General features: G+C 41.2%; 3 protein-coding genes and 1 long non-coding RNA gene across 8 annotated transcripts; 1 reads left to right on the plus strand and 3 right to left on the minus strand.

Moving 5' to 3' along the window:
• Positions 1–7,675: 7,675 nt before the first annotated feature.
• LOC133369988 (uncharacterized) lies at positions 7,676–42,644 on the minus strand. The gene is made up of 3 exons (XR_009759052.1): positions 42,463–42,644; positions 24,417–24,546; positions 7,676–8,725 (listed from the first exon to the last, which is right to left on the minus strand). It is a non-coding gene; the product is annotated as an uncharacterized LOC133369988 (long non-coding RNA).
• LRRC30 (leucine rich repeat containing 30) lies at positions 40,192–41,554 on the minus strand. Its single transcript, XM_061595836.1, has one exon. It carries the CDS (start codon positions 41,230–41,232, stop codon positions 40,336–40,338), a length of 897 nt encoding a protein of 298 aa, XP_061451820.1. The 5' UTR covers positions 41,233–41,554; the 3' UTR covers positions 40,192–40,335.
• An 18,840-nt stretch (positions 42,645–61,484) lies between the features above and the next one.
• LAMA1 (laminin subunit alpha 1) lies at positions 61,485–202,953 on the plus strand. The gene is made up of 63 exons (XM_061595855.1): positions 61,485–61,670; positions 79,210–79,380; positions 80,528–80,640; positions 85,897–86,139; positions 88,221–88,400; positions 89,608–89,697; positions 90,826–90,943; positions 92,298–92,476; positions 93,551–93,656; positions 99,252–99,412; positions 101,783–101,923; positions 105,569–105,742; positions 108,033–108,134; positions 109,790–110,001; positions 113,489–113,600; positions 120,259–120,369; positions 121,034–121,161; positions 121,834–121,920; positions 124,934–125,145; positions 126,314–126,420; positions 127,746–127,926; positions 129,901–130,037; positions 131,864–132,100; positions 132,698–132,841; positions 135,379–135,558; positions 136,218–136,403; positions 138,059–138,186; positions 142,480–142,600; positions 142,696–142,833; positions 143,692–143,813; positions 144,628–144,714; positions 147,753–147,946; positions 149,203–149,345; positions 151,468–151,566; positions 156,422–156,533; positions 156,688–156,850; positions 157,579–157,789; positions 158,010–158,126; positions 158,207–158,370; positions 158,692–158,830; positions 159,848–159,941; positions 163,349–163,465; positions 166,140–166,322; positions 166,691–166,845; positions 168,255–168,398; positions 170,948–171,081; positions 171,377–171,527; positions 175,951–176,075; positions 180,381–180,531; positions 182,624–182,768; positions 183,753–183,894; positions 184,799–184,913; positions 185,106–185,276; positions 185,476–185,627; positions 186,157–186,342; positions 188,228–188,390; positions 190,112–190,224; positions 191,211–191,400; positions 191,816–191,974; positions 193,264–193,417; positions 194,141–194,274; positions 201,738–201,960; positions 202,518–202,953. The coding sequence occupies exons 1-63, from the start codon at positions 61,583–61,585 to the stop codon at positions 202,676–202,678; spliced, it is 9,300 nt and encodes a 3,099-aa protein (XP_061451839.1). The 5' UTR covers positions 61,485–61,582; the 3' UTR covers positions 202,679–202,953.
• Positions 202,954–213,488: 10,535 nt separating this feature from the next.
• On the minus strand, positions 213,489–320,528 carry ARHGAP28 (Rho GTPase activating protein 28). 5 transcript variants are annotated; one of them, XM_061595866.1, is made up of 15 exons: positions 320,257–320,527; positions 262,584–262,786; positions 253,512–253,729; positions 251,708–251,777; positions 250,414–250,562; positions 248,910–249,075; positions 246,273–246,364; positions 245,336–245,413; positions 238,956–239,118; positions 233,420–233,502; positions 230,363–230,560; positions 221,648–221,791; positions 220,193–220,317; positions 218,987–219,051; positions 213,489–217,932 (listed from the first exon to the last, which is right to left on the minus strand). In XM_061595866.1, exons 1-15 carry the CDS (start codon positions 320,367–320,369, stop codon positions 217,841–217,843), a joined length of 1,959 nt encoding a protein of 652 aa, XP_061451850.1. In that variant the 5' UTR covers positions 320,370–320,527; the 3' UTR covers positions 213,489–217,840. The 5 variants fall into 5 exon arrangements, with proteins under 5 accessions (XP_061451850.1, XP_061451854.1, XP_061451859.1 ...); XM_061595870.1 differs by lacking the exon at positions 320,257–320,527 and adding an exon at positions 319,849–319,916; XM_061595875.1 differs by lacking the exon at positions 320,257–320,527 and adding an exon at positions 305,539–305,559.
• Between the last annotated feature and the right edge of the window lie 256,188 nt (positions 320,529–576,716).

The raw sequence follows: 576,716 nt of genomic DNA on the forward strand, positions 1-576,716 counted from the left end.
TTTATTCGACTGGGACAGCCTGACAACTGTTGCCCATGTGTTGGCAACCTCTAGGCTGGATTACTGTAATGCACTGTATGTGGGGCTACCCTTGAGATTGGTCCGGAAACTGCAGCTGGTGTGCAGTGCAACTGCTCACTGGGGCAGGGTATCACCAACATGTTACCCCACTGCTGAAAGAATTGCACTAGCTGCCCATTAGCTACCAGGCCAAGTTCAAGGTTCTGGTTTTGTTGTGTGTACCTTGGGACCAGAATACTTGAAAGATCATCTTACCCCTTATATACCAAGTCGATCACTGCACTCTGCAGGTGAGGGCCTCCTGCAGATACTATCTTATCAGGAGGCCCATTCTGCACAATATAGGAAGCGGACCTTTAGTGTAGTGGTACCTACCCTTTGGAATTCCCTCCCCTTAAATATTAGACAGGCGCCATCTCTGTTATCTTTTCAGCACCTACTAAAGACCTTCCTCTTTCAACAAGCCTTTAAGTAGAGACCTTATCCCAGTCTGCATCTGTGCTGGAATTACTTTTCTAGATGTTTTTAAAGCTTTTTTAAAAAATGTGTTTTTAAAGATGCTTTGTTTTATTATGTTTTTAAAGATGCTTTGTTTAATATGGTTTAGAGAGCTTTTAGTGTTTTTGTTTGCCACTCTTGTTGTTTGTTGTTGTTAACAACAACAACAACAATAATAACAATAACAACAACAACAACAACAATAAAATTGTTTTGTTTAGAGTCAACATTTCTATTTGGAAGCTAACAACAAGGCAGCTAACAACATGTGGGACCTGCAAGAAAATGTTGCAATGCAAAGGGCGCCTGTTCTGGATTCCAGCTGGCCAATGAAGGCCTGTTTAAGCTGACTTGACATGAACAAAGCCTGTCTGAAACCCTGGAGAGCTGCTCTTAGTCAATGTAGATAATACTAAAGTAGATGGAGCAATGGTCAGAGTCAGTATAAGACAGCTTTTTGTGTTCCTAATGTGCCTAGATAGAAAAGCTGACACATGGAGTTTGAACTAGATTAACAAAGACCATACAGAGTTGGGAAATCTGGAAGGAGCAAAAAGAGAAGTGTGGGAGAGGTCAAGAGAACAACTGAGGCATCTTCAAGCTGGATGAGAGGAGTATTAGGAAAAATAGGACAGAGACTATGGTTTTAGTCCATTGTTTGGGGAGGCTTCCTCTTTCACCCAGATGTTTACAAAGACATTTCATACAAGTATCCTGCCATATTAGGCAGCAGCTAAATAAATAGTGCAAGGGTACCATAAGGTCACCAGACAATTTTTCCAAGCACAAAGGATAGGAGATTCTAGAATAAGGGGAGAAAAGGGAGTTCTAAAAAGGGTAGAGAAAAAGGAGAAAAAGAGCGAGTGAGAGCGTTAGTTCTGATTGTGTCAATTGAAGATGACACTTTGAAGAACTCCATCAGACTGCAGGATGATCTGTCTCCTTCCATTGGTGGAGCCTTGTGCTGGGCTGACCAGGAAAGGTTCAGGACTTGCTTCTGTCTGAAGATCAGAAGATTGGTCATTCCCCTGTGCTGAAGGGCATACTTTTGGTTGCAGTGAAACATTGTTGAATGGTAATTATATTTCATGCTGTGGCTGAAGTCTTGTGGCAAATGTTTCAAATTGTTGCATGGAAGCTTCACAGGCATTTGTGTGTACTTAATAAAACTGAATTGTACCTTTTCCCTTCTATAGTTTGAATTTCCTCTTCCTGAATAGCAGAACCCTGGTAAGTCCTCATGCTGATTTGTGTCAGTGCTTACAGTGTTCGGTCATTGTTGGACTGTTTGGATCCCTCTCTTGTTTTTTTCCCGTATGGTTTTCTGCCTCCTCCTACTTCTTCAAACCTTCAGGTTCCCTCAACCCTGCTGTTTCTGCCCACCTGTGTATGAATTGTGCCATTTTTGGCTACATAAGAAATGGCACTGAGATAATGAGTTCATTGTTCATATATAGGATTTGTCTATATTGATAAATATTTTACACTGAACTAAAAATCTCTGTTAATAAGACAACATAGACTAAATATGCATTTGTAACTCTTTCTCTCCCCCCATAAAAAGTACGCATTGCATGTGACAGAGAACTAAATTTAGCAATCCTTTGTATACAGATACATAAAAGAAAGGCATAATTACTGTAATGCACAATTAGCCTAGCTTGTGTAGGTTAAACCATATGCCTTGTATTGTAGAATATGTGCTTCCAGATTCTAATTAGAACTAAAAATTAGCACTGTGGTTTCACCTTAACTCAGATGGATTATCTTATATATTATAATGTTAATGTAGCGGTTTATAATTAAAGACATCTAGAAAGGTTTCTTTTTTGTTAACAAAACAAACACTTGGAGAAGAAACCTTCACTGATATCTGTTGGGTTTTTTATACAATGAGCCTATGTGCCTACCCATACCTCACTGCAAATCCACATTTTCCATATTTGGTTGGTGGCCTCGAGATCCATCCATGTCCTGTTTGTGGTCGGATTATTGTGAAACCCAATTATCAAGCATCCACACGTGCATATTTTTTTGTCTAAATCGCTTTAGCATTGGCCACTCTCCTAAGTCCACCCCTTTTCAGTGGTTGGTCCTTAACGGTCATTTGATTTTTGTGTGCTTTTTCAGAAGAGTGCAGAAACATATATCTTTTTAAAATTCCCATGCATGTGTAGGTTTGTGCTGTTGGGCAGGGAGGAGACAAGGGGCTTGGCATATGACGGAGGAATGCTCATGGACTGCCTATTGCAGGAAAATCTGCGACATTGCATCCAAGCCCTTAAGCAAATTAGCAAGCAGAAATTATAAATTGTGTAAGATTTTAGTATATCATTATTGCTTCGTATAATCCATTCTCACTCTGTCTAGGCCACAGTCACTATATTCACAAAGTGTGGACTTTGATAAAGCAAAATATTCTTGATAAAGCATCAAATAAGAGTGGATTGCAGTAAACATGTAACAATGACATGCTATGGATTTGTGCGATTATTAAGTATGTGCTATGTGGGAAGTAGTAGCATGGAAATATTTAACATACAAGGGCCCTGCTCTGAGGAAGCTTTGTTGTTTCTTGCTGTGTACTTCAATGGGTGTTTACTTCAAAGCAAGTCCTGCTATGTTCAGTGAGATTTACTCCCTTTGAAGTTCTCTCCTCATAGGGTTTTGTTTCCATTCGCCTGATTATCTTTGTTGCCCTCCTCTGAACTTGTCAAAGTCTGTCTCCTTTACAATTTGTGCCGGCGATTATACATATATTTAAACACAAAATTATCCCTCAATTATTATACGGAGCTCCAATCTGGATACATTCCTTGAAACATTCAGTTAACCTAGTTGAATCTATTCTCTCCTCCTTTTTACGACGTCTGATAGGGGTCCCTAGATGTGCCCCTTCGGCGGCACTAAGACTAGAATGTGGATTTTTATCTCTGGAAACCCAGGCTTGGCTTGCTTCTGTAAATTATTGGATAAAAATCTCTACTGTCACTACTTCGGGTTTCATTTCTTTACTATGGACTGATAACTGGCCATCTCAATGGAATCAAAAATTGGAATTGGAATTATTACAAATTGGCCTTGCAAAAGAATACTTAATATCGCTCTCCCCAAAGGATGCCTTGGCGAAAATACGAACACGAATTATAGATATAGATTTTCAAACGGCAATGTCTCAAGCGTCCAAAAGATGTTCACCACTCCATTTGAAATTAAACTTTGTCCCCGGAAAAATTAGTGAGTACTTAGACCTGCTCTTAATTCCTATGTTTCGAGTAATGTTCTCCAAAGCAAGATTTAATACATTACACTCTGCGGTTCTAGAAGGAAGATATAAGGGGATTCCATATGAGCAACGTGTTTGCCCGTGTGGTAAGGATATCGAAACCCCTTCGCACACACTTCTTTCTTGTTCCCTATACTCTCAGATTCGTTCTAAGTATCTTAAGGAGATTCTTTCAAAAATCTCACATTTGTCTCCTGTAGCCTCTACCGTTCACTTACTCTCCGGGTCAGACAAACAAATTACCATCCAGGTAGCCAAGTTTATATATGTAGCGCAGCAAAAACAAATGTCGCTTGGATCCGAATAATTTACCCTAACCTCTTGTATATTAATCATGTATTTTTATCATCTCTGAGTCTAACATAGTTATAAACTCTATATATTAATATGTACGCAGCCCAATCTATATGAATCAACCTTGTAAACTGATTGGCTATTGGAAGACTGTGTTTGATTTTTTTTTTTTTTTAGTAAACCCAGAAGAGTTTTAGTTTTTCTTAATCTGTTGTTATTTTAATAATGTATTTGTTACTTCCTCTTTTGTAATTAATCTTGTTATATGGGTCTTTGACCGCAAATAAATATGATGATACAATGTTCCTTATGATTTCTGAAATCAATAGAGCTATCCTATCAGTGTAATCTGGATTAGGATTGGGGTTAGCTGCATGGTACTGATCCGCATGCATTTCGATTGCCCGTTGTTTCTTTACCAGTCCATCCTTTTTTGTTTCTTTCTCTGGCGCTTGCTGATTCGATCTGCTGCATGCATTTTTGGGTGATTTGGTACGCAGGGTTTTTTTTTCAGGTTGCAAAAATTACATAATTGTTTTTGTAGAGCTTATGTAAATGACAGCATTCCACATAGTTTTTTGGCAGTGGAGAAAAACATTGCGTAATTTTTACATTGCTGACGTGAATGAATGATCACAGCATTCCATGCTGGTTTTTGGCTGTGGGAAAAACATTGTGTAATTTTTGAGTAGCTGCTTTGAATGAATAATCAGATCACAGTGTTCCACGTGGTTTTTTTGGCGGCAGGAAAAACATTGCATAATTTTTAGGTAAGTGCGATGAATGATCACAGCATTCCACATTTTTTTTGGCAGCGGGAAAAACATTGCATAATTTTTAGGTAGCTACCGTGACTGATCACAGCGTTCCACATCGTTTTTTGGCAGCGGGAAAAACATTATGTAATTTTTAGGTAGCTGCCATGAATGAATGATCATTGAATGATTCGGCTTGGGAAGGAAGGAACTCATGTTGGCCCATTGGCAATGCACAAACATTTCGAGATCCATCATCCACTGCTTGTCCCTGGCACTGAAAGCAACACCGGTCAAAAGAAAGGGAGTCTCCAAAGTCAGACGGAGCATTATAAAAAAGGGAATGTTGGCCATGTGGAGAAACAGAGCAAGGTATCCTCCACAAGCAACCTCAGCCAAGGTGAGAAAACCACTCCACAACATACACAGAATCACACACAAATTTCACTGGATACATGATTTTCAAATTTCACAAAGCTGTCTGGAAAATCAACAATGGTTGCAAGATATAACAGAGCTCTCTCAGAGTTCATTGCTAGAACCATGCTGCCTTTTTCCACTGTTGAAAATGAGGCATTTATTGATTTCATAAAAGTTGTGTGTCCAAGGTGGAATGTGCCATGTAGACAGTACTTTTTAAATGTTTCCAGCTCTGAAACGTGACATTGCACACAAAATACATGCATCATTGAAAACTGCCAAGACTGGTGTTCTGCATTTCACCAGTGACTCATGGACTAGTAACCAAACTCTGTCCTACCTTTCTGTTACTGTGTAGTGGATATCCCTTGATCCTGTAACAAACCACCTGAAGTGTCAAAAAGCCACCTTAACGCTGGACCATTTCTCAGGGAAACACACCAATGAAAATATTGGGAAACATATACATCAGGTATGTGCTCAGTGGCTAGCACCAAACAATCTTGAACTCGGTTGTGTGGCAACTGACAATGCCTCCAATTTTGTCAAATATATCCGTAAGTCTGACACACAACATGTCCATTGTATTGCTCGCTGCCTGAATTTGGTGGTTCGTGCTGCAATGAAGAATTGTGGAAAGAAGGTTGAGAAGGTGCTTATGTTGGCCTGTGTGATTGGAAACCATTTCAGCCATTCTTGTGTGGCAACAGAAGCCATGCGGGAAAACATGAGTGCAAGAGCCTGCCAGTCCACAGATTCTGTTCAGATGTTGCAACTCAGTGGAACAGTAGCTTGCATATGGCGCAGTGGCTCCTTGAACAAAAAAGTGCAATTAATGAGTATGTTCAAGAGCACAGATCTGCGTCAAGCAATGACACCAGAGCAATGGCTACTGATGGAGAACTTAGTGGACTGTTTGAAAATGTTTGATGTGTACACCTTGGTGGTCAGTTCTGACAAAGCTACACTTGGACAAATAGTGCCCATCTTAAACATAATAGAGGGTGGGCTAATGGACTCCATTAGAAAATTTGGGAAGAGGATTCCTTGTACATCAAACAACATTGCTGTTAATTTTGGGCAAAGTTTGCTTGAACAGATTAGAAAAAATAGTCAACTGCCAGCAATACGTGCAGACATGAAATACCTGGCAGCATCACTTCTTGAACCATGGTACAGAGAGGGAATGTGGGAACACCTGCAGCACTGTGATGATTCTGGGTCGCTGTTGTCTGCTGTAAAGAGTTATATTCTCCAGGCTCCAGCAGAAGTGTACCGAAAGAAAGTAAAGGTAATTTCTTTTGAAAAAGGCAATAGAACGGTGGCTGAAGAGCAAAACAGTCCAAATGCAGCCAGCGATCCAGATTGTCAAATTATAGAGGAACAGCAGGCCGATGACAAAGATGATCAGCATCATGACTTGTTCACAGCACTGTCCAAAAGATATGGATACAGCAGTGCCAGTAGAGCAGTTCAACAGATGCAACACAATGATAGTGATGATGCCATAGGTGTTGTAAAAAAGGAATTAGAGGCCTACCTGGCAGAAGAAATCCATCCTGTCCACACCCAGAGCGATAGTGACCCAATTCTTTATTGGGGGGGGGGGAATTACGAATTGCCACATCTATGTGATGTTGCTGTCTGGCATTTTGCAACACCGCCCTCCAGCATGGAGTCTGAAAGGCTCTTTTCTACTACCGGCAATATTGTGACAAAACTGAGGACAAGACTGAAACCAAAGAATGTGTCTGCACTCAGCTTCATTCATTCTAACCGCCAATGGATCCCACAAAACCATATGCCTCCATTTGAAGAAAAACCCTCTGATTGCCCAGAACATGTCTCTGACAACTCCACAGACGAATATGGGAGTGGGGAATAATAAGAGGTGCTGACAAAGATTGAAGCAGCGAGTGATGCAGAAGAGTCAGAGTGTGAGTTGTTGTGTTAACAGGAACTAATGGTGACTATTTCATTCCTTTTTCATATTTGAATTTAATTGACACTGCTACACTTGGACAATGTAATGGACTTAGTAACTTAGTCAACAGAATCATGGCTGCTTGTCCAATGACATCCCCCCCAAAAAGATTTAGTGTAAGTTTCATTATTTACTGTAAAATTCTAGAGATCCAAATTTGTGATGTAATATGGTAAGAAATTTACAAGATGTGTGTAGAAACAGAATAATATTTTTATTTATAATGCATACAAAGGTTCAGAAATTAAAAAGGGAAATTTAACAGTTATGAAAAAAAATTGACACTTGTGTCTGTGTCTGTAACACTGTTAATTACATGTGTAAAAATAAAATTGCAATAGTCAACTAACGTTTTTTTTCTTTTCCCTGAAGAATTTTAGTGCGACAAAGAAATATAAATTAAAAAGTAACCTTTTAAACAACAATTATAAAAAATGGAGCTTGTATAAAAATATAAAGTTGTATAAAAAGGAATGTAAACAGACTTTGATACAAAAATTAAAAGCGGAGTTGCAGATTATCTATGCCTTCCCTCATCTTGTCCAGCTTATCTTGGACCGCACTGATTTCAATAACAAGGTGTTGCTCTATTAAAAGAAGAGGGTTGTCAAGGTAAAGTACATTAATCTGAAAGTCATTGGTGCATCATATGGTAGAATATATGACTCGTAGCTGTAGTTTCATAAACACAAATTTTATAGCACTGCAATCATAATTCAACCTAAATTTGGATAAGGTACTTTTAGTCCCTAACGTTTTGAAACAAATATAGTAGTAATTAGGCCCTTGATGTATAGAGCAAGACCATCACTTTGGGGGGGTCAAATAATTTTTTATAACATTTATTGTACAACATTGCTTCTATGTAGTTTGGTCAAGTGAGGACAATGGTGTGAAACATTGGAGGCAACATGGATTAAAAAGATAGTAGGATAATATAACATGTTTTGTTGACGTGCCCTTTACTATGATGCCCATAAAAGCCAAAAATGAAAGCAAGCAACACAGAAAAATACATGGAATCAGAAAACAGAAACATACATTATTGTCTTGAATTTGTAGAATATAGAGAGAGACTTTCAAAGGGCAGCTGATGATATATAGTATTGAGTTTAGTTATATCAGGGACAGGGGAGCAGAAAGGAAAAAACCCTACTCATTTCTCCTTTATCTCTGGGAGGACACTGGTACTGTGCTTCAGCATGTCCAGAAAGGTAGGATTCAGTGGTCCTCCCTCCCCTTGGTGGGTGCCATGAAGTGGTGGTGATGCTGCTTTAGGCTCCTCCATCCTCACTTGCTGTGGGCTCTCTTGGGGGGTGGCTGTTGCTGCTGGTGTGGATGGCTTGTTATCTTCTTCTAAAGCTTCCTGGTCCATTTCCTCCTCCAGCTCTGCAGAAACATCAGAGTGATCTTACCCCTTCTCTTCCTGACGTAGCCTTTGCTCCCTCTGAAGCTGTCTCTGTGTAGCTGCGTGGGGTAATGGGAAGAAATTGAAGGCTAGCAATGACAGTTATCCATATAATGACTTTGTGTATCATAATTCCACAGAGTCTATAAATCTCAAAAAATAAAATTGCTTTGAAATAAAAACGTTACATTTCACAATTCATACCTTACTGTAAAGGTACATTTTATATACCCTTTTAATGTTTTTACAGCAAATGAGTACAGTTGCATCCCAGGCACACAGGGAGGGGGAAAAGGTCTTGTGTCCAATATATATATAGTTGTTTATGTTTAACAGTTGAATGATGGTGGGACACCTTGGCAAGGATGAACATTGACTACTGTACTGATCTCCAATACTCTGTATCACATGCATTTTAAATTTCTTATCCACCCTCCTCCCCAATTATTCCATCCACACAACTTCCCAGTAAGGTAGGCAGCTTAGCATCCAAGCAGCAAACAGCCAGTCCTAAAGTTGGGGAAGGTGTGCTGATGAGATCACTGAGGTACAAGTCATGCAACAGAAGCACAACAAGTCCAACAATTACTGCCTTAATGGCTGCTCTTTCAAAGGTTACTTACACAGACAAGATATAACAGACACTGGAATTATGGAGCAAAATAAAAGTTAAAAGTCAATCACAAATACAGCGCTATGCTATTAAAGGTGAAAAACCAACCTAGCATGGTCGTCAGCCAAAACTGGGGTCTCCCCACTGCCTCCCACACAAGTTTCACCCTTGTATAGTAGGCGGGTTTGTCCATCAGTGCAACCCTTACCCTACCAGGGGCAGCACTGCGCCCTGCGTGAAAGAAAGATAATTTCAGTCTCTTCAAGAGGGATCTCATTTGCCCAAGGGTTCTTCTGTAACCGAGGTTCAACACTGAAATTCTGACTTCCTCCCAAAACCTTTCATTAGCAGCAGTACAGCTGCCCATGAAAACAGCAGCAGCAGGGCTGTCCTTTAAAATGGTTAGTAACGCCTTCATATCATCATCCTGCCAGTGCTTCACTTTGATTGGCTGCGGTGGGGTGGCGCAGGAGGTAAAGCAGCACACGGGGCCGGTTCTAAAGGGTGGCCAGGTTGGGCACTGGCCTGAGGGCCCCGGAGCTACAGGAGTCCCTGATGGGCCCCTGAGGGACCCTCCTCTCCCCTTCTACAATCCGTGCCCCCCACGCCCCCCACTTACCTGTCAGCCGGCTTTTTAGCATTGCCCTTAATGAAGATGGTGGCCGCAGCTTCCCTAAGGTACTGAAGCCGCTGCCACCATCTTAGTTGATGGCAGAGATGTGTGCGCGTAGCACGCATGTGTGCCATCAACAAAGATGGCGGCGGAGGCTTCATTCCCCTTAGGGAAACTGCGGCCACCATGTTCATTAAGGGCAATGGTAAAGACTAAACAGGTAGGGGGGCCATGGGGGGCATGCGGGTGGGCACGCACACATGCGCATACAAGCACGCACACCCACCCAGCCACCCACTGGGGGGCCAGGGCAAGCTGATCCCCAAGGGCCCCCGCATGCCTGGAGCCGGTCCTGGCACCACAACACATTTTTATATTTTGCACAGACAGCAAGAAAGCACCCACCACTACAGACACTGTAAGGGACAACCTTATATAATAAGTACACAGCAAATGACATGGGTTTCCTCAATCCTCCAGAACAGATTTGGAGATTGTGCAGAAGGGCACACAGGGAGAGGAAAGGGAAGTTCCACTGCAGTCACAGAAGTCATTCTGCACTTGCAATGATTTAGTTTAATACAACCTATAGACATGTACATTTATCATCAGTTTGGAAGATCTTTACAACAGCTATGATAATCACAAATTTCTAATGCCATTTAAGTTATGGGCAAAATATATACCTGTCTTCAAAACAACTAAAATTTTGCTATCAGTGACTTTGTGAATATGGAGAGCGCAACTTATTTTTATTGTGTCTAAAAAATTCCTCACTGAAAGTAGTGATAGCATCTCTGCCTATATAGCTTGTCAGACTGTGGAAACAACTTTTTAAAAATGCATGGCAGATTACACAGGGCACTTGTATAAGTTGCACGAAAGCGAAAAGGTTCTGATATTTTAAAACAATAGCATACTTTAATCACACATCTTTTCTATGTGGATGAATAGATAATGGAGGTGAAATTTAGCTTTTCTCAAAACAAAAAATGAAAATTATTTGGATTGCATCCAACCCCCGTTATTGCCTTCCACTGTGGATTGTCAGAAGCATTTGAGTTCTAATCATTCAGGATCTCAAAATATAAATAAATAAATAGACACATAGAAATAGAGGTATCAGGCATCAAAGGAAATGCCAGATGTTTGGTGAGTCTGCTACTGTTTAGGCTAAGAGCTACTTCATACTTGATCTGGCAAGTTTTTAATATGCTTCTACCACATGTTTATATGGTGATCACAGAATCAGAGAATTGGAAGGGCCTTGAACCTGCCAATGAAATAAATCCACTACTAAGTATCCCTGATAGGTGGTCATCTAGCCTCTGTTTAAAAACTGCTAAAGAAAGAGAGTCCATCACCTTCATAGGAAGTCTGTTCCACTGTTGGACAACTTGTTTAGAATAGACCCTTTTCCTTGCAATTTGAACATATTAGTTTGGGTCTTACCATCTGGAGCATCTAATGTACAAGCCCTTCAAATATTTGAAGATGGCTATCCAATTGCCTTCAAATACTTGAATATGGCTATCATACCCAATCCCTTCAGTTGGTCTCCAGTATCCACCATTTTTGTCACCCTCCTCTGGACACATTCCAGTTTGTCAATGTCCTTCTTAAATTGTATTGCCTAGAACTTCAGGTTACTGGATAGATCTAGGGAGTAATTCATGTTTCACTAGAGGATGGGGAGGTACCATCCACCTTGAAGGAAGCAGTGGTGTACCCTCTCCATAAGATGACCTCCTTGGACCCAGAAGTGCAACAATTATCACCTAATGGCAAATATCTCTTTTGGGGCACCGTGCTTTCAGGGGTGGTGGTGGTGGTGGTCCATCTTCAGGCATGTTTGGCATATATGGACCAGAGCTTGGAAAAGTTACTTTTTTGAACTACAACTCCCATCAGCCCCAGCCAGTGGCCATGCTGGCTGGGGCTGATGGGAGTTGTAGTTCAAAAAAGTAACTTTTCCAAGCTCTGATATGGACCCATTTCAGCCCAGTTTCTGACCCAGCCATGGCACTTAAACTGTCTTGGTCTTCCTGGTTAATTATATTTGTTGGGAGAGAGATGAGGAGTGTGACCTTGCTTGTTCTCCTTGATCTCTCAATGGCTTTTAATACCATTGACCATGGTATTCTTCTGGGGCAGTTCCAGGAGGTGGGGGTTGGAGGCACTGTACTTCCGTGGTTCTGCTCCTACCTCCAGGGCTGTTTCCAGAATGTATTTGGGGGGGCATTGCTCGGTGCCATGGGAGTTGCCCTCCACGCTATAGAACATCTATCTGAAACTGCTGGAAGCTGCAGCACCATCACCAAGAGATGTGGAGTGAGGTGTCACCAATATGCAGGTGACATCCAGGTCTATCTCTCCCATTTTAATAAGGACAGGTGTTTGAGGCGCTAGATTGGTGCTGGACGGCAGCAATGGGCTGGATGTGGATAAGTGAAGCTGAACTGAATCCTGAAAAGACAGAAGTGTTATGTGTTCCAGTTTGGAGTCCAGGAGGTGGGAGAGGTGTCCATTTCTGGATGGGGTTGCACTCTCCTGGAAAAAGTGGGTCTGTAGCTGGGGATACTCCTGCATCCATCAATGTCAGTGGAGGCTCTGGTAGCCTTGGTGGCTAGGAGTGCCTGTTTCCAGCTCTGAATGGTTAGCCAGCTGTCTCTCCTTTTAAACAGAGATGTCTGGGCCACTGTACTTCATTACATTACTGTATTCTGGTAATGTCCATATTCGCTGCCCTCCAAGGCTACTCTGGAACTTAACTGATCCTAAATGAAGCAGCCAGATTTTGATTGTAAATTGTCTTAATTGATTTTCTAAAAAATTATAAGATACCAGGATGTCTATAACCTGTCCTGGGATCTTATAGTGGAGGGTGGGTAAGAAATATTTAATTAATTAATTAATTAATTAATTAATTAATTAATTAATTAATTAATTAATTAATATCTTGTTTTCAGGTCAAGCACAGTTTGCCTTGCAGGAGTAGATGAAAACAAAGGAGAAGCTGAGTAGTTCTGTCTTCTTTCTGTGACCCCTGAACATTTCTCCAGTTTTTCCTTGCAACAGACCTCTCATGGCCTTCTTCTTGCTCTGAACAAATTTTAAAAAGGCCCTTTTTATTATTTTTTTCATAAATCGACCCTTATTCTGAGCATTAGTTTTCTTGACTAGCCCTACTAGCTTTCGCTGTTCATTTGTCCTTGTCCTTGATGGTTTGTCTCTCCTCTCATTTCCTATACATGTCCCTTTTAAATCGGAGCACATCAGAAAGTTCCATATGCAGCCTTCCTTAGATGCCCTCCATTTTTCCTGCACACTGCGATGGTTTACAATTGTGCTTTCTGTATTTCACTTTCAGAAACTCCCATCCGTCATAAACTGTCTTCTACTTTTGTATTTCTACCCATGAGATCACACCTAATAGTTCTTTAAACTTGTTGAAATGAGCATGTCTGACTATGTTCAACTTTACCTTTGCTCAATATCATGAATCCCTAGATGGCATGGTTGCTTCCACCCAAAGTTATCACTATATTGATCTCATTAACCAGGTCTTCCTTGTTGGTAAGGATCAGGACAAGGATATCTGTTAGATCGCCTGGAAGGATTGGGAATAGGAGGCACTGTTTTACAGTGGTTCCGTTCCTTTCTCTCTGACAGGCATCAACAGATAGCATTGGGGGATGAGGTTTCAGACCCTTGGCCCCTCACTTGTGGAGTGCCACAGGGTTCTATCCTCTCTCCCATGCTATTTAACATCTATATAAAACCGCTGGGAGCTATCATCAGGAGTTTTGGGCTGCGGTGTCACCAATATGCTGATGACACGCAGCTCTACCTCTCTTTTAAATCCTCACCGGAGTTGGCTGTGGAGACCTTGTCCAAGTGCCTGGAATCCGTGAGTGGGTGGATGGGAAGGAACAGGCTGAAGCTTAATCCTGATAAGACCGAGGTGCTGCTTGTGGGTGACAGGGGAAGGTTGGGTGTTGTTGACCTGAGGCTTAATGGGGTGAGTTTACCCCTGAAGGATCAGGTCCGCAGCCTCGGGGTTGTTCTTGATTCCAAGCTGTCCATGGAGGCACAGATTTTGGCAGTGAGCCGGGCAGCTTGGTATCAACTACACCTCATACGGAGGCTGCAACCCTACCTCCCTATTCATCAGCTCCCACTGGTAGTACATGCCCTGGTCACCTCTCGATTAGACTACTGCAATGCACTCTACGTGGGGTTACCCTTGAAAACGGTCCGGAAACTACAACTGGTGCAGAATGCGGCGGCTCAGTTGCTTACAAACAGCCGCCGCCGCAATCACATCACACCAGTGTTATTTCATCTACATTGGCTTCCAGTTGTTTTCTGGGCCCAATTCAAGGTGTTGGTGTTAACCTTTAAATCCCTATATGGTCTCGGCCCAGTTTATCTGAAGGAGCACCTCCAGTACCACAAATTAAGCCGCCCGACTAGATCAGCCACGCAGGGCCTTCTCTCAGTCCCACCAACGAAAACAGCTAGGTTGGTGGGGACTAGAGAGAGGGCATTTTCAGTGTCGGCCCCCACTCTCTGGAACTCCCTCCCATTTGATCTTTGCCATGCCCCTTCCCTCGATACATTTCGCCGAGCCTTAAAAACTTGGCTCTTTGGACAGGCCTTTGGGATCTCCGGGATGGGCTAATTTTTCTGGATTGTTTATTGTTTCTGATTGCCCTACATAGTTTTATGCCTGCATTAGTGTTGACTGCATTGTATTTTATTCTGTAATTATATTGTATTTTATTGAATTTTAATATGTACGTCGCCTAGAGTGGCTTCGGCCAGATAGGCGACACAAAAATTAAATTTATTATTATTATTAATGTATTATCTGATCCCCTTGTCAACAAGGCAAGTCAAAAATTTATTAGATTTTTCATTCTTAGCCGAACTTGAACTCCAACAGATATCAGGGTTCTCTCCTTTTGTGTTATATGAGTTGAAAAGAAAATGAAAAGAGATTACCGATGGTGTATAGTTTTCTAATAAATGATTGACTTTTAAGTTTGTTGAAGGGGAAAAAGATAATCAACGCTGCAATTCTGTGCACACTTACCTGGGGGTAAGCACTGTAACAACACAAGAAGAGCCTTGCTGGATCAGACTAAAGGCCCATTTAGTCCAGCATCTGGTTCTCACATTGGTCAACCAGATGCCTATGGAACTGCTTTTGAAAAATAATCTGCAATACATCCCTAAAATCAAAAACTGCCAATCTCTTTTTAAGAGTTTAGAAATAACTCAGCTGTTGGCTTTTATCCAATGGACATTCTTGAAAAAATATGACTGGGAGATGAACTGGTCAGACCATATTGTGTTACAACTAATTGCTTAATATAAGCTGATGGCCATTTTATTAATGTGTATCCACAGTTTCCTTTTTTAAAAACCAAAATCTATTTTTATTCATTTTTATTGGCACAGAGAGAAGCTTTGTTCCTAAAGCTAATTGGAATCCAGTGCTTAAAAAAAAAAAGATGAACAAATTGTCACTCAGCTGCCCTGAGCATCCATCAATCATACACTTTAATAGAAATAGTGTCATTGTAATGAAATGTTGTCAACGAATATGTGGCTCTTGCTTTGAAAAAACATGCCTTTGACTTGATAGTTTTTGATAAATGCCTGTGATTTGTCATTTTTTTAATCTTGCAAATGGAGCTCATTGTCTTATGATGAAGCTCCATCCAAATGACATTATCTCTTAATTATTTTTGCAATATATTTTTGCAGGATTTTTTTGAAGTAAGACTTTATTGTCTAATTTTCATGATTGATGTGCTAATTTTGTGAGTATTAGATTAGCAGACAATATATATTTTCCATTAGCATATGTTTTCCAGCTGCCTTGATGCAGGGAACATGGTAAAAGAATGCTTGCTTTTAATGTTTGGATTTATTGTTCAGTCTAACAGCAGCACCATGCTCCTATGGTGTGTTTTATGCTGTAGCACTACTACTGCAGCCTATTCCTACAGCGTATCTCCTGACTGGAAAGGGACAGGCAGGAGAGGGTGCCAACATAGCCCTACTGTGCCCCTTCAGAGCTGGGGGAAATATTGTGGGGCAGCATAGGGGTAAAGATGGTCAAGCAAAGCAAAGGGTGTAGGCAGGGCAGAGATTGCTGGGAAGGGGAACAGTGAATGGTGGGCAAGTGAGTGAGTGGGATCTTGTTTGGAGGACTGCCCTATCCGTTCTATTATTTTCAGCGATGGCTAGTGTAGCATTACCATTTTGGCCCTTAGATGCACAAGGGGATAGGAAGGGAAGCTTGTACCTTTCCTAACACTGCAGAACACTGTGGCAGCCTTTGTACAATGCAGTCTTGAGCAGGGGGAGATGTTGCTATATTGCTGAAGGTTGGTGCTAAGCCCAGAGAAAACACAAACGGGTAAGTTGTCCCTTTTCACTGCTGCTAGAACCCTTACACACAGGATCCAGTGAGCCAGCCAGCCTCTGTTAAGTTACTCAAAGCGTTCACAAACTGAATGACAACTCTGGGTGAATATGATACACATTTCCTCAGCCCGTTCATTCTGCATCCCCCTGTGGAGGTGGGGGAGTATTATTCACATTTTATGAGTGAGAAATATTGTGGCTTCTGCAAGACCATCCACCAAGGCTGGGCTGAGCAACTTGTAAGGTTTTTATTTAAATGAATCACTTCAGTGGAATAATTGTATCTCATTTATGCACATGTAGAACCCAGTACAAATGTCAGCTTAATTTAACTGATAATTAACAGTCCACTATTCTTCTTCTAGTAATTTCCACAAACATATGCATATTTCTCAGTCCATTGCTATCATTCTGTTGGAAACAAGAAAAGAAAGAGATACATATTTAGCCTCCACACTAACCAAACATTAGTTTCCTTGACTAAGATCAATGAGTGCCCAGAATCCAGTTTTTTTTAAAAAAAATACCCTCCTCTGCCATAGCTCAGATGTTTAGTGGCTTATGCTAGGGATGGGATCCATTGAATTGTGCCACTTTGAAAGGATTCTGTTGACCTAACACATGGTGTTGATTTGAGTTTGTTCTTTGTCCACTATCTACTACTTCTAATGGTCCAATTTTTTCCTCCAATGAAATATTGATATTAATATTGATATTTTGAGAGGAAATATTGATAAAGAAAAGCGGCTTTGCCTCATGCGCCTTCTTTGCTGTGACTGAGACTGGTCAGTTTTCACATTAGCAAGCAAAGACTAGCTGTTTTTCTTTGGAAAGGAAAGAAAGAAAGCAGCGCCCCCATCCCCTACCTCTTCCTTGGTAAACCTAGAGTACTTAACATGGGTGAGACTCTCTACTCTCTAAGTTTGCCTTTTAATTATTTAATGGGTCAACACTGCAGAGATTAGAAGGCACAGCTAGAGAGTCCCACACACATTAAGGACTCTCTGACTCTATTATAGGCTTGTTTACTTCCTCCTGCTTTGAGCTTGGATTATTTGATGAAGGGGGTGGCAGAGAGAGAGAGGTGTACTGCTTTGCTGTTAATAAAATCAAGAAAAGAGCAATATATTCAATGGAATATTTGAGGGGAGAAACATCTGGTGTTGGGTGAAAGCCACTGAAGTTTGTAGCAAACAGAATTGTTGCACAAAGATGGAGAATATGTGGACCATTGGAAAATCCAGCACTAAATCTGAATTGGGTGGAATTCTCACCCATCTCTAGAGCTGAGTCAAAATTTCTCAGAAGACATTTTTCTCATTTTTTTCTTTTCCTCATCCCTCTAGAAAAAAGACCACTTTGAGAAGATTTTTCCAAATGGTTCTCCATCATTTTTTTGTGGTGGCTACCATTCCCAATGCCCTGGAACAATGCAAAGAACAGGGCATTATGGAAGATTCAGAACAGTGACCAGTTTGTTCTGATGGGTCATGGGGCTTGCAGGGGAAATGGTAGCAATTACCAGAGCTGCTTCTGGGCAGGGTGAGGTGAAGACCAGGCAGATCAGACCCTTGGGTAGCTCTGAGTGGGCCCTGTTGACTGAGATGTGGAAGGTGTCTCAGCAAAGGACTAGAGTTATCTGAAGGCGTCAGAAGGCTGGAAAGGCCTTCCAATATCTCCAGTCCTGCGGGAGCTGTCTCCAGTCTTTAAAAGGCATAGCTGATTCTGCAGTCACATGTTCCTGCATGGCTGTGGAGCAGGAGAAGCCTACAGGGAGTCAGCCCTGATAGCTTGAGGATTTGGAGAGAACTATGAATTCAGGCCAGGGCAATGTAAAAGGGGGTTCTTGGGATTCCTCTGCTGAGTGAGGTGACCTGTGAGTCCTCCAAATCTGAGTCCACCTTGGCGCAACACTGGGACCTGGATGCAGGGTGTTCCAGTAGACACTGTGCTTAGACTTTCAAATACCTTTCAGTAAAGTCCCTCACCAAAAGCTCTTGAGTAAACTTAGCAGTCCTGGGATATGAAGACAGGTCTTCTTATAGATCAGTAAGTGGTTAAAGAACAGGAAGCAGAGAGTAGGAATGCTTACAATCAAGGGATGTGAGAAGTAACTAGTTATGCGACCCCCGAGCTTGTGTTTATACGTTTTATTTTGTATGTCGCCTAGAGTGGCTAGACAACCAGCCAGATGGGCGACTAATAAATTTAATAATAAATAAATAATAAATAAGTGGGGTCCCCCAAAGATCAGTTTTGGGACCTGTGCTTTTTAATTTCTCTGTAATTGACCCGAAGGTAAGGGTGAGCAGTGAAATGTTTGCTGATGACATTAAATTCAGGTTGATAAGAACAAAAAGATAGTAAAGAGCTCCAAACTGCATGAATGGACATTAAAACAGCAAATGCAATCCAGTGTAAGCGAGTGAGGTGACGGACATTGGGGCAAAAGTTTTCATTTCACATGGAGTCTGAACTGACAGTGACCAACCAAGAACAAAACCTTGGGGCCACGGTGGATAGCTCAGTGAAAATGTTGACCCAGTGTGCGGCAGCTATGAAAATTCCATATTAAGGTTCATTAGGAAAGGGATTGAAAATAAAACTGCTGATATAATAAAACCAATATGCAAATATATGGTGCTACTGCACTTTAAATAGTGTGTATAGTTCTTACTGCTGCACCGAAAAAGGATATTTCTGAAGGCTTCAGAAAAGTGTAACCAAAATTATCAAGGGGATGGAGCAATTCCCCTATGAGGAAAGGTTACAACGTTTGGGGCTTTTTAGTTACATAAGTAAGGAGGGGGGCATGATAAAGATGTATGAAAATATGCATGGTGTGAAGTGGTTAGAGAGAACTGAGGGCCATCTGATGAAGCTGCACATTGGAAGATTCAGGGCTGACAAAGGGAAGTACCTCTTTACACAGTGCATATAGTTAAACTATGGAAATCACTTCCAGACAGTGTAGCAATAGACACCAACTTGGATGGCTTGAAAAGGGGTTTAGATAAATTAATGGAAGATATGGCTACAAGCCAAAATGGCTATATATTACCTCCAGTGTTGGAGGCAGTATGCCAGTTGCTGGGGAGCATAAGTGGGGAGAGTACTGTTGCACTCAGATCCTGCTTGTGCCTTCTCTGACTGGCCACTGTGAGAAGGGATGTTGGACCAAATGGACTCTTCTCGTGTTTTTATGCACACACCCCCATGCACACACGCACACACTCCAGTTTCTGAGCCTGTCATTCTATATCCACTTACCTAAAAATAAGACCCACTAAAATCAGTGGAATTTACTTCTGAGTAGACGTGGATTGTGCTATGAACATCTCACTTGGATAAAAAGACAAGTCCATCTCTTCCAGGATTTGGGCATGGGGTCCTATGGGATCTTATTGCGGTTTGCTCCTTGCCAAGAAAAGATGTATGTGGTTCAGTAGAATGGTTCCTTTGCTCAGCTGTCTGGGTAGGGAGTTGGCCTGTGTGCAAAAGTTTCTTTCCCATTAATTAGACATGAGCTCATCCTCACACCTGTGTTATCTGGTACGAACTATACTTCAAGGCCACAATGGTGGACCTGCTAGTTGGGAATAGATTCCTCCCTGGTGAGATATCACATACCTTCCAGTTCTAGAAAGTTTCAGCCAACTAGCTCTCTGGCTGGCCAGGAGAACTGGTTCACTGTTACTTGGCCTTTACCTATAAAAGTTGTCTTGCTCCTTTGTTCTGTGCCTCATATCTTGGTTCCTAACACCTGTGCTATTTGTTGGTTTTTGTGGGGTCAGTTGCTCTATTGGTTTGTATTAGAGTTAGGCAAGTTAGTTGTTATTTCATTCTTGCCTTACATTTTCCTAAATGTACTCTTAAGTCTTTTATGATAATATTTCTCACTAGTATATGGGTTCTTCTTTTATGCTGCTATTTTAAAATAAATATTAATCAATAAATATTAATCAATATCTCATATTTTGGCACAGTTTATTGGAGCTGAGCTGTGGTACTAAACCAGTTATTTGGCTTCTTGGTCAAACTGCTACTGAATAACCTTTTGGGGGCTGGGGGCTCAACGGACAGGGGGCCTGACCTTTAGCTCTTGTTTGATTGAATCTCAAGTGACGTCTGGGCAACTCCTGGCCCAAATTGGTTGGACTTAAGGAGTGGTGCGAGGTTCTACCTTGCAGAGTTGATCTTTTGGCACCTACTACACCAACAAAGCTCTGATCTCCGGGTTTGGAGGCCAGCAGCTCTTGACTCTCCTCCCTGTCACTACTGCCACCGCTTCCTTACATCATTACCTTCTCCCAACCTTATCTGTTGATTAGGTTTCCTAGAATGCTGCAACAGTGTCCCAAGCATAAGGATCTCTGTACCAGAGCAGGAGCCAGGAAGGGATGCAAAGAAATAATGCTGAGAGAGGTGCAGAAGGAGGATTTGGTTGACACTTTGGACTTCTCTTACCCAAGCATCATTTTCACACTGAAAATGTCCACTTGTGAACATTTTGTGCTTTCCTGTCATGAAGCATCTTGAAAGAATAACAGGTGCCCTCCCAATATGGTTGGATTCCAGCTCCCACCAGCCCCAGCCAGCATGGCCAAAGGTCAGGGATGATGGGAAATGGATGGAGTCTAACAGCATCTGGAGGGCACCACGTTGGCTACCCCTGCATTGGAATGTTGTTCCATAATGTATATGATATGATAGCTGATAGACCAAACATATATATCTCAGAAGAGCAGTTCCGTATTTTCCTATGCAAAACCAAGTAGATAAATATCAAGGCACCATGTGCAAAGATACAGATAGAAATATATTGATGGAATATGTTTTAAAAAACAAATAAATGTCAAACAGAATTCAGTGAAGGTGCTAAACATTCCCAACTTCCCCCAACTGTTAGGAAAATTCAAAGAAAATGTTCCTCAAGTGTTACAAGCTCATTAAACTGGACATGCAAGTGAACCAATGGGACTGGGGATACATTATTCTGCAAATACAGTGGTTTCCCCCACACTTGACATAAAGCAACTTCTTTGAGTTGATACTCAAATACCAGTTCGGAAGTGTTCCTTATACAGATGTGCAGACAGAACAGCAAAAAGCAAATAAACCTGACTGGAGAATTCTGCCATGGGTGAAAAAAATCACAGCAGATTCACAGAAGCTTCTCAGAAGTGGAGGGGGAGACAGAGGCATGGTGCATGTCTCCTAAACAACAGCACCATCTGCTGGCCATTTAAATGGATGATGATTTGCCAGGTCATGGGAAAACTTTCAAAATGTGAGCATAAGATGTGCAGAACCACAGTTTTAAGTCATTTTTGGAGCACTCATCTCTACAAACAAAATTATAACCTATATTAGCTTCACCATCACATTGGACTGGTTGTGATACCCTTTATGTAGTGCTTGGACGAACAGGAGGTCCAAACCAACTCTTGCAAATCTGTGTCTGAGAAGGCTAATAGCAGGATTGCATATTTGTTATTGTCTTTTTATTTTTAAGGTATTTTAGTTAGCCACATAGGCTGAAAGCCTAACAATGTCTACTCAGAAGAAAGGTCTGTCGAATTGAATTGATGGGGCTTACTCCCAGGTATGTGGGGTTAGGTAGTAGTAAAAAAAAAGGTACAGATATTATAGACAAATAAATATTTTGCTGGCACAAATCCAAGAAGTATGCTTTATTTATTACATTTTTATCCCACCCTTCAGTGAATAGTTCTTCCACACATTTTCCCATCACAACAACCGTGTGAGGTAGGTAAGAGCTGAGAGATAGTCACTACTCCAAGATCATTCAAGACGCTTCATGCTTTATGGTTTTATTCTTTTGTAACTGCTTTAGGAATATGATTGAAGGATGGCATTAAGATACTTATTAATAAATAAATGAGTGCAGAGTTAAACCCAGTTTTCCCTAGTCCTAGTCTGACATCTTAATCACTATATTGTGGTGATTCTCAAAGCAGGGTCAATATTGTGGTTTCTTACTGTTGGGGATGCTCTAACTTGAGATTTTGTCACACATCAAGCAGGGGGTTGGACTGGTTGCCCTCCAAATGCCCACCAACTCTATGATTCCATGAAAACAGCAAATTAAAATTGTCATTAAAAGGATAAAGAGATGACGTTCTTAACACTTTCTTAGTTTGATTTTATGATGTGGCTGCGTAGACACCATACATTTAAAACACATTTAAAGTACATTTCCCCTCTCAAAGAATCCTGCGGGAACTGTAGTTTACCCCTCATAGAGCTACAGTTGCCAGTGCCCTTAACAAACTACAGTTCCCAAGATTATTTGGGTGGGGTGAATGTGCTTTAAATGTATGGTGGGTACACAGAGGATAAACAAGATTGTGTTTGTGTTATATGATATACTTTGTACCCTGCAGAAAGTTAATCCCTCTTTATTTACTTTCTCCGCTCCTTACTACAGAAAGCCACTAGTGAAGGTAAGTTAGAATGGACATTAGTTACTTGAATTTTCCTTAGTGTTAAAATTGCCTTAAAAGGCCCACCTCCCACCTGCTGATTCAGTAATTTATCTCAAAGCAAAAGGATTTTGAGATCAGCCACTGACATATATTACTTTTGTCTGCATTTTCCCCAGATGACACTAAAGGCAGGAACATATAGCATGTATGGCTGCAGCATATCTTTAGCCTTGGTCATTTCTGATGTTAGAAATCAAAGAAAGGACTGGCAAAAACAGCTTATCCCCAGCTTCAGCAGTACTCAAGGACAATACCTTGGCCAATCCATATACCACACAGGGAGATACCTATTTTGTTTGCTTGTTTAATCCATTTATACACTGCTCTCCCAGGATTGTTTGCATATCCAGACTTCTCCCAGCAGGAAAAAAAATATTTGGATTGATTCACAAGGGTATAAATATAGGCACCGTATCCTTTTCTGAGTGCAGCTTGGCTCTCAGAAGAACCTGAACTCATTTTGCAACTCTTACTGATCTGTTTCATTTTGATGTATACTGCTTTGAGGTCATTTCTAACAAAAGCGATATACAAGAAGGCAACATAAATACATAACAGACGCTAATTGGACTTGGTTTTTATATTTCAGTATCCAGAAATGACAGTGGCTATATATTAGCTGGCTCCTCATTAATGGAGCTGGCAAGGTTGAATGGTTGCCTTAACACAAGCTACTTGCTAAGTTTGCATAACTCTCTTCATATTTATTACAGGGTCACTGCTAGGCACCTAAGAGACTCGGGGTATACATATCCATGACACAAATTTGCCTATGGGCAAATTAAAATGTTGGGTGACTATGGTTTCCCCAGGACTGTGTTTGAAAGTGTGTTCAGCCACCCTGTAAGCAAAGTTAAAGAAAAATGAAAGTTTTAAAAAGGGATGGGCCAGTAGATCTAGGGTCCCAAGCAACAGATTGGGAGGAGTCATCCCTCCTGGGCTACACCTTCATAACACCCGATTTACTACATTACGGAACTTTTGCTCCATGATGTGCTATGACCACGCAGTACGCTTTCAGTCTGTCTCAAGTGCATTTGAATTTAGGTCACCAAAGTGTCAAGAGGGATGATCCATAAAATATTTCTATCAACATGTTTTGGGGTATGTGTATGGCGGCAGGAGGGTGGGGAAGAGCAGGTAGCAAATGTCTGACATCAGAGTGGTTGGACATTATAAATGAGACAATGGGATTGAGATAGGGGTGAAAAAGGCCTTTCAAAGTGTGATTTTGGCATAATTCCTAAAGCATGGCATGCTACACTTTGAAAGATCTTTTGAACCACACACACCCCAGTCCCCATACAGTGAACATACAGTGCCTTTGAAACTCTAATATGTGTATCTAACAGACAACAAATACGCAATTCCTTTGACTTCTGTTCTCTTACTCCAGTTGCAATTCCCCCTCTGGTTTGTTTTTTGCAGGGTTTTTTTGGCTCACTGGTACTTTGCAAGATTGCTTTAGACTGAAGAAGATGTAAGATGTGGATGCATCATTAAGCATTTAACGTGCATGGGAGATTATGATGTTTCAAGCCTTCCAAATCAGCAACAGGAAGCATTGTACATACCTTATAAATTGGGACCTTTGTGATCTTTGTGGAGGGAAAAAAATCAAACAAACTTCTGCTGTCTTTTCAGAAGGCTGCATGCCAGTGCTATGTAAGCTTTCTTCTGAACAAATTCTTTTAAGGTTATTGGCTAGGAAGAAGAAGAGGAAAGATATTTGCAACGTTACAAGGAAAAGCCTTTCAATGTGTTCCCATTTGCCTTGTAATGAGTAAATTAGGTGGGGTAACTTATCTCACCCTATATTCCATCCCTATTCAAGATCATTCTGAGAAAATTCAAATGCTGGAAATGGAATCTCAGTACCACTATCAGAGCAAACACAGAATCACAAAATACTAGAGTTGGAAGAGGCCTATAAGGCCATCTAGTCCAACCCCCTGCTCAATGCAGAAATCCCAATCAAAGCATTCCCAACAGATGGCTGTCCAGCTGCCTCTTGAATGCCTCCAGTGTCGGAGAGCCCGCTACCTCTCTAGGTAATTGGTTCCATTGTTGTATGGCTCTAACAGTTAGGAAGTTTTTCCTGATGTTCAGTCGAAATCTGGCTTCCTGCAACTTGAGCCCATTATTCTGTGTCCTTCACTCTGGGACAATCGAGAAGAGATCCCGGCCCTCCTCTATGTGACAACCTTTCATGTACTTGAAGAGTGCTATCATATCTCCCTTCAGTCTTCTCTTGACGGGCCAAGTCTTTGTGAGAGGGGGGGGGTCAATTCCAGCCCTTGAATTCACTGACATTTTTTGACAGTGGTGGTTAACAGTGGTGGTGTGTATCCGACAAAACACAAAAGTGTTTATTAGAAATAGTTATAGCAATTGCAACAGCAGTACAATAATGTAAACTTAACCTGGTGCAAGGGAAGGCTCACTGCAGGATATCCATTAGCTCTTCAGTACTTTGACTTCTCATGGATCCTTGCACCTGGGACATCATCAGCATGAAAAGCAGCATTCCAGGCAAAAGGATCGAAGGGGGATATAGTTTCCATAGATACCGATGACCCTGCTATGAGGTCAGGGTCTGCCTCCCATTGATTTTTGCTCTCAGGACACTGCTGTGGCAGTACAAAAGCTTTAACAGAGATCAGACAATGCTGTCTGCTGCTTTTTGTTGAAGCTGCCAGGTAAGTTTGAAAGGGGATGACTGCATCTGAAAGGTCTGGAGCATGGCAGAAATCTTTATAAGCTGGGCTTCAACTTTGGAAAGCCTTAGCTGTAACAGGCTTGAGGATTTCAGATTGTGCATGCTTCTTTCTGAAACTTTGAAGCCATCCTTGTCTGTGGTGTTTGATTTTTCTAGTAGCAATATAACAGGACTGATACAAATGAAAAACAGTCACATCATCACACACGTCACTGAAAATCAATAGGAAAAATTCGTTGCAACTGTCTGAAGTCTCATCAAGTGGAACACTCACATATGGCTGCCACATGGATTGTCATGAACAAAGCTACTCTTATGAGTCTCACATGTAATTAAAACATACCAAGACAGTTCATGAATGCAAGTACTGAAATCCATTTCTGGGCCCTAGTTAAGCTACAGTATGATTGAAGCCAGTTCAGGTGCACCAGCTGCAAACATCTGTCATCAGCAATGTATTAATATCTCCTAATGCAGGCAAGATTCATTAGTGAAAATATAGTTGGTTTTCACTACTGCAAACACCTTTGACTAGCCAAAGTATGGAAGCTTGATCAATCAATCAATCATCATTTATTACGGTCAATGACCAGCACTATAGTATGTAAAAACAGTAAAACAATAAACATATCAGTATTATACAGAGGAGGAAACAAGGGCAGCAGCCTGAGATAATATGGTACTGATGGTGTTGAATTAAGGCAGGGGGAGCGCCTTTCTCAGCAGCTCTTCACTTTGCTTTGCCTACTGAAAACCATCCTGAGCAGTGACATGGTGGTGCACATGTGACTTGAAGATTATGGTATCAATGCAATAAAATGTAAATGTACTGTCTTCAAGTCTATTCCGACTTATGGCGACCCTATGAACAGGGTTTTCATGAAGCTGAGAAGCAGTGACTGGTCCAAAGTCACCCAGTGAGTTTCATGGCTACGTGTGGATTCGAATCCTGGTCTCCCAGGTCATACAGGTATGCAAAAAAAGCCAGGGGGGCTCTAGATATTGTAGGATGTGTTTAAATTTGAGAGCACAGCTTCCTTCTATCAAAGTGTGGGAATGCGAATCAAGTAATTTTCTTTTCGACCCATCACACAGAAATGATGACAAAATGGCCCACTGTGATTCTGTGGTTATGAAAGTCCATTCAAGCTGCAAGGGTGGTGGAATGGTTTCACTGCATGTAGCTTTTCATTCCTGTGAAAATATGAAACTGTGCTCTAGAAATATGAAATGGACATCCAGGATATACTGTATTTAATCAGTGGGAGACTTCTACAAAAGCACTGTGTGTGCCCATAATGCCTGGAGTTCAATGCTGAGCTAATGCCACAGGAGAAGAGAGATTATACACTTTCCAGGAATCCATAAATATATTATTTGTTAAATTGGATGGCACTAGCAGTGAAATAACAGATACCACTGGGAAAGTAAAAAAAAGTAATGTAGGAACAACAAAGGGACTCTTTCCTACATTTTTGATGGATAGTCCTAGCATTCCCCCCAATAAGAGTATTTTGGAATGATACCTGTGGTGGGGGAAAAAAGTGTGGAAAAGAATAATATTGTTGTGACTTCAGAGTTCAGCAGTGACCAGGACACTGCACTGGAAAATGGCTAAGGAACTGGACCAGTTTCCTATCTCTGAGCTTGATACTGATGCTCAAGGGTCCACTGAAGATGAGACTGGCAGGGAGAGTACTCCCCCACCATACAGGTTGACTCTTTATTCCAGAATTTGTCTCCTTCCCAACCAGGAGCACTCCTGTCTTGCTTGGATCAGGTTTCTGCTGATTCTTGCTGAAGGTTCTCTCCACTATAATATTACCTGCATGCACATCTTCATCTTCCTGTAGGAAATGCATTAATTTGCATCTTCAATTTAGTCGGATTTTAAGGTCCTTACAACTGCTTATATTTCCCCCAGTGCATGTATAACAGGGGTGGGGAACCTCATGTCCAGGGGCCAAATGTGGCTCTCCAGGTCTCTTTGTTTGGCCCTTGGGGCACTCCCAATGCCACACCTCTTCCACCAGCTGCACCCTCCTTGAGTGCTTTTGATTGTTGGAATGTGTCCTTGAACTGTGGTAACCTCGCTTGCTTAGAAGGCAGATGGGGAGAGGGAGGAGGTGCGGTGTTTGTAGAAAGCTCCGATTTTTGAATGGGTAGAATGTAACCTACTGTACCAAGGTAACAGGCAGCAGCGTCCAGTGATGCAATGCAGGTGGGGCTCTGCTGCTGCACACAAGCTCTCTGCATTTAAGCCCTCTCCCTCTTGGTCAGCAGCAGGAATCCGCTGTGTTTGGAAGCTGCAAGAGCAACAAAGTCCCACCCAGAACTTGGAAGATTACTTTTAAAAAGGAATAAATTACAATTACTGTTGCATGGCCCCAAAAAGAAATAAATTACCATTGCAATTACAATTGTTCTGAAAGGAATTGATTACTTTACCATTACTCAGAAGTAATAATTACAAATACAGTTAAGTTTCTTATAAAAAACTAGATTGCCTACAAGGTGCTGGCCTTGGTTGCTGCACACTTAAGTCGCCTAAAACAACATTACAATGAAACACACACAGAGAGAGGGTAATAGAATTTTTTTTTAATCCATAAGATAGCAGTGGTGGTCTCTCTGCTGGTAAGGGAGGCAGGGGCTACTGCTCAGAGCTTTGCATGCCAAATCATATGCTACCCCCCACACACTCTCAGCCAGCAAGGGCCATCTTTCTCACTCAGCCTTCTCCCGGACCCCTCCCTGCCACCAACTAAGACACTCCAGCCCAAGCAAACACTTTCCCGTGGGGTGCAAAAAAGTTAAAACCCTGCAAATGCAGCCAAGTAGCCATGGAGGGCAGCAGGGGCCGCTTCAGACACAGAGTGCAACCACAATATTAATACACACACACCATTGTCTGTCACCTCCACAGGTCTTCAGCTCCATTCCGCTGCTGCCTCCTTCACCCACATCCTTGCCATCCAGCTGCTTTCTCCCTCCACTCCATTCTTCTCCACCACTGTCCATTTTAACCATTTCTTCTCTCCACTCCACCCTCGTCTCGTTCTCCACCTCCTCCCACATTGCCTCCTAAACACCCACAGGACACAAGGAAAGAGCGATGCTGCACAAAAGCCCAGTTTGAGGCACATGATTTTCAGCCATGAATCAGAGGAGCAGAAAACTTCCCCCGCTTCCTCCCCTCCAGTAATGTCCCAAGTAATGCTAGAAACATTACAATTATACCTCAAAAGTAATAAAATTACTCCTATTATAATCAAAATGTAAAGAAATTACCCACTTGCCCCTCAGAAAATTACAAATTTTCCTAACAAATTACTTCCAACCTCTGGTCCCACCCCCGCCACCTCACCATCCACTACTGATAACAGGCACACACTTGCTCTTCCCAGTTTTGCCTCTGCCCCCACCAACTACTGGCATGTGACCCTAGAAGTTTGCATATGAGTAACAGTGGCCCATGGGCTGAAAAAGTACCCCACCCCCTAGGTATATCATTGAATGCAGAATAAAAAATCCACGGGCAAAGTTGACACATGTAATACTCTACACACGTGTTTCTTATTAATTCTCTACATTGGCCTTTGCCCATTGAATGCCCTCCAGATGTTTTGGACTACAACTCCCATCAGCCCCACTCAGCATATTTCCATTTTGGTTTTTTTGTAACATATGGAATGGCCTACATATATCATAACCGAAAAATAAAAAAGGTAATCCTTTGTCATGTGCTGATGGGAGTTGCTCCATCCCCTTGATCATTCTGGTTGCCCTTTCTGAACCTTTTAAGTAAGTAAGTAGACACTGCAGATCAGAAGGCGTGTCAGTTTTCTGCCAAAGTGATGAGTAAATCATAAGACCCAGAAAATCCTCTCTTTTCACTTCAGATTTAGACAAGGTGATTTCACATTCCAAATTCCAATTTTTGAGACAACTGAATTGACCTTCAATCTCAAAACTAGAGAGGCAATATCATAATTAAAGTGTAAAATCTGGAATGATCCCTGTAAAAGTGTGGTGGGTTCACTAAACAACCTCAGTGGTTCCAAAAGACATTTGGATAGAAGTATCAAGGATATGATTTTTAATATCAAATTTAGAGATGTGTGTCCTGTGATCAGGATCAGTTTGTCTCCTATACCCTTCTGTGTCTCCTCCACTAGAAAAAAACATACTTATTTTCCTGAATATTTTACAGACAAAAATCCTGTTTTTGAAATTTCACGGTTTGATATTTTTGTTGTTAATGTCTGAGCAAGAGTTTCAGTGCAAAACGGGTCAGGACTTTTTAATCCTTTTGTGGAGTTCATATGAAAGCATTTGAGGATAACAGAAGGTGAATGTTTAGCTCAGAATGTTTTGTCAGTGCACAATTGATCTGGTATTATTTTGACTTGGCTGTTTTAGGATTCCCTTTCCCAATTCACCATCTTCCTCTTACTCCAAGGCATCAGTGACAGTCTCAGTTAGACACTGATGGTGGTGGTGGTGGGGCTTGTTCTAGATCATCCAGATGTTGCTGGACTACAGCTCTCATCATCCCTAGCTGGGACTGATGGGAATTGGAGTCAAACAACTTCTGCAAGGCTACAGGTTAGCCACCCTTCTTCTACGGGGTCACGAAAATAATTTCCTAGGGAGGTTTGATAGATGGATTTTGCTTTACATTCAGGGGTTGAATATTATAAGATTGGAAAGAAATGTTTCCCTACACTGGATTAGCTATCAATTTTATTTACTGTTTTAAATTCTTGTGTGGCTTGGCTCAATTGCTTTGGCCGTTGGATTATGTTGCTAAACTATTCATTGAACATGGCACTTTTAGTATGGGACATCTATTGAAGGCAGATCTGTAAGATGTGGCTTGATTGCGGAAGAGTTTGTGTGTTATACAGGATCTGTCCTTAGAGAAAGCAAACTTGGACCATATGATCCTTCTCTGTCTAGGATTGAATTATTTTTCATATTTAAAAATGTACACAACTACAATCATACAGCATGATTCAGCCGCCAATCTTGGCATACTAGCCTGACTGCATGTTCACTATAACCTCCTTTGTGGATTGACAGATGTGAACGCAAAAACTGCTTAGCTGGCCTGAGTGCCAAGAGACATTTTGTGAACAAGCCATACACAAGGGAAAAAACGCTGTAGATAACTGCAGAGTTTTGTGTTTCACTGTACCTGTGGTATGTGTGAAAGCACTCACATCCATTCTGTTTTTTAAAATGAGACAGGCTTCCAGAAATTTCTTTTTTGAACTCTGCTGTCTCTTCTCAGGCTTTATCAATGCAGCATTCTTTATCCTTGACCTAATGACTCTTTGCCATTACATTCAGTGAATGTGGAAGTTGGGTCTAGAAGAGACAACAGGCTGCTGCTGAAATGGCACACGGAAGAAATCTCTATGATAAACTGAACGTTAAATTTAGATGGAGTTTGATTTATTTTCTTTTTAAAAAGATATCAAAGCATTTCTCCCTTTTTTTCTAACCAGTGCCTGATGTACATTTTAAGGCTTAAAATGTACATCAGGCACAGGCTAGAAAATCATGATCATCATAATTTTTTTTTAAAAAAAGGAACTCAAAGTGATTGTTCTGTTAAGGTGGACAGATGTTCTGTTAAACAGATTCAGGTGGGCAATGAAATTTAATGCCAGCTATGCCAGTTAACACAGTTTATTCATGAGATAACAGAGCAACCCAGCACTACAGTTACTTAGCACTAGCATAGCAGATAAACTATACATCCTGATTCAGCTACTGATAGATTCCTATCTCTAGATCTTAACATTAGCAGTCAGACTTCTCTGGGTCATCAGTCATCTCTCCCTCCTTCTGTCCTGTATCTTAACAAATATGTTTGGAGTCTCATTAGAATAGAGGGCCATGTCACACAGCTAAGTCCTTCCCCTTAGCTGTAAGCTCATAGGATGTTTTCACTTCCCAGGGGCTGGCCTCCTCCTCTTTTGGTTGCTTCAAAGGGGTTTGTCCAGTCAATCAAGACAAGACCTGTGGCGGCCTCATATGCAGTCAGCTACCTAGTCATCTGACTTATGCATGAGTCAGCCTGGCAGCTGATTGGTGCACCAATCATGCCTCACTTACACTTCATTGGTCCTACCAATGCCCGTTTAAATCGGAATGAGTCATTATATCCAGTTAGCTCCAGAAGAGAGGAAAGCCACTGCATCAGTATATGGCCTCATTGCCTATATGGATACTTTCATCTGCCAGATGTCTGGCTCTGCCCAGTAGCCCCATGACAAGCTCTGTGACCCTACCTATTCCTCAAAGACTTAACTTCTTACAAGCTGCTATCCTGACAGTACATAGGTTTAAAGCTTAGGTTTGTGACAATGATATTTTTATATCATAAAAGCATATTATTAAGCAGTTTTAGACCCTTTTACATCTCCAGATAGGGCATTAAAGGGATTAATTGCTGGATTCCACCTATCTTTTTGAGGCAAGAAGGCTTCCTTCATAAAATGGAAACCTTGTCTGAATGAGAATAAAAAAAAGAAATGGCAAAAGAAATGTAAGAAGACAATAAGGGACAATAAAAAAGAGGTGATCCAGTGGACATAGTGTACTTGGACCTTTAAAAAGGTTTTGACAAGGTATCACACCAATGACCCCTGAGTAAGCTTAGCAGTCATGGAATAAGAGGAGAGGTCCTCTTGTGGACCAGGAACTGGCTAGGAAACAGAAAGCAGAGAGTGGGAATAAATAGACAGTTCTCCCGATGGAGGCATGTAGAAAGTGGAGTCTCCCAAGGATAAGTATTGGGACCTGCACTTTTTAACTTATTCATAAATTATCTAGAGTTGGGCTGAGTAGTGAGGAAGGCAGATTTGCTGATGATACTAAATTATTCAGGGCTGTTAAAACAAAAAGAGATGAGCTCCAAAAGGACCTCTCCAAACTGAGTGAATGGGCAGTAAAATGGGCATTCAGGAGGCAGCTGGACAGCCATCTGTCAGGAATGCTTTGATTTGGATTTGATGGCATTATAGGCCCCTTTCAACTCTACTATTCTATGATTCTAAAATGGCAAATGCAATTCAATATAAACAAGTGTAAAATTATGCAAACTGGAGCAAAAAATCTTAATTTCACATATAAGCTCATAGGGTCTGAACTGGTGGTGTCTGACCAGGTATGAAACCTTGGGATTGTAGTGGATAGCTCAATTAAGATATTCACCCAGTGTGCAGCGGCTGTGAAAAAGGCGAATTCCATACTAGGGATCGTTAGGAAAGGTATTGAAAATAAAACAGCCAATATCATAATGCTGTTATATAAATCTATAGTGTGACCGCATTTGAAATACTGTGTACAGTTCTGGTCACCTCACCTCAAAAAGGATGTTATAGGGCTGGAAAAGGTTCAGAAAAGGGCAACCAAAATGATCAAGGGGATGGAGTGACTCCCCGACGGGGAAAGGTTGCAGCATTGGGGCCTTTTTATTTTAGAGAAAAGGCAAGTAAGAGATGACATGACAGAAGTGTATAAAATTATGCATGGCATGGAGAAAGTAGAGAAAGTTTTTCTCCATCTCTCATAATATTAGAACTCATGGACATCCAATGAAGCTGAATGTTGGAAAATTCAAGATAAGTAAAAGAAAGTATTTGTTCACACAGCACATAGTTAAACTGTGGAATTTGCTCCCACAAGAGGCAGTAGTGGCCACCAATTTGGTTGGCTTTAAAAGAGGAATAGACAAATTCATGGAGGATAAGGCTATCAATGGCTACTAACCATGATGGCTGTGCTGTGCCTCCATAGTTAGAGGTGGTATGCTTCCGAATATCAGTTGCTGGAAATGGCAGGAAGAGAAAGTCCTCTTGCACTCCGGCCCTGCTTGCGGGCTTCCCATGGGCAACTAGTTGGCCACTGTGAGAACAAGATGCTGGACTAGATGGGCCACTGGTCTGATCCACGGGGCTCTTCTTCTGATGTTTTGTTCTTATGACAATTTTGTCTTTCACAGCAACTTACAACATTAAGAATAGATATAAAAACAACAATAAAAAATCCTAAAATACTCACAAAATACATAATAAGTACATCAGATAAGATCCAAGTAGCCTGCCAGATAGTCTAGACAGACCAAAATTGGTCTAAATTAGTTGTGTGTCAACTCGGGATAACTGATTAGATTCAATTTTGTGTTTCTGAAAAAGCAAGATATAAGCTCCTTCAGAAAAACTATCAATATATGCAAGGCAATCATTAGTATTTGAATCCAGCATTGCAAATGGTTGTGTATGAGCCCAGATGTAGGATTTACCAATCCTTTAATGGCAGTAAAAGATTATATTAGTATATTCAATTACATTTATGAGAAAAAGCATTACAAACAACAGTACAGTCTTTTCAACAAACTCAAAGATTAAAACACACACACAAGTCAGAGGGAGATGCTTTAATGAATTGACTCCAAGATTTTAAAAGCATTTTGGAGAGTCATTTGTTTTTTGGACAGAATTAATGCTACATTAAAATGTATTCTTAACATTTTTATGTTCCAGACAGGAAAGGATTATGTGTGTGTTGCAAGATGGACATATATGGTATGCACTGAGTAGTGTGCACAGGAAGTTTAATCAAAGCTGAATTAATTTGCAGTTGTGAGGAGATTATTTTTCTATATTTCCTTTCAGTTTGATCAGGGATGGTCTAACACTATTTATAGGGCTGTATATCAGCCTGCTCTCAGAATGGGAATTTATTTACTTGCAAACAGTTTAAGGACTTTCTAAAACTGTGTGTGGGGTTTCTTGGGACTGTTTGAGTACACAAAAATAGGATACTGAGAAGACTATCAGTAATGTGAGTGTCATCATCAGATAGCCTGTGGGGCTTGGGGACACATCAAAACACATAAGCAAAGGGAATGGGTAAGGACAGATCCACGGTGACTCCCAACGACATTGAGGTTGGTTGACCTTGAAAACCTACTGCCCAGGCTTTGGAAAACATTCCAACTCAGAGGCTTGAGGGAAGGTCTTACTTCCTAGGTTTTGTCATAATCACACCAGGGAACAGGTTTGAGAACTGGGCAACAGACCTTTGTTACTCTTCCCTGGCTCTCAGGCCATTAAGAATTAGTCGCCACATTAAACTGGGTGGCAAATCTGCTGGACTTCATAGGCTCTGAGATACAACAGTTCTTTCACTGAGCCTCTCTTACGTTTTGAATTTTCATTATGCATCCTAAAAAAAGTTGTGACAATAGTTTAAAGCTATTGCCTGGGCCTTGTCTTCTCTCCAGAGTTTGGGGTAAAAAACCAGCAACAGAGTCAAAACAGGAAAATCCTCCATGTGGTTTTACTTACATGTATCCTGCATATTCAGCCCATGCAATGTATTAAGAAATATTTTTCTATCCAAACATTTCTTGCTAATCAGCCTGCTGTCGTGATTTCAAATGTTTCTGCTATATAGATCTCTTCCTTACAACCAAGTAATAAACGTAAACACATATTCACATCCACAAAACAGATTGCAGGTAAATGTATCTTACTTTCATGCATTCTATTCCAATCAGCACTGAGAACATTTAATCTTATGCCTGTGATAGGCTTAACATCTCATACCCTATCACAGCTATAAATGGAAATTTAACACTATTTTAGAAGGAGGGGACTCTTAGATTTCCATTGTGGCACCAAGGGTCATGCTATTACTAGAAGCACTTCATATATATGTGTGAACCTTTCCCCTGTATTATTTAAGTGCCAATAATGTAGATTTTCATTAAAAGAGGCTGAGTGTATAGCCTTAAGGAGATCAAATAATTTTCACAGTTATTATAGCAAAATTAATCAAGCTATGGGAATATAGAATTATGATGCAGTATAAAATTCTGCTTCATTCTTTTATCAAATGTGGCTACCTAAATATCATGTACCTGCAAATGCATGTCAATCACGCCTTCTTCCTTTTAATTCTTCTGCTTTTCTTATTAGAAGAGTAAATATTGATAATACATTGGGATTATTGTTCCTGTGTAAAGAAATGGGATTTCACCATCCTAGGCATTAGGTAAAGTAAAAATTTGGAAATATGAGGTGGGCTATTTGCATGCCAAAAAGCTTCTGATATAAAAGTTGCAATCCTGATTGCAGTTATGCTGCTTAAATCCTAATGAAATAAGAGACTTTAAGGTTAATTGAGCAGAACTGCAGCTCATATCCATAAAGCAAAATGTATCTCATCCTACACTTTTGCATGTTCCAGGGTAGATGCAGAATTTATAATTTTGGAAATGGAGGATGAGAAACATTTTTATAAAACAACACAAAACTACATTTTTATTTAAATTACAAATACTAGACCGAGATTTTGATATGAGTAGTAGGAGATTCTTGTGCTTTTTTAAAAAAACAAAACAAATCCTACTATGCATATTGAAATCTTACTAGTTTTCTGGGAGAAAGGTGCTTAGTATTTCTAGTTTAAAAAACATTTTGATGGTCTCAAACATAAAATGAGAAGGTCGACCACCATTACATTGATAGAAACATTTTTTTCATAGGGGAAAACCCCCAAATGATTAAAGTTAGTCATTAGACCAGGAATGTGGAGGCTTTGGCCCTCCAGATGTTGTTGAACTCCAACTCCTAGCACTAACCAGCATGGCCAAGCATCAGGAATGATGCGAGTTGCAGTCCAGCAATATCTACAGGGCCACTGGTTTCCCAACCCTGCATTAGACCGTCTGTTAAACCAGAAAAGAGAAATCTGTTCCCCTCCAGTTGTGTTGTACGACTACATCTCATCATCCCTGATCATTGGCCATGCTGGCTAGGGCTGGGAATGGAATCCAACAACATCTGGAGGGCCAAAGGTTCCCCATCATTGCCTTGCAGTGAAGCACAACCCCATGTATGCCCAGCTCTGTCCTGCTTCCTTTGGAATGCTATCAGCTGCAGTGGTGTAGTCGTCCAGGGTGTCAGGGGGTCTTAGACCCTGTACTTTTTTTGGAGCAGGATCTCCGCAGTGTCCCTTTTTCTCCAGCATCCTATGAGACAATCAGCATGAAAAGAGAGTGTGTTAGCCACTGAGAAGAGTTTGCATGCTTCCTTGTCCTTTCTTGCTGATTGGAGCCAGTCAGAGTTGAAGGAGATGAATCAGCCACTGAGAAGATTCTTTTCAGTAGCTAACACTCTTCTCTTTCATGCTTATTTGCTCCTTGGGACATCTGTAGTTGTGGGAGAAGACATTAACAAGGATATCATTCTCAACCAACAGGAAAAAAATAATAATAATAATAGGGAGGGGCGTGGCTGTGACTATCATGAAGAGACCCTGCAGTTCTGAAATTGCCACTACACTACTGGTGAGCTGGTACAGAGCAATACAATCATGAATTCAGTTCTACCATGCAGGCTGGATAGTGGACAGAATGAAGTATGAGGGGATAATTTGCCTCTTTATGAATGTGCAGGAAGGTGTGGGTATGCAATTCCATTATTCAGTTTACCATTAATAGTGCAATTCTATGCATATTTACACAGATGCAAGTCCCATTCTGTGCAACAGGTCACACTCCCAGGTAACTGTGCATACCATTGCAGCCTTAATTATGATTCCCCTCCCCTGTTAGAGAAGGTAGTTTACATTTTAATGCTTCACCTAGTTAAAGTTTTTTCAGGACAAAGGAAATACTATTGTTATTCAGCACCATCATCACTTTCAAAATACTGGTGTCACACTTTATATTCTATTCCCTGCTCTATCCACACATCTCACTGTTTTGATTTTTTAAAAAAAAGAATCGTCTACTGTCTGGGGATCTTTTCCTTGTACCATCTGCTGTTTTTCATCTTGTGAAACAGAACCCTAAACATTCCCGTGGTGCCAATTTCTCTTTAAACTGCCATACAAATTACCATGTGGAGCTATCACAGCCAAATCATATCATAACTAACTTCTATTGTCTAATCCTTATTTGCTGATAAACAGAGGCTCCCCCCCTCATCAGATGATTAATGTGACAGCATTTAATGTACAAATGTAAGGTATATTATTTACCTGGGGAAAAGCCCTCTTGACCTCAATGGCATTTACTTCTGAGTAGACATGAATCGGATTATGCTGTAAAAAAACTTTAACACATGACCATCAACAATGGCATACAAGAGCCAACATTCAGACATTTCAGTTGGGTATTTCAAATACAATTATCATACTTAAAAGAACCTGTAAGTATGTATGTCTGAATTCTGTGTGTTTTAATGTACTTGCTACCCCATTTTCAGCAAAGCTCTGGATCTAAAAAAACACACTCAAGAATCATATTTACATAATAAAACTATTATGTAAATAAGCAGCAGCAGGGCAGATATTAGTATACAGATGAATTAAACTGGTAGATTTAAAAGGCCTGGCTAGATAGACAGACAGATAAATAAGCCCATCACCCCGCTAGGTAATGTGGAGCTGCTCTTTATTGTCAAGAGGTTTCCCTTAACATTCAGCTGAAATCTACCCTCCTGCAATTTAAACTCATTACGCCTACTATATCCCTCTCGGGCAGCAGAGAACAAGTCTTTGCCTTCTTCTGTTTAACAGGACTTTGGGTATTTGCTGTCATGCTTACTCTGCTCTTCTCCAGGGCCCAGGCTAAACATACCCAGTTCCTTCAGTCTTTTCCTACCAAATATATTTTCCATAGAGTTTAATTGTCCTTTGTTGCGTCAAGAGGAGCACCAGCCATGCTAACAGGAAGCTCTGCGAAAACTGACAGGGATCCATCTCAAACCATCAGCTTGCAAAGGCAGACAGTTCTAGCTTGTGTTTATATAAATACAACACACACACACATTATTATTTCCCTTTACTATATATGAAATGCACTGTCATTGCATGTTTATTTCAAAATACATATATATCAAAAGCTGAATACATCGTATTATATATATTTTGTAACAGGTGATGTAAAAGAGATATTAAAGGCATCCAGCCACAGATAAGCTGTTTTAAGCCCCATTGATTTCAAGGGATGAAATGCATGACTTCAAAATCAACTGGATTTAAAATGTGCTTAATTTGGTGGGATTGTGCCCCAGATATTTAGCAAAGTACTCAGCATGTTACATCAATCAGGCATTGGCAATACCATCCTATGCATGATGTAAGTCTCACTGAGTAGTAAGTGTGCATAGGTTTGCAACCTAAGTTGATTAATTACAGGACACTTTTTTATTTGCAGAAACTCTTCCTCAACTTCACATGCCTCCTTTTTCTCCTTAATTGCATCTAGGGAACCTGAAACTGCTGAAGAAATGTATTTAGGACTCCTGAATTTCCCTTCACAAATAACTGCAAGTAAGATGCAAATCAAGTTTACATCCTCTGCAGTTTGAGCAGCCCACTCACTTGTGAGGTATCCCATAAGCACAAAATTCTCAGGCAATATTCCCCGTTCTGCATCATTACATCTCGTGCACTGAAACGGTGGAAGCTGCTGACGACACAGTTTTAAAGGTGCATTCCACAGATAGAAATTCTGGTTGCTGAAGTGAAGCTTTTTTAAAATAGCTGTCATGAAGTTAAAAGTTACACAGAGTTTTTATTCACATTCTCAGCTGTCCCAGATCGATTAGTTTTGGTGTAATAAATAATAGCTCCATCGCTGGACTTTTATTTTTCTATTCTTTCTAGTGGCTAGGTGTGGGGATATCCACTAATTTTAGAATTATGAGAAAGGTAGGTAGACTTTTTCACTGATTGGCTCTTTGTATTGGAACAGAAAATGTTCACGAAAGACACTTACGCAAGAACACTATGTGGAACCACAGCAGGGAGGCGTTATATGATACATGCCTGTGCCAAAATACATAAAAAGGAAGCAAGTAATGACTTCAAGCCCTAGAATAAGGTGGGTTGTCCCCATCAACATAGCTCTCTGGCTCATCATTTACAGTATATAACATCTGGGCAAAGAACTTGGAAATCCTCATGCACGAGCCCCACTGAAAATAAATGTGATCTTGCTATTTTCACACTTCTCACATCACAAGCAACCAACCAGGATAAATTCCACCTAGTATGTGATGTGATGTGATGTACCTTACTTTATTCCACCCTCCAGGACTTTAAGGTACTAGTTGTTTTGATTCTAGACATTTTTCTCATTAGCTGCAAACTTTATTCACTACTTCCTTCAGTGATAATTTTTAGATAGCAGGCTTGCATTTCTAGGATCAAACACACTGGAGAATTAATTAGACTGAACTACCACAGCAATGTAGATGTAGTAACAGGTAGCTAGTACAAGTCATGGCATAAGAGCAAATCACTTTGTGAATAGATCAAGCTTTCTTCCTAAGAACCAAGTCAGGTTCTTTTTGTTAGCATTTCAGTAACATTTTTTTCCTTGGTAGAAGTTTAAAGGGCCATTGAACTTTAGAGCAATACATCACACTAAGTCATTATTCCTTATATTATTATTGAAGTCTGACAGATGGACTTAATCTGTTTACAATTAAATAAAGATAAATATTTCAAGCACATGGGTTTTTTTCATCCTAAAAGATACCCAAACATTCCAAGGATACATATTATTTGGAAAATAATTCATTGCACAGTCAATATGAAGTCAATGTACTTCCTCAGGAAAACTTTATTGCAACTGTACTCCAATTTTTTATTTGTGCAGTGAAAGCCACTAATCAGAAAAAATAAAGACCTCAAAACTGAGACAAGTCCACAGGGTCTATCTCAAGCAAACTGCAAATTTAGGGAAGCTGGTTTTTATCTTTGAGATAGCTGAAGAGCGCATCCAGTCCTCCATCTATAATCTGTGGCAGTGGCTTAGACAAAGGATTGCGTGAAATATGGAGTCCCTTATCCATTGGATTCCAAGCAATTTTTTGCAATCGGTGCAGTAAATAAAGTTCATCTGGGAGGGTTTGAATTGAATTGTAATCAACATTTAACAGTTCAAGAGCAGTGACTGAGCAGATAGACCTTGGTAAGTTGCGAATGTTGTTATAATCAGCAATCAAGATCTGCAGGTTGACTAGAAATTGGATACTGTCTCCAATGTTTTCAAGTTTGTTGCAGCCTACATGTAAAAAATCTAAATTCCTCAATGCAAAAACACTTAGGGGAATATAAATGAACCGATTGTTGCTAAGATTCAGCTTTCTTAAGTTTATCAAGTCTGTGACGCTTGAAGGGAGATGAGAGATATAGTTGTGAGAGAGGCTCAACACTTCTAGCTTTTTGCAGAGCCCGAGTTCGGGTGGTACTTCAGTCAAGCAATTCATATTGACAAATAAAACCTTGAGGTTCCTGAGTAGCCCAATCTCTTTGGGCAGAGACTTCATGCGATTCCCACACAGGTTCAGCACCACCAGTCTGTCAAGTTTCCCCAAAGCAGGTGGAAGGATCACCAGTTGGTTGTGTGAGAGGTTCAGTTTCTGGACCTGTGGCAATCCCCATAAAAATTCAGGAGCCCTTGTCATCCCCTTCATTATGAGGCTCAAGCTGACATATTGTAGTCCACGCTTCAAGAGTGCTCTTGGGTCTTTTCCAGAGAGAAGTGCTTCTTCCCACAGAGGTAACTTCTGACTTCTCTTCAAATGCATCATGCTTTTCTTCCCTTGGTCCCTGGAGTTCCTTCCACCCATAAAACCTCCAGCTTTGCTGCTTCTGCTGATAGAGGTTTTGTTTTATTGCCTTGGCAAAAGGTTTCAACTTTCAGAAGGTTCATAAAAGATCAACCCAAGACACCGTGCAAAGGCTTTGAAGAGCACCTTTCCTGCTAAACAGCCTCGACAGCTGCTGAAAGAAGTTTCAGTTTTCCAGGATGGGGTTTAAAGATGTTTTCCCCGGTGCTATATGCTGTAATGGCATGCTGGAGACCGACACTTCTGAGCAAACCTGTTCCATTCAAGCTGAATGCCACAAGGCAGCTGTCACTGTCATTTTGTATGGGGCTTTATTGGATAGATACGCATCCTCATTGCAAAGAGGTCATCGCACTGCTGTATATAACTTTACCATGTCAGCTTTCTTGGATATCTGGTGCATGAGGTAGCAGCAGGACAGCTAGGAAGAGTAACTATAAAAAACATGGAGATGACCCCTCCCCTCCTCTCTGTACTGTTTATTCAGCTGAGGAGCAACTTTCATAATAACTGGAATGTTTATAACTCCAGTTTTTGAAGAACTGGAGTTCTTGACAAATTTTATTTTGGGGTTCCATTATAAAGAAAAAAAAGGAGAGGAAAACCTTTACACAATTATTATTGCAATGCAAGTCTTACAGGAAACTCTCCAGCTCATATTGGTTTAATGTAGGAATGATCTAAGTTATTTAACAATAAAGATATTTTAAAAATCTAGAACAGTCCTTGCACCGTTATGCAGTCAACCTGAAGCTCAGAAATCAATCTCACTTTCTCCCCGCCAGCTCCACTCACCACCAAAACACTCCTGTTGACACTCTCCCAACAAAGCCACATTCTCCCCTTACTTTGACTTACTGGTCTGACAATGGCCAAAACAGCAGTGGCCTGCAACCATCATGGGCTATGCCCAAATTCTGGAGGATTTGGGCTGAACTTGCTCATTGTTCTCAAAACTGGGGAAAATAATTTTCACTCCTCAAATTGTGAATTATGAACAGTACCATACCTGTTAAATATCCACCATTAAGTGAACTTGTTATGGATTATTTTAGTATTGCCCTGAAATCCTTGGGATATAAACTGAGCAGCATGCCCCAGAACAGTCTGTCTTTGGGGTGAAAGACAAGGGTGGAAGACAACTGGAACTATGCAGAAACTATTTTATATTGAAAGGGCTGTTTACTGGGGTTCAATGGCATAGGGAGAGTAAACAAGCATTTAGCTTACCTAGGCAGGAAAACCTACAGACTTCTGAGTTTCCGTAGAGAACTTCCAAAGCATGTCACCCTGACAGTGATGCAACAGCTACTGTCTCCCTTGTCCAACTGGATGAAGGGGAGAAAGATATGCAAGAACAGATTGAGAACTCATTAAGAGAACTGGCCTTGTCTGTTGAATGAACATTCAGCAGAGGCCTGTTCCAACAAAATACCTTCTGACCCAACATGAACTCAACTTATATTCCCTACCCATGATCTGCTCTTAACAGCTGCAAAACAAAAGGTGTGTCCAAGCAGATTATCTGTGCTATTATTACTAGTTTTCAAACATGGCTACAAACACACAGCTCAGCTGCTGGATCCCACTTTGTGCCATCAGAAATCACGTGCGCAGGTCTGTTTGTATGCTGCTTACACATTCACATAGACATAGACACACAGGCTTTGATTGATGGCTATTTGTTTTATTTTTGCTGCTGTTTTTATATGGTCTTAATGAGCTGTTTTTACATTTTAATGTGCACTGCCTTTCAAGGGCTTACCCTGAAAGACATAAATAATGTATGCATGCTAGTGAATGAGTGGATATTGTTCCATCTGTATCCACCCCCGATGTACCAGTTCATGACTAGGGGCTTCTGGATTTCACAGTCCTGCCCTTGTAGTCATTCACTGATCGCCATGGGACTTTTGTTATGGAAGACGCCCGTGCGTGAATTTGTTTTATGTGGGGAGATCAGCACACCACAATCAACACACAATCTTGACAGAAAAAGGCTTTGATCCAATGGCATGGGTACCACAACGATTGGAAGTCCTTTATCTGCTGCAGCCTTCATCCGCCTTCACAGCCGTTGTAACATACACATTATTATCCTCCACCTGTTCTGCCGTTGAGGACATTCTTGGATCGTTCTTTGTCTGGTTCCTCTCCCTTGACCTTACCGCCATGGGTGACCCTGCTGGGAGTACATGACTCCCGATGGCATCGCTCATAGATCGCCAAGAAGAAGTGTTCCATCATAACAATCTGCAAATACCTTCCACAGATGATCTTCTATGGAAGGGCTTTCACATCTACGAATGTTAACTGTGACCCCTAGTAGTTGCATAACGTAAGAGTCCTTTGATCAAGGATGGTCTGATTTCATGATCTCTGTAGAGCATGGGTAGCCAAATGTTGTTGGACACTGTCTCCCATTAGTCCCAGACAACATGGGCAATTGTCAGAGATGACAGAATTTTCTGACATCCCAACTAATCACTATCCAATAATGGCTTAGATCAATGTACCACTCTGATTCTTCCTCTCTTCAGCAGAGAGATTAAAGTGAAGTACAACTGTGTTTTTCTGGGCAAGTCTCTTATAAATGAATGTTAGTAAGGACCAGACTATAGATTCTGGTCCCAAACTATTCTAGATAAGATCAGGAACCGTCTCAAGATAAGAAGGATCATCAAGAATAAATGTCTATCTCTGGAAGTTTACAAGATAAGCAAAAGGGCCCAGAAGCAAGCAGACAAGTACAGTTCTATTTGATAGCATCAGCTTCTTTCTAGCTGGCTAAGTCTCTTTATAATTCGAAGAGGGTAGCCAATCAACCAGGAATGGGGGTGCAGCAGCTTCAGCTCTGCAACTCATTACAGGTGTGACCCATTCAAGGAACTTATTTGGTATAAACTAGGGTATCTGCTATGATCAGGATCCTCTGATCTCTCCCAATATAACATCTTCACCCACAGAATCCAAACTATGAGTTTTAGACATTGTACACATTATATACCAGGGGAATGATCAATTTAAATTAAGTACATTTAGACTACAATACTATACTCACTTACCTGGGAATAAGTTCCCTGCACTCAGTGGACCTCATATAGACATGTATAGGATTGCACTATTAACAAATTATATAACAAGAGCATGATAAATCTAAAAGTCAGCACATTTAAGGCCCAATGAGTTAAACATGCTTAAATACTTCCCATTGATATTAAAGGTGCTTAACTTTGAAGGGATCATACAGGTCTCAATAAGTACAATAAAATTGAAATATTTGAAGAAAATACATTGGAATGCATTTGCTCATTTAGGATAGTGTTTTATCACAGGCAAGTACTGTTAAGAAATAAGGTTTTGCCATGTAAGTGGGAGTAATGTTCTAAAAAGAAAGCGAAATGCTCTGAGAAAAGAATATGGTGTAACTCATGTTACCAACAGATTTTCATTTAAAACAAAACAGCAGCAATAAAACAATCCTTTGACAAGCACATAAAGTATACAAATTGTGATTTTTTTTATATCGTAGAAGACAACACCATTCAAAACTCCCCACCTGGAGACACACTACAGTTCAGCCTCAACTTCTAGTTTCCAGTTCACTTTCCATTCTATTGTTTTAGACTACTATGTCTTGAAAACACAGAAAGTGAAAGAGAAGCTGAAAATTAATTGAGCACATAAAATCTAATGCTAGCTATTATTAAGTTTAAAACCATTGCATGCTCCTAAAACTGAAAGCACCAGGGCTTGATGTTTGTTCCTCGTTAAAACCTGAAAAGGCACAGATCAGTTTGACTGCAAGGGAAGGAGGTTCACCAAGTTGCATTTCATATCTATTACAGTAGTGAATGCAAAAAACAGGCAAGAAGCTAATTCAGTCAAAGTTGCTTCAGAGGCTTAATCCTAGTTTCATTACTCTACAGATTTCACTGACAGAAGTTAAAGAAACTCTGAAATATCAATAACTGACTAAAGCAAACTCCAGGTAGAATTTATTAAACCATGTACTTCTGATGAGGAATTTTTTATTTTCAAACAAATATATATTATTTGGGAATTATAAGGTTATAACATTTTAATAGTGTTATAACTAGCCAACTAAAAACCCTCTCCTTGAGGCTGTCTCCTTGGCCTGGTATCCATGGTGACTGGTATGCCTGGAATGCTTGGTACAGCTTGACTCCAAAGACCAGTGGAATAGGACTTGTACTGAACATCCCGGTGCTCTCCAAGGCCTGGGTCAAAATAACACTGTAGCTAGCTCATAGTTGAAATGTGCTGGTATTAGAATTTCTGCGAAATCACCTGATTGGCTAGAAGAGTAATGTCCACAGTGTAACCACTATGTAACCACTATGTAACATCTATGTAATGCTTATGTATAACCCCTTGATTGGATATGCTAGTGTCTTTGTTCTATAATGTATAAAAACCCTATGCAAGCAGTGCAACGTTGCAGAGCTCCACCAACATCAAGGAAGACTTATTGTGCATGCGCTTGTTGACAATAAAGGCCTATCTTTGCTTCAAGCCTTTGCCTTTAATTTTCTCAGGTCCCCTGGCCCAACGAACCACAATATTCTCCATCACAATTTAATTATAGGTTTGTCTTTTTCTTGAATAGGGAGTACTGGTAGTTAATAATTTAATATTTAAATTATTGGGTAGCTCTAACTAAAAACAATATATTGATAAGGGCAAATATTCTAACAGAATTCCATGACCCGTTGCAGCAGTATATATATTGCTCAGAAATGGTCACTGATTTTCTAAATATGCAGTTTCAGATAGCATAAGTGATTCATCACAGCCTTCTCTCCGCCCCCTGCCTTTTTTCCTTATTGTAGCAAAATATAACCAGTTTTCAGCAAGTCTCATTTTTCAAGACATTCATTCTCCACTTGAGAAATGGCAAAAATGTCCCAAGGGGTAATTGTGCCAGACAACAGAAGGGCCATACCTCAGTGGCAGAACGCATACTTTGCATGGAAACGGTCCTAGGTTCAAATGCTGGCATCTTCTGGTAGGCTTAGGAAATTGTTGCCTGAAACCCTAGAGAGTCACTGCCAGGGGTCAGCAACCTTTTAAATGCTGAGGACCGCATTCTCTGGGGGGCAATCTGTTGGGGACTGCATGCCGATGCAGAGCCAGAGACAAAAGTGTTATATATTCTTTAATCCAGAATAAAGATCACTGTGCTTTACATTAGCTCTCAAATTAGTATTCCCCAATCCTAGGCAGGCCTATTCAGAAGTAAAGCTCACTCTCAAACAAGAGAGCATGCAGAGGAAAAAAACGTTTAGTACAACAGACCACTTCAGCTACTTGTTGTGGAAAGCAAGCGAAAGTAATTCCTTTCGCACGTTAGTATGCTACACACATACGGCTCAGGCTTAGCAATTTGTTCTGATAACTGGGGGGACAACACACCTTACTTTTCCTGCGCAACCAAGAACTAAGTATTTTTTTAAAAAAAAATAATCTCACTTCCAGAAAGAGAGAGAGAAAGACTTAAAAGCCAGGAAAAATAAAGAGGTAATGAACAGGGGCAATGGACGGGGTAGAAGAATGGGGCAGCTTCAGGAAGCAATGGAGCTTGGGGCAGATTGATTGCCTGTGCTGCAGGTCAATGATCCTCAACTTTTTCAGCCCATGGACCCATCTTTAGCCCAGCCATGCATTTGGGGACCCATATATACCACATATTTCTATGGTGGCAGTATCGCTACTATAACCCACCTTAGGTCAGGCCATGACCCATCCTTAGATCTTGAGCCGGCAGCTGAAGACCAACGCTGTAGGTAATACTGAGTTAAATGAACAAATGGTCTGTGCTAGTATATGACAGCTCCCTAAGTTCTACTTGCCGAAAATGAGGTTTGCATCCCTGGATCACTGTCTGCTAGTGACGGTGGGGCGGGGCAGAGGCAGTGTTGTCCTCTTGATGGCAGCAGCATACTAGTTGCAACAGGATGGGCAAGCTGAGGGAGTTCCCGTATGGCAGCTGTTTGCCTCTTGTTCCCCAACCCCCCATGAGCCGCTGCTGCTCTCTGAATCCTGGTTCTGGAGAAAGAAAAAAACATGGTACAGTAGTTGACTTACCAAAGGCACCACTTCAGGATGTGTATATCATGCCATATAATAAAATTATATAGGGGGCACTTGTCCATACTTTTGCACAGGATATAGTGTGCATCCCACTCTCCTTGGTTATCTCCCTTCCTCTTCAATTGGTGCCCAGTTCTGTCTGGCAGGCAGGAAAATGTACGATACCATGTCCTGCAGAGGGAAGCTTTACAGCAAATAAAATAAATTCTGATAAGAACTTGCCAATGCAAGAACTAGGTGATAAGCAATACAGAGAGAGGCACCTAATAATTATAAAAAGAAGTTAAAAAGAACAACATTTTGAGAAGGTTTTCTGTACTGTTTTTTCATTGAAAATGATCCAATTTGTAGTTTAAAAGGAATGAGAAACTTTAGCAAAATGAAGCCCAGCAAGTGGGAAGAACTTTCAGCTTGAACAGGTTATCTGAAACCATATTTTTAATGAGCAGTTCAGATGGTTTTTTGCATTAATTATGTCTACCCACACTCATTTTCTGAATTACTCCTACTGTCTTATACAAAAAAAACACAACAACCCCTGTCCAACAGCACAACATATGGGTAAGATTGAAATACTGTGGGAAGCTGGTACTCCATCTTCTGAATCTTCACTTTCAGCTGAGTATTTAAACACCTCCAGTCCTGCAGTCACGCTTCCCAGCATTGGTCAACAATACTGAACTGCAGTGGCTTATGGTTCATTTTTGTTTTTCGACAGGGATAAAGCACCTCAAGCCTGGGAACAAATGTGGTACTACGGGCCTCTCTCTCTGGGGCCACAAACTTTCCCCAGACCACATCGCTCACTGGCCCTGCTCCACCCTTTCCTCAATTGCTTAATGGTTGCTTGCCTGGACGGAGGGGTGTGTGCATGTATATATCTCTGACTTTTGTGTGGTTGGAATGTAGCCTACTGTACAAAGGAAAGAATCACATCTATTACTCGACCAAGTGCAGGAAGTTCAACAGGAGGAAAGTTCACCAACTGCTCCTAAAGGAGGAGGCCTGCCTGATCTTAGCCAGGAGGGAGTTCTATGTTTTCCTATTACACATGAAAATGGCCAATCTCTCTATATTATATATACACATATTTTGCAGGGAAAATATTTCATAGTAAGCTGGATATTGCTCACATTTTGTGAACAACATCTTATGAATTCTAGCATAATGGACAGTTATGTCATTATGATGTTCCTGATGATTTCTACTACTTTGGAAATGGTTCAGTTCAGTTTTATCTCCATATTCGCCATAGGCCATATTATGTTCCCGATGATTTAATGTTGAGTGCATGGTAGATTTGCTGCTGTAATTTTTCCTGCGCCACGTATTGTGCTACAAATTGTAATTGCTTATGTAATTGCTCTGAGAGACATGTTGCTTTAATGGTTGTAATCAAACAGTGCCATCTAGTGGGTATCTGCAGTTCTTTCACGAGTGAAAATCAAAAGCATTCCAAGGCGAAGATTGTCAAATAACAGAGATGATCATGTAGCAGAAAGGGAAAGCATATTTTATTTTTAACTATCATTAGAATACAACAAACCATGCAAACTCTGCAGAAGATCACACGTTTCAGTGAAAAGATATGAACAGCACTAAACTGTGGTTAAACAGTTAATAAAAAAAAATTTTTTTTACAATAATTTTTTATTCAAATTTTCATAAAACATACAAAACAAAATCATAAAACATTCAAAGACAAAAAAACAAAACAAAACAAAAATGATTAAACAAAAAAAATAAAAATAAAATATTGACTTCCCATTTGTCACAGATCAAATCAGTTATAGGTCTGCAATATATAACAATCCTGTCTCTTAAATTATATTATAAAATCACTTTCCTCCAGTAGTTATCTTAATTAATCATCAAATCTCATAAACATTACTTTATTCTTTCCACAAAAAGTCAAAGAGAGGTTTCAATTCTTTAAGAAATATATCTATCAATTTTTCTCCAAATAAACATTTCGATTAATCCATCTCATCAAAATCTGTTAGGTCCAATAATTTCAATAGCCATTATTCCATTATCCCTATTAATTTCATCTTCCATCTTCAATAGTCCTGTTAAGTCCAGTAATTTCAGTGTCCAATCTTCCATTATCAGTATTCCATAATAATCTTGCTGTCATAGCCATAGTCATATAATAAGAGTCTGATGTGAATTTACTCTATCCCAAATATTTTCTTGCCATCCATTCTGAATAAGTTGCTGAAGTACTGTTGTAAAGTCATATCTCTGTTCTTCTTTTTTACAAAATGCACTGGCTCATCTCTTGAGAGTTTTTCCATTGTCACATGGCTGCAGTTAATTCCATAGATTTTCACTATATCAAACTCCATCACGTCATTCCAGTCCAGAAGATTATCCAAGCCATTGATAACTTTATCTCTAATATCTTCATTAATTTCTTCAGAGATAACGTCTCTGATCTCATTCTCCTCTCTCACAGGATCCCCTATTTCTTTAAGCTCCTGCGTCATTTTGCTCAGTTCAATTTTCAGCTCCTTACTGCCCTGTCGCAGGGTTTGTTTCGTTATCTCAATCTCATCCATTATTTTCTGAAACATAATTACTTCCAGATTCTCAGCCACTTTCTTGATTGCCATTTTTAAAACCACGAAAACAAAGCAAAACAGAAGTAAAGAAGAACCACTTCTTATTTCAGCAGCAATTGGGTTAATATTCCAGGCTTGATGACATCACAATATAAACAGAGCAGCCTGCCTTATCTCTCTATGTTCAAGAATACAAAACAAATTTGGTTCCCAGCATCAAAACAGTTAGTGGCGTCGTGAAGAAGCAGATTCGTCGAAATAAAATAGACCAAAAAGAGAATAGTCCCAGACAATATAACATTCCTCGGAATAGAAATCCCTCTTCTGTTTATATCTTTAGAATGCACTTCCAGGACAGCTTTTTGCAACAGAAACAGAGATAAGCTGTTAATTTCGTGAATAACAGAGAAGAGTTATAGCTCACCCAGAAGTACTTCAAAGCCGATCAATCTGACAAATCTCCTTTTGCTGCAACAATTTAAACCAAGTAAGAAAAATAATAGAAAGAAGGGTGCTTGCCTGTTAGTCGGTTTTCTCTTTGAAGAAAAGATAAACGTATCGCATTAAACAGATAGAGCAAAAGTTGGAAGTCCGTCCGGCATTGTTGGCTGGACCTTTTCTCATAAATTAATGAAATCCAGTCCTCCCAACAAAAACAGGCTTTTGAGGTTGATCTCTACGTTTCTCCCTGCCCGGGAAAAATTTCATCAGTCAAAAAAAAAATGTTCTGACTGATTTATATCTGAATAAGCTTCTTTTGAGGCGGGAGCCCGTCTCAAAAGCAGGCACAAGCGAAGTCACCCTTCCCGGAAGTCCAACAGTTAATAAAATTTTAACACATGTTACCAATGTGTTTGTTACAAGCCACTGCCAAATACTGTTAAGTTTGTCTTTTTCTTGAATGATTTGTTGCCTTAAGGACTAATAGACTTTTGGTGGCTGTAGTAATAATTAAACTAAGGCATAGGAATGCTGTATTTCCCTCGAGTTTGTTAAGGATAGCTTGCAATACTTTTAAGATGAAGGTGTAGACGTACATAAAAGCCTAGATCAACATCAAATGAACATAATATATATTTGTATAAAGCTTTCAGTTGATCAATTAAAATAATTTTGTATAACCATCATTATGCAATATTGATTTATATAGCATCATTTCATGAAAATGGCATATCAAGTCTGCAATTCTAAACACAGTTACCTGGGAGGAAGTCCCGTTGAACTCAATAGGTGTTACTTCTGAGCAGACATGCATAGGACTGAACTTTACAAGGTAATCTATATAGGTCTACTGAAAAGGAAGTCCCATTGAATAGAAGGGGGCATACTAAAAAGAGAGCATAGGACTGCAGCCTTAATCCATCAGGAAGAGATGATCTCCGTGATCAAGTGGATATGTAAGGGTTCACGTGGTCCTTAAGGTATCCTGTTCAGGGCTTTGTATATTAATATGAGAACGTTGAACTTGGGCCGGTAGCATAAGAAGAGTCTGATGGATCAGCCCAATGGTCCATTTAGTCCAGCATCTTGTCCTCACAGTGGCAAACTCAGCAGGACCTGATCACTCTACCCACTTGTGATTTCCAGCAACTGGTATTCAGAGTGGAGGTAGACAGAGCCATCATCACAAGTAGTCATTGACAGCATATGGGAAGCCAGTGTAGATGTTTTAGCAGAAGTGTCACATGCTGTTAAGTGTATGCCACCATCAGCAGTCTAGCTGCTGTATTATGCACCAGCTGGAAATTCTGGAGCAGGCCCAAGGGCAGTTCCACATAGAGTGCATTGCAGGACTCCAGTTTCAAGGTTATCAGTGCATGGACTACAGCGTCGGGGCTATACTGATCCAGATATTGCTATAGCTGTTGCACCAGATGAAGCTGGTCAAAGGTACTCCTAGCCACACAGGTAGGGTTGCCATATTGCCTGGTTAGCCAAGTTTTACCCAGATTCTAGCCATTCTACCTGGTGCCTGCTTAGCCCATTAGGTGGTCTGGATTCCCAGCTTTCATTTTTTTTTTTTTTAAAAAAGCAAGTCTCTAGCCCTTGTGGGTCCGGAGATACAAGGCAGGGCTGCCATCAACCAAAATGGTGGTGGAGGCTTCAGCCCCTTAGGAAAACCTCAGCCGCCATCTTGGCTAAGGGCAGTTCAGCGTGCACAGACGCAAAACACAGGACAGAAAGTTGGCAGAGATGCGGAACAGATGGGCAGTGCGATCTGTGGCAGCATGTGCTGGGGCCTGGGGCAGGCTGGAGGCCAAGGGCCCCAGCATGCCTGGAGCTGGCCCTGCCAAGCTACAGCTCTTCTACACAACAATTAAAGGTACAGATCCTTTGTTCTCTTGTTCATCTGGTCACCCTGATGACTGCTCTCTCCTCCCAAGTTTGAATAATCATGGAATGAAAGAGGGGTCAAAATTTGAGAAGAAAAGGCATTTTAATGGGAAGTTTGATTATGGTTACTTCACATTTACAGCTGAAGCATTTTTTAATTAAGACTTAAATAGAGGCTTATTCAAAGTAACTATACAGAACATCAAGGATACAAGAATATCACCCTGGTAAATGAACAGCTGAAGTGTTGAGTCAGTGATAGCAATTCGAACACACCTGAAAAGTTTTTCAGTTGTCTAAACACAGATACTGATGATAAAAGCAAGCAGAAGAGTTTATCTCTTGAGACACCTAATTAGGTTCTGATTCCACATGTTTCTCATTCTTAGTTTCATGCCTCTAATCAACAGCTCTTGTTTACATAGAAACACAATCTTCATAAATTAGTGAATCCCTCTTACCCAGCCATCAGTTTATACTGAAAGCATTTGCAAGTTGTCTTTTCTTGTTAATAAAGACAGCAACATACCAGGTTGTTAAAAACTAAGATAAACTTAAAAAAAAAAATCTGTTGCCCTATACCGTGAGATTAAGGAAGGGGGGATTCAATTCAGTCTGCATTTTAATGGAAATTTGCCTTTGAAACTTGCGCTTCTCTGAATTGTGTGATTCAGTTGTACAACCAAATAATGTGTACAAAAAAGCATATATTGTAATAGTGTGTATAAAAATGCATATACAAGTAAAATTAGCATATAGAAGTGCATACTTTTATCCAATGTCAACAAAAAAAATCACACTACTGTTTTTTAGGGTGTTTTCTACCACAATGGGATTTCCAATGCATCATGGGCTAATAATTTGACCCAGTGGCGTCACTAGGGTTGGTGTCACCCAGTGCGGGGCCTAACGGCCCCACCGACTGCCTGCCGGGACGCCCCGATCGGCGGCTCCGAGCTGGCGGCAGGCTGGCAAGGACGTTCCACCGAGCCCCGCCCAGCCCCAGCCTACCGCAGGGAGGGGCTTGCCCACCTACTCGCCCGGAGCCTGCCTTTGGCCTGCCACGTTGGGGCACCGAGGGAGCCAGCGGGCAGCCGTCTGCCGGAGGTGGAGCCTCCTCCCGACAGATCTCCTCCTCCTCCTGGGACCGCTTCCCCTTCACACGTCCCTCGCTTCCTCTCCGGTCTGGGCTCCGGGTGCCTTTGCGCAGGTTTTGCACACTCCTGGGTTCTGCGCCAGCCAGATGGGAGCCCCCATGGCGGCTCTGGGTGTCACCCCTCTCATGGTGTCACCCGGGTGCGGTCCGCACCTCCTGCACCCGCCTAGTGATGCCTCTGATTTGACCCCAGATAAAATTTGTGTCTGTGGTGTTAGTTAAAGTGTGCTTGACAGTAGCCAAACACCCAGAGCAAGAAAATACTTATTCAGAGGAGGTAGAATTTCTCTGTGCAGTAAACATTTGTGTCTCCCCCTGCATATTGAGTAAACAACACAATTTGTTCCTTTCATAAGCTATAGTTTTTATTTTCAATTACAAACAAAAACCATATTTTAAAGTAAAAATGTTATGAAAATATTGTACAGTAAATGGTCTAAAAAAAACTTTATTACAACTTACAACAGTTTTTGTGAGGTATGTTTTTAGCTCAATTAAGAACTGCAAGAAAACAGTTCTTGGTTAGAGAAATGTCCCCAAACAACATTATATGACACTCCCCACATTTAATTTCCACTGTGTTCCCACAACAGAGCTTCCCATAGCTGTTGCCCCATCTGCTGGTTTTCTTATCCTGTACCCTATTGCAAAGGTGGGAGCATCCAGTTGTACCAGAAGAGTAAGATATTCCTGAAGCAAATGTTTAGCCATCACAATGCTGGTGAAGAAGTTGGCCCCAACAACATTTCTACCACTGTTGTACCATAGTTCTACCAACTTGGTAACAACACCAAGCTGGGTTTGCCATGTCCCTCCAGGCTGCTTTCCTAGGTAGATACGGCCCTTCAAAGGGAACGCCCTGGAGTATATGCACCCAACCCATGAGAGATGTTTGAAAAAATCATAGGGGGTTTTACTACCCCAATCTGCGAACACTGGCTGGGGTATAAATACACACCAGTGCCAAAATTCAGTTAATTTCTGGGACATTTTATACACTGGGTAGTTTTTTGTTTCCAGAAGGAAAATGGTAACTGGCTGAAATTTGGGGACACTGTATGGGTGACAATTTGTGACAGTGTCCTAGAAAGACTACCCTGTAGGTCTACTTAGCTGACCCTCAATATTATGTCTAATGTGGATTGAACTTCAAGTGATGACACTAACTGTTTTTGTCATAACTGTTTTTGTGTAACTGAGATGAAATGTATCTGAAATGCTTTGAACTCTTGGGATGCTATTTTATAGCACCTTCAATCTTTATTTTTGTCTACTAGTTTCTAAACCCTGATGCTTCTCAGAGATCTCAGCTTCGTGGGTTTTTGTCCATAACCCTAATTTCATTAAGCTGAATGATAAAATCTCCACTGGAGTAGAGCCTGGCCAGGCAGCAAGGGCCCTCTCTTGGGGGGAGAGCAGGGAGGGGCATACAGATTTCACCCAGTAAGCAAGGTAGTTTGCAAGCTTTTCTTTTACCTTTCATTTGCTATCTCCCCTTTCTATTTGCTCCAGGGACATACAGGCTAGCACCAGTCTCTCCTCCCTTTTTAGGCTACTGGTCTCTCCTTTATCTTACTTTGACCTTTCTGGGATCAGTCTGACTTCTTTCCCTCATGTGGAACTCATTAACACACTTATGAGGAGGTGCCTTCTTCTGCTCTAGCCTTAAATAATGGAAAAGAAGGGAGCATCCTCAGTGACCCCTACAGCTCCTTACAAGCCCTTAACTCAGAAGTCACCTTGTATCCTTTATATTATCACAACCATAAAATAAAGTAACTCAAGTGCCTTCTTCACTGTACCATCAGCAAGGCTGCCCAACTCCAAAAGGCAATACAGGCAGCTGCTTGGGGTCTCAGGATTTCTGGGGCTCCAAGCCAATCTGGAAATGCTTTAACCAATTTCTCTCCTGTCTACTGCTCCAGATCTTTATTATACAGCCACAACAGTGGCTGCATACTGTAGCCAGAATGGATTTTTTGCATTCTACAATGTTAAATTGAAAACACCCTCCATGCCATTCTGCTGCTTCCCATAAGCACATTTCAAAACAAAACCTTACAAAACTTATAGTCCTCAACTCAGAAAGGCTTGCTTTTGTATTCTAAAAGCCAGACTCACAGCTGCTTGGCTTGGCTAATCAGGTGGCCACACCCATGCCGGACCTTTATTTCACTTTAGACAGCCATGGCTTCCCCCAAAGAATCCTGGGAAGTGTCGCTTGTGAAGGGTGCTGAGAGTTGCTAGGAGAGTCCTATTTCTCTGACAGAGCTCCAGTGGCTAGAGTGGTTTAACAGTCAACCCCTCTTCTGGGGATTATAGCTCTGTGAGGGGAACAGGGCATCTCCTAGCAACTCTCAGCACCCTTCACAAACTACACTTCCAAGGATTCTTTGGGGGAAGCCATGACTGTTTAAAGTGAAATAAAGGTCTGGTGTGAATGTGGCCAGGGACAACTTTGGTTTAAATTTGGGTGGGAGACTACATATGCCTGCTGTAGAATAAAAGGGTGGGGGAAATCCTGAAAAACAACGATACTGTTCACAATGTTTTCCTTTTGGAAAGGAAAGGAGTTTTCCCTCTTCCCAGTGCCCGCCCACCCAATTTCCTCCCCTCCTCCTTCCCCCTGTTCCTCCCCCAAGTCAGTTTCACCTGTCCTAAGCATGATTGTACAGGAATAAATCCCATTGAACTCAAAAAGCATGCAAATGATCAAGCCTGCCCTCCCCTCCTCCCTCCTTTCCCCTCCTTTCTGCCCCTTCCCTACCCCTTCCTTCAACCCTCCGTCCCCCTCTGCATCCCCTTCCAAACCCCTCCCCCCTCCTCCCCCATGGTTAGTTTTACCCATCCTAAGCACAACTGCATGGGAGTAAATCCCATTGAACTCAATAAGCATTCAAATGATCAGACCAGCCTTTCCCACCCCCTCTCCTCTCCTTCCCCTCTCCTCTCCCTTTCTCCTCCCCTCCCCTCTTCCTTCCTCCTCCTCTCCTGCCCACTCCAGCCCTCCCTGCCTCCTCTTCCCCCCCCAACAGTGATTGCACAGGAGTAAATCCCACTGAACTCAATAAGCATGCACTGACTATTCTGCAGAATAGAAAGACATGTGCTGTGCTGATCTTGTTTTAGCAGCAAGGAAACAACGTTATTAAGACAGTTGACATAGTTCAGATGGTCACTTTAAGTATGTCTGATTTACTTTACAATTTTAGTGAAGTTTACTATAGGAAATCATTTTCTTTTGTTTCTGTTTCTGTGAATATGTGAAGCACAGCAACACTTTGTAAAATTTACACTAAAAAAACTCCAAAAATAATTGTGGAATAATGGCACTGACTATTCTGCAGAATAGTCTCCAGCGGACATCAGGAGTGTCTCAGTTTTCACAAGATAAAACAGTGGGAGGTGAAATATATTCTAGCAAATTTCTAGGTGTGCTCTATGTTTTTCATTGACCATGCCCACCTTTCCTTAAGTGCAGTGGTTTAGGCATAGCAGGCTGAGATCATGCATCTTGGGCAGGCCAAGTTTGTTTTTTACAACAGCTAGATTCATTGCTAAAGTAGCAACATATTGTAATCAGTCTGATTTTTTATCAAACTGCAGCTTCAGATTCAACTGTTAATGCACCCAAAATAGAAATAGAACATAACCTCCAATTTGAAACACAAAAAGCTCATATGACATTAACCAATGAAAAGGCTTTGAAATTAATAAAAATAAATTTGTCACAGATTTCTAGGATGAATAATGAAAGAAATATAATTTTCTAGGTTAGATTGTCTGTAGAAACAGTAGTAACACAGGAAAGAAGCAAAGTAAGAACAGTACCAACAAATGTACAAAAATGTAATTCTCCGTCTTTGGAGATGGCAGGTATTGCCACCACTCACCATATGCTCAGAGGAACATTACCAAATTCTTCTAAGCTACACAGGAAGTAGATTGGACTGTGAAAGACCAACCGAAATTGTTTGCATTTTGACAAATTTGTAGGGCAGTACAACATATTTATTATTTGATTTGTATCCCTCCCTTCCTTGAGAGCCAGTGTGGCATAACCGTTAGAGTGTTGGACTACAACCTGGGAGACCAGGGTTCGAATCCCCACACAGCCATGAAGCTCACTGGGTGACCTTGGGCCACTCACTACCTCTCAGTTTCAGAGGAAGGCAATGGTAAACCCCCTCTGAATACCGCTTACCATTAAAACCCTATTCGTAGGGTCACCATAAGTTGAAATCGACTTGATTAATCTGTTGAAATTCATTAAAACTCACCCATGTTCACAGAGTACCTGTAATCCTATTACTGACCTTGCCCCATACTCTGACTTTCATCTTCTGCAGTTTAAAAGCTAAAAAAATGCCTGGCTGATTTTAAATTAATTTAAGAAATGTTTAATTAATTTAAGAATGATAGTGTCAGGCATGCTCAGTAAGAACCTACTGTCAGTATTCTAAAAGCCAGACTCACACCTGCTGGGCTTGGCTAATCAAGGGGCCACACCCACACCAGATTTGATTTCACCTGAGACAGTCATGGCTTTCCCCAGAGAATCCTGGGAAGTATAGTTTGTGAAGGGGACTGAGAGGAGACTCCTATTCCACTGACAGAGCTCCAGTGGCCAGCCTGATTTAAGGTCTGTGAGGGGAACAGGGCATCTCCTAGCAACTCTCAGCACCCTTCAGTAACCATACTTCCCAGGATTCTTTCAGAGAAGCCATGACTGTCCAAAGTGAAATAAAGGCTTGGTGTGGATGTGGCCAGGGACAGCTTTGGTTTAAATTTGGGTGGGCTACATGTGCCTGCTGTAGGATAAAACGGTGGGGGAAATGCTGAAAAGCAATGATACTGCTCACAATGTTTTCCTTTTGGAAAGGAAAGGGGCTTCCTCTCTGCCTAGTGCCCACCCACCCAATCTCTTCCCCTCCCCCTCCTCTCCCTGCCCCTCCCCCAGGTCAGTGTTGGACTACAACCTGGGAGACCAGGGTTCGAGTCCTCATACAGCCATGAAGCTCACTGGGTGACCTTGGGCCAGTCACTGCCTCTCAGCCTCAGAGGAGGGCAATGGTAAAACCACCTCTGAATACTGTTTACCATGAAAACCCTATCCATAGGGTCACCATAAATAGGGATCAACTTGAAGGCAGTCCATTTCCATTTTCAAACATGATTGCACAGAAATAAATCCCATTGAACCCAAAAAGTGTGCAAATGATCAAACCCACCCTCTGTTTTCCTCCCTCGTATTTCCTCCCTCTTGCCCTTTCCCTCCCCCTTTCTTTGCCCCTCCCTCCCCATCCCCATCTCCTTCCAATCCCCTCCTTCCCTTTCCCCCTCCACCCCATTGTCAGTTTTACCTATCTTAAGCATGACTGCACAGGAGTAAATACCACTGAACTCTATAAGCATGCAAATGATCAAACCTGCTCTCCCCTCCCCCTTCCTTTGCTCTCCTCCAATCCACTTCTTCCCCTTCCTCCCCTCCCCCATGGTCAATTTTACCTATCCTAACCATGACTGCATAGGAGTAAATGCCATTGAACTCAGTAAGCATGTAAATGATCAGACCTGCCTTTCCCCTTGTCCCCTCTCCCCTACCCACTCTAGCCCTCCCTCCCCCCAGTCAGTTTTACCTATCCTAAGCATGATTGCACAGGAGTAAATCCCACTGAACTCAATAAACATGCAAATGATCAAACCTGTCTTTCTCCTGCCTGCTCCCATCCCCCTCCTCCCTTCTGCCCTTCTTCCCCTTTCTCCTCCTCCCCTCCTCATCCCCTGTGGTCAGTTTCACCTATTCTAAGCATGATTGCAAGGGAGTAAATCTCACTGAACTCAGTAAGCATGCAAATGATCAATCCATTCTCAGCAAACTTACACAGGATTCCATTTCTTACCTCCCGGATTAAAGAGCAGAGAAATTCACTAATATGGAAAAAACCTTGCGGTTTAAAAACGTACCTATAGCCCATAGATATTTCTATCAAACTTTAAAAATCAGGGAAATTGGGCAGCTATAGTGAATGCACCAGGGGAGCAGGAGACCTGACCTCTTCTCTGAGATATTGGACTGTCCTACAAATTTGTCAAAATGCACACACAATTTGGGTTGGTCTTTCACAGTCCAATCCATTTCCTGTGTAGCTTGGAAGAATTTGGTAACATGTGCCTCTGACCATATGGTGAGTGGTGGCAACACCTGCAATCAGCCCAAATAATAGAAAGACATGTGCTGTGCTGATCTTGTTTTAGCAGCGAGGAAGCAACATTATTAAGACAGTTGACATAGTTCAGATGGTCACTTTAAGTATGTCTGATTTACTTTGCAATTTTAGTGAAGTTTACTATAGGAAATCATTTTCTTTTGTTTCTGTTTCTGTGAATATGTGAAGCACAGCAACACTTTGTAAAATTTACACTAAAAAAAACTCCAAAAATAATTGTGGAATAATGGCACTGACTATTCTGCAGAATAGTCTCCAGCGGACATCAGGAGTGTCTCAGTTTGCACAAGATAAAACAGTGGGGGTGAGATATATTCTAGAAAAATTTCTACGTGTGCTCTATGTTTTTAATTGACCATGCCCACCTTGCCTTAAATGAAGTGGTTTAAACATAGCAGGCTGAAAACATGCATCCTCTTTTTTCCAACAGCTAGAGTCATTCCTGAAGTAGCAACGTATTGTAATCAGTCTGATTTTACATCAGACTGCAGTTTCAGATTCAACTGTTTATGCACCCAAAATAGAAATAGAACATAACCTCCAATTTGAAACAGAAAAGGCTGTCTTCACCATCATATGACACTGACCAATAAAAAGGCTTTGCAATTAATAAAAATAAATTTGACACAGATTTCTAGGATGAATGAGGGAAATAAAATTTTCTAGATGATATTCTCTGTAGAAACATTAGTAACACAGGAAAGAAGCAATGTAAGAACACCAACAAACATACAAAAATATAATTCTCCATCTTTGGAGATGGCAGGTGTTGCCACCACTCACCATATGCTCAGAGGCACGTTACCAAATTCTTCCAAGCTACACAGGAAATGGATTGGACTGTGAAAAACCAACCCAAATTGTGTTTGCATTTTGATAAATTTGTAGGACAGTCCAATATCTCAGAGAGGAGGTCAGGTCTACTGCTCCCCTGGTACATTCACTATAGCTGCCCAATTTCCCTGCTTTTTAAAGTTTGATAGAAATATCTGTTGGCCACAGTTACGTTCTTAAACCGCAAGGTTTTTTGCCTATTAGTGAATATGAACATACATTTCTCACAAGGCATCTTTTTACCATCTCTCCCCTTCTCCCCATGTATTTTTTCCGAGTGCAAAGATGGATTTAGGATTTTTTTCCTGACTATGGAAAGCATCTTCCTAATAGTTGAGCACTGAGGAGAAGGTAGGAGCCAAAATAACTTCTCTTCTGTGACACAGGATGTCCCAGGATAGACCATTTCACTTGGGAAAACAGTTTGCATAGTCTTCATGATTAACGTACCCTGTCTTACAATCCTTTAAAACGAACGCAAACCTCGCAAAGCAGCTGAATGCAAGTGAGTCTATAGTGATTGTTCCTGTTTTCTTGGGAGGCGACGGGGGGGGGGGCACGGCAGCTGATAATAGTTCTGAGCGGCTCGAGAATGTTTATCTCCTCCAACCATAACCCCCATACCCAATTCAAGCGTCTCTTGCTACCACAGCTACTGCTGGAACGAACCAAAATAGGGGGAGAGATGTGAGGATGGAGGAAGGACGTCGTGGCTGGTATTGGTCTCAGATAGTTAAAATACTGCACTGGGTGTCTTTGGATAGAGCTACACAGGGCAGTCTCCCTCTTTAGAGTTCCTGAAGGAGAGGTCTGCTCCTCCTCCAAGTCCCCATGCCCTATAGGAGAACCCCATCAGTGTGGGAATGGTTTCTACCGGACCCCTCTCCGCTTTCTAGGGACGGAAGATTCGCTTGCTGCAAAGGGCGGTAGAGCTAAGGGCGGGTGGCAAGAAAGAGGTTGCGTGGAGGGAGAGAGAGAGAGAAAGGTTGATTGGTGTGTCGTACGAAGCGGCAGCAGCAACAAGGCTTCGGAAGACTTTTCGCTCAGGCTGAGGTTTCCCGCCTTTCCACCTGTGGAGCTGCCGCCGTCCGCGCCGTAGCTGCAGAACCCCAGGGGAGATGGGCTGCTGCTGCTGCTGGAGCGGCTCCTGGCAACTGGTGCTCCCGGCTTTGCTGCTCTTCGCTGTGGCGGAATGCCAGCTTCGAGGTGAGAAAGCAGCTCTTGCTGCAGGCGGAGCAAACGTGACCCGAACAGGAAATCCCTAGCTTAGGGCTTAGCCCAGGACCTAACTGCAATGCCGGGGTGGCTGAGCACGTGAATGAATCCATTCCGAAGAGTCGCTCAGAGCACGTGCAAATGGACCCTGGCTTCCCCCGCCGGGGTTTGCGCTGCAGTTTGTGGGTCGGAGGATATGATGCTCCCTTTCGTGTTCCCTCCTCCGCCCCCCTCCCCTCCGGCCGTCGCTGCCTTCGACATCCTTGTTGGTAGGGCGCGTTCCTAAGCCGAATCCGGCAAGGTGCGGCTAGCCTGAGCTGCTGGGATGGAGGTTACTGCTGGTGGCAATGACTGCTGGCTAAGCAGCAGTGTCCAAGAGGTTACTGTACGCTGCTCAACTGCAAAATGTCAGTGGATTGAGGTGGGGCGGGCACTCGAGCGGCGCCCGGACCTGGATGCTCTCATTCAGGAGAGAAATCCCTTACAATGTCGCCAAGCTCAACCAGGGTAAAAATGATCACGATCCAGTATTCTCAGGTTACCACATGTTTGGGAAGTAGCTTCTACTCTCACTTCAAGAAAACAGATTATGCCACCACTGGAGACTAGACTGGATGTCTTTCTGCTTTAATTTACTCTTTCTTTTCGGGGTTCAAAGGTCAGCAATTTTCTTTCTTTCTTTCTTTCTTTCTTTCTTTCTCCCAACTATCTCATGGATCCCTCTTTTCCTTGGCCCTTCCCAACGGCCCTTCTTTCCCACCCCAGATGGCTTCCTCCTTTTTCGCTCTTCCTTTTCTTCCAGGACTTTCTGTTTGCAATTTGCAACCCCCCTCCCCTTTTCTCTTATCCTCCCTCCTGCCTGTTCTTTCATCTCCACTGCTGGCGGTGGAGGGGATTCTAATGCTCGCCTTTGCTGTAGAGGATGAAGGGGCCGCCCACTTGCTTTGTGGCAGATGAAACTGAATTGGGGGGAATGCTTTGAAGTGAAAATCAATCGGTTTGGGACTCCCCCTACAGATTTGGGTAAAACTCTTCTTTCCTTTGTACAGTATACTGTGTAAATAACTTTCTTGATATTAAAATAAAAAGGTTTTAAATCGTTTGATGCTGTTGGCCTCCTTCCAGATTGACACGTGATTCCCCCCCCTTTGGGGGGAACGTTCTTCACAAATGCTCCCACATTGTCTGCTAAAAAGAACAAACAGCCAGAATGACAGAGTTAACCCTCCTCAAACTGTTCTTTTCTTTCTGGATGGACTGAGCCATTGTATCTCTAGGGGATGCTGAGTTTTCCCCTGTCCCCAAGCTCTGTGTTTCTGGAGTTTTGCCTCCAGCCACTTTGAGGATTATATAGATAGGATCTGGCATTTACACACAGGCCGTAAAAGGGATACTGCAACCCGGAATAATGATGCACGTGAACTATGGAGTCCCAGGAGGAGGACGCATTTCATCAAACTGCTTTTGTGTGGTACTGAAGCAAGTATGCAGTCAGCCATTCAGAGTAGATGATGATGGCATGGTTCATTATTGGGGCTGGTGGGTGAGAGAAAAAGAACCTGGGAAAATTCATTAATAAGTATATTTTGCTTCTATGTTGACTAGAATCCTGTTTTTTAAAAACGTTATATTACATTCCTGTAGAACATGTCAAATCTGAAAGAATTTATTCTGAGCGGATTGTAAATTGCATAGATTACATTAATGCATACTGAAGTACTAAGTCAAATTTCTGGCTGGATTTCTACACCAAAGGCATAAGAGGCAATTCTGTAGCCAGACTGGAAGCATATGTTGTTTTATATATGTGTATTATGATGGTGGCAAAATGTGCTCCTTTATGAACTGACACAATATTAGTAATGCAACAGTAGCCAATGTGTCACCCTCCAGACATTGGTCAACTCCACCTCCCATTAGTCTTAGCCAGCATGACCAATGGCCAGGAATGATGAGAGTTGTGGTCAAACAACCTCTGGAGGCAATCATGTTGTCTATTCCAGTATAGGGAAAAAGCACATTGGGTAGTACTGATGTCTTAATTCCATTGCTAGTTACCTCATTAATACTATAACTGACAGCATAATTCTATTTCCTAATCCATTTGTTGACACACTTATTATTAAGACCCTAGTGCTATGTTTTCTGTAAATATTTAAAACTGGCTCATACATTATATCTGAATGAGGTATCTGCTTCAATGTGCAACATAATGTTGGGCTAGCATTGAACATTAAAGATCAGCTTCCATGAATGGGAATGCACATTGTCAGAGTTCCATTCCAGAGTTCCACTTCCAAAGTTACACTGCTCATTTGAGTAAATCATTTGTGTGAGCAGTTAAATATGCAAGAGAGTTAGCTAAATAACCTGGGAACCAGCTTCTCTCAATCTTGCCAGTGACAGATTAGCTCATACAAATCCAGGAGAGTTGACCCTGGGGCCTCAGGTCACTGTAACAATTAGCTAGGTAGAGCTACAAATGTGATGAAGGAATAATGCACAGCAGAAAGAACAGATAAAGACAGATTTGTAGTACATGGTCAAGAGTAAGACAGTGTGAAAAGCATAATCTCAAGCAATATTAAGCAGCTGGGGGCTCTGGACTAATGGAGAGGGATGAGTGTGTGCACATGCTTGGGTAGAATGTATATGGTGTGCACCAATAGAATCTGGGGGCCCCTTTATTTACGTAATAATCTGATCTTGCATTGTTTTGCCACTCTTGATTGGTCACTTAGAAAGGGTATAGACCTACTGTCTATTGTGTGTATTATGGGTGCAGTGCAACTCACCTTTCCACTGAGCTGGGGGGAGTTGGAAGCTGTGGACCCCTAGCTGTGCTGGCAGGCTCCACTGGCAGCAACCGTCAGCTGTGGTACCACCAGTAGCCTGCTGGCACTGCTGGGGGTCTGCTGGGGACAGCCAGCCGGGCAGATGGAGGGCTGGTGGAAGCCCCAAAATGGGGCATTCTGAGGGTGTGGTGGGACAGAGCTGTGTGTGTGGGATTTACTTAAGATTGTCCCCTGGGTCCTGATCTGCTTGGAAGGCAGGTGCAGTAAAAGCATTTCGATGGTTGCGTATGGGGAGTGCTTATTCCCTGGGAAGCCTGTTCGTGGGAGCTGGCACTTCCCGGCCAGCTCATGCATGTGGCTCCTGACAGAGCTGGTGTTCAGCCGGGCTGGTGGCTCCTGAGTGGGAACAGGAACCCGTGGGACTTTCCACTGGCTCCCCCTCACTTGGATTCCTCTGTAAGCTGTTAATAATGAATCTTGGAGAATCTCCACTTGAAAGGCATGATTCATATAAAATTTACATTAAACCAGAAATGTTTCCATGCATTAAAATGAAAATGCAGTTATTTCTGTACTGTATAGATGGGGAACTTGTGGCTCTCCAGGTATTGTTGGACTACAACTCCCATCATCTCTGAACATTGACAATGTTGGCTGTGGCTGATGGGAGTTGGCATCCGACAACTTCTGGAGAAGTCCTACACAGGTTCTGTGTAGTGTCGGTGAAACATCACATGGAAATTGGTATTGGAGGTGTAGTGAAAGAAAAGTGCTGGTTATTGCTTCAGATCACATTAACAGAGCAATCCAACTCAGGGGAAGCTGGCTAAATTGTGCTGGAGCAAGAAAAATGGTGTAAAGTGCCGACGCATCCAGTTGCTATTCAGGAGCCTCTGGGTTGGCTGAACACCACCTCAACCAGGAGCTGCACACAAGGACCAGAAAGTAAAAGCCTGCTCTTCCATATACTCCTACTTCGGAGTAAACCCTCTCCGTTGACATCCATTGCAATTATTTTCTTAGACCGACCTTTTTTCCTTGTGTAACTTTTGCCTGGATTGGGACCTGAAAGAGCACTCTGAATATTACCTGTATATGTCTTAAGTCCTCTCACTTTGGCCCCTCCCCTGGCACACCCCTGACATGCCCTTCTTTTTGGCCTCATGCTGGCTTATCCAGCTCCACTTGCGCCAGTTTTGGCTGAGCCAGCTGGGTCCCGGCTCAGCCAGGCTGAGGGACATGCCAGCATAGCCCGCTTCAGCTGGAGGTCCACCGCATCCAACTCCCCTCAGGGCACAAATCCAACTTGCGTTTATGCCAGGCTAAGGATGAGTTTTTTAAAGTGTATATGGATGATAATTAAATCTAACAAGTTGGAGGTGTTAATGCTGGAAACCTAATTGTTACGATCCATAGAAATGTTGCTTACTTATCTGCTAAATGTTCATTTTTAGAGATTCCCAGATGCGGGTATTGATGATTTTTGTCATTGATACAAATGGAAATTTCTTGATCAAAAGTTTAATTTGAAATATATTTGAGCCAGCTGAAATAAAAGTTGGCACATGAGAGGCAATCTTGAATCTGCTGGAATCTTGGTTTAACTTCTGTTGATATCATTAGAGACAAAGCTGGGTTTCTGTGCTTTACAAGAAATGAGTTAAGCAATATCCTAAAAAGAAGGTATGCATCAAGTAGTTTGTGTCATCTGGGATTTGCACCTCTTCCCCCATACTGTGCTATCTTCGTAATGAAGCAAGACGTGAGCAGACAACTTACTGACATACTCAACAAACTAGAAAGCAAACACTTTATGGAGCTGTAAACAAGCAAGAAGAATGTTAAGCACTTACAGCCTGGCATCTGGTGCCTCTGCAATCATCTTCAGACATCATATGAGGCTTTGAGGAGGGAGATAAGGCTATTCTTCATCCATTCTTTGTAATGCCCGATGAAACTAATTCTTCTCCCCTCTACTCTTTTGGTGAGCTGTATAAACTGTCTCCCCTGCATTAGAAATATGCACTTCTCATTGGGAGAGGTGGGGAAGGAGATGTACAAATTTGTATATATTTATTTATTAAGTTTATATCCCACCCTTCCTCCTGCTTCCATTTTTCCCCCTGCATCACACCTGAACTGACACTGTATAGGCCTTCAGGAAGGCAACTGTTTAGAAAGTATTTAATAACAAACACAAAAGGTTTTCTAACAGGTTCTTCTGAAAAAGTCGGTTCAATGACAACCATATTCAAAGTTAGACAAAGAGCACAACCTGAGCACATGAACTGTCTTAATTGTGAAGCCTGTGTAAAGTTACAAACCCCACAATTATATTGGCTCTTTGGAACATTATAATGGAGTTAAATGCAGCGACAGAGACACAGATCCTAAGTATCAAGATAAAGCAGATGATCACTTCACCCATATAAGGCACCCAGATGAGGTACATATTCAACCTTAACTTGGCCCCAAAGATATGTCCTGAAGTGTATTCACGCTCTGCATCTCTCCTAAAATGAATGGGAACGTGTGTGTGTATGTCTATGTATGTACAATGTATGTCCATGAGCATGAGAATGTGCACAGTGCCTCTGAATGCACATTGGAGCCTCCATGTCTGTAAAATGTAGCAAGATCAGGATGATTCCCTTTAAATACCCACTATAACCTATCAGTTTTCTTCTGGGGAAAAAAAAAGGCTTCCCTCTTTTTTCTAAAGATTTGGGTTGAAGACCATGCTTTTCATTAATTCAGATTACAGATAAGTATGTCTGCCCAATTACCAAAATTGGTGGCTATCAAATCCTTGTAACGATAACTAGTTTGTAGAATGCAGCATTCCGTTTTTATCTCAAGATGCTAATCCAGAAGCAATTCCAAGAATGTGGGGAAAATTTAAATGCCTGCATTACTTATGCTGAAGATAAACACAGCTGAAACTCAAAATAATGTTACTTCTAAATATACTAAAGTTAACGAAACCTGGTTTCTTGCATTACTAAAAAGGCTACTCAAGTAATTTCCACAGTATAATGTTGCTGGTGACAACCAAAATACATATATTTGAATACCACTGAAAATAACATTGGATAAAATAGTCTCTTCAGTATTTCCTGTTTTTCATTAGTGGGTGCATATTTCCTAACAGCAAACAACGAAGCTTTAAAATGCAGGAATGCCATTGCCTTGCTCAAAATGCTGATTATGCAGTAACTGCACAACATTAGCTGTGACTATATTCTGAAGCATAGTTTCCTTTGATTCCAGCTGGCAAGTATGTTTTTAATGTGCCCACAAATGTTTGCAGTGTAGTAGGAGAGGTTTGACAGTCTGTAGTCAATGTACTTGCTCCAGCACTAGGTTGCATACCTTCCCCAGCCTTTGACCCAGAAATCCCTTTTTGTTATGAGTACTGGCATAATCTTAATATTTAACATACAAGCTGGGAAGTATCTGGTAGTAATCTCAGCTCAGCCCTGAACCAAAATCTGAAATCCTCCCCCATCTGGGATATAGGAATATAGCCACACATCATTTGTTATTTACTGAATTTATATCCTGCCATATGTCCATCATGGAGCTTGATTTGGCGTATATAAGGATCCCAGGCAGTCTCGCATCTAGCCCCTTGCCAGACTCAGACTCTGTTTAGCTTCAAGAAGGTGGCTATGTCCTATCCCCTCAGACCATGCCTTGGCTCCATATTATTTGTACATGCTTTAAAAATGGATATGTGGAAGTATTTGACTTTAGCATATTGACCAGTAGACTAATAATTTGGTGTTTTATTTGGCTCTTTTATCTCCCAAACCACTTCATTGCCTTAGATTAAGAGGCCCTTGGGAATATAATTATTTGCATTTGGAAAAACTACTGAAAGCAGCTGTGAAAACATGGGATAGAGTGTGATATAAATCAAATTAATAAAAATACTGGTTGGGATAAAGTGTGAGAGTAGGGAATTGGGCTTGGCTGATGGGCCAGATCCTTACCTCCTCAGCCCCCTGCAGTCGTAATTGTAATGGCTCCATTATGTAACATCGTAACATCATAATGGCTCCAGGAGGTTGACATCTGTCAAAGTTCAAAGGAGGTAGCTATAACTGCTGATCAGATAAGCAATTACAGGGGGGCCTTTGAAGTCTCTGCAGAGGGGGAAATGTTCCTTAAAAATGAACCCCTTTCTGCATTGCAGAGAAAGTGGATTGGATTCAGAGCTCTTCCTCCAGTACTTTGAATTCCTTCAGCACTTCCTCTAGCCTTCTTGGGTAACTCTATTGTGCAGTTGATACCCAGCTGATTGTCAGCTGTGCAGAGCTCTCTTAAACCATCATCAATCAGATGATCATCAGTGCTTGCAGAGAGCCCTGCACTGTGTTTATGAGAAACCATGGTTTCCTACTACCTACATGAGCCATGGTAAATTTTGGGCATGCACACTTCCCCTTCCCTTAGCGAACAAAGCATCATCATAAACCATTGTTCTTTCCTTGCTTGTTTGAAATCACTAGAGTTTAAATTAACCAGAGTTCCATAAATTAAGCTAAAGCCTTCTTGTGTGTGAAAGAGGAGAGGAGGGGAATATGCAAGGGTAAGGTTTGTTGCAGCTAGTGCGTAGAGCAGGAAACCATGGTTTCTCATCATGTCAAAACTTATCCTTTGTGCTTATAGCACCTCCCCTAAGTGTTCGCATCTCAGTAACCTTGCAAGGTGATAATCAGGATTACTGTGATGATGTATGTGAATCATGTTGAGCAATTAGGAAAAGCAAATTTGTAGAATTATTGGTTTACAGACCCATTATGTGGCCCAAGTTAAAGTTAAATAATCTAACACAAACTTTTTAAGCATTTGCACACAAATATGCTGCCCAGATAAGAGATGAAGGAAACTCGAGGCAAAGGGATAATGCTAATACTGACCAAGAGGTGTCGTGGGTGTACATATAGAATGGAAGGGGGGGGGAGAACATGTGGTTAATAAACCAGGCATTTTAGCATGTGTTTTTAAATTGCTTTTTAAAAATGTGTTTTTTAAATTTGTATATTTGTTTTTAATGCTTTTAATTGTTGTAAACTGCCCAGAGAGCTTCAGCTATGGGGTGGTATATAAATGCAATAAATAACAACAACAATAAGAATAACAACAACAACAGGGAAAAGGGTTGAATGTGAAATATTATATCCTAATGGCACAACCAATCACTAGGCAACTCATGGCATGGTTGGAGAAACTGCAAATCTTTCTCAACACAAAGCAGGGCACAAAGAGAAATTTATGCACAGCATCTGGGCTATTCAGAGCCTATCATAGTCATTTGAATCAGAGCTTTACATGCATGCAGAATGACCCTTTGCCACATGAATAAGGATGTGTGTCCAATCTCTAACAGTGTTTTTGATATTTTGGGTAGCTATTCTAGTTCTGTATAATCTCATAGCATTTGGTCTGGTGTGTACCACTGGTTCTGAGTCTGCAAACTAGCCCAGGATTCTGTTAACTGTTTTCCATGGGATTATTATGTCCTTAGTGATTCTAGGTGGTGGGCTGGATGAGGGCCAATAAACTGACTCTGAATCCTAGCAAAATGGAGGTTCTCTGAATAGGTGGTTCCTGAGTCTGGATAATTGGTCAATTCTGCTTTGGGTGGGGTTGTACTCCCTCGGAAAAAGCAGGATTGTACTCTGAGATGGTCCTGGTTTTTGGTGTATAAAGCCCTATACAGCTTGGAACCAGTATACCTGAAATATAATCTTGCCCCTTATGTACCCAGTTGTTACTGTGCTCTGCAGGCTAGAGCCTTCTGCAGATACCATCTTACCAAAAAGTCCATTCTGCACAACATTGGAAGCAGACCTTTTGCAGGACCTATCCTTTGGAATTCCCTGCCCTTAAAATATTAGACAGGCACCGTTGTCATTTTGGCACCTACTGAAGACCTTCCTCTTTCAACCAACCTTTAAAGCAGAGAACATATTCCAGTCTGCATCTGTATTTTAAGTTTTTTAAAGATTTTTAAAATATGTTTTAAAGAGGTCTTAACAATGTTTTGCTTTTAAGATGTTTTATAAATGTTTTTAATGTTTTATAGCCTGTTTGCTGCTCTGGGCTCACTTTGGGAGGAAGGGCGCAATATTAATTAATATTCCTCCTGCTGGGAGGAAGGGCGCGATATGAATGAATGAATGAATAAATAAATAAATAAATAAATAAAGGTGTTTACTAACAGTGTCCAGAGCTGATGAAAGAGTGGGATGCATACTGAAATTTATGACAATGCTCTAATGATACTACATGCAGTGTATACCGTTTGTAAGGCACCGTGCTCTGGGTAGGATGTGAGAAGGATGTTTGGGTTGAACTTGTATGTAGTAGATAAATATCTTTGGCAAATTTCTCACCAGCTACAAATATATTCAGAATATTTTCGCCAATTGCAATAAATAATAGAGGCAGCATTATGGGACCTTTGGAGTTATCTTTGGAGTTTCCCACAGTAAGCATATTATTATTTGTTATTATTTATTAAATTTGTATCCCACACCTTCCTCTAAAGGACCCCAGGGCAGCAAATATTTAAATACTAAAACAATACCGTTAAAACTTTAAAAACAGTTAAAAACAGCCTTCTAAAAACTCCTAAAAGCAATCACATACTCTCAAACTAATAATTTGCCAGGCACTCCATATAAAATGTGGACGACTTATTGCAGGGGTAGGAAGCCATTTTTCAGCTTGAGGGCCACTTTCCCTTGTGCACAATGTTCCAGGGGTCTGTACCATTGAGATATGGAACCAGAGGCAAAATTGTGCATGGCCAGTGGCAAAAGTGGTGGAGCAACAGACGTGACTGTTAGATTTGTAGAGTAGGCTAGATTCCAACCATGCAAAAGCCAGAAGTTTCTACCTCCCCCATCTCTCTGTAATCCATCTAGGTAAGCAAGAGGCATGGCCACAGCCCACAGACACAGTCCAGCCAGGCAAAGTCGTTTGAGAAGGACATGGAGCAGGGCCAGTGAGGAATGCGGCCTGGTGATAGGTGGTGTGGCATGGGGAGAGTTCCAAGGGTTGAATAGAAAGGGTTGTCAACCTAGAGGCAGGAGGTTTTCTGCCCCTGACTTTCTGATTGGTTGGGGCTCTATAGCATGTGGGCAGGGATATATGAGCCATGAAAAGGGGTGAACTTCCTTTAGGTTGAAAACAGCCTACCCTAACATTTGTAATGCATTAGGGCTCGTTTAGAAGAGCCCTCATGGTATTAAGTATAAAGTTATAATTTTTCATCTCCGAGTTCAATTTCTGAAAAATCTGTTCCTGAAAGTCTGCAGTTAATTCTGCTTGTAGACTCCATGGTATCACCAGGACTACTTCTCCCAATCTCCACAACAATTTTGCAACTGTTTTAAAATGTTTATAGTGTTAAATAAGGTGAAACTGTTTTTAGAGGCAGGCCAACCCAGCTAAAGTCTGGAGGAGGGCACAAGTCATTATAGAGCTTACATCTATTGTGCAAATTGCAATTCGGTATTGGCTCATTCTACAGGTGGAGAATATTATTTAAATATTATTTCTATTGTCATCTTTAGAGGCTTGCTAATAGTTAACTTTTTCTTAACTATTTTGTCCTGTCTTCTAGACAGTGAACCAGAGCTATTTCTAACCCAAGTTAGAAAATAGTATTTGTTTTGCTCATACAGTGCAAAGGTATGTGTGATACAGAAAAATCTTGTGAATACTTTCTAAGCGGGCTAGAGATTAATAAAATCCTCTTGTCAGTGACAAATACATTTGTCCAGGTCCTCCAGATTAAATAATGTTTTCTGAGTTGTAAAAAAATCATCAGGATTTTGATATTTTACAGGATTTAAGGAGAATGTAGTGGTGGGAGCATTTCCTAAAAAAGAAGAGAAAAAGATTCTCCCCCGCCCCAGTTTTTGTTTTAAACAAAGGCTCCACAGCTGCTGTCTTTGAGGCACTCCATACTGATATATTCATTTTAGTATTCATTTTATTTTTATTTTTAGAAATGTGAAAATCAAATTGTGAAAACTGCTATTGAATTACCTTATAACCAAGATTATATCTTCACAGTGTCATATAATATCCATGTTGTATAAGTATACCAAATAGTAATTCAGGCTTGGGCTTTTTAATTTTCTCTTTCCAATTTGATTCTTTTTTCCTTAAAAAAAGAGAGGGGTTTGAATGGCATATGTTAAGTCATAACCTTCATTTTTGTGTAGGGTTGCCCTGAAAGATAACAAAAATAAAACCAACTTTCTGGACCTAGCTTTTCCCTGTCTAACACTTTTTTTACATTTTAGAATATCCTGATAATCTCATGAGATTTCCCCCCTCCATATTAAAAAAGGGGGGGTGACCTTATCACATATTATGTGGCTCTGCAACATTGCACTAATATAGAGAGGAGATAGATTTTTCAGTTTTCCTTAGTGATTTTTTAATTTAAAAAGTATTTTTCAGTAATCCAGCCTTAAAGAGTTAGTAGCTTGGTCGATGAGGATTCTTGAAGAAATATTACTAAATACAACTGTTGTCACTTTGAAGACGGGGTTGTATCCTGCTAATTTCTACTCAGAGTAGACCTATTGAAATTATGGCCCTAAACTAGTCATGCCTATTGATTTCAATAGATCTATTCTGAGTATGACTGACAGTGGATACAGCCTAGAGTTACTTATTTATTGTTTTGCAAGTTTCAAAATCACTTCCTGAAATAAATATTTCTGTGCTGTGTTTTTTCTTTTCCTTTCTCCTGTAAATGGTAAAACCTTTTCTGGGATTTATCTTGAGAGATAAGTCTCTATTCATCGCTCTCTATCTTCATGCATATGCTAGAGATTTTCTTTTCTTGTTGTCAGCAATCTGCAGTGATTGCCAAACTGACAGGAAAAATTCTCTATGGGGTTTCTGTAGTCAGTAACTTGAAAGGATCTAGTCTCTAGACTGCAAGCTTTAATGGTATCTCCTTAAACTCAGAAATATTTGAGCAGCCGGCAGATTGTTTTATTGCTTCCTCTTGGGGATTAACTGTTTCAGAATGTTGACCAAAGTGTTGCATAATACTCTGCAAAATAGATGATGCATGCTTTATGTCCATGTTGCACACACAGGAAGATTAATTTCATTGTCTCTTTTTGATCTTAATATATCCACACTCATCTCTTATTCATACCATATTTATTTATTTCTTACCATGCTGAAGATTCCACAGTTATTTCTTATAATCACGTTGGGAGGGAGGATTTATAACATTTTATTGGAACCACATGTAAAAACTGCGTTATAGCAGTTTAATCCAATAAAATGAAGCATTATATAGCACATTTTAAGGATTCCAAGCACTTCACATACATTATCTTAATAGTTGCATTTTACATGGGGATTTTATGAACAAGCATTTTGTCAACCAGAACTTCAATAATAATTTTTACTTAGATGAAAATATGATATTGTTGTTGTCCTCTACTGGACCTCTTTCCAAAATTAAGAACAAATAATAGTTCAGTTAAAGTTTTAAAATATATACAGTATATATATAAATTATTCAATGTGTGACTGTTCTAAATTAACTGGGAATGTTATACCTGTATACTTGGAAGTAAGCCCCATTTAGTTTAATGGAACTTACTCCCTAGTAAGTGTGCATAGGATTGCAGCCAGGCAGAGAAACCCTAATTATGGGCTGGGAGAAGTGGGGCAATGGAGCTAGCCAGGGTGGAAGGAGTCGGGGACATTTCTCCCCTTTTTTTGCTGTAGCACATGGGCTGATTCAGCAAAAGGACTTGATTGGTCCTCTCGTTGTGAAATATATTGTTGTACAATTCAGCGGATAAATGGCCACTCCTGCTCTTCCCCCATTCCTGTAAAAACCCAATTTTGGGTCCCTCTGCTGGCATACTACTAGTGGAAGCACTGCTGGTAGTAGCTTCTTGGTCGTCAGTGGTTTCAGTGGGTGCAGTGGGAGCATTCACAGCAGTCCCTCACCTCAGTGGAGTCTGGTGGAAGAACATACTTGCTTAATTCTAATGCCTTGTTGCAGTTTTGATTGTGCTATAATTCAGAAAAAGTGATCCTGAAATTCCTGATGGTTCCCTATGCTTGAATTTTTCTCCATTGTTTTTCTTGGAAACAGTTTCCTGGTGACTGTTGTGTATGTGAACTGCCAAACAAACAATTTGTACTTAGATGTGGATAGCTTAAAAAATGGCTTTATGTATTGTTGGATTTCATGAGTAATGTTGGAGAAGATGAACAGAGAAAACCAGTAATGGCTTTTGTGGTGGGGTAGAGCTGTCCTCCTGATATTGGCATCACTTAGCTGGATGGGGCTAGGGCAAGGGAGGGTGGCAGCAAAGTTGAGGCTGAGCTTATGTACCGGAAGAACATTTACTGGAGAAAAACCTGATGCATAAATTAACCTTATGGACAACGATTGAACTAGAAACTCTCTATTGGCAATCCTGTGCAAGTATAACATATCTATAGGGCCTGTTCATATGACTACATTGATGTGAGTTTACAGCAAATGTGTTTTGAATTCTGCTTTTGATGAAGGGGTTTTGTGATTGTTCCATGTCACAAATACTTCTTGCAACTCAAATTACATTTAGTGCTTGGGTTACTACTTAACTTCCTTCAGTAATTTTATTATTTATTTATTTATAAAAGTATTTATATACCTCCCTCTTCTAGAACATCAGGACGGTGTATGTACAACAGCATAAAAAACATTCAAAACAATACTGTGGAATAATCATGTATTCACAGATAGTCCTTGAGATTTTCAAATTCAACTTCAGTCCTGAAATATCCCTGGCTTTCTTTTCATCTTTTCCCCGGGAGAAGATGAACACACAAGCCAGAGGCTTCCTCCTGACCACATCCCAGGTAGAATACTACGGGTAAGTAGAGTGTGAACCAGCTCATATTATTATAGTCCTAAAACATAAGGAGCACAAATTCTATTTTGAAGGCAGAAATTAAGCTACAGATAGTAGGAATATTCTTGTATCTCTTTGATATAGCAAAATAAGGCAAGTAGGAGAGAGGAATAAAAGGACTTCATCATTATTTCAGGGTAGCCCCACAATGGTGAGATAAACAATGCTTGCTTGAAACTGAGGAAAAAGGATTTATATGTTGTTCATAGGGTCTGCCAGTCATAAAGTTCAAGTATTCCAAGTGAAATTGTCAAGTAAAATTTGACTCTGGAACATGGTAGTTGCCCTGATACAGATAATATGTGCCAATAGCACACTCATTTTCTGAGTTCTGATCCTTGTGTAGCCAAAACAATGCCATCCAATGCCAGGAGAGAAATATTATCAGGCTCACTGGAACCCTATACTTTGCAGAAGTAACAAAAAAAAATCTAAGAAAAAAACCTAAATGATAACTCTCCCCAAAACAGCTTAGTGAGTACCAAGGATGCTCAGAGGGCACAGAATGCTGGTTATTGGGAGAGAAAATGGAAAACTGAGGGGAGGGAGAATAGAATGGAGTGTCCTGGAAGAGGACATAGCTGACCTGCTGGAATTCCTGAACAGAAGCACTCCATACTACATTGTTTTGTTGCAGGTTCTACTTGTTAATAAAAGTTTACATATTTTAATTTTTGTTTTAGTATTTTCATTTTCTTGACAAGTTGGCTTTGGCCCATATAATGTCGCAATATTATACAGCCACAAGAATTAATATTCCCCAAATTTAATTCACTTATTGTATTCCAGTTTGGTATTTACTTAAGCTCCCTGACCCTAAACAAATTATGTTCAAGTTGACTAAACTGAAAGCAAATCAGCAAGATTTACTTTCACGTACTGTATTTTGGATTGGTTGTAATTGTTCTAGGTATAACTTTTATACAAGGTCAAATGGTCTTGAACTTCTGCCTATTTCCTAGTATCGGGTAGGATTTTTTTTCCCTGTGGGAACCTCTTTTTGTGTTGGACAAAAATCCAGCTGAATAATCAAAGGAATACAAATCAAAGACAACTTCACATCATTGTGTAAAAGGATAGGGAAAGGTTTTAAAAAACAACAAAAATCTACAGTTTCCTTGTTTAGATTAGCACTTGGTAGTCTCTTGTTTTCTTTGAGTCCTGATTGGATTTTAAAAAAAAATCTTGTTAGGCTTCTTTCAGAAAACAAGATTTGAAGCAAAGATGAAGGCACAGGAAATTGCCAGGGATTGAATTATAAAGCAAACTAATTTGTTGGCAATTTCTCTTCTTCAACAGACAATTTGCTTACATTCAGATCACAGAAAGTCTATAGCAGTATAGTATCTTATTCAGAACTTGAAAAGAAAAGCAAGTAAGCTCTCTTCAGATGTCCCAGTGGCACTTGTGCCTTTATGGCTGGGGACATGGCAGGTAAGATCTCTTCAGGTGTCCCAGTGGCATTCTTGCCTTTAGGACTGGGGACATGGCACCATGGTGGCAGGTTCGATCCTTGTTGTACACAGTTTATGTGTGTACCTGCCTCTCAGTGTGATGGGGGGGTGAAGGAAGCAGTATACGTGCAGACACTTTGGGACCTGCTGCCCTCCCCAGGCCTGCATGTGTTCACTGAATGTGCTGAACACCACTGGAATATCTGAAGAGGGCTTATATTTAGGGATGTGAAAACCTCTATGAGAAATTTTGTTATTTTTATACAAATCCTTTTTGGTTTTTCTCATTTTCTCAAAAAGAAATTGCCGAAGGATGAAGGCAATTGCCTAGGGACTCAATCTTTGGGTCCCTCAACTATGCTATGCAGCCTATTTCTTTTTTAGAAGGTGTCCCTCATTCTGCTCTTGGTGGCACAAGCTGGCAGGACTTCAGATGTGATGGTAGATCTGCTACTCCTTCCCCCTGGCCCCAGTTTGGATGGCATTTCTAATTAAGTTTCTTTTACAGTGCATAATAATTTGTGTTCCAGAAATATCGTCCAAATGGTCCTTGACATAAATATTGAGTTGCCTCCTACCTGAGAAAGAATATCCATCCTTTTTAGTGTACTTTCCAGATAATGATTTATTTTTTCATGGCATACTCAATACCAAAGGTGTTATTTGGTATTGTTATCATATCGGACACTCTTGGATGAGACTGATTATCTGGATCCATTTCAGTTGTGTTTCAGGCCTGGTTTTGGCACAGAAACAGCCTTGGTCACCCTGTATAATGACCTTTGTCGGGAGAGAGACAGGGAGAGTGTGACTCTGTTGATTCTCCTTGATCTCTCAGTGGCTTTCGATACCATCGACCATGGTATCCTTCTGGGGAGACTAGCTGAGTTGGGAGTGGGAGGGACTGCATGGCAGTGGTTCCGCTCCTACTTGGCGGGTCAGCTCCAGAAGGTGGTGCTTGGGGAACATTGCTCAGCACCCTGGACTCTCCAGTATGGGGTTCCGCAGGGGTCAGTTCTGTCCCACATGCTGTTCAACATCTACATGAAACCGTTGGGTGCGGTCATCTGGCGCTTTGGAGTGCGTTGCCATCAGTATGCTGATGACACGCAGCTCTATTTTTCCTTTTTGTCTCCTTCAGGTGAGGCTGTCAATGTGCTGAACTGGTGCCTGGCTGCGACAATGGACTGGATGAGGGCTAATAAACTGAGGCTCAATCCAGACAAGACTGAGATGCCGCTAGTGGGTGGTTCTTCTGACCAGATGGTGGATGTTCAACCTGTCCTGGATGGGGTTGCACTCCCCCTGAAGGAGCAGGTTCGTAGCTTGGGGGTTCTCCTAGAACCATCTCTGTCACTTGAGGCTCAGGTAGCCTCAGTGGCATGGAGTGCCTTCTACCAGCTTCGGTTGGTGGCCCAACTACGTCCCTATCTGGACAGGGATAACCTGGCTTCAGTTGTCCATGCTCTGGTAACCTCCAGATTAGATTACTGCAGTGCACTCTATGTGGGGCTGCCTTTGAAGATGGTTTGGAAACTGCAGCTTGTACAAAATGCAGCGGCCAGATTGGTAACAGGGACCAGACAGTCCGAACATATAAAACCGATTCTGGCCCACTTGCATTGACTGCCTGTATGTTTCTGAGCTCAATTCAAGGTGCTGGTTTTGACCTATAAAGCCTTACACGGCTTGGGACCACAATACCTGATGGAACGCCTCTCCCAATATGAACCCACCCGTACACTACGTTCAAGATCAAAGGCCCTCCTCCGGGTGCCTACTCCAAGGGAAGCTCGGAGGGTGACAACAAGGGAGAGGGCCTTCTCAGTGGTGGCCCCCAAATTATGGAATGATGTATCAGACAAGGTGCGCCTGGCGCCAACACTGTTATCTTTTTGGCGCCAGGTCAAGACTTTCCTCTTCTCCCAGGCATTTTAGCATGTGTTTTAAATTGTTTTTATATTGTTTTAAATTTAAAAATTGTGTTTTAAATTGTTTTTAAAATATGTGTTTTAAATTGTATATTTGTTTTAATGTTTTTGATTGCCGTAAACCGCCCAGAGAGCTTCGGCAATAAATAAATAAATAATTTGGTGACTGATGCTACTTAAGTAAATGTAGGATGTGTTGCTGTAGATACATCATGCAAAAAATCATTTCAGAAGTAACAGAAACCTGACAAAGAGTCACAGAAATGTGAGGAATCTTCTCTGGTGCATCAGAGGTCTGCTAAAGGCACCAATAAAAATAAAAATGTGAAGTATGAGAAAAGTCCGTTATAGTTACTAAATGATTTTCATTTTTATCTCTTTAGGTTTATTTCCTGCTATTCTAAATCTTGCTAGCAATGCTTATATCAGCACCAATGCTACTTGTGGTGAAAAGGGCCCCGAAATGTTTTGTAAACTCGTGGAGCATGTTCCAGGTCGACCTCTACGCAATGCACAGTGTCGGATCTGTGACCACAATAGTGCAAATCCCAAAGGCAAGTTTAGTACATTATACTTTTTCTGGCTGTTTCATGAGAGTGGTTTGAGAAAGCAAGTGGTATAATATCCTGCTGATTTGGCCGTGTGAAAGTTCCGGAGTCATTTAGGCACACTAAAGTCCCAGTAAAATTAGTGAGGACTAAAACAAAACTATTTTTAAATCTCATTGTATGGTTTTATCTAGATTGTACTCACGATCTGTGTGCAAGTTTTGTTCTCTCTGAATTTATGCCCTAGTTGTCCATAGATTCCCCACCCAACAGAGAGCCCTGATCCGGAATAAAGGCATGTCTAGTCCAGCATCCTATTCTTACAGTAGCCAACCAGATAGGGAAGCCTGCAAGCAGATAATGAGTGCACCAGCACTTTCCCTGCTTATACTCTTTAGCAACTGGTATTCAGAGACATATCACCTACAATACTAGAGGTAGTATTTATTTATTTGTAGAAAAAATATACAAATATACAACTTTTTTCATAAAAATACCCATTTAGCACAGTGGGGAGGAGAGCCTGGCTGGGAGTCCAGAGTCTGTGAGTTCAAATCCCTGCTTGTGTCTCCTGGGCGTCAAGGGCCAGCTAAAGATCACCCCCACAGTGAGGGGCTCAGGGGTTACGTGTCCTGCCACCTGTGCAGCCATGGGCAAGCTGCATAGTCCCAAGGAGCCCAGTTGCCCCCCAGCTGGCATTGCGGACAAGGAAGGGGCTGGCTTTGTGCAGTTGTGGCAAGCTGAGCAGGCCCTAGCCAGGTGGGGAGGACTAGCCTCAGAGGGAGGCAATGGTATACCCCCTCTGAATACCGCTTACCATGAAAACCCTATTCGTAGGGTAGCCATAAGTCGGGATCGACTTGAAGGCAGTCCATTTCCATTTTTCATACCACTTCATCATAAAATACCAAAGTGGTGAGCAGCACAAATATATAAAATACATAAAATATGAACATTAGAATCACATTTTCAACGAGCAATGAGGGAAAACCAGCTTAAAAAAATGGTTTTCAACAAGCATACCAAAATGGGTTAGTAGTATGACCTGTGCAGTTTACTAGCAAGAGAACAAGCTATTCAGTATGATGACTGAAGACAGCAAAAGGGGAAAAAATGGGACAATTTGAGCTTTATTTGTGTTTGTTTACTTTAGAACAACATCCTATCTCAAATGCTATAGATGGTACTAATAACTGGTGGCAGAGTCCTAGCATTCAGAATGGAAGAGAATACCATTGGGTAACCATAACTCTGGATCTAAGACAGGTAAGTAACAGCTGTATGAAAGTATGTATCTTTAGAGTGTGGCATTATCAAAGTTGGTAGAAAGTATGGCAGGGAGAAGTAAAGAAAGGGCTTCTTTGGGGGACTGTGAAGGCTGGTTGTTTTGACTTCAAAACGGCTGTTAGTCTTTCTTACACTAGCACTACTTAATGAAGGGTAAAGTTAACCAAACTTCACTACTTGAAATGACATTTATAGGGGCATGCATAAGATTTGGACAAATCCCAAAATGGGAGAGGTTTTTGGTTTGTCAGAGGTGTGGAAGACTCTGAGATTGCATGAGGTGAAGCAGGAGGGCGCTAAAGCACTTCAGAGTGCCATGGTGATTGAGACAAGCATCTATTGAAAATGAAAGTTATGTCTCTAAGCTTACCATAATGCCATAACACTAGGTTGGGCTAAAGAGTTTGAAAAGGATGGAAGAATAGCTCCATTGTGACTGACAGGTCAAGCTTATAATCAGAAAAAATTATTGTAACCAGAATGAATCTCTATTTATTCTTCCCATTAAAAAATCAGCTTTAAAGGTCCATAGTTCAAAGGCTCCTGGACCTTTTTGTATGTATTTTGGCACTTTTCTTACCTGGGGCACTTCTGTCACGTCTGCAGTTTTCAGTAAACACTTACCCATAAATGCAAGGGGACATTAAGGGCGAAATTCTCCTGGTAGTTATGTTGGGCCAAGGGTATTCAGGATGCAGCATAGCTGTGGAGGAGTGCGGCTACACTGTGTTGGCAGGAATCTGTCATCTGGGTGCAGCCTGGGAACTTTGGCCCCACTTGAGCACAGCCGAGATTTGGCCATCACAGCTAAGGCTGGTGTAGCTGAGGCTGGTGCAAGTCCAAAAATAGGGTGTTCTGGGGAGAGTTGTCAGAGGTGGAACCAAGGGGTGGAGGACTTATGGTGCATCCTAGCCCCATTTGCCTCTGTCCTGCAGCCCCAAGTCCAAGCAGCCCCAAGTCCAAGCAGATGCTACACTGTGAGAAAGGGTGGTGGGAGGAAACATTCATTTCTTTTCCTCCTGTGTGCTGTGTGCAGCTTGCATGCTTATCTCCCAAGGACTCCTGAATGGAGGTAGAATGTGGTGGCCCTCTCCCGTTTGTTAATTTATTTATTGCATTTGTATACTGCCCCATAGCTGAAGCTCTCCTGTTGATCTTCTCCATGTTGGATTGCTCTTTTAAGTGATTCATTTTTTACCCAGTTAAAAACAGCAATAGCTGTCCTTGTGGGAAAACCACTGCTGCTATCCTTGTGAATCTTGGTGGAATTCATGCCTTTGAAAGGATTACTTTGCCTACAAATTTCTTCTGCTTCTGCCCCAATATAAAGAAATTATATAAGTTCCTTTTTTAAAAAAACAACCCAAACTTTAAAGGTATCCAGCACAAAAAACCCTCAACCTATTTGTACTTATAGTTCGGTAGGCTTTACTAACTCTGGAAGGGCAAGTATGTCTGCAGATTTTATCTTTTCTGTCAAAAGGAAAAAATGTATGGTCATTTTTTGATTTAAAAATAATGAATGAGGTGAGAAATGAAGCAGACTCAGCTGGGTCCTGAGCTGAACTGGCCATCTACAAAGTACCTTGGACCTAGGCAGGCTGTTTTCTGAAGTGCTGAATTGGGGTCCAAACTAAATCTTGTGGTTGATGCATACAGATAGTAATTTATATGAGCTAGATCAGGGGGTCCGAAACATGGACCACTAGTGGTCTGTGAGCTTCAGGTGATCCAAGACATGTCTGTATTAAATATTCATATTTATTTTTAATAGTATTTTCAGTGCTGCTTTTATTTTTTATATTGTATTTTATTGTATTACAATTTGAATTCTGTTACAGTTTGAATTATTGTAATACAATATAAGAAATAAAAGAAGCAGTAAAATACTATTAAAATAATGCAGCATCTAGCACAGTGCATTACAATTGCTACAACAGGCAGAAAAATCATTGTGGCCCACCAAGACCATCAGCAATTTTCAGGTGGTGAGGAAAAAATGTTTGGAAACCGCTATGCTTAGATAGTCTTTTTTAAATGGGTGAAATAGTATTGAAAAATCATGTTTGCTTATTTTGATGTTTTTTGCATATCAGTATTTTGTATTAAAGTGACAGCAAATGATAGAAAAAAATCTATGTGAACGGGACTAAAAATAGAAATATGCACAGGAAAGCAACTTAAACCTCAGACTTCTGTGTCTGTCCTTTGTAAAATTCAGTCACTCAATCTTCTTTAGTAATTTTTGCTGAAAACTGTAGTTGGATAATGCAGTTTGTGGTACATTTTAAAAAGGAAAGTTGTTGAAGTAGTTGGATATATAGATTTTGAAGTAGCTCTGGGCTTAAAAATCGGATTCACAATTAATACATTTTTTCATCTAGAAACATTTGGGTTGATCTCCTGTTGCATTCTTTACACCAGTGGTCACCAATCTTTTTGGACCAGAAGGCACATTTCAAATTTTGAAAGAGGGCTGGAGGCACCAGTCACAAAATGGATCTCATGGGGACATGGTGTAACACAAAACGGCTGCCAAAATGGTGTGGCATAACACAAAAGTAGATTGTATTCATAGTGAAGCTTTTCCCATGAGAGACAGACTTACTTCTGGGTAGACATGTATAACATTGTACTGTATGTTAACAATACAGTAAATTCTTCATGAGTCCCTGGTCTTTAGCTCCTGCAAAGCAGAATACATGCCTAAGCCTCATTGCAAAGTTTTCATATTTGCCTTTTGGGGGGGTGGGGGATTCTTTTACATTTATCCTCACTTATTGTGATTGTGTAGTAGTATTTTAAATAAATAAATAACATTTCTCCAGCTACTGCTGCACCAGAGCAAGGGGTGGATCTAGGTCACTGTGGCAGTGCACACGTATTTGACTGTCATCTTCTGTTTGTCATTTGTCTATGGCACCTTCATTTCACATCAGAGTATATGATGAGCAGTTGTGTACTCTAAGGGTGAGATCCAGTGTCATCCCAGTGTATGCAGTGGGTTTCCCCTTGTTCCCCTTCCTTGTAGCCCCCACACCCTCTGAAGCAGATTTTGGGTGTACTTGAAGGGGGACTGCAGTGGGGAGGGCAGGAAAGGTAAGTACCGTTTGTACAAGTGGAAGCCTGTGGCATAAGGAGGATGCCACAATTGGGATATCACCCTACGTTAGTACATTGATAATCCCATATTCATTATTTATTTATTTATTAAATTTATTAGTCGCCCATCTGGCTGGTTGTCCAGCCACTCTGGGCGACGCACAACATAAAAACATATAGTTCACATTAGAGCCTTAAAATTTCAACAATAACACTAAAATCTAACCCACCCCAAAGGCCTGCCTGAAGAGCCAGGTTTTCAGGGTCCGGCGGAAGCTCATCATGGGGGGGGCATGGTGGATGTCATTTGGGAGGGAATTCCATAGAGTGGGTGCCACGTTTGAAAAAGCCCTCTCCCTAGTTCTCACCAGTCTAGCTGTTTTAACTGGTGGGATGGAGAGAAGGCCTTTTGAGGCTGATCTTGTTGGGTGGCATCGCTGATGAAGCTGGAGGCGCTCTTTCAGATAGACTGGGCCAAAACCATAAAGGGTTTTAAAGGTCAAAACCAACACCTTGAATTGGGCCCAGAAAGCAGCAGTGCAACTCCTTCAGCACTGGAGTAATGTGGTCTCGCCGGCGGCTACCCTTAATCAGGCGAGCCGCCGCATTCTGTACCAGTTGCAGCTTCCGGACTGTTTTCAAGGGTAACCCCACGTAGAGCTCATTACAGTAGTCTAGGTGAGAGGAGACCAGGGCATGTACTACCAATGGGAGTAGATGGTTTGGAAAGTAGGGGTGCAGCCTTCGTATCAGATGGAGTTGATACAACGCCGCCCGGCTCACAGCCGAGACCTGAGCCTCCATGGACAGCTGGGAGTCAAGAATGACCCCCAGGCTGTGGACCTGGTCTTTCAGGGGCAGTTGTATCCCATTAAGCACCAAGTTAACATCCCCCAACCTTCTCTTATCTCCCACAAACAGTACCTTGGTTTTGTCAGGGTTCTGCTTCAGCTTATTCCTTCCCATCCAGCCACTCACCGACTCCAGGCACTTGGACAGGGTTTCTACAGCCAACCCCGGTGAAGACTTGAACGAGAGATAGAGCTGCGTGTCTGATGACATTGCAGCCCACATCTCCTGATGATAGCTCCCAGCGGCTTTATATAGATGTTAAACAGCATCGGGGAGAGGATGGAACCCTGTGGTACCCCACAAATGAGAGGCCATGGGTCCGAAACCTCATCCACCAGTGCCACCTTCTGGTACCTATCAGAGAGGAAGGAACGGAACCACTGCATTACAGTGCCCCCTATGCCCAGCCTCTCCAGATGGTCCAGGAGGATACCGTGGTGACTTCTGCTGCAAAAAACTATAATTATAATAATATGGGTTTCAGATATTCTAACAGGACCCATAGCTGTCTTAAATTCACATGAATAACTTCTTTGATAAGGACGGGTTGCAGCCTGGAAATGACTTCCAGCACTTAAAGAATATTTGTATGAATCTCATTTGTTTTTGTGGTTAAAACCTGGCTGTAAGAACTAGTTTTTCTAGTAATTATATTGAGTTCTCCTACAGTACTTAGAAGGGGATTTTTTGGTGATTTAAATGATGAAACTGAATGTTTCTTGCCCTAAGTGCATTTTTAAAAATCTAAATCTTCATAATTTTTTGGAACATCAAGATTCTTGTTTCTGTACATTCAACCTGAAGGAGACATTTTAGCATGCTTTCCTCAGGCTAGTAGAAAATCACAAGGAGTTCTTGAGGGCTCTTTTATTGTGCAACATTCCATATCACGCTATGCATGTCAAGACGTTTTGCATGTATATTATGTCCTGTTTTAATGAAATTCTGACTTTCTGTTGTGTCCCTTATCCTTAAAGATGTACCATTTTAATGAAAAGTATGAACTTTGAGTTTGAAATTGGTATTGGTTTGAACTTTGTTAACTCTTGTGTCAAGAACTACTATAGACTCTTGTGTAAAGTAGCATTTGAAGTTGGGGTGGTTTTCATTTTAACAATAGGTTATGAAATGTGATCTAAAGCTTTTCTCTTGTAAACGAGATCATTAAAAATTAATCTTTGATGTTGTTAAACATATGAAACCTGGTTTTTGAATTATTCAGAAAAAACATATTTCATAGGTTAGGGTTAAGTCTTGCATTTCCCCTTACATTTCTTATAGGTCTTTCAAGTTGCGTATGTCATCATCAAAGCTGCTAATGCTCCCCGACCTGGAAACTGGATTTTGGAACGTTCTGTGGACGGTACTGACTTCAGGCCCTGGCAGTACTATGCAATTAGTGACACAGAGTGCCTAACGAGATACAACGTCACACCAAGACTTGGGCCTCCTACATATAAGAGAGATGATGAAGTGATCTGCACTTCCTATTATTCTAGGCTAGTCCCGCTTGAACATGGAGAGGTAAGTGTGTGTGTGTGTGTGTGTGTGTGTGTGTGTGTGTGCACATGCAGATGCCTGGGGCATGGAGGTAGCAAAAACACTGTGCTCTTTTGTTAAGTTTGATGTTAGCTGACCTTTTCAGATGGTGGTCTCTTCTCCACTCCACCTAGATTTATCTGGAATTATACGCAGTTGTAGGAGGGTTTGTTTCTGAGGATCAGAATCTTCCCAATTAATTCTTTACTTGTTACTTGTTGGGGGAGAGGCTGTTTACATTTGAGAAGGCTCACAGTTGATCTCACCCTAGGAAGAATCCCAGAGGGGAAGTAGCATCTAAATAGGCTCATTTAGGAACTAACTCTTACCTTTGATACTGCAGTTTATAAAACTGTACCTCTTAACACAACCACAGTGGCAAATTGCTAAGAATTTCTGATAGCCTAGTTAAGTCTGGGCTCTTGAGTTTTTTCCTCTTTTTTTATAATGTTTTTCTTAAGGACCACCTGATACAGGATCATAAAATTAAAACTGCTGTCTGAGTTGCTTTGTTCAGTGTGAGCTCTAAAACAGGCCTTGGCTTTGTTTCAAGGAGAGGGCATAATTAAAAGATTGTGCAGGTCAACAGTTGATTGTTCATTCTTTTACGCAGCTGTATTCATAGTGGTTCTGTAGTATAGATCAGAGAGCTAGCCCAGCATCATAAGAAAATGGGGGTCTAAGATCTGTGGCTTGTTTACTATGAATGTCTGTCTTTATATGGCACATAGAGCTCTGATCTTATAAAAATAGCTACTAAGAGAAGAATGCCAAATTCTTTTTAGACTGAAAGCTGTCAGAGTACTGAAAGTGCTTGGGACTTAAATGCTATCAATGTTACATTTTTTAATATTACATTAACACTTTAGGCTAAATTTGATTATAGAAGCTTATAGAAGCAACTCAATCATGTGATTTTTAATGGAATGTTTAAAACAACATTCATGTCACAAGCACAGTTTGAAATCAATTTGGGTACTTTCGTTCAGATTGCAGGATGTTTAACCTAGCCAATGCATGACCCTTATCTCCTGACCTGAAGAGGGTGAAATCTACTGATTAAAGCCTAAGATTGCAGAATATTGTATATTGCTTGAATCCAATTCTAAATAAACTTACTTCAATATTTCAGTAGACCATAACTATTTCAATAGACCATAACTAACTTCAAAGTAAACATTTTCACAGGATATACTAGCTTGGATCTCTCTGCTGCTTTTGTGTCACATGTGAATGTTGTTAATGTGGGAGAGAAAAATAGTAATGATATGTGTGATAGAGTGGAGCCACGGAGCTGCTCTCTCGATACAGAGATTGTTGTAGCTTACCTGGATGGTGATGGGGCAAGGAGGGCAGTGGCAAGCTTCGGGCGCACTGACAGAGCCAATCTGGTGCTCCCGCTCACTACATCCAGGCAAGCTGCAGTGATGCCAGTGTTGAGAGAGCAGCCCTGCCCGCCTCCCCACATGGGACACTCCTGGGAAAACAGAAGTTGAATGGACATTCTTGCTGATACAGGTTTCTACAATTTCATTTTAAAAACAGACTTAAGGGAAAATGTTTTCCTAGGAAATAAAAAGTGTTCCTATAACACTTTTATTTGGTTATATGATATAGTCCATGAGAATCAAAACTAGTATTAAAGGGTTGTATGAAAGTTCATACAATTTGGAGGGGAAGTAACCCCACCCTTCTTTCATTTTGCATCCCTGCCACAGAGTTCTAGCTGCAGGGTTACTTTCCTCCCCTCTTGTCCTCACGCTTGGGCTGCAGAAACCCATTCAAAAATGCACTGTCAGCATTTCACCTCAGGGCTGGAAAGAGATTTCTGCAACATGCGAGTCATAAAGAAGCTAATTCTGCTTAAGGATGCAGCAATGAGCAGGGACAGCACAACAGTGTTTTGAGTCTGTTAACTATTTTGCAAAGTGGCCCAGTTTGTATTGTTTTGCTCTGGTGATGTCTATGTTTGGGCCAATTTTAAACTTTCCCCCTGAAGATATTTAAATTTTTTAACATGACTATAAATAACAGGTTCATAATGAAGTTACTCTCTCTCTCATAAGATCCATACATCATTGATCAATGGTAGACCTAGTGCTGATGATCCTTCACCAACATTACTGGAGTTTACTTCTGCGCGGTACATCCGTCTTCAATTGCAACGCATAAGAACACTTAATGCTGACCTTATGACCCTTAGCCACCATGATCCTAAAGATGTTGATCCTATTGTTACCAGAAGGGTAAGATGATAATGCTGTTTTGATTCTTTTAACCTATTACATAAATGGGGTATGGGATATTTTTGAGTGGTATCTAATGTTAGTCATACTCAAAGCAGACCCACTGAAATCAGTAGGTGGCATTCAACTAAAGAATTGTACTAGTACAGTGGAACTCCACTCTCTCCTCCCACACATGCCTCATGCTGTTCCCAAACCTGCTCTGGAGGGTTGGTGAAAACACCAGAACAGATTTAGGGGTTACGCAAGGGGAGGAGAGGGGGATATCATTCCGCTGTACAAGGAAAGTCCTTGCGCTAATGGAACAATCTGCTTAGTGCTACATTGAATACAACCCAATGAACGTAATTAATTCAAGTGGGTCTACTCTGGATATGAATTAGTTGGATATCACCCTCTGTCTTGATGAAGGATTGAAGCCCATTTCAGGATAAATGAGACTCCAGCTGCATGTTAATGTTTTATACGTGCTTTCCTGTTTCCTTTATGCTAGAGATTGCATGATACATATTAAATTAGTTGTAGGTATTGGTATTATTTGTACATGAAAACTGTTATTATTTGAAGACTGTAACCAATGTAACACATACAACTTCAACACAGCTTGACAGATGAGATAAATCTACATTTAAACACATCGTTTGCCTCATCCCTGAGAGAATCAAGTTATGTCAGTACTACATTTGCTAAGCAATTCTACCTAATTATTAGTTTAACTTTAGCTCTGACAATAGCTAAAATTAATATTATCTACTCTTAGAAAAAGCCTCTAGACCAAATTGATCTTTTTAGTATTCTCACAGATGAGTCAGTTTTTCAAAAATTTATTTGTATACCTTCTTTGTATATCTGAGGTCAAAATTAGTTTTGAGTTGAATGTATAATTTATGCTTCACACTTTGAATGATCCGTATCCATGCAGATTTTACTTGTAGTAGATTATGGAATATAACATAAGAATTGTAATGTTGGCAAGTAGAGGAAATCTGATCTATGACTCAGAGGGTGATAAATGTAATTGTGCTGGTGTGTGTGTGTGTGTGAGAGAGAGAGAGAGAAACCTGTTTATATAGGTTTCCATGAATAAGTCATCATTAGTATAAATTTTATCTAAATTGCAAGATTCATTTTTAAAAATGGAATATTGGCCTTACGTGTTTCAAATATAAGAAAACTAACTTTATAAATACAACTCTGCTTTATTTAGTATTACTATTCAGTAAAGGACATCTCTGTTGGAGGAATGTGCATTTGTTATGGCCATGCTCGAAGTTGTCCTTTGGATAAAGTCACAAAGGTATGTCTGTTTATGTTGTCCCCCCTCAAAAAAAAGTAAGTTTCGAGAGCACACATTTCTGAATACTGCTCAAATGTTGCTGAAACAGCTCTTAGTTCTGGTTAATTGGTTGCTTGATATTTAGTGAAATAATAAATGCCTGGGTCATCCGCCTTCACCTCCAGCTCTTTGAGCTGTTTTGGAAACATGTTTATTAGTATTTGCATAATGGTACAGGCAGTGCATCCTCATTTTAAGGCAGTGCATCCTCACTGGCACAAGTGTTTCTTTGAGCGCCCAAGTAAGGGTTACAGGATTATTAGGGCTATACATCCCGCGAGTCCTTTTAAGACTGAGTAGGAATTAAGAAAATTTGTTTCAGGATATGTACACCCTATCAAAACTCTTGCTATTTTGCAAATCTTTCTTGCTCATTCTTACACACAGACACAGACACACAGACACACACACACACACACAGACACATACAGAGAAGCTTTCTTACACAACCACAGAGATGTGTGTTAAACAAGCAGAAGGAATGTGTAAATATTACACACATACAGTCTTGTATAAACATTAATAAAATTTGACCTCCAGTCTTCTCCCATCTAGAAAGAACAGTGGGTCATTAAGCCCTGCTGCTGCTGGCCAGGGGTTTGGATTGCCCCTTAAATAAACTAGTAGTAAGGGAAAGGGAGAATCAGAAGTACCCTCCTGAAATCGTTTACAATGCAGAGCTGCACTGATACTGGAATTCATACTTGTATGTTATAGAACTGGGACTTACAACTGTCCATCAGTCATCTACCAGCAACTCTCACTTCTCTCTGTTTTGAAATATTCTTTTTATTTTAAAATAAGTTCCCCCCCTTCTCTCACCTTCTCTCTCTCCCTCTACCACTTTTCACTCGTTGATCTGTTTGTGAGCAGTCTCCCTGAACTATGTGTTGCTGCCTATGCATTGATTAAATTCCTGTTGCTCTTCCCACATAGATTTTTATATTATAGCAAGGTCCTATGCAAACGTATAATCTGTCCTAAATGTTTAAAAAATAGTTCTGGTATTTTAAAATCTCAGGTGACCAGATAGTTTGATTCCAAGGCATTAGGTAATAGAGCTGTGTTATATAATTTGCTTTCATTTAGAAACTACAGTGCCAGTGTGAACACAACACTTGCGGTGAGAGCTGTAATGAGTGTTGCCCTGGCTACCATCAGGCCCCGTGGAGACCAGGAACCATTTCTGCTGGCAACAAATGTGAGAGTATGTAGCACTAAAATGACAGTCCTATATGTATTTGCCTTTATTTTGATTAGATATGTAATCCAGCCACCACTGGAGCCTATGGAATGGCCAAGTGGGTAAAACTGTCTGATTTTTTCCCCCTACTATGTATTGGTATTTCTAATATTAGCATGACTAGGATGTTAGGTCTTGACTAGGCTTGCAAACTAGGAAATGAAGTTTGCAGACCCGCCATTATTATTCTGAGTCATAAACTACCAGGCTGTCGGTCCCCCTACTACTTTTAACCTTGTGTGATTGTGAGCAGCACTAGCTTTTAAACAGTACATTTTTATAAAATTGTAATTGTTCTCAGTGTCTTTGATTTAGTGATTCCTAATAAGCACATGATGCTCACCCCATTGTGCACACACAACTAGATGTGTGAGGGATTACCTTGTTTTCTGACTGTGCTTGCATATACTGTTTCTCTTCACAGAAGTGTTTGGGGAAACTCGATGGTTTTGAACTGTGCATGTTGTTAATAATTTTATTCAGTGCTTGTTTTGATGCTTACCTGTACAGCAGGGTTGGGAAAACTTAGGTCTGGGGATGGAATCTGGCCCTTCAAGTCTCTCTGTATGTAGCCCTCTGGACTTTATCTAGGCTATGTCACCATCCCAGGCCACACCCCTCACTGGCCCTGCTTTCCCCCCTCCACTAGTGATTTAACCCTGGCTGGCATGTGACCTTGAACTGTGATAATATCTCTTGCTTCCTGGATGGAGGATGAAGAGTGGTGTCTGCTTGGCCACATCTATTTTGGCCATGCCCACCACTGGAATGTGGCCCATTGAAGGTTACACATGAGGGAATGTGGCCCTCGGGCTTAAAAAGGGTTCCCATCCTTGCAGTACAGCATTAACTTTAGCAAGAATAATCTGACTATTTAATATCTTCAGCCCGTGTTTCAGAAATATGCTCCAGGCTACATTTATTATATATGTTACCTTGCAGGAAATTGGAAACTCTGCAGGACGTGTTGTGTTTTAAAATGCAGAATATCAGAAGAAAATTAGCAGCATCTTTTTCTTTATGCCTTATCTATTCATAACTGAGAGGTGTTTGGAAAGAAGAAGAAAAGAGAGCCAGAATATTATTAGTAATGTATTCTAATAAATGGTGATACTGTTGGATCAGTGTGAACTACACAACACAGTTAAAAATGCCTGCTCTGTATATGTTAACAGCTACATGCACAGTGAGAAGCCAGATAGTATTGCTATATTAGTACAGGATGTGTTCAGAATGGTTTGTTTTACTATTCTGTTTATTTGTTTAACTATGTTTTATAACACAAAACTGGGAAGTGAATTTCTTTATTGATTTTTAGGATGCAACTGTCATAACAAAGCAGAAGATTGTTATTATGATCAGAGAGTGGCAGATCAAAAAAGAAGTCTAAACATACATGGCCAATTGAAAGGAGGTGGAGTGTGTATAAACTGTACTCAGCACACCACTGGAATAAACTGTGACATATGTATTGATGGATACTATAGGCCACATAAAGTAAGAAGGTTTTATGGAATTATGTTCTGTTGCTTTAAACTATGCTTAAATTTGACACACATTTCTTTCAGCCCATTGTTGATTGATTTTTGCAAATAACATGTGATTTTAAAAGCAAAAAGGCTAACAGCAGAAACATGGCAGAGTATAGTGACAATTTCTCTCTGCAAATAGGCTACCACTTCAGCTTCAAGCCCTGTAAAATATTTTGTAGCAACTCATAAGTTGCTGCAGCTGTTGGCCATATTATATAAACTTAACATTTGTCAAGGAGTCATCTACAGTGGTGAGTGTCTGGCAGTAGCAATCGGGGGGACAGGGGCCTGACCTCCCATCACCAGTGTCCCAGCAGGGAGAGGTGATGCGGTAGAGAGGTGGGCTCAGTGCAAGCGCACTGGCAGAGCCAGTCTGCTGCTCCCGTCAGTGCATTTGCACCATGATAACCTACCTCATTGCCTCTTTCCCTCCTGGTAAGCTGCAGAAATACCGGTGACAGGGCTCAGGTAAATGCCCCTGCCCCACTGACCACTACTGGTGGCTGGCTTCCCTTGGATCAGAGGAAGAGATTTCTGGCTTAGGATGTTCATCCTCCACTAGTTCCTTCTATGGCTGGATAAGCAGTCATTTCTGCAGCTAGCTGTCATGTATAACCCTCCTCCTGGATCACATTCAGCCCATATGAGCAAGGCTGTACAAGCTGTACAGACCGTTACAGTAACTTTCTCCAACCTTGTGCCCTCCAGATGGAGGTTTTAGGGCATTAGATTGGGGAAGGCTGCCTTAGGGTTTACGTTACTCCTAAAACTTCTGGACCACCTTTCAACAAATATTCCAAAACATCCCACAGCTATCAGTGCTACGACAACCAGTTACAATGCTCCATTCAGGCTTTAGCTCCCCTTTCTGTCCCTTCCACAAATATTAAGTTAATCCCGCTTTCCTGTTGAGTTGTTGTATGCCTTACTACCATGTGAGTTGCCATGCCATGCTGTCATTATCCTTGGGCAGGAATAATAATGCATTTTCACCAGCACCCAATTATTCATGAGAACTAAAATATTCACTTCTTTTTAGGTGTCTCCCTTTGACAATAATCCTTGTCTTCCATGTGAATGTGATTTATCTGGGTCTGTTGGGGTTGACTGTGTTAAGGATGATGATCATGCTGACCCACAACAGGGTAAGTGACTAGAAATGACATTTTCTCTAAAAACTAGTCCAGCTAATATTTCTATAATGGAGAACTGTATGTGAAGAAACACTGAGAGTAAGGACCAATTTAGATGTGTCTAGACCTCCATTTGGAATAAAATAAATAAATAAAATAAATAAAATTTTATTTTTAGGCCGCCTATCTGGCTGAATAAACAGCCACTCTAGGCGGCGTACATAATTAAAATTTAAAATACACATATAAATACAATCATAACATATTCAATTTACCCACATCTGTACACTATAGAATTAAAATTAACTAGTGATTCTGTATGCCCGCTGAAACAGCCATGTTTTTAGTCCTTGGCAGAAGCCTACCAAAGAGGGGACATGGCGTAGGTCATATGGCAGAGAGTTCCAGAGGGTGGGGGCCACAACCGAGAATGCCCTCTCTCTGGTCCGCACCAGTCTAGCTGTTCTAACTGGTGGGACCGAGAGAAGGTCTTGAGAGGCTGATCTCGTCAAGCGGCATACTTGGTGATGCTGGAGGCGCTCCTTTGGATACACTGAATCGAAACCGTGTAGGGCTTTAAAGGTTAACACCAACACCTTGAATTGGGCTCGGTAAACAACTGATAGCCAGTGCAGATCTTCAAGCACTGGGGTGATGTGATCCCTCCAGCAGCTATTCTTAATCAATCGTGCCGCCACATTCTGTACCAGCTGTAATTTCCGGACCGTCTTCAAGGGTAGCCCAACGTAGAGCGCATTACAGTAGTCTAAGCGAGAGGAGACCAGGGCATGCACTACCCGTGGGAGCAGATGAACCGGAAGATAGGGTCGCAGCCTCTGTATCAGATGTAATTGATACCAAGATGCCCGGCTCACTGCTGATACCTGAGCCTCCATGGACAGCTGGGAGTCAAGAATGACCCCGAGGCTGCGAACCTGGTCCTTCAGGGGCAAACTAACCCCATTCAGCACCAGATCAATATCTCCTAATCTTCTCTTATCTCCCACCAGCAGTACCTCGGTCTTGTCAGGGTTCAGTTTCAGCCTGTTACCTCCCATCCATTCACTTACGGACTCCAGGCACTTGGAAATAGTCTCCACAGCCAACTCCGGTGAGGACTTAAATGAGAGATAGAGCTGAGTGTCATCCGCATATTGGTGGCACTGCAGCCCAAATCTCCTGATGATAGCCCCCAGCGGCTTTACATAGATGTTAAATAGCATGGGAGAGAGGATAGAGCCCTGTGGCACACCACAATTAAGAGGCCAAGGGTCTGAAACCTCCCCCCCAATGCTACTTGTTGGTGCCTATCAGAGAGATAGGATCGGAACCACTTTAGCACAGTGCCCCCAATTCCCATTCTCTCCAGGCGATCCAAAAGGATACCGTGGTCGACAGTATCAAAAGCCCCAAAGAGATCCAGGAGGACGAGGAATGAGTATTCACCCCTATCCAACGCCCTCCTCAAATCATCCACTAGAGCGACCAAGGCTGTTTCAGTTCCATATCCAGTCCTGAAGCCCGATTGGAATGGATCTAAATAATCTGCTTCCTCCAAGTGTGTCTGTAGCTGTTTGGCCACCACGCGTTCGATCACCTTGCCCAAAAATGGTAAATTGGAGACTGGGCGGAAGTTATTCAAATCTTGGGGATCCAAGGAGGGCTTTTTTAAGATGGGCTTTATTACCGCCTCCTTGAGGGCAGATGGCAGTGCCCCCTCTTCCAAGGAGGCATTTACCACCGCCTTGATCCCTTTGCTCAGTCTCTCTTTACAACTCACAATGAGTCATGTGGGGCAAGGATCAAACAAACAGGTGGTCGGTCTCACAGTAGAGAGCACCTTGTCCACTTCCTCAGAGGGAAGAGGCTGAAACCGATCCCACCGGACCGGATCGCAACTGACCGTCTCTGGCCTGCTTCCTGTATCCACGGCGTACGGAATCGAACTCTTCAGATGATCGATTTTATCGGCAAAATGTTTCACAAATGCGTCACAGGAGGCTTTAGAGTGCTCCAAGGGTTCCTGCGCAACTGGACCAACCAGGCTTCGGACCACCTGGAACCACCTCCTGGGACAACATTCTGCAGATGCAATAGAGGCAGCAAAGAAACCCCTCTTTGCTGCCTTTGTTGCCACTTGGTAGGCCGCTATTGCTGCTCTAACCCGTGTCCGATCGTCTTCTGAGCGAGATTTCTGCCACCGGCGTTCTAGTCGTCTCACCTCCTGCCTCAAACCCCGCAACCGTGGTGTATACCATGGCGCGGTTTGAGCTCTATTCAGGGGGAGAGGACATTTCGGGGCCACCCGGTCTATTGCCCCGGAGATCTCCCTATTCCACTCTGTCACCAGGGTTTCGACCGGGCGGTCTTCAGTCAGCTCCAAATCTCCCAGCGCACTCAGGAATCCTATTGGTTCCATCAAGGCGTCTGGGGCGGACCATCCTAATAGGTCCCTGTCCCCTGCGGAGGGTGTGCGGCAATAGGAGGTCCATTTTCACCAAATAGTGATCTGACCATGACACGGGGTCTGAAGAAATAATCCCCATTTTCAGAGCACTACCTTCCCCTCCCGAGACAAATACAAGGTCGAGAGCATGACCGGCTACATGGGTGGGCCCAAAATTACTAAGGTGCAATTCCCAGGAAGTCATGGTTTCCATGAAATCCCGAGGGGCTCCAATGAGAGCCGCCTCAGCATGCAGGTTGAAATCCCCCAAAACCAGAAGGTTGGGGGAAAGAACCCGCACAGCCGAGACGACCTCCAGCACGTCGGTCAGGGAGTCAGCTGTGCAGCGGGGTGGGCGGTACACAAGGAGAATCCCTAAACTGCCCTTAGCGCCCAACCTCCAGTACATGCAGTCAACAAACTTGGTCTCGTGGAGAGGGGGTCTGGCAAAAATCAAGGACTTCCGATAAATAACTGCCACTCCCCCTCCCCGCCTACCAATCCTCGGCTGCTGCGCGTACTGGAAACCGGCTGGACACATGGCCTCAAGCACAGGAGCTGAGGCCTCATCCAGCCAGGTTTCCGTAATGCACATCAGGTCTGCGTTCTCATCCATGATCATGTCATGGATGAGAGATGTTTTCTGTACCACAGACCTGGCATTACACAGCAGCAGTTGAAGATTGGTTGGGGCTGCACCAAACCCAGTTATCTTCTGGTGGTGAGCAGGCCCGGAACATGGAATGGATATTAAACATCTATTCCTCGTTCCCCAAAACTGGCCTGGCCTGCCCCTCACACCTATCCGGCATCTGCCGCCTAGCCTCTTAATGTCGTGGCCTCCCACCCTCCCCACCGAAACCTTTTCCGCCAAGCACATGTCCCTCTCTTACCTGGGCCCAACAGAATCTCCCACCCCCCACGGGGTTAACAAGCCGTTATTATCCTCCTCTCTGCAAAATTCTAATTCCCAAGCGGTCTTCTCCTTTCTCTTATGTACACCGCAAGGGACCGGTGGGCAACGCATAACACAGGGTTGCCCCACAACTCTGCCACTCCCCACAACGCCCCCCCACCGCATGTAAGAATGAGGTTTATTCACAATTTCAGCTGGGGAGTAGGCAAATCCCATAGGTGTTGAAGTTCAAAAAGATAGTGTGTTATGAGGCGAGGGTACTGTGAAGTCAGATGAAGGGTAGGACTAAGGAAATTTGGCCAAGAAATTCTGACTGACTGAGGACTATATTCAGTGGTGGGTTTGCACTAGTGGAAGTGCTTTTGCTAGTGCAAGGGAAGACACCCCATTTTTACCAACCTACCAGTTGCAGTTCTCTATGCCATATACTACACTGTACTAGTGGGTCCCCCAACATTCAAGAGAAGCTTTTGTGGGGCATGGGGCTTCACTGTGTAGGAGAGAATCAGGAAATCTAAGGTGCCCTGCCTTGTGGAAGCACTTCCAGTAGCACGAAGCTACAACTGAATGCAACACTTCATACTTAAACCAAGATTAGCCAGTGGCCTAGAAAGGCTCATATGTGGCTCTCCGTCAGTCAGTAACATGGCACGGAAAAATAGAGGAGGTCAAACTTTACCAATCTTCTTACACTGGCTGGCATTGTAGCATATGGTGAAAGGCTTCTATCACCAGACCGTAAGGATCATCATAATAATAATAAATAAAATTTTATTTTTAGGCCGCCTATCTGGCTGAGTGAACAGCCACTCTAGGCGGCGTACATAATTAATTTTAAAATACAGTTATAAAATACACAATTAAATACAATTATCACATATTCAGTTTACCCCCATCTGTGCACTATAAAACTAAAATTAACTAGGGGTTCTATATGCCTGCTGAAATAGCCATGTTTTTAGTCCTTTACGGAAACCTACCAAGGAAGGGACATGGCGTAGATCGTATGGCAGTGAGTTCCAGAGGGTGGGGGCCACAACCGAGAATGCCCTCTCTCTGGTCCGCACCAGTCTAGCTGTTTTAACTGGTGGGACCGAGAGAAGGTCTTGAGAGGCTGATCTCGTCAGGCGGCATACTTGGTGATGCTGGAGGCGCTCCTTTAGATACACTGGACCGAAACCGTGTAGGGCTTTAAAGGTTAATACCAACACCTTGAATTGAGTTCGGTAAACAACTGGTAACCAGTGTAGATCTTCAAGTACCAGGGTGATGTGATCCCACCGGCGGCTATTCGTAATCAACCGTGCCGCCGCGTTCTGTACCAGCTGTAATTTCCGGACTGTCTTCAAGGGTAGCCCCACGTAGAGCGCATTACAGTAGTCTAAGCGAGAGGAGACCAGTGAATGCACTACCCGTGGGAGCAGATGAACCGGAAGATAGGGTCGCAATGGATCTAACACTATGGGAGCCAGAACCTAGTGTATTTATACAGTAATAACTTCGTTAACAAATCCTCCAGAAAAGAAGCTTCTTTTAAAAAAATGTTTTTTGGGTGTGTGTGCGTGGCAGGGTGCACACTCTGACATGGTCAACATGTGGCTCCTTGTCTACTGGTTTGCAGTGGCTGCAGGCAGCTCTCCCATGTGTGGATGGAATGGTGCTCCTTGCCAGGTGGCGGAGGCACCTCCACAGTAAACAGTGCTTTGGGTGCCCTAGAAGCACTATTTACTGCAGACACATCTGCTGGAGTCTAGGGGTGGATGGCAGAAAGAGGGCAAGCACAGGGTGGTGGCTGCCCCTTGTCTGCTTGCTCAAGTGTACGGAGAGGAGAACTGTGCTCAGAGCTTTATATTGCTATAGCAAGATGCTACATGATAAAAGAAAAAAAGGCAAGACAGGCCCCCCTGGATGCATTTTGGAGGAAGCCTTCAGGTGGTCTGTATGCAAGGCTTACCTTGCCTGGTTGTTTCATTTCAGACATGAGTATTGTTAGTTTTGAATAAAAAGTTTGCTGAAATATTGAACTAGTCTTCTTTTTTTGGTATAGGAACCTATCCCGATACTTTCCATGTTATTTCTACCTCTGGTACCAAAGTTTCTGTTAAAGAAGTAATGTCCAGGAATGCATGGACTTTGTTAATTTAGTCTTTCCAGTTAAATTAGGTATTACTGTATAACTGCATATTACTGTATATGTTTGTGATAAGTGTTCCTTTCTCCTATTTTTTTGGTTTCCTTTTTCAAGGTGTTCAGCCTGGTCAGTGTCATTGCAAGGAAGGCTATACAGGAGAAAAGTGTGATCATTGTGCCTTTGGCTACAGAGGTTATCCAAGCTGCATTCATTGTAACTGCAGCCTTATTGGTAGTATTAATGATGACCCATGCACAGAACCTTGCCTTTGTAAAGTAAGTGTACAGCTGAGTCTCGGTTTGATTTATTGTGAAATTTGAAATGGTATTTATAAATGAATTTAATAAGGAAAATGTTTTTTGTTCATGGTAAAGAACACAACCTTTGTGTAGCAGTTCACTGGAGCTTAGGTAAAAATCTCTCTGTGATGGGGATTTAAATTAAGCTTCATGGTATATCTGTCACAAGTTTCAAAAGGCACTGCATAACAAAGAATGTGTGAGAGCAACCGGGGCTGTAAAAGGGTGGTTAAAAAGAATGTCAAACAGGTAATCGAGGACAGCAACATATTTGGCACTGAGGATGGCATTGGAAATGTTTGCCATTCTCTTTTACACAACTGTCCACATATGAGGGCTAGAAGCTTGCTTCTCGAGAGCTGACATTCTTTGATTTCAACTAAAAACCTGCAAGCTATATAAGAGCTTCATTTTCCCAGTCCTAAATTAAAACACTTAGTTTTACTAGTATGTGTCAAATTAAGAAATTGGAGACTGAAAGAAATACTACATGCGAAAAGGATCTTGGTAGTGTTGTTGATCACAAGCTGAATATGAGCCAACAGTGTGATGTGCTTGCAAAAAAGGCAAATGCTATATTAGGCTGCATTAACAGAAGTGTAGTTTCCAAATCGCGTGAAGTAATAGTTCCCCTCTATTCGGCACTGGTTAGGCCTCATCTTGAATACTGCGTCCAGTTCTGGTCTCCGCAGTTCAAGAAGGATGCAGACAAACTGGAACAGGTTCAGAGGAGGGCAACAAGGATGATCAGGGGACTGGAAACAAAGCCCTATGAGGAGAGACTGAAAGAACTGGGCATGTTTAGCCTGGAGAAGAGAAGACTGAGGGAAGATATGATAGCACTCTTCAAGTACATGAAAGGTTGTCACATAGAGGAGGGCTGGGATTTCTTCTTGATTGTCCCAGAGTGCAGGACACAGAATAATGGGCTCAAGTTGCGGGAAGCCAGATTTCGACTGAACATCAGGAAAAACGTTCTGTTAGAGCCATATGGCAATGGAACCAATTACCTAGGCAGGTGGTGTGCTCTCCAACACTGGGGGCATTCAAGAAGCAGCTGGACAGCCACCTATCAGGTATGCTTTAATTTGGATTCCTGCATTGAGCAGGGGGTTGGACTCGATGGCCTTATAGACCCCTGCCAACTCTATGATTCTCTGAACCTGATTAAAAATGATTCTATGACCATCAAACAAATACTAAATGTATCAACAGAGAACTGACATGGGTTGATAATGTGCGGTTTGGGAAAATGTGTGATAAAGTCCCCTTATAATAATACATTAACAATATGTTCACAGCATGGCGCTTTTGGTTTTTGATATTAATGATACTGCAGTAAAATTGTACTGTTGATGGTAATACGGAACACTTCTAATCTTGCTAACTGAAGATACTTTAATAAACTTTAATTCCGTGTGTCTCTTGCTCTACAGTTAGAGTGGAGTGGATGTTTAGTGTTTTGCCATTTTAAAGCATAAAAATTCTATTCGTTATGAAATTGAGGCAATTTGTTCTCTAACAAATGCAGGGATGCTGTAGAGCATCCGTTTATGAGGTGTGCCGGCTGACCAAATTTCAGAGGTATCATGTGAAAAATGGAATTGGCTACAGCAGTTTTAAATTGTGGCTGGATGAATGAGGCTGTGCCATGGCCCCATTCAGTGAGCTAGGCATGGACTCCAAGACATTGAAACCTTAGTTCAGATTCTAGTGCTGACCAGGATTAGGCGCCTGAGGTGGAATCTTTTCCTCCCTGACTGAACCAGCAGCCCAAAGAGAGAGAAAAAAGGCTAGGATATAAATGATACTGCAAAAGCTGGTTGTTCAGCTCATCCAAGCTAGCAAGCAGAGCCCTGAAGGCCTATCTCACCAAATGCCACTGAAACTATAGACACTTATGTGGCATTGTCCCCTAACGAATGCATATAAGGAAACCAGGAGGTTGATGTGCTGCTAACTGACCACTGCCTCATGTTGTCCTCTGTTTTAATATTACTGCCCAAAATTTGTAGAGGAAGAGAGCAGAAAAACTAAAGGGATCAAGCCTAATTTGGTGCATCAAACCTAATATGTGAAAACATAGAACATATTTAATAAATATATGTAGTGGAAATTAAGGTGCGAGTCTTAAGTTAACATTTTCATGCTTATTAATAAATTTCTAAGAGCCTCAACATTTCTTTTAACCTGAAATATTTTTTTAATCCTAGGTTGGGCTTGTTGTTGTTGTTGTTGTTCTTTTATAACCTCCTGAAAAATGTTATGCCACAATTACTTCCAACCTATGGCATATGCTGGTTTTTATGTATTGACCGTAAAAGAAATATTAAATGCTTTTTGCAGGAAAATGTAGAAGGAGAAAATTGTGACCACTGCAAACCAGGATTCTATAATCTCCAAGACAGAAATCCCCAGGGCTGTACTGAATGTTTCTGCTTTGGGGTTTCTGATGTCTGTGAAAGCCTTCCATGGCCCATCAGTCAGGTATAATTTTACTAATGTTCCATGACCAAACACCTCATCAGTTTTCCTCATGTTGTCCTATAAAGGGCCATAGCTCAGTGGCAGAGCACATGCTTTACATGCAGAAGGTCCCGGGTTCAGTTCTCCAAGGAGGGCTGGGAAAGACCCTGGCTGAAACCTTGGTTTGTTGCTGCCAATTGTAGTAGACAATACTGAGCTTGTTGTTGTTATGTGCCTGCAAGTCGATTACGACTTATGGTGACCTATGAATCAGCAACCTCCAAGAGCATCTGTCATGAACCACCCTGCTCAGATCTTGTAAGTTCAGGTCTGTGGCTTCCTTTATGGAATCAATCCATCTCTTGTTTGGCCTTCCTCTTTTTCTACTCCCTTCTGTTTTTCCCAGCATTATTGTCTTTTCTAATGAATCATGTCTTCTATAATAATAATAATAATAATATTTAATTTGTTTGTCGCCTATCTGGCAATTAGCCACTCTAGGCGACGTACATTAAAATGAGATAAAATACAAAAATTTCAAATGCAATCACATAATAACAATAAATAAAATATTGGACAGTCATCGATACATATAAAAACAGTTATATTAGCAGCATACGATAGATGACAAAATCATGGAGATTTACCCGTCCCAAGGACCTCATAGGCCTGTTGGAATAGCCACCTCTTCAGGGCCTTGCGGAATACGTCTAGGGAAGGGGCATGTCGAAGATCACATGGGAGGGAGTTCCAGAGAGTGGGGGCCACCACAGAAAAGGCTCTCTCCCTAGTACACACCAACCTAACTGTTTTGGAAGGCGGGATTGAGAGAAGGCCTTGTGTGGCTGATCTAGTTGGGCGGCATAGTTGGTGGCGGTGGAGGCGCTTTTTCAGGTAAGCAGGGCCGAAACCGTTTAGGGTTTTAAAGGTTAATACCAACACCTTGAATCGGGCCCGGAAGACAACTGGCAGCCAGTGTAGATCAAGTAATACTGGCGTGATGTGGTCCCGGCGGCGGCTGTTGGTAAGTAAGCGCGCCGCTGCATTCTGTATAAGTTGTAATTTCCAGGTCGTTTTCAAGGGTAACCCCACGTAAAGCGCATTACAGTAGTCTAATCGAGAGGTGACCAGGGCATGTACCATGAGCGGGAGCTGTTGAACAGGGAGGTAGGGTTGCAGCTTACGTATAAGATGTAATTGATACCAAGCTGCCCGGCTCACAGCCGAAATCTGAGCCTCCATGGACAGCCTGGAATCAAGAACAACTCCGAGGCTGCGGACCTGGTCCTGTAGGGGCAACTTCACCCCATCAAACACCAGGTCAACATCTCCTAACCCTCCCTTGTCTCCCACAAGTAGTACCTCGGTCTTATCAGGGTTCAACTTCAACCTGTTCCTGCCCATCCATCCACTCACGGATTCCAGGCACTTGGACATGGTCTCTATAGCCCTCTCTGGTGAAGATTTAAATGAGAGATAGAGCTGAGTGTCATCCGCATATTGGTGACACTGCAGCCCAAATCTCCTGATGATCTCTCCCAACAGCTTTACATAGATGTTAAATAGCATGGGAGAGAGGATAGAGCCCTGTGGCACACCACAATTGAGAGGCCAAGGGTCTGAAACCTCCTCACCCAATGCTACCTGTTGGCGCCTATCAGAGAGAAAGGAGTGGAACCACTGTAAGACCGTGCCTCCCAATTCCAAACTCTCCAGGCGATCTAAAAGGATACCGTGGTCTACGGTATCAAAAGCCGCTGAGAGATCCAGGAGGACAAGGAAGGTGAATTCTCCCCTATCCAATGCCCTCCTCATATCATCAACCAGAGCGACCAAGGCTGTTTCAGTTCCATGACCAGTCCTGAAACCCGATTGGTATGGATCAAGATAATCCATGATGTGTCCAAAGTATGATAACCTCAGTTTCATCATTTTAGCTTCTAGTGACAGTTCTGGTTTAATTTGTTCGCAGTCCATGGTATGCGCAAAGCTCTCCTCCAGCACCACATTTCAAATGAGTTGATTTTTCTCTTATCTGCCTTTTTCACTGTCCAACTTTCACATCCATACAAAGAGATCGGGAATACCATGGTCTGAATGATCCTGACTTTGGTGTTCAGTGATACATCTTTGCATATGAGGACCTTTTCTAGTTCTGTCACAGCTGCCCTCCCCAGTCCTAGCCTTCTTCTGATTTCTTGACTGTTGTCTCCATTTTGGTTAATGACTGTGCCGAGGTATTGATAATCCTTGACAAGTTCAATGTCCTCATTGTCAACTGTAAAGTTACATAAATCTTCTGTTGTCATTACTTTAGTCTTCTTGATGTTCAGCTGTAGTCCTGCTTTTTTGCTTTCCTCTTTAACTTTCATCAGCATTCGTTTCAAATCATTACTGTTTTCTGCTAAGAGTATGGTATCGTCTGCATATCTTAAATCATAAATGGTCCATGCCAAGTAATAATTCTGAGTGTGTAATGCAGTAACTTTTGTCTAGGCTGATTTCAGAAGTTCACAGGATTAGGATAAGTCCCAGGAAGTCTTGTGTCTGTCTTGAGTAGGAAAAAAAAAGTCACAACAGCTGACAGGATTTTTTTTTTAAAAATCCTTTTTATTTTATTAGTGGCAACAAGCTAGTAGTGAAATATTAGAAATAAAGCAGTAGTTTCTACCACAGATAATAATATGGGATATAATTACTTAGCTTTGGATCCAAAGAAGTGTGAACTGAATTAGTTCATTTACTTCTACTGTTCCATGAACTGTTGCTCAAGCACTAGCTGAATACTTCACACAACAAGAGCATCTGGAAATGTGGCACACTGTGCAAAGGAACTACACAATTACATGCCTATAAATGGGCTGCATGTCTTCCCTGTTGGAAATAAAGCCCTAATTGCTTGGAGAACAGATAGATCCCCATTTGAAAGCAAGCCTTGCATTTGTGCCTGAGTATTTAAAGTAGCCATGCTTTCAAGTGACTGTTGAAAGTGCTTTCAAACCGGGAGCTGTGTGTGCTTTAGCATTATGGCTTGGCTGAGTTGTGTTCCAGAACATGTGGAGGGCTCCAGGTTGGGGAAGGCTTCATTAGAACTTGCATTGCATAGTTGCATGCATTGGTTTTGTTGCCACTTTAATATGTTAAGAATAAAAAAGGGGAAAACCCCAAGATGCTGGAAAATGTGGTGTTTATTTTGAAAAAAAGCCCAATGCATTTCAGCCACTATATCGTCTGGCCTTCGTCAGGGGATGGACTGGTCTGCAATATTCTTTTCTAGCAAGATTGCTTGAAATGATCATTTGGCTTAACATTATGTGCAAACCCAGGCTCATGGTTTGGAGAGAAACTAGTTTATTTTCACAATGTGAAGTGCGAACCAGTCCATGGAATCCTGACCATATGGAGGCAGGTGTTCTGAGGAAACAGGTTATGTTGGTTACTTATGAACTGGACTGTAGTAAACATGATATAGCTCTTCCAGTCAAGAGTACATAGACCATTTTCTGCATTATGCACTTTCTGTGATGTATTTGGGAGATAAAAGTGCCGTATGCTTCAACATGGGGCAAATTATGAAGACTAAAATGGATACTTTAGGTTTTAAAAAAATATGCACTTTCTTGCTGAGATAAATGTTTTATAGTTTCCCTTTTGATTTTCCTTAAGGTGTCTTCTATGATTGGGTGGCTGGTGACTGCTCCCCTTACCACAAAAACCATACAGCCTCAACAAGACCACTTTGACAGACCTCATCAAATAAGTATTAATAATATAGAAGCTGAAAAAATACTAAAGTCTCCTTATTACTGGTCTGCTCCTAAGCCGTATCTTGGAAATAAAGTAAGTAACCTAGAGAAAATAGGTTGATTTTTAGTGTAACCCTTTTATGTCTTATTTCAGGGGCCTACAACCTTTGGGCCCTACAACCTGTTTGAAATGTTAAAAAATACATTTTATTAACATTTCCAAACACGAACAATAAAACTACATGAAGTGTCTCATACAAAGAAATGAACATTTTGAAGCACAGTAAAACAGTGATAAGCAGTTGAAGAGATTTGACTAAACAAGAGTATAATGCCAAAAGGAAAATTGAGAGGTTGGAGAATGGATGACATATCTAATAAATGGAAACCAGGTGTCTTGAAATCTATCTCTTTGGATTTCACCCCGGGCCTTCTTACATTGTTCAGTCAGTTTTTCATCAAGTGCTCGTTGAGAGACTTGGGAGTACTACCTGTGGATAGAAAGTTTGCTCAGATCCTTCCAACTGAGCACTACGGAACACTATTTCCATGTGTGCTGCAAGCAATAATTTGAGTATAAGATCCTTGTGTATTATTACTTCCAGCTTGTCCTCCAAAAGTCCTGCATCTTCTCACAAGACCACCAAAGGTGATAGAATGTTCCCCTATCTGTGCACCCTCTCCAAATTAATGGTGACAGACTTTTAACCTGACAGGGAGCACATTTGGAATTTTGAGAGAGTGGTGTGGTCATCACACCTTCTAGGTGCATCTCTCTTCTCTTCTCTGGATCAACCTCCCTTCTTGACAAACAGAAAACACACACACTTATACACACTCACGCTTGCTTTTTTATGGGGTCTGGATAAAAGTTGGATCCAATAGAAGCAAAATGAATCCTCTTGAATTTTTATAATTTGTTTTATATAAGGTACCCCCCCAATCAAAATAAATTTTACATTGGTAGACTGCATCAGAAAAATCACCACAAAAATTGATACTCATGGATTTTCACAGCTTCTACCCAGAACAACAAAACACCAGTCAATCACACAATACATCTGTGACCTATGATGTAATTGTGGTTTTTAGGGGATTCCTTTTTAAAATGATGAGGATTCATTAGGATCTATGCCTCAGATCCATTTTTTTTATCATGACAGCAGCAGAAAGTACTGGATCCATGATTTTTACAGCTTAATCAGTGGAGAAAGACGTGATTTGTGATCTGATGTTGGGTGGGTGCGGGTGAGAGGAAACCTGTAAAAAAATAGTGTTGTTTCAAGAGGATCCATATTACTGGATCAGTGTGTGTGTGTGTGTGTGCTTGGACATTTGCCTCCCTCTCCCTCTCTGGCGCTCCATTCTCTTTGGCAGTCTATTCAGGTCACCTCTCTCCCATCCAGACGCCTGCATCACCCCACTTTCTCACCCCGGTCACTTTGTTTTGCTCCTTCTTGTCTCACAGGCTACTTTCTGTTCAGCTGCTCATGTGCCAATCTGAGCCGTGAAAAAAACACAAAGCTGAACTAAGAAGTGGGCAAGATTAATGCTCTTCTAGCTTCTTCTTCAAGCTCTATGCACTTTTCAAGGGGGAAAAGTAATCACCCTTTCTGTGTCATGATGAAAGGGGCAGTGAGTTTTGGGACCGGCTCAAAGGCTTTGTAGGTGCCAGGAGAAGTCCTCAGCTTTGCTATCATGCCCACCAGCACCACACTAAGATGTTTGGTCTCCTCATTATTTTATTCCTTTACTGTCCTTGTATTGCATATTTATTGTACTTGGCATGTGGTGTAAATTAGGAGTCACCAACCTTTTGGGCCTTTGGTATATTTGCAAACCAAAAAAACTGTTATGGGCACCATGTACACACTGCAGTTATGCACACATGGCATGCCTTCCCTCCACTAGCATGCACCACAATCATACTTGTGCACTCTCCCCGCCTCCAATCAATAATTAGGCTTGAAAATAATTTGGCACATGCTTAGTCTGGAGAGAGTTTAACCATGAGTCTGGGATTAAATGACACCCTAAGCCAAAGCGTGGCAGCAAAAAGAACTGGGAAGGAGGAAAGTGGTTGTGAGCTCCTCTCTGGGAGCCTACATGCTCACACAAAGCCAAGATTTGGCGTAGTGTGATATGTGAACTGGGCTACTGTCAGAAGTATGGATTTAATCATTTGTACTTAATATAGTGATTTGTGTTATCAGTCCTTTGGATGTATGTTATGGATAAGTTCTTAATAGATTATGAGATCTCACTAGTTTTAAAAAGTTAGAATGTGAAAATGGTCTTTTTAGCACTGCATGTGAGTTTCACTCTTCACTATTGTACTGAGGAAAAAATCTTTTTTTAAAAAATGTTTACTCTTATTCTTCCAGCTCACAGCCTTTGGTGGTTATTTGAAATATACTGTGTCCTATGACATTCCCATGGACAGTGTTGATGGTGATTTGGTGTCTAATGTGGATGTTATTGTCCAGGTAATTTAAGTCTATGTGAATTAAGATGATGGTTTTTACACTGTCTGACTGGGATCCAAAGAGTATGAATGCACAAAGTACTGCTAAGCATGCATGAATGGTGGTGGTAATGGTTGCTTGTTTATTTTCCCCTTCTAGTGGAAACTCCTTGTGCACCATGGAATAGTGGTTTGGTGGGTCTTGTGACCTTTTAGAGATAGCTTTATAGAGGATGGATTGCTGATAGAATGAGGAGTTTGAAAAGCTCTTGTGTGTTTATGCGGCCCTTTGGATCCTTGCCTTTAAGCTTTATTTTTAAAAAAATAAATGCAATCAATGATGTATTTGCATTGCTTAGCATTTTGGCTCCTGTCAATTAGTGAAGTTTTAATTCAAAGCCTAAAGCTATGGATTTGAAAGTTGCTTAAGGCTATGAATTTGAAAGTCACCTCTGCCATAAACATGAAAATGAAATGGACTGCCTTCAAGTCGATCCCGACTTATGGCGACCCTATGAATAGGGTTTTCATGGTAAGCGGTATTCAGAGGTGGTTTACCATTGCCTTCCTCTGAGGCTGAGAGGCAGTGACTGGCCCAAGGTCACCCAGTGGGCTTCGTGGCTGTGTGGGGATTCAAACTCTGGTCTTCCAGGTCGTAGTCCAGCACCTTAACCACTACACCACACTGGCTCTCATACTAGGTGGCCATAAGTAAGCCACATTCTCTCAGCCTCAACCTGAATCTGTAATATGGGGATAATAATACTAGCCTCATGGGGGTGTTGCAAAGATTTCAAGAATACAATATATGTGAAGCAATTTGAACACCCAAAAGGGCTATATAAATGTTAGGTTCTCCCCTCTCTCAGTAATTGACTGATTACTGATTGTAAACACACCATTCATCCAATTCCCAACTTCTTTTTTTTAAGCATGGTTGTTCATTTTTGTATTTACAATTACCTTTTGATATACAGTACAATAATATTATTATTTTTATTATTAACAATATCATTATTCATTCATTTATACCAAAAGAGATTTCAAGGCAACTTACATTAAGAAGTACAATACAAATACAAAATGCAATTAAGAATTAAGACAGATAACAAGTAAATGATCTTGAATTTAGCTTTGTTTGCATGCTTGCAAAACTTGGGTAAGATTACAGAAGACTGCTTTAAATCCTGTGTGTATGATCTTCACATTGTGTGAATATGCAAATACACACTGGGAGGAAATGGGTATTTTTTGGCTGCAATCCTATACCCCATTTACCATCTGGGAGTAAGCTCCATTGAACTCAGTGGGTCTTACTTCTGAGTAGTCATGCATGGGATTGCACTGTTGGTTTCCTCTTGTCCTAGTTCAAAGGATACTTGGTTTGATGTAACTGTACAGTCCCCCCTTATGTGCAACCATTGCTGTTCCTTCTGAACACACCACAGAGAAGCAGATTCTATTGATTTCCATTGAATTAAAAGGATTCCATTAAATTGACACAATCAATTTAAACAAAACTTTCCTTGTGGATTGAATTGTGAAAAGGTTGGAAAGTTGATTCTGGAATAAGAGGGCATTTTTTTGTGAATGTTCCATAAATTTTATGGTTAAACAAATATCCATTTACCTCTTGAAAAAAAATCTCTTGGTACAGTCATATATCTTTCATTTCAGGGCAATGGCCAAATTTTATGTACAAGATCTGAAGGGTTGTCTTTGCAGCCATATGAGGAGTATTCCAGCACTGTGCGGCTTATGTCTGAAAACTTTGTTGATTTTAATACAAAGAAGTTAATAGATCGAGATATGCTGATGACAGTTTTAGCAAATGTCACCCATCTTCTGATCAGGGCCAGTTACAACATTGCAAAAAAGGCTGTGTACAGGTAATGGGCATGAGAAAAAGTTTAAAAATAGTGTTTCTATTGAGTCAGCTGAGTATTCTTTAATGAAAACAAAAGTGTAAGAAGTTTTATAATGCTTTGTTTTATTATGTTAATAATTTTCTGTCAAAAACATTCTATTGTAACTTGACCAATGTCAGCCCCAAATATGTTGGAGTGTAGGTATTCAGCTGTTTCACTATATTGCTTAAATCTTAACCTGAAGACATGGAATATTGGGTTGCAAGATATTCCTTACTTATGGGTGGAGTGGGCTGATGTAAAAAGGGACAGAGATCCGGCACTTGTAACCGTTTTGTAGAAGAGGGAATTTCAGCAGGTGTAGCTTATTAAGTAACTCATTAATTGAGAATACCAGAGCTCTACACAAAGCAGATGCCAAGTCTTCACAGACATATTGAAATTTTATTCTGGCCAAGCAAAAACCCTTTCCATATTATATTAGTAGATTTTATACATAGTTCTTTCAAGGCATTGAATTTGGTCTGTTTTTTTAAAATAGAGATTGAGAGAGAACACCCTTGTCTGTGATTATACAGGTTATTAAGGAAATTGGTTTGGTCTTGCACATGCATTGTTAACAAAGCAGCTCATTTATAAAAGACCACTTGCAGAGCAAGAAGGATGGGCCTTTCTTTCTTGCAACCTATTAGAGCCTTTAAGTTGGAAAGTATGTGCTTCTGAATTCTAATAAGCTGACATTTTGTTAATCATTGTTCTGCTCTAGACTGTGTGAAACAAAGACTTTATATTATCAAATCTCACATTTATTCTTTATTCTTCTCCTGCTGGGAGGAAGGGTGGGATATAAATCAAATAAATAAATAAAATAAATAAATTTTACCCATACAAGATGAGCCTATTGTGTCCATCTCTTTGTGGCTATCAAGGAGCTGTCATGTCTAAATTTTTTGCTGAAATGTCACGTTCTTAAGATAATATGTAAGAAAGATGCAGTGTCAGGAATGATGTGTTGAGTTCCCTCTGTGATTTGCAGGGTATAAAATCTGAATTTTGTACCCAGAGTTATTGGAGTTTAATGTTCAATTTCAACTGAAGTTTCTGTCTGCCATTAACATCTTGGAAATGTGAAGTCTTTGTCTGGTGAAGATTCAGAAACACTTGTGCGGTACATGTTCAGAATTGTCTCTGCTATTGAAGTGAAGCAAAAGGGAAGAAAATGTGTATTCTGCAAATCAGTGAGCACAGAGGTCTTGCATATAGAATCATAGAATCATAGAGTTGGAAGGGGCCTTGTAGGCCATCGAGTCCAACCCCCTGCTCACAGCAGGAAATCCACAGCTAGAGCACCTCCCGCAGATAGCTGTCCAGCCTCCGCTTGAAGACATCCAGCGAAGGGGATCCCACCACCTCCCTAGGCAGTCGGTTCCATTGCCGAACCGCCCTTACTGTCAAGAAGTTGCTTCTAATGTCCAATCTGAATCTACGCTCCTGCAACTTAAAACCATTAGACCTAGTCCTACCCTCTGGGGCAGCAGAGAACAAATCTGTACCCTCCTCTATGTGACAGCCCTTCAGGTACTTAAAGAGTGCAATCGTGTCACCCCTCAGCCTTCTCTTCACCAGACTGAACATGCCAAGTTCCTTCAACCTTTCCTTATAAGACTTGTTCTCCATACCGGCTATCATCCTCATCGCCCTCTTCTGAACCTGCTGTAACTTCTCTATATCTTTCTTAAAATGAGGCGCCCAGAACTGAACGCAGTATTCCAGATGAGGCCTGACTAATGCAGAATATAGTGGGACTATTACTTCCCTCGACCTGGAAACTATAGCTCTGTTTATGCAGCCCAAAACCGCGTTTGCCTTTTTTGCCGCAGCATCACACTGCTGGGTCATGTTCAACTTGCGATCCACTACAATTCCAAGGTCCTTCTCACACGCACTACTGCTAAATAAAATAAAATATTTCCCATCCTGTACCCGTGCATTTTGTTTTTGTGGCCTAAATGCAGAATCCTGCATTTGTCTTTATTGAATGTCATTTTATTAATTTCAGCCCAATTTCCTAGTCTATCCAGGTCCCTTTGGATTTTATTCCTGTCTTCCATTCTGTTAGCTATCCCTCCCAGTTTTGTATCATCCGCAAACTTCATAAGGCTTCCCTCCACCCCATCATCTAAGTCATTGATAAAAATGTTGAAGAGTACCGGCCCCAGGACAGAACCCTGTGGCACTCCACTCGAAACCTCCTTCCAGTCCGAAGCAGAGCCACCGATGACCACTCTTTGAGTACGGTTGCTGTTGTCCAACCAGTTGTGAATCCACCTGACAGTATTTCCATGTAGTCCGCATTTGACAAGTTTGCTAATCAAAAGGTTGTGGGGGACTTTGTCAAACGCCTTGCTGAAATCTAGATAGATGGCATATGCATAGCCCCAGTCAGTTACAGTCCATTTCTTTACTTGTGGCTGCCCCAATGACCAACATCTCTGCTGATATGAAGTGATGACCTGGACACAGCTGATGAATTTGGAAAATGAAAACATGAGGATTTTGGAAAATGAAATACCAGGATTATTAAAACCATATCAGTGCTTGGGAAAGGGAACCTAGCTCAGTTGTAGAGCACATGTTCTGCATGCAGAATGACTTGGGTCCCTCTCTAACATACCCAGTTAGACAGAACAGATAGCAGGAGATGGAAGGGATGTCCGAGACCCTGGAGACCCACGAAGATTGGAATATGGAGTACAGGATTAGATGGACACAGTAGTCTGACCTATACAAGGCAGCTTCCTGTGGTCCTAGATTTTAGTACATTAGCGAGTTGCCATAGTTCTAGTGGTAGAACACATGCTTCATACACAGGATGCCCCAGGTTACCTGACATCTCCAATTAAAAGGATCAGGTAGGAGGTGATGTGAAAGATCTCTCTCTCTCTCAGGATGTGGAGAGTAGCTGCCTGGGTATTATTAATTAATTAATTAATTAATTAATTAATTAATTAAATTTCTACCCCACCCTTCTTCCCAGAAGGAGTCCAGGGCAGCAAAAAAATGACAAAACACTAAAAACTTCTATATGACATCTTAAAAAAAAAACTTTTAAAACCCCCAAACATCTTTAAAAACATGTTAAGCACAAAATATCATTTAAAAATTCTTTAAAAACAACTTTAAAACGTTTCCGGTACAGATATGACAATCCTGGCTAGATGGGCATATATTTTGATCTAGAATAAGGCAGCTTCCTATGCTGTTCTTGGCCCATATTTCTGGATAAAGGACAGAAAGTGCTGGAGGATCACAAATGATTCAGAGCTCATATTGATTGTGGTGGGACTACATTTGGTACCACAGAATATTCTCAGAAGTAAGCCCTTTTGAGTTCATGCTCGTAGAGCTATTCAGGAAGGTTAGCTTCTCAGCAATATATTGTTTGTATGCTTCCCTTTCCTTTTTCTTTTGAAGTGTTTTTTAAATAATGAATGGTGTCTTGTTACAGGTTGGATTCTGTCGCTCTGGATACAGCAAGTGCTAATCTTATCGATCTGTCTTCAGCCGCCGATGTGGAATACTGTGAATGCCTCCAAGGTTACTCTGGGATTTCTTGTGAGGTAATCTGTCATGGTTTTATATATAGGAAGTGAGCGGTTTTCAATATAGTTTTTCTCCATACAAACGATCATTGTTCGCTTTCAGTTTTTAAAACTGGAGCAGAACAAGGTTTTCCACTCTGAGTTGTTTATAGCAATTTTGAATATTTTCCACTTACTGAAAAATAACCTCTTTCCCACATTTTTACTTTGTTTAGCTAAAGAAATTGGAGATTGGGCAGGCCATAGATTTTCCCCTGATTAGATTTAAAAGTGATTTTTGTTTTTTTTAAGCTGGAGCTGAGAGACAGCTCTGTGACTTGCTGTGTGTACCGAGTCCAAAGCTGTGGCTTTGGCAAGAAACCTAATAGGGGAGCAAGGTCTGTTGGAGCATTAATGCTGTAAGCCCTCTATCTTATGCTATGCCTGTGTAAATGTGTAAATAAAATCATGTATCAAAAAGTCACCACAGTGCCTGGTGACCTTCATTCCAAGGAAACCAAGCCTAGGGTATGTGCTGGCATCCCTGAAATCTCTCACTGCTCAGAGATTGGAGCGTGCAAAATGATATCCTCGGGATACTTCTGTATGACAGAGATAAGGAAGCGAGTGTCAGTGATCCTGGATTCTTACATAAGGACCTTCTTAAGAAGCTGTATACAGTGGCAAATATGTGTATAGCACATTACTGGAAATCTCTAAAGTAACTATCAGCAGTAGATTAACAAGATTTAGAAGACAATTGTATTTCAGGTCCACTTTTCTGGTTTTTTTCTCAGTGAGTAGACCCAATCCTGATCTGGCATCCATATATCATCTTTCCTCAGTTCTTTCCTTGCCTTCTTTCATTCCTTCCAGCTGTTAATTAATTGCACTACTGTGTCAGAGCATAAAGAACTCATATGTTATTAATGTTTTATGTTTCTTTATGTACAGACTTCTATTACACTCCATAAAAATACCACTACTGTTTGTAAGTTGCTATGATTTGTTGAGACAGACTGCAGCCCATAGGAGTGCATAACTAATTCTTCATGCCCAGTGAGGCTTTAGATATTCTCTGCCTTGAACTTGAGCTTCCCATGCCACACAAATGTCCTGTTCATGCAATCCTGTGGATTGATTTCAGAGTTGTTGTTGTTATTGTTATTGGAGAGTTAATACAGCACTCACTATAACACGTTTCAAAATATTCTAATAACCAGATTAAGAACAGTTTTGCAATATTAACATATGCATTATGGTGTAATTTCTTTTTTATTTTTATTACATTTAACACAGGAGAAAAAACACAAAGAAAAAAGTGAAGACCCCCCCAAAAAACTATCAGCTCACATTAAGAATATAATAGTCATCATGACATCCATCTTAAATTAAACATATAAGTTGATATAAGCCATCCAAATGTCCCAATAGTTATCTGCATGAGATTGATGTTTATAGGAAATATGTTCAAATGTAGGCAGGGCAGTGAGATCCTCAGACTACTGCGTAATGGACAGTGGGTGTTTATTCTTCTATGGTCAACGTAAAGGTTTAGTGACCATAAGTTTTCCTACTGTTAACCTTCATATTACCACAATATAGTACATGAGCATGAAGGATTTCTACAGTACAAAATTGATGTGGACAACAACAAAAAAGAATATATTACTGGACATGCCCACATCAAAACCTCAATGAAGCAATTTCAGCAATACAACTCCAGCATTTATCTGTATTATTTATTGATTTATTTATTATTTGATTTATATCCCTCCCATCCTCCCAGCAGAAGCCCAGGGCGGCAAACAGAAGCACTAAAAACACTTTAAAACATCATAAAAACAGACCTTAAAATACATTAAAACAAAACAACTTTAAAAACTTTTTTAAAAAAGCTTTGAAGACTTTTTTAAATAAAAAGGTTAAAAAACATTGTTTTTTTAAAAAAAGTTTAAAACCATATTAAACAGCAATTCCAACACAGAAGCAGAATGGGATAAGGTCTCAACTTAAAAGGCTTGTTAAAAGAGGAAGGTCTTCAATAGGTACCGAAAAGAAAGCAGAGATGGCACCTGTCTAATATTTAAGGTTAAAAGAGTTCCACAGGGTAGGTGCCACCACACTAAAGGTCCATTTCTTATGTTGTCCTGATAAGGTGGTATCTGCAGGAGCCCCTCACCTGCAGAGCACAGTGATCAACTGGGTATATAAGGGGTGAGACGGTCTTTCAGGTATCCTGATCCCAAGTTGTATAGGGCTTTGTACACCAAAACGAAAACATTGAACTTGGGCCAGTAGCAAGTGGACAGCCAGTGCAGTTCTTTCAGCACCAGGGTGACATGTTGGTGATACCCTGCCCCAGTGACCAGTCTTGCTGCCACATTTTGCACCAGCTGCTGCTTCCAGACCAACCTCCAGGGCAGCCCCACATACAGCGCATTACAGTAATCCAGCCTGGAGGTTACCAGTGCATGGACAACAGTGGTCAGGCTATCCTGGTCCAGAAAGGGCCACAGCTGTCTTACCAGCTGAAGCTGGTAAAAGCCACTCCTAGCCACTGAGGTCACCTGGGCCTCTAGTGACAAAGATGGATATAGGAGCAACCCGAGACTACAGACCTGCTCTTTCAGAGGGAGTATGACCCCATCCAAAGCAGACAACTGAACAATTATCCGAACTCGGGAACCACCAGTCCACAGTGTCTCTGTCTTGCTAGGATTCAGACTCAGTTTATTGGCCCTCATCCAAGCCACCACCGAGTCCAGGCAGCGGTCCAGGGCTTGCACGGCCTCTCCCGATTCAGATATTACAGAGAAATAGAGCTGGGTATATCAGCGTCCTGCTGACAGCTTGCCCCAAATCTCCTGATGACCGCTCCCAAGGGCTTTATATAGATGTTAAACAGCATGGGGAAGAAGATGGTACCCTGGGGCACCCCACAGCACAACTGCCAGGGGGCCAAAAGGCAATCACCCAATGCTATTCCCTGAAAATGACCCTGGAGATAGAATCGGAACCACTGTAAAACAGTGCCTCCAATACCCATCTCACCAAGTTGGCCCAGAAGGATACCATGATCAATGGTATCAAAAGCCACTGAGAGATCAAGTAAGAATAATAGGGTCACACTCCCCCTGTACTTCTCCTATAAAGGTCATCCGTCAGGACGACCAAGGCCGATTCAGTCCCATAACCAGGCCTGAACCCAGACTGGGATGGGTCAAGATAATCTGTTTCATCCAAAAGTACTTGCAGTTGCTGCGCCACAACGCTCTCAATCACCATCCCTAAAAAGGGGGTATTTGCGACCGGTCGGTAATTGTCGCAGAGCAATGGGTCCAGGGAGGGCATTTTTCAGGAGCAGTCGGATCACCACCTCTTTCAGGGCATCTGGAACCACTCCCTCCCTCAGTGATGCATTGACCCACCCTGGATCCACTCGGTCAACCCCCGTTGGCAAGCTTTAACAAGCCAAGAAGGACAAGGGTCGAGAGGACATGTTGATGACTGCATCATCGCAAGCACCTTGTCTATGTCATCAGGCCGCATCAACTGAAACCATTCCCAAGAAGTTGCAGCAAACGTTGCACTGGACACCTCATTGGGGACTACAGTAGATGTGGATGGAGCATCAAGAATGCTATGGAGGCGAGCCACTTTACCCTCAAATTGTCTTGCAAACAAATCACAGTGGGCCTCCGAAGGGTCTAAGACTCCATTTCCTGGAGTTGATGTCAACAGACCCCTAACAATACAGAAAAGCTCCACCCAATGGCTACTTGAGGATGCGATGGTGGCAGAGGAGTGGGTCTTCTTCGGCACCCCCACCTCCACACAGTAGGCATGGTTATGCCTCACAGCATGTCTTTCGCCACTTGCACTCTAGCCATCGTCCAGCCTGTTTCATTGCCTGTAGCTCACTGGTGTACCAGAGTGCAAACCGGGCTCCACAATTCCAGAGAGGGTGCTCGGGGGCAATCATGCCAAGAGCCCAATGTGCCTCGCTGTTCCACAGCGCGACAAGGGCTTCAACAGGGTCACCTACTCTATCTACTGGGAACTCCCCCAGGGCATTCAGGAATCCAGTGGATCCCATTAGTCTCTCGGGGCAGACCATCTTAATCTGTCCACCACCCCTGCAGTGAAGGATCGGAGCTACAAGTCTAAACTTCACCAGGAAGTGGTCTGATCATGACAAATGGGGTGACATCCACCCCCCTATCTCCAGATCACCCCTTAATCCATTTGGAGCAAAAACCAAGTTGAGGGTGTGCCCTGCCCTATGCGTCGGGTTGGTGACAACTTGAGACAACCCCATGGTCTTTATAGAGGCCATGAAGTCCCAAGGTGGAATACTAGAGGCAGCCTCAGCATGGACTTTGAAATCACCCAGGACTATTGTTCTGGGCTCCTCCAATACCACAGCTGAGATGGCCTCCGCCAGCTCTGTCAGAGAAGCTGCCGGGCAGCAGGGTGGATGATACCACCAGCAGCAACCCTAGTTTCCTGTCTCCTTGGCCCGACACCAGGTGCAGGCCCTCACAGCCAGCTCCAAGACAGAGTGGTTTCCTGGTGACAGAGATGGAAGTTCTGTAGACCACAGCAACTCCCCCCCCATCCCTGCAGCCCGTGCTGTTTCACTGAGTATCCAGGTGGGCAAAGCTGGGTCAGATCAACTCCTCCCAGCTCACCCACCCAGGTCTCGGTAATGCACACCAAATCGGTACCTTCATCCACAATCAAATAATGAATGAGTATGGTCTTAACTGTGTACCGATCTGGTGTTAAATAACAACACACACAGGCCAGCGGGCACAGCAGATGCGCAACAAGGAACCCATCCATGAGAGGAGTGGGAAGGAGGAACAAGGCGTAGATAGCATTTCCCTCATCTTCTATGGTAATTCACCATCCCCCCATGGCTATATTTCCCTCTACTCGTGATCACTGAAATTGGGGTGGCATCACCCATGTCCCTCCGTATTAAGACTCCTCCTAAGCACCTGATATGGACCCGACAAGAGCCCACCAACAAAACCTCTCTGAGCCAATTATCCCAGTAGGCCTCTGCGAGAACTGGGAACAGTCAGACCTACTGAATATTTATTAGACTGTGTATTAGTATTAGACTATGCCTTCCTTTAAAGACCTTTATATAAATGACACAACACAGGAAATTCTTGACCCGTCCTTCTTCCCTCCTGCCGTTGGGAAACAGAAGATCCCAGTTCTGCTTTATGCAGATGACATGGCCCTCATTTCTCTAACTTGTGTGGGCCTGAGGAGATTGCTTACCAGATTTGAAATGTACTGTAAGCATGAAGGATTATCTGTTAATTATAATAAGACGAAAGTAGTTGTTTTTGCTAAGAGGCATGAGCAGCATATATGGTCTCTGGATGGGCACAGAATAGAACAATGCCGCTCATTTAAATACCTGGGGCTTCATTTTTCTGAAAACACCCTGTGGCGTACCCATCTTGAGGCAATTATGTCTTCAGCTGCTCGTTTACTGGGGCCTGTAAAGAAACTTTATTGTACTGTAGGTTACCATTTAGTAGAACCAATGTTGAAAATTTTTGTGGCTAAGATTGTCACCCATCTTTTATATGGAGCTGCAATTTGGGGGGACCACTGCAGAGACCAATTGGATGTAATTCAAAAAAATTTCTGCGCCTGCTCCTATCTGTACCACATGGTACACCCGATGCACTGTTAAGGAGTGAGGTAGGTCTCCCTTTCCTAAAAACACACATACACAAATCCATTACATCATATTGGAAAAAGTTATCAGTGATGCCAGAACATCATTTAGCAAAAATTTCCTTCTTGGAACTACAAAACCGAGAAGGTTGGGCACAGTTTTGTAGAGGCCTGATGCTCAGTTACTTGATCCCTTCAGCTGTGATAATGCAGGATTTACCCGGACATGAGATTCGGGATCTAGTTTTTGGTAAAGATGCTCAAAAAGATCTTGAATATATAAAGAACTGTAAGTCTGCCATTTGGTACGCTAAAATCAAACTAGACCATGAAAGAGCTACTTATTTGCAGGAGTTACCTTTCTTCCCTATAAGGCGCGTTTTTACTCAGCTCAGGTTTCAGTCAATGCCTACTGAATATCTGGCTGGTAGATACGCAAAAAAACCATCAAAAGATCGCTTGTGTATATGTGGATCAAGACAAATTGAAGGCATGGAACATTATATTTTATATTGCCCTTTATATAATTCTCCAAGGGTCAAGTTCATCCTTCCTCTTCTGACTTCCCTAGAAAGCCAGCCAGACGAGTTTAAGATCAGATGCCTGCTAGCAGATACAGACAACTTTATCACCTACAGAGTAGCTCTGTTTGCATTAGTCGCAACAAAGATCAGAATGGCTTTTCTTAAACACACTAGTTTTAAAGCAACGGGGAGCTCATTTGATTGTGCTTCTAATGTAAATGAATGTAGAAAATTTTAGTTTCTTTCAAGTTGCAGGCTTTTATTCATGTAAACTGGACTGAAATCCAATGTTTTATAATTGTTTACAAATATGTTACTTGTATGTTTTATATTGTCATGGCCATTGGCTAAAACAATAAAGGATACTTGATAGTATTAGACTGTGCCTTCCTTTAAAGACATTGGGGAGTCCATCATTAATTTTTGCTGAATCAATTTCAATAATCTGTAATTTTTTTCTTTTTTAGTCTTGTCTTCCTGGCTACTACCGAGTAGGTGGCATACTTTTCGGAGGGATTTGCCTGCCGTGTGATTGCAATGGTCATGCAACAGAATGTGATATACATGGTGTTTGTTTTGTAAGTTACCTTGCAGCCTTCTCGCATTTTCATTTCGGAAACGATTACGATATTTTAAAAACAATTCATATAAAATTTTCAGTGTGGGGCAGTTTTGTAATGTACCCAAAAGAAGCAGAAGCCTGTTTCTGTTCTGTAACTTTTAAAGTCTGCTTTTTGTGCTTGTTAAAGGAATTAGATGTCTGGCTTAAGCAAGAACATACAACAGCTTTATATGAAACTCATGAAAGCTGTACCTTTTCCCTCTAAGGTCAGTGGGAAAATTTCCATGGATCTAAGTAGGAAAAATATTGGAGCATAATTTTCCTCACCTATTATCAGGTTTCATTAACACCTGCACCAGAAAATCAATCTTTCTGTATAGATTTTTTTTAAATTGACAGTTTAAATCTTCTGTATTAACATGTTAACAGTGTAATATTAACACAACAGATGCAGTCCAGAATCAAAGTGATGCAACTAATTCATGAAACCAAATGTATACATCAATACTAGTAAGGGAATTGTGGCTGCTGGCTTGAAAAGTCATATTGTCAACGGCCTACTTGCTTCTTTGTGTCTGTTCTTTGACTCCTAACGCTGCATGTCATTTCATGCTGAGATCCCTTTGGGAATAAAATTCCATTCAGAATAAGCATGAAAAGGTATCTTGCATGTCTCACAGGCTTGCAAACACAACACTACGGGGAGTTCTTGTGATCAGTGTTTGCCTGGGTTCTATGGGACGCCTTCCAGGGGAACTCCAGAAGACTGTGAGCCATGTGCCTGTCCACTGAAAACTGCTACAAACAAGTAAGTTGCCAATTGGAAATACCACATCACATCTCCAGCAATATCAGACAAGCAGTGCCAGTAAGAAACAGAGGGGAAGGGGGAGAGAAATCATTTTGAAGGGAAGGTGTTAAAACATGACAAGAATTTCACCGTATCCTTCAGAAATGATAGCTCTTGTTTTGCTAAGATGAACTGGAAATTTTCCAATATTTTTCTGAACACAAATGTAGCCCTTGGGGCTTTTCTTGAAAAGGTAGTGTCGTGTGTTGCTAATATTAGAAAATATTTTAGTGTTGTGCTGTTTATGTGAATAAAATATATTCAGGCTGATTATTGCCCAGCTGCTAGATACTGGTAGCAATCCAGCAAGCTAATGTGGGCACACTGAAGGGTTTCTATATGCCCATTTGCATTCCCCTAAAAGCATCTCTCTCCCCAGTACTTCCATCTTTCTGACATTTAAAGCTTATGTTGCCGCACACAGAAGTACTTGTAAATATAATTATCTTCATCTTTCTCTCAATGAATAACACTAATTGTGTTATTCTTTGTGGCCATTAATGACAATATCATAATTATTGTCAATAGTGACAATAATTAATGCAGTAAATATGCATGGCATATGCATGTAATGCTTATTGTTTTTAAATTGCTTATGTTGATGATAATCCCTAAAATAACTGTTTTCAGTTTCAGCCCTACCTGTCACTTGGATAACGGAGGTGATGTTATCTGTGATACATGTCCTCCAGGTTATATAGGAGCCAAGTGTGAAAGGTATGAATTAGAACACTGGAAATAACCACAAAGACTGATAGCTAAGTATATTTGGAAATATAGTTTTGCCTCTTTCCTGTTTCATGATTCATGCTCAACATGCACATTACATATGTCTGTAACGTGTTCATAAGAACAGAGCTAAACCAAAAGGTACTTTGGCAGAAGAGGAAACCTCCCTCTTTGACTTGGTGGATATGTTTGTGTGTGTGTGAGATGGTGCTTCAAAAAAGGCTAGCCCATTCAGAGTGAGAATAATCCTGATTGTTACCAGATCTCCTTGTGTGTCTTTACACCATTGTTGCTGCAGCTTACCGAGGCAGGACTGTGGCAAAGTTAGGGTTGTGTGGACAGACCAGTGGAAGTATCAGAGTGGCTGTGCTGGTGCATCTGTGAAGCCCTGACCTCACTGCCACCTTGACCTACCCCAACCCTGTCAGGTAAGCAGCAGCAACTCTGCTGTGGGGAGGATGGCTTTGCCCCACCACACAAGCCACTACTGCTTGTGTGGAGCAGCCTTTTTGTGTGGTTCCAAAAGCTGAGCAAACTGGATGTAATGCATACCCAGTTATAGGAAAAACTTATCAGTGAATCTCATTCTGGACCTAAATAAGGCCTTCCATAAAACATCAGGCTAGGTATGTGCCAATTCATAACAAAAGATGATGCGTTTTCCTCTGTCAGTCTGAGTCATACCAACTAAGTGTACAAGGCTAAAGCAAAGGAGCTGAAACTCGGTACATGTCCTGAGGAGTCTCTGCCTGTTGAATCTTATTCTAGTAAGGTGATGTCAACCCTTCTGAAAGGGACTGAGTGTGGGCTTCTCAGGAAATGCAAAATAGGACACTTTTTTTCAGGGCAGAATATGCTGGTTGGGTGGTATCCATTCACTTTGCCAGGAATTATTAGTGGGTGAATTACATATGTTGCTTGCAATAGATATGCTAATGGGTTCTGGGTATCAATTAGGTTGTTCCAGCATCCTGTCTGTGGCTGGGATGTGCTGGAATTAGCATTGGCTTGCACTATCAAAACTTTCTCTGTTTACAAGCCAAATCATGCACACAGTTTCAGGGCATGTACTGAGTTTGAGTTGAACCAATCTTCTTGGTAATATGATCCAGGTAACTTTGCCCTCACTTTCAATTGGCTTAATGAAGTCACGTAGCTAAATCTGATTGGCTAGGTAACATAGTGATGTTATGTTCATTACATGATCCTTGATTGGATCAATGTTTCCAATCACATAATATCAGTATGACGTCAGGTGAAGCATTTTCCTTTGCCTGCAGGGTTTATTTGTTTGTTCATTTAGTAATGTGTTTGTATGCCGCTTTTCACCATGCGTAATCTCAAAGCAGTTTACATAAACATAAATCTTGTTAAAAATTACAGAACTCAATTAAAATAACAGTAATATAAAATACGAATAATAAGACCACAAAAAGTAAGTATAATGCTAAACAGGTTCAAGGCTTAAAAACCAACTAACCAAAGTCTCAAAAAGCTTGAGAAAAAGTTAAACATTTTGTGCCAAAAGTGGCTCACAGCATATCAAATTAATAATATAATTCAAAAAGCATATACATGAAAATAATATCAATAGAGACAGAAAATAATCCATACAACTTGTATAAAACAATATAGATAACTTAGCAATTTAAAAGCATGAAACTGAACACAAGTGAGAATGCACATTAAAATAAAATAGTACTATACAATAGTACTGGATGGAAAATCACTGTTCCCAAAGAACATTCCACATAAGCTCACCATAATTAACTGGCATATACTGAATGGTAGCCATACCTCTCACTTGTGGCGACCTTCCCTCCAATCTCTCACTTTGAATCGCTTCTCTATGTCTCAACTAGGAAGGTAAAGATAGCCAGTACTTCAAGGCCCACATACCCTCGCGGTTTTGATATTGCTCTCTCTAAACATCCCTTCCAACACTGCGCTCAAGGCACTTAGAAACCACAATCCAAGATTGCCTCCTAAAGTGCTGCCAGTTGGCCTCCATCTCTTGCGCCATCAGCATTTCCTACTCCAGCTGCTGACTCTTGGCTGAGCACCAGGCTTGCCAGACACAAGCCTTAGTTGTAGCACCTGGGAAGGTGGGAAATGCTGCACCTTAAGGCAACCAGCTGGACAATTACCCACACTTTGCTGAGCCCCATAACACTCGTTCACCTCCATTAACTGCAAGAAGTTCAGTCTACATTTAGTTAAGAGCCATTAGCAGGTGAACAGATAAGGGACAGGTAAGGGGGACCATTCCAGGAAGTATAGCAAAACCTTTATACAAAACGTTGGAGCAGCATCCAGCTTCAAGTGCCACCTTTGATTTTAAACTGTGCAGGAAAAGGAAGTGGGGATTGAAATAAAATTGCATAAGCAAAGGAAGTGTTTCCCGCAGAGACTGTAGTAATTGCTGATCAGATGTTCGGCACTTACAGCAAGGCTTGCTTGCCAAGGGACAATTGGGAGTGCACTTGAAGGCTCCCAGTTGTTCCTTTTGCAGCCATGTCTTTACTTACCCCACTCCTTATGTCATATATGATGTCAGGTGTGTGGCAGATGGGCCTACGTTTCTCACCACTGTTTTAAACTTTTTGCTTTGCTATAGATATTGTGTACAGGTGTAATTATATAACTTTTCAATAAAATTTCATGTGTTTTTAAAAAGAGAAATCAAACAAAGTATGTACGGGTGCATCTTTAATTCTAGCGAATAGTTTGGGCTCTCCCCTGAAATCAATACAGATGAACCTTTGGCACAGCCCAATATGCATCTAAAGGGAAAGAATGCACCTGTCTTTTCAAATAGTGTAGTTAAGCTGGACACTAAATTTTATCATGCTGTTATGCAGTGTTTTAAACCACTTAACCACAACCTTGTTTTTGTATCTGTATGCAAATACACTATGCCCTTCAGGTTTATAATGTGTGTATATATAATGTGGCACTACAGTTTTCTGTAATCTGACACAATTTTCAAACCCTTGTGCAGATGTGCAAATGGGTACTATGGTGATCCTTTGGTGCCTGGGCAGTCATGTATTCCTTGTGACTGCAGTGGCAATGTAGATCCTATGGAAGATGGCCACTGTAGCTCCCTTACAGGAGAGTGTCTGAAGTGCATTGGGAATACTGTGGGACAACACTGTGAGAGTTGTGCTGATGGGTATTATGGAGATGCAGTGACCAACAAAGACTGTCGTGGTGAGTTATTCCTGTTAACTTATCAAATATGTTTGTATATGTAGGACACTTGCTTAATGCAACATCCTAACAAATGCACATGAGGATTGAGAAAATGAATAAATTAATAAATACAGTTGCTTGAATCCTAACTAGCATCTGTGAACACGAAAGCTTTTTTTGTTCATGGATGAAAGCAAGATCCAGCAAAGCATCTTGCTGACAGAAGGGGGATTATCTCTTCTCCTTGTGCTTCCTTTCATGCTGCTGCATTTCCCCAACCCTCTAGAGTGGATTTTTTGGGGCACAAAGGTCTATTGGAGGAATTGGTGAAAGTCACCTCTCTCCATTCTATCTGCAGAATGGTCCTGTGTGCAGAACTCCACTCAGGAGACACTCCTGCCAGTGGAACCCTAATTAGGGTCCAAGTCATTTTATTGGCATCCCCAATGCTAAATATTTGTATTTGCTGCAATGTGGGCCTTGTATTTTGTGGTGATTTTCTGCCTAATCTCTTGGTATGCATTTTCTGAAGTCATTTTGTATTTGTGCAAGGACATCTTAGGATGAGAGTGAGGTAGATTTATTTCGATTTGAATGGGATAAAAATGATTTTTACTGCAGATTACATTGTTTACTATAATGAGGCAAGAGTATTTGATGATTTTTCAAATGCTACAGCAGTGCTAGCAATGGATGTTTCTCTGTTGTTCAAGCAGGGGCAAGCCCAGCTCACAGAGTATTTTAAATTCTGGTACTTAGCTTTCTTTTTTCTTTTTAAAAAAGAGAATTAGTCTGGGTTCCAAAGTGATGTGCATGGAAACCTGTATATTCCACAAGGCAATTCTGGTCCCTTCATTTCACTGCAACTCCTTGTAAACCCACGAAGCTACTACTGAATGCTGGGAGACCCTCAAGAGTAGAATTTGATAAAGTGCAAGGAGCTGCAGTTGGAAAGAAAAATTAGTGCCTCCTCCTTCCCTGAGCAGAAGTACTTTCCTCTCACGCTTGTGGCTGTTTAGTTTTTTTGCCTCCAAAGGCTGAAAGTATGAATTTAAAATATAGATGGAAAGAGTACAGAAAAAATGGAGTATAGGATCCTAAACCTCATGCAGAGAAAAGTTCTGCACAAGGATTTTGTCACTGTTGGTAATGTATAGTTTTTCTGTTTGTGCTTTTTATGCAACAGCTTGTGAGTGCCATGTGAATGGCTCTGTGTCCAGCATGTGCCATCCTGAGACTGGCCTGTGCAATTGCAAAGGAAATGTGGTGGGCTTAAGATGTGAGAAGTGCTTGGTAAGAAATAATAAACCTGATATTAACACACATGGTTTTACTGTTGTGCTCTGCTGATGTATTGGCAATTTTCTCATATTTTTACTGGTGTCCTCAACACAGTGTCCATGGGTGAAATAGCGCCCATTGAAAACCTCCAGTGCCAGTGAAGGCTGTGCACTCCTCCTCCATTCTCACTGTCTCCTTTTCTAGGGTTTTTTTCTCTTCCTTGGAAATGAGAATGGAGCAAACAAAATTATTGAGAAGAAAAAGCTTCTAATGATTAAATTATGTCCTTAGTACTATTGTCCTGCCCCTTTGCAGAGTTATTGAAAATCCAGTCTTCTCTTTTCAATCAGTTAAGTAGGGAGTTAAAAAACAAGCCAGAAGAAGATATCATGCTCTACTTATACTCCAGTATTTGTGCTGGTGCAGCTGCCTATAGTGGTGACCTGCTTGCTGTCTTGACAGATGGATCCATCACAGTAGTCATAATGTCTCACCAAGTGTTGATCTGTGTTACTGCAGCAATTTTTAGAATTGGGCTAGTAACTCCAAATACATATATAAAACTGGGCCAGGATCTCTTCTTGATTATCCCAGAGCGCAGGACACGAAGTAATGGGCTCAAGTTACAGGAAGCCAGATTTTGGCTGAACATCAGGAAAACATTCCTAACTGTTAGAGCGGCGTGACAGTGGAACCAATTACCTAGGGAGGTGGGCTCTCTAACACTGGAGGTATTCAAGTGGCAGCTGGACAGGTACCTGTCAGGTATGCTTTAATATGGATTCCTGCATGGAGCCCTGTGGCCTTATAGGCCATTTCCAACTCTACGATTCTATGTGTAATGTGATGTGGACTACATTGACATTGATGAAAAGTGAAAATGTTGAAAAAAACCTTTGTTTTTCTTTACTTTTGCTTTATGGTTATCAAATGGTCAATATATTTGGGATCTGTTCATTTGCTAGTCAAATCTTGCAAAACAAAACTGCCCTCTGCACCAATTTTAGTTTTGTGAACCTGTGTTTCATCTAATAAACGGGATATGTATTTCAAAAGCCGTTGGATTTTTGACTTCTAAAATAAAAATATTTTCCTTTCCTGTATATTCTCTGAAGGCTTCTGATGGACAGAGTAGCATTTAACAATTCTGTTTGCTGGGATAAATTGTGGGGTGGATGCTTTTTCCCAGTGCACTGCCAAACAGAACTGTACCATGTTTATGCAGGCCAAACAATAGGAATGGATCATATTCAGTAATGAAAAAGAAAGCAAGAGAAGACTTATTTTTGTTTCAGTGAACTATGAAATATTGCTGAAATCCTTTTCTTTTCTAATAGTTTGGATATTATGGCCTAAGTAGTGGACTTGGCTGTCTTCCCTGCAACTGCAGTAAAGCTGGCTCAATTACTGACGACTGTAACGATGAAGGACAGTGCCGCTGCATGCCAGGAGTGGCTGGGGAGAAGTGTGATCATTGTGGTCATGGTTTTTATTCATTCCAGAATGGAGGCTGCATACGTAAGCTATAGCCTATAATTTGGTCATGGTAGTTTCTTAAACTGTTTGAATTTTCTTTTAACAAAATTCTTTATGCTGCACCACAGGGAAGATCAGTTGTGGATCTCTTATCGCATATTTGCAAAGCCTGGTCAGCTGAGTAGCATCAAAGTATTTCTGACCAAGTTTTGTCTGCATTGTAATCCTATTAATTCAGCTATTGGAGTACAGGTTTGTTCTGATTAAAACGGTTCCTGTGCTAACATTCTTCCATTTTGGATGGGGATTAGAGGGAATGGATTGGTAGCAGCACTGCTTTAATTTAATATTGGCTCAATCTGTTAAGAATTATGTGCTGTTTCTGTGAGTGTTTTTTAAAAAGTAGTGCTCAGTACTCATGATAAAATTGATACCATCGACCATGGTATTCTTCTGGGGAGACTTGCGGATTTGGGAGTTGGAGGTACTGCTTGGCAGTGGCTCTGCTCCTACCTGGTGGGTCGTCTCCAGAAGGTAGTGCTTGGGGAGCATCGCTCGGCACCCTGGGCTCTCCAATATGGAGTTCCGCAGGGGTCAGTTCTGTCCCCCATGCTCTTTAACATCTATATGAAGCCGCTGGGTGCCGTCATCAGGAGTTTTGGAGTGCGTTGCCACCAGTATGCTGATGACACGCAGCTCTACTTCTCCTTTTCATCTTGTTCAGGCGAGGCTGTCAAGGTGCTGAACCGATGCCTGGCTGCGATAATGGACTGGATGAGAGCGAATGAATTGAAGCTCAATCCAGACAAGACTGAGACGCTGTTAATAGGTGGTTCTTCTGACCAGATGGTGGATGTTCAACCTGTCCTGGATGGGGTTGCACTCCCCCTGAAGGAGCAGGTTCGTAGCTTGGGAGTTCTTTTAGAACCATCCCTGTCACTGGAGGCCCAGGTAGTCTCAGTGGCATGCAGTGCTTTCTACCAGCTTCGGCTGGTGGCCCAGCTACGCCCCTATCTGGACAGGGAAAACCTTGCTTCAGTTGTCCATGCTCTGGTAACCTCTAAATTAGACTACTGCAATGCACTCTACATGGGGCTGCCCTTGAAGACGGTTCGGAAACTACAGCTCGTGCAGAATGCAGTGGCCAGACTGATAACTGGGACCAGGCGGTCCGAACATATAACACTGATTCTGGCCCGCTTGCACTGGTTGCCTGTATGTTTCCGGGCTCGATTCAAGGTGCTGGTTTTAACCTATAAAGCCTTGCACGGCACGGGGCCACAATATCTGATGGAACGTCTCTCCCAATACGAACCTACCCGTACACTCCGCTCCACATCGAAGGCCCTCCTCCGGGTGCCTACTCAGAGAGAAGCCCGGAAGGTGATAACAAGAAAAAGGGCCTTCTCAGAACTATGGAATATTCTTCCTGATGAGGTACACCTGGCGCCAACATTACTATCTTTTCGGCGCCAGGTAAAAACCTTCCTCTTCTCCCAGGCAGTTTAGTTTCAGTTTTTAGCTTTTTAGCATCTTAGTATTTTTAGTATTTTAGCTTTTTAATATGCATTTGTATGTGTATACATATGTTTTAATTTTTTTGATATTATTAATGTATGTTTAAATTGCTTGATACGTGGTTTTAATTGTATATCAGATGTTTTAGTTCTTGTGAACCGCCCAGAGAGCTTCGGCTATGGGGCGGTATATAAATTGAATTAATAAATAAATAATAAATAAATAAAATCAGCCTCTGAATGTCCCAACATGAAAAAAGCAGCAGATGAAAAAGGAGGGGGACAATAGACAAGCAAGGAAAGAACAATCAAATGACATGTTGAATTGGTGCACCTTCTGCAAGATCAGTGTACCTTGGAGTGAGTGTGTGGGATTTCTCATTATGTTTGTTACGACACTGGAAAGGGAATGTTTATGAGGTACTGACATGAATAAACCCAGAGATGGCCCTGATGATACAGACAAGAGGATCACTTGCTTCCTTTTTTCCCATTGTAGCTTGTAACTGTGCTCACACTCATGATGTTTGTGATGGAGATTCCGGAAAGTGCATCTGCCCCCCTCATACTGAAGGAGAAAGATGTGAACTCTGTGAGGAAAACTTCTGGGGTCTTGATTCAGAGAATGGATGCAAGGTTGTGCTTGTTAGCAAAGATTTTGAAAACATTTTATAAGAGAATACATGGAATTTGTGGTATTTTCTCTATAAAACACTGTATATTAGTTCAGTTTCTACCATATGTTGATTTTGTTGAGTCTGTTAAGGAGCATTTATTTCCTCCTTCCCTTTGTTTTCATGTATCTGGAAAAATGATTATTCCTTTTATTGACATATTCATCATAATAAAAAAGGCTTATTTTATTTAACCACTGATCAAGCTAAAACTCTAGCAGAATTGCATAGTATATAACGCAATTTTGTGCACTTTATCAATCAAATTTTACCAATGAGAGCCATATGGGGAGGATGATTTAAATTATTACTAGCCAGATACATTATCTTTGAGAGGACAAAGAATTCCCCTTCATTGGATTATTTCCCTGATTGCAGAGCAGCTGGTGATTCAGAAGGAAATACCATAATTCAGCTCTGATCACAGTAAAAATGGTCACTGAATTGCTGTGCAAGTAATAGCTGTGTTAGGTATATTGGTCTAATGTTCATTTATACCAATGTGAAAAATGGCTATATGCCAAAGAAATAGATGGAAAGAAAAGTCTAAAGGGGACATAGGATAGAGATTCATACTCATGTAATCCTAAAAGTATTCAAGTCACCATAAACCACCCGTGATGGCAAAAATGTGCATGACAGATGTGTGGTAGAAGTCTACTAGAACATCATTGAAAGTTGGCTTGATGGACTCATCCTGTTTATCGACTGCTGCTTAGTACTGTAGTCAACACTGTGAGTGCCTTAGGTCATGGATAGTACGATTATTCTCCAAAATGTCCTACCAGGTGATCACTGGATCTCCTTTTTTCTCATGTGAAAGAAGAGACCAGTGGGATATAAAATGCTACTCTGAGGTTTACTCTAAAGAATTGCTTGCAATGAAGAATACAGAACCGAGGTAACATAGAAGGAAGATATTTGTTCTACTAGATACAACTTGTTTATTATAGTTACATGTCTCATTCTATAGGATTTATTATTTATTCATATATGATTTTTTTTAAAAAAATCTTATCGACATTTTTTCAATGGATTGAAATTATCTTATTTTTCCTAGTTCCTCTGATGAAGACTCTGCTTAAAATTGTATTGGGCCTAAAACACCTTTGTAGGGTTACTCCTTTGGAGTGTTTGTTTGTTTCTTTATATATATTTATACAAAAATTTCTATCCTGCTTTTCGCTTCCAAAAGCAGACTCTAACAAAGTATAAAACAAAAAGCAAAATTAAAAGTAACAATAATCCAATCATTTAAAACAACAAGGTAAATACCAGCACAATTTGAGATCAAAATCAGATTAAAAAATAGGGCTTAGAGAGTCATGGTTATTAATACATTTAAACAGCAGTAGAATCAAATGAATCAAAGAATCAAAATGAAAAGTCATCAGAAGAGAACACATATGACTTCACCTCCTGGGGCAGGGAGTTCCACATATGGAGTGCTATGAGGCTGCCCTACCTCCTTCCTCCTCTCTCCAAATGAAATAGTTCCATGACCAAGTAATCAGCATTTAGATGATTTTTTAAAAAAAATATTTGAAAGGTAATATAATGATAAAGTGACATCTCCTGTTGGACCAAGTTTGACTGTTTAATGGCCATCTGCAAACCAATTTTAGCTATTTAGGGGAAGGATAGTTTAGGGCTCAGGTAATAAATCTTTTTTGAGAATATCATGGATAAAACAATCACTTTTTAAGTTGGGCTATTCTCGACCGAAAATTGCTAGTGAATTTTAATGTCTGTCAAAATTAGTTTCTAAACTCCACTTTTTCTTTTAAGGCCTGCAATTGCAGTGATGTTGGTTCAATCAGTCTCCAGTGTGACCAGCTGACTTCTCAGTGTCAGTGTAAGAATGGATATGGAGGAGACAACTGTGCTGTCTGTGCTTTGGGGTATAGAGATTATCCAGATTGTGTTCCTTGTGATTGTGACTTGCGTGGGAGTAAAGTAGACATGTGTGATCAACATCAAGGAATCTGCAACTGTGAAGAGGAAACTGGTGCATGTGTCTGCAAGGTATGGCATCCAGAAACAACAGGAAATCATTAACTCTTTGATTTTTCTTAGTACATTTTTCTTTTCATCTTATATGGTAATATTCACATACACATGATCAGACATTAAGCAAGCTGTTATAAAACGAAAGAAGATTCAACATGTGCAAATTCACCTTAGACTTATTGAAAAGGTCAATGCATTGAGATAGGAAAAAACAAACATAAAAATTATTGTGTGAATAAGTCACCACTGGAAGGCCATTGATGCAGCTTCACCCTCATGTGCTGCTGCTGCATATTAGTTAAGTACTGACCAGGATACTATAGGGAGGCTGTAGTCAAGAGCAGGGTTAGAACTAGGATGAGACCAAGTATGCTCATGGTTGGTGCACTGATGATGCAATTAAGAGTAGCAAGCAGTATTGGAGTGATTCCTTGCCCAGAGGCACTATGTTAGCTAGAACTTGTACTCCACTCAGACTACTCAGGACTAAATATGAACATCTCTAGATAACCTGCTAAGCTTTTTAAATAATAGTGTCTGGAGGACACTATCTGGAAATATTCAGACCAGTATTCAAGCCTTACTGATACTAAAAATCTATTTCTTTATTAGGAAAATGTATTTGGATTGCACTGCAGTGAATGCAAAACTGGGATGTTTGCTCTTCATGCCATTAATCCCTTGGGATGCATTTCATGCTTCTGTTCTGGGATGTCAGAATTTTGTTCAGAAGCAGAAGACCATGTGAGAGTTCCGGTTAGTAAAGCAGTTTCATCCTTTGTGTCTCATTTTCTTTTCCATTTGCACCTCGTTTTGTCACAACTTCATATGGAAGCAGCTTAATCTCATATTTGATAGCAGCAGTAGTTGCAAGAATAGCAGAGAGCTTGGAAGAAGCTTTAATACCATGTATCGTTTTCAGCTTTCTTGGCCATCCCACTAGTAAAAGATGAGTTAGTTGATTTGGATCTTATTGCTATGATCTGTTGTAAACTGCCTTGGGGATCATTTGGTTGGTAGGTGCAGTACAAACGTTTATAATAAATAAATAAAAAATATTACTGCCTTTATATACATCTCCCTTTCAATGAATCTTGGATTACATTGAGCTATAGTAATCCTAGCACCTTAGTACAGTCCTGAAGCAATACCAAACCCTTTTATCTGTTGAGATTCATGCTCCTTTTATTCCTCTGCTGCTGCATCTCCCCCACTGCCTTCGTTTGATATGGCCTGTGAATTATATAGCCACAAGAGTGGCTGTATACTATAGCCAGCATGGATTTTTCACATTCTGCAACGTTAAGATTATAAAATTATTTAGCCTATGGTGCTTTTGAGAAAAGCTGTAGTTACTTTGTTTTTACACAAAGAAATTTCTTTAGATTTACAAACATCCCCTGATGAAAGCCCTGGTTGGGCTTAAATGCGTTGGGCAAATTCCAATACAGATTTATACAATAAAAACCATTTTGAAAAATTTTTTTTATTTCCCTGATCTTGTGTGGCATTTTGGGTTCCCCCCCCCCTTTTTTTGCGAGCTTTTGAATGCCCTTCACTTTGTTTTGTTTGTGAATTATATAGCCGCAAGAGTGGCTGTATACTATAGCCAGCATGGATTTTTCACATTCTGCAACGTTAAATTGAAAATATCCTCCATGCTATTCTGCTGCTTCCCATAAGCTCATTTTAAAACAAAACCTTACAAAACTTATGGTCCTGAACTCAGAAACACTTGCTTAACAACCCTCTAAGTTTTCATGATGATACACAAAACACTCAGAAAGAATCTAGAGTTCAAAGTGTAAAATGAGTGGGGAAATCCAGACCCCTGTTGGACTTTTTCTGTCAGTGGTCTCATAATTTGTTGAAATTAATTACAAATCAGCCATGTTTACAGAGTACCTGTAATCATATTACTGACCTTGCCCCATACTCTGACCTTCATATTCTGCAGTTTAAAAGTTAAAAAAAATGCATGGTTGATTTTTAATTCATTTAAGAAAATTAACATTGGCGTCTATGATAAGCGCAGGCATGCTCAGTAAGAACCAACTGTCAGTGTTCTAAAAGCCAGACTAACAGCTGTTTAGCTTAGCTAATCAGGGGGCCATACCCACACCAGTCATTTATTCCACTTTAAACAGTCATGGCTTCCCCCAAAGAATCCTGGGAAGTCTAGTTTGTGAAGAGTGCTGTTAAGGGACTCCTGTTCACCCTGGCAGAGCTCCAGTGGCCAGAATGGTTTAACAGACAGCCAGATAATTCTGGTGATTGTAGGATTCTTTAGCAGAAGCCATGACTGTTTAAAGTGGACCAAATATCTAGGGTGGATGAGGCTAGGGACAGCTTTGGTTTAATTTTGGATCAAAGACTACATGTGTCTGTTGTAGAATAAAAAATTGGGAGTGACCTTGAAAAATAATGATACTTTTAACAATATTATCCTTTTGGAAATGAAATGAAATGAAAGGGGCTTCCCCTCTGCCCAGTGCCCACCCACCCAATCTCCTCCCCACCCCTACCCTTCCTCCCTTCCTCTCCCTCCCCCAGGTCAGCTTCACCTATCCTAAGCATGATTCCACAGGAATAAATCTCATTGAACTCAATAACTGGGCAGATAATAAAATCTGCCCTCCTTCCCTCCATCCCTCTCTCCTTTCTCCTCCCTCCTCCTCCCCTCCCCTCTCCTCCCCTTCCTATTCCAGCCCTCCTCCTCCCCCTTCTCTTCCTCCCCTGGTAAGTTTCACCTATCCTAAGTATGATTGCATGGGAGTAAATCCTATTGAATTCTCCATATGCTACGAGGCACGTTACCAATTCTTCCAAGCTACATAGGAAGCAGATTGGGCTGTGAAAGACCAACCCAAATTGTGTTTGCATTTTTACAAATGTGTAGGGTGGTACATATCTCAGAGAGGAGATCAAGTCTCCTGCTCCCCTGGTGCATTCACTATAGCTGCCCAATTTCCCTACTTTTTAAAGTTTGATCGAAATATCTGTTGGCTGTAGGTAAGTTCTCAAACCACAAGATATTTTTGCCTATTAGTGAATTGTATATGGGAAAGGTGAAGGTAAACATCAAAGATGAAAGAAAATGATGCATAAATAAGCTGCTACTCAACTTTATGAAACTAACACAGGATCATAACACATTTTATAAAATTGCTCACCAAAGTGGCAATGTGTATGACTTTGTAATTTGAAAATAGATTATTTGAAAACTTGCTAAACTAGAAGAAGTATATAGGAAATTTTATAAAGTGGTATGACCCATTATTTTGGCATTTCAGGTAATCCTGTCTCTGCAGCCGGTTTCTTTGTATGTGGTTTCTCACAGTAACCTCACTGGAACCAGTGAAGGCATATTTTCTCAGGTCTCTGATATCTTAATGAATGCCACAACAGTCCGACAACACTTGAATACAGAGCCATTTTACTGGAAATTACCAGATCAGTTTCAGGGAGACCAGGTAAGCAGATTAGTTATTGCTGAATCTAGACTTAAACATACTTAGAGGAAACCCTTTGGAACAGTCGTGACTGAATTGAGTTCCATTAACAGAAGGCCTGTTGACTTCAATGAGTCTGCTCCAATTATGGCTAAATCAGGATCCAACATGGAAATTCCATGTTCTGAGGCAATATGCCATAGAATGCCAGTTGCTGGGGAGCAATAGCAGAAGATAACTATTGACGTCATCCCCTGATTGTGGGCTTCCTGAAGGTTTGTGGTTGGCTCCTGTAGAAAATAAGATGCTTTGATGGATCTTTGGTCTGATTCCACTGTACTGTTTTTAAGTTGAAAGAGTTGTGGTCTTGCAAGGAATTGTGTGTTGCCAATACCAGGATTCAGAAGCATCAGTTAAATTAGGTTTTAGAAGACCTGTGTTGTGAAGTATTTTGCATTCATCTACCAATCTCAGCTCTTGCAAAGCTTTCCTTAAATTCTAATATGTGAAAATCATCAGAATAAAGGTGAAGTCTGGAGACCAGCCATGAGTGGTAAGGAGGGCGAGATACTGTATGGCCTGTTGCTGAATTTCAACATTAGATATTACCTCCTCCTGACCTAGATTTCAGTAAAAAGTCTCCAAGAAAAAATGAGAGTAATGATTTATCATCCAAACAGCTCATGGCATATGGTGGAAAACTGAAGTATTCAGTAGCTTTTTATGCTTTGGATGGCATTGGAACTTCTAACCTTGAACCACAAATCCTGATGAAAGGGGGTCACACCAGTAAACAGGTCATCTATGTGGATATTCCTGCTCCAGAAAACGGAGTAAGGCAGGATGAAGAAATTGAAATGATAGAGGTGAGTCTGAAATATTTCAGTTAGATGAGTCAGAGGCTTCAGAAAGGTCTTTTTCTTGTTTCTGTCATACTTCAGAAGTTTTGGGATCATTAGCTCATGCAAGATGTAGTTTATCCAGCATGGCACCACCATCTCATTGGGAAGTGAGCTTAGGTGCCTATTAAAAGTTCATGCATGTTGTGGAAACATGCTAATCCTTGATCAAGGCTTTGCTTGGAAATATTATAGAAGCTGTGGATGAAAACTAATAATTGCAACAAGCACAGGAGTTTTACTTGGTTCACACTGCATAATTTGGACTGTTTTAATACCTAACTGGACTGTTGGGTTACAGAGCTAAACAGTTTCTTCGAGGGAAAGGATGAGATTACTCTTCAACAGTATCCTGCACCATTTGAAAATATAGTGTGGGTTCATATGTAACGCTAAGTCATGGCTAACATAAGCCAAGGTTTATAAATCAACAACAGACCATGATTTATGATAAACCATGGTTAAGCCAATGGGTTGGGTTTGGCTGATCAAATTATAAACCATGTCTTAGCCTTACATTAGAACCAGACCATAATATTGCATCTAAAGAACCATAAGCAGAAGGGGAAAATGTGTTAGTGCTGTTCTGTGAATTCTTGCAAGCACTGGTAAAATACTTCTTGCAGTGTAGTGCCACAGTGTTTCAGAATTGTGTTACAGTACATGGTGAATAAGGAAGATACAGGCAGTAGCATATAACATCATAAAAAGAATTTGAAAATGGTGTGTGCAGTATTTTGGGCAAAAGCTTGTGTAACCAAAACTTGCCCAGATTTGAAGTTACTTTTATCATACTGTGCTCTTCCATTGGGTTGAAACAGTCTTGCTGTGAATGGAAAATGCTTTCAGTTAATAAGTCTGTACTTTTGGACCCAAACTATGGTGTGAACTGCTCTGAAAATAACTCCTTTTCAGCCTGTTTTTAACTTATTATCATTATTTAGTCCATCTACAGGCCACTCACTACTCATGATTTCAAAGTGGTTTATGATATATAAATCCAAATGCATAATCAAATAAATAAACAAACACAGTTTCAAATCATTTATATTAAGAAAAATCCAAGTCCAAAATACAATATCCATATCAATAATAACTAATCTATATAACTAAGATCATAAAAAAACTAAACATCATGATACAAACTCCCAACCAACTCTATTCGTGCAGCCACTCTCACAATGTCAGTGTCAGCATCCATTCATACAACCACTATAACAGTTCACCACCTTATACAATATCTCTGCCAACCAACCACTCACACCCAAACCATTCAAATTAACAATGTTACAACCCACAATTTCTTTCAAATTCAGGCAGAGCAGAGTAGTTCAAGACAGGATGGCCAACAACATGATTTCACATGCCTCCTGCAGTCTGTAACTATTGCCCTGCCATGCTCTGAGTGCAAGTAAAAACAACTTGAGAGTTAAAATGTTTTTTGGCTTCCTCTTAGAACCAGTTTGTGGAGGCACCTTGTCATTCTCCTCTTTCAATCGTAATTTTGTACTCCAAGGGCATGTAAAATGTTTTTATTCCATGATGGACGGTAAACCAAAATAATACCATCAAACAAGCATGTAACATTCACAACTGATTTTAATTTATTTATTTTTCTTTAGAGTGTCTGGAAATATTTTAATTCAGTATCTGATGAATCTGTCTCACATTCTGACTTCATGTCAGTGCTGAGCAATGTTGAATACATTCTTATAAAGGCATCATATGGTCAAGGATTACAGCAAAGCAGGTAAAACTCTGCTACCTATTCTCCTTAGGTGCCTGCTCTGAACTTTTATAAAATATGGGTTTGACAGCAAGGATACTCAAAAGCCCACATCTCTCAAAAGCCCCTGAAAATTATGGAACCTTACAGAACCAGCTTTCAGTGCAACATAAGGAACTGCAGTTGGAAGTGGAAATTGGGAATGCCCCAGTGCATGTGAAGGAGTGTTTGTGCTGGTGGAACAGGTTTTGGTCGTAGCCTTTCATTATTTTCTAGGATACTAAGAGCTAAATTAGTAGGACTCTAAAACACTGGGAAGGAAGAGGCAATTGGTAGTGTGCATGCACATCATCAGTGCATATTTGAGAGACTAGCAGCATAAACCTGGGTGAGCGAACAGGGAGGAGTTAGTCTCTCCCAGATCTGCCCACCGGGGTATTCGGTTCAGCATCATGGTAGATCTGAGGGTCGGGGAGGTGGGGTTGCTGTGGTCTATAAGAGTTCCATCTCACTCACCAAGCACCATGTCCATACAACTACTGGTCTGGAGTGTTTGCACCTCGTGTTGGGCCAGAGGGACAGACTGGGAATCCTTCTGGTGTACCGCCCACCTTGCTGCCCAATGGCTTCCCTAACTGAGTTGACGGAAGTGGTCTCGGAGGTATTGTTGAGATCCCCCAGACTATTAGTACTGGGAGATGTCAACATTCATACCGAGGCTACTTTGTCTGGGGCGGCTCAGGACTTCATGGACTCCATGACAACCATGGGGCTGTCCCAATATGTTAGTGGCCCAACACATATATCGGGGCATACTCTCGACCTTATTTTTGTTACTGGACATGGGGATAGTGATCTGGACGTGGGGAGTTTTACATCTCTCCCTTTGTCATGGACAGATCACTGCTTGCTGAAGTTTAGACTTTCAGTAGCCTTTTCCCTCCGCAAGGGTGGGGGACCTATTAAATTGGTCCGCCCCCGGAGACTAATGAATCCTGAAGGTTTTCAAAGGGCTCTGGGGGGTTTTCCGGCTGACAGGACCGGTGCTCCTGGCTAATCTGTGGAATGCGGAGATGGCCCGGGCTGTCGACACGATCGCTCCTGCGTGCCCTCTCCTTTGCAGAGCTCATTCAGCTCCTTGGTATACTCCAGAGTTGAGAGCTATGAAGCAAGATAGGAGGCGGCTTGAGCGGAGATGGAGACGAACTCCCGACGAATGCAATTATATGCTGGTCTGTGCTTCCACCAAGCGGTATGTAGGAGCGGTGAGGGCGGCGAAAAAACAACACTTCGCTGCCACTATTAAGGCATCTCTCTCCCGCCCAGTGGAGCTTTTTAGAGTTGTCCGAGGGCTACTCCATCTAGGCCTTCAGGACACTGTAGATACATCGGTGGCCCGCTGCAATGAGTTTGCTGAGCACTTCCAGCATAAGAGCTTGCGCATCCGTCGGGACCTAGACTCTCATTTTATAGCAGTTAACCCTAGTGAGGTGTCTGGAGCACAGTCTTATCATGTTTTGTTGGATGAGTTTCAGTCGGTTCAGTTCGAGGACGTGGACAAGGTGCTTGGACAGGTACGTGCAACCACTTTGGTACTAGATCCTTGCCCCTCTTGGCTAATAAAAACTAGCAAGGAGGGAACAGTTGGCTGGGCCAAGGAAGTGATAAATGCCTCCTTGCGAGAGGGAGTGGTCCCCAGTTGTCTGAAAGAGGCAGCAGTGAGACCACTCCTGAAAAAGCCTTCCCTGGACCCAGAGGATTTCAGCAGCTGCAGACCAGTGGCGAACGTTCCATTCCTGGGCAAGATCTTGGAACGAGTGGTTGCTGACCAGCTCCAGGCGCTATTGGATGAAACCGATTATCTAGATCCATTTCAATCGGGTTTCAGGCCTGGTTTTGGCACTGAGACAGCCTTGGTCGCCCTGTTTGATGACGTATGCCGGAAAAGAGACAGAGGGAGTGTGACTCTGTTGATTCTCCTTGATCTCTCAGCGGCTTTTGATACCATCGACCATAGTATCCTTCTGGAGAGGCTTGCGGAGTTGGGAGTTGGAGGCACTGCGTGGCAGTGGTTCCGTTCCTACTTGGCGGGCCGTCTCCAGAAGATAGTGCTTGAGGAACATTGCTCGACACCATGGGCACTCCAATGTGGGGTCCCGCAGGGTTCGGTTTTGTCTCCCATGCTTTTTAACATCTATATGAAGCCGTTGGGTGCGGTCATCAGGAGTTTTGGAGTGCGTTGTCACCAGTATGCTGATGACACGCAGCTCTACTTCTCCTTTCCATCCTCTTCAGGTGAGGCGGTTAATGTGCTGAACCGTTGCCTGGACGCGACAATGGACTGGATGAGAACTAACAAACTGAGACTCAATCCTGATAAGACTGAGATGCTGTTGGTGGATGGTTTCTCCAATCAGATGGTGGATACATATCCTGTCCTGGACGGGGTTACACTCCCCCTAAAAGAACAGGTTCGTAGTCTGGGAGTCGTTCTAGACTCTTCCCTGTCACTTGAGGCTCATGTAGCCTCGGTGGCACGGAATGCGTTCTACCAACTTCGGTTGGTAGCCCAGCTACGTCCCTACCTGACTAAGGAGGATCTTACATCAGTAGTACATGCTCTGGTAACCTCACGTTTGGATTACTGTAATGCGCTCTATGTAGGGCTACCTCTGAAGACGGTTCGGAAGCTACAGCTGGTGCAAAATGCGGCGGCCAGACTGCTAACAAGAACGAAGCGATCGGACCATATAACACCTGTTCTGGCCCGCTTGCACTGGCTTCCAGTACGCTTCCGGGCCAGATTCAAAGTGTTGGTATTAACCTACAAAGCCTTATACGGCGCGGGACCATGATATCTGTCGGAACGCCTCTCCCGTTATGAACCGGCTCGTACACTACGGTCTGCTACGAAGGCCCTCCTCCGGGTCCCGACCCATAGGGAGGCCCGGAGGGTGGTGACAAGATCAAGAGCCTTCTCAGTGGTGGCCCCCGAACTATGGAATAGTCTCCCCGAGGAGGTGCGCTTGGCGCCGACCCTATCATCCTTTCGGCGCCAAGTTAAAACCTTTCTCTTCTCCGAGGCGTTTGAATTTTTTGTTTAATGATGGTAATGTTTGTAATTTGATCTTAGTTATGCAGTTTTTAGATTGTGAAATTTGATTTTTAGATTGTGATGCTTTTGTATTTTCCTGTATTTTATTGTATTTATGTTCACCGCCCAGAGAGCTATTGCTAGTCGGGCGGTATATAAGTTTTAAAAATAAATAAAATAAATAAATAAAATAAAAATAAACTATATAAGAAAGTGTGACATATGCAGAGCTCATATATAGGAGAAGGCGAAGCAACCATTGCCACATGATTGAGGCTGCCACTGCCACTACACTCTTGGCTGTTTAGATCTTCATGAAATGTCATTGTCTGTCACTGCTCTAGACACCTGAATTTTGACATTTAGATCTGCACTTTAGTTTTATAGATCTATTGCTCTAGCCAAAATAATTGCATAAGATAACCCAGCTATTAGAAAATTGTAAACAATGGGAATGTGCATTGGATTCAGACAAAACTTGAATCCTGAGTCAAAGCAGGGTGGCCTTGGAAGGATTTTGGGCTTGTCGGAGGTGAGGCAGCACAGGTCAATGCAGGGCCCCCTGAAGTACTTTGTGGTGCATCAGTGATCCAAAAGTAAAAAAAAAAAAAAAAAGACTGCAGACAAGTGTCTGCTAAAAGTAAAAAAGCTTGCCATATAAGGAAAAATCCATGGTGGGCTGCTGGGGGAATGGAAAATAAAGTTCATTGTGGGAAGAGGGTAGAGGGGAAGTTCTATTAACTGATAGGTCAAGTTTGTATCTGAATGATTTTACCCAGAAAGCAAATCCCTTTTAGTTCTAGCCCAGCCCCCAGATCAAGCATAAAGGTGCCTAGCATAAAAGCCATTGGACCTATTTGCAGTTTGGCAGGTTTCTTACACAGGGGTACCTCTCATACCTACAGTTTTCAGGCCAATTGCCTACAAAACACAATTGCCTGCAAAACAATTTGGAGAAGCTATTGTGTCAGCAAATTTACTCTACTTCTGTTAAAAGGGGGAGAAAGTTAAATTTGTTTGACTTTCCAACAGTAAATGTGGGGGCAGGAGAATGAAGCAGATTCAGATGGATCCTGAGTCAAATTGGCCAGCCTGGACCAAATCTGGCTGCAAATCGATCTTGTGGTTGATGCACACCCATAGTAAACAGCCGATCTGCAGTTTCTATTTCTTAAATGAACATCACTACATCATTATTTTGGTTTTATGTAATTATCTCTTAGAATCTCAAATGTCTCCATGGAAATTGCCATGAAAGCTGATGACATACCCTCGATGAGAGAAATGGCTCATCTTATTGAGAAATGCTTGTGCCCTACCGGTTATGCAGGCCTCTCGTGTCAGGTATGTTATTTATTGTGGTTACTTAAAACATCTTCTTAATAAGCAAGTTCAGTTGTCATTTTTTTAAAGCCCTGTTTCACTCTTCCTATATGTAGAGCTGTGCACCAGGGTACTACAGGGAGAAACATGGAGATGTAAACCTAAAAGCCTCTCCGTCACTAGTCCCACCTTGTGTGCCATGCAAATGCAACAACCACAGTGATATTTGTGACCCCGAAACAGGAAAGTGTTTGGTATGTAGACTCACTATTGCTAGCCTGGTTTTTGTCACAGTATCAAATCTTAACAATTTAGGGGGGGGGAACCAAAGAATGAAAGATTATGAAAATCCTATTTGATCCCAAAATGAAAATGTGAAGTAATTTTAAAACTTGGTGGACAACTGCAAGCATGTTTTTATTTTGTTATAAACATTTTACCTAAACTCTTCAGTGAAAAACCTCCCAGGGTGACTTACTGAACATCAATAAAGATCAAAAGCAGAAAGCACAGTTTTACACACATGCACCCCATTGTTATGGCCATGTATGTGGGGGGGCATAATTTCACTTTGTTGCCTCTCTGCCAGCCTCCCTCAATGGAGAGGAGCACTATTAGTTGGGCAGGGGCTCCACTGCAGCAGTGGCCCCAGCTTCACCCAAGTGGGTAGAAAGTTGCTATGGGCAATTTTCCTATCAGTGGTAGTAAATGGAAAGCCTCTCAACATGGTGTTTGGAGCAGGGTGCTAGCAGCTTTGGAAGCCCACAGATCCCACAAAGGGGGTGATCCTTGAGCCCCTTGGTTATTCTAGCCTGGAGCTGACATAGTGTAAAATGAAACCATCTTTGGGGGAGGGGTACATACTTGCTCCTGTCTTCCATTCCATGGGTATTGGGGTCTGAGTTTCATGTTCCTTATACCTCATTGGTTTTCTAGTTTTCAGGCTCTTTTATTTTGCCATCCTACTTAAAGGTGCTCCATTGACTTGTCTGTTGCACATACATCTTGGCATGATAAATGAGAGCATTACATATTTATTGGCTGGAGAGGCTTTTAATTTAAAAAGAGGAGGCCTGCTTTCATTTTAAACTTCCTGAATTTTGTCTGCTTAGGATTGCAGAGATAATACAGTCGGTGACCACTGCCATGTTTGTGCCCCAGGCTATTACGGCAAGGTGACTGGATCTGTCAATGATTGTTCTCTATGTGCATGTCCAAGAATGAGCCCAGGGAGGTAACTAAAAATTAACTTTTGTTGTTTATAATGTGTTTGTATGTTTTTATTCTGTAAGTCGCCCAGAGTGGCTGGACAACTAATAAATCTAATAAATAAATAAATAATGCTATTGTTGTATTTGCTGTTTCCCAGTAATTCTGCAGCAGTGGTAGAAGCTGTTGCCAGCTATATTTCTAGGGATTTTCAATTTATCTGTTTTTAAATCCCTAGGCTAAAAGGAATGATTGGCTCAGTGTGGGTAGCTTAAATAGTACAAATGGTAGATGGTGAAATAACTAACCCAGGGGCTAGAGCAAGAACTTTACAGTGAATGTTCATGGGTGTCCATGGGTGCTTTTGGAGGGGAGTTTAATACTACAAAAGATATCCCAAATGGTTCATTGTCTACAGAGTTTTTTTAACTTACTAGATTTTGTCCTGAAAGGGTAATTTGAATTTAATGGGGGGGAAATACAAACGGGTGGTTTTGATGCTAATGGCATCTTGTGGACCCTGCAAAAAAACTTGCATGCATGAGGAGGGTTGATCCTACAAGAAACACCCATCTGGAAGCATCATATATCCAACTGAGAGCCAGTTCATACAGTCAGTAGAATCAAGTCGTCAATCTTTTCCTGGACTCTTCAGCCAACAGCATTGCATGTTTGAATAGTCCTTCATGCATCAACATCTCTGCATACAGAAAAGTAACATGTCAGCGAAAAAGCGGTCTGCCTAGCTTTCTCCCTATGTCGCTTTTTTGTGTGAATTTTTTTAAATTGGTTTATGTGAATTCTTTGTAAAACGTGGTCATTTTCTTTCTTTCTCCAAGCTTTAGTTCCACGTGTATTATGAAAGGCGTTAATGATTTCCACTGCAATGCTTGTATCACTGGATATGAAGGCCAATACTGTGAAAGGTGAGGACTGCATAGACCCATCATGAGGTTTGCAGCATGAGTGTTCTGAACCCAAGTTCTAAATAGTATACGTGCACTCAAATCTAAAACCATTACATGGATATTTTAAAAAGTGGAAAGGAACATGATTGTCATGTTGATGGATGTCATTTGTTTTATTAACTTGTTTCATAATAACAATGACTAAGATACTGAACCTGATTTTTAAAGTGCCATTCACTGGGCTCCTCCATTGCCACTCAGACAAGCCAACATCAGGGCCAACAGGCCCAGTGGGGAAATCATGGTATTGTGCTTTTGATTTTTCAAATTTCTTTTCCAGCTTCCACTAAATAGGCTTCATTCACATATATTTTTGTTAGTGTCAGTCACCTGTAATGGATGTGGCATGTTGGGGTAAAAACTGAAGACTGTAGGAAAGGAGAGCACAGTGATGGTGTCCAGGGCAAGGGCCACTCGTCGCAAATCCAAACATTCCAAGACTAGATATTCAGGAAATGCTAGTTTTTCCAGAAAGTAGTATTGGGAGACTTCTGCCAGGCCCTATGGCAATTGTGCTGTGAAGTCCTGCAAAGTCTTCATTTTGTCTCCCATGCTGTTTGCCTATATGAAGCTGCTGGGAGAGGCCATCAGTATGCAGATAACCCTCTATTTCTCCCTATCATATGAATCGGGAGAAGCTGTGCAGGTATTGGTCAAATGTCTGGAGGCAGTAATAGGCTAGATGATGGCCAATAAACTGAATGTCAACAAGACAGAAGCACTGTGGGATGGCAATTTTCAGTTCTAGGAACTGAGGTAGATGACCTGTTCTGGATGGGATTACACTCTCCTTGAAGGGGTAGTTTTGTAACTTGGGGGTTCTTCTTGAACCAGGTCTGTTGGTGGAGTGTCAGTGCCATGAAGTGCTTATTTCCAGCTGTCTGGTTTACCAGTTGTAGTTAAGTAACGCCAAATGCTTAGCCCCTCCCCAAGCATTAGACTATTGAGTTCGGAATTTCAAAGAGATCATGAACACAGCTGGCTGCAGGGAAATGAAGGGTTTATTAAAGCAAGAGTTACAAACAGCTATCCTTTGCAAGTAGTAAAGCACTAAACTGAAGCTAATGGCAAAAGGGTCTCTGCCTCCCACCCTTGTCTTTAAATGCTCTTATGTTTGCCCTGCAGTTGGAAGCCTTTAAACAGCTGCAATATGGATTCTTGCTGGAAACTTTGCTTGAAGCTGAAGCTTGGTCTTCTTGCTGATGGTATCTTGGGGCTGTGTTAGCTCCCTGAAGGCTTAATCCCCCTGATCTAGGGGTCCTGTATTCACCCTTCAAAGACCCCCTGGGAGGTGGAACCTTACACCTATTAGATCACTATCTTGCCATCATTCAGGTAGCTGGTTCCCCCCTCAGATGATGTCTCCTGATCCTGTCCTTGTGACATCTTGGGCTTGAGAATGCAATTGCATTCTCAAAGTTGCTTGCTTGTTTTGATTATCAGGCTACTTGTTTACATTAGCCAAGTGAGAACATTTGTAAGCCAATTGGCTCATCACCTCTTCAAGCTTGAGAAAGCCATAAACAAACCCACCTGACAGAGCAGAAGCGTGGGACAAACTGCATTGTTTTGGTTACTGAACAAAAACTTCCAAGACCCTGTGTTATTTTGAGCACAGAGGCATAGGGAAACTTCCCAAATGCTGTGATTGTGTCAGGGAGCCTGCATTTTGAGTTTCCCAGACTCCAGTTCTAAGCAGTGACAGAGTACAAAAGCAATCAGCACCCCCATAAATCAGAGGTTTAGGGGCAATAATTAGGAGACAGAGGCCATTCACATGCCATTTCTAATCTCATACATCAAGATTCTTGCAGTGACTGGCAATACAAGCTATACCTGGACAGAGATAGCTTTTCCTTGGTAATCCATGGTCTGGTAACCTCCTTACTGGATTATTGTAGCATATTTTTTGTGGGGTTGCCCTTGAAGACAGTCTGAAAATTGCAACCAGAATGCAGCTGCCAGAGTGTTGAGTGGTGAAGCCAGCCAGCATATAGATTCTATAGGGTCTGCACTGGTTGTCTATTTGTTTCTGAGACAAATTCAAGGTTTGAATGGTGACTTATAAAGCCTTGAACAACTTGGGACCCAAATACTTGAAGGGATGCCTCTCTTTGTACCGTCCTGCCCATTTGTTAAGATTTTCAGGGTCCTGTTCCTGGGCAAGATACATTATGCAGTGATGCAAGTCACAGCCTAATCTGTGGTGGCACCCTAACTATTGAACTCCCTTTCTTCTGAGATACAGCTGGTGCCAACCTTGCTAACTTTCTGGTGCCAGTCCAGGCTTTTTCTGGAATCTAATATGTCCTGTGGTTGAGTGAAGACCCACATGCAGTGATAGTAGTTGTGGCTGCTGCAGGCAGCTTTCTCATGTGTAATTGGTATGATACTCCTTGCCAGGTGGTGGAGGCTCCTCCACAGTAAACAGCACTGTGGGTGCCCTGGAAGCACTGTTTACTGCACATGTGTCTGCTTGAGCGTAGGGGAGGATGGCAGAGAGAGTGAGAGAGACCAAGCACAGGGTGGTGGCAGCAGTAGCTGCCCCTTGCCTGTCTGGTTGAGTATATGGAGAGGAGAACTGTGCTCAGAGCTTTACATTGTTATAGCAAGAGACTATATGGTACAAGAAAAAAGGCAAGGCAGGCATCCCTGGATGACTTTTGGAAGAAGCTTTCAAGTGGTCTGTATGCAAGGCTTACCTGGCCTAGTTGTTTCATTGACATGTGTATTGCTAGTTTTGAATAAAAAGTTTGTTGAAATAAGTTGAACAGCTCTTCTTTTTTGTGGTGTAGGAACCTATCCTTGTTCTTTCTATGTTATTCCTACCTCTGGTATCAAAGGTTCTGTTAAAGAAGTAATGTCCAGGAACACATGTACTTCATTAACTGAGGTACCTGTATGTTGTAACTGATCCTGTGATCTTTCATCGATGAAGGATGGGTGAAATATTGAAGACAGAAAAGAAATGTATGATTTTTTCTTTCCTCTTCTAGGTGTTCTCCAAGTTATTATGGAAATCCTAAAGCACCTGGGGGCAACTGTCAGCAGTGTCAATGCAACCCAAATGGTTCTGTTCACAATAACTGTGATCATATTTCCGGGCAATGTATCTGTAAGCAAGGTGTAACAGGACACCTGTGTGATGAGTGTGAATTAAGGCACATTCTTGTAGGAAATGAATGTGTTGGTAAGTGCTCTCCTTTCTTTTTACTCTGATGTGTTTTCTGAAAGGATTGTATGGAATAGACATGTGGAAGTGTTTATTGATGTTCCATAAGACCGCAGTACTAAACATGCTTGCTTGGAAGTATGTTCTGGAATCAATGTGATTTACGTTTTGAGCCACAGTGGTGGTGTGGAGCCACAGAACTGCTTCCCTGTACCACCTTTGCTGCTGCTTACATGGACAAAGCTGGGGTGGGACAGTGTTGAGGCCAGGGCTGCATAGATGCACTAGCAATGGTACTTGGTTGATCCCAACAGTGTACATGTGTGGTCCCACTCCAGGTAAGCAGCAGCAACACCACCCTACCACGCACACCACTACTACTTTTGGGATAGTTGGTTTGCAGTGCCTTCCCTATTATAAGGACTTTTTTGAGTGTGAGTAGGGTTTTTTTTTTTTTTTTTTGCAGGGGTATGTGTCGATTTTATGTGGATATTACATGCTTGTTTCTGGGGTTTTATGAGTTTTGGGGGTTTGCTGTGTTCCTATAGACAGAAGTAAATTGGTTGGAGAGGGGAATATACAGCAACCAGTATAAAAGGTGTCAAAGATCTATTATAGAGAATCAAAGTGGTGTAGTGGTTAGAGTCTTGGATTAGTACTGGGAAGGTTCATATTCAAATCTGTGCTCATCCGTGAAACACACTAGGTGACCATGGGATAGCTGTCATGGTATCTCATAGGGTTGTTGTGAGGATAAAATGGAGGGTGGGAACTATCTTGGAGAAAAAGTGGGGTGTAAATGAAATGAAATAAAATAAATTTTAAATAAATAAATAGTCTCTGTGGGCAAGACTGTAGTGGTAGAATGAGAGAGGATAAACTTTGTCAAGATTTTTCTCTCTCCATAGAATAGTATCTCAAAATGTATATTGCAGCAGGAGTCCCTTAATTGCCTACCAAGTGCTTCATGTCTAGAATCCTCTGGAGGGAATTGGCTTATTTCCCTGGAGAAAAATACTGAATAAGAGCATAAAAACTAAAGCCCCTAAAGAAGATCCCCCCCAAAAATTTTAAATTCATTAGGCATTTTACATTTTGTAGCTAATGTTTTTGAGGGGGGTACCAGCTTGAAGCTTCCTTCTCTTCTTGTATTATTTTATGTTCTGGTGCTTTGCTCTTTCCTTACTTTGTTTGACTATTTTTTGTAGGCTTTAATAAACTTATCTATGCAATTATGTGTCTTAAAATTATTTATTTTGAAATGATTTCTTCAGCTTGTGATGATGACTGCACAGGATTGTTGTTAAATGATTTGGATAACCTTGATGAAGCCGTGTTTTTGGTAAACCTTACTGGTCCTGTTGTGGCACCATATGGAATGCTTTTAGACTTGGAAAATGCAACAAAGCATTTAAAGGTATGTATGCTGCTGTTTAGTTTTTATGTTGTGTTGCTGTATGAATAGTTTTATTTTATTGCTGTGCTATGATTTTAGTGTTTCTATTATATCTGTAAGTTAAATAGTTAACTATTATTTAACCTGTTGTGTTTATTAATTTATATTTTAATTGTTGTAAACCACTTTAATATTTTTGAATTACATGTGATATATGGCTTATTTTTTATCTAAGCACCCTAGTTGAGTGAAAAAAACATAATAAAAATAATTTAAAATAGTAAAAAGAAGTGGAAATATTTTATGTTACTTGTGACAAAACTCTGGTTCAAATCATTCTGCTGAACTACCACACTCAAGTTCCCTAGCCAGCAAGGTCCTTTTAAATTAATCGGTTTGTATAGCTGATAAAGCCTGACCCAAGCCTTATTTGATCCAGTGGGTTACATCAGTTTCTGTGACTGAAACTCCTGTTCAAAGATTCTCTGGTTTAGCAAATTAAACAGACAAGGTATCTATGTAAGTGCAACCACTTCCACATAGAGGGTATGCACATCTCACCCCTTTGAATGAGAACTGGGAAATGTTAGTCACTTAGCCTTCCTCTCTTGCTGCTTTTATAGCCTTGCTATCCAACACAGTTGCCACTTGCCACATATATATAGAAATGGCTATTAACCTGAAGTGAATTGGTGCTTTACTTCTGCCACCTATTTTTTAAAAATAAATGTTTAAATAAAATTATTTAATACATGTACCAGTTCAAACAAGTATCCATCCCCTGCCCTTAACATTTACAGATTCGTCCTTGGGTCCTATACACTATTCTGATTTTGAAAAGTACAGAATTGTTTTTTAATTCATGAAAGATTCATTTCACTTTGACATCTACAATTCTCAACTATCTCAAGAGCTTGTGAGGCTTCTTTCTTTGGACAGGCACCTTTTTGAGACATGTGATTGTCTTCAAAACTCTAAATATTCTGACAGATGATTCAATTGTTACAATGTGGACTCATATTTTAAATCAAAATGAGTTCGCGGTTCTAAATACAGTTATTCCAAAACTGTCTTCAATTTTTGGCTCAATGTGGCTCTGTGAATAAACTGTTTCTATGATAAAAATGGTGAAATCAAAATTAAGACTGCAGATATTGGAAGAAAATTTGGAGGTAGAGTTGTGATATGTTCTAACTTTTACCCCTTATTTCCCTGCATTACTTAATGAAAAGATATGCCAGATTTCTCAGTAATTCTATCAATAAATATTTCAAAACATTATTGTGTGTTTTTGTACCCTCAAAACACAGGTTTTGTTTTTATGTGGTGAAAATGTTAACACATTTGCCACAATTTTTGGCAAATAAGACAAAACTGTTGGACACTGCTATTCTGCAAAATGTGAAAAATAACCCTTATACGTACAATCTGTTGACAGCCTTAGCTGAGGAAACATTCTAATGCTCCATCTTGCTAGCATTACTATCAGATGTTACTTTCTATATATCATATTCTTAGTAAGATTATTTCCTGAAAATGAGGGTGCTACACACAGAGCTAGATGCTAAAAAACGCAGCAAAATGTTATCACAAACATAATGTCTTCTTTTGTAAATAGCATCCAGATTTGTGTCTAGAAACTGAGGCTGTAACTATTTGTGTATATTTATGATGTCATTTAAGTATTATTGATTGAATTAAAATCTTGCCCTTTGCATATAGATACATTGATTTTTCATTATAATCATAGTTCCATTGCCTTACAACCCAATTATTTATGAATATATTATTTGATTTGATCAATAAAACAATAAATATTTTAAAGACAGATAGACAGACAGATAGATAATTATGGAGCCCTGACCTCACTTTCTCCTTGACCCTTCCACTCCCAGTAAATGGCAGCGACCCTGCTGCTGGGAGGCTGTTGCTGTGACTCTGCCCCACTGTGTGAGTTACTCCTATTGACAGTTGTATCTGTGTTTATCAACATGGTTTTATGACCACATAAGTATTCTGGAGTGCACTGAAAGTATTATTAGAGCAAAAACACTATTAAGATAGTTTTTGAAAATCCATGTATATCATTCCTAGTCATTGACACTGAGCTTGAAGATACTTAAATACATACTTTTACTTCTAGGGTTCCTTTTGGGCTAAGGAAGAACCAACCTCCGCAATGGAAATAATGAACCACCATCTTGTAACCATAGCAGGTGACACAGACCAGCTGCACAGAGAGGTAGAAATCTTGCTTTTTTTATTTCCAACCTAAGCCTACAAAAATTTCAGTTATTAGGAAAATGATCTATACAAGTTTACTTAAGGGTTTACCAAGGTTAGATTATACAGCCAGCGTGGATTTTTCACATTCCGCAATGTTAAACTGAAAATACCCCCATGCTGTTTTGATGCTTCCCATAAGCTCATTTCAAAACAAAAACCTTACAAAACTTAGTCCTGACCTCTGAAACGCTTGCTTAACAACCCTCTAAACTTTCATGGCGATACTCAGAACAGTCAGAGAGAATCGAGAGTTCAAAGTCTAAAAAGCTTTTTTCTGTCAGAGTTCTCATAACGTGTTGAAATTCATTAAAAATCAGCTATGTTCACAGAGTACCTGTAATCCTATTACTGACCTTGGCCCATACTTTGACCTTCATCTGCAGTTTCAAAGTTTAAAAAATGCCTGGTTAATTTTTAATTAAAGAAATTTTGAATTGAACTGAATGATAGTGTTGAGCATGCTCAGTAACAACCAACTATCAGTGTTCTAAAAGCAAGACTCACAGCTGCTGGGGTTGCCTAATCGGGGCCACACCCACACCAGACTTTGATTTCACGTGAGACAGTCATGGCTTCCCCCAAAGAATCATGGGAAGTGTACTTTGTGAAGGGTGCTGAGAAGAGACTCCTATTCCACTGACAGAGCTCCATTGGCCAGACTGGTTTAACAGTCAGCTACTCTGATTGAAGGTCTGTGAGGGGAACAGGGCATCTCCTAGCAACTCTCAGCACCCTTCACTAATTACACTTCCCAGGATTCTTTGGGAGAAGCCATGACTGTCTAAAGTGAAATAAAGTCCTGGTGTGGATGTGTCCAGGGACAGCTTTGGTTTAAATTTGGGTGGGAGGCTACATGTGCCTGCTGTAGAATAAAAAGGTGGGGAAAACGCTGAAAAGCAATGATATTGTTCACAGTGTTTTCCTTTTGGAAAGGAAAGGGGCTTCCCCTCTGCCCAGTGCACACTCACTCAATCTCCTCCCCTCCCCATTCTCCTACCCTCCCCCAAGTCAATGTTGGACTACGACCTGGGAGACCAGGGTTCGAATCCCCACACAGCCATGAAGGTCACTGGGTGACCTTGGGACAGTCACTGTCTCTCAGCCTCAGAGGAAGGCAATGGTAAAACCACCTCTGAATACTGTTTACCATGAAAACCTATTCATAGGGTCACCATAAGTCAGTGTCGTGTCCAGGTTGGGACTCAGGAACCAGACCAGTTGGTGAAAGCAAATCAGTTTTTATTAAAGTAATATCCAGACAAAGACTACGCCGTCTCATGAAGTTTCACTACAAAACATAACCTGCGACTAGGAAGAGAGTTGACAGAACAAGGAACCCCCTGTCCCTTAAGAAGGGGGCAATCGAGCGCGAATTCTCTCACTCCGCCTCAAAGTGCTCTCATCCACACCCCTCCTCTCCCCCTTCTTTTGCTGCCTCTTTTGCTGTGTCCTTGTACATGGTGAAGGGGGTGCCACTGCCCCCTCCCCTTCTGAGGACTCTGCTTCAGGTATGGGGGAAAGCGGGGGGACAAGGCCTAAACCATCTGGCTCCTTGCTTTTCCCTCGATCAGGAGGAGGTTGGATTCCCCCTTGTCCTCCCTCCTTCTCCAACTGCTCTAAGCTCGAAGGGGGAGGAGGCGTGGGAAGCTCACGGGAAGGATATGTGTCTGTTGGACATTCAAGGTCTTAGCTGCCAGACAGTTCTATCTCTGAGCTTCCCTCCCCCTCCTCTGCGTCTTCTTCACATGGCTCTGGCCAAAGGACCCCCTCCCTCTCCTCATCTTCTGAAACATCAGGGCCCCAATCCTGCATCCTGACAGTCAGATTGACTTGAAGGCAGTCATTTCCATTTTCAAACATGATTACACAGAAATAAATCCCATTGAACTCAAAAAGTATGCAAATGATCAAACCCACCCTCCCTTCTCCTCTCTCCTTTCCCCTCCCTCCTGCCTCTTCCCCCTTCCTTTGCCCTTCCCTCACCATCCCCTTCCAATCCCGTCCTTACCCTTCCCCCTCCCCTTCCTCCTCCCCATGGTCAGTTTTACCTATCTTAAGCATGATTGCATGGGAGTAAATACCATTGAACTCTATAAGCATGCAAATGATCAAACCTGTCTTTCCCCTTCTTCCCCCTTTCTTTGCCCTACACCACTCCATCCCCTTCCTCCTCCTCCTCCCCTGTGGTCAGTTTTACCTATCCTAACCATGATTGAATAGGAGTAAATCCCATTGAACTCAATAAGCATGCAAATGATCAGACCTGTCTTTCCCCTTCTTCCCCTCTCCTCCCTTCCTCCTCCCATCCCCTCTTCCTTCTTCCTCTTCCCCTGCCCACTCCAGCCCTCCCTCCCTCCCCCCTGATCAGTTTTACCTATCCTAAGCATGATTGCATGGGAGTAAATCCCACTAAACTCAATAAAAATGTAAATGATCAAACCTGTCCTTCTCCCCTCCCCCTCCTGCTTGCTCCCATTCTCCTTCTCCCCTCTACCATTCCTCCCCTCCCTCCTCCTCCCCTCTCCATCCCCTGTGGTCAGTTTCACCTATCCTAAACAGGATTGCAGGGGAGGAAATCACACTGAACTCAATAAGCATGCAAATGGCCAATCCATTCTCAGCAAACTTGCACAGGATCCCATTTCTTATCTCCCACATTAAAAAGCAGAGAAATTCACTAATAGGCAAAAAAACCCCTTGCGGTTTAAGAACGTACCTATAGCCAACAGATATTTCTATCAAACTTTAAAAAGCAGGGAAATTGGGCAGCTATAGTGAATGCACCAGGGAAGCAGGAAACCTGACCTCCTCTCTGAGATACTGGACTGCCCTACAAATTTGTCAAAACGCACACACAATTTGGGTTGTCAGTCCAATCCACTTCCTGTGTAGGTTGGAAGAATTTGGTAACATGTGCCTCTGGGCATATGGTGAGTGGTGGCAACACCTGCAATCAGCCCAAATGATAGAAAGAAGACATGTGCTGTACGGATCTTGTTTTAGCAGGGAGGAAGCAACATTATTAAGACAGTTAATATAGTTCAGATGATGACTTTAAATATGTCTGATTTACTTTGCAATTTTAGTGAAGTTTACTATAGGAAATCATTTTCTTTTGTTTCTTTTGCTGTGAATATGTGAAGTACAGCAACACTTTTGCAAAATTTACACTAAAAAAAGTCCAAACATAATTGTGGAATAATGGTACTGACTATTCTGCAGAATAGTCACCAGTGGACATCAGGAGTGTCTCAGTTTGCACAAGATAAAACAGTGGGGGTGAAATATATTCTAGAAAAATGCTAGGTGTGCTCTATGATTGACCGTGCCCACCTTACCTTAAATGAAGTGGTTTAAACATAGCATGCTGAAAAGATACATCCTCTTTTTCCCAGCAGGTAGAGTCATTCCTGAAATAGCAACATATTGTAATCGTCTGATTTTACATCAAACTACCGTTTCAGATTCAACTGTTAATGCACCCAAAACAAAAATAGAACATAACCTCCAATTTGAAACACAAAAGGCTGTCTTCACCATCATATGACATTGACCAATAAAAAGGCTTTGAAATTAATAAATATAAATTTGACACAGATTTCTAAGATGAATAATGAAGGAAATAAAATTTTCTAGAATAGATTCTCTGTAGAAACATTAGTAACACAGAATAGAAGCAAAGTAAGAAGAACCACCAACAAACATACAAATATATAATTCTCCATCTTTGGAGATGGCAGGTGTTGCCAGACTCACCATATGGTTAGAGGCAAATGTTACCAAATTCTTGCAAGCTACACAGGAAGTGGATTGGACTGTGAAAGACCAACCCAAATTGTGTTTGCATTTTGACAAATGTGTAGGGCAGTCCACTATCTTAGAGACGAGGTCAGGTCTCCTGCTCCCCTGATGCATTCACTGTAGCTGCCCAATTTCCCTGCTTTTTAAAGTTTGATAGAAATATCTCTCAGCTATAAGTACGGTCTTAAACCACAAGGTTTTTTGCCTATTAGTGAATTATACATCAAAGCCAATACATTGCACTGGGACTGCTAGACTCTGGGTAGAGGTGGGAGCCAGGCAGAACAATCCTAAGTCCTAGCCAGGAGCAAGGGGTAAAAAAGAGTGGCAGATAGACCATGCATCTGGAGCCCTTCTGGCTCATAACAACTAGGCCAGAAGGTGCGGGTGTTGACATTTTTTCCTGCTCTAGATCCAGGCTAGCACTGCTGAGGGGTCCAAGTTGAGTGCCTGTCTGAGGAATGGTCAGGCCTAGGATTCAATGAATTCATGACTGGCCCTGCTCTGCCACTGTCCCACCCCTGCACTAGCTGCCACTGGTGGAAACATGGCCAACAGTAGTGCCCATCCAGCAGCAAGAATTAGGGAATTAGGATTGTAACCTTAATTTAGTAAAAAGAAAATCTACCACATAAAGCTGTTTTGCCATTCCTGCAGGTTTTCTTCCATATTTTTAAGATTTTTTCGTTACCAGCCATGCTCTATTTAAGTTATATTGCACTGAAATAGTTATAATTTGGTTCTGTTGGGACTTACAAAGCCCAATAGTAATAACATGCTGATAATTCTCATGAATATGTGAGATTGGCATTTGCAGTTCATTTCATTCTTTCTGCAGGATCTGGTTGATAGGAGCCAGGAATATGAAAAGAAATTGAATGAATTTGTTTCACATAAATTCAGTGTATGATCCAAGTTTGAGTTCTAGATATGATCTTCATTCTTTGGCACAGCCATTAAAGCCATTGTTTAAATGTCTTAGATAAAACCACCATTTGCTTTTACATTAGTTAAATAGAATATTACAAAGAGGGCGGCATCTCCACAACGCTACGGAAAAGACCTTGAAGAAGAGTCGAGAACTGGCTGTATTTATTGATACATTACAGGCAACTGTTAAAGGTAACATGCTTTACAGTATGCTATAATAATTATATATTTAAAATAATATTCTTTATTCATTTGTAAAAGTTGTTTATAAAGAGACAATGTATTTGTTTTGGTTTTATAGAGTGCTAAAAACAATTTTCTAACTGAGTTTTTCTCCTCTATCTAGTACTTGTGGAAGTGGCAACATCCCTTAATGAAACATTAGGTATGGATTTCCCTTTGTCAAATAGAACATTTCAGGAACTGGAAGAAGAGATCCCCATCATGTTGGATACAATGCGTGGAAGATATTTCAAGCAGCTGCACCAAGACAGTAATCTTGAGTTAAAGTAAGCAGATTGGTATTCCTGAACATACTCATATTAACATAAGCAAAGGAGGCTGTTGATGCAGCCACACCCCAGTGGGTGAGTCCCTCTTGATAACAAAACATTTTATGGTATTTATAAACTAATTTCTTCAAAGAGGAGGCAGAGGGTTTATCTCCAATCTTAGTGCTGTGGTAATTAGCATTAAGATGGAGAGAGAAAATCCCTCTGTCTGCTCTTTAGAGATCCTCTCTTACAAGCTTGCAGAGGGATCTTTCCAGCCAGCCCCACCCCAGTGCTGGAATGGAGAGGACTGGAATGCTGACTGTGTGTGCCTGCCTGTCTTCCTGGTATGTGAAAGTGTATGTATGAGAATGTGACTGCATGTATGTGTGTGTGATTGGAGGGAGGAGGAGACAGACAGACAGACTGGTGTGTGCTTGGTGCATGAGATAATAGAGGGAATGGAAGTACATGATTTGGGGGGGGTATCCTGCCCACTTTTGCCCTGCCTGCTGTTGGAATGGAGCCCCTAGAAGGATGGGTAAGTTCCAATCTGGCCCTCTGGCTGCAATAGGTTCCCCACCCCCTGATTTTTAGCGTTCTATGAGTAAAAACAAACCTATAACCAAAGTATCAGATAGCAAAAATACGGTAGTAGGCCTGCCCTTTTGCAGCTTTTGAACTCTTCTACTTTTAAGAAGGCTTATGTAAGTTCGCTTACTGAATGTGTTTTCTCTGTTCATTAGAGCTGTGGAAAGGATGATGATGCGAATTCAGAAAGAATATTGGAGACCTCAGCAAGAATTAAAAAACTTAAAAGAAACTGCAAAACGTACCCTATTAAACCACAACACCAAACTTCAAGAAGCCAAAGATCTTGTGAATGAGGCTAGCACCAATACCAATGAGACACTGCGCCTGCTTTTTCTTATTAATAGCAACCTCAAGGAGTTCAATGTAAGGACACTGGCAGTGTATATAATTTCATTTTACAACAGAGAGTGTGAAGTAGTTTTTAAGGGAAATTTGCTTTAAAATTGGATTGATACTAGCATTAGTGAAATGTATAATGTTTTGTCTGCATGATCCATTAAGTACAAAATTCCAGATATATGTATTCTATAATAGCTGTTGTTATGAAGTATCAAATATTCCCACCATTGTATTTTTGCCATAGCAGACAAAGCTGAGTATTCAAGAAAAAAAGGAGCTCTCTGTTATGCTGACCAATGGAGGGAAAGTACAGTTGGATGTGGCAGCTGCCCTTGCTAAAGATGTAATTAACACTATATCTGTAAGTTACTGTACACTTAGGTACTCATTTGTTATAGTTAATTATCCATAATTCAGCAATAAATGATTTTGAATATTTAGAATCTAGAAAGCTATCGAGATGGACTGATCCTATGGAATGGCAAACTAAGGCAGCATGTGGATGACCTGGTCATGCAGTTGTCTGCTCGAGGTGCCCTTGATCTTGTTTACAGAGCGGAAGATCGTGCAGCTGAATTACAAAGAGTTGCTCATGCATTAGACAGGTGAGTGCATCATGAACTAAGGCATGGAGTTGATTGAACAAGAGCCTTTACCAATAAGGTCAACAAAACAGGCCTGCTGATCTTGAAACTCTTCTGAGTTTCACCATCATTTTAAGCTGTTAAATGTCTAACTGCTGTGGGATTGGGGGGGCGAGAAAGGCAAAGACGCAGGAACTGGGATTTAAATTACTACACTCTTTACTGAGGAATGTGAACAAAATAAGCCAAATGAAAGCCAAAATCCAAAGGGAAGCACAGTTGAGTTGTTTTGGGTATGAATGGGAATGTACAGCTCATTTATATATTTCTCCCCTACTGCAGTGGTCTCTTGAATGCTAGAAATGTGTCCTTGAATGCAACAAATGCAGTTTCTGCATTCTCCACCGTTAAAGGTCTGATTGAAAGTGCAGACAGTCTGGCAAGTGATGCTTATAGGATTGTAGTGGACTCAACACGTGTGGTAAGTGCCTGAGAACTGAAGCACCCTACATTCTTTTTAAAATCCTTCTTTATTTTGCATGTTTCACCCTCTAGAACAGGAATGGGGAACTTTTTGGCTACTCTCCAGATGTTGGTGGACTATAATTCTCATCATCCCAGAGAAGCAACAGCCCCCCCCATCCCTGCTCTAAAACCTGTTACTCACTCCCTAACCACAACATTTATCTTGCTCCTAGCTGTCGGATAGAAAATGTGCTCTTCCTGCCTTGTTCAAGGTAAATCAATGGCAAACTTGAGCTAGCGTGGAATAGTTTGATTTGTTAGTTCATTGTCCCAACCCATTCTCATAAAAGAGAATGTGAAGGACTTTGGACTGGTACCAGTAACTGATATTCATACTGGATCAATTATTTTTTCTAAAGATGAATAACTTAAAAGATAAAAAATAATAATTTGAGTTAGAGTGCAATCCTATGCAAACGTACCTGGGAATAAGCCCCACTGAACATAGTGGGAGTTGCTTACGAATAAAGATTAATAGGATTGCACTGTTACAGTGCAATCCTAGATGTATACCAAGAAACAAGTTCCACTAAGTTGAATTGGACTTATTTCCAGGTAAGTGGGTGATTCCTGTAATGCTTAGAATACAGTGTAGATGTAGATTGGATACATCTGTACAAAGTCATAACATCATAAAATGCTATACAAGTACTACATTTACCTTTTGGATGTCTCACAATGCTTCATTTCTACATGTTTGTTCCCGTATATCCTTCTGAGTTGCCAGGATAATATTCTTTGAAGATAATGATGGTGATGTTTTGTCCCTTTCTTAGAAATAAATTGTTTGCACAACTAATCTTAGGGCTGAGAAACTTAAACCAGAATCATATGTAACCATAAGTATGTTTTCCCTTAAATTCCGGCCATAGCAAATAATAGCTTTTTTCAAAAATTATCAGTCATGCCAAAACCACGGTATTGTTAATTTGTTTTTGTATATAATGTTTCCTTATTATCTGATTGTTTTAAGCGAAAACAAACCTTTAATTCTACTGGGAAAAGCTTTCTCCAGCTTGGCTCCAAGTTTTTAACTGAAGCAAAAAGTTTGCACAAGAAGTATGAAGGCAAGTATAAAATAATGTTTGCTTGTGAAATGTTGCATACTATACTGATGGCCATTATTAAAATAAACGATGAAGCCCTTTCTCTTGAGAGAGAGAGAGCGAGAGAGAGCGAGAGAGAGAGCGAGAGAGAGAGATTTGTTTTAGACATTGTAGCAGCAATTCACATATGTTGACAAATTTGTTTTCAACCCTGTGCTTTACTCCAGCTGCTCTGTTTGTCTGTCTATTAATCCAGTCTAATCTATCTATCCTCCTCTGACACCCTAACGATTATGCCACCTCTCTTCTTAAGCCAGTTTGGGTTTTTTCTATATTTGCTCTCTTGCTGACATATGTACCTGACTCCAAATCTGCCATGAGTTTTTGTTCCTTCCTTAAATTTGTTCCTTAAATTTCAGGCAAGCCTCCAGTATTTAAAAAACTCTTTGCTCTGGGCAGTGGGATGGATGTGGCTTCATGATTGCCACAAGGGCCAACCAATTGCACTCTGTGCACCTGGCTGGGTATGGAGAAGGGGATGGCTTCAAGACTGTCAGAATTGTCACTTGGCGTAGCTGGCATCTGGGGGAAACTGGGAGAAATTGTTGCTTCTTCTGCTGTGCTCATTTTGCATGTCTGTCTGCAAAGGGATGAGTGTGGATCTATAGCAAGTTAATCACTCAAGCATTGTATGCTTGTACACAGTTTTAAGATTAATCAGAAAACTATTCATTTAAAGTTGGGGTGGGAAAGTGCTGTCACCAGAGATGAACAAGTCTTGCTGGTAGTTGCTTCCAGAGAGCGATGTTGAATGTAAATCTCTCCTTGTAAATACCTATGTGGAAAAATTCAGGTTTCATAGAATCATAGAGTTGGAAGGGGCCTTGTAGGCCATCGAGTCCAACCCCCTGCTCACAGCAGGAAATTCACAGCTAGAGCATCTCCCGCAGATAGCTGTCCAGCCTCTGCTTGAAGACATCCAGCGAAGGGGATCCCACCACCTCCCTAGGCAGTCGGTTCCATTGCCGAACTGCCCTTACTGTCAAGAAGTTCCTTCTAATGTCCAATCTGAGTCTATGCTCCTGCAACTTAAAACCATTAGACCTAGTCCTACCCTCTGGGGCAGCAGAGAACAAATCTGTACCCTCCTCTATGTGACAGCCCTTCAGGTACTTAAAGAGTGTAATCATGTCGCCCCTCAGCCTTCTCTTCACCAGACTGAACATGCCAAGTTCCTTCAACCTTTCCTCATAAGACTTGTTCTCCATACCGGCTATCATCCTCGTCGCCCTCTTCTGAACCCGCTCTAACTTGTCTATATCTTTCTTAAAATGAGGCGCCCAGAACTGGACGCAGTATTCCAGATGAGGCCTGACTAATGCAGAATATAGCGGGAGTATTACTTCCCTTGACTTGGAAACTATAGCTCTGTTTATGCAGCCCAAAACCGCGTTTGCCTTTTTTGCCGCAGCATCACACTGCTGGGTCATGTTCAACTTGCGATCCACTACAATTCCAAGGTCCTTCTCACACGCACTACTGCTAAGCCGGGTATTTCCCATCCTGTACCCGTGCATTTTGTTTTTGTGGCCTAAATGCAGAATCTTGCATTTGTCTTTATTGAATGTCATTTTATTAATTTCAGCCCAATTTCCTAGTCTATCCAGGTCCTTTTGAATTTTATTCCTGTCTTCCATTGTGTTAGCTATCCCTCCCAGTTTTGTATCATCCTCAAACTTCATAAGGCTTCCCTCCACCCCATCATCTAAGTGATTGATAAAAATGTTGAAGAGTATCGGCCCCAGGACAGAACCCTGTGCCACTCCACTCGAAACCTTCTTCCAGTCCGAAGCAGAGCCACCGACAACCACTCTTTGAGTACAGTTTTCCAACCAGTTGTGAATCCACCTGACAGTATTTCCATCTAGTCTGCATTTGACCAGTTTGCCAATCAAAAGGTCGTGGGGGACTTTGTCAAACGCTTTGCTGAAATCTAGATAGATGACATCTACAGCATTTCCACCATCTACTAAGCTAGTGACCCAATCAAAAAAAGAGATGAGATTAGTTTGACAGGATTTTTTCTTGACAAACCCATGCTGGCTCCTACTAATCACAGCATTGTCATCTAGATAGTTGCCAATGGACTCTTTTATTATCTGTTCTAATATCTTTCCCGGTATTGAAGTCAGACTGACCGGCCTGTAATTCCCCGGGTCTTCTTTTTTACTCTTTTTAAAGAGCGGGACGACGTTTGCCCATCTGCAATCCTCCGGCACCTCTCCCGTTCTCCAGGATTTCTCAGAGATGATGGCAAGAGGTTCCGAAAGTACATCCGCAAGTTCCTTCAATACCCTGGCCCTGGAAATTTGAACTCATTTAGGTTAACTGGGTATTTCCTGACTATCTCCTTATCAATCTTGAACTGCAGTCCCGACCCCTTACTGAGATTGCTACCGATGCAAGGTTGCACACTGTTCCCTTTTTGGGAGAAAACGGAGGCAAAATAGACGTTGAGCAGTTCTGCCTTTTCCTTGTTATCTGTCAACATTTTGCCATCCTCATTGAGCAGCAGTCCCACTGTTTCCTTGGTCTTTCTCTTGCTTCGAACATATCTGAAAAAACCCTTTTTGTTGTTCCTCGCTTCCCTCGCCAGCCTCAGCTCATTCTGGGTTTTAGCTTTCCTTACGCTATTCCTGCAAGCCCGAGCTGCTCGTCGGTACTCTTCCTTGGTGATGATTTGTGTCTTAATTGAGAGCATAACAACTATTACTTTAATCAGAATTAAATCAGCATAACTGTGTGTTGAAGTTTGATATAAGGGAGATGGAGGTTTAAATTTGTACTCAGCAGTGAACATTACTAAGCGACCTTGGACCAGCCGCCATTACAGCCTATTCTACCTTTCCAGGTTTATTGTGAAGATCAAATGGGGGGTGGAGGAGGAGGAATATTAATGCACCTGAACTCCTTTCAAGAAGGATGAAATACATCACAGATAGCCACAAGGCTGATAATTGCTGTATATTAGCATAGTATGTAAACATTTTAAGAAGTGGGTTAGAACCTTAATCACTTCCAGATTGCCCCTCTGGAAGCAATAGGTCCACAACATACTTGGCGTTAGGGAAGAATTTTCTGTCACTATATTTTGTTTTGGGGCATTTGTTGTGTATGTGCTCTTGCAGCATGTGTGGCTCCCTTACCTGTGCTCGATATGTCAAATTTTCTTCTCCATGTATTTGAACAGTACATCTGCTCTCATTAGCATATGGAGTCTGATCTATATGTTTGGGGGTGGAAACAGGAAGATTATTAGACAAACGGTCCTGTTTTGAATCTATGCATTGAGTTTGGTTACCTTTGGAAAAAGTTGTTTCAAGAAGTAGGCTATTGTGTCAGGATTACAAGTATTTTTTTCTCCACAGGATTTATGTCTGGATTAAATGAGATGAACATAAAAGTGGAAAAACTTAAAGAGAAAACCAGTGGCTTTGCTAAACAGTTTAATGACTCACTGTTGCAATTGACTGCATTGTCAAATGGTAAGTGAAATTCCTTGTGATATATGCCTTTTCATTACACAAGGTAAATATATTTAACCACTTGGTTGTCACTAACTGCAGAATCCAGTAATTCCTTTTATATCTTGAGAATGCTGAAAACAGTTTTGAGATGAAACTGCATATGTGTGTAAGGAGAAAAGATCTTCATCCTGTATCGCTTTCTTAGATACATGCCATATAAGACTGCCACATGGGTGTTTTTTTCCTGGAAGGGCTCCTATGTCTTTACCACATGCACAGAAGGAAAAATGCTCAATTCCTGCATTGCTCTATATCTGCGTCAGGCAGTGGTTCAGCTACTGACATTCTGCCTGTCATGCATCTGTTAAAGACACAGGAGCTTTGAAATTAAAGAAAAAAGCAACCTTTAAGCTGATTTTAAGATGATTTTAACTGAATTCATTGAAATCATGCCGGTGAAATAGTAATGGAAAATAAGAGCCTTAAAAGAAAAAGCCCTAAACATTTTAGATCTTTGTATAAGTAAAAAAAAGGAAAGGGTAGGCTTAGTAGAATCAGCTCTGTTGTATTCTTCTAAAGGATTAATGTTTTTTAATAATGCAAACAGCCTAATTAAACTTTAGAATTGCTGTTCCTTGGTATTTCTTTTTTAAAAAGAAGGAACAAAAATAGCCTGGAATGTAAAAGCAATTTTTTTAATGGAAAAAGGTGGTATTGTTCTTACCACCACCACCCATTATTCACTAGCAGGTCCCAGGGCAGGTTACAACAGTTTAAAATTCAATGTTAAAAACAAAAAGACAAACCTTAACATATACCGCTTGTCAAGTTCTTTCAGCTGCACACTTGGTCTGAATTTTTTTCCACCGGAAGATGCTGAGTCTGCTCTTGATGGCCCAGTTAACTTACTGCTGTTCAATGAACCAGTTTCTGTTTTAAGATTGAAACCAACCCATTTTGTCAGTCAGGACATTAAGGTGCATTGAAATGTGACATCAGTGGACTAAATGTTCATGCAGTGGGTGTAATTGACTTGATGAGTACTTAAACCATATTCATGCCTTGCTGTCGATGAATTAAAATATTTCTTTTCTGCTGCAGATACCTGTGTGTTTGCACCCATAAGGGAAAAGCAGATTTGTGGGGATGTGGGGAAATGACATAAGGGAAAGTATTAACTTCTCTTTTTTATTATTATTAATTTTTATTCAAATTTTCAAAAACATAACAAAACAAAACAAAAATAATTAAACAATAAAATAAAATGTTGACTTCCGATTTGTCGCAGATCAGTTATAGGTCTACAATATATAACAATCCTGTCTCTTAAATTATATTAAAAAATCACTTTCCTCCAGTAGTTATCTTAATTAATCATCAAATCTCATAGACATTACTTTATTCTTTCCACAGAAAAGAGAGGTTTCACTTCCTTGAGAAATATATCTATCAATTTTTCTCCAAATAAACATATCGATTAATCCATCTCATCAAATCTGTTAAGTCCAATAATTTCAATAGCCATTCTTCCATTATCAATGTTAATTCCATCTTCCATCTTCAATAATCCTGTTAAGTCCAATAATTTCAGTAGCCATTCTTCCATTATCAGTATCCCATAATAATCTTGCTATCATAGCCATAGTCATATAATAAGAGTCTAATGGGAATTTCCTTTCTCACAAATATTTAATCCACCTCATCAAATCTGTTAGGTCCAATAATTTCAATAGCCATTCTTCCATTATCAATGTTAATTCCATCTTCCATCTTCAATAATCCTGTTAAGTCCAGTAATTTCAGTAGCCATTCTTCCATTGTCAGTATCCCATAATAATCTTGCTATCATAGCCATAGTCATATAATAAAAGTCTAATGGGAATTTCCTTTCTCAGAAATAGTTCCTTGCCATCAATTCTGAATATGTTGCTGAAATATTGTTGCAAAGTCATATCTCTATTCTTTTTTTTTACAAAATGCACTGGCACATCTCTTGAGAGTTTGTCCATTGTCACATATCTGTAGTTAATTCCATAGATTTTTTCTATGTCAAGCTCCATCACATCATTCCAGTCCAGAAATTTATCCAAGACATTAATATATCTAATATCTTCATTAATTTCTTCAGAGACAACGTTGAATTCCAAACAGTAAACTTTATCTCTAATATCCATAAAGTCCAGGTCTTTTTCCAATTCCACATTTGTTCCAATCTCCAGGGCTTGCATCTTCTCTTTAATTTTTCTTTTCTCATCTCTGATCTCATCAATCTCCTCTCTCACAAGATCCCCTATTTCTTTAAGCTCCTGGTTCATTTTGCCAAATTCAATTTTCATCTCCATTCTACCCTGTCTCAGGGTTTGTTTCGTTATCTCAATCTCATCCATTATTTTCTGAAACATAATTACTTCCAGATTCTCAGCCACTTTCTTGATTGCCATTCTTAAAACAACGAAGAAAAAAAAACCCACTTCTTATTTCAGCAACAATTGGGTTAATAATTCAAGCTTAACTTCTCCACTCTACATGGCAGCTTTAATGTAAAAACCCAACAAGTCTGTGGGGGATCTTATTCACAGAACTCTCATATTGTGTCTAGTTTGGCCCTGAGACTGGTAGCCAAGACTTAAAGTCTGAGTTTTCTACCCCAATTCTAAATTGGTAATCCAGTTATGTTGATCATCTGTTTCAGGTATCAGTGAAAATATTCTTGCTGTACGAGAGCTTGCTGTGTCTGCTAATGTGACTGCTCTTAATGGTTTAAGACGCACTGGGGTTTTTAGTGAGAAGTTGCTGAACACTTCATTTGCATTGTCTAAAGTTAATGAGACATTGCAGAAAACCAATGAACTTATAATCGACTCATCAAAAGCTGGTAGGTTTGCTGCTTCGTTGCTCTCTAGAAATGTCACTGCATGTGAGAGTGGGGTTAATTTTTAAACCTAAGTGGTTTTTAATATTTATTTACATTAAAGCCAGTTTATTCTACTTTGCTTATATGGAGGGACCTTAAAAGTGTGCAGATGAGAATTGCTAAATACCTTTCTTATTACAAGTATGCATGTTCAGAATTACAAGCCTAAATTAATAGGCAGCAATCATAAGAAGTGATTTATACTGTAAGTTGCCTATGCTTTTTGTATTGGTGTATACTTTTTACTTGAATGCAACAAAATCTTCAGTTGTATCCTAAATAGTAATTCAAGCAGTAGAACTCTGTTTCAAAACCTTCTCTTTTGGCAGCTGCGTCAGCTGAAAGAAAAGTGAATGAAGTTGAAATCCTGGCCAGTATCTTATTTGGTAGGCTGAAACCTCTGAAGGTGCTGGAAGAGAACCTCAGCAGAAACATCTCTGAAATTAAAGAGCTCATCAGTCAGGCCCGCAAACAGGCAGCTTCTGTAAGCTACTTATTGTCTTACACATTCCCTCAGAGGGGGAAAAAGCTAGTAAGCTTCACTACCACACATTTCCTAATCAATAGTGTATGTATGTGTTGCAATATGAAGACACAGGCCACAATTCAAAGAGTTTCTTTTGCTTGTCAAGAGACTCGTGAATATCCAGTAGGAGTCTGTGATTTATTTCTTTCAACAACAACTCTCTAACTCTCCAAGCCTTCCTATAAACGCCAAGCCTTCCTATAAATAAAAGGTGATTTATTATGCAGTGCACCAAGTTGCTGATTAGGAAAAAGAAGTCAGAACGCTTCACCAGGACGTGACAGATTTTGTACCCATAGTAGTTCTTATTACTAATGTTGCACTCTTTGTTTTCTTAATCCATTAGATCTGCAAGATATATATCCTTTATGTACAGTTATATTAACATTTGTCAGCTTAGTGCTCCTTGTGCTGCATTTCAGAGATAGCTAATTGACAGACTAGCTGGCAGAACTGTCCACTATAGCAATTTTATTTATTATTATTTATTTGTTTGTTTATTACATTTATATCCTGCCTTTCTTTTTTCATGAAACCCAAGGCGGTTTACATATGGTTACCAGGCGGTCTCCCATCCAGGCACTGACCAGACCTGAGCTGGCCTTATGTGGCTTCAGACCAAAGACTGGGACCTGGTTCCTGATCAATCAAGTTTGCCCATATATTTTGACAAAACAGAACTTGAGCAACTGTCTTGGATCGGAGTGAATATGGGTCCATCACTTTGCCCATGCAGCCCTGATGTTGCCATCTAGCTACACTGGTGATGGGAAGCTTGCCCTGTGGCTCTACCCCACCCCCACGGCATGAGCCACTTCTGCCTATATGTCTCTGTCCATGACTCATGTTCCTTCAGTTCCTTTAGCCACCAGGAGATCATCTATTCCCTCAAAAGACTCTGCCCTTTCACCCTACCTGCCCTGTATACTTGGAATTGCCCCCCAGAACACCTGCGTGATGCCACCTCTCTTACTTCCTCTTTAAGAGCTACCATTTCCATGAGGCCTTTGATTCAGCCCTATAGAACTAGAGAGACTATCAGATATTCTTCCCCTGTTTGTCTCTGCCTCCACTTCTTTCCCCTTCCTTGTTTCCCTTGTGTCAAATTTTAGGTTGTAAACTGTACAGGGCAAGGACATGTACTCTGTAGAAGTGCCATAATAATATATTTAATATTATTGTGTATTATGAAATAATCACAATCATCATCATCATATATTTAAATACAACAGAATCCTAACGTACAACTGCCTCACATTAGTATCAAGAATTTCATTTAACGGCAAACAGCACAATATCTGTTCTTAAGACATATACAACCTATATATACAAACCTTACCTTTGCATTTTTCTTTTTCTTTTTTCAGATTAAAGTTGCAGTGTCTGCAGAAAGAGACTGTATTCGTGCCTATCAGCCCCAGATATTATCTACTAACTACAATACATTAACATTAAATGTTAAAACAACTGAACCTGATAACCTCCTATTTTATCTGGGTAGCAGTGGCAAAGTAAGCAGAAGGATTTAGAACATTTTATATGGCAACTAAAGTCTTCATTTTATAGGCAGGAAATTCTTTCCCAAAGATTACATGTTCTGGTCAGTCACTGAAAATACACTAGCTGTCTTGTAACACCTTTTTAACCACTCTGCTGCATTTAGATAGTTAATGAGCATAGTAGGTTGTCCAACCCTATTCATATACTTTTATAGGTGAAATGGGAATTCTAATTCACGTTAGTGATTGGGAAAACAGAGCTAGTTATTCTATATTAGGCTGTAGCCCTCTGCAGTAAGTAAACCCCACTGAATACAGTAGGACTTATTATATACAGATTGTGTTGTTAGTGCAGCATACAAAAGTATGATCTTGTATCTATGGGTTCTAGTCAACTAAGTCCTACTCAGAGTAGACCCATTGGAATTAATGAACCCAAGTTAGACATGTCTATTAATTTCAGTAGGTTTACTCTGAATAAGACTGGCATTAAATAGTACCCCATGTAAATTACTGACTGGTCTGAATAGCAGTGATAAGTTCTTAAAATTTGGATCATAAGATATATGAAACACATGGAAAGAGCTGGCTGTTCTGTCCCATGGCTGAAGTGATCATTGTGGATGTGTAGCTGCCCCTTTTCTCTTTGTTTCTATTAGTAAAATGAGAGGAACAAAGACTCCTATCCAGCTCCAAGCAATCTTGTATGCCACACTTGTGCGGATGCTGTCGGGCTTTGTTGCATATAGGTTAAGCAATATTTTGCAAGAGGGATGAAAAATATTCCTTTAGGATGCAACAGTTGCCTGTTCTATGCATTTTTCTGTGCTCATAGCCAGGCACAGACGTGTTATGCTTGAGGGATACCCCGTTTGTTTCAATGGTGGGAGCAAATAATATGTGCAAAAGGAACATTCATGCTGATCTGTTTCTGCCAATGAAATGAGTTGGTAACCCATTGTGGGCAGGGGACGTCTCTGCATACACTGAAAAGAAGCGGACAGGGAAGCACAGAGGTTAGTGGCAACTACCCAGCTGGGAAAAGGGGTTGGACACGGCCTGCTGCTTAGAATCCAACAAATTCTAGAGCTGAGCCTTCATTTTGTTCGAATGTTTAAGTACTACAGGTAACAAAGATGATGTTCCTATTGCCACTAGTATTACTTATTTTTGGTTTCAGCTAATTTGAATTATTTCTTATAATAGTTTGCATTTATACAAGAATAATTGGTTCTTTAACTACAAAGTATTTATATCCTGGTAGAGCCAGCTGTAATTTTCAATTAAATGATCCTTCGGATAATTAAGCTTGGATAATTTTGTATTGTTGGCACATCTTACAACTGCTCTGTTAGTTTTATTTTTCTTGATGGCCTCACTTACAAATAGTAAGTTTAATGGTCCCACAAATTCTATAAAGTTTTTTTTGTGTGTGTATGTGTTTTAGTTGTACAGGCATACCCCGCTTAACGTCACTTCACTTAACGTCACCTCGCTATAACGTACATGCTCCATATGCCTGTATTTCTCCAGAAACGCAGCGCAGCAGCAGAGGCTTTAGTGCGTGGGGGTGGAAATAGACGCGATCGCGCCACCGCAAGTCAGCTGGGAGGCGCGATCGTGATCAGCTGAGAGGCGCAGCAGCAGAGGCTTTAGCGCGGGGCTTTGAGGCTCCTCATGAAAGAGAGGTAAAAAAAGTTTTACAAGGTAGTGCTTCACTTTAAGGACATTTTCGGTTTACGTACTCTCTCTGGTCCCATTGAGTACGTTAATGCGAGGTATTACTGTACTTAACATTGCATGTGCGTGTGGAAATTCTTTAACCACTGGCTTTTCAAATGCCAACGTGATCTGTTTGTGTTCATATTCCGTATTTTCTTTCCTGTATTCTTCAGACATGATTTCATATACAAGTGAAGTGGTAAGCACTTAAAAACAGAAGAGTTAAGGTGCTGTCCCATGTGCCAACTTGGGTGAAGCTACTTCTCGTGGCATTTGACCAATTTTAACCATTCCATCAATAGTGGCTGATGGTGTGGTGTGGGTGGTGCTCTGTTGCTCTCTGGCTTTCCAATACTGCAGGTCCCAGCCACAGACTGAGAGGGAGAGAGCTTGTTGTGGTGCAGTACAGGGTGGTGGAGCCAATCAGCCGCTCCTGACACCCCGCATTAAGCTCCCTGCACCTCACACCTCCCCCTCCTGGTCTGCAGCAGCAACCCGTGGTATTGGAAAGCTGGGAGAGCAGTAGAGCCCCACCCGCACCCCTCCACCAGCCACTACTGTATTCCATGTCATTAAAATCCCTTTTTTCAGGAGGGCCATGTTGCTATGTTTGAGATTGCCCAATCCACAATGAGAGGTCAAATGACGCACAGTTTCCTTCATGGAATCATTCCCATATGCGTCTATGTTTAACGTGCAACCATGCTGCTTATTTAATATGTGAACCAGGTCTCATTTGGATTTGATCAATGCTTTTAAATGCTGACTTTTAGTAGCTTCACTTACACCACCCTTAGCCAGTTGGCATTCTACCAGTGATCTAACAACTTTCTTTTTAGACTGATTTCATGGCAGTGGAGATGCGACGTGGTAAGGTGGCTTTCTTGTGGGATATGGGCTCTGGATCAACAAGACTGGAATATTCTGACTTTCCCATAAACAACAACAAGTGGCACAGAATACATGCTACAAGGTAAGATGTAACTGGTGTGCAACACATGTAATTAATGACATTTAGGGGAACATCAGGTTTGCATGGCCATCCGTCTGAAAGAATTACTGTCTAAAGGAGACAACTATGTATTGGAAAATGCAGTTCAACTAAATAATTGTGAGTGGTTAGATCAGCTGCTGTCAACCATATATAATGCAACCACCTCTAATCTCAGAATATTTTCCAGCTCTTTCTTTAACTATCAGTATATAACACAGTTTGGCAGTTAAGCATGCATAACTGTTTTCAGTCTCATATTATTTGTGATAATTAGGTTTGGAAAAACTGGCACTCTGAGCGTAGAGGAGACCAACTCTTCTCAGAAATCCTTGATGAGAACTGCTACCTCTCCTGGGACAGCTACAGTACTGGATGTAAACCAATCAACTCTCATGTTTATTGGTGGACTTGGAGGGCAAATAAAGGTGAAAAAAGTACTAGCCATGCTAAAATATTTCATTATAGCTCATTTTATTGATTTCCATGTCACTTTCCACTCAGAGTTTTGTGATGAATGAACAAGAATTACCATACATTCAGGGATGAAAGGAAATATTTAAATTGTATGTAAGATTGTTTTACACACTATTTTCAGGTATGCACCAAAGATACTTAAGAGTTCACTTGCCAATATGAAAAATATGAATACAATGAATCATTTATAAATGTTCTGTGTTGAACATTATTTTACCTATGGATAAGGAAAGATTTGGATTGCTTTATGCAGATCCTCAAGGGCTGTGTTGTTATTGAGCATGTTTTAAAGGATAAGATGTATATTTCCTTATATGAGAGGGTGTGTTTTTATGGTATTTTAATTGGTGTGAAGAGACTTCAGGAGTGTTACTGTAAAACAGGATATAAACATAAATAGAAGATTCATCAGGGAATGTGATTGGCTACAGTTCCCTGCTTGGTGTATAGTTAGTGACAAACAGGTGTTTGACTGTGGATATTGCACAACATGATCCTAGAACCATAATGGTATTCAAAAAGATATTATAAATAGATGGTCATGTGTTTCTTCATGTGGGAATTTCATAAAAAACAGCATGTGGTAAAGTTGAAGCCTTTATTGAACAGTGTATAGGATGAAGGAGTTCCTGAAGTATAAAGCATGTGTGGGTTTTTAACCCAAACACCCCAACAGAGCTCCTGTACCTTGGACAATTGCTTGACAAGCAACAGGGTAGCAGTTACAGTGCTTAATATGGCACCAGCTTCCTACCAGCACACCATCACTTGTTGTATAAAGGACCAGTTTGCATGTAACTTGAAGAGAAACCATGGCTTAGCATGGTCTTTCCTGGTTGATTTGCAGCTGTGCTAAGCCATGGTTTAGCTTAGTGTGTTGTTGAAACTGAGGCTTGTGGTTGAGCTCTCTTTAGACAAAACATGAGCTGTAACCAAGGTTTGTTGTATGGTTTACAGATTGTGATTTGTCTGTAAGAGCTAAACCATGAGCCTGAGTTAAGATGACACAATGAGCCAAACTATGGCTTAACTCAGTGCGGCACAACAGGATGATAGGGAAGAAGCAAAGGGGCTGCAATTTCCTCTCTTGGAGTCTATAGGTTTGATCATTTTGTGATCAGCCATAGTTTAGTGTTATGTGCAAACAAGGACACTGTTTTACAGTGGTTCCAACCCTATCTCCAAGGTTGTTTCCAGAGAATAGCATTGGGTGATTGTCTTTCGGCCCCCTGGCAGTTGTGCTGTGGGGTCCTGCAGGGTACCATCTTGTCCCCCATGCCGTTTAACCTATATCAGTGGTTCCCAACCTGGGGACTGTGACCCACAGGGGGGCCACAAAGTAATCAAGAGGGGGCTGCGAACAGTAAAGAAATGAATTATGTATTACTTTTTTAAAAAAAGTCTTCACTCCCTGGACACTGTCTGCTTCCCACTGCCACTGCAGACAACACCTTTCCCTTGCTCCAAATGAGAGGGGAGGACTTTTGCTGAAGTGCCAGAGCATCTTTCAGGTGCACCAATGGCAGGCATCTGCCTATAAAACACGTGGCAGATGCCAAAGGAGGCTGAGGATGGAACTACCAGGAAGAAGAGGGGATTACTATCACCAACTCCAGTCTCCTCATACTGCCACTGCTGATGACACCCTAACTCAGAACAAGTACTGTAGCTGAAGTGTATTTATTTAACTATTATTGCATTTATATCTCACCTTTCCTCCAAGTTGCTCAAGTTGGTGCACATAGTTTTCCCCCTTTCCATTTTACCCTTACACCAACCCTGTGAGATAGGGCAGGCTGAGAGACAGTGTCTAGTCCAAGGTCACCCAGTGGGCATCATGGTTGGGTGGGGATTTGAACTTAGTCCAACACTGTAACCCACGAGTGTTGGGAGATAGGACTGTACATCTTCAGACTGTGTGTGTGGGACAGGGGGATACCAATTTGATGAACCTTTGCATTAAAAAAAGAAAGCAACATCTCCCTGTCTGCAGGGAGCTTTTTATGGAAAGGGATATTTGAAGATAGGATTTTGCCACACACCATTTTTTTCAAATTAACAGAGGCTAAAATTACAATTACTGGGGTGGGGGGGAGGTGTCATGAAAGTTTTTGAGCTTATAAAGGGGATCTCATACTCAAAGGTTGGGAACCACTGATCTATATGAAGCCCTTGGGAGTGGTCATCAGGAGATTTGGGGCGAGGTGTCAGCAGCACGCTGACGATACCAAGCTCTATTTCTCTGTAATATCTGAATCTGGAGAGGCTGTGCAAGCCCTGGACCACTGCCTGGACTCGGTGGTGGCCTGGATGAGGGCCAATAAACTGAGTCTGAATCCTAGCAAGACAGAGACACTGTGGGTTGGTGGTTCCTGAGTTCAGATAATTGCTCAGTTGCCTGCTTTGGATGGGGTCGTACTCCCTCTGAAAGAGCAGGTCCATAGTCTGAGGGTGCTCCTGGACCCATCTTTGTCTCTAGAGGCCCAGGTGACCTCCGTGGCTAGGAGTGGCTTTTACCAGCTTCAGCTGGTAAGACAGCTGCGGCCGTTTCTGGACTGGGATAGCCCAGCCACTGTGGTCCATGCACTGGTAACCTCCTTGCTAGATTACTGTAATGCGCTCTATGTGGGACTGCCCTTGAGGTTGGTCCAGAAGCTGCAGCTGGTTCAAAATGAGGCAGTGAGACTACTTACGGGGGCAGGGTATCACCAACATGTCACCCCGCTGCTGAAAGAATTCCACAGGCTGCCCATTAGCTACTGGGCCATGTTCAAGGTTCTAGTTTTGGTGCACAAAGCCCTATACCGCCCTAGGCTCCTGCTGGGAGGAAGGGTGGGATATAAATCAAATAATAAATAAATAAATAAAATATACAGCTTGGGACCAGGATACCTGAAAGACCATCTTGTCTTATCTCTTACATACCCAATTGATCACTGCGCTGTGCAGGTGAGGGCCTCCTGCAGATACCATCTTATCAGGAGGTCCATTCCGCACATCATAGGAAATGGACCTTTAGTGTGGTGGCCCTTTGGAATTCCCGCCCCTTAAATATTAGATAGGCGCCATCTCTGTTATCTTTTTGACGCCTGCTGAAGGGCTTCCTCTTTCATCAAGCCTTTTAAATGGAGACCTTATCCCAGTCTGTGTCTGTGTTGGAATTGCTTTTTAAAGTTTTTAAACCTTTTTAAAAAAAATGTTTTAAACCTTTTTTTTAAAGATGTTTTTATAGCAGTTTTGTTTTAATGTATTTTAGGGTTTGTTTTTATGATGTTGTAAAGTGTTTTTTAGTGCTTTTGTTTGCCACCCTGGGCTCCTACTGAGAGGAAGGGTGGGATATAAATCAAATAAATAGTGTCATGGAGCTTGTAAGGGTCCAGGACCCTGTCTGGAACAAGTAGATTAACAACCCCACAGAGGAATAGCCAGGAGCATCCTGATCACAAGGTGGCATTCTGTTGTGGTCTGTAGGGAGTATGGATGGATCCTGTACCTGTGGGGCAGCAGTCTGTTGAGAATAAGGGGAGATACAGGCAGAGAACAGTGAGCAATAGCAGCTGGAGTGCATAGTCACTGAACATGGATGCCCAGTAGGTGTTTATGAGAGGAAAAGAGAGACCAGTGAATGGTTCCACTTGAGTACACCGCAGGTGCTCATGCCATAGTCTCTCCCCCACAGGGGGAAGAGGGAGGCTACAGTGATGTGAGTAGTCTTCTCCCTTTCCCCCTTGGAGGCTGCAGTGGAAGTCTGTGTGCAGTGACAGCTTGTTCTGATCCGTGCATCTGAGCTGTGATCCTGACAGGCAAAAGTTCTTATGAGTGTTTGGCCTGTGATGGCAATGGCCGGAACAGAGTGCCTGGTCTTTGCTAACAGAGAGCTTACCTATGTATGATGATGAGTGTCTGTGTGCATAAGAAATATTGCTCTCAGCTGCTGGTGGATGGGAGTGTAAGAGCTTTACAGTTCAGACAAGGCCCAGTATTCACATATGGTATGAAGAGGGAGGCAGGGAGACAGTTGCAGCAGTAAAGCCATAGCATGATTGCCTCCTTCTCTTTCTTATCTGTGTGATGCATTCGGTCTTTGCATTCTGCACTGGAATTTGGTGCTGTGTATTTGTGGCTGGAGCCCCTAGATGAGGTACCTGTCTCAGCAGGGAAGTGCTAGCACTGTACTCAAGTTTCCATATCTGTTCTGAAGATAGGCTGTTTTGTGCAAAGGGTTCTAAGTATCAGTAATATCCTTTATTTACATGGTACAATTTATTGTGATTATTAAATTACGATGTGTTGGTCATGGATACTGTTTATCAGGATAAAAGTCACATTACCTGATATTTATTTTGTTCTCTAAATGTGTTTCTTCTGTAATAGAAATCACCTGCCATTAAGGTAACACATTTTAAGGGATGCATGGGAGAGGCATCCTTGAATGGCAAATCTGTTGGACTCTGGAACTACATAGAAAAGGAAGGCCAGTGCAATGGATGCTTTGGAAGGTGAGCACTGGAAACCATTGTTGAAATCCAGAACCAAAATTAGGAGTTTTCATACATGTTTGCATAAATACAGCTTTACCACAGGAATGAAGATTGGTGGATCTGGACATCCCTGACATTGTGTGGATCGTGATCTCATCATTGATATAAAGGTGTCTGATCTTGTGGGTGTCCAGGTTCCAGATCATGTAGACTACAAAAAGTGGTCAACATTCAAAAAACCAGAAAAAAGGCAAAAAAAATCCCAAAATGCTGTAAGGAAAATTTATTTCTTAAGCAAGCCCAATGCTTTTCGGCCTTTACTGTATTGGGCCTTTGTCAGGGGCTGCAAGAAGAACAATACACTACATTTAATTACATGAAAATAAATAATCCTAAATGTCAACAAAGAATACAGGATTAAATACAATTGTTTCGTGATATTTTTTTTTTTTTTACAATAATTTTTATTCAAATTTTCATAAAACATACAAAACAAAATCATAAAACATTCAAAGACAAAAAACAAAACAAAACAAAAATAGTTAAACAAAAAAAATAAAATATTGACTTCCCATTTGTCACAGATCAAATCAGTTATAGGTCTACAATATATAACAATCCTGTCTCTTAAATCATATTATAAAATCACTTTCCTCCAGTAGTTATCTTAATTAATCATCAAATCTCATAAACATTACTTTATTCTTTCCACAAAAAGTCAAAGAGAGGTTTCAATTCTTTAAGAAATATATCTATCAATTTTTCTCCAAATAAACATGTCGATTAATCCATCTCGTTAATAATTATAATAATCTTATTGTCATAACCATAGTCCAAATAAACATTTCGATTAATCCATCTCATCAAAATCTGTTAGGTTCAATAATTTCAATAGCCATTATTCCATTATCCCTATTAGTTCCATCTTCCATCTTCAATAGTCCTGTTAGGTCCAGTAATTTCAGTGTCCAATCTTCCATTATCAGTATTCCATAATAATCTTGCTGTCGTAGCCATAGTCATATAATAAGAGTCTGATGGGAATTTCCTCTATCCCAAATATTTTCTTGCCATCCATTCTGAATAAGTTGCTGAAATACTGTTGTAAAGTCATATCTCTGTTCTTCTTTTTTACAAAATGCACTGGCTCATCTCTTGAGAGTTTTTCCATTGTCACATGGCTGCAGTTAATTCCATAGATTTTCTCTATATCAAACTCCATCACGTCATTCCAGTCCAAAAGATTATCCAAGCCATTGATAACTTTATCTCTAATATCTTCATTAATTTCTTCAGAGATAACGTTAAATTCCAAACAGTAGATTTTATTTCTAAAATCCATAAACTCCAGATCTTTTTCCAATTCCACATTTGTTCCAATCTCCAGGGCTTGTATCTTCCCTTTATTTTTTCTTTTCTCATCTCTGATCTCATTCTCCTCTCTCACAGGATCCCCTATTTCTTTAAGCTCCTGCGTCATTTTGCTCAATTCAATTTTCAGCTCCTTACTACCCTGTCGCAGGGTTTGTTTCGTTATCTCAATCTCATCCATTATTTTCTGAAACATAGTTACTTCCAGATTCTCAGCCACTTTCTTGATTGCCATTTTTAAAACCACGAAAACAAAGCAAAACAAAAATAAAGAAGAACCACTTCTTATTTCAGCAACAATTGGGTTAATATTCCAGGCTTGATGACATCACAGTATAAACAGAGCAGCCTGCCTTATCTCTCTATGTTCAAGAATGCAAAACAAATTTAGTTCCCAGCATCAAAACAGTTAGTGGCGTCGTGAAGAAGCAGATTCGTCAAAATAAAATAGACCAAAAAGAGAATAGTCCCAGACAATATAATATTCCTCGGAATAGAAATCAGGAATAGAAATCCCTCTTCTGTTTATATCTTTAGAATGCACTTCCAGGACAGCTTTTTGCGACAGAAACAGAGATAAGCTGTTAATTTCGTAAATAACAGAGAAGAGTTATAGCTCACCCAGAAGTTGTCCAAAGCCGATCAATCTGACAAATCTCCTTTTGCTGCAACAATTTAAACCAAGTAAAAAAAATAATAGAAAGAAGGGTGCTTGCCTGTTAGTCCGTTCTCTCTTTAAAGAAAAGATAAACGTATCGCTTAAACAGATAGAGCTTGTTCGGAAGTCCGTCCGGCATTGTTGGCTGGACCTTATCTCATAAATTAATGAAATCCAGTCCTCCCAACAAAAACAGGCTTTTGAGGTTGATCTCTATGTTTCTCCCTGCCCGGGAGAAATTTCATCAGTCAAAAAAAAAAATGTTCTGACTGATTTATATCTGAATAAGCTTCTTTTGAGGCGGGAGCCCGTCCCAAAAGCAGGCACAAGCGAAGTCACCCTTCCCGGAAGTGTGATAATTTTTTTGTTAATACTTGCACAAAATCTCCAGTAGCAAAAATGCTCAAGTCTTTAGTAACGATTAAAAGATGAAAACTGAAGACATCCTCCACTTCCTGGCTTGTGGTAACTCCAATGCCATGATATCCAAACTGAGCAATCTTTGGTTACTGCTAAAAATTACTGTATCCCAAACTAAACTGTGTGTTCTGATTCTTGCTTGGCTGCACACTGTAGTTATCACTAATCATTGTTTGCCTGAGTTTGAAGTCACAGCAAACTACGGTTACAATGATAACCAGCGTTAGTGTTGGGCTAGGACAAGGGGAAACAGGGTTCAAAACCCCAATCAAATCACGAAGCTTACTGTGTGACCTTGGGCCAGTGTACATGGTCCTCTCTACCTAGGTCACTGATTCATAGAGTCACCATAGGTCGTGATCAACTTGAAGGCACGTAACAGGGTTGTGAATGTTGCAAAGGCAGGTGGAGGATCATGTATACTGCTGTGCTGTTCTTGAAAGAAGGGCAGAATAAAAATGAAATGCAATATCAGTCATCATCATCGCCATCACCAGGGATAAGGGAACATGTGAGTCCAGAGCACATTCCCAATGATCAAACTGTGATTTGTCTGTGACATTACTCATACATTTTCTGTAGATATGGATACCTGGTTTGTTTTATTCATACATATATATTTCTTCCCTGTGGAAATGGAGTTTAAAATAGCATCAGATATTCTTATACGTTCATTTAGTTCTCAAATATACATGTTTTAACAACTGTATATGATAACATATACCAAACATCTTTTATGAGAAGAAATAGTTTTAGCAGATTCCTGTTAAGTACCATTTGTAACCAGCAGAGGGAGATACAGGATTATTTTAGGAATGTTTTTAGGAACGTTAGAACTATCCATATAATTATGGCTTCTAGACCATTATCCTTTAAATCAGTGCAGCACTTTGAAAGATTTAAGCATATAGATTCTGTTTTGCGCTTGATTGTTTCTTTACTATAATCGTTATTTCAGAATATGTCCACAGCCCATCAGACTGTTCAAAATGCAAGAAAACTAGGTCATGCAACTGAAATTAAACGAGCAAATTTGCTGTAGCTCTTCAGCTCAAACCGATGAGATGATCCTGAAAACAAGTTGTTCTTTGCTTGTTTGTAACTGTACTGCATTTGTACCTTACTAATTTTAGCATCAGCTGATTTCAATCTTGTATGTTTCATACGGCAGCCGCCATTCATATTCTTGCAGAATTGTACTTGCAGAAGCCTAGTTTCTGTACATGCACATCTCTTACCTTAAAGAATGCTTTCAGGTGCAGACCTGAAAGATTTAGATCAGGGAGAGCCAACATGGTAGCCCTCTAGATGTTGTTGGAAACCCTCCAGCTTCCATAAGGTTCAACCAGCATGGCCAATGGAGAAGGATGATGGGAGTTGTAGTCCAACAACATCTGGAGGGCATGACTTTAGCTACCCTGATTTTGATCATCTGGAAATTCTACTGATGGGGGTGGTGATCTGAAAATTGGCATTTTCTGCTATTGTCTTTGTACTATGGAACACCCTTCTCTCTACCATACATGAAGCAGCAACCATCATTTGCCTCTAATGTCTTGTATAGACTTATTTTTGCCCAGGGTTTCCTTGACCCATAAGATCAGGCCCTATTTTATGTGTTTGAACTCCCATAATTCCTGTGGTATGTTTTTGTATGCTTTTTCACTACTTGGTTATATGTTATATTTTTAATGACATTATTTGATTTATATGAGAGATTTTTAAAATATTAAGCAGTTCATAAATGCTTTTAAATACAAAATAAATGAAATTTCTGTGACTAGCACAAATCTTTTGTGAGTAGAATTTACCTTGTTGGTAAGAAAGCAACTCTCAATACGGGACTGTTTAAATATTTTGTTTGTTTTCCCAAGCCCCCAGGATGAAGACACTTCATTTCATTTTGACGGCAGTGGATATTCGGTGGTTGAAAAGGCACTTCGCTCCACTGTGACCCAAATAATTGTATTTTTCAGCACCTTCTCCCCAAATGGGCTCTTAGTATACCTGACATCTAATGGCACAGTAAGGAAATTGGTTTAATGCTATAGACTAGTCATTTCCATAGAGTCTGTGGAAATAACTAGTGATTGTATATACTTTTCAACAACAATTTAAAAAATTCAGCAGAAAGCACTATAGATAATCTATACCACAGACTATATAGAAGACTAAGTAGTTATGGTGAATTTTAAAAATTAAAGTTTAAAGGCATATAAAATCTTTATCTGTTTCCCCTGACATGCACATAACATTATGTCTATTGTTTTTAATTTTGCATGTTGCCTCAAGCCTATTAAAAGGAGCTAAGAATTATGGGTTGTAGTCAACATTAATTCTACTCATGGTAGATCCATTGAAATAAATGGAACTAACTTAGGTCCATTAATTTCAGTGTGTCTACTCTGAGGTCCCAACTGTATTACATCTTGCTGAGAGTTGTTAGGAGATCCCTATTCTCCACACAGAGCTTCAATTCCCAGAGTGGTTTGATCATCAATCCCTCTTCCTTGGAGGGGAATAGGGGTCCCCTAACAATTCTCAGCACCCTTAACAAACTGCAGTTCCCAGGATTCTTTGGGGAAAGCCATGACTGTTTAAAGTGGTATGACACTGCTTTAAATGCATAGAGCAGATGGGGCCTGAATAAATCTTATAGTATGTTGTGTAGCCTTTTTAAGAAACTGAGGTATAAACTGTGAGCTTCCTAGTTAGAGCCAGAGCTTGGAAGTAATTTGTTACTTGTAATTCATTACTTTTTTGAGGAATGATCAGGTAATTACATTTCGATTGTAATAGAACTAGGAGTAATTTTATTACTTTTGTGAAGTAATTGTAAAGTTTCCAGCATTACTTTTGGGCATTACTTGGTGTGGGGAGCAGGGGAAGTCTGCTCCTCTGAATTGTGGATAAAATCATGTGCCTCAAACTGGGCTTCTGTGCACCGTTGCTCTTCCCTCATGCTCTGTGGGTGAGTAGGACGTGACAAGGGAGGAGGTGCAGAGTGAGACAGGGTGGAGTGGAGAAAACAATTGTTTAAAAAAATTGGAGGGTGATGGTGAGAGTGGAGGAAAATAGGAGCTGAAGGGCAAGAAAATGGACAGAGGAGGAGGAGGCAGCAGCAGAACGGAGATAAAGAACTGTGGAGGTGAAAGATGACGTGTGTGTGTGTGTGTGTGTGTGTGTGAGAATACTGTGTTTGCACTCAGCACACAAAGTTGCCTCCACCACCCTCTCTGGCTGCTCTGCATTTGCAGTATTTTAACTTTTTTTGCATCTCGGGAAAATGTTTGCTTGGGTGAATGTCCCTTAGTTGGTGGCAGGGCAGGGTCCAGGAGGTGGTTAAGTGATAGAAATTATGCTGGCTGGCTGAGTTGGGGGGTGTTGCACTTGGTCTGACATGCAAAGATCTGAGTAGTGGCCTCTGCCTCCCTTACCAGCGGAGAGACCACCATTGCTATCTTATGGATAAAAAGAATGATTCTACTGCCTCTGTATATGTGTGTTTATTTTTAATGTTGTTTTAGACTACTTAGATGTGCAGCAGCCAAGGCCAGCACCTTGTAGGTGTTTTTTTAAAAAAGTAACTGAAATATAATTGTAGTGATTACTTTGGAGGAAAAGTAATCAGCTACTTTCAGAGCAAGTATAATTGTAATGTTAATTACTACTTTTTGGGGCCATGTAATTGTAACTATAATTTATTACTTTTTAGAAGTAATCTTCCAAGCTCTGGTTAGAGATTTACCTCTGCCATGAATTCACTGGGTAGCCTTAGAGAAGCTGCTCGTGTTTAGCCTCAATTGCCCACCTGCAATATGAGAATAATAGCAGGATTTTTATAAGGCAACATAGATAATGTATGTGGAGCACTCTGTTTGAATGCAAAGTAATACCATACTTGTGGCTGAGGACAGGAGGGTTTTTTTAAATCTGTCTTGCTGAAAAGGCAAACATCAAAACAATACCCAGTGCCTAAATCAGGGGATTTTTTTTCATTGACCAATTCAAGCAAATTCACTTTTGAATAAAAGATATATTAGCCCTTAAAAGTACTTTGTTACCATGCAGTTTTTCTTTTATTTTCTAACTTTTGTTTTGTTATTTTTCCCTGCAGAAGGATTTCTTGTCTCTGGAGCTTGTTGATGGCAAAGTTAAACTAACTGTTGATCTTGGTTCAGGTCCTCTTACCCTTAAAACAGAAAGCCGCTACAATAATGGAACATGGTATAAAATTTCATTCAGTCGAAATAAAAAAGAAGGTAAAATGTTATATATGGGTTGTAAGAACAAATTATTACTCTTTCTAGTTTATAAGCATTATAGCCAGATTATAGGCACAATCCAGCCAAAGTGAAGATTTAAGGTACCCTTACTTATATTCAGAGCTTGGAAGTAATTTGATACAAGTAACGAATTACTTGTAATTCATTACTTTTTTGATGAACGAGTGGGTAATTCCTTAGCTGGTCATCTGCATAACAAATGAGGCAAGAAAAGGATAAAGAATGAGATTAACCTTTTGTCATTCACAACTGTTGTCCAGTATTGAAACTAGGTAAGTGGCAGGAGGAAACCATAACTCTCCATGAGATTGACTTGGATAGCATGAACATAAGGAAGGCCAGATATCCAACGTTGTGTGAGCGGAATTCTACTTGTATGTATGACAGGACTTCCCCTTCCTGTCATCCCCCCCTTCCGCTCCCATGCTCCCCCCAGATCTGCTCCAGAAAGTCCCTCAATCTTCTGGAGTAGATTTGGGGAGAGTGCAGGGGAAGGGGAATCTGTTCTGTCAGCTGTGTTCATTCTGGTGGCTGACAGACACTGTTGGATATCACCCAAGGACTTTATGGTTCATGACCCTATAGGAAATGTGCTGCATATGTGTTTGTAAGACTTGTGTTTGTTGAATCAGAAAGGTTAGAGACTTTTTTTGTATTTAAAAAAAACAAACCTGAAAACTTATACTTGCAATTATCTATTGCGGCAATAGTGTCCAAAATAGCATATAGGCCATGTGTTCCATATTTTTCTGTAATGAAGAAGGGTCTTTGTAGGAGAATTAGATTAGCTTAATAAAATATCTAGACCTTTACTAGTAAAGCAGTTTGTTTTTAATACACAGCAGAATGATATCTTGTTACTGTTATATTTTGCTGTAATGTTTGAGTAATAACAAATGTAGCATAGCAAAATCTCGGATCTTTCTATTTGCTGATCTCTGATTTCATTACTGTTTTTAGGGATTTTGGCAGTCATGGGTGCTTATAACCTCAGTTCTAAAGAAATCAAGCAAGGAGAATCCCCTGGTACAGCCTCTGACTTGAATCGTTCTGATAAGGATCCTATTTATGTTGGTGGGTTACCACGGTCAAGAGCAGTAAGGTAGATTGTAACCCTTAGATCTTCTTCAAAGTGTGAACTTCCAAACATAGTTTTTATCTGCAGGTTCAAAATTAATGAATGCCAAGTATTTTCCTTTCTCTAATTGGTTTTGAACTTCAGACTTCATAACAGTCCATGCTTATTTTTCATATGGTGCTTACATTTCACCTTTTCTTTTTGTTTTTCTTAGCATCACATTACAGCAAACATGAGTACATCATAATCTACATAAATATGCATAATTTCTGCTTGGCACCATTCGTTGGTCCATTGGACCCTCAAGGAGGCAAGATCTTTTCAGAACAAAGAAAGACTTGGCTGAGAGGACTGAGCTAGAGGCACCTCTCTCTAGTCGATCTTCCTCTATCTCCTTAACAGACATATGCGGAGAGACTTAAACTTTGTCTTTAGGCACTTCCTGGAATTCTGAGATGGATCCCCTCCTGGACTCAGGATTCTAATTCCTTTTTCTTCTTCTTGAGGTTTTCCTTTGCCCCACTCAAACCATGCCTTCTCCATGGGTAGAACAGATAGCACATCACTATCTGGTGAACAAGTACAAAGATAATTCTCAGGGAAGGAAAAGTCTCAATTTTTTTACTACCCTACAACGCAAAACACAGAACCAATACAAGTTACCAAAAATTGTTCTGATTTTTCTGAAGAATTTTCTGAGAAACTGGGAACGAATGTAGGGGTAGAAAGGAAGAAAATATTTTTCTGTATTTGCAGACAGAATTAAAAATGGCTTGTGAATGCTCCCAGTAACTATTTCTGTCTGCTAGTTGGCATAGCCTGTTTGCTGCTTTCTGTAATCTAGATTTACACAACCACTCCTTCTTGAGTTAAATATTGTGGCCCAATGTTTCTCCCAGTTACCTCAGCTTAATATTTTCTCTTCAAGGAAAGGGCTTAGTAGCAGAACGTATGTGGGATGTATTAAGAACTTGGAAATATCCCGTTCCACCTTTGACTTGCTTAAAAATTCGTATGGTGTGAGGAAAGGCTGCATCCTGGAGGTAAGACATACTGACAGTTCTGTTGAGAAAACTGAAACTGATTGCTGCTTGTTGCTGAAAAAATGAATCAACAATGTATGACAATGCTTTAATGGACATTATAATGTTGCTAAAGTGTCAAATCATCAACTCCTGCCTTGTTATGTCTCTGACAGATGAAGCTCTAATGATTTATCTTCTTTTGCTAAATAGCCCGTACGCAGTGCTAGTATCTTAAGTAATGGTTACATTGAGCTGCTGCCAAAACCCCTATCACCAGAGTCAGAACTTATGGCAACGTTTGCTACTAAGAACACCAGCGGTGTTATCCTTGTGGGGCTTAGCAAAGGTGCAGAAAAGCGAAGACGCAGGCAAGCCCATCTAGTAAGTATCCAGCCATCTTTTTAGCTCTTATGATTTTAACTGTCATAGTCTATTTCAGGTAAAACTAGGAGTAATAGGAAATCAAGTCAGGATTATCACATAGGGAAGCACCCCTTGGTTTGGAATGGGTGAGCACATCGTATGAGGAGTGAGCAAGAGAGTAATATCTTAACCTGATCTTCTCCTCCATCTTTTTCAGCCCTTTTTCTTCATCATGTTAGTCGATGGCCATCTGGCAGTGCATGTTAATGCTGGGGACAGAGGAAGTACAAGAAAGGTCATAGTTGAGCCTGTTAATGGAACTTACAGTGATGGCCAAGAACATTCTGTTATTCTGACTCGGAATAAGAGGTACAAGCTGAAGCACCTGTTTAATTAAAGCCTGTTGTTAGTTTATCATATTCCCTAAAGAACTGACTTAGTTTAGTTTATTTCAGTAGAACAATCACAGTTGTTTTTTTCTGTTGTTAACAAAGAAGATTTGATTTATATGGTAATTGCAGACAGTACACAGCCACTGATTAAGTTGTGCATCGATGCTCTCTTGAAATCAGTAGACATTTTGGCCACCTGGGAGAATAATACTAAATATTGATATAAAAAATACGCACATAATTAGCTGTTTTATTAAGCTGAGAAATATACACAAAGCCAATGTATTATGCGTCAACTGCAATAGGACTAATACTAGAGATTAATTGGAAAGCTATTAAACAAATCTGGTCTGCCACAAGAGCAGGACCCCCAACAGCCTTTGGAGGACCATATTTATCTCTGTAATTTAAAGTGGAATATGAAAAATCACTGAATCACAATTATTGTCCTTAAAACAAAAATAGTGAATAATTCTTCACTTTGCTTTTTTCCCTTTTCTTTCCAGAATGATAACTGTTCAAGTGGATGAAAATAGCCCTGCGGAAATTAGGCTTGGCCCATTGGCAGAAACAAGACCAATGAATATCTCCAGTTTCTTCATTGGTGGGATTCCTGCAGGGGAAGGTGTTTTAGGACTAAAGATGGCTGGCTCTCTCTATGGCTGTATAACCAACCTGATATTTAATATGGAGTAAGTTTGTTTATTGTTTATTTAATTAAACTATTTCTATGTGCAGCCTTTATATTTTGAGTCAAAGCTCTGTCAAAGTGCCATAAAAGCAGTAACATATGAAACACAATAATAAATCAAAGTTAAGAAATCAGCAATAATGAAATAACAGGCAGCCCCAGCATGGATAAATACAGGACCCAAAGAAATAATAAATAAATAAATACATACATACATACATACATACATACATACATACATACATACCTCTACAAGGAAAAGCTAGTGACAACAGATGGATTTTCAGATCTCATAAGGCCTACTGTGGACTGATATAGTCTTGTTTGTAATGAGCTCCAGAGCCATAGGGCTACTACAGAGAATGCCCTTTCCCTCATATCCACCAACCACTACTGTTGGTGGTGGGCAGGGCAAGAATGGCCTCCACTGTTGAGCTCAAGAGTACAGGCAGGTTGACATGGGTGCAGTCAAGTTAAAAGTCAGTTTCATTAATACAAAAAGTCCTACAACTAGTAATACATAAAATGTACACCCTCTTATTATACATGTTTTGTAGTAGGGAGCCCATCTCATTTAGTCTTTCTGTGATATTTTAAAACACACATTCATAATGTGCATAAAAATTAGAAATGTATTATTTATTTATTTATTTATTTATTGCACTTGTATACTGCCCCATAGCCAAAGCTCTCTGGGTGGTTTACAGCAATCAAAAACATTAAAACAAATATACAATTTAAAACACCTATTTTAAAAACAATTTAAAACACAATTTTAAAATTTAAAACAATATAAAAACAATTTTAGACACATGTTAAAATGCCTGGGAGAAGGGGAAGAGGATTGTGAGACAGGATGCATTTATATGGGATGTAGCTTTCAGTTTACTCTAATACATACCCTGCAGTAGCTGCATAGCCATTCGCCCTGATATGTTTCTTTTTTTCTTCTTCTAGTAAATATTGCTCGCATTAAAATTGTTTCTGATTAGTATATGCACTCATCGTAATTTATTATCTGCATTGCCTACATGCTCAGAGCAGAAAGCTGTATTATACAAAAGTTTCACCCACAATTTTTATTGCACTACCTCCACACTGAAGAATTAATTCATTTACAGAAGGAGCACCATTTGCCATGACCTTTGTCTTTTTAACCCAGAGGGAGTACAGTCCTGCTATAGTCCTTGACAATGATATTAAATTGAGTAGATTTCCACCCTTGTTTCCATTGCTTCACTCTAAACCTCAGTTCTTCCTAAAGCCTTGATTTGCCCAGATGTTCTTATAGCAAAGTATGTTGCCCCTCTGTAGCTGCTTGCAGGATCTCTCAGTGCAGTGTTTCCCAAACTTTTATTATTTTTTTTTGTTGGTGGACTACAGTTCCCATAATTCCTGACCATTGGCTATGCTGGCTGGGGCTGATGGGAGTTGTAGTCCAGCAACAAAAAAATAAATAAATAAAGTTTGGGAAACACTGCCTCGGTGTATAAGAATTGCTTATTGGTGGAGATGTGTGTCACTTGGTGTTCAGGTCACAGGAAAAGCGTGCAGGTATCAATTTTTGCCTCACTGTGTTGAAAGTTATGACAGAGTCCAGAATCATAGTTGAGGATGTGTCCTGAACAGAACAGAGCAACAGGCAGGACCTGTAGATGTTGTACACAAAGTACAGAATTGGCAAGATACCAGATTGGTGTAAACAGATGTGAGAGACTGAGGTAAACAAATGTGTTCAAATTTGACGTATTGAGATTTTTTGGGTAAAAGTGCTACTTGTAAAATGTCTCCAGCTTTCATAGTATGCACAGTGCACCTGTTAACAGTGGTCCTGTTTCTTGTGATTCATTGAAATAAAGTTAAATTATTCTTTCTTTAAAACCCAGACTTTTGGATTTCACTACTGCAGTGAGATATGAAGGTGTTGATATGGACAGTTGCTTCCTCTGGGAGAAGCCTAGGCCAGTCACCCAGCCAGAAGACCCTGAGATTCTACCTGAGACGCAAATGCTACCAATCTCTTACAGAACTCTTACAGAAATAAAGAAAGTATGTAGTGAAAATCTTGACCTTCCTTTCCACATGGCAAAATGAGCCCTGGAGAGATGGGAGGTGTTAAGTGGGCGGGGGGTGGGGTGGAGCAGAGTGCCAACCTCATCTTTATCAAATAGGCAGGGCAATCCATTCTGTTCAGCAGCCAGAAAAGAGCTTGTTTTGCTCTATGTTCCTCATAGCCAGTATTTAGGAAGGCACACACGTGGCCTTTCTATGTGTTCATTGTTCAGCCATGTTTGCTTTGAATCCCAGCAAATCCTTTACATACCATCACATGTGGGAGAAGATAGGAGTTAGGGTGGTTAGGGCTCTCTTTCAGTTGTCACTCCTACCAACACTCACCTTTTCTTAAAATACTTAATTACAATGACCATTTTGTGTGAGAATTCCTGGTATCACTGACTTACAGATTTGGCTAAAAAGCAACTGGAAATCTTCACATAGATAATTTTGACTCATGTTTTATTTGGTCAATAGTGTGTTAAAATCTACTGGTTCTGTTTCCTATTTTTCTGAGTTTAATCTGCAAAATTTTCATGCACGTTGGGGTGAGAGTGGTTTTTTTCCCATAGTTGTAGCTCCAATCAATAAATACTCCAGAAGTGTTGTATAATCTCTGATATTTCCATAACAGAGGGACAGAATGGATGTGAATAATGGACCGTTATGTGCATTGAAGTAAGAAGAAGGAATGAGCTCCTTAGCCTATGCTGTGCTACACCAACTATTCTTTCATTTGGTCCTGCAATATAAAAAAGTGTTTCTTGGGTTATAGAATTCTTTACTTGAGCAAATAAGATGAACTTTTGTAGCTGAAAGTAGCTAGAAATGCATTTCCTCTAAAGCAGTGGTGGGGAACTGCCACCCATGGGCCCAATTACACCTGCCAAGCCTTGGCGGTTGGACTACCAAGCCATTTTTTGATGAGCAATGCCCCCTTTATGCCTCATGCTCTATATGACAACAGGCAGGACAAATCAAACTGTGGCTGCTGCAAAGGAAGAATCAAGACTGTACTCTAAGTTGTTTCCAATTATTCCTTTGCAGACAATATGTGACACTTCTTGAATTTGGCATCTTTTTTGTGACGGAAAAAGGCACCTAATTTAGAAAGTCCTGAAATTTGCCTGCAAAGGAAAAGCAAGAGCTCACTTAGTATATGCTCCTGATTCTTCCTTTGCAACCTTGGTTTGAAGTTACAATCAGCTGATGTCATATAACATCAGGTGATTGACAAGTGGCCCCTCCACCTGTCAAAATGGCTGGCAGAGGGCTGGCCACTTCCAGTTCTCCACCCCTGATGTAAAGCTACAACTCTTGTCCGGCAAGATGGACATTCTGTCATGCAGTGTCTGGAATCTGATAAGAACATAAGAAGAGCCCACTAGATCAGGCCAGTGGCCCATCTAGTCCAGTATCCTGTTCTCACAGTGCTTAACTGTAAGACTTGGAGTAATGATTGGAGTATTTTATTTATTTATTACATTTATACCTCACCTTTCTTTTCATCATAGAAACCCAAGGTGGCTTACATATGGTTCCCAGGCGGTCTCCCACCCAGGCACTGACCAGACCTGACCCTGCTTAGCTTCAGCATGGTGCTGGCCTCATGTGCCTTCAGACCATAGCCTGGGACCAACTAAACAACACAACCCTTTGATACACCTGGTGGAATTTTAACTGTTGGCACTTAATGAAAGTTGTTTCATTAACAGAAACCTTGTGCAGAGGAGGAAATACTGAAGTATGTTTCTGGTGCTCATCAGTTTGGCCTTGCCAGAAGTAGTCACTTGATGCTACTTTTCAATCAGTCTACAGTAAGAAAGAAGTAGGTATATTGTGGTATAAATTAGTTTAAATTTTTAAATCACACTTTTAAATGTGCAAAATGCTTTACAATATTATTTATTTATTTAATTTAATTATGCTTTCACAACATATGTAATAGGCCACTATGTCAGTTTCACAAGGCAGTATTGAATTGAAGTTTAACACAGTGAAATTTCTCTGATTGGTGGGAGAGTTAAGCACATACGTATCTCTCTCTTGGGATAAGCTGAAGTAGGTAGTTTTAAAGGCGGTGTGTGTTCAGATTTTAAATATATATTTTTCATCTATTTCTGGTATCCTTCCTGAACTTTTTCATTGATTTTTTCATCCATCCAAACTGGGAAAAGTAGTTCTTGAGCAGGCCCTAAAAGTATATCTCCAAGGAAACTGACCCTCCTTTGGAAGACAGGGCTGTGCAATCCTTGAATGTAGTCAGAGTCATAGCCAGAGAAGCTTGCCAACACTCACAGCTAAGCCAGCTTCCTTTTGTAACCCTGTGAGACTGTGTGCAGGACAGATGCAAGCTGGGTGAGGCTAGCTCCAAGGCTTGAAAACTTTCTCACAACTCGCTGATCCCCCCCCTCCCCCCAGCATGCTTTAAGAAAATTTCTGTCCTGGCATTGAGAGAGGCAAACTTTTAAGCACCAATGGAAATCTATGAAATTTCCTGACCGCTCTCTATCTTTTCCCCTTCTGCCCTTGCTTATTCCATCCTCCTTTATTCAGTTTTCTCTTCTACTCACAAGCATTTTTTCTCCTTCCATCACCAACTCTTTCTGCACCTCTCTCTCACACACTTTTACATCCAGTCACTCTTGCTTCTGCTTCCCTCACAGATTCTCTTATTCAGAGTAAAGGCAATATTTGAAATGTTTCATTTCCATATATATATATATATATATATTCCTTTGGAGAGCTTAGAGCAATTTCTGTTTGGCTTCCTGTGGTTTCCAAGGTCTGATCAATTTCACATTTTATTTCTAGGCTTTCTGTGCAGTTGAACCTCAGAACCTTTGCTTCTAGTGGCCTGATATACTACATGGCTCACCAAAAGCAGGTTGCGTATGCAGCCCTTCAGCTACAAGGGGGGAAGCTTTATTTTTCGTTTGACCTTGGAAAAGGCCGGGCAGTAGCCTTTCATGGAGCAATCATCAGTGATGGAAAATGGCACATGGTAGGTGTGCCAAATGCCTGCATTCAGCCTTATTGTAGGTCTCGGCAAGGAATAAGCATCTTCTTGCTTTTCTCACATACTCACATATACTTGCATGTGGGAAGAATTCTTTATTAAGTACTCTCTCATGCTAACTATTTCAGATTGTTTTACTATCTGCATGTGTGCTTTTTAAAAAAGAACTCAATTATACAGTAGCTTTTGCATTAAGATATCCAAAAACAATAATTTGCTGCAAAAAATAAAATTTGCTGCAAAATCAATTAAGACTGTACTTATGTCCAACATGGGAATAAGTGGAAAAATTCTGATAGTCATGCACATCCCACATAATATAGGAATCATGTTCTTAATTAGATGTTGCCAAGTCTTAGCTATAAATGTCATCTTACAAATACTGTACCTTATCTTGCAGGTGAAGACAGAGTGCACTAAAAGGAAAGGTGTTGTCATAGTTGATGGGCAGGAATCTGTGGCTGTAAATGTTCCAGGAGATGGAAACACATTGGATGTGGATGGGAAGCTATACCTGGGGGGTCTACCCTTAGCTTATGCAGCCAAGAATATTGGAAATGTAAGAAGCCTCTTTGTCTTAATAATCCCTTTCTGTCTCTTGTCTGCCAGGCAGATCAGACTGCCAACTACCACTCTGAAAGAAAATAACCATTTGCAGTGCACTGAAACTCAAAACCCACATGCACACCAGTGGCTTGTTGTGTGGCAAAAGACACCACATGGAGTGATTTTAATATGGTCCTCCCTGTGAACTGGCCCTTTAACAATGCTGTCAGTATCAGTAGCCTGAGAATATTATGCTTTTTTACTTTAGTTCATCACTGTCACTTCATTTGTCTGACTGAATGTGTTTATAGCATGCCAGCCCTTTGAATGTATATTTTATTTGGAACGATAATGGCAAGAGCAGTGATTTCTGCCTAAACCTTGTAAAGTGTATCTGTATTTGAAAGAAGCAGCTTCATCTTTCACTATGTCCATAATAACTCAGCTCTTGTTCATAGCCATAACAAAAGCAGTATGACATTTCTGTACAGTGGAATGTATCTTTAGGCTGAAAACAGATGGGGGTCTCAAATATTTTCTTAAATTAAAGCAACTCTTGGAGGTCTGATTTTGATCCCAGCAGTGGTGCTGGCAGAAGGGAGAATTAACTCTTTCCTTCATGCTGTTTTCTGAATCCCCTCTCTCCCCTGACCCATATCTGTTATGGAAAAAATGTATGTATTAGTATTGTTCTCTTGCTTTACCTGCTGTGGCACTAATAGCAGCTTTGGGAGGCAATTTAGATTAGGAGAGAGGAGAAATCTGTCCAAAATCAGAACTGTCATAGCCTCTTTAACATTAAAAAGTACAAAGATCCAGTCATAGATTTCCTACATCACATCTGTGTCAGCCCTAGGAAAATGATTATTTACCTATTTGATGTTACAGTTCTATTCTGCCCTTTTCCAAAGAAGCTAATGTCACTGTCTTTTCTCTTAGTCTCCCCATTATATTCTTGCAATAATCTTAGGAAGTAGGCTAGGCTTAGAATGTGTTACCGGCCCAAGGGTACCCAGCAAGCTGAACTGGCCGAGTGGAAACTTGAACCCTGGTGTCCCCAGTCCAAGTCTCACTGTCTTACCACTTTGGAACTCATTTATTTATTTATAGCATGGACGCATTTTATGTGCATTTATGGTGGCGTTTTTTTCCATGCTGACAACTATGAGGGTTCCTCAGTTACTAATCTTTATCTTTAGTGAATTATAGTTTTGAAGCAGTCAGGGTTTGTGGTACATGTGTGACAGAGAGAGGGAGGGATGTATGCACTGCACTAACCATGATAACGAATTGTGTTTGCAGATTACTCACAGTATCCCCGCATGCATTGGTGGAGTAACCATTAATAGCAAACAACTGGACAAAGAGAGCCCAGTCTCAGGTTTTGGTGTGAATAAATGCTTTGTTGCAGCCCAGGATGGAACTTTTTTTGACGGAAATGGTTTTGCTGCCCTTGGTGAGGAATGGATTATCTTTCGAACCACTTTTTTTTAGCATAAAATGACATAATAAAGCAATATCCCATTATTATATACTGTACTGATTTCCCGTTTCATTTTCATTCCAGCTTTTGCTGATTCCCTGCTGGTAGTATATAAACTGTCCTTCACCGAGAAATGTAACAACTGCATCTATTGTGTTTTAAATAACTGCTTGTAGACTTATTGGTCAGAAAGAAAAAACGATGAAATGAGAAGTAAAACCTTTATAGTGTCAAGAAATTTGGAGGCCACTTAGTCAGTGGAAGAGTGCAGTGGGTAACCATTCCTTTGTTGACAGCTGTTTCCAAAATATGTTTTAGAGTTATTTTCATTGTAAAACACATCATCCTCCATGCCCTCCAGGCATTTTGAACTACAACTCGCATCAGCCCCAGCCAACACAAGGCAAATACATTTTTTAAACCAGCCTTTGGCCTCATAAGCTGACTGCTGTGGCTACTGTACTGCTACTGTAAATGTTGCTGTTTGTTCATTTAGCTATTTTTATCAGTTTATTGGTGTTAGACCAAGTTTGGTTCCTGTGATAAGCTGTGTGTAGACCATATATGATTGAACCATGTGTGAACCCACTGCAACGGGTCTTCTAAACCCTAGTCTCAGGATCTTTCATCTTATCGATAACTGGATTCAATGTGGATTATAGCCTCCTCACTTTATTGTTCCTTTTTTTTTAATAGTTAAGGAGGGCTACAAAGTCCGATCCGATGTTAATGTTACATTTGAGTTCCACACCACTGTTCTGAATGGAGTTCTTCTTGGAATTAGTAGTGCTAAAGTAGACGCTATTGGATTGGAGATTGTAAATGGCAAGGTGGGTTATGAAGTTGTTATTATTTTTTGAATTTATATCCTTCCCTTCCTCCCGAAAGAGTTCAAGACGGCAAACATTATGAAAACAATTTAACAAGGAAAAGAAAACCTAGTAAAAACAGTTAAAAACATTCCGAAACATACATACAATTAAAAACATTCTAAAGCACAGTTAGAAATATGCTTGTGGATCAGTCTTGACAAATCTGGCGAGTGTCTGTTAATAAGCTTCAAGAACAATGCATATGTAATGTGTAATACTTAAAGAAAAACTGTGACAGATATTAATGTGTGACAGTGTAAAATATTAAATGCAAACTCCATTATGAATGTGGGGTTTGTCCGCTAGTTAGGTAATGTTTCAACTATCTCATTGAATCATACCTCTTTGTTTTTCCTATGCCAGTGTTTCCTCTGAGCTCCCGATTCTGGTTTATAATGCTGATTTTACCACCATCTGTTTTATTGCACTTTGGAAAATTACAAGTGGTCAAGAAAGATTTTTTTTGGGGGGGGGGCTTTGAATTAAACAAAGGAGAAGTTAATGTCTCTAATATAAGATTATGAAAAAGATGGGTTAAAAAAATACCAGTTAAAGACAAATAGTATGGCTATCATTTTATAAATATATCCATAATTAACTTGAGAAATCTAAAACTTGCTTATTTAAAACTTTTCAGCTGTTTTGACAGGTAATATATTGCCAATGAAGGAAAGCATAAACCGTCTAGAGAACAGTCATAATACATCTAAACACTGTTTCAACGAAGCCATCTTCTAAGTACTATTTTAAGTTCCTAAGAATATTTTCCATTAAACGAAGCTTTTGTGGAATGACTTGAACCCTCTATTACCTTGACTCATGTCTCTATTATCTCCAGGGTGAAGGGGAAAGATTTTTGTCTGTTGTTTCTTATATATGCTTCTCAGTTTGTATTAAGTGGGGCAGGAGTAAGGGAAGGCTTTGAGTGTGAGCAAATTCATTTACGAATATGTTGTCACACAGAGGGCAGAAAAGGGAACAATTATTTTATGATTTCATCTCCAGATTGTTGAGCTAAAACAGCAGAACATTACATTTATCATCATGGTAAACACCAGGGACTAGGTAGAGGCTTTGGTGACACCCTCAACTTTAAGAACATAAGAAGAGCCTGCTGGATCAGGCCAGTGGCCCATCTAGTCCAGCATCCTGTTCTCACAGTGGCCAACCAGGTGCCTGGGGGAAGCCCGCAAGCAGGACCCGAGTGCAAGAACACTCTCCCCTCCTGAGGCTTCCGGCAACTGGTTTTCAGAAGCATGCTGCCTCTGACTAGGGTGGCAGAGCACAGCCATCATGGCTAGTAGCCATTGATAGCCCTGTTCTCCATGAATTTGTCTAATCTTCTTTTAAAGCCATCCAAGCTGGTGGCCATTACTGCATCTTGTGGGAGCAAATTCCATAGTTTAACTATGCGCTGAGTAAAGAAGTACTTCCTTTTGTCTGTCCTGAATCTTCCAACATTCAGCTTCTTTGAATGTCCACGAGTTCTAGTATTATGAGAGAGGGAGAAGAACTTTTCTCTATCCACTTTCTCAATGCCATGCATAATTTTATACACTTCTATCATGTCTCCTCTGACCCGCCTTTTCTCTAAACTAAAAAGCCCCAAATGCTGCAACCTTTCCTCGTAAGGGAGTCGCTCCATCCCCTTGATCATTCTGGTTGCCCTCTTCTGAACCTTTTCCAACTCTATAATATCCTTTTTGAGATGAGGCGACCAGAACTGTACACAGTATTCCAAATGCGGCCGCACCATAGATTTATACAACGGCATTATGATATCGGCTGTTTTATTTTCAATACCTTTCCTAATTATTGCTAGCATGGAATTTGCCTTTTTCACAGCTGCCGCACACTGGGTCGACATTTTCATCGTGCTGTCCACTACAACCCTGAGGTCTCTCTCCTGGTCGGTCACCGCCAGTTCAGACTCCATGAGCGTATATGTGAAATGAAGATTTTTTGCTCCAATATGCATAATTTTACACTTGTTTATATTGAATTGCATTTGCCATTTTTCCGCCCATTCACTCAGTTTGGAGAGGTCTTTTTGGAGCTCTTCGCAATCCCTTTTTGTTTTAACAACCCTGAACAATTTAGTGTCATCAGCAAACTTGGCCACTTCACTGCTCACTCCTAATTCGAGGTCATTAATGAACAAGTTGAAAAGTACAGGTCCCAATACCGATCCTTGAGGGACTCTACTTTCTACAGCCCTCCATTGGGAGAACTGTCCGTTGATTCCTACTCTCTGCTTTCTGCTTCTTAACCAATTCCTTATCCACAAGAGGACCTCTCCTCTTATTCCATGACTGCTAAGCTTCCTCAGAAGCCTTTGGTGAGGTACCTTGTCAAACGCTTTTTGAAAGTCTAAGTACACTATGTCCACTGGATCACCTCTATCTATATGCTTGTTGACACTCTCAAAGAATTCTAATAGGTTACTGAGACAGGACTTTCCCTTGCAGAAGCCATGCTGGCTCTGCTTCAGCAAGGCTTGTTCTTCTATGTGCTTAGTTAATCTAGCTTTAATAATACTTTCTACCAGTTTTCCAGGGACAGAAGTTAAGCTAACTGGCCTGTAATTTCCGGGATCCCCTCTGGATCCCTTTTTGAAGATTGGCGTTACATTTGCCACTTTCCAGTCCTCAGGCACGGAGGAGGACCCGAGGGACAAGTTACATATTTTAGTTAGCAGATCAGCAATTTCACCTTTGAGTTCTTTGAGAACTCTTGGGTGGATGCCATCCGGGCCCGGTGATTTCTCAGTTTTTATATTGTCCATTAAGCTTAGAGCTTCCTCTCTCGTTAACACTATTTGTCTTAGTTCCTCAGAATCCCTTCCTGCAAATGTTAGTTCAGGTTCAGGGATCTGCCCTATATCTTCCACTGTGAAGACAGATGCAAAGAATTCATTTAGCTTCTCTGCAATCTCCTTATCGTTCTTTAGTACACCTTTGACTCCCTTATCATCCAAGGGTCCAATTGTCTCCCTAGATGGTCTCCTGCTTTGAATGTATTTATAGAATTTGTTGTTGTTGGTTTTTATGTTCTTAGCAATGTGCTCCTCAAATTCTTTTTTAGCATCCCTTATTGTCTTCTTGCATTTTTTTTGCCAGAGTTTGTGTTCTTTTTTATTTTCTTCATTCGGACAAGACTTCCATTTTCTGAAGGAAGACTTTTTGCCTCTAAGAGCTTCCTTGACTTTTCTCGTTAACCATGCTGGCATCTTTTTGGCCCTGGCGGTACCTTTTCTGATCTGCGGTATGCACTCCAGTTGAGCTTCTAATAGAGTGTTTTTAAACAACTTCCAAGCATTTTCGAGTGATGTGACCCTCTGGACTTTGTTTTTCAGCTTTCTTTTTACCAATCCCCTCATTTTTGTGAAGTTTCCTCTTTTGAAGTCAAATGTGACCGTGTTGGATTTTCTTGGCAATTGGCCAGTTACATGTATGTTTAATTTAATAGCACTGTGGTCACTGCTCCCAATCGGTTCAACAACACTTACATCTCGCACCAGGTCCCGGTCCCCACTGAGGATTAAGTCCAGGGTTGCCGTCCCTCTGGTCGGTTCCATGACCAACTGGTCTAGGGAATAGTCATTTAGAATATCTAGAAACTTTGCTTCTTTGTCATGACTGGAACACATATGCGGCCAGTCTATGTCCGGGTAGTTGAAGTCACCCATTACTACCACATTTCCTAGTTTGGATGCTTCCTCAATTTCATATCTCATCTCAAGGTCTCCCTGAGCATTTTGATCAGGGGGACGATAGATCGTTCCCAGTATTAAGTCCCTCCTGGGGCACGGTATCACCACCCACAATGATTCTGTGGAGGAGTCTGCCTCTTTTGGGGTTTCGAGCTTGCTGGATTCAATGCCTTCTTTCACGTATAGAGCGACTCCGCCACCAATACGTCCTTCCCTGTCCTTCCGATATAGTTTATATCCAGGGATAACCGTATCCCACTGGTTTTCTCCATTCCACCAGGTCTCCGTTATGCTCACTATATCAATGCTCTTCTCTAAGACCAAGCACTCCAGTTCTCCCATCTTGGTTCGGAGGCTCCTAGCATTAGCGTACAGGCACTTGTAAGCAGTGTCTCTCTTCAAGTGTCTTTGGCACTTGTGGTTAGGCCTGTGGTAATTTTGCTCTTCTGAATTTATATCCTGTGCCACTGCTCTCACAATGCCTACTTCTAGGCCTACCCCTTTTAAAATTTCATCATTTCTTTGGTTTTTATCCCAGGGGGGAGGTTTATTCCGAACCGGACCTTTCTCAGCTCCTGTCGGGTTTCCCCCCTCAGTCAGTTTAAAAGCTGCTCTGCTACCTTTTTAATTTTAAGTGCCAGCAGTCTGGTTCCATTCTGGTTCAAGTGGAGCCCATCCCTTTTGTACAGGCCCGGCTTGTCCCAAAATGTTCCCCAGTGCCTAACAAATCCGAACCCTTCCACCCGACACCATCGTCTCATCCACGCATTGAGACTGCGAAGCTGGGCCTGTCTGGCTGGTCCTGCGTGTGGAACTGGTAGCATTTCAGAGAAAGCCACCTTGGAGGTCCTGGCTTTCAGCATCCTACCTAGCAACCTAAATTTTGCTTCCAGGACCTCACGGCTGCATTTCCCCATGTTGTTGGTGCCAACGTGCACCATGACCACTGACTCCTTCCCAGCACTGTCTACCAAACTATCTAAACGACGGGCAATATCCGCAACCTTCGCACCAGGCAGGCAAAACACCTTGTGGTCTACACGCCCATCACACACCCCACTGTCTATGTTCCTAATGATCGAATCACCCACTACAAGGATCCCTCCACCTCCTGGAGATATATCCTCGGCACGAGAGGATAGCTGCTCATCCCCCAAGGAATGGGTCCCTTCTAAGGGATCGTTTCCCTCTTCCTCAGCTGGATGCTCTCCTTCCCCGAGACCATCGTTCTCCATGATAGCAGGAGAGCTATCATCGTTGGAGTGGGACACAGCTATAACGTCCCTGAAGGCCTCCTCCACACACCTCTCTGCCTCTCTCAGCTTTTCCAGGTCCGCCACCTTGGCCTCAAGGAAATGAAGTCGTTCCCGGAGAGCCAGGAGCTCATTGCACCGAGAGCACACCCACGACTTCTGTCCAACAGGCAGATAGTCGTACATGCTGCAGGCGGTGCAAAACACTTTGGGGCGCACTAGCATACCACCTGGTGTGCATGAGCATGATAAGTGCCGGATCATGCTCATACCGAACTGCATTTTTCTTAGGCACTTCTGAGTTTATGCTACTTTTTCAAGTTCAAAAATAACCCCGTTAATCCACTCCGCTTATCAGAGGAGGGTGGCTTTGCTCCACTCCTTGTGGACGAAGGCACAATTCCGGCAGGAGCTCTGTGATGAGTGGCATGCTTAGCTGTCTGTTGGGATGGGAGGAGCAAAGAGCTGTCAAGTGGGTGGTCTTTTGTCCCTAAGCCTCAATACTATGTAGACTTAAGTTGCAAATTTTAAAAAACCCTGTGTTATAGATGATACTGGTAATTGAACTAACAATATAAAATTCTTTCTAATGGGTCAATATTTACATCTGTGGAGGTGGAGGATGCACTCAAAACATGAATTCTCCTTTAGGAGCCTGGACTATTAGGATGTTACTCCCTCTGGGATGATGGGAGGTAGCCTAGGGCTGATGACTTTCTCCCAAGGCAGGGACTTGCTTACAGGCCATATATATATATATATTAAAGACATATATATCAGGCCTTATGCTCATACTCCTACTAGAGATTCACCCCCTTTCCTGGCAGATTCTGTCTTTCACACAACCCAACCTCCTCCCTAAAAAAGTGAAGCAGGACTGGTGAAGGGGTGAGCCTGACAGGTATTCTTTGAGGAGCAAGTGGCTCAGGGGAAGGGCTATAGCTCAGTGGTAGAGCACAGGCTTTGTGTGCAAGAGGTCCCAGGTTCATATGCAAAATGTCCCCTAGATAGGGTTGGGAAAAACTCCTGCCAAAACCCTAAAGAGCTATTACCGGTCACTAAACAGACTAGTGGTCTCACTTGGTATATGGCAGGTTCCTATGTTCCAGACAGGGACATTGTTAAAGGTTACTTCTCTCCCCACACATAAACACCCACATGAAGGATGTTGGCATAGCAGTAGTAGCACCAGGTTTGCCAAAGAAACTCATGCCATTGAGATATTTTCCTGTACCATGAGCCTTCAGCTGGCACCTATCTAGACTCCAAGGAAGACTGTGTGTGGGAATACCCCAGTGCCTCAGAAAGGCTTCTTGACCTGAACAGATTGTTGTTGTTATTTATCTCATTTATGAATTGCTTCCTCTGAAGCATCTCAAAGCAATGTCACAATACAGTAAAAACGTACATGAAACAACTGCATATATAAAGACAATTTCAAATCAAATACAGGGATAAAGATTTTCACTTAGAAGGCTTGTTGAAAGAGAAAAGCCTTTAACAGAGGCCAACAAGACAATAGAGACAGCATCTGTCTGATATGTAATAAGACGGATTTCCCAACTTCATGTGGAATGGACCTCCTAATAAAATGATCACAGGATACTCTCTTCTGCAGAGAACAATGATTGGTTGGGTAAATAAGAGATAAAAGGTGAGACAAGTCTTAGGTTCTTATGCAATAATTCCCATTAGGCATCCAAAACACCACATAGGCTCTCCTCAAGGCAGAGTGTGGATCCATCATGAAGCCTTAGTCTGGGTTAGAAAAGGCAGCTGGGTAGTACTCCAAAATAGGAACGGGTCCTGGAAGAATAGCTTGGCCTTAGCCACCACACACTGCTTCACCATCAAAGCTACCAGCAGCCTCACTGGAGTAAGAGTTATTGGATGGAAGCTCTCTGGAGCTTCTCCAATTCCTGTTTTTCAGAACCTTGTACCTCCCTCTCATCACTGAGACAAGATGCCCAAAAGTACAGAGCCTTTTAACCAGCTCAGTACTGATTGACAAGATGGCCTACAGTTCAGGTTGCCAATCCACCTGTTTCAAACTTGGTGCACCTTTTTTTGTTTTGTACATGTGCTGCCGAAGAGAGTACAGCTTGGTGCACCTGGTGCTCTTGAACCTCTTGGGGTGGCTGGCCTGTGGCTGCTGTTGAAATAGTTATGTATCTTACTGCTAGATTATTTTAAAGTCATACAATGCCATAGCAAAATAGCCACTGTTGTATATAGCAAATTTTTGAAAATGCAAAGACAACATCGCATTGGCCATTTCTTGGTGACACATAAGTATTTAATGTGAAACTATGTTCTTTTTAAATGAAATTTGAATGAATTACCAACTCTTTAGTTAAAATGAAAACTTTCCCAAGTCATTACTGAGCAATTGGTTCTGTTTAAAAGAACCATCTGTCTTACTTGGCTTAGTTCATTATTGTTGTCTGGTGTTGTAGGTTTTATTCAGTGTCAACAATGGAGCTGGTAGAATAACAGCTACCTATGAACCAAAAGGCATGGCTAGTCTGTGTGATGGACAGTGGCACAAACTTCAAGCAAACAAAAGCAAGCACCGCATTGCTCTGATAGTGGATGGGAACGTGGTTCAGACTGAGAATCCACATAAGCAGTCAACCTCTGCAGATACAAACAACCCCATTTATGTTGGAGGATATCCTGGTAGGTTGTTTTCCTCACTTTCAAAATGCAGAATAAAATATAACTAATTATAATTCCATCTAATTATAATTTGTAGTTATTTGTTCTGGCTGACTGGTGGTGTGAATGCCAAGGCCTATGAAAAGTGCCAAGGCCAAGTGACCTGCTAAACTTTGTGTGTGTGTTCTGGTTGGTCTCTTTCTTTTTCCCTCTCCTCAGAATCAGGTTCCACCCAGGTTGGGACTTGGGGTGAGGTGATAGCTATAGGTCCACTGAGAACATCATCAAGGACTTAGGTGCCCTTACAGCCCCCAAACCGCTGTCTGGTCACTAGTGCTGTGGCAGAAGGTTTATTTGCCTTCTGTTTTTTAGTATGGGTTTCCTTTACACATGAGCATCCCTTACAGGCCTTGCAGTGCAAATCCTATTGGTGCTGAAGGATGAGGGGAGCTACTGCAGGCTCTGTATTTTTACTATGCATTGAAGAAATTATTGCAATGTGTCAAACAACTTCCAAGGTGTAATTTTAATCTCCTCCAAACAGTAAACAGATTGTGTTTTTTCATTTGTTTTTCTAGTTGATGTAAAACAAAATTGCTTGACCAGTAAGAGCTCATTCCGAGGCTGTTTGAGAAACCTTATGCTGATTAAGAGCCAACAGGCAGAATCCTTTGACTTCAGTGAAGCCTTTGACCTGCATGGAGTTTTTCCACATTCCTGCCCTGGGGCTAAACAGTAAACGGCAGGAGAAATGGTCCATCTTTGGAGATTTTGTCTATTTTTAATGAAAAAGAAATGTTTTAATGATAATCCTGGTCTCAGTGATCTCTGTATTTTCCAGCTCAGGACAAATAATTTTAGCCAGAACTTCTACGATACCATCTTTAATTTTTAAGTCTCTTTGTACAACAGATACCTCTACTAAAATGTTAATGATATTGACTAAGTACTGATTTTTATTGTTTGTGAAAGTTGTCCCCCCACCCAGTGTTTACAGTGTAACTTCTGCTGATTTCTTGACAGTATTTTATTTGGTGTACATTGTTTTTCTATAATAAAGATATAAAATGGGGCCCTATGTAATAAAAGCATTATTTCATGTTGTGTATGTTTTGTAGCTGTAAAATATTTAGTTCACGACACAAACTTGAGGTATTTAGAACAGATTCTGCCTGTAGCATTTCAATCCAATCCAATCCAATCTTTATTGATACAGTCATAGACCAAAAGACATTTATAAATAAAACTACATACATTTATAACAAAAGGTTACAAAGTTGCAGTCATGTTAAAACAGTAAAACAATCAAACAACAAGAAAAACAGTTACAGTAGGGTGGCGGAAGCTTCTGAAGGGATAGATGCCTTCCGAATTGATTGAGCCGCGAAAATGTATTTAGCAACTGGCAAGATAGTATCCTTATTAGCCGCTGACAAAAGGTGGAAAAGTAAACAGTTAAGCGGTTTGTAGGGGTATTTATTTATGATGGGGGTTATGAATTTGGAGCGAATATCGTCATATAGGGCGCACTCAAAGATGACATGAGAGAGAGTTTCTATGGCGCTGACACCACAAAGGCATAATCGGTTTGCATACGGGATACGTTTAAATCTCCCTTCAAGTAAGGCAGAGATAAGACAGTTAAATCTAGCCTTTGTAAAGGCTAGACGATATTTGGGGATCGTAAGAGTTTCCAGATAAGGGGCACTGAGCATAGGCGCAAAGCTCAGACCAAAGTGAATAGGAGAACAGGTCGAGGTGGCTGCAGTTATGGAGCGTTGGAAGTTCATATCGTTAATATGAGTCCGGATAGAATGTTTAACTGTCTCTGGAGCGAGGGACATCAGATGTTCAATTAAGAGGCCAATACTTGCAAGGTAATTTGTAAACGTACGGGCCCATTTCAAGGTAAAAGAGTCTTCCCAGAGTAAAGGGAGATAGCCAGTAGATTTTTCATAAGACATTTTAAACCAGAAATTTAGGGCAGCCAACCACGCTTGAGACTCAAGTGAGACTAGGCCAGATTCTAACCTAAGGACCGCCGCAGGAACGCACCTGGGAACGCCAAAAATTTGTCTGAGAAACAAGGAGAGAACTGCCTCCGCAGAAGAGTTGAAGGCGCCAATCCATAAAGGTACCCCGTAGAGAAGTTGAGAAATAGTTTTGGATCTAAAAACCTTTAGGGCTGCCGGAATGTATTGTCCTCCTTTAATGAAGAAAAACCTTCGAATACCACTGGCTGAGTTGCGAGCAGTAGAAATAGCCCCACGGATATGGGGAGTCCAGGACAGAGAGGAATGAAAAAGTATACCAAGGTATTTGAAATGAGAAACCTGTTCTATTTTATGGGTATTAATTGTCCATGCATGAGCAGGAGAGTGCTTGGCAAAAGCTAAGATCTTAGTTTTGGAAAAGTTTATAGATAGTTTGTTATCATGACAGAAACTCATAAAAGCTTTAGTTAGGCGTTTGAGTCCTACTTTAGAAACAGAAAGGAGAACAGCGTCATCTGCATACAATAACAAGGGACAATGCAGGTTCGCTAACTTAGGGGGGTGGAAGTCCGGGGATTGACAATAAAGGGACAGATCATTCATGAAAAAATTAAAGTGGGGCTAGTATGCAGCCTTGTCTAACTCCTTTTGTTGTAGTAATGGGGTTTGTGAGATGTCCTTCACGACTACATCTAACACGAAAGGATGTGTGGTGGTGCAGACGGCTAATTAAGAAGAGAAGTCTCTTGTCAATCGTAGATTTTGCGAATTTCGCCCATAGTATCTCCCTAGGGATGGAATCAAAAGCCGATTTCAAGTCGACAAAGGCAACAAACAGGCCGTTGCCCCAGCGGTTCTTGTATTTTTCAGCTAAGTGATTTAAAATCACACAGTGTTCTATCCCAGACCTACCTTTCCGGAAAGCTGCCTGCTCCCTCCCAAGGATATTTCCTCCAACCAAGATGAGAGTCTCTCTTTTAAGTAGCAGGCATATAGTTTGCCAATAATGGAAAGGAGGCTAATTGGGCGGTAATTTGCTGGGTCCTCTTTGTTCCCTTTTTTAAATATAGGGATAACTATGGATTCGAGCCAAGACTCAGGGAAGCATCCAGAGTTATTGATCAGAGTAAAGAAATTTGCTAGAAGAGGGGCCCACCAAGCTTGGTGCGCCTTCAACATTTCAGAAAGTATATTATCAGGTCCAGGAGCTTTGCCGGATTTCAAGCTAGCAATCAAATCAATAATTTCTTTTTGGGTTACAGGTGGCCAAGTGGGAAGATTTGTTAAATTATCAATAAAGGAAACGGCATTTACAGTCTCGTTGTTTGCAGAAAAATATTTATCCCAGAGGTATGGGGAAATGTGGCAAGGGGCTGGATTTAGTGGGCTCATAGAACCAGAGACCAGCTCCCAGAAACACTTCGAATTATTTGATCTGGAAGCTTGAATTAAGGCTTCCCAATCTTCATGCATCACCTGCCTTTTTTTGATGACTATCATATGCTTGTAGTATTTTTTGATAATAAAATACTCAGCATTTCAGTAAAACATGGTTAAATGCTACTGCAGAAAGCTTCATGCTGGTAATGCTTCCTGTCACTTAAAAACAGAGGCCAGGTTGCAGAGCAGGTTCTTCCTGATTCATCCTGAAGCGAGTCCATATGCTTTGTGGCCATTTGTTATGCAGTGATGCTCCTCATTTATATTTAATGAAAGCACAGGAGCCATAGTGCTAGGATGACCAATAGCACTTCTGACTCTATTGTCACAGACTGATGAGTTGGTAATCAGCAGAATCACGTGGTACAACTCTTCCCTGCATGTTACCATTTAATATTGTACATGTGGGGGACAGCCCTGTAGCCAGCCTTCCTTGTAAGGTGGGGCAGCTGCACTTCTAGGTAGGGCATTTGCAAGGGGGGGGTGAGGCACATGGCACCAGCCAGTGCATCTGCCCATGTGTGGAGAGGATGTGAGGGCCAGACCAGAGAAAGGCAGTGACTATCCCTTCACTCCTCCATCCAGTGTTAACGTACATGAAAAACGGAAATTCTTACTGTGAATTTCTATTCCTGGGTGTTCCCGAAGGACTGTCATTGGCCTTGGGATTGGCGCCTCCCTCTGGGTCAGCAGGCAGGGTCCAATTCTGATGACTTCACCCAGGGGGAGGGGCCATCCCACTCTTTCCAGGCCAGCTGGACAAGCAAGATCACCCCTTGGGCCCCCCACATCACCTGACTCAAGTGTCGGAGTCCATCCTTCTGACGTTTCCTGACTTGAACAGAAACTGAAGAGAGGAGTAGAAATTGCCAGGAAATCCCCAGGTGGCCCCAACTACCACCCCACATGTAGGGCACTGTCAGAAGCCATTAACCCCCAACCTGCATAGACTGAAAAGCCCAGAATGAAGTGACAGGGACTGTCCTCCAGGAACCCCCGGGAATAGAAATTCATGTAAGAATTTCAGTTTCCCCCCCGGAGGTTCCTGGAGGCCAGTCATTGGCCTTGGGACATACCAGAGTCCTTAAACAGGGTGGGATTTCGGTAATGCAGATCACATCTTAACCACCCTCTGCAAGATTCTCCGCCCGAAGGCTGCATCGACAGAGGCGCACGAATTGACTTTATAGTGTCTAGTGAAGGTGTGAACAGAAGCCCATGTTGCTGCCCTACAAATGCCTAGTATGGGAAAGCTGCCCTTGTACGCTGCTGATGTAGAAGCCCCCCTCAAAGAATGTGCTGTTAAATCCCTCGGGGGAGATTTTCCCAAAGACTGATAGGCTTGAACTATCGCCTCTTTAAGCCACTGGGAAATTGAGGGAGCAGCCTTACCTCCTTGGGAGGTCCCTCCAAAAGATACAAACAGTGCTTCCGATTTTCTAAACCCTGACATCCTGGCCAGGTAGAAACGCAGAGCCCTACGCACGTCCAGAGTGTGCCATGCATTCTCCTTAGGGGAAGAAGGATTTGGGCAAAATGATGGCAAAACCACCTCCTGAGCCCTGTGAAAGAGCAAACTGATTTTAGCAATGAAGGAGGGGTCTGTCCTCAAGACCACCCTATCCATGTGAACTATCCATGTGAAAGATGCACAACTGAGCATCAGAAGAGAGAGCCCCGAGCTCTGACACCCGCTGAACAGAGGTAATTGCCACCAGGAGCACCGTCTTCAGGGTTAGTAACTTTAAACTGCATGTGGCTAGTGGTTCAAAAGGAGGACCCACGAGCGCTCTAAGGACCCAGCTGAGGTTCCATGAGGGGAAATGATGGACCACCGGGGGATTCCTCAGGCCCACCCCCCCTGATAAACCATTTAAAGAGTGGATGTGAAGAAACTGAAAAATTTCCCCTGCATCCTACAACACTGCTAATGGCTGCTGCCTGTCGTTTAATTGTGTTGGTGCTAAGACCCTTGTCCAAACCTGACTGCAGAAACCCCAGGAAATCTGCAGTGTTCCTGGAAGACTGGTCCCTCCCCCTCGCCTGACACCAGATAAGGAAGGCCCGCCATGTTAAACAGTATGCCTGGTTAGTTGAAGCTTTTCTGGAGGCTAGAAAGTATCCAACACAGTCCCTGAAAAACCCAGCTCCTTCAACCAGAGCCGCTCAACTACCATGCCATCAGTTGAAAGAGTTCTGGCCTGGGATGAACCACTGGGCCCTGCCTCAACAGGTCCTCCCTGTGAGGCAGCGTGCATGGTCTTCTTGAGGCCCGGTGCATTACCATGGTCTTCTTGGTCAAAAGGGTGCTATCAGAATCACCTCTGCCCTCAACATTCTGATTCTCCTGATAGTTTGTAGTAAGACATTGAAGGGGGGAAAGGCATACAGTAGGCCCTCCAGCCAATCCAGCACTAAGGCATCCACTCCCTGTGTCCCTTGGGTCTGACACCGAGAGAAGAACCGGACTACCTGGACATTGTGAGTGTCTGCAAAGAGGTCGATGATGGGGCAACCAAAATGCTCAGTCACCTGGTGAAAAACCTCCAGATGCAACTGCCACTCCAAGTCTAAGATGATGGTCTGACTGAGCCAGTCCGCCTTCACATTCTGAAGTCCTGCCACATGTTCCACCTGCAGGGACAGCAGGTATAGCTCTGGCCAGTTGAAGATGTGTTGTGCCTCTTCCATCAGGGTCCTCAACCTGGTCCCTCCCTGATGATTGAGATATGCTGTCGAAGAAACGTTGTCAGTCCGAACAAGAACATGGCGGCCCCGGATGTGCGGAGCAAAAGTCAGCAAAGCTAGCTTCACTGCCCGAAGCTCTAGCCAGTTGATGCTTCATTTGGTTTCGCTGGTTGACCACGTACCTTGAGCCACATGTGTCTCCAAGTGTGTTCCCCAGCCCAAAGTGCTGGCATCCGTCATCACCACTTTGCGAACTGGGGAGTGTAGACTCACCCCCTGTCAGTCTGTGGGAGTCCAGCCGCCACCTCAATTGTTGGCATAGGGTTGGCGAAACTGATATCAACATGTGTTTTGACTGGGAGATCTGGAGCTGAAATGGAATTAACCCTTGGAGTAACAGGTGGGAGTGAAACCAGGACCAGCTTACTAAGTCCTGACAGGATACCAGCATGCCTTGTAGCTTGGCCAAGGTCATCAAGTCTGCTGGCTCCAATGTGACCACCTTCTGCTTCAGAGTCTGAATCTTGGAGACCCTCTCTTCGTTGAGCCAGATCCAGAAGTTCCTTGAGTCTATCACCACCCCCAGATGGAAAATCACCTGTGATGGTACCAACATGCTCTTGTCCAAGTTTACCACAAACCCATGCCTCTGAAGGCACTCCAGAGTGGTTTCCACGTCCTTCTGGCACTGAACTCTTGATGGTGCCCTGACCAGTAGGTTGTCTAGATAAAGGTGCACCCTCACCCCCCGAGTTCTCAGATGTGCCACCAGAGCCACCAGAACCTTTGTGAAAACCCTGGGGGAGGAGGTGAGCCCAAAGGGAAGTGCTCTGTACTGAAAATAGCTCTGACTGTAGCAGAAGCGCAGGAATCTTCTGTGCTCCCTGTGGATAAGGATATTAAGATAGGTCTCTGACAGGTCTATGGACGCCATCCAGTCATTCTGAGTGATGGCCTCCGAGATGGACTTCAGCATTTCTATCCGGAAGCATTTGTAGGCCACCTGCTTGTTGAGCCACTTGAGATCGAGCATCGCTTTGGTACTCCCCCCCCTTTTTAAAAAAAAACTAGAAAGAAAATGGAATACACCCCCTTCCCCTGTTCCTGACTCAGGACAGGTTCTATTGCTTGCATCGCCAATAGGTGACTGATGGCCGCTGTAAAATTCTGATGTTTGTGTGGACCTCGGTGTGGCTATGAATCTTTCCCTTGGTTGTTTGGAGAACTCCAAGGAGTATCCGTAAGAAACAGTTTTGAGAACCCATCTGTCTGTTGTTGTTTCTGCCCACACTGCCTGTACTTGCGGTCATCCTTCTTGGCATTCAGGAGGGCTTTCTGTTTGGCTCTTGTTTCCACCAGCAACTTATTCAGAGGGTCCCCAAATAACCTGGACCCGCTAAAGGGGTAACTTGCCAAACGACTTTGGGAGCCCGGATCCACCTCCCAGTTTCAAAGCCAGATGTTGCGACATGCTACTGTGCTGGCTGCCATTGCTCTAGCATTGAACTGCAGGGCATCCCTGGAAGTGTCTGCTTGAAAGGCTGATGCTATATTTTCTTCAGCCTGTCGTTGATGTCTTTGGGAACATTCTCTCTGGACACAAGCTCATTTGCCCAGAGCATGCAGGCCCTTGCCATCACCGATGTAGCTGCAGAAGCCCGGAATGCAGCTGCCTCTGCTTCAAAGTCCCTTCTCAGTGCCACTTCCACACGCTTGTTGCAAGAGTCTCTGGGGCCCCCTTCCCCCTCCGATGGGAGGGTTTTATTATCATTGGTTGAGATTTTTTTATGCTCTAATGTAAATTGTATGTTTTTATGTTGTACGTTGCCCAGAGTGGGTGGATAACCAGCCAGATGGGCGACTAATAAATTTAATAAATAAATAAATGACTGATGATGAAGATAAGGCAGCCATGGGTGGGTCCACAGCTGGAGTTCTCAACTGTTCCATCACTTTGACTGAGAAGGAGTAGTGCTTGCCGACAAGCTGGTGTGTCAGTTTATGTTTTGTGGGATTCGCCCATTCCCGCTTCCACAAAACATGAAATGCATCCAGAAAAGGAAGGCTGGCCATTTATGGTTGACCCTCCGGAAAAGCAGATCGGGAACCTTTGGAAGGCGGGGCTTCCAGCTCTTCCTCTGAAAGCTCCTCCTCCTCCCTGTCCTCTGAAGAATACTGCCCCTCTGAATCTGAAAGTAGCCCTAAAGCAGTCACCACTGCTTACTATATCTCCTTTTCCTAACCCTTTCCCCCTTGGTTTTGTGTTTAGACTTAGAAGAGCATTTGTGGCCCTTGCCATGGCTCTTCGTCGGTTCTGGGGATGCCGGGGGAATGGCGGGAGGAGGGGGAGGGGGAGGAAGAGGAGGAGGAAACTGGAGAAGGGAACCTCGCTCACCTCTTTGCCTGAGCCCTCTTCTGGGAAGGCTTCCTCTTTTTCTTTTCATGAGGGAGGCATTGGGCCATAAGGAACCTATTCTCTGTATTTCCTTGGCCACTATGCCCTTCACCCAATGCAGGAATTTCGGAAACTCCTGTTCCCCTGGGAAAAGCAAAAAATCAGCACTCACCCCCTCCACTTGCTGGTTGTGCGTTTGGCGCCAAAACTTGGCCACGTCCCTCCTTGATAAGGCTGTGGCTGGAGGCCTCAGGCTCCTCCGATAGGCAGCCTAAATCCACCTCCTCCATGGCACCTCCGTGTGCTGCAACCCCACCTGATCCTATGGTGAGGGTTGGGGGGGCGATAAAGCCACTCTTCCTTCCGCAGCTGAGAAATCAAGCTTCTCTGCTCAATGTGAGATGGGGGGAGAAGTCTTGTTGGTTCAGCAGCAGCCGCCGCCGCTTGTCCAGGTAGCGGTTGTGCCTCTGAGGGACAGACACGTCCCACTGCAAAAAGCCTCACGCTGACGCGCCTAAATGAATCCCTGCCCCTGCACTAAGCTTAGGATGGCTGGCGAGGGGGGAAAGGGAGGGCAGAAGAAAGAGAAAGAAAAAAATGATAAAAGGGTGAAGTTCTAAAACTGAAACTGCTGAGCTCTTATGGAGCTCAGCAGGACCCAACCAAATGCTGTAGCAGGCAGGTCCGGTCTGGAGAGAGTGGGATGGCTTCTCCCCCAGGGTGAAGTCATTGGAGGTGGACCCTGCCTGCTGACCCAGAGGGAGGTGCCATTCCCAAGGCCAATGACTGGCCTCCAGGAACCTCAGGGGAATGAAGTTTAATCTGTGGAATTGCCTCACCCTTTTTTGAGAAGTCCTCAGGAATACCAGACTCCAAAGCCTGACTTTGCCTACAGCTACAGTCCTCTTTCACCTGTGGCCTGTGCCTGCATTATGATACTTCATGAACTGAACTATTATGGTTATGAAAGTGACCTTCTGAGTTTGGCTTTGATATCTGTTTTAGATGCCACCCAAAAAACAGTCTTGTCCATGCTACAAGTTTATGGAAGGACAGACAGAAAATACTTTTAAGATGCATTTATGAACTCCTTCTTGAGAGTTGCTGCTTCTAGTCTTGTTCCTGACCTGTTCTTCCTGTTGGACAATGAGGAATCTATTTAACTGGCTGCTATGTAAAGGACTCTAAGCAACTAGAAACTAATTATGGAAAGCTACTGGATTTTTTTTAACTGGTTGCTGGGTTGATTTTTCTGTCCAGAAACCTTGAAAAGGCCTCACGCTGAGCTGCAAATATTGGGAAAATCAGAAATTAGACTTGAGTTACAGCCTAGGTGGCCAGCCATCCAGCTAGCTAACTGTAGTGTATACAGCAATATTTCTATTCCTCTAGGATTAGTTCATCCTTTGCTGCCTTCAAGTACTCAAGAAAAAAAAGCAACTGATTGTTAGTATAGTGAGTGCTTGAAGAGCCATTTTTTCAGATCAAGTTATCTCTTTATTTCACCCTTTAGCAATAAGCAGCCAATCCTGCTCTTCTCTTTATAACCACAGAGTAAACAAACTCTATTTCTTACTGCAGCCAGGCAAACATGCTTCTTTATTGCTGGCCAGGTAGAGAACACAACTGAAATTGAAAAGCAGAACAAAGGAAAGTACAAGGGCTGGAGTCTAACTCTAGGCCATAATACAAAGTTCTAATATTTAAGGGTTATATTACTATATAGGCTGTTTTTTCAGGAACACTTAATTATAGGGTGATTTTGATCATGAAAAATCCACCTTCAGTCAAGGACAGTATTGAGCAAGCAGACTTTCAGGGGCTCTTCCAAATGAGGCTTTTGTTGTGCAGTCACCCTGCCTTAGTCACTGAATTTTTCAGAGGGTCTTTTATCGTTCTTTAAATGAAGGTTGTTATTGGCTGTCATGTCACATATTAAAAAGACAATTTTTTAAAAAACCCACCGGGGGAGGGGGCTCCAGGGTTGGTTGGGGAGGTTTGCATATGTGAATGCCCTCCCCCCAAAAGAATGTCAGGCAAACAGAAAATGATCCTATAAAGGAGAATATATTTGCTGTGTTCAGAGAATGAGTTGCAGTCAATGCTGTGTTCTGTTTCAAATACTTTTGGGAAAGATGTAGTATCGTGTAACAAGTGAGACCATCAAACCTGATGTGCTGCATTTTGGAAGCCTCTGATTTGCAGGTTACTTATGGCCTAGTGCAGCCTTTCCCAACTAGTGGGCCACCAGGTGTTGTTGGACCACAACTCCCATCAGTCTCAGCCAGCATTGCCAATGGTCAGGAAAGATGGGAATTGTGGTCCAACAACATCTGGTGGCCCACTAGTTGGGAAATGGTGGCCTAGTGTCATTAATTCACTTTGAAGTGGACCAGAAGATATAGAAGGTAAGATACCTATGTGAATTTCTTCATGATTATATAGTCTTATAAACACAATCTCTAGATAATGCATCCATGACATTTCTTTCAGGAAAATTAACAGTGCTTTTCTCACGATTTCTGTTTTGGTTGAAGCATTTATTATAGCTGATATGAAATCAAAGGTTTCCTAAAGTGAGGCTACAATCCTAAACCCACTTACCTGGGTAAGCCCCACTGAATTCAATGAAACTTACTTCTGAGTAGACATGGTTAGGATTTCAACCTAAGTCTATAATAAAGCCCAGAATCTAAATTTATAATACAAAATCAAAACTAGTGAGTAGATGGGCATGTTTGTTTGATTTTGGAGTATAGGTTTTGCTTATAGTAGGTCACATCAGAAACCATCAAGTAAATTCACTGGGATGAACTGATCAAGCATAATACATTTTCTTACTTCCAAATATCCTGACCATCCAATACCTAAACCAGTTATACTGGAATATTTTTTATTTATTTGGTTTAGGAATGGGAGTGGGCCTATGTTGGCTTATACCAAATTCCATTTTAGCAGATGTATTTCAATTTTTAGTCAATTTCATTTTAATACAAGAAGCAAGAAAGACTGGAAAGGTTTAACTGACAGCATTTTAATATTTTGTCTTGAATTAAGTACATACAAGTTCTACTTTCTAAATCCTCTGCATTTAGTCAGAATGCCTATAATCAAACCATTCATGACAGATGGTCAATGAAAACAAATGCTAACAGACTTCATTTTAAGTAAGTGTTGTTGCTACTAGAGTATTATTTAAAAAAACTGTTTTAAAAAGTAAAAAAGTAATATGCCTCTGATATTAACTTCCAGCTGCATTCAATATGAACAGAAATAAAAGTGCAGAGGGTTCTGGTCATTTAATTATCTAATATAATATTCAAAAAGTTTACTTAATATGTTAAGCTTTGGCTAAATTATTGCCCATGGATGACACATAAAAACTACAGCACGATAGTTTTCACTCCTGATAATATTTGTATTATTAATATTTGTGTGATGTCTGCACCTGCACAAACAAGCCCTGGGAGAGAGTACAAGGAGATTCCTGGATACTGGAATCTTGTTTTCGGGAGGGGATCCCTGCCTTCTGTCAAAATAGTTGGAGGATGAGGGCTGCACATGCACACTGCCTTCATGCTGCCAGTAATGTTATAGCAGGGCAGCAGTATGTCATTAGCAAGTCATTACCCATGTATGCTTTCAGCTAGGCTGAAGAGAAAGAAAACGGCTTTTTGTTTGCTTGCTTCTCTTTAGCCTGTGTGTATATGGAAGGAAAAAAAATGGGTTGTCGGCATAGGGACTATCCTACAGCCCAATTTCACTCTCTGTTTTGGATCATTTAAGCCACAAATGATACTGTCCATTTCCAGTGTAAGTTGTGCGTGTGTGTGTATCCACTATATATTTTGGAAACTTGTCAGTTTGCTACACACGTGGACACCTCTTAAGATGCTATAACCAAATTTTGCATGTGTTCGGATACAATTGGATACCATTTTGAATCAAGATGGCAGACAGAACCTTTCAAAACTGCACAGATTTTAATCACTGATTTCAAAACGGCACATATTTTTTGGTTTCTTAGAACTGGGTATGAGGCTGCTAGTGTATATATAAAAAACAAAGTTGGCTAGATTACAGGAATAATCCCTCCTCCTGGGATCCTTTCTGTGACAAAGGGATAATTTTCTTTTTAACTTAAGAGGAGAGGCAATAGACAAATGCGTCTCTCCAGTATCTGTTTACTTGCATTCCAGGGTCCATGATCCAGTCAGAAAAAAGAAAAGCTCTGTACCCACTGATGCAGTGAGTGGTGGGTAGAAAAATTATTTGCTTGCTAGGTTAGAAGAGCATTGAGGTAAGGGGTTGCTGGCACAACACCCCACCAGATATGCTACCTCTTGTCCCTGATCTAGTATGGAAGAGCAGGGGTTCAGTGAGGAATTATCCCAGCTACTTCCCCGTAGGATGAAATAAAAGGGAAATAAATTATGGTAAGTCAGATCTTTGCATAACCCCTTCAGTATGAGCACTTGGACACTGAAAGCATTAGAAAGAAACAGTGATGCAAAATATTTGGTCTTGTGTAGGAAGGAAAATGGTGTCACAGAAACATTGAGATAGTGATAGCAGTTTGAAAATTGGGTAGCGAGACAAAAAAATTATTGTGTGAACCAGATAGCACTTGATGAGACTGATAGGAAGAGCTTCAACTGTTAAAAATAAATAAGGTAAATTTACAACAAATGAACATCAAGAAAGGCACAATGTGTGGGTGGAGAGGGAGAGTTAAAGGAAAAACAAATTCCTTCACTTTGCTCTACCCTTCACTCTTGTGATATTTTGCCACAGGTTCATACTTGTATATCAATAATAATAGAGTAGGATTCTGGTGAAGGGGGGGAACTATTATCTCAGAAGTAGAATCCACAATCTGAAAATATCTTAAAGGCACTGCTTCTGTTAAACTGGAAACCTGTGTTAGGTGTGAGGTTCCCATAGCTGGATTCCTCCCCCAGCCCCAATCAACTTGTCCCAGAGCTCAATGCACAAGGGAATCATTGTTAGCAGTAATCACATGATGGAGGGATGTGGCTTACAAAATCCCATCCTTCAGTGAACAGCTGTTGAGGGCTAACTGAGCTGACCAATCAGCTGGTACTGAGGTCCCTTTGGATTAAGCCCAAAAGCTTTGAGCATGTATTAATCTAAATAAATGCAATGAGGTAGTTTGCACTGTTAACACATTAGCAAGTGAGGCACAGAGAATGTTCCAGTACTTACTACATAGTTGACAATACTTCTTTGTACATGAATCCTTAAAGACATTTATTCTGTTTTGTAAAATCATGGGGCCGCATCCAGCAATGCAGCTCCAGTGTCACAATGGACTTTGTGTGTAGAACAGGGCTTCCTGTCCCCTCCACCCCTCCCATGCACCCTCAAAATCAGCTCTGGAGGGTTGCACAGGCACAGCATTAAATACAACCCACTGAGTATAAAATTTGTGCTGTTTCTTCCTTATATCCTTTTAAATATTTTGAATTGTTCCCCTATATCCTAAACTTATTACATGGACATAAGTTACATTCATTTCAGTAAAAACATGATATTCTCATCATGCAGTGCCATGCAGAAAAAAGAAACTATGTCTAAGTCCTTTGCGTTAGTGCACTTGCTAGTTATAGCGCAAAATACATATCCATGGGAAAAGGTATGTTTCTCCCTACCTTTCCATGGCTTACAAGCCAATTTTTTTAAAAGCAAAACAAACCACATTGAATTGACCATGCAATAAGTATTTGAATTAAAGTAAGATTCTGCTTTGTAGATTATAAGATTTTTTTTAAAAAAAAACCACCTATTTCTACAGATATGAATTAGTCTACTGCAGTAGTCAGTCAGTTAATACCTTTCATTAGACATTCAACATTCTACCTTATGTTTTCATTAATCCAAGGCTACATTTAATTCACCATAATGGAAGGCATGATTCAGCCAATATTAAGCACTCTAAATTCTCTTGATTTTGATGCAAGAGATTTAAATACATGCTTAATTCTTCTGTTTTAGCCACTGGGATTAAAAGTGTTCAACATTGTCTGGATTTTCCTAAAGTCTGTATCAGTAGTCTTCAATGCTTTCAGACGTGAGACCTACCTTTAACCCAAACATACATTTGGGGACTATTTGTTTTACCATATATTTGTGTAGGGGGAATGCTGCTGTGGCAACCATAGATCAGGCTGTGACGCACTACCACAGGGGTGTCCTCAACTCCTATTGCTCCTAACCACTGATCATGTTGGCTGCAGCTAGTGGGAATTGTAGTCCCAACCATCTGGGGGGCACCATGTTGGCTGCCTCTAAAATGGTGGATCCTAACCCCCCCCCCATGGTCTATAATGCCTCTTAGAACACACTTCATTATTTCTCTGATGCCAACAATCTAAGATCATTTCCCCCATACGTATATAAACTTAAAGGAGAGGCCACTGCTTTTAACTACTGTTGGTTTAAAATTAAATTAAAAGGCAAAACAACACTTTGAAATAAAAGGATGCATATCTTGTACCTGTCAAACATTCATCCTATCTCACATGCTGAAAATGCTTTACAATAAGGCTATTAGGTTTTTTTAAAAAGTAGACTTACAAATTTTATTTAGATCTACACATCCATCTATCTTCTAGCTCTTTCCAAGTAGTTGATGTGTAGAATGATCAATAGCATATGGTATGAAATCCATGTGTTACAAATCAACTTGTATTATTTGTTACACATTGATTTGAATATTGGCAAAGTCAGAGAAATGCCATTAAAATACTGAATACCTATGTACAGTATTTATATACATGCATAGTACATTAACAGTAAAAATGCTTTACACAGTAGTTTCCCCATCTCATTGGCAGCAGTAATAAGAACTGAGACACAGGTACTGTAGTTACTAACATTTGACAATAAAAGCTTTCCCTTCAACAGGAATGAGTGGTCACAGAGCTTTGGCACTGCCTTTTTTGTATTAAATGATTAATTTTTTTGTATTAAATGATACTTCCCATTTTCCTTTGAGTATCTTGTTATTAGTGGTCGCCCTTTGTCTCCTGAGAGTGGCAAGATAGGGGAAAATCCAGTTTTTATTCTGTTAACGAAAGGTCTGTCTATATTCCTTCAATGAAAGAGGCACCCGTAAAACTGATGTTAAAGTGTACTCGTTGCAAAATAAATTAGAATTGTAAGAAACCCATAGCTGGACAAACAGTTCTCGGGTCATATGATTCATTTGAAGGAAAGATAATGTAAATTGTGTTTGGAAGATACATGTAGAGTAGCAACTGCTTTGGTTTCATCCTTAGCAACATGGCTCTTCATAGGTGAAGCTTTTCAATAATTCTTTGGGCATTTTCCAAAATGATGTGCCAAGATGCCCTTACACGTTTCAACTTATTTTTGGTTTGATCACCCATTCTGCTTGAGGATTTGCATGGTAAACATCCAGCATGTAAGCATCTGGATCCAAACAGTGCTGTCCTGAAAGAAACATGGATGATTTTTAAAAAACATGAATTTAGTTTTTATTATAATGTGCAGTAGATTTTGACGGAAGCAAATTATCCATGTACAAGGACAGGGAATCTGTAGCCTTCTACACATTGTTTGGACTACATCTGCTTTCAGCCCCAGTCGGCATGGCCAATGGTCAGGAATAAGAACATAAGGAGAGCCTGCTGGATCAGGCCAATGGCCCACCTAGTCCAGCATCCTGTTCTCACAGTAGTCAGCCAGATGCCCATGGGAAGGTTGCAAGCAGGACCCGAGCACCTTCCCTCCTGAGATTTCCAGCAACTGATGGGAGCTGTAGTCTAAGAACATTTGGAAGGTCCCATTCCTGTTCTAATATGAATCCTTCATAGTAGTAATGTACAAATCCCAAATTTTGAAAAATATCTTCTGTTGCTCTTGAACAATGCTAAAGCTCTGTAGGACCATCAGGGAAAAGGGAAGTTCATAACTGCAGTAAGCTTCCAAGAATATTTCTCTGCCTGCTTTCTTGTTTCTGTTTGAACTGGGGCCTTTCTGACCAGTCCAAATGTGTTCCAATCACATTCTCGGTTTTAGGGAAGATGTGAGGACTATATATAGCAAAGAAGAACAATTACGTTTATTGCATAATGAACTGGAAATGCATATAGAAAATGCAAGGGAGGACTCTTCCTGACTATCTGTCCTCAACTAAGCCGTTGAGCAAGCAGTTTTAAGGGTTTTCATCTTCCACCTTGAAAACACATCTAATGATTCAAAATTGAAAAGAAACATTATAGTGCTTCTATTACTCCACACTAGATATAGTACCAGCAAAAGCACCTGCATGGTAGTTGTTACAGGAGGCAGCTATGAATGGTAGAGAACAAGACTCTTAATGCTCCCCCATGCTCCCATTTTTTCAGTAGTATGTAGCTCATGTGCCAGTTGGAGCTGGATGGCCCTGCCCCACTTTCTATGCATTGCAATTGGCTTTAGGCACACATCTAAAACCAATCTAGAGGACAAGGCAGTTACTGTTGAAATTTAAGTAAACGTTTACCTATATTTCCTCCAATTTCATGTAAACTTTGGATAGGCATTTTCATCTTCTCTGATGATCCATGGCTACAAGAGGGGGAAAAAAATAACCATTCAGTCCTAAGGCTGCTGCTGATAGTGGAGTTTAATACAAAGGTGGAATAACCACCTATTCAATGCCCTGCTGGGCTTGCATCAACTTTCCCCCTCACATTGGGAATCTGGTCCAGCTTCCTCTTCTTATAGGATGACCCAGTTTTGGGGGGTGTCAAACAGCCGAGATGGCTTTGAATCCTTAAGATTAAAGCCATTTCCTAGTCCTTCTCTAGCACCCTCTTGAACCACCCTCAGACATCAGAGCTCAGTAAGCCAGGACATCAGAAGTTTTTATGGGAAGGAGGGATCCAAAACTAGATCTCCCTCTCTTCTCCAGTGTTGGCACTCTCTCTGGTATTGGAGGGCAAGATGATGTTGGAGGCCCTGCTGGTGGCGGCGCTGGTGGGTGCTGTCCAGTTGGTACTGATCCACAACAGGGCTTTCTTGGTAGCAGTTCCTTGTGTATGGAATGCCCTCCCAGGTGAAGTGCAACTGTCTCCCTTGTTGTTAATATTCAGGCAGAATTTAATAACATTTCCGTTCACACAGGCATTTGAAGGCTGAAATATGCTATTCCTGGCAACCTTGAAATTAAATGTGTTATTGTTTGCTGTTTTATTGCTTGCCACCCTGGGCTCCTGTGGGAGGAAGGGCAGGATAGAAATTATATATTTCACCATCCTATGGCCTCTGGAATGCCAAGGAACCAAACAATTTGTAGCCTAATGCATTATTCCAGGAGAACAACCATATTAACTGAAATAAACATAATGCTACCATATTTCTTTTACACTAACTGATTCTAGAAGTACATGAAAGTGTGCCTGTTTCAATTGTAATTTAAATGGGATTGCTGCTGTAGAATATGTTCTGTGACTAGTCAAAATGAATTGAGCTATAAACTGTGTGTCTGCAAAGCAAGCACCTGGCTGCGTCCACTTTAGCTTGGATCTTGTCAACACTTGCATATACAACAACCTAACCAGTCAGAAGAGTGAAAGAATGAATGGAAACTTTCTTTGCTCCTCACACAGTTTGATAAAATGGAAACTGACTAATGGAAAAAATAGTATATTTGTTCTCATCTAAAATCTTCCTGTGAGCTATAGCTCATCTTCATGCTTTTACTCACCTGTTTTCACAGTAAAATCGTGCCAGAATATCTTTGGCTTTTGTTTGATTGTTCAACTGAATTGCCATAGAAACTTTTGAATGCAATGGAGCATGAACTCTTATCACCCCCTCAGGTATATCAGACTGCAGAAATGGAGGAGAAACAACAATGTGCTGAAGTCAACAAAAGTATCACAATACTGACCACTATGGGCTATATCCAGAGTCCACTTATTCAAAGTCAATCATGAAGGCCTCTCTGCAGTAGCGGAAAGGGCTGCTGCTTCTCTGCTGTCAGTGCTCCAAGGGTGGAGAGGGCAAAAAGGTGGGTGCTTGGGGTACGTTGGGGAGCAGATTGGGTAAGGATTTAGATCTGTTGAATCCAAAGTCCTCCTGTTCCTCTGACATGCCCCCAAAACATGGGGGAGGGTATGCCAGCTGTGGGTCCAATGAGAGGAAAAAAGCAGAGCTTTGGATGTGGCGGTGTGGCGGCCACTAGGCCTCCCTCCCCTGCCCATTAAAGCTGCACTGCCTGTAAATACACAAGGCAACACGGAAGCCGTTTGAGTAGAATGTTTGTGGTTCTTAATTACTTACTTCATTCATATTTTTACTATTTATACTCTGCTCTTCAGGGAACCCCCAAAGCAGATAATAACAGAACCAAAACAATTTAACTAGCATAAGTTAAAAACAAAATACAAAAAAATCTTAAAAGCAGCTACAAATTTTGAAAGGCAGAAGCAGGATAAAACTATAGTAACAGACAGCAGAATAAAATCACTCAAAACAAAGATGTTGGTACAAGCTGGAATTAGGATTTCTAAAGATGGAAATGTTATGTGCAAAGATATGGGACTGAATTGTCCCATATCAGAATAGATTGTTTTGAAAGAGTTACAGCCCCTGTGTGTGTCAGGAGGGGGCAGAAGTGTGGGGAAAGGGGCAGGAGTTGTGCAAGGAAAGGGAATTGCCCAAGGAAGGTCTTAAGAAGGACACTGTCGAAAGTCTGAGGCTCCAGCTGATGCAAAACCTAATTGTGTCCCTTGTGCGGAGGAAGGGATTCACGTCTGAAGTATAATACGCCAATCCTCTAGTGTTTGGAGCCTTGCGATGGACACAAGTCAAAGTGTTGGTTTCATCCTAGAAAGGCCTAGAACAGCCGACTCCAGTGGTTCCCAAACTTGAAAATGGCTGAGGATCTTGGCAGACCATTTGATTATCTTTCTACATGTTGTAGCAATTGTAATGCCCTGTGCTAGATACTGAATGATTTTTTACTTGTATTCTTACAAACATGCTGTGGGCCACCTGAAAGAACCTACAGACCACCAGTGGTCCACAGACCACAGATTGGAAACCCCCGGCCTACACTATACATAGTATTATTTCATTTAATTTTATTGCTGTGAACTGCCTTCAGCATACATTTTTTTTAAAAAAGAAATGCAACCAACCACCACAAACATACAACCTCTGTTTTTTCTGGCCTCTCCCGCTCCATAGTTTTTCTTCTCAATAGCCTTCGCACACCCTTGTCAAACATCTGCTGTCTCTTTGTATTGTTCATTGCAGCTTCGTTCATCTTTCTCACCTGAGAAATCAGAAATGTTGGGACCTAAATGGAAAGAAAGTAAAAGTATACATTACAAATGATTTCCTAAAGCCTCCTCCCACCTCACACTCTCCATCAGCTCAGCGAGGAGGTGCACACATGAACAGAAAAGAAAAAGCTGGCTCTTATGAATATCGTACCAGTGAGGAAGCACTCCTCATCGACTTCTAGTAGAATTTTCTCAGACTGACCTTTTGGTGTAACTTTGGCCTGGATCAGGACCTGCAGGAGCACTCCAAAAGGGAGCTGAATGTTGCGTACATCCCCCCTTGGTCCCTCCTCTGACACGCCCCTGGAATGCCCTTTTCAGGCCTTCCACCAGCACCTTTCTGTCAGGCTGGGCTTCCCTGGTGAACCCCCAGCTGAGCCAGCAGGGTCCAGGCTCTGCCATGGCTGAGTTGAGTTGAGGTGCTTCTGCCAGCAGAGCCCAGCAGCAGGGCCGGCACCAGGCATGTCAGGGCCCTTTGGCACCAGCCTGCCTCAGGCCCCAGCGTGCACGCACATGCATGCACACCCCACCTACCTATCTCTCCTGTCTTTTGCAGCTATGAGTGCTGCATGCACAGGGCTGCCATTAACCAAGACAGCGGCTGAGGTTCCCCTAAGGGGCTGATGCCTCCGCCACCATCTTGGTTGATGGTATGCATGCGTGCTACACATGTGCATCCTTGCCATCAACCAAGATGGCAGCAGGGGCATCAGCACTTTAGGGAAACCTCAGCCGCCATCTTGGTTAATGGTAGCCCTGCACTCATAGGCACAAAAGACAGGAGACGGGTAGGTGGAGCCAGTGAATGGGCGGGCAGCTTGGAAGCTCCCTCCCTGCACGGATCGCTGAAGGGGAGCACTACTCCTTTCCAATCCTATCCAGGGGCCCTTGGCCAGGGCCCGACCTGGCTGCCCTTTGGTGCCGGCCCTGCTCAGCAGAGCCAGGACCCTGCTGGCTCAGCCAGGACCTACCATATCCAACTACCCTCGGTCCGTCTGAGCTGGATTGTGCTCTTAGAAAGTTACCCTAAGCCTTGCTAAATAGGAAGAGAAAGATTTTTGTAAAGCTTCTTTCTTGTATTCTTCTATCATTTATTTTTATTATTTTTAAAATAAATTTTAATTTTTTGTATATAAATGCTCTACATGCTTTATATTTTGCAGCTAGTTCACTATTTTTGTTAAATTTCTTAACATATCAGCATTCATTCTCAGTCTGGGCTTGTTCGGCATTTAATGACGAATTAGCCATCTTGGTAAGAGAGTTCTGTAAAACGGAAAATAGCATTTGGAAAACTAGAAGATGCATTTGAAGGGGTCTCTAAGGCTACAACATAGAAGTTATGTCTGCATCATATCCATCATGCATCCATCCATCATGGAAAATGGCACTCATATGCTCAGAGGCATTTTTTCTTGCCAGCCAGCCTGAACATTCAGAAACAGATGCAAGAGCTGGCACTGAAGAAATTCAATTCTGGTATTGGCTCTTCTTGCTCAATATAAATCAAGCACAGAGAAATAATGTTCTTCTGGTACAGTGGAGACCAACTTATAGAAAGCTAGTATATTGTTGTAGAACAACAAGAGGGATAATCTGGAAAAATGGAAAAACTATTGAGAGATACTCTTATGCAAATTAATTCATATCTCAATTCACAGTTACTATGAATTAGCCCATGTATTTCTCCAGTGGGCACCAGGACACCACCAAATGGGTATTGTGTTCCTTGCTAGTGCTTGAGGCAGGAAAGAGTTAACACTCCAAAACGACCGATAATGTGGCCCCTCCCACGGAGTGCCAGTTCATTTTCCTGCCTCGCTTGAGCAGTACTGATTTTCGCCTTGCTCTTCAGTCTGGCCGAGTTATTTATTTATCTTTTCTCTGTTTATGTATTTATTGGCGGTCAATGTTTACTTCACTTTTATCTCCGGACTGTATATAGCTGTTCATCCTAAGATTAATTAGTACAATGTTTTCTCCTCAGAAATGAATTTCTTTGTAGTTTTCCAATTCATGCATTCCCTTAGTGTTTTTCCCGGGTAGATTTTCCTCACTAATGAATTTCTCTGTGATTTTCCCTTTATGCATTCCGTTAATTTTGTCCCCTTTAATGAATTTCAGGAGAGGTTTTTTCCTCAGTCATAACTGCTATTGATATTTCCCTACGTTAGTGAATTCCGGGGTGGTTTTCCCTCTTTTTTTTTTTTTGCACAGTAGCTTTCTTCTCCTTATAAATTGGTCTTTCCTGCTGACAGCGAAATGCCTAAGGAGTAAAAAACTGTCTCTTCAAGGCTTTCCAAACGACCGGTTGCAGCACTTGGTGTGGTAGCACCTACAGCTCGCTCGCATGACCCACCCATTAAAAAGACGAGTTGCTGCAGCGCTCGCGAAGGCGGTCGCCATTTTACTCAAACAGCCTCTCAGGCACCGCGCGGCCCAATCACTCTTGCGGTAGCACAGAGAACGGCCGTTAATTACCATGCACCTCTTTCCCCTGCAAGCGCTGAGGTATCAGAGCAATCAGGGTGGAATAATTTAACAGCATTTAACGATACTGCCTTCCCTGTAGCTGGTGCGGTAGCACTGCAATCAGGACGTAAAAGTATAGAAGCAGTAAAAGGTGCAGAAAACCTGGTCAGCACTGCAGTAGCAGAGCACTCAGGACGTAAGCGTTTGACTAAAACAAAACATACAGTTCCCCATACAGCAGAGCAATCAGGAAGGGTTGCTCCTGAGAGAGGCACAAAGCATAAGGAAAATGCTTCCTTACACGGCACAAGGGCGCTGTCTCTAGGACAACACTCGCAGCAGTTGAGTACAATGAATACTGAATTTCCCTCACAGCAGGAGGAGATTCCAGTCCCTTCAGTCCTTTTTGGCTCAGATTCTGAGGAAAATGATGAGGAATTTACAGGTTTCAATAGTCATAACCCTGAGATTCCTCAGAGCACTGGGGCTTTAGAGCCTGTAACTGCTATTGCGACTAATGGGCACAGTCATAAACAGCAGCACGGAGTTTTGCGTGACAGCACTAATAGTATCCAGCCTCAATGCAACTCCACGCAGATGGCCTCTCATGCCCCCTCCTGTTCAGATCAGGAACTTCAACCGGTGAAGTCTTTTCATTTAGGAGCTGCAGAATTGAATTATATTAGAGAGGCTCTCATGGGTGATATATCAGCAGAACTAGCTGCTTTTCGCCAATCTTTTCAAGTGGTTCCTGTACAGGCGCAACAGCGCAGTCATCCGCCAGCACAAAGTAACTGGCAATATGATATACGACAGTGCAGTGATCAGATGCATCAGGCAGGTTTCCCTGCAGTTCACCATCATGAGCTCCATGCTGAACTTGCACATGCATCCCCAGATCCACATGCTGTGGCCAGGGGTAGAGCACAGGGCTTATTAGCTGACAGACCAGACAGATCAAAGTTTGCTGGGCATCAGTTTATGCACGATGATTCAATGCTTGATTTCGAAGACAGATTGGATGAATGGAGTGATACTTCACAACCAGAACAGCCCCACTCCAATAGGTTGTTTCACAGCACTTACTATATGCCTCTGCTATGCAAGGCTATGGCAGCTTTAGATTTGAATGTTGTTACAGAACAGGCACCTTCTACCTCCAGAGGAGCATCTGTTCTTCCGGAAACAAAGTCTACCGATAAAGTCATTAAGGTACCATCGCTGCTCAGACAAATAGTGAAATCTGAATGGGACTGGCCAGTTCAGTCTACCAAGTCACTGACGTATGCTAAGAAACTATACTTATTGGACCCAGAGTTTATGGAGCAGCTGAAAACTCCAGACATTGATTCTCCAATTTCTGCATTAGTTTCTCGAAACTTCCTTTTAAGAGAAGGGGATGCTCATCTGACTGATCTTACAGAACGCAAGTTGGATATGGCACTTAAGAAGGTCCATGAAGCGTCAGCCTTGTCGGTACGTGCATCTATAGCGGCATCTGTGTTTTCAAGGGCTGCATTATTGTGGTTAGATGAAGTTTTGGAAAATCCAGATCAAGACCAAGACAGACTTAGGAAAACAATTTTGAAGGTATCAAGGTCACAGGCTTTCATTGCAGATGCAACAATGGATGCTACTCAATTCGCAGCTAGAGCCATGGCTGCTGAAGTCGTAGCTAGACGTATTCTGTGGCTTCGCCATTGGGAGACGGACGTTTCTTCTCGCATGGTGATGGCGACAGAACCATATGCAGGCAAGAAGTTATTTGGTGACAATGTGCTAAGTGAAGTACTAGTTGAAACAAGAGACAAGAAGAAGGCAATGCCAGTAACAAGTAAAAGACGAGATGACAGGCGTCCTTTTTGCTGTTTTCAGCCATACCAGTCCTTTCGTCTCTCTAGGTTTGGAGGAAGGGGGCGCGATTTCTGTGTTAACAGACAAGTTTGGGGTCGTCCAAGAGTCCAGTTGCGCAACCAACCACAATCAGCAGCGTGAAATACATTCTCAGCTACCCACAGAGGTAGACGGCAACAAAGACAATTCTGACTTACTGCAGATCCCGGTCGGGGGCCGCCTGCTGAAATTTGCTCACATTTGGCAGATGACAACATCAGACCGCTGGGTACAGAATGCTCTTCAGTATGGGCATCTGATAGAGTTTCAGGCTACGCCTCCAAACAGATTTCTCCCGTCCCCAGTTTCAGCACATCCTGAGAAGCGCAGGCTGCTACAACAGGCAATACAACATCTGTTGCAGATAGCAGCCATAGAACCGGTTCCGCAGCACCAGAAATTTCAAGGGGTTTATTCTATTCTCTTTCTTGTGCCCAAAAAAGGAAACAATTGGAGAGCCGTACTCGATCTAAAATTTTTGAACGGATTTGTCAGATACCGGAAATTTCTCATGGAAACATTGGTGTCCATAAAAGAAGCTATTCAGCCTCGAGACTTCCTCGCTTCCATAGATCTAACCGACGCATATTTACATGTGCCAATCCATCCGCAGCACCGCAAGTTCCTCCGCTTCGTTTACAACAATCACCACTATCAGTACCGGGCAATGCCCTTTGGCTTGGCGTCAGCACTGAGGGTCTTCACGAAAATTATGGTGACCCTTGTCGCCCATCTCCGTCAACATGGGTTGAATCTTTACCCATATTTAGACGACATTCTGATTCGTTCACACACAGCACAGTCAGCTTATCAGGACATTCACACCATACTAGCTGTTCTCCACAATCACGGATTCTTAGTCAACATACCCAAGAGTCATTTGTTCCCTCAACAACGTTTACAGCATTTGGGGGCAATGATAGATATGGAACTGGAGACGATTTCTCTTTCGGAAGACAGGGTTCAAAAGATAAAGTTGGCTGTTCAACCACTGTTAGCGAAGTCTGCAGAGGACTTAATGGTCTTAGCACAGGTTTTAGGCATGCTTGTTGCCTCTATCCAAGTTACCCCATGGGCCAGATTTCATCTTCGTCCTCTGCAATGGACACTGTTACCATACCAGTGGCAGATCACGCATTCCCTGCATCTCCAGGTTCCTCTGACGTTACGCTTGAAAACCGCTCTTCGTTGGTGGACACAGGATTGCAACCTACACAGAGGATTTTCCTTAAAGGACCCACCACGGGAGACTGTCACATCAGATGCGAGTCTCCAGGGGTGGGGAGCTCACTGCAGAGGTCAAATTCTGCAGGGATCTTGGTCCCCTCACGAATCAACCCAAAGCATCAACTTTCTAGAACTTCGGGCAGCACGGTTGGCGCTGCAACATTTTGTGCCTTTATTCCATCTCAAACATGTGCTGCTGCGAACAGACAACAACTGTGTGAAAGCGTCCATAAATCGTCAGGGAGGGACGAAGTCGCTGGTTCTTCATCAGGCGGCATCTCTACTAATTTCCTGGGCACAGCACACACTCCATTCATTGACAGTGGAATATATCAAGGGAGTAGAGAATGTACAAGCGGACTGGTTAAGCAGACAGCAGATATTGCCGGGCAAGTGGCAGTTACACAAAGATGAGTTCAACCAGATACGCAGCAGGTTCGGAAGGATGGATGTGGACCTTTTCACTTCAGATGTAAATCATCAACTGACGAGGTATTACACTCGCTATCCATCTCTCAGAGCAGAGGGTGTAGATGCCCTACATTCTCCTTGGCCAAAGGCAACACTGTATCTTTTCCCTCCTTTTCCATTGCTATCTCGGGTAGTGAAAAAGGTAAGGATGGAGAGGGCCAATGTTGTTCTACTAGCACCAGATTGGCCAAGGAGGCCATGGTTCTCAGAGCTAGTCAGCCTATCTGTCGAGCCCCCATGGCGTCTGCCTCTTCGACCAGATTTGCTGCTACAAGGACCGCTTCGCCACCCCGATCTTCAATGGTTGAGCTTAACCGCATGGAAATTGAGCGGGGCAATCCTGCTGAGGGCTGGATTACCAACGGAAGTGGTCACCACAATATTGGCAGCTAGAAGACAGTCCACAATAAGAAGCTACCAGTATACCTGGGCGGCCTTTTTGAAATGGTGTAAGAGGAATCATGTTACACCTAGGACCTTGGGGATTACAGAGGTGTTATCTTTTTTAAATGCCGGTTTGCAGAAGGGGTTGAGACCCAATACTTTGAGACGACAAGCCTCTGCGTTGTCAACAGTCCTGTCTAAGTCTTCTTATGCATCACTGGGAGCTCATCCCTATATGAAACAATTTCTAAGAGGGGCTTCACTATTGTCAGCACCTGTTCATCATCGTTTTCCAACGTGGAATCTTCACAAGGTCTTGGCAGCTCTTCAAAAACCGCCATTTGAACTGTTGAAAACGTCTACGTTACGAATCCTTTCCTTCAAAGTATTATTCCTCATAGCAATAACATCAGCTAGACGAGTATCTGAACTTGGAGCTCTCTCGGTGGCAAAACATCTATGTATCTTCCATACTGACAGAGTTATTTTGCGAACAGATTCTACTTTTGTTCCAAAAGTTAATTCTGCCTTTCACTGTCAGCAGGAAATAGTATTGCCAACATTTTGTCCTTCGCCAAAGCATCCTCTAGAGCACGCCTGGCATTCATTGGATGTGAGGAGAGCACTTAAAGTATATATAAATAGGACTAGGCCAATAAGGCAAACTGATTCTGTTTGTTTCTTACCATCCAACTACTCTCGGTAAAAAGGTGTCCTCCTCTACTTTGGCGAGATGGATTAAGGGCTGCATTGCCTTAGCATACAGTTCTCTAAACATACCATTACCTTCAGGCATCGTTGCTCATTCCACTAGAGCAGCAGCTGCCACTGCAGCTTATTCAACAAATGCATCTCTCCAAGAAATATGTAGGGCGGCTACTTGGGCTAACCCTAACACTTTTACTAAACATTATAAAATAGATCTTTATGCTTCAGCTGAAGCAGCTTTTGGGAGGCGAGTTATTCAGCAGGTCCTGAGTGATCATTTAATATTTCTGTACCCACCCAATCAATACGTTAGCTCTGGAACATCCCACTTGGGGGTGTCCTGGTGCCCACTGGAGAAGGAACCGTTTTACTCACCAGAAAGGTGTTTCTCAGTGGGCGCCAGGACACCGCCAAGGCCCACCCTGGGATACAAATGACAGGAAAACTGATAATAAAATGGGTGGACTCTGAAGAGTCAATGATCACTCCTCTCCCATGTATCATTCAGTGGAGTTGGCAGTCACTCGGAGTAGAGACTGTATAGTTATTTTTACCACTGAAGTGTAGAATGTATGTTTTCATAATTACAGTTCATGTTGCCACAGTTTTTTCGATATGCATAAGTTTATATTTTAAGCCTGGCCAGACGGCGAACTAGCACTCCGTGGGAGGGGCCGCATTATCGGTCGTTTTGGAGTGTTAACTCTTTCCTGCCTCAAGCACTAACAAGGAACACAATACCCACTTGGCGGTGTCCTGGCGCCCACTGAGAAACACCTTTCTGGTGAGTAAAACGGTTCCTTCTTTGGAAATAACTATTTAAATTAAGCCCTAGCATACTTTGATCCAATTAAAATAAATCAAAATATAAAATCAATAAATCAATATAAAATTTGTAACTGCTTGGAATGTTCAAGATGGCATACTCTATTGCATCAATTTTATCACTGCATGCAGCATCTCTTAACTGTCTGGGAACCACTTTTTAAAGAGCTTCTTTAGAGTTGAAAAACAGGAAGAAAATCATCAAAACAATACATTATCCACCAATGCATTTCCATGTTAGGAAAAGATGTGCCCGTTGAATTTCTGCCTGGAACCCAACTGTTGAAGCCACAAGAGCCCTACTCGGAAAGTGTGACAATCTTTTTGTTGTTGTTATATGCCTTCAAGTTGATTATGACTTATGTCGACCCTGTGAATCATTTGGATATATTCACAGGGTTTTCACAGGAAGAGGTATTCAGAAGTAGTTTACCATTGCCTTCCTCTAAGCCTACGGCACCTGGTATTTCCAGGCAGTCTCCCATCCAAGTACTAACCAGGCCTGATGGTGCTTAGCTTCCGAGATCAGACATGTTCAGGGTAGTATGGCCATAGGCAAACTTATTTAACCATAATATGAAGACAGCACAAAAACCTTTGCTTACCATCCACAGGATTTCCTGATATTTAATCAAAAGTCTCACGACATGTGCAGTGGTGGCTGCTGCTAGCATTTCTTCTTGGTTTGCATGTTTGCCTTTGTAAATGAAGAGGTTTGGGGCAACAATCATGGACACATTCCACAAAGTCATTTTGTTTTTCTTTTCATGAGCAACCACCTTCTTCAAGAACTTTAAAAAGGCCTAGAAGAGAGAAGCCTACTCAGACTCAATTTACTGGAGCACAGAAGCCCTTCAGTGTGTTTTCTGACCCACACTGCTATGAATTTTATTTAGTTTAGCTGAAGTAAATCTTGGAGGATGTCCTATGCATAGCTGGAGGTGTACTTTCCATGGACTTATGCATGCCTAGTTCAGTATCACATTGTGGCCCTTGCAAAATATGTCTACTTTAGATGATGCCTGAAATTAATTAGCATGCAAAATAATTCATGAATAGCAAATCAAGATGCCACTCACGTTATTCTACAGATTATTCAGTTGGGTCTGCATGTACATCTGCTCATCATATTATGTAAAGCAGTGATTCTCAAACAGTGGGCCAGGACCCACCAGCGGACTTGGGTCCACTTTCAGGTGGGCCTCACTGTCACAGCCTCTCCCGTGCCTCCCCACTTGCCTGCCGTGCCCCCTAGCTGTGCCACAGCCTTTTGCTGGGCCAATGCCGAAAGCAGCTATTACTTGCATGCTGAGTAAAAGCGGCCAGAAGCAGATAAGTTCACAAAGGAAGGTCTTTCAGGAGAAGGGTGACAGGAGGTGTTGAAGGAAATTAGAAAGTGAAATAAAAGGTGGTGGTTGTTATTGCTGCTGTTTTTGCCACAGGAGCACTACTAGGAAAATATTAACAGCAGCAGCAGCAGCAACAATAAACAAATAGGAAATAGAAAGGAAGGGGATGAAAGAGAAAGCCTGTTATAGGAGGAAGAGTTGAATGTAGAAGGACTAGGAAGGAGACATGAAAGAAACAGGCAGGGGAGTTTTTTGATAGGGAAGAATAAGATGCAAAAGTTGAGTGTGAAAGGAGAATGGGAGAAGAAATTATGGGAGATGGGAAAATACTTTGAGAGGCATGCTTACTATACTAAGAGAGCAGCAGAAGAAGGCAAGAGGGAAAGAAGCAGCTAGCTGAGACAGGAAGAGAGATAAAGAGTTTACCCCCCTGCCTCTTTATAGAAGCAGCTGTCTCTAAGCTGTTGTTGCTGGGAGACATTTAACATCTGGACTAGGATCTGCTGAGGCTGCAGCTGCCCAGGCTACGCCCCAAACCACCACAACTTGCACTGGTGCTGGGTAAGAGGAGAATATAAGCCAAGTGGATTGCGCTTCTGGTGGGGGCAACCCTGAAGGGGTGACTTCAAAAGGATTTGTGGCTTTGGCCAATGAGGCAAGAGCTCACCTTGTTTTATAGGACAGGGCTTTGTGTATGGTATTGTTTATTTTTTTCCTGCAGGGGGGATTGCTGTGGTTTTTTTCCTATAGGGTATTTTGAGTGTGAGAGCCTGGAGGTGATCTGGAGTCGTATGTATTAGAGAAAAGTAATTTCATGCCTCTGGTATGAGAATCTAATCCAGCATGGAACTGGGCCATCCTGAGTGGGAGATGGGGGGAGTGGTGAGATATTTGTCATGGGGCAATAGTTTAACACTTCTGGGTCCAGTGAGGTCCTCTAAGGACAGAATGCACTCCCCCCTTCAAGGCATGTGTAATGGGTAGGGGAAATTAAAAAAGAAAAAGCCTTCTCCACTTCGAGCCTCTAGGCTGCCTGAAATGGGGAGGGGAGGCAGAGTCACAGTATCTCCAGAGTAAATGCCTATACTTAGCTTGAGGAAAGCTCCTTGACACAAGGAAAATGCTGTGGCACAGAATTTAGCATTTCTAAAGATGGATTAGATATCAGTACAGGAATACCCCGCATTAACGTACGCAATGGGTCCAGAGCGAGTACGTAAACCGAAAATGTACTTAAAGTGAAGCACTACCTTTTTTCACTTATCGATGCATACACTGCACTGCAATCGTCATATACGGGCATAAGTGATGTAAATAAAGCATTTATAACTAAAATAAACACAGTAGGCCTTATTTTAAGAAAAAGTTTGTAGCTGGAAACTGATTGGGCAGTGGCGTCATGCCATTAAGTGTCTGTTCTTGCAAAGCGAGCATACGTAAACAGGGGAATGGTGCTACTGTAAATATGTCCATACTCGCGAGTGTCCGTAAAGTGAAAGTCCGTATAGCGGGGTATTCCTGTAGAAAGTCATGACAGTAATTGTTAGCTAATTATGCCAAATTCTGTCTCCATCTGACTGGTTTTGCCCCTGCACCACCCTTTTGTGACTGGTGGGTCTCAATAGTTTTCAGCCGTATCAAGTAGGCTGTGTTGGAAGAACATTTGAGAACTCTTGTTTTAAAGCATTTTGGTAGAAAAAAACTGCTTGCAAAATAAAAATGAAATAAATGAAAATGGACTGCCTTCAAGTCGATCCTGACTTATGGCGACCCTATGAATAGGGATATCATGGTAAGCGGTATTCAGAGGGGGTTTACCATTGCCTCCCTCTGAGGCTAGTCCTCCCCACCTGGCTAGGGCCTGCTCAGCTTGCCACAGCTGCACAAGCCAGCCCCTTCCTTGTCCGCAACTGCCAGCTGGGGGGCACCTGGGCTCCTTGGGACTATACAGCTTGCCCACGGCTGCACAGGTGGCAGGGCACGTAACCCCTGAGCCACTCACTGGGGGGGGGATCTTTAGCTGGCCCTTGACACTCATGAGACAGGAGCGGGGATTTGAACTCACAGGCTCTGGACTCCCAGCCAGGCTCTCCTCCCCACTGTGCTATACCAATGTATAAAATAAGGGGTTCTGTTAATTACAGAAATAATTCAACCAGCCCTCTCTGACCACTTTCCCCAGAGGAAAACTTTTAGCCTGAGGAAACTAAAATGAAAGTTCAGGGGTTTTTGCTTCTAGTTTCTGTACCTGAAATTAGCTCATTTAAAAATAAACAAACACAAATGGCAAATGTCACTGAACAGCATGCCTACCTTGGCTGTGTCCCTGCTGGCATCAGGAAGCAACATGATCAGCAAATGCAAAGCTTGCAGCTGTAATTTGATGTTGGAGATTTCTAAGAATAAAATGATGAGGGAGAGGCCATGAAAGAACCAATGTGGAAAAGCCAATACTTCATATTTAAATATTTTTTAAATTGTTATATCCAAGACGTTGAATATTTTCTAGTAGAGAAGCCCAGTGAAAAACAGTAAGATAAGAGACTTGCACCATCAAAACAAATGCCCATCTAGTTCAGCAACCTATTTCCATTTGTCGCCAGCAAGCAGTGGTGGCTCCATGTCAATGGGATGGTAGAATCTGCTCCAGCTTCAGCACCTTGGACAGCCCCTTGACAGTTCAGACTAAAACCTGGAGCAGATTCCACTGCCCCACTGACATGGAGCCACCACTGCCAGCAAAGAGGATGAAGGCAACAGTGGCCCCCTGTTGTTTTCTCCACAGCAACTGGTATTCAGAGGTATGTGTTTTTTTAATATGGCTGGTCTGTTTAGCTATCATAATTGTAACTAATAGCTGTTAATAAACCACTCTGTCACAAATTTATCTAACCCTCTTTTTAAAGCCATCTAACCTAGTGGCTATCTTGTCTTGTTGCAGTGAATTCCATAAACAAACTGTGTGTATACAGGTATATGAAGAAGCATTTGGATCTTAAAATAACACTTGGCATATTCAAATCCTATCAAAATCCACCACACCTACCCCAATACTTTCCCTTTATACTTTACACTATTACATTGGCTTGTATCAAAATCTGCATGAATGCAAGTTTACTGATAAAATGGTGTTTCTTGTCCAGTCCTCCCTGCTGCAGTACCCTGATAAGTTACTGTAAAGGAAGACTTAGGATATGCTGCAATGGGGCTTTCCTGTTTCCTTCACCACACTGCATCCCACTACTCACACAAACTTCCGCCTCCTGATTTTTGCCAATCCCCTCCTCCCAGTGCAGTGCTGCAACCATTCTTGAGAGTCCTCTTGGGGCACAGGTGGCTGCAGAGGGGAGGAAGGGTGGGAAAGCTCCATTGCACAAGTGGACTGCTTGCATAGGTTTTAATCTGATTTGCTAATCTCACCCAACTTCAGATCATTTATAAAAAATTTAAATCGTATCGAGATGATCCCACTGTGTACTTCCCTCCACTGTGAACGTTTTTATCCCCATATTCTGAGTCAGGATGTATCCCTTTCTTTAACCAGTTATCAGTGCATAAGCTGTCTTATCTGATGACTCCTAAATTTCCTCAAGAGCTTTTGCTGAGGAACTTTGTCAAAAGCTTTCTGCAAATCATTGTATATAATGTCTATCGGATCACAGCTGTCTGTTTATTAATTAAAGTATTTATAAGCTGCCCTTTTCATAGAAATACATCAAGGCAGCTTACAACATACAAGATACAATAAAATTTAAAAACCAAAAAAATCATTAAAGAATGTGTTTGCCTATATTCTCAAAAATTGGAGGGGCTAGACTTCCCTTTGCATAAGCTATTCCTCTTCTCAGCAAGACTTGTTCTTCTGTATGGTCAAAAATTCTGTTCTAAATCATGCTTTCCACCAATTTATCTGGGCCAGATATTAAGGCTAATGGATCTGTAATTTCCTGAAGCTACCCTAGAGCACCTTTGCACAACTGGCTACTTTCCAATACCTGTCTAAGGAGGTTGATTTTGTTACACAACAAATCTACACTGGAGTGCTCTTGTGTATCCTGCCTAGAACCATGGAATTAACAGATTTTAAAAAATGTCTTCTATAATAAAAAATGACACACAAAAAATATCTTTTCTGCAGTCTCTCTATACTTTGTAATACTTTGACTAACAGAATACTGATGACATTTAGAAGCATTACTTAGAACATCAGAATTGCAGCTGAACTAGCTGTTAAATTATTTGAAATTCCCTGTGTAACCAAAAGAGTTACCTTTGTCCAAGTCATCATATTATAACATCTAGCATTATATTCAAGGATTTAATACGTCCCATTGAACTTAGTGGGACTTAAGAGTATACATGCATAGGACTGGGCCATTTTTACTTTTACTCATCTTTACTTACACACACATACTCAGTCATGGGTATCAGGCTGATAATCCTACATAATATGGAAAACTTCTGTTCTGGTTTTCAAAGAAGCAAGTCCCTTAGAAAGAAGCCTTGTATTCAGGGACACATTCCCTGCATAGTTTATCCTCTGGGTCACAAGCAGGACATCTTTCACTGTGGGCTGCCCATCAATTCTTCTTTGATGTCTTGGAAAGCTTGCCTTGTAGTTCAAAACAGTCCTCTATATAACATAGTGCATATTAGTCTCAAGGTGACACAATATAATTCATTTTCAAAGGAATTTTGTGTCACATTGTTTAATGGTGCACAGACCCTAGTTATCATTAGACCATCGATTTATTGTTCTATTAGTCTCAGTTCACCAAATAAACCTCCTCTTTAAATATATATTGGGTTTGCCATGTACTGGCAGATTTAAGTCTATCAATGACCTGCACTTAGGGGCTTATGGTGACTCCGTGGAGTATGCACAGACAGTGTTTGAAGTATAGAGGGCCTTGAAGGTGTTTTCCCCATAGTATTATTACCACTTTTTATTTTTCCTACTCCTCTCTGCTTTCTTTGTTTAAACAGCTCTAAGGAATAGGCCGTGAAAATTGGTCAGACACTACAGTTTTACTTTTACTGTTGTTGGGAACTATTTCAATATTTTAGTTTGAGTCCTTCCTTGATATAACAAAGGAGAGATAGGAGAACTCCACTGTAGGCATAGGAATGTAAATTGCAACTGCATTTGTTCCTCTTGGGATTTTCATTATACAACTGATTGGTTTAGAATTGATGTTTAGAAGTCTGCTCTGTGTTTTTCTAATAGTTGTAGCATACTACAATCAGCTGCGACTCCAACTCCAGTTTTAGTCAGGATTCAGTCTCTTCCTCTGTAAGCTAGACCTACTTGGAAAAAATGGAAATGGACTGCCTTCAAATTGATTCCTATGGCGACCCTATGAATAGTTTTCATGGTAAGCAGTATTCAGAGGGGGTTTACCATTGCCTTCCTCTGAGGCTGAGAGGCAGTGACTGGCCCAAGGTCACCCAGTGAGCTTCATGGCTGTGTGGGGATTCGAACCCTGGTCTCCCAGGTCATAGTCCAACACCTTAACCACTACACCACACTTAGACAGACATTAAAGATTCTCTGTACATCAGTTCGTACTAAAATCATTTTAATAAAATCATGCTTTGCCTTAAACACTTTCTCTGGCTTTTCCTGGCCCCCTGAAGAATCTTACAGCCTGGAGTGCTGTTTTCTTACACTCTCTTATGAACAAAGACTATGAAAAGAACTAATGAGTATGCAGGAGATAAATTATGCAACAGAAAAGGAGGGAGCCACAGAAAAGAGGAAGAGCATGCCTCTTGAGGGAGGAGAAAAATGCAGTATAGGCCAGAAGGTTGGCGCAAGAGACTGATGGAGTGATGAGGATAATTGGTGGTGTTGATCAGCTCAAATGTATCTACAATGAATAAAAGAACCCGTTTGAAGTAAGAGAGAATGTCCCAGAGAAAATAGTGGGGAAAGTGGCAGGCAACTTCGAGGGCCTATTGGCCAAGAAAGTCCAGGCATTAAAGGGACTGGCTGATGCAGCAGAAAAGTTTCAGAAAACCCATTGTTGGCAAGGAAGCAATGTCTTTTATGAAGCAACCAATCACTCTAGGCAGCTTAACATTTCTAAAGAAAAGTTCTCGAAGACTTAAGACCTGGTATCAGGGATTGGCATTGTTGGGCACATGCTAACATCCACATCCCAGCTGAGGACCCAACTCCAACTCTTGATGTCTCCTGATGTTGTTGTTCCTCCTTGCTGTCTCTGCATCTTCACCAAACACCCCACCACCACCACCAGAATGGACCCCTCCACGCAAATGGTTTACAGCCATGTTAAAAATACAATGCAAGACAACAGGATATCCTGACCTGCATTATTAGATGTGGGAATGCTTTTTTTGTAATATTCATGTGAATTTTTAGATAAATTTTATAATTGTTATTTCTTTGTTGTGTATATGATTCACTTTGTTTTCATATTATTTAGATTGTTTAGAGATTTATTGCTCAACTATGTTACTTAAAATGTGGATTGTTATTATCAACTGTATTGAATGTAGAATTTATATTGATTTTTGTTGAAATGTAAACCACGAGATTTTTTCAAATATAAAGTAGTATAAAAGTTAAATAAATAAACCCTTCAATTAAACAAGGTCACAGCTTAACTGAAATCATTTTGGAGAATGAAGCAGATCCACAATAGCTGGGGGAGAGCGCAATCCTGTCCTTTTGTTGAGAGCAGTAACAATAACCCAGTCTGAACATAAAATGAGTGGCTTTCGCAGTTGCTGAAAAGTCCAAGATACTGTTTTCTCGGGGCTTGCTATAGTTATACTCGCACTCCCCACCCCCACCCCCACAAATCCTGTTGCACTCTCGCTTGCCATTCTCTCTTAATCAGTTCTATTAGGCAGGTGCAATGATCTGCTTTCCCCCTAGATGTGGGTCCGTGCATTCTTCATCCATTCACTTATTGGGAAATAGCAAGCTGTGGTAGAATGTAGCAATCAGCAAAACATTAGCAGATGAGGCAGGAACAATAGCTTTACCAACCATGAGTGACGATTTCAATCTTCCTGTGCTTGACTGTGGAGGCTCCCTCTGCAAATAGGTACAGCAAAAAAAGAAGAAAGAACTGCCCCCCCACCTCTCTCACTGTAAATGGGCCACAATCCAGACAGGCACAAGTGGCAGGCTTTGGATGCCATGGTAGATCTGCGACTCCATTCCATGCTGTTGCCCTACAGCTAGGGCCTTGGATGGATTACTGTTTTATCTCCTTTTATCTGCACGGACAATATTCATGCTGAACACTGCAGAATATAAATTCAAAATAAAATAGAAAAGCAGATCTGGGGGATGATTTTCAATAGGGAAATGACATGGGCAGGAGAGGGATAAGCCTCTCCCTTCCAGACCATGGTCTCAATCTAGATTGGGGTCCGTGTAACTTTTGTTACTTTCAAGAAAGAAGATTAGAATCCCAAGTGCAAGTTTCAAAGACATGGTCATGTCTTGTTCAAGCCTGTGATATAATGTATGATGTGGACAGTTTCACCTTTTGAGGAGGAAGAACCATGAAGATTTGACATACGCCTACATCACATTGTATGCAAAGTGGTAGGCACACATGTGCCTGCTGTCAATAAAAGATAACTAGTCCATAGTGGGCTTAGTTAAATAAAATATGTTAAATGTCCAACAAATCCATGCATCCTTAGGTGGGCCAAAAGGAATTGTCTGGATTGTGGTCCATTTACAGTGAGAGAGGTGAAGTTGTTGGAGTATATATTAAAGCAAACAAGCAATCTCTCTTTTAAATTTCTAGATTGTGACTACATCATTGGATTAAGAATAATGGAAGGTTGATTCCTCTCTACCTACTTTCCACTAATGTGATGAAAGCAGGCAGATATTCCACAGTGAAGAGTGGACTTGGAAGTTCTCGTATAAACATCTTCAGCAGTCCTGCTGCATCATTGTTGCGCACTTGATTCCAGTCAAATGTATCTTCATCAAATTTTGCTTCAATTTCTTGGTGAAGACTCTACAGGACAAAACAAAACTGTAATGTTAATAAAGATAATTTACCTTTTAATTATTATTTTCATATCCTGGTTGGGCAGGATAGAACATCTTGAAACAAAACAATTACAAGACTGAAAGTAAATAAAGTTTTTCCTCCTCAAATTTAAACCTTTGAAAATCTTCTTATATGGCTTAAATACTACTATCAAGTGTCTATGTCAAAAAAACAGGATAGCTTGTTGCTGTTTGAAGATAGATCTTGGGGTCATCTTTGGGGGAATTCAGGGGTCAGCACTGCAGGGGGAAAATTAGAAAGAACCCCTCAGAATGGTCCCCTATGTGCCAAAACAATAAATATAAATATAAAACATTAGGGGCTCAAGCCAGGGACACAGGCAATCAAGCCCAGATACCCTGCTCCCTGCACAAATGAGAGAAAATCAGTGCAGTAACAGGGACATTCTCTGACAAGGTCCTTCCAGTATAAACCAGACGACATTGTTAAAACAAAATGAAGACAAGGGTTTCAATTGTGCCTTTTAAGGAGAAAAAATGCAGGGAGGAAACTGATTACAAACAAACCAAAACATAAAATTTTGTGTCTTTGGCATGGGTTGGAATGTATCTGGAAAGTAATGTGGCTTAAAGTGGAATTGTGAGGCCTCTCATGTAACCACTTCAAAAACATGTATGTATAAATTTTCAGAAATAGTCATATTACCCTTCTAGTAATTATAGTTTTTTAAAAAAAAATTAAAAGTATAACTTAAAACTGTATTTTCTTAATCCTGTTCAAAAGACACAACACATAGCAGCATTCTGACATTTCTTTTAATTGGGGGGGGTCAGGTGAGGTTGGAGAGTCTTTAGCAAATAAAAAGTTTGGGTCAAATTTCATGAGCAGGAATGGATTCCACATTTTACATGCTGGTTTTAAATAAAAAATAAATAGTAAAATGTGCCTTATTGTTTAATATGAAAATAGAGAAGAATGTAAAAGAAAATAGTTACTACACATGTCATAACAAAGTAGAGAAATTAAAGATCAAACATGATTCTAAAAAAATCTGTGAAATATTTCAGGACTTATGCTTCAAGCAGTTAAGAGTTATGTGCAGAGGAAGTGAATGAGGAATCATGTACAGTAATATATCAGATAACAAATCCTCCAGAAATGAACTTCCTTTCAACTAAAGCTTTTTGGGGGGTGGGGGTGGAGGGCACATACTCTGACATAGTCAGAATGTAGCTCCTTGCCTGTTGGACTGCAGTTGCTGCAGGTGGCTCTCTCACACGCAACTGGAATCGTACTTCTTGCCAGGTGGTGCAGACACCTCTACGTTAAACAGTGCTTCTACTGCCCCAGCTCTGTTTACTACAGATGTGCCTGTGCGACCTATAAAGGAGTGCAATTCCAGCTACAAGTGAGAGAGCTGCCTGCAGCAAATGCGTGTGTGAAAGCTTTCAACATTTGTTTCAGGTGAGCATTTGAGCAAACCCTGTGCTCCCTGCAGGCAGCTCACACATGGGGTGGTAGAAGTGGTGGCTACCCCTTGCTTGCCTGCTCGAGTGTAGGGGAGGAGGGCAGAGAGAAAGAGAGACCAAGCACAGGGTAATGGTGGTGGCGGCTGGCCCTTGCGTGCCTTCTCAAGTAGAGGGGAGGATGGCAGACCCTGGTTCAAAATGCATGATGCTCCTTAAAGCACTTACCAATGCCTTCCTCAATCTGCTCTCTCTCTTTCCCCTCAGCACCCATTGAAGCCACCCCCACCATGTACGAGTAGGAATACGACTCAGCAAGGAGTGTGTGTGAGAGCCACCTCCAGAATGCAAGGAAGAGCAAAACAGAGAGAAAGAGGGACAGCAGGTAAGCCTACTGCAGATGCCACCTCCAGCATGTCAAAAAAGCGTACCTCTATAAGTTTGGCCACCAATATGGAAATCAAAGGAAGATAGAGGCTGATGAAAGAAAAAGTTGAGTAGCACAATCATTAGGGCTGGCACGATCAACTTTAAAGATCATTTTAAACCATTCAGACAAAATCAAGTCCTCTGCGCAAAACTGTAATGCTATCACTGTGGGTACATTAACATGCACATGACCCAGTGACATGGAGAAGATGGAGAGAATGTTGTGTTTGGGTGGATGACAGGGGCCAGCGCCACATGCCAGTAAGCCAGTTGGCAATACAACATAAAGCATTATGTCTATTTGACCATTTAAAGGGACGGGAAGATGAAAGCACCACAGAAACATTTGTGGCTTCCCTTGGATGCTTGGAGAAATTTAAAAAACATGCCAGAATGCATAGCGTTCACACCATGGGTGAAGCCACAAGTGCTGACATCCAAGCAGCAGCAGAATTCCCCACACAGTTCAAAGCTGTAGTGGAGCAAGGGGGATACCCTTCAAACATGGTGTTCAACATAGATGAAACAGGCTTGTTTGGAAGTGTTTGCCTTTGAAAACCTTTATCTCCCAAGATGAGAAAAAAGCTCCAAATTCAAGGCAGCCAAAGACTGTTTAACCCTGCTGCTGAATGGAAATATATTGGGAGATCTGAAACGTAAGCAAATGCTTGTTTACTATTCTGAGATACCTCAAGCCATGAAGGGTTTCATATTACATATTGCCTGTAATATGGAAATCCAACAATAGGGTCTGGGTAATAATGGATGTGATCAATGACTGTTTTGTTAATCATTTTTGTCCTGCTGTTCAGCTTTATTGTGTGCAAAATAATTTTGAACTCAAGGCTCTGTCACTAATGGACAATACTTCATCAAAGCTTGGCTCACCTCAAGCCTGTATACCTGTACAGGTGATGTTTTTACCACCAAACACAACATTGCTTCTATAGCCAATGGACCAAGGCATTATAGGGGCATTTAAAGCTTACTACATAAGGCACACTTTTAGCCAATTGATCAAGACAAATGGTGACCAGCAACAGTCAATCAAGCAATTCTGGAAAAATTACAATATAATGAAAACTATCAGTAATATCAGAGATGACTGGGAAGAAGTGATAGATCAGTGTTTTAATGGCGTTTGGCAGACGCTGGGGCCCAATATGGAAAAAAGACATGTTAGACTGGAACTCGAGATTCCCGCAGTTAGCACTAAAGTCATAGCAATGGCAAAGGCAGTGGGCTTTGATGAAGTTGACATGGATGATGTCCAGGATTTGTTGAATAGCTATGGTGAGCCTCTAATGAATGAAAAACAGGAAGAATTGATGGAGAAACAAGTGGCAGAAGAGAACACGGAGAATGCAGACAATGATGAAGACGTTGCCCTGGAGAGAGTGTTAACAACAAAGATTTTGACTGATAAACAATATATGTCATGTCACAGAGGTTCTTTGAGTGAAGCTGTATGGTAAGGAAAACTGTTCAAAGATTTAGAATGTTACAATGAGATGCTACACGATAAAAGAAAAAAGGGAAAGCAGGCTGCCCTTAATACATTCTGCAAGAAGCCTTCAACTGGTCTGCAGAAGGTTCAGAATGTTTTTGTTTACTTGTGCAAGGCTCACCTGACCTGGTTGTTTCATTTCAGACATGCATATTGCTAGTTTTGAATAAAAGGTTTGCTGAAATATGTTGAACTCTTCTTTTTTGTAGTGCAGAAACCTATCCCTATTTTTTTCATGTTATTCCTACTTCTGGTACCAAAGTTTCTGTTAAAGAAGTAATGTCCAGGAATGCATGTACTTCGTTAACTGTATTACTGTATGTAAATAGGTCTTATGTAGAGAGTTCCCCTCCCCAGTGTAATAGCTAGGGCTATATGAACTGGGTCCTTTTAAAAAAGCTAAGATCCCAGCCGCTTAGGATCAGAGTGTTAGCAAGGGGCACTGGATTTAGTCCCATCTCATTCTCTCTTCCTTGCCAAGCAGCTAATTGGCAGGTTTTGAGGTTTCTTGCAGCTATTGGAAAAAGCAATTGGTGGCAAGATTTCCCCACATCTTCCTAACAATGGGCAGCCAAGGCTCTGCTGCTACATCTTTGAGTTCAAAGTGCACAAAGAGACACTGTGCTCTCCCCAGTGGATCCTGCAATAAACTTTGTTTCCCTCCATTCCATTTGCCACAATTACGGGCCTTTGCTAATATACATTAAGAGCAGAATATTTTAAGCCTCCTCCTTCCTCCTCCTCCTCCTCCCTGCACGGGTTATTCTACAACCAACAACAAATTTTGGTATCAGGTGGTTGGGTACAATATGAACATGTTTATTTGTTCCAAACTGTCATGAAAACCTGCATCCAAGATGGTTGTGTAGCAGGGAATTGTGGGATCTTCACAGGTTAATATTTAGTTTTTGCAATGCCGTGAGTGGCAGTTGCCTGCCCAGCTTCAGGGAGGATGTGTAATCAGAGGCCCAACCTGATACCTTCTTATCAGTAGAGCCCTGGCTCCAACAAGATCTAAAGTCTGGGAAGCTTTAAGGAAGATGTGTAATGAGAGGCCCGACTTAACACCTTCTTGTCAGCAGAGGACTGGTTCAATGGAAGACATGACGTCTGGCAGGCCTTGACCATTGACCATGACTACTGTGTAAATTGGGATGTTTGTTTAGGGCCCCAGAGCAAGGAGTGCCTGTTTGACTCTTGTCTCTAGGGATCTCAAGCGAGTTACGGGCTCTGAGCTTCCCCTTGGCTCAGGGTGATTAACCAGATAAGGCATGGTGGCAGCTATCTACCCTGCAGGGCTGTTGTGAGCATGCACAGCCTTGGCAGAGAAGGACATCTTGCCAGGATCAATTGCCCTGGGTAGGGAATTGGCTCCTGGGACGGGGAAGGGTGCCCCTTCATCACACAAACAACTGAGGGCTTTGTTATATGTTAAAACTTTTCCTGGTTCTTCTTATATTCCCCCAAATTCCAAAAGGACCGGTACAGAAAACTGCAAGCTGGATAAGGCCATCCCATCTACACATCAGAAGGATCAGTGTGGAGAAGCAAAACATCTTCCCATACTGTACCAAGATGACAAACTACAAACGTGGGAAGCTTTATGCAGATATGACCTTGCACATTCATATTGTGGTCTTAAATGCAAATAAAGGAAGGGACTCAAGCAAGTGATAATGTGTAAATAAAAATACTTGAACTAATAGAATCAGTATCAATTTAAAACCAATCTCAACGTATCATCTACCCTCACAACTGTGTAGCCCCACCCTGTATCTACATAGCTATGCACATTGGTCACACTGGACTGTGACTAAGTGATACTGCCCTTATATAGCTATAATTAGAAGAAACAAGGGACTATTTTCTATCCTTTGTTACAGTCAGTGAATAGACTTTAATTAGATCCATCTGTATCTGTCTTTAAAAATGTTTTTGGAATGCTTTAATATCCTAATGTCAACATAATAAATTTTAGCTTTGAGTAGTGAAATCTGGATCAACTTAGAAAAAAATCTTTCCTATTGCCCCTTACTGAGTGAAATTTTAGTCATACTTAAAAATAATCCAGTAAACGAAAATTAAAAATATTATACATCTTTCATGTGGATTTTTGGCTTTCGTTCAAATACAGAAAGTCAAAACATAGTATTGCTTGGGATGCAGAAACATGAATAATTCAAGAACATATAGGGTAGCACACAAATAGTGTGCAATAGCTAATACAGTGTGTGACAGCTAATACAGAACATATTGTTTTGTGCTAAGTACTATTCTAAACTGATAAAGTCTTGAGTGACCATGGAATCACAGAGCTGAAAGATCATCTAATCCCCATTATGAAGAAAAGAGCTTCCATACAAAAAGTTTGACATTCAGTATGAACAGGTGCTTATATTGATGGTCTTAGAAGAAACTCCTTTATCACGGCAACTGGTGAGCTATGGCCATTTTAATGCTGCAGTTATTAAGTACATTCACTATTGGGGATTGTGGAAAGTACTTGTGGGAGAAAACACAATACCAGAGGTTGCCAGCTTGCATTTCAGAGTTAATAACCCCTCCTCAAGCAATGAAACCTTGTCTCTTTATATTGTGCATTCATTCTCTCCCTTGTATTAGTCAACCACAATCCAATTTAGTTAAATCATGACCTACAAGTTTCAGTAAGCCTGAGTTCAAGCAAACATTAGTAATACAAAATATATTTATGTAATCTTACATAAAGCAAATGTTTTTATACAGCTGCCCCATATTTTACTTTCTGTCTTCAAAAGCATCACTGGTTTTTTAAAGTATGCAAGAAAGACCTACATACTTTAACTCTTGAGGCAGATCCAGGCACTCGAAGAATTCCTTCTGTTTCCAGGCCCGTCTCCTCAAGCTTGAGCAACAACTAAACCACAACAAACAAAATAATACTTTTATGCAGATTGTCAGTGCAGAAATGAAACATACACAGCTTGTTTTAACATTCAGCCTCTGCAAACCTAAAATGTTAAGGCTGAAATTCAGCATAGAGTGAGTAATTTTTAATTCTATCTAGAAAGTGTCCAGTGTTTTTATGCCAGTGCCTATATACTCCAGTCACTGTACACCTTTTTGTACAACAGGAGCCTGACACAACAGGAGAATCACAGAGCTGGAAGGGATATAAGAGGCTATCAGATTCTCATGTCTGATCAACAAAAAGATGCCTTATACCATCAAAACTACTAAATTTTGCCTAAAGTGGAATGTGGTGAATTAAGAATTATAAGAGAGTATTTAGACACTTAAAGCAACATTACACTTCTATATATGCTCATCATTCCAATTAGCCTGCAAAGGCCATGCTAAAAAATAAGAACCATTTAATATTGATGAGGCTTGCCTGTTTTTATGTGGAGTCATATTCTATAACTGGGGACCACTGCTGAAAAGGCCCTGTTCCATGTACCCACCAACCTAATCGTTTTCAAAGATAAGCATATCAACAGAGCCTCAGAAGTAGATCTTGAGGTATGAGCAGACTCATACAAGGGAAGGTGGTCCTTAGAGAACCTGGTCTCAAACTGTTTAGGGCTTTAAAGGGCATTACCAATCCATTGAATTGAATGAATTCTATGAGAACTCATTATAATTCTTAATCTTTGTCTAGCCTCAAATACACGTAGAAATAACCTTCAACTCTCACATATCTAAAGTGAAAGATACATTTGCACAAACAGTGATGAACTGGAGTTCAATAACTAAGCTCAGTTTGTTCTACTCACTTTCTGAAAGATGAGAGGAACTTTTATTCCAGGAATCTTCTTCTGATCGTTTTCTATCAGGACTGCAAGTGGAACTCCAAAAAGGCCATTTTCTTCAGAAAAATAATTAAAAATAAGAGACTCTTGATTCAGAACATCATGCTGACAAGAGGATAACAAACAATTACTTGCGTATCAGTTAATGGATCAACAAAAGAAGCAAATCTCAATAAATAGGGGAAATTATACAGCAAAGTCATCTGAAGAGATATCAGTAGAATTTCTTAGGTATCATTCTAAATTATGTATGTCAACAATTTGATCTTTAAAAATAGGGGATTTGCAAATCTGGAACAAAAATACAAAAGATCAAAGAGACCAATGAATATTGGATGAACCCATTTCAGACAGAGTGATACTGGAAGCTGTTAAGAAGCTAAAGGAAAATAAACTCCAGACCACACTGGCATTCTTTGCAGGAGAAAGATGAGAAATAATAGAAGAAAAATATTTCAAATAATAGATTATGCATTTAATACAGATGAAACACTGTTAGTCAATGCCAAAAAGGCTTTAAATAATATAGAAGGCCCTTCTTATTTGAAACTTTAAAAGTATTTCATTTTGGAGCAGCTTACAGAAAATGTGTCTTGGTCAAACACTCAAAACCAAAAGCAATATCTGTACTAATGGGATTAAATTACAAAAAATATAATCTAACATAAGGTACGAAACAAGATTGTCCTTTTTATGTGCTGATTTGTCTTAGTATTAGAAATGGTAGCCATTAAAAATAAGAGAAAATGAAAAGATAAAGGGTGTTAAAATTAATAAAAATAAAGAGAACACCTCATTTGGGGGCTTTCACCAGGGTTCCACTGTTGAGGATACCACAAGTGGGCCTTCCATCCACCCATTCAGGAGGCTGGCTGAGCCAGTAGAAGTGAATAGATGGACACCTCTGCTCATTCCAAACATCCCACAGTGCAGCATAAGGGGATGGACTGCAGCCTAAGTCACTGCAACCCTTAATTAGGTAAAAATATGGGATCAATATAAAAGATTACTAAGCCCAAACATTTCACCACTAAAATCAGTACTACATGATCTAGAAACAGAAAGATGATTTAAGATCTGAAAGGAACACAAATTTGTTTAGATATAAGGATCTAATAAATCAGGGCAACATGGTTAAATAATAATTAATGATAATTTAAGGGTGCTATCCTACACTTACTTTCCTGGGAGTAAGCCCCATTGTACTCAGTGGGACTTACTTCTGTACAGAATTTCATCGTAAATCAAGAGTCCTTCAAGTTATTAATATTTTCAAATAAGATATCTAATAAATTATTAATTCAAGAAATGTATGACAAACAATGAATGGGAAATGAAATGGACTGCCTTCAAGTTGATCCCGACTTATGGCAACCCTAACAAATAGGGTTTTCATGGTAAGCAGTGTACCATTGCCTTCCTCTGAGGCTAAGAGGCAGTGACTGGCCCAAGGTCACCCAGTGAGCTTCATGGCTATGTGGGAATTCGAACCCTGGTCTCCCAGGTCGTAGTCCAACACTCTAACCACTACACCATTTATTATCAATGATATATAACTTGCTCCTGTAATATGATACTGAACACGAACAGATGAAAAGATTTATTATTAATTGGGACAAAATATAAGGTGAAGTGTATGGGGAAATCAGTGGGAAAAATCACACAGAAAAACCCTAAGCATAAGAGAAAACTGTTATAAGACAATGGTTAAATGGTACATAACACAAAGGATAATAAAGAGAATATACAGAAATGATCCATGTAATTGCTGGAAATGCCAAAAAAAGAATGGGGATTACTATCATATATGGTAGGAATGCTGCTTTGCAAAAAATGTGGGGGTGAAGGGAGAATCAAAGTTCAGGAATGAGACTCTTGGGGTACAAAATCACCCTCGTATTTTTAATTTTAAATTACGTATTTATTCACTAATAGGCAAAAAACGTTGCAGTTTAAGAATGTACCTATAGCCCATAGATATTTCTATCAAACTTTAAAAAGCAGGGGAATTGGGCAGCTATAGTGAATGCACCTGTGGAGCAGGAGATCTGACCTCATCTCTGAGATATTGTACTGCCCTACACATTTGTAAAAATGCAAACACAATTTGGGTTGGTCTTTCACAGTCCAATCCACTTCCTGTGTCGCTTGGAAGAATTTAGTAACATGTGCCTCTGAGCATATGGTGAGTGGCGGCAACACCTGCAATCAGCCCAAATAGCAGTTGGATTGTGCACTAAGTCAAACATATTTAAGTAACAGATGTATCTGATATTTAAGCAAAAAGAACAAGAAATATGCAATATAGATATAGATATTATATATTATGGGCACAAAGAAGGAAAAATGGATCTATGAGATGTACCTTGGGTCACCAATGTTTTTTTATATCTCTTTAAGCAGGTAAACTTGGCTCTATGATTGTGTTTTGATTGATATACGTGTGTGTAATAACTTGCAATCTCTTTATTTCTTACTTTGTCCTTATAATTATCAATTAATAACATTTTTTTAAATTGCAAAATAAAAAAACTTTTAAAAACACCTTGCTCAGTGCCAAAAATTATCAGTAGCCATTGTTAGTTGACTATATGCAGTTACCCCGTCCTTTGACTCTTTCTGTTCGGTTCCTCTTCAGCTCTATTCCTAAAGCATCATAGAAGGCTGTTAGCTCTATCAGAGAGAGATAGCGAATTTTCTTCATGTCACCAAGAGACAAATCTCCAACTTCAGTCAGTCCAAATCGGCTTTTCCTAATCGTAAAGTTCTATAATATATGTTAAAGAATTGCTTTAATTAAAAGATTTGGGGGAAAATCCCTTTTGAGTGTGAGCAAAATTTTATTTTAAAATATGTTTTGTGAAGAATATAGGTAAGCAAGAACTTAAATCCTATTAACACTTATTGACACTACTATTGGAATCCAAATATGACTTAAGCATGCAATTGTGTTATTAAGGCTGCAATCCTATGAAACTTCCTTTGGAATAAGGTCCATGAAATCCAGTGAGACTTACTTCTATGTAAATATGCAAAGGTTTGGGCTTAATATTCCCCACATTAAACAAAATATACATTAACATGCATATAACACATTTTTACCATAGACCAAGGCAACTGGAGGGCACCAGGTTGCTGATAGAATGGATGCTACATAAACTTCATAAGCAAGGGAAGATATATGTTCCATAGTATTGCATAATGTTCAAGCAAAGAACATTCCTGCCTTCCCCCATTTATTGAAATAATAACCTCTGAAATAACTCAATATGAATATGACTACAATTTTATGTGTTCCCAGTGAATGCCAAGGGATGAAAATCTAATACCTGTAGTATAGGACGAAGATAGAAATGTTTCTGTACACATGCTATCTTGTCTGCATTATTTAATTACAATAAATTACTTTAAAGTTAAAAGGGCAAAGAAACACCCTGAGAACTGAATTCATGCATTATTTACATAATGAAAGTCTGTTTTGAAACTATTAGAAGACAGCTACAGTAGTGTAGCAACGTAGCTTGGCAGGGTGATGAATTAAGGTATCCCCCTTTTAACGTTTTGTTTAACTGTAAGAAAGAAAGCTATGTTTTTATGATATTATGGGATTTCCCTCACATTTTGCCATTTGTTATTTTGTCATGAATTCTTGAGGCAGCATCCATCCTTCAGGGCATACTTTGGTTCTGACCTAACTTTACTGACATGAAAACAGACTTGCATACAATGCTTTGGGGAAGTGGACTCAAGGAAGAAGACAATGAATGGATTTTCTCTTGTCTTTTGTAATTTGCCACTAACGTATGCTTCTGTCATGGGCAATATTTCATTTTCTTCCAACATAAAAATACTGCAGGCAGTACAATGCAAGACAGGTTACAGAATGGGTAATACTGGTTGCTTCAGCTCTGCAACTTTCCACTTGTCTACTCACCTGGTACCCCATCCCCAGACTACTAACAACTGCCCTGAAAACAAACTGTATTGCTTCCCCACCATCACCATCACCAAAAAAAAGAAAAAGAAACGGTATTGTAATAAATTTTAAGAAAGCCAGGGTGCTGGAAAGAGGGATTAAATAGAGTAGAGTAGAGCTTAAACTTACGGGCAAAGAAGACTCATCCTTTCTCAATCTTTGATTTGTGTGCCATTCTCTGTGCTTTGGAATCACCATGATTGATTCTGAGAAAGAAACCTCAAAGGATAGCTCTTCTTTCACCAATTGGTTGTCTTTACATTCTAGACAGCTACGAGCTAAAATCAAGAGATATTTTATGTGAATTTTGTATTCTCTACAGAGAAATAATAAAGAGGAATTACTCTTGGCCACTGAGACAGCAACAACCATTCCAATCAGAAGACCTTTAAATTAAGACAGGGAAACCTGTGATCTTCTAGATGGTGTTGGATGCCAACTCCCATCAGCCCCAACCAGCATGGCAAATAGTTAAGGATGATGGGAGGTGTAATCCAGCAACATCTGGAGGTCAGCAGGCTCCCCACCCACTTTAAACAATCATTGTTTGCCTATAGTGAAGATTACCTGTAGATGGAGGACAGCTGCAGGTTCACATAAGAATTGCAGATATTTACTAATTAATTTATCTCCTTTCAGTTCTTTACAGAGCTCCTGATTTAGACAATGGACATTTGACAGTGAAGAAATGGTGAAAATCTAATGGCTTTAGTACAGGACAAAGATACAAGCATTTCTGCACACATACTATCTTGCCTACATTATTCAGTTACAATAAATGTTGGGGCACTTGAGGTAGCTTTGTATGTGGAATGCAAACATCATTTTGTCTCATTAAGCTCAGAGGCCAGTATTGCTAAGGCAGAGTGGGTGGTGATGAAGGGAATGCCTAGGTAAGGGAAAGTCTGAGCAATTCAACTCTGTGCGTTGCTTAAGGCATCCTGTGCACCAGCACCATTAGGGATGCCCTTGTCAATTATTTTTGCACCACATTGGCTACCCTTGACCTAGAGATTATGAAAGGTAGTGCAGAACAGGCAGACGCTGTACTGTATAATAAATTGTATGTACTTTTGTCTCCCTGACTTAAATAGTAGAACTTAAAAGTACTTAACTTTAGCAGGATTGTATCCTTTGTGCTTAACAAACACAACCTGTATAAACTGGGATTAGTGCATAAGAACCTGGTCAATACCACTACCTAATAAAAGCACAATGACTTTACTCATTTAGTACACTTACGGTGCAATCCTAAGCATATCCCATTGAGTTCAGTAGGACTTACTCTGAGATAATTATGTATAGATTGTAACCTTAAAATACAACATTAGACAATGCTACCATGGACTAAAGAGTCTCCCGCATGTTTGTTTATAGGATCAAGCTACATATTAGATGTAATCACAGCTAATCATTTTCCAACCTGGTTTCAGCATAGGAAGCTGGATACCATTAGTTGTAGCAGGTGAAACTGGTATGGCCTCAAATGTGGGCTGTGGACAAGAAAGCATAAGAATAATTTATCTCTAATGCAAATACGTAATATTAAGTTTGTGTTGAGTTTATTTTTGTTTTTGTGATTGACTGTGATGGAACATCATTGAAAGCAGCACCAAATTCAAAAAAGAGGGGAAAATATCAACAGCAGATAACAGCAAATGCACTTTAAAACACAAAGATGATCTCTTTTAAATCATGGAAGCAAAAATCACTAACCCAAAGAAAGGCTAAAAAAATTCTATTAGTATTAATTTTTTAAAAAGTTGTAAAACCAGAAGAAACATATTTCTCTTACAGGTTTGACCTACTTTGCTTTAGATTTTTTGATAAAGGAATTTTTTCCAGTTATCATTTTATAGAAAAGCTTCAGATAACTGAAATATGGGTATAAAGAAATATGAGAAGCAAAAGAATTTTTCTCCAAATTTTGACATATATTTTAACTATTACAAATGTAATGCATCAGTTCCTCAGATGAATCCATCTTGCAGGTGGATACTGGTTGTTTTGTATGCCTCTGCTACAAAATATACATATACTATATCTAAAAACATTTCAGGATCATGAGAATATTTTTGTTTTTACTACTAATAACCATCTTTAAACAGTCCTCCATCGTTAAATACTTAGCTAATGTATGTGCCTTTAAACAGAAGTAGACTATGTTGGAAGTGGGGCAAGAGCAACTCCTGTTTTGTTCTTTTGTTTGTGCTCCTGAGGGAAGATAGAACTAGGATCCTCCAGATGGATAGGCTTGTTTACCTTTACCTGTGATGCTCTGACTGACTTCCTTCTGTCGCTAGACTGTGACATCTTTAGGGAAGCTTATCTGCCCCTCCTCCTTCTGCCCTTTCCACTTCTTTGTCCTCCGACTGTCCGGGAGAGAGGAGACATCCCTTTGTCTCTGCTCTCTCCAACCATGAGGCTAACCCCTACACCTGGGCGTTATGCCTCCAACTTAGCTAGTTAGTTAGAACTAGGTATGCCTTTTCTATCTACAATGTATTTCTATAAATAAAGTAGCTTTTCTTATTTTACTAAGTCTCAAGACTTAGTGATGCTGATGCAGGGTAAAAGCCTGCTTTCTTAGGCAAACGCGCACACATGCTGGCACACTCGCATTTCAACATCTGCTGTTACTCTGCTGCTGTGGTGTTGCTTTAAATGAAATTAGGCACACAAATTACACACAGCGCAACAGACTATACAGTGAGAGACAAATAGATACAGCACTTCTTCCTGGATATATTAGATTCTGCATTTTGTGTTTAAAATATGGTTTAGCATCACTGGATGAAGGAAACCACCAAATCCAAAATTATTTGAAGAAATTATTATTATAAACAGAGTAGAAAGACAAATCTTAGAATCTTTTATTCATTGACATTAAAAAGTAAGTTTATAGCCATCATGGATGCAAACAGACTTGAATGTGAATAATTTGTGAAATCTCTGGAACTGATTTTCAGTGGATAAGGAATGGCTTTAGTGACATTGTCTGTTCCGCATGACAAGCAAAAGCAGGATTTGAAACATGAAAGAAAAATGCACATTTGCTTAGCTTGCAAAATACATACAGGTTGGCAAATTAATTTTGGTGCACTTCCTCAACATTTTGGTGCATAGCAATATGCCCAGAAGTCTCTTTAAATTGAACCCTTATCGGGGTAACCACAATAGTAAAAGAAAGTTTCAAAAATTTCCAAACCATTAAATATTCTGCTTACAGAAGTGTCATTGATGCCAAAGATATCCCGCACATCTCTGACTGTATGCTTATTCTTTTTTCTCATGGTTTGAGTATAGGTGTTGTATCTCTTTTGTACTGCTGCTGCTTGCGTTCGGGTCAGTGTGGACAGTAATGCTTCTCCATCCTCCTCTTCAGATCCTGATATTAATGTAGATAGGCCTACATCTTGCAACCATTCAGCTTCCAAGTCTCCTTCTGTGGAAAAGTAGGTGTATGTTAATATGGCAATGAGTGGAAAAGGAAAGTGGCACTACAAAATTCCTTAGCAAGCTTCGCTGTTCAGAACTTAATCTTCAAATTGCATTAGGCAGTTGATCCTCAAATGAGAAACAGGGCCCCAATGGGCTATGGAAGGCTTGAAGTTATCCCTAACATCCTCTGCTTGGCCATAATTACCTTCTGGACTCAATTTAAGGTGTTAATATTGGTGCACAGAAAATTTTAAATAAACTGAGATCCAAGTACCAGAAGAAATAACTCTTTGAATATCTGCTGGCCTGAGCCTTAAGATCTGCAGGGGAGGCCCTGTTCATGGTCCTTCCTACAACATCTGGTTCATGGTGTGAGGACATGAGACAAGGCCTTCTCTCTTGTGGCACCCCAACTGTAGAATCCCCTCCTGTTGCAGATATGCTTGTCCCCCTCATTGACCACTTTCTGACATCTATTGAAGACTTATTTTTCTGACAGGCATTTGGAGATAGATGAGTAGGCATTTGGAGATAGATGAGTCTATGAATTATTTTATCGACTGCAGGTTTTATATTTTGTTAGAAATCTGAGTATTTTAATGATTGTACATTCTTGGGTTTAATGTCAGGTAGAATATATTTTTGTTGTATTGTGTATCCCACTCTTGGATGCTTTGAGATGAAGGGTAGCATATAAAAATTAAATTAATAAATAATATAGTGTACTGCATGATGCAGAACATCAGAGAGGTTGCCAGAACGAACTTCACATCTGTAAATTTTATATTAGAATTCTTTGAGAGTGTCAACAAGCAAATAGATAGAGGTGATCCAGTGGACATAGTGTTCTTAGACTTCCAAAAATCTTTCGTCAAGGTACCTCACCAAAGGCTATTGAATAAGCTTAGCAGTCATGGAATAAGAGGAGAGGTCCTCTTGTGGACCAGGAATTGGTTAGGTAGCAGGAAGCAGACAGTAGGAATAAACGGACAGTTATCCAAATGGAGAGATGTACAAAGTGGAGAATTGGTATTGGGACCTGTGCTTTTAAACAATCTAGAGTTAGGGGCCAGCAGTGAGGTGGCCAAGTTTGCTGATGATACAAAATTGTTCAAGGTTGTTAAAACAAAAAGGAACAACGAGCTCCAAAGGGACCTCTCCAAACTGAGTAAATGAACAGTAAAATGCAAATGAAATTCAATGTAAACAAGTGTAAAGTTATGTGTATTGGAGCAAAAAAAAATTTAATTTCACATATATGCTTATGGGGTCTGAACTAGCAGAAACTGACCAGAATGAGACCTTGGGGTCATAGTGGATAGCTCGATGAATATGTCGACCCAGTGTGCGGCAGCTATGAAAAGGGCAAATTCCAAGCTACGGATCATTAGGAAAGGTACTGAAAATAAAACTGCTGATATCATAATGGCATTGTATAAATCTATGGTGCAGCTGCCTTTGGAATACTATGTATAGTTCCGATTGCCTCACCTCAAAAAGGATATTGTAGAGTTGGAAAAGATTCAGAAAAGGGCAACCAGAATGATCAAGTGGATGGAGCAACTCCTCTATGAGGAAAGGTTGCAGCATTTGGGGCTTTTTAGTTTAGAGAAAATGTGAGTAAGCTGTGACATTATAGAAGAGTATAAAATTATGCATAGAATGGAAAAAGTAGATAGAGAAAAAAATTTCTTCCTCTGTCACAACACTAGAACTCATGGATATTCAATGAAGCTGAATGTTGGAACATTCAGAACAGACAAAAGAAAGCACTTCTTCACACAGCACATAGTTACCTATGGAATTTGCTCCCACAAGACACAGTGATGGCCACCAACTTGGATGGCTTTAAAAGAAGATTAAACAAATTCATGGAGGATAAGGCTATTAATGGCTACTAGCCCTGATGGCTATGCTCTGCCACCATAGTCAGATGCATTATGCTTCTGAAAACCAGTTGCCAGAATCCACAGGACACGAGAGTGCTCTTGCACTCAGATCCTGCTTGTGGGCTTCCCATAGGCATCTGGTTGGCCACTGTTAGAACAGGATGCTGGATTAGATTACTGGCCTGATCCAGCAGGCTCTTCTTCCCAGCAGGCTCTTCTTATATTCTTAATTTGAAAGAAAGATTAGAGGAGAGGGCACTGTGGGGTTTTCAGAAATAAGGAAAATCACTCTGTTGAATAATTTTGATCTGAAAGAAAAGGCATTTGCCAGTTTGGATTGTGTATGTGTCAAATCACAGAAAATATGTTGTTTTAACTTACAGAAGACAGTATTCAAAAGCTATATATCACAAATACCAAAGTGAACTACGCTTTATAACAACAGAATAAACCTGCAAGTGCAGAATTGGTCAGTTATTGGTGTTTGAGACCAAAAAGTGTAATTTAACTTACTACTGCATCTTTATTTAGCACTATCTATGTGGGAAAGAGTTATTTACTGTATGCCATGAATGACTGAGTACCCAAAATCTAGTGGAACAAATAAAGACTCCAGGCAGATACCTTTTGTTCTATAATCTATCTTCTGTGAAATTTTGCCTAAAGCCTTATAATACTATGTATGAGCACACATCCTTGTCGGAAAGCAATTTGTAACTTATCTGCTGGCCAAAACTTAAACTGTTGAGATGTCTCACAGGAAAAAAAGCATCCGTTTCCTCTCTCAAATGAAAAATAGGAAAAAGTCATCTCATTAAAAAGCAGAAGTGCTGGCCATTTACTTTTTTGTTCTTAACAGCATACTTAACATTTCCATGCTTATTTCAGTGCTTTTTGCTAATGGCAGCACAACCTAGACTGCTTCTGAACTTTTGTAGTCAAACAACAGGGCCTGCTCAAATACAGAGGAAACCTAAGTAGCTGTCAGAGGTACCAAGGATGCCTCCAGGCTCAGTTATGTAAATGTGTCAGGGAGGGAGGTACTACCTTCACTGCTAGAAGAGACAAACAGAAGCACCTTCAGAGCTTGACGGCAGGGCCAGGGTGGTATCCCGGGGGACATAATCAAGAGGCTTCTGATTTCCATCAGCTGTCCAGAGTATAGACATTGGGTTGTATCCAACTAAATCATCACACAAGCAGAATGACTTCTACAAGTGCAACAGAACTTCCTTTCCTTCTCCCCCACCTGTGAACACCCCAAATCTGTTCTGGGGATCCCCCACACCCCTAAGCAGCAGATTTGGGAGACATTTGGGAGGCACACAGGGAAAGGAGAGAGAGGGGAAGTTCCATTGAACCCACAGAAGTCTTTCCATATGCACAATGTTTTAGCTGGATACAAACCACAGTTTTAAGAGGAGAAAGTAGTAGTTAGATATGAAAATGCAAAAATAGTATCCTGGCCAGTTCTTAGGCCACACAGAAAACACTGGGCTAATCCTGCAGACACAGATGTAGACAAGTAAATTGCCATTTGCTGCTGGAAAGAAAATGGAATTTTCACTCTCCCACTCTTCAAACAATCTGAGCAAAGCAGTATGACCAATTTATTGATTCGGCCCCTGAGGCCAATGAAACTGCATACATCTTCTGAAACTGTTAAACACATAATTCATTCTCTTGCCTCAAAGTTGATATTTAACCTCCAGGTCTCCTCAATGGCACTTTCACATACTTCTTTTTATGCAATAAATAAAGGAGCTCTGTTTGGGATACATTTAGAGAGGCTGAAGATGGCCTAGCAAAGGTTAAGCGCTTTGAAACCTGCAATGGTAAGCAGGGAAGTATAAACACATAATAAACACATTTAGGGTCAGTCTGCCTCTCTTACTGATTTCAATGGGAGAATGAAAAAGGTGCTTAACTCCAGGGAATTTAATCAACTTGAAATCAATCAGACCTAACATGCTTAATTTGGGCTGGATTATGGCCAAAATTGTGAAGATGCAACTATTGCTAAGAAAAACCACCAGTAAACTAATCAATTTATTGCCTTTATGCTCAAGTAAGGCATGATCTCTGTCATATAACAGGGCAATCTTTTATGATGGCACATAAGATATTTCAGTGAGGAATCCTATGCCCTTCTAGCATTCACCCCCCCCTTTCAATTTCTTATGTTTTGAGAAAACATTTGTTTTTCAGTAAGAACCTCATTTAGCCAACGTAGGTTTTCTCTTTTACAGTAACATTTTCCTACATTAATATGTCCTTCCTCTTATCTACAGAGAGAATGGGTGAAGGCTGCCTACTTTTGTAAAACATTGGTGCTCCAGTGAACTGAAGCAAACTGAAGCAAACAGACACAAACCTTTTTGTGAAATATAACAAACTTGCACTCAGTGTTTTCTCTGTATTGATGCACAACTGGTCTTTTCCTCTGGTTCCCCCCTCCAACCAGCTGTCATCTACTTTTTTTTGTTTCTTAACAGTTGCTCTGGTTTTTAAGGAAGTGCTAATCTCCAAGGTTAAAATTTCACAGGAGGGTAAAAAGTTCAATTTGGTAAATAAGGGGAAAATTAAACCTAAATTAAACCTAAATACAAAAAGGACCAAAAAAAAAGAAACCTAATGAATTATGGCAGGGCTGGCTAATCTTTTTTGGCTCAAGAGCTGTGCTCAAGGTCTTATTTATTATTTATTTATTTAAACTATTTCTATCCCACCCTTCTACCCTACAATAGGGCATTCAGGGTGGCTCACAATAAAATCATACACAATAAAAATAAACGCACACAAAAAATAAAATTGATAAAAATATATAAAATACAGTTAAAAATATGGAAATGGACTGCCTTCAAGTCAATTCCAAGTTATGGCGACCCTATGAATAGGGTTTTCATGGTAAGCGGTATTCAGAGTTGGTTTTACCATTGCTTCTGAGGCTGAGAGGCAATGACTGGCCCAGGATCACCCAGTGAGCTTCATGGCTGTGTGGGGATTTGAACCCTGGTCTCCCAGGTCACAGTCCAGCACTAGCCAGTATGCCACACTGGCTCTCAAGTTAAAAATATAGGAGAGTGATATTAAAAGGGACTAATGAGGTACAACTAAAAAGTGGGGAAAATAAAATGAGTTTCAGGCTCTACCTTCAGTCCCTCTCAAAGATGCTACAGATGGTTTTCAGGTGTATCTGGAACACCATCAGGGACAGAGCACAGTGGGCTTCTTGGGGTGGGGTATTCCAGAGCTTGGGGACCATGGCTGAAAAGGCTGTCTCCCACATGCCTGCCAATCTAACATCTTTCTAACATATGAACTATATGAACCTGCCCGGGCCCTGAGATCTTCAGGAGAGACCCTTCTCATGATCCCAACACCTTCACAAGTGCGACTGGTGGGGACACGAGATAGGGCCTTTTCAGTGGCTGCCCCTAGGCTCTGGAACTCCCTCCCTAGGGAGGCAAGAATGGCCTCCTCTGTGCAGTCTTTCCGCCGACAGCTAAAGACTTTTTTCTTCCAGCAGGCCTTTGGAACTGAAGGTTTTAAGGGTAGTGACTGAAGAGGATGCTGTATGTTATTGTTTTACTTGTATGCTCCTAAACTGGGTTGCAATATTTTAAGAGTAATTGGTTTTAACATCTTAATAGTTTAATCCTGTTTTAATGCTGATTTTATATGTTTATATGTTTTATATTTTTATAGGTTCTTAATGGTATGTACTTATTTTTATCTGGAAGCCACTTTGAGTTCCAGTTTGGAAAAAGGGCGGAGTATAAATAAAGATAATAATAATAATAATAATAATAACAACAGAGGCAGCTGATAGTAAAGCACAGGCAGGTACATCGGTCCAAGGCCGTTTAGGGCTTTAAAGGTCAAAACCAGCACTTTGAATTGGGCCCAGAAACAAATTGGGAGCCAGTTGAGTTGACAAAGCACAGGGTGATGTGATCCCCATTCCACAATCCAATTAACATTCTGGCTCCAGTATTTTGAACCAACTGCAATTTCCAAACCATTTTCAAAAGCAGCCCTACACAAAGTGCATTACAGTAATCAAGTGTTGATGTCACCAATGCATGTGTCACTGTGGCAAAGTCAACTGCTCCAGGAACGGGTGCAGCTAATAAACCAGTTTGAGTTGGCCAAAAGGTTAACTAACCCATCAAGGACACCACATGCAGGAACACAACTCTCTCTCTTTCTCGCTCACTCATCTACCATGCTTGTTCCCATCACAGCACTGAGCTGAGGGGAGAGGATTAAACTTCTCCTTGCAGTTCAGTACTGGAGAAATTTTCCCAGCACTGCAGTGGGAGAGAAGATGGGAGCCAGCGGGTCACTAGAAAAGGCTTCATTGCCCTGATCTGGCCCACAGATTCATCACCTCTGAATTAGGGGGACTGGAATCTTATCCATGACTCTACTCTCCTTCTAATTAGCCACGAGGTTGGGAGAGAGAGTCAAAAGAAAATATATAAGGGTGTTGTGTTGCAAATATTCCCACTTCTAACCTAGCTGAACCCAGAGACGATGGAGGATTCTGAGCTAATATTCATATTAATATTTCCCTCAACCAAATAATAATAATAATAATAATAATAATAATAATAATAATAATAATAATAATAACAACAAACTTTATTTCTACCCCGCCCTTTTTCCAACAGGACTCAGAGCGGCTTACAACTAAAAACAACACACCATTAAAACATACAAAGTATACAATTAAAAATAGAATTAAACTTTGAGAAAAATTAAACACTAAAACGGGACACAATTAAACGTAATACACAGGGAATAGGCATCCCTTTGTCTATTCATGATGGGCCCACCATCATGACATCTGATATGAACCAGAACACTTTTGGAGCCACACAAAAACACCTAGCCATAAAACCATAAATTCTAAGCTTATCTCAAAGACATAAAATCTCAGAGTGACTACCATCAATTACAAGCAATTAAATCACACTGATAAAGGGCCATGAATTACCTGTATCATGAATTGTTAAGTGGCTCCACTTAATAAGACAATTGTACATATAACAAAAATATTCCTGAACTGGCAATTTCTTAGCATGTTCGGTTGCATAACAGATATCTTCCCATGTCTAAAAGATTTAATATATTATTATGTAGCTGAAATTTATTGTATTTCATTCAAGTGTTCAGATATATTATAGAATGTACCATCTTGTTGTATTTTAGAATGGTTTATTTTTCTCTGACAATTGCAATAAGCTAAGAATGTTTCAAAATTTGTGATCTTCAAAAGAAAGTTAGTGTAAACATTCCTGCATTTTAGTATCAAGCCAGTCTTCTCCTAGGAGAGGGTCATAGCTTGCTTGCTTGCCCAGATAGCCTTGAAAATTCAGGTAATTAAAGGGTAATTCTCAGCTCTGCATTAAATAAGTTGCAGAGTGTGTTATATCTATGCCAGGGGTGGCCACTCCGTGGCTCTCCAGATGCTGCTGGACTACAGCTCCCATCATCCCTGACCATGAGCTGTGTTGGCTGAGACTGATGGGAGCTGTAGTTCAGCAGCATCTGGAGACCCACGGAGTGGCCACCCCTGATCTATGCTATCTATCAGGATTTTAGATCTGTTATATTTTAAGATATCTAATGCCTTACCCTGCTTTTATTTTGATTTTATGCTGATTAGCTTTTATTCTTTCTTATGGAATGTTTAAATAGTTTAGTAAGTAAAGGAAACTTGTTTAACTGATCTAACATGTCTGAAGACTTGTTCCCTTATTCTAAATTTTCTGTGTGCTAATACAAAGAGGAGGGGCTAACTTTCTCCCCTTTTATGTGGCATCTGTCTCAGGGAGATCTAAAGGTTGCAGCTTAACTGCTACATAGATAGCACTTAGACTCTACCCTGAACAGAGCAAATTCATCACTAGGGAACAGCAGAAACACTGTAAAGCCAGAGCTGGAATTGGGGGGGGGGAGAACTAGAACACTATGGAAGTTAGAGAGCATGCTTGGACCACTGAAGAAATAAAGAACCCGGAGACAAGGATACAGTGGGAACCAGAGGCTGAACTCAGTTAGGCCTAGGAATTTATCATTATTGGCTTGGTTAGGGAAGCATTTAGTCTATGCTTAGTTTCATGTGTTTTCCCGTTATTTTTATGTGTTCTAATTTTGTTAAAACTATTCTTTAAACGTTCTTTTTAAAAGATAATATTTTCAAAAATTGTTAACTTGATACCCTGGCAAAAACTGAATTTGTCTGAGGCCTTATTCACACCTAATTACCTTACCAGTATACCTAGTATAGAGAATGCATGGGGCCAGTTAAAAATATGTTCTAGAGGTTAGAGTGCTGTTTGGTAGAGCTAGATAGGAGAAAAAAAGATATCCATTTGATAGCAGTGGGGAAGTTAAGACAGAGGGCTTGGGTTACCTGGTTAGCTTGCCTCCCTTCCCTCTTACGGCACAGACCACAGCCCCATACTGTCCCAGGTAGGTCATGCCAAATACACGCACAATTACATAAAAGTTTTGCATTTATCTTAAATTACTACATTTACCAATAAGTGCAGTCCAGAAAGTTAAGTGCAATTTACCACTTCTAGATTGTCCTCAGTTTTTTGTGTAAATTAGAAATTTCTGACCATGAGATTCTGGAAGAATTTGAAATTCCAAGGCAAACTTCATGACTGAAATTCAAACTACATTCACCTTTATATACCATCCAGGTATCTTTATAGATAAAGTACAGTCTGGAAGCTAAATAAATAAATGTTCATTTAAAACTCCAATCTTGCTTCAAAGAAAAGTTCAAAAATGAGCATTCCATTAAGGTAACATTACAAAACACTTTTTTTATCAGTATTACAAGCAAATATACTAGAATAAGTATCAAGGATCATGTCAGAATTCCAAAGAGAACGAGAAACACCTAAAATAAATCATGTGTAAGGATGAATCTGAAGTGTGTATACACACCATCAGGAGGCTTGACATCTAACAGGGTATGTTCATCTTGCCTATCTTCCGTGCTCTCTTTGATATTTTCTACCTCACACCAGAAATCGTCCATGGAACTACTGTCAACAGAGGCTTGGGAATTGGAACGGCTGTACACAGGAGGACGCAAGGATTCATTGGAGAGCATTCTGTTAATTCTTTGGCATCGAGGAAGAGATTTCCTGGCGAAAGATATGGATTAAACAAAGAAATTTAAAAATGATCTATTCTTTTGGTTCTACTAGTCAAGTTTTGAGTATTTTCACAAAAATTAGGCAAGATTGTCTCAGAAGGGGATGGCTCCAATGCTAATTTTGTGTCCTATATATCAAGCACACAACAAGATGAAGCTCAGATGATTCTCAAAATCTGGAGACAAAATCTGGAGACTCATATCCATTTATCCTCTTATCAAACCATCAACCAGGAAGTTTCAGTTACTGCCTTGCTGCTTGTTTGCTGTTTAGTTACACATAGCACCAAATTAGTCTCTGCTTAATTTCTGTCCATATGTTAGATTGAAAGGCTAATTCTTTCAGGCAGGTAACCATTTAATATATCTTCTAAAATAATGAGTTTTCTAGAAACTCTGTATCAGTAATAGACTTAACATTCAATAAATATTGTTGATAAGGAAAAAAACACCACACAAGGAGTCTCTCTCTTAAGAGAGAACTAATTTAAAAAAATATTTTCACACTGTGATATCAAATGTTAGCCATTCTGAGTATGTCTTAGCAAGAGATCACTCATCTTTTCAAGTAATACTACCCAATGTTGTGCAAAGATGTGAATAGTTAGAAGACAACATTATCCAGCCTATGTTGCATTATGGCAATGTTTTCACTATATGAAAATAAAATGACTGCCTTTCAAATACTGCTAGCCACTACATTTTGCCTTAACAAAGGTCAACCCAAGGGTGGGTAGAGAAATCAAACAATACTAAAGAAAAAAAGTAACAAATCAAGTTGTGCATATGACCAGCATTTATATAAAATAATGCAATGCAAAAGAACTGCCCTATATATCTTTACCATTAGCCAATGTACAATACAGAATGGATCTAATGTACCCATATGCCACTAGTCAAACTATGAGAGAGGAAAGCACCCTTTTAAAGCAGATAAAATTATTTTCAAAGAAAGGAGAAATTTTATTATACTGTGCCAAAAGAAAATAACTATCTTCACTGTTTCTACTGTTTTTTTCCAAGGAATGTGTTTCTGTGTCTTTAATCTAGCCTGGGATATTTACTTTGAAGGAGGATAGGGCACAAACAGGATAATATGAGACATCTAAATGATTAAACCAAATGAAGTGAACTCCATCAGTCCGATTACTGAAGAGGCAGGAACAAAGCAATGGATTTCACTTCTTAAAAGCTATGTTTGTACCAGCAGGGTTTTTTTCCAGGAGAAAGAGGGGCTGGCTTTTCCAGGTTTTTGATCCTGAATGTGCTGTTTTTTGAATGGAAGTAGTCTAAGCCTGTGAAGATCATGTCTCTTGACACTGGAGGCTGCATGAAGCTCTGATACTTTGTGAGGTATTAGATCCATACTTTCGTGGGTCGAGCTGGAAATGCATGGAGATGTTAGGCTGGGACGTCAGCAAGAAAAAAAGGAAAGCAACCATGTATCTATGGATAATATTAAAATTAAGGGAACATCAAAGAGTCTCACCACCATCACACTTTTTTTTTTATAGAGCAACCTTAATATTTCAAACACTGTGGTAGCTACAGAAGCTAGTCTATAAACCAATGTAAGCTAATGACTGACATTCTAATCAAACAAGATTTTCTTTAAAAGGTTTAGAGAAACTGTTTCCAGTCTTCAGCCCACAACTACTGTAACTGGATTATGAAAATTCAGGAAAATGGATTTACTAATGCTTAGTTTTCTGTGCTACCCTTAATGCCATTTTCCTCTTCTTTTCATAGTACCTTAACTATGAGCAGAAGAAGAACATAGGACACTGCTTTATACCAAGTCAAACCACTGGTCCATTTAGCTCAGTATTGTCAACACTGAGTGGCTCCAGGGTTTCAACCAGGGGGCCTTCCCAACTGTACCTGGAAACACCAGAGATTGCATGCAAAGCATGTGCTCTACCACTGAGCCCTCCCTATATAGGCTTACAAGTGTACTATCTGCCATAGTTAAAACATAAGTTTTGCATGATAAACTTCATACCACTTGTTGCAGCAGCTTATCCAAACCACATTATTTTTATTTATACATGAAATCAGTTCAATGTAAAAAAGGCAGCTGAGAGCTAAAGAAAACAAAGAGTATAATATCACTTCCTAGAATTAGATTGTGTGTTAGACACAATCAAGGAATTAAAATGTTTCCAACCTCTCAGAGGGATGAACACTGACTATGATCCTTGCCAGCCCCACACCTCACACTCAGAAGTCCTTTATTACTTTGGTTAGCCCCAAGTGGTTATGTATACCACCATATTAGGGAGAAACGGCTTATGATCTCACCAACAGGGTGTTCTACCACCATATAACAAATACAAAACAGGCTGTGTAATGCTTGTGAAATCTAGTGTGACAATCAATATTAAACTAGTTTAACAGGAAAAATTACAGCTATTCAACACAAATTTAAAATACAAAACTCATCTGGGACATCTGCACTGTCTCTAAAATGACAGAAGCATTTAACATTTTCCTCAAAATAATGGTCAGATAGGAAGTCAGACATCCTCCTTACTAATACTAGCCTGCTTCTAAACCAATTTACAATTATTTATCCTAATGATATAAATAAAATTTATTTAGATAATAATCTTTGGATCATAGTCTAGGGCAGCTTCACATTTGCTCTGATTATGGTTTTGCATTGTGTTTTCACCATGCAGAAAGGTGAACATGTGAAACACGTTAACCTTATGTCAGTCAGAAAGTGCCAGCATTTCTGCTTTAAGGTGGCACTACAAATGGAACTGTGATGGTGAGCTGTGTCACTGAGCTTCACGTTTGCCTTTCTATGTGGTAGGAGCAACATGCAAGACAAGTTCAGAACAAAAGTGGGTATAAGAAGAGTCCTTTTGCCCAAACAGTTGCAATTCAGCTAGTTTGCTATATTCTTTAAAATAATGTTTGGCTTATCCCACTAACCTTTCCAACTGTGATGAACTTGAACACACAGCCAAAACCAGTTTTTAATTAGCTCAACATGAATTCCTTTGGGTTTAATTTTAAGCCAGATGTATACAATAAAATATGTGGAACATATATGAAAGTTGGTGTCTGGTTGGATAGGTGGCGGGGATGAGAACTCCACCCAGTGTAAAACAAACACCACTATCCATTTGCCATTTGCCAAGTGTTTGCTGCATATATAAGGCAAGAAGCATCTTGGTGTTAAACTGACTTCAGCAGTAGAAAAAACTGCTGCCTGAAAAATCAGTTTTCCTGCAAAGAAGGATCATGAGCTTCGAGGGCTATTACATTTCCATTAGTAAAGGAATAAAGCAGGGATTTGTTATTTTCATTGCTGATACATGTACATTTTTACTGTGTCTTTGCATAAAATTTGTGTGATATTTAAAAGTTGATCACGTACATTGATTGTGGTATAGGATTTATCAATCTAATAAAAGGTTACAGTCATGTTCTCCCAGGTTTAATAAATCATACTACACAAGGAGCTCGTTTGGTGACACCTAATCATAGTCTGAGTAATGATAACAATGTCTGTGCTTTCCATTCAATTAAGCGATGCATAGTGAAGAATCCATATAACAAAAGAAGAGCAACAAACCCACACTATACTTAACAGACATATTTAATTCTCATCTAAAGAGAGGGAAGATGAGATACTGTTCTTATTTGTATAGCAGTGACTCGTTATGCTCATGTACGGAATATGAAGCATAATAATTAGTCTGGATAAGGACTGAAAAGAAAAGGTATAATTTAAATATGACACACATTATTTTCTTACATTTACTGGAATCTCAGAGTCAATCATACATCATTACATAGATAGGAAGCTCTGGTAATTATGAATGTTTACACAAAAGCAGTTAGTGTAAAGGAGACAAGGCTACAACTTTAATCTATAATCGAGCCACTTGAGTCCACCCATAAAAGCACTACTGTATTATCTGTTCAGATAATTATCTGTATTATCTGTTCATGAACACATGGATCTGCCATAATGAGTCAGGCCACTGCTCCATCTAAGCCAGCACTGCCCGCTCACAGAGACTCTCCAGCAGATGCCTCTCCTATAATCTGCTGACCTTTTAACTGGAGATGTCAAGAACTGAATCTGGGATTCAGCATATGCAGAACCACTGAGTTATTATAAAGCTATCTCTGCTTTATAAATATGCAGACCTGTATCATCCAGTTTGTAAGAGTTCTTCAAGTATCAAGCAGAAATCTCTATCAAAGATACTGTAGACACCATGTATTGAATCTGAGACTTTCTACATGGAATGCATGTACGCTACCACGGAGCTATAACCCTTTCTACAAATTAAGCTTAATTAAGAATTTAGAGTGAACATGGAAGTTTAGTAAAATTCTTTATTCATTTATTTACTGGATTTGTATGGCAGCCAAGTAACTTCCTTGGAGATTGTCACTGTTGGCATCTTAATTTTGCTTTATTAGCAGCTTCATTGTTGCAGAAAGTAAAGCCTAATGTTTCTATGAAAAACTATGTTGAGGCATTAGTTGAGGTAAGTTATCAGCCCAGCATCATCTTGGTGATGAATCTTGTTTGTTTTCCCCATTATATTCCCCCTGCCCCATATGCTTATGTAAACAAAAATGAGGAAACAGCAGATTAGGAGCTCATTGTTTCAAAGCGATTACAAGCTAAGTAATGTACAACAAAGAAATCCAGTGTTGTTCTGAATTCAGCTGCCTCAATTCTTCATTTCTTAGAAATAATTCATGTATTGGATTTTTGAGAGATTAAGGAACTCAGGTTGTGATGCTACCTCAGTTTCAGGTAGAAAAGCTTTTTTGTGCTTCACTATTAAAATTGGCAAGAAAAAATGCTTGAAAACTTTTGTTTCTGACATATTAATGTCATGATAATGACTAATGACGTATCAAATCCAAAGAAATCATAGAATAGTAGACTTGGAAGGGGCCTAAGAGGTCAGCAAGTCTAACCCCCAGCTCAGTGCATGAATTGAAGTTACAGCATACCCGACAGATGGCTTTCCAGCTGCCGTTTGAATGCCTCATGTTATAGATTCATAGAACCCAAGGGCACAGAATATGAAACAACAACATCAATCCCACAATTAAGTATATATAATGTAACACCAAAGCATGCCAAGGGATGGGCAGTGTATGAATGCAGCTCTGGTAGGATTGCCATTTAGCAACCTAAAGACATCTTTAAAATTCCCAGTGCAGGGAATGAGTGCAGCCTTAGCTTCTCTTGCTCTATTCCTATGTAGTCTCTTCATCCACTTTTTTTTCCTGCCAGATATAGAAAGTTTTGCCTTATAGCAAGTAGGAAGTAGTGTGGAAGAAGATGCAGCTGCATAATGGCCTAGTTCCTCAGCAGTTTTAAAGGTATTTGCAGCACCTCCACATTGCCACCTACCTATACGCTGATAGGCAGACAACTGACCTCATGTTCAGTGATAAAGGATACACATTGGTCAGTCACCCAATTAAATAATCTTAGTTGACTGATTGCAGGAGTTTTAGTTTATTGATTAATTAATTAAATCTGCATTTTTTATGGCTAGAACAATTGTTCTGAAGAAAAATGTATATTTTCCTTATTTTATATAATATAAGGACATACATGCTTCAGGGACTATCTTAAAAGAGTCATTCCCTTAAGCGCAAAGGAGTATCTTCTCAAAGATGTTACTTGCTATTATCCAATTTTTGTAAGTTCTTATGCTAAAAATAATTAACTTCTAAAATGTTAGTTCTGCTGTCTGATTAATCAGGTGACATATTTTCCATTTCTCAAAGGCTTTTAAATTAATCTAATTTGTAGCCCTAGTACTCTATGCATAGTCTGATATTCTGGAGTAGTCTATAGATAACTAGTATATACAGATGTAATATGTACCCAAATAGTGAGCAGGGAAGAATAATAAAATTAAAATTAGTACTAAAAGTATACAACTTGATAAATAGGTGGACTGGAACACTGAACAGTACTGAAATACAACTAGATCATACAGCTCTGCAGTTAAGAACTGAAATAAGATAAAGGTTTGGATGTGTACAGTGAGGTTGCCACATGAGAAGATGGTTCATATTGCACTTCTGTAAAGAAGTACACCTAATCCTTTGAATCAAGGATTTCCAGAGGTGATGAGGAAGGTACTAATATCTCTACCACACACTCTATACTGTTTCCTATTTGTGTCTATGCTTCAATCCTTACCATACAGCTTGCTATGAGGGTCACTAAAAGTAGACAAAAGAAAAAACAGCAGCTGAACAGGAAGGATGGCTTTGGACAAGCCACTGCCAACAACTCATATGTTGCTATACAAATTATTTATAACACATACCAGATACAGTTGCTACACCAAACTTAAGAAACCTGGAAATTGGGAGAAGCTTAAATAATTAAACAAGCAAAAAAGAAAGGGAAGAATAACCCAGATGCTATTTATACTGCTTTGTTTCTAATTAATTGTTCTTCCTAAACTACTACTTCTGAAGAAAATAAAACATGGCTGTCTTGACTAATCACAAAGACTCAAAAGTGTTGCACAACACTATGCACTAATTTTGCAACTAATCCCTTGGAGATGTGCAGGAGATTTGAGTGAAATGCTCTTATCCTCAATCTAATGCTTTCTGCCAGTCTGGCTGCATGACAGATGTTTTAGGAAACCACATGCAATGAGTGCTGTAGAGCCTTATTGCCACTAAAACAGTTTTTCTCTTTGTTTCAGTTCCGTGAAGTAGTAAACAACTTTCTAAGAGAGCACTGTCAAAATGAAAACGTAAACCAAAATCATTATTATTTTCACTATTAACAATGTATTATTCAAAATGTATGTCAGGGAACCTAATATTTCACAGAGTTAGAAGTAAGCTCTTTCAGAGCTAAAGGCAGAAGCATCAACCATTTATATACACACACACACACACACACACACACACACACACACACATACACACATACATACATACATACATATACTGCCCCATAGGCGAAGCTCTCTGTGCAGTCTACAATTACTAAAAACATTAAAAACAAATACACAATTTTAAAAACACATCTTTTAAAAACAATTTAAAACACAATTTAAAACACATGTTAAAATGCCTGGGAGAAGAGGAAAGTCTTGACCTGGCACCGAAAAGATAAGTGTGGGTGCCAGGTGCACCTCGTCAGGCAGATCATTCCATAATTTGGGGGGCACCACTGAAAAAGCCCTCTCCCTTGTTGCCAGCCTCCCAGCTTCCCTCGGAGTAGGCACCCGGAAGAGGGCCTTGGATGTTGAGCGCAGTGTACGGGTGGGTTTGTGTCGGGAGAGGCGTTCCATCAGGTATTGTAGTCCCAAGCCGTGTAAGGCTTTATAGGTTAAAACCAGCACCTTGAATCGAGCTTGGAAACATACAGGCAGCCAGTGCAAGTGGGCCAGAATCGATTTTATAAGTTCAGACCGTCTGGTCCCTTTTACCAATCTGGCGGCTGCATTTTGCACAAGCTGCAGTTTCCAAACCTTCTTCAAAGGCAGTCCCATGTACAGCACATTGCAGTAATCTAGCTTGGAGGTCACCAGAGCATGGACAACTGAAGCCAGGTTATCCCTGTCCAGACAGGGACGTAGCTGGGCCACCAACCGAAGCTGGTAGAAAGCACGCCGTGCCACCGAGGCTAACTGAGCCGCAAGTGACAGAGATGGTTCTAGGAGAACCCCCAAGCTATGAACCTGCTCCTTCAGGGGGAGTGCAACCCCATCCAGGACAGGTTGGACATCCACCATCCGGTCAGAAGAACCACCCACTAGCAGCATCTCAGTCTTGTCTGGATTGAGCCTCAGTTTATTAGCCCTCATCCAGTCCATTGATGCAGCCAGGCACTGGTTCAGCACATTGACAGACTCACCTGAAGAAGATGAAAAGGAGAAATAGAGCTGCGTATCATCAGCATACTGATGGCAACGCACTCCAAAGCTCTGGATGACCGCATCCAACGGTTTCATGTAGATGTTGAACAGCATGGGGGACAGAACTGACCCCTGCGGAACCCCATACTGGAGAGTCCAGGGTGCCGAGCAATGTTCCCCAACCACCACCTTCTGGAGCTGACCCGCCAAGTAGGAGCGGAACCACTGCCATGCAGTCCCTCCCACTCCCAACTCAGCCAGTCTTCCCAAAAGGATACCATGGTCGATGGTATCGAAAGCCACTGAGAGATCAAGGAGAATCAACAGAGTCACACTCCCCCTGTCTCTCTCCCAACAAAGGGCGACCAAGGCTGCTTCTGTGCCAAAACCAGGCCTGAAACCTGACTGAAATGGATCCAGATAATCAGTCTCATCCAAGAGTGTCTGGAGCTGGCCTGCCACCACTCGTTCAAGGACCTTGCCCAGGAATGGAACATTTGCCACCAGCCTATAGTTATTAAGATTTTCTGGGTCCAAGGAGGGTCTCTTCAGATCTCACTACCGCCTCTTTCAGGCAGCCAGGGACCACCCCCTCGCCCAGGGAGGCATTAATCACTTCCCTGGTCCAGCCGGCTGTTCCATCCCTGGTAGTTTTTATTAGCCAAGAAGGGCAAGAATCCAGCACAGAAATGGTTGCACGAACCTGTCCAAATGTACAGTCCACATTTCAGTATAACAATTCTCAATGAAAACAAAAATAAAGTCAAGCTACAATTTAAAACGTCAGAACCTATATAGAGTAGAAATCAGAAAAAACAAACAGAGCAAGCAATAAAACCAAATAGGCACTTTAACAATGAAAAGCTCGTCTAAGGAAGTCTAGCAACATGACAAACATCAACAGGCAACTGCTTCCATATTTTCAACACCACGCAAACAAAAAAGCTCTCTTCACACTAACCTGATTTATTTATTTGTTTGTTTAATATACCACCCCATAGCCAAAGCTCTCTGGGCGGTTTACAGCAATTAAAAACATTAAAAACAAATATACAAATTTTAAAACACAAAAAACAATTTAAAAACACAATTTAAATTTTTTAAAAACAATTTAAAGATTAATCTATCACAGGAGTCACCAATCCATTGCCCGCAGGTGTCATGGTGCCCAGGAAGGCCTTCAGTGGTTTGCCCGGCAGGCAGACCAGAATCTGACCAGACAACAGGAATCCATGGGGTCCTAAAGAGCTGTTGTTTTGCCATCTCTTTTAGTCCACTTTTCCTGCTTCTGTCTTTTTTCCTAAGAATCTCCATAGTTTGCCCTACTTTTCCCCCTAGTAATCAGGATTATTTATTTACTTTTATTGCTTTATATGATTTATATCCCGCCCTTCCTCACAGTAGGAGCCCAGGGCGGCAAACAAAAGCACTAAAACACCTGGGCCTCTAGCGACAAAAATAGATCCAGGAGCACCCCCAGACTATGGACTTTCTCTTTCAGAGGGAGTACAAACCCATCCAAAGCAGGCAACTGACCAATTATCTGAACTAGAGAACCACCAACCCACAGCATCTCTGTCTTGCTAGGATTCAGACTCAGTTTATTGGCCCTCATCCAGCCCACCACCAATCCAGGCAGCAGTCCAGGGCTTGCACGATTCAGATGTTACAGAGAAATAGAGCTGGCTATTGTCAGCGTACTGCTGACACCTCACCCCAAATCTCCTGATGACCGCTCCCAATGGCTTCACATAGATGTTAAACAGCATGGGGGACAAGATGGTATCTTGCAGCACCCCACAGCACAACTGCCAGGGGGCCAAAAGACAATCACCCAATGCTATTCTCTGAAAATGACCTTGGAGATAGGATTGGAACCACTGTAAAACAGTGCATCCGATACCTATCTTACCAAGTCGGTCCAGAAGGATACCATGGTTAATGGTATCAAAAGCCACGAGACTGAGTAACAGGATCGCACTCCCCCTGTCCTGATAAAGGTCATCCATAGGGGCAACCAAGGACAATTCAGTCCCATAACCAGGCCTGAACCCAGACTGGAATTGGTCAAAATAATCTGTTTCATCCAGGAGTACTTGCAATTGCTGCGCCACAACCCCTTCAATCACCTTTCCTAAGAAGGGGGTATTTGCAACCGGTAGGTAATTGTCACAAACCAATGGGTCCAGTTTGGGCTTTTTCAGGAATGGTCAGATCACCACCTCTTTCAGGGTGGCTGGAACCTCTCCCTCCCGCAACAATGTGTTGACCACAACCTGGATCCCCTCGGTCAAACCCCCTCGGCAAGCTTTAATAAGCCAAGAAGGGCAAGGGTTGAGAAAACACGTTGCTGGCCGCATCTTCGCAAGCACCTTGTCCACATCATCAGGCTGCATCAACTGAAACCGTTTCCAAGAAGTTGCAGCAGACATTGCACGGGACACCTCACTTGGGACTACAGTAGATGTGGATGCATCTTTGCTGTGCTGGTTCACCTGAGATCAGGTAGTACATAGAAATTATTTTATACAAATACTTCTACACAATGTGTAGGTGAATGTTAAAGTATCCCCTTCCCTGGAAAAGGCAAATGTGAATAGGCTTAGTCATGTTTTCTGCTTTGCAGGAGCAAAAGACCAGGGACTCATTAAGAATTCACTGTATAGTTAACTTACAGTATACTGGTATCCAGTACATGCTTACTCAAAAGTAAATCTGTTTGTGTTTAATGGGGATTACTTCCAGGTACATGGGTACAGGATGGCAGTTTAAGCTTTGGTTTAGGATTGGCATTGGGGAAAAACAAGGTTTGTTTGCCTTTAAAAGCTGTATGGCAAGCAAAAATTCAACAGGTGAAGCCTTTTATAGTATGGAAATGTAATTATAGGGAAAGCTTCACCATGAGTACTTTTTATGGCAGCTATTTTGTTATGCCATGCCCCACGGCAGCCATTTGATGACTGGTGCCCCCAGCACTCTCGAAATTTGAAATGTGTCGCCTGGTCAAAAAGTTTGGCGACTCCTAATGTATAAGAAGATTTGCAGGAAGGCACTCTCTCAAGTATTCTTGACTTAGTTCATAATAGGCTTTAAAGGTAAGCACCAGCACCTTGAATTTAGTCTGGAAACAAGTTAGTAGTCACTAGCACTCATGTAAGATTAGTGCTATATGCTCTCGGTGGCTAACACCACAATACATCTACATGTCCGCCACATTCTGCACCTACTGCAACTTCCAAACAGCATTCAAGGAAGGCTCACACAGCGTATAGTACAGTGGTCTAGTCAGGAGGATATCAGGCTGTGCAGCACAAGGACCAGATTTCTTTCTGCCAGGAAAAGACAAGTGACATGGCTGATAAAATATGGCATCCACCTCATCCTAGGAGTTCTAGATCCAGAATCACTTCTATATTACAAGCCCTCTCTTTCTGGGGAATTATAACCCTATTTCACCACTTCACCAGAACTGTCTCCTCAATCAGCAATTGTAGAATATGCAAGTGATGAAGAATATCACTTCCCTGCTCTCTGCAGGCCAGGTCTTTTAATTGGCTTCTTGATCAGGATAGCTCGACTTCTAGACAAAAGTTCAGTGATCATAGCAGATCAGAAATTCCGAACAACTGTTTAGTTTCCCCACTTTACAAATACTGAAGTTCATAGCACATAGCTAAACTACGGAATTCACTCCCACAAGAGGCAGTGATGGCCACCAACTTGGATGGTTTTAAAAAGAGGATTACACAAATTAATGGAGGATAAGGCTATCAATGGCTACTAGCCCTGATGGCTGTGCTCAGCCACCATATTCTGATGCATTGCTTCTGAAAACCAGTTGCCAGAATCCACAGGAGGTGAAAGTGTTCTTGCACTCAGGTCCTGCTTGTGGGCTTCCCATGGGCATCTGGTTGGCTACTGTGAGAACAGGATGCTAGATGGGCCACTGGGCTGATCCAGCAGGCTCTTCTTCCCAGGAGACTCTTCTTAAATTTGAAAGAAAGATTAGCGGAGAGGGCATTGTGAGGTTTTCAGAAATAAGGAAAATCACTCTGTTGAACAATTTTGATCTGAAAGAAAAAACATTTGCCAGAGGCACGTCACCAAATTCTTCCAAGCAACACAGGAAGTGGATTGGACTGTGAAAGACCAACCGAAATGGTGTTTGCATTTTTACAACTTTGTAGGGCAGTACAATATCTCAGAGAGGTCAGTTTCCTGCTTCCCTGGTGTATTCACTACAGCTGCCCAATTTCCTTGCTTTTTAAAGTTTTACAGAAATATCTGTTCACTATACAGACGTTCTTAAACCGCAGGGTTTTTTTTTTGCCTATTAATAAATTAAGCTATCATATTGTCTGCACAGAGCTAGAATTACTTTGTCTTTATTCTTTAAGCTTCATGTTCTTTGTTAAAGAATTTTACTTATCTATTTTTAAAATGTATAGATAGTTTTGCAAAGAGAAGCAGCTTACAAAAATGTACATAAATTGTCAGTGTATTCCTTGCCTACCATGGACCTATTTTGTTATTAGTGTTGTAGATTTTAAAAATATGTTTGTACTTTACACATTATTACTAGCATAAGAAAAGTTTATGACAACTCTGTTTAGATCAGGGGAATCTTTTTCATCCTAGGGCTAATTCCATCATGGGTAACCTCCTAGGTACCATATGCCAAGGTGGTTGGACCAGAAACTAAAGTGGGTGGGGCTAGAGGTAAAAGTGGAAGGGTCTCATACCTTTATATTGTCGGCTACATTCCAGCCATGTAAATGCTGAGGTTTCTACACAAACATCTTTCCATTCAGGCAAGCAGGGCCGGCACCAGATGGTGGCCAGATTGGGCCCTTGCCAAGGGCCCCTCCTTAAGTGGGTAGGTAGTGCTACCTTCTGTGATCCGCAGCAGTGTCGGCTCCCACCCCTGCTGTGGATGGTGGAGAGGGAGCTCTCAGACACCCCCTATTGCCGCACAGGCCCCACCTACCTCTCCCTTGATGTAAATGTTGGTTGCACTGTGGGCGCAAGCGTGCCATCAACCAAGATGGCAGCTGAGGTTTCCCTAAGGGGCTGATTCCCGTTCCGCCATCTTGGTTAATGGAAGGGATGTGCGCGTGTAGCACACATGTGTGCCATCAACCAAGATGGCGGCGGAGGCATGAGTCCCTTAGGGAAGTGTGTGTGCAGGTGCCAGGGCAGGCTGGTGCCCAAGAGCCCCGGCATGCTTGGCGCCGGCCCTGCAGGCAAGCAAGAGGTATTATCACAGTTCAAGGATACATTACAACCATGCAAAAGCACTCTAGGTGGATGCAGAGAAGGCCAATGAAGAATGTGCCTGGTGAGAGGGGGTGTGGCTACGGAGAATCCCACGAAGAGGCTTGGGGGACCACATTTGGCCCCCAGGCCTGTGGTTCTCCACCTCGGTTTATATAATGCTCAGTAAAAAAAGTTGAAGCTACTTGTGATTATCAGATTCTAGTAGTGACTGAGTCCTCTCTTCTTTTTTGTTTATGTTCTGTACACTTTTAGTGTTAACCACAACCTACCTATTTGTAAGCATTCATTAGCCTTCTTTCTCCCTCCTCCAATATAAAGAACACAAACTCTCAGAGTTCTGCCTTTATCAAGATTTATTCTAACGTGCAGCTAGACACATTGTGTAATGTCGAAAAAGTTTGTGCAGTGTAAAATAAGTTTTTGTGCAGTTGAGCACATGGGATTTAATAAGGAGCTAGGTAGTTTCTAAAAAAGAAATAGACGAGAAAAAGATAAAAAGAAAAAGGGGGGGGAAATTACTGGTTCCTTTCAAATCTTCATAATCTTATACCATCAGCCAGTGTTTTTTTTGTTTAAAAGAAAAGGTGCCACTACTCATATCTTGATAAAAGTACTGTGGGTGCTAGCACAAAATGGCTGACATGGACAGAAAAAAAAGAAGTGCTGGTACTCTGTACTGCTGAGCACGATCACAAAAAAGCCCTCCTAATGGTATGTTATGGGACTAATTACTTGAATAGTTGGGGGGGCAGTATACTGGCTGCTTGTGCAGTAGGGAAAAAAGTTTAGAATAAACCTTGACCCTTATGCACTTCAGCTACTGGTTTATTTCCCAAGATGTAGGCAAATTAGCAGGGCTGTCCAAGGGGATAACTCTGCCAGAGCCTCTATTGCTGTTTATACTTGCAGAGAAAGGGTTAACAAGAGCCTTTTGTTTGTATCTTAGATTCCATGGCAAAGGGAAAAGCCAATATAGGTGGCACTCCAGCTATTGCTCAGTTCAGAATATGACTCGTGCTATGAATTAGTTGCCTCTCAGAATGATAACAGTATGAGTGCAGCAAGCATCCATGATATTCTTTCATAAATGCAGATGCCCTGGTCTAAAAAGTCTGCTAAAAACTAAGATCTTGTTAATTTCACAAAATTTTCCCTTATGCCTTGATAAACCCCATCAATGGGTAAACATTTTATGCACGTTTTCCTGCATTTCAAAGATTCTGTCACTTCTCTTTCTCTGCAAGCACTCTAGGAAAGTAAGCACAATGAGTGGTTGCAATGCAATCTTCCCATGGGTGTACCAAATTGTTTATCCTGGCTTTTACTGTAATGCAGCTTTTACAGCCCACTTCCTACTGAAATGCATGTTAGGCAAGTCTATCATTTATGGTCAATTCGTTCAGCCTAGATTCTTTAAGAAAATTAGCACCTTCCTGGGCAAGTACGGGCTATATCTGCAAAAATATTATACGGATGTCTGATATGCAATGTAATGTACTTATTATACAGCCATGAGAATTGCTGTATACCATAGCCAGTGTGGATGTTTCACATTCTGCAATGTTAAATTGAAAATACCCCCTTCCCATTCTGATGCTTCCCATAAGCTCATTTGAAAAAAAACCCTTACAAATCTTACAGTCCTAAACTTAGAAACGCTTGCTTAACCCCTGTAAATTTTCATGGTGATACACAAAACAGTCAGAGAGAATAGAGAGTTCAAAGTGTAAAAAGAGGGGGGAACACCCAGAGCCCTTTTGGACTTTTTTCTGTCAAAGTTCTCATAATCTGTTTGAAATTCATTAAAAATCAGCCATGTTCACAGAGTACCTGTAATCCTGTTACTGATCTTGCCCCATACTCTGACCTTCATTTTCTGCAGTTTAAAAGTTAAAATAAATTGCCTAGCTGATTTTTACTTAATTTAAGAAATTTTGCATTGAACTCAGTGAAAATGTTGAGCATGCTCAGTAAGAACCAACTGTCAGTGTTCTAAAAGCCAGACTCCCAGCTGCTGGGCTTGCCTAATCAGGGGGCCACACCCACATCAGCCTTTGATTTCAGGTGAGACAGTCATGGCTTCCCAAAGAATCCTGGGAAGTGTAGTTTGTGAAGGGGGCTGAGAGGAGACTCCTATTCCACTGACAGAGCTCCTGTGGTTAGAGTGGTTTAACAGTCCGCCACTCTGACTGAAGCTCTGTGAGGGGAACAGGGCCTGTCCTAGCAACTCTCATCACCCTTCACTAACTACACTTAACAGGATTCTTTGGGAGAAGCCATGACTGTCCAAAGTGAACTAAAGGTCTGGTGTGGATGTGTCCAGGGACAGATTTGGTTTAAATTTGGGTGGGAGGCTACATGTGCCTGCTGTAGAATAAAAGGTGGGGAAAACGCTAAAAAGCAATGATATTGTTCACAATGTTTTCCTTTTGGAAAGGAAAGGGGCTTCCCCTCTGCCCAGTGCCCACCCATCCAATCTCCTTCCCCTTCCTCCCCTCCCCTCCCCCTCCTCCTCCCCACGGTTAGTTTTACTTATCTTAAGCATGATTGCACAAGAGTAAATACTGCTGTACTCAATAAGCATGCATATGATAAAACATGCCCCCCTCCCCCTTCCTTTGCCCCTCTTCCTCCAATCCTCTCCTTCCCCCTTCCCCTCCTTCTGCTCTCCTCTCTGCTCACTTTCTCCTTCCCTCTCCTCTCCCTTCCCCCTCCTCTACCCCCATGGTCAGTTTTACCTATCCTAACCATGATTGCATAGAAGTAATTCCCACTGGACTCAATAAGCATGCAAATGATCAGACCTGCCTTTTCCCTCCTTTGCCTTTCCTCTTCCTTCCTCCTCCCCTTCTCTCTTCCTTCTCCCCTGCCCACTCCAGCCCTCCCTCCCTCCTGGTTAGTTTTACCTATCCTAAGCATGATTGCACTGGAGTAAATCCCACTGAACTCAATAAACATGTAAATGATCACACCTGTCCTCCCCTCCCCCTTCTGCCTGCTCCCATCTCCCCTTCCACCCTCCCTCCCCACTCTCCTCCACCTCTCCCCTCCCCATCCCCTGTGGTCAGTTTCACCTATCCTAACATGACTGCAGGGGAGTAAATCCCACTGGACTCAATAAGCATGCAAATGATCAATCCATTCTCAGCAAACTTGCACAGGATCCCATTTCTTACCTCCTGGATTAAAAAGCAGAGAAATTCACTAATAGGCAAAAAAAAACCTTGCAGTTTAAGAACATACCTATAGCCAACAGATATTTCTATCAAACTTTAAAAAGCAGGGAAACTGGGCAGCTATAGTGAATGCACCAGGGGAGCATGAGACCTCACCTCCTCTCTGAGACATTGTACTGCCCTACAAATTTGTCAAAATGTTTTTCTAGATTAGATTCTCTGTAGAAACAATAGTAACACAGGAAAGTAGCAAAGTAAGAAGAACGCCAACAAACATACAAACATGTAATTCTCCATCTTTGGAGATGGCAGGTGTTGCCACCACTCACCATATGCTCAGAGGCACATGTTACCAAATTCTTCCAAGCTACACAGGAAGTGGAGTGGACTGTGAAAGACGAACCCAAATTGTGTTTCCATTTTGACAAGTATGCTTAAACTCAGTGAGATATCAGATATCACAGTGAAATGTAGTATTGTCATAATAATTTTATCAGACACATCTACAATATTAAAGCCCCATTTACCAACAAAAAGAATGCTTTCAGAACGATAAAAGTAAACTACTAGCCCAGGGGTTGTTAACCCATTGCCTGCGGGCAACATGGCACCTGTGAAGGCCCCCTGCAGGTAGCCCAAAAACTAAGCTTTCTTTTTTAAGCAAGTTTTTAGCCCTCCTAGAAAGAAACGTAAGGAGCAAAATGTGCAAGTACCCTTCTAAATGATTTCTGTGAAACAAGACAGCCTGACTGCTCCTGTTTGTCAATGTTATTAGCCAGTGAGTGAAGTTAGATCTATGACCGATTAGTGAGGCAACAGAATCCCTGGGGCCCTAAAGAGTTGCTGTTTTGCCCTCCCTTTTAGTGCACTTTTCCTGCTTTGGTCTTTTTCCTCAGCTCTTAGAATCTCCATAGTTTGCCCTTTTTTCAACAACAGGCATGCATCTTTCCTATGCTGAGATCACCTAAGAACTGGAAGCGCCTACAAATTATTTTCTGCAAATACTTCTACATAATAAGTGTGGGTGAATGTTAAAGAATCCTCCTTCCTGCAAAAGGCATATGTGAACACTTTGCAAAGAGGTTTAGACATGTCTTTGCAGGAGCCAGAGCAGGCACCAGGCACGACTGGGCCTTGGGCGCCTACCCGCGCATCCCACCTACCTCTAGCATCATCTCACGTGAATGACATGCATACATAGCATGCAAGCCTGCCATCAACCAAGATGGCAGCAGGGATGGCTGCCAGCCTCTTAGGGAAGCCTCCCCCACCATCTTTGTTAATGCGTACAGGGTGCATGGCATTCACAAGGATGAGAGAGTTAGGTGGGGCATGCATGCGGTCTTATTGAAGCATGCACTGTCTGTATTGCAGGGGTGCCTGGGAGCTCCCTTGCCACTTTTCGTGGCAGTGTCTGGTGCCAATGCTACCGCAGATCATGGAATGGGAGCACAACCCTCCCATCCTAAGGAGAGGCCCTTCAGAGGCCCCTATGCACTGTAGGGGCCCTCAGCCAGGGCCCCACCTGGCTGCCCTCTGGCGCCGGCCCTGACAAGAGCTAAAGGTCAGAGAGTCATTAAGAATTATAGTTAACCTACAGTACAATACCATACATGTCTACTCAGAAGTAGGTCTGTTTGTGTTTAGTGGGGCTTACATCAAGGTAAATGGGTACAGGATGACAGCCTAGGCTTTGGTTTAGGATTGGCATTGGGAAAAAGCAGGGTTCTTGTGTCTTTAACAGCTGAGTGATAGGCAGAATTTCAACAGGTCAAGCCTTTTATAGTATGGAAATACAATTATGGGAAAAGCTTCACCATGACAATTCTCTAATTTTGTGTTATGCCATGGCTCCATGGCAGCCATTTTGTTATATGCCAAGCTCCCATGACAACCATTTTGTGAATGGTGCCCCCAGCACACTCTCAAAAGTTTATTTATTTAGTTACTTCATTTATATCCCTCCCTTCCTCCCAGTAGGAGCCCAGGGCGGCAAAGTTGACATGTGCCCTCTGATCCAAAAGGGTTGGTGATCCCTGCACTAGCCACACCAACTTGCAACTCTATTCCTGAAGCCTAAGAGTCAGTGGGTAAAATTCATGACTCATTTTTTGAAATTCAGAAGTTGTAGGTTTCAATAATGTCTACGTACTCATTGAAAAATCAGCTGTGTTTGCTAAGACCATCGGATTTAATTCATTAAAATGATGGGGTTTGCATTAGCAGAGTGTTTAGGGGACAGGGTTAAACATGCCTGAGTTGTGTGTTCTTTTTGCACCATTAACAGCAGTGAACAACAACAACCTTTAAAAATTTTCCAAGTTGAAAATCCACTAAGATATTAGAGCAGCAATCCTATACACATTTCTTCAGGGGAAAAGCCTCACTGGCTGCACTATGACTTTCCTCAAAATAAACATCTACAGGATTGGGCTGTACTGAGGAATGAGACATTTAATATTTTAATCATTCAATAAAAATCTGTCAAGTTTTCAAACAAATTAAAAAGTTGTATTATTAACACAGTGTTTACACAAATTGTACACCATAGTGCTGGGAATCTAACATTTTCTAAAATGTACTACCATCATGCACAAGATATCTGCAATTGATTAATAATGACCCTGGCTTTTAGAAAACCGATATACATGTAATCCCATTTTACATTCATTTTTAGTTCCAATATATGCAAATGTTTTTCCAGAATAGGGAGTTCTATCCTCTTCCCCCTCCTTCCTGCTGGGAAATTCTACTAATACTGTTATTTGTTCATTTGCAATCTAATTCTCACACTCTCACTCTCTCTCAACAAAAACAAGAGGAAAAGAATGATGAGACACAAATATGCAAAACTTACCTTTAGTGGATTCAAGTTTCAGTGAAGATATCCTAAAGATGGGTGTGACAGAGTACCAGTTTTGCCATAACAATGTGGCAAGATCCTTTCCTAACCAAGCATACGTATTCTGAAAGTTTTCTAAATGTGTTAAAAATTAAGAAAGAATAAAGCTTTACATTTCTAGTCATGCAAGGTCCAAAAGAATAAAGAACAAGAGAACTGCTAGTTCTTGAGGGAAACAGAACATCACTATGCCTTCAAGACAAATGCTTGGACTCTGTTTTCTTGTTTGTGTCAAGACTTAAAACCTTTCATGCACTTTCCAAGAAAAGAAATAAAAGCTCAGTCAGCTGCTAGGAGCCCTGGAGAGTCATAAGAGCCCCTGTTGTGAGAGTGAAACCAACAGACAAAAATGATTTGTTTCTTTTCTACTAGAAGGCTATAAGTCATTTGCCATTAACTGAAAAAAAGGAAAGGAGAAAAAATGGTAGTGTGCCACAGTGCAATGAAAAAGATTCTTTGTATTGACATTGCCTTGTCCAGACTGCTAGTACACAAAGCAATACATAAAGAATTAAAATGCACAAAACATTTAGAAAAACCTATTAATAAAAACATTTATCTCCCATGTAATGTTGATCTTTTAACATTTGCAAAAGAACTGGAGCTAGATTTTGTGCCACACAATACACATTTAAAAAGAGCATTAGAATACAACTGCAGCTATATGGCTCAGGGATCCACTCTCCATAAGCGGCAGCAATGATATACAACAGAAGATGTGTATATTAAAAAAGTTTGGGAGAATACAGAAGTCATTTTTAGCCATATAGTTTCTAGCATTTAAAATTTTGAAACACTCTCCAAAAGCACCTGAATTTCCTGAAAAGTCTCCAGTCTGTCTTGAGAAATCATGTTACACTAACCAAGTTTTAAACACTATAACATGAAATAGAAATATAAGTAACAATAATAAATATCCAAAAAGGATAATTTACATTTTGATCATTGTTGCATGTCTACCATCCTGAATAAGGTCGCCAAAGAAGACAAAGAAATAGAAAAATCCAAGGAAAATGGATCCATGTGACACTGCTCTTAAAAACATCTGCACTGGCTGCCCATCTGCTACCAAGCCAGGTTCAAGCAGTGGCGTCACTAGGGTTGGTGTCACCCAGTGCAGGGCCTGACGGCCGCACCGACTGACTGCCGGGATGCCCCGATTGGCAGCTCCGAGCTGGTGGCAGGCCGGCAAGGATGTTCCCCCGAGCCCCGCCCAGCCCCAGCCCACCGCGGAGAGGGGCTCGCCCACCCACTCGCCCGGAGCCTGCCTTTGGCCCGCCACGTCGGGGCGCTGAGGGAGCTGGCAGGCAGCCGTCTGCCAGGGGTGGAGCCTCCTCCCGACAGATCTCCTCCAACCTGGGACCACTTCCCCTTCACACGTCCCTCGCTTCCTCTCTGGTCTGGGCTCCGGGCGCCTTTGCATGAGTTTCGCGCACTCCTGGGTTCTGAGCCAGATGGGAGCCCCTGCGGCGGCTCTGGGTGTCACCCCTCTCATGGTGTCACCCGGGTGCAGTCCGCACCTCCCGCACCCACCTAGTGACGCCTCTGGGTTCAAGGTCCTTGTATTAATTTACAAGGTCCTGAACAACTTAGGTCCAGGATATCTTAGGGATTGCATGAACCCTTACTTCTCAGTTCAGTCACTGAGATCATCTGAAGGAGCGGTGTTGGCTGTCCCGAGTTGGCGAGGCTCATTGAACATCAGCACGAAATTGAGCCTTCAATATTATCAGCCCAGTTCTCTGTAATACTCTGCCCAGTTTAGCAGGCGCTTTCTGTTTTAACCTTTAAATGCCTGCTGAAAACGTTTCTGTTTTGCCATGCTTATGCAGGCAATGGGCAGAGCAATCCAGCTGAGGGGAAACTCGCGGAAGGGGAGCCAGCACAAGAGGAGCCGATGGGAAGGCCCGCGGAATCCAATTGCTGTTTGGAAGCCTCCGGGCTGGCTGAATGCTGGCTCAGCTGGGAGCTGCATGCAGAGACTGGAAAGTAAAAGCCAACTCTCACAAATACCTCTACCGGAGAGTAAGTGCTCTCCATTGACTTCCATTGCAATTATTTTCTAAGACTGATCCTTTTCATGGTGTAACTTTTGCCTCAGTCAGGATCTCCAGGACCACTCCAAACATGAGTTGGATGTGGCCTAAGTCCCTCCCCAGCCACTTTTCCAAAACATACCCTACACACTCTTTGGGGCCTTCAGCTGGCTTCCGACAACTCCCATTCCACTGGGCTGGGCTTCCCTGGTGGACCTCTGGCTGAGCTAGCTGGGTCCCAGCCCCACCGCACCTGAGCTGGGATGAGGGGCTTCTGCTGGCATAACCCAGCTGAGCTGGAACCCAGCCAGATCAGACAGGGATCAACCATATCCAACTCGCCTCAGCCCGGCGTAAATAACAATTGGATTGCATCCTAAGAAGATGTCTTGTTACAATAGTTAACCTTTGCTTTTATTGTATTTTTAATGCTTTTTACTGTATGGTTTATTTGTTGTTAACTGCTTTGATGTTTTTTTAAAAATGAAATAGTGGTATATAAATGTATTTCCAAATATAAATAAATATATTTATAAAATGAATACATAGCTGTGCAGCACTTAACATCAAGTACTTTTTATAATTTTGAATCCGCTTGTTTTATATGGATCATTGTACAACTATTTTAAACAGGCTTTAAGTACAGGCATACCCCGTTTAACGTCGCTTCACTTAAAGTTGCCTTGCTATAACGTACATACTCCATACGCCACCATACCGCCACCATACCCCGCTTAACGTATGCGTGCTTTGCAATTACAGACACTTAATGGCATGACGCCACTGCCATCTAGTGGTGATTTCAGTATAATAATAATAATAAAAATTTATTTCTAGGCCGCCATCTGGCCGCATCAGCGGCCACTCTAGGCGGCGTACAAAATCAGATAAATACAACATATCAAATACACATATAACCAAAACTTTGATATAAAATTAAGCTAAAACCATCCACAACTATCTCCAATAAAATTAGGCAACCCCAGGGGTCTTATAGGCCTGCCTGAATAGCCAGGTTTTCAAGGCTTGGCGAAAACTTTGCAAGGAGGGGGCATGGCGTAGATTGTAAGGGAGAGAGTTCCAGAGGGTGGGGGCCACAATTGAGAATGCCCTCTCTCTGGTCCGCACCAGTCTAGCTGTTTTAATTGGTGGGACCGCGAGAAGGTCTTGAGTGGCTGATCTCGTCAGGCGGCATATTTGTTGATGCTGGAGGTGCTCTGTGACGCCCTTCCCTGGCTCTCCCTGTCAGGTTCCTACCTGCTCGTGGCTACTGCCTGTCACTAGGCACTACCAGGGACTCCACCAGTCCGGACTGTCCTTTTTTATGGTTTCTCTCTCCGCTCTAGCACAGACCTCACCAGATCCCTCTGCTAGGCAGCACCACCAGTCACGTCCTATAACCAGTATTCCCAGAGACTCTGCCTGAGTCTCTCTCAATCAGGTTACCTCTGTGACTGCGTGCTTAAGCTGTCCCAATCCCTTTGATCTATATAGAATGCATATAATTCTGGGTTGCTCTGGATACTTGTGGTGTTATATTCTTCCCTTCACCGCTGCCACGAATTGTTACAGTTTCCCTTCAGCCTTGGTAAGTACCTTGCCCTCCCCTCTGGTCTGTATATTCCCCAGCCAAGGATCAGGCCTCCGGTAAACCAAAATAGTGTTTATTAAATATTAGAAATAACAAGGTTACTTTATAAAGGCACATAAGCATATGGTTTCATCTATTCCTGTGATACTTGTCTTAGTATTAATCCGAACTCCACACTCTCCCCAAATCCACCTCCAAACACCCAGCTCCAAACACCTCTCAAACACCTCTAGAACCCACCAACGTCCACCAAACACCTCTCAAACAACCCACTAACGTCCACTCAGATTCAACTGTCATCCTTCCATTTATACTCTCAGCCATCCAAACACTCAGCCAATCATCCAGCATTCTACTGCTCATTTACTCCCCCCTCCTCTTTCACTCCACTTATCACGTATCTTCTATACAAACAGCATTTACCATATATACATTAATACAGGAACATCACATTTCCCCCCCCCCTTAAAAATAACGGCAGAGTATTATTCCTGCTCTAGGATTTATACGTCGCGTTACCAATATAACAAGTTTCTATGGGGAAAATGTCTTTTTTTGTTCCTCTGTTTGGGTCACGTCACTGCAGTCCCGGCCACCTGCCTTGAAAGTCCATCGGCCAATACATTGTCCTTGCCTTTTATGAACTGGAAGTCCCCTTGATAGTCTTGTAGGGCCCAGGACCACCTCTGCAGCATAGTGTTATGGTTTTTCATAGTCTGCAACCATAACAAGGCCCGATGATCCATTGTCACCGTAAATCTTCGTCCCCACACGTATGGGCGCAACTTGTTCAGTCCCCACACGACCGCTAGGCACTCCTTTTGGACCGACGAATAGTTTCTCTCTCTCGATGTTAGCTTGCGACTAAGATACGCCACTGGATGTCTGGTGCCTTCTCTCTCCTGCAGCAAGACGACTCCCAGCGCGAGGTCCGACGCATCCGTAGCCACGATGAATGGTTGCTCATAGTCTGGTGCTATTAATATAGGTCCTTGGCACAAGGCTTGCTTCAGTAGATCAAAAGCCTTCTGACATTCATCCATCCATACCACACGCTCAGAACACTTTTTCTTTGTCAACTCATGCAAGGGGGTTGCTATTTCCCCAAAATCTTTCACAAACTTTCTATAAAAACCAGCCACACCTAGAAATGCCCTAACTTGTTTTTTAGTTAAGGGGATAGGCCACGATTGTATTGCCTCCACCTTGCTCCATAAGGGGGTGATTTTCCCAATCCCCACCTTATGTCCTAAATAGATTACTTCCTTCAGCCCGAACTGGCATTTCTTAGCTTTTATTGTGAGGCCTGCTTTTCTTAATGCCTCTAATACTGTTGTTAGGTGTTGGACATGCTCAGGCACCGACTTGCTAAAAATGGCCACGTCATCTATATAGGCCACTGCAAAATCTGACATGCCTCGCAACACAGTATTGATTAGCCTCTGAAACGAACTTGGTGAGTTCCTTAGTCCCATGGGTAAGGTCACAAACTCATATAACCCATCTGGTGTACTGAAGGCAGTTTTGGCTCTGGATTGCTCATCTAGTTCCATTTGCCAAAATCCCTTACAGAGATCTATTGTAGAGATAATGGTTGCTGCCCCCAATAACTCTAACATTGCATCTACCCTAGGCATAGGATACGCATCTGGGACAGTAATTTTATTGATTAGCCGATAATCAATGCAAAATCTTGTCGTTCCATCTTTTTTCGGAACCAGGACAATACTTGAGGCCCAGGGACTGATGGATTCCCTGATCACTCCTAGTTCCAGCATATCTTCGACCTCCTTTTTGATTTCACTCAAAACTTTCCCATTCACACGGTACGGCACAGATCTGATTGGGGCATGATCTCCAGTATCAATGGAATGTTTGGCTATACTGGTTCGGCCAGGTTTATTGCTAAAGAGATTCCCATAGTTCTTCAAAACTCTCAGAATCTCTTCTTTTACTTCCTCCTTCACCTCCTCTGACCATTCCAATTGATCTACCCCTCCTTTGTCTTTGCTTTCTTGTACCAAATCCGGAAGTTCAGGCCCACTTCCCTCAGGGAATAAGGTAACTTGAAACACCTTTGCATCCCTGGTATGGTAAGGCTTTAACATATTTACATGAACCACTTTGTTTTTGTTTAATTGGTCTGTGGTAATTACATACGTCACTGTGTCAAGTTTTTCTCTTATGGTATATGGTCCCTCCCAGTTAGCCTGTAATTTATCATGTTTCCTGGGTATGAATGCCATAACCATATCTCCCACATCATACACACGTTCCCTGGCTGTTCTGTCATACCAGTAACTTTGCTTCTCCTGAGCTTGACTCAAATTCTTTTGTACAGCTTCCATCATCGATGTTAATTTGCTGCGGAAGTCTAATACAAAATCAACTACAGATCTTTTGTACTCTCCCAGGGTTCCTTCCCATGAATTTTTTAACAGTTCCAAAGGTCCCCTCACTTTTCTAGTGAACATCAGTTCAAAGGGTGAGAAGCCTGTTGACTCCTGAGGGACTTCTCTGTACGCGAATAAGAAGCACCCCAAACGTTCATCCCAGTCTTGTGGGTGATCTTGAACATAACTTCTTATCATGCCCTTCAGAACCCCATTAAATCTCTCAGTCAATCCGTTAGCGGCTGGATGGTAAGTGGTGGTTGTGAGGCGTCCTTCCCTGGCTCTCCCTGTCAGGTTCCTACCTGCTCGTGGTTACTGCCTGTCTCTAGGCACCACCAGGGACTCCACCAGTCCGGACCGCACTCTCTTATGGTTTACCTATCCGCTCTAGCACAGATCTCAACAGATCCCCCTGCTAGGCAACCACCAGTAACGTCCCAATACTAGTATTCCCAGAGACTCTGAATACTGGTATTGTTATTCTCTTCACCGCTGCCACCATTTGTTACAGTTCCCCTTCAGCCTTGGTCATTACCTTACCCTCCCTTCTGGTCTGTGAAACCCCAGCCAAGGATCAGGCCTTTGGTAAACCAAATTAAGTATTTATTACAGATAACAAAGCTAACAAGATTAACAAGATTTCTTCTTAAGGCACATAAGCATATGGTTTTACTCAATACTAATCCGAACTCCACCTCCCTCCTTCTCCACGCTCTCCTGGCAAACAACTCTCTCAAACCCCACCAAGCAATCCACTCTTTCTCTTCTCCCCCCCAGATTCCACTCTCACTCTTCCTTTTATACATTCAGCCATTTTAAACACTCAGCCAATCATCTCGCATTCTACTGCCCATTCACTCCCCCTCTTTCACTCCACTTACCATGTATCTTCTAAAACAACAACACTTACCATATATACATTAATATAGGAACATCACAGTGGTCTTTAGATGTTTTAGACCACAACACTTCCACATACATTGCATCACTTCTCCCATGAATACACTGCCTTGATCCGTCAGCACTTCACGAGGGAAACCCAGCCTCATAAAGATTTTTAACAAAGCCTCTGCCACTACAGGGGCTTCTACGGATCTTAATGCTTCCGCGTCTGGGTACCTGGTGGCAAAATCCACCACCACCAATAGATATTTCTTGCCATGCCTTATGGGTTTGGAAAAAGGGCCCACCAAATCTACTCCCACTCTATAAAAGGGTTGTCCAATTATAGGAAGGGGCTTTAAGGGTGCCTTAGTCTTTACTCCACTTTTTCCCACCTTTTGGCATATACCACAAGATAGACAATGTTGTTTTACATCTTTGGAGATATTTGGCCAATAATAGTGTGCAGCCAATCTGCTCTTGGTCTTTTTTATTCCCAGATGTCCTGCACATGGGGCATCGTGGGCTACCTCTAGCAATCTGGTTCTGTATTTGCTAGGTACTATCAATTGCTTCACTGGTTCGCATTCACTCTCTCTCTCAGCAGGCATCCACAGTCTATATAAAATCCCATTCTCACACACAATTTGATTCCTCAGCTTGTCAGTAAAGGGAATCTTTTGTGTCAGGGCTTGCTCCTTTATTTGCTTCAAACTTGTATCCCTATTCAGTTCTTCCCTGAACTGCTCTGTCTCTTCTTGACTAGAGACCATTTGATACAAGTTGTTTCTTTCAGCAGGCCTTCCAGGGGTTGCTATGGTGACCGTAGGCTCGAAAACAGGTTCCACCCTGTTTCCTTCAGCCCCTTTTAACATGGCTTCTGTTTCTCTGCCAAGTTGTTGTCTGGTTACCACATATATTTTTCCTTGTGCCCCCATTACATCTCTTCCCAGTATCACTGGTTCTTGTTGTTGGGCATTAATACCTACTTTATATTTGCCCTCTCGGCCTCTCCACTCCATTTTCACTAGGGCCATGGGTAAGCTTTCTGGTTGACCCCTCACTCCTTGGATAGTCACCGTTTCCTGAGGTAATATTTCCTCAGATTTTATTAAATCTGGCCTCAGTAACGTCTGAGCGGCACCAGTATCAAGCAATGCCCAATAATTTGCCCCTTGAACACACACTTCTTCTCTTAGACTCGAATCCAAGTCTTTTACTTCTGTCCAGTTTATCTGGCAGAACTGAACCTTTTTCGTTGTTAGATTTTTTGGTTCTGTTTTTACTGCCCTTGCCTGAGCAGGATTACTAATGGGGTTGGCAACCTCACATTGAAAACGTAGGTGCCCCGGTCTACCACATTTATAGCATAATTTCTCCTCCATTTTAGGGTACACAGATCCACTCTGGGGTGTCCTGTGCCCTTCAGATTTCACTGGAGGACTCACTCGCTGTGGCACCACATCCTTTTTGCCGCCATTATATGGTCTGGGTTTAAACTCTCTTGATGTTTTCCCCACCCAGCCAGTTCTGTTGGAGGCAAAGTGATCCGCCATCTCTGCGGCCTCCTGCACCGATGTAGGGGAATGGTCTTTGACCAGGAGCCTTATTTCTGGTGGTAACTGATGGAATAATTGATCCAGTATCATGAGGCTTTTCACCTCTTCCACTGACTGAGCTTTGGCACTACTCATCCACTTTCCAAATATATCCATCAACTTTGCTCCCAGTTCAACAAAAGACCTCCCTGCTTGGATCTGACAGTTTCGGAATAACTTTCTAAAATAGTCAGGTCCCAGTCTGAATCTTTTGTATACTGCCTCTTTAAACTCGGCATATGTGACAGGCTTGTCTGAGGGGAAATATTGGTATACCTCAGCCAATTCCCCTTTGATCAGGTTTGATAAATATTGCATATATTTATCCTCCGGTAGCCCCCACAATTGAGCTGCCTTTTCAAAAGTGCTGAGGTAAATCTGTGGATCTTGTCCAGGCTCAAACACTGCAAAGTCTTTTGGTGTAACCTTTATCTTTGTTTCATTTCTGTCCTTTCTTGTTTCATCAGAATGAAACTTCTCTCTTTCAAATTTTAACTTTTCCACCTGTATCTCCGCATCCAATGTTCGTTGCTTCTCCCTCTCCTCAAACCCCATTCTCATTCTCTCAATTTCCAACTCCCTCTGTTTGTCTTTCTCCTCAGCTTCCATCCTCAACTTCTCTCTCAAATACTCTATATAAGCGGGATTGCTTAAGTATCCTCCTGGGGTCTCTTCCCTGACAGGTTGTTTTTGCTGGACAGTTGTAAATCCTAATAGTGCTACCCTCAATTCATCTACCCCTTTACCCTCGTGAGGTAAATTGAATGTTATGCACTTCTCCACCAGCTCCTCTCTTTTCATCTTTATGTATTCAGCCATGCTGTTGGAGTTCACTCACTCTTTGCCACACACTCTTTGCCAGTCACTCTCACAAGTAATCTTTATTTGTTATTTCTGTTTGCCACACCACTGTTTAGGGACTCTCTATTTCATAACTGGACTCTCTTTTGTTCATATCCCACCGCTACAGCCAACACCTGTGACGCCCTTCCCTGGCTCTCCCTGTCAGGTTCCTACCTGCTCGTGGCTACTGCCTGTCACTAGGCACCACCAGGGACTCCACCAGTCCGGACTGTCCTTTTTTATGGTTTCTCTCTCCGCTCTAGCACAGACCTCACCAGATCCTTCTGCTAGGCAGCACCACCAGTCACGTCCTATAACCAGTATTCCCAGAGACTCTGCCTGAGTCTCTCTCAATCAGGTTACCTCTGTGACTGCGTGCTTAAGCTGTCCCAATCCCTTTGATCTATATAGAATGCATATAATTCTGGGTTGCTCTGGATACTTGTGGTGTTATATTCTTCCCTTCACCGCTGCCACCAATTGTTAGTTTCCCTTCAGCCTTGGTAAGTACCTTGCCCTCCCCTCTGGTCTGTATATTCCCCAGCCAAGGATCAGGCCTCCGGTAAACCAAAATAGTGTTTATTAAATATTAGAAATAACAAGATTACTTTATAAAGGCACATAAGCATATGGTTTCATCTATTCCTGTGATACTTGTCTTAGTATTAATCCGAACTCCACACTCTCCCCACATCCACCTCCAAACACCCAGCTCCAAACACCTCTCAAACACCTCTAGAACCCACCAACGTCCACCAAACACCTCTCAAACAACCCACTAACGTCCACTCAGATTCAACTGTCATCCTTCCATTTATACTCTCAGCCATCCAAACACTCAGCCAATCATCCAGCATTCTACTGCTCATTTACTCCCCCCTCCTCTTTCACTCCACTTACCACGTATCTTCTATACAAACAGCACTTACCATATATACATTAATACAGGAACATCACATGCTCCTTCAGGTAAACTGGGCCGAGACCGTATAGGGCTTTAAAGGTTAATACCAACACCTTGAACTGGGCCCGGTAAACAACTGGTAACCAGTGTAGATTTTCTAACACCAGAGTGATGTGATCATGGCGACGGCTGTTCTTAATCAGATGCGCCGCCGCGTTCTGTACCAGCTGTAATTTCCGGACCGTTTTCAAGGGTAACCCAACGTAGAGCGCATTACAGTAGTCTAAGCGAGAGGAGACCAGGGCATGCACCACTCGTGGGAGAAGATGGACAGGAAGGTAGGGTCGCAGCCTCTGTATCAGATGTAATCGATACCAAGCTGCCCAGCTCACTGCTGAAACCTGAGCCTCCATGGACAGCTGGGAGTCCAAAATGACCCCAAGGCTGCGGACCTGGTCCTTCAGGGGCAATTTTACCCCATTGAGCACCAGGTCTATATCTCCCAACCTTCTCCTGTCTCCCACGAGCAGCACCTCGGTCTTGTCAGGGTTTAGTTTCAGCCTGTTTCCTCCCATCCATTCACTTACTGACCTCAGGCAATTGGAAATGGTCTCCACAGCCAACTCTGGTGAGCACTTGAACGAGAGATAGAGCTGAGTGTCATCCGCATATTGGTGGCACCGCAGCCCAAATCTCCTGATGATGGCTCCCAGCGGCTTTACATAGATGTTGAATAGCATGGGGGAGAGGATAGAACCCTGTGGCACACCACAATTGAGAGGCCAAGGGTCTGAAACCTCATCCCCCAATGCCACCCGCTGATGCCTGTCTGAGAGATAGGAACGGAACCACCGTAAGACGGTGCCCCCTATTCCCATTCCCTTCAGGCGATCTAAAAGGATACCATGGTCGACGGTATCAAAAGCCGCTGAGAGATCCAGGAGGACGAGGAATGCATGTTCTCCCTTGTCCAACGCCCTCCTTAAATCATCCACCAGAGCGACCAAGGCTGTTTCAGTTCCATGACCAGTCCTGAAGTCCGACTGGAATGGATCCAAATAATCTGCTTCATGCAAGTGTGTCTGTAACTGTTTGGCCACCACTCGCTCAATCACCTTGCCCAAGAATGGTAAATTAGAAACTGGGCGAAAGTTGTTCAATTCTTGGGGATCCAAGGAGGTCTTTTTCAAAATGGGCTTTATTACCGCCTCCTTGAGGGCTAATGGCACTGCACCTTCTTCTAAGGAAGCATTCACCACTGCCTTGATCCCTTCGCTCAGTCTCTCTTTACAGCCCAAAATGAGCCATGTGGGGCAAGGATCAAGCAAACAAGCCTCACAGTAGAGAGCACCTTGTCCACTTCCTCAGAGGGAAGAGGCTGAAACCGATCCCACCAGACCAGAATGCAACTGGCCGACTCTGGCACACTTCCTGTATCCACAGTATACGGAATCGTGCTCTTCAGGCACTCAATTTTATCAGCAAAGTAGCAAATTTGTCACAGGAGGCTTTAGAATGTTCCATTGGTTCCTGCACAGCTGGACTGACCAGACTTCGGACCACTTGGAACAACCTCCTGGGACAACACTCTGTGAACGCAATAGAGGCAGCAAAGAAATCCCTCTTTGTTGCCTTTGTTGCCACTTGGTAGGCTGCAATTGCTGCTCTAACCAGTGTCCGATCGTCTTCGGAGCGAGATTTCCGCCACCAGCATTCTAGTCGTCTCACCTTCCGTCTCAGACCCCGCAACCGTGGTGTATACCAGGGTGCAGTCTGAGTTCTATTCAGGGGGAGAGGACGTTTTGGAGCCACCCGGTCTATTGCCCCGGTGATCTCCCTATTCCACTCCATCACCAGGGTTTCAACCGGGCGACCTTCAGCCAACTCCAAATCTCCCAGTGCATTCAGGAATCTCGTAGGCTCCATCAGGCGCCTGGGACGGACCATTCTAATAGGTCCCTGTCCCCTGCGGAGGGTGTGCAGCATTGAGAGAGCCATGTTTACCAGATAGTGATCTGACCATGACACGGGTTTGGCAACAACAGCCCCCATTTTCAGATCACTTCCACCCCCTCCCGAGACAAACACAAGGTCGAGAGCATGACCGGCTACATGGGTGGGCTCTGTATTACTAAGGTGTAGTTCCCAGGAAGTCATGGTTTCCATGAAATCCCGAGGAGCTCCTGTGAGAGCTGTCTCGGCGTGCAGGTTAAAATCCCCCAAAACCAATAGGTTGGGGGAAAGGACCCGCACACCAGCCACAACCTCAAGCACCTCGGTCAGGGAGTCTGCTGCGCAGCGGGGTGGGCGGTACACAAGCAGAATTCCTAAACTATCCTTTGGGCCCAACCTCCAGTACATGCAGTCCACAAACTTGGTCTCGTGGAGAGGGGATCTGGCAAAAATCAAAGACTCCCAATAAATAACTGCCACTCCCCCTCCCCGCCTACCAACCCTCGGCTGCTATGCGTACCGGAACCCGGCTGGACACATGGCCTCAAGCACCGGGGCTGAGGTCTCATCCAGCCAAGTTTCCGTAATGCACATCAGGTCTGCGTTCTCATTCACGATCATGTTGTGGATGAGTGTTGTTTTCTGTAACACAGACCTGGCATTACACAACAGCAGTCGGAGGTTGGTTGGAGTTGTACTTCCCCCAGTTGTCTTCTGGCTGTGAACAGGCCCGGAATAGGGGATGGATATGATGCATCTATCCCTTGTTCCCCTAAACTGGCGTGGCCTGCCACCTGCACCTTTCCAGCATCTGCCGCCTAGCCTCTTAATATCGTGGCTTCCCACCCTCCCCACCACAACCCTCTCCGCCTTGCACATATCCCCCTCCACGCCAGTCGCCCAGGCAGGCCCTCCTACCCCCAGTCAGGTCCAGATCAAGTTGTTTACGTCTGCTTTGCTGCAGTTCTGTCTTGCTACCAAATGGCTCCTTCTTCTCTTTTGTGAGGTTAAGATGTTAAATCGTCCTCTTCCTCTTTTAAGCTCTATTTGGCCGAAGCAATCCAAAGCAGTCGGAACGGCCGCCAGGGGGCGTGTCGAATCGCGCCGCCGGCACCGCGGCCTCTCTCCTCTTCTCCTCCCCGTGCAACCGCAGATTGACAAAGCTGGCCGTATGGGGTGTGCCGCGGCCCATTGCCCCCACGTCACCAGCCAGCCAGCTCCCGCATCCAGGCCAGAATGTCCCAGGGCCACCAGGGAATGCTGCGCCCACTGCGACCAACGCAGTCTCAGCGTCAGGCCAGCAACGGAGGGTGCCAGCAGCCGCCAGACGGCTTGGGCCGGCGCCCACTGGGCCGACGCCGCCTCAGGGCCCGTCCGTTCTCCGGCCACTCTCCGCACCCTCCACGTTGCTCACTGGTCGCTCCCCACGGCGTTTTTTCGCTGTCGCCGCTGCCACCGCCGTTGCAGTCACCTCCGCTATACCGCTGTCGGCCGGGCAGGCAGGAGGGCAAGCTCCTCGGCTGCTCCCCACGCCCTCCACACCGCTCACTAGTCGTTCCCCGCGGCGTTTTCCACAGCACCCTTCTGCCGCCACCATCGCCTCTGTTGCACCACCCCACGCCGAGCAGTGCAGTACATGCATTTTCACTTTACATACACGCTCTGGTCCCACTGCGTATGTTAAAGCCAGGTATGCCTGTATCAGGTTGCAGAGTTTTGTATATAATCACTTATTTTTCTTCTTTCATTTTCTTGTATTTATATCCCATCCTTCTTTGATCATGGAATCCAAGGCAGCATACACTTGGTTCCCAAATACTGATTGTGCTCAAATATAGTTTTCTTATAGTTTCATTTCAGTCCCCTTTAAGTAATGAATCTGAAGTTGCCTGGTGACTGTAGCTTACCATACTTCCCAAACAAAGCCTTGAAAAAATATTTCTGCAGCCCAAAATTAAGTGTAAACGTAGTAGCTAAATTTGATTACAGACCTGTATTGTAAAGTGTTGTTAGCTGCATTCAACATTGTTTTGAAAGATGGGATATCACTATTTTAATAAAATAAATAAAATATCTCTGTATTCCCTATACAGCTTCAAGAAATTACCAAATAAATAGATGGTTAACAAATTGTTCTGCAAAGGCAAAGCTGCTATGATTGTAAATGTTTTTGACAGGCAACTATAAAAAGAGATTTTTCGATGGTCAGGTTTTGGTTCAACAGCAAGTACTAATAATCAGGCATGCTGGTTGTTAAAACAAAGTGATGTCTTTCTGAAACTATTTTAGAGAAATAAAAAGTAATAAAGACCAGAACATTAACGAACAAAAATTTTAGAACAATGTCCACTATTGCTTTAAATATACATTATTCTACAAACAAGATTTTAATTGCAATTTTGTTAAGTGCTGGATTGACTGAACAATTTAAGTTCATAATTAATGTCAGAGCTATTTTGTAAGGGTTTTATTTCTTTTTTTAAACTTCAGTTGAAGATTCTGATTAACAAGAGAAGCAAAATTATATTAAAGTTCTGATTCTAACTGGGGGAAGTATGTCAGTGTGTTACTGCACAGTACTTTATAAAGTTAAGTATGTAACCTTAAAGTCTATTGAAACACAAAACCTACCATGCAAGGAAATAATGTTTACACAGCATGACAAAAGGAAAGACTGCATAATATGTAGTGTTAGTGTGCGATAACTTTTTAAAAGGTTCTTTTTTGAAAGAGTAATTTGTCTTTGACATTTCTACTGTACTTTGCAGAAGAGACAGTGAATTTCCCAGTCATAATGAAATTATTATCTTTACCTGGAGTGGTTAAAATTGCACTGACTATAAAGGTCATCTTGACAAACTAATTTGCTTATTGGAAAAACTGGCTCCAAAAATAAAATAATGGTTGGATAGTTCTGCCCATGGTGGAGTGTGGAAGGTGAGCACATTATGAACCAGACCTGAACTTTGAAAGGTTCTGGCCTCCGTTTACAATGACTTTGAAAAGTCGTCTGAACTCCAGGAATTTATCTCTGAACCAATATTTCAAAGTTCATTGCCATCACTAATCCAGAGATGTGTGGTGTTGATTGACCGTATCTCAGACCTAGAGTTCTAGTTCCTGCTACAAGTCTTTGATTACATCTATCACAGTCACAAAGCATATACCACAATACAACAAGCGGCAGAGGTCCAACAAATACAAACTGATTTCAACAAATACAAGTTGATTTTTAAAATAAATAAATAAACCTGAGTCTATTTTCGCAAATTCAAAAACCTCCAGTTTCAAGATGAAATGAGAACTTGGTTGTTATAATTTTCCTTCATAATCCCTATTTTATTTTATTGCTAGCTCCTCTGTTTCAATCCTGTTAAGCATTTACAGGATTCTAAACACCAAGTATTTTCCCCTTTTGTTCTGCTATTTAAGTTTTGCCTCTAGAGGTCTCCTTTCTTCCCAGCAGACCCTTCAGCTGGAGGAATTTTTTTAAATCTGATCTTTATCTCTTTGTTCTTTTCTGTACACAGTAATATCCATTTAATTTTGTATCTTTCCTGCTACTCCTATCATAGCATCTAGTAGTTTTTCAGCCACTTCTATTGTTAGCAGTGGCAAGTTTAATAGGAGCTATCATAACTTACAGTTTACTATCATAGTTCCCTCACAATTCTCAAATTAGTTCAAACATCTGTAGACATGATCTCTTCTAAGAATCAAGTGGCATAGTCTGTCTACTCACCAGACATTTTACAAGCATAATAGTGAGTGGTAGGTTTAAAAAAAAAAAAAAGGTAAAGGTGTCCCCGCACTTATAGTGAGAGTCGTTTTCGACTCTTAGGGTGGCGTCTTGCGACGTTTACTAGGCAGACCGTATATATGGGATGGGATTGCCAGTTCCTTCCCCAGCCTTTCTTTACCCTCCAGCGTATGCCGGGTAATCATTTTATCGACCACGGATGGATGGGCTGAGTGGACCTCGACCCCTTTTACTGGAGATTCGACTTCCTCCTTCTGTTGGAATCGAACTCTGGCCGTGAGCAGAGCTTTGGCTGCGTTACCGCCGCTTACCACTCTGCGCCACGGAGGATCTTTAAATACTATGAATTAATTAATATGTGTCATAGTCAACTAAATCCTACTCAGAATACAGTAGGGCCCTGCTTTTCGGCGTTGCGCTAATAGAGCGGTTTTCAATTAGAGTAAGGCCCCACTCATATGGCGCTTGTTCCGCTTTTACAGCATTTTTCGGCATGATGTGCTCAGCAGCCGAGCGTTGGGTGCTATTTTATTGATGGAGTTCTGCTTTTCAGCGATTTTCACTTTTCGGCGCGGGTCTGGAACGTAACCCACCGTATGAGTGAGACCCTACTGTAAACCCACTGAAATTAATGAACCTACATTAGTCATGTCTATTCAGAGTAGACCTACTGAAGTTAATAGACATTATTAACTTGAGTTCATTAATTTCAATGGGTCTGCTCTGAGCAGAATACAACTCTATATACTGGCCATCCTTACATCTCATTTCAGCTATGGAAAATCTTACTACCATTATAATACACCAAATATTGCCGCTCGTGGAATCAAGTAGCACACCTCCTTTCTTGTTTGGGCAGGTGTCTTGATGTTTTCTCCTTTGGAAACCTTTTGAAATAATAATTCATGTCTCTGAATTCTAGTACCAATGTTAATTCAGCATAAATAATACTTTTAGTACTACTGAATTCTTGTACCTTAAGGTCTAATTTTATTTTTCTTCTCATTCTCTCAGTAACTGTGTGTATCTTACATACCAAAAGTTTATTTCTACCACATCTGCTAACTTATTTAAGATCATTTTGATTTTCAGTAACTGAGCTATTCTTTGATCCAAAAGATATTCAGGCATGACAAATACAGTACTATCATGTGTATGTAACTATACAGCTATAGTGCAATAATATGTTCTTGTCACAATGTCAACAATCTGAATTCATAATTGTAAATACTCTAATCATTTTTCTTATTATTCTTACTTGAAAGAAGGGTGTGATACTAAAGTATACTATGTAAGACGGGATACAGGAAGCTAATCATAGCTTTCTCACTTTTAAAGTCAGAGAGGATTTCGTGCCCTCTCCAATTATAGCCATGAAATAAAACCGTCAATACATCAGCGATCATAGTTACTCAGAATTTCTCACAGTGCTATTATCTTGAGGATAGCTCACTATTAATGTCTAACCAGCAGCAGTTAAGGCTCTTAAGAACACTTTATCTAAATCTAAAAACAGATGTAGAAAATAATAACTTAGGAGCTTTTTATGATAATCCAATATTTGATATTGCCATTTTCAACAAATTGATAGGAAAATATTATCATACCAGTGGAGCAAAATTGGAGAACAGTAGACTTTGGAGGGTTCTGAAAGGTCCAAATCCCTCCACTGAAATGTCTTGATAGTCCTAAATAATATTAAAGACAACTTCTGCCAAAATTAGAGTTTGTTTGAACCCACCTGGTGGACACACATTAGTTGCATATTAACTATGTAACTACTCAAGTGTCCTAAGATGGTGTAAGCCTTCAAATTTGCCCAAAGTTCAATTTGTTGGTCTTTCCACTAACAGAAACGACGTATGTAAAAACAAGTGCATGCCTCCACCTCATTGCTAGTTTTAATGATTTTAGAACATGAAGCTACAGATAAGAATAGGATGTCTTTTTGTAAAGGGGGAAACTATCAAAACTCTGTTGGGGAACACTGATGTGATACGCCTTCCAGCTGCACTATAGCTGCATCAGACTGTGATCCAGATGATGTGGTTTTATTGGCATGGGGGTAATATGTGGAGGATCTTGCCTTGGCAAGCACGGATGAGTCTGAAACCCTTCTGGTTTCTTGTCTTCCAGTGATTATTCTATAACTCTTTGAAGTGAAATTTTAATTTTAAAATATTTAGTAAACAGGAAACCACATTATTTTCAATGGGGGGTTAATTTAACGGTATAATGCACAGGGGCTGATCCATCCATCCATGGATGCAATGCATATGCATGGAAGATTCCTACAGAGCATGGTTTCTCTCCTGTCCTTCCTACACATGCTCCAGAACATGAGTAACATGAAGCAGAGGGGTAAGATTAAATGGAGAAGAGCCATAGGTCAGTGGTGGAATATCTGCTTTGAATGCAGAAGTTCCCAGGTTCAGTTCCTGGGATCTCCAGATAAGGTTGGGAAAGACTCCTACCTGAAACCCTGGAGAGCTGCTGCCAGTCACTGTAGACAAAACTGAGGTAAATTTCCTGTGTTCCTACAAGCTTAACCCTATCCCTGTCCACTTCTCCTCCACTCCAGATAATTCTTCCCCAAGATTCTAAATGCATGTTTATCTTCAGAAGCACATTTGGAGTCAGGGTGCAGGGGAGCAGATGGGGGCTGAATAAGAATAGAGATACTGTGGGTGGGGAAAGGATTAAGCAATTATTTCTTTCAACTGATTTTCTCTTCCTCCTTAAATCAATCTACTTAAATCAACTACTGGGAAATGTGAACATTATACCCCCTCCACAGACTGGTGCAATTATCTGAAAGTGCTTTCCACCTCCAACCGCTTGGAATGTTGTGCTTAACATTTCAACACTACTGTATATGGGCCTGAACAATAATTTTCAGTGAAACAAGCATTTTATCTATGTATGGTAAAGTTAGAAAATGATAACCTAATGCTTCCTCAGCTTTTGCAAGAAAAAAGTTGCTGAGCACAGCTTTGAGGAAGTGCACAAAAAAAGAGGTGGATCAAAGTGGGAAAATCTAACAGAAGGGATAAGCTATCATGTTTCAGATGGGGGCTCCTGGCAACACACTGGCCTAACTGCACTAACAGTACTGAATCAATCACCATAACTGTAGACAAGATTTTCCAAGCACTCTACAGCCCTGATTATCAAAATGAAGACATAGGCTGCCTTAAGGAGGCATGGGCAGACATGAATTATTTCCAAGCGCATTTGTAAGGTAGGCTACTGAAGTGGAACATTCCTTTCATTCAGTTTGGGGAGGGGTGTACTGGTTCCTCCATCCTGCTACTCGTCCACTATCACTCCCTGTTGTCTCCTCCTGCTAGTGCACAGGAAATGCCAGCAGGAACTAAGAAACTCTAGGACTTGTTGTTCAAAGCAGGATTCCCCAAACTGAAATCAACAAAACATAGGAACATAAGAAGCTGCCTTATACTGAGTCATACCATTGGTCCATCTAGTTCAGTACTGTCTACCCTGACTGCCAGTGGCTCTCCAGGGTTCAGGCAGGGTTCTCTCCCAGCTCTACCTGGAGATGCCAGTGATTGAACCTAGGACTTCTGCAAGCAAAGCAGATGCTCTACCACTGCCTTCCTCCTGCTTTTCTAACATTGCTTCTGATTGGCTCTTAGGAATGAACTCACTGAAGCCCGTTCCATCCCACATGGGGCCAGGATTAAGTCCATCCTGGTCTATTCCCTTGTGGATTTAAAAGGGAAAATCCTTAAAAATCTGCATGGATATACAAAGTTTTTTTTAAAAAAAGTTAAAAATCAGAAATAAAAGTATTTACAAGGCAGTCCAAGGTCTGCAGTGCTGCCATTGCTTTTATTTATTTTTTATTGGAAAAAAAAGCTCCAGAATAGCTTATCCAGCTGCCCACAGGGAGAACCATGTTCTATTGCTCTCAGAGAGAACTGCATTGACAAAACAAAACAAAACATGGTCCCCCCTAGTGTTTACATGGGGACAACCATGTTTCTTCCATAAAATTCCCATGAGACAATGTGACTTACCCAATATCATCCTATGAGCTTTATGGCTGGAACCCAATTCTCCCTTAGCTAGATCTAAATGTTCTAACCACAGTGGCTTCAAGGCCAACTGTTATGAGCAGTTACTGATAAGGTACATCTCAAAAACTGCATTCAGGATGTACATAAAATCTTTTAAAGCAGGAATGTCCATGTTTCAGAGAAAGGTGGAAAAAGCTATATCAGCAGCTGGCAGTCTCACTCAAACTATCTCTAGTGGCTGGATTAGAAATTCCCAGTACCTAAGAAATTGTACTCCTTTCTTCTTTGTTAAACTGAATGTTCATACAAATGAAAATAGATAAGGTAATTCTTTTGGAAACTGAATTCTGTGCTGTGCACCACAGGGTGGGGTGGAAGCCAACAAGCCTGGATTTCCTCACCAGCATGAGTCTACACTGATTATTTTCCTTCTAGTAGTGCTTGGGCCTCAGAACTAGACCAGGGTCTGTTTCCTTTTACGTGGAGCCAAGTTCTTGCACCGTCCTGTTCAAGTCATGGCTAAGCAGAGCTGTGGCATAACCTTGCTTGCCAGATCAAACTTGTGGGTTAGTTAAAATGATGCTTCAGAGCTTGAATTTTAAATTTAGAGTTTAAATTTTGTAGAATTTAAACATATATACAAACTGCTAACATTTCAGGGGGTTTTATTTCATGACACTGTTTACCCTATATCAGCCTTAAGGCACCAAAACAATTGCAGAAGTCTTACAGTATAACTGGACCTATGAAACAACTTAAGCAAGCCAGCATAACTCAAGGACAGTATCAGTACAACAGCTTCAGAAGCAGCTGTTGAAAGTCTTTTGTGATGTACAAGGCAATAATTAATATTTCCAGCAGCAGTAGTAGAGTGCTGTATCATCAGTAGTCAAAATCTTTAAACACAAATGGTTGAAAAAAAGAGGACATGACAAAGCAATCCAATATAGTGACAATAATTAACAGTGAGCCAGAAACACAGGGAGCTGCCTTATACTGGGTCAGACCATTGGCCCATCTAGCTAAGTATTGTTCACACTAGCTGGCAACAGTTCTCCAGGATTTCAGACTTGTTTCTCTCCCAGTCCAGCTGAAGATGCTGGGGATTTAACCCAGGACTATGTGCATGTAAAGCAGATGCTGTGCCACTGGGCTACACAGCACATCACCTAGAACAATCCTATACATGCCTTTGGCTACATTTTGCTCCCATTACCTAGGACTAAGTGCTACTGAACTCGAGCAGACTTACTTCTCAGCAGACTTGTGTAAATTTGTGCTATAAGGCTGCAATCCAGAGAGCAAACCTCAATGAACATAGTGGAACTTCCATGCAAACATGCATAGGATTGCACTGCATGACTGCAATTCTATACATACTTACTTAGGATTAAGCCCCATTGAAAACAGTGGGTCTTACTTCTAAATAAATTTACACAGGAATGCTTGCTGCATAAGGAATGAAACAGGTTCTGGATTATACAAAATAAAAAGCTCAAGTCAATCTATAAATGCTTAAAACACAGATACTAAGCATATACTAAATATCCTTTTGCTTACAGGAATTCATTTTGAGTTGTATTCAGTGAAATTACAGTAGGCCCACTGAAATTAATGAACCTGTTAGTTATATCTACTAACTTCAATGAGTCTACTCTGAGTAGGATTAGCATTGAATACCACCCTCAATTTCTTGTGCTTTCCAACCAAAGACATCAGTTTTTTTGTATTATTTGTATTTGTATTATTGGATGAGGGCCAATAAACTGAGTCTGAATCCTAGCAAGATGGAGGCACTGTGGGTTGGTGGTTCATAAAGCAAGCATTCAGCTTTCCTAGACTTTGCAGAGTGTGTGTGGTACATCGAAGCATTCAGCTTTGAAATATAAAGGAAAATGTTTTCATAATTAATGGCATGAGAACAGATGAATATTATTCTGTTTCAGAATGGCTCTACGAATGCTGGTTCACACAACTGTTACTTTACATAATGTACCTATGAATTATATCCAACTTTTGGAGAGGGATTTGGCATTGCAGATTAGTTTTATAAATGCACTGGCACATTTTTACATTGTGAGCTAGTACATATAAACTAAAGGGCCAGATTCTTCACAACAAAGATTACTTCAGAACAAAATTCTACTTACCAGTATTTTGAAAAAAGAAAAGAAAATAGTTTTGGTCTTAACTTTCAAAAATAGTTGTGGTTATTCTACATATGGATAGTTGCCATATCTGTTTCTGAACAATTTAATCCATAGTTAATCCAAATATTATCCTTTAAGAATACAAAATCTTATAAGGGCTACAGTACCAAGAATACAATTCACTACTTCATTTTCAAAAATACCTCTGATTTTCCTCACATAGCACAGATATTAAGGTTTGGTTTTGGTTACATACAGTCATTGTCCTTAGTACAGCCCAAATTATTTTAGTACTACTCCCAACTGAATGATAGAATTTGCCCTGAGTAATGTGGGCCCTAACTTTTCCTTTTCAATACTTTCCATGCGAATGAGTTTGATCTTTGTTGCCTGGGTGGTACCTTGCAGCAATACCTTTATAGCAGTCTTTTCTGCAGTCCAGTCAAAAGCTTGTCCTATTCGGAGAAGACCCACTGAAGTTAACAGGCATGACTAACTTGGGTTCATTGATTTAAATGGGTCTACTTTGATTAGCACTTGAATACAACCCCTAGTTTTTAATTATTGTTAAAATGTAACATTGATTCAAGAATGTCTACAGACGCCTATTCAATGTGAAAATTATGGGAGTAGAAAATGATTAGGGATTAGGAGCCACTGAACTCAGTGGGATTACTTCTGAGTAAATATGTTTAAGATTGTTCTGCATATGATTTTTTTTTTAAAAAAACCTTGTATGGCTATTGCTATTATTAGTTAAAAATATTCTCAGTTGCTCCTTGCTATAGTCAATGTTGCTAGTGTCGAAAGAAATACACTGAATATTTACTTTTCACTACTTTAAAATGTGCTCAATTCATTGTTTGAAACTGTAGTTAAAAGAAATCCATTTCTCTCCATTACTGTAAGTTGCACGTTTTTGCTCATACAAAGACATATATGACTCTCCATGGAAATACGCAAAATAAATCAATTACTCTTATTCTAAACAGCCTGTAGTTACAAATTAGATTGTTTATTTCCATCAGTGTCATCAAAGTAAGATCCAGAGGACACAACAAGAAGATATAGGTCTATTTTCATTCTCTTTTATTGCTTTAATATATGTCTAATATATGCCAGGACAAAAACATATATTCACAAGAAATAATGCTAAATGTATAACGACAAACAAAAGAAATAATACTTTACCTTTGTAAAGATAAAAACAAAGATATAGTTGTGTCATAAATACTCACACAATATCTTCAAAATGTAACCACCTCTTTCCAAGTGCCCAGGCGGGCATGTGTTTAAAGCAGAAACATTTGTAAAATTCCACACAACAGCTCTTCTGTTACCTGTCCATACCTTTAATTCAACAACAATGAAGAGATCTTCTATCACCACACAGGAAACCTGACTATATGATGGGAAAGGATCAAACAAAACCCATATGAGTTTCTGCATCTATCTTTGCCATCTTTAAAATAATTCTCATAAAACTTCACTTTATTATATTTGATTTCATACCGATGCACAGGAATTCAAATACAAAGCACTGCGAGAAGTACATAGGGAAGTTTTTTAAAAAAACAAAATAAAATAAGGTCCCTTTATATTAGCCTGAGGTTCCAATGATGTAATCAGAAAAAGGAAGGAATATCTGTGTTGCTTCATTGTTTTATATGGAGTTTTGTGTCCAAGGTTAACATGTGATAAAATTCTCATTCGTAAAAAAAACCTTTTTGAGCTGGTTCCAAAATAAAGAATAAATATTTTATCATGAAGTGAGAAAGAAGAGCTTTTGGGATGAATAAAGTCTCTAATGAGTTCCTGTAAACAACACTATGGTTATTACTGTTAATAGTTAGTATATAGTTAGTGGTTTATAATTAAATGCAAATACATAAGTATTGTGGAAATAACTAAAATCTGGAAATAATCAACATCTGGAGCAGGAAGATTGGAATTCTGTCTGCTGGTCCTGACCCCAACTTCCACACATTGGTGGTCTCTTCTCAATAAAGTCATCTATCTACAAGTACAAGCTGTATGTGCAGCAGATGTCTCCACATAATATGTATCCTGTAGTTTTGCAAGTACAGATTATGCGGATAGCGCCTCTGCACATGTCACTTGTATGTCTGCTGGAACAGAAATGATCATGTTGCGACACTGCAATTTCAATTTCTACTCGATGCATGGATTGTGCTCTGAATTTTAGTCATATGCATAGTGCTAGTGATTTGAGGTGTTTACTAAGGAAGTGTTATTAAATATGATAGACAGATGCTTGTCCACTGACACCGTACAACTATGCAATTATAAAAAGCCATCGGACCACTGCCACACATTTGACAGACCATTATAAATTTAGGGCAATATGAGCACTGTAGATACCAGTGTTCTGTTTGTGTGTTGTTTCGCAACAAACCTAAAAATACCTCTGGTCATTTTTAACCATCACGTAGAATTCCTATGATAAGGTCTATTTATTTTGTAAAATGCAGTTAATATATACAATTCAATGTTATCCTCTTTAATGTCAGTGGAACGTTTTACCCTGATATATCTTATAGGGGCTTTCCCATAAGAATAAACACTGAGACCATCATTCAAATGCTAAACATATTATGTCACAGATTAGATATATGGTACTATTAGCAGAGTTACAACATCTGCCAACGTTAGGCCATTAAGAGCCTTATCCATCTAGACAAAGTCCACCATAACCAACAGAAGTAGTGGTAACCTTCTATTGAATTTAATACGTTTGACCTACATTTTCTTGGATGTCAATTTCAGTTGTAATCCAAAAATTAAGATTAAATTTTGCATAATCCCCACCACGTAACACATGAACATATAAATGTTCCTTCTTCAAACATAATTCATCTGACCTACCCATCTTTTCTTATGAAGAGGAACTTCAGAGGACTGCTATATTAGTCCCTTATTTATAATTTGAAATTTTATACCCACTCCCAAATATTTGTACCACACTATCTCCAATATCATGAAAGTAAGACAACAAGCAAAGGTAGGTGCAAACAATATTGACAAATGTAGTTTCCTTCAGTTGTGGAATAATAAAAATTTCCTCAGTTTTAATGTGTGCAGGACCTGAGCGTCTCCCAGACAACAATTCTAATATTAAATACACTAAATCCCAACCTGAGTAATTAAAGCATATATCCATTTTTACAAAGATAAAATGATGCATAATAGAACAGCAAACAGCATCATCACCCATTCTTGAGATTTAAGAAGTCGCTGTCTCCTGGATTTAATAACTCTGGTTGATGCTAGTACCTTCGGTACTTTTGAAGTTGATGTTAAATGAGTTTAAAGATCTATAGACTAAATGGATTACAAAAGGATAAATAAAAGTAAATAAATAAAAGTAGAGAATAATATAAATTCTTTTTACTTTTTGTGACAACTACTGCCAGTCACTAATATTCCTTTGGGAGCAAGGTGCTCAAGAATATGGTGGCCGTTCAACTCCAGGTGCTGTTGGAGGAAGCTGATTATCTGTAGCCATTTCAGTCTTCTGGTACCAAAATAGCCTTGGTACAGGGGGAATGCAACTGTGTTAATTCTCCTTGATCTCTCAGTAGCTTTTGATACCATGGTACCATGCTAGACTGACTTTGTGGAGCATGGGGGCACAGTGGTTCCACTCTATCTAGAGGCCTGGTTTCAAAAGTGGGGAAATTCTGCTTGGCCCTATTGCAGTTCTGCTGTGGGGTCCCTTAAAGACTCAGTCTTATTCCAGTGTTCTTTAATACCTTTGTCAGGAGAAGAACAGGGGGAGTGTGACCCTGTTCATTCTCCTTGATCTCTTGGTGGCTTTCAATACCATCAGCCATGGTATCCTGCTGACTGACTCTGTGGATACAATGGTTCTGACCTATCTGCAGGCTTGTCTTCAGAAGGTAGTAGTAGGGGATACCATTCAGCCCCATAGCATATGTGCTGTCCCTAAAGGATCCATCTTTTCCCCCATGCTCTAATCTAGTTCCTGAGAGATGTCATCAGGCATTTGGGAGTGAGGTATTAACTTGCTGATGACACAGCTCTCATTTTCTTTGTCATCAGGTGAGATTGTGTAAGTGCTAGATTGGTGCATGGGTATCATAATTGCTGAATGTGGGCCAATAAGCTGAATCTGAATCCCAGAAGAGGGGCCCTGTGGGTCTATCTGGGAATTAGAAAGAAGCCTGGTCTAGATGGACCTGCACCCTCCTTGAAGTAGCAAATATGTTGCCTTTTGGAGCCAATTCTGTCACTGGAGGCCCAAATGTAGGGGTATAGTTGTTCAAGGTCTTGGGGGGGAGGTCTTAGACCCCTTTCATTTTTGGCAGCAGGGTTCCAGCAGGGTCCCTATGTCTCCAGCATCCTTTCCTGTTGATTGGAACCAATCAGAGTGAAAGGAGGTGAGTCAGCCACTGAGAAGAGTCTGCTCAGTAGCTAACACACTCAGCTTTCATGCTGGTTGGCTCCGAGGGATGTCTGTGTCATGGGAGAAGACATTAACAAGGATCATTCTGAACCCAGCAGCAAAAAAAGGGGAGGGGAAAGATGTGGGGTTTTGTTTCTGTCTGTCTGTCTGTCTGGTACAGCCAAAACCAACACCAGAGGTTAGGATCAGGAATTTTCATGCATAAGTTTCCTCCTACAGCTCATAAATCATAACTCATAACTCTGCCCAAATGCAGAGTCTTAGTATGATAAGCATGAAGGGAAACTCAGCCAAGGAAGATCCTTACCTTACAGCATCTTAGTATATTTGTTCATGTACATGCACAGAAAAAAGTAGATGTAGCTGAAAGGAAAAACACGGAGATCTGCATTGATCATTGCAATACATCAGTAAGGGAAAATACTTCAAACAAAGAGACTGAAAGCTCATTTTATTGTATAATCTTACACGGTTATATAATCTTAGAAGGAGCCATGGCTGTGCAGGGGCATGGCTGTAAGGGAGCATTGTGTGATTATCATGCAGGGACCCTGCACTTCTGATTTTGCCACTACACAACCACCCAAGTAGCGTTGGTGGCATGGAGTGCCTTTCTCCAGCTATGGCTAGTTCACCATCTATGGCCATTCCTTGATAGATTATAGTCTTGCCAAGGTAACACATGCTCTGGTAATCTCCCTGTTTGGATTATAGTAACACGCTGTATATGGCACTGCCTTTGAAGACAATCTGGAAGCTTCAATAATAGCAGGCTGCAGCTGCCAGATTGTTAACCAGCTCAGATGGATGGGATCACAATTCAAAATTATTTACATTGGTTGCCTATATACTTCCTGGCCAAATGTAAGGTGCTAGTGCTGATCTATAAAGCCTTAAATAGCTAGGACCAAGATTTCTGAAAGAGTGCATTTCCCTGTTCCTGCTTATGTCACAAAATCTTTAGATGAAGCTCTTCTTTGTGTTCCACACCAGGAGATGTACTTTATGCAGTGATGCTGGAAAGGGCCTTCTCTGTAGTGGGGACCAGTTGCGGAATGCCCTCCCTTTAGAAGCATGTTTGGCACCTAAACTTTTTTAATTTTGATGCCAAGTAAAAACTCATCCGTTTGCTCAAGTGTTTGCAGGATAATACTAATGCAAAGCAAGTAATCCACTCTGCAGGGTTTTTTAAGTAGTTTTAATGTATATTATTAGCTGCTCTTATGTTGATTTAGTTTATTGTTTTAATTGATTTTGCATAAATAATGTAAATTGGTTACTGCACCTTGCTCTGGAATCTATTATGATGAGTTCAGCACTGATAACCAGGAGTTGGCAATGACATAGTTATAGGGCCAGCAGTTTTACAAATCAGTCTGAAGGAACGTTTTAACTTGAACTGTCAGTTTCCCCATAGCAATTATTTAAAATGATAGACATTTAGTCTAAAACTTAAAAATCTCCGCAGTGCAACTCTTATGGAAGAAATAACACCAGTTCTGATTGTTTTGGGGAATCACATAAAACACAAATAAGCACAAGTAATTCACATCAATACACTTTCAAAGCCAGATATCTCATTTTGGATATGATAAAATATAAATTATATCCTGATGATAAAAAATGATTTAAGATCATCACAGAGACTGTAATGCAGTCTAGCTCTCCATTTACTGATACAGCCAGGAATGTACTTTGTAAGCCTACACAGACTTAGCTGTAGTTGGCAGGGCTGGCCTAAAATTCAAGCTGTTTTTAGTAACACAAAATTCCTCAAATATTTTCAGTGGGCATTGCATGCAACTGCTAAGTAATGACTTTTCATTTCAATACACGGTTATGCTGTAAATATTGTGTTTTTTCCTACAGATGTGCTCCTCAGTGCTTATGTGGGAAATAAAAATGAATGAGTCATGGAGTTTTTAATTTATGCATGTTATTAAAATCACATGAAACATTTTAGCTGTATAATCCAGCACTTTTGACATAGTAGAATGGGGTGCTACTGCATAGGACTTGCATTAAAGCACTTGTCTAATTGATTCACCATTACTGGACAGTGCATTCTGACTTATATCACCCTGCTAATGTGCTGTGCGAATTAGTTTTTACTTACACCCTGAACAGCTTCTGTTGTGCTTCTAAGCACCACATGCAAGAACTTAGGTAACAAATTTAATTTTTTACATATGAATAAACACTGTATGATGACATAGCATAATATACATATTTCTCTATTATGCCTCTTATATCTGTTTATGTATTTCTGGAACAAAATTATCCAGGCTTTTACCTTAATGTACTTTGAAAAAGGAAAGGATGTCAAAGCTCAGGAAAACCTACAAACTGATGACTTGGTTAACGTGCACTTGGGAAATGAGAGTGGAGCAAAAGACAGATCAGTGAAAGCACACACACAAACACACCTGCCCCTCCTCCAAGCATCTGTAGGCATGCATGCATTTGGGCACATAGGAAGGGGGAAGCCATCAATTGCCACAGCATCTTGGCAAGAGATGGAGGGCAGAATGTAGGTGGAAGAAAGGGGGCGCTGGCACACATACTTAGCCTCAGAGATTGGGGGCGGGTAAGTCCTGAGCTTCCTCACTGCTCCTTGCCTCCTTCTGGGCTGAAAGCAAGATCTGGGCGGCCTCGCAAATAAGAATGATTTTTTTATGGAGGTGGCAGAAAAACAGGAGCCAAGAAAGGCAGGCACGCTGCCTGCAAGGAAGGAAGGGGAAAAGCAGCCTTTCCTTGCAGCCTTGCTTCTTTTTGCTTCATGAAAATCCCTCTCCTCTCATTCTGAATAAGGGTGTCATCAGCAGCGGCAGTGTGAGGAGACAGGAGTCAGCAATAGTAATCCCCTCTTCTTCCTGGTAGCTCTACCCTCAGCCTCCTTTAGCGTCTGCCATGTGTTTTATAGGCAGATGCCTGCCCTCAGTAAAAGTCCTCCCCTCTCGTTTAGAGCAAGTGGGCAGTGTCGTCTGCAGAGGCAGTGGGGAACAGACAGCATCCAGAGAGTGAAGACTTTTTTTTAAAAAAATTCATTTCTTTACTGTTCGCAACCCCCTCTGGATTACTCCACACCTCCCCTGGGGATCATGGCCCCGAGGTTGGGAACCACTGCATATAATGTTGAGTTTCCAATTTGATTTTTAAAAAAATCTATTAAAAATACTGGCGCTTCAAACTTGTTTCACATATTTGCCATACATTTGTGAATCAGCACGATTCCTATATAAGTGTGTGTGTGCACATGTGTATTGGCATTTCAGTGCACATGTACTGGTTTAATACAGATATTGAATATTGCAATATTGAAAGCCTACACACATATTCTGTTCTATAAGTAGTGCTAAATGATGTAAGAAAGCACAACGGAGCCTTAAGCAAACTGTCGTCTTGTGGGCCCTCTTGTCTTATCAATGGGTCCTGGTGGGCTTATCTGGTAGTAGTTGCAGCAACATGCCAGGCTTCAGGGTCTAGCTGCCATTTTAATTTTTCACAGCGACCCCAATATAGCATTGCCCTGGGATATGGTAGGAAACATTAACCCACACATGACCTCCAGGTTGGGAAACACTGATGTAGAGGAAGTAACAATGTACAACCATAGTGTGTAATCAAATTCTTATCAGGACCTGGTATGAAGAAATATTTATATAAGCTTGACTGTCAAAGATGTTTATTATTTACCCAACCTGTAAATATATTTGTAGTGCAATCCTATGATTGTTTACTCAGAAACAAGTGCCAATGCATTCAATTGGGCTTACTCAAACAGGGAAGCGTGCAAGAACTACAGCCTCAAGTGATAAGGAACACACACTCAACCCAAAATTCAGAATCATGTCACTTTAAGCTGTTTTGCAACTGTTTATATTTTATATGGTTATTGGATTTAAAGAGATTTATTTCTTCTTGTGAATTTCCTTTGTTTCCAATTGGTAATCCTACCTCACAGAGTTGTTGGGAAGGCTCCATACACACACTGGAGATATAAAAATACATAGACCCCATATAACAGTTTATTGTCAAAATGAGTTGGTCATTGCAGAACATTTTTAAAAAATCAGTATTAGTTTCCTACATAATAAAAGCAGTGACATCTATGTAAGCCCTGCCTAATTGCTTTAAAAAATAGGACTGGAGGGGGAAGGAACAATTTAGAACACAAACCCAATCCTTTGCTATGTTCACTCAAAAGTCCCATTAATTTACAGCACAATCCTAACAATGTCTACTTAAAAGTAAGTCCTATTGAATTCAGTGGGGTTTACTCCAGGTATGGGGGATTAGCATTGCAGTTTACTCCCAGAAAAGCAAGTATTGGATTAAAGCTTCATATTGGGAAGGTTTTCAAAACACTGCCATCTTCAGCAGCCCAGGAAAATTTAAACTTGTTTGACTCCTGCACACAAGAGAAAAAAAAGACTTTTGGTATTCCTGAAAGCTATATACTTACTCAATTTATGAGATGTTCAGATAAATGGGGAAAAACAGTTTTCTGCCTTTGCAATGGGGTCTAGGTACTGCCTGGAGGCCCAGAAATCCCTTGTCAATCACTACTCTGACTTCACTTATTGGCTACAAACCTGAAAGGGAGGCATTAGAGCAGCCAGCTAAGAGATCATTTCACAGAAGTTGTGGGGGACAGCTGACGTTTTGGTGTATATCTCGTGAACCAGGCCACCTAGAAACATAGTTTATAAAAAAAAAAAAAAAGCTGAAAGTCTGGAGATTAAGCTCACTCACACAGAGACCAGGAGTGGACCCCAAAAATCTGGAGTCCCGGGTAAAAACCAGACACCTGGCAACCCTATGTGCTTGAGCACTTAACTCTTCTTCCATCCTCTTCCCTCCCACCTCTTGCACACTTAGCTATAGAAAAACCTTCCTGGTTTATTAAACTGCAATTTCCCTGTGATATCTAAAATGGGACACTGTGATTTAAATGGTCCCTGTTTGCAATCCTAATTTTTAAAGAGTGCTTAAACTACAGCTACAAATTTCCTCTGTAGCTGGGCACACAAGAGGAGGAAGGGAATGGTTGAGCTCATTGCCATTTGCATTCCAACAAATCACAGTTTATTGGATTGGGAATGCTATGTTTGAACCAAGCCACCATGGAGGCCTAACTTAACCATTTGGAGAAGAACCTCAGCAAGTACATAAAACAATATAATAGCATGCATGTTTGTACATGCCACTGATTACTACAGTCAGCTCTTGGACTTCAGATACTATTTGGCATACTGAACTGGCCCTGAAGACTAGTCCTCTGGAAATGGATCACTTACAACAAAGATCAATATATTTAGGAGTAGCCTCTGTTGAAACACAGAATGCTGGCCTCACCATTCTGGCCTCAGAGTAAAAAAGAAAACCTGCCAGTGCCTTGCCATTATGTAAATACGTCAGCAATGAATTATGCATTTAATAATTGAAACATGAAACATAAAAGATAAAACAATGTTAACATTCCCTAGAATACACTAACTATGAAGCAATCCAGATATATTGTTTTTCCCCCAATCTAATATCAAAAGAAGGATTTGGATAAGAGGCATAACTAGCTTCCTTTCAAATTCACATGGATTTTGCAATATTTTTTACTAGGACTGCTTCCAATCAGAATTTCCCCCCAGTTTGGGGGATACTAAATGACATGCTCTTATTTCCCGGATGGTACCATTGCATTAGTGTCGGAAATCAGCCATTGTCTCATCCTTGCTCTTCAAAGGCAACCCATGCAAGGAACTGAGAAAGCTAGAAGAAGCACAGTCACTCCAGAGCTCTCCAGACTTTTAGGTCAATGAAACTATTTATGCTCTATCCATGTGCCTATCACGAGGGCTGGTCTGGGCACTTCACCCTTTACTGCAATGGTGCTTCAAACTGGTCACCAATCATCTTGCAATCTTACCCGCACAATGGAAGCTAGCCCTTCTTAGCACCCAGTGATCTGAGTTTTCCAGAAAAAAATTAATTGGAAAATTTTCTGGAATTTTTCCTATGCAAATCAGGCTAATTTGCATGGGTTAATCTGAAATGGAAAATCTTCAGTTTGCATTGAAACATTTTCTGATGCCCTAGAGAGTGATCTAATTTAATATGCTTATCTTACTGTATTTAGGAAACAAAGCTAAACACTTTGAAAAAGTGTGCCAAATATTATATTTAAAACTGGTATGCATTCATTGTTATGAATGAACTTATAAAATGGGAAAATTTCCATGGAGAACTAAAGCACTGGAAAAATTTTCATGGAAAATTTTCCATTTCACATCACTGTACCTGCCAATAATAAAGCCATAGAACTGCTGGTGCAGATTTCCCAAAACCAAATACCAATTCAGAAATTAATTTTAACAACAACAAAAAAGTAATGGAGCAGCAGTGTATTGACACAAGTATGTCACTGCATAAACCACCAGAAGAGCCTGCATGTGGAAATGTTGCATTTGAGACATTTGATCACAGAAGTAGTTTCCTACATTTATTTTATTAAGAGCTGGAGGTTGAACAGCAGCCAGTTTAAAGAGTTTCTGAAGAACCTTAATCTGAGTATGGTGACCTAGTATGTAAAGTATGACAGCTGAGCTATGCTAAAGCATAGTACTATAGTACTATGCTAAAGCAGTTTTATGGGCCCTGTAAAAAAATAGAACTGCTCATGGAGTCCAATGGAAAATCAGTTGAAGAACTGAGTGACAAACAGTGTCTATGTGACCTGGCATTCTTGGTGGACATCACGAAGTATCTGAAAGAGCTTAATATTTAACTGAAAAACCAGCTGCTTACTATCCTACAAGAAAATATAAGAACATTTGAAGCAAGGCTAGACACCAGCTAGAAAGGGAAATATAACACATTTCCCAATCCTTTGAAGACATACACATAAAACATAAAACAGCAGAGTATGCAAAAGAATGTAGTAATTTGCAGCAGCAGCACTTTACTGTCCATTTTTAGGACCTTAAACAGCATTAAGTTGAATTTTGACATTCTTGTGTCACCCTTCACTATGGGAGTATCAAACAGAACTCTTATCATGCTGCAATAAATGATGGAAGTGTTGGATTCCTATGAACACTATATAAACACAAAGATATTTCCAACACTCAGGACACACACACTTAGGATTGCCTCACTATTTGGAACTACCTACTACTATGAGCAATTCTTTCCAATGATAGCATATGCAAAGCACCAATTTCACACAAGATTAACAGACTGGCATTTGGAAACCAACTAAGAGTAGCCACATCCTCACTGCCAGCAATGATTGAGAAATTCTCAAAAGAAAAACAGCCACAACCATGTTATTAGGATGTGTTTTGTTCTATGTATTCAGCACACAATTAAAAAGGTATTAATTTTCTGCCTCAGCCACATCCACCTTTCCACACTAACGCTGTCTACTTTTCCACGTTGGCCATGCTCGTTTTAGCATGCAGCACTCAAGAGGATTGACTATGGCCTTCTGCTGGAAAAAGGTAAGCTACCCTTATCATAGATCAAAATAGTTAATGAACTACATAAAGGTTTGAAGTATGTTTTCATGCATAATCACTACGCTAGTGCAACACAAGATTAAAGAATAGCTTGGAAGTATCAGAATAAGGATAGTCAACACTATGTTAAACCTAAACTTTGGCTCTGCTGATAAAAACAATTAGTTTGCATAGTGACAGCAAGAGACTGAATTTAGACATTTAAAATCTTCATTTCTATTCAAAAATGCACTAATTAACACCATATGCTTTCATGATTTTGGGTATAAATCTCAAATTATTCCACTGATTTTCTATAAAATTTTCACCTGCGTAATCAAAGTGGTCAAAAGAGAATGAGACTCCAAGGTCCGATTACCAAACATAAAAACTGTAGCTTTTTAATTATCTTTAGATATAGAAAACCAGTTTCCAGATTGTTGCCTTAATGAACCCAAAATGAATACAATCCACCAACTGTGATGTGATTCAATGAATACTAGAAACAGAAACAGGAGAACAATTATTACAACATAACCTATTATAAAGAATTTGAAGAAGGGAAAGTGGCATGGATTCAAACAGACTTTTCTGTCCTTTACTAAAACAACTAGTACATTTGCTTTTATGCATTTGGCATTCCACTGGGCCACATGCTGAGGTAATACAGCCTCTTTCTACAGCATGTTTTAGTAACACAGATGGAGTTTCTGACTCCCCACATGGCAAAAACTAGTTATTGCAAAGAGACAGCTGCAGGAAGTGGGCAACTTCACTAGGAGACTGAACTGTATGTGTGATTAAAGTTTTGCAGGAACTTCTAAAATGTGTTACTAATATTATCTCCCATAAAGTTTTTAATACATAATTTTAAATCATATAGATAGCTCTTTTTTGTATTTATTCCTGACCTACCTTAATAGAGCTTAAAATTCAAGCAAGATTAGAAAATATTAGTAGAAGGAATACGAGTTAAGCTATACAAATGTTGTATCTTTAAATTATTGGGTTGGATCCAGAAAGTCCCTTCTGTGAATAGAAGGGCTCCTTCCATTTCTGGAAGGGGCTGAGATCCAGTGAAGGCTCACATGGGAGGAAAGGGTATTGCTGATTTTTGCTGATTCTCCTTCCACCTAAAGATCCCCATAGTGCCTTCCATGTTGTTCCAGAGGGACTCCCAACCCTCCATAGCAACTTTTCAGCGGACACATTTGTCTGCAGGGCAAAGGAGGAATCAACAGAAAATCACCTCCTCCCTTCCTCTAGTAGGAGTGTCTCATGAATGACATTCTGGATACAAGCCATATTCTTTTTGCTCCCTGATAATGAAAGAATGGTTTCAGCAGTAATTTAATTATTATTGTGTCATTCTGATTACAAGTGAGTGAGCCAGACAAAATTTAAGTGAGTATGTGTGTGTTTGTGTACATATAAAATTTGTCAACTATACATATCAAACAGATATCACTTTAATTTTTTTTCACTGCCAGACAGCCCAACCTTACAATAAATATCAAGGAAAAATAAAAGCAATTAAGTACTTTTCAAGTTCCATAAATTCTGGTGAGACAGTTAAGCATGTTCTGAACACTTTACCACTGAAATCAATGGCACTGTTTATGTGAAGTGCAGATTCAGTTAGGAAAAACATATGTAGTATATACTCCAGAATCTTAGTTCCATTGCCAAGTAAACCAAACCAAACACATGAATATCAACATTAGAATGCTCATCATTCTCATCCATCAACCATTGTTAGAGAACTGACCATCTGTGTCATCTTTGCTGTGAAACTGTCTAGAAGTGTCTATGTAGATTGGACTTTAACCTTTAGTTTCTTTAGGTACAAGGGCATTAGGATTGTTCCAGTCATCAAAATCTACTAGAGACTATATATTTCCTTGTTAGCACTCACATTAAATTCTTTGAACACTGGCCTTAGGACTAGGGACAAGGGCCTCAGATTTCTTCCAATTTTTATATATTTGATACCATAGTAAAAATATCAAGAGTGACCTAGAGGTCAGTTCATACTCTGACAATCATTTATGCATCCATGCAAGGTATTTATTTAATAAAATTATATTCTACTTTTCCACCCAAGTTTGTATCCACAAAATAGCTAACAACCATAATATTTAATCATGCATTAATTAATAAATCACTATAATACCAATTCTCAAGCTGCAATCCTATGCAGTTTAGCTTGAACTAGCCCCACCGAACACAGTTGACCTTAATTCTTAGTAAAATTGTATATAAAATAGAAGAGCAGTGTTTATGGATATGGGTGACCTATAAATATATGGCAGCCATTTTCTATTTTACAGATGCAAAAATGAAACAAATAAACAGAGACAACATGCCACAGGCTATACAGAACCTCCAGGGAATAACTATAATCTGAACCTAGTTGTCATTCATTTAAACCCAACCTATATTCACTAGACTCAGCACATTTTGGATTGGCAGACATTATAACTGACATGGAAATTGCTTTAAATCTGATATGGGGAGCATGTGGCTTCAACTCCCAACACCCCTGCCATGCTGGTGGGGGCTGATGGGAGTAGGGGTCCAACAACATCTGGAAAGCCACAGGTTCCCCACATGATTTAAATCATTCTATGTGGTGGCTGGCTACAACACCCTGTGGCGAGTTAACAGAAATTCATTGTGCATATTTACTCATGTTCTCCATGATACCTCCATAACTTTGGTCATTTGTGGTAGTGTGGAGAAAATTGTTTAGTCCACATGGTGAGTCTTTAAGCATAAACTGACACATAATGATGACTACCATGTATGGCTACCATAATATGTGCAGTGGTCATTGTTAAACTTTCAAGAAAGAAAAATCTGAATCAGGGTAAAATTTATCCCATATACTAAAATCAGAAAGCTATTTATGCTATTTGTCCTTCTTTGTTTTAATATCTTACCTTTATGCATTTAACTTTTTTATTTCTAAAACATGAAAATTTGTTATTTCTAGGAAAACAAACGCCCCTAACTTTATATAACACACCAGACTTTGACAAACATATCCTTTGCAGAAGTTGGCGAAAACCAGACTTGTATTTAGAAGAAAGGTCAGTTTTACTGAGACCAAAGATATCACTAGGGTAGATGTTACCCAAACAGTTTCCTTTATCTGCAAATTTGTCTGGGACAAATGCAAGAAATGTCTCCAGGATGCATACTAATATTGTGAAATTCCTCCCTCAGGGGGGGAAAATGCTGGTATTTGGATGAAACCTCTTGTAAGTGTAATCTCTTGTGAGTTTCTGAGCGTGTCAAATATTTTATAACGTAATAAATAAAAAATGTGCATCCTTGTTTCTATTCATGGTGCACTGTATGAATTATTGTTACCTGTCCTTGGGGTGGTGGGTTAGTCATTTTATATATTAGAGATAGATATAATATATAAAAACAATGTGTATGCAATAACTAATTGCATTGTCTCAGGAAAATAAGTCACTTAGGCTGTAATCCTGTACCCACTTTTAGTTGGGAGTAAATCCAACAGTGAGGTTATATTCTACGTAGACATGCACAGGATTACTCTGCACATACTTGATGGAGAGTCAATAGCTATTAAAATTTGAATGTAAATTAAGCTCCGACTGCCACCGCTCGCTCGCTCTGGTAACTCGTGTAACTCGTCAATAAGAGACCACTTCCCCCTCTCTCCCTCCCGCTTCATTCACTCACTACTTCTCAGCAGGTTATCTTGAAGCTAATCTCGGTTAGCAAACAAACTTGATCCGCAGCTTTCAGGAGACTTTAAACGGAGACCTTTTTGCCAACCCGCCGCCCCTCCCTCAATACAGGTCTAGTCAAGGGCACCGCCAAAACTACTTTAAGAGAGAGAGAGATTGAGAAGGACTTCCTCGGCAAAGACAGCTCCACGCTTAATAATAAAACAATGATAAAAGCTGGCATGGTAGAGAGGGGGAGGGGGATTCCTCACAAAGGGTGACTCAGACCCTGACACTCAGTCTACACACACAACGACAATGGCAGCGCCCGCCTGGCAGCCTGCCGCTGAAACAGAAATGACCTCAAGACAAAAGCTCGTCGAGCATGCAGCAGTTGGCGGGCTCCTCGCACGCCTTTTACCTGAGAGGCGACCGGCTGGGGGAACTCTCCGCAGCCACTCTGGTTGGTAGCCGGGATGGAGTGTAAGAATGGTAGGCTGTCAGGACCACACTGCCCGAGTCTTTTATCTCCATGATCGGAGGCGCATGTCTTCCTCACCGCCTGGCGACAACTGCCTGCCTCAGCGGCGTGGCTTCTTGGGATCAAAGGATCCTGTCACAAAAGCAAAGGCATGGCCTTACCCTTTAACAGCCCCTTCCTCCCCCCTCGCCGTCTCGCTGGCGATTGCTGGGCAAGCGAGACAAGGCTCTTCCTTCTGCCTGAACAGCTGAATTAGCATAGATTTAAAAACGCCGCCCCCCACACACGCCTCAGTCAAAGAGGGAACCATGTTTCTAGGAAACTAGAAACCTGAAGTAATCCTGCATGGCACAGAAGCACAGCAAGTTACGTCTCTCTCTCTCTCTCTCTCTCTCATTTGCCCTCAAAATACAAACTCAGAACTAATTCTTGTGCCAAGACAAGGAAGAGAGAAAAAATAAAGAAGTTATTCAGGAGGACCAACAATAATTAACTGAAAATGAGGTTCCACTTAACAGTACACTTAAGAGGCAAAGAGAAATTTCCAGAAGTAGAATCATAGGAAGGGACTTATAAGGCCATTGAGTCCAATCCCCTGCTCAATACAGGAATCCAAATTAAAGCCTACTGGTAAGCGACGGTAACGCAGCCGAAAGCTCTGCTCACACCCGGAGTCGATTCCAAAGGGGTTGAGGTCCACTCAGCCTTCCATCCATCCGTGGTCGGTAAAATGAGTACCAGTACCCGGCATATGCTGGGTGGTAAAGAAAGGCCGGGGAAGGAACTGGCAATCCCACCCCATATATACGGTCTGCCTAGTAAACGTCGCAAAACGTCACCCTAAGAGTCGGAAACGACTCACACTACAAATGCGGGGACACCTTTACCTTTAACAGGTGGCTGTCCAGCTGCCACTTGAATGTCTCCAGTGTTGGACAGTCCACCACCTCCCTAGGTAATTGTGTATCACTAACAGTTAGGAAGTTTTTCCTGATGTTCAGTTGAAATCTGACTTCCTGCAACTTGAACCCATTATTCTGTGTCCTGTCTTCTGGGACAATTGAAAAGAGATCCTGGCCCTCTGCGTAACAACCTTTCAAGTACTGGAACAGTGTTATCATATCTTCCCTCAGTCTTCTCTTCTCAAGGCTAAACATGTCCAGTTCTTTTAGTCTCTCCTCATAGGGCTTTGCTTCCATTCCCCTGATCATCCTCGTTTATTTATTTTATTTATTTATTTAATTGCATTTCTAAACCGCCCTATAGCTAACAGCTCCCAGGGCGGTGTACAACACGATAAAACCACAATATTTAAAATACAAGCAAGTGTGTATTGCGCATACAATTATAAAACATATTTAAAAACAGAGTAAAAGAAAATAAACATAAGATTAAATAAAAAAAAAACTTAAAATGCCTGGGTGAAGAGGTAGGTTTTTACCTGGCGCCGAAAAGATGACAGAGAAGGCGCCAGGCGTATCTCATCTGGGAGGGCATTCCATAATTCAGGGGCCACCACCGAAAAGGCCCTAGATCTTGTTACTGTTCTCCAGGCCTCTGTATGAGTTGGGACCCGGAGAAGGGCCTTAGACGTCGAGCGGAGTGAACGGGTAGGAACATAGCGAGAGAGGCGTTCCATCAGATATTGCGGTCCAGTGCCGTTAAGGGCTTTATAGGTAAGGACCAACACTTTGAATCTGGCCCGGAAACGTATTGGAAGCCAGTGCAGTTGGGCCAGAATAGGTGTTATGTGGTCGAATTTCTTCGTCCCAGTAAGAATTCTGGCCGTGGCATTCTGCACTAGCTGAAGTTTCCGAATCGTTTTCAAAGGTAACCCTACGTAGAGAGCATTACAGTAATCCAATCTAGAGGTTACCAGAGCGTGAATAACTGAGGCTAGGTTCTCCCTGTCCAGATAGGGTCGTAGTTGGGCTACTAGCCGAAGCTGGTAGAACGCATTTCGTGCCACCGAGGCTACTTGGGCCTCGAGTGACAGAAGCGGATCTAATAAGATCCCCAAACTACGGACCTGTTCCTTTAGGGGGAGTGTAACCCCATCTAGGGCAGGTCTGACATCAACCATCTGAGCAGAGGGCTCCCCAACCAACAGCATCTCAGTCTTGTCAGGATTGAGTTTCAGTTTGTTAGCTCTCTTCCAGTCCATTATCGCGGCCAGGCAGCGGTTCAGTACAGCAACAGCCTCACCTGAAGAAGATGAGAAGGAGAAATAGAGCTGCGTATCATCAGCATATTGCTGGAAGCGCACTCCAAAACTCCTGATGACCTCGCCCAGTGGCTTCATATAGATATTAAAAAGCATGGGGGACAGAACTGAGCCCTGCGGGACCCCATATTGTAGCACCCAGGGACTCGAGTAATGTTCCCCAAGCATCACCCTCTGGAGACGATTCCCAAGATAGGAGCACAGCCACCGCCAAGCAGTGCCTCCAACTCCTAAATCCGCGAGTCGCCCCAGAAGGATACCATGGTCGATGGTATCAAAAGCCGCCGAGAGATCAAGGAGAACCAACAGAGTTACACTCCCTCTTTCTCCCGACAGAGGTCATCATACAGGGCGACCAAGGCTGTTTCTGTACCAAACCCCGGCCGAAAGCCGGATTGAAATGGATCGTTGCCCTCCTCTGAACCTGTACCAGCTTGTCTGCATCCTTCTTAACGTGCCCTGAGCCAGGGCTGTCTCCAGGTTTGAGGGGGCCCTGGGGAAAGTGCTTCCTGTTAATGGGCCTATCTAGCAGTGCCACTTTAATTTCTACAGTGTCCCAACATAAGGAATGTGTCATATGTCTTTCTAATGTTTGGGATCATCACATAGCAAAATGGCACCATATCAGTCTGTGCCCAAGAATATTAACTTTCAGTTTGCCTATGCAAATTCAACTGTGCTGTTTTTAGGAGTTTTGGTAGCAAAGAGCAAGTAACAACACTGGGTTAAGCCATGTAGTGCCCTCCTGTTGTTCCTCCATCAACAAGCATAATCTTCATTTTACTGGTTCCAAATACACATCAGTTTTAGAAGTGTATTTTCCAGTCTCCCCATACACAGAATTAAGTTTGCTAAGTTTTTTCCCCTTTTGTTCATTGTTTCCAATGATACATTTATTTAAAGTCATGGCAGTTATAAAAGAATGCAGATACATGATGAAGAAAATATGTACTTTGAAATCCACATCTCAGGTAACTGTTAATGAATAAATTGTTGAAAGATTATGTTGAAAGAGTGTGCTCAGATGTGTTTAATTGATAAACTGAAGTTCTTGTGAAGTAAAAATCCAAACTCCTAATGAATAGGAGTCTTTCGAGATTAGGGCCTTTGAAGATATTTGTTACAAATTATACATCTGGAAAGCCATTTCTACAATTAGGAGTTATTGATACAGGGCTGCAATAACTTTTTAAAGTCAAATTTGTTCAGATTGTTAAATAGATTAACAAATGTAAAATCCAAAACGAAGGTTAAGGGCATGTTTGCATCCTCTGGGCAAGGGGCCACAAAGTAGATAGATTAACACTATGGATGGAAAGATCTGTCAATTTTGATTCTCTCAGTTTCTCATTTTTCCAATCTTAAATTCAGTTCTCCACATTTCTGCAGCGATGTGAGGTTTTTTTAAAAATGTCATGAAAATTCTCCAGCATTTGGGGGCAAAGTTCTCCTAATAAACACATTTTTGTAGGCAGTTTTGACTAATGTATATATTTCTGCAAGCCATTTCTTGTCATATAATACATTTTTGCATATTATTTTCACATATATATTTATTTTTATGCACACTTTCCCCTAAAATATGCATTTTGAAAATATTGTTTGGTTAGTGAACTACATCACAAAATTCAAATAAGTGTGAATTTCAAAGGATGGCTGTGTTTCTATTCTCATATTGTTTCACAAAGTGCTAATTTGATAAATTCGGCTTTAAATAAGAACTTAATCAAAATTCTTGCCCATCCCTAAGTAACACCCAATAGGTCTCTATTGATGCAGTACAATCTTACAGCCTGCACAGCATGGATAGCTAACCTGTGGACCTCCAGTTGTTGCTGGACTACAACTCCCATCATCCTTATTGGCCATGGTGGCTGGGACTGATGGCAACAGGAGTCTAACAATATTTGTGGGGCCATAAATTAGTCATCCCTGCTCTACTGATAGGAGGGTCCAGTGTTGCACACCAGAGGCTGAGCAATATGCACAATACAAGGCCTTACACAGTCCAAGAGTGGGTGCAGAAGAGGGTACAAAAGGAGTGGCTACTGTCCTATTGTCTCTTTACAGGATCTGTTCTTCGTTGCATGGAGCAAAATACCAGGTTCTTCCAGATTCCACATCCAGATTCCACATGCTTATTCCACATTCATCCTAATTTGCTTACACAAAATTTACACAGAGTTCAGATTTACACAGGGTCTTTATTTATTTTGAATTTGTTCATGAGGCAGTTATATATGACAACCAGCATCCAGTCTGAGTTGTTTGCAGGATTTACATGTTTACATGTTAATTATATATTCATCCTACACTTTTCGATGTATTTCCTCATTCCTTTCCTAACGGCAAAAACTCACAGTTGTTGTTTTTTAAGTGGGTTTGTTACATTAGGGCAACAAAATACTTTAATCCATTTTAATTGTGCCGACTTAAATTTCTAGCATGTGCTTCAGTCCCTCCCACTAAATACTGAATGTCCTAGCAACATGAGTATTAAAGATACAAAGTTAGAAGACATGGAAATGAATGGTCATACCTTATCAGCAGAAAGAATAGTGATCACCCATAGATGAAAAAAAGGAACCCACCTAATGGATTGGTGCCTTAGGGTCTGGGATATTGTCAGGGTCTGGAATATTCAGCCTGATGAACTTCAGACATACTAGTGAAGAAAGACAAATGGATAATGGTGATGCTTTGAAACAGCAAAGTATTTGACCATATTCAATCATGTACCTTATTAAATTGCTCTCTTTTACATCTTAATATATAGACAGAGCCGGTGCCAAAGGGTGGCCAGGCTGGGCCCTGGCCAAGGGCACCGTGGCCCACAGGGCCCCCTGAAGGGGCCCTCATTAGGGTGGGTGAGTAATGCTCCCCTTCCGCGATCCATGGCAGGCTCCCTGCTGTGGATTGCAGGGAGGGAGCTTCCAGGCCACCTACCCATTCGCTTGCTCCACCTACCTCTCTTCTGCTGCTGCGCGCACTGTGTGCACAGGGTTGCCATCAACCAGGATGGTGGGGGAGGCTTCTTTAAGGGGCTAATGCCCCTTCCACCATCTTGGTTGATGGCAGGCATGCGTTCGCATAGCATACCACACACGTGTGCCATCAACCAAGCCTCTACTGCCAACTTGGTTGATGGTAGCCCTGCGCGCACAGCATGTGTAGCAGCAGAAGAGAGGTAGGTGGAGCAAGCAAATGGATAGCAGCAGAAGATGAGAGAGGTAGGTGGAATAGGCAGGAGCCACGCACCCAGGGCAGGCTGGTGCCCAAGGGCCCAGTCATGCCTGGCGCCGGCCCTGTATATAGAGCACAATGGCACTATATACAAAATGATAATTTCCTAGGACTTTCCTAGGACTTCTAAAGCTATTTTTTCCTATAGTTTACCTACTCTTCATTATTCACATAGGCTTAATTTAAACGGGATGTTATATTCTATTTATCTAACAGATGTCTGTTTCTTATATGCAACTTTTGATCCATTTCCGCTTGGAGTACTGACATCATTTTTCTAATCTGGTTTGCTGAAGCAGGAAGTAAACATTAAGCAATGAATGGTACAGTAGTTAGCCTGGAAGCAGTGGGAAAACTTGGCACTTCCTCTAAGCACAAACAGGAATTTGGTGTATGTCAGGATGCAGGATTGGGACCCTAGCACTTCAGAAGATGAGGAGATCATTTTCCCAGAGCTGGGTGAAGAGGGGGAGGGAGAACTCTCAGAGATAGTGTTGCCCAGCAGCCGCAGAGGCCTTGAAACTCCAACAGACAAAGTTACAGACACTTCTCAGGAATTTCCCACACTCACCCCCCTCATCGAGCCAGAGCAGTTAGCCCAGGAAGGAGGGAGAGTTCAACTCCCTCCTCAGCCAGAGAAAAGCCCGCCTGATGGGCATGACGTTCACCCCCCTCTTTCTCCAATACCAGAGATAGAATCTTCAGAAGGGGAGGAGGCAGAACTTCCTCCATCACCGCGAACCCGGAGAAAACAAAAACGAGCCAGGGGAAGAGAGGGGGGGGCGGGGAAGAAAGCACCCTAAGGCGGAGTGAGAGAATTCGCGCCAGAAAGCCCCCTTAATAAGGATAAGGGGGGGCGGGAATTCCTTTGTTCTGTCAACTCTCTTGCATGTCGCTGGACACGTGTATTGTGTTCCTTCATGAGAAGGCGCAGCATCTGTTTGGATATTACGTTAATAAAGACTGAATTGCTTTCACAACCTGGTCTGGTTACTGAGTCCAGTCCTGGACACGACAGTGTATGGCATTGTGACTGAAAGGGAATGTGCATCAAGAAGATAGTATACACACAACAGATGCATTGAAGACTACAAAAAGAAAAATGACACTGGGACAGAAATCTACATATAGTACCGAAAGGCAAGTAGCACTTCACAGACACATGGAGTTTGCCCCACCTTTTTAATTCCTTCACAATTTGTTCCATTGTAACAACCTCAGATTGCAGCATATGCACAGCATTGGCATTTCAGGGCAACTACCTCAAAGTTTTTCCACACCACAAAATATTTGGCTCCAAGAATGTATTGCTAAGGACCAAAACCATAACGAAAGAAAACCATCATACTGGCATTCCCACATCTAAATTAAAGAGAAATTATGGGGTCACATCATGGCAAAGCATAAAGTACAGTCCCAAAGATAAAGATACTGAGTGTGAAATGGGCAGAGATTAAAAAAAACACAAGATCCCTTGACGAATGGCTTTAGGTAATATATATTTATAGGTAGTAACTAGGCATGGAGTCCAGTTTTTTCCAAATACTGATCTTTATTTTGTAATATATGTCTGAATTTCCCAAGGTCTTTACTGAATGAGTTTGAGAGATGAATTACTGTCTGTCAGTTTGTATGGGCATATATATGAATTCTGCTTTTGAATTAACAACTCTATAAGTGGCCATTTAAGTGGAATCCTTGAGGATTGAGAGTTCAAATATATATATATATATATATATGATTAACATTAACCTAGATCAGCTTCTCCTGGTAATCAAAAGATGCTTGCATAGAAGCAGGCATGGTATCTAAGTTAATCTTAGATGTTTCCCCTTGAGTATGCAGCCCTATTATTTCATATGAACAGATCCTTTGGATGGTATCCAACTCTTTCCATCAGTGCAAGGATTTCCCCTTGTGTAATGGACCTTCCCTCCTCTCCCCCCTCCTCTAAATCTGTTCTGGGTTTCCCCCCAATCCTCCAGATTTGGGGAGGCCATGTGTCATGGGCCCCAAGGAGACTCTCTGGGCAGGTTGGGAGGATGGAGAAGGGGTTTCTGACATTGAGGAGGTCATTGCCAGCACTGATTAAGGAAATAAGGGGGTTACAGAGAGTGTGTCTCCAGAAGCCTTGAAGCTGGCTGCTGGAGGTAATGAGAAAGGCTCAGACAGCCTTTTCTTGTCTCAGCTGGCTGGTGATAACAGCAAAAGAGATAAGGGTTAATAAGAATATTGGAACTTCTCAGACAGGGGGAAATGAAAATGACTCAGCAAGGTACTGGAGGTTAGAGAAGAGATAGTTGGTTACAAGTAGCCCAATTTCATCCTCCACCACCACCATTGTAGCCCCCGCCTTGTAGCTCATACTGGAAAGAACCTGAATTGATTTACAGGGTCAAGTGCCCCTCATTTTTCTGTATATAAGTAGCACTGCTAGTATTTGCTATTGCAACAACTTGTCTCCCGTTGCTTCCAACTTCTAGATGCCTGCTCCTCTTTGAATCCTGGTATAGGCCTAGCATGAGATGCTAGATCTCTGTTCTGATTTCTGGAATAAAGCTTTATGCAGAAAAACCCAGTCTTCGAGTCCCGAATCTGCTTCTCTGGTTAAGAGCGAGGACACGGGGGGGGCATACACAGAGGAAGGCTGTAGTTGCACAAGTGGAAATCTGTGCACCAATAGAATGAGTTAGCTGGATACCACCCACTAATTCTATTCTTATAGGAGGTCTTCAGCATAAGATGTATTTTATGTATTAAACTTTAGCTGCCAGTGCATTGCAGTGTTTGAACCTCTGTCTTATATTCATGGCCAGTGCCAGGCATGACTGAGGCCTTGGGCACCAGCCTGCCCCGGGCCCATGGCACCCACCCACACCTACCTCTCCCACTGCAGTAAATTTATTTATTTATTCATTTATTTGATTTATATCCTGCCCTTCCTCCCAGCATCCACGCACATGCCTGCCATCAACCAAGATGGTAGCCAAGGTTTCCTTAAGGGGCTGATGCCTTAGCCGCCATCTTGGTAGATGGCAGGCATGCATGCAGTATGGCCAGCATTCACCTCAACAGGAGAAGCAGGTGCAGTGTGAAGGCGGGCATCGTGGGCCTGCACAGTTGTAGGGGGGTGTCTGGGAGCTCCCTCTCTTCAATCTGCCACAGGGTTGGGAGCCGATGCTGCTGTTTATTGTGGAGTGGGAGCACTACCCACCCACCCTAAGGAGGGCTCTTGAGGGACCCTCGGCTAAGGCCCAACCTGGCTGCCCTCTGGCACCAGCCTTGCTCATATTCAGCATTATAACACAACATATTTACTAATTCAGGCATTGAAAGGGACTCAATTAGACCCCAGGTGGATAGATTTAAATCAGCATATCTCAAGGACCTGATGCTCTGACTTCAAAATTACAACTCCTTTCTAGTACCAATGGTCACAGGATTGGTTACAATTAGATAGAAAGCATAAGTTTGACCCAAATGGATCATATGAATGTATGGGCATTTTCCCAGTATTTCCCCAAAGCTATATAGATTGCCAAAAATAAAAAAACCTTTATTTGCAAATCCTGAGTAGAAAAAAATATACTTGCTAGATCCCTTTTCCCCAGGCAATCATGTACAATGAATGTGTTGAGAGGAACCAGAATTACACCTGTGGTCCTTACATGTTTACCGTGCATATATGTACAAAGGATTTGCACGTGTGCTTTGAAATGCAGAGTTTGTGACACAATGGTATAATTTGTCCACATTAGATTGGAAGTAGTGAGCAATAGGACCATGGCAAACTGAATATCATATAAAAAGAAAGGTAGCTGTGTTACCCCATAAGAAAAAGAAAATTCACAATTCCAAATATGTGAATCACCCATTATATGTTTATCCTCTCAAGCAGCCTAGTCAACTCTTGGAAACCTGCATGGCACCTATTGAACCTCATTTGAATGCCTCCCACATTCCATTTTAAGATTCTTCCCAGATGCAGACTTGTGGCTTTTCCATCACTCCACTTATTCTCTCTCCCACCCCTGCTTTGTTATCATATAGCCTGATAAAGAAATCTGGAGAACTTCAAAGCCTGCATGCCTGATAAAGATACTGGCCCAGTATGGATTACAGAATATGGAATATCATGAAACTCAAAGATTTAACTGTAAGACAACACTAATTACTGCCTCAATAACATCAAGATTTGTGTCGTAGTTTCACTACTTTGTGTGATGGCTATACAAGAGCTTTGGTCTTGTAGATATTTCTCCAAAGGAAGTAACACGTTCAGTCTTGTTTGGTCAGGGATGTGTGATTGTGTTTGTTTGTTTGTTTGTTTGTTTGAAAATATTTGTATACTACAATTTCATAAAAATTATCAAAGTGGTTTACAATTATAATACAATTAAAAGTACTCAAAAATTTAAACAGATAACAAGCTGACTGTTAACAGAAAATGCTTTTCTTAATTGTCTGCATAAGCCTGGCAGCAAAGAAAAGTTTTCAGCAAACATTTGGAAGATAATACAGAAGGCTCCTGCTGAATCTCTGTCAGAAGACCATTTCCCTCCCAAATGATCTCCGCCATGCCCTCTCTATGATGAGCTTCCACCGGGCCTTGAAGACCTGGCTCTTCAGGCAGTCTTTTGGGGTGGGTTAGGTTTTATTATTATTGTTGAGATTTTTAATGTTTTTTTTTTTTTACAATAATTTTTATTCAAATTTTCATAAAACATACAAAACAAAATCATAAAACATTCAAAGACAAAAAACAAAACAAAACAAAAATGATTAAACAAAAAAATAAAATGTTGACTTCCCATTTGTCGCAGATCAAATCAGTTGTAGGTCTACAATATATAACAATCCTGTCTCTTAAATTATATTATAAAATCACTTTCCTCCAGTAGTTATCTTAATTAATCATCAAATCTCATAAACATTACTTTATTCTTTCCACAAAAAGTCAAAGAGAGGTTTCAATTCTTTAAGAAATATATCTATCAATTTTTCTCCAAATAAACATGTCGATTAATCCATCTCGTTAATAATAATAATTATCTTATTGTCATAACCATAGTCCAAATAAACATATCGATTAATCCATCTCATCAAAATCTGTTAGGTCCAATAATTTCAATAGCCATTATTCCATTATCCATATTAATTCCATCTTCCATCTTCAATAGTCCTGTTAAGTCCAGTAATTTCAGTGTCCAATCTTCCATTATCAGTATTCCATAATAATCTTGCTGTCATAGCCATAGTCATATAATAAGAGTCTGATGGGAATTTCCTCTATCCCAAATATTTTCTTGCCATCAATTCTGAATAAGTTGCTGAAATATTGTTGTAAAGTCATATCTGTGTTCTTCTTTTTTACAAAATGCACTGGCTCATCTCTTGAGAGTTTTTCCATTGTCACATGGCTGCAGTTAATTCCATAGATTTTCTCTATATCAAGCTCCATCACGTCATTCCAGTCCAGAAGATTATCCAAGCCATTGATAACTTTATCTCTAATATCTTCATTAATTTCTTCAGAGATAACGTTAAATTCCAAACAGTAGATTTTATTTCTAATATCCATAAACTCCAGATCTTTTTCCAATTCCACATTTGTTCCAATCTCCAGGGCTTGTATCTTCCCTTTATTTTTTCTTTTCTCATCTCTGATCTCATTCTCCTCTCACACAGGATCCCCTATTTCTTTAAGCTCCTGCGTCATTTTGCTCAGTTCAATTTTCAGCTCCTTACTGCCCTGTCGCAGGGTTTGTTTCGTTATCTCAATCTCATCCATTATTTTCTGAAACATAATTACTTCCAGATTCTCAGCCACTTTCTTGATTGCCATTTTTAAAACCACGAAAACAAAACAAAACAAAAATAAAGAAGAACCACTTCTTATTTCAGCAACAATTGGGTTAATATTCCAGGCTTGATGACATCACAGTATAAACAGAGCAGCCTGCCTTATCTCTCTATGTTCAAGAACACAAAACAAATTTAGTTCCCAGCATCAAAACAGTTAGTGGCGTCGTGAAAAAGCAGATTCGTCAAAATAAAATAGACCAAAAAGAGAATAGTCCCAGACAATATAATGTTCCTCGGAATAGAGATCCCTCTTCTGTTTATATCTTTAGAATGCACTTCCAGGACAGCTTTTTGCAATAGAAACAGAGATAAGCTGTTAATTTCGTGAATAACAGAGAAGAGTTATAGCTCACCCAGAAGTTCTTTAAAGCTGATTCATTTGACAAATCTCTTTTTGCTGCAACAATTTAAACCAAGTAAAAAAAATAATAGAAAGAAGGGTGCTTGCCTGTTAGTCCGTTTTCTCTTTGAAGAAAAGATAAACGTATCGCATTAATCAGATAGAGCTTGTTCGGAAGTCCGTCCGGCATTGCTGGCTGGACCTTTTCTCATAAATTAATGAAATCCAGTCCTCCCAACAAAAACAGGCTTTTGAGGTTGATCTCTACGTTTCTCCCTGCCCGGGAGAAATTTCATCAGTCAAAAAAAAATGTTCTGACTGATTTATATCTGAATAAGCTGCTTTTGAGGCGGGAGCCCGTCTCAAAAGCAGGCACAAGTGAAGTCACCCTTCCCGGAAGTCGAGATTTTTAATGTTTTAATGTATTTGTATGTTTTTATTTTGTACGTTGCCCAGAGTGGCTGGACAGCCAGGCAGATGGGCGACTAATAAATTTAATAAATAAATAAATTTCACAGGAGTGATCCAATAACACCGAAGGCTTGGTTTCATGTTGATATCAAATGAGATACACCAACTTGGGGGACAACCAACAACGCCCCTACAGATGATCTCAGTGATCAAGTTGGGACATAAGGGTTCAGGAAGTCCTTAAGGTACTATATTTCCATAACACAGCAATCATTATGAAGAGAGAACCATATAACTTGTAAGGTTCCACATAACTTATACCTATGCCTTATACCTATCTCGGCAGCCATCTCTCTATAAAAGCTGATATCGATGCTGAAATTCAACATCGTATGAGCTCTGCGAGTGCTGCATTCTCCCGAATGAAGCGTAGAGCGTTCGAGGATCAGGATATTCACAGGGAGACCAAAATGCTTATTTACAAAGCCATTGTATTACCAACCTTACTGTACGCCTGTGAAACATGGACCTTTCATAAACGCTACTCCCAGCTTCTTGAAAGATTCCACCAACGCTGCCTCCAGAAAATTCTGCAAATTACTTGGGAAGACAGACGAACTAATGTGAGCATTTTGGAAGAAGCAAAGACTACCAGTGTTGAAACAACGATCCTTCAACATCAACTTAGTAGTTGGCCTTAGTAGACGATCTTCGGAGAGAGTTAGACAAGGGGAATGTGTCCTTACTAGTTCTCCTCGATCTTTCTGCAGCGTTCAACACGATCGACCATAAAATCCTCCTAGACCGCCTCTTCGAGATGAGCTTGCGAGGCACTGTTTTTCAGTGGCTCTGCTCGTTCTTGGAGGGCAGATCACAGAGAGTATTGTTTGGGAATTTTAGTTCTGATCCCTGGCCGTTATCATGTGGAGTTCCACAAGGCTCGGTGCTTTCACCGATGCTATTCAACATTTACATGAAACCGCTAGGAGAGATCATCCGGAGGTTTGGAATTCGATTTCACCAATATGCTGATGATACCCAGCTTTATTTTTCCTTTCCTCCGGATACGAAAGATGCCATCCTCCCATTAAACAATTGTCTAACAGCAGTAAAGACCTGGATGACGCAGAATAAACTTAAACTAAACCCAGATAAAACAGAGGTGCTGGTGGTTGGACATCGAACTAAGTTGGAAACAGGGAATGTTCCGATATTAGACGGAGTTGTACTCCCTTTAAAGACTCAAGTCCGTAGTCTCGGTGTTCTCCTAGACTCGGCCTTGACTCTAGAGGCTCATGTTCTTGCAATCTCTAGAAGCGCTTTCGCCCGCCTGAAGCTAGTTCGCCAATTGCGTCCTTTTTTGGAGCTTTCTGACTTGACCATGGTTACCCATGCCTTGGTCACGTCTAAACTAGATTATTGTAACTCACTTTATTTAGGTCTTCCCCTTAGAATACTCCGCCAATTGAAATTGGTTCAGAGAGCAGCTGTTAGGATGCTAACTGGGGCAGACGTCCGAGCTCACACTACTCTGCTTTTAAAACAACTACACTGGCTTCCAATCTCCTATCGAGTTCAGTTTAAAATCCTGGTTTTAACGTTTAAAGCTTTATCGGGCTCAGGTCCTAGTTATCTATCAAATCGTTTGTCATTTTATGAACCGGCCCGTCCTTTAAGATCTTCTTTAGACCCTGGTCTTAATATTCCCTCCTTTTCCCAAATTCACCAGACGGGCATTAGGAATAAACTGTTCTCAGTGGGGGCACCAACTCTTTGGAATGCTCTTCCCCAGGATATTCGTTCTTCCCCTTCTCTGTTTAGTTTCCGTCGCCAAGTTAAGACCTTTTTATTTCGGTTAGCTTTTGAATTGTAATGTGTGATATACTGTATATTTCTTATAATGTTTTATAACTTGTTTGGTATGTTATACTGTACTATGTTGTTTTATTATGCTATTGTTTGCCGCTTAGAATTCCTTGGAACTGAAGCGGGATATAAACTTTTTAAATAAATAAAAATAAATAAAAACTTTGCTGGACCGGCCATGTTGTTCGAATGCCTAATCACCGACTTCCAAAGCAGCTACTTTACTCCCAACTTAAGGATGGAAAACGGAACATCGGTGGACAGCAAAAGAGGTTTAAAGATGTTCTTAAAGCGAATCTAAAAAAATGTAACATGAACATTGACAATTGGGAAGTCTTGTCCCATGAACGTCCCAAATGGAGGTCGGCTATTATCAAAGGTGCTGTGGACTTTGAAGAAGCACGAATACAGGGCGAACGGGACAAATGAGCTAAGCGGAAGGCACATCAAACAAATCCTCATCGCTATCATCTTCCATCTGGAAACCTATGTCCTCACTGTGGGAGGCTGTGTGGATCCAGAATTGGCCTCCGGTCACTTACGGACCCACTGTTAAAGACCTTATCTTGGAAGACAGTCTTAGTCGGCCACGAGTGATCGCCAATGAATGACTGATAGGCAGACTAAAGAGTAAGACATTTATCCATATTGGGGAAAAAATAATCAGTTACTGTCATTGGGTTCAAATCTCCCTATCCCATGCAATGTTCCTAGGTCAGTTCAAAGAGAGTGTCTGTACTACATTTATTTATTTAGTTATTAGATTTATATCCCACTCTTTCTCCCAGTAGGAGCCCACATCATGAACAACAGATATATCTTCAAGGAAGGCTAACAATCATATCCTAACTATTTATATTAATAATTCCCCATATCTTCAAGAAAGGCTAACAGTCATATCCTAACCATTTATATTCAGAAGTCACCATTTAAAGGAGATCTGCTTAGGATTGTAGCATTGGCAGCAGTGCAAGATGTCTAACTGCACTGGGAAAGCAGTGATAAACAGATACCAGGGAATTCAACCATGGGCCACATCTTTGAAAAGCCTTGCGATAAGATGAAATAGGTCAACCAGAAGTCATCCTTTTGGTGCCAGTGAGTATCAGGATTTGTTTCAAATTTAATGAATGGATGCATCAGCATTTGAGAGCATTTCAGTGTCAACTGTGATGTTTGTGTCTTCACAGCAAATTATATTGAGAATTAATATACCAACACAGAAGTGAAAATACCTGTGTTTTAAAAGACAGGTTTCACTCTGTCCCAAAGGCAGGCAGCAGTTTTTCTCTGACAACCTGCCTTGTTTGCTTTTTTCCACACATCTGTCTGCAGACTCAGTGATCCAGGATAACTTTTTTAAAGCTTCCCTGAAGCAGAAACAAAGTTATACATGGCTCATTTTTCAAAGCAATTTAGCACTGGATTCCATTCAATATTTGCAAGTGTCCTGGGCTTCTTTAAAATCTATTTCCAGTCCATAGTTTGGTGAGCACAGGAGTTCATGTGCCTCTTTCTGCTTCCCTCTGCTAAAGAGATCAGGGAAGGTAGCAGGGGTGCCTGGTTTATGTTCCTTTGCAAAAGAGTGGAAGGGATGAGAGCTCCATAAATGAAGCCGTAGCACTCAAAGGAGACCTTATACTTTCTTGTGTGAAAATGGTGTTAGTTTTTTTTATTAATTTTGATGCATTATACCTAACTATACTCTTTTTACTTCCCCTGTTCACATGCTCGAATCATCTGGAGCTTTTTGTTCTATGGGCACATCAGTGTAGTTCAAGCCCTGAGTAAAAATCCAACATGTAAAGATTTTCCAGAAAACACTATTTTCCCTTCTACTTGGAGTGTTCACAGCTTCAGTAACTTGCAGAGAATCTTTCAGAGTTTGTCTTTGCTTGGTGTGTGCAGTACAAAAGGCCTGTGCATATGCAATGTATTTTAGAAAATAAGAAGCCCTTCTGCATCTAGGGGACTGAATCACAACTATGATATTCAAACTTGTCATGGCTGTTTATAACACTTTGCACCCCAATCTGTGCACTCGTCATTTACTCACAGTAAATATACTTAGGATTGGATTCTTTGTTTTGTATCTTCATAACTGGTTTAGGTTTTCAGAATTCATATTGCCTTGATGGATACAGGGGGGGTGGGAAAAACTAATATTAGAAACCATTGCAATTTAAAAAATAAATAAAAGCAGCTTTAGAAAGGTATGACAACCTAGATATTAATAAGATCACAGATGTCAAGGATGTGTGTCCTTAATATTATATTATTCTCTTTCATTGAGGACAGCAAGTGGTAGTCAATGCTACCTTACTCAGAGTAGACCCACTGAAGTTAATAGACATGACTAATTTAAGTTAATTAATTTCAGTAGGTCTATTCTGAGTAGGACTTAGTTGAATACAGTCCAATATGCTTAGAACTTCAATCTAAGATTTAGCATCAGACTAATTATTTGATATTGTAGCTCCTAATTGATGCCTTGGGGAAAACACAAATAATTTTCTCATATTTTTGTTAGAACTAACCACACAGTAGATGAATCACACAGTGAAATGTTTCTTCACCAGAAGCACTGGATTCCTGGCAAGATGTGTAAGGCAAAGTTGAAGAAATAGGACAATTGTTCAGTAAAGCAGTAGAGAGGACTGAGTGGATACTGAGATTGGTACGTAAGCAGACAGCTTGGGGGGGAGAAGCCTGAGTTATGATGATCAAAGAAAAACTTTGCAGAAAAAGTGGGGCTAGAAGATAAGAGGTGGCATAATGGCTAATGGGGAAAGTTCTGCAAAGCATGGAAGAGAGCATAACAGAACACCATTTTTGGAAGCAGAGAAGGGAACAAACAGTAAGGGGAATTTCTTTACAGAACCCAAAATCCAAACAAAAAAGTTTCTGTTGATCTAACACTGAGTCATCTGTTTTGTTCCCCTTCTCTCTTTATGCTGATACTCAAAAGTATGAGCAGAGAGGTAAAACACAGTCCGCCTAATCTTATAATGATACAGTGGACAATGTCATAGGTAGGTTGCTCCTTGTTGATGCATTTGAAGGAAGCTCTTAATGGTTAATCTGTTTTGGTCAGTACTGATTTATGGGCCAGTTTAGTGCTTGAATATAAAATTTCCAGAAAACTGTTATGATAAAAGCAATTATTCAGACACAGAACAAATGCCTAGTTGTTCTAAGGAAAACTGTATTGCTGACCGTATACAAAAAATGAACAAAGTCATAAGTGCATAGAAACTGATATCTGAACTAATATATGGATATAAAACAGTAATTTGATTAGGCAATTTAGCACTGAGCCATGTACTTTACGGTACAAGATTTCCTGTTTGGAAACAGCTATTGCCTTATTTGCTAAAAGCTCCGTTTATAATTGTGTTGGCAATTTTGCCCCTTGTGATAACATTATTTTCTGCTTATGAGCACTGGTAGTGAGACATTTGCATTATATAGTATTACACAAGTTGTTGTTGCATATTATAGAAGAACTTAATATAGCGCAGAACAAGTTCTTCAGTTATTTAACAGTGACCAAGGAATGCCTTGATTTTACTACAATTAAGATTCCAGTTACTAATAAGTCACTCATGAAAAATCTCTAACCAACAAAGAATCAGTTTCTTCTGAAAATATAATAAATAAGCATTCTATCTTTTTCTCCGGTTCCTTTTCACATAAAAGGCAATAAAAACCTTAATACTGGAAGGCATTTATAGTGGAATTGTGTGACTGTATTTAATATTTACAATATGAGAAAGACAAGCTATGTAAGCATACTGTTTTTCATTTTTTAAAAAATATTTGGGCTACTGAGTTTTTAAGTCAGTTCTGTGCAGAGCAGGGATGAGGACTTGTGGACCTCCAGACATTGGTTAACAATTCCTATCATCCCTGATTATTGGGCATGCTGGAGTAAGTCCAATAACCTCAGGAGGGCCAGAGGTTCCCTATCCTGGGTGTAGAGCAATTTAATATCTGTAAAATTCAGGTTCAGAAGGGTAAAAAGATGTTAGTTCTTTGCTTCAGAAATTACCAACATTTCAGGAAACTCGTTATCATACTCATGGGAAAAAAAACAGAGCTAAGCATGTTCCTTTGAAATATGTGATTAGAGAACAGACAGAAATGTTAAGACCAAAGACAGGAAAAAACTTTCCAGCCAACATGCCTGTTGTTGGTTGTTTTAAAAAATTCATCTTACACCCAATTCCCTTTGTCATTACTCACCTTCTGTACTTCTGGAAGCAGCTTACAGGTCATTTGAAAACATTTATATTAATGTGTTTTTCCCCCTAATGTCTTCTCCTTGTTTAAGCCTACTAGCATGAATAGTAGTACTTAGCACGAGCTTGCTGAACAAGGCTGACTTTTTATGTGAAATTTTATGTGGGCTCCTGCTGGGAGGAAGGGTGGGATATAGAAAAAATAATAAATTAAATAAATAAACAATTTCACTAATACAGTATTGATAAAGACCATTTTCATCGGCAAACCTTAAACACAGTTACACAGCAGTGTAAGAAGTGGGATTCTGATGGTGTTTTCTCTGACTATGGTGATGGTTTGGTTCAAAGAAAAACAAATTTAAGGAATGATTCATCCCAGAATGTTCATAACTACCAATACACAGATAGACCAACAAACAACAATAAGATCAAGAACAATGATGAAAAATTGAGTTCTGGGTCAGTGTGTGTTAGTGAATTGAATGATCATTTCACCAACACTATGCGCTAAACCCATCCAAATAAATGTAGAACCTTGCAGCAAAAGCAAAACAAGTTAATCACCTCCCCTGCCACTAAAGGCAAGAGTATGGGTCAAACTACACACGATGCTAAATGTGTCATCAAGAACTACTTTTAAAATTTATTTAGGGACCTAATTTTCTTCAGGGCCACAACATGTGAACATGCATGGAAGGAGGGTTAACTTGTGTCTCTCTAGCCATGGTTCACTGGTGGTAATGGGAGCCTTTTCCCCCTAAACCTTACAGCTTATTTGGACACCCAGTTTTCATCAGGATGATGGTTGGAGAGGGAAGGTTTAAGCCTCCCCATTCCATGTGCTAAATACCTAATGACCCCCCCACACACCTGTTATTATTATTTTTAAAACTGGAACTAATTACAAGGACACTCTTAACATCATGTGAAATGTGATCCTAAGGGGCATCAGGCATTGCTTTCAAGCAGGAGTGAGGAAGCTGTAGCCCTCCAGATGTTACAGGTCTACAGCTCCCATCATCACTGATCACTGGCCGTGCGCTGCATGCCAGGATGGAGAGGGGTGAGGCAGTGGCAGAGATTGGAAGTAACTACCGTATATTCCGGCGTATAAGACGACTGGGCGTATAAGACGACCCCCAACTTTTCCAGTTAAAATATAGAGTTTGGGATATACTCGCCGTATAAGACTACCCCTGCTTATGACATGCAGGTACTTAGCAGGAAAACTGTCACTTATAAACTTATAAATATTAATATTTGGATTGTCCAGTTGTTTTGTTTTTGTGCCTAGGAATTACCACCAAAAACTGGGGAAAGATGTGAGAAATCTTTTTTTTAAAAGCAACATTAAATGCCTAGACTCTAGTTTCCAACACTATGGAGTATTTATTGATTGATTAAGAGAATTTATATCCTGCCCTTTTGCTGTTAAAAACAGAGCTCAGCACAGCTTACAAATATAGTAAAAACAATAAAAATACACAATCAGAGAAAAACAAGCCAAAATGTTAGGAAAAGGAGTCTTTCACACCACATGCTCAGTTCTAAATACTGTTGCAGCAAGTTTTACAAGTTCCTCCAGTATTCCACTGGTGCAGGCTCTCAGACATTCAAAGTACTGTATGTTTCTTAGGTTTTATAAAAGCAGAGCTTTGCTTAACTCAAAATTTCTTCTCCCTTTGATAACCACATCTACACAGGTTCCACCTCCATACTCAAAATGAAACTGAGCCTGGAAGTGTACAACAACCCCACACATACCTTGCTAATTCGATTATCAATGCCAGGATGTCTGTCTTATCGACTACTCTCCTGCTCCCCCACCACACACACACACACACACCGGGCATCATGAAAGACCCAGTCCTGGGCTCAGAAAGAAAATAAATATCTGGTCCTCTTCAAAGTATTGATAAGCCTCTTGTTTTAATTGAAATAATAATTATAAATTCTTGTTCTTATCACTAATGGGAGTTAATTATCTTGCATATGCTGCTGTTGCTTCTATGGCTGTAACGGAGTGAGGTTAAAGATAAGTGAAATGCAAATAGGAAAAAAAAATACAGAAGGCAGTAACACTTTCCTAAATGTAATACCATACCAACCACAACAAGATTCCTATAAGGCAAAAAACTAAGCATCTCACAACCAGTCAGGATTCCTAACCAAAAACCAAAAATATGATAAATGAAGAAATATGTATATAAGCATAACTATCAAATATATTTATTATTTACACAAACTGTAAAGATATTTATAGTGCAATCCTAAATTTATTTATTCAGAAGCAAGTCCCAGCGTATTCAATGGGGCTTACTCAAACAGGGACAGAAATGCAACCTCAAGTGATAAGCAACTTCATTCACACAACCCAAAATTCCGAATCATGCCACTTTACACTGTTTTGCAACTGTTTATACTCGTTTTTATGGTTATTGGATTTTAAATGGCTTTATTTCTTGTTGTGAGCTGCCTTGGTTTCCAACCCTACCTCACAGGGGTGTTGGAAAGACTCCATACACACACGCACACACTGCAGATGTATAAATACATACAGCCCATATAATAGTTTATTGTCAAACCAATTGGTCATTGCAGAAAAATCAGTATTAGTTTTTTAAAAATCAGTATTAGTTTCCTACAGAATAAAAACTGCAATACCTAAGTAAGCCCTGCCTACTTGCTTTAAAATAGGACTGGGGGGGGCAGATAGAGAACACAAACACAATTCTTTTTTACATTCACTCTAAAGTCCCATTGATTTTCAGCACATTCATAATCATGTCTACTCAAAAGTAATTCCTACTGAATTCAATAGGATTTACTCTGGACATATGGGATTAGCACTGTTTTTACCCCCAAAAGCAACTATTGGGAAGGTTTTCAAAACACTGCCCAGGATCTGACTCCTACACACAACAGGGGGGAAAACTGAAATGTATATACCTACCCAATTTATGAGATTTTCAGATAAACAGGAGGGGAAACCACCATTTTCTGGCCTCGCAATGAGGTTTTGCAGACACTGCCACCAAACAAACACGTCACTGATTGGCTGAAATCCTGAACGGGCGGGGTTAAAGCTACGAAGTGCTATACAGTAGTTTTAAAAAAGATTTAACCGGGGGGGGGGGTGCCTGACGTTTTTATATATATCTCGAGAACTGCACCACCTAGAAACTTAATTTTTTTTTTAAATGAAAGCTGAGAATCCGGGCCACCTAAGGGGCTAGCCGGGCGCCAGGTGGCATGCTTAGAATCCGGGTAAAACCCAGCTATCCGGGCAATATGGCAACCCTAATAAGACGACACCCGGCGTATAAGACGACCCCCGACTTTGGAGAAGATTTTCCAGGGTTAAAAAGTCGTCTTATACGCCGGAATATACGGTAGTTACAAGTAACGAATTACTTGTAATTCATTACTTTTTTGAGTAACGAGTGGGTAATTCCTTTACATTTTGATTGTAATAGAACTAGGAGTAATTTTACTACTTTTGTGGAGTAATTGTAATGTTTCCAGGATTACTTTTGGGCATTACTTGGGGGGGGAGCAGGGGAAGTCTTCTGCTCCTTTGATTTGTGGATGAAGATCATGTGCCTCAAACTGAGCTTCTGTGCAGCGTCGCTCTTTCCTCATGCTCTGTGGATGGGTAGGAGGCTACGAGGGAGGAGGCGGAGAGTGAGACGGGGTGGAATGGAGAAAACAATTATTTAAAAAAACTGACAGTGGTAGTGAAGAATGGAGTGGAGGGAAAAAGGAGTTGGAGGTCAAGAACATGGATAAAGGAGGAGAAGGAGGCAGCAGCAGAATGGAGATAAAGAACTGTGGAAGTGAAAGATGACAATGTGTGTGTGTGTGTGTGTGTGTGTGTGTGTGTGTGTGTGTGTGTGAGAGAGAGAGAGAGAGAGAGAGAGAGAGAGAGAGAGAGAGAGAATACTGTGTTTGCCCTTGGCACAGAAAGTGGCCTCCATCACCCTCTCTGGCTACTGTGCTGCATTTGCAGTATTTTAACTGTTTTGCATCTCAGGGGAAAATGTTTGCTTGAGTGAGTGTCCCTTAGTTGGTGGCAGGGCAGGGTCCGGGAGGTGGTTAAGTGAGAGAGATTATGCTGGCTGGCTGTGTGGAGGGTGGGGTTGCACTTGGTATGACGTGCAAAGATCTGAGTAGTGGCCTCTGCCTCCCTCCCCACCACCCTTACCAGCAGAGATATCACCATTGCTATCTTATGAATAAAAATAATTATTCTACTACCTCTGTATGTGTGTGTTTATTTTTAATGTTGTTTTAGGCTACTTAGATGTGCAGGAGCCAAAGCCAGCACCTTGTAGGCATTTTTTTAAAGTAACTGAAATGTAATTGTAGTGATTACTTTGGAGGAAAAGTAAAGTAATATTTTACTTTCAGAGCAATTGTAATTGTAATGGTAATTACTACTTTTTTGGCCATGTAACTGTAACTGTAATTTATTATTTTTTAAAAGTAATATTCCAAGCTCTGGGCAGTGGTGAAATCAGTGCAGTGTAAATGTGCCAGTAGAGCTAATCATGCACTTTTGCCAGTGCGTTTGCACTGCACCAACATCACCGCCATCTTGCCCCTCTCCATCCTCATATATTCCACAACTCAGCCAGACAGAGGTCAGGTGAGTGGCACAGCCCCACCACGTCACCCACTACTGACCACAGGTTCCCTATCCCTGCTTTAAGGCAACTAGTGTTACTTTCTCTTAATATTGTCTTTTGTTGGGAAAATAGTGATGGTAAAGTCTGAGGGCCTTCTCAGTGGTGGCCCTTCAGTCTTTTTTGTTTTGCTTTTGCTGTTGGGCTCACTTGCTCTTGGACTGGGTTCTCTACTACAAATGTTGAATGATAAAGTTGTTTGCTAGAACCTTAGCAAATCTTATTGAAATTATGTTTTTGAAATTCCCTTTACTTTCTTGAAAATTTCTACAGATCTCTCAACATTCCTATTTCACCTAAGGAGGTACCTGCAGTTCACCTTGAATTTTGAAACATTGTCATTTTGCTAGCAACTTTAATAATATCTAATGCAGCATTTACAAATATTACTAATCTAAAGCCAGAGGAGTAATAATAACATATTTCCTCTCTGACATAGGAGCAGTAACTCTAACAAAACATAGCAAGCTGCCTTAGTATTGATTCATCTAACTTAGTATTGTCTACACTGACGGGCAGCATCTCTCTAAGATTCCAGATGGGTTTTTCTCACAGCCCTACCTGGAGATCCTGGGGACTGAACCTGTGACTTCTGACTTCTCTTCCAATTTGAAACTACAGTCTGACTTAATTATATGCTGCTTCTCCAAATGTTGCCCCATGCATAATATTGCGAACCATGCATCAAGATACTTATTGTGCATTAATATTAATTATGGAAACTGCCTTCTATTTTTTTTTTATTCTGTGATAGAGCATTTATGATCTCCAAAGACATCCAGAGACTTGGACTTCTCAACTGCATTTTTCTTCTTCCAACTAATGCAGGATTTGCCACAGCCAAGAAACTGAGACAAACCCTGTGTAACAGTGGAATTTTATGACTGTCTGCTAATTGCTCAAGAAGTGGCCCCTTAACCTTATCAGGTGAAACCTCATCTGTGATATAATTACAAAATATAACTATTTGCTAGGAACTTTTTTATTGACGGTAATTTAAAAAATTTGTTGCTATGTAAACTGGGTTGAAGTTTGGCTGTTAAAAATGATTTTGACTCTTATAATTTATTTATTTTATTTATTTATTTATTAAACTTGTATACCGCCCCATAGCCAAAGCTCTCTGGGCGGTTTACAATAACTAAAAACAAATACAATTTAAAATACATCCTTTAAAAACAATTTAAAAGACAATTAAAAAATTTAAAACAATATAGAACACATGCAAAAATGCCTGGGAGAAGAGGAAAGTCTTGACCTGGCGCCAAAAAGATAACAGTGTTGGCGCCAGGCGCACCTTATCAGAGAGATCATTCCATAATTTGGGGGCCACCACTGAGAAGACCCTCTCCCTTGTTGCCATTCTCTGAGCTTCCCTCGGAGTAGGCACCCGGAGGAGGGCCTTTGATTTTGAACGTAGTGTATGGGTGGGTTTGTGTCGGGAGAGGCGTTCCATCAGGTATTGTGGTCTCAAGCCGTGTAAGGCTTTATAGGTCAAAACCAGCACCTTGAATCGAGCTCGGAAACATAAAGGCAGCCAGTGCAAGCGAGCCAGAATCGGTTTTATATGTTTGGACCGTCTGGTCCCTGTTACCAATCTGGCCGCTGCATTTTGCACAAGCTGCAGTTTCTGAACCGTCTTCAAAGGCAGCCCCACGTAGAGTGCACTGCAGTAAGGAGGTTACCAGAGCATGGACAACTGAAGCCAGGTTATCCCTGTCCAGATAGGGATGTAGTTGGGCCACCAACCGAAGTTGGTAGAAGGCACTCCGTACCACTGAGGCTACCTGAGCCTCAAGTGATAGAGATGATTCTAGGAGAACCCCCAAGCTACGAACCTGCTCCTTCAGGGGGAGTGCAACCCCATCCAGGACAGGTTGGACATCCACCATCCAGTCAGAAGAACCACCCACTAGCAGCATCTCAGTCTTGTCTGGATTGAGCCTCAGTTTATTAGCCCTCATCCAGTCCATTGTCGCAGCCAGGCACCGGTTCAGCACATTGACAGCCTCACCTGAAGAAGATGAAAAGGAGAAATAGAGCTGCATGTCATCAGCATACTGATGGCAACATAGTCCAAAGCTCCGGATGACCTCACCCAATGGTTTCATGTAGATGTTGAACAGCATGGGGGACAGAACTGACCCCTGCGGAACCCCATACTGGACAGTCCAGGATGCCGAGCAATGTTCCCCAAGCACCACCTTCTGGAGGCGACCTGCCAAGCAGGAGCGGAACCACTGCAATGCCAGTCTTCCCAGAAGGATACCATGGTCGATGGTATTGAAAGCCGCTGAGAGATCAAGGAGAATCAACAGAGTCACACTCCCCCTGTTTCTCTCCCAACAAAGGTCATCATACAGGGCGACCAAGGCTGTTTCTGTGCCAAAACCAGGCCTGAAACCTGACTGAAATGGATCCAGATAATCGGTCTCATCCAAGAGTGTCTGGAGCTGGCCCGCAACCACTTGTTCAAGGACCTTGCCCAGGAATGGAACATTTGCTACCAGCCTATATTTATTAAGATTTTCTGGGTCCAGGGAGGGTTTCTTCAGGAGTGGTCGCACTACCGCCTCTTCCAGGCCGGCAGGGACCACTCCCTCTCGCAGAGAGGCATTAATCACTTCCCTGGCCCAGCCGGCTGTTCCATCCCTGCTAGCTTTTATTAGCCAAGAAGGGCAAGGATCCAGCACAGAAGTGGTTGCATGAACCTGTCCAAGCACCTTGTCAACGTCCTCAAGCTGCACCAACTGAAACTCATCCAAGAAATCGGGACAAGGCTGTGCTCTGGATACCTCGCTTGATTCACCTGCTATAACATTGGAGTCTAAGTCCTGGCGGATGCTAAAGATTTTATCCTGGAAGTGCCTAGCAAATTCATTACAGCGGGCCTCAGATGGTTCTACTATGTCCCTGGGGCCAGAGTGTAATAGCTCCCGGACAATTCTGAAGAGCTACGCTGGGCGGCAGATTGATGATTTGATAGTGGCAGCAAAATATTGTTTTTTTGCTGCCCTTACTGCCCCTAAATACAGTTTACCATAGGCACTTACCAGTGTATAATTGCATCCACTAATGAACCCCAGGGGAACCATTCCCCAAAGAAAACACTCTTGGAGCCTTGTTTCTCAGAGCATTGTCTTATTTCTGTATAGAAATGTCTTTAGGCAGATTTTTGTGTGTGCTAGAGATAGCAGTGACCCATAGCTTAAAGTAATCTGGGCTATGTTCCCTTTGGGTCAGAGCTTGGAAAAGTTACTTTTTTGAACTACAGCTCCCATCAGCCCCAGCCAGCATGTCGCTGGCTGGGGATGATGGGAGTTGTAGTTCAAAAAAGTAACTTTTCCAAGCTCTGCTTTGGGTACAGAGGAATGGGTGTGCTAAGGATATTTTCTCTGGGTGAAGAGACAATTATGTTGGAAGTGGGGCAAGAGCAACTCCTGTTTTGTTCTTTTGTTTATGTTCCAGAAGGGAGATAGAGTTAGGGTCCTCCAGATGGCTAGGGTTGACTACCTTTACCTGTGATGCTCTGACTGACTTCCTTCTGTCGTTAGACTGATATTCTTAGGGAGCTTATCTGCCCCTCCTCCTTCCGCCCTTTCCTTTCTTCTCTTCTTAGACTGTCCGAGAGAGAGGAGACACCTTTGTCTCTGCTCTCTCTCTCCTGAGCCATGAGGGCAACTCCCAAACCTGGGCGTTGTGCCTCCAACTTAGTTAGAACTAGGTATGCCTTCCAAGCTACTATGTATTTCTACAAATAAATTAGCTTTTCTTATTTTACTAAGTCTCAGTGATCTCAATGCAGGGTAAAGGCCTGCTTTCTTAGGTAAACGCACACACTGGCACATGCATTTCAGACCGTTGACGTTCTCTGCTAATATCTATACAAATTTACACAACAAATTAAAGTGACATAAAAGGACTGCACTGGAATCTGTTTTTTTATACTATTTATCTCTTCAAAGGCTTAAAAACAAGCTGGTAGTGTAGTCCTGCTGTGGCAATTCTTTAGTGCAAAATGCCCCAAGTGCTTCTTATAACTTACATTTTCATACAAATAAACTAACATATTTTGCTTTTTGAATTTAAATAAAACAAGGTCAACTCTATTTTGAAATTAGTATTAATTTAAATCCAGTTTCTCTTTTTCCCATAGAAATAATACCATCAGAGAACTTAGTCCATCACTTAATTGTGATTCTTTCTCTGCTTGCAATCACATTGACTCACTATGATTACATAATACTTCACCAAATGTTAGCTCAACATATGTCTTAAAGTGATCCCCAGTGGCCGATTACCACTCTTAAATCAGTTATATAACTAATATAGTAAAACAATACACTCAAATTTCTTTCCCATTTCAAGTCCACATCTGGCATGAGGAGGACAGTGCCAGCTGCTGCCAGCCTCCACATTCCTTCCTTCCTTCCTTCCTTCCTTCCTTCCTTCCTTCCTTCCTTCCTTCCTTCCTTCCTTCCTTCCTTCCTTCCTTCCTTCCTTCCTTCCTTCCTTCCTTCCTTCCTTACTTACTTACTTACTTACTTACTTACTTTTTCTACATCATGGATGAAGCATCCCATCCTTTAGGTGAGTGCTCCAATATCTTAGTTCTGCAAGAACTCCATTGTCTTACTTCATTTCTTTCCTTCTCCTATTCTACCTCCCCTTTTTTCATTCTCTCCAAACTGGGTTGAATTCTCAGTATCTTAAGTTTTTCTTTGGAACCAAACAATCTGAGTTATGGAACCTGCCCCCTGACGCAGTGGCAGCTACTGGCTCCATGTTACTGGGGCAATGGAATCTGTTCTGGCTTTTAGTCCAAGCTCCTTGGATAGTTCCTTGAAAATTTGGACTAAAACCTGAAACAGATTCCACTACCCCACTGACATGGAGCCATCGGCTGCCACTGCTCTGATGATGTCTTCAACATACGTCTCTTCAACAACTTACTCTGACCTCCTCTTCCATGAGCTGCCTACTGTACTTGACACAACAGGTAACTCCTATTCATCCTTCACTTATTTTGCTCATTATTGTCTAGTCATTGTGTATCTCTGTCTTGTGAATTTAAATTTTCTGTATTACTCACTACCCCCTCTCAAGACCAATCTGCTCTTAGGTTTCTTATATTATGCCCTTGTCTCACACTGAAAGCTGTGTGGCATGAGTGTACACATTTCCTTGCACTCTGGATACATAACCATAGACTCTTCTCCTCCCTCTATCACTTCTTCTTCTCTTTCTGTTGTTAAACTTAATATGATAAGCAAGACCTTAAACATCATGGTGTGCATTTAACATGCTGCGGCTGAGCTGTGACCTCCAGGTGACTTCTTTTTGCCAGTATGTTTGTGCCAGAGAAATACAGTGAAGTCTGTTTTACACATTACATCCAAAGTGGAAAATCAGAAGGATCAATTATTTGTTGCTGTTGAGACACAACATCAAAAACTGACAGTCTGAGCAGGATTTGCTCTTTCTTTAGAAAGCACATTGAAAGCACCCTGGCATGGTGTGTGTGTGTGTTGATTAAAGGGAATAGTTTCCAGTAGTATAGGTTTTAGATGTTTTTCAATCAAAATCAAAATCATATTCTGTGGCCTGTCTCTGTTGGCCCAGACCTACTTCATCAATATAGGCTGCAACAAAATGGAACAAAAATTCAGAACCTTATATATGTTTTTCCTAGCTGCCTTGAAGGCAATGGAAGTATGAACATTTATACATTGTTTACATTTGTTGAATAAGTGCACTTTAATTCACCTCTCATTTTTAACTTTCACTTATTTAGGTATTGATTCAGTTTTTTTAAAACATTTTCACATCTTTTTAAGTGTCTGTCCTTCACAACAACTCTTCAAATCAATAGTGAATAACATACCACCCAGCCTACACAGTTTGTTTTCATTTCTATCAGTTATTCTCCCTTCTCCTCTGTCTTCTCATTCTCTGGTCAAACATTTAGCCTATTCAGCGCATTACTCAGCTGAAATGCCTTTGTATGTCAGTGTTGCCTCTGTCGGCACACAGAACTAATTTTTATTTATTTATTTTTGACTTTTCACTTGCTCTTTCATGCATTCTATAATCGCTTTAAGTTTCTCATCACAGTGATTCAATTCAGATGCCATAGCAAACCATGGAGTGTGCTACCCATAATTCAAAACCTAAACCATAGATTGACTTTTCAAATATATAGATCAGCTGCCTCTAGTAACTATGGCTTATAATGATTTCTCAAGACATCATACAAAACCATACCTAGTGCAAACCATGCTTTGCAATCCACTTCAAACCATTATTTGTCTCCAAACCAGGAACTGAAACCATCTGAAGTGACAGTATATTATTTCAATAATATTGTTTATGGCAATATTGTAAAGAAGGTCAGTATTAATATCCCCCTATTGCTGTCAGAGGATGGGGCTGAAATAATAGTGATTTGTCTAAGATTGTAATTTGAGTATATGGCTGAAGTGAGACTTGTACCAGGATTATCAACCTCACATCTTCCACTCTTTGCTCTCCAGCCTTCAGCATGTTAAACTTTGTTTTTTCTTTGTCTTATGTGGTCTTACATGACTTTTCATTCTAGCATGTTATTTTTGCAAAAAGGCTATTAAATAACAATTTAATTTGCAGCACTGTTGCAACCCCATGATGTGAACTTATACTGGATCTTTGCAAAGCTAAGAAGCACCTGCATGCCTGACAGAATGCCTGCAAAAGTGAGCTTGCAAAGTTTCATAAGTCCTTTCATTCTGTAAAGAACTAATCTCATGTTGTGGAAATACATAGTCAAGTGAAATTACAAACACCTCAAAGCAGTAGAATGAGAAATATTCTCCAGCATGTTAGATCACAGTTTCAGCTAGAATTGCATCTTATGTGATAAGCACAGCACCAGGCTACTGAGGAGACAGAACAAAAGAATTGTTAAATTATAACCACTAATTCTGATAGTCTTGTGATTACAGCAAACAGGTTTTGTAGCAAAACATTTATCTGACACATACTTGTAGATCAGCCAAAAAGGATTTCCTAGTAAAACCATAATAATGAGTTTTAATTCAGATACTTTTAGAGTTTAGTAACATGGAGATTGTTGAATTTAATAAAATAAAAATTGTAAAAGTTACCAAGCACCTGTTTAAGGAAATAGTTGTGGTCAGCATCTTTTAGTCAAGGCAAATTCATCCATTATTGTGGGTAAGCATATTATCTAAATGAAAAAGTATATGACTCCGAATCTATAAGCACATGAGTTATGGAGGCAAAATGGATGGGAATATCTACCCAATGTGAGATCATCCCCAGCACCTGATTGGAATGATGTAGGAAAGGGGAATTATTGGCTGCTGGCAACTGTAGATCAGCCCTCTTGTCCAATAAAATATATTCTATAACACAGACATGCTAAATTATTAATGTGGATCAGAACACAAGCCGAATGGTGTTTCCACACCAGCTGTTTTCTCCAGAATTGCCATCTTGTTTACTCATTTTTTAAAACAAAGAATCCAAATATTGCAGAAGCAGCTCACCCAGTGGGGCAGAATAGCAACATTAGGTTCCCAGCAATGGGGTTGCTGCTACTCACTGGGAGGGAGAGGGGTGAAGCAGCAGGGAGGTTGTTGCAGTGCAGGTACACTAGTGGGAGCACCATATTGGCTCAGTGTTGAGCCTCTGCTCACCCACGAGGGCTTGGGAGAGGGAAGACATGAGCTTCAGACTCCCCAGCTGCCAGGAGGTGCAGAAGACGCAGGAGTGGTGTAGTCTCAACAAGACCTTGGGAGGGAGTGTGAGGCTGAGTTCGGGTCAATTCCCACGGATGGCGCGATATCCAAAGAAGAGAGCGCACCACCCCCAGACGGATCAGAGGAGCCATCGGAGGTTGCCTCTGAGCGTGCGTTAACTCCCTCTTCACCGAGCGGCTCAAGGGAGCCTCCAAGTGTGTCTCCGGCCCCTGACCTAGAGCCTGTTGCTAAGGAGCCGGTTCTTTCGGATGAGCCGCTAGAGGCACGCCCCCCGTCACCCCGCTCGCGATGCTGTGAGAAACGGACAGGACAGAGGTCAGACTTGTGCAGGAGTCAGAGTTTACGATCAAAGATTTTCCCTACTTAAGACTGCAGCTTTCCGGTTTAAGCTGCTGAGTCAACTTCCTTCACACGTTGCAGAACATGTCTAGAGTGTAGTTAGGGAATTCTAGTGAGCTAGTGTAGAGATTCTTATGAAGCGCACTGCTTTTGATGTATCCATTACTTTAATAAAACAAGATTTAATTGCACCTGTGTTTCAGCCTCGTGGATCCCACTCTGAACGGGACACTCAGCTACACAATACCTCCCCATCTCTCTCCCACCCCCTTCCCAGTAAGTAGCAGCAATTCCACTGCCAGGAAGCTAGCATTGCCACTTCTGGCATAATGTTATGGCCAGATCATTCCATTCTAGTAGTTTCTGTGCTATCCTCTTATTTTTTAAACTTCTGTTTTTTAAACTCCATTGTGACCACAGCCTGTCCTGTTGCTTTTAGGACTACTGTTATTTTAATTTAAAACGTGTTTGTATGTTCTGTCCATTTTATTTCTTATGTTCAGCTTGGCTGGGGGAGTAGGGATTAATTGCCCCTGAATAATCTTATTGTTATGGGTTTGGGGATTGAGATAGATGATTTCTATTAGTGCCTTTCCAGCCTCTGATTTGTAACCCTGCACCTGGAGGAGAAACCTGCTCCTTTGTTAATCTAATAGAATGGCCAGGTGGGCTAATAGGTCTGCCAAATGCCCATTAACTGGCAAATGGGCCAGGGAGATCCTATTGTTATTGAAACTCTTCAGGAGAACCCCCCCCCCTTCCTGGGACCAAGAGAGAGGCTTGTGTTTTTAGCAAGTCTGAGGAAAGGCTGGGAACTGGACACATACAGAGAGGCCTGCTCCCTACATGATGACACCAGGATTCCTCCTATAAGCCTGATGGAAAAGCAAGATCTATTGGACTGCTGGTGCTTTGAACCCATCCATCTTATGCTCAGGCTGTGAATGTGTGTTAATAATCCATATTTCATAAAGACACCATAGACTCCGCTGACCTTTCCAAGGAAACCAAACTCTGGGCAAAAGCAGGAACTCCTGGAAGTCTCACACTGCTCAAGAGATTGGGGTGGTGTGTAATATTATTATTGGTTTCCTTGATCTTTTTTAAAATAGAGGAATACTGCTGTTTTTCTAAAAAAGAAAGAAAAAAATCAATGGATGGAAACAAGTAATTAAAATGATCTCTCTCATGTGGGAGTGAAAACTGACTAATTAAGTTACAAGTCAAGGATAAAAAATCTTCAGTTCAAGAGAAGTTATAAGGTGCTTACAGATTTACTCATGTGCCAACCTCAGAGAAATGGCAAGTTAAGGCACCAGGCCTTAACTTCTGGACCACAGTGAACACTTCTACAATCTTGCAAATTTTGCTTCTTACCATTTAGCTTCCATGAACCCACACTGTTCCTTGGACTTTGTGTCTCAATCCATTTCCTTTGTAAAAATTGGAGCAACACTAATGTCCATCTCCTGTGTCAGGAAGGCATGGGAAATTTATCTCAGAAAGATAAGAAGAGGTGACCACCCTTAGGCACCTTTGAGGGTGATGGGGATTTCCAGAAGCCTGTTGCTCAGGCCTGTGGGACCCTTAGCCTGGATATGGAGCATCCTTAAGACTAACCTGCCTACCTGCCCAGAGTTGTGGGACATGAGTGGGAATGAGGTCAGGAAGGCCTCTCTACTCACCTTAACAGTGTGGCCCAGGTAAAGAGGTCTGGCCCTGGACAGCTTGCCCATGTCACTTAAGCTCAATAGCTTCCTGCATGGTTCATTTCCCTCACAACAGTTTGTCAGAACAAATGTAGCTCTAGTTCAGCCCATCTTCGGCATCTTCTCATATAAATGTAAGACCAAGTTTTCTTTGGAATGCTACATATTTGGAGTTGCACAAAATTTAAACTTCCTAGCATGTCTCATCCCTCAGAGTGGTGGTCGTGTTAGAAGAACAGAGGGTTGCAAAGCATATTTAAGCTGGAACTTTCCCAATTGTTCCATACTTGCAGGCTACTCAGTCAGATGGGCCTAAAGGAAGAAGACAACTGAGTGGAAAGATGTGAATTCTAAGAAAGAGAGTTCCTGTAAGACAACTTGCATAATATGCAAAATAAAACTCCACACTTCGCTCCCAAACAGCACCAATTCCTGTGTTTGGAAGCATTGGAACTACTCATGAGGAAAGGAGATGGGTCTGGATTAGTGTTGTCAAAGATGCCTAGCATTTGCCTGGCATCATCCACGGCTGCCAACTGAGTGTTAGGAAATGTTCAGGCAGCCTTGCGTGCTAAAGGCCAAACTCCAGCCTCAGGCACCACATGTACAATATATTTTTAAATGTATGCTTCCTGCTTCTGCAGGAGAAAGGACATGTAAAAGCATTTACTGGATCAGAGCAAATGGGCACACTAGAACAGGCAACTTCAGATTGTCCTGCATTTATCATTCTAAAAAGCAAGAGAAGGGAAGGAGGGGGGAGAGATAAGTCTGGAATTTGTTTTTGGCACCTCTTCCACAATAGATGATCTAAGTACAAGCTGTGTATTTAGGGAAGAACATAATCAGTGGCATGGCTCCTGTTTCCCTTCCTCCTTACAGAACAAATTGTTAAAGGAAGTGGTCTTCAGTGAAAAGAAGGAATTCGATGCAGATGGCACAACCTGATTCTAATTCCAGCTTCAGTAATCTAATTCTTAGTGTGGAAAATGTAGTACAGATTCAGAACTAGAAGATGACATATCAGGGATGGCCCAGACCCAAGTCCTGGGCCTGTTGGAAAGGATTTCTGATGGTTTTAATGTCAGTAGACACTGAGTCAACAAAACAGATGTGCAGTATATTCACAATGTTCTCCCCACCACATCCCCAGTATTCTTGCCTGTCTCTGAGTTGAAATACTTGCTATGGCAGGCATCTGTTTAGGAGCAGCTGCTGCCATATCTGGCACATCATATACTTCAGGAGTGGGCTGGATGTAGCCTTCCATGGCCTACATTAAAAAAAAAATTGAATCTCTGAGGTCCATCAATGTGTTTTACATTTACAAAGCATGAGTGCATAGTCTGGATCTCTTAAGAGTTAAGGCACCACTAATTGGTTTCAGTGACCCTGAGTATGAGCAGCACTTTACTGGATTAAATCAATATTCTGAGGAAGTAATAAGTGTGGAATCAAACTATGTGAACAATGCATTTGAAACCACTACTCCTGAAGTTACAGTATTTGAAGCTCCTAGCTCTATGAATTTAAAAGTGTCATTCACCCACCACAACATAATCTCATCTCCTGTAATGCTTTGTATTTATCACTTCTATTAAGTCATATATCTAGCCATCTGGATGATTTAGCTTTTCTCCAGGCCATTCAGATAAGTGAAGCTGCATTGTATCTGCAACTCTTTGGCTGAAAGAGGTTACATTTGTGATACCCAATTTTGTTTTGTTCTTCAGTTTAAAAATTTCTAAGGCCATAAACACTTCTAAACGACTCAAAAACTGTCAGATAATGATATTTTGTGAGCATATGTTACCTGCATACATTTTTGTAAAATAAAATTAAACAATGGAGGAAGAAATGAATAACAGAGCTCTAGTTTGTATGCACTTTTTCTTTCTTCCTTTCACTATTTTTCCTCTGCTGTTTTCTGCTCCTTTTCATTCAGTTAGATGAACAAAAATGAAATGGATTGCCTTCAAGTTGATTCTGACTTATGGTAACCCTACGAATAGGGTTTTCATGGTAAGCGGTATTCAGAGAGGGGTTACCATTGCCTTCCTCTGAGGCTGAGAGGCAGTGACTGGCCCAAGGTCACCCAGTGAGCTTCATGGCTGTGTGGGGATTCGAACCCTGGTCTCCCAGGTTATAGTCCAACACCTTAACCACCACACCACACTGGCTGTCTCAGTGAGATAAGGTGTCACTTTATTTGAAACACCCCAAACATCCAGAATTGCCCATTATAATCATTAGTGTTTTTTCCATTGCAAAATGGGAATTTCCAACATGGGATACTGATTGCTGAGTCAGGGTCCATAGAAAGAAAGGCTATGACACAAAAGTTGGCAGAGTTCCTAGGAAGACCCTAGGAGAAATTGAAAAGGTATAACAATCTATCTCCTAAAGATAAATGAATTTCCAGATGTATAGTGGCATGTTCCATGTGGCTAACAACAGTATGAGATAAGCAGCTGAGAATAACAAAGAGTCTTGTGGCACCTTTAGGTATGACACATTTATTATGGCATAAGCTTTTATTTATTTATACAGCTATAAGCAATTCATGAAAGGAGACTTTGAGTGCTTCAGATGCATAAGTATTATTCTGAGTTGGTAAATGCACGCATGCACACACACACACACACACACAAATATATACATATACATTTTGGTGGAGAGAGAGAGACAAAAGAAAATTAGTTCAGATGGAAAGGCAATGAAAAAAGTACAGTCTGTGACAATTGTGGTAAAGCTTAAATATATGCAAAAATAAGTACAGTTATTTTTGCTACAACAAATTAACATGGCTATCCCTCTAGAAATTGTTCTAGCTGAGAATGACTCCAATATGTGAAAATTATTAGGTGGTGCTGAAGGCATTATGTTAGGCATTTTACATGAAAGTAGTCTATGTGATTGTTTTTGTCTAGATTCTTGCATTTATTTTTACATATTAACAAAACCACAGAGGTATTCTTATCCATCTTTTTGGTATGGTGGCTACCTTTGTTGAATGTGAACCTAAGGATCAACTTAGCCCTTGCTTTCACAGGGCTCCATGTGCATCCTGGAGGAGCTTTACCTGGGCAAATGGGTAAAGGTAATGGGCAGTTTGCCAAGACATAGGGAAGCTGGGTGAAAAATGCAGTGGAAACATAGTCATCAGAGCTAAATCAATATATGGAACTCAGCTATGAGGCGGGGCAATAAAGAAGTAGAAACCAATGCAAAGCATGTCAGCGTCCTTATTTTCCTCCCACTCACCGCATCTATTAATACATGGTAAGAACTGGCATCTGTGAAGTAGGGAGGAATACTTGAGAAGGCATTAACAGCTGCAAAGTAAAGAAACTAGGATGACAAGCAGAGGAACTGGAGCAATTAGCATGACCTTCGTGCACTCACAAGGAATTTGAAAGGTATTGATTCAGAGTCCACAGTAATTTGGGTGAGGCTGCCTCATATCATATGGGGGAAAATATCTGTGTCAGACTTGGGACTATTGCATTGAAATTTACTGCTTGCCAGGAAACTACAAATTCAAGCACCAGGGGTTGGTTCCAGACTATCCCTTCCTGTTGTGGAAGAAACTGAAATCCAGTGGAGTCTCCTCTGGAGGAAGGAGAGGAGGAAATTTTTGTGGATCCCCTGTTGTGCCTTCAGTTCCCTGCATCAGCTCCTTCACTGTTTTGGGAAGTCTCCAACTCTCTGCAGCAGCTTTTCAGGGGGCTACAAGGAAAAGGAAGAACAGGCAAAAATAGTTTCCTCCCTTCCACCAGGGGAGCATATCCCATGAGTGACATTTTGCTCATGGGAACTTGGGGCCCGACAATTCTATGACTGGAAAGTGTTAGGGGGAAATGGTGCAGCTTATGCCACAAACTAAGCCTTCTGGTGAATAGTTGAGATAAATTGGCCATATAAACTCCCGTGTTCTATTTCTTTTGAAGCAGGATTCAAATCTTAAACTAAAACATTTGTTTGCCAAGCATGGACCAGACAATGGGAAAGGCTACACACTTGCCTACAATATAATATGACAATATCAGAGCTATCCATGTTAAAGAGGATGAAGTTCCAACTCAAGCTGTGAAGGTTTGCTACTACTGTTGTATTGTATTTTAGGCTGAACATATGAAGCTGCCTTATTGCGAGTCAGGTCGTTGGTTCATCTAGCCCAATATTAGCTGCTCTGACTGGCAGCAGCTTTTGGGGGGGGTCAAGCAGGAGATACTTGATCCTTTAACTCGAGATTGGGGATTCTCCAGAATGTTGTTGGACTTAGGGTTGCCAGGTCAGAAGCATCTCAAAACCTGAGATTTCAGGGGTGGGCCCTAGTGATGTCAGGGGGGTGGGCCCCAGTGATGTTACAGGGGCAGGCCCTAGTGATGTCACGGGGTGGGCCCATGATTAAGCATCAATCAAAGTTGCTTGCAGCATACAATTTTTTTAAAAAAATATCTGATTGGAAATTAAGATAGAAATCTTAGCTAAAAGATGGAGCCTGGGTAGAGAACTTTTAATCTAGCCTGCTTGCTTTCAGCAAGAAGGGTTTAAGTGCCTTCAGGCCAGGCCAGTCACCACAAGGCCATTGTAGGAAGAAAGGAGTCTAGTGTTGTGGAGATGTTAGATGGGAGCATTCGGGAGTAAAGATGGATGCCCCTGAAAGCTACAATTTAAACACACTTAAGCCCCATAGAATGCTACAGGACTTACTTCTGAGTAGATATAGTTTGGATTGTCCTGTTGGTAAAGCTTGAATAGGGATCCTCTGCAAAGACATCCATATCCAAATCAGGGTTGGCAACCCCCTGCCTGGAATGCCCTGCTCTTTTAACGTGGCTACTCCAAACTTCTTTACAGATTTGACCCTTCACTTCAGAAAAAGGTCTGAGATACAAGTAAGAGTAAGTAGATTCTCTACCCTTTCTGTCTACCCTGTGGGCTGCTATAAACTCACTTTGACAGCCAACCCAATTCCAGTGAGTAATAATTGACAGAGAGAAAACACACATGGTTTGGTCTACCTTCACAGGCAGCAGTTTGGGAACAATTATTGCAGCCACACTTTCAAATATGTGGATTCTCTTTTACCATTATTGGGCAAGAAACAAACTGTCATGCAACCAACAAGGTGCATCATCAATGAGTTTTAGGGGGTTGAGCTGAGCACATGCAACCACTGCTGTTGCTTCTATGGATGTAAGGGAGTGAGGTTAGAGGTAAATGAAATGCAAACAGAAAAAGAAAAACAAAAGACAGTGATGCTTTCCTAAATGCAATACTATGCCAACCACAAGAAGATTCCTGTGAGTAAGGCAGACAACTTGGCATCCCACAACCAGTCAGAATTCATAACTGAAAACCAAAACTAAAAAAATCCAGGCAGACAGTCAGTTAATGCCAGAGCTTGGAAGTAACTAGTCACAAGTAATGAATTACTTGTAATTCATTACTTTTTTGAGTAACTAGTGGGTAATTCCTTTACATTTTGATTGTAATAGAACTAGGAGTAATTTTACTACTTTTGTGGAGTAATTGTAACGTTTCCAGAATTACTTTTGGGCGTTACTTGGGGGGGGAGCAGGGGAAGTCTTCTGCTCCTGATTTGTGGATGAAAATCATGTGCCTCAAACGGGGCTTCTGTGCAGTGTTGCTCTTTCCTCATGCTCTGTGGATGGGTAGGAGGCGGAGAGTGAGACAGGGTGGAATGGAGAAAACAATTATTTTAAAAAAACGGATAGTGGTGGTGAAGAATGGAGTGGAGGGGAAAAGGATCCGGAAGTCAAGAACATGGATAAAGGAGGAGAAGGAGGCGGCAGCAGAATGGAGATAAAGAACTGTGGAGGTGAAAAATGACAACGTGTGTGTGAGTGTGTGAGTGAGTGAGTGTGTGTGTGTGAGAGAGAGAGAGAGAGAATGACAATGCATTTCTGTGTGTGTTTGCACTTGGCACACAAAGTGGCCTCCACCACCCTCTCTGGCTACTGTGCTGCATTTGCATGATTTTAACTTTTTTGCATCTCAGGGGAAAATATTTGCTTGAGTGAGTGTCCCTTAGTTGCTGGCAGGGCAGGGTCTGGGAGGTGGTTAAGTGAGAGAGATTATGCTGGCTGGCTGAGTGGGGGAGGGGGTTGCACTTGGTTTGACGTGCAAAGATCTGAGTAGTGTCCTCAGCCTCCCTCCCCACCACCCTTACCAGCGGAGAGACCACCATTGCTATCTTATGAATAAAAATAATTATTCTACTACCTCTGTATGTGTTTGTTTATTTTTAATGTTGTTTTAGGCTACTTAGATGTGCAGCAGCCAAGGCCAGCACCTTGTAGGCAGTTTTTTTAAAGTAACTGAAATGTAATTGTAGTGATTACTTTGGAGGAAAAGTAAAGTAATCAGTTACTTTCAGAGCAATTGTAATTGTAACAGTAATTACTACTTTTTTGGGCCATGTAACTGTAACTGTAATTTATTACTTTTAAAAAGTAATCTTCCAAGCTCTGGTTAATGCACAATGCTGCAGCACGATTGCTGACATGAGTGAGATCCTATCAGCACATAATACCTCTGCTCTGAAATCTGCATTGGTTGCTGATTTGCTACCAGGCCAAGTTCAAGCTGTGCTTTCCATGTTATGGGTGCCACATAGTACTTGTTCCGCTCTTGTAAGATATCAGTCCTGTAAAGTGGCAGCACCTATGATTTGGAACTCCTTGCATATTGACATTAGGCAGACACCTCTTTTCAGCACCTGCTAAAATCATTTTTGTTTAGGCAAGCCTATCCAGGCATGTAGAAGCTATTGTGTTTTTAAATCTGTTTTTAACTCATTGTTGGTTTTATTATTTTGAATGTTTTTAAATACCTGTCTTTAACTGTTTTTGCCAATAATTTTATTGTTTAATTCTTTCTGTAAACCGCTTTGAGATTTTTTACAATAAAGTGGTATATAAATGTTGTGAATAAAATACATAAATAAATTTTGGAGTCACTGTGGCCCTTGAATCTCTTTCCACTTTTAGGAACAAAGGAATCTGCCTTATGCTGATTCAGGCCATTTGGTACCACATAGCTCAGTACTGATGACATGGACTAGCATTGGCTCTTCAGGATTCCAGGCAATAGTCTTTTCCAGAAATTGAATTCTGGACCTTTGCATGCAAAGCATATGCCTTACCAATGAGCTACAACCCTTCCCCTGTTCAAAACAGTATCTTTTAAAATTGTTCTTTTCAATTCACTCTTGAATTCACATCATACCTAGGGTAGATCCACACCATTCATTTAAAGCACATTCAACACCCATTTGAAGCACATGAATCATGGGAATTGCAATTTGTTAAGGGTGGTGAGAACTATAACTGTGAGGGGGAAACTACACTTCATATGACTCCCTTGTTACAACAGCTCCACTGGCTGCCAATTTGTTTCCGGGCACAATTCAAAGTGCTGGTTTTGACCTATAAAGCCCTACACGGCTTAGGTCCAGGATATTTGTCAGACCGTATCTCCCTATATGAGCCTGCCTGGGCCCTAAGATCTTCAGGAGAGGCCCTTCTCTCAGTCCCAACACCTTTGCAAGCACGTTTGGTAGGGACACGAGATAGGGCCTTTTCGGTGGCTGCCCCTAAGTTTGGGAACTCCCTTCCTAGGAGGTACGAATGGCCCCTTCCTCGCTATCCTTTCGTCGGCAGACAAATACTTTTTTATTCCGGCAGGCTTTTAGTATAGAAGGTATTTAAGATAGGACTCTATAAGGTCGGTTGTATTGTCCCATGGTTTTACCTGTATTATTTTAAATTGTTGTTTTGTATTTTAGGTGTATGCTTCATGGTTTTAATGTCGTGAATAGTGTAATTGTATTTTAATTGTATATTTTTGTATGCTTTTAACCATATGTAGTTTTTATCTGTAAGCTGCCCTGAGTTCCAGCTTTGGAAAAAGGGCGGGGTAAAAATAAAGATTCATTCATTCATTCATTCACTTCCCAGGATTCTTTAGGGGAAGTAATGTGCTTTAAATGTGAGTTGGATGCGCTTTAAATGTATTGTGTGGATCTAAATAAATTTTGCCCGCATGTAAATTGTTTTAATTAATTTTTCAAAATGGAAATGAGCTATAAAGTGTAGTGTGTGACCATGGGCTACTCACCATCTCTCAGCCTATCTGCCCCTCAGGATGAAAACAATGGAGAACCATGACCACCCCACGGAAGAAGGGCACAGCTAAAATGTAGAAGAAGTATTGTACAACCGTAGTGTGAAATCAGATATTTATTGGGACACAGTATTTATTTTTATTTATTTATTTATTCGACTTATTAGTCGCTTATCTGGCTGAATTGTCAGCCACTCTAAGCGACGTACAAAGCAGAACATGCAAACATCAAAACATTAAGAGACTAACAATAAAAACTAACAATAACGGAAAAGCTAAAAAAACAGGAGCAGCAAACCAAAAACATTCATCTTCCTGGTAAAGGACAGTCCCCAAACAAATGTCACTAAGAGCAGGGGTGGGGGGCAAGGCAGGTGGAAATGCTTGCCCCTTGATGGTCCCAGCACAGTCTCATCCCTGCAGCAGCACAACTCAGCCTGCAGCTCCTCCTGATAAGGCCCAGGCAGAGGGGTGGGGCAAGGCAGGTGGAAATGCTTGGCCCTTGATGATCCCAGCACAGTCTCATCCCTGCAGCAGCACGACTCATGAAGAAATATTTATATAAGCATGGCTATTAAATATGTTTATTATTTACACAACCTGTAAATATATTTATAGTGCAATCCTTTGTTTGTTTACTCACATGCAAGTCCAAATGTATTCAGTGGGGCTTACTCAGACAGGGAAATAGCAGAGAATTGCAGCCTCAGGTGATAAGGAACTTGTTCTTTTAACAAAACCGAGACTTTATCCCAGTCTGTGAATGTGTTGGAATTGCTTTTTAATATGTTTTTAAAACTTTTCTTTTTTAAAAAAGATGTTTTTAAAGCTTTTAAAAATGTTTTAAAGATGTTTGTTTTAATATATTTTAAAGTCTGTTTTTATGATTTTTAAAGTGTTTTTAGTGCTTTTGTTTGCCGCCCTGGGCTCCTACCGGAAGGAAGGGCAGGATGTAAATCAAATAATAAATAAATAAATAAACTTCATTCACCTAACCCAGAATTCAGAATCATGCCACTTAAAGCTGTTTTGCAACTGTTTATAGTTGTTTTATGGTTATTGGATTTTAAAGGGATTTATTTCTTATTGTGAGCTGCCTTGGTTTCCAATCACCAACCCTAACTCACAGTGTTGTTAGAAAGACCCACACACACACATACAAACACTTGCAGGTGTAAAAGCACACCCCATATAATAGTTTATTGTCAAACCAGTTGGTCATTACAGAACATTTTTAAAAAATCAGTATTAGTTTCCCACATAATAAAAACTGTGATACCTAAGTAAGTCCTGCCTAATTGCTTTAAAAATAGGATTGGAGAGGGAGAGAAAGATTTACAACACAAACACAATTTTTTGCTATGTTCACTCAAAAGTCCCATTAATTTACAGCACAATCCTAACCATGTCTACTCAAAAGAAAGTCCTATTGAATTCAATGGGGTTTACTCCAGATACGTGGGATTAGCAATGTTTTACCCCCCAAAAAGCAAGTATTGGATTAAATACTTTCATATTGCAAAGGTTTTCAAAGCACTTCCCTCTTCAACAACCTGGGATCTGACTCTTGCACACAAGAGGAAAAAAACCTGAAAGTCATATACTTACTCAAACTGAAAATCTCCTAACTGTTCGGTATTATAAAAATACCAGAGAGAAATAGGAACTAATTTGGTTGGTCCTATTTCTTAGCAGAGATATAAAAACACAAGCAGCAGAGTGAGCATTGAACTAGCCCACCTTTCCCTGTATAACTAACAACAGACACAATCTTCTTAGGTAAAAGATAAAACATTTAATCATGACCTCTTCATATGTTAGAAACATAGGCTGTAGCTTAGATGAAAGAAAATAGAAGGTATTCAGTCCATCTTAGTCTTTTTGGTATTGATGCTCTCAGCAGAGAGCATCATGTGCCATGCGGCCCCTCTCAATGGTGGATTGATCAGCAATGAAGAATATGCAAGAAATCCCCCAGGACAAAGGAGGAGGAAACCAGGTAACTAATCCCACCCACTAGGAAGTTACATCATGGTAAAACAGGTACATGGGATATTCCCCAAATATCCCTTAAAGGGAACATGCAACATTTGCCTATTCCAACAATAACCACCATTTTCTGACATTGCAATGAGGTCTAGGCACTGCCTGGGTCAACAAATCACAACCCTGGCTTCACTTATTGGCTACAATCCTGAAAGGGTGGGGTTAGAACTATGAGCTGCTATAACAGATCTGTTAAACAGATTTAACAGTCACGGGGGGGTAGCTGATGTTTTGGTGTATATCTCAGGAACCAGACCACCTAGAAACTTAATTTTTTAAAAAATTGAAGCTGAGAGTCTGGAGATAAAGGTAAGTCACCCGGAGAGGATCCCCAAAAGCCAGAGTATCCAGCCCAAAACCGGACATTTGGTAACCCTAGTTGGACTGCAACTTACATGAGCCCCAGCCAGTCTCACCAATGACCAAGGATTATGGGAATTGTAATCCGTCAACATTTGGAGGGCCACAGCCCCCCCAGCCCTGCTTAAATAGGATTTACTATGGATTGAACCTGGGGCTTTCACACAAAGCCTGTGTTCTGACACTGAGCCATGGCCCCACATTGGAAACAGTTACTCTAGTATGCTACTGCATAACTTAGAAGACTATAGTCTATACACCCATTGCTGGGAGTATTCAGTGGGGTTTCTGAGTATATATGTAAAGCAGGGACCAGAGGGCACATTTGAAATTCTGAGAGCGTTCTAGGCGAACCAGTCACAAAACGGCTGCCATTGGGGCATGGCAAAACACAAAATTAAAGTAGTCATGGTGAAGTTTTTCCATAATTCTGTTTCCATAATAGAAAATGTTTGACCTGTTGAATTTCTGCCTACCATACAGCTGTAAAGGCACAAAACTTTTTCCTCAATAACTCACTTCTTTTTTAAAAAAATAAATCATTTGTATTAGCTTTAGTGCCAGTTTTTAATATAAAATGTTTGTCTTAACAGCATACCTATGGTTATGTCAATGCTAAATCCTGCAAGCATATGCTTTCAACCGTTGCTGTCTTTACTGCCAGCTGGATGTGAACAGACTGCCTATCCTTCCTTCCTAGATGCACTGTCTGTCACAAGATGCATATTTGGTTGAGGTCTGTATAACATGAATATGCAGTTGGTTTTTTCATGCCACTTTTGATGACAATTTGATGTGTACAGGAGTCTCTCTATCCTTCTGGCAATATCAGCTCTGCTATTCCTATTTTTTCTGTGTCTCTATGAAGGCCAGTGTGGTGTAGTGGTTAAGGTGTTGAACTATGACCTGGGAGACCAGGGTTCAAATCCCCACATAGCCATGAAGCTCCCTGGGTGACCTTGGTCCAGTCACTGCTTCTCAGCCTCATGAAAACCCTATTGATAGGGTTGCCATAAGTCAGAATTGACTTGAAGGCAATACATTTACATTTTTTATGCACAATAAGCAAAGGACAAACAGCTGAGTATTGCACAGCAGCTTCCAGTACATGGTTCCAGATTGGTTCAAATGGAGCCCATCCCTTTTCTGCAGGTTCCCCATTGCTTAACAAATTCAGACTGCTCATCCACTCTCATTCAGACATTGAGACCCTTCAGCTCCGCCTCTCTAAGTGGTCCATGTGCAGAACAGGTAGCATTTCAGAGAAAGATCCTTTAGAGACCCTAGATTTCAATGTCCTATCTAGCAACTTAAATTTTGCTTCGGTGTAGTGGTTAAGGTATTGGACTATTATTATTATTATTATTATTATTTCAATTTATATACCGCCCTTAGCAGAATAGCTCTCAGGGCGGTGAACAAACAAGATAAAATACAATATATCATAGTAAAAAATCACAAAAACATGTACAAACAAACAACAGAAAGCACAACAAAAACGAAATACAACACAACCTGACTACGACCTGGGAGACCACGGTTCAAATCACCACATAGCCATGAAGCTCACTGGGTGACCTTGGGCCAGTCACTGCCTCTCAGCCTCATAAAAACCCTATTCATAGGGTCGCCATAAGTTGGAATCGACTTGAAGGCAGTACATTTACATTTTACTACATGACTACATTTCCCCACATCACTGGTGTCACATGCATCACAGCCACTAAGTCCTCACCCTGTCTAGATGAAGTGCGTCATCCACAACTTTCAAACCAGGCAGGCAAATCAGAAGATAGAGTTCATGCCCATCTCAAATCAATACTTCTGTGTTTCAAATGATCAAATCCCACTACCCTAAAAGAGAACACAAATTCATCCCCCAGGAATGGGTCCCTTCTAAGAGTTCATTTTCTCCCCTTTCTCAAAGTGAAACTCCTCTATCAAAACAGTCTAAAGAACTGTTCCTCAGTAAATCCTGTCTAAATGTGCTGAGCATAGTAAATTCTCCAAAGACTTTCTCTACCTGGTATGATTTTGGTATCCAAAAAGGCTCTGTGGAGCAGGAGAAGAAGACTGCAAGGCAGGATAAGAAGGTAACAATGATAGGTGACATTCACAAGAGAGGGAAAATATAATCCTTTTAAAAACAAGCACAAAACCATAATTTTTCTGCAACAGTGTTCCCCAGCTTGGTGCCCTCCAGATATGTTGGACCACATCTCCCATCAGCACCATCCAACATGGTCAATAGTCAGAGATTACGGGAGCTGCAGTCCAACAACATTCGGAGGGCATCAGGTTGGGGAAGACTGTTCTACCATATAGATGACTTTGCCTATTTTAAATGAGAGAGGAAACTTGACAGGTTCTGTTTTTTTCACACTTTTCTTAATCATTGCTTTCACATGGAGGTGGAAGTTGTACTTAACCATTTTTTCGTTTACTTACTTGAAACACAGCAAGGTTCTTCCTTCTTAATCAATGTCATGCTATTCATGTTTCTTCCACTATATCTTTTCGTTCTCTTTATTTAATTTAGTAATGTCAAATTACTGTGCATTTGTTTAACTTGTTTCTTTGTGCTAGTGGCTCATTCCACTTTCCTGGAAAAGAGATTTAACCACTGACTACGAGAAAAGCAGAACTAAATCCCAAGAGTTTAGGAAACCATCTCCGTGGTGATGCATTTGCCAGGAAATGTGTTTTTACTGAGAACATTAAATATTAATTGCTAATGTACATGATGACGTTTTACAATTTGCTTCCATTAAAGCCTCAAATGATATTATGAAGCTGCTGAGAAAGCTTCAGTCTGGAGAAGGAAATGCCTCTTTGGGAGCTGCTCAGCGGTGGTCATGTCCTCGATAGTCAAAGATTATATTTTGATGATAGTGAGGATGAAGATGATACAAATCCTACGTGTAATTTCAAATTTTATAAAGAAGGACTTCTTTTGCTTTTATGCTGGTTATTTCAGGATAAAAATCAAGTCAAAGTTTTAAAGAAATGCCTGATAAACCCAAGCTATCAAGTGTTGCTTCTGTCCATTTTAATCCCCCCTTTTTTGAAAGGCCCAGAAGCGATGCAGCTACTCACAGTCTGAACACACAGCATGCAGGTCTTCTTGCTGCCACATTCTGTTTGAACAGAATAGAGTAAATCTCCCTGGGAGTGAAGGGACTTGATGGCATTCTGTTGCTCTTGGAAGGAATTATACAGAGGAAAAGATGGCTGCCCCCAAATTTTACATGGAAAATCATAGCTGACTATAGTGATCATCTACAAGAGTATATATTTGAATTATGCAAATTAAATTAGACAAAACTATAACTAAACCTAGATACACTTTTATTATTTATTTATTTATTCTATTTCTATGCCGCCTTTTGGCCAAAGGCCTTCAAGGCGGCTCACAAAAAAATAAAATAAACACAAATACAAAATACACATCAGAAAATAATACAGTGCACAAAAATTCAAACAACAAAATATGAACATTGTTTAAAAAATAAGGTTCTTTTACAGGCCTTAATCTGTCCTTAAAATGTAGCACTGCCACTCCAAGAATTTTAGTCCTCAAACATTGAGCAGGTGTTGTAAAGGATTTGCTCACCAATGCCATCGGATTCTTGCCCGAAATCATCGCCCATAGACTTGAAGTAGAACTTGTAGTTGGGCCGGTTGAGGAGCGCCTTGAAGTCTCCCAGCATCACCCGCTTGGCCGGGATGAGCAGCTTCACCAGGTATGGTGTCTCCTGGTTGTCCAGATGGTAGATGATCTTGGTCTCTGCCGCCGCCATGGCTGCCGCCGCTCCTCGCAAAGGACTCCTTGGGCAGAAGGCTCCAGGTGCTGCCAGCCAAGCCCGGGCCTGTTAGTACAGAAGTGGCCCATCCTGCCAGCAGCGGCAGCAGCAACGAAGGCTTATTGAGCGATAAGATGTGAAACATATCTATAGAAGTCTGAAACCTAGTGGCCAGTGCTTAGAATGCGCACAAAAAGCAGCTGCAACCATCAGATATAATGGGAATGGGGACCCTCCAGATGTTACTAGACTACTAATCCTATCAACCCTTTTAAGTAGAGACCTTATCCCAGTCTGCATCTGTATTGGAATTGCTTTTTAATACTTTTTAAAGCTTTTAAAAAATGTTTTTAAAGCTTTTTTTTTTAAAAAAATAATTTTAAAGATGTTTTGTTTTAATATTTTAAAGGATGTTTTGTTTTAATATATTTGAAAGTCTGTTTTTATAGAGTTTTAGAGTGTTTTAGTGCTTTTGTTTGCCGCCCTGGGCTCCTACTGGGAGAATAGGGTTTTTTTTAACTCTAATAATAAATAAAATGAATAATCCATAGCTATTTGGCCACACCCACTGAAACTGATGTCTGCCAACATCCAGAAAGCAGTAGGTTTCCATTCCTGTTACATAGCCTAACCTTTTGGTCGAGCACTGGCTCAAGCAAGGTTTTTTTTAAAATCACCACTATTTTTCGAAAGCATGGAAGACAGGAATAATAATGCTAATTTGCTCAGAAGACGGCAGTATTTGAATTGTTTGCCAGCAACTGTCCTCTTTTCAAACTACCAGCTCTGGAATATGTGGGGTGATTAACATGACTGCAAGTGTTTTAATTTGATCATATCCAGAGCTTGGAAAAGTTACTTTTTTGAACTACAACCCCCATCAGCCCAATCCAGTGACCATGCTGGCTGGGGCTGATGGGAGTGGTAGTTCAAAAAAGTAACTTTTCCAAGCTCTGAATTTCATATCCATGCTAAACCAGATCTCAATGTTTATGAAAAGCAAAGGGTCATACAGCAGGTGATCATAACAGTACAGCCATTTTTTCTGAACCAAAACAGGGGAGGGGCGACATGTCTTGTGAAGGCTTTCACCCCCTTGCAAAATGGGAGATCATTACTTGCATATCTTTGTGAAAGGGTGTGAAACTCTTAATGAATGGGCATGTGGTAAGGGAAGAGGTCTCTCTTGCTGAGTCAGTTCAGCTGACTCTCCCTTGACTAACTGGAGCAGAATGCCCAGCCCTAGCCACATTCTGTCTCAAATAGAAATGTGAAGGCCTGGGGGGGAAATGGAAAAATTCAGGGGGGGAAAACAGTTGTTTTTCCCCGAAGCCTTTTTTCTCCCCCCCCCAAATGGAAAAATGGAAAAGAATAAGAAAAAAATCGATTATGGAATGTTTTACTATAGCATGATGAATAAAATGTTTCATTGAATCTTGGTCCCCCCATTTTCTCAGTTCTTTTTATGGGTATGGGTACTTTATGTCTGCTTGACACTGTGGAAGCCTAGCAGAGACATAAATAATTTTCTTTGTTATTAATGTTGATGGTCTTTTCTGTTTGTTTGTTTTAAAAATGTTTTTTTGCCTACTCCTCATAAACTGGCAAAACTAAAGAGGTTCCTTACAGTTCAGGAGCTTATAGATCCATTTGTTACTTTTTTAAAAATTACCTTTTTGGAATTTCAGTTTGTAATAATTGTTTGAATAAAATTATTATTATTATTGTTGTTCAATTTATTTATATACCGCATTTTCCACAAATACATATGTGTTCAAAGCAGTTCACACAAACAAACAGTCCAAATGCTGTAACACAACAATACATAATAAAAAGTATAATCACTACAACATTAAGAAAAAAATACATCAAAGTATAAATCAGCATAAAGCTCAACAATAAAGCTAAAACAAAAATATTTAAAAACTAATCCCCAAGCTGTTATAAAAATCTCTTCTATCCCCCTGACCCTAATAGCTCAACCCAAAGGGCCAGAAAGTCTTCTGAAAGAACCTGCGCTTGAAGACTTCCAGGACTGGAGGGTGTGACAAGGGAGGTGGAAATAGCCCTCCCCTGATGACAAACAGAGTCTCTCTCCTCTCATCAAAGTAAAATGTACTTTTAATATACCACATGTGATAATTTTATGCCAAACCAACTAGTATATAATTACATTTTATGTTCCTGAAGTAACAAAGTGACTTTCAATCTTTAAAAAGTGCTAATACTGCATTTTTTCAATTTCCCCCCAAAAAACTGTTTTTTCCCATAGTTTTCTGTGGCTTCAAAATTTCCTGAAATTTTACATCTCTAGTCTCAAATGTGAAGATGTAACTAGAACTGGATTTGGGGGAGGGGATAAATCTTTCGCACAGCATTGGGAAACTGCTACTAGTCAGAATGAACATAGGAAACTGTCAAACCAAGTCAGGCCATTGACCTATCTAGTTCAGTATTGTCTATACTGACTGGCAGCAGCTCTCTAGGATTCAGACTGCGAGTCTCTTCCAGCCCTATCTGAAGATGCCAGGGATTGAATGTGGAACCTTCTGCATGCAGAACAGATGCTCTGTTACTGAACGACAGCCCTTTCCCCAATGGTTGGTTCCTTGAACTGCTGCCACTTGATACCAATTAGAATGACGGCCAGCCAGTGGGAATTTGCAGCAGGATTGGCCATCTTGTATCACTTGATGGCCAAGGCTAGGATGATTCTGTGATGATAACAGCCAATCGTGGACTCTCTGCAGTTCTCTTCTCTAGCCAATGGCCCTAAGGCATATTCAGGCATTCACCTTAACACATCAATGTTAAAACCAAGCAGCAGTGATGCACATGCAAGCACTACCCCCAGCATCCCAGGTGTGTAGACCCCTGTTTAGACCTATGTGATTATTACAAAAGTATGAAGCGTTCTGTTGAATGTGCTTAAAAACCAACTGGAAGCTCTGCCTTATCAGGGGTCCCAATTATGGGAAAGCTTAGCTTGTTCAAGAGAATACACTTAACCCCCTTTAGGTCTCCATGTTAATCCCACAAAAGTCTAAACAGGATCTCACTTGCTTGGAGATGCTGAGGGTGGGGCTAGTGTGTGCACTCACTTGAGTGTTCATGAATTCTGGTGAATGCCTGAGCCCATCTCTAGTGACACAGGGCACAAAGTAAGAGTACCCAAGGACCAGTGGTGGCTGGTGCCCAATGAGAGTGGTGGGATGGAAAGCTGAGAGTCCAACAGGTGAGGCCCTCCTGTGCATACCATCTTATCAGGAAGTCAGTTCCACACAACATAGGGAGTGGACCTTTAGTGTAGTGGCACCTACCCTGTGGAATTTCTTCCCCTTAAATATTAGACAGGTGCCATCTCTGTTATCTTTTTGGTGCCTACTGAAGGCCTTCCTCTTTTAACAAGCCTTTTAAGTTGAGACCTTATCCCAGTCTGCATCTGTGCTGGAATTGCTTTTAAAGATGTTTTTGAAGCTTTTCTAAAAAGATGTTTTTAAAGATGTTTCGTTTTAATATATTTTAAAGTCTGTTTTTAAGATGGTTTAGTAGCCGCCCTGAGCTCCTACTGGGAGAAAGGATGGGATGTAAATTTAATAATAATAATAATAACAACAACAACAGTAAGTGGAGCCAGAGCCAATGACAGGCAGAGCCAACTAATTCTAGTTTTGTCACCATCTTCCACCCTGTTGAGTTCCACAAGGCCAACACTGAGAGTGAGTAAGGACTGAGAGCTGACGGCAGTGCCACATCTTGGAGTTATTATAAGTAAGAAGACAGGTAGGTGGGGCCTAGCTGAGAGCAGACTGAGGTTGGTAGGGCAGTGCCCCATTAACCCTAATGAACCAGCCTCCAATGCCAAAGGCAGAACCATGATGTCTGCCACATTTGTAGAACTTTGAAACACTGGCCAACTCTGTCTACAACATTGTACGTTGGGGTGGTGTGGTGTCGATTAGTCTTTTGGGTTCCTTCCAGTTTAGTGACTCCTGACTCTTTCTGAGAATGGGTGTTCTATCACTTGCCTGAACCATACTTGGGCAGAGATTTGAACTTGTTAACATCAATTGATCGATCGATCGATCAATTAATTAATTAATTAATTAAAGTATTTGTAAGCCAAACTTCATAGAAGTACATCAAGGTGGTTTATAACATACAAGACACAATACAATTCAAAAACCAATTAAAACATAATTAAAAATCATAATAAAAGCATCAATAAATACTGCATTGGTTAGAGCGAAATCCCCTCGCTGGATTGTCACCTTGTAGTGGTGAGTCAGCTTGCGTGTTCCAATGAACCCTGTGAGCGATGCTGTTGGGAGTCATGTACTCCCAGCAGGGTCACCCATGGCGGTAAGGTCAAGGGAGAGGAACCAGACAAAGAACGATCCAAGAAAGTCCTCAACGGCAGAACAGGCGGAGGATAACAATATGTATGTTACAACAGCTGTGAAGGCGGGTGAAGGCTGCAGCAGATAAAAGACTTCCAATCATCGTAGTATCCATGCCATTGGATCAAAGCTTTTTTCTGTCAAGATTGTGTGTTGATTGTCATGCGCTGATCTCCCCACATAAAACAAATTCATGCACAGGAGTCTTCCAAGCGAAGACCTTATCTTGGAAGACAATCTTACTTGGCCACGAGTGATCGCCAATGAATGAATGAGAGTGAAATTCATGTTACAAAGATCTGTCTAAAAAGTTCAGTTTTCAAGAGATGCCTGAAAGAATGGAGGGATGGTTCCTGCCAAACCTCTATTGGTAGGGAGTTTCACAGGGCAGGCCCTGCTTCACTAAAGGTTCATTCCCTGGTGGAGGCCAATGAACCTCAGGGGCATGGGGAACCACCAAAAGTGCCCCAGCAGAAGATCTCAGTGATCGAAATGGTAGATAAGCAGTCAGGTGGTCCTTAGGGCTTTGTGAATTAACACAAGTACTTTGAACCTTGCCTGGCAGCAAATTGGCAAGCAGCGCAGCTCTTCCAGCAGAGGGATAACATGTCTGGCCACTGCACTAGTTGCAGCTTCTAGACCAGATACAAGGGCAGCCCCACATAAAGCGCATTACAGTAATCGAGTCTTGAGGTTACCAATGCATGGACCACTGTGGTTAGGCTATCATGTCCAGGAATGGTCTCAGCTGGTGTATCAGCCAAAGCTGGAAGAAAGTACTCCTGGCCATGGAGGTCACTTTAGCCTCTAGTGACAGAGATGGATCAAGGAGTACCCCCAGATTGTGTACCTACTCCTTCAGAGGGAGTTCAACGGCATCCAGGGCAGGCAATTGACTTATGTCCCAGGAATATGGGAATCACCACCCAGAAGGCCTTCATTTTTCCAGGATTCAAGCTCAGTTTATTGACCCTCATCCAGTCCATCACTGTGTACCAGCACCAGTCCAGGTCTTGCACAGCTTCTCCTCATTCAGAGGTAATGGAGAAATAGAGCTGGGTATCATCAGTGTACTGATGGCACCTTGCTCCAAAACTCCTGATGACCACTACCAATGGCTTCATATAGATGTTCAACAGTGCTTGGGATAAAATAGTACCCTGTGGCATTCCAAGGTGTAAACACCAGGGGTCCGAGGAGCACTCTCCCAATACTACTATCTAGAGATGACTCTGTAGGTATGAATAGAGCCACTACAACACAGTGCCACCAATGCCCATCCCTCAGAGCCAATCCAGAAGGATACCATAGTCAATGGTACCAAAAGCTGCTGAGAGATTGAGCAGGGTTGCATTCCTCCTGTCCTTCTATCTATAAAGGTCATCCATCAGGGCAACCAAAGGCAATTTGGTCCCAAACCAGGCCTGAGCCCAGAGTGGAATGGATCCAGATAATCCGTCTCATCCTGAAATGTCTGCAGCTGTTCTGCCACAACCCTCTCAATCACCTTTCCCAGGAACGGAATATATGTGACTGAATGATAGTTGTTACAATCCATTGGGTCCAGGGCTCTATTGTATTTAATAGCTGATGGTTTTCAGTAGCTGACCCGCAAAGACTAGGGAATGGCCAGGGATACTGTTCTGGAAAGGGATATGTCTCTTCTCCCCACTTCCAGCTAAGGAATGTGGTAATCCAGGTCTCTGTGTAAGCAGAAAACAAAAAGACTGGCAATTTGACAGAGTCATACTGAGAAAAGTACAGACCTGGGATTGTTGGGGCTCTGAGGATGCTGGCAATTCCCCCTAGAAGACTCAGTGTGGGTACAGTGAACTTTGGGGGGGGTTGTTGGTGTGTTTGATGCTGAACCTTCATCTGTGGTCAACCTGTATGTTAGTAATTAACACAAATATTACAAAATGACAGCAGATATTCTTCAAAAGGAAACCAAGGCTGCGTAATGTTGCATCTCTGAAACGCTAGTCACTCAGAGAACTGAGGTTCATTGCTTCTCTTTAGATGTGTATTACTTCTCTTTAGACATTAATCAACACATGTTGCACATCATGAGGCAGCATAAGCCTTTGTAGATGCAGACGTGTAAAGAAATGTGTATATAGTAAGAATAGAGCCCAGCCTTGTAGCCAGCCTTCCTTGTTAGGTGGGGCAGTCACATTTCTAGGTGGGGCATTGGGGGGGTAGGTGGATAGCACTAGCCAATTCCCCCCCACACACACTTTTGGAGAGGATGTGAGGTCAGGCCAGGGCAATACAGTGACTTTCCCTGTCACTCCTCCATCCAGAGAGTGTATTAATTTACATGAATGAACTTTAATCTGTTGAATTATCTCACCCTGTCTTGAGAGATTCACAGGAATACCAGACTCAAAAGCTTGACTTTGGCTATAGCTACAGTCCCCTTTCACCTGTAGTCTGTCCCTGTGTTCTGATTCTTCATTAATGAAACCACTTTGGTAAAGTCAGTGAGCTCCTGAGCTTGGCTTTGATGCTACATTAGGTATCTCCGTTTTAGATTCCACCTGACAAGCAAACTTGTCCTTACTGCAAGTTTAGAGAAGTACAGAGAGAAAATAAATACTATTGGGTATGTTTGTTAACTCCTCAAGAGTCCCTCCTTCTAGTCATGTTCCTGGCCTTTAGATTTTCTTTCCTGTTGGACAATCAAGGGACAACATTTTACCTGGCTGCTATATAAGGATGAACTAAGCAATTGGAAACTAATTGTGGAAAGCAACTGGATTCTTTTTCACTTGTTCCTGGATTGATTTTTCTGTCCAGAAACCCTGAAAAGGCCTCATGCTGAGCTGTACATATTGGGAAAATCAGAAATTAGGCCTGAGTTACAGCTTAGGTGTCCAGTCAGTCAGCTAGCTAACTGTAGTGCGCATAGCAATATTTCTCTTCCTCTAGGGCTGTTTTCATCCTTTGTCATCAAGTAATCAAGAAAAATAATAAAAAATAGCCCCTATGATTGTGAGTTTAGTGAGGGCTTTAAAAGAGTAAAGGGTAGCCATTTTTTTCAGATCACGTTAAGTTATCTCTTTATTTTACCCTTTAGCAGTAAGCACCCAATCCTGCTCTGCTTATTAAAATAAATGAAGAATAAACAAACTCTTCTTACTGCAGGAAAACAAACATGCATCTTTATCGTTGACTTGGTAGATAGCACAAGTGAAACTGAAACTCAAAAGCAGAGCAAAGGAAAGTCCAACGGGTGGAGTATAAATCATAGCTCTAGGGGAGTGGCACCCCCATTTGCCCCCCCCCCCGCAGCTATAGGCCCGATAGAGCTGTCTCTTCCATCCTATGCACACTTGTTTCATGTGCAGTGGTGCTTGGACAGAGCAATTAGAGTACTCCTAAACTGCTTCACAATTTGGCAAAATCCAAATCTGAGCAACTTTTAGCCACTAAGGATGTTTGTTATGTTCAACTTTTGAAGGTTATGTTAAATTATGCCAAAAGTGTTTTAGCTGTTACAAATGTGTGTGTGTGTGTGTGTGTGTTTCAAATTCATCCTACACATTTGGGAAATGAGTAATAAATAACTATAAACATCAAGGTCTGTCTTAATACCTGGCATCTCATTTTAAACTCTTGGTCTTTAAAGGAGAAGTCAGGACCAACACAAAGATCATGCCTCAGTATGAGGTGGGTCACTGATACTGGGGGCATTACCACCATTTTTCTTTTCTGCTTGTTCATTTTTTTAAGGAAAAGGCGAAATATAATCGGGACAAAGGGATTAAATAAATGGTAAATCACCATGTTGCAGTAATCCTGCAATGTTGAAGAGTATTTAAATCACATATAAACAAACAAAGCAACTTAATGCTAAGTGAAGGTACTGTGTGTTGTGATAATTTCAATTAGAATTTTCCAGGAACATTAAACTTTCTGTTTCACAGCTTTGCAGTTTCATTAACCAAGAAAACACACACATACACACAATCCATTGTCCAAGTCCAGATAACAAACTGGAACCATATAATGTTTGGTGAAAGGTTTCACTGTGGAATTAATTTTCCATGTTGGTTAGCTCATCTGCACCACAGTGTCTTTTTCAAAAAAATAACATTGGACCCTCTAGTTTCCTGGGAGGGGGATTGATTGTTAAACCATTCTGAGAACTGTAATTCTGTGGCAGCAACAGAGGTCTCCTCTCAGCACACTTAACAATCGACAGTTTCCAGGATTCTTTGGGGGAAGGCTTCACTGTTTAAAATGGTATAATGTTTTAAGTATATAATGCAGATGAGGCCTACTGCAGAACATTTCCCAGCAGGCTTGTAGAGGATGAACCTTCAAGCCTATAATAGTTTAAAAACACAAAATCAGAAAATGCTCTTAGAAGTTTAGTGCAGAAATAAAAGTTTCTTGGCAAGCAAAATATCCCAGGTACCAAATTATTTATGTACATAAGATATTATATTGTCTGGTAGTTTTTCATAAATGCTGAACTCCCCCACCCCAAAGGGAAACAACAGTATCTAAGCTAAAATCAAGACTGCACATATGTTGGAAGAACTTTTGAGGTGGTGAGTGATCCAAATCTGTTTGAAGGATAAAATCTGTCAAGCAAACCACTTCAGATTGGTGTTTGTTGCTAAACATTACAGTAATTACAGTACCATATGCTCTGAATTTGATCCCAAAGAAGAACAAAATCTTTCTCCAAGGAAAACACAGTAGCTAGAGTCTGAAGAGAAATCTAAAGCAAGTCTCATTATATATTCAGGCCATGGAAGGGCATGTGCTATTATGATTACAGATTTTACAAAATAACGATCACTTCCAAATTTAGAACTGACAAGACCAAAAATGGTGGTTCTATGCTACACTAGAAATACGCCGAGTTATAAATTTAACAGGGTATCTGTTGATGGCACTGAATTTTACATAGAGCTTGGAGGGACCACAGTGCACAGAAACTATATACCCACTTTTCCCAGAGAAGCCTTCTCCAGCCTTGTGCCCTTTAGATGTTTTGAACTGGAACTCCCATCAGCTCCATCTACCATGGCTGTCCTGTCTAGGACTGATGGAAGGTGTAGTCCAAAACATTTGGAGGGTACTAGCTTGGGGAATGCTGCTCTAGACCAAAGGACAGAGTGAGTGACCATTAAGTAGAGATGTTTCTATTAAATAAATAATTTCTAATTAATGGAAACTTGCAAATAGAGTTAGGGAGCTAGAGAAGACTGGGTAGTCTAGTTGGTGCTTTCCTTACACACACAATTCCTGTGGATGAAAAATGAGCTAAGGGAGAATGTTTTTTCTTTTTCAATTGCACAATAGGAGGGGAAAGGGTTTAGCAGCCTCTCCCTGCTTGCCCACCTCCCTCGGGCTGCTTCATTTTTTCTTTTTTGTTTTAAGCACCAGCTGAAGAAAGAAGCCCAGAATGCTTAATGTGCTGTTTGATCTTAAAAAAATGCTCCTCCATCCCTTTTCTCTCTCTTCTGCCGTGAGAACTGCTAAGCCAAAACAATAATAATCATGGCTCTGATTTCAGTAGAGTTTACACATTGCTGTAATCAAAGCAACTTTAATGACATCATTCAGGATATCATATCAGGCTATAGTGATGGAATATGTCACTGTGTTAACTTTTGTACAGTTTTAATAGAAATACAATTAACTATTAATGGTTGAAAATGTACAACTTGTAGATTAACATGGCATTCTTCCATCGGGCGCCTTTAAGAATGCATCTCTTTAACATGAGCTGACCCCAATGTTATTTGTGCATCTCTTGATTGTGTACAAGAACACCCAGAGTTTGTTGTGACTTGGAGGTGCTTCAGATGTTCTGCCTTTGCAATCTGTTCCCTTGAGAGAGCAAGGGAGGCTCTGTTTATCTGACCTCTTGTGGAATGAAGACATTCGGAATCACATGACAGTTTTTTATTGTCAGAGTGCCAGTGGCTGTCCTCAAATGACTACATAAGTTCAAACTGGTTTTAATGAAGTCTTCCCTGTGCTGATAATAAATAAATACATTCAGGAAAATTGAAGATGTATGTTATGTTAATCAATTCATGTAATCCTATCAACATCAATAAATACGTTGGGACTGATGAAAGGTTTTATCCTGCAAAACAACTGCAAAGCTGTTTATAGTTTATTGTGCAAAATAGCTACAAGGGCTATTAACTGACCAGCCTGATCCTGTGTTTTCAACAGCAATGGGAAAAAATGAAGCTGGGAGACCAGGGTTCAAATGCCCACTCAGTCATGAAGCTCCCTGGGTGACTTTGGGTCACTGTCTCTCAGCCTTACCAACCTCACAGTGTTCTTGTGGGAATTAAATGACGAGGAAGAGAACCATTATGCCATCTTGACCTCCTTGGAGGCAAAGTGGGATATAAATGTAATTAATATATAAATAAACAAACTTGAACTTTCTTATGGACCAACTCAGCTACTTTGCTTTAAAAAACAACAACCAACAACAAGTAAAGCTTTTCACAGCATGAAGATAAACATTATCACATGCCAAGATGTGCATATCAAGTTGATGTTAAAACCAAAGATTCAAACATTTATTTATTTTATTTTACTTATTAAATTTATATCTTGCCCTTCCTCCTATAAGGAGCCAGGGCAGCAAACAAAAACACTCTAAAACATATTCAAACAAAACATCTTTAAAAACATATTCACATAGTGAGTTCTAGAAAATGTTTTGAATGATAGCACAGAGTCCTGTTCCATCACAGACACCAAATTATCAGGCTATATCCTGTTATAATTATTCCCAAAGTCTGTAGATCTTGGCTAACAAAAGGTCTTCAGAAGACAAGAGGCAAAATGTAATACTTTATTCAACATTACTTCAAACTACTTCAACATCTTCTTTCAAAGCTTTATGTTTCTATGCTAACTTGTTTCATAAATCCATGTGCCACTTGCTCAGAACTACTATGTTCCAGCACCAACGGAGGCTGGTCATTTGCCAGTTTCATTGAAAATAATGTATTCATGAGCTGCAAATCATTTAAAATGGTACAATGTAGCAATGAATTGTACAAGAGTGAGAGGGGGCTTGTCCTTCTTACCTTTTTGATTATTATTTATTTATTTATTATTTTATTTATATCCCGCCCTTCCTCCCAGCAGAAGCCCAGGGCAGCAAACAGAAATGCTAAAAACACTTTAAAACATCATAAAACAGACCTTAAAATACATTAAAACAAAACATTAAAAACATTTTTTTAAAAGCTTTAAAAACATCTTTTAAAAAGGGTTAAAAGATATCAATTAAAAATATGTTAAAAAGCAATTCTAACACAGACGCAGACTGGGATAAGGCTGAACTTAAAAGGCTTGTTGAAAGAGGAAAGCCTTCAAAAGGTGCCGAAAAGATAGCAGAGATGGCGCCTGTCTAATATTTAAGGGGAGGGAATTCCACACGGAAGGTGCCGCCGCACTAAAGGTCTGCTTCCTATGTTGTCCAGAACGCACCTCCTGATAAGGTGGTATCTGCAGGAGGCCCTCACCTGCAGAGCGCAGTGATCGACTGGGTATATAAGGGGTAAGACGGTCTCTCAGGTATCCTGGTCCCGAGCTGTATAGGGCTTTGTACACCAAAACTAGAACCTTGAATTTGGCCCAGTAGCAAATGGTCAGCCAGTGCAATTCTTTCAGCAGTGGGGTGACATGTTGGCGACACCCTACCCCAATGAGCAGTCTCGCTGCCGCATTTTACACCAGCTGCAGCTTTTGGACCAACCTCAAGGGCATCCCCACATAGAGCGAATTACAGTAATCCAACCTGGAGGTTACCAGTGTGTGGACAACAGTAGTTAGGCTATCCCGGTCCAAAAACGGCTGCAGCTGTCTTACCAGCCAAAGCTGGTAAAAGGCACTCCTAGCCACGGAGGTCACCCAGGCCTCTAATGACAAAGATGGATCCAGGTGCACCGCCAGACTACGGACCTGCTCTTTCAGAGGGAGTACGACCCCATTCAAAGCAGGCAATTGACCAATTATCCAAACTCGGGAACCACCAACCCACAGTGCCTCCATCTTGCAAGGATTCAGACTCATCTGTTTCATCCATGAGTACTTGCAATTGCTGTGCCACAACCTTCTCAATCACCATGCCTAAAAGGGGGTAGTTGTCACAAACCAATGGGTCCAGGGTGGGCTTTTTCAGGAGTGGTCAGATCACCACCTCTTTCAAAAGAGCTGCAACCACTCCCTCCTGCAATGATGCATTGACCACACCCTGGATTCACTTGGTCAGACCCCCTCGGCAAGCTTTAATAAGCCAAGGAGGACAAGAGTCAAGAGGACACGTTGCTGGCCACATCATCGCAAGCACCTTGTCTATGTCATCAGGCCACATCAACTGAAACCATTCCCAAGAAGTTGCAGCAGACATTGCACTGGACACCTCATTGGGGACTACAGTAGAAGTGGATGGAGCATCAAGACTGCTATGGAGGTGAGCAAATTTACCCTCAAAGTGACTTGCAAACTATTCAAAGTGGGCCTCCGAAGGGTCTAAAACACCATTTCCTGGAGTTGATGTCAACAGACCCCTGACAATATGGTAAAACTCCACCAGACGGTTACTTGAGGATGCGATGGAGGCATAGAAGTGGGCCTTCTTCGCTGCCCTCACCACCACACAGTAGGCATGGTTATGATGTTTTACTTGTGCCCAATCAGCCTCACAGCATGTCTTTTGCCTCTTGCACTCTAGCCGTCGTCCAGCCTGTTTCATTGCCCTTAGCTCACTGGTGCACCAAGGTGCAAGCCGGGCTCCACAATACTGGAGAGGGCGCTCGGGGGCAACTGTGTCAACAGCCCGATGTGCCTCGCTGTTCCACAGCATGACAAGGGCTTCAACAGGGTCACCTGGCATTCAGGAATCCTGTGGATTCCATTAGGCTCCAGGGGGGGGGCATCTTAATCTGTCCACCACCACTGCATGGAAGGATTGGAGCCATAAGTCTAAACTTCACCAGGAAGTGATCTGACCATGACAATGGGGTAACATTCACCCCCCTATCTCCAGACCACCCCTTCCTCCGTCTGGAGCAAAAACCAAGTCGAGGGTGTGCCCTGTCCTATGTGTTGGGCCAGTAACAACTTGATACAGCCCCATGGTCATCATGGAGGCCATGAAGCCCCAAGCTGGAACATTAGAGCAGCCCCAGCATGGACAATGAAATCACCCAGCACTATTGTTCTGGGCTCCTCCAACACCACAGCCAAGACGGCCTCCGCCAGCTCAGTCAGAGAAGCTGCCGGGCAGCAGGGTGGACAATACACTAGCAGCAACCCTAGTTTACTGTCTCCTCGGCCCAACACCAGGTACAGGCCCTCACATCCAGCTCCAAGACAGAATGGTTTCCTGGTGACAGAGATGGAAGTTCTGTAGACCACAGCAACTGCTCTCCTCCCCCCATCCTTGCAGCCTGTGCTGGTGTTGCACTGAGTATCCAGGTGTGCAAAGTTGGGTCAGATCAACTCCTCCAAGCTCACCCACCCAGGTCTCAGTAATGCACACCAAATCGGCACCTTCATCCACAATCCCCTTATCCCCTTAGCTTCTGTTTTTAATAGGCAATTGGTGGGATGATTTGGTTAAAACGGGGGGGAAGTCAAGGGGTGAAGTTTGTGGATTTCATTAAGCACCTCAATTTTTCTCTCATTATTGAAGAACTGGAAATACGTAATATTAAGAACTTGCTGGATGGCTAATAGTAGCCATCTCCATTTTACTTTAGTCAGTAAAACTCTTTTTTGTATATTTCTGCCCTGTATCTGAGACTGACAAAATCAAATTTCCGTTTCCTCCTAACTTCAAAAAGTGACATGCCACTAATTCTTTTTAAAGTTTGCTATCTCAGAGTGCCTACAGAGTGCTAATGTAATTATACATTAATAAAGTGATCCAAAGAAAGGAATAAATTATTCTTTTTAAAAAAAATCTAATTAAACAAACTCAAATTTACATTAAAAGTGCCTAAGTTGTGTACATCTGCTCAGTTCTTAGGAAAATATTTCCATCATATTATGGGAAATCAGCTTTTAATGCATGAGTATAGTGGCTCCCATATGGGCAATTAATTATCTTGGTGGTCGATGCATTAAACCTGGTGCTTCATTTTCAGGCTATACAGACGGAACTGCAGGGATATCTTCTCTCTCAGGGATGGCTCAAATTTAATGGATTATACACTCGTTTTGTTGCCCCATTTCAGCTGGGGAAAAAATAATGGTTCCTTGGGGGGGGGAAATGATGAAACTTAACAAGAGATGTTTTGAAACTCCATACAGATCCACCCCTGTGTAGCATTACTATCCTCAATCAAAAGAGATCTAATGTAGGCGGGGTACAAACCATATATTTAAAGCACTTTTTTCTTGTTAAATAATCCTGGGAACTGTAACTTGTTAAAGATGCTGGGAATTGTAGCTCTGTGAAGGGTAAACCACAGTTCCCAGGATTCTTGGTGTGTGTGTGTGCTTTTAATGTATGGTGTGTATACAGCCATAGTCACTAGGGTTACCAGGTGTCTGGTTTTCGGCTGGAGTTTCTGGCTTTTGGGGGTCCCCTCTGGGTCTCCGGATAACTCACCTTAATCTCCAGGCTCTCAGCTTCAATTTTAAAAAAAAGTTTCTAGGTGGTCTGGTTCCCGAGATATACACCAAAACGTCAGCCACTCCCCATTAACGGATATGTTATAGCAGCTCCTAACCCTGCCCTTTCAGGATTGTAGCCAATAAATGAAGCCAGGGTTGTGATTTGTTGACCCAGGCAGTGCCTAGACTTAATTGCAATGTCAGAAAATGGTGGCTTTGAGATCTTTAGTTTGAGTAAGTAAGAATATGGCTTAAAGTTTTTTTTCTCTTGTGTGCAAGAGTCAGACCCTGGGCTGTTGGAGAGGGCAGTGCTTTGAAAACCTTGGTAATATGAAAGTATTTAATCCAATACTTGCTTTTCTGGGAGTAAAGCAATGCTAATCCCATGTACCTGGGGTAAACCCCATTGAATTCATTAGGACTTACTTTTGAGTAGACATGGTTAGGATTGTGCTGTAAATTAATGGGACTTTTGAGTAAACATAGCAAAGAATTGTGTTTGTGTTGTAAATCTTTCCCTCCTTCTCTAATCCTATTTTAAAGCAATTAGGCAGGGTTTACCTAGGTATCATATTTTTTATTATGTAGGAAACTAATACTGATTTTTAAAAAATGTTCTGCAATGACCAACTGGTTTGACAATAAACTATTATATGGGGTGTACTTTAAAAGTGTGTGTGTGTGTGTATTGAGTCTTTTCAACATCCCTGTGAGGTAGGGTTGATTATTGGAAATCAAGGCAGCTCACAATAAGAAATAAATCCCTTTAAAAACCAATAACTATAAAGCAAGTATAAACAGTTGCAAATCAGCTTAAAGTGGCATGATTCTGAATTTGGGGTTGGGTGAATGAAGTTTATTTATTTATTTTTATTTATTATTTGATATATATCCCACCCTTCCTCTCAGTAGGAGCCTAGGGTGGCAAACAAAAGCATTAAAAACACTTTAAAAATCATAAAAAAGACTTTAAAATATATTAAAACAAAACATATATAAAAACATTTTTAAAAGCTTTAAAAACATTTTTTTTAAAAAAGGTTTAAAAACATATTAAAAAGCAATTCCAACCCACACACAGACTGGGATAAGGTCTCAACTTAAAAGGCTTGTTAAAAGAACAAGTTCCTTATCACTTGAGGCTGCAGTTTCCCCTCTGTTAATAAGCCCCATTGAATACATTGGGACTTGCTTCTGAGTAAACAAACATAGGATTGCACTATAAATATATTTACAGTTTGTGTAAATAATAAACATATTTGATAGTCATGCTTATATAAATATTTCTTCATACTCCCAATAAGTATCCGATTTCACACTATGGTTGTACAATACTTCCTCTACATTTTAAGTATGCCTTTCTTCCTTGAGGTGGTCATAGTTCTCCATTGTTTTCATCCTGAGGGGCAGATAGGCTGAAAGATGGTGAGTAGCCCATGGTCACCCACTACCCTTTATAGCTCATTTCCATTTTGAAAAATTAATTAAAACAATTTACATGCAGGCAAAATTTATTAAGTAGATCCACACAATACATTTAAAGCACATCCAACTCGCATTTGCATCCCTTACATCCATAGAAGCAACAGCAGTGGTTGCATGTGCTCAGCTCAACACCCTAAAACCCATTGATGATGCACCTTGTTGGTCGCATGACAGTTTGTTTCTTGCCCAAGAGTGGTAAAAGAGAATTCACGTATTTGATAGTATGGCTGCAGTTGTGTTCCCAAGCTGTCAATTGTAATTGTTTGCAAACTACTGCCTGTGAAGGTAGACCAAGCCATGTGTGTTTTCTCTCTGTCAATTATTACTCACTGGAATTGGGTTGGCTGTCAAAGTGAGTTTATAGCAGCCCAGAAGGTAGACAGAAAGGGTAGAGAATCTTCTTACTCTTACTCATTTCTCAGACCTCTTTCTGAAGTGAAGGGTCAAATCTGTAAAGAAGTTTGGAGCAGCCACATTAAAAGATAAGGGTAGGGCATTCCAGGCAGGGGGTTGCCAACCCTGCTTGGATATGGATGTCTTTGCAGAGGATCCCTAGTCAAGCTTTACCAATGGCACAATCCAAGCTATATCTACTCAGAAGTAAGTCCTGTTGAGTTCTATGGGGCGTAGTCCCTTAGTAAGTGTGTTTAGAATTGCAGCCTTCAGGGGCATCCATCTTTACTCCCAAATGCTCTTTACTCCCAAATGCTCCCATCTAACATCTCTCTAGGCTGGATTACTGCAATGTGGTCTATGTGGGGCTGCCCTTGAGGTTGGTCCGGAAGCTGCAGCTGGTGCAAAATGTGGCGGCAAGACTGCTCACTGGAGCAGGGTATCGCCAACATGTCACCACGCTGCTGAAAGAATTGCACTGGCTGCCTATTTGCTACCAGGCCAAGTTCAAGGTTCTAGTTTTGGTGTACAAAGCCCTATACAGCTCGGGACCAGGATACCTGAAAGACCGTCTTACCCCTTATATACTCAGTCGATCACTGCGCTCTGCAGGTGAGGGCCTCCTGCAGATACCATCTTATCAGGAGGTTTGTTCTGTACAATATAGGAAACGGACCTTTAGTGTGGCGGCACCTACCCTCTGGAATTCCCTCCCCTTAAATATTAGGCAGGCGCCATCTCTGCTATCTTTTTGGCACCTTTTGAAGACTTTCCTTTTCCAACAAGCCTTTTAAGTTGAGACCTATCCCAGTCTGCATCTGTGTCAGAATTGTTTAATATGTTTTTTTTAACAATGTTTTTAACCCTTTTTAAGGTTGTTTTTTAAAATGTTTTTAATGCTGTTTTGTTTTAATGTATTTTAAGATCTGTTTTTATGATGTCTTAAAGTTTTTTAGTGCTTTGTTTGCTGCCCTGGGCTCCCGCTGGGAGGAAGGGTGGGATACAAAATAAATAAATAAATAACATCTCTACAACACTAGGCTCATTTCTTCCTACAGCGGCCTTCTGGTGACTGGCCTGGCCTGAAGGCACTTAAACCCTTCTTGCCGAAAGCAAGTAGGCTAGATTAAATGTTCCCTACCCAGGCTCCATCTTTTAGCTAAGATTTCTAGCTTAATTTCAAATCAGATATTTTTTTAATTGTATGCGCCAAGCAACTGTGATTGATGCTTAATGTATCATGCTTAATGACATCACTCGGGCCTGCCCCCATGACATCACTCGGGCCTGCCCAGAGCTTGGAAAAGTTACTTTTTTTGAACTACAACTCCCATCAGCCCAACCCAGTGGCCATGCTGGCTGGGGCTGATGGGAGTTGTAGTTCAAAAAAGTAACTTTTCCAAGCTCTGGGCCTGCCCCATGATATCACTCGGGCCCGCCCCCATGACATCACTCGGGCCCGCCCTTAAAATCTCAGGTTTTGGGATGCTTCTGACCTGACAACTCTAATAGTCACTGAGTATTTGTCCCATATAAAAACGGTGCTGAACTACAGTGTTATCCTCTGTTTGAATTTTTTATTCATAGAAATATTTCAACATATGCACCATATCAGTGGCCATAATAAAATGGTTCCAGTTGTTCTGCTCATGTCTTCCTGCTTACATAACTACAAAATTCCTTGGAATTGTGTGTGAGATCCATTTTCACTTTGGAATTCTTTCGTTTGTTACCCTTACTTGATTTACCTAGGCCTCTGAATGATGGAAACACCATTTTTATTTCCTGAAAGTTCTCTCTTCTGTTTTTTTAATATACCACATAAGACTATATGGTGGTATCCAGACTGTACAGATCTGAAAATCACTTTTCCATTTCCCAAGAATTGCAGCCCCATAAAAGAAAGGAATTTGGGGTTTATGTTGTACTAGTGAGACCAGAATACGTGTGTACTTAGCAAACAGATTTCAGTCAACAGAACTTTGAAGCTCACAAATGTGTTCCATAACTGTACTTTTAGTTGCATCATCATAATCACGTTTAAAGCTATAAACTAGCATAAATACATATTAGAATCATAAGTGCAATTGTATACATATCTACTTATGAATAAGCCCATTGACTTTAGTGGGACTTTCTCCCAGGGAAGTGTGTATAAGATTGGAGCCTTAGCTTTTAAAATTATTATTGAAGATTAGAACTACCCCAACCCCATGCATGTCCTTGTTTAGTAATGTTGGATAGATTTTTCTGCTGTAAAGAAGTTTCTCCATTACGTAACAAGTGATAATGATAAAAATAATAAATGATAAAATGAGTTGCAAACATACCTCCACTTTTGTTAAGAATAATTAAATAAATCACTAAAAGTATAAATACAGGCTTACTTACTACAGGCAATACGTTTTATCAATACAAATGCTTTTTGTTGCTGTAACTTTACAACTGCATCCATGGGGAACATGTGCTAGATTAGATGCACAATCTACATCAGCAGAGATCATGTTTCACAGAAGTATCCGTTCAGGAAACCATGGAAATTCCTGAAATGGGGGGAAACAAAGGGGAAATAGAAACACAAATATTGAGAGAGGGATGGAGATGGTAATATTCAGTGGGATGCCTTTTGATATATTACTACCAATGTCTGAAATTGCTCCTGTTCTTAAATCAAGCTATCATTCTTTAAATGGAGGTTGTCATTGTCTGTCATGTCACAAATTAAAAAGACAATTACCTCAAAAAATCCTGGGGGGGGGAAGCACAGCTCTGAGGGGGCAGCACCCCATTCCCCTCCCCCTGCTACAGCCCTGCCTGTCGCTCTCCAGATGTTGTTGGACTCCAACTCCCTTCAGTTCCAGCTTGCATGGCCAATGGTCTGGGACAGCCTTTCCCAACCAGTGTGCCTTCAGATGTTGTTGGACCACAACTCCCATCAGTCTCAGCCAGCATTGCCAATGGTCAGGAAAGATGGGAATTGTGGTCCAACAACATCTGGAGGCACACTGGTTGGGAAAGGCTGGTCTGGGATGATGGGAGTTGTAGTCCAGCAACATCTGGAAGGCCAGAAGTTCTCCACCCTTGAGTCAACAGTAGTAGGTGTGGGAGGATCAGGCTTGCAACTCCAGCATGCAGGGAAGGGTCTTTAAAACATTCCATTCACTGTGATCCAACTTAAACTCACCCCTCCCAAAGCAGTTTGGCACAAAGGGTTTAAACAGACCTCCCCCATTCACCATAGTCCTGATCCTGTTCACCCCCATCTGTGGTTGCTCTTCTAAGGGGGGGCAAACAGGTTTAATTTAGTCATACATTTAATAATACATTTATTGTAGCCCTGAGGGCATAGCAGTGAAGGACTGGGCTGAGGAATCATGTGTGCTGTTCCATATCCAACTAGGAACATGTGCAAAAGGCAATTCTTGCTTGCTTATGACCCTGATAAATGTCAGTTGAGCAATCTACAATGTCTGACATACATAAACTGATGCAAGGAGTTTACACATGGTGGGGCCTGAAAATAGTTTGAATGTCAATATAAAAGTAAACTAAATTGTGTCCATATACATGGCACAAATTTACCTTAAGATAAAATGAACGTATTTTCAAAGTGTTCAAGTTCTCTATTGTAATACCCAGTTCTGATGTAATATTTAGAATATTCAGATTTAATATTTAGAATCCACAATTTGTATAGCCATTAAATGTTCTACTTTTTTAGAAAGAAAGAACCAACTAATACAAAGCTTTAGGCAATTATGTAGGCTTCTAAACTACAATAGGCCTTAGCTCTTGAAGTATCTGGGAACCTTGCAAAAATCCATAGAAAAACAACAGGAAACTAGTTGTGATCTTCTGATGTTCTATGTTTCTATAGAGTGCATTTCCCCACTTATAAACTCATTAAAAATATACATGAAACAAAACAAACTTGAATAGAGGTATGCAGTTTTCAGAGGTCTCACAAAGCTCTTAGCATCTCTTCATACCTTTGAATTATTCATCTTTTAAAAGCCAATATGCTGTTCATTAAATATTGAAGAATAAGTTACAATAATGTAGCTGCAACAAATGGAGATGTACTGGAGGTAAGGTCACCATATGGACAATGACCTATAAAAGGATAAATGTCCTTTTATTCTCAAGGTTCTAATCCCCTGCTTTGATTCTTCTTTTAAGAAAGAGACTGGTAAACAGATGTTTCTCCAGACATGAGCTATACATTGTGCCTAGTGTCATGGCATTAACGACTACTGTTACTTTTCTTTCTTTCTTTGTTAAATTGTTTTGTTGATATGTTTACTATCCTGGGCTCCTTCAGGAGGAAGGGCAGGATATAAATTTAATAAAGTAAGTGATTTATTATTATTATTATTATTATTAATTTCAGGAAATATTTCATATTCAGTGGTCTACAATTTACAGTCCATAATACTGCATCTAAAGCTAAAGCATCCTAGACTCTTTGTATGGCCTTCTTTGAGGTTTCTACTGACCCTTGTCTGCACTAGAGAGAAGCCAGATGTAACATTTTAAATATGAGGAAGTTGTTTGAAACACCATCCTGAAATGTGGCTTCACTTCCATTTCACTTAAATGTTACATCTGTCTTCATCCTTATGGAACAAATCTAAGCACATATACATGTTGGAAGGCTCCACTGAAATCAATGCACAGTACTGTAGTTCAGAAACATATCTCTTTCCCCCTATTTAATGAATGCTGTCATTTGGGTAATAACTTCAATCTGAAACAATATTTCTTTTCAAAACAGTCCCCTAAACATCCTGACCCTTGTTTCCACAGCATAGACACATGAAATGGTCTTGTGCTCTTTGTAAGGGTGAACCTGCAGACTTCCTTCCTGACTGAACTTCGGAAGTGGGTCTTGACATCACTGATCCCATGAAATCAAATTGCCCGCCAAACCCACAGCCACTGATTTATGAGGGCACAGCCTTAATTTTACTACATTACACCAAATTATGTTGCAAGGTATGTATAGCAATAAAAAAAATATTTTGGAGTTTTAGTGCTATCCAGCTTACTCTTGTGAAGGAGGCTGGATGGAGAAACAAGAATGCTCTGTTAGCTGGACAGAAAACAACTTGCAATGGTTTTTGGTTAAAGTGTTTTCTTTGTTGAGACAAAATGGAAAACAAAGCCTTTCCTTCTTCAGGATACTATCCCACAAGCTACATACTACGCATAAATGTGTATAATGGTTGCCAGAAGGCTCTTTCTAGCACAGGAAATCCCCCCTCCCTGTCTCTGTTACTGCTTGCTTCAACAGAAAGTGGCCTTTTCCCATTCTCATATGTTACATTTGCATGCAACACGAGGGAGGAGCAGGATCACCCCTGCCAGCCATGCCCCTTGCATGCCAGCACACACCAGCCACCTACTTCTCACTGGTGCCATATGTTTGTTGTCAATGAAAAAGGTTTGTAATATGCACATAGGGTTCCCCGTCACAGGGAGGAAACGGAATGCCTGGCCAGTGGGAAGTCTGGCTCATGTGCCTGATCCTGCTCCCTTTCATGCATTAATGAACACATGATTTGATCATGTAAAGCTTTCTATGTACTTTGGACCTACATATTAACTGAACGTTCATCTTGGTTAGGATGGGCAAACTAAACGGAATGCCTGGCCAGTGGGAAGTCTGGCTCATGTGCCTGATCCTGCTCCCTTTCATGCATTAATGAACACATGATTTGATCATGTAAAGCTTTCTATGTACTTTGGACCTACATATTAACTGAACGTTCATCTTGGTTAGGATGGGCAAACTAAACGGAATGCCTGGCCAGTGGGAAGTCTGGCTCATGTGCCTGATCCTGCTCCCTTTCATGCATTAATGAACACATGATTTGATCATGTAAAGCTTTCTATGTACTTTGGACCTACATATTAACTGAACGTTCATCTTGGTTAGGATGGGCAAACTAAACTACATGAGCCTTTCTTGCAAGCAGTTTCAAGGCTTCATATAATCTGGAAGCCCATGGGGCTGGACTTAGACTGATTTGGGCTTTAGCACAAACTTCTCTAACCTGGTGCTCTCCAAATGTTTTTGACTACAACTCCCACCAGTGCTGGCTGGGGCCAATGGAAGCTGTAGTCCAAAACAGCTGGAGGGCACCAGGTTGGGGAAGGTTGCCTTAGCCGATATTGTATTGCTGTTCTTCTAGCTGGTATTCTTGCTGCTTCCTCTACAACATTCACAGTGTCAATCTTTTTCTTTCTGTCTATACAAATAATCCCATCTCTACTCTTGTGCGTGTAATCTCTGCCTGTCCCTTGTTTAAAATGTGTAAGCCCAGCCCACTTCATAAGGGGCACAGACAGATGTTGTAGTCTATGCCAACTGCTGACTTTAAAGCTAAGGAGGAAAGTGAATAAAATCAACAGAGCCAAGAGGATCTCATCTATTCTGTTCCCCTGGTTGTTCTGTTGTGTGGGGCCATTCCTCCTGATTAACTCAGAGAACATATACAATTAGATAATTAGGGCAATTAGAAGTTGGAGTATGCACCATTTGCTGCAGCTTTGTCTTCATCCATTTCATTTGCATCATCTCCTGCCCCCACATTACCTATATACACACCAATGTCTATAAAACTGCCCCCCTGCAGTCTTGGATCTAATATTTATAGCTATGTCTATATGTATCTATTAGATCCAAGATTTTTGTGCAGTATTTTGCTGATTATCTATTCCTACCTATCTATCTATAATCAATATTCTTTTTTGTGCAAACACATATACTCTTGCACTAGGGTTGCCAGGTCTCCGGTTTTCACCCAGAGACTCTGATTTTTGGGGGTCCTCTCCAGGTATCCGGGTGAGATACCCCAATCTCCAGACTCTTAGCTTTCATTCTTTTTTTAAATTAAGTTTCTAGGTGGTCTGGTTCAAGAGATATACAGCACACTATCAGCCATCCCTCCCTGCAACTTTGGTTAGAAGTCGGCTGCTCTAATCCCTGCCCTTTCATGTTTTTGGCCAATAAATGAAATAGGGGTTGTGACTGACAAGAGATTTGCTGACCTCCAGGCAATAGCTAGAACCCTTTGCAAATCCTGAAAACAGTTTCCTTTTCCTGTTTGTCTGCACATCAGAAGTTGAGTGAGTGTATAACCTTCAGCAGTAGCAGTATTGTCTTTCTACAATAATATACCAGGAAATCTAGAAATGAAGATCACAGCAGGATCTTGGTAGGCATCCACAGTAAACTATTTCAGTTATTATGATTATAACAGTGTCCATGCCGTTTTTTAAAAATTACTTGCAAAAATAGCATCTTATACATTTTATCTTTCAAATAATTTTTGAACAGAAATTTGAAAAAATGTACATGCTGCAGCTGATGATGCCATTACAATGTTATACTTTTCTAATTATAAGGAGTCAAACAAGTTTAAATTTAGTGGGCTGATGAAGAGGGCAGTTTATTTCTCTACTTCATAGCCTGTTTTGAAAACCTTCCCAATATGAAGCTTGAGTCCTGTATCCACTTTTCTGGGAGTAATGCTGCAATGCTAATTCCACATACCTAGGAGTAAACCCGATTGAATTCAGTAGGACTTACTTTTGAGTAGACATGGTTAGGATTGTGCTGTAAATCAATGGGACTTTTGAGTGAACATAGCAAAGGATTGTGTTGCAAATCTTTCCCCTTCCAATCCCTTTTTAAAAGCAATTAGGCAGGGCTTACTTAGAATTATTATTAGAATTAGAATTTATTACTTACCCTTCACCCAAAGGTCAATGCTTTTACTTGGTAGGAAACTAATACTGATTTAAAAAAAAATGTTCATAATGTTGCGAAATAGTTTTCACAACAAACTATTATATAGGGTGTATGTATTTTTAGATCTCCAGCATGTGTATATGGAATGTTTCCAACAACCCTGTGAGGTAGTGTTGGAAACCAAGGCAGCTCACAAGAAATAAATCCATTTAAAATCCAATAACCATAAAACAAGTATAAAACAGTTGCAAAAGAGCTTAAAGTGGCATGATTCTGATTTTTAGGTTGGGTGAATGAAGCTCCTTATCACCTGAAGTTGCAGTCCTGTGCAAACTTTGAGTTAGAGTAAGCCCTATTTATTACTTTGAGACTTACTTCTGAGTAAACATGCATATGATTGCCCTATAAATATCTTTACAGGTTGTGTAAATAATAAACATCTTTGACATTCATGCTTATATAAATATTTCTTCATTCTATGTCTTGATATGTATCTGATTCCACACTTTGGTTGTACCTAATTATTTCCTCTACAGTTTAAGTGTGCTATTCTTGCTTGGGTTGGTCATGGTTGCCCTCTATTGTCTTCACTCTGAGGGGCAAGAGATGGTGAGTAGCCCATGGTCACTCAGTAAACTTTGTAGCTGATTTCATTTACAAAAAATAATTAAAATGATTTATATGCAGGCAAATCTTATGAAGTAATGCAGATCCACATAATACATTTGAAACACATCCAGGTCACCTTTAAAATGCATGACTTCCCACAAAGTGTTTTCCACTCAGTTATAGTTCCCACCACCCTTAACAAACTACAGTTCCCATGATTCTGTGGTGGGATTCATCTGCTTCAAATATATGTTTGAATGTGCTTTAAATGAATGGTGTGGATCTGTCCTAGGTATGTTGTGCATTCATTAGTGAACTGAAAACAGCAATTTAAAAATATATTTTTTAAACAGGAAGGGCTGTAGTTCAGTTGTAAGGCATATGCTGGGCATGCAAAGATCCAAAATCTAATCTCTGGAAAAGACTATTGCCTGGAATCCTGGAGAGCAATGCTAGTCCATGTCATCAGTACTGAGCTAGACAGTACCAAATGGCCCAAGTCAGTATAAGGCAGATTCCTTTGTTCCTAAAAGAAGAAAGAGACCCAAGGGCCACAGTGACTCTGAAATTTATTTATGTAATTTACTTACAACATTTATATACCACTTCATTGTAAAGAACCTCAAGGTGGTTTACAGAAGAATTAAAACAATAAAATTATTGGCAAAAACAGTTAAAGACAGGGATTCAAAAACATTCAAAGTAATAAATGCAACAATGAGTTAAAAACAGATAAAAAACATAATAGCTTCTACAAGCCTGCGTAGGTTTGCCTAAGCAAGAATGTTTTTAGCAGGTGCTGAAGAGCGTACAATGAAGGTGCCTGCCTAATGTCAATAGGCAGGGAGTTGCAAACAGTAGGTGCTGCCACACTAAAGGATCAATTTCTTATAAGAGCAGAACAAGCGCTATGTGAAACTTATAACAGGGAAAGAACACCTTGAACTTGGCCAGGTAGCAAATTGACAACCTGTGCAGATTTCATAGCAGAGGCTATGGGCTGACAGGGTCTCACTCATGGCAGCAATCATGCCGCAGCATTCTGTACTAACTAAAGCCCCCAGGTCAGATTGAGCTGCATGGGGACTTCTGTGACCTTGGCTGACTGACTGCCAGGTTTTTTTAGTTTTGGTTTTTGGTTAGGAATCCTAACTGGTTGCAGAATCCTGAATTGTCTGCCTTACTGTTTGGAATCTTGTTGTGGTTGGTATGGTATTGCATTCAGGAAATCATCACTGTCTTTTCTTTTTCTTTTTTTATTTGCATTTCATTTACCTCTGACCTCAGTCCCTTACATCCATAAAAGCAATAACAATGATTCCATGTATTCAGCTCAACCCCCTTAAACCCACTGATGATGCACCTTGTTGTTTGCATGATGGTTTCTTTCTTGCCCACTAGTGGTAAAAGAGAATTCACATACTGGGAAGTGTGGCTTCATTTGCAGTTGTTTGCAAACTACTGCCTGTGAAGGTAGACCAAACCATGTATGTTTTCTCCCTGTCAATTATTACTCACTGTGAGTGGGTTGGGTGTCAAAGTCAGTTTATAGCAGCCAACAGGGTAGGCAGGAGAGGGTAGAGAATCTTCTTAACTCTTACTCCTTTCTCTCTCTGCAATGAAGGGTCAAGCCTGTAAAGAAGTTTGGAGCAGCCATTTTAAAAGGCAGGCATGGCATTACAGGCAGGGGGTTGCCAAGTCTGGTTTAATATGGATATCTTTATAGAGGATCCCTAGTCAAACCTTACCAACAGCACAATCCTAACCATATCTGCTCAGAAGTAAGTCCTGTTGAGTTCTATGGGGCTTAGTCCCTTTGTAAGTATGTTTAGAATTGCAGCCTTCAGGGACATCCATCTTTACTCCTGAGTGCTCTCATCTAACACTAGGCTCCCTTCTTCTAACTATGGCCTTCTGGTGACTGGCCTGGCCTGAGGGCACTTAAGCCCTTCTTGCAAGAAGCAAGTGGACTAGATTAAATGTTCCCTACCCAGGTAAGAAGGAATGAACCCGTCACTTCAACTGGACATGGGAACACTCATTTAGCTAAGATTTCTATCTTAATTTCCAATTGGATAATTTTTGTTTGTTTGAGTGGTATACTCCAAGCAACTGTGGTTGATGCTTAATGTATCATGCTTAATGACATCACTAGGGCCATGCCCCTGTGACATCACTAGGGTTCACCCCTGAAATCTCTGGGTTTGGGATGCTTCCAACCTGATAATCCTGTCTTGCACATTGGTACACAAAAAGATTCTTGATACAACTGTACATAAGGTCAAATCAGATTTGCTTCTTCTTTTTACAGTTTTTGATTACAAGTGTGTGAGCACTGATAAAACAAAAAGAATCTGAACACAACCAAGCATTTCATTCTCTAAAATCATATGGACATTTATTACATGAAATAAAGTTCTTTGGCTATTGGAGGTCGCTGATTCATAGGGTTGCCATAAGTCGTAATCGATTTGAAGGCACATAAGAAAAGGTATTTGATTTGGTACTCTTTTTTTTTTTTTACTCCTTCAGATGTGGCAGTTTTAAGCCATTCCATACCAAAGAAATTAAACAAAAATCGGCTTTATGATAGGCAGTGGTGACCTTCCTGCTTTGAGTATACTGTATTTCCTGGTTATGTACTAATTGCAAATCTGGTCCCCTTCTTTATGGCCAATGTTTACTTACATAATGGCTTTCTACTAAAGGCCAAATTAGTGAATAATCAAAACAAATACCAGAGCTGTTTGTACAAGTGATGTGATGCAGAATGGAGCTTTTCTATTATTCCTGGCTCAGGCGCTCAATCAATCTAGTCTCAGCCTTTCCTTTTGGCATAACAAAATAGCTGAGGCCCCTGCTGAGTTGTTTTTGTTCCATTAACCATACATCAACTTCACCGCTTTGGTTCAGAATGAAGAATCATTCTGACTAGGCCCTGTCTCCTCCCTGCTTTTAAGTCATGTTTGAAGTACTTAGGAATTTTAAAATAGTAAATAAGCAAAGGTAAACATTCACAGTGCCATCAGGTGCAATATGCCACAAACATAAGTATTTCTGATTTTTTAAAGACACAGAAATTATCATCATGCTTTCCAATAGCTGGGATGAGCTCCATTTACTGTGGAGAGCTCCAATTTTCTCCAGTTACCTATTTTTACCTACAGTTAATGTTTTGTTTGAGTTGGCAGAATTGTCATTCTCAAGGGGTCAGCTTCCTCTCCTAAATTTCTGGACCACCCTTATAAGGCATCTTTTTTTTTAGTGCGTGTGCATGTAAGTAGATGCACATAACATGAAGACTGCAATCCTATACGCCTTTAGCTGGGACTGGGAGTATGTTTAATTGAACTCAGTAGGATTTCATTCTGAGTAGGCATGAAAAGGATTGCCTGCCATTTCACTTACTGCAGCAGCTGTGATACATTCTGTACAGCTGATAACATATTGTATATTTTTCTGCTATATCTTTTATTTATTTATTTATTTATTGCACTTGTATACTGCCCCATAGCCGAAGCTCTCTGGGCAGTTTACAGCAATCAAAAACATTAAAACAAATACACAATTTAAAAAACATATTTTAAAAACAATTTAAAACACAATTTTAAAATTCAAAACAATATAAAAACAATTTAAAAACACATGCTAAAATGCCTGGGAGAAGAGGAAAGTCTTGACCTGGCACCAAAAAGATAACAGTGTTGGCGCCAGGTGCACCTCGTCAGGGGGATCAGTCCATAATTTGGGGGCCACCATTGAGAAGGCCCTCTCCTTTGTTGCCACCCTCCGAGCTTCCCTTGGAGTAGGCACCCGGAGGAGGACCTTTGATATTGAACATAGTGTATGGGTGGGTTCGTATCGGGAGAGGCATTCCATCAGGTATTGTGGTCCCAAGCTGTGTAAGGCTTTATAGGTCAAAACCAGCACCTTGAATCGAGCTCAGAAACATACAGGCAGCCAATGCAAGCGGGCCAGAATCGGTTTTATATGTTCGGACTGTCTGGTCCCTGTTACCAATCTGGCCGCTGCATTTTGCACAAGCTGCATTTTCCAAACCGTCTTCAAAGGCAGCCCCACATAAAGTGCATTACAGTAATCTAATTTAGAGGTTACCAGAGCATGGACAACTGAAGCCAGGTTATCCCTGTCCAGATAGGGACGTAGTTGGGCCACCAACCGAAGTTGGTAGAAGGCACTCCGTGCCACCGAGGCTACCTGAGCCTCAAGTGACAGAGATGGTTCTAGGAGAACCCCCAAGCTACGAATCTGCTCCTTCAGGGGGAGTGCAACCCCATCCAGGACAGGTTGGACATCCACCATCTGGTCAGAAGAACCACCCACTAACAGCATCTCAGTCTTGTCTGGATTGAGCCTCAGTTTATTAGCCCTCATCCAGTCCATTGTCGCAGCCAGGCACCGGTTCAGCACATTGACAGCCTCACCTGAAGAAGATGAAAAGGAGATATAGAGCTGCGTGTTATCAGCATACTGATGGCAACACACTCCAAAGCTCCGGATGACCGCACCCAACAGTTTCATGTAGATGTTGAACAGCATGGGGGACAGAACTGACCCCTGCGGAACCCCATACTGGAGAGTCCAGGGTGCCGAGTAATGTTCCCCAAGCACCACCTTCTGGAGGCGACTTCCCAAGTAGGAGTGGAACCACTGCAATGCAGTACCTTGCACTCCCAACTCAGCTAGTCTCTCCAGAAGGATACCATGGTCGATGGTATCGAAAGCCATTGAGAGATCAAGGAGAATCAACAGAGGCACACTCCCCCAGTCTCTCTCCCGACAAAGGTCATCATACAGGGCGACCAAGGCTGTTTCCGTGCCAAAACCAGGCCTGAAACCTGACTGAAATGGATCCAGATAATCGGTCTCATCCAAGAGTGTCTGGAGCTGGCCTGCAACCACTCGTTCAAGGACCTTGCCCAGGAATGGAACATTTGCTACCAGCCTATAGTTATTAAGATTTTCTGGGTCCAGGGAGGGCCTGTTCAGGAGTGGTCTCACTACTGCCTCTTTCAGGCAGCCAGGGACCACCCCCTCTCGCATAGAGGCATTAATCACTTCCCTGGCCCAGCCGGCTGTTCCATCCCTGCTAGCTTTTATTAGCCAAGAAGGGCAAGGATCCAGCACAGAAGTGGTTGCATGAACCTGTCTAAGCACCTTGTCAACGTCCTGAAGCTGTACCAACTGAAACTCATCCAAAAAGTCGGGACAAGGCTGTGCTCTGGATACCTCGCTTGATTCACCTGCTATAACACTGGAGTCTAAGTCCTGGCGGATGCTAAAGATTTTATCCTGGAAGTGCCTAGCAAATTCATTACAGCGGGCCTCAGATGGTTCTACCATGTCCCTGGCACCAGAGTGTAATAGCCCCCGGGCAATTCTGAAGAGCTACGCTGGGCGGCAGATTGATGATTTGATAGTGGCAGCAAAATATTGTTTTTTTGCTGCCCTCACTGCCCCTAAATACAGCTTACCATAGGCACTTACCAGTGTATAATTGCATCCACTAGGAGTTCATCTCCATCTGCACTCAAGCCGTCTCCTATATTGTTTCATCTCTCTCAGCTCTGGGGTATACCATGGAGTCGGACGAGCTCTACACAGGAGAGGGCGCTCAGGAGCAATCATGTCAACCACCTGGGTCATTTCTGTATTCCACAGTTCAACCAGGGTTTCGACAGGAGCGCCAGCCCTATCAGCTGGAAAACTCCCCAGAGCCCTTTGGAAACCATCCGGATCCATTAGTCTCTGGTGGCGGACCAACTTAATAGGTCCCCCACCCTTGCAGAGGGGAAAAGCCACTGTAAGTCTAAACTTCAGCAAGCAGTGATCTGTCCATGACAGAGGGACTGATGTAAGGCCCCCCACATTCAGATCACCAACTCCATGTCCAGATGCAAAAACCAAATCTAGAGTATGCCCTGCTACATGTGTTGGGCCAATGGCATATTGGGACAGTCCCATGGTTGTCATGGAGACCATGAAATCCTGAGCCGCCCCGGATAAGGTGGCCTCGGCATGGATGTTGACATCCCCCAGAACCAACAGTCTGGGGGATCTCAACAGTACACCCGAGACCACCTCTGTCAGCTCAAAATAACAATTCCCTCTTTAATTAGTAAATTAAATTAGTACAGGGTAGACTCTGGCAGAGCAAATGAGTAGAGCGTAACAAAAACCAGGGAAGAACCTCTAGTAATGTCAGTGTAAAAATGAAGATTTTACATGCATGTCCCTGTTCATATCTATGACCTGGGGGTGTATGGGTTCCTTCAGACTGCACTAGTTTCTTACCAGAAGGACCCTTCATCCAAGCATTTGTTGCTGGATAGGGATGCTTTGCAAGCCTGGAAGGATTGGAGACAGTCAACTTGGGGGTACTTTTAAGTTTCAGCTGTTACAGAAGATGGGTATTAGCTGATATGAGCTGAGAACAGACATTGGCTGTATTTAAACAGACCCTAATCACTGGTTCAAATCTATGCAACCTTGTCTCACAGCTGCCAAACCTCTGTTTGAGGTTGTGTTTCAGGGCCTGTTGGGTCTTGAAAGATTTTGTTGTGCACCACCCTGTTTGGTGTTTCTTTTCATCTTTCCCAGGTCCTGAGACTAGGGAGGAGTCCATTTATTTGTGTTTATAGCATTGATCTTATTTTGTCACAACTTGGCAGGTAGACGAGTGGTGGAGGAGGTCCAAGGGATCTAATCTGGAGGGTAAACACCAATTGGAAAGCAGGTATGGTGCTTAAGATGGCTCATTGAGCTGTCAACAAGTCAGGTTATAGAAAGGGTGCTGGCGGTCTCATGGTGTGGCTGTGCAGGAAGTACTTAAGTGGTCCTTCTGAAAGCTTAGCAAGAGCTGTAGTCCCTTGGCTATTACTATTCCTCTGTGAACTCTGTGTCCTTCCTTTTAAAGAAATCATATTTTAGGTCATCCAATTCCTGTTTGTGTGGCATACCCACAGTGAATGGGTAGCCTTGATGCACTCCTCTGTCCTTGATGCATTCAGCAGAACAGCTGTATACATATATAGCTGGGTGTGTGTAGCAGGGATGGCTAGATCAATCTATTTCTGGTCTGTCAATTTTGCTTGTTCCATCCATTTCTGCATTATTCTGTATTTTTTTTAATCCATGTGAAAATTTGTGTCTAAATATGTATATGTATGTATGTATGTATGTATGTATGTATATGTATGTATATATTAACAAAACATTTCAGCTTCCGCCTTCATCAGCTGCCAACATACAAACGCTGTTACCAAAGTGGCAGTTATAGAGTTTTGAGGATGGAATGCTCAGAGGGGCTTCATTTGCAGAAGCTAAGTAGTGGTGGTACTGTCCTCCAGGTTCAAGCCATGTGGTGCCAATGTGTCCAGAGAGTAAATCCAAAAGTTCTCCCTTTTGGTCAGTGCTGCTGGATCTGCTGGCATCTCTATCGCTGTAATGGAAAAGTCCAACAGGCTGTGACCCTCGATGTTAAAATGCTTTGCAACTGGTTGCACCACTTTTTTTGTCAAAATTGCCGACTTGTGGGTCCTGAAGTGCATGCGTAGGTCAGTCGTGGTCTTTCCTACGTATTCCATTTGTGGTAGATTTCCATCCAGCATCTCCTAACTATCACCGAGCAATCAAGGAGAGCTACCCATTGCTGGCAAACTCTGAACATCTTACCAGAGCCATCAGCAGGTATAGCATTTTGCCATCCTCCTAATTTGCGCAGACTGTTGGTGAGAGCTATGCTTAAGCCACCTATCACCAATCCAGGGTCTCATCCTTGTCACTGCAAACGCTGTATCACCTGTGTGTACCTCAGGGAGACAGCCACTTTTACAAGCACTAGGACAGGCAGGACATATTACATCAAACAGAACATCACCTGCAGGTCCTGCAATATAGTTTACATCATCAAGTGCAAAAGACCAGGATGTCATATCCAATACGTAGGATAACACCACCTTGGTAACAGCATTTATATGTTGGCAGCTGATGAAGGCGGAAGCTGAAATATTTTGTTAATATAATAAAAACCTCTGTTTGGTTAATCACAATTACGTTCATATATATATATATATATGTATGTATGTATATGTATGTATGTGTGTGTGTGTATATATATATATATATATGTTTACATACATACATACATACATATATATATATAATTGAAGTTTACCTCAATATACACATTTCTGTCCTAACATACATGTTTTTGACCTGGAACTATAGATTGTATCCAGTGTTAGCTATACTCAAAGTATTAATGTGTTTGACTAACTTAAGTTCATTACTTTCAATGAGTCTACTCTGAGTAAAACCTAACTAGATACAACCCTACATCACAAAACTTGGAAATGTGCAAAATCTGAACAATAAGAATATTCCAGTCCATGCATTAGTCCAGATTAGATGCAGTTCAGGTCAGCTCACATCAGAATTCACAGAAACACAATTAATTAAGCAGCATGTGTAGGGTCTCCAAACAGGAATATTACCTTTTTCAGGGTTTGTTACCATACATATGGTGATACACATGCATGGCTCTGTACACATGCATGGCTCTCCACCGAATGCAAAGATGTCAAGGGCAGGGCCAGGAGGTGTGCTCTCATTCTTCCCTGCCCATGTAGTGTGAATGGGGTCTTGGAATATAATGGAAATGTTCCTAGACCATCAATACAAAATTATTTGTATGCATGTTGGCCAAGTGGAAACATCTCCCCATAGGTTGATCATTTGGAATAACGTTTCTAGAGGTAGGACATTCAAGAGTCTGAAGCTGATTTTTGTGTGTGTGCAATTTAATACAGGTGGAGGACAGAATGCATCAGACCTGTAGGATATGTGTTAAGGCAGGATTTTCATATGACCTTGCTTGTTAAGGTTATGTCACCTCTCCAGAGAGATGTGACATTTTGCTTCTAAATCTATCCATGTGTGGCAGTTCAAAATAGATTTTTTTCCTCCTGCCAGTCAGTGAAGGATTGCAATGCAAAACTGCTGCCAATTTCCCAGTAAACATAGGAAGATGTAAGCAATCGCTTCCTTGTAATAACATGAAATAACCTAGCCCCAGACAAACCAGAACAAATGCTTTGTGAAACTGCAAACCTTTTCAGTGTCTGCCATTTTTGCTTTGCCTTTCAGGAGTATCCCATCATGCCTATTTGAAAAGTCTAAGCACGCGGGCTGACCATGGGAACAAGTAATCTGATTTGGATCTGGGGAAAGCGAGTACCAGTCTTATTGTGGAACACCTCTGGTTTCTTGCTCTTAATGTTGCTTCTGTTTCTGTCTCCAGTGGTGCCTTCACCTCAGGGTAAGACACTGGGGCAGGGACCCACATTGAAGAATGAATAGCAGCGCCCCCAAAACCAGCATGGTGGGCTTACAATATTTTGAAGTGAAGTGATACAATTATCATCTAAAGAGGAGGCGCCTCATAAGACCATTATGTCTAGAGTCTAAAATTACACAAGTATCTCTCCCCTTGATGCCCTTCACTGGCCCTCTACTTTCTATTCCTCCCCATCCACCTGCAGCTGGCTTCAGATCTTGGTCACTGTTACTATTTCTCCATCACTGGAATCCCTTATCACCACCGCTTTTGATTGTTCCTATAAATGTACAAGGGAGCAGTAGTTACGTAAGAGCTAACCTTGTGGACGTTCCTATCCAAGAGCTGTGTCAGACAGATTTACAACACAATTCTGTAGATGTTAACTCAGAAGTGAGTACCATTAACTTCAACAGTGCTTATTCCCAGGTAAGCTGATATAGGATTGCAGCTGCAGCTTGGTTTGCTTACTTGAATCAGCAGACACATTCCACACAAACACATCTTTACACACTAGATACAAAGCACAATGCCTCAGTAACTTAATATATCTAAGTATCTAAATATATGCATGTATATGTACACACATGCTAACTGAGGTAGCAATGACTTGCAGGCAGTGATGTAGTAATTTACAAGTGCAGGGTCCTTTCATGCCATGCCCCTTGCAGCCCCTCCTCACACACAAATACCGTAGATTCACTGGCACAGATGACCCATCACCCCTGCTACCAAGGAGAAGAAGGAGGCAGGAGAGCAGGGGGCCCACAGTCCGAATGATGAAGTGGAGGCTGTGGTAACAGCCTCCCTAGCAGCATCAAAGGAACATGGAGGAAGAAGAGAGACAGGAAGAGGAGGCGCCAACAGTGGAATGAGAGACAGGCTGCAGGGTGGGGTGGGCAAATAGCCGCTTAACTCTGACTCCCCTATGGTTGGAATTAAGTGGATTTTTCATCCATCCCAGCCTGCAACCTGTCTCTTGCCCTGTGGTGTGATGCCTCCTCTTTCTTTTCCTCTTTCTCCTGCGCATTCTGGCCCTGCTTGGAAAGGTGTTGCTGAGGCCTCTGTCTTGTCATTCGGCCCGGGGGCCCTCCTACCTTCTCTTTCTCTGTAGTAGCAGAGGGGGGTTGGCTGGGTGGTGATCAGAGGGAGCTGGGAGGAAGCCATCTGCAAAAAAAGGAATGGGATGGTATCCCAGAGCATCCCAACAGGACTACACACCTGTGTATAATATAATGCCACCCTAGGGGGGTAAAGAAAGGCCGAGGAAGGAACTGGCAATCCCACCCCATATATACGGTCTGCCTAGTAAACGTCGCAACACGTCACCCTAAGAGTCGGAAACGACTCTCACTATAAGTGCGGGGACACCTTTACCTTTTTTAGGCTCATTTGGGAGGAAGGGAGTAATATAAATTTAAATAACAAAATTCAACAGGGCTTTCTTCTTCAGTTAATTCCATGTGAGGGTTGCTTTTCACATTCCATTTTTTCTCTATCTGCAAGGATACATGTGGATAGGAAAATGGTACATGTGTATACAAGCATGAAGGGAGTTGGTCCTTAATTAGCTCCCTGCTATATGGTTACATGCAGGAGTGTAGTCATCCAGGATGGCAGGGGGTCTTTAGACCCCTTACCTTTTGAGGAGGATGGTCCCAGCAGGGTTCCTATATCTTCATTGTTCTTTCCTGCTGATTGGAGCCAATCAGAATGAAAGGAGGCAAGTCAGCCACTAAGAAGAGTCTTCTCAGTAGCTAACATACTCCCCCTTAGTCTTAGTGTGGCAATCAAGAAGGGAAACTCAGCAAAGGAAGTTCCTTACCTTATAGCATCTTAGTACATTTGCCCGTGTACATGCACAGAAAATAGTAGATTTTGCTGAAATTCAAAACATGGAGACCTGCGTTGATGGTTGCAATGCATCACTAAGGGAAACTACACAAAGTAAGAGACTAAAAGCTCATTTTATTGTATACTCTTAGAAGGTTGTATAATCTTAAAAGGGAAAATGGCTGTGAGGGGGCATGGTGTGACTATCATGAAGTGATCCCACACTTCTGAATTTGCGACTATACTACTGGTTACATGCATTTCTCATCTAGTCTTGTGAGAATTGAGAACTACTCTTCACCTTAAACTTTCTCAGCTGTGGAATCTACACCCCATTATAGAACAATTGCATTATGCTATTTTTGATTTACATACATCTAGGATATGTTAAGAATGATGAACAACAGCAATGCTGCAAGTTGTCAAAGCCCCATAATTGTTCATGACATCTTCTCATTAACAACACTTTTCTTCTTGTCAAAGGAAAGAGATGTTCCTCAAGTGGATTTTTGGAGTTAGCTTTCTACAACTTGGTTGAACTGATTTGTTCTCTATACCCCATGCCATAGTTTCTGGGGCCCCACCATCTCGGAGTAAGAACCAATGGTTTCTGACCCTTATGGAGAGTAGTACTTGGCAGTCCTTCTTTCTTACTGTCAGACAGAAGTAGCTGTCATTTTGGAGGGCAGGAGATCATGCAGCAGCTTACCCTCCCCCATCAGTTCCAGCATCCCCCAGGTTCAAGGTTGCCTTCTCAACCTGCGTATACCTCTTTCAAGAGGCAGCCTCTGCCTTCTCCAGGCTTCTCGTCTGACTCCTCTCTCCCTATTTTGAGCGTTTATCCTGATGTGCTTGCACAAAGCTTGTGCAGAGATTAGCCTATGCCTGGTCTTTACTAAGCATTTGTTTTGCTTTGTTTGAGGGGACATTGTAAGACAGCAAACCTTTATCCCAGTTTGCTTGCAGGGTGGTATAATCTCCTTGTTAATCAGTTTCCGTGTCACTTTCCAAACCGCAAACATTCCAGTTTTTTTTTTAATAAAAGCTGATTTGTTGCACCAGGACAACAGAGCACTTCCACCTATGTGAATTTGACAAACCTAAATTTTGGGTATGTGCTTGAATCACTTCTGGAAAATACTGGCAGTTTGAAGGCAACTTTAGGCTCATAAGCCATCAAGAATCGATGGGAAGTTTGCAGAATCTCACCAACCCCACCTTTCCCAAACTGCAGCCAGTTCATCTTGATTGCTGGTCAAGCTACTCATGAGCAAGCATCTGATATAGCAGCTTCTTCCTCCTCTTTCCTACATCCCGGGGATACATGCACCAAAGTAGTAAAACACTGTGCTAAAATATAGTTAAAAGTTTTAAAATAATAAAAAACCCACTTACATATGCTCATAGAACTGTACTGAGTAAGCATGCTTATTGCAGAGTCTGTATCTTGAAGTCTGATGCTGAATCAATGCCATCTAGTGGTTGTAATACCTGCTGTACATTAATGCAATAGTTACGATATTTGATATAATTTCATCATCATTGTTCTAGGGAACAAGCAGAAGAGTGAATCGAGTCTACATTTTTTTTAAAAAAAGAAATGCTTCAGACTGCACTGATTAAAGAAGAGAAAACAGAGAAGCACAGGGGAAAGGAGAGAGGAAAGAAACGTATTTACTCCAAACAGAGGAAGTGTATGACATGTTCTTAATTCAATGTAAATGTACTGCCTTCAAGTCGATTCTGACTTATGGCGACCCTATGAATAGGGTTTTCATGAGGCTGAGAAGCAGTGACTGGCTCAAGGTCACCCAGTGAGCTTCATGGCTATGTGGGGATTTGAACCCTGGTCTCCCAGGTTGTAGTCCAACACTCTAACCACTACACCACACTGGCTCTCAAGTTCTTAATTAGAGGACAGTAATAAAAACAAAGAGCTCCTCTAGAGGGCCTGTTTATTAAGCACTCATCCTGATTTTCTTGCACAAAGGTTATGCAGAGGTTACACTATGTCTGGTCTTTACTGAGCATTTGTTCTGATTTGTTTACAAGGTGATTATATGACAATGGGCTTGAATCTATCTCACAAAACACTGACAATCTCACGGCAGTCATAGTCACACTAGTCTAGCAGAGGCAGCCAAGACCTGCTCCAGATTTGAGAAGGGTTTATGTGGTAAAAGGAGAGGCAGCTGCAAGCTATGATTTTCAGTTTCCACAATGTTTCAGAGCATCTGAAGCGGTCTCACTCTGGAGTGTTGTGGGGAGTTTTAAATGGCAGTTTGTAGCTGCCTGGACCAGGGAGCTTAGGGCACGTGCTGGGGCCTTGGTAACTGCCAGGTGCTAATGCTATCCCTTGGGAGCAACCTTCATGTGGGAATAGGCTCTCATACATAAATTCTCTTCCCTGTTCATGCAAAAGGTTACTGCACATGGAAAATTCCTGCCTCCAGCTCTCAAAGCTAGTGTATGGTGATTATGTGCCTTGTTGGCTCAAGACTAGACTGGATGAACACCTGCTGAACAGAAGGCTGGGCTGTTAAACTGACAGCACTGTTTGGGGGCTGGGTGGGGTTCATTTCAGTCACCCATTCCCCCTCTTTCCAAAACCTGAATAGCATCCTGAAAGCCAACAGCACTCATAATCTGCCTGGTGTGTCCACCCACTTAACCGTAGCTTGCTTAGTTGGAGCAAAGATCTCTGGATGGGGACCATAGCAAAGATACCTAAAGAACTGTGTGATATAAGCTACTCTGACAGGTATTTTGCCTGATAATTAAAATTATCTAGATAAAAGAAAAATAGTGAGCAACGCAACATTAATAGAATTCAAAACAGCAGTTGATTTATGAACCCATAGGTCAGCCTTTCCTCACTTGGAACCCCCCAGATGTTTTGGACTACAACTCCCGCCATCCATCACCATTGGCCATATTGGCAGGGCTGATGGGAGTTGTAGTCCAAAACATCTAGAATGCACCAGGTTGGGGAAAGCTGCCTCACCATCCCTTTCCATTGCCCCAACCTTCTCTAGAAGTAATAAGGACAATGATGGGGAAGCATTTCAGGAGCATTTCTACTGACTCTTCTTTGCCCCTTGGTACCTGAAATGTTGAAACAGCAGCTTCCCAGCACCACCCTGAGGTCCATAGTAGATTTCCCAGTGTCCCTGGTGCATGGGATGCTGCTGACTCAGTATTCCAGACTAGACAGGAATTGAAATCTCGAGAGAGACCTCATTGTTGCTGCTTCTGCCACCAGGTAAGATTTAGCAAAATGAAAATGCTGGGGTGAATTCATTATTGGTGTAGGCCTATTCCAGTCATGGAGGGTTAGTTTTCAGCTGTTTCTTTACCACAGAATTGGGCTTCAGCTAGACTAGTTTACCTCCCAGGAACATTGTGGGGATAAATAACACAAGAACTGGACTATGCCATGGAAGTAATTGTGCTCAAATATTTTCTACCTACACAAAATGCCTTTATTTTATTTTAATATAAATAGCATATGTTTACGTGGAAGTGGCATACAGGGAAAAGGGTTTGTACAGAATTCCCCAATGGACACCTCAGTCATTTGAACCACACAATTGCATCTGCTATCACTTTCCACATAAGAGTGGAACATTGGCAGCAGCTCTGTAGCACCAGATTGATTTCATCCATTCATGATACAGGATGAGAGAAATCAAATCTTTTTTACTGCCCTCAAATCTTTTCTACTGCCCATATGAATGCTCTTTCCACATTTTTGAGCAGCAGCAATACAATTACATTTCACGCCAGACTATACATGGAGCCAGACAGCATATTTCTCTGAAATACTGCTGGGTATGAATATTTTTATTATACACATCAGATGTCTTATGAAAAATAGAAGTTGCCTGTTTGGGTCTCAGTCTTTTAAATTTCCATTAAGAATGTCTTAAAGTATTCTGGTGAAGTTAGAAACTGGCTTAATTCAGATAGTACTGCCTTATTTCCCCATAGTATAATAAAACTAAGGCTGTCTGAGCTTCATACAGCATCTTATAGAGGTTCACTAGTTTCTAAAAAATAATCAATGGGCATGATCCATCACTGAGTACTTTTTAAGTCCCATCTGTTTCAGGAGTAGTGTTAAGCACATGCTTATATCTCCTCATTGCAATTCATGGGACTTAAAATGCTTAACTTCATTGAATCATCAAGCCGATATAATATTTATCAAATATTTAGTGAAGCTGTGCATAAGTTCTGTGTGGGGCTGAATAACAAGGGAAATTGGGGTGATTCAGAGTCTCCTCTCTGAGTTAAAGTACAATGTCAATACCCCCCATCTGATCTAGAACCCCACAAAGCCACAGCCTGCTCCGGTGCTCTGTTTCTGTGCTTTGCTGTGTTGATAGAGCTCTGCATTTTCTTATATAATATCTCTGTAATGTTTTCTTATATAATCTCTTTGTAATATCTCCCATCCATACCTAACAACAAAATCTGTGTTTTCCATATTTGGTTGATGGCCTCGAGATCCATACATGGTGTTGGAATTTTTTTTTCTTTAGCATTGGCTGCTCCCCTAAGTCCACCCCTTTTCAATGACTGGTCACAGTTTGCTTTTTGTGTTCTTTCTCAGAAGAGTGCAGAAATGTATATTTTTTAAATTCCCATGCATGCGTGAGTTTGTGGATGTCCTATTGGGTGGGAAGGAGACAAGAGGCTTGGCATATGATGGAGGAACGCCCATGGACCGCCTATTGCAGGAAAGTCCAGTGCATTGCGTCTGAGCCCACGGACGTTAACGTGATTGATTATCAGTTTAGGAAAGCTTATTGGTTTTTTGGTGGTATTTCTAATGTGGATTTGTGAACACGAAAATCCGTATTAGCTTGCAACATCATATGGACGACGGTGAATTAATAAGGACACAAAGCTGTAATGCTGCAGATGATTCAGTCATATGGATGGGCCCTAGGTCCGTGGGCTTTGCAAGAAGTGAGGCTGTTGAAATGATTGCCTGCATAGCACTGAAGAGCTCTGGATTGTTTTGTGTTAAAGCAGCAGAAGGTATTTTAAAAAAACATTAAAAGCTTCATTTAAGTTTTTTAAAAAATCATATGCACTCGGCAGGCAGCGTTCTGGGCAGTATCACATTGTAAGGTCTATTGGGAGACCAGTAGAAGCCTATAGGAAGACACAACTGTGAGAAAGAAAGACTGGTCTGACACTGCAAAGTTTTAAAAAATGTGCCAACATGAATAAACCCTCTTAATTATTTTAAGGTAAGAAAAAGAGGCAACCCCTCCTGCTTCCCTCCATAAGGGATTATAGGGGAAAGTGAGTCTCTTTTGCTTTTGCCACAAACCCCCCCTGGACCTATTTGTCTGCAAATTGACAGGCTTAATATGCTCTGGAGGGTTTCTGTACCTATAAATTTCATCCTCTTTGACCCAAAGGGGGGAAAGTTATAGCTGTTTTTAGATTTCACATTATAGTGAATGGGGAAATACAGAGCTTTGTTTAATCAGAGTGGCTTGGAATCTAAAAACACAGACGGAAGGGGAGAGAGGACAGAGCCTCAGAAACAAATTTGAATGTTTAAAAATGCTCAGATACAGATCTTGGGGTCTGTGTATTTCCTGAACCTTGACATAAATATGTATTAAATTTTTAGAAACACAAATATTACTTAGCATTTTATACAGCAATCTGAAGAAGTAAAAATTATTCTGAGATATTAACACAGTAATCCTTGGTTTAGGTAGTTACTATTATCTCCTTATTGCAGCTGAGCATGGAGGCTGAGAGACAGTGGGTTACCTACTATGTTTTTTCCCTTGTTTTTAAAGTCTTTTATATCACACACACGCACAATTCTATGTATCAGAAGGCTAAATGTACAAGATTTATAGTGATTTACAGTGTAATCCTATGCATTTATTTATTTATTTATTTATTAATTCAATTTATATACCGCCCCATAGCCGAAGCTCTCTGGGCGGTTCACAACAAGTAAAACATCTGATATACAATTAAAATCACATATCAAGCAATTTAAACATACATTAATAATATCAAAAAAATTAAAACATATGTATACACATACAAATGCATATTAAATATTAAAAAGCTAAAATACTAAAAATACTAAGATGCTAAAAAGCTAAAAACTGAAACTAAAATGCTCCTTAAACTTAAGTCCCATTGAGTGGGACTTATTCTCAGAGAGGTTTAAATAGGATTGCAGCCATGTCCATTATGTAGGAGATGTGTATAATAATAATAATAATAATAATAATAATAATAATAATAATAATAATAATAATAATAATAATAAATAGTCCAGGTCTTCTCAAATGTTGCAATTTGCCCTCTTGTAGGTAAACGCATTTAGTCAGTTTGATCGTCAAGGCCAAGTTACAAGTACTGTATATGGGAGCTATTCTTTAAGCATTAGGGCAGTGACCCCCCCATCTTTTCCCTCCATGGACCCCTTGAAAATTCCTGAGGGTCTTGGACGATCACATAAGCATTTTTCTGCTTGTTGGAGCAATTGTAATGTGCTGTGCTAGGTGCTGTATGATTTTGTATTTTTACAGACATGCCACAGACCACCTGAATGAAGCTTGTGGACCACTGGTGGTCCATGGACCACAGTTTAGGAACCCCTGCATTAGGGGTTTAAAGTCATAAAATTAATGCAGCTGTTAAATGTGTGGTGTAGTGGTTAAGGTGTTGGACTACGACCTGGGAGATCAGGGTTTGAATCCCCACACAGCCATGAAGCTCACTGGGTGACCTTCGGCCAGTCACTGCCTCTCAGCCTCAGAGGAAGGCAATGGAAACCCCCCCCTTTGAATACCACTCACCATGAGAACCCTATTCATAGGGTCACCATAAGTCAGAATCGACTTGAAGGCAGTCCATTTCATTTTTTTCCATTAAATGTTTAGCTGTGGTTAGTAAGCTGTTTCACCATCTTCTAAGCTTGTGATGGACATTAGATTGATCTGGAGACTTCATGCACACAGTTCCCCTGATTCATAGAGACAAACCAAATATAATGTAGGGAAATCACTAATCAGATCTCCCATGTCCAAACATCTTTTTCTTTGGTTAAAAGCAGCTGAAAGCAGGCCCAATTTGTACCAGAACCATGGAGTTGGGAAAACTGCATAAATCCTCCCCAGCTTCTGTTAACTGTAGATGAAAAGAAAGGACAGGTACTCATATGGTGCCTTCTTTTTCTCCACTCTGAAAGTCATAGTAGTGAGGGAAAGGTGATTTTTAAAGTCAGAGAAATTTAAGTCAGAGCAAGGGTTATTCTCACTTCCCAAGTATCATAGCCCCAATCCATTTTTTGAAGGGGGGGGCGCGCTCACAGCTGCTTTTAAGGCTAAAGAAATATGCCAGGATATTTGATAATAGATCTCCCACTGTGCCACATGTAATTTAGTTATGGCCGTACAAAGCATACAGTTTCTTATGAGTATCAGATTCCCTTTTTAAGAAGCATAATGTACAATTCTGTGATTACAGAAAAGAAAAATGCGCAGCACTAAAACATATATCAGGACACTTGCTTTTATTATTTGTGGAATAGTCTTCCTGATGAGGTACGCCGGGCGCCAACATTACTATCTTTTTGGCGCCAGGTCAAAACCTTCCTCTTCTCCCAGGCATTTTAATATGTGTTTTAATATGTGTTTAATATGTGTTATAAACGTTTTAAATTTAAAATTTTTTAAGGAAGCCCATTTTTAATGTTGTTTGAATTGTTTTAAATATGTGTTTTATTGTATTTTGATATTGTCTGTTGTGAACCGCCCTGGGAGCTTCGGCTATGGGGCGGTATATAAATTTAATAAATAAATAATAATAAATAAATAAATATTATTTGATATTCAGAAGCGAGTTTTTAAAACGCAGATAGCATTTTTGCCCATTATTATTATTTATTTATTATTTATTACATTTGTATACCACCCCAGAGCCAAAGCTCTCTGTGCGGTTTACAACAATTAAAAACATTAAAAACAAATATACAAATATACAAGGTTAAACAAAAATGATAGCTTTTAACTGTGATAAAATAAAATTTATTCTGAAAGTGCAGATTTTATCATTTTTTTTCCTGAATTCTGTTTAAAAAGAACAGTTTCTGAGTTGCTGAGTTACAATTATGCTGAGAAATATACTGTTGGGAGATGAAAGCTTTTTCGCTAACCTGACAGGAAAAGAAGCACGCTAATTTACAGTGACATTCTTCTTCTAAAGAAAGCTGCCTATCACTGTTTATTTTAATAGAATTGCGTATAAAAGATGCAACATATTCAGTTTTGCAGTTTTAAAATGGTTTTTCATAAGTAGTTTCTGAGCTATTTGCATGACTTAGCAATACAGCACATGGCAGTAAATCCTATGCCTCACATGAAATAATCCTAGGATTGCAAGTGCTATTAAGACATGGATTGCCAATGCAGTGCCCACAAGTGAACCTGCAGAGCCCTGGTGCCCACAGGGTCCTGTCCCCCCCCCCTACACACATACTACAGTTCAGCATGAAAGAAACCTTCTGTTGTAACCAAGACATATCCATCCCAGCTGTAAACTTCCCAGTAGAAAATTGTGTGGTTGTGGTATGTGCATGGTGTTCATCATGACAGGTTCTTCGCTGTTTGCAAATGTGCCCAGGGGCTCAAAAAGTTGGCAAGCTCTGTTATAAGGTTTTACAAATATTGATCCTTGTAAGGATTTATTATTTCTAATAGTATTATATGAACATGTTATAAGTGATTTTAGAAACTGAACTAAAAATGTATAAGATAACTGCATAAAATAATCAGAAAATGTTTAGGCAGGCATTGGATAAGCAATTGCAGAGAAAGAGACTTATAATGGGACTGTCTGAAGGTGACTGTAGCAGCTATCAAAGCTGCTAGCTGGAGCCTTTTTGCTACATTGACCTTCATTCATGGGTTCCTTTGTGAACTCATCCTTAGTGGGATCTTCTTGAAAAACATGATTGCATGCCATAATTGTGTCCTCCTTCCCCATTTAGGCAGACTTTCAACATAGTCAAATTTCAGTTAGGAAGATGAATATTGTAACTGATAGTAGCATGTGAGACTGTTTGGCCTCAAAAACCTTGGTGTGACAATTCAAATGGGTTGTAATGCAAGTAGACTATCCAATGGAATGCTTGCTTTTTCATTTTTCTGTACATTTTGCAACACAGATTCCATTTATTAAGAGTGAGAATATTATAAAGGCACTTGGGAACTAGTGAAAATTAAGATGGTGGTAAGATGCTGATATCTTGGTCACCTTTCATGTAGCATTTGAATGATGCTGCCTTTTGGCAGTGTTTGCCATGAGCCCACATCTGAAACAGATTACAACAAAAGCTGCTCGGAGACTATACAGAGGCAGAATTTAGTTAACCAATTTGACATTTAGCTATTGAACTAAATTAAGCATCCCTATGCCAATGGCTAGGGTAATTTCTAGTCATATAAAAAGGTATTTGCAAGTTGCCACTATTTTTAGAAGAAAAATGTAATTGTTAAAAGTGTATCTTACCTACTAAACTACAATTTTTCTGAAATTTATTTATGTGGCTAAATAAGGATTCATTAGCCATATTGTATAATAAACACCAATCTTGAACAGGATGCCCTAGCTCCCTTGCTCTCATTGGTACATGGCCTCAGTCATCTGCTTTCAAAGCAACTGTCACACTCAAGAACTGGAGAGGTTTCTTTCTTTCAGTTAAACTCACCTTCTATAAATAACCAAGAGTCTTGTGGCACCTTAAAGACTAACAAATGTATGTGGCAGTAGCTTTCCTGTACAGGCGGGCCCCACTTATACGGCAGGTTCCGTTCCGGACTGCTGCCGAAAAGCGGAAACTGCCGAAAAGCGGAACTCATTGAAGATAATGGTGCACGTCGCGTGAAAATGACGCGAAAATGGTGCGCGACAAGCAAAAACTGCCGTAAAAGCAGAACAAGCGCCTTAAAGCGGGGACTTTCCCTAATTGAAAGCCGCCACATTAGCAGAACGCCAAAAGGCGAAGTGCCGTAAAGCGGGGCCCGCCTGTACTAGAATTCACTTGGTCAGATGCATGAATCATTGTTCTCAGTCAACAGTTCCAGTGGCCATTGTATACTATGCCATGCACCAGCCACCACCAACCTGGTGCCCTCCAGAATTTTGAAGCATAACTCCCCTCATCCCTGACCATTGGCCATGGTGGCTTAGGGCTGTTGGGAATTGGAGTACAACAATACCCAGACATTTATTTATTTAACAGTATTAAATGATACTGTGAGATTCAAATGATCCCTTTCCCTGCCTGCATATTTTCTAAAAACTAGCCAGCAGTCATATGCCTGAATATTAAAAGTAAATAACACAGTAGTATAATAAATGCATTTTTAATCTTAAAAATCTGCAAAAACTGCAGATAGGTGGCACTCTTTCCTTTTTATTAACAAGGTCTGATTTCTAATACAGCAGTGAGATGGGATGTACTAACCTTTTGGGTTAACTAGATTAAACAAAGGCCATTTTCCAAAACGAACTGAAACACCTGTATAGAAGGCCATGACTCATTAATTGTAGATGAAAATTTATTATTATCTAGGGCATTCTCTTGTAGTTTCTACAACTGTGGAGTCTGCTTCTGACTACAAAGCTGGTAAGATTAGTTTCTTAGCATAAAAATCTAGCCTGCTTCACCTTTAACTAAATGAAGAGATGCAGTCCACTTAATTGTACATTAGGACCACAGCATAAAGAACATGGAGTAGGTCTCTGGAGTAATGATGTAATATATCAACTTTTGAATTAACAAATTTACAACAGTGAATTGAGGAACTGAGCTATAGGGAAGAGGACAAACGTGCATGCATATTGTAAACTTCATTATCAGGACCATGCACCACTTCATATCATCATTTTAGTGCTTAGCCCTTTAAATACATCCACATGCCTCCAAGTTAACTTTTAGGCACATAGTGCTTGTCTGGGAGCTTCACTGAAAAAATCTGGCTCTGTGAGATGGCTTCTGTGGTCCCCCAAATCCCAGTCCACCTGAACAAAGAAGCTGAAGAGCAGGGGTAAACATGGATGTGAGCAAAGAATCCACCTTATCTACAAGAACAAATTTCTCTAAACATATTCAGGGCAGAACGGTAGCTTTCTGAACTATTCTAATAATTCCTGACAACATTGTACACAGAGCAACCAATCCATAAAGATATCTATTTTCCTATCCCCTTTCCATAAAATGTGCTAATTTTTGTTTGAAGCACAAATAAGAACCTCTCTTTTTGACAAAGGATGTGTTAGGTCCAAACACAACATGCAAGCCGCCCTGTCTCCCCAACTCGCTTATTACACCCGGGAAGAGTGCGGAGCTGAGTGCAAATGAACCCACTATCAGAGATCAAACAACACGAAACAAAACCTTTGCAAAGGGGACCCAATACATATATATAAATATAAAAGAAACAATTGCTAACTGCCATAGCTGTAGGGCATATGTAAGGAGGTAAAGGGGTACAGGGGGAAGGACAAAGTGGAAACATCAAGACTATCTCTTAGACTCTTTGTCCGCATATTTCGCATGTCCTTGAGATAAGCACTATGCAGGAACAGACAAAGGCAGATGAGAAGAGGAGGCCCAGTTGCAACCGGGCGCCCCCTAAACCAAACACAGACATGGCATCATTCTTACTTACATATCAAAAGGGAGTAGTACAACTCAAGGATATGAGGGGCAATGGAACAGCATTTGACATTTCTATGTAAGGCACATTAGCAGCAATAAGCAAGGCCACAAGCATACATGAGATACAGAAATGCATAGTAGGGAAGTTTCCAGCTTAAACCGGCTTTTATTATGCGAGCCACTGGAATGTAGGTAAGGGTCAGGTCACCAGGAAATAAACCGACATTTTATATCAAAAGTCAGATAAAGGCCACTTTGGTTCTATTTCCCATAAAGCCCAAGCTGGTTTAGTTAGGACAAGTGAACTATAGTTTTACAAGCACTGGGGATTTCAATTTAAACACAACAGTCCCCCCTTTCAGCCCTGAGAGACTAACCAGTCTCTCAGGTAGCTGTATCGCCTTGCTTGGGTTGCCAAATCGGTCGTAAAGCCATTTCCATGTAGGTTGGCTGCGGTTTTCGGAAAAGGGACAGTGTGAGTCGGTTCAGACAGGCAGAGGCCAATTGCATTAAATTAGGAATACAGTGTAGACAACAGCAAACCGAAATTAACAAGGCACATACCATAGCAATGTAAAATAAAATCTTGTGCCAACCAGGCCAAGCTGAAAACCAATAAGAGAACCCCGAAAACAGAGAAAAATTCCCTATGCGCTCTACTTCATGATAAATGTTCCCAATGTCATTAATGTGTTTCATGACATCAGCCTTGCTGTCTGTTATGTGGGTACAACATTCGCTCCCTATCAGCAAACAGACCCCCCCGTGAGAGCTTAATAAAAAGTCCAAGGCGAGCCGGTTCTGGAGAACTACAGTTCTAATTTGCCCCTGTTCATTTGTGAGATCCGAAAAGGAAATGGCCGAATCATTCATAAAACGTTCAAAGGCTTGAGACAGTTCTATGAGTTCCTGGTATGTTTTGGCTGCGCCATACATTGGAAAAAAGCCTCTCAACACTGCCTCCCCTGCGCCTCTTTTGTTACGGCGGCGTAGAGTAGGCAATGTAGAGGAAACCCGGAGCCCTGGCACCACCCTTCCCAGAGTACAAGTCCAGGAGCCTGATACTGGCAGTTTCCTTACCGCTGAGTGTCCACAAAGCCACCAGAGTCCAGCTGGGGTTTGGTGATCCACTAAGTCCGTGAGGAAAGGCACTAAATGATGGTCTGCAAAAGTTAAGCGTAGCAAATGCTGCCAGATGGAAAGCCATGTTAGACCCGCTGCTTCGCGTGTTCCATTTATAAAAGTCCAATTGCCCGGGTTTGTAGAGTAAATCAAGCCGTCACACAACATCCCTCCCGCTGGCTGGCTTCCGCGGCCTACACAAACTGATCTAGCGATGGGCCCGCTAAGAACCAACCCCCCTTCTAGTTCCTGTGAGCTGGAATGTGAAGCAAAGGAGAGATAGTCATTTAACGGCAATGGGGCCCCCGTCAAGGGGACTCCCGCCTGTCCGTGTGGTGGGGTGTGTGCACAGACATAACAAGTGCCCTTTTTTGGAGCTGTTTCTTCCATCAAGGCAACAAACGTATTTCCATCCCACCCATCGCCTCTCTTGGTGTTTCTATGTTTGAACCCGCCCAATGTTTTTCTGGTTTGTGTAGCTTGTGTTACCTGTTCCTGTACGGGTTTCTGAGCGCTCAATTTATCATTCAGCCATGCATAACATGATGGTACACCAATACCCACACAAAACTTCATTCTTTCTGTCATCCTGGGCTGGACTCTGCCGTTTTGGACCTGGAAAGTAAGCATGTTATACTCTGAGCGTATAGATGTTATGTCCACATTAGAAGGGCAACCATAATTAGGCATAGGACGGTATTGCCAGCACCGAAGTGCAAGTCTAATAGGCCATTCAATTTCCACTCGAGTACAATGTGTTACCCAGCGGCCAGTATAATTATGTTGCAAGATAACGGCTGCTTTATGGCACAAACGTCCCACTATGTCAGCCTTCACTATTCCTTCCTTTATCTGGTTCACATCGTAGAGAAAAGGGTCTGGGCAGTCCCGTGTTTTCGGAATTGTTCGTCCAAAATCTTTCAAATAGTAATAGTCATTGTCAGTGCATATTTTCACATTTGGGGGGCAGCAGAGGGGTAAGGCATATTGAATCAGAACAGCCACCCCCCATAAGTAGACAGACATCCTCTCTTTTTGTCGGAGCATTTCTGTGTTGATGTTTATTCTATGTCCGCGTCCTGGAAGGGGAGTTGTGCCGCCTGCCACTGACCGGTTTCTTCGTTCCTCTGCAAACGTATCTTGGGGACCTGGGGTGGTGGCGGTGCCGCTACTACAGCAGGCTTTACGTGGGAATGATGTATCCACGACTTCCGTCCTTCTAGGAAAACAGCTGCTTGTGTAGTTAACAGGACTTGATGCGGTCCTGTGTATCTCGGCTGTAAGGAATCGCCCCTCACGAACTTCTTTGCCCAAACAAAGTCCCCGGGGTTGTATGGATGCACCTGGTCCTCAAGGGGTACCGTCTTGGTGGATCCGGCAGCTTTCCACAATTCACGGAGTCTGGTCTGCAAAGAAAGATACTGGGATACAGTTATGTGATCCCCCCCCAATAGTGAAACATCCACATTTGGCAAGCTCCCCCCTTTCGTGGGAGGCCTGCCATACACTAATTCAAACGGCGAGAGCCCTAACGCACGGTTAGGGCGGGTACGCAAATGGAAAAGAACGAGAGGGAGTACCTGAGGCCACCTTAAACCTGTTTCCTGAGTATACTTAGCCAAAGCCGTCTTAATTTCCCGGTTCTGTCTCTCCGTCGCCCCGGACGATTGTGGATGGTAAACAGTATGAAATAGATGTTTAATTCCCAGTCCTTCTTCAATTTTTGCCAAAATCTGTCCCGTAAAGTGTGTTCCTCGGTCTGAGTCTATCACCTCTGGAACCCCGAACCGCGGTATTATTTCTTTCAGTAGTATTTTGGCCACCATTGTAGCTGTGGCATTTGTGGTTGGAAATGCCTCCACCCATGCTGTTAAAGGACATACCATGACTAATAGATGTTTCTTTCCTTCCGCTTTGGGGAGATCAACAAAGTCAATTTGGAGCTGTGTAAAGGGTGCTGCCGGCACAGGCCTACCCCCTTGTGGGGCCCTGTTTGGTAAGGCTGGGCCGTTGGCTTGGCAAATGTGACATGCTTTCACTATCGCGCCACATACAGGTTGGATTCCGGGGGCATACCAGAAGCGCGTAATCGAATCCACTAACGCATGTGTACCATAATGGCCCCCCCGGTCGTGGAACCATTTCGCTGCTGTGTGATACAACGTTCTGGGAAGACACGCTCGACCGTCAGGCATAGTCCATAGCTGCTGCTTCAGCATCGCTCCTAGCTCAGTCCATCGCTTCACTTCCTGTGGGGGTATTGAAACAGGTACAGGCGGGACAAAAGCAGTGGTTGCCAGCGCCAAAGTCGGCATACTCATAGGTAACAGTGCTGCCTGGCGCGCAGTTTGGTCTGCCAGGGCATTCCCCAGAGTCACAGGATCCTGCTCCTTGGTATGTGCTTTGCAATGCACCACTCCTAGCTGTAAAGGTTCAAGAATAGTTTGTAATAACTTTTGCACGAGTTCCAGGTGTTGAATTGGTTTACCCCCTGCAGTTGTAAACCCCCTGTACTTCCACAGATGAATGTGACAGTGTATAACTCCAAAAGCATACCTGCTATCAGTGAAAATAGTCACTTTCTTACCTGCTGACAATTGACATGCTCTGGCTAGCGCGTAGATTTCTGCTGCTTGCGCTCCCCATCGTCCTGGGAGGGCTGCCGCCTCCACCACATCCCATTGTGTTGTTATTGCAAAACCTGTGTATCTTACCCCATTCTGGTAGTAGGAACTGCCGTCCGTAAAAAGTATAACATCTGATTCTGGCAATGGTTCATCAGATAGATCTGGTCTGATCTGTAAGGTGGATTGTAAGACCTCGACACAGTCGTGTTCCGGAAAAGGCGGGGGTAGCTCGGGCAAGAGGGTGGCTGGGTTTAACGGTCCACAGCGTTCAAACCGCACGTTTGGATCCTCTAGCAGCTCTGCTTCCAGCTGTTGCTGCCTCTGTGCTGAAAACACTTGTGTGGTACCTTTTCGCAACAAAGCTGAAAGCGCATGCAAAGTCCAGACAGTAGTGGAATGACCAAGGGTCAACCCTTTCACCTTGGTCAAAAGTAAAGCCGCCGCAGTCAGTGTGCGTGTGCATGTGGGAGTCCCACGGGCCACATTGTCAATTTGTTGAGAATAGAACGCCACTGGGAAATGACTGGGACCGTATAATTGTGTCAGGACTCCGCTGGCCACCCCTGATCTCTCATGTACAAACAGATGAAAGGGTTTACCATAGTTCGGCGGCTTCAGAGACATAGACGTGGCTACACTTTGTTTTAATAATTCGAACGCTTTTTCATTGTCCCGGCTCCATTGTATCAAATCAGGAGCTTTGCTTGCAGTAAGCGCGTGTAGCGGCTTGCTCAGTTCTCCACAGGATGGCAGCCATGGTCTACAAAACCCAATCAGTCCCAGAAACCCTCTTAACTGTCTCTTTGTTTTCGGGAGGGGGCAATTTTGTATGGTAGAAATAAGCCCGGGGTCCATCTGTCGCCCCTCTGGTGTTAAAATAAACCCCAAGTATTTAACTTTTTCTGATAGCCACTGGATCTTCTTCGGGTCTATTTTGTGACCCCTTGAATGCAAATATAGCAGAAAAGCCTTACCGTCTTCTTGCAGCGCCCCCTGGTGTCCGTTTGCAATCAAGATGTCATCAACGTACAGAACGAGAACGGAACCCCCTTTTGGGGTGAATCCCTCGAGGTCATCCCGCAGACATTGGCTAAACACCCCGGGACTATCGCAGTATCCCTGAGGGATTCGGGTCCATATGAAAGAGCGCTGGTCCCATTCGAACCCGAACAAATGTTGTGAATCTGGGTGGAGAGGAATGCTAAAAGATCAATGACGGTAAACCACTTCGCGTCCCATGGAATCTGGCTGATAATTGTTACCGGGTCTGGAACAACAGTGTGCAAAGGGATCACATACCTGTTTACCGCCCTCAAGTCTTGGCAGAATCTCCACCGGACTGGATCTCCAGGTTTCTTTGGAGGTTTCTTTATCGGTAGTATAGGCGTGTTACAGGGGGTCCGCTGCGGCCGGATAACTCCTTTTGCAATAAAGCCTTCAATTATGGGGCGTATGCCTTCTCTTGCTTCCAACGACAGAGGGTATTGGGCAACGTTTGGTGGCGGGAGGAATGGCTTTACCTGAATTCGAACGGGGCTTACCGATCGTAACAGCCCCACGTCTGTGTCCTCCGTGCCCCACAAGTCCGGTGGCAGGTCAGCAAGGTCTTCTGGTAAACTGTGTCCTGTATGTTTGTGTTTAATTGTGTTTCCCACAGGCACCCCCAATATACTCATCAATAAACCCACCCCATCAGGGGTGCAGGTTAAGGTAGCCTCCAGTTTACACAACATGTCACGGCCCATTAGAGAAATAGGACAGGAAGCAGAGTAGAGAAAAACATGGTTAAACATTTTATCATTGTATTTAACTTGCAATGGTAACGTTATGCACATAGGTGTGGGGTTTCCATCTACCCCCATTGTCATTTTTACTTCTTTGCTCAACCAATTTCCAGGTGCTACATTGATCAGGGAGTATGTGGCTCCCGTATCTACCAGAAAAGTCACTGATTGTCCTTGCACGTTGAAGGACAGTCTGGGTCCTTGGGTTGGGAGAGAAAGAGAGAGAAAAAAACCTGCTAAAGACATAAGATTCATCAGTCCCGCTCCCAACCCCTCCCTTTCCATATTTAGTCATTGTTGGTTAGCCGAGCGCCTGCCGTACTGGTCCCATGAGGCCGGTGTCTGTTGGGCGGCGGGAGGAGGCGGAGGTGGGTAATCTGCTTGCGCACCTGTAAAATCTGGGTAAGAGGGGTTGTTAGAGGTGTATTGTGCATCCCCTGTCCTCCACGGACAGTCCTTCTTGAAATGTGTGTACTCTCCGCATTGGAAACAAGCCCTATCTCCTTGCCATGAATTCCTCATTTGTCCTCTTCCTCTCTGATTTCCGGCTCTCGGCCCCCTTGGAAAACCTCTACCCCTGCCTCGAAATCCTCTGTTTGGTGGCTGGCCTCTTATAGCAAGAGCCAACATTTCAAAATCCTCTTTTTTCTCCTTTTTTCTACTTTTCTCCTTATCCTTATCCCATACAAAATCCGCTACTTCCAATATCACTGTCACAGCCTCCCCCCCCCCATCCGGGTCTGAAATTCAGAAAGTAATCCCTCACCGCTGGTTGCGCTTGATGTACGAAATTGGCAATGAGGGTCGGATGATCCAGCACATTTTCTGGGTTCAGATTAGTATAACTACGTGCTTCCTCTAACAAGCGCGACCAGAATTTTCTGGGAGGTTCGCTGGCTTCTTGTTTTATCGCCATGAATTTAGCTTGGTTGGGGGGTTTCTGTGACATTCACTCCAGATGTGTCAAGAGCCTATCCCTATCGGTCTGCAGCTGGGCGCGGCGAGGCTGCGTCCAGTCTCCCGCTACCCAAGCTGCAGCCGTTTGCGCTCGGTCCGACCAAGCCCTATTTCCTGCTGCCTCCGCAGCCCATGCAGTCTCCAGTGTCCACAGCCTGCTACGTTCTTCACCTGTCAGTACCCTTCTCAGCAAAAGTTCCACATCCGAGTATGTCGGATTGTGGCTCTCAAACAACCTACCCAGCAGTTCCCTGATCCTCCTTGGCTGTTCCCCAAAAGTTCCAGCCATTCTACTCCATTCTTTTAAATCCCATTCTAGCCAACTTTTTAGTTCAACCACCTCAGTACGCTGGATACCCCCACGGCCATCCACGTACGGCTGATCGTGCACAAGCAATGGCATTTCCAACGCTTCTGCCTCCTGTCTTTTCTTTTCCTTTGTTCGCTGGCGCGTGTCCATACCCCCTGAGGCCCCCTTCTCCTTTTCCTTTTCATCTGTTTCGTCATCCGACACATATGAAAAGACCCTTTCCTCCGGAATGGGATCTCTGCTCCCGGGAGCTGGGAGCGGATCCGGAGCAGAAGGTATTATAGATCGGTTCAAGACCGTTCTTTTACTTGACGTATCGTCATTAAAATAATGAGGAGGGGGTTCCTCAATGGACAAAGTTCTCACTGCCATCAGAGTAAGACTATCCCATTTTTGTGACCCTATTTTCCATAGGAGCCAAAATTCCAATTGGTCTGGGTGGGTGTCCCCAATCCGTCTCCGCACTCCCAGTAGCGGAGCGGTTTCAAAGGACCCACCCCTCGGCCACCGTTCACCCGGCACCGACACTGCAGTCATCCGCGGCCACTCCTCCTCACAGAGCTCTATCATTCTTTTCTTTTTCAGGCCTCTCCTTCTCACCGGCAATTCTTCCTCTTGCCACAACATGCACATGATTCCCAAAGGGCTGTCCTTTACCGGCACACTCCCTTTATTTCCCATGACGTCTGATAGCGGGTTTTTCCTCAACTGTGCTTTATCCCCGAAATGTCAAAGCCGCCCACTTGTATTGATAACCGAGAAAAATTCTCGTGGCGCCTGTTATCAAATTAAGGGGTGCAATGGCAAAAAGGGGGTCCGCACAAGGGATCCCGGATGAGCCCCCAATTGTTAGGTCCAAACCCAACACGCAAGCCGCCCTGTCTCCCCAACTCACTTATTACACCCGGGAAGAGTGCGGAGCTGAGTGCAAATGAACCCACTATCAGAGATCAAACAACACGAAACAAAACCTTTGCAAAGGGGACCCAATACTTACAAGCCGAAGCAGGCGAGCATGGGAACCTCGTTTATTGGTGGTCAAGGGTTTATATAGGCTTACCCCGAAGTTTACAATATCGGGTTCACGTCATAAAATATAAAAGAAACAATTGCTAACTGCCATAGCTGTAGGGCATATGTAAGGAGGTAAAGGGGTACAGGGGGAAGGACAAAGTGGAAACATCAAGACTATCTCTTAGACTCTTTGTCCGCATATTTCGCATGTCCTTGAGATAAGCACTATGCAGGAACAGACAACGGCAGATGAGAAGAGGAGGCCCAGTTGCAACCGGGCGCCCCCTAAACCAAACACAGACATGGCATCATTCTTACTTACATATCAAAAGGGAGTAGTACAACTCAAGGATATGAGGGGCAATGGAACAGCATTTGACATTTCTATGTAAGGCACATTAGCAGCAATAAGCAAGGCCACAAGCATACATGAGATACAGAAATGCATAGTAGGGAAGTTTCCAGCTTAAACCGGCTTTTATTATGCGAGCCACTGGAATGTAGGTAAGGGTCAGGTCACCAGGAAATAAACCGACATTTTATATCAAAAGTCAGATAAAGGCCACTTTGGTTCTATTTCCCATAAAGCCCAAGCTGGTTTAGTTAGGACAAGTGAACTATAGTTTTACAAGCACTGGGGATTTCAATTTAAACACAACAGATGCAATCCTCAATTATTACAAATCAATGAGATTTGCCTCTAGACCAGTGGATGCCAAACTTTATGAGTACAGGACCCCCTTTATAAGCTCAAAAATGTTGTGACCCCTCCCACATTAATTGTAATTTTAGCCTCTGTTAATTGAAAATATGGTGCGTGGCAAAATCACATCTCCAAATATACCTTTCCATAAAAAGCTCCCTGCAGACAGGAAGGTATTGCCTTATTTTCTTAATACAAAGGTTCATCAAATTGTTATCCCCCTCCCACAGTCTGAAGATGTACAGTCCTGTCTCCTAACACTGGGTTACAGTGTTGGACTAAGATCCAGGTTCAAATGCCAACCCAGCCATGAAGCCCACTGGGTGACCTTCAGCCAGACACAGTCTCTCAGCCTGACCTATCTCACAAGGTTGGTGTAAGGATAAAATGAAAACTGGGGGGACTATGTGCACCACCATGAGCAAATTAAAGGAAAAGTGGGATATAAATGCATTAATAATTAAATAAATACATTTCAGCTGCAGTATGTGGACCCCAGCCTCAGCCAACCTGCTGAGCTTTTTAATAATAACAACAACATCAACAACAATAAAAGAAGCAGCAATGTGGTAGTGGTGGGGATGCTAGACTGTGAAGGCAAAAGGGTGGATAGATTGAGTAGGGGGGTTAGTACTTTTAGGCCTTGGGATGATCATCAGAACTGATGACTTGGTTAACGTGCACTTGGGGAATGAGAGTGGAGCAAAGGTCAGATAAGTGCATGCACACACACAAACATACCTGTCCCTCATGCAAGCATCTGCAAACATGCATGCATTTGGGCACGTGGGAGGGGGGAAGCCCTCAACTGGTGCAGCATCATGGAGAGAGAGATTGGGGGGGCAGAGTGTAGGTGGAAGAAAGGGGGAGCATTGGTTCCTGTACTTAGCTTCAGAGATGGAGGGTGAGCAAGTCCTGAGCTTCCTCACTGCTCCTTGACTCCATCTGGGCTGAAGGCAAGATCTGAGTGGCTTTGCAAATAAGAATAATTTTTAAAAGGAGATGGCAGTGAATCAGGAGCCAAGAAAGGCAGGCAGGCTGGCTATGAGGAGGGAAGGGGGGAAGCAGTCTTTCCTTGCAGCCTTGCATCATTTTGCTTCACAAAAAGCTCTCTCCTCTCTTTCTAAGGCAGCAGTAGCAGCGGCAGTGCAAGGAGATGGGAATTGGCGATAGTAATCCCCTCTTCTTCCTAGTAGCACCACCTGGGGCTGGCACCAGAGGGTGGCCAGGTCAGGCCTGGCTGAGGGCCCCTGAAGGGCCCCTCCTTAGGGTGGGTGAGTAGTGCTTCCTTCCGCAATCCGCAGCAGCCTTGGCTCTCAATCCTGCCACGGATTGCATAGAGGGAGCTCCCAAGCAGGCCTGCGACACCTGCCTGCATGCCCCAGCTACCTTTACCTGCTGGGTGTGCTGTGGGCACAAGACCGCCATCTACCAAGATGGTGGCCAAGGTTTCTCTAAGGGGCTGATGCCCTTGCTGTCACCTTGGTTGGTGGCAGGTATGCATGCACGTAGCATGCATGCGGGACATCAACCAATATGGCAGTGGAGGCATCAGCCCGTGAGAGAAGCCTCAGCTGCCATCTTGGTTGATGGCAGGCATGCACGCACAGCACAGCCAGCATTTACTTCAAGGGAGAGGTAGGCAGGGCATGCAGGCCAGCATCGCAAGCCTGCATGATAGTAGGGGGTTGCCTCTCTGCGATCCACAGCAGGGTCATGGAAGAGAGTACTACCCACCCACTCTAAGGAGGGGCCCTTCAGGGGAAAGGCAGGTAGGTGGTGTAATATTTACAAGATTTGAAATGAACTACAAATACTGGTTAGAAGGAACAAACTTTACTTAACAGTGTGTTGCTGCAGAATCAAGAGCTGTAATGCTCTAACCCAGACAGAGAGCTCTTCTTTCATTTTCCTGCTGGTCCCACCCCCCAACTGATCTAATTCACTTGAGTTTCTACTCACATTACAGGTGGGGTATGTTTGCAGGTGCCAGGGCCCCAGCATGCCTAGTGCTGGCCCTGGCTCTACCCTCAGTCTTTTTTGGCATTTGCCATGTGTTTTATAGGCAGATGCCTGCCCTCAACATGCCTGAAAGAAGTCCTCCCCTCTCATTTGGAGCAAGGGGGTGGTGTCATCTGCAGCGGCAGTGTCCAGGGCAGCGGCAGTGTCCAGGGAGTGAAGACCTTTTAAAAAAAATCATTTCTTTACAGTTTGCAGGCCCCTCTGGAATACTTCATGGCCCCCCTGAGGATCATGGCCCCCAAGTTGGGAACCACCGCTCTAGACATCAGTGGAATGTGAGTTGCATCAATAAAATCAGCAGTCTTTAGTTTATTTTTGTATTCCTTAAGAACTATGCAGCCATAGAGATGACTATACTAACCTGTGATAAGGTATTTGTCCCAAGATAGTTCGTCCATCTATATCAACCTACAAAGAGGTTGGGAAAAGGTTTACCACCCATTAAACTGGCAATTTCTGTTAGAATTCTTGATTAGAATTGATGGTTGTATGGGCTTATTCTCTTAATGCAAGCAGTTTTATAATACATGTCAACTAATACATTACTGGCCTAGGTACACAATCTCCTGGCCATTTAATGACAGCTAATAAAAATGATTAGGTAAGGTAGCTATATCATTCACCTCCACCATTGCTTGTTTTTTCTTTAGGCACAGCCTTGATATAACTTATACTCATTCTGTAATTTACAGTAGCCTTTAGAATCACTAGAGAGGTTATTAATTTGAATCGGCTCAAATCTAAATGCACCATAAATAATGATATAGCACTTTAGATCATTACACGGATGTCTCTTTCAACTGGAAGAATGGCTTGTGTAAAAAAGCTGATAAATACATCTTCTGCATTTACTGTAATTTATTCCAGTCCAGAGAAATCAACTGCACAAACTTTTCCTTAGGACCAGGGGCTGACCATATCAGCATGAAAAGGAAAGCTGTTGACTCATTTTCATTTTTGCCCAAACAAGCTACAGTATTTTAGGGCCGGTGGAAATGGAGGGTGAGGTGGGTGTGTTGTTTGAGGCTATGTGAAGCTGTGCTGCAACTGTGTGCAATATAATATCATAAATCCTAGTACTCTTGACCTCTAGTTGGGGTCATCTGACCCCAACACCTGTTGCAAGATCCTCCATAGATAAGCATTTTGAACAGATTACCCAACAGAAAATGAAAATTCTTATCTGTAGTCAACACTATCTTATTATGTCCATAGGAAAAAAAGAGATGTTTATTGAAAGCAAGTGTGCTACACACATATCAAGGGGAAAAAAGTGAAAATTCCCAGAGTAATGAATGACTCGGCTGCTCTAATGTTTTACAAGAATGTCACCAGAACTAAAACTTTATGTTAACCTTTGTTCAATGTAGTAGTTATTTGAGTTCAGCGATAACCCAGACTTTTTTTACGCTACATGTTTTAAACACCTAGCCGATTTTTACATCATTTCAGTGTTTTGTTTTGCCCCTAGCACATGGTTGGTATCAAATAAAATTGGATGGGAAACCTTTTTCAGCTTGAGGGCCACATTTCTTTTGGTGTGTTCTTCTGATGGCCACATGCTAGTGGTGGGCGGGGCTAGAATCAAAAGGGGTGAAGCAACACAGGTAAATTTTACTGTAATGTGTAGGGTACTTTCTGCTCATCCTCACACACCCCTCCCTATCCTCCATCAAGGCAAGCAAGAGTCCAGCCAGGCAAAAACACTTGGGGGGGGCACAGTGAAGGGTGTAGCCTTGGCAGAGTCCTGAGGGTCAGCTAGAGAGGCCTGGAGGGCCATATCTGACCCCTGGGCCTGAGGTTCCCCAGCCTGAAATAAACAGTTACATACCAACAGGGCTGTCTCCAGGTTTCAGGGTACACTTGACAAAATTTCCTCTGATGGGCTCCCTCCTATATTGATGGGATCCAGCCATTTACTTGCCTAGTGGCAGCAGCAACAGGCATATTGGAAATTATAATGGTCGCCTGCTGTGTTCCGGTCAGGTAAGCTTGCATCTGGGGGTGCAGGGCAAGTGTCAGTGCCAGTGAATACTGCTGTGGCGCTAGAACCCTGAGCAGTTCCTGAGGGTGCCATGTGCGGATGCTAGGCCTGCACAATAGTGGTACCAAATAAACTGCTACTATTTGTATTAGGGTTGCCAGGTCAGAAGCATCCCAAAGCCTGAGATGTCAGGGGCGGGCCCTAGTGATGTCATGGGGTTGGGCCGTAGTGATGTCATAGGGGTGGGCCCAAGTGATGTCATTAAGCATGATACATTAAGCATCAACCACAGCTGCTTGGAGCATACAATTCAAACAAAAACATTTCTCTGATTGGAAATTAAGATAGAAATTTTAGCTAAAAGATAGAACCTGGGTAGGGAAGGAAGATTTAATCTTGCTTCTGGCAAGAAGGGTTTAAGTGCCCTCAAGCCAGCCCAGTCACCAGAAGGCCACTGTAGGAAGAAAGGAGCCTAGTGTTGTGGAGATGTTAGATGGGAGCATTCGGGAGTAAAGATGGATGCCCCGGAAGGCTGCAATTCTAAACACACTTAAGCACCATAGAATGCTACAGGACTTACTTCTGAGTAGATATAGTTTGGATTGTCCTGTTGGTAAAGCTTGACTAGGGATCCTCTGCAAAGACATCCATATCCAAATCAGGGTTGGCAACTCCCTGCCTGGAATGCCCTGCTCTTTTAACGTGGCTACTCCAAACTTCTTTACAGATTTGACCCTTCACTTCAGAAAAAGGTCTGAGAAATGAGTAAGAGTAAGAAGATTCTCTACCCTTTCTGTCTACCCTGTGGGCTGCTATAAACTCACTTTGACAGCCAACCCAATTCCAGTGAGTAATAATTGACAGAGAGAAAACACACATGGTTTGGTCTACCTTCACAGGCAGCAGTTTGGGAACAATTATTGCAGCCACACTTTCAAATATGTGGATTCTCTTTTTTACCATTATTGGGCAAGAAACAAACTGCCATGCAACCTAGTGTTAGATGAGAGCACTCAGGAGTAAAGATGGATGCCCCTGAAGGCTGCAATTCAAAACACACTTACTAAGCCCCATAGAACTCAACAGGACATACTTCTGTGTAGATATGGTTTGGATTGTCCTGTTGGTAAAGCTTGACTAGGGATCCTCTGCAAAGATATTAATGTCCCAGCAGGGTTGGCAACCCCCTGCCTGGAATGCCCTGCCTGTACATTTAACATGGCTGCTCCAAACTTCTTTACAGATTTGACCCTTCACTTCAGAAAGACACGAGTAAGAGTAAGAAGATTAGCCACAAGCCTATTCTGTCTACCTTGTGGGCTACAATAAACTCACTTTCACAGCCAACCCAATTCCAGTGAATAATAATTGACAGAGAGAAAACACACATGGTTTGGTCACAGGCAGCAGCTTGGGAACAACAAAAATTGCAGCCATGCTGCCCAGTATCAGAGTTTGGAAAAGTTACTTTTTTGAATTACTACTCCCATCAGCCCCAGCCAGCATGGCCACTGGATTGGACTGATGGAGTTGTAGTTCAAAAAAGTAACTTTTCCAAGCTCTGCCCAGTATGTGAATTCTCTTTTACCACTATTGGGCAAGAAACAAACCATCATGCATCCAACAAGGTGAATCATCAGTGGGTTTAAGGGGGTTGAGCTGAGCACATGGAACCACTGTTGTTGCTTCTATGGATGTAAGGTTAAAGGTAAATGAAATGCAAAAGAAAAAGAACAACAAAAGACAGTGATGGGACTGAATCAGCCTTGGTCACCCTGATGGATGACCTTTATTGGGAGGAGGACAGGGGGAGTGCGACCCTGTTATTCTGACTTGATCTCTCAGCTGCTTTTGATACCATTCACCATGGTATCCTTCTGGGTCGACTTGGTGAGATGGGTATTGGAGGCATTGTTTTACACTGGCTCTGATCCTATCTCCAGGGTCGCTCTCAGAGAATAGCATTGGGTGATAGTCTTTCGGCCCCCTGGCAGTTGTGCTGTGGGGTGCCACAGGGTACTATCTTTTCCCCATGCTGTTTAACATCTATATGAAGCCCTTGGGAGCAGTCATCAGGAGCTTTGGGGTGAGGTGTCAGCAGTATTCTGATGATACCCAGCTCTATTTGTCTGTAACATCTGAATCAGGAGAGGCCATGTAAGCCCTGGACTGGTGCTTGGACTCGGTGGTGGGCTGGATGAGGGCCAATAAACTGAGTCTGAATTCTAGCAAGATGGAGGCACTGTGGATTGGTGGTTCCTGAGTTCAGATAATTGGTCAGTTGCCTGCTTTGGATGGGGTCATACTCCCTCTGAAAGAGCAGGTCCGTAGTCTGAGGGTGCTCCTGGATCCATCTTTGTCACTATAGGCCCGGGTGACCTCCATGGCTAGGAGTGCCTTTTACCAGCTTCAGCTGGTAAGGCAGCTGTGGCCGTTTTTGAACCGGGATAGCCTGACCACTGTTGTCCACGCACTGGTAACCTCCAGGCTGGATTACTGTAATGTGCTCTATGTGGGGCTGCCTTGAGGTTGGTCCAGAAGCTGCAGCTGGTGCAAAATGCAGCGGCGAGACTGCTCACTGGGGCAGGGTATCGCCAACATTTCACCCCACTGCTGAAAGAATTGCACTGGCTGCCCATTTGCTACCGGGCCAAATTCAAGGTTCTAGTTTTGGTGTACAAAGCCCCATACAGCTCAGGACCAGGATACCTGAGAGACCGTCTTACCCCTTATATACCCTGTTGATCACTGCAATCTGCAGGTGAGGGCCTCCTGCAGATACCATCTTATCAGGAGGTTCATTCTGCACAATATAGGAAACAGACCTTTAGTGTGGCGGCACCTACCCTGTGGAATTCCCTTCCCTTAAATATTAGGCAGGCGCCATCTCTGCTATCTTTTCGGCTCCTTTTGAAAACTTTCCTCTTTCAACAAGCCTTTTAAGTTGAGACCTAGCCCAGTCTGCATCTATGTTAGAATTGCTTGTTAATATTTTTTTAATAAAGTTTTTAACCCTTTTTAAAAATATGTTGTTAAAGCTTTTTAAAAAAATGTTTTTAACGTTGTTATTTTAAGGTCTGTTTTTATGATGTGTTAAAGTGTTTTTCGTGCTTCTGTTTACTGCCTTGGGCTCCTGCTGGGAGGAAGGGCAGGATATAAATCAAATAATAAATAAATAAACAGATAGATAAATAAATAATGTTATTGTTTGAATTGCTTCTGTAAACCACTTTGAGATTTTTTACAATAAAGTGGTATATAAATGTTGGAAATAAAATACATAAATAACTTTTGGAGTCACTGTGGCCCTTGGATCTCTTTCCACTTTTAGGAACAAAGGAATCTACCTTATACTAACTCAGGCCATTTGATACGATCTAGCTCAGTATTGATGACATGGACTATCATTAGCTCTCCAGGATTCCAGACAATAGTCTTTTCCAGAAATTGAATTTTGGACCTTTGCATGCAAAGCATATGCCTTACCACTGAGCTACACCCTTTCCCTGTTTAAAAAAAATCTTTTAAATTGTTCTTTTAAATTCACTAATGAACGCACAACTTACCTAGGGCAGATCCACATCATTCATTTAAAGCACATTAAACATACATTTGAACCATATGAATCCCACCACAGAATCATAGGAACTATAGTTTGTTAAGGGTGGTGGGAACAATAACTGTGAGGGGGAAACTACACTTCCCAGGATTCTTTAGGGGAAGTCACGTGCTTTAAATGCAAATTGGATGTGGTTTAAATGTATTGTGTGGATCTACGTAATAAATTTTGCCTGCATGTAAATCATTTTAATTATTTTTAAAAAATAGAAATGAGCTATAAAGTGTATTGCGTGACCATGGGCTACTCACCATCTCTCAGCCTAATCTGCCCCTCAGGATGAAAACAACAGAGGGGAACCATGACCACCAAATGAAGAAGGGCACACTTAAAATGTGGAGGAAGTGATAATGTACAACCATAGTGTGAAATCAGATACTCATTGGGAGATAGTATGAAGAAATATTTATATAAGCATGACTGTCAAATATGTTTATTATTTACACAACCTGTAAATATATTTGTAGTGCAATCCTATGTTTGTTTACTCAGAAGCAAGTCCCAATGTATTCAATGGGACTTACTCAAACAGGGAAGCGTGCACAGAACTGCAGCCTCAAGTAATAAGGAACACCCAACCCAAAATTCAGAATCATGCCACTTTAAGCTGTTTTGTAACTGTTTATACTTTTAATGGTTATTGGATTTTAAAGGGGTTTATTTCTTGTTGTGAGCTGCCCTGGTTTCCAATCGGCAATCCTGCCTCACAGGGTTGTTGGGAAGGTTTTGGGGAAGAGTCCATATACACACACACACTGGAGATGTAAAAATACATAGACCCCATATAATAGTTTTTTGTCAAAACCAGTTGGTCATTGCAAAACCTTTTAAAAAAAAGATAAAATCAGTATTAGTTTCCTACATAATAAAAGCAGCGATACCTATGTAAGCCCTGCCTAATTGCTTTAAAAGTAGGATTGGAGGACAAGAGAAAGATTTACAACATAAGCACAATCCTTTGCTATGTCCACTCAAAAGTCCCATTAATTTACAGCACAATCCTTACCATGTCTACTCAAAAGTAAGTCCTATTGAATTCCATGGTATCTGGGTATGTGGGATTAGCATTGCAGTTTTACTCCCAGAAAAGCAAGTATTGGATTAAAGCTTCATATTGGAAAGGTTTTCAAAACATTGCCCTCTTCTACAACCCAGGAAAATTTAAACTTGTTTGACTCCTGCACATGAGAAAAAAAGACTTTTGGTACTGCTGAAAGCCATATACTTACTCAATTTATGAGATTTTCAGATAAACAGGAAAAAAACAACCATTTTCTGCCTTTGCAATGGGGTCTAGGTACTGTCTGGAGGCCCAGAAATCCCTTGTCAATCACAACCCTGATTTCACTTATTGGCTACAAACCTGAAAGGGCAGGCTTAGAGTAGCCAGCTAAGAGATGATTTCACAGAAGTTGTGGGGGGCAGCTGATATTTTGGTGTATATCTCGTGAACCAGACCACCTAGAAACTTATTTTTTTAAATGAAAGCTGAGAGATTAAGCAAACTCATGTGGAGACCTGAAATGGACCCCAAAAATCCAGTCACCAAGCAAAAACTGGACACCTGGCAACTGTAATTTGTATGCTTGTGTGGTATTAATATTGGGCTTAAGTTTACCATTGCCAGATCTTTTCATACATCATATGACTTGGGTCACTTGTTTCACATATTTGCTCTGACATTACCTTCTGCAGCTCACCTTTTCCAATATTTTTGTCTGTGGTACACTGTGGGTCTAGATTGCTTACCCTCATCTGTTGGTGGTTCTTCTCTGAAACATGGACAAAGACTAGATGGACTTTTGGTCCCTTCCAGATCTGTGACTGCATGACAGACAGATCCTGGGTGGCTTCATGGCACGTTAGAGATATGTGATATCTGTACTGAGTTGCATATGAAACTTCACTGACATGTAGAAAACTCCTAGTGCAAATGCAGCCTAAATGCAATCCTAAGAGCATGTAGCTTTCCACACTTTCAAATATGTAACAATCAGGAGTGTGGGAAACATCTCTGGAAATGGGATGCATTTTTTCTACTGAACCTGTGTTGAAAGGTGGAAACAAGCTGCGTAGGCTATACAGCCAGTTCCAGTATTTCTATCATTTAGAGGGAAGGACAACAGACCAGCACAGTCTGAAATTGTCTGATGCAGGGATTTGACCTGCAACAGTGCATCTGATCTCTTAAGCAATAGCTGGGTGGGGGCTTCCATATGGCAAGTTCTCCAAATAGGAGTGCAAAAACAGGAACTACCTCAAAGGAGCAGCCTCAGTCAGCCTTGTACTTGTGGAATACAGCAAGCAAATATCTCACTACTGCAGCCTCTTCATGCAGAGCTTGGAAAAGTTACTTTTTAAAACTACAACTCCCATCAGCCCCAGCCAGCATGGCCACTACATTGGGCTAATGGGAGCTGTAGTTCAAAAAAGTAACTTTTCCAAGCTTGCAGCTTTCATGCATGAAGAAGCAATGAGAGGAGGAAAACCCACAGAGGGATAGAAGGAAAGACTAGCAGGCTGTCAATCATCTGATGTCACAATGATGTCAGATGAAATCAAATCAGACTGGCATAGCCCACAAAGTGTTGACAATTTCCTGATCATTGCATCTTGAGAAGCCCCTTTCAAAGTACTTGGCAAGATCTGATGGTCAGCTGATGGTAGAGTCTTGTGATGCCCCTTGCAAAGCACCCTTGCAAAGTCCTGACAATTAGCTGGTTATTGGGCCTTGCAAAGTCCCTTTTGGCATAGCCAGGTCCCACACCTGATGTCCCATACCTGATGTCAGGTGTAGGGCAGGTGGGCATGGCTTGGCCGAAATGGCCTGGTGGGCTAAATGGGGAGGCCTGGGAGGCCTAACTAGGCCCATGGCCCAGAGGTGCCCCCTTGCCCTAACTGGAACTCTGGACAGTAACCTGGCATCTATATTTTGAACTAGATGAAGTTTTTGAATGATCTCAAAGAGCAGCCTCATGTAGCGTGCATTGCAACAATCTAGTCTGGAAGTTACCGAAGCATGGAATACTGTGGCTAAGTCTCTATCTCTATCCAGAAAGGACTTTAGCTGGTCAAACAACCACAGCTGGAAACAGGGACTCCTACTCAGTGAGGCCACCTGAATGTCCAGTGACAATGTTGGATTCAGGAGTACCCCCAAGCTGTAGACCACTAGTCCTTTAATTTTAAAACAAAGGAATGTCCTTAACAGGGTAGTCAAATAGATAAAACACACAGAAAGAAATTTAAGTTTTTTGGGAAAAGATAGGTTAGATTATTTAAAATTTTGTGGGTCTATTAAGAGAGAACTTTCGTTATATTATTTCAAAATACCTGTGACTCATTTGAGCTCATTTTTGGTTTAGTGGTATAAGGATTTCCCGCAAGCTGTTATTTTGAAGTCAAAATTGCTTCCAAGTTTTACTTAATTTTGCAGATTAAATCAGTGTGACACAGGAGAAGTTATAAATATATTCATTCTTTGTGCCAATCTACTGCAAATTTGCCTGTAGTCATTGGTCTAGAATCTGTTTGTGAAATCTGAATTTTATATCTTTTAATTTTTCTAAGGTGTTTAGTAGTTGCCTTAAACTTTGGTTTAATTTTATTTTAGATTTATATTAATGATGTTTCATTGGATGCCTTGTTATAAGAAAAGGATAACATAATACATAGTCTTGTTTAGGGTTCTATTTATAATCTCTAAAATATCTGGAAGGAATATGAACGGACTGTTCAGTAACTTCTTTTCTACGGATCACTTGAAAATTGCTGAGGGTCTTGGTGAACCACTTAGGGCACAATCCAATGCCAGGCTGAGGGGAGTTGGATGTGGTGGATCTCCAGCTGAGCTGACTGAGTCCGGGCTCAGCCAGGCTACACTGACATAAGTCACTCAGCCTGGCTGCACGAGGAGCCAGTTGGCTCAACTGAGATCAGTGCACATGGAGCCAGCATAAACCACCATAAGGCCTGAAAAAGGGTGATATAGAGGAGAAGCCAAGGTGAGGAGATTTAGGCCGCATCCAACTTGTGTTCAGAGCACTCCTGTAGGTCCCAATCCAGGCAAAAGTTACGCTGGGAAAAAGGTCAGTCTAAGAAAATGGTTGCAATAGAAGTCAATGGAGATGGCTTACTCCCCGGTAGAGGTATTTGGGAGAGCAGACTTTTACTTTCTGGTCCCTGCGCAATGCTCCCAGCTGAGCTGGTATTCAGCCAACCCAGAGGCTCCTGAATGGCAATTATAGGTGCCAGAACTTTAGTTTTGCACCACCTAACCTTTGGAATTCCCTCCCCTTAAATATTAGACAGGCACCATCTCTGTTATATTTTTGGTGCCTACTGAAGACCTTCCTCTTTCAACAAGCCTTTTAAGTAGAAACCTCTCCCAGTCTGCTTCTGTGTTGGAATTACTTTTTTATGTTTTTAAAGCTTTTTTTAAAAAAAGATGTTTTTGAAGATACTTTGTTTTAATATGTTTTTAAAGATGTTATGTTTTAATAGGATTTAAAGTCTTTGTTTTTAAGATGTTTTAGAGTGTTTTTAGTGTTTTTGTTTGCTGCCCTGGGCTCCTTCTAGGAGGAAGGACATGTTCCAGTCATGACAAAGAAGCAAAGTTTCTAGATATTCTAAATGACTATTCCCTAGATCAGTTGGTCATGGAACCGACCAGAGGGACGGCAACCCTGGACTTAATCCTCAGTGGGGACCGGGACCTGGTGCGAGATGTAAGTGTTGTTGAACCGATTGGGAGCAGTGACCACAGTGCTATTAAATTAAACATACATGTAACTGGCCAATTGCCAAGAAAATCCAACACGGTCACATTTGACTTCAAAAGAGGAAACTTCACAAAAATGAGGGGATTGGTAAAAAGAAAGCTGAAAAACAAAGTCCAGAGGGTCACATCACTCGAAAATGCTTGGAAGTTGTTTAAAAACACTCTATTAGAAGCTCAACTGGAGTGCATACCGCAGATCAGAAAAGGTACCGCCAGGGCCAAGAAGATGCCAGCATGGTTAACGAGCAAAGTCAAGGAAGCTCTTAGAGGCAAAAAGTCTTCCTTCAGAAAATGGAAGTCTTGTCCAAATGAAGAAAATAAAAAAGAACACAAACTCTGGCAAAAGAAATGCAAGAAGACGATAAGGGATGCTAAAAAAGAATTTGAGGAGCACATTGCTAAGAACATAAAAACCAACAACAACAAATTCTATAAATACATTCAAAGCAGGAGACCATCTAGGGAGACAATTGGACCCTTGGATGATAAGGGAGTCAAAGGTGTCCTAAAGAACGATAAGGAGATTGCAGAGAAGCTAAATGAATTCTTTGCATCTGTCTTCACAGTGGAAGATATAGGGCAGATCCCTGAACCTGAACTAACATTTGCAGGAAGGGATTCTGAGGAACTAAGACAAATAGTGGTAACGAGAGAGGAAGTTCTAAGCTTAATGGACAATATAAAAACTGACAAATCACTGGGCCCGGATGGCATCCACCCGAGAGTTCTCAAAGAACTCAAAGGTGAAATTGCTGATCTGCTAACTAAAATATGTAACTTGTCCCTCAGGTCCTCCTCCGTGCCTGAGGACTGGAAAGTGGCAAATGTAACGCCAATCTTCAAAAAGGGATCCAGAGGGGATCCCGGAAATTACAGGCCAGTTAGCTTAACTTCTGTCCCTGGAAAACTGGTAGAAAGTATTATTAAAGCTAGATTAACTAAGCACATAGAAGAACAAGCCTTGCTGAAGCAGAGCCAGCATGGCTTCTGCAAGGGAAAGTCCTGTCTCAGTAACCTATTAGAATTCTTTGAGAGTGTCAACAAGCATATAGATAGAGGTGATCCAGTGGACATAGTGTACTTAGACTTTCAAAAAGCGTTTGACAAGGTACCTCACCAAAGGCTTCTGAGGAAGCTTAGCAGTCATGGAATAAGAGGAGAGGTCCTCTTGTGGATAAGGAATTGGTTAAGAAGCAGAAAGCAGAGAGTAGGAATAAACGGACAGTTCTCCCAATGGAGGGCTGTAGAAAGTGGAGTCCCTCAAGGATCGGTATTGGGACCTGTACTTTTCAACTTGTTCATTAATGACCTAGAATTAGGAGTGAGCAGTGAGGTGGCCAAGTTTGCTGACGACACTAAATTGTTCAGGGTTGTTAAAACAAAAAGGGATTGCGAAGAGCTCCAAAAAGACCTCTCCAAACTGAGTGAATGGGCGGGAAAATGGCAAATGCAATTCAATATAAACAAGTGTAAAATTATGCATATTGGAGCAAAAAATCTTCATTTCACATATACGCTCATGGGGTCTGAACTGGCGGTGACCGACCAGGAGAGAGACCTCGGGGTTGTAGTGGACAGCACGATGAAAATGTCGACCCAGTGTGCGGCAGCTGTGAAAAAGGCAAATTCCAGGAAAGGTATTGAAAATAAAACAGCCGATATCATAATGCCGTTGTATAAATCTATGGTGCGGCCGCATTTGGAATACTGTGTACAGTTCTGGTCGCCTCATCTCAAAAAGGATATTCTAGAGTTGGAAAAGGTTCAGAAGAGGGCAACCAGAATGATCAAGGGGATGGAGCGACTCCCTTACGAGGAAAGGTTGCAGCATTTGGGCCTTTTTAGTTGAGAGAAAAGGCGTGTCAGAGGAGACATGATAGAAGTGTATAAAATTATGCATGGCATTGAGAAAGTGGATAGAGAAAAGTTCTTCTCCCTCTCTCATAATACTAGAACTCGTGGACATTCAAAGAAGCTGAATGTTGGAAGATTCAGGACAGACAAAAGGAAGTACTTCTTTACTCAGCACATAGTTAAACTATGGAATTTGCTCCCACAAGATGCAGTAATGGCCACCAGCTTGGATGGCTTTAAAAGAAGATTAGACAAATTCATGGAGGACAGGGTTATCAATGGCTACTAGCCATGATGGCTGTGCTCTGCCACCCTAGTCAGAGGCAGCATGCTTCTGAAAACCAGTTGCCGGAAGCCTCAGGAGGGGAGAGTGTTCTTGCACTCGGGTCCTGCTTGCGGGCTTCCCCCAGGCACCTGGCTGGCCACTGTGAGAACAGGATGCTGGACTAGATGGGCCACTGGCCTGATCCAGCAGGCTCTTCTTATGTTCTTATGAAGGGCAGGATATAAATTTAATTTAAAAATAAATAAATACAAACATTACGCCAGCTATTCTTCCTCCAGTACAGTTTATGTCGGTTTCCCTTGAGTTGGATTGCTCTGTTAGTACGGTTAAAGGGAGAAGGGAAGCTCTATAGTTTGCTGTAGCTTTCTGTTTGATTGTTGTTTTGCCCTCTGCTTCCTCCTTCTTGCTGTGCTGCCTTTTGAATTCTCCATTACCACATGAGCAAGCAGGTATGGGGTGTTTGCCAGAAGTTAAAAAGTATGAACTGAAAGTAACCTCCATTTTCTTATTTCCTAAGCTGTGCCTATATCACTGTATACATGAACAGGTTACAAGTACACTATTTTTATATATACTTTACTGGAGAAAGCTTGTTTGTGAGTTAGGAGAAAGGGGGGAGTGGGGCTGGTTATTGCTCATTCTGTTGTTGTTGTTTTTTGCCATTTTACTTTGCTACATATTCCATAAACTCCAACAAGAAAAGGGTGGAAACTCTGTTCAGGAAGTCTGAGCAATAAGGTCAGTGGTGGTGAGCCAGAACTTACAAAACTGAAAACAGCTGTAGGAGAGTCCTACATTGAGACAGACCTTTGGCTCTTTATGTACATAAAGGGTTGGAGGTCCACCAGATAAACCTGAAGGATAGGGAATTCTCTGGAACTTTGAGGACCTCCTTAAGAGTGCTCATAACACGTTGTCCGATACTATGATACTTTACCCCCAGCTAGCTTCACTATATTGCTTTTAAGTGCCATTATTTCATTTTTGTAAACAAAAACCTGCACATTTTACTTCACATGTCTCATAAGCCACAGCAACTTTATTCCAGGGTTTAACAATGACGTTCCCACCTTAAGGTGGGGGCGTGATTGCATTCACCCCATATGAGTTAGAAGGCTCGGGAGGTCTACTCCCGATTGGGTGAGCCACATCATGCCTCAATGGGAGGGGGAGGGGAGCAGTAGTATTTAATGCTGCTCCCCCCCGACTCTTGTGCTGTCGTTCTTGTCGCCTTTTACGGTGCATTTCGCCCTAGTGAGCTGTTGGCTGCCTCAAAGGGAGACTGTTCTAACAGGGCCCTGCAGTTCACTGACTGTGTTCTTTCAGACTTAGCAGCCTGTATCACACTTCGAATTTCCAAGACAGATCAGAAGGCCAAAGGGAAACAGGTCACCTTAGGCCCTTGCCCTATTCCTCATTTATGCCCTGTGGCTGCGTTAAGGGCATATTTGGCACTCCGCCCAAAGGGATTTGGCTACCTCTTTATTCATGGAGATGGGTCCTCCCTTACCCGGTTTCAATTCTGGGCTGTGCTCAAGAGGGCTTTGTTGTCATCGGGCTGTGATCCGGCGGTCTTCGGACTTCATTCTTTCCGAATAGGGGCCGCTACAGCTGCGGCACGGATGGACCTCTCGTCATCTGATATACAGACTATCGGCAGATGGTGATCTGCAGTGTTCAAAGCATACATACAGTACTGATGGAGTTGCACCTACGTTGGAGTGCATATACGGCACCCAAGGGCAGATGGCGATCTGCGATTGTTTGCACAGTCTGATAGCTGGAGTGCATATACAGCACCCAAGGGCAGATGGCGATCTGCGATTCTGTGCACGGTTGATAGCTGGAGTGCATATACAGCACCCAAGGGCAGATGGCGATCTGCAGTTGTTGCTAGTTTGAACACTTGCGATTGGAGTGCAGGTACGGCACCCAGGAGCAATTAGTGATCTCCATGGTTTAGCTGTTGCTTAGTTTTAGTTCCAGTTGGTCCTCTATTAATTGTTCTTCTTCCCTTCCCCAGATATCACAATGTGGCCGGAACCAGCAAACGTCTTGCTGTGCGGGCATTCCATCCTCTTTTGGGCGCTGAGGAGAGCATCCTCCACCAACATGGGGACACAGCTCCGTCTCTCTGCCAGGGCTACTTTGCGTTGGCGGGCTCGGAGGGGCATGCTATGGGGTGAACTTCTCCCTACCCTACCGGGAATTTTCAGCTGGCCCTCCTGCCCACATCATAATAGTTCACTTGGGGGAGAATGAATTAGTTCAGCGCCCTGGTTTGGACTTATTTTGTAGAGTACTGATGGATTTAGAGTGGGTTAAAAGTACTTTTCCCCATCTCCTAGTTGTTTGGTCCGCCCTGTTGGAGCGGCGTGTTTGGCGGTTCACCCCAATAAAATTGATAGAGCCAGGCATGGGGTGAACCGGAGAATTAAGAAGTTTATTTTGAAGAATGGATGGGGCTACATTTCGCATCCAGGGATTGGTGTGGATTATCCTCATCTCTTTAGGGAGGATGGTGTGCACCTTTCTGAACTTGGGTGCGACATGTTTTTGGAGGACTTACACAAAGGGTTGGTTGAGTTGTTGAGGTTGGTGGGGCGAGGTGTATAAACATGAGCTATACACCTCTTGTGGCATGAGTTCAGGCAGGTGAGGAATTTGATGGAGAGAGAGGTAGGTATCCTGAGGCAATTTTGGGTAAGGACACCCCTTAGGAATCTTGCAGGACTTCGGTCTGCGGATAACTGGTGGGTGCCCCTGTGGATTGTCATGCCCATTGGGGTGAACGCAGGTACAGCGGGGCCAGGATGCACATGGCAGACCGCTCCCAAGGTTCACTGGGCAAGGAGGGAATCTTGGCCCATATCCTTGCATCAGAGCCCACAGCTATCAGCTGTGATACATGCCCAGGAGGCTGGGGGCATTCCATCCCCACCAGAATAGTGTAATTCCTCACCTGCCCGGGGGTTATAAGCAGTTATTAATTATGATTGGATATGTTTGAATTTGGATTCAGATTATGTTATATTTAATAAATATAACATTTAAACCAATGCCACGTCTCACGAGTCTTCTTTGGCGGGTGTGGGGGCAATGCAATTCTGTATATATCTACTCTGACGTAAGTGCTATTGAGATCTGTGGGACTTAATGGCAGGTAAGTGTGTATAGGATTGCAGTCTTTTTTCTTTTTGTTTTGAATGTCGTCTGTTCTCCTATGTGTCAAAATAAAGGGCATCACAGAGTGCAGTTCTTCCCTCTGAATTTCTTTCTCCTGTGGAGTTCTTTATGAGATAAAAAATATATGCCAGTCAATTTTGCTCACAGCAGGTGATAAAGTGAAATGCTTTAGGGCAGTCATGAGGTGTTTCACTTCCTCTGCACACACTTCTGCAGGGAAGATAAAGTGATCTTTCATACAATCAGATACAAAACTTTTTTTTATTGTTTCTCATATCTAGCTAAACAAAGTCATAACTTGTGCTTCTTCATTAACAGTCCTCATTGATCAATAGGCTGAATGAGTAATTATATTTTGCCTTTCACATTACCAGCAAATCATATTCTTTTGATATGAAAGTGTACTTATTTAGCCACATATTAGCTAAAATCTTTGGGTCAGTTAGTACATTTATTAAAGTTACTCTGTGTGTATCTCAACGTATTTCCACTTTTCAGTTCCTTGATGTGTATTATTTATGTTGTATTAAGGTATGGTGTGTCAGGATATCCATGGGCATCTGGCTGGCTAGTGTGGCAATAGGATGCTGGACTAGATCACTTTGGCCTGATCCAGCATACTCTTCTTATGCTCTTAGTCTCAAGAAGGAGAAGAAGAAGAATAAGAATCTGGTGGCAGCAATTCAAATTGCCTTGCAACTTGGCTCAGTAGATTGACAGATGGAATAACTGTGTGACAGGAGGCCAATCACAGAAAGCAGAACACATTTTATTTAGACTTAAAGGATCAGTGAACAAATGCAGATCCATTTAGGACTGATGAGTTACTTTTCATTTCAAGAAAACTATGACATCGCATTGACATGCTGGTTCAGACATGCATGTACAATGGCTTGCAGTAGTTTTTTTCCCAATCAATGATTTCACTGCTTTTTAAACAAGAAAACACATAACATAACCATAAACTACAGTGTACTACAGATTCGTAAAAATAAATAAATAATTGAATTGTCCTCTCCTTGCTGTACATTCAAATCTCTCAGAAAGGACTCCCACATGAGGTATTAATGCCTAAACCATTACAACCATAAATGCTTTGGTAACAGGTCATACCAAAAGGACTTAGGAGCCTCAGTTGGCTTCACTATTCCTTTTTTTTTTTTCAATTAATTTTTATTCTAATTTTCAAAACCAAAATAATACAAAAAGAAAACAACACAAATCAATAACTAATACAGTACAAAAAAATACATATATATAAAAATATTGACTTCCGATTTGTCATAGTTCAGCTATAAATCTATAATATATAACAAACCTATCTCTTAATAGATTATAAAATCACCTTCCTCCAGTGGTTATCTTAGTTGGTTTCAAATCTCATTAACATCATATCATTTTAATATTCCACAAAAAGTCAAAGAGAAGTTTCCAATCCTTGAGATATATATCAATCAATTTTTTTTCTAAATAAACATGCCAATTAATCCAGCTCATCAAATCTACTAAATCCAGTAATTTCAAAACACTATAATTCAACTATAAATCTATAATATATAACAGACCTATCTCTTAATAGATTATAAAATCACCTTCCTCCAGCAGTTATCTTAGTTGGTTTCAAATCTCATTAACATCATATCATTTTAATCTTCCACAAAAAGTCAAAGAGAAGTTTCCAATTCTTGAGATATATGTCAATCAATTTTTTTTTTCTAAATAAACATGTCAATTAATCCAACTCATCAAATCTACTGAGTCCAGTAGTTTCAAATCGCTCTTCTGTCATTATCCATATTGGGTCCATCTTCCATCTTTACGCACCCAAAAATCTTGCTGTCATAGTCATATAATAAAAGTCTGATAGGAATTTCCTCCATCACAGATATTTTCTTACCATCAAATCCAAACGTAACACTGAAGTATTGTTTCAAAGCCGCATCTCTGCTCCTCTTTTCCACATGATACACTAGTACATTTCTTGAAGGTTTTTCCATTGACACAAAACAGGGATTAATTCTATTAACTTTCTCCATTTCAAGTTCCATCAAATCCTTCCAGTCCAGGAATTTTTTTGAACCGATAATATCTTTATCTCCAATCTCTTCAATTCCTTCAGAGACAGCGCTGTATTCCAAACTGTAATATTTATTTCCAGGATCCGTCACAACCAGGAAATCCAAATCTTTTTTCATGTCCATATTTAAGCCAATCTCCATAGATTGAACCTTGCCTTTAATTTCTCTTTCATCCTTTTTGTGTTTTCCAGATCTATCTTTATTCTCCTTTCTCATAGAATCCTGAGTTTCTTTCAGCTCCTGTCTCATTTCATGAAATTCAGTTCTCCACGCTTGTCTATTATTTCTCAGTTCTTGTTTTATTGAGTTAATCCCATCCATTATTTTCTGAAGCATGTCTAGAAATAAAGTCCCTTCTTGTACATCCATGATCTTCTTAATTGCCATTCTTAAAACCAAAAGAACAAAACCTTCAATTTTCAATGTCCCAAGCAAAGAGCAGTTTATTTCTTTATCCAGTTACAAAGGAGTTAATCTTTCCAACCAACTAACATCACACGCTAGACAGTCCTTATCTCTTAAATGTCCAGAAGTGCAAAAACAGCTTTTAGTTCACAGCATTCAAATAACTAGTAGCAGAGAGAATGAGCAGATTCGTCAACAACAACAAAAAAAAGTAGATCAGAAAAAATAGTCCCTTATATATATTACACAAAAGTCTTGTAAATCAAAAAGATTTCTTATCTCTCCCAATCAGAAAGCTCTCATCCGTTGTAATCTTTAAAACGCAATTTTCCATGTCAGCTTTTTGCAATAAAAAAAAAAAAGATAAGCTATTTATATTTTCTTCCCCCTTAGTTCCGTAAATAAAGAAGGAAAGTCTTACCTCATCTAGGTTATCTTAATTGCTGTTACTTTGACAAATCTCTTTAGCTATATAGATAAGAAAATGATAAATGTAGACAGGAGGTTTGCCTGCTAGTCCGTTAAAAAAAACGGGTCACTTATCCAGCTGAGCTAGCATAAAATCCTTGCTCTGTCTGAACTGCTGGAAGACAGACAATTCTGACGAATTCCAGGCTCCAACAATCAAAACAAAACTATGTGGCAGATCTCACGCTTCTTCCTTATCCGGAAGAAATCATCCCCAGTCAGAAAAAACCCTTCTGACTGAATTTAAAACTGGATAAGTTTCATCCAAGACGGGAGCCCGTCTCAGAGGCAGCACAGGCGGAGGGATCCTCCTGGGAAGTCCCAGTTGGCTTCACTATTCCATGTTGTTCAGCTGCATAATTCATTAGCGGGTGCCAAGTGTCAACAAATATCATTAGATTGCTCTCCCCATCCTATTTTATTTGCTTCAGTCAATTTTTCAGCAAATGCCAATTCCCACACTTTTGACCACCAGCCTTGCAGGGTAAATGAAAAGTGTTTGGTAATCTCCAGATGTGCAGCTGTTAGCAGAAAAGCAATCAAATCTTTACAGCATACTTTGTTCATTGTTTCTGGATACAAGAAAAGAAGAGCCAGTCCTGGATCCATGGGGATTAGTTGCTTTACTACTGCAGAAATATCTTAGTTTTACATGAGAAAGGATGTTTCATTTCAATTGCAAAGCATTGCATCTGACAATATATGAAGTCAGATAATTTGGTTCATCTAATGCACTACTTTGTTGTTGTTATATGCCTTCAAGTCGATTATGACTTATGACAACCCCATGAATCAGTGATCTCCAATAGCATCTGTCATGAACCACCATGTTCAGATCTTGTAAGTTCAGGTTTGTGGCTTCCTTTATGGAATCAATCCATCTCTTGGTTGGCCTTCCTCTTTTTCTTCTCCCTTCTGTTTTTCCCAGCATTATTGTCTTTTCTAGTGAATCATGTCTTCTCATTATGTGTCCAAAGTATGATAACCTCAGTTTCATCATTTTAGCTTCTAGTGTCAGTTCTGGTTTAATTTGTTCTAACACCCAATTATTTGGCTTTTTCGCAGACCATGGTATGCGCAAAGTTCTCCTCCAACACCACATTTCAAATGAGTTGATTTTTCTCTTATCCCCTTTTTTCACTGTCCAACTTTCATGGCCCTCCCCAGTCCTAGCCTTCTTCTGATTGCTTGACTATTGTATCCAGTTTGATTAATGACTGTGCCAAAGTATTGATAATCCTTGACAAGTTCAATGTCCTTGTTGTCAGCTTTAAAGTTACATAAATCTTCTGTTGTCATTACTTTAGTCTTCTTGGCGTTCAGCTGTAGTCCTGCTTTTGTGCTTTCCTCTTTAACTTTCCTCAACATTAGTTTCAAATCATTACAGTAGGGACCCGCTCATACAGCGGGTTACGTTCCGGACCCCTGCTGTAAAGCGAAAACCGCTGTAAAGCGGATCCCATTGACTTACATTGACCAAAATGGCACCCAGCGGCAAAAAAACGCCGTAAAAGTGGAACCAGCGCTGTAAAGCGGGGCCTTTCTACAATTCACAACCGCTGTATTAGCGGAACGCTGTAAAGCGAAGCACTGTAAAATGGGGGCCTACTGTACTGGTTTCTGTTAGTAGTATGGTATCGTCTCTATATCTTAAATTACTGATATTTCTCCCTCCAATTTTCACACCTCTTTCATCTTGGTCCAATGCTGCTTCCCGTATGATATATTCTGCATATAGATTAAACAAATAGGGTGATAAAATACACCCAGTTTTACACCCTTTCCGATTGGGAACCAATCGGTTTCTTGTGCAGAGTATAGGTTGAGCGTCAGGACAATTAGATGCTGTGGCACCCCCATTTCTTTTAAAGCATCCCATAGTTTTTCATGATCTACACAGTCAAAGGCTTTGCTGTAATCTATAAAGCACAGGGTGATTTCCTTCTGAAATTCCTTGGTCCGTTCCATTATCCAACGTATGTTTGCGATATGATCTCTGGTGCCTCTTCCCTTTCTAAATTCAGCTTGGACATCTGGCACTTCTTTCTCCATATATAGTAAGAGCCTTTGTTGTAGAATCTTGAGCATTACTTTACTTACATGGGATATTAAGGCAATAGTTTGATAATTACTGCATTCCCTTGGATCCCCTTTCTTTAGAATTGGGATGTATATTGAACTCTTCCAGTCTCGGGGCCATTGTTTTTGTTTCCATATTTGTTGACAATTTTTTGTCACATTTGGACAGATTCAGTCTCAGTAGCTTGTAGCAACTCTATTGGTATGCCATCTGGTGATTTGTTTCTTCCAAGTATTTTAAGAGCAGCTTTCATCTCACATTCTAAAATTTCTGGTTCTTCATCATATGGTTCCTCCATGAATGAATCTGTCATCCTTGCATCTCTTTTATAGAGTTCCTCAGTGTATTGCTTCCATCTTCCTTTTATTTCATCTCGATCAGTCAGTGTGCTCCCCTGTTGATTATTCAACATCCCTACTCTTGGTTTAAAGTTCCTTTTAATTTCTCTAATCTTTTGGCATAGGGCTCTTGTTCTTCCCTTTTTGTTGTCCTCTTCTATTTCTATAAAAAAACTATTGTAATAGTTCTCTTTGTTCCTATGTACTAGTCGCTGTATAGTTGCATTTAGGGTTCTAACCGTAATTCTCCTTTGGTTTTGCTTTCCTTCTCTCTTTAACCTTTTTAAGAGTTCCGTCAGTCATCCATTGAGGTCTTTTTCTATTTTTAAATAGAGATGCTGTGGTCTAAACCTGGAAAGTTCTCTCTGTGATGAATTATTTACAGTGGGGATGGCAAACCTGTAGCCTTCCAGATGTCGATGGACTCCAACTCCCATCAGCTCTAGATAGCATGGCCAATGGTCAAGGATGATGGGAGTTGTGTCCACAGTGGACCACAAGTTCCACACCCCAGAATTATAATTGTCAACTGTCAGCTGACCAACCCTGAGATGCAGTAGATTAGCAACATAGGAAACTGCCTTACACTGTCAGTTGTCCTATCTAGCTCAGTATTGTCTACATGACTGGCAGTATCTTTCCAAGGTTTCAGACAGGAGTCTTTCCCAGCCCTACCTGTAGATGACATGGACAGAACCCGGGACCTTGTGTGTGTGAATATGTGTTCTGCTACTGAGCTATAGCATTTATGTCATTAGATTGTGTCTAATGAGATTTATCATACAATGGCGATGTAAACTACACAGGCAGTATAGATCCCAGAAGTGTAGGCCCAGTTAATGCTCCTTCCTTCCACCTTTTTGATGTTTGTCTTCTCATTCTCACATCCCCCAGCAAGCAGCACTCCAAGAGCACAGGATTACAGGCAATGCTGTATACTAGTCCTGTAATCCCAAACAGATTTACTAGGAAGTCCCATTGAACTCAGTGGTGTTTCCGTCTGACTAGACATTCTTGGGACTGCAGCTTGTTACAGTAATCTAGTGAGATCACTATATAATATCACAAAAACACACAAAGCCCTGTTTTAAAAATGTAACACTCAATATCTTGATTGCTTGTGAAGAGAGTTTTCAGGTCAAATTCCTTACTGCACAAAGTGTAATGTTAACTTTGTGTAGTGAAGAATTTGACCTGAAAACTACCTTGTTATCTACCTTTTCAGTTTGCAGATTATTCCGGACTTTTTCTTTCTTTCTTTCTTTCTTTCTTTCTTTCTTTCTTTCTTTCTTTCTTTCTTTCTTTCTTTCTTTCTTTCTTTCTTTCTTTCTTTCTTTCTTTCTTTCTTTCTTTCTTTCTTTCTTTCTTTCTTTCTTTCTTAAATTTATAGCCCACCCTTCCTCCCAGTAAGAGGCCATGGCAGCAAACAAAAACACTAAAACCACACTAAAACATCATAAAAACAGACTTTAAAATATATTAAAGCAAAACATCTTTGAAGACATCTTTTAAAAAAAGCTTTAAAGACATTAAAAAAAAAAGCTTTAAAAACATCTTAAAAGCAGTTCCAACAGAGACATAGACTGGGATAAAGTCTCTACTTAAAAGGCTTGTTGAAAGAGGAAGGTCTTCAGTAGGCGCAATAAAGAAAAACAGAGATGGTACCTTTCTAATTTTTAAGGGGAGGTCTTCAATCGGCGGCACCTGTCTAATTAAGGATAGGGAATTCCAAAGGGTAGGTGCCACTACACTAAAGGTTCACTTCCTCTTGTTGTGCGGAACGGACCTCCTGATCACCTGGGTATATAAGGAGTAAGATGATCTTTCAGGTATCCTGGTCCCAAGCTGTATAGGGCTTTCTACACCAAAACCAGAACCTTGGAATTTAGCTTGATAGCTAATGGGCAACCAGTGCAATTCTTTCAGCAGTGGGGTGACATTTTGCTGATACTCTGCCCCAGTGAGAAGTTGCGCCGCCAGCACATTTTGCATGAGCTGCAGCTTCCGGACCAACCTCAAGGGCAGTCCCACATAGAGCGCATTACAGTAATCCAGCCTGAACTTTAGCAGTGCATAGACAACAGTGGTACTTCTTCAGAGTAGTACCTGTTTTTGATCAGTGTTTTCTATAACAGATTTACAATAACCACCCTCAATATACATTTACAAGAATGTTTGTAAGATACCAGATATGTGCACAGTATCTGGATGAATGATTTTCTCTAAAGTGTTGAATTGTCAATTAAATTTTTTATCAAGAGGATTTAGCAATATGAAATTTGTATATTATTCTTTTAGCTCTTTTCAGTACTTAGCAGCTGTTTGCCAGATGTAATCTATGTGCAATCACATTCTGTTTGATTTTTGAGAGAAGGAAAAAATGCAGTAAAAAAGGTGTTACAGTAGTTTGATATGTGATGCATCCTTTAGAACATCAGCACAATTGGTATTGCTTGCTAGATAAACTATCTTTCAAGATAAATAACATATAGAAATTTGCATGTGGGTTAGCCACTTTTATAAGTTCCCTATACAAATTCATTGTTGGTAGATCAAGGCAAAATTAAATACAAGGTTATGATTTTGTTTTTAAGAACTGTAAAAAAAAATAGACTCTATTTTCTTAAATCCCACACCATAACATTTAGGACAGTGCTCAAATTATTGGGGAGGTTACATTTGGGGCTCCTTAATGAAATCGACAAGCTTCACCTCTATTTCCTACCAGTCTGAATCTCTCTTACTGGTCCTTATAAGTGGGGCTGTTTCCAGTGCCAGGTCCAGGTTTTGGGGGATGACACATCCTCACCCTACCAACACTCCACCTTTAGCAGAGGGAGACATGGGATTTACCTTTCCTCCACCTCTCCTCATAACAAAGCTGCTATTTCGAACTCTGCCTATTTGTTATAATTATTCAGGTTCCCCAGTCAAGTCTCAACCACCCTGTGTATATCTTTATGACTCTCAAAGATCTGCCCTGGGTTGGTCGTCTGTAACCTGCTACCATTACTTTCTCAAGTCCTTTGCTGTCGTTATTGATACTGTTACCCTTTTACTCTTATAATAGCTGGCCAAGAACAAGGCTTGTTTTTAAAGTACAAACAAGTTTATTTATTTAACAGATGTTCTTAAGCAAGATTGTTTAGTTTTCAAGTTCTCAAGCATGTGGCTTCTAGATACAGGCATACCCTGCTTAACATCGCTTCAGTTAACGTCGCCTTGCTATAACATACATGCTCCATACATCCCCATACCCTGCGCTTCGCAATAACGTACACTTTATTGGCATGACGCCGCTGCCATCTAGTGGTGATTGTGTGCAGTACAAGTGAAGACAATTGCTTCACTTAAAGTTTATTTTCACTTAAAGTATACTCTCCGGTCCCATTGCGAACGTTAAAGCGGGGTATGCCTGTATGTTCTTTACTTATAGTTTCAACAGTCTTAACTATATCAATTGATATCAACCTGCTTATAACCTCCTCTACAATCCCCTCACACCCATGCACCCTCTAGCCCTCTCTATCCCAGCCAATGTCAAAATCCTATCTACCAATAAACTGTAAACTCTTTCAAATATAAACCAGTCATTCCACATTCACCCAGCCAATCACCCGCAGCTCTCACCAACAGCCCATAGTCTCATCTCCTCTCCCTTCTCTCCCTATTTACCATACTCAATCTAATAAAACCTCACTTACCATAAACATCAAAGTACATCCACAACAATTATTTACATAGGAATATGGAACATCACAGGGGGCTCTTGAGTAAGATGCCTTCAGTGGCCTCTTACATTAGTGCCTGGAGATAATTGTTAGACTTGTTTGCATCATCAACAGCAAACTCACCATGATGGACCAGACAATGAAATAAATATATTTGTTCACCATTTTACTCTTTAAACTCCTACTGCACTATGATGCCCTGACATCACTGAGGCTCCATCGATGCAGATTGCAATTGATTTCTTCTGCAGATGATCTTCTTTGATTTCAACTTAGGTTCTCCTCTATAATGCTCATGACAGCTTTAGCACTTGTGCCTTCTTTCACTTATAAAAGCTCCCTTCTCAACCTTTTTCAGCACAATTGGTTGAAGGATCTGTCTTCTCCTGATTGTTTTTTTTGGGCTGACCTTCAATGGCTGTGGTTAAGTAGGAATGGAGTAATTGTACTGTGCAATCCTATACATGTCTGTTCAGAAGTAAGCCCCATTAAATTCAATGCAACATGGTAAGTGGATGTAGGGTTGCAGCCCTCAGGGCTGGCGCCAAAGGGCAGCCAGGTCAGGCCCTGGCCAAGGCCCCTGAGGCCCAGATGCCACTTGTTAGGATGGGAGAGTAGTGCTCCCCTGCTGCAGATTGCAGGGAGGGAGCTTCTAGGCCACCCACCCGTTTGCTTGCTCCACCTACCTCTCTTCTGTCTTCCCCGCTGCATGCACCACTCGCACCGCACGCAAGGCTGCCATCAACCAAGATGGTGGAGGATGCTTCTTTAAGTGGCTGATGCCCCTGCTGCCATCTTGGTTGATGGCAGGCATGTGCATGCACATAGCATACTGTGCGTGCATGCCATCAACCAAGATGGCGGCAGGGGCATCAGCCCCTTAAAGAAGCCTACGCCGCCATCTTGGTTGATGGCAACTGTTAGGATCAAAATTGAACCTCAGTCGTCTGCAATACTATAGTTCACTTGCCTTACCCAAACAAAGTCAGGCATTATGGGAAATAGAACCAAAATGGCCTTTAGTTGACTTTTGATATAAAATGTCAGTTTATTCCCTGGTGACCTGGCCCTTACCTACATTCCAGTGGCTCACATAATAAAAGCCGGTTTAAGCTGGAAACTTCCCTACTACATATCTCTTGTATCACATCCATGCCTATGACCTTGTTTATTGCTATAAAGGTGCCTTGCATAGAAATGTTATAAGCTGTTCCGCCGCCCCACAGATCTTGACTTGTGAAACCCTTTGATATGCAAGCGTAGTAATTTTCATGTCTGTCTCCTACCCATGGGGCGCCCGGTTGCAGCCGGCCACCCCTTTACTCTTCCCTTCTTCTGTAGTTGCATAGTGCTTATCTCAAGGACATGCGAAGTATGCAGACATGGAATCTAAGAGATAATCTTAGTGTTTCCACTTTCGCCCTTCCCCCCACACCCCTTTACCTCCTTTTGTCTGCCCCAAAGCTATAGTGTCTAGCAACTGCTTCTTTTGTATTTTGTGACGTATGCCCGATACTGTAAACTTCGGGGTGAGCCTATATAAACCCTATGACACCAATAAACGAGGTTCCCATGCTGGCCGACTTCGGCTTGTAAGTATTGGGTCCCCTTTGCAAAGGTTCCTTGTCTCATGTTACTTGATCTCCGATAGTGGGTTCATTCGCACTCAACTCCGTACTCTTCCCGGGTGTAATAAGCGAGTTGGGGTTGGCAGGGCGACTTGCGTGTTGGGTTTGGACCTAACACAGCCCTGCGCGCACCGCATGCGCAGCCACAAAGACAGGAGAGAGGTAGGCAGAACAGGTTGGAGCTGCACGACTGGGGCAGCCTGATGCCCAAGGGCCCAGTCATGCCTGGCACCGGCCCTGGCAGCTTCACTCTGTTTTATATTATAAAATTTTCAAAAATTGGGTTTTTTCCATTCTGTTTTGGAAAAAACACTGAAGAAAAGATATCAACATAAATGTTTAAAAACTTGGTCTTCCCTTCATTGCACTGCAGCAGGCGACATAACAGCTCTTTCCCTTTCAGACAGACATACTGTTCTTAAGTGGGGAGTCTCATAAAACAAAGGCAACATATTCTATTGAATTTGTGTAGCATCACCAGTGTTAATAATTTATTTATGTTATCAGAAGGCCAGCTCCAGAAAGGAGTCGAAGATGGCTACCGCATAGTAGAGACGTGTTTGATATGCCGGAACGGTATTTGGGGAATCTTTATCACTAGATATCTTCTGGCACACTGAATCTGAAGATTGTTAATTGGAAAAATCTACTAATCTACCAACTTAAAAGAACATTGGAAAAATTAAAGATTCTAAAGCTAACTGTCTGCAGAAAGAGAAGAATTCACCTGACGTCCCAAAACACCGGCAGAGGTAAAGACTTTCTGCAAACAAGTACTGTAAACAAGTACTTCTAAAGATTAGATAACTGACTAATAATTAACAAAGTCTGCCATGATTTATATTAGACTATGCTTTCTCTAACCCTTTTGGATATAAATATTTGCTGCCTTACCATTGAAGCTGGATTCTGTTTTGACTGCGTTATCTTAAGAGACATTCATCTTTAGTTCTATTGCAGCTGCAGCTGAATTCATTTATCAAGTAAAAAGCTAAAAGCTAAAAAGATGGTTCTTACTAGGAAAAAATGTAAAGATCTTGGAATAGAACTATGCACTGACTTTGACTCTTTACAAACCAAAGGAATGCAGACCAAGATAACGCATTTCTATAATATAAAAGAGACAACAAAGGAAGTAAGACAAAGGAAGGAGGTGGAAACTACAGCGACTAAAAATGATGATATTAATGACTGGCTGTTAAATAATTCCTTGGCATGGTTACTTAATGCCGAGGATTCCACAGGGCCCAACCTGGCCCAGGAATTAATAACAGCTGCGGAGGAAAATTCCTCCTTCAATGACTCAGCTACACAGGGAAGGGCAGCTAATATCTCAGCCGTAAGTGTTTCCAGTTCAATGCCCCCTCTTGAATCCTCATCTATCTATGGAGAACTCAAGACTAATTCCTTAGAATTTTGTCATTCCCAGAAAGAGACAGAACATCCGGTTGTGAACAACCAACAAGGCTCTGTGGTGGATGAAAACTGGTCCCAAATGATGTCTCAATCTTTGATTCAAATTTCCAAATTTGTAGCTGAGTCGAATTCTCTGCTTTCTATTCTAACGGATGTTATCTCCAAGCAAGAATATCATAATAAAGAACCAATAGTAAACTTTCCTACAACCTCACAAGCCACGCAGACCACACAACTGAAATCCCTTTCTGGCGTATCATCTAAAAAATCGAAATCGCAGGAACATAAACACCATAAGAAGAGCAAAAACATTAAATCCTGCAAAATTCGTCATAAATCTCATATGAGATTTGATAAACTTTTAAAATTACTGGATACTCCTATTGCTCCTAACAAGAGGAAAAAGAGGAGAAAAAGGAAGTCTAAGAAAACAAAGCTGGAAAAGAGGGCAAATACATCTACATCGATTCAAATGGAACAAAATAATATTGTTGCTGATCAAGAACCTTTTAGATTGGAATCTAATACCTTAATTACTTTACCCATCTCTCCTAATGTGAAACCTCCTTTGCAACAAAAAAAAGTGACTCTGGAAGATCCTGAATTGCCTAAGATCCCCAAAATTAAATCGTGGGAATTAGTCCTAAATAAGGCAAAACTAGCTATAATAAACTATCCTAAACCGAAAGGAGCATTGACTCAATTTCAACGAAGACAGCACTTTCATTCTATAATGGAACATATCTTACCTGGAATAGACTGGTGTATGGAAGTTGCCTCAATAGAATACCTTTTCTATAACTATGTAGATGCCAGAGCCATACTTTCATTCCATGATAAAAAAATAGCTGGCCTCTTATATGAAAATAGAAATCTACTTCTTTTGCAGAACTTAAAGTGTCTCAGGGTCTTTGAAAATATAGCCCCGTTACAAAGCCTATTATCTTTGAATTTAAATGGACTTAAATCCCGATCTTTAAAATCAAACGGGGAGGCAAGTGACCAGGCTCCATTGCTGGCGTCCCTTGAAGAATTGCCCACAAATATTATTGAGGTACAAGCAAGCTGTGAAGAAATTAACCCTAGGATTACTATAAATGAGAAAGAATTGTTCCATATCCCGGAAGAACAATATTTGCTGGAATCATATACTGAACTTTCAGCTGAAGTACAGTCGGAAATTCTGGCTAACTTTGAAAATTTAGTATCCGCTTTAAAAGCGAAAAGGTTGGGTCAGATTGTTGATGTTAATAATAGTAGTCATACTGGGAAAGAGAGCAAGGATCTTAGTGTGACTTTGGAAGGGGGAAATTCTAGACAAAAGTTAATTTCCCATACTTTATTAATGTCTAGTTCCTTGGGTCAGGCTAATACTATGTATCCTTTGGAATTGAAAACCGGGAAGAAATAGCAACTGAGGCAGTTTCTGTTCCACAACTGGTCAAAACCTGACTAAACTCACCTCCAAATTTACAACAACTAAAGATTGCCTCTTGGAATATAGCAGGCTGGAAGAATAAAGATCTTGATCCATATACAATCGATTTTTTAGCTCAATTTGATATTATTTTCTTCCAAGAAACCTGGTTAGTAGACGAACCACAACTGGACGGTTATACTTCTTACTATTTAGAAGCTAACCAAAGTACTAACGGTGGCCGTCCAAAAGGTGGCATTTGTATATTTGTATCTACAAAATTATTATACAAATTGTAAAATTTGATCCCCTGCCAAATTTAGCTCTTGCTATAAGTTTAAAATTTCCCTCCCAGTTATTTCTATTTGTCAATGTGTACCTACCGCCTAGTAAAGACAAAAATGATGCTATTGATAAAGTAAGGTGTTTGGAGGGCTATTTAGAGAACTTAACTGTTAAACACCCTGAAGCCTCTCTTATAGTTGCTGGAGATTTTAATGCCAGACTTGGTCCCTCTGATTCTGCCTTATACTCTAAATATAATTTGACTCTTCCTCCAGTAGAAGGTTTTTGTAACATCCCTATAAGGCAATCAAGAGATAATGGGTCAAATTATACTGGCATCTACTTGATGCAAAAACTAATCAAACTAAATCTAGTACTTCTGAATGGCCGCACCTGTGGAGACTATCAAGGGGAATTTACTTACCTTTCTCCTAGAGGTACATCTCAAATAGACTTGGCCTTTGTCTCCCATGAGCTTTTCCACTTAGTGGACAATCTCAAAGTGGAAGATCGTCCGGAAAATGACCATCGGCCTATAACTATTGTAATCAACTGCAATATTTCATCTCTATTATTGAGACACCAGACTTTCACTAATAATGAGATAGTCAGCCGACCAGGAAGGCTAAAATGGATACCTAAAGTTGAAAAAGATCTAAATGTATGGCTAAACACCCCTGACATCTTAGCATTAAAAGATCTAATTATTACATCAATATATCCGGAGGATACATTACTCTATTTTCAACAGCTAATAGCCTCATTTCAAAATTCTCCTTTAATAATTTCTAATAGTACCAGGAGAAATATACCAAAGAACTCCAAGACATGGTTTGATCAAGAGTGCCGTGATAATAAAAAACATTTAGTATTGGCCTATATATCCTATAAATTATATAGAACACCAGAACATCTGTTAACTTACTGTATGGCTAGGAAGCAATATAAGAACTTGCTTAAAAGGAAAAAGAAAACAGAACTGAATAAAACCTGGTTATGCTTATTACATGCTTCCAAGCTAAAAAATTCCACCTTGTTTTGGAGACTTGTCTCCTATAACTGGCCAAAGTCGTTTTCCAATCTAGACTGTTGTATTCCTCCAGCTATTTGGGAGGACTACTTTGCCAGGCTATACCAAAAGAATAGTGATAACGTTACAGTAATACACTATATGGAAGCTGAAATCCCTAAATGGCCCCCAGTTTCCATTCCGGAGATCCTTGATTTAATTGCTAGGCTTAAATTAGGGAAAGCTCCTGGCAGTGATAACATTCCTGCGGAAGTTTTTAAATTAAACCCGGACTGGTGGGCCCCACTTCTAGCTGCCCTCTTTACTTACATCAATAATTCAATGCAAATCCCTAAAGAATGGGGGCTTGCAATAATTATTCCTTTTTATAAAAAAGGTTCTCATAACGATCCAGCCAATTATAGGCCAATAAGTTTACTGAATATAATCAGTAAACTTTACGCGACCCATTTACATGATAAATTGAATGCTTGGGTAGAACAAAAGAACTTTCTGGCACAAGAACAAGCTGGTTTTAGGTCTGGACGTTCAACTATAGACCAGGCCCTGATTCTAAACCATTTTATTTCTAAATATTCGACTAAGTCAGATACTATGATGTATACAGCCTTTATTGATTTTAGATCGGCGTTCGACTCCATCTCCCGCAAAAGGCTCTGGATGAAATTAAATGCCATGGATATCGATAAAAGATTGTTGATATTAATACGGGGACTATATACTGACACGTCTTTACGGATTAGATGTAACAACATGGGTCATTTATCTAATCTTGTCCCTACATTTAATGGGGTTAAACAGGGATGTGTTTTAGCGCCCCTTCTGTTTAACATATATATTAATGGAACAGTCGATTCCCTGGCCACTATCTCTTCACATGCTCCAATATTAGCTGGCTGTTCAAGATATATACTTCTATATGCTGATGACATAGTCTTATTGGCAAGATCTTTGGTGGGCCTTAGACGACTTCTAACAGCTCTGTCTACATATTGCTTGGAGGAACGGCTGCTAATTAACTATGAGAAAACTAAGGTCTTAATATTTACTAAAAAAAGATTAAATCATCGTTGGCAAATTAATGGCCAGACAATTGAGCAAATAAATTCTGTTATTTATCTAGGTTTAACATTTCAAGCGTCAGGATCATGGCAGATGCAGATTAAAACAATGGTCTGGAATGCAAAAAAAACATTGAAAGCCCTTCTGTCATATTTTTACAATAAGGGTGGTCAGCTTATTGTCCCAAGAGTTTTTTCTGCAAAGGTAGTCTCTCAGCTACTTTATGGGGTCCAGGTTACCACTTTTGAGAATTTTTCTGTTTTGGAATCGATTCAAAATTCCTTTCTAAGAGCTATTTTTGCGGTTCCCAAATGCATTCCTAGTTTTATCCTTAGACTTGAGGCTGGTTTACCCACCATAGAATCTAAGATTTGGGCCTTGAGAATTTCTACTTGGCTCAAATTGCTATTTAACCCTACTGGGCTCTCTTCTAACATCTTAAGAGATAATTTTCAGTCTCCCTGGGTTAAATTGATAACGGATAAATTACTGTCCTTGGGCTTTTCTATTTCTGTGATTCAGGAAATGGGTTACTTAAAAGCCAAGTTGAGCATACTACAAAGAATTAAGGATATAGACTTTCAACATCACTTATTACAGGTTAGGAAGCATAGATATAATCCAAAAATTTTAACCCCAATGCCCTATTTATCCTTTCTTACTATTCCTAACTACTGCAGGGCTTTTTCACTCGCAAGAATGAATACCTTACCTTCTAAACTTTTAGAGGGTAGATTCAATAAAATTCCATACTACGAGAGGAAATGCCCTTGCGGTGCGGATGAGATTGAAACAATTGCTCATGTCCTTTTACGATGTCCTTACTACCTAGACCTTAGAAATCAAATAATTAAACCTATTCTTGATCTTGTACCTGGTAGAAACGAAGAAAAACTTTTGGATCATTTACTTGGAGATCACCAGCAATTAATCACAGAGAAAGTTGCAAAATTTTGCACAGCCGCTATTCTCTGCAGGAGAAATCGGGTAAAAGTCACTGGAAAATGAATTTTATTGATTTATTTTATATGGTCTTAAAAGCAGGTTAGAGTTTATCCAATGTCTAATTAGTTTAATCAATTTTAAAATGCATTCTGCATTATTATAATAATAATTGGTCTAAAATGGTGTGAATTATTAATGAATATTCCATACGGTCTGGAAATTGATTTTAATTAATTTTAATTGAATAAGATATCATTCTAATAATAATTGTAGTTTTGATGTTATATTTTATCTTTGTATTCTGGCCTTTGGCCGTAATAAAAACTAAACTGAACTGAAACTGAACAGCTCCAGAAACAATTTATTCTTAAAAGACAAGCAGAGAGAAATGCAATCTCTATGAAGTCAATGGAAGCACTGAGGGCATCAATATATCCTATCTCCAGAAAGGGTATTTCTCCATCTTGCAGGATGCACTTGAGAGCGATAAATTCTTTCCAACAAAAGTCTGCCTTGAAATAATTTTCAGGATAAATGAGAAACCCTAAAAGTTAAAACAAATGGGACATGATCAGACTGTCAATTCTCATTAATTAGTCAGTGGACTTGGTAACAGAGGTGATTGAGTAATGCAGACACTTTATCTGTTTTCTTGAAGCCAACATGAAAGAAAGAAGCTCATGAAAGAAAAGAAATATGCTTGTATGAACTTCATGCTCGCATAGACCAATCACTTGCAGAAGCAGTGACAATTTTCTGTCTCAGCAGAAATATATTGTAGACATATATTGTAGCATGCTCATGGAATCCACAAGAAACTCCCCTGGATGAGGATAAACTGCAATATTCTCTAGTACTCTGCAATAAACATGTGGAGATGTCACCTAAGTTGCCTTGGATGCGCTGAACAGGATATACAACCATAGTCAGAACTGTGTGAGAACAGATCTTCGAAAATGTTTCCCAACAGTCAATTATTTAACCATTTTAATAATGAAACAGCATCTTTGTCATTAGCCAAATGCCAAAGTGATGGCTTCGCTTCCACATACTTTGGTTATGTTTGTTTCAAGTAAATGATTTCTGTTGTGATTGGGGTCTGCTGGCATACTCCCAATTAAAATAGTATCTGCCTTCTCAGCATTGTTTCTGCAGGAAATCAAATGAAGTTGGAAAATGCATAGCTTTTGTGAAACCTGGCAAACACACACTTTCCCCATTTGCTAACACAGTTTTGCAGTTGTTTTGCATATAGCTAGCTGCATAATTACAGACAAACAGTCTACATTTATAATCTTGCAGCAACCTGTGAGTCATAACAAGTAAAGTGATATATTATGCGCCAAGGAGCTTTTGGTGCTTTGCAGTAATGTTGCTACGGTTGGGTTTTATTTAGATTGTGTGGACCAGACATTTCACTAGGAAGCGCAAGAGATTATAATAAAACAAATTAAAAGCAACATCATCTCACAGTTTCTAACTGTATGCATATAATGATAAAACTCTCCCACTAAATCTATGATGTGGCAGGGCACTATGAGAAAAAAGATATGGGAGAAAAGATATTTACTCATACGGTTGCATATTTTCTGATGTTATTATGGTAATGGTAATTAAACTAGACCTTCACAAATAATAATGTCTCACAAAATATTAAGTGATCAAAAGACTATTTAATCCAGAATTCTGTTCCCACAGTGGACAAGCATATGCCTATGGGAAGCCTATAAGCAGGACAGACATGAGCATATTAGCACTCTCCTGCTCATGTTCCCCAGCAATTGGTAATCTGCAGGATATTGCCTCTGATGCAAGAGGTAATATAGCCATCATGACCAGTTGTCATTGATAACCTCCATGAATTTGACTAATCCCCTTTAAACACCATTATAGTTGGCGGTCATATCCAGTGGTGCAGTTAGGTAATTTTAGGGCTCAAGTTACTGGTCTTATGGTGCACCATTCTTTAGATGGCAATGTGTATGCTTTCATTTACTTCAAAATATGGAACGCCAGCCCTTCTATGTTTGGGACCCCTCCTGCTCATTTTGCTAAGAGGGGTCTATGATGTTTCATTGTTACATGAGTTGTATAAACAGTTAATAAGGTAATGCTTTGTATGGGATTTGTATTAGAGTAAGTATGGTAAGTAGAGAGAGGAGGGGGAATAGGTGAATTTAGAATCTTAAGAATGTAAGAACATAAAAAGAGCCTGCTGGATCAGGCCAGTAGCCCATCTAGTCCAGCATCCTGTTCTCACAATGGCCAACCAGGTGCCTGGGGGAAGCCCGCAAGCAGGACCCGAGTGCAAGAACACTCTCCCCTCCTGAGGCTTCCGGCAACTGGTTTTCAGAAGCATGCTGCCTCTGACTAGGGTGGCAGAGCACAGCCATCATGGCTAGTAGCCATTGATAGCCCTGTCCTCCATGAATTTGTCTGATCTTCTTTTAAAGCCATCCATGCTGGTGGCCATTACTGCATCTTGTGGGAGCAAATTCCATAGTTTAACTATGCGCTGAGTAAAGGAGTACTTCCTTTTGTCTGTCCTGAATCTTCCAACATTCAGCTTCTTTGAATGTCCACGAGTTCTAGTATTATGAGAGAGGGAGAAAAACTTTTCTCTATCCACTTTCTCAATGCCATGCATAATTTTATACACTTCTATCATGTCTCCTCTGACCTGCCTTTTCTCTAAACTAAAAAGGCCCAAATGCTGCAACCTTTCCTCGTAAGGGAGTCGCTCCATGCCCTTGATCATTCTGGTTGCCCTCTTCTGAACCTTTTCCAACTCTATAATATCCTTTTTGAGATGAGGCGACCAGAACTGTACACAGTATTCCAAATGTGGCCACACCATAGATTTATACAACGGCATTATGATATCGGCTGTTTTACTTTCAATTCCTTTCCTAATTATCCCTAGCATGGAATTTGCCTTTTTCACAGCTGCCGCACACTGGGTCGACATTTTCATTGTGCTGTCCACTACAACCCTGAGGTCTCTCTCCTGGTCGGTCACCGCCAATTCAGACCGCAATGAGCGTATATGTGAAATTCAGATTTTTTGCTCCAATATGCATAATTTTACACTTGTTTATACTGAATTGCATTTGCCATTTTCCCGCCCATTCACTCAGTTTGGAGAGGTCTTTTTGGAGCTCTTCGCAATCCCTTTTTGTTTTAACAATCCTGAACAATTTAGTATCATCAGCAAACTTGGCCACTTCACTGCTCACTCCTAACTCTAGGTCATTAATGAATAAGTTGAAAAGTACAGGTCCCAATACCGATCCTTGAGGGACTCCACTTTCTACAGCCCTCCACTGGGAGAACTGTCTGTTTATTCCTACTCTCTGCTTTCTCCTTCTTAACCAATTCCTTATCCACAAGAGGACCTCTCCTCTTATTCCATGACTGCTAAGCTTCCTCAGAAGTCTTTGGTGAGGTACCTTGTCAAACGCTTTTTGAAAGTCTAAGTACACTATGTCCACTGGATCACCTCTATCTATATGCTTGTTGACACTCTCAAAGAATTCTAATAGGTTACTGAGACAGGACTTTCCCTTGCAGAAGCCATGCTGGCTCTGCTTCAGCAAGGCTTGTTCTTCTATGTGCTTAGTTAATCTAGCTTTAATAATACTTTCTACCAGTTTTCCAGGGATGGAAGTTAAGCTAACTGGCCTGTAATTTCCGGGATCCCCTCTGGATCCCTTTTTCAAGACTGGCGTTACATTTGCCACTTTCCAGTCCTCAGGCACGGAGGAGAACCTGAGGGACAAGTTACATATTTTAGTTAGCAGATCAGCAATTTCACATTTGAGTTCTTTGAGAACTCTCGGGTGGATGCCATCCAGGCCCAGTGATTTGTCAGTTTTTATATTGTCAATTAAGCTTAGAACTTCCTCTCTCGTTACCCCTATTTGTCTCAGTTCCTCAGAATCCCTTCCTGCAAATGTTAGTTCAGGTTCAGGGATCTGCCCTATATCTTCCACTGTGAAGACAGATGCAAAAAATTAATTTAGCTTCTCTGCAATCACCTTATTGTTCTTTAGTACACCTTTGACTCCCTTATCATCCAAGGGTCCAATCGCCTCCCTAGATGGTCCTGTATTTATAGAATTTGTTGTTGTTGGTTTTTATGTTCTTAGCAATGTGCTCCTCAAATTCTTTTTTAGCATCCCTTATTGTCTTCTTGCATTTCTTTTGCCAGAGTTTGTGTTCCTTTTTATTTTCTCATTCGGACAAGACTTCCATTTTCTGAAGGAAGACTTTTTGCCTCTAAGAGCTTCCTTGACTTTGCTCGTTAACCATGCTGGCATCTTCTTGGCCCTGGCGGTACCTTTTCTGATCTGCGGTATGCACTCCAGTTGAGCTTCTAATAGAGTGTTTTTAAACAACTTCCAAGCATTTTCGAGTGATGTGACCCTCTGGACTTTGTTTTTCAGCTTTCTTTTCACCAATCCCCTCATTTTTGTGAAGTTTCCTTTTTTGAAGTCAAATGTGACTGTGTTGGATTTTCTTGGCAATTGGCCATTTACATGTATGTTTAATTTAATAGCACTGTGGTCACTGCTCTGAATCAGTTTGACAACACTTACATGTTGCACCAGGTCCTGGTCCCCACTGAGGATTAAGTCCAGGGTTGCCATCCCTCTGGTCGGTTCCATGACCAACTGGTCTAGGGCATAGTCATTTAGAATATCTAGACATTTTCTTCTTTGTCGTGACTGGAACACATATGCAGCCAGTCTACGTCCGGGTACCTGAAGTCACCCATTACTACCACATTCCCTAGTTTGGATGCTTCCTCAATTTCATATCTCATCTCCAGGTCTCCCTGAGCATTTTGATCAGGGGGACGATAGATCGTTCCCAGTATTAAATCCCTCCTGGGGCATGGTATCACCACCCACAACGATTCTGTGCAGGAGTCTGCCTCTTTTGGGGTTTTGAGCTTGCTGGATTCAATGCCTTCTTTCACTTATAGAGCGACTCCGCCACCAATACGTCCTTCCCTGTTCTTCCGATATAGTTTATATCCAGGGATAACCGTATCCCACTGGTTTTCTCCTTTCCACCAGGTCTCCGTTATACTCACTATATCAATGCTCTCCTCTAAGACCAAGCATTCCAGTTCTCCCATCTTGGTTTGGAGGCTTCTAGCATTAGCATACAGGCTAATCTTGAGGAATTCTGTGCGCTGATTGGTTAAGTGAATGGGAGATGGTGTGTTTATCTGTTGGTATATGGGGGTTGACAGGGAGATAGGGCTGAGTGCTTGAGGGAGAGGGGGTTGGATTATGGAGGGTGATGATTAGAAGGGTAGGTTATGTAGAATTATAGTGTTATTCTCTGAGGATAATTTACGAAGGCCAACATATAAGACACTAGTGAACATTGTACTACAACCATATGCTTTAAGAACCAACATATTAAGTAATCTTGTTTGCATTTGTTACATCTGTTTCATTAATGAATTCTGTTTATTTTAACACAAACCTAATTCTTGGCCTAGCTATCATAGAGAACAAGCAGGTTGGTATAAGCAGATACAGTTATCTATGGTAGCAGTGAAGTACCCAGGAGAGTGAAATAGTTGCTGGTTTCAGAGGAACAACTCATAGTTGGGATCTTTAGTGGCAATAAAGTACCAGAGGGGTTGGGGCTTTCTGTTGCAAGAGCTGAAGGAATAAACAAGGTCCCTAGTAACAGTTTTCCTTAAAACTGTGTGTATGGGAAAAGTACCTTTACTTGCTCAAGGCAGAGTGTTGGCAGGGGAGATACGACAAGGTCCTGTACTTCTGCCCCTCAAATCCTGCCCTGATGGCACCATTGATGTTTTGTGGCAGTGAATTCCTGTCGGGGTTCAGACCTCAAACCTATGGTCTCTGAAGTATTCTGTTAGCTACTCATGAGGGTACTTGGGAGGAGGGGAAAAGTGCATGGAAGCACCTGCTTGGATCAGGGTCTGGTTGAGAGTGAGAAAAGGGTGGAGCCTCCTAGATCCTATATAAGCTTCCAATCTGACCTATTTCATTGTTGAAGGAATAGCTCTATTTCAAGCTCCATTCTTCATGACCTGGAGAAATGGGAAAATTCCATAGTTGGAACTATGAGCTAGGTGAAAAAGTACTTCCTTTTGCCTAATCTGAATCTCCCACCGCTCAACTTCATTGGATGACTTTGGATTCTAGTGTTAAGGCAGAAAGAGAAAAACCTATTCCTATCCACTTTCTCCACATTATGCATAACTGCATAAACCTCTATCATGTCCCCTTTTGCTCGCCATTTTTCTAAGCTAAAAAGTCCCTTCCCTATTCAAGACATAATATATTTATATCTGCATGTTCTTGTCCACTTCTATTCACACCCATACACTTGCTTTTCTCTATTCACATAATATATGTTAATATGGGACTGAGCCAATGGATTGATCTTTATTCTGTTATAAACCCTATCTTGATGGGATACTCTGAGGGTGGGCTTCTGTGGCGAACATTTTATTTATTTATTATTTAATTTGTATCCTGCCCTTCCTCCCAGCAGGAGCCTAGGGCGGCAAACAAAGCGCTAAAAACACATTAAAACATCATAAAAACAGATCTTAAAATACATCAAAACAAAACAGCGTTAAAAACATTTTTAAAAGGGTTAAAAACATTATTAAAAAACATATTAAGCAATTCTAACAAAGACCCAGACTGGGATAGGTCTCAACCTAAAAGGCTTGTTGAAAGAGGAAAGTCTTCAAAAGGTGCCGAAAAGATAGCAGAGATGGCGCCTGCCTAATATTCAAAGGGAGGGAATTCCACAGGTAGGTGCTGCCACACTAAAGGTAGTTTGATGCAGGAATCCAACTCTCTTTGGGGAGAGAGCGTTCCTATATTTTGAACTACTGTGTGCTCACTATATTTACTGAAAACCTTCCCATTACCTCTAGGCTTATATAAACTATGCATTCATGGCATAGGAGCTTTCATTTAGTTTTATTTTTAAAATGGCAAATGCTACGAAGGATGCTCATACATGAAACAATAAATGTGTTTCCTAAAGTGTGATTTCCCCCCCTGCACCTTTCCTTATTTAGCCCCATGTTTTATTTTTATATCATCAACCTGAATTGGCTAAACCATATGCCAATTCTTTCAACAGAAATTTATTGTTTGTTTTCCTTTTGTTTTCTTTAGCAGTGTCTTTAGAAGTTTTTCTTTAATAATATTCTTCAATTGGCCCCTCCTCCTCTATTTACATAGTGTTAATTCCATTGCATTTTCTTTAATAACTCCTATTCCCATAGCCATTGTTGAAACATTCTCACCTGCAGAGAACTGAGGTGTTACTGATATTTCTAGAAGTATTACAAAGTATTATTTATACTACCAAATGCTTGTAAAGTCAAAGTCAAAGTCAAAGTAATGTTTATTGTGCTAGCCATAAGCCATGACAAATACTGTACAAAACTTTAATATTGAATATAAACAAAGACATAGAAAATATACATAATAAAAATTAACAAGCAGAGTCTCCCTGGCAGTTAATTGCTATGTAGTCTAATTCTTTTTTTCTGATCTTTTTTGCCGCAAGGGCAAAAAGAGCCACCTTGTGGGTCACGTAGCTGTTAACATCACTCAGGAGATATAAGGTCTCCTCCAGGGAGTTCCCATTTCCCTGGGACAACAAAGGTTTAATAAATCTCTCTCTTGGGTGATCGTAAAGAGGGCATCTTAACATGTAATGCACAATATCCTCCACCTCTCCTAGATCACAAATACACAGTCTTCTTTCAAATGGCACTTTCTGATAACGACCATCCAGTACCGCTGTAGGCATAACTTGGAACCGAAGTTCCATGAAAGCAATTCTTAAGGGGGCTAGCCTTAATTTAGTCAGATAACAAGCTCTAAAATGTTCTGTTTTCACTAATGCAAAATAAGTAGAAAATCTGGATTTTTTGATTAGACACAGATCTCTTTTAGCGTCTATCCAAAGGAGCCAGTCCCTTAGGTGTCTTTTTTCTATGTCCACGAGATATTTTAGCTCGGGAAGATGGTAGCTATTTAAGAGGTTATGGGACATTAACTTCCAGTTATGGTTATTTTCTAACTCCTTATAACACAAAGTTGGTAAACGTTCCGTTATCAAAGAAGCAATTCGCTTAAAATAATTCAAGCGGAGCCACACAGCTTTTATCTTTATAGATGGCCAGCCAGTTTCTGTTCTCAAGAAAGCTGCAGGTGTTCCTGGGGGTAAGGAGTATAGTTTTCTAAAGAATTTATTCTGCACTATTTCCAGGGTTGTGATCACATTCGTATCTGCTCCCCATACCTCTACCCCATAGAGCATTTGTGTGACTACTTTACTGCCAAAGATCTTTAAGGCAGGTTCGATCAATTGTCCACCCTTATTATAATAAAATTTCATTAAGGCTCCAATTGTTCTCTCTGCTTTCAGCTTAATCATCTCACTATGCCGTTTCCACGAAAGGGACTCGCTGAAAACTATCCCTAAATATCTGAATGAGCGGACTTGTTCTAAGACCTGTTGATCCAAACACCATTTATACCTTGGATTACGTTTGCCAAAGACCATAATTTTAGACTTAGAGTAGTTTATCAATAGATTCTCATTTTTACAGTAAGTGCTGAATGAGTCAAGGAGGTTTTTAAGGCCCAAACGAGAAAGAGAAATAAGTACCAAGTCATCTGCATACATTAAAATAAAAATCTTTCTATTGCTAATTGCTGGTGCAGGCGAATCTACTCGAGCTAACCATGGGACCAGATCATTGATATAAATATTAAAAAGAGTGGGAGCCAAAATGCATCCCTGCTTCACCCCTCGTGTAGTTTTCAAAGCTTCAGTTAATGCACCCTTTAAGCCAATTCTGATCCTCAGTTCTGTGTTGCTATACAACTCTTGAATCAACTGTAAAAGTCTACGATCCATCTCAATGCTTTGTAATTTCTCCCATAGTCTGGATCTGTTGATTGAGTCAAAAGCTGCAGTGAGGTCAATAAAGGCAGCATACAGATGTCTTCTGTTCTTAGTGTATTTCGCTATAATATGATTTAAGACAAAGCATTGGTCAATCGTGCTGTAACCTCTTCTAAACCCTGCTTGTTCTTCCTGGATAATCAAATTATCTTGCAGCCAATCAGTTAGTTTTTGCAGTAAATATCGAGCATATATTTTTGAGGGGATGTCTAACAAACTGATTGGACGATAGTTTTGTGGGTCATTTCTATCCCCTTTTTTATAGATTGGAAATATTATGCTTGTTTTCCATCCGAGAGGCATTTGACCAGAGCTGTTGATTGTGGTGAATAATCCAACCAGGATGGGTATCCACCAGTCTACATTTTCTGTAAAGAGTTCTGGGGGAAGCATATCTTCTCCTGGTGCTTTTTTAGTTTTCAAGGATGCAATAAGCGTCTTTATCTCATGTGTAGTTACTGGATGCCACTCAGGTAAGTTATCAAAGTTTTTAGATATCTCAATCTCTGCACTATCATTAGGTTGACCACCAAATAAGTTAGTAAAGTGCTTAATCCAGGAAGAAGCAGGGACTGCAGCCTCCGAGGTAGATCTTATTTCCTTTAATCCTCGTGCAACCAGCTCCCAAAATTTACCTTCATTGTGTTCCCTTACTGTTTGTTCCAATTCTTGCCACTGAGTTTTTATATATACCCCTTTCTTATTTTTAAGTAAACTTTTATATTCCGTCCTACATTTAATTAACTCTTCCGTTTTCTCTTTTGAAGGTTTCTTACAGGATTCTCTGATTTTTTTTTTTAATACTTTCTTAGCCTTCTTACACTCTGCATCAAACCAGCCGTGTTGGAATATCTGTTTACTTTTATCTTTAGTTGTTATTAAACAAGGTCTAAGTTCAGTAACTATTTGCTGGAAAATATCTATATGATTCGCTGAGTTATCCCCAAATTGTTGTCGCCTGCTCATCAGAAAATTGTTTTGTAGTTTTTGCTGGATGTTACTACTTAATTTGTTAGACCATTTCAGTCTCCTTTCGCCCAGCATTTCCCCGGTAAGATTAGTTGTATCTGTTATTGGCATCCGTTCCAACAAGGGATTTAAAGTCACCACTAAGGGGAGATGATCGCTTTCTGTTCTTCCAAGAATTTCAAAAGCACTTACTAAAGGGAAAAGTGAGACTGAAACCATTATATGATCGATAACACTGGCACCCAAATTGCTCAGATAGGTATAATAACCTTCAGTTATGTCCAGTGGACTCCCATGCAGCGAATATAAATTTTGATGGTATATAAATTCTAAGAATTTAAGACCTTGTTGATTGTATTTGCTGTCCATCGAGGTGTGGGGAGTTAGAAAGATCTCTTCCAGATCTAAACCGAAGGGATGAAAGAAACCTTCTGAAATTGCCCCAATTCGGGCATTAAAATCCCCGCAGATTAGAATATATGCTTGCAGGAACTTCTGATCTATCTGTTCCAGTAAAGATACTAAATCCTTCCATATCTTGGTAACGGTTACAGGGTTGTTAGACGGTGGAAAATATGTGTTTATGCAGAAGAAGGGGACTCCAGTCTCTGTTTTTAATTGTACTGGAAGAAGATAGTTGTTTTGAGATTCCAATTTAACCAACTGGGATTCTTCGATTAATTCCAGCGATAAGAAGGACACCAGTCCACCACTACCTCTGCCCTTCTTGAATTTCTTTGTGGCTGGTAGATAGAATGATTTGTAACCCCGCAGCAGTGGAGAATTGAGTTCATTAGTCCAAGTCTCCTGTAAGCAGACTATATCATATAGTTGGAGCATCTCAATAAATTCTTTATCTGCCATCTTATTTTCCCAACCTGCCACGTTCCAGGAGATTATCTTTAACCCTTTATATTTTGTATCAAGTCATTTAGAATAGTCCAAAGAGGTTTTAGGAGAGTAATCTCTGGGCTTATTATTATCACCCTTGATCCAATATTTATCTTTAATATGGATCATGTGTTGTGTTCTCCAATTTTTCTGGTTGTGGGTATGTGTTTGCAGCCTGATGTTATTTGGGTACGTTACAAATTTGGGGAGCTCGTATCTCTGATTCCTCCAGCCTCTATTTTCCCCAGTGTTATATTCCAGCCATCTTTTACTTCCAGTCTTTGGAATCCAAGTGGAAATATTATGATGCCCTTGAGAGGACTTGTTTGGTGTTCTTATGAGTTCAAATAGTAGCCCTCTGTTGGAAAACCTATGTAATAGGGACCAGAAATTGTACCCTAACTCCGAACTCCGAAATGTGAGCTCGATGCTACCCAATTGACCAAAAGAGGGTAGACATTTGCAAAAAACTCCTTTTCTTATATCAAGGGCTGTTCCCAATATAGATTGGATATCAGTTAGGAGTTCTTTCCACGAACTTAATCTCCCTCCTGATTTTCTCACTAACCAGTTGTGGATGATCACTTGAAAGTCATTCGGTATTCTTTCCTTTGATCTAATCCTTTTCTTGTAAAAAGGGTTGTATTTACTCCTTTTCCTTCTATTGTCTTTATAGTTGTATTTTAGGGGATGTGATGATTCGCTGAGTTCCTCGGTTGCCTCCCATCTACGTTGCTGAACCATACGGGGAGACTGTTGGTGAAACTTGACTGAACCATCTTCTTCTGATGGAGTTTTCAGGGTTTGCTTAAAAATATTAGGTGGGCAACTCATGTTTTCCACTATCAGTGGAGTAGAGGCCTTATCTGAATATTTATCAATTATTAAAAGTCTTGGGTCGGAGGGTGTGAGATTTAAAATGGAAACGTCGTTATTGCTGAGAGCTTGCTCTTGGTTACCAACATAAGGGAATGTCTCTGAGTGCTTGTTCCAGTCTTCAAGTATATCTTTTAGTTGTTGAGTTGTTGTGTTTTGGTCGAAATCCTCCTTATGCCGAATATCTCTAACTGCTTGTTCTTTCTGTGGCACGGTGTCCTCCAAACCTTGAATAGTAAAATTTGTCTGAGGGGCTATCGTCAAAATTCCCAACTCTACAAGGGCAACTAAAGTTCCAATGGTAGCTTTCAGGCCAGAGACTTCCTGCTGCAGTTTATCCATGTTATGAAAATTTTTTTCCGTTGTCTGCTTGGTTAAAAAACATTGATCTCTTAAAATTTCCCATGAGGAAGGAGTTTCTTCCTCGTTTTCTCCCAAAACTAAATTGCCTGAGTTTTCCTTTAAAGAATCTAGAGTTTCTTTGCTTACTGTAAGTTGTGTTTGTCTACAAAATTGGAAAGTGTCTTCTCTCAAATCAGGATCAGTGGACCAGTTTGTTGGACTTTCGTTATAGGAATGCTTGTCTGAGTTTCTTCTATCTTCTAGATGATCTCCTGTCTCAGTTATAAAACTGGTGCTGTCAAAGAGACCCAGACTCTCCATAGGTGTTAGTTCTGGAGTTCTTTGGTCCAACTGCTGCTCTTTTACTTTTGCTGTAGGTTTATTACTTTTAATTATCCCACAATAGTCTAATATTGATTTTTGGATTAGATTAGGAGTTGAGCTGTTAATTATAGTACTACGGCTTTGAGCACGCGTGGTCACCATTTTGTACCCGTCAGGTGAATTTCAAAGAGTGAAATATGCTTAAACAGCACTAATTTCTCTTCACCTCCTAGCACTCTGTTCTGATTTCAATAAAAGATACTTTGGCAGCTGCAATGTTAAAGAAAGGAGTCAAGGCTTTGTAGGAGTGAGAGACTAATTAGTTTGTAATATGCAAGGGGGGTCGTGACGTCAAAGCTGTTAAAGGTCCATGTAGAATTACTCCTTCCAACTCACAAAAATGTTTCTACCCCCTTATGTAGTTTATAGTTCAGGTTTACTTCTGCTCTCGTGCTCCTACGAGTAAGAATTCAGTTTAGTGTTTTAGAACTCTTCTCTCTCCGTTGAAATTGCAGCTACATTGATGTTTATATTAATTAAGTGAGGTGCCGAGCCGCTGGGGAAAAGATAATAGAGAGTACCTGTGTATGTACGCTGGAATTACGTTTATTCCACTACAGAGATGTACTTGAAAAGAAACTGGAGCTTCCTTGCTTCCTTGCGATACAATAAAGAAGCAGTCGATGTTTTCAGCTTGCTGTTCCTGTGTGTTCCCCTCCTCCAGGTCTCAACATAAACTGCTTTGTAGCTTATCTCTCCGGTTTCTCACTTTTCCTTTCAGATGTTTTCAAAAGCCCAGGGAAGATAGAGGAGTTGTCTTACTCCTATATTGAGTCCGTTCACTTTAGATAACTCACAATGGCCAAAGATATAAAATTAATATAGGAGCCGAGTAATCATTCAACCGACTCAGTCGCCATCTTCAAGTGAGAGCTTCCTGCAGATACCATCTTATCGGAAGGTCTGTTCCACACAACATGGGAAACTGACCTTTAGTAGTGTGGCACCTACCCTTTGGAATTAACTCCTCTTAAATATTAGACAGGTGCAGTCTCTGTTGTCTTTTTGGAGCCTACTGAAGACCTTCCTCATTCAACAACCTTTTTAGTAGATACCTTATCCTAGTCTGCAAGCATCTGTACTGGAAGTGCTTTTAAAGATATTTTAAAGATATTTCTAGTGCTTTATCATCTGTTTGCTGCGTTCAGCCCCCTCTGGGAGGAAGGGCGGGATATAAACTTAAGTAGTAATATATAATGAATGCAACACATGAACCCATATTCATTGTGATTAGTGGATAATTTATGATTTTGCTACATTATATTGTTTTGATTGTAATATTTTATGTATTGTTCATTAGTTATAGATGTATTTTAAAATTGTTGTAACCCACCCTGGGACCTTTGGGTGGAGGATGGGTGGTAGTAACAACAACAACAACAACTATTATTATTATTATTATTATTTCTTTTGTGTTAATATGCTGTTCATTAATTCGGGGGCCTTTGGGGCAAAAAGCAGTATACAAATAAACCAAATAATAATAATAAGCTAAACTGGAGCATTGCCATGTGGCTTGGCAGTGGGTGCTAGGGTCCCACTTAGACTGCAATCCTAACCCTACTTACCTGGGAATAAGCCCCATAGAATTCAGTTGGATTTATTTCTGAGTAGACATAGGGCTCATCCAAACGGAGCGGGATATTCCACGTTTTCCATATTCGGTTTGTCATCTGACAGTCCTCACTTTGCCTGTTATTTGCTCTTTCCTGATAAAAAAACCACGTTTTTTTTGTGCCCACACAGGCAGCAGGAAGATCCCTATATTCTTTTCGCTTTTTCCCAGCTCCTCCCGTAATAATAATAATAATTTAATTTAATTTTTAGGCCGCCTATCTGGCCGAAGCCACTCTTACAGCCACTGTAAGACCACCCCCTATCAGCCAATTGGTCCACAAAAAATGACATGTGCTCCTCTCCTCCTTTGCAACGAAGCACAAAATGCGAGCGTGAAGGTTTGAATTTCCTGTGGCTGTAATGGAGTTCTTTGCAGCTCACCACTCTGGAGCATTTGTATTTTTGTATTTCTGTTAGCTCATATTTGCAATATTTTGCAAAACCAGCTGTATGCTTTTCTACTTTAACGTTTCTGGAGATACATTTTAAAAAAGAAAAAACCTGCATGAAATAAGAGCTTATATCCAGCTACTATTTGGGTTCCTCTTGCATTGTACATAACTATATTTCCCTTTCATGAATTCAAGCTGCCATAAGAGTTAAACATCGAGCAGCGAAAGAGAACATTAGTTCTTGCATGAAGGGATGGGATCGTTATACTTTGCAACTGTTTACACTTCAATGTGAAATTGACAAGCAGTAGTAGCAGCAGCAGCCCCTCTGCAGAATCATAGAATCATAGAGTTGGAAGGGGCCTTGTAGGCCATCGAGTCCAACCCCCTGCTCACAGCAGGAAATCCACAGCTAGAGCATCTCCCGCAGATAGCTGTCCAGCCTCTGCTTGAAGACATCCAGCGAAGGGGATCCCACCACCTCCCTAGGCAGTCGGTTCCATTGCCGAACTGCCCTTACTGTCAAGAAGTTCCTTCTAATGTCCAATCTGAATCTACGCTCCTGCAACTTAAAACCATTAGACCATTAAACACATTAAAACATCATAAAAACAGATCTTAAAATACATCAAAACAAAACAGCGTTAAAAACATTTTTAAAAGGGTTAAAACATTATTAAAAAACATATTAAGCAATTCTAACAAAGACCCAGACTGGGATAGGTCTCAACCTAAAAGGCTTGTTGAAAGAGGAAAGTCTTCAAAAGGTGCCGAAAAGATAGCAGAGATGGCGCCTGCCTAATATTCAAAGGGAGGGAATTCCACAGGTAGGTGCTGCCACACTAAAGGTAGTTTGATGCAGGAATCCAACTCTCTTTGGGGAGAGAGCGTTCCTATATTTTGAACTACTGTGTGCTCACTATATTTACTGAAAACCTTCCCATTACCTCTAGGCTTATATAAACTATGCATTCATGGCATAGGAGCTTTCATTTAGTTTTATTTTTAAAATGGCAAATGCTACGAAGGATGCTCATACATGAAACAATAAATGTGTTTCCTAAAGTGTGATTTCCCCCCCTGCACCTTTCCTTATTTAGCCCCATGTTTTATTTTTATATCATCAACCTGAATTGGCTAAACCATATGCCAATTCTTTCAACAGAAATTTATTGTTTGTTTTCCTTTTGTTTTCTTTAGCAGTGTCTTTAGAAGTTTTTCTTTAATAATATTCTTCAATTGGCCCCTCCTCCTCTATTTACATAGTGTTAATTCCATTGCATTTTCTTTAATAACTCCTATTCCCATAGCCATTGTTGAAACATTCTCACCTGCAGAGAACTGAGGTGTTACTGATATTTCTAGAAGTATTACAAAGTATTATTTATACTACCAAATGCTTGTAGTTAAACAAACAGATGTACACAACATGGCATGCTGCCTTCTGTAGTTTGGTTTCCCCTGGAGTCAACGACAAGCTCCCATTGAACCCCAAGATGAAGAATCAGCCATTAGGCATTACAAAACAAAAAAGTCTTTCTCTTCCATAAGGTGGCAGCATATCTGCTAGGTATCCTTTTGATTCTGAAACAATAAATCAATCAATAAAAGAGCCTTGCTGTATTTTATGCAGTCTCAAGGGGAAATAATTTGTTAGGAACAGCAGGCTGCTTAGATGTATCTGGGTCCCCTAGTGTAAAAGCCAGGAAGATTTGGTTATTTAATGCTGAAAGACTTTATGGAAGTAATTGCTCAGTAAACAATGAAGGGTCAGCAAAAATTGGAAATAAAACCAGAGGTTAATATATGTAGTATGCAGAGCTTGGAAGACTACTTTTGAAAAGTAATACATTTATTATTATTATTATTATTATTATTATTATTATTATTATTATTATTATTATTATTATTATTATTATTATTGTTATTGTTATTATTATTATTTATACCCTGCCTTTTGGCCAAAGGCCCTCAAGGCAGCTTACAAGAAAAATAAACACAGGTATAATTAGTATCAGACGCCATCTAATTAAGGGGTAATTCAGAATCTCTTCATACTCAAAGAGTTAGCAGATAGTGTTCTGTGGTTAAGTCAAATTGTTTTTGCTAGAATACAAGTTTTCTTCTGAACTCTTCTTAAAAGAAAACAGGAAGGCATCTACTCGGTTGGGTCCCTTCCTGTGATGCTTTTGTTTGAAATGCCACTCCTTTTAAAATGCACCACAATAGCATGTTGACGAGCATCTTTGTCCCTCTTGTCGCTGCAATTCAGCAGAGTAATTGCAGCTCAATTTTTTTTGCTGTTTTCAGTCTTGAGCAGCAGCATAGAAATGTGCTATTCAGGTGCTAGGTATGAAGGAGTTTAATATTCAAATTGCTTCTTTGGGAAGACACAGTGATGCCACTGATGTTAAGGGGCTGTAATCCCTAACATGGATAGAGGCCACAGGCCTGCAACAGTATATACTCTAAAGGGAAGGTTCCTTCTTTCCTGTGGAGAAAAGGTAGGGAGGCCCTTAATGAAATCCACAAGGCCCACCCTCTGATTACCTGCATTTTTAGCCAAATAATGTCCTCTAATCTAAGGCCGTCATTATGGGGGAACACTTGCCATAATTCTGGTCCCTGGCATTTTCAGTTAAAAGAATCTTATCTGGAAGTGTTGGAAAGTGACTAGTAGACATTATTGGGCTAAATAAACTAATAGACTGATTTGGCTTCAAATTACACTTAATAAGTGTGGTTATGTGCCTTCAAGTTGATTACGACTTATGGCAAGCCTATGAATCAGTGACCTCCAAAAGCATCTGTCATGAGCCACCCTGTTCAGATCTTGTAAGTTCAGGTCTATGGCTTCCTTTATGGAATCAATCCATCTCTTGTTTGGCCTTCCTCTTTTTCTGCTCCCTTCTGTTTTCCCCAGCATTATTGTCTTTTCTAGTGAATCATGTCTTCTCATTATGTGTCCAAAGTATGATAACCTCAGTTTAATCATTTTGGCTTCTAGTGACAGTTCTGGTTTAATTTGTTCTAACACCCAATTATTTGTCTTTTTCGCAGACCATGGTATGCGCAAGGCTGTCCTCCAACACCACATTTCAAATGAGTTGATTTTTCTCTTATCCTCTTTTTTCACTGTCCAACTTTCACATCCATACACAGAGATCAGGAATACCATGGTCTGAATGATCCTGACTTTAGTGTTCAGTAATACACCTTTCCATTTGAGGACCTTTTCTATTTCTCTCATAGCTGCCCTCCCCAGTCCTAGCCACCTTCTGATTGCTTGACTATTGTATCCAGTTTGGTTAATGATTGTGCCGAGGTATTGATAATCCTTGACAAGTTCGATGTCCTCATTGTTAGCTTTAAAGTTACATAAATCTTCTGTTGTCATTACTTTAGTCTTTTTGACGTTCAGCTGTAGTCCTGCTTTTGTGCTTTTCTCTTTAACTTTCCTCAGCATACATTTCAAATCATTACTGGTTTCTGCTAGTAGTATGGTATTGTCTGCATATCTTAAATTATTGATATTTCTCCCTCCAATTTTCACACCTCCTTCATCTTGGTCCAATCCTGCTTTCTGTATGATATGTTCTGCGTATAGAATAAACAAATAGGGTGATAAAATACACCCCTGTCTCACACCCTTTCTGATTGGGAAGCAGTCGGTTTCTCCATATTCTGTCCTTACAATTGCCTCTTGTCCAGAGTATAGGTTGCGCATCAGGACAATCAGATGCTGTGGCACCACCATTTCTTTTAAAGCATCCCATAGTTTTTCATGATCTACACAGTCAAAGGCTTTGCTGTAATCTCTAAAGCACAGGGTGATTTTTTTCTGAAATTCCTTGGTCCGTTCCATTATCCAACGTATGTTTGCGATATGATCTCTGGTGCCTCTTCCCTTTCTAAATCCAGCTTGGACATCTCGCATTTTTTGCTCCATATATGGTAAGAGCCTTTGTTGTAGAATCTTGAGGATTACTTTACTTGCATGGGATATTAAGGCAATAGTTCGATAATTACTGCATTCCCTGGGATTCCCTTTCTTTGGAAATGTGATGTATATTGAATGCTTCCAGTCTGTGGGCCATTGTTTTTGTTTCCATATTTGTTGACAGATTTTTGTCAAAATTTGGACAGATTCAGTCTCAGTAGCTTGTAGCAACTCTATTAGTATGCCATCTATTCCTGGTGATTTGTTTCTTCCAAGTATTTTAAGAGCACCTTGTATTCTAAAATTTCTGGTTCTTCATCATATGGTTCCTCCATGAATGAATCTGTCATCCTTGCATCTTTTATAGAGTTCTTCAGTGTATTGTGACTGTAATTTGTTTTAACTGTTTTTAATATTAAATTTTAAGCTGTTGTATCATTCCCTGGGACCTGCTGGTGAAGGGCAGGTAATGAATAATAAAGAAGGCTGCAACTGAGAGAGCTATAAGAGAGGTGAGGGAAGGGACTCCTTAACCCATCCTGACATTTGTCTTCTTAAAATTGTCTCCCACTTTCAAGCTATTTTCCTATCCATTGAAGAAAATATATGGCTCCTTCTCTTGGGAAAGGGCTGTGGTTCCTTGGTAGAGCGTCTGTGTTGCATGCAGAAGGTCCCAGGTTCAATCCATTGCATATCCAGGTAGGGCTAGGAATGTTTCGTGTGATACCTTGGAGAATGGTATGGACAATAGTGAGCTGGATGGACCAATGGCTCTTCCTATGTTCTTCCCACTCTTAATCATAACCTTCACTGTTACTTAGAATTTAAAAATGGGGGGGATATACAGCTGAGCATCCTGTGTAATTTTGAGTCTTGGGATAAGAGAGGTCCGCAGAAACTACCATAAATCAGCACTCCTGTGTTGCAGACAGTGCAGTACTAGGTAGAAGTTTTGGCTCACTGATGATTGCTGAAGCCTACAAGATGATAATCACAGTTTTTCATGTTTCTAATTGACTGATGGTATCTTTTCCTAGCAGAGAAGCATTGAACTAGTTAGGAGATAAGCTCTTGCTTTACAGTAAAGCCTAAAGGAACTACCTTGCAGTAGTTATTAATATTCTTTTGTAGTATCATCAGTCAAGTAGCTGATTTTTTTAAAAAAAGCACACTAAGGGTAATGTGGATTTATTTCCTACTTTAAATTAAACCCTCTGGGGTTCCCCAAGATTTCTGAGCATGTCCTTAACAACTTGGAAGAATTGAGAGAGAAAAAGAGAGGAAAAATGTGATCAGAAAAGATGTGTTTTGCTGCAGCAAGTTGTGAAGCATTACCAATAAAGAAATGCGAGGCAGACATCAAGACAGCACTTGTGATACATAGTCCAGAGCTGCTAATTGTATGCCATGGGCAGAGATTTCTAATGGTTCATTTGCACAGCTAGTTTTTTCATTCTTTTTTTGTATGCTAAAGGAATGAATCGTTTGTCTCTTTATTTAATTTACTGAGATCATTTTTATGAAGCACTGACATTTGCTTCATACGTACTAGAGTAAATAAATTTAAAAGTTTCCTATTTTTCTTCTGTAGAATTTGAGAAGCTATAGTTGCTTTGTTTATTTATTGAAAAGCCCATGAATTATGGATGATTGATTAGATTATTAAATTCATTCTTAACAAACCGTGAAAAGGATACATATTTCCACTACCATTTTATATGGAGTGCAACACATCAAATACTCAGGGTTTTTAAAAAATACATTTTTATAGATTTGTGAAGCACATCATGATCTGCTAAGCATTTTCCATGCCATGATCTATAATATTTCATGAACGCATTAAAGATTATTTAAGACACTCTGTATTGGTAGCACAAACATTTCCTTTTATTCTACTCCTTACCCTTCCTTCTTCTTCTTTCTTTTTCTCCTTATGATACTGTATATACAGTTGATCCTTACAGAGTTTCATAGACAACACACACAGGTCCCTGTTTCTAAGAGCTTACTTCTGAAAAGAGCCTTTGGAAGGAAGTTAACTGAAGGCAGGGTCTGAAACTGATTTTATTTTCCCACCTTTTTAGTTTTACCTCTTTAGTCCCCTTTTAATATCACTTACCTATAATTCTCAACTGTATTTTTATCTATTTTAATGTTTTGGGGGTTTTATTGTGTATGATTTTATTGTGAGCCGCCCTGAGTGCCCAGTTGTAGGGTAGAAGGGCGGGACAGAAATATTTTAAATAAATGAATAAATACAATCCAAAATAGATCATTGGCCCACAGGAGAAGGAAGGAGGGAGGGACAGACAAGCAAATGTCATTACACTAAACAGTGCTTACAGTTGGGAAAGAGAATTAAGAGGATGTACTAGGGCCACATAGAAAAGGTGACTTTTGAGGAGAGATTTGAAGAAAGAGAGAGAGGTGGCACCATATACATATTCTGGAAGGGAGTTACATTTATTTATTTATTTATTACATTTATATCCCGCCCTTCCTTCCAGTAGGAGCCCAGGGCTGCAGTTATATGAGCAAGCAATGTCAAGGGAGCAGGGTATCTTCAGCTGACTAGTGGAGAAGCAGAAGATGTGTCCCTGTCTGCATCAAAGACACATCCAGCCATGTCAAGGGAGCTTAGATGGGCAATGTGATGTGGATGCACATGATCATCCACATCCTATTAGCTATGCCCATAGAAGCCAGCTCCATAGGCACAATTCCTTTGCTGTTTTGGGACATTTCTAAGTAAGACTTCTCACAAAGGACATACGGAGTAAGTTTTATTCAAACAAAAAAGTGAATAGGTTTCTAAAATAGCGGAAGGGCTTGGGAAGAGAACAAATGTAATGATTTGCTGAGAAAAGTCAAGCAAGCTCTGTACTTGTGTGAGAAGGGCACTGGAGTAGGATTTAAAATAGTGTACTCAAAATGTATTGGGATGGATCTGGAGAAAAGCTGAAGGAAAGGGCTGGCAGAAGCTGACTTCCCAGTCCTCCTCTTCCTGCCCCCAAACCCTCTCCTATGAATCAAGCCCCCCTGCAGAATGGGATGGACTGTGAGCAAGGAGAGGGAATGGGGTATCCCCCAAAATTGGTCAGAAGCACTTAATGCTGGCAGGAGCTATGTTCACAGAATATGCCTCTGCTTGATTTTCAGGGATTCCCCCATTCCCTTCAGTCCTCTATAGAATCACAAAATCATGGAATAGTAGAGGTGGAAGGAGCCTATAAGGCCATCGAGTCCAACTCCCTGCTCAATGCAGGAATCCAACTGTTCAGCTGCCTCTTGAATGCCTCCAGTGTTAGAGAGCCCACCACCTCCCTAGGTAATTGGTTCCATTGTATTTCCTAACAGGAAGCTTTTCTTGATGTTCCGTTGAAATCTGGCTGCCTGTAACTTGAGCTCATTATTCGGTGTCCTGTACTCTGGGACGATCGAGAAGAGATCCTGGCCCTCTGTGTGACAACCTTCCAAGTACTTGAACAATGCTATCACATCTCTTTTCAGTCTTCAGTCTTCTCAAGGCTAAATATGCCCAGTTCTTTCAGTCTCTCCTCACAGGGCTTTGTTCCCATTCTCCTGATCATCCAGGTTCCCCCCTCTGCACCTTTTCAAGTTTGTCTGCATCCTTTTTGAAGTGCGGAGACCAAAACTGGACGCAGTACTCAAGATGAGGCCTAACTAGTGCTGAATAGAGGGGAACTAGTACTTCACATGATTTGGAAACTATACTTCTTTAATGCAGCCTAAAATAGCATTTGCCTTTTTTGCAGCCACATCGCAGTTGGCTCATAATCAGCTTGTGATCAACAACAATTCCAAGATCCTTCTCACATGTAGTGTTGCTGAGCCAAGTATCTCCCATCTTATAACTGTGCCTTTGGGGTTTTTTTCCCTAAGTGTAGAACTTTGCACTTATTCCTGTTAAATGTCATTCTGTTGTTTTCAGCCCAATGCTCTAGCCTATCAAGATCCCTTTGAATTTTGTTTCTGTCTTCCAGGTTATTAGCTATTCCCCCCCAATTTTGTATCATCTGCAAATTTGATAAGCATTGTATTTTGATGTTGGTCTTGTGCACCGCCCAGAGAGCTTCGGCTATGGGGTGGTATATAAGTTTAATAAATAAATAAATAAAATAAATTCCCTCCACATTCTTATCCAAGTCATTAATAAAAATATTGAAGAACGCTGGGCCCAGGACCAAGCACTGTGGTACCCTGCTCATTACCGCCCCCCAGTTTGAGAAGGAGCCATTGATAATCACTCTTTGAGTACGATTCTGTAGCCAGTTGTAGTTCTACCTGATAGTTGTTCCATCCAACCCACATTTAGCCAGCTTGCTAATCAAAATATCATGGGGCACTTTGTGAAAAGCTTTGCTGAAGTCGAGGTTACCCAATCATTGTCTTCAAGGTCCTTACATTTCGACCACTTTATAATCTGTTCCAGACTGACTGGTCTTTAGTTCCCAGGTTCCTCCTTTTTGCCCTTTTTGAAGATAGGACAACATTAGCCTTCTTCCATTCATCCAGCACTTTACCCATCCTCCATAATTCCAAAAGATAATAGACAATGGTTCCGAAAGTTCTTCAACCAATACCTTCAATACTCTAGGATGCAGTTCATCAGGCCCTGGAGATTTGAACTCAAAGTGATTAAGTATTCCTTGACCATTTGTCTATCAGTCTCAAGCTGCAATCCTGCCCCTTCAACTTCACGTTTCCCAGGAGGGCCATAAATCTTCTTTTTGGGAGAAGACTGAGTAAAGTAGGAATTGAGCACTTCTGCCTTTTCTTTGTCATCTGTTATCATTTTGCCATCCTCACTGAGTAGCTGTATCACCATTTCTTTTCTCTGTCTTTTACTTGTACTGTCTTGTACCTGAAGAAAGCTTTTTTGCTGCTTTTAGTATCCCTCACTAACCTCAGTTCATTCTCAGCTTTAGCCTTTCTGACACCATTCCTGCAATTCCATGCTACCTTCTTCCTTTGTGGCCTGACCTTCCTTCCACTTCCTGTATGTGTCCTTTTTTGTTTTCAGGGCATCTCTAAGCTTTTTGTGAAGCCACATTGGCTTCTTCTGCTTCAGGTAGCAAATTTAGTAATCTTGGCTTTGAAAGTAAAATATTTGAAAGGAATTTCAAGTAAACAGTTCCTCTGAAAGGTTGCAGAGAAATCGCAGCACATTAGACTTTATTAATCGTTCAGATCATTATGGTAGGATGATTTGCACAATATACATTTATTTCCTAGTCACTGTTATTTTTTGCATTTGGAAAATACTGTATTTTAACTTGATTTGCTTTTTTGTAAACTTTCATAGTTCCTAATTAAAATGCATAAATTGGGGTTTTTCTTTGTCATTGCTAAGAAAACCTTTCCCCCCAGAAACCTCTTGCCCCAACCCTTCTGCCCCCTCCCATTTTTGTCTCTGCCCACCCAATGAATACTGTCTCGCTATACTCCTGTGCGGAACTTACTCAGAAGTAACTTGAAAAATTAAATTGTCATGTTCAGTGGGGCTTACTCCTGGTAAGTATGTATAGGATTGCAGCCTTAAGCTGTTAATTCCCAAGAGCTGGACTGTTGGTTATTTTTCAGCCGTGGCCTGGCTGTTGGTAGTAAATGATGCAGGCCTAGATATGTCTCTTATTTGTTGGTTGTTTTTCTCAGCAGGATGACTAGTCAATTATAATAGTTAATGATATAATAATTTAATAGTTCATGGTTGTTGATGGTTAATTAGTGTAAGCTATCCCAAGATAGCCCCATCATTCTATTTCTTTACCTGTCTTTTAATAAATGAAAACTAAACTCCATAAGAAAGTGTGTGTGGGGAGTGGTTACATACAGAATTTGCTGAACTAGAAACAGACTTTCAAGACTATATAATTTTGCTGATATCAACAGTAAGCTGCAGTAAGCCTTAGGACTTAAAACACACACCATACATTCTAGCTTTGCAGAGACAAATATATATATCAAGATTCATCTCTAGTTTTGATGTGTGTCTTCTTGGCACGAAATTTTTGTTGCCTTTTGTTTTCATTGTTGCAATTGATGCCTAAGTAGTAATTCAATCTCAGGTTTTTATTATGGGGTGGGGGAAACTGCAATCGTTTTGTTCCTGAACATCACCAAACATTTGTGCCTAATTTATTTATGAATGAATATTTTAGGCTGAAATTCATTTGCATAGTGTAAGAAGTCATTCATCCCACTTCAGAATAACATAAAGGGCAACCAAATTGGACAAGGGGTTGAAGCATGATCTCCCCATGGGAAACTGGTTGTGAATGAGAGAATAGAGCAGCCAGGGAGGGGGGATGTGAGTTAACCTTGCTTTCAAGTGAGAGGTGGAATGCTAGAGAGCTGAATCTATGGTGAAAGCATGAATGGGTTCTGTGGTGGGCTGGGTGAGGGCCAATAAACTGAATCCTAGGAGGATGGAGGGGTTGTGGGTTGGTGGTTCCTGGCCAATTGCCTGCTTTGGATAGGGTCATACTCCCTCTGAAAGAGCAGGTTCATTGTCAGGGGGTGCTATTGGATCCAGCTTTGTCGCTAGAGGCCCAGGTGATCTCAGTGGCTAGGAGTGTTTCTTACCAACTTTGGCTGGTAAGCCAGCGGCAGCCATTTCTGGACCAGGATAGCCTGACCACTGTCATCTATTCACTGGTAAACTCCAGGCTGGATTACTGTAATGTAGTCTTTGTGGGACTGTGCTTGAGGTTGATCTGAAAGCTGCAGCTTGTGCAAACTGTGGCAGCGCGCATGCTCACTATGGCAGAATGTCGCCAACATATTACCCTGCTGCTGAAAGAATTGCACTGGCTGCCAATTAGCTACTGGGCTAAGTTAAAGGTCCTGGTTTTGGTGAACAAAACCCTATACAGCTTGGGACCAGGATACCTGAAAGATCGTCTCACCCAGGGCTGGCTCCAGGCATGCTGTGGCCCTTGGGCATCAGCCTGCTCCAGGCCCCTCCGCTCCCCTTCTGCGATCTGCAGCAGGAGCCATGCCGTGGATCGCCGGACAGGAGCTTCTGAGCCGCTCGCCATCCCCCCACTTCACCTACCTTTCTCTGCTGCTTTTTGCGGCTGCGGGTTGCCATCAATCAAGATGGCAGGTGAGGTTTCTGTAAGGGGCTGAAGCCTCTGCCGCCATCTTGGTTGATGGCACACAGTGCGCACATTGCTGACATCAACCAAGATGGCGGCAGAGGCTTCAGCTCCTTACAGAAACCTCACCCACCATCTTGATTGATGGCAACGCTGCGCTCACTGCAAAAAATAACAGAGAGAAAGGTAGGTGAAGCGGGGGGATGGTGGGCGGCTCGTGGAAGGGTAGTGGAGGGCCCCTCAGGGGCCCCTCAGGAGCACCTGTAGCTCTGGGGCCCTCAGGCCAGTGCCCCACCTGGCCGCCCTTTAGAACCAGCCCTGGTCTCACCCCTTATGTATGCTGTTGATCACTGCATTCTTCAAGTGAGAGCTTCCTGCAGATACCATCTTATCGGAAGGTCTGTTCCACACAACATGGGAAACTGACCTTTAGTAGTGTGGCACCTACCCTTTGGAATTAACTCCTCTTAAATATTAGACAGGTGCAGTCTCTGTTGTCTTTTTGGAGCCTACTGAAGACCTTCCTCATTCAACAACCTTTTTAGTAGATACCTTATCCTAGTCTGCAAGCATCTGTACTGGAAGTGCTTTTAAAGATATTTTAAAGATATTTCTAGTGCTTTATCATCTGTTTGCTGCGTTCAGCCCCCTCTGGGAGGAAGGGCGGGATATAAACTTAAGTAGTAATATATAATGAATGCAACACATGAACCCATATTCATTGTGATTAGTGGATAATTTATGATTTTGCTACATTATATTGTTTTGATTGTAATATTTTATGTATTGTTCATTAGTTATAGATGTATTTTAAAATTGTTGTAACCCACCCTGGGACCTTTGGGTGGAGGATGGGTGGTAGTAACAACAACAACAACAACTATTATTATTATTATTATTATTTCTTTTGTGTTAATATGCTGTTCATTAATTCGGGGGCCTTTGGGGCAAAAAGCAGTATACAAATAAACCAAATAATAATAATAAGCTAAACTGGAGCATTGCCATGTGGCTTGGCAGTGGGTGCTAGGGTCCCACTTAGACTGCAATCCTAACCCTACTTACCTGGGAATAAGCCCCATAGAATTCAGTTGGATTTATTTCTGAGTAGACATAGGGCTCATCCAAATGGAGCGGGATATTCCACGTTTTCCATATTCGGTTTGTCATCTGACAGTCCTCACTTTGCCTGTTATTTGCTCTTTCCTGATAAAAAAACCACGTTTTTTTTGTGCCCACACAGGCAGCAGGAAGATCCCTATATTCTTTTCGCTTTTTCCCAGCTCCTCCCGTAATAATAATAATAATTTAATTTAATTTTTAGGCCGCCTATCTGGCCGAAGCCACTCTTACAGCCACTGTAAGACCACCCCCTATCAGCCAATTGGTCCACAAAAAATGACATGTGCTCCTCTCCTCCTTTGCAACGAAGCACAAAATGCGAGCGTGAAGGTTTGAATTTCCTGTGGCTGTAATGGAGTTCTTTGCAGCTCACCACTCTGGAGCATTTGTATTTTTGTATTTCTGTTAGCTCATATTTGCGATATTTTGCAAAACCAGCTGTATGCTTTTCTACTTTAACGTTTCTGGAGATACATTTTAAAAAAGAAAAAACCTGCATGAAATAAGAGCTTATATCCAGCTACTATTTGGGTTCCTCTTGCATTGTACATAACTATATTTCCCTTTCATGAATTCAAGCTGCCATAAGAGTTAAACATCGAGCAGCGAAAGAGAACATTAGTTCTTGCATGAAGGGATGGGATCGTTATACTTTGCAACTGTTTACACTTCAATGTGAAATTGACAAGCAGTAGTAGCAGCAGCAGCCCCTCTGCAGAATCATAGAATCATAGAGTTGGAAGGGGCCTTGTAGGCCATCGAGTCCAACCCCCTGCTCACAGCAGGAAATCCACAGCTAGAGCATCTCCCGCAGATAGCTGTCCAGCCTCTGCTTGAAGACATCCAGCGAAGGGGATCCCACCACCTCCCTAGGCAGTCGGTTCCATTGCCGAACTGCCCTTACTGTCAAGAAGTTCCTTCTAATGTCCAATCTGAATCTACGCTCCTGCAACTTAAAACCATTAGACCTAGTCCTACCCTCTGGGGCAGCAGTGAACAAATCTGTACCCTCCTCTATGTGACAGCCCTTCAGGTACTTAAAGAGTGCAATCATGTCACCCCTCAGCCTTCTCTTCACCAGACTGAACATGCCAAGTTCCTTCAACCTTTCCTCATAAGACTTGTTCTTATGCACATAAAGGGATGGGATTATTATCCCTGGATACAATGTTTCTGCTCACTCTGAAATTAACAAGCAGTAGCAGCAGCACCAGCAGCAGCAGCAGCAGCAGCAGCTCTGCAGAAGGCACATAAAGGGATCGGATCATTATCTTTCTACTTCAATGTGAAATTAACAAGCAGGCAGTAGCAGCAGCTCTGAAAGGGAAGAAGGGGTGGGAGAGAGAAAAGGAAAAAAAAACCCTGAAAGATCTTAAAAGCCCAGTAGAGCGTGGTGTTCAGGGCCAGATCTGTGCCGATCTCCTTCGCCCTGGAGCCAGCATGAAGCAACGGAGGCTTTCTTGTGGTTACTGCCGCTTGCTGCTGGGGCAGTGCAGCGAACTGATCAGCTGTGAGGTGGCCGGCGATCAGCTGGTGGGCTGCTTGGTGCCCCCCCAGCCTTTTGTCACGGCTACTGCCCCTGGCTTCCATCAGCCTGGGCAGTGCAGTGACCCAAGCTGGGGCTGACAACTAGCTGGCCAGCGGTCCACTGCGACCTGCCACCCCTCGCTAGCTTGTGCAGAAGTGGAAAGATGAATTAGGCTGGCAACCACCACTTCTTTCTCCCCTACCTACAACGTGGCTGCATAAACTGCAGTACCTCCTTGTGTGCAAATGCGGAAATGCACATTTCTGCATCTGAGAAGTACAACGTAACATCCTGTGGCTCTGATTGGTTCAGTTTCCTGGACTTTTCCAAGCACATTCGCGCACATGTGCACAAGTGAAAATCCATGATTGGATGGTAAAGACGGAAGGGGTACTGGGACACGCCCAAGGTCCGCCTATGGACTGCCTACAACTCTATAAACCATGGTTTTAAATCCGAGCCCCTAATGTTGCAGTGGATGATTACCAGTTTAAAAAAGCAAATCACATTTTTGCTGGTATTGGAAGGAGCGGATTTAACCCGCAAAAATGCGTAACAGTGCGCGACTTCATTTGGATGACTGAAAAATAATAAACACACATAGTGCGCGTGTCACACATTTTGCAGTCGTCTGGATGAGCCCATAGTTAGGATTTCACTGTTAGTTGGGAGATAGGGTAGTCTTTGACTTCTTTGCTGGTGGTAGTTTGTGGTGGATCCCCAACAGCTTTAAAGTCGAAGTGATTTAAACCTAAGGTTTAAACCCCAGGTCCTGATTGTTAGTGTAAGCACAGTGCTGCACCCATAATTAGTGCTGTACTGAAATTTGCCCTCCAGTTCCTTGAAACTTTCCTCACCTGAAAAAGAGGCTTCCAGTTTTTGACTCATTATCAGGGTACTTTAGAACATCCATGGGTGTGGGTTTTTTGTACTTACATTATTGTTGTGAGGTAGCAGAGGGTGGGGTATGTTGTTCTTTCCAGGAAAAGTTCTCAGCACGCCAATGATTAGGAATGGATGAATCTATCAGTTTTGGTTTCTGTGAGTTTCTAATTTTTCTAATCTTACATCTAGTTCTCCACATTTTCATAGCAATTTACATTTTTTAAAAAATAAACATTTCATCATAATTCAGCAGCATTTTAATATGAATGTCTGTTAATATCACACTTTTATATGCAGTTTTGACTAATATACATTTTTGCAAGCATTTCCCCTATTATATTGCATTTTTGTATGCTATTTTCACTAATGTATGCGTTTTAATGCACAGTTTCCTAAAATTTATGCATTTTTGTACACATTGGTTAGAGACCTGAATCACACAATTTGGAGAAGTGCAAACTTTGAAGGACAATTGTATTTCATTTCAGGCATTGGTTTGAAAAATGCAGACTAAGTAGTTTCTGTTTAAAATGCAAAGGAAATCACATTTCTACCCATCCCTACCCATGATTGCCTATAATGTGAATTTCAGGGCTTTCTTGTATCATATGGCAGCACAGCTGTGTGACTTTGACCTGGTCCCAAATTTTAGCTGTAGCAATCCAAACATTCGTACCTCTGAAGCTAAAGCTGGCTTTCAGGATCAGGCTGTGACATCTTCATACAGTGCTGTCCAGATCATGGCCATCATAAACATGGCACAGTACAAGCCTGCTATGTTCTTTACCGTGACAGAAAGATAGAAGGTTGAAGGAGGAAGATGAAATGAATAGAACTTAATAGCAGAGCAGAGGTCACAGCTCATTACCTGATAACAGTGCCAGAGAGGAATGATTTGTAGGCCTCCTGACACAGGGAAGTCTGGAAGTTTTTATAGGGCTAAGTTTTATAAATATCAATAGGGAGGTATTCTTATGCAGAGTGAGGTGCTAAGTAGAGGTTGTATACCAGTCTAGAGGGTAGATACCCAGTGTGAAATCTTTTCTTTTTTTAAAAAAAAAGGAGAGAGATATGATTACAAGATAAAATACTGTGCTTGTCACAGACAAAGAAACAGAATATGAAATGTCATGTCTCTTCTACTGAACATTTTCCAGTTTACTCATGGCAATGGGTAGAGCAATTGAAACCATAGGAAGCCAGTGTAAGTTACGCTGGAGTAAATTTTGCTGGTGTAATTTACCCCATTCCAAACTCCATTCAGGAGTGGTCCTACTGCAGCCGGAGCTGGCCAGAGCTTGGCAGAGGGAAAACAAGCCTTTACCATTGTGTTGGACTTACGCCACCGTTTTCGCCAGTGTAACTTCCACTGGGTTGCTAGGTCATATGAATGAGCTGAATGGCATTTGGAATCGAGGTAAGTCTCCCCCTACCTTGTTCTATTCCCTGTCACTGTCCTTTTTTTGGCTGAGTCCCAACTGAGCTGTGATGGGGGACTTAACGCTGGCATATCTGTGGTTGAGTGGGGATGAGGGACTTCAGCCAATTCCAGGCTCTGCTCATCCTGGCAGATCTTGGGTTTGGAATGCTCCCAAAGACAGCATTTCACTGCACATGTTTTGATTCATGGTTCTCTTTCTACCCCCGCTCCCATTTTTCTTTGCAGAATGATCACTGAAGCTTCAGTGGGGGCTTATAGAGAGGTGCCTGCAGGAGTTTCAACAGTGCATGGATATGGAGCAGGAACTGAGGACATGAACCCTGACTGTTGGTCCTTGAGAAGCAGTCACTTTCACCTGCGCTCTCTTGCCAATGCCATCATGCCTATATAATACACAGGGTCTTTCTCTAGGAAGAAGCAAGTTTTTTTAAAAAAAAATGTATTCTTAATTATTCTAATTTTAAAAACTTGTTCTCCTATGAAGAATATTTAGTTGAATAAGATTTTTGCTTCCTTCCTCTCTGTGGCAAGTTCCAAAATTCTTATTTAACTTTATTCCTTAGTGAAAAAACAGCAGATTTCTGTAGTTAAGTATGAATGATCGACTATGAGCCAATATTTTAGAGTCTATTCACTAACAGGCAAAAAACCCTTACGGTTTAAGAATGTACCTATAGCCCACAGATATTTCTATCAAACTTTAAAAAGCAGTGAAATTGGGCAGCTATAGTGAATGCACTGGGGAGCAGGAGACCTGACCTCCTCTCTGAGATATTGTATTGCCCTACAAATTTGTCAAAATGCAAACACCACTTGGGTTGGTCTTTCATAGTCCAATCCACTTGCTGTGTAGCTTGGAAGAATTTGGTAACATGTGCCTCTGAGCATATGGTGAGTGGTGGCAACACCTGCCATCTCCAAAGATGAATTATAGTTTTGTATGTTTGTTGGTGTTCGTCTTACTTTGCTTCTTTCCTGTGTTACTAATGTTTCTACAGAGAATCTAAACTAGTAAAGTTTATTTCCCTAGAAATAAATTCATCCTAGAAATCTGTGTCAAAATTATTTTTATTAATTTCTAAGCCTTTTTATTGGTCAGTGTCAGCCTTTTCTGTTCAAATTGGAGGTTATGTTCTATTTCTATTTTGGGAGCATTAACAGTTGAATCTGAAACAGCAGTTTCATGTAAAATCAGACTGATTACAATATGTTGCTACTTCAGGAATGACTCTAGCTGTTGGAAAAAAGAGGGTGCATGTTTTCAGCCTGCTATGTTTAAACCACTTCATTTAAGACAAGTTGGGCATGGTCAATTAAAAGCATAGAGCACATCTAGAATTTTGCTACAATACATTTCACCTCCCACTGTTTTATCTTGTGCAAATTGAGACACCCCTGAGGTCCACTGGAGACTATTCTGCAGAAGTCAGTACCATGATTCCACAATTATGTTTGGAGTCTTTTTAGTGTAAATTTTGCAAAGAGTTGCTGTACTTCACATATTCATAGAAACAAAAGCAAAAGAAAATGATTTCCTATAGGAAACTTCACTAAAATTGCAAAGTAAATCAGACATATTCAAAGTGACCATCTATATCAACTGTCTTAATAATGTTGCTTCCTCCCTGCTAAAACAAGATCAGCACAGCACATGTCTTCTTTCTATTATTTGGGCTGATTGCAGGTGTTGTCACCACTCACCATATGCTCAGAGGCACATGTTACCAAATTCATCCAAGTTACACAGGAAGTCGATTGGCTGTGAAAGACCAACCCAAATTGTGTTTACATTTTTACAAATTTGTAGGGCAGTCCAATATCTCAGAGAGGAGGTCAGGACTCCTCTTCCCCTGGTGCATTCACTATAGCTGCCCAATTTCCCTGCTTTTTAAAGTTTGATAGAAATATCTGTGGGCTATAGGTACGTTCTTAAACCGCAAGGGTTTTTTTGCCTATTAGTGAATTTCCCTGCTTTTTAATCTGGGAGGTAAGAAATGGGATCCTGTCCAATTTTGCCAAGAAAGGATTGAGTTCAGTGGGATTTACTCCTTTGCGATCATGCTTAGGATAGGTGAAACTGACCACATGGGATGAGGAGGGGAGGAGGAGGGAGGGGAAGAAAGGCAGAGGGGAGGACTGGGATGGGAGCAGGCAGGAGGGGGAGGGGAGGAGAAGGACAGATTTGATCATTTGCATGTTTATTGAGTTCAGTGGGATTTACTCCCGTGCAATCATGGTTAGGATAGGTAAAACTGACCAGGGGGAGAGGGAGGGAGGGCTGGAGTGGACAGGGGAGGAAGAAGAAGGAAGAGGGGAGGGGAGGAAGAAGGGAGAGGAGAGGGAAAGGAGGGGGAAAGCAGGTCTGATCATTTACATGCTTACTGAGTTCAATGGGATTTATTCCTATGCAATCATGGTTAGGATAGGTAAAACTGGCCATGGGGGAGGAGGAGGAGGAGGGGGAAAGGGAAGGAGCATATCGGAGGGATCCAAAGGGTGGGGGAGGGAAGGTTTGATCATTTGCATGCTTATAGAGACCATGGGGAGGAGGAAGGGGAGGGGGAAGGAGGGGATTGGAAGGTGATGGAGAGGGGTAGGGAGGGGCAAAGGAAGGGGGAGGGAAGGGGCAAGAGGGAGGGGATAGGAGGGAGGAGAAGGGAGGGTGGGTTTGATCATTTGTATACTTTTTGAGTTCAATGGGATTTATTTCTGTGCAATCATGTTTGAAAATGGAAATGGACTGCCTTCAAGTCGACTGGATTTATGGCGACCCTTTGAATAGGGTTTTCATGGTAAATGGTATTGAGGTGGTTTTACCATTGTCTTCCTGTGAGGCTGAGAGGCAGTGACTGGCTCAAGGTCACCCAGTGAGCTTCATGACTGTGTGGGGATTCAAACCATGGTCTCCCAGGTCCCAGGGGAGGGGCAGGGAGGGGAGGATGAGGGGGAGGGGAGGAGATTGGGTGGGTGGGCACTGGGCAGAAGGAAAGCCCCTTTCCTTTCCAAAAGGAAAACATTGTGAACAGTATCATTGCTTTTCAGCGTTTTCCCCACCTTTTTATTCTACAGCAGGCACATGTAGCCTCCCACCCAAATTTAAACCAAAGCTGTCCCTGGCCACATCCACACCAGACCTTTAGTTCACTTTGGACAGTCATGGCTTTTCTCAAAAAATCCTGGGAAGTGTAATTAGTGAAAGGTGCTGAGAGTTGCTAGGAGACGCCCTGTTCTCCTCACAGACCTTCAATCAGAGTGGCTGACTGTTAAACCACTCTGGCCACTGGAGCTCACTCAGTGGAACAGGAGTCTCCTCTCAGCACCCTTCACAAACTACACTTCCCAGGATTCTCTGAGGGAAGCCATGACTGCCTCAAGTGAAATCAAAGTCTGGTGTGGGTGTGGCCCCCTGATTAGGCAAGCCCAGCAGCTGTGAGTCTGGCTTTTAGAACACTGACAGTTGGTTCTTACTGAGCATGCCTGACATTATAATTGGGTTCCAGCCAAAATTTCTTAAATTAAATAAAAATCAGCCAGGCATTTTTTTAACTTTTAAACTGCAGAAGATGAAGGTCAGAGTATGGGGCAAGGTCATTAACAGGATTACAGGTACTCTGTGAACATGGCTGATTTGTAATGCATTTCAACAGATTATGAGAACTCTGACAGAAAAATGTGCAAAAGGGCGCTGGGGGTTTTTCCGCTCTTTTTAAACTTTGAACTCTCTATTTTCTCTGACTGTTTTGTGTGTCGCCATGAAAATTGAGGGGGTTGTTAAGCAAGTGTTTCTGAGTTCAGGACTGTAAGTTTTGTAAGATTTTGTTTTTAAATGAGCTTATGGGAAGCATCACAATGGCATGAGGGGTATTTTCAATTTAACATTGCGGAATGTGAAAAATCCACACTGGCTATTGTATACAGCCACTCCTGTGGCTGTATAATGATTTCTAATTGAATGATTTGCAAGGAAATTGCTTTCTTTCCTTTCCTCTTGGTAACAAATTGTTTATTGGCATCAGGTATTTAAGATATTCTTGGATGACACAGAAGATTTTTGCTGCTGCTTTTACAGATCCTTCTTTCCTCACAAAAAATATTGACTTTCATATTGGTAATTTTAAATGAAATATTGATATTTTGAAAGGAAATATCTAGACAATTATTGTTCTTCATGTCAAAAATAGCCATGAAAAATCGCTACATAAAACATTGATCTGCAACCATAGAGAAAAAGTGAATTAATGAAAAGTTTGGTATAAAATCCAAATTGGGTGGAATTCTAGCATATCCCTAATGCCAAGTCACCTTATGCTGCACCACTCTGTAAAGCATCCAGCAAACAACAGATTTAAACCCTTCCTGGCATTTTATTCTTTTAGAAGCATCTATAAGAACTCTCTAGAATATCCCTTAGACATTCAGTTCTTTTTGATATTCATAAGCATTATTGCCATGTGGGCTTTTTACCAGCATACAGAAAGTACTAGAAATGATAAATTATTAATGTATGGAAAGAAAATGGAAAACAGAAAGGAGAAAGGCTTTCATATATGTGAGAGGTTTCTTGAAATCCAAGGAGAACAATAGTCTGTGGTGAACCACTAATACATAACTACAGACATATCTTTATGATGATATATGAAAGAAGAACAAAAATAAGTTTCCAGTCTTTTATGTTATGCAGGCCACAAATGTTCTGTTCTTCCTCTATTAGCTCTGGGGTTCTAATTTAATAACATCCAGCTTTATGTGCAATAATGGCTACATAATCAATATTCAGTGGTTGTTATCTCAGATAGCTGTACCTCTTTTGGTGACTATTTTTGAGCCATTAACAGCTTACTCACTGTGTTTCTCTAAGCAGCTGAAACTCTTATCCATCAGGGATAAGAATGTTATGATAGTTAACATGGTTGCTTTTCCCAGGGTGAAAGAACCCAGAGCCCTGATCGTTTTAGAGACTGTTAGCTCTTTTACACTTTGCCTTCTGATCCATTCCTTGAACGTGTTTAAAAACAACAGCGATTACGTGAGTTCACCACAAAACAGGTGTTTTGTCAATAGACTTTAGTTACATATCTTCCTATACACATGGATCGATAACACTATAAGATAAAAATGCCTTATCAAAGAGGTTAAGAATTTCTGCCACTCTTTGGTACAATGGTAGCAGTGTCATGTGGGAAGTGCCACACTGTGTAGTACAGCATATGCTTTGTGGTACACGTTCAGTCCTTGCCATCTCTAGGTAAGGCTGGGATAAGACCCCTGCCTGAAAACCTGGAGAGCTGATGCCTGTCAGTGTTGACAGTACTGAGGTAGATGGACCATTGGTCTGACTTGATAGTTCCTATCTTAATAGTCTATCTAAAAACACATTCTTACAGCATAGACTGTAAGTGCTTAGATTCAAAGCCACAATCACCTGCGAAATACAGCTAAATTGTAGTCACCCTTAAGACAAACTAAGTGTTAAATTCAGATGCATGTAATATTACCCCATGCTAGGTTCTCTTTCTGGATCAGTCCTGCCACACCTGCTATTTACTTTACAAACCTTTTCACTCAATTGGTAATAGAGTGAATAGGAATCTCATCAGGTTTGACTCACAGTTTCTTTCCATGTCCAAAAAGGTTATTACTTTTATGTTCTGTATTATAGACAAACAAAATTCCTATAATCATGAAATGTCAATTATAATATATTGGACCAGTGAAGTGTATTATTTGACCCACTTTTGTTCTCTTCCTGTCATATAAGCTGGTTCCAATATGTGCAGAAAAGCTGTGTTAGTCATCATCAGACATGATTCATTCCATTTGTACTTACATTCTGTGTAGCAAAGCTGAAAGATAACATTAAGAACTTCTCTGTCGATAGTGTAGATTGTGCTTGTGGCAGAGGCATCTTGCAACCAACAGCATATGTGTAAAGGTGGCTAAAGGGTGGACCTGTTTGGTGCATACCTTCTCGTAGTAGCAGTGCTGCTTCGATAGATGGTTATGCACAGAGGCCTTGATTTCTTCTGCATAAATGCACGCATACAGACCCTCCATTTGCACTGAAATATGTTGGGGTGGGGAGATTAGTTTTGTATTTTATTGCTTTTTCTATAATTCACCAATGGATAGGGCTCCACCCCTTTTTTCAGTATTTCTTAGATGGGAAACTAGATGGCTTTAAAATTAGACGGTTGCTGACCAATGTAGACAAGTTTGCTACCTATAAGATAGCTTTATATGTGCTAGCAGTGAAAGAGTTAAAGGTCTGGTTTTTCTGACTTTTAACAGTGTTGACTGCCAAGGTTTTCTTTAGGTTTTTTTTAACTTAAATGAATAAGGAAATTTTACAACCTTTGTTTTGGTGATTGGCAATTTCATACATTAATTCCCTTTAGACTGATGAATTTGTTTACATGTATCATGATTTGTAATTTACATTGTAATGGCCATTGGTTCTAAACAACAACAGAAAAATTGACTGTCTCACATTTTGTATGAGCATGACTGATTTCTTCATGTGGATTCAAGGGTAACAAATTTGTTACCCTAGTGCAGGAATTCCTTTTTAATAGGAGAGCTTGAGGGTATTCATTTAGATTTATGAAAGATTTTCACAAATGCTTCAGTGGAGAAGGAAGCTCCATATACGCAAAGGGATATGTGAGTGGGTCAGACCCTCTCAGGCACCTGGTTGGCCACTGTGAGAACAGGATGCTGGACTAGATGGGCCACTGGCCTGATCCAGCAGGCTCTTCTTATGTTCTTATGTTCTCTCTTCGGATAACTGTGTGTGCAGGAGCTCAGTGCAGCTTCAGAGTACATACAGTGCACTGGATTGGGATAAGGGGCTGTTTTTCAGTCTGAGACAGTTCAGTGTGAGCTGGTGGCTGACAAAGGTAATGAAGCAGGATAGATAAGAGAAGCAGTGTATTGTGTGACCTTGAATGCACAACTAAAGTGATCTATAGTTTAAATATTCATTTTACTTTCATTAGTTATTAACAGAAACAGTAGCTTTCTTTGCAGCTAAAAGAATTGTGACTGTTTTATACAGTATCATGCGTCATGCTGGCTGTCACAGATTTAGCAGCAGGAAAAAGCAAACACAACTAGGAAATTCTCTACAATTTAAATCCATTCAGAGTCATTGAAATAACAGATCTGTACGAAGCTGCATAACTGTAATCCCCTGTGTTTTCTTAGCTACTTTGAAACAATCATTTTAACAACTTCAGCTGAAATCCTAAACCCCTGTTTAGTGCTGCTGGAGGGGGTTAGGTTTGAGCAGAGGTTTTCCTCTGTTGGGCTCTGCCAGGCCCCACCAGCCACTGCAGAGGCCCCTGCTGCACCTGCCAAAAGTACTGATGATTGGGAAGTTACTGCTGCTGATATTCCTGCTGGCAGGAGCCAGCATAATTACCCCCCCTGGCACGGTGCTATGTAGATGGTGTTGGGGTGCAATAGGGCTGACCATGGATCCACTGGATCCTAAGCTGGTCCATTTGAGGTGGCACAGCCAAAAAAGAAAAGAAAAACAAACAAGAACAAAAACACCTTCCACTTTCTGCCCCTGCTGGCAGGGCTGCAAATGTGTGAGAGAATCCGCAGCCCCCAAGTCCCAGTTAGGAGTGCTCCGCCCAACAGTAATATGAGCAAAATGGTTTCACAATATTTGGCAGAGAAAAGAATTGTTATGCATTTTTTGTTTTTGTTTTCATGATTGCTAAGGGACATAGAAGCACATAGCTATACAAGTTTTGGAAGTTTGTTATTTATCATTTTAATTCATGGAAGCCAGTAGGGGTCCCTTTCCTCCATTCCTTTTCCATGACAAGAGTTTTGGTAGTATCTATCAGCAGCTACTGGGAAGTATTCTCTGCCTAGTAGGGATGCTCATTTTCATTTTCTTGAAACATATGCTTGTAAAATGTCTTAAAAGAAAAATGCTGCTCTGTATTTCCCATTAGCTCAAACTCATCAGTACTTCTAGCAGATTTCAGACAACCCATTTGTAAGGGTTGTCTGAAGATGAATTTGGTGCCTATTAAGAGTGGTTATATAAAGATCAGGGTTTTTTTTACATATGGCAAGAATGAATCTCTATGGTGGGCCAAAAGCAAGGCCTGCTGAAGAAATTTTGCTATCTGAGGCAAAGGACAAAATGGTGTGCCCCCCCCATTCCAAATACCAAAGCTGATCGATCTAACATTTGAATCTTACTTCAACACTGGCAGTGGGACATCCTCCTCTACCACACCTCAGGAAGAACAGGGCAGGCCATGTGGTACACACAGCTCTGTCCTCCAACAGAGGGGATCAGCCAGGGGAGCTCAGGTTGTCACCACTGTCCCTTTCTCCCTTCCAGCTGCCTAATAGCAGAGCCTGCCCAGGCCAAGAAATCAAATTAACAGTATTGAAATTGGCTTTGTTCCCGACAAAGCAGCCACCAATTGCTTTGACACTCACCCAACTTGCCAGTCAACTCATGGAACATACTTCCTTTGCTTTTATGACCATGTACTCCCCAACCAAATTACACAGTTGGGTACAATAAGAATAATCATTATCCGGATTTAAGGGGTCAGGGAATTGGCTGTTGAATAATGAAAGAAAGATAAATATGCAAATAAGATGACACAAAAGGCACACAAAAAAAAACCAAGCACCAAGAAAGGGATCCCAAAGACACCTGGAAACACTGGCTGTAATATAGATGAGGCACATAGCTACAGCTGCAATGTCATTGCTGCACACACATTTTGCTGCCTCATTTGTGGGTGACAAACAGCATGATTCGGTACATAAATGTTCTTAAAAGAAAAAAGTCAGGAAAGAGAAAGAGAATCAGCAAAAAAAAAGAGAGACATAGATTGAAAACAAGGGTGAGTTGGCATATAGAATGAATAGTTACAATAGGTAGTACAGACTAACATTTATGATGCTAAATTTCTAGGTTCTCCAGAAGTGGCAGCAAAAAGCCAGCTATCAAGAAAGGAGACATCCAAAACGGGGGAAATGGAAGGAATAGAAGCTATTACAGAGTCTACTGCTATGCATAGGCTGATGGTGGGGACCATCTGTGCCTTGGTTGAGCAGTATAGTAAAAAAAAAAGTTAAACCACATGGTGAAAAATTTGGGGTAGTGTCATCATCTCTGACAGATGCACACCATAAATTTAAAACACATCCAATGCACATTTACAGCATATTACGTCCCCCAAAGAATCCTGCATGATAGCTTCTGTTTGCCAGTAACATCATGTGAACCATGTGAATTAAAATATGTGAGTAGCGCCAAACACCCACTAAACCACCATGTAGATGAGCCCTGTGTGTGATTGTGTGTTTGTATTAAGGGTGTATGATTGTGTGCATGTTGCCCCCAAACCACTACCTTATAACCCCTCCTCATGTGTTCAGTGGATGTTGGAAGGGGAAGCAGCCACGAACAACGATGTTGTTTTTTTAAGGGGACGTTGGGGATGGGCCAGCAACAGCTCCTTAAGCAACAGCCTATGATCTATTAATCAGTCGAGTGCAAACTTTACAAAACAAGTGTCTCTAAGGCAGTGGGATGTCTGTATCTCATTTATCAGATGGAGGGTAATATTGCTGAAGGCACCTCATAGGATCAGCTGACCAATTATAATTTCACTTGCTGAGCTTGTAGCATTGTGAAATAGGTCAGGGACAGTTACTGCGATCACAGAGGTGACCTGAGGGTGTCATTCACAATTATGGTTATGCCTGTATTTGTGATTTGTGCTGTAGCTGTTCACAGCTGTGAACCTAGCTTATACCAGTGGACAATTGCAGATAAAAAAGGCTCGCTTGATAACAGTTGCAAATATGTGGACCTAATTAGGTCCTTTGTGGGAAGTACCAATATGAAAAATGCCTGAATGAATAGCTGGAAGTGCAGAAAAGTATAGACAATGATAATTACCTTATTAACAGTGACCATTCATGAATGGTCACAATTAACAAGGTAATTATTAACAGATGGCCCATTGGTGTGAATTCTTGTATGTACATGTTTTTAAAATAGAACCTTCACATCAGCTCACTTAGGTTTGTGGCACTTGTCTGTATTGGGAGAGGACATCTTCCAATAGGAATTACAAGGTGACGCTGTCCTTAATGCTGCCTTTGAGACACTGCAGAGCAGTGGCCTTTAAAAAAAAAGTTAAATGAAGCATTTAACTTTTTTAAAAAAAAATCCTCTGCTTTAACAAAAACAAAACAAAAATAGTCTACAATTCTTCAGCATTTAGACAGTATCACCTCTTGCAAAGCACATAGACCTAGAATAGAAAAACACAGCACCATAGAAATATATAGAAAAAAAACAGTGGCAAAGTGATACCAGGCATTGTAGGGGTGCTGTTGAAATTCAGGGAGCTTTGTTGACATTATAGTTCAACTCAAGGAGAGGCAAATTCACCCCAATTTATGCTGATATTCAGCACAGAGCAGGCATTGTTTAAAAAAGTGAAATGAAGCTTTAAGCATTCTTAAAAAGTCCTCTACTGCTCTGCTTTAACTACAACAATAAATCATCCAGAGCTCTTCGGGACTCCATAGGCAGCATTTAGACAGCCTCACTTCTTGCAAAGGTCATGGACATAGAGCAGCCTTTCCCAACTAGTGGGCCACCAGATGTTGTTGGACCACAACTCCCATCAGCCTCAGCCAGCATTGCCAATGGTCAGGAAAGATGGGAATTGTGGTCCAACAACATCTGGTGGCCCACTAGTTGGGAAAGGCTGACATAGAGTATATGGACAGAGAAACACACACACACAGAGTGCACAGTAAAGTAGAGAGTACAAAAAACCAGCAATATGAGGCTATATTGGGGCCTTCATCTAACTTGGGGTATTTTGTTGACATTGTGGTTTGATTCAGGGAGGGTTAAAAATCACACTGAATCACCCCAGTTTACCTCATTATTCAGCCCCAGCGCAGAACCATTGCACACTCTTAGTTCCTAAATAATTCCTTGGTGGTCCATTCTAACTGGCAGAGTTGAAGTGCTACAACTTTGAAGATTTTCAGTGGAAATCCTAACTAGGAAATCCTACTCTTCCTCCATATTTAAACTCAAGAATACCAGCCCAAACATGCATTCAGGTAAACATCTTCTGCCCATTTAGCTTGTCAGAGATGGGCCAAATATATAGTGAGGAGTCTCCCATTATTTTTAAATGTTTCTGTACCTCCATAGCGCCAATGATGAAATAATGTATTCCTGAACAGGAACACTTTTTCTAACACACAAGGAGTTTACAAATTCATATCATCCCTGAAAAGGAGGTAGAATTCTCCTCCACTCCGGGTTGTATTAGAAGATATGATTCATTTACTGAAAATTTGTATTTGAGTAAATTCTTCTTTCCTGATGCTTCATTTAGTCTCTCAGCCAACACACAGATTTAGCTGATCAGCAGAGCTGGGTACTCTACTTGATTAGCCCTATATTTAGACACATACATCTTATACATTTTCATCATTGCCTGATTTACATATTTTACATCAAGGAAAATTGCCCATTTCTTTGTAAATGATCACTTATGAATTGCAGCCATAGTAATTGATTACGCAAGAATAATGCAGATTTCTAATATGTAAACTCTCATTTCATACAGAGAGATATGTTTAGTATATCATGCCATTGACAGGACCTTGGTGTTTTCTCCATATCTGAGCTGTCAGGTACCATGTTAAAGAGTTTCCCTTGGGACACTGAAATGTCTTTCTTGACTCTTGGTCTCCACAAACCCCAATTCTCTGGTCAGTCATCACATTCCTTCTTATTTAACATAGACATGGACCATGCAACTACTGGGAAATCACTATATCTGACATCCAAAATGAAGCTGTCCACAAGGAAGAAGCTAATAGTTTCTGACTGGAACAACTTTACATTTCTTCCGTCATTTAGTCTGCTGGGGAATTATCTGACCCTGTGATAGAATACTCAGTGAATTCTTAAGAAAGACCATTGTCATATATGGAGATAAATACATTTCATAATATTTATTTATTTATTTATTTTATTATTTGATGTATATCCCGCCCTTCCTCCCAGCAGAAGCCCAGGGCAGCAAATATACACAACCCTTATCCAGTAGACAATGTTCGTAGAAAAGCTTACCCCTGAGATTAGGACACAATATGTGGACCAGAACCTAAAGACTGTCACTATGTCTGATGAGTGTCTTATTAATGTTTAGCTGGCCTATGAAGGGTATTTTGGGGAAATGTGCTTTTACCAGTAAACAGTTGTGTGTAACATTCAAAGGCTAAGCTATCTTTCTTAAATCACAAGAACACTCTCTAAACAGGAAACCTTTCCTCCATATAGCGCACATGCTTTCTGAAACATTCAATTGATCTGTTCTGTGGGATGTTTTAAGGAATTGGTCATCTCATTTGGTGAGCCCACATCTCTGAAGCTTCTTAGTAAAGTGTCAAGAACCAGTGACCACTTCCCTGTGTGACAAATAGTGTCACTATAGCTTCTTGGATAAAAACCTTCTGGACTGATTCTGCCCAGGCTGGCCATTGACGTCTCCTGGGCAGGAAGGCTCAATGTCTTAGTGGTGGTTTTCTGGAGCAACAAGGTCTACATGATCTGTTGCATGCCTTGTGTTTCTGGTCTTGTTCTTTGATCTTGACACCTGGCTCGTTGTGCCATGTGTCTGTTGGTCAATGCAGTTAGGTTACCAAAATCACCAAGGGTGCAATGATTTTGCATGCCTTATCAAGACTGGTGCCAAAATAGCACCTTGGAGACAAGAGTCAAAGCTCTGTATCAGAACTAACATGAGAGATGTGTTGTGTCTGCAGTGCAGACTCAGGCCCTTGACCCTTGCTTTTGGTAAACACCAGCATTCTATTTCACCTAAACTGTTGTTCAGCTGCAGTTGTATGCAAACTGCTTTTCTGTAATGCAGCCCTGCGCAGCTGTGACCTGTTGTATGAATCTGTCTGTTGTATGAATCTGTCCACATAATTAGCACCCACTTGATGAATGTCTCAGTAGTTTCCTCATTTACATGCAGCACGGCTGCATCGGATTGCATGATAGAGAAGTGACAGAACACTCTGCTATGCTGAGGCTCACTATATAGACAAAATGGCATGGAAGCAACTTCCCCATGAAGTGATCTCATGTCATTGGGAAGTATGCATGAATGAATATACCAATCACACAGGTCTTTCCTGGGAAACCTGTACCCCAACAGGAGGAACAATCCTAGCTGACTGAGAGAGACTCAGGCAAGTGGTATAAATATACCTATATCTACATTCCTGATACTAATTTCTTTTAAATTGTTTTAAATTTTTAAATTGTGTTTTAAATTGTTTGTAAAAGATGTGTTTTAAATTTGTATATTTGTTCTAATGTTCTTAGTTACTGTAAACCACCCAGAGAGCTTCGGCTATGGGGCGGTATATAAATACAATAAATAAATACTATGGGTATTGGTCAATACCAGTACTAAGGGTGTGGTTGGGGCTCACCCTTCATTAACCTTGGCCATTTAGCCCCAACATAATTTAACCTCGCACAATAAAAGCAACAACAGCATCCCAAGCTATAGTGAAAAGGGGATCCTGCCTATGGCTGACTTTGTGCAGAACAGAACAACAAGCAGAACAAGCAGAACAACAAGCAGACATCCAGCCATGGGCTGTGTTTTCTGGTCTGGTCGTCATCTCAGACAGGTTGTTATTTCTACTCTTGGAGTCCCAGTGGTGATTATGGTGGCATCTCTAAGGCCAGAATTTCCATCAGAGTGTGCCACCTCCTCCTGGTTTCTGTAGCTAATGGGGCCTGCACCGGTACTTCCTCAATAGCCAAGATTGTGGGCTCCATGCTGGAGTGCAAGATGATATCCCATCCCAGGCTGTGGTTCATGAGACAACTCAAATAGTATGGGGCATAACACAAAGAGCAGGCAAAAACGTAAAAGAAGACATCAAAGAATCATAATTTTAAGTTTGTATTTACAATTCTTGTTCCTTTTTTGACCCTCTGAATATGAAACACATCTAAACATAGTTTGCTATACATTCATATGTTAAAGATAGAAAAAATGAATACAGTAAAATGAAAGCAGAATGCTCATTAATTTTAAACAACTAGATCAGATTATAGCTTATTAGTTCTTCAAAAAGTTTGAAAAGAACATTGAAATGTACTAATGGAAGAACATATGGGAGATTAAAATTGATAAAGTCCCCAACATAGCAAATAGCAATTTACAGAGGAAGTTCAAAGCAATTAATCCTCCCTCCTTGCTTCCGTTGCCTGAAGTCTCTCAGGCTTCAAACACAGGAAAAAATAAGGATAGAAGCTACACTGCAGTATGAAATTATTTTTAGCAAGTTATTTTAAATCCTTTTGCATTGTCTCAGTTTTTGCTGGTCCAAATAAGAATACATACATATCAAAAGCATCCAAAGACTTCCTTATGAATCTGCACATATCAGTCTTAAAAAGTAAATTAAACTGATGTACCTCAAGTACCACCATCACCTCAGGAATGGAAATGTCTCCTTATACTTGTGTTTTTATGTTTCGCCCATTGCCATGGAAATCTCAAAGCAAATGGTGTACTGTCCATGTAGCAATGAAAATAGAAATGTCCATGGATGCAGTCACATAGAGGAAGTAATACTTGGTCTGCATCCCCACTGCCAGGCAATGTTTCCTAGTGAAGATCTGAGTGAGCATGGCAACCTCATTGTCTTACCTGACACAGTCGCACAAAATCGGTATTAGGATGCAGTCCTGTCAACATGGTCAAGTTCCTTCTCCCTCATGGCTGCATCCACCAAGATGCTCCATATGGAGGGCTTTGGACTGAGTGAATTAAATCCATAGTTCTCAGCAGGGGATTAAAGTGAAAAGTAGAGGCACTTTTACCAAGGACGTGCTGGCAGGGAAGATCTTTTGTGGAATCAGTTCTCAGTAGAACACAGAGATATTTTAGCAATGAGTCCCTGAAAGCAAAGTGCAGAGATTTGTGATACATATTCAGAATCAATATATGTAGTGGTGAGGTCAAAAACATGCTGCACTTACCGTCTCTTTTAGCTTAGCTACTGGGAACGGAAGGTGTATGTTTCTATAATTTATTGGCTTTTAAAAATCAATCAGATTTCCAGGAACATGTTCTAATTTTCTGCCATCTGGGAAAACATCGTTATTGAGAAGAACAAAAGCATTCATTTCATGCTTATATGTTATAAATGCACTTTAAACCAAGGAAATCTATCTATATGTTTGCTGTATTCCTCTTCTCATCAATTTACCCCCCCCAACTTGCCCTCTCCTAAAGATTGTAGATGGACTATATCAACCAATCAAAAATGAAGAAACCAAAAACATGTGCACTTGGCATTACAGTGAGCATCTCATGTTAAAGTACCTCTTTCTTCCTGTGCCTAAATATATTTCTTTTGAAATGTCACACTTATTAACACTAATTAAATTAATTAAATGTAGCTAGATGTTTACCATAGCTTCTGATTATGCATCATAAGTAGTTGTAATATTAAAAAAGAGATACTAACCAGTGTGTCTAGAAGCATGGAATGCTTAATGGTAATGTCTACAAGTTGTTATGTCATGCTCGAACTGGAAAAGGATGTGATTATTGATCTATAATATCCCTGGATCGTCACCTTGTAGTGGTGAGTGGGCTTGCGTGTTCCAATGAAACCTGTGAGCGATGCCGTCAGGAGTCTTGTACTCCCAGCAGGGTCACCCATGGTGGTAAGGTCAAGGGAGAGGAACCAGACAAAGAACGATCCAAGGAAGTCCTCAACGGCAGAACAATGTGTATGTTACAACAGCTGTGAAGGTGGATGAAGGCTGCAGCAGATAAAATACTTCCAATCATCGTGGTATCCATGCCATTGGATCAAAGCCTTTTTCTGTCAAGATTGTGTGTTGATCGTCGTGCACCGATCTCCCCACATAAAACAAATTCACGCACAGGCATCTTCCAACCAACTTGGAAGACACTCAGCCACGAGTGATCGCCAATGAATCCCTGATTCCCTTTAATTTTTTCTTTTGTGTATTGTTGAATTTGTTCTTTACTATGTCTCTATTAAATAAATAAAATCTCAAAAAAGAGAGACACCAATCCTACTCTAAATAGCGAAAATTATTTATTTGAAACTCAGTATTTTGCTTCCTAATCTTTCTATGAATTAACAAACGATGAACTGAGGAAAGTGGTAGCATGGAGTGATCAGTATTAACACATAGGTCAGGATTCAGCCCTAGTGGAAGGACAAGAAAATCTGTGATGGTATTGGAAACATTCATTGAAAGCCACAAAAGGATGGTAGCTATGTCCATAATATTGCTTGACTATTAAGTGGCTATTGACATTCACTCACGTGCTTTTGATCTGCCTCCAAATCCATCATATGAAGGTAGGTGGAAGTTACACATACTTTTTCTAGCATATCCCAACAATTTACAAAGATGTTCATCTTTTAAATTATTGAATCCCCACAGGTGAACTTTCTATTGCAGTATCTCAGGATTTTATTCATATGTACCCAATAAACTTAGGATTTAGCCCTAAGCATATTATTGCTGTGTTTGCTCAGGATATATGTATCTCGCACACATCCAAACATCTGTATTTGGGGAGCAAGCCTATCAAGAGCAACAGAGTTTGGTGCTAAGGGAAGCCCACTGCTCTGGAGCCTCTGACTGAAGGACTGGCTATTATTACTGTAAAAGCTAGCATCTTAGCCAGGTTAATAGTAGCTAGCTTTTGTAACTTAGGAACCCTGGTCAAGACAGTAGAGTATCTCCATAAACAGTAATGAATGGTGTGGTGGGACTGCACCTCTTACCTGACCTCCCTCCAGCTGCTGCATACCAAGATGGAGAAGCAGCAAGGTCAGCACAGTGCAAATGCACCAGCAGAAATGCTGGATTAGCTCTGCCCATGTGCTTGCACCATGCTGACCATGCCACTGCCTTGCTCCCCCTCTGTCCAGTTTGTAGCAGTGGCTCAGTCAGATTGGAGGGCAACTGAGCAGCACAGTGCCACCATGCCATCCGTTACTGACAGCAAGGTTACCAGGAAGAAAAATATAGCTGAGACCTCATGACTTAATCCAGAAAAAGAAACTTTTATATGGACGAAGGAAAAAGAAGCATTAAAAATGAAGCATCAATTGTACAAATACAGTTTGGAAGGTTATCCCAAAGAAGTAGGGATGGAAGGGGTAGGGGCTTGTTCCCTATCTATGGTTATGAACAGAGAAAGAGCAGAAGAATCCTTGGCAGTAGATTTGATCTCCAAAGTGGTTAGATCATTTCTAGGGCATGTACATGGCATCAGAAGATCAGGCATTCTCAGGCTGCTGTAAAACTTCCATTGTAGAAATGTAGAGTAATGCGGATCAAAGAGATTCAACAGTCGGTCAGAGAGAGTGCTTGCCAGCAGGACTTTAATCTTAAGGTATATAGTTACTAAGGAGCCTCCACTACAAAAGAAATTTCATGGGAAACAAAATTGCCACACAGCGGCGTCACTAGCGGGAGTGCGGGGGGGGTGCGGACCTCTGGTGCGTGCCCTTCCAGGGGCATGGACGAGGTGGCTGGGCTTGCCGGAGAAGGCCTGGGAATGCCAGCGCGCCTCCCTCACCCTGCTGACGCTGCTCCCGGTCTTGCCCGCCCGCCCGCCTCCGAGGAGGAGTTGGAGCAGCCTTGCCGGGCAACGGTGCGGGGCGGGGTGGCTCTGGGTGTCACCCCCCTCATGGTGACACCCGGGTGCGGGCCGCACCCTCCGCACCCCGGTAGTGATGCCCCTGTTGCCACAGCTGACAGTCATAGAAGCTTGAGGAGTGACAGGAAGCAAAAGAAGGCAGTTAAGATAATCCAGGGGTATCCAATCTGGTGCACTCTGTATGTTGTTGTCTTTCATCCCTGACTTTTGGCCATGCTGGCTAGGGCTAATAATCATTATTGGTACACAGGTGCCTATTTTCTATTCCCACAGAGCTGATTGGTAATACTCTATTGATTGGGAGGGCTCATTGTGAGTCTGTTGTCACAGATAGATCACTCACTGGTGAATGGTGGCAAAGAGTACTTCACCACCACTGCTGTGTCCTCAAGCAGCAGTCTGCAGAGCTTTTCCAAGTGGTAAATGCACTTTTGTCATCTAGCCAAGAGCATTGTTCTGACACTCCTGGCAGCCTGCTGTAACAAATTTGGGAGGCACTTTAGGGACAAAATCACTCAGGTTCTGAGAGAGCTGGACACCACAGTTACAGCAAGTCTAGTAGAGGTGTCTAGAGCACTATCTGCTCCATCTGTAGTTGATCAGTTTTGACTATTGCTGCCTGAAGATGTGGATGAGGTTTGGAAAAGTGCACCTGACCATCTGCCCTTTTGACCCTTGCCCATCTTGGCTCCTTAGAGCTAGCCAAAGGTGATTGATGGGATGGGTCCAGGGAGTAATCATTCACTGGAGGATGGAGAGGTACCATCTACCTTGAAGGAGACAGTGATACATCCCCCTCCATATGAGGGCCTTCCTGGAACTAGAAGTGTTAAATCACTATTGCCCAGTGGTAAATATCACTTTTTTGGAGCCAGATGCTTGAGAGAGTGGAGGTAGCACAGCTTCAGGCATGCTTCTTCTTATCTGATTATCTGGATTCAGTCCAGCTCCAGGCCAGGTCACAGTATTGAAACCATCTTGGTTGGCCTGGTTAATGGCATTTCTTAGGAGAAGGATGGGTGTGTGTGCAACCTTGAACATTCTCCTTGACCTCTTAGTGGCCTTCAGTACCATTGATGACAATATCATTCTGGAATGGCTCAGCCTAAAGACCCAAATGGCAGACCATTTCCATTCCTGCTGAGTTTCTTGGGTGCTCCACCACCCTCAAAAGTGCAGGGAATGGTGGCCCGGAGGGTAGCCTCTAAATTGTGGAACTCCCTCTCCACAGATGTATAACTAGTATCTGTCGTAGTGTGACATAAAGACATACAATATACATTTGTTACAGACATCTTCATGCTTTTGCTGTATAATGAAGGCTCTTTATCCTGGCCTTTGACAGTTAAGATACTTTGTTTTGTAGCACCCATCTCTTTTGCTGAATTTATACACTTCTATTCCATTTGGAATTATTTTGCAAGTCGTCATTTATTGTGGTCACAGGTCAGCAAAATGGAATGGTTTTATGTGTTTTATCACTGTAATGTGATATTCTGTTGTTGTAACCTGCCATGGGACCTTATGGTGAAGGGCAGGTAAGAAATCTTAAAACTAAATAAAAATATAAAAGGGGCTATTTTAAAATGCGTTGTTTTAACAGAGGCTTACAAATGTTTATGACAGAACATTGTCCAATCTACAATTTACAGAGCTTCACGTTTTCAATATGAGACTTCTGTTTGTATTTGAAATGAGTTAGGAAGGATAGTACCACTGGCCATCACTTTCCAACATTCTATATTTCATTGAAGTTAAAAAAAATCCATTGCATGCATTTGTTCGTTAGATAGCCAAATGACCTTAAAAACAAACCTTGCTTATAAAATCCTTGATTATGACATTCAGAAACAAAAGCTTGTTATTATTATTCTTTAGCTTAGAAGAAAAAGATGCAGAGCCAGTGGGGAAGCTGTCTGAGTCTGCTGCTCATGTCTCGGTGAATAAAACATGACCTATATTACATAACTCTATTATACTACTAGAAACATGCATTCATTCCTAGTTACTATGGTGATGTGCATAATAGAAATACGTACAGATGTGTGATGAAGACAGCAATGCAATTTCATACACGGTCAGATAAACCAAAGATAACAATATTACCAACTTTGGGTGTTTTTGCAAAACTTGTTTTTGGGCATTTTCATCATATCACATACAAGAGCCCCTTCTGAATTCTCCATCCTTTAAAAAAGTTCCCTCCAAGAACTCATTTATTTTCAGTCTCAGTTGGTGATGGACAGCACATTTCTACATGTTTCCTTTAGTTGTAGGCTCTCAAACAGAATTCTGATCAGAACGACTGCTGACTATGATTATTGTGGTCAATTTTGGAAGTAATACTAATAACATTATTATAAGTAGCTCAGACAAAAATGTAATGTGAAGGGGAAATGCTGGGTTTCAGTTAAACTATGGATACAATTCTGAGAAAAGGCATGTACTTTTGTCCCACTGGAATAAATACATCTCTTCATAAAAGTTTGCAAGGGCTGCCCTGCCATGCAGCAGGATGAATCGACCCTTTTCAGGCAACAGGATGAAGTCAGGACCTGGTGTCTGAAGAGCACAGAAAGGCATTTTAAAGGAGGAGGGTATCATTTGGGCTCCATTTCCCACTGGAACGTATCTTGCACCAACAATGAGAGTTTGCAGAGAGCAGAGTAAGCTTGCACTCACTCATGTCACAATAAGTTTATCTTTTCCTAAGTGAATTAGGGGATTGGGTGATAGCAGTAAGAGCGCTCAGTTTAGGCCTTAACACTTTTATGTTGAAGATGATCAGCCCAAAGACCCATCTTTCCTTCAGCTGCCAACATCTCTCCAAGGTATCAGGAAGGGGTCGTTATCTAGAGATGCCTCTAAGTGATCCTGGGACCTTATATATGCAAAAGATGTACTCTGCTACTAAATGATAGGTTTCCTTACTAAGTTCTGGGGAAGTCCTAGGATACCTCTGCAGTGTTTGGTGTGTGATGGCTCATTCACACATACAAGTCACCACTTGATGCTGCAGTCATCAAGTGATAAAACTGTGTGTGTGAGGCTCCTTAAATCTTTTTAAAAGTCTTGCTGCATCCATGATGTGGCTGTGGGAAATAAGCGACACCATCACAAGATCTTTTCTTTTCCAACTCTGGGGAGATAATTATGCATTGGTTAAAATATGATTGTTGCCTAAGACTGAAAGTGGAAAATGATTTCAGCATTCAATACCTTCTCACAGTATGTCTACCTAGAGAGCATTTTTGTCAACTTTTATGTAGGAACATCATGGTAGTGATTTGGTGCTTTCAGTTCAGTAATTGTTTGTTGGCTTCATGCTGACCATGTTTGTCAAAATGCATTTGTAGTTTTGAAGCTTTAATGCTGTCCAAACGGATGTAAAATCACAATGTTGTGCTCTGTCATGACCAATTAAAAAACTCATAGACTCTCTAGGGCTGTCAGCTTAGCTGTAGTCATTTCAATGACACAATTTAACTGGATAATTGATTAATTAATTGGTTAAAGAAAACAAATGCTCTCCTTCATGCTACAGCTCACCCAGGGAAAATATCACTGAGTGTATAGGCAGGTCCACAGTGGAGGTGTCTAGTCAGATCAACACAAGGACTGGGGAGGAATATGGGGTTGAACTGTTAAACACTGAGATTACCTTGAAGCAATAAAGAACAGAGAAATTTTGAGGGAAAATGTTGTGTCTGTATGAGGTCTAAGGAATGCTCTAATTTGCCACAAAGGAGTTACCTTCCTTTCTTGGCATTTTACACCTGTTTAGCAGAGCTGGGGAAAGAACAAAGTACTTTCCAGGTGTTCTTTTATAGCAAGATTTCCACAAACCCAGCAATTTTCATAGCCTCATGATTTGTCAGCATTTACTTAGCTCCTTTGTATTTGAAAGAAGGGCACACTCAGTTCTTAGGGACTGAGGCAGGTGTCAAAAGACTTGAAGACAAATACACATATCTCATTACAGTAAACGTCCAACTAAACGTAATCAAGGCTTCCACCATATCCTTCTGTTAATTCAGTTTCAAAGTTCCCCAGGCCAGGCAAATATAAACACAAGACTTAACCCATTTGGGGTGAATCAATAAAATGCGGATAAGCCAGCAAGAATGGTTCTCTATTAAAGCTATAATGAATATCTGCAAATCTCCAGAATTTCAAAAGTTGCCTTTTTTTTTCAAATTCCCTGACAAATTTTTGAACCAGAAATGTTTAACTCAAAATGTCAATGCTTAAGACTTGTTTGTGTCTCATGATTGCTTAAGTTTTGGACAGCTTTAAATCAGGGGTGGGGAACCAGCAGTCCTTGGGCAAGATTTTACTCCACAGCCTCCCCCTGCAGCCCACTAGCTTGTCCTAACAGGCCACACAACTCTCTTCAGCACTTCCCTTCTGTGATCTCTGCCTTTTCCACCATGCCACTCAGCATAATCCCCTTTTTCCTGCTCTGAAGCTGTTTTCTAGCATTAACTGACTAGTATGTGCAGAAGAGGGGGATGGGAGAGATTGCAAGGAAGGTGAAGTTCTAAACATCACCTTCTACCAGGAGCTGCTGGAATCTGTGTGTGGTTGCCCCATGTGGTGAATCACTAAACTGCAGGAAGCAGCCATTTTGGTAAAGAACCTTCTGGACAGACTTCACCCACCTAGGCTCCCCACTGGATTTTTCAGGGCAGGAAGGAGTATAAAGGGTTTCCCTTTCCAGTTGAGTCTTGCTCACGCTATGGCATATTTCTTCATTCTTGGTTGTTCTTTTGGCCTGCTCCTGGTTTCTCTTCCAGTCCTGAATTGCTCTTTGGTTTTGATTCATTCCTCAACACTACCTCATGGTTTGTTCCACAGTCTGCCTTGCTCATCTGTTCTGACCATTGGTCTGTCTTGTGGCTCCAGGTGCACTTCTGACTACTGCCCAGGGACCAGTCCTTACACCTTCCTGAAATCTCCCAACCCTGTGCTGCTCAGCTGATCCTGGGAACAACTAAGCAATGTGGGATCGTATGTGTCTGTGTGTGAGGGGTGTGTCTGTATGTGTGTGCAAATGGAGCATGTGTGTGTGTTCACTTTGGGCTTTGACCCTATCTGCCTTGGGCTTTGACTGTACCTGTCTCCAGTCACTGGCAGTGCGTGACCACTTTCCCCCAAGGAAATGCAGCTCTCAAGAGAAAAAAGGTTTCCCACCCCCAGAGCTTGGAAGATTACTTTTAAAAAGGAATAAATGATCATACAATTGTTCTGAAAGGAATTTATTATTTTAATATTTTTTAAAAACTAGAGTGCCTACAAGGTGCTGGCGTTGACTGCTGCACACTAAGTCACCTAAAACAACATTAAAAATAAGCACACATACACAGAGGTAGTAGAATAATTCTTTTTATCCATACGATAGCAGTGGCGGTCTCTCTACTGGTAAGGGAGGCAGGGAGGGAGGCAGGGAGGCAGAGGCCACTACTCAGATCTTTGCACGTCAAACCAAGTGCAACCCCTCCACATACACACTCTCAGCCAGCAAGCTTAATCTCTCTCACTTAACCACCTCCTGGACCCTGCCCTGCCACCAACTAAGGGACACTCACCCAAGCAAACATTTTCCCCTGAGATGCAAAAGAGTTAAAACACTGCAAATGCAGCAAAGTAGCCAGGGAGGGTGATGCATGTGTGCGCATGCGCGCATGCATGCACGCATACACACACACACACACACTGTCATATTTCACCTCCACAGTTCTTTATCTCTATTCTGCTGCTGCCTCCTTCTCCTGTATCCATGTTCTTGTCCTCTGACTCCTTTCTCCCTCCACTCTATTCTTCTTCACCACCATCCATTTTTTAAAACAGTTGTTTTCTCCACTCCACTCTCCATCTCGCTCTCCACCTCCTCCCTCATTGTCTCCTCCCCCTCCCCCATCGTCTCCTCCCCACCCACAGAACATGAGGGAAGAGCGATGCTGCACAGAAGCTGAGTTTGAGGCACATGATTTTCACCCACAAATCAGAGGAGCAGAAGACTTCCCCTGCTTCCCCCCCAAACACAAGTAATGCCCAAAAGTAATCCTGGAAACATTACAATTACTCCACAAAGGCAATAAAATTACTCCTATTTCTATTACAATCAAAATGTAAAGGAATTACCCACTCATTCCTCAAAAAAGTAATAAATTACAAGTAATTCATTTTTGGTAACTAATTACTTCCAAGCTCTGCCCACCCCTGATCTCAAAGACAGTTTGAACATCACTCTGAATCTTCCTCTGCAATGAAGAGCCACAAAGTCAGCTAACAAAGAATAAAGGGCCTAACTTTTCCCTCTGTGAACTGAGTATGCACTGCAGAGTATTCCTGAGATTTTGCGGCAGACACAGAGATGTATGTTGGCAGATGTTAGTGCAGAAAGTCCCTGTGGTATAGTGGTTGCAATGTTAGACAAGCACCACAGAGACCCACTTCCAAATTCCCACTCAGCCATGAAGCTCACTGAGTAAGTGGTTTCAGGTCACTGTCTTATAGCCTCATCAACCACACAGTGTGAGGAGAAAGAGGGAGAACAATGTACACTGCCTTGGAGGAAAGGTGGGATAAAAATGGAGTAAAAGAGCTAAATTTGCATACCAGCTGTTACTGTTGCTAATCCCATTGCATGTCAGCCTTGAAAAGCTGTGTATAATATCTACAATAATATATCAGATATTGACTGGCTGTCAGACTCAGCTATCCAATATTCAGATGGGACGTGCTACTTGGAATGAATTCTAAAAATTCTCTTGACATTTTCCATGACCAATACTCTCTAGAAATTGTCCAAAATACTAAAATAGTCTCCAAATGTCAAGAGAATTTTTAGGAGAATTCATTCCAAGCAGTACATTCCATTTCTTTCCAAATGCGACTCATGGACTATCAACTAATCACATAAATTGCAATCAGATGGTGGGGAAGAGGCTGTCTCAGATGAAGAGAGCCCAGGACATTTACATCAAGAAGCCAAAGGGAAATGAAGGACTTTGCTATGTTTTCTATATTAGCCTTTGTGATAAGACTGTAGGAACATAGAAAGCTGCCTCATATTGAGCCAGACCATTGATCCATCTAGCTCAATATTATCTACACTGACTGATAACACCTCTCAAGGGCTTCAGCTAGGAGTGTCTTCCAGACCTAACTGGAGATGCTGGGGGACTTGGGACCTTCTGCATGCAGGGCATACGCTCTACCACTGAGCTACGGCTATTCCCCAAACCCTCTGCTGACAAGTGACCTGTAAAACATTATTGAATTTTACCTATGTTGTTACACTTGCTCTTCACCAACCATATCTTTTTTCTTATGAATTTTCATGAATGAAATCCACCAATCACACATAAAGGAGAAGCATGAATATTTGGTGAGAAGATATTACAGTTCAATTAGGAAGTGCTTTGTGGTTTGGAGAGAAACAGAGTTTGGAGGATTTAGGAAGAAAACAAGGTGAAAAACAAGTGAACAGTAATTTTATGCACAGTTAACAAAGTTCACTATTTTACCAAATTCAAATTCAACGTTTAGGCAGAACTTACACCTTCCAATTCTTTCTTAATAATAATAATAATAATAAATGGGGTACTGATGGCCTGCAATCTGACCCAATGTTTCAAAATATTTAAAGTAATATTTAAGGTAAATTTGCATTTCTATAACAAATGTACCAGCAATGTCTAAACAAAAATGTTTTGTGTGTCCAAAAGTATTTACACTTTCCTCTATATGTTATATGTCTCAGGCATCAGAATCAACCAAGAGCAATCCCCCCACTATTCCGATGTGCCATAATCTCCTGATTTCTACTTTCATTTTTTAAAAGAAGTTCCTAGGTCTTGTAGAACAGGAGATACATCTTAAAATGTGCTGGCATTATACTTCTCTGGTTATAAATAAATGGGATGAAGTACCTCAACTTGGTAAAGCTAGTCAAATCTTACATAAAAGTGCAATCTAGTAACATGTTTTCTTACTTAGGAAGAAGGCATAGCATTTGGTAAGTAAGTGGTTTAGATCTTGTTAAATACTCAGAGAAACGAACGTATCTTTGAACTAAACACTTAAATCTGGGCTGCTTCTGGGGGTCCCTGTGAGAGAGGAGACCCCGGAGATTGGAACAGGGGTCCCTGTGAGAGAGGAGACCCTGGAGACTGGAATAGGGGTCCCTGTGAGAGAGGAGATCCCGGAGATTGGAACAAACGTGGAACAGGAACAAGATTTGGAGTCTATGGACTTTAGAAATAAAATCTATTGTTTGGAACTCAATGTTATCTCTGAAGAAATTAATGAAGATTCTAGAGATAAAGTTATCAATGGCATGGATTATCTTCTGGACTGGAATGATGTGATGGAGCCCAATATAGAGAAAATCTATGGAATTAACTGCAGCCATGTGACAATGGAAAAACTTTTAAGAGATGACCCAGTGTATTTTGAAAAAAAGAACAGAGATATGATTTTACAGCAGTATTTCAGCAACCTATTCAGAATGGATGGCAAGAAAATATTTGGGATAGAGGTAATTCCCATCAGACTCTTACTATATGACTATGGCTTTGACAGCAAGATTATTATGGAATACTGATAATGGAAGATTGGATATTGAAATTACTGGACTTAACAAGACTACTGAAGATGGAAGATGGAAAATGGAACTAATAGAGATAATAGAACAATGGCTACTGAAATTACTGAACCTAACAGATTCTGATGTGTTGGATTAATTGAAATGTTTATTTTGACTATGGTTATGACAATAAGATTATCATAATTAGTAATGAGATGGATTAATCGATATGCTTATCTGGAAAAAAAATTGATAGATATATTTCTTAAAGAATTGAAACCTCTCTTTGACTTTTTGTGGAAAGAATAAAGTAATGTTTATGAGATTTGATGATTAAGTAAGATAACTATTGGAGGAAAGTGATTTTATAATATGACTTAAGAGACAGGATTGTTATATATTATAGACTTATAACTGATTTGATCTTTGACAAATGGGAAGTCAATATTTTACTCTTTATTTTTTATTTTTGTTTTTTTTTTTTCTTTTTTTCTTTTTGTTTAACTATTTTTGATTTTGTTTTTTGTCTTTGAATGTTTTATGATTTTGTTTTGTATGTTTTATGAAAATCTGAATAAAAATTATTGAGAAAAAAAAAAAAATCTGGGCTGCTTCTGGAGACTGTATTCACACGTTAATAATTGTCCTTTTAATGGGACAAAAAGATTTTTATTATTTAGAACCATTTGATCATGAGAAGAGAACACTCATGTTTCAATGGCCGCACATCCTTTTTATTATCAGAAATGTTCTTGGAATGTAATGAAAATTAATTGCCCTTTCCTTGACATATAAAGCTTATGAGAAATAGCATTGTCTTCCTCTGATGGATCCTGCCTTGAATTTCTAATGTGACTGTATCCTATTTTTAGTTGAACTCTAAAGGAGTAAACTCCCAGGTCCCAGGCTATGGTCCGAAGGCACATAAGGCCAGCTCCCTGCTGAAGCTAAGCAGGGTCAGGTCTGGTCAGTGCATGGATGGGAGATGGCCTGGGAACCATATGTAAGCTGCCTTGGGTTACATATTCCCCACCCCAAAAAGAGGCAAGCTTAAATCACAAGAAAAGCACCGGCGAAAGACTGCAGGGATAAAAGGTATATATTGATTTGAATCCCTGAATAGACTCAATTTGATCTGACAAAGCAGATGTTGGTGTAAAGCTAAGACTGAAAGCAAATGCACCTGGGAATAAGTCCCATTGAGCTCATTTGGACTTTCTTCTGAACAGACCTATATAAGGTTGCTCTGCAAGCTGTTTTCTCTAAGGGGCAAATAGGCATGATGATAATTGCATGGATCTAATTTGCATATCCAGTTTTTTTCCATTGGCACCAATTGGAATGTTTTCATTCTGGGGAATAAGACTGAAGCTCCCTCTCTGTGAAATGTGGTTCCAATCCTGCTCCCCACCCCGCTGCTATTTACATTGTAAAAACTAGACATGATAATTGCATTCTTACAATTATCATCACCTCTAGTTTGGCCAGAAGGGACAAAACCTTTCTTCCTTAAGAAATGTTGGCATTTCAAGACAGATTTGATGGTGGTGGAAAACCCCTTCTCTCTCCATTCATTCCTTTATTTATTTGGCTCATTTAGCTTAATGAGCTAACATGATCAGAATGGAGCAACAAAGGGATGGTTAACCCTTGGCAAGACTTCATCAATTTTGGCAGTGGTGGCAAAAAGGGAGGAAAACCGTATAAAGCAGACTAGGTGCTGAAGTTTAAACTCAACTCAGTGCCTTGATAATTGCCCCCTTTGTTCATTAGATCAGTTATTCGCTGAGCAGGGAGGGGGTGATAAATTACATCTTCAGCTGATCGTCATGAATCCACTGAGCAGAGATGCTGTGTGCCAGCCCTGTAGGCAGCCTTCTTTGTTAAGTGGGGCAGCCACGTTTCTAGGTGGGGCATTTTGAGGGGAGAAGGTACATAGCAGCAGCCAACCCCCCCTCACTGGTGGAGAGAATGTGAGGGCCAGGCCAGGGGAAGGGATAAGCAGTGACCTTCTCCCTCACTCTTCCTCCACACAGAGAGTGTGTTGACTTACGTAATGGGCTATGTAAAGGTCAATGGACTATGTAAGCTGGCATTTTTTTTGTTTCATAAGAAATAAAAGGATGTTAAGGAAACAGTGAACAAGGGGATACCAAAAGGTGGTAACTCCTTCTTGAGAGTTCGTCCTTCAAGTCTTGTTCTTGACCTTTAGATTTTCCTTCCTGTTACAATCAAGGGAAAACCTTTTTGATACATAAATGACTAGCTAAATGACTGGAAACACAATTAGTGGGAAGCAACTGGATTTATATTTTACTGGTTGCTGTGTTAATTTTTCTGCCCAGAAATTCTGAAAAGGCCTCATGCTGCACTGCATTTTGAGGAAAAACAAATTAGGCCTGAGTCATAGCCCAGGGGGCCAGTCAGCCACTCACCATAGAAACTGCAGAATAAACAAACCCTTACTTCTTACTGCAGGCGAACAAAGATGCTTCTTTATTGCTGGCTGAGTAGAGAACACAATGGAAACTGAAAAGCAGAGCAAAGCAAAGTCCAAGGGGTGGAGTCTAACTCTAGCCCATAATACAAAGTTCTAATATTTAACTCTTCAGGGGTCATGTTACTATACAGGCTATTTTTTCAGGATCATGTAAGTAATTATAAGGTGATTGTGATCCTGAAAAATCCACCCTCAGTCAGGGAAAGTCTTGAGTGAGCAGGCCTCTGCAGGCTCTTCCAGATGAGGCTTTTGTTATGCACTCACCCTGTCTCATTAACTGTGTCCCCTCCCCAGAGGCTCCTATACTTACTTTGTTCCTGTTCTTAAAACAAGCTGTCGGTATCTGTCATGTTACAATTTAAAAAATTGCTGGGTGGGTGGGTGGCTGCACTTATTTGCCTCACCCTGGCCACAGGGCTGTTGTGTGCTTATCTGTGTTGTTGTGTCCTGTGTGTAAAAGTGTGCATGTATGTAGGGTTCACACCCATTGCTTGCATGCATCCCCAGAGGGTTGGCCAAAGGCGAATGATGAGCCCTCGGGCCATAAAAGGTTAACCGCCCCTGCAGTAATCTGAAACAAATCTCCTTTTCCCATCACCAAAGGCAACCATTGCCTGTCCTTGTCTCCTGTTTGCATCACAGATCTGATGCCTTTCTTCTTCCAACCAGTTTTTTTACATGTGGAAGGAACTTTATTTATTTATTTAAAGATTTATTTCCTTTGTCATTGTATAAGAACTGTTTAACTCGGAAATTCTCAGCTAAAATTATAGCAATGTTTTCAAAAGAAAATTTGTTTTTATTTTGTTCTTAAGTGATCAAGAGAAATTGACACATGGTAGAAGGAGACCAGTCAGTATACATACTGGAATGACCCAAATCCTTCAAATATTCTCAATAGACACCATGCAATATTCTCCAGAGTGATCCTCAGTGCAATGTGACTTTCACATCAGTTTCTGATGTGCACACACCGCACAATAAAATTTAAGAGAAGCAGAGAGAAACACATCTCTCCAAGCCTGGTGATACTTACAGAACATTTTCAGAGGAAGAAATGGAATCTGTGCATCCTGCTTAAAAATACAGCAAAATCTAGATGTTGCTTTGAATCAACTGAAATCAAATTGTTCAACTAACCATGGAAAGGTTCCATTATCTGCAAATTGTTGCTCCAATAATTCCTTGGAAATCAATCCCAGTACTACAATAAGGCAGCAAAAATCACTTATCTTACATTTTGCCTGTATGATAAAAATATAGGAATAAGTCTATGCAGTCTGGTAGTATTAGATTAATCTTGTATGTAAAAGTAGCAAATCCTTCATGAGGTCAGAAGACTTGCTTCCCAAGAGATGTCTTCCTGCTGTTTATATTTAAACAATTATATTCTGTAGTTATAATAGTAGAGTCAGTGCAGTGCAGTGATTAGAGTGTTGGACCAGGACCTGGGAGACTGAGATTCAAATCTCTGTTCAGCCATGAAGCCAGCTGGTGATCTTGGACCAGTTACTCTTTCTCAGCCTAATACACCTCAAAGGCTTGTTGTGAGGAAGGGGACGACCATGCACATCACCTTGCACTCATTGGGGGAAAGGTGGGATATGAAGCACCTAAAGTCAAGGTTTTCTATCAAGATTTTTTTTAAAAAAACAACAGAGATTTATGACACAATCCTGCACATGTCAACTCAAAATAAGTCCCATAGAGTTCAGTGAGGTTTACTCCCAGATACTGTGAGTAGAGAATTATAGCCTCTACAGTGGAATGTGGAAGCAAGCCCCTTTGAGTTAAATGGTGCTTACTCTTAGGTAGTTTAGTATAGGATTGCAGCTGAAATGTGTTTAAATGGCAGCAGTTTAAGCTGCAAGTTTAAAAGTCCCCAAGTACTCATTATCGTAACAGACAATTACACTGTTATTAAAAAAAGAAAGAATACAGCATTGAAAAAGTCCCTAACCACCAATTTACATGATAGACCTTTCAATTCACTAATTAAAGTATTTCAGTGTACACTGGTTAACAACTCACCTCAATATAAAAATAAAATTGTACTTTTCATAAAATAATAATAAAAACCCTGATTGAACAGTTTCCATTTAGGGCTGGTTGCTACATTGTATATCAGAATCCCTGTGTGTCCACCCTAGAGCTGCCAGGCTCAGGGCCTGAGACTGATCCTGTATCTTTAGGAGAAGAGAAAGTCAGCCAGGTGCAGGTGTTCTTGCAATGCTGTAATGAGAAAAACCACAAGGTGGAATTCTCCCTTCCCCCTGCACAACTTTTAAAGATACAGAAGACCTCTTGGTTGCCAGGCCCAGCCTCCAAGAGGCCTTCTGTATCTTTAAAAGTTGTGCAGGGGAAAGGGGGATTTCCACCTTGTGGTTTTTCTCATTACAGTGTAGCAAGAACACCTGCACTTGGCTGACTTTCTCTTCTCCTAAAGATACAGGATCAGTCTCAGGCCCTGAACCTGGAACCCTAGTTGTGAGTGTGACTCACCCTGGGATTGTTGGCCAATGAAGGGTAGGCCATAAATGGAAGAAAATTTAAAAAAATACTGTTCCTTACCAGCTCCACGATGGACAGTTGTGCTATAGGTAAAGGTATTCCTAACATTGCACTGATGCCATAAGGGACATTGCAGCTGCTACCTTGCAGTTTGCTGGGCTGTCTTTTCCTTTCGGGATCTACCCCATCCTAGAGAGTATGTTCAATAAAGGCTCTGACTTTGCCACATGTAATACATGTCTTTGTTGTTAGAGATGATTAGCTAGAGTGGGGTAGCTAGAGATCCCTTTCCCCACCCTTAGGAGGATCTGGCTTCAGGTGGCCTCAGAATGGGACCTCCCTCCATGCAGGGGGGTGGTCAGAGAGCTTGATAGGCTCATGGCCAGTAGCTCCACCATTCTCTGTTCACTCAGGTTCCCTGGACTGGGAGGGAGCAGACTTCTCCTGGTGCATGAGTGGGATAGATGCTGGTGCCAGGGTGTATGAGGCAGTCAATTTGGGTTGGGAGAGGGATGAGGAGCCTGGGATTAAGAGAGGCAGATGCAATGAGGTCTGCTGGGATGCTGTCTAAAAGGGCTGGCCGATTGGGCAATACAGAGGAGGCAACTGGTTATGCATTTATGTATGTATTTAAAAGTATTTATGTACAGCAACACAAAAACATTTAAAAGCAATGCAAAAGCATCATTAAGATGACTGAACTCAAAAACATTTTAAAGAGCTGCACAGGCCAGTTGGCACAAAATGTCTGTGGGTTACTGTAAGTGGGTTACTGGGGGAGGGGGGAGCTGCATAGCTGGTTGGCCAGCTGGTTGGCCCACCCAGAAGCTGCAGTATTAGTCTATGTAGCACTCACCCTGATTGACTTAGCTGTGCCAGAGTGTCCTCCTCACCTTTTCCAGTGTGGAATTGTGTTCAAACCTGGTCCCCCACCATGTATAATGTGACTCTAGAGCCAGTGTGGTTTGAGTGTTGGACTATGACCTGGGAGACCAGGGTTTGAATCCCCACACAGCCACAAAGCTCACTGGGTGACCTTGGGCCAGTCACTGCCTCTCAGCCTCGGAGGAAGCCAATGGTAAACCACCTCTGAATACTGCTTACCATGACAACCCTATTCATAGGGTCGCCATAAGTTGGGATCGACTTGAAGGCAGTCCATTTCCATTTTTTCATACCTCTTAATAAATTTGTGAGGTCATAGATATCAAAGCCATACTGGCAATATGTTAGGAACCCATTCCACAAAGGATCAACGAGTATGCAAGTGTGGGCATTCATGTAGGGGTCTGTTACATTTAATATGCTATATGGAACAGCAGGACAGTTTTTTTGAAAAAGAAACAAGAAAATGAAACGGTCTAACAATAATATTTTAAAACTCAGTTTATGCAAAGTGTGTTTCAACTATTATTTCAAAGGAATTGCATTGGTTCTTATTTGTACAAAACTGGGTCACGGAATATATGTAAATATAATTTACATCTTAATTGAATATATTTACAAAGTAATCAAATTTAAGTGACTGGACTTAATGCACAATAGCAGTTTAAAAGGCGAAGGTCTGAGAGTTTATGCTGGATTTCATAGTACTAAATAAATATAATGGGCCAATGTTAATAGTCACAGACCCTTCTAGAGTTTCCTAGGGTTTTCTCAGTTGTATAGAAAAAAAGAGCAAACAATTAAGATAACTTGGTCAATCATAACAGATATTTTATTTTCTTATTTACAGATATTATAGTCCATATAGTGTCATAGACTTGGAACACTGTGGGGTGCTCTCTCTCAGGGTTCCAGCTAGCCAACCATGCCCTCTTTCAGAATACTCCATTCCAATCCCCTCACCTCAGTTTTTTTCCCTCCCCAACTGACATTCAGAGTTCTGTAGCCACTCAATATGCCCCACTTCCTGCAGGAAAGATACCTGCTAAAACATTCACAGAGCAGCTACTACAGAGCCACCCTACCCTGAACTTTCTAAGCTGGTGGGAGAATGGAAAAAAATTAATGTAGGGTGCAGTCCAAATTTCCAGGCAAGAGCAGCAAGGTTGAACAAAGGGCCCATCCATACCTAACTGCAAAATCCACATTTTCCATATTCAGTTGGTGGCCTTGAGATCCATATACTGTTTGTGGTCAGATTATTGTAAAAACCCAATTATCAAGCATCCATACTTGTGGGCTTTTTTCTCCCCCCAAATCTCTTTAGCATTGGCCACTCCCTTAAGTCCACCACTTTTCAGTGATTGGTCCATAATGGTTGTTTGCTTGTTGCACGTTTTTTTTCGGAAGAGCGCAGAATTGTATATCTTTTTTTACTTCCCACACATGCGCAGGTTTGTGGGCAATGTTAATGGACACCCTCCCCAAGTGCAAGCAAAATAAATGTCTGGGCTGTTACATATAACATAGTGCATACTACAGATGGGAGCTGCTGATTACTCCCGATTCCATTGAATTTGTCGAACTGGGAGGCAAATCCCTTTTCATCTTTAATTGTTTCCCACTATCTCCTGCTGTTATGGTTTTGAAAGGGCTTCCCTTCTGCCCAGTGTACCCACCAAATCTCCTCTTCATGCCACCTCCTCCCAAATTGTATTAGATCTTCTACTGTCCACCATGGGACAAAGCAAGAGATTGTCATCCACTTTCAAGTTAGCAAAGGGAGGACCCAGATTAGTCAGTTTCAAGCTTGGAGGAAAAGAACACAACTTACAGTGTGTGGGCTCGCAGAGAGAGAGAGAGCACCAGGTGCCTGGCTCTTTGGGCTGTTTGGCTCCCCCTCCCATCCCCATCAGCTGTTGGGCAGGAAAAGAGAGGCTTTGCCTGCTGCTGGATTGGCTGCAAGATCAATGCCACATTAAAGTACTAGAGCTTCCTCCTCTCCCGCACCTTTCCCTCATCAGCCCAAGGAAGCTCAGTTAAAACGTCCTCCTTTGAACTCTGTATCTTCAATGAATTCTTTGCATAATATCGCAAAATAGCTTTTAAGTGGAAATATTATTCATTAAACATTTGATTTTACATTTGATTGCAAAATAGTCGTGTTTGTTTTTTTAAAGTGATACCATTACAGAAGCCAGAAGGAAGTACCCCAATTCAGTACCAGAAACAGGAATGAACTGTAACAGAGGAGGAGGAGGTGTGGACAGAGGGTGGATCCAACATCAGTACCAGAAATGCAACTGGCTATTAGGGGGGAAGGAGACAGGGGGCTTGGCATATGATGGAGGAACGACCATGAGCCACCTATTGCAGGAAAAGTCCACGGCATTGCGTCCAAGCGCACAGACGTTAATGTGATTTATTATCAATATAAGAAAGCATATTTTTCAGTGGTATTTCTAATGCGGATTTGTGATCACGAAAATCTGTACTAACTTGCAACATCATATGGATGACGGTAAATTAATGAGGACACAAAGCAATAACATTGCAGATTATACAGTTGTATGAATGGGCCCAAAGTGGCTTTGATTTTAGCTGCACTATCTCCAGACCAGCACACCAGAGAAGTCCAGATCGGACCCATCGCTACTAGCTGGAGCAGCTTAAGACCCAGCTCCATTCCCTCCCTGCCCCCAAACACCCCAGGTGCAATGCTACACTCACTCACCTAAGAGTGATTCTTATTGAATGCAATGGGATTTCCTTCTGATTGCACTGTGAGCCTGCAATTCTGTGTGCATGTACTTGGGAGTAAATCCCATTAAATAAATGTAACTTTCATCTGAGGAAACACACAAACAATATTCCCTGCACGTTTGCTTATGCAGTGGCACGGTCCTGGAATCTGTATGGGATTTGAATTGATTTTATGTATGTGCTGTTGTTGGTTTAAACTATATCTCTCTGTGTGTGTGTGCTTTAAATTGTTTTAATATATGCAATTGTTTTTACTGTTTTTACATATGTAACTGTTTTATATGTTTTTACTATATTGTAAATCCCTTCAGGATACCTCATGGGAAGTGGTTCATAAATCAATCAATCAAACAAATAAATAAATGATTTTGATGAAGGCCATCAGGGTTGTAGACACCTGTCTGTTTCGGTTCTCTCAGTTTCTCATTTTTCCAATGTTAAATTCAGTTCTCTACATTTCTACAGCGATCTGCGTGGGTTTTTTTTTAATTCTCATGAAATTTCTCCACCATTTTAGTGCGAATTTCTCCAAATAAACCCATATTTGTAGCCAGGTTTGACAAAGGTACACATTTTTGCAAGTCATTTCTCATCATTTCATGTCTTTTTGCATGTTATTTTCACTCATGTATTCATTTTTATGCACACTTTCCCCTAATATATGCATTCTTAAAAATATTGTTTAGTTGGTGAACTGCATCCCGAAATTCTAATAAATACGAATTTCAAATGATGGCACTGTTTCAGTTCTCATATTGTTTCAGAAATCAAGAATTTGATACATTCTACTTGAAATGCGAACTGAATCGAAATTCTCACACGTCCCTAAAGGCCATATGTATAAATATTTCAAATAAATCAGCTGGCAAACTCCTACCTGCTGGAGTTGTAATTGGCTCAGAAATAATCTATTTATGAGAGATCTCTTTTGACTTGCAATGTTCACATACTCTGAAGTTCAGCACATATGCACCTTACTATATTGCTCCTCCCGCCAAAAAAACTGTGCTTCTCAGAATAAGCCATAGCAGATAGCTGCCCCCGCTACTACATCTGTTCAGCTGGAGATTTCAACACAAATGTTAAGAAGTTCTGCAATTTCCAAAGATATATTTAAGATAAACAGTAACTACAGTAAAAGCAATATTCTGTTTTGATTTGATACAGCTTTTCTTTGCAAATGCCTAAGATTAATATTCACTAATAGGCAAAACACCTTGCAGTTCAAGAATGTACTTTTAGCCAACAGATATTTCTATCAAACTTTAAAAAGCAAGGAAATTGGGCAGCTATAGTGAATGCACCAGTGGAACAGGAGTCCTGACCTCCTCTCTGAGATATTGTACTGCCCTACATAATGGTAAAAATGCAAACACAATTTGGGTTGGGTCTTTCACAGTCCAAACCACTTCCTGTGTAGCTTGGAAGAATTTGGTAACATGTGCCAAAGGTTTGGAAGTTTGGAAATTTGGTTATAGAAGTGGTTTATAGTTCCCAGGATAAGAGTTTGTCACTTTAAGTCAAGCCTTGAAATGCAATGGTGAGAAGAGTGTGGAAAAGAGATGCTTGATTTAAATACTTATTAGGTACCGATTATGACTGTCTAGTTATATTACTGATCTTAGTAAGCAACTTTGAAAACATTTTTGGGCTGAAGAGTGGGGCAAAATGCTTTATTTTTCTGTAAGTTGTATAGTATTCAAAATTAATTATCCCTTCTTCAGGAGACTAAGTGAGCCAGTGTGGTGTAGTGGTTAAGATGTTGGACTATGACCTGGGAGACCAGGGTTTGAATCCTCACATAGCCATGAAGCTCACTGGGTGACCTTGGGCCAGTCACTGCCTCTCAGCCTCATGAAAACCCTATTCATAGGGTCGCCATAAGTTGGAATCGACTTGAAGGCAGTACATTTACATTTTTTCAGGAGACTGGGGTTTGCTTAAGTTCTTGAAGCAATGAGTCGTGTTCACGGGTTAGCAAAAACAAAAATAAACTAATGTCAACAAACCAGAAAGAAGCAATCTTTTATTTAAAAGAGGGGTTGGAATTCCTTTGAATATAATGCTGAATCAAGCCAAAGGTCAACCTCACCATTTGCATTAAATAGAAGCCTCAAGAATTCTCTCTTCTCCGCACCCAACAAAACAATGCACGCACACACACATCTACTCTCCCCTCCACCCTCCCCTGCTGCTACACCTCATTGTTTAGCTCGGCTGCAAACTTTCTGAAAATGAGGGAAGGAAATGACCGACAAGGTGCAGACTTGGAAACAGGATGATTGGCTATGGTAGGGCAGACACAAGCTCTCCCTCCCCTCTGTTTATGTTCTGGGTCTTCTGGTATGTGAGTGAGTCCATTAACTACTTAGAGAAAAGATGGGGAGGGGAAAAATGGATGGCCCATTTTGTTCTCTGCCCTGCCTAACAAAGCCGCCTCTAATCATGCTTGTTTCTTTAACCATTTTCCACCCAGGAAACAGAGGGTAGAAACTTCAACCTCCCAGAGAGCAGAAATATATTAATATTACTGTGGGTGTCAGTGAGAGAGTGGTCTATGGCTTTGCAGCTTTTTTGGGGGTGGGGGTGGGGGTACAGAATCTTGGTGGGCTATGCCTCACTTTGTCCTTCAGACCAACCTCACCTGAAATTCAATTTCACAAGATGTAGTGATGGCCACCAACTGAAATGGCTTTAAAAGACAAAGTCATGTAGGATAAGGCTATTAACGGTGACTATCCAAGATGGCTATGTTTGCTTCCGCTGCTGGAGGCAGTAAGCATCTAAATAGCAGTTGCTCTATGTCCCAGTAGGGAGAGCGCTGTTGCACTCAAGTCCTGCTGGTGGGCTTCCCATAGGAATCTGGTTTGCTACTGTGAGAACAGGATGCTGGATAAGTTGAGCCTTTGGTCTGATCCAGCAGGGCTTTTCTTATATGGGACAAATTACTCCACGGCACTAGTGCTGAGACATGACCCCAGTGCCTACTAATGGGAACTCACTGATTCCCAACCAGTCTTATATGTATTCTTTGAAAAGTCACTGCTGAGATTAGCAATTGTTGCTTATTATTAGTTTATTTATTTATTAAATTTAGATCCACCCCTTCTTCCCAGTAGGAGCCCAGGGCAGCTTACATTATAAGTTTCATGTATCTAATTAAAATATTTGCTTCCTGGTTTATACTCCCCAAAGGCTCTCAATAAAAATCACATCCCAAACTTCACAATTGAGTCTCACAATAAAATCACATTCAAGTTTAGTATCAGGAAAGCAAATAACATAGTGTGTCCAGATGGTGCCAGGATTGTTCAGCCAGTATTTCCTGTCATCCTCCTTGGTCTTCTCTGGTTTTGCCCTTTGGCCAATGCCTATTAGGCAGCAGTTCCCACTGAGGAATTCTGAGGACTTTTGAGGCAAGGGAATGCAGCTCAGTACCTTGCACTGCTTTGGCCCAAGATGGAGACAGGCCTTGCCTTGACATTTGGAAGTTGCCAGGCAGCAGCTCCCACCAAGGTCCTCTAAGGCAAAAGTGTGGGAATAAGCAGCTAGAAGTCACTTAGGCATTGAATGTTCCTGGGGGCTTATGTATTTATTTGGAGCTGAGCTGAAATTTCTCAGAAGACAGTTTTCTCAGTTGTTCCTTTTTCTCATCCCCCTAGAAAAAGAAAGCCACTTAGTATATTTTTCTCTGGGTAATCTCCACCATTCCCCTCCCTCCACAATGCCCCAGAATGAAGCTAAGTCTGGGCCATTGTGGATGATACAAAATGGTGGCCGCCACAGGTGCTACTATTGCCATGTGTAGTGGCAGCAAAATAATAATCATAGAAGAAAACAAAGAAGTAGTGCTACTGACAGTGCCAATAGTCTCTCTCTCTCTCTCTCTCTCTCTCTCTCTCTCTCTCTCACACACACACACACACACACACACACACACACCATCACCATCACCATCACCATCACCATCACCACCAAAGAAACTTGGATAATTTATATTCCCTCTGGAGAAATTGGGTGGGATGTCCCCCTAATTTCTCTATCAAAAACTAGTATGGAGAACTGTGCATTTCTGCACAGCTATAGTGAAAGCTGCTCTTAAAATACTTGGAAGAAACAAATCACCAGGAACAGATGGCATACCAATAGAGTTGCTACAAGCTACTGAGACTGAATCTGTCCAAATTTTGACAAAGAATTGTCAAGAAATATGGAAAACTAAACAATGGCCCACAACCAGGGGGTCCCAGGGAATGCAGTAATTATCAAACAATTGCCTTAATATCCCATGCAAGTAAAGTAATGCTCAAGATTCTACAACAAAGGCTCTTATCATATATGGAGTGAGAAATGCCAGAAGTCCAAGCTGGATTTAGAAAGGGAAGAGGTACCAGAGATCATATCACAAATATATGTTGGATAATGGAAGGGACCAAGGAATTTCAGAAGAAAATCACCCTGTGCATGATAGATTACAGCAAAGCCTTTGACTGTGTAGATCATGAAAAACTATGGAATGCTTTAAAAGAAATGGGGGTGTCACAGCACCCTGATTGTCCTGATGTGCAACCTATACTCTGGACAAGAGGCTACTGTAAGGACAGAATATGGAGAAACTGATTGGTTTCCAATCAGAAAGGGTGTGAGACGGGTGTATTTTATCACCCAATTTGTTTAATCTATATGCAGCAGAACATATCATACGGAAAGCAGGATTGGACCAAGATGAAGGAGGTGTGAAAATTGGAGGGAGAAATATCAATAATTTAAGATATGCAGACAATACCATACTACTAGCAGAAACCAGTAATAATTTGAAACAAATGTTGATGAAAGTTAAAGAGGAAAGCACAAAAGCAGGACTACAGCTGAATGTCAAAAAGACGAAAATAATAACAACAGAAGATTTATGTAACTTTAAAGTTAACAACGAGGACATTGAACTTGTCAAGGATTATCAATACCTCGGCACAGTCATTAACCAAAATGGAGACAATAGTCAAGAAATCAGAAGAAGGCTAGGACTGGGGAGGGCAGCTATGAGAGAACTAGAAAAGGTCCTCAAATGCAAAAATGTATAGCTGAACACTGAAGTCAGAATCATTCAGATCTCTATGTATGGATGGGAAAGTTGGACAGTGAAAAAAGTAGATAAGAGAAAAATCAACTCGTTTGAAATGTGGTGTTGGAGGAGAGCTTTGTGCATACCATGGACTGTGAAAAAGACAAATAATTGGGTATTAGAACAAATTAAACCAGAACTGCCACTAGAAGCCAAAATGATGAAACTGAGGTTATCATACTTTGGACACATCATGAGAAGACATGATTCATTAGAAAAGACAATAATGCTGGGAGAAACAGAAGGGAGTAGAAAAAGAGGAAGGCCAAACAAGAGATGGATTGATTCCATAAAGGAAGCCACAGACCTGAACTTACAAGATCTGTAAAGGGTGATTCATGACAGATGCTTTTGGAGGTCACTGATTCATAGGGTCGCCATAAGTCATAATCAGAGCTTGGAAAAGTTACTTTTTTGAACTCCATCAGCCCAATCCAGTGGCCATGCTGGCTGGGGCTGATGGGAGTTGTAGTTCAAAAAAGTAACTTTTCCAAGCTCTGGTCATAATCGACTTGAAGACACATAACAACAACAAATATGAAGCAACCTTGAGGAGGATAGTTTGGACTGAAGGGTGGGTTATATATTTTAAATAATTTATAATTTTATCTTTTAAAAATATCCTTAGGGCACAATGCTATGGCCCCTAAGGGCATTCCAGGGACCACAGGACATAATGGATCTCCTTTCTCAGACAATCCACCCACAAAGAGGAAAATCCATTCTTAGAAACTCTCTCCCAGTCAGCGTAGAAAGAACAGTCACAGGTACTTTTTCCAGCTGTCAGAGCTCCAGCTGTGGAGAGGGCTGAAAAGGAGTATGCTTGGAGTGGATTGAGGCTGTGGAGTAGCTGGATCCAAAGCCTTCCTGTTTCCCCAAGATGTCCCCAGAACAGGGGTTAAGGTATACCAGCCCTGGGGCTGGTTATTGTAAAGAAAAAAGTCCCCCTCCTTCCATCTTCTGTCTGGTAAGTCTTTGGATATGACTCCCTCCCTTGAGTTGATAAAATGGCTCTGGGTCTAAAATTGCAACCTTGTCATATTGTTATGTGTGCTCTTCCTTTTGTTTCCTGTATTTTTACTTTATTTTAAAAATTCCATGTTTTTTTTTTAAATCCTTAGCTTCAGCGTTGACAATGATTAACTGTGTAATTCAATCATATTACTAGCTCTAGCACAGCTGTCTATTCCTGGACAGCCAACCAACAACGCTTAGTGGGCTAATTTGTAATTTACATAACGCCTATAACACAAGCCAAATATGTAGTATACCTCCAAATTATATAACCAGATATCTCATTCTTGTATTAGGTGCTAGAAGATTTCCCCACTGCAAAACGGAAATGCTAAATGTTAAGGCAGAAGCATACTCATCCTTAATAATCATTTGGCAAGTGGTATGCACTTGAGGCTTCTGTAAATGAGTAAAGAATAGTACATGACATTCGAATATAGGCATGGGATTAAGTGTTTCCTGCTTTTTACATGTGACTTTAAAAAAAAATTATTTGAAGATAAGGCACTGGTTTGTTTTATCACAGAGCTGCCATTGACAATGGGACATGTTTTTGTTTATTTAACAAATGACTTCCTTTAAAAATTAAAAAGAATCCTCTGTACTTTCAGAAATTTGGAGCACAGTGGCATGCAACATTTTCATTTGACTGTGTCTTCTTTAATCAACATTGCATTTGGGAAGGTTACAGCCTTCTGGGTGAAGGTTGTTTCTTCATCTGTGATGAGGAATTGTTAAAGGAATGTCAGTGCTGATGCAGTGGATGGTTCTTGAGAGTGTTCCAGCTTGTGCTGCCACCATAGGGCTCTCGTGCATCACCTGAGAAGGACATGAAAAGGCTGTGATCACTGGCTGTGATCACTGGGAGCAAAGGCATTTAGCAGCCTCTGTGATTTCACCATTTCTTGCATTCTTGTGGACTGCTGTGGAAAATGGGGTTTTAAAGGTAGATGGTCATTATTATAATTTAAAGAATTCTAAATGAACTATGTATCTTGGATAGAATGCCATCATCTCAGTATTATAGTTATGGATCAATGCATGTATGTATGCAATATGTAATACTTTAACCATACCCAAGGGCCAGAAGGATTTCTGACTTTGAACAGCAGAGAGCCCCCCCCCACGCATGTACACCATGCTGTATCACAAGCAGGTTTTGAAGGCTCTCTCAATTTCAACAGCAGTTTTCTAGGTGGTGGTGGGATGCTGTTCAAGAAACTCCAGTTCTGAACTCCAGTGAGTGTGCAGAACAACTTGTGTGGTTCTTTGGATCTTAGCCACAGTGCCCTCCACGATTCCTCCTGGCTTGGTAATTCCCCCCCCCCGACACATTCCTTTGGGGAAAATACCACTATTGCTACTTTGCATTTACATATTGCTTCTGTGATGTTAGCTTATTTTGTAGATGCAGAGGGGAAAGCCTCCTAATTAGGCTACCTAGTGAGTTCATGATAGTGGAACTAGGGTCTTCCTGATCAGTGGCAATTTGGAACCCCAGTTATGCAGGAATATAGAGGCATTCAAGTAGAGCTTCACCCTCCATGTATTGATGGCAACAAAGGGTGAAGCTTAGAACACTTGTCCCTGCTCTCTCTGCTCACATGCAAGTGTTACATGTGAGTAGAATGCCTGAACAGTCAGCACCATATCTTCAGATTTCCATAATTTAATGGGTAAGCTTCCTGTTTACTGCTGGTGAGATAAGGAGGTGCCCATATAGCTTTGGGACCAAGTAGGATGTAAATCTACATGCAGTATGTTCAAGTGTAAGGACTGGTAAAAGTGTATAAGACTGCAACATAAATGTTGAACTTCTGAGATGCATTTTGTGAGGTTTAATCTCTTGAAACATGTTGCTTGCCCAAAGCCTGTTGAGAGTTCCCTAGAGCCAGCCTCTTTACTAGAGATGTGAAGGCACAGGAAAAAATGGAAAAATTCAGGGGGAAAAGGGTTTCCCCGCATTTTTTCTGAACCTTTTTTGTTTTGTTTTGTTTTCTGAAAAATTGGAAAAATTGAAAAAAATGAAGAAAAAATGGATTATGGAATGTTTTATTTTAGCATGATGAATAATATGTTTAATTGAATCTTTGTGTCCCCCCCATTTTCTCAGTTCTTTTTATGGGAATGGATGCTTTATGTCTGCTTGACACTGTGGAGGACTAGAGGAGACATAAATAATTTTCTTTGTTATTAATGTTGATGGTTTCTTCTGTTTTTTAAATTGCTTTTGCCTGCTCCTCATAAACTGGCAAAACGAAAAAGGTTCCTTACAGTTCAGAATCTTGTAGATCCATTTGTTACAAAAAAATTAAAAATTAAAAAAAGTAAATTCAATTTGTAATAATTGTTGGAATAAAATGTACTTTTAATATACCAAATGTGATGATTTTCAACTTTTCTGAAAATTTTCATTTTTTCTGAAAAAAACTGGGAAAAATGGGTTTTTTTCTAAGGCTTCAAAATTTCCAGAAATTTTACATGTCTAATCTTTATGCAAGAAAAATGCTGGTTGGGAACCATTGCCATGCATCTGAAAACATAGAGCAAATAAGAGTCTCTGCTTCTCTGACCGAAGGGCTGGGGAACTGCTGGCTCATGGACTGCATTCCCATCTAGCTGGTGGCATCTTTTCCTCACCTCCACTCTACCTTCCTCGGCCCTACCAGAGCTTCACCTGCCCCTAGAGGCTTCTAATCTGTCCTTCTTCCAATCCTGATGGAAGGGTGATGGATGTGAGAAGCATACTCCTTTGAGAGCTGCCATCTGAAGATGCCCTAAGTGCCTTTAAACAGCAGTTTTACAAGCGTATGCATTCTTGTCTTTCCTGATGAAAGAACAATGGCAGTGCCTGAAAGTAATGCCCACCAATGCTCCTTCCCAAAAAGAACTGAGACTGTAAAACATGTGCTGTACTACTGAGTGGTAGTCCTTCCTACCTATGTTCTAGGTAGACTTACCTAAAATAAGCTGGAAAACTAATAAGATAATTTCAAAGCATCTAATGCTAACAGAGTGAGTCAGATGCATAAATCGATGGATTGTGTCATTACTGATGCCAGTTTTCTTTAATAGCAGCACAAAACAAAGTCCATTTAATATTTGATTATAAAGGGCTTCATTTAGGTAAGCTGTCTCAAGGTTTCACATGCAATCAAGATATTGATTCAGAAGGCTGCCTGTTATATAGCAGGTCAGCTTGTCCTAGTTGAACAAAACAAGACTTTTCTACAAGGAGAGCGAGGAAAAAATGAAAAAGATACTACTCTTTATATATGGAATTGAAGAATGGTGTTTGAAATCAAGTCCATAAATGACAGAACCAGAGCATCACACATCATGACTAAGCCTCTTTCCAAAACTAGTAGCATCATGTAGTATGTTGAAAGTTACTACTACCGCTGCCAGAAATCTCCTTCGCAAAATTCACACACCATGATTAAGCCTGATTTTTTTTCTTACACTGGTACCATCATGTGTTGTCACAAATTTCTCTGGTAGAATACTTTTTAAAAAATTTAGCCCATTTTCAAACTTGTCACCAAATGATCTCACCCATTATGGTTTATTTTTTGTGCCCAAGAGCAAGCCTGTAGCACCCCTACATGCACGTAGGGCTTCAGCAGGTTTCAGTGCCATTTGGTGGTCCATTATCCTGAATAGAATGGTACTTTGGAGGACTTCCTGACATTCATGAGGATGCAGCGAGTGGAGGTCCATGTGTGACCCCTTACAGAAATGGCAGTGGGTAGGATCAGAGGTACTTCACACACTTTCTCTCCCAACCCTCTATCCTCTGCTGGGTAACTCTTCCTCAGCTGGTTATTTTTTTCCTCTTCTGTGATTCTCATGATGATGGACTCCATGCTGCTGTTACAGCTTTCCCTTAGTGTAACAGCAGTATGGCAGACAATATCCATTAGAATCATGGGAGGGGGAGAGAAGGTTTAAAACATTAATCTCCCTGCAGCCCCCTTGTGCTGTTCAGCTGACTGGGGAACAGGAGAGAATATTGAAAAGAGGGCTGGACTGAAGTAAAAAAGTTAATCTTTATATGGACCCCTTTATGTGGGAGGGTATGATGTGGGCCTCATAAAATTAGGCAGTAGGCTAGAATCAGTCCAGGGGAGGGACAGATTTCACACTTCTGAACAAGAGATAGAAAATAAAAGTATATTTCTTGGAGACTATGAACATAAGAACATAAGAAGAGCCTGCTGGATCAGGCCAGTGGCCCATCTAGTCCAGCATCCTGTTCTCACAGTGGCCAACCAGGTGCCTGGGTTGTAATGTAATGTAAATGTCCTACCTTCAAGTCAATTCTGACTTATGGCGACCCTATGAATAGGGTTTTCATGAGGCTGAGAGGCAGTGACTGGCCCAAGGTCACCCAGTGAGCTTCATGGCTGTGTGGGGATTCAAACCCTGGGCTCCCAGATCGTAGTCCAACACCTTAACCACTACACCCAAGGCCTATTGGAGATTATATATATTGACCAGGAAATGTGCACAATTCCCTCTTCACGGAAGGATTCTGTGCACATTCTCCATGCTGCCTGGAGAATGTGCACAATGGCTGGTTGTTATGTGCATTAACTGCTCAGCTTAATCCTCCTTAACATTTATATGGATTCTATGCCATAATGAAACAATCAAATATTAGATTACTGTCATCCTAAACTTCTCTCTCTTCTAGACTGTGTTGCCAAAGAATCTCTTTTACTGGGCTCATTCTCAATTCCAGAAGTTCTCTGTTGCAGTTTGGTCCTGCAGCTTAATCTTGCTGGTCATGAAGAGGAAATGTTGCCTTTGTTTCACTTGCTGCAGTTCAAGTAGTTGTCTGTCAGTAGTTCCATAAATGAAAAGGAAACTTCTAGGCCAGACAATGAACATGTAGTTTGGGGAAATTTCACAACTCCTTTTAAACTTGCATATAAAAACTCAGTACCAACCTGCTCCTAGGGGGTTCAGACCTTTACAGAACAGAGGTAGCCAGGAATCCCTCTTGTCTAACCACCAGTTTCTAACTGCACTGAGGATGCAATCATCTCCCTCCCCTACCTATAGTGAGATACTCCCTGTCTATAAGGGTGGCTGCTCCACACTCCAGCTCTTCACTGAGCATGTGCAGAAAAGAAACATACGTAAGTGGGTTACACATGCATCACCCTTTACATCCATTACATTTTCCTTTGTTTGGGATTTCTGCTGTAAAAATTTCAATACCAATTATTTCTTTCAGCAAGTTCAATTTTTTTGTTTATAAGACAATGTTTTATACAATTCAAAATACACTGTCTTCTTTGTAAATAGACAAAAAATGAAATAATCAACTGCAGTAATATGACTTTTGAAATTCTAATCAGCTAACACTGATAAAGGCATAAGTGAAATGGTTTTTAATAATTTTTCTTTATTGTGGCACACTGCCTTTTTCTTATCTTATCTGTATATCCAATGATGCATTTTCTTATTTCTCAGAACATTCTCCTCTTTTACACCTTATGAAATTGTTTTTATAATATCTTTGATGCACGATATGCAATATTTGTGGCAAGCATCCACAATGCAGTACTTTGAAATAAAACATCAACTAAAGGAGATCTAGTGCTAGTGAACTAGTGGTGTACACCAAGAAGAACAAATTAATCATACATAAGGACTGGGATGCTGAAACTAACAGCATCCCTTTAAGGCTAATCTTCCAGATTGTATTTGACAATCTCTGGAGATATCCCTGGAAATATAATGCATTAGTCCAGATACTGTGTTTGACTCATGCAGAATAGTGCATTTAACTGGTGTAAAATGACATCACACTTCCGATGGGGGGTGGACTAAATATCCTGGCCCTGTGGGATCAGGCCTTCAAGTAATTGGTTAGAAGATGAAGTTTGCAGCATACTAACCTCCCCCTCTACGTCCCAGTAAGCAACAGCAGCAACACAACCAACTGGAGGTCAGGTGCAGAGCTGGAAAAGTTACGTTTTTGAACGACAACTCCCATCAGCCCAATCCAGTGGCCATGCTGGCTGGGGCTGATGGGAGTTGTCATTCAAAAAAGTAACTTTTCCAAGCTCTGGTCAGGTGAGTGGTAGCATCACACCACATTATCTGCTCCTGGCCAGAAGTAAGTGCACAGTACAAGTCAGGCTGAAGTCTGGAAGCAAGGGGGCCAGAGGCAGGCACATTTCTAAATTCATGTAGTCCGTCCAGTTTCAAAAGGCAATATGCAAGACGTGAAATGGCTACTCACTGACAACTTTCTCAGACTGAAGAAACAAGTCTGAAGCAACTGTTTATATAAGGCCTGGCTCCCAGGTCACATTGTCCAACTAGGCCAATGAGCTACAGTACCCCACTCTGGCCATTACCTGAGTGGCACTGTATATAGGTCCCTCAGCCTGAGACTTGCCCTGGTTGTGCAGAGAGCAGGATATCTGGTGTTCATTTCCAAAGTCAGTGGGATAAATTCCATCCTGAGAGCTAGCGTTGCCAGGCTCAGGGCCTGAGACTGATCCTGTATCTTTAGGAGAAGAGAAAGTCAGCCAAGTGCAGATGTTCTTGCAACACTGTAATGGGAAAACCACAAGGTGGAATTCTCCCTTCCCTCTGCACAACTTTTAAAGATACAGAAGACCTCTTGGTTGCCAGGCCCTGCCTCCAAGAGGTCTTCTGTATCTTTAAAGGTTGTGCAAGGGGAAGGGAGAATTCCACCTTGTGGTTTTTCCCTTTACGGTGTTGCCAGAACACCTGCACTTGGCTGACTTTCTCTTCTCCTAAAGATACAGGATCAGTCTCAGGCCCTGAACCTGGCAATCCTACTGAGAGCATATTGCACAATGTCAGCATCTGGTTTAGTTGCTTGTAACTTTTAGTTTGGATACTGTTTTTGACTCATGAAGCCCCAAATGGGTCAGTCCCAATGTGCAATGCAATCCTAAATCTGGCTATTAGAAAGGAGACCTAAGAAGAAAAGTGTACAGTGTTTCAGAAATGCTGAGATTTACGAATAGTTCACATTTGACATCAATCCTTTGCAATTGCACGTTACACTAATAGTAACAGGTCTCATGCACCATCTGGCACCTCTACATGGAATTGGAGACTGGAAAAATTGGGCTTTTGGTGCTTGTTCTGTTTTTATCTATTTTGATCTCCTTATGGTGGGTATATTTTGTTCTTTTTATATGTCACTAGAGATTTTTTATTATTACTATTATTACTATTATTATTATTATTATTATTATTATTACTATTATTAAATATTTATTGGCCACCCTTAGAGACCCTGGGTAAGGAACATTTAATCTAGTCCACTTGCTTCTGGCAAGAAGGGTTTAAGTGCCCTCAGCCCAGGCCAGTAACCAGAAGGCCATTGTAGGAAGAAAGTTTAGTGTTGTGGAGATGTTAGGTGGGAGCACTCGGGACTAAAGGTGGATGCCCCTGAAGGCTGCAATTCTAAACACACTTACTAAGGGGCTAAGCACCATAGAACTCAAAAGGACTTACTTCTGACTAGATATGGTTAGGATTGTGCTGTTGGTAAGGCTTGACTAGGGATCCTCTACAATGATATCCATATCAAAGCAAGGTTGGCAACTCACTGCCTGGAATGCCCTTTTAATGTGGCTGCTCCAAACTTCTTTACAGACTTGACTCTTCACTGTAGAGAGAGGTTTGAGAAATGAGTAAGAGTTAAGAAGATTCTCTACTTTTTCCTGCCTACTTTGTGGGCTGCTGTAAACTCACTTTGACAGCCAACCCAATTCCAGTGAATAATTATTGACAGAAAGAAAACACACATGGTTTGGTCTGCTTTCACAGGGAGTAGCTTGGGAACGATAGTAATTAAAGCCACACTTCCCAGTATGTGAATTATCTTTTACCACTATTGGGCAAGAAACAAACCATCATGCAAATAACAAGGTGCATCATCAGTGGGTTTAGGGAGGTTGAGCTAACCACATGGAACCACTGTTGTTGCTTCTATAGATGTAAGGGAGAAAGGTCAGTGGTAAATGAAATGCAAATAGAAAAAGAAACACAGAAGACAGTGATGATTTCCTAAATGCAATACCATACCATACCAGCCACAACAAGATTTCTATGAGTAAGACAGAAAACTCAGCATCCCACAACCAGTCAGGGTTCCTAATCAAAACTAAAAAAATCCTGACAGCCAGTCAGCCAAGGTCACAGAAATTCCCATGCGGCACAACCTGACCCAGAGGCTGCAGTTAGTGCAGAATGCTGGGGCACAATTGCTGACAAGAGTGAGACCCTATCAGAACATAATACCTCTGCTCTGAAATCTGAACTAGTTGTCGATTTGCTACCATGCCAAGTTGAAGGTGTACTTTCCATGTTACAGGTTCCACATAGTATTTGTTCTGCTCTTGTAAGAAATCGATCCTTTAGTGTGGCAGCACCTATGCTTTGGAACTCCCTTGCACTTCATTGTACTCTTTTCAGTACCTGCTAAAAACATTTTTGTTTAGGCAAGCCTACCCAGGCATGTAAAAGCTATTACGTTTTTTATTGCTTCTTAACTCATTGTTGGTTTTATTATTTTGAATGTTTTTAAATACTTGTCTTTAACTGTTTTTGCCAATAATTTTATTGTTTTAATTCCTTCTATAAACCGCTTTGAAGTTTTTTACAATAAAGCAGTATATAAATGTTGTAAATAAAATACATAAATAAATTTTGGAGTCACTGTGGTCTCTTTCCTCTTTTAGGAACAAAGGAATCTGCCTTATACTAAAATGGTCATTTGATACCATCTAGCTCAGTACTGATGACATGGACTAGCATTGGCTCTCCAGGATTCTAGGCAATAGTCTCATCCAGAGGTTGAATTTTGGACCTTTGCATGCAAAGCATGTGCCCTACCACTGAGATACAGCCCTGTGTAAAAAAGTATCTTTTAACATTGTTCTTTTCAATTCACTAATGAATGCACAGCATACTAGGGCAGATCCACGCCATGCATTTAAAGCACATTCAACATACATTTAAAGTACATGACTGTCACCACAGGGATGTTGGAAAGACTCCATATAGACACAAATGGGAGATGTAAAATACATACACCCCATATAATAATGTATTATCAAAACCAGTTGGTCATTGCAGAACTTTTTAAAAAATCAGTATTACTTTCCTATGTAATAAAAGCTGTGACACCTAAGTAAATCCTCACTAATTGTTTTTTTAAAAATGGGATTGGAGGGGGAGAGATGGATTTACAACACAAACACAATCCTTTGCTATGTTAACTCAAAAGTCCTGTTGATTTACAGCACAATCCTAACCATGTCTACTCAAAAGTAAGTCCTATTGAATTCAATGGGGTTTACTCCTGGTATGTGGCATTAGCATTGCAGCTTTACTCCAAGAAAAGTGAGTATAGGATTAAAGCTTCATATTGGGAAGGTTTTCAAAACATTGCCCTCTTCAACAACCCAGAAAAATTTAAACTTGTTTGACCCCTCATAACTAGAAAAACATAACACATTGCAATGCCATTAAGATCTCCTGCACACGAGAGAAAGACTTTTGCTATTGATGAAAGCTATAAACTTATTGTGATTTTCAGACAAGCAGAAAGAAACAGTTTTCTGGCCTTGCCTAGAGGTCAACAAATCCCTTGCCAGTCACAACCCTGACTTCACTTATTGGCTAAAAACCTGAAAGGGTGGGGATTAGAGCAGCTGGCTTCTAACAGCAGTGGGGGGGGGTTGGCTGATGTTTTATTTATTTTATTTATTTAATTAAGCTTATATACCGCCCGACTAGCAACAGCTCTCTGGGCGGTGAACATTAAAAATACAATAAAAATAACACAATACAGTATATCACAATACAAAACTGTACAAAAAACTGTACAGTCTAAAATCAAAATATAATAATTTAGAATTAACAGGAATTAAAATGCCTCAGAGAACAGAAAGGTTTTAACCTGGCGCCGAAAAGATGATAGTGTCGGCGCCAGGCGCACCTCCTCGGGTAGACCATTCCATAGTTCGGGGGCCACCACTGAGAAGGCCCTAGATCTTGTCACCACTCTCCGGGCTTCCCTATGAGTCGGAACCCGGAGGAGGGCCTTCGTAGTAGACCGTAGTGTACGGGCCGGTTCATATTGGGAGAGGCGTTCTGACAGATATCGTGGTCCCGCGCCGTATAAGGCTTTATAGGTAAGTACCAACACTTTGAATCTGGCCCGGAAGCATATTGGAAGCCAGTGCAAATGGGCTAGCACAGGTGTTATATGCTCAGACCGCTTAGTTCTTGTTAGCAGTCTGGCCGCCGCATTTTGCACTAGCTGTAGCTTCCGAATCATCTTCAAAGGTAGCCCTACGTAAAGCGCATTGCAGTAGTCCAGACGCGAGGTTACCATAGCATGTACCACTGATGTGAGGTCCTCCTTACTCAGATAGGGACGTAACTGGGCTACCAACCGAAGTTGGTAGAATGCATTCCGGGCCACCGAGGCTACATGAGCCTCAAGTGTGAGGGAAGAGTCTAAGATGACTCCCAGACTACGCACCTGTTCCTTCAGGGGGAGTGTAACCCCATCCAGGACAGGGTATATATCCACCATCCTATCAGAGAAACCATCCACCAACAGCATCTCAGTCTTGTCAGGATTGAGTCTCAGTTTGTTACTTCTCATCCAGTCCATTGTCGCAGCCTAGCAACGGTTCAGCACGTCGACTGCCTCACCTGAAGAAGATGTAAAGGAGAAGTAGAGCTGCGTGTCATCAGCATACTGATGACAATGCACTCCAAAACTCCTGATGACCGCCCCCAGCGGCTTCATATAAATGTTAAAAAGCATGGGAGACAGAACCGAACCCTGTGGAACCCCACATTGGAGGACCCACGGTGTCGAGCAATGTTCCCCAAGCACTATCTTCTGGAGACGACCCGCTAAGTAGGAACGGAACCACTGCCAAGCAGTGCCTCCAACTCCCAATTCCACAAGCCTCTCCAGAAGGATACCATGGTCGATGGTATCAAAAGCCGCTGAGAGGTCAAGGAGAATCAACAGAGTTACACTCCCTCTGTCTCTCTCCCGACATAGGTCATCAAACAGGGCGACCAAGGCAGTCTCAGTGCCAAAACCAGGCCTGAACCCCGATTGAAATGGATCTAGATAATTGGTTTCATCCAATAGCGCCATATTTTGGTGTATATCTCTTGAACCAGACCACCTAGAAGCTTAATTTTTTTTTAAATGATAGCTGAAAGTCTGGAGATTGAGGCAACCCATCCGGAGAGGAACCCAAAAATCTGGAGTCTCTGGGCGAAAACCGGAGATCTGGTAACTGTAGAGTTCTAAAAGGAACCCAAGCCAGTAATCTGGCTGCTGCCTTTTGGACCAGTTGAAATTTCTGAGTCGTCTTTAAGGGTAGTCCCCTGTAGAGCGCATTGTAATAATCCAGTCTGGAAGTTACCAGAGCATGGAGTGCTGTGGATGAATCTCTCAGTTTTGTTTGCTCTGTTTCTCATTTTTCCAATCTCAAATTCAGTTTGCCCCATATATGCATTAATTTGTGAGATTTTCTTTTTAAAATCCACACAAAGAGCCATAGGAATTTATTGTGTGGATTTCTTCTAATATATGCATTTCTAATATAATCTAGTTTTTTTTACAATATTTTCACTAACCTACGCATGTTTGTGCACACTTTTTCTACATCCCAAAATTTGAAGAAGTGCAGATTTTGAAAGATAAGCTACATTGGTTCAGGAAGTGCAAATTATGTAGGTTCACATGAAAATGCAAACTGAATGAATTTCCCCTCCTTCCCCACTTGTCACTGGCCTTACAATGGTGCAAGTTAGAAAATGAACAATATGCATGTTTTATTACTTTTATTTTGGGAGAAGGATTTATATAATCCAGAGCTGCATACCAGAAATGTGAAGATCGCTATTTAAATAAATAAGGCAATGAACTGTAGATCAGTTTTTTCTTCAGAATGTAGTTCATCTAAAATACTATTGATTAGTAACAATTTCCAGGGGAGTAGCCATGTTAATCCATTGCAGCAAAATCAATGAAAAGACCCATAGCACCTTGAAGCCTAACAATTTTTCTTGTGACATAAGCATTTGTGGAATACAGTCTCCTTCATCTTTCATTTAATGAAGTGGACTTTAGTCTACAAAAGGTTATTATAAAGATTTGTTTAAGGTGCCACAAGCCTCTTTGGGTGATATCCAACATTAGTCAGAATAGACGCATTAAAATAAAATAAAAGCTTAAGTAACTTAAGTCCATTGATTATAATGGGTCTACTCTATGATTAACTTTTTAACTTTGGATATCATCCAATTTTATTAACAGAAGGCATAACATAGAATAGTAGAGTTGGAAGGGGCCTATAAAGCCATCGAGTCCACCCCCTGTTCAATGCAGGAATCATACCCAGTAGGTGGCTGTCCTAGACAGGAGTATAGACAGGGGTATACATACTAAGTTGATTTGCAGTGTAGTCCTAACTATGTTTATTCAGAAACAAGTCCTATTGAATGCAATGAGGCTTAGGATTGCAGCCTTAATCCCCATATTTATAAAAAATAAGTATGTTCATTATGGTGTTTTTATTTCAAAGTTTCAAAGGAAACCTGCAGGAAAAGGTTGTAATCCTAGCATTTCCCACCATTAATTGTCAGTGGACTCAATGGTCTTACTTCTGTTACTTCAGTTGTGAAGCACACAACTTTCCCTTTTATCTCTCTCTCTCTGCACCCCTCTGGCTGACATTCCCTGCTTTACAAATGCTTCTACATTCCTGATATGTTATAGGAGGGGTAGGAAACTTTGTCCAGCCAGCGAGGTCACCCAATTCCAACGGACCATTTTGACAGGTCAACCACATGACATCACCGCAATATTAGGTGAAGCATTTTCCTTTGCTGACATGATTTGAACTACACTGTGTGGGCAAAGTTACGGGGCTTTGCAAGTGCTGACAGTCAGCTGCTCAGTGGCTTTTGCTTTGCTTGTGTGGAGGCACTGCTGATCAGCTGGATTGCTGGTCCCAGCTTTACATCATATATGAAGTCAGGTGTAGGGCAGGTAGGCATGGCTTGCGGAAAACTGCCTTGTGGGCTAAATTTGGGTCCCTTCTGGGCTTAAACAGGCCTGCAAACCAGAGGTTCCCCACCGCTGTGTTATAATGTTACAGCAACAAGCAAAAAGAAAATAGTTTTGCCAATCCTGATTTTAAAAAAGAGAAAGAAATACTCTGTGTGGTTTTGAGTTTTAAACTCACTTAAATCATAAGTAATTACTCACTTAAATCAAAACCTGGGCCCAGTGCTCTTAAACATTTTTGTTAACAACTTGGATTAGGAAGTACAGAGCAAGCTTATCAAATTTGCAGATGATACAAAATTGGAGGGCACAGCTAATACCATGGAAGACAGAAACAAAATTCAAAGGGACCTTGATAGGCTGGAGCATTGGGCTGAAAACAACAGAATGAAATTCAGCAGGGATAAATGCAAAGTTCTACACTTAGGAAAAAGAAACCAAATGCACAGTTATAAGATGGGGGATACTTGGCTCAGCAAAACGATCTTGGAATTGTCATTGATCACAAGCTGAATATCAGCCAACAGTGCGATGTGGCTGCAAAAAAGGTAAATGCTATATTAGGCTGCATTAACAGAAGTATAGTTTCCAAATCATGTGAAGTATTAGTTCCCCTCTACTCAGCACTGGTTAGGCCTCATCTTGAATAGTGCGTCCAGTTCTGGTCTCCGCACTTCAAGAAGGATGCAGACAAACTGGAACAGGTTCAGAGGAGGGCAACAAGGATGATCAGGGGACTGGAAACAAAGCTCTATGAGGAGACACTGAAAAAACTGGGCCTGTTTAGCCTGGAGAAGAGAAGACTGAGGGGGGATATGATAGCACTCTTCAAGTACATGAAAGGTCACCACACAGAGGAGGGCCGGGATCTCTTCTCGATTGTCCCAGAGTGCAGGACATGGAATAATGGGCTCAAGTTGCAGGAAGCCAGATTTTGACTGAACATCAGGAAAAACTTCCCAACTGTTAGAGCCATACGACAATGGAACCAATTACCTAGTGAGGTAGTGGGCTCTCCGACACTGGAGGCATTCAAGAGGCAGCTGGACAGCCATCTGTAAGGAATGCTTTGATTTGGATTCCTGCATTGAGCAGGGGGTTGGACTTGATGGCCTTATAGGCCCCTTCCAACTCTACTATTCTATGATTCTATGATATAATGACAACAGGTATAAGATGGGTTTTGCTTTTTCTGCCTTGATGGTAAACACATTTACTTGGAAATAAGATCAATTTTTTGTAGAAAAGAATAATATACTTTTAAAGTAAAAATAATAAGATGAGCATATGCAATCATGTTCATGTCCATCTGACTATTTCTGGACTATAAAACGTTTTAAGAAATGCTTTCAATCTGATAGAGAGGATGCTGCAGTCCCCAGGATCAGTCCTGGTGGGCTCTCGCATGCCAGTGCCGGCCCAGGTGCTCACTGTAGCCTGCTTGCCACTGCCTGCATTATCTGTCACTCAGATAGATGCTGGGCTATGGGGCCCTGAACTTCAGCCTTAAGGTTCAGTCCTTAAGGTGCATCACTGATAATTGTTGCTACTCAAGTAACTAAAAAGAAATGCAATGATCACAGGCCATACAAAAAACAAACATGGTATGCATTAACCCCCAATATAAAATTCTTTTTTGGCCAGTGGGAGAGGTAATACCTCTAGTACCTGCTGTCAAAGAGAAAGGACCCATGTATTTGTGAAGCTCCTTATGATATCACTAGTAAAGGAAGAAGCCAGGTCACACAATCACAAATTTAATGCAGAACTTTCTAAATCATTTGTGTATGTGTGCCATTCCTCTCCTCAGATATGTTTTTTTTTCTTATTTGAAGGTTGAAAACTTTATATGTGCCATAGATTGCCTTCCTGACCAGGTTTTCATCAGCTACCTTCTTTCTTTCTTCATGCTAACCTTGTTACACTCATATGCCTCTTTAGGGTTACTGCAGGGGCCCATCCATATCTAACCACAAAATCCACATTTTCCATATTCGGTTGGTGGCCTTGAGATCCATACATATCCTGTTTGTGGTCAGATTATTGTGAAAACCCAAATATCAAGCATCCATACATGTGAGGTTTTTCTTTTCTGCTTTTTCATTGGCAGCTCCCCTGAGTCCACCCCCTTTTAGTGATTGTTCCATAACAGTCATTAGCTTTTTGCACACTTTTTTGAAAGAGCACCGAAACATATATCTTTTTTTTTAATTCCCACACATGCACAAGTTTGTGGATGGCCAAAAGGGCAATGTTAATGCCCCCCAAGTGCAAGCAAAATAAATGTGTGGGTTGTTACATGTAACAGTTCACACTCAGAAGAAAAGAACACAACTTATAGTGTGTGCGCTCACACACACACACACACACACACACAGAGAGAGAGAGAGAGAGAGAGAGAGAGAGAGAGATCTGACTGCCTGGAGGGAGAGAAGCTGATCTCCCCTTCCTCTTGTTCCCCGACGTTTATCTCCCCCTCCCCTCCCCAACAGCTGTTGGGCAGGAAAAGAGAGACTTTGCCTGCTGCTGGATCTGCTGCAAGATCAATGCCACATTAAAGTACTAGAGCTTGCTTTTCTCCTCCCCTCTTTCCCCCTATCAGCCCAAGGAACCTCAGTTAAAAACTCTGTGTTTTCAATGAATTGTTTGTGTAATAGCACAATGTAGCTTTTAAATGGAAATATTATTCATTAAACATTTGATTTTATTTTTGATTGCAAAATAGTATATATATATATTTTAAAAACAATGCGATACAGAAGCCAGAAGTACCCCAGTTCACTACCGGAAGCAGGAATGAACTGTAAGCAAGAAGGAGGTGTGGACAGAGGGTGGGGGGAAGGAGAAATGGTTTAGCATATGACGGAGGAACCTATTGCAGGAAAGTCCACAGCATTGCATCCATGCCCATGGATGTTAATGCAACTGATTATCAGTTTAGGAAAGCTTATCTGCTTTTCAGGGTTATTTCTAATACAGTTGTGAACGCGAAAATCCGTACTAGCCTGCAACACCATATGGATGACAGTCAATTAATGAGGACACAAAGCAATTACATTGCATATTATACAGTCGTATGGACAGGCAGTAGAATAACCAATAGTGCATTTTTATTATTCATGCCTGTTACACTCATACCAATCCATCTCCTGAAATCAGCACCACCAACAGCTTTTTCAGTGCAATTCCCTTCTAATGTCCTTTAAAATGAAACAGCTGCTTTCATTTCAGAGGTTATTGGTGGTGATGATGATGATAAAATCAGAATAACTGTCCAAAGGCATGAAAGCCTTATTCAACAAAATTCAGTTTCTGTTATTTCTGACAAAGCTGTACTTCCAGACAAGCTGCATTTTTGCTCATATCCTCTAAAAACCTCCCTCCCCACTCCTAATATGAGGAGCTGAAGAAGTAAAATACAGTTAGAAATGTATAACAAGCTATAATATCTATATATTACATATAATTTTCAGTTTGTTAAAAATCACTGTAATTTTTCCAATGTAAATGTTCTGTTTTTAGAATGCTGTGTTATATAAAAGAAGTCACTTTTGAAGTCTTCTGTAAGCAATTTGACAAAATGCTGTATTTACTGTCAGCCAGAGCTATGTGAGTAGCCTTTCATACAAAAGCATAACTGCCTGGCTGAATCATTCACATTATTCTGCTTCTCAGTGGCAATGGCTGAAGCTTCAGATGGACACTGATTTTAATTTAATGCTTAATTTTTTAAATGAAATGTTAGTAAAGCTGGAGTTCATAATGCTGATTTGAGTAAATATTTTACTGTACATTTTGTTTGGGCCCTGGCTAAGAGCCAGGGTAGATGGGTGAAGTCCTAGGTGAGAGCCAGGAGCTGATGAGTGGGGTGGGGTGTCAGGAGAAGAAGGAATTGCTATCAGTATATATTTATGAGTAAGTTATATTAATGGTTTTATTGAGTATTTTATAACTGTTGTTGTTGTTTTAGTTGTCTGTATACCAGTTAGAGTTTTTTTATATAGCAAGCGGTAAAGAAATGGCCTAAACAAATACATAAATAAATAAAAGTTTAAGAACAGCAATGAGGTGAAATCAGTTTAGAACTAAAACTATAGATACTACAGCATATGTAAAGATTACTATACCAGTGATCTCTCATTAATTGTCCAGTGGTCTGTCTACTTATTATGAGGCAGGTATCTAAATATCTCCTACTAAGTATCCACTGACAGATTTATTTCAAGCAGACACATAACATACATTTACATTTAGGGATATAGTACTTAGAATTATTACCTTTACTATCTGTATTGCATTTTTACTCTGGTACAGATATCAGTGGGTAATATATATCAAATTATATTTCCTTGGAAGGGAAAAAAGAAGCTTATTGTTTAACATTGAAATGTTTGCCCTCTGGGTTGTTTAAGCACTTCAGACCACTAAAGCATCAAAAAGCTGCTGGGACATGCTAAGGGTAAAGGCAGGCATGACATTAAATCAGAAGTCATGGGGATTCTTGTCCCCCGAGTGAGCCAAGTTTCATAAGTTATACAAAGGAAGTACCAAAAATGAAATGCTGGTTCGAGGGGCTGGGTTGGTCACTGGTTCACTTTGCAAATGAATGTGGCCATGTGTGAGCTTTCCTCATCCTTCATAATGTTTTTGCCATTTACACGGTCAGGCCAATTGGGAATTAGAACTGTGGCTACAGTTTCCTTGCAATCCCATTCATAAAACTGGTTTGTGGTTTGGGGGGGCAGGAAGAGGTTTTGTGATGGGCTACAGTCAATCAGTGTTTTCCAGAGCCAGCTTGAGATGCCAATTATTTCAAGTCTGAACAGGTAGAGAGAGGTACATCTAAAATAAATGTAGTGGTAGCACTTTAAATATGGTCCCACCACTCTCCTCCATATTCCATCTTCCTAAGACTTTTTGTGTGATGAAGGGTACAGATAAGCAGTGAGTTGAGAGGTCATCAATGGAAAGCATGAAGGGGTGAAGACTTGTGTCAACTAACCTCTCATTCTTTTTGCATACGCTGGAAGTTCTACCTACCGACATATAAAAACCTTACCTGAGGCAGCTGCAGCATACGATATCCAGTGAGGGAAGGTCTATTTTTTGCAGGCGCATAAGGTGATGGGGGGAAAGATACATGTTTCTGTGTCAATTATGAGCATTACTTGACAGATAATTATCACCATATACACATAACCACATGCACATATCACTCTGCCAAATGGTAAGAAGATTTTTAAAATCACAGCTCATATAAAGAATGCAAATACCTGGATAAGTGGTTTCTGTGTCTATTGTATGTATGCTCTGTACAGGGAACTGACACATATACTCATTATCTTTATTGATCTGGAAAATGTACTTTCTTCCAAGAACTCTATGCTCATTTACTCCTTTATGAAATAACTGAAAAAATTATTGTAGAGTTGAATCCAAATGTTCACACCTAATTTAAGTCAGATATGCTGCTGTTCATCCAAGTTACTACTTGTGTTGTTGTTTTTTTCCTGTCAAGGCTAGTCCATGTCTAGTCCAGGCTGAATCAGAATGATTTGGCTCTCAACTGAAGTCCTGTTTGTATTTCAGACTTTCAGTGAAACCTATTCCAACATTAATTTAAATAAATGGTGAATTGCCAAGAGGACACTTTAAAACAAATAGACAGTGACGTCTCTCTGCTCAGCAAGTACAGAATTCACTAGCAAATCCCTCCAGGATAAAATGATTGTGATGATGAAGAAAGGGAGACCCATTCCAATTTTAAACTGATAAAAAGCTTGCTTTTACACTGCCGCACTCAATGAACACAGTGCCAAATATCTTCTTCATTGTAAATGATGAATGAGCCATCGGCTACAAATCTTGTGTTCAAATGATCCTCATCAGCAAGTCTATCCTGCTCCTTCTCTTCCTAGTGATAGTCATTACTCCATTAATCTGCCTTGAAGTGGGATCCAGTAGTTTTTGGGTCTTGAAGTTCCTGTTTAATGACTCTTGATATTACTGACTAGCTATGGGGAGTGGGAGACAGTGCTAGCACAGCAATAACAGGCAGAAATGAAAACATTTGAAGCTGCCCTTTGACTGTATCCCATCTAGTAACAGCCCAAAAGTGTCTGTTCTGACTGAGAGCATTCTCCAGGCAGAGGTTTTCCTAAGCCTGCTATTTGAGACTGTTTTACAGGAGATGTTAGGGTGTAACCCTGGGCATCTTCTGCCTACAAATAATGTGTTCTATTACAGATGTGTTTTCTAGTCTGCACTGGTTGTGTTGCCTTACACTGGCACCTATGACAGTCCAGACCTTGCTGGACTCCAACTCCCAGCAGTCCCTGTGAGACTAGTACAGCCAATGGACAGTGATGATGGGAGTTAGACTCCAGCAATATTTGGTGAGCTGCTGGTTCCCCATCCCTGTGCTGAAAAAACCAAGTCAATAATGAGCTTTATGAGCTGCTGTCTTGCCAGACACTTTATACTCATGGACAGGGCCGGTCTTAGGGATGGGTGTGCTGGGGTGGTGAGCTGGGCTGAGGAGACAGTGCCAAGCTGAGCTCAGGGGCTGCAGTGAGCTATGGTGGCAAAAAGCAAGTGTCTGCAACCTTTTTTTACGGTTCTGTGGGTTGTTTATGTACTAACTACAAAAAATGATCTTCCTTTAGTTAGCTTTAATGTGTTTTTATTTTTTCAGTTTTCAGCCTGATGTCATTTGTGGAACACAGCTTTACTTTGAGACAATGTTACCAATAACTTAGAACATCAAATACTATAAACCCTATAATATATATATATATATATATATATAAACAATAATAAAATAAAGCTGTGCCAGCTGGATACCTTTTTTAATTATAACTTTTCTTTATTATTTTTAAAGATAAAAATAATGGATATTCTAAAACAAAGAATGTTTACCAAAAGATAAAAAATGATACAATTTTTTTTTTTAAAAAATAAAATCTGTGATAAGTCTGTGCTATCTGCTTGGATAGTGCATTGCCACTGCTCAGAATGTGACTTTTCAAGCTTTGGCTTCTGCAAACTGTAGCACAGTGGCTGAGAGATCAAGGTTTTGAGAAATGTCATTCTCAATGGATAAAAGGTTTTTTAAAAAAATGTTTTTAAAGACGTTTTGTTTTAATATATTTTAAGTCTGTTTTTATGATGTTTTAAAGAGCCAGTGTGGTGTAGTGGTTAAGGTGTTGGACTACAACCTGGGAGACCAATTTTCAAATCCCCACACAGCCATGGAGCTCACTGGGTGACCTTGAGCCAGTCACTGCCTCTCAGCCACAGAGGAAGGCAAAGGTAAACCACCTCTGAATACCGCTTACCATGACAACCCTATTCATAGGGTCGCCATAAGTCGGAGTCAACTTGAAGGCAGTCCATTTTTCCCCAAAGTGTTTTTAGCGCTTTTGTTTGCTGCCCTGGGATCCTGCTGGGAGTAAGTGTGGGATATAAATCAAATAATAAATAAATAAATAAATAATGGATAGGATAGCAAATGATGTGAGCCTCTTATCCGCCATGGTAGATTTCAAGTACATTTTGATGAGCTTCACTTTTGAGAAGTTACACTCGCCACTGGCAACTGTAACAGGAAAAATTCTGGAGAATTTGCGGTACTACTCAGGCCTTTGGGAAGACTCCAGTTGTTTTGGTATCATGGATGTACCTGCATATTAGTTTGGTCATTATTAGGCCTACACACACAGGTATGGCATAATGTCGGCAGAGCAGAGCAGTGGCCATGATGGATGAAACAGATATGCCATGTCCATTTCATGTTTGGGAGCAAGTTGTTTGTACCTCTGTACCTCTCAGATTGCTGACTGCTAGCAGAAGAAGCTTGGTGTTCCGATAAATCAAAACAATGGCAGAATGCTAGGTTTTGGTATATTGACTGAGTTTAGGTGTGTAAAAGGGCACTGCATGGAAACTCACTGAAGATGCAAGGGTTTATTTACTCATTTTGTTACCCTCCCAGACAGATTATAGTAATTCATGGTGATTATGTATTATGGGGGTCCACCCACATTTACTGAAATTTATGTAAATTTTATTGTGTAATTCCTACCTCCTGACCACGTTTGCTGGCTAGTATAAAAGGTATTCAGAGTTTGGGTTAGTTAGATCTTCGTGGGAGGGATTACCTTTGGATTACTTTTTCTTTTTTTCTTGCTGCCTTGCTTCCTGCTTTCGCTTGCTTTCTATTCCCAAACTGAAGCCTTTAGACCCTCATAGGTAACTATGACTTTCTTTAATCTAATCTTCTACGAAATTGAGAGCTAAAATACACCCATCGTTTGGCTGGAGGGATTTAGGAGGAAAATATATGATTTATTTTGAATGTTTGCTTTGTCAATGCTATTTTTATCATCTTGTCAATGCTACTAGTCCATATTTTTATTATTTTATTGTTAATGCATCTAATCATTAACCAGTTCATATATCACATTGCTTTAAGATATTTTTAAAGTTACTTTAAGTTGCTGTAATTCCAATATTATCTTTATTGTCTATTAGTTCTTTATCTCATACTGCCATTAGGTTTTGTGCATCAATAATCCGGTGTATTCATTTCAATTACAAGTTTTGGGTTTGTGGTTTTGAGTCATGGATCGTGTTTTCCTCACTGTGCCACTGGGTTGCTCCTGAGCAATTCGAACCAGGACTGAAGTGTTACAAACAAAACGCCCCAGTCCCTTTGAGGGGTCCTGGTGGCTTGAGTTCGCTCCCAGTACTCACCCCAATAGAGTTCAGAAACGACGAAACAAGATGGAGGAAGAGTATATTTATTACTAACACGTGCATGTGGAGAAACAGCCAGAGCTAGTTCTGACTAAGCTGAACACAGCCAGCCTTCTTATTAACTTTGATATGTTAATTATGCACACATCATTATCATCATGACTACATCACTTTCATTTTCCTTACATCACTTTAATCCATGCCCATTTTCCTCTGGTAACTTCCCTTCTCTTCCTATCTCCATATTTGGAAGTTGTTATTCACACTTGTTTTTCTCATTTCAACCTTGGATGTTTCACCCAAGTCTGATACCTTTGTCTACAAACACAGCTGCATATTGCAACAAAATCTAATATCTTATTCTGTAAGCACAGCTTTAAACAAACAAGGGCAGTCAGCATATTAGCATGTCTTTTAACACACACACAAGTAAATTAACTGTGTTCAATTCCCAAAATGAGCAATTTTTTTATGTTTAACTTAAATAAACAAAATTCAGTGTCACAGAAGGATCCAATGAGGGGTGATGCAGGCCAGAATTTAGTGTGCATGAACCATGATAAAATCCACTGATTAACACTGCAGGGTATCTCTGGATCATCCACGTTGCCCTCATTGAGTATTCCTACTCCCACATGCACACTATCACTACATGAAAAACCCACTGCTTCAGAAACCTGAAGGAACCTCTTCATTCTACCTGCATCTTTCTGCAACAGACTCTGTTGTTGTGCTTTGCATTTTCTGTCCTGAGTCCCAGACAGCTTTTTAGAAGACATTTGCACAAATACCCCAGTCAGGAAGAAACAAATATACACCCTACTGTGCAGAGCCAGTGCCAGAGAGCAGCCAGGTCAGGCCCTGGCCGAGGGCCCCTGGGACCAGAGGGGCCTCTGAAGGGCTCCTCCTTAGGGTGGGTGGGTAGAGCTCCCATTCCACAATCCATGGCAGAGACCAAGAGGCTAGACTCCTAGCAGGGGCACCCAAGGCGGAATGGTCAAAGCTGAGACAGAGGAAGGCAATGGTAAACCACCTCTGAATACCTCTTACCACGAAAACCCTATGAACAGAGTATCCAATGTGCAACACGAGATAGTGCTGGAAGATGAGACCCCCAGGTCAGAAGGCACTCACCGAGCTACTGAGGAAGAACAAAGGACAAGTACGAGTAGTGCTGTGACTAATGACACAGCTGGGTCAAAGCCAAAAGGAAGCCCAGAGGCTGATGCGTACAGATGCGAAAGGAGAGTCCAGAGTTGTAAGACAGAGACAATAAGAACATGGAATGTGAGAAGCTTGAACCAGGGAAAGTTAGAAATTGTCAAGCAAGAAATGGAATGCATCAACATGACAATACTTGGCGTGAGTGAATTAAAATGGACGGGAATGGGACATTTTCAATCAGGCAACTACAAAATATTTTATGCAGGAAATGAGAAATTAATAGTGAGAAGTGATATAGCAAAAGCAATTAGGAGCTACAACGCAAGGTCTGAGTGAGTGATTTCAATGAGATTAAACAGGAAACCTATTAACATAACCATCCAAGTCTACGCTCCAACATCAAACCAGAAGAAGAAGAATTTGAGAGATTTTACACAGAAGTACAGGAGGAAATTGATCACACACCAAAACAAGATATGATGATAATCATGGGGGACTGGAATGCAAAAGTAGGGAACAGAAAGAACTAGGAATTGTGTGGAAATAGGGCCTAGGAGATAGAAATGAAGCAGGAGAAAGACTTGTTGAATTCTGTGAAGCCAATAATTTGTTTCTTGCAAACACATTTTTTGAGCAACCGAAAAGACGACTCTACACGTGGACATCACCAGATGGTCAATATAGGAATCAAATTGATTATATAATTGGAAACAGAAGATGAAGAAGTTCCATACTTTCTGCAAAAACAAGACCCGGAGTAGACTGCAGTACAGATCATGAACTGGTCGTATCGAAAATCAGAGTAAAGCTAAAGAAGAACAACAAAGCAATCATAATGCCAAAATGCAATTTAGATAACATCCCAGAAGAATATAAAGATCAAATAAGGAACCAATTTGAGGCTTTAAACTTAGTTGACAGAGAACCAGAAGAACTATGGAATCAGAGACATTATCAGGGAAGAATGCAAAAAGACAAATGCCTCTAGTTAAAAAGAGAGAAAGACCTCAATGGATGACTGAAGAAACTCTTAAAATGGTTAAAGAGAGAAGGAAAGCAAAAGCAAAAGGAGACAGAGACACGGTCAGAACCCTAAATGCAATAATACAGCAACTAGTATGTAGGGACAAAGAACTATTACAATAGATATTGTATAGAAATAGAAGAAGACAACAAAAAAGGAAGAACAAGAGCCCTATTCCAAAAGATTAGAGAAATGAAAGGGAAATTTAAACCAAAAGTAGGGATGTTGAATATTTAACAGGGGAACACACTAACTGACCGAGATGAAATGTCATATTTACTTACATAATATCATTTTTGAAATTTTGAAATAAAATAAAGAATAACTATATGAAAAGCAGAAACAGTTTAGAAATCAGGGTTGAGATTCAGATTAACAACAATGAATCAACATCCACAGAATTAATTTTAGGAGAGTCTGATTTCATGCAAGCCTTAAATGAAACTAATCTAACACCATTCATAATACACCTATTTACAACAAATGGAATTTAAAATACAGTCTTTACACCTCCAAATAATAGATGGTGCTATAATATTCTTGTACTCCTTAGTTAACTCTTTATGTTGCTAGATCATTGTTTTATCTGAGGAATTATCTGGAAGTTTAGTTGTGTTGTGCAGATGGCATGACTTAAGCTTTTTTCACCGCTTTAATATTCCCTAAGTATTACAACAGTTTATTTTTAAAATGGTAAGATAAGATTTAGTATTATGTTTTCTCTAAACAAATCATCATTCTTTCATGACCGTAATGCTTGAATCAATATATATACTTCCGGACTTGGAAAAAAAATGTTATTGTCTGCTAAGAAAGATTTGTTGGAGCAGAATGCAGGAATGCCACTCGCTGCTGTTAGTCCCATGAAGTTAATTTGGAGTAGTTCTCCTATAGTAGTTTTTAGTTCCACTTCACAAAATAATGAAACTAGGGTTTTCTCTTCTGGGTTTTTTATCTAGGGCTTCCCACACACACACACATTTGCCCTGTTCTTTTCCCAAATAGGGAGTGCAAGATAAACATCTGGGAAAATCATCAATTAGTTTGGAAGAATGCATTACAGTGCATCCATTTCCAACATCTGGCTTGCAAAGAAAAGCTGTGTTGCTTTCCCCTGAGAAGCAAACCTAAAGCAGTATACATATATCCCAGCTTTGTTAATATGCTAGATTCATATTTTCCAATGCATGCTATGGTTTGCAAATTCCAACCCTCTTGATGTCAAACTTTGATCAAAGGCTTAATGAGTTAAACATGTAAGTTCTGATGTACAGAGTAGCTTCTGAATGCGGCAACCATGAGACCCCAAACCACCCTGCATATGTGTGTTGTAGCAGTTGGTTCTGAGAGCTACTACAGGTGTCTGTACCTGGAGAGCTGCAACGGCCACACATAGCTAGAGAGCTTCCATGTTCCCAGCAAAGAGAGAGCCACTAATACTGCTGCTGCTCACTCACATTCCAGACAAAGCAGACATTTATTTCAGCAGCCTGGGCAAAAAAAGAAAATCAATGCTATCATGTTCTTTTGCTGCTGTTTAGTGTCACTCTTTAACTGCAGGCAAAGAAAAGGCAGGAGGGGGCTCTTCAATGCTGCAAACGAAATACAGAAGTCTGGATACACGTAGTGTCTCATTTAGTCTGCTGTGTAAACGAAACCTTTGTTAATTAATTACTGAGGGCCAATTTTAATTAGCGGAGCTGTGAATTGAACACAGTTATTTATCTCTAAAACTGTTTGGTGTGTTCTTGTAACAGGGAATGAAGACACAAGACAATATTAAATATGGCATTTCTAATGATGAATGACAGCTTTTGATTGTTACATTATAAGTTGTCTTGGACATCATTCAACATCTCAAAAAGGCACCTACGCTGAGATGCTGGAAAGATGCAAGTATATTTAGATTTGATTAATTGAACAGGTGAGAGCAGATAATTAATCAACCAAATACCTTTAATCAGTGTCACTTTTTATACAAGTACATTTAAAATATGTGTTTGAATGTAACATGTCATTTGTCCCTTGCTGTGTGCTAAATCCAAGCACATTGCAATGTAGGCAGCAGTTTCTCTCTGGCTCTGCCCTGGGCAGGGATCCATATTCTGAATACTTCTACATTCCTATGATTCTGACAGTGATGAAGCTAAGTAATTCTGGTAAATTGTAGTAAGCCAGTGGGCCATCCTACCCATTCTGCAAGTGGGGCTCTGGACATCTGCCCCCAAATCCTGCCCTAAAGGTACCACTGGATTCTAAACATCAAGTGCTGGGCTCAAAGCATAATGCAGCATGGCTCTTTCTCTAGTGAAGTTTTGTTAAGGCTGAGCAAACAACAGAAAACCATCCCCATTTCTCCAAATTGTTGTAGGCATTTACATTCCTCACTTCTTATCAACCAGTCAGGTAAGTGATAGTAGGCACCTCATATCAGTGCTGTGCCAAGAACTGTCCTTTAATTTCTCAGAAGTTTTCTTCCCTGGAGAACGAGGTTTCAATTTTTCTGCCTCATTTTCATGGCACTTGAGAAGTTCTACAGAATTTCTATGGATGTGGGTTTTGAGCTACCTTATAGATGTGAGGTGGTTGAGGCTACTTTCAGCATGGGGCTGATTGTGTCAGTTTTGTGGATTAAAATGGTAGCGCTTGAGTCCCAATTTCTAAAATTCCTTTCAAACTCCATGCAGCGACTGTTCCTTTAAGGAACTGAGGCTTTTTTGGCCAATATATCAGCATTTCGTGCAAACGTCTTTCACATTGCTGCAACGAACAACATCTAGTTTTAGTCCCTCACCTGTTATACACATGCACACTGCAGTTCCCCCATAATTCATTGTGTGAGTTAGTGTTTTGGGTGTGTGGGAAAAGGAAGAAGGGGAAGCTGCTACCCACACCTATTCCAGAATACTGGTACAATTTTTGTCAAGCAAAAATAAATAAATAATTGACACATGCTTAAAGGGCAGGAACGCATTGCATTCCAGGATTCCTGTCATGTGAGTGGCTGCAGCTAGTGGAGAACTCCCACAATTTTCTGGGTTCCCAAGCTTGCAAACAGATTATTTCTGGAATCATTTATCATGGAAATGAGCACTAAACTTCCACTAGATTCCACTAGGTTTGGGTCGACGGCTGGAATGCAGGTGGTGCAAATCTTGGTCTGCACCTGACCGAACATGGGTAAAGCACATGGTGGTGAAGAAAGCTTATTTCTCTGCCACTATTGCATCCACCAGTAGTCGGCTGGCAGAGCTTTTCTGAGAGATGAATGGGTCTTTGTCATCTGGCCAAGAAAGCAGTGCTCTGACACCCTTGGAGGCCTGCTGTAACAACTTTGCAAGGCACTTTAGGGACAAAATCGATCCAATTCAGACAGAGTTGGATGCTACAGTTGTAGCAAGTCCAACAGAGGCATCCAGAGCATTGTCTGTTCCACCTGTATTGGATCAGTTTCAATAATTGCAACCTGAGGATGTGAACAAGCTGCTTGAAGAAATGCAGCCCACCACCTGCCCCCTTGACCCTTGCCCATCCTGGCTGCTGAGAACTTGCCGTAGGGGACTGACTGGGTGGGTCCAGGGAATGATTAATGCTTCACTGGGAGAGGGAGAGGTACCATCTGCCTTGAAGGAGGTGGTGGTGTGTCCTCTCCTTAATGACCTCATTCAACTCAGAGGTGTTAAACAACTATTGCCCAATGGCAAATATCCCCTTTTTGGGCAAGGTGTTTGAGAAGATGGTGACAGTCCACCTTCAAGCATGCTTGGAGGAAACTGATAACTTGGACCTGTCTGGCTTCAGGCCTGACCATAGCACTGAAACTGCCTTGGTCACCCTGGTTGATGACATCTGTCAGGAGAGAGATAGGGGGAATGTGACCTTGCTCGTTCTCCTTGATCTCTCAGTGGCTTTTGATACTATTGACTATGGTATCCTTCTGGGATGTCTCAAGGAGGTGGGGGTTGGGGGCACTGTGCTTCAGTGGTTCCACTCATACCTCCAGAGCCACTTCCAAAAAGTAGATATGAGAGGCTACTGTTCAGCACCATGGTATCCTGTGGTATTCCACAGGGTTCCACCTTGTTCTCCATGCTAAATAACATCTATATTAAGCCACTGGGAGCTATCATCAGGAGATTTGGAGTGAGGTGCCATCATTATGCAGATGATGCCCAGCTCTACCTCTCTATTCCATCTGAATCAGGAGAGGTAGTTGAGGTGTTGAACCAATGCTAGGCAGTGATGGACTGGATGTGGGCCAATAAATTGAGGCTGAATCCTGAAAAGACAGAGGTGTTATGTGTCCAGAGTTCTTATGTCCAGGAGGTGGGAAGACGGCCTGTCCTGGTTGAGGTTGCTATTTTCTTGAAGGAGCAGGTCTGCAGCCTGGGGATATTCCCTGATCCAACACTGTCACTGGAGGTTCAGGTTCAGCCTTTTCCCAGCTCCGGCTGGTTTGCCAGCTTCAGCCCCTTTTGGACAGAGAAGACTTGGCCATAGTCTGGTAACTTCCAGACTGGATTATTGCAATGCCTGGGGCTGCCCTTGAAGATGACTTGGAAACTTCAACTGGTCTAAAATGCAGCAGCCAGATTTCTGGTGGGGGTTCCCTTTAGGACTCATATAACCCTTGTTTTAAAGCAGCTGCATTGGTTGCCAGTTTGTTTCTGGGCCCAGTTCAAGGTGCTCATGTTAAAGCCCTAAATGACTTAGGTCCTAAATGTCTGAAAGACCACCTCTTTCCCTACAGACCCATGAGCAGAGGGAGCCCTTTTGGTAGTTCCTCCCCCTTTGGAAGCTCAGGGGAGCGGTGACCCGGGAGAGGGCATTCTCTGTGTCAGCCCCTAAGCTCCCTGTGATGTTCCTGCTTATATTGTAAATATGGTAAGTGCTGGTTATATAGAAGATATATGGTAAGTGGAGTGAAAGAGGAGGGGGAGTACATGAGCAGTAGAATGCTGAATGATTGGCTGAGCATTTGAATGGCTGGGAGTATAAATGGAAGAATGACAGTTGAATCTGTGTGGAGGTTTGGTGGTGAATTGAGGTGGTGGCTGTGAGGTGGTGTTTGGAGGTTGTTGTTGTTGTTGAGAGTGAGTCAGAGTTCCGAGGCAATTAGTAAGAAGTCAAGTACATAACAGAATATAGATGAAACCATACGCTTGTGAAACATTCTGTAAGTAATCTTGTTATTTCTAATACTAAATAAATATTTCTTGGTTAAACAAAAGCCTGATTCCTTCAGCTGGGAAACACAAACCAGGGGGGATAGCAAGTAACCAAGGCTGAACAGTTGTATTAAATGGTGGCAGTGGCGGAGGAAAAGATATTGTATCCAGTACCACAGAGAAACCCAGGGCTGTAAGCTTCAGTGCAAGAGGCTGCAGGGGGGGTTGGGAATTACCTATACCCATAGACACAAGGTATCGAGATAGCCTGGCAGAGACTAAGGCACAGTCTAAAGGTTATAAGAGATATAGAGTGTTGGGTAGTAAGGCCTAGCAGGGGGATCTTCTGAGATCTGTGCTAGTGCGGTGAAAGGTAAAAATAAACCTGACGATCCTGTCTGCTGGTAGCCACAAGTGAGAGCTTCACAGGTGGTGCCAGGGAGGGACATCACACTCCCTACTAAGGTGCATCTGGCAATTTCATTGTATAACTTTTGGTGAATGCTGAAGACCCTAGCCTCAACATGAGATGTATATTTTTAGGACCCACCCTATTTTCTGTGATGATTGTTTTTAGGTTGTTTAGATTGTTTGTTTAGGTTGTTTTTAACTGTTTTTAATTATGTTTAAAACTGTTGTAACCTGCTCTAGCAACTCCGGGTGAAGGGTGTGTAATAAATGATGATGATGATGATGATGATTATATAACAACAACAACAACAATAATAACAATAATTTTCAGAATTTGCTTTTACGGCATGTGAAAGATCAAATAAAATGCTCAAATTACCAGGTAAGAAATTATCAGAATAACAAAACAAAAATGCAGCGTGAAAGCAGCCTGAGTGTGTGGGAAGGTTGTTTTTCTTTCCAGTAAACATTTCTCCAGCACTGGGCAGCCTTTCCAGCTGCCCACGCTTCCTGATCTGAAAAGGCCCATGGGAGGAGTTACTTCATGATATCATTAATGGCATTCGGGCCCTGGCCTGAGCCCTCCTTCCTCTTTTTGTATGCTGTATTGTGAGATTTTTGTGTTATGGCCTAGAGTTGCCTCACAATATCTTTCAAGTTTTTATTTACCTCACATTTGTTGGGTAGACAATACATTACATTTAATATCAGCAGGAGAGATCAGCTGATCTCTGAGCTCATTATGAAGTAACACAATTGAAAAGAGTAATAGCCACATGAAACATCATCCATATATTATGAACACTGGGGTTCAAGCTCAGTTTAGAGGAGAAAGAATCCAACCAGATAAAAATTTGGAGTCAGGGCTTGTTGGTGCTACTGCTGAAAAAAGTAGAAGCGTTCTAAGACCAGGGAGTGTAGACTACTTACCTCTTGGGCAGAGCAGAGCTCCAGTAACATCACCACCACCATATATGTGATGGAACTCTGGCCTCCACCACAGGCCACTCTACTCCACTCTACAACACCACTTCAATAAATAGCCACTAGGTCATTCATTGCCTGCAGAAAGCAGTGCCCTTTTATTTTGATGGCTGTTGCAACTGGTTCTGTACAGAGTTATATGTGTGTTGTTTGCAAAGTAGATTCCATGTCTATAAAATGCCATTTTTATTTCATTTGGTGGTTTCTGGTATACTAACTAGCATGCTGGACTAGGATTGGGGAGACCCACGCTCAGTTCCCCAATTAGCTATGAAGCTCACTGGATGACGTGGGCCAGAGACTAACTCTCACACTAACCTACCTCTCAAAGTTGTTGTGAAGATAAAAAGGGATGATCATGTAAGTTGACTTCAGGTCTGAGAGGGAATATATCACTCTGGCATATAAATAAATAACTAGATTTATTCCCAAAGCATTTAGATTGAAATTCCCTTAGGACACAAATATTTGCATTTAGGAAAACTGTTGAAAGCCGCTATGAGGCTATGGGAAAGAGTGAGACGTAAATCTAATAAAATTAAAAAGGGAAGACACTCCCCCACCCGGATTAGCTTGATGAAGAGAGCAAAGCTCTAACTATGGAGTCCTGTTGATCTTTCCTCTCATCACCACCACACTTCCTTGGCCCTTGCCTAACATACCACACTGTAGGAGATGGGAAAGTATCCTAAAAGGCGCTGAAAATGTAAAACTGGGAATGAAGTTTACAGCAAATTCCTGGCAAAAACTGGTAGAAGAACTTGCGCAGCTCCAATTGTTGGATGGTTTGCAAAACATGCAGCAAAATATTTAAGTACAATTTTATTTGGCAAGCCTTCAAATCATTGAGCTCCCTTTGTTCTTTTCTTCGTTACTGCTCAAATAACTAGCACGTGACTGCCTACTATTTTGGGCTTACACAACAAAGAGCAAATGGACTCTCATTCTGTGTCATAATTACAACTCACATTCCATAGCCATCATTCATCATAATTAAAAATTATATACTCCCCCGACCCTGCCACGTAACACAGCTAGGTGTATGGCTCCTATAGTATTCCCCCAAGAATTGTGTGGCGATTATAATAATAGTATTCTGACCTAGATTATTTGCAATATAAGCAGTTCAGGATTTGAAGGCAGTAGTTAATGGTCTCATAAAATGTACAGACTTCAGAAGAAAAAAGTTCATTGCTATAAAAGCCAACAGGCACTTCATTAGAAATTCTGCTTATTGGGTCAGGGGTTGTTCTGGGGAAAAATCCAGCAAAAGGTCAACATTTTATATATTTTATTTTCGATTATGAATCACTTCCCATAAAACATCCTTAAATGATTTAACAATAAAAAAATCAACAATAAAACATGTAAAAACTTCCAAGTATATATTTCATATCTCAGAACTTAGTGAGAATCGTCTGATGTAAGTATATTGATGTATCTAGCAAGTTATACCCCAAATGGTTACCATAGTTCTCACATTATTCAAGTAAATGTACTGAAAATATCTGGTGTTTAGGGTCAAATAATATAGTTAAATAAGTTTCAGTGAAACACTGGGGTGTGGGAGGAACTGTGAGGAACTGCAGGAAAGGAGGAATGAAGGTCCTTTTCGACCCCCATAATATGAGCCTCATATTTGTGATAAGCATTACCAACTGCCCAAAGCATTTTGGGAAATACAAATATCAGTACTGATTACAGTACAGTATCAACAGTACAGTTGATAATTATATCAACACATCTTTTAGGCACTAAAAATCAACTCTCATCACCAAACATCTGATCATGCAAACTCATGTATTTGTATGTCCACCTTTTTCTGGATAGGGATAGCTTGGCTGCTGTAATTAATATGTGGGTGGTCTCATGATTGGGCTGCTATAATACACTCATGTGAGGCTTCTCTTGGTCTTGGTCTTGGTCTTGGTCTTGGTCTTGGTCTTGGTCTTGGTCTTGGTCTTGGTCCTGGTCTTGAAGTGAGCCAGTGCCAAACTCTGCAGCCAGGTTGTTCAGTGGAGAACCTGGATGTGCACATATTACCTGTGCTGAGGGAACGGTACTGACTGCTGATCAGCTATCGGACCATGTTCAAGGTCTTGTTGTTAACATACAATGCTCTGAACAAGTCAAGACCAGGTTATCTGTAAGATCACTTAGATCATCTGGGGAAATTCTACTCATGGCACCACACCCAAGAGAATATCATAGGTGACTGAAAACGGGCGTTTTCTGCTATTGTCCTACTATGGGATGCTCTTCTCTCTATCATATATGAAGCAGCAAGCATCAGGTGGTTCGGATGTTTTGGTAAAGACAACTTTTTTCTCATTTTTTTCTTGACCCATAAGATCAGACTCTTTTTTTGTCTGCATACGTTCCTTGAATTCCTGTTGTATTTTTTATATGCTTTTATACTACTGTTTAACTGGTTTTATGTTGAATTTTTGTTTTAATGATATTGTTTACAGTTTTTAATGTTATATACCACTTAGAATTTTTAAAAATATTAAGTAGTTTATAAATATTTAATAGATAAACATATACACAAGAAGCTAAAACTTACCTCCTATACCAAAATTTCTTTAATCACTCAAAACCCAAATATAAAAATTGTAAGACCATATTTTTGAATTTCAGATGTCAAATTTGCAGTGTGATCTAGCTAAAGTATTGTTGATTACTAAGGAAAAGAGGTAAGAATGTGCTGAACCTTCTCAATGAGCTCAATAACTTTGGATTGTACCCTTGGATTTAAGAGTGGATTCCTATTCATGTGCTAACAGAATTCTTATTGCATTAAACAATTTAAATTTACATTTATGAGTAGCTGCTTCATTAAGTCAGCATTATCTTGCTTGTATAGGAAAACGAAAAGCCCATTAAAAAAAAAACAGTTGCAGTGTGCTTGATGAATGCACTTGTAATCTTTAAAACTTCTCCATCTATAATAAAGCCTTTATCCTTGGTCGTTTTTGTCTGCCTAAACTTGAAGGCAGTCCATTTCAGTTTCAATGATAGGACTGACCCTAGTTGAATAACAATTAGTGATTTATTTATTATTTATTTTAAAGCATTGATAAATTGCTTAATATTTTAAAAACCTCTAAGCTATTTTTATTCTCTAAATAGAATAATATTTTAAAAGACATCTCTGAGATTGCCATGTTCTATAAAGACCTTTTTCAGTTCTCAGAGTGCTCAATGGAAGCAGAAGAACATGAAGTAAAATCAGACCCATGCACCACTGATTTACTTTAAAAATGCTTGTTGCCAAGGTACATCTTATAACTAAGAATATTCTTCTCATTACAGGTATTCATAGAAGAGGCAGAGCTGTTCTACTCTCAGGTGTAGTTGAAAAACAACTGGATGTATTTGCAAATCTAGGCTGAAATGGTAAAATGTGTGAGTAGTCATTAGATTCTTTTGTACCGCTGAATGAGGTGAATATGTACCGATACTTAATAAGGTGCCTCCCCACCTTTTAAACCCAGTATCCTCCCACACAGCTACCCATTTCATTATTGAGAACATCCTGATGCAGAAACCAATTACATTTTTCCATTCCATTCTAGGCAAGAGTACATTTTTTCTAAATGGTAGCAAGAAATTGTTTCAAAATATAATGCTTCATAGTGCTGATTAAAAAAACCAACTGTATCAGCTAAGTTGTTTGGAGCACATTTGTGAAGTCTGGCAGCAAAATACAAAACTGACAAGCACTTGGAATGAGGTACCATTGGCCTCAATGGAACTTACATCTGAACATACATAAGATCAGGCAGCATGTCTTATAGGTGCATGAAACTAGGTTTGTTGCAGTAGTGGCAGCATGAATTCTGTTGGTCCTAGAAGAATATTTTTAAGAACATAAGAAAAGTCTGCTGGATCTAGTCCAGCATCTTGTTTTCACAGTGGCAAACCAGATGCCCCTGGGAAGCCTGCAAGCAGGACCTAAGCACAAGAGCACTCTCCCTCTGCCATTTCCAGCACCTGGCAATTAACCTGAAGACAAGCCAGTGAAGATCGGCTTGGTTGCTCTTCATTTGCCTTTACTGTACAGTAGATCACCTCGGTAATCAGAATAAATACGAAATACGTGTAATGAACAAAATGCTTTACAATGCTCATTATATTAGTCTAAACCAGGGGTGGGGAACCTCAGGCCCAGTGGCTGAATGATGCCCTTTAGGCCTCTCTATCTGGCCCTTGGAATTCTCTCCGGGTCATATCCTCTCTCCACAGGCCATACTGCTCACTAGTCCTTGAAGAATTGGTCTTTAAACCCTGATAAAGCCAAAAACCTGTGTTGTATCCCTGCTTCCCCAAGTCATGCCTTGTCGCTTTCTTACAGTATGTGTCCAGACAAAATCTGGGCTGACTGTTACTCACTCTATCCTTTTCTGTTGCCTTATACCTAAACCCTAGTATACCTAACATGGATGTTTACCTTCCTTCTCCCTGAATATTGACTAGCAAACAATATGCACCAATCACAAGATTTGGTTCAGCACTTCATAAAACAGCCCACTATTGTCTGAGGCACTTCCTAGGCTGCCAAATTCATGCTGCTTCATTTCCCACCATTCACTTTTGGGAGGTCAAAAAATGGCTATATTTTTCCTCCTTTTGACAGAAGTTGATGAAATATGCAGGCATAGTAGCATCCAATGCTGTAATTTTGAAGTGCAGGGTTCCTTGCCATGTCTCCTCAGGCAGCTATGCCCCTTGCAGCCCCCTACTCTCTGTCTCTCTCACACACACAACCATGGATTCATTGGCACTGCTGATCCACCATTCCCCGCCATACTCACTACCACGAAGTTGAAGGAGGCAGGAGAGCACACTCCCCTCCAGGCTGAATGACAGAGTGGAGGCTATGGCAACAGGCTCCCCAGCAGCGCCAGACCATGGAAGAGGAACAGGAAGAGAAGGCACCACACCGTGGAATAAGAGACAGATTGTACACTGGGGTGGGTAAATATCTGCTTAATTCCCCCCCTGCAACCTGTCTTTTGCCACATGGTGTGGCACCTCCTCTTTCTGTTCCTCCTCCATGGTCTAGCCCTTCTTGGGGAGGCTTTGGCAGAGATCTCTACTGTCTTGTTTGGCCTGGGTGGCCCCTCCTCTCCTGCTGCCTCCTTCTCCATGGTGGGGTGGCGGTGGATTGTAGGGGGCTGAGGAGAAGCTGCCTGTAGAAAAAGTAACAGGACAGCATCCACTGTGTCTTGCCAGGAAAACACACCAGGAAAATACTCCTCAAGAGTTGATAAACCTGCCTAATTACATGCCCGGGGAATTTGTGCTAGGCTCCCTCTTTTTTTTTTTAAAGGAAATACCTGTATCTTTTTTATTTTGTGGCAGATTTGGATGAGACCACAGTGGGTAAACAAAAAGAATCAGTTAATGTCTCCTAGTACTTTGTGGGAAATTGGTCTGAAAATTGCAGAGAGGTATCCCTGGCATCTCTTATCAGAGGCATTGTGATAGGCATTTTTAAAATTTATTTGGAGTGGGAAGAATAAAAAGTATTCATTTCTCAGGTAAAATCATTCCCTCTTATTACAAGCTAATCTGTCAGTCACAATGAAGCTCTCCTCCACTATCTCCCCAGTCTGGTGTTTGCTGTTCCCCTATCGACTCACCCTGGTGTTATGGTAAGTTCAGATATACTACTTTTGCTTTCAGCAGATACTTGTTGGCAGCATTTTTAAAAGTCTGTACTTTGGGGACCCTGTTTCACTTTGTCTTAGCTTGTGCAAGTCTTGCCTCACCCCTAACAAGTCAAAGCTCTTCTGAAGCACCCTTATTTGCCTCAAGATTAGCTGCACTACATTATGAAATGGCTTAGTGTGGTTTTTGGCTCATGCTTTAACTCTCTCCAGACTAACCATGAGCTGTACCCAAGGTTTGTTGTATGAGTTACGGCTTGAGATTTTTCTGGGAGAACTAAACCACAAGCTCAGGTTTGGATGACACACTAAGCCAAACCATCGCTCAGCTTAGTGCAGCACACCGTAATAACAATTGTGGAGGAGCAAAGTGGCCAGAACCTGCTCTCTGGAAACCCGTATGCTTGAGCATTCATGCTACACCATGGTTTGGCATGATGTACAAAGCAGGCCATAATAACATCTTGACTGAGCTAAAATTTGAATCTTCAGTCCATTAGACCACATAAAAGAAACAAAATGCACCATTTTAAAGTTACCTTTTTAGCGTTGTCTCTCATTAGTGTTAAATTGAAGTTAAATCTATTGAAGAGTGAAGTAGCACTTCCACACTATGTAGAGCATCTCAAGAAGCATTCTCTTACCAAGAGAACACTATGCTGTTCCACCTCGAATTGATGCTACATTGATGTTTTCCTCCTTACAGAAGAATGTGTAGAACGTTCCACTAAAAAGAGAAATCCACATACATTTAATAGAAAATATATGGATGTAAGAAACAGAGACCAGCCAAACCAGATGGATTTTTCATTTCAGCAGTACATATTCTGTGCATGTCGAGGAAACATGTTACATCAGAGCCATGCCCTAAACTCTTTGGTTTTTGGAGTGTAAAATACTTTGTTATATGCAGCATATTAAATTTGATTTATTGTGCATAGCCTTTTCTTCCCAATGATTCATGATTTGTAACAGCAGTTTCTTATAACATGGAAAGATCTCTATTTTTAAAAAGCTTGCTATCTAACTAATTAAAGTAAAGAAAGTTCCTGTGTGGAATCTCATACATATGATTCCCATACAGTTAAAAAAAAAACCCACAACAACAATAAAGACAGAAAAGGGAATTGATTGATTGATTGATTGATTGATTTTATTATGGTCACAGACCAGTCCAGAAAGGGAATTACAAAATGGCATCAATACTATGCATCACTTTCTCTTGGGGGGACAAATAAGGTCTTACAGAGGTTACCACAAGGACACAAAACTATTCACTACTATACAAATGTCTAGAGAGTAATTATTGAAGATATAAAATATGTATTATACTTCTGGCAGATCCACTAGGAAGAAAGGCAGAACGCCTTTGGTTGTTGCTATGGTGACAGTGGCCTAGTGGGGCATATTTTGTATCACTTTTGTCTAGAACTTTATTTACTAGCAAGAGCAGCAATTCCATCTATTATTCACAAATATTCTTTAATTCATTCACTTTCTTTTTCCACCAACAATTTCCTCCCATCCTTTGTTCTCTTTCCCCCAGAATTTATATATTTGTCTTTACACTGTTCACTTTTTTGAATTTCAGCCTGATATTCATGTGGCTACCTCATTATCTTCACAGTAGGGTAAAGGTCATGGACTTTCTACTATAATTGCCAAGCTGCTTGTTCAGAAAGAAAGAAAAATATGTCAGTCTTTCTGCAACAGAATCGTAGAAGATTGATTGTACAAACAACTGTGTATATATTATTTTGGTATTTGTTCTAGCCTGTAATAAAGGCTCAAGGTGGTTTACAACATACAAAACAATGAGGTAGGGAAACCTAAAAACAAAATCCCCTCCTTTCTTGAGAGGGGTATAAGCTGCTATCACCTTGTAACCCAGCCTTCCCCAAGCTGTTGCCCTCTAGATATTTTGGACTGCAACTCCCATCAGCCTCAGCCAGCACTAGAGTCCACCAACTTGGGGAAAGCTGTTGTAGTTCTTGGCTCAACCAAGGGATCTTCCCACTCCAGCTCACTTTAGTCTTCCATCACCTTCGCTCACATGCATCCCTTAATTCATTCCTCCCACAGCCAGTGCAACACCATTGCTTACACAGCTCTATTAGCATTCTAGAAAACATAACATGATGAATATTAAAAATACAAGCTGCTGTAGCATGGGAAATTTGTGCTGACAGCTTCACAAAAGACAAAACATGTTTACATTTTCTGGGTCAATACGAATCCCTTTCTTTGCTCTTCTGGAAGATATTTTCTTATGTGGACCTGGGTAAAGCTGACAAAATATATTAGAGAGATTCTGGACCTTTTTCAAAACCTGGCAAACAATGTTATTGCTATAGCCAGTTCTTAATTATAATAATTGTGCAGAAAAACATGTACAATCAGTGGCTGTGCCTTTTCTAACCATTGTCATAGCAGCAGCCCTAGGGAAAGTATTTATAGTATCTATTGACCCTTTGTTGCCTAGATAAAAATCACATTACAGGTCTCAGCTTTTGCTGACGTGAATGGAGATTTACTGAATGTAATGAGGATGTTCTGTGGGTTTTTTTATTTGAAGTGTTAGGGAGAGAGGGCAGGGAGAGGGAGAGAGAGCATGAAGTAGTGTGGGAAACTAATTTCATTCTCTTTTTGTTAATTTGTTAATTTAATTTTAAGACTATTAAAAAAGATATTGACTATAATGTTGGGCCAACTCACCTTGGCTCTATTACAAATTGGACTGGTATTTATGAACTTTCTCAAGTGTTCAGGCAGTGCAGCTTGTTAAGGTGTCTGTTCTGCTAAATGCTGAGTATGCATGCAAAGAATTTCATTTAACATTCAGAGTTGGATGAAGATAGTGCTTGATAATAATATTTATTTATTGCATTTGTATACTGCCCCATAGCCGAAGCTCTCTGGGCGGTTTACAACAATTAAAAACATTAAAAACAAATATACAAATTTAAAAGCACATTTTTTTAAAAAAGCCATTTAAAAACACATGCTAAAATGCCTGGGAGAAGAGGAAAGTCTTGCCTGGTGCCGAAAAGATAACAGTGTTGGCGCCAGGCACACCTCGTCAGAGAGATCATTCCACAATTTGGGGGCCACCACTGAGAAGGCCCTCTCCCTTGTTGCTAGCCTCCCAGCTTCCCTCGGAGTAGGCACCTGGAGGAGGGCCTTGGATGTTGAGCATAGTGTATGGGTGGGTTTGTGTCGGGAGAGGCGTTCCATCAGGTATTGTGGTCCTAAGCCGTGTAAGGCTTTATAGGCTAACACCAGCACTTTGAATCGAGCTCAGAAACATACAGGCAGCCAATGCAAGTGGGCCAGAATTGGTTTTATATGTTCGAACCATCTGGTCCCTTTTACCAATCTGGCCCCTGCATTTTGCACAAGCTGCAGCTTCCAAACCGTCTTCAAAGGCAGCCCCACATAGAGTGCATTGCAGTAATCTAACTTGGAGGTTACCAGAGCATGGACAACTGAAGCCAGGTTATCCCTATCCAGATAGGGGCATGACTGGGCCACCAACCGAAGTTGGTAGAAGGCACTCCATGCCACCGAGGCTACCTGAGCCTCAAGTGACAGAGATGGTTCTAGGAGAACCCCCAAGCTACGAACCTACTCCTTCAGGGGGAGTGCAACCCCATCCAGGACAGGTTGGACATCCACCATCCGGTCAGAAGAACCACCCACTAGCAGCATCTCAGTCTTGTCTGGATTGAGCCTCAGTTTATTAGCCCTCATCCAGTCCATTGTCGCAGCCAGGCACCGGTTCAGCACATTGACAGCCTCACCTGAAGAAGATGAAAAGGAGAAATAGAGTTGCGTGTCATCAGCATACTGATGGCAACGCACTCCAAAGCTCCAAATGACCGCACTCAATGGTTTCATGTAGATGTTGAACAGCATGGGGGACAGAACTGACCCCTGTGGAACCCCATACTGGAGAGTCCAGGGTGCTGAGCAATGTTCCCCAAGCACCACCTTCTGGAGCTGACCCACCAAGTAGGAGCGGAACCACCGCAATGCAGTCCCTCCCACTCCCAACTCAGCCAGTCTTCCCAGAAGGATACCATGGTCAATGGTATCGAAAGCCACTGACAGATCAAAGAGAATCAACACAGTCACACTCTCTCTGTCTCTCTCCCGACAGAGGTCATCATACAGGGCAACCAAGGCTGTTTCCGTGTCAAAACCAGGGCTGAAACCTGCCTCAAATGGATCCAGATAATTGATCTTTTCCAAGAGTGTCTGGAGCTGGCCTGCCACCACTCGTTCAAGGACCTTGCCCAGGATCAATAATACAGCTAAGTATTATGAGCTAAATAAATTTAGACAGCAAATCAGGTAATCATGAACTTCACAACATTGCCAGTTGACTGTGCTGTCTTTTGGCAACAAAAGACGTGTTTAATAAGTGCTCTATGATGCTTACCAAGTCAGCAGCTAGATTTTTAAAATTGAGCCTTGCTTGCACCACAGTGCAGAGACAAACCTGATTGTTGGCACAGGGAAGGCAGTTTTGATGTGAGTAAAAAAGGAAGGAAGAATGTTACCTGGACACACATTCCTTGGCAGAAAGATGAGGAGAAACTGGCCAGCTGTAAAAAAAACACAAGCCACAATATTCCATGGACATGCCAAATACCAGCACACAAAATAGAGCCGATATCACCAGTGTGGTACCTATGGATGCAATAGTGCTTTTGAGAATTTCTCCAGGCACCCACAAAGCCTCTGAGCCCCCCTTCAGAACCCAGCCCTAAAGAGTAAGGGAGACCTAGAGGGGTTTATCTGAAGAAGAAACTGATGACCTCCAAATGAAGAAACTCAGGCTATCAGTCTAATTCATCTCCCTTTATTTGCTTTTAAAAGCAGAGACTCCCTCTACCTGTGCTCTGTTCTGTAGGTAGAGCCCTGAAAAAGTTTCTCTTATATACAAAGAAGTACATGGTACCAACCTATGCACCCACCCAGTATTCACATATGGAGATATGGCATCCCTGTAACAATTACCAACTTTTTCTTGGATATTAATAGATTTATATAATTTTGGCAAATGCTATATTCAGAAAAACTCCATGGCCATATTGAGCAGTAACTCTATAATGCACTGGGCACAGAAAGGCTGCATTAAAATTGATTTGCTTGTACAGAACATTCCACCAATTAATGTAGATACAGCTATTACAAATAAATCCTACAAAAATGCCGTGGTTGATTCATGGCTTATATAAACATCAATAAATTATTGATTCATGGCATATTGTTGGCTTTTGATGATATTTGAAACCTGCAAAATAGATCTGATAATTCAAAACTTAGTAGAATAGAATATATAATAAAAATAAGCAAGAAATCCAAGACATGAATTAAACCCACCACAGTTAATAGGTATGTATGTGCCTAAATCAGTGCTGTATTATGGCCACTTTCTACCTTCCTTTTCACTGAAAAGAAAGGAACATTAAATACTAGCAGACGACTCTCTGAGACATCACATCTACCTGTGAACAGTGCATCCAACTTTTCCTAAAAGTGAATTGGAGATGTTTAAACGCTGCTGAGGCTTTCTGAAATAATTGCAATAAGTCTGCTGTCATCATGGAGGAGAATGGATCATAATTGGACCATAATATGCCATATGTTATCTTGACATACACAAGGAAAAAGCACACTCCAGGAACACAGTGAAAATGTATGTATATTGATTTCTAAGATGGGTTGCTCCAGTGTATGTCCCATAGCTCAGGCAGGTTAATCTTGATGTAGGAAAATTTAATGTAGGGAACAGCCTTCAGAAAACCATGAATGCCTTAAAAAACATGTTCAGGCCAATTTAAAGCTAGAAGGTTTTATTTTTTACAACTTGTAAATTGTAATAGAAACTTCATTTCCTTCAATGAGAGAAAAAAGTCCTTCCTCCATCAGTAGAATTATATCCTGCATGTTTGAGACCACATACACATTCACACCAGTGGTGTGGAAGCTGCACCCTCATGGGGCAATTCCACACAGCTGTCAAAAAACCTGTGAGAGAGGCCAATTGTGTAGGTGTCTCTCTAATGCCATTGATTTGGCAACATTTGATCATATCAAAGCTGTAACCCTAAAGTAATAAATTTTGGCAATGAAAGTTTTATTATTCTTGTTTGAAACAAGCACAAATCGTTACAACTTCAATGTATGAAGTGAATCTTTATGAAAGTTTCTAAGAAAGACTGGAGCATCTTCCTGATTCATCCCAATAGGTCTATTGGTTATCCATGTACGGAATGCCAAGAGACTCATAATACCTCATTACTGGTACAATTCTGAAGCCTATATTCTAATTCATTTCTAAACATTTAGTGCAATTTTGTGCAAACTTTGTATGCCGTAAGGTCCCATTCATGAGGACCTAAAGCATGATGCAAACTCACTTATAGTACATACTGAAATTCAGAATATCTAACTCAAATTATGGCAAGTATGAGAGTGGCTCATAAAATAGAAGTTACACTAATTTGAGTTGGGAGTCTTGTATTTTTGAGCTTCAAAACTTCACTCCGTCTGTGATTATTAGGAATGGGCAAATATACCAATTTCACTTTCTCTCAGTTTCTAATTTTTCCCATGTTCAGTTCAGTGTTTTAGCATGGATTTCTCTGAATAAACACATTTTTGTATGTAATATACACATTTTTGCAAATCAATTTTCTCTAATATAATGGGTTTTTGTATGTTTTTTTCACTAACATATTCATTTATATGCACACTTTAGTATATGCATTTTTGTACACATTATTTGGCTGGAGAAGTGCATCCCAAAATTCAGAGAAGTACAAATTTTAAAGGATGGCTGTGTTTCGGTATGGATATTGTTTTGGAAAATGCACATTAGGTAAGTTCACCTTTAAATCTAAACGGAATCAAATTTCTCCCCAATTCCTAGGTGTGATATGTGGCTTGAGTCTCATAAGAATCCAGAAGCAACCAGAACTTAAATATATGGCCTGTACAAGGGGCTGAAGCCTCAGTCTCCCCCACTGACGTATACCAGGCCTCCCTGATGCTCCCACCTGCTCAGGGCAAGGTTTGGGACAGAGTGGAACAAGGCTAGGGAGAATTATTGCTTGCTTGTGAGTGCAGATACCGTCTCCATCATGCTTGCCCTGACTCAGTTTGGAGCTCACACCAACCTCCACTGTTTGCAGCCAGACACCATGAACCTTGCAAGCCTCACAATCCTCAACTAGAAATGACAGCTTTGCACAGCTGCTAAGAGCCAGCTTGAGAATCTTGTGGGCTGCATGGAGTTGTCAGTCATTTGAAACCAGGGATTGTGGGCCTTGCAAGTGACACACCTGGTTATGAGCTTTTAAATTCCAAAAGTTATTTTACTGGAGATAAAGGCATAAACTGGTACACGCAATTTAGATGAACAGTAAATAGATAAGCACAGTTTAAACATCTGCTCTGGTTCTGCCTTATTGGAAGTTCACTGGCTTGGAAAGTTACTAGGCTAAACAGACACATCTCAATATGATAACAGAGCATTTCCCCAGTACGAGCAGTATCTAAACCACTCCTTCTAGCAAAAACCACTCTTTTTTTGGGTAAAGGATGCTTTTGGAATTGGAACTTTCTTTTGGGATACCTGGCCATTCAGACCTGAGGATCACGTACAGATACATGTTCAATCAATGGGGAAAATTAGCTTTTAAGCTTGACATTTAACTAGGAGCTTATCAGTCTGGAAGGAACTATAATGTGTTTGAAGAGAAAATAGGTGTGAAGTGAAACCATCACAGACACCAGTGTTGTTTCTGGTCAGTAAGCATACATAACAATCTTTCCACCAGTTTACAATCTATAAACGTTGGGGTAACCAGAAAGAGGTTTTGTGCACCTTGTAACACTGTATTTTAATTTTTCCTTTCCAGTATTCAGCACTTTTGCAACACAAGTCATTTAATTCCTTTGGGCATTTTATTATTTCATACATGTATGTGTATCTCTCCTGTTTTTATGAATGTGGTAACACAGCACAGCTGCTCTATTGCTTTTGGCAAAGTGGCCTACTTAGCAAATGCTTCCACAGTTCTAGCTTTCCTAGTTTCTCTGTCATTTAATTTTATTAGGTTTTAAAATATTAAATAATCATAAATAATGAAGACTGTAGGTTGTGATAAGCAGGAAGAATATTTAATATTCAAAGTTAGACCAATTGGCAGTGGAAACTGTGGCTCCAATGTCAATGGGGCAGTGAGTCTACTCTGGAATTTAATCTGAACTTTCAGCATCTTGAGCAGCTCCTTGAAAGTTCAGGCTAAAACCCAGAGTGGATTCACTGCCCCACTGACATTGGAGTCTCCACTGCCAATTGCCATACCTGAAGACCAAAACTGGGTACCTCTGGTTTTTTGGGTGTTTTTTTTTTAAATTGTAAATAATATCATGGCACTTGCATATCTCTTTGAGGCCAAAAAGATCTCTACCTGGCATCATGCCTTAATTAAGACTGAGCAGAAACTACTCGCAGGGGGAGGGGTTGTGCATGAAGATTTCCAACACAGTCAATACAGAACTTTTTTACAGAAATGTTTCTATTCTCCTTGTGAAAATCTGTCCTTGTTGATTTAATTTGCCTTGCTTTCCAGGTGCTGAATTACACAAAATATGGGCTTTTAATATGAGTTTTCTCTAGATCATAAGAACATAAGAAGAGCCTGCTGGATCAGGCCAGTGGCCCATCTAGTCCAGCATCCTGTTCTCACAATGGCCAACCAGGTGCCTGGGGGAAGCCCGCAAGCAGGACCCGAGTGCAAGAACACTCTCCCCTCCTGAGGCTTCCGGCAACTGGTTTTCAGAAGCATGCTCCCTCTGACTAGGGTGGCAGAGCACAGCCATCACGGCTAGTAGCCATTGATAGCCCTGTCCTCCATGAATTTGTCTAATCTTCTTTTAAAGCCATGCAAGCTGGTGGCCATTACTGCATCTTGTGGGAGCAAATTCCATAGTTTAACTATGCGCTGAGTAAAGAAGTACTTCCTTTTGTCTGTCCTGAATCTTCCAACATTCAGCTTCTTTGAATGTCCACGAGTTCTAGTATTATGAGAGAGGGAGAAGAACTTTTCTCTATCCACTTTCTCAATGCCATGCATAATTTTATACACTTCTATCATGTCTCCTCTGACCCGCCTTTTCTCTAAACTAAAAAGCCCCAAATACTGCAACCTTTCCTCGTAAGGGAGTCGCTCCATCCCCTTGATCATTCTGGTTGCCCTCTTCTGAACCTTTTCCAACTCTATAATATCCTTTTTGAGATGAGGCGACCAGAACTGTACACAGTATTCCAAATGCGGCCGCACCATAGATTTATACAACGGCATTATGATATCGGCTGTTTTATTTTCAATACCTTTCCTAATTATTGCTAGCATGGAATTTGCCTTTTTCACAGCTGCCGCACACTGGGTCGACATTTTCATCGTGCTGTCCACTACAACCCCGAGGTCTCTCTCCTGGTCGGTCACCGCCAGTTCAGACCCCATGAGCGTATATGTGAAATGAAGAGTTTTTGCTCCAATATGCATAATTTTACACTTGTTTATATTGAATTGCATTTGCCATTTTTCCGCCCAATCACTCAGTTTGGAGAGGTCTTTTTGGAGCTCTTTGCAATCTCTTTTTGTTTTAACAACCCTGAACAATTTAGTGTCATCAGCAAACTTGGCCACTTCACTGCTCACTCCTAATTCTAGGTCATTAATGAACAAGTTGAAAAGTACAGGTCCCAATACCGATCCTTGAGGGACTCCACTTTCTACAGCCCTCCATTGGGAGAACTGTCCGTTTATTCCTACTCTCTGCTTTCTGCTTCTTAACCAATTCCTTATCCACAATAAGAGACTTCTCCTCTTATTCCATGACTGCTAAGCTTCCTCAGAAGTCTTTGGTGAGGTACCTTGTCAAACGCTTTTTGAAAGTCTAAGTACGCTATGTCCACTGGATCACCTCTATCTATATGCTTGTTGACACTCTCAAAGATTCTCTACTCATGAGACTCAATTTTTAATAAGAGTTAGGTACTCTCACTGTGAA

Source organism: Rhineura floridana, chromosome 1 (genome assembly GCF_030035675.1).
Source record: "Rhineura floridana isolate rRhiFlo1 chromosome 1, rRhiFlo1.hap2, whole genome shotgun sequence".
In the NCBI taxonomy this organism is placed as follows: Eukaryota; Metazoa; Chordata; class Lepidosauria; order Squamata; family Rhineuridae; genus Rhineura; species Rhineura floridana.

Excerpts from the sequence above, each read along its gene's own strand:
- LRRC30 (XM_061595836.1), bottom strand. The coding sequence starts at position 41,232 with ATGGGTGGAAGGAACTCCAGGGACCAAGGGAAGAAAAGCATGATGCAT.
- LAMA1 (XM_061595855.1), top strand. The coding sequence starts at position 61,583 with ATGGGCTGCTGCTGCTGCTGGAGCGGCTCCTGGCAACTGGTGCTCCCG. Across the intron at positions 89,698-90,825 it reads CTTTGGATAAAGTCACAAAG|AAACTACAGTGCCAGTGTGA; the intron begins GTATGTCTGTTT and ends GCTTTCATTTAG. Across the intron at positions 182,769-183,752 it reads CAGTCGAAATAAAAAAGAAG|GGATTTTGGCAGTCATGGGT; the intron begins GTAAAATGTTAT and ends TACTGTTTTTAG.
- ARHGAP28 (XM_061595866.1), bottom strand. The coding sequence starts at position 320,369 with ATGGAGATAAAAGACTCGGGCAGTGTGGTCCTGACAGCCTACCATTCT. Across the intron at positions 249,076-250,413 it reads AGGATGAGTCTTCTTTGCCC|AACTTTACGATTAGGAAAAG; the intron begins GTAAGTTTAAGC and ends CATATATTATAG. Across the intron at positions 233,503-238,955 it reads TTTCATCACATTAGTGGAAA|AAATCTCCAACATCAAATTA; the intron begins GTAGGTAGAGAG and ends TTTTATTCTTAG.